The sequence below is a fragment of the Pristis pectinata genome, chromosome 4 (assembly GCF_009764475.1).
Source record: "Pristis pectinata isolate sPriPec2 chromosome 4, sPriPec2.1.pri, whole genome shotgun sequence".
In the NCBI taxonomy this organism is placed as follows: Eukaryota; Metazoa; Chordata; class Chondrichthyes; order Rhinopristiformes; family Pristidae; genus Pristis; species Pristis pectinata.
Genome location: NC_067408.1, coordinates 59,001,960 through 59,448,739, shown reverse-complemented (window position 1 = coordinate 59,448,739; position 446,780 = coordinate 59,001,960). Strand labels below are relative to the sequence as shown.

At 44.1% G+C, this 446,780-nt stretch overlaps 3 protein-coding genes across 9 annotated transcripts; 1 reads left to right on the top strand and 2 right to left on the bottom strand.

The window, feature by feature from the left end:
* Window positions 1–26,437: 26,437 nt before the first annotated feature.
* Window positions 26,438–243,062, top strand: lrch1 (leucine-rich repeats and calponin homology (CH) domain containing 1). 6 transcript variants are annotated; one of them, XR_007956126.1, is made up of 23 exons: window positions 26,438–26,881; window positions 126,547–126,691; window positions 132,584–132,710; window positions 135,142–135,247; window positions 135,346–135,482; window positions 149,647–149,777; window positions 162,217–162,304; window positions 166,433–166,538; window positions 171,630–171,739; window positions 173,267–173,328; window positions 176,685–176,771; window positions 186,567–186,662; window positions 194,533–194,581; window positions 198,779–198,820; window positions 202,333–202,449; window positions 204,594–204,635; window positions 206,187–206,271; window positions 210,412–210,525; window positions 222,384–222,493; window positions 223,958–224,095; window positions 225,790–225,867; window positions 236,840–237,093; window positions 239,004–243,062. XR_007956126.1 is itself a non-coding variant. In XM_052013269.1 (23 exons), exons 1-23 carry the CDS (start codon window positions 26,695–26,697, stop codon window positions 239,032–239,034), a joined length of 2,256 nt encoding a protein of 751 aa, XP_051869229.1. In that variant the 5' UTR covers window positions 26,438–26,694; the 3' UTR covers window positions 239,035–243,062. The 6 variants fall into 6 exon arrangements, 3 of the variants coding, with proteins under 3 accessions (XP_051869229.1, XP_051869228.1, XP_051869231.1); XM_052013269.1 differs by lacking the exon at window positions 236,840–237,093 and adding an exon at window positions 238,725–238,792; XR_007956127.1 differs by lacking the exon at window positions 198,779–198,820.
* Window positions 243,063–258,210: 15,148 nt separating this feature from the next.
* On the bottom strand, window positions 258,211–302,524 carry esd (esterase D/formylglutathione hydrolase). 2 transcript variants are annotated; one of them, XM_052013275.1, is made up of 10 exons: window positions 302,411–302,460; window positions 296,081–296,140; window positions 294,606–294,681; window positions 287,777–287,865; window positions 270,520–270,618; window positions 269,860–269,984; window positions 264,029–264,148; window positions 261,473–261,571; window positions 259,967–260,134; window positions 258,211–258,925 (listed from the first exon to the last, which is right to left on the bottom strand). In XM_052013275.1, exons 3-10 carry the CDS (start codon window positions 294,671–294,673, stop codon window positions 258,845–258,847), a joined length of 849 nt encoding a protein of 282 aa, XP_051869235.1. In that variant the 5' UTR covers window positions 294,674–294,681; window positions 296,081–296,140; window positions 302,411–302,460; the 3' UTR covers window positions 258,211–258,844. The 2 variants fall into 2 exon arrangements, with proteins under 2 accessions (XP_051869235.1, XP_051869234.1); XM_052013274.1 differs by lacking the exon at window positions 296,081–296,140 and having other exon boundaries at window positions 302,411–302,524.
* Window positions 302,525–345,388: 42,864 nt separating this feature from the next.
* Window positions 345,389–430,313, bottom strand: LOC127569637 (5-hydroxytryptamine receptor 2A-like). The gene is made up of 3 exons (XM_052014437.1): window positions 429,953–430,313; window positions 380,040–380,240; window positions 345,389–346,245 (listed from the first exon to the last, which is right to left on the bottom strand). The coding sequence occupies exons 1-3, from the start codon at window positions 430,311–430,313 to the stop codon at window positions 345,389–345,391; spliced, it is 1,419 nt and encodes a 472-aa protein (XP_051870397.1).
* Window positions 430,314–446,780: the final 16,467 nt, after the last annotated feature.

Here is a 446,780-nt window from a genome sequence, read left to right as displayed (position 1 = left end):
TTAGGTCCTTGGATAGTGGTGAGCGGTGAGGTGTAGGGACAAGTGTTGCACCTCCTACTGTTGCAGGGCAAAGTGCCAGGCAATGAGGAAGGGTGGGTGGGGACAGATGAGCAGACCAGGGAGTCATGGAGAGAATGGTCCCTGTGGGATGCAGAAAGGGGAGGAGAGGGGAAGATTTGACTGGTGGTGGGATCCTGTTGCAGCTGGTGGAAAGGGAAAAGGATGATATGCTAGTTGCAGAAGCTGGTTGGATGAAAGTCTGGGGAGAGGAGGAGGGACGGCAGTCATCTGGGAAATGGAGAAATGCAGTGAGGGCTCTTGTCAACTATGGTAGAGGGGAATCCATATTTTCTGAAAAAGCAGGACATTTCAGAAGTCCTGGAATGGAAAACCTCATCTTGAAAACAGATGTGGCTGAGATGGAGAAACTGAGAGAAGGGGATAGTGTCCAGGGTGGGAGGAGGTGTAGTCTAGACAGCTGTAGCAGTTAGTGGGTTTGTAATCGATATTAGTGGATAGTTTATGTCCTGTGATGGAGACAAAGAGATTCAGAAAAAGGAGAGAAGTATCAGAAATGGTCCAAGTGAATTTGAGGGCAGAGTGGAAGTTAGGAACAAAGAACTGAGAATCGAGAGTGATTTGCTTAGTTCCTCATCAGCGTAGCTGGCAGGTTGTTCAATAGGTTTACCTTAACTCCAAAAAGTTCAAAGTTTTACCCAAAGAAACTCCCAGGTACACTGGATAGTGGTATGCTTTAACATCTCACCATTCAGTTCTTGCTGAGCATTAGCATTTTGCTGGTGGAATCCAATGCAGGAAAAGTTTCCAGCAGATATAGCTGCAAACAACAATTTCCATGTATACAATCAAAGAATGTTTATAGCACAGTTGGAGAACATCGCCTGTTGGCAGTCACAGAGAGAAGATAGGAACTCCATACAGTCAGCACCGGAGATTCAGATCAAACCCAGGACACAGGCATTGTGTCTCCTCATGGGACTGATGGTCTCATAACCAGGCTTCCTTACTTAGATATTTCTCTGTCTAAGGCTAGGCCTCTATTACCATGGAAACAGCCCACAAATCTAATGAGGCCTTGGGTACCATCAGAGATGTCTTTAGAGTAAACACCTTGTCTCTTGTGTAGTTCACTCGGTCTGGCTCCAGCCCTGATTTGTTGATTCCACAGGTTCTCCTGAAAACAATTCCTTATTCAGAATTCTATGATCAATCCGAAGCAACATTCCTTTGATTAAGTCTATCAACCTCCTAACTTGTACTGTCTTTACATTCTCAAAGAATTTCACAGAAAATTAACTATCCTTATTACTTCACATTTATCAGGATTAAATTCCATTTGCCCAATTTACCAGCTGATCAATATCTTTCTGTAACCTGGGACTATATCCCTCACTATTCAAAACTACCTCAGATTTCTATCTACAGACTTCTGCACTTTGGGGATATGCTTACTATCATCTACCCTATCAATGTCCCTCATAATTTTGTACACTTCAATCAGGTCCCTCCTTAGCCTTCTCCGCTCTAAGGAAAACAAATCCAGCCCATCCAATCTCTCATAACTGAGACACTCTATCTCAGGCAACATCCTGGTGAATCTCCTCTGCACTGTTTCTAAAGTAATCACATCCTTTCTATATTGTGGAAACCAAAACTGCACACAATATTCCAGATGTGGCCTCACCAATGTTTTATAAACCCGTACCATAACTTCCCTGCTCTTATATTCTATGCCTTGACTAATAAGGATAGCATCCTCTATGCCTTCTTTACCACACGATCTAGCTATGCTGCCACCGTCAGGGATCTTTGAACCTGTATACCAAGGTCCCTCTGTTCCTCGATAATCCCTAAATCCCTAAACTCATTGTGTATGTTCTACCCTTATTTGACCTTTCAAAGTGCTTTACTTCACATTTATCAGGATTAAATTCCATTTGCCCAATTTACCAGCTGATCAATATCTTTCTGTAACCTGGGACTATATCCCTCACTATTCAAAACACCACCAATTTTTGTATCATCTGCAAACTAAATGACTCTACGTATAGTCGAGGATCCCATGTGTTCCTTTTTTTAACAACTCCCTCAACTCTTTCTCTCAACAATTATGCACATACCCCTAGATCTCTCTGTTCTTGTATGTCTTTTAGAATTGTGCCCTCTAGTTCACGTTGCCTCCTTTCATCCTTTTTGCCAACATGCACCTTTTCTCATTTCTTAGCATTAAATTTCACCTGCCATCTCTTGGCCCATTCCACCAGCTTGTTTCTATCTACCTCCAAGTTTAGTATGGAAATTATGCTTTGTATATCCAATTCCAAATCTTTGCTATATTAAAAGTGTCCCAAGTGTCCACCCCAGGGAAACTCCACTGTGCACTTCATTCAGTATGGAAAACACATTTTCACATTCTCTTTGTGACTTTGTGGGTTTCCTCAGGGTGCTCTGGTTTCATCCCACAACCCAAAGACATGTGGGTTGGTAAGTTAATTGGCTGCTGTAAAGTGCTCCTCGTGTGTAGGTGATTGGTGGAATTTGAGAGGTGTTAATGGAAGTGTAGAGACAATATGTTATCGGGAAAATTAGTGGGGAATGAGATTGCTCTATGAGAAGCTGTACAGCCTCCTTTTATGTCATTGTGAAGTTTGCAGCTTTCCACTCAGGCACTATCCCTCAATTAATAGATGTTTGGAAGATTATATTCAGGGTCTCTGCAGTTTTTAATATAAACAGAAAATGCTGGAAATACTCAGTAGGTTAGGCAGAATCTGAAGGAGAAACAGAGTTAATGTTTCAGATTGAAGGTCTGCAATTTCTTCCCTTACTTCCTTTAGTAAACTGGGATGCATCCTGTCTGGTCCAGGTAATTTAACTACATTAAGTGCATCTAGTGTTTGTAGTTTCAATTTATTAATTTTTAGCCCATCGAGAACCTCAGATACATTTCTCTTGGTTGAAACTCCAGCAGCATCTTCTTCCTTGATGAAGGCTGATGAAAAGGTTTACTAGCTTTTCATCAGCGGAGTGAGGTAGCAGAGTGTTCTGGGCTTTGGCTCAAGGGGCTTAGGCATAAAGGGGCGAGGATAGGTAGGTGACTTGAGTTAAGGAAGGAGTATGAGTGCAGTTTCCTGTACTCAGTGTCAGATGTGGGAGTTCCTGGAGTCTCCCTGCCTCCGGGAGGGCTACATCTGCACCCGATATGTCGAGCTACAGCTCCTGAGGGACCGTGTTACGGAACTGGAGATGCAGCTCGATGACCTACATCTGGTCAGGGAGAGTGAGGAGGTGATAGAGAGGAGTTATAGGCAGGTGGTCATGCCAGGAACATCGGAATCAGGCAGTTGGGTCACAGTCAGGAGGGGGAAGGGAAAGGGGAAGGGGAAAAGTCAGGTACTAGAGAGTACCCCTGTGGCTGTACCCCTTGAAAATAAGTACTCCATGTTGAATACTGTTGGGGGAGACAGCCTACCTGGGGGAAGCAACGGTGGCGGTGTCTCCGGCACAGAGCCCGGCCCTGTGGCTCAGATGGGTAGGGAAGGAGTGAGGAGGGCACTAGTGATAGGGGACTCTATAGTTAGGTGGGCAGACAAGCGATTCTGTGGACGCAGGAAAGAAACTTGGAAGGTAGTTTGCCTCCCAGGTGCCAGGGTCCGGGATGTTTCTGATCGCGTCCAAGATATCCTGAAGGGGGAGGGAGAACAGCCAGAGGTTGTGGTACATATTGGTACCAATGACATAGGTAGGGAAAGGAATGAGGTTCTGAAAAGAGACTATAGAGAATCAGGAAGTAAGTTGAGAAGCAGGACCTTAAAGGTAGTAACTTCCTGATTACTGCCTGTGCTAAATGACAGTGGGTATAGGAACAGAATGCGGAGGAGGTTAAATGTGTGGTTGAGGGATTGGAGTAAGGAGCAGGGATTCAGTTTTCTGGATCATTGGGGCCTCTTTTGGGGCAGGTATGACTTGTTCAAAGAGGACGGGTTGCACTTGAATCCCAGGGGAACCAACAAACTCGCGGGGAGGTTTGCTAAGGATACTGGGGAGAGTTTAAACTAGAATTGTTGGGGGGTGGGATCCGTACTGGAGAGACTGGGGAAGAGGTATTTGGCTCTCAAATAGAGGAGGCTAGGAGTAAGTACCATAGGCAGGTGATAGAGAAGGGACGTGTTCAGACAGGCTTGAGATGTGTCTATTTTAATGCAAGGAGTATTGTGAACAAGGCGGATGAGTTTAGAGCTTGGATCGATACTTGGACCTATGATGTGATGACCACTACGGAGACTTGGATGGCTCCGGGGCTGGAATGGTTGATTGAAGTGCTGTGTTTTAGATGTTTCAAGGACAGGGGGGGAGGCAAGAGAGGTGGGGGAGTGGCACTGTTGATCAGAGATAGTGTCACGGCTGTGGAAAAGGTGGACGTTGTGGAGGGATTGTCTACGGAGTGTCTGTGGGTGGAGGTTAGGAACAGGAAGGGGTCGATAACGGCGCTGGGTGTTTTTTATAGGCAGCCCAATAGTGACAGGGTTATTGAGGAGCAGATAGGGAAGCAGATCCTAGAAAAGTGTGAGAATAACCGAGTTGTTGTGATGAGGGATTTTAATTTCCCAAACATCGATTGGCATCTCCAGACAGTGAGGGGTTTAGATGGGGTGGAGTTTGTTAGGTGTGTTCAGAAGGGTTCTTGACACAGTATGTAGATAGACCTACAAGAGGAGAGGCTGTGCTTGATTTGATATTGGGTTATGAATCTGGTCAGGTGTCAGATCTCTCGGTGGGTGAACATTTTGGTGATAGTGATCATAATTCTATCTCCTTTACGTTAGCACTGGAGAGGGATAGGAACAGACAGGCTAGAAAGGTGTTTACTTGGAGTAAAGGGAATTATGAGGCTCTCAGGCAGGAAATTGGAAGATTAAATTAGGAACAGATGTTCTCTAGCAAAAGTACGGAAGATATGTGGCAAATATTCAGGGGATATTTGTGTGGAGCTCTGCATAGACATGTTCCGATGAGACAGGGGAGTCATGATAGGATACAGGAACTGTGGTGTACGAAGGCTATAATAAATCTAGTCAAAAGGAAAAGAAAAGCATACAAAAGGTACAGATAGCTAGGTAATGTTAGAGATCTGGAGGAGTACAAGGTTGAAAGGAAGGCACTTAAGAAAGAGATTAGGAGAGCCAGAAAGGGACATGAGAAGGCCTTGGCGGGCAGGATTAAGGAAAACCCCAAGGCGTTCTACAAGTATGTGAAGAGTAAGAGGATGAAATGCGAAAGGATAGGGCCTATCAAGTGCAGCAGTGGGAAAGTGTGTATGGATCCGGAAGAAATAGCGGAGGTACTTAATGAATACTTTACGTCAGTATTCACCATGGAAAAAGATCTGGGGGATTGTAGTGGGGACTTGCAGCGGCCTGAAAAGCTTGAGCATGTAGATATTAGAATAGAGGTGGTGCTGAAACTTTTGGAAAGCATCAAGTTAGATAAGTCACCGGGACTGGATGAGATGTACCCCAGGTTGCTGTGGGAGGCGAGGGAGGAGATTGCGGAGCCTCTGACGATGATCTTTGTGTTGTCCATGGAGACGGGAGAGGTTCCGGAAGATTGGAGGGTTGTGGATGTTGTTCCCTTATTCAAGAAGGGGCGTAGGGATAGCCCAGGGAATTATAGACCGGTGAGTCTTACCTCAGTGGTTGGTAAGCTGATGGAGAAGATCCTGAGGGGCAGGATTTATGAACATTTGGAGAGGTATAATATGATTAGGAATAGTCAGCATGGCTTTGTCAAGAGCAGGTCCTGCCTTACAAGCCTGATTGAATTTTTTGAGGATGTGACTAAGCACATCAATGAAGGGAGAGCAGTAGATGTAGTGTATATGGATTTCAGCAAGGCGTTTGATAAGGTACCCCATGCGAGGCTTATGGAGAAGGTGAGGAGACATAGGATCCAAGGGGACATTGCAGTGTGGATCCAGAACTGGGTGGCCCACAGAAGGCAAAGAGTAGTTGTTGAAGGGTCATATTCTGAGTGGAGGTCGGTGACCAGTGGTGTACCTCAGGGACCCTTACTATTTGTGATTTTTATAGACAACCTGGATGAGGAAGTGGAGGGGTGGGTTAGTAAGTTTGCGGATGACACGAAAGTTGGAGGTGTAGTGGATAGTTTAGAGGGCTGTCAGAGGTTACAGAGGGAAATAGATAGGATGCAGAGTTGGGCTGAGAAGTGGCAGATGCAGTTCAACCCAGATAAGTGTGAAGCAGTTCATTTTGGTAGGTCAAATATGTTGGCGGAATATAGTATTAATGGTAGGACTCTTGGCAGTGTGGAGGATCAGAGGGATCTTGGGGTCCGAGTCCATTGGACGCTCAAAACGGCTGCTCAGGTTGACTCTGTGGTTAAGAAGGCATATGGTGTATTGTCCTTCATCAGTCGGGGAATTGAATATAGGAGCCATGAGGTATTGTTGCAGCTATATAAGTCCCTGGTCAGACCCCACTTGGAGTATTGTGCTCAGTTCTGGTCACTTCACTACAGGAAAGATGTGGAAGCCATAGAGAGGGTGCAGAGGAGATTTACAAGGATGCTGCCTGGAATGTGGAGCATGCCTTATGAAAGCAGGTTGAGGGAACTCGGCCTTTTCTCCTTGGAGAGACGGAGGATGAGGGGGGACCTGATTGAGGTATATAAGATGATGAGAGGTATTGATAGGGTAGATAGTCAGAGGCTTTTCCCCAGGGCTGAATTGGTGGCCACAAGAGGACATAGGTTTAAGGTGCTGGGGAGTAGATATAGAGGAGATGTCAGGAGTAATTTTTTTACTGAGAGAGTGGTGAGTGTGTGGAATGGGCTGCCGGAAACGGTGGTGGAGGCTGATACGATAGGGTCTTTCAAGAGACTGTTAGATAGGTATATGGAGCTGAGTAAAATAGAGGACTATGGGTAAGCCTAGTAATTTCTAGGGTAGGGACATGTTCGGCACAGCTTTGTGGGCCTAAGGGCCTGAATTGTGCTGTAATTCTTCTATGTTCTAACTCAGCCATGCCCTCGCTACAAGGAGTAAATTTCCTTTTGGTCTCTGATTGGCCCACCTCTCCACTTTACAAAGCCTTTCCTGCTCATGTGGCTACACAATTTTTTGAGTTCTGTTTTATGTTTCTGCCTGTCCAATCTCATACTTTTCTCTTTGCCACTTATTTCTTTTTTCGCTTTTCCCTGACCTTGGTGTAATCAGCCTGGTTCTCATGTGTATTAACAGCCTGGCATCTGTCATCTAATCTTACTTCTTGGTGAATTTTACTCTCTATCTTTTTGGTCACCTAAGGAGTACTGGCTTCATGGTAGTGGAGTGGTTAGTGTAACGCTACTACAGCGCCAGCAACCTGGGTTCAGTTTTGGCCAGTCTGGAAGGAGTTTGTACGCTGCTTTCTTCCCACATTCCAAAGACGTACAGGTTAGGAAGTTGTGGGCACGCTATGTTGGCGCCGGAAACATGGTGACACTTACGGGGTGCACCCAGAACACTCTACACAAAAGATGCATTTCACTGTGTGTTTTGATGTACATGTGACTAATAAAGCAATCTTATCTTATCTCTTAATCTTAATTTCCTCACCTTGCTTTCTCATGGAAATGTTTTGAGACTGTAGCTGATACATCTTCACCTTAAAGTCCTTCCATTGCTCAATTGCAATTTATGCAGGCCAGATCTTCTCTCATCCTTTTGAAACTTGCCCTTCTCCAATTATTTTTACCTTGTAGTGGTTTGGTCTATTTTTGTTTCCACATCAATTGATTTCCCTAGGGAAATTTCACTGTACATATCCATCCTTGACTAGGGAAAGCAAGCATGGATTTGTTAATGTGACTGAGATTTTTGATGAAGTGGCAAAGAACGTTGATGTGTGAAGTATGGTTGATTTGCTGCCTGTTGACATTCAAAAGGCCTTCGATAAAGTACAGCCTAAAAGGTATCATCAGAATTGACGCTTTTGGCTGCAAGGAGAGAAAATTGGCTGAGTGATTGGAAACAGTGGTAGTGAACAATTGTTTATTGGATTGCAGCAAATGGAGGAAAGGAAGGGTTAGTGTGGAGAAACAAAGGACTGCAGATGCTGGAATCTAGATGAAAAACGCTATGATGCTGGAGGAACTCAGCAAGCCAGGCAGCATCCATGGACAAAAACAGGCAGTCAATGTTTCGGGTCAGGACCCTTCTTCAGTTTAGAGTGGAGATAACTTGGGGGTTGAGGAGAGTGGGCAGGGGAAAGAACTGAAGAGGGGATCAGAAGGGTTGGAGGGGAAATCAATTGAGAAGGATCAGGGAAAGTGACTTGAGGAGTGAATTTCCTTAAGGATCAGTTCTAGGACCAGGATTTTCCTTAATGATCTCTGCATGAACATTGTTATAGAACCATAGAACAATACAGCACAATACAGGCCCTTCGGCCCACCATGTTGTGCCGACCTTTAAACCACGCCTAAGACTATCTAACCCCTTCCTCCCACATATCCCTCTATTTTAAATTCCTCCATGTGCTTATCTAACAATCTCTTGAACTTGACCAACATTTCGGCCTCCACCACCACCCCAGGCAGCGCATTCCATGCACCAACCGCTCTCTATGTGAAAAACTTCCCTCTGATATCTCCCTTAAACTTCCCACCCATTACCTTAAAGCCATGCCCTCTTGTATTGAGCACTGGTGCCCTGGGAAAGAGGTGCTGGCTATCCACTCTATATATTCCTCTTAATATTTTGTATACCTCTATCATGTCTCCCCTCATCCTCCTTCTCTCCAATGAGTTAAGCCCTAGCTCCTTTAGTCTCTCCTCATAATCCATACTCTCTAATCCAGGCAGCATCCTGGTAAATCTCCTCTGCACCCTTTCCAACACTTCCACATCCTTCCTATAATGAGGCGACCAGAACTGGACACAGTACTCCAAGTGTGGTCTAACCAGAGTTTTGTAAAGCTGCATCATTACCTCACGGCTCTTAAACTCTATCCCACGACTTATGAAAGCTAACATCCCATAAGCTTTCTTAACTACCCTATCCACCTGTGAGGCAACTTTCAGTGATCTCTGGATATGAACCCCCAGATCCCTCTGCTCCTCTACACTCCCCAGAATCCTGCCATTAACTTTGTACTCCGCCTTGGAGTTAGTCCTTCCAAAGTGTACCACCTCACACTTCTCTGGATTGAACTCCATCTGCCACTTGTCAGCCCAGCTCTGCATCCTATCAATATCCCTCTGTAAGCTTCGACAGCCCTCCACACTATCCACAACACCACTGACCTTTGTGTCATCTGCAAACTTGCTAACCCACCCTTCCACCCCCTCATCCAAGTCATTAATAAATATCACGAAAAGTAGAGGTCCCAGAACCGATCCCTGTGGGACACCACTAGTCACAGCCCTCCAATCTGAATGCACTCCCTCCACCACAACCCTCTGCTTTCTACAGCCAAGCCTCCCTAGATCCCATGCCTTCTGACCTTCTGAAGAAGCCTACCATGTGGAGCCTTGTCAAACGCCTTACTAAAATCCATGTAGACTACATTTACTACACTACCCTCATCAATCTTCCTGGTCACCTCCTCAAAGAACCCTATCAGGCTTGTGAGGCAAGATCTTCCCTTCACAAAGCCCTGCTGGCTGTCCCTAATTAGTCCATGATTCTCTAAATGCTCATAGATCCTATCTCTTAGAATCCTTTCTAACAGCTTGCCCACCACAGACGTAAGGCTCATTGGTCTGTAATTCCCTGGACTATCCCTACTACCTTTTTTGATTAAGGGGACAACATTTGCCACCCTCCAATCCTCCGCTACCATTCCCGTGGACAACGAGGACTCAAAGATCCAACCAATGGTTCAGCAATCTCCTTCCTCAGCTCGTGAAGCACCCTGGGGAATATTCCATCAGGCCCCAGGGACTTATCTGTCCTAATATTTTCTAACAGCTCCAACACATCCTCTCTCTTGATATCTACATGCTCCAGAAAATTAACCTTACCAGCACTATCCTCAGCATCATCAAGACCTCTCTCCTTGGTGAATACTGAAGAGAAGTATTCATTGAGAACCTCACCCACTTCCATAGCTTCCAGGCATACCTTCCCACCTTTGCCTCTAATCGGACCTACCCTTACTCTCGTCATCCTTCTGCTCTTCACGTACGAGAAAAAAGCCTTGGGATTCTCTTTAACCCTACTCGCCAAAGCCTTTTCATGTCCCCTTCTTGCTCTCCTCAGCCCCTTCTTAAGTTCCTTCCTTGCTACTCTATGTTCCTCACGAGCCCTATCTGATCCTTGCTGCTTACATCTTATGTATGCTGCCTTCTTCTTCCAAAACTAGTTGTTCCACCTCTCTTGTCACCCATGGTTCCTTTACCCTGCCATTCTTTCTCTGCCTCACCGGGACAAATTTATCCCTAACATCCTGCAAAAGATCCCTGAACATCGACCACATCTCCCTTCAAAAATGTCATCCCAATGTACACTCCCAAGTTCTCGCCTTATAGCCTCATAATTTGCCTTTCCCCAATTAAATATCTTCCCGTCCTCTTTGCTCCTATCCTTGTCCATGACAATGCTAAAGATTATGGAGCAGTGGTCGCTGTCCCCCAAATGCTCACCCACCGATAGATCTGTCACCTGACCCAGTTCATTACCTAATACTAGATCTAATATGGATGAAGAGAATCACTCACACAGTCTGTTCTCAACTCAAACAGAAAGATATTTGATCAATCGTTCACCTTATGGAGGGAGAAGGGACTCATTGACTTTGGTCTTCAGACTCTAACTGTACAAAACATGGCAACTTTATACATATTCTGATAAATGTACTAATGTTCAATTATCACGTCTTGACCTACTAAAGATGAAAAGGCTTACGATCAGTTGTTTTTGATATTACCTTTCCTGCATGATCATCTGGTCGTCTGGTGGTCTCATGCGTAAAGTATCCTTCGGTTTAGTTAAGATCTTGGTACCTTGGTAAGAGTATTATGATCAGACCCATCATCTTTGTTTTCCAGAGAGTTCTGGCATCTCTTATCTCACGCTCTGATCACCTCCCAATGTATCGTGTGTGTGCCCATGTAAAGTTCTTGTTTTAATCCATGTCTCTGGTGACCATGAAGACAGCCTTGTGGACTGCTCTGGAATTATCCTGCTGTATCTGGATATATCACTCACATCCTGTGGTTCTCTGTAATGACTAATTATCTCTGAATGGGTTGCTTGTTTCTGAGCCTGTTAGTTCAGTTACTCAAAACAGGTCTGACATGTTTCTCTGTGTTCAACAACATGCTTTATAATACAATATAATATGTACCACCTTGATGTACATGTTTGGAAAAGATCTGTATAGATGGCATGCAAAACAAAGTTTTTCACTGTATCTTGGTATGTGACAATAATAAACCAATTACCAATTGTAACATAACATAACCCTATAGACTGTGTCCCTGTGTCTGACCACTTCAATAGCACAACTTGGAAGCATTGTGAATTGTGAGGAAGACCATCATAGACTTCAGGAAGATGTAGCCAAGCTGGTGGAATGGGAGTACACATGACCCAATGTCAATCTAGCACTGAGGGAGCTGAGCATCGTGATCAACAGTCACAAGAAGGGCACCCTGATGCCTTCCTGATCATCATGGGGGACTTGAACCATGCCAGCTTGAAGAAGTCTCTGACAAATTACCACCAACATGTCACCTCAGAACCAACACACTCAATCACTGTTACACCACCATCAAGAATGCCTACCGTGCCATCCCATGCCCACACTTTGGCAAGTCCAATCACCTGGCTGTACTTCCAGTCTTGGCATTAAGGCAGAGACTGAGGACCACAGCACCAGCAGTGAGGACCGCGAAGGTATGGTCAAGGGAGGCAGAGGACTGTTTACAGGACCTCTTTGAATCAGTGGACTGGACCATATTCAGGGATTGATCTTTGGATCTGAATGAATATGCAACAGCCATCACCGACTTCATCAAGATCTGCGTGGATGAGTTTGTGCCTTTGAGAACATACCGAGTTTCCCCAAACCAGACGCCCTGGATGAACCAAGAGCTTCGCAGTCTGCTGAGGGCTAGATCTGTGACATTCAAGACTGGTGATTCAGAATCCGACAAGAAGTCCAGGTACAACCTATGGAAGGCTATCGAGAGAGCGAAAAGGTAACTCCGTGTGAAATTAGAGACATAAACAGATGCATGACAGCTGTGGCAGAGTTTGCATGCCATTAATTATTATAAGGCAAAACCTACCTGCATAAATGGCAGTGATGCTTCACTCTCCGATGAGCTCAACACCTTTTATGAATGCTTTGAAAGGGAGAATAACACTACACCTGTGCGAATCCTTACAGCATCCGGCGACCCTGTGATCTGTCTTGGAGGCTGATGTCAGAACATCCTTCAAGAGGGTGAACTCTCGCAAGGCGTCAGGCCCTGACAGTATACCTGGCTGGGTACTGAGAATCTGTGCTGACTGTGGAGTGTTCAAGGACATCTTCATTCTCTCACTGCTGCAGTCTGAGGTTCCCATCTACTTCAAAAGGGCATCAATCATACCAGTGCCCAAGAGCAGGGTGAACTGCCTCAATGACTATCGACCAGTAGCACTCGCATCTACCATAATGAAGTGCTTTGAGAAGTTGCTTATAGCTAGAATTAGCTCCTGTCTGAGTAAGGATCTGGACCCACTGCAATTTGCCTACCACCTAACAGGTCTACAGTGGACGCAGTCTCACTGGCTTTCCACTCTGCTTTGGAGCACCTAGACAACAGCAAGACATACGTCAGGCTGTTGTTTATCGATTACAGCTCAGCATTCAATACCATCATCCCCTCAGTATTAATCACCAAGCTTCTAAACCTGGGCCTCTTCACCTCCCTCTGCAACTGCATCCTCAACTTCCTCATCAGGAGACCACAGTCAGTATGGATTAGTGATAACATCTGCTCCTTGCTGACAATCAACATAGGCGCACTGTATTGTGGAGGGCCGTGGCTGTCACGTGACAGCATTGCCCATTACCTGGTCGGGAGATACACCACTGCCAATCAAGGTTTGCCCCTGCCCCACCCCACCCATCAGCGCACACCTGACCATTGGTCCCTTTAAGTACCTTTGCACTTGGCCTTGGGCCTTAGCCTTTGTAATCGATTAGTCCTTGCTGGCACCGGGCCATTGGCCTTTGTAAATCACCTGGGCTGGACCCCTCAGCCCTCCAGCACTATAAAGAGCGCCACATGTGCCTGGCTCTTTCTCTTTTGTCTTTGAGGGATCACCCTGCTTCACTGCAGGCTAAGGACCGTGGAACGGCGCTGGAAAAATCATTGGTGAGGTGTACACTGTTAAAGTGTTGGGAGCGTTTTAGTTAGTGTCCCTGGTAGCATAGAACCGTGCCTGCACTGAGTCAAGGGGTGTTGAGTATCTGTATTGCTTTTCCTTGATTGTATGTACTAGTCTGTTTTGTGTGTGTGTGTGTGTGTGTGTGTGTGTGTGTGTGTGTGTGTGTGTGTGTGTGTATGTGTGTATTTTACCTCCATTATGATTTTCCCACACTTGCTATAAACCATGCGCGCGTGTGTGTTATTCCCGTTACCATTTTCCACGCTCATCTTTTGTAAATAAACCATTTACTGCCAGACTGTGTTCAGAATCCTTGCCTTCTGAGACCCCAAATCTGTTTCACAACATGCACCTCAAGGGTGCATGCTTAGCCCACTGCTCTACTCTCATGACTGTGTGGTTAAATCAAGACTCTGCATCAGGATTGAGAGTGCAGAGGGAAGATAGCTGGTATAAAGAGAGAGGGGATGAGACAAGGTCCAGTAGGTGATAGGTGGACTGAGGAGGGGTGAAGGATGATGGGCACATGGAACCAGATGGGGGAGGGGAAGGTGAAGGTGGAGGTAGCTGCAGGAGGGAGATAAGCAGGAACACAAAGGCTAACAGTGTTGTAATCTGATAAGTAAGGAAGGTGAGAATGGGAACCATTAGGGGAATTGTGAAGGGCACATGGAACCAAATGAGGGAGGGGGGAAGCTGGTGGGTAATGGGGTCTGGAGTGGGGTTATGGAAAAGGGACAAAAATGGGAGGACCAGAGATGGATTGGAAGGAGGGAGAGAGGAGGGGACACAGGTTACCTGAAGTTGAGAATTTCAGTGTTCATACTGTTGGATTGTAGGCTACCCAGGTGGAATATGAGGTGTTATTCCTCTAGTTTTCATTGGGCCTCACTCTGGTAGTGCAGAAGGCCGGGGATGGAGGGGTCAGTGCAGGAATGGAAATGGGAGTTGAAATGGCATGCAACTAAGCTGAGGATGGCCATTGCAGACAGAGCTTAGGCAAAGTGGTCTCAATGATGTAGATGAGGCCAGACCCAAATTGTCGATATAGGTTATGAATGGCCGGGCTCCAAACACCATCCCTGCTGTACTTCACTGGTCACAACCTGCTAACCTGAGAAAGATTTGTTTTTTGCCACTCTTTGCTTTCTGTCCAGTAACCAATTTTGAATCTACGTCAATATTTTACACCTACATTGGAAGGGGTAGGTGGGTTAGGAAGGGAAGGAGGTTGGAAAGATAAGCCCCTCAGTGGGCAAGCTGAGCTGAGAGATCTAGGTGAGAGTAAACCTCAAGCAGCCCTTTGAAGGATGCCGAGAGAGTAAGGCTGTAAACATAACCAAGAAGGGACAGTCTGAGTCAGAAAGTTCAAGAAATAAGTGTTACACAGAACAGTACAGCACAGGAACAGGCCCTTCAGCCCACAATGTCTGTGCCGACCATGATGCCAATTTAAACTAATCCCTGCACATGATCCATATCCCTCCATTCCCTGCATATTCATGTGCCTGTCTTAAAGCCTCTCAAACACCACTATCATATCTGCTTCTACTACCAACCCTGGCAATGCATTCCAGGTACCTACCACTGTGTAAAAAATTTGCTCTGCACAGCTCCTTTAGACTTTCCACCTCTGACCTTAAATGCATATCCTTTGATATTTGAGATTTTTACCCTGGGAAAAGGAATTTGACTACCTACCCTATCTGTGCCTCTCATAATTTTATAAACTTCCACCAGGTCTCCTCTCAGACTCCAATGCTCCAGAGAAAACAACCTGTTTGTCGAAACCCTCCTTATAGCTCATACCCTCTAATCCCAGCAACATCCTGGTAAACCTCTTCTGCACCTTCTCCAAAGCCTCCACATCCTATAGTGGGTGACCAGAAATGCACACGATATATAGTTATGCATACAATAGTAGGACTTATAGGAGAAGATGTAGGGACAGTGAAAGAAAATAGTTGAATGGCGCCATGATGACAGGAGAGAGGGAGATATAGGAAGGATAAACAGGAGAGAAAATGTAGGAAAATAATTGGATAGGGATGGCAGTAGCAATCAATGTTTGTGTAAATGGTGAACCCTGAGCAAGACTGTGATAAGTACATCTGACAGTAAATCAAGAATAGGGAAGAGACAATAGGAAGGAGTTCACGCTTACGATAAAGTTGATGTATTCAGTGTGATACGTTAATGAATGTCCAGGCTTGGGCACAGTTGTAGTGGTAGGATTGCTCATGCTGTATTTAAAAAAAAATTAGGATGGTCATTGCTGCCGATGCTCCCTCATTCTGTCTCACTGTAATGGATTCCTCCAAGTGGTTCCTGGAGATTTCCTCTGGGAGGATCACTCTGAGGCAAGTGTCAACTTACTTCAGAGGTCAGTGAATTACTTACTTATTATCACACAGAAGGCCATTTGACCCAGTGGGTCCATGCCAGCTCCCATGGGAGCAATTCCATCAGTCCCATCTCCCCTTTCCTTATTTCCCTGTACCTCTACTTATTTTCTCCCTCAGAGCCCATCAACCACCCCCTTCTTTGATTCTCTTTCACCAACTTAAACTAAGGAATACTTTTGTTTACAGTAGACAAAATTGGAGCATCCAAATGAAATTGAGGCAGTCACAGGAAGAATGTGCAAACTCAACACAAACAGCACCCAAGGCTGGGATTGAACCTGGGTCACTGGAGCTGTGAGGCAGCAGCAATACCACCTGTCATAGAGTCATACAGCACAGAAACAGGCCCTTTGGCCCAAACAGTCCACAGTGACGAAGATGCCCATCTAAGCTAGTCCCATTTGCCCGTGTTTGACCCAATATCCCTCTAAACCTTTCCAAATGTCTTTTAAATATTGTTATTGAACCCACCTCAACCCTTTTCACTGGCAGCCCCTTCCATATACCCACCTTCCTCTGTGTGTGAAGATGTTTCCTCGCAGGCCCACTTCAAATCTTTCCCCTCTCATCTTGAACCTATGCCCTCTAGTTTTAGAATCCACCCCCCCCCCCCACCATGGAAAAAGGAAGACAGTGATCATTCACCTACCTAAGCTCCTCATGATTTTATGTACCTCTATAAGGTCACCCCTCAGCCTCCAACGGTCCAGGGATAAAAGTTGCAGCCTATCCAGTCTCTCCATATACGTACCACCGTCTGTGTGAAAAAGTTGCCCCTAAGGTTCCTATAAAATCTTTCCCCTCTCTCCTTAAAACTAATGCCCTCAAGTTCTTGATTCCCCCAACCCTGGGAAAAAAGACTGCATGCATTCACCCTGTCTGTGCCCCTAATGATTTTAAACACCGCTGTAAAATCACCCCTCAGACTCCTGCGCTCCAAGGAGTAAAGTCTGCTAAAGCTATCTCACGTCCCCTTTTTTGCCCTCCAGATTTCCTCCTTAAGTATACTCTTACATCCCTTATACTTCTCAAGGGACTCAGTTAATCCCAGCTGCCTATACCTGACATATGCCTCTTTCTTTTTCCTGACAAGACCCTCAATGTCCCTCATCAGCCAGGGTTCCCTAATCCTGTTAGCCTTGCCCTTCCCTCTAACCGGAGCATGTTGACCCTGAACTCTCCTTATTTCACTGTAAAAAGCTTCTTACTTACCAGACTTCCTTTACTTGAAAATAGCCTCTCCCAATCAACTTTTGCAAATTTCTGACTAATGCTGTCAAAATTAGCCTTGCTCCAATTAAGGACTTTAACTTGTGGACCAGTCCTATCTCTTTCCGTAATTATTTTAAAACTAATAGAATTATGGTCACTGGTCTCAAAGTGCTTCTCCACTGACACTTCAGTCAGTTGCCCTGCCTCATTTACCAAGAGGAGGTCAAGGGTTACCTCCTGTCGAGTAGGGTCAGCTACATGTTGCTTGAGCAAACTTTCCTGGACACACTTAATAAATTCTGTCCTATTCAATGCCTTAGCACTGACATATGATGTGAAATTTGTTGTTTTGCGGTAGCAGTACAGTGCAAAGATATAAAAATATAAAAATCAATAAATTACAAAAATAAATAAATAGTGCAAAAAAAGGAATAATGCAGCTGTGTTCATGGGTTCATGGATCGTTCAGAAATCTGATGGTGGAGGGGAAGAAGCTGTTCCTGAATCATTGAGTGTGGGTCTTCAGGTTCCTGTACCACCTCTCTGATGGTAGTAACGAGAAGAGGGCATGTCCCATATGGTGAGGGTATTTAATGATGGATGCTGCCTTCTTGAGGCACCACCTCTTGAAGATATCCTCGATGGTGGGGAGGGTTGTGCCCATGATGGAGCTGGCTGAGTCTTTAACCCTCTGCAGCCCCTTGCGATCCTGTGCATTGGAGGCTCTATACCAGGCTGTGAGGCAACCAGTCAGAATGCCCTCCACCATACATCAATAGAAATTTGCAAGAGTCTTTGGTGACATACCAAATCTCCTCAAACTCCTAATGACGTAGAGTCGCTGGCGTGCCTTCTTTGTGATTCATCAATGTGTTGGGCCCAAGGATAGATCCATTGATGGGGGGGGGGGGGGCCTGAGTAAAATATCATCAAAATGATCACCCCCTTCTTATTCCAAAGTTCTACCTGAGTAGCCTCACTGGACATTCCCTGAGGATTATCACATCTAGGTACTGCTGTGATGTTCCCCAGTTCAAAAATACAACCCCCCTCGCCTCCCTTACTTCCACCTCTATCACGCCTACAGCATCTGTACCCTGGAACATTGAGATGCCAGTACTGCCCATCCCTCAACCATGTTTCTGTAATAATTATAACATCACAATCCCATGTGCTGATCCATGCCCTGAGCTCATCTGCCTTACCTGTCAGGCTTCTTGCATTAAAATAAATGCAGTTTAGCATATTAGACCTTTCTCACTCCCTGTTCTGCCCCTGCCTGTCCTGCTGACTGAATGTGTACATTTTAACTTCAATATTTCCATCAACTTTCTCATCTGCCGCACTACCACTTTGGGTTCCAACCCCTGCCAGACTAGCTTAAACCCTCCTGAGTAGCACCAGCAAATCTCCCCACCAGGATATTGGCCCCCTGCAGTTCGGGTGCAAACCGTCCCTCTTGTACAGGTCACCACTGTCCCCAAAGAGATCCCAATAGTCCAAGAACATGATCCCTTCCCTCCTTCACCGGCTCCCCAGCCACACATTCATCTGCCCTATCTTCCTATTCTTACACTCACTAGCACATGACACTGGGAGTAATCCAGAGATTACTACCCTTGAGGTCCTGCTTTTTAACCTTCTGCCTAACTCCTTGTATTCACTCTGCAGGACCTCATCTCTTTTTCTCCCCATATTGTTGATACCAATGTGTATAGCGACATCTGGCTGCTCACCCTCCCCCTTGCAAATGCTCTGCAACTGCTTGGAAACATCCTTGACCTGGGCATCTGGTGGGCAACATACCATTCTGGAGTCTCATTCACGGCCACAGAATCTCCTGTTTGCCCCACTAACTATTGAGTTTCCTGTCACTACTGCTCTCCTTGTTTTCACCCTCCCCTGCTGTGCATCTTAATGTTGCTAGATTTGGACAATCATAAGAGCAATAGGGCGCCAATCTTATGTGGGTCAGCCAATTGCCCAGTTAATATGGGGAAACCCATTCAAAATGGGAATGCTGGCAATGTTGAATTGGGCAGTGGGCACTTTAAACCAGCAGGTTAAGTAGGTAAGGCAACTGGAGTCAAGGGAACACAAAGAGTGGAAGGTAATTGGGGAAGAAGAGCGAATGAATGGATGGGAAGAGTGTAAAGTGAACGGTTCACTAGCTAGTGGTCTGTCCATTTCGATGAAGTCATGCCACAGCTGAATTTCCCATCCATTAGCCTTCTCCCTTCCCCATCTTCCTTCCTTATGCCAACTCTGCAAACTGGAGGGGGACCAGGTGTCCAGGGAGAGATACAAAAGCCTTAAAGCACAGACCACCAGGCTCAAGGACAGCTTCTATCCCGCTGTTATAAGACTATTGAACGGTCCCCTAGTACAATAAGATGGACTCTTGTCCTCACAATCTATCTCAGTATGACCTTGCACCTTATTGTCTGCCTGCACTTTCGCTGTAACTGTAACACTTTATTCTGCATTCTGTTATTGTTTTACCTTGTACTACCTCAATGCACTGTTGTAATGAAGTGATCTGTATGAACGGTATGCAAGTTTTTCACTGTACCTTGGTACATGTGACAATAATAAACTAACAAATTGAACTTACTTCCTCTCACCTTAAATGCATGCCCTGCACTATTAGACATTTTGCTCCTGGGAAAAAGATACTGGCTGTCTACTCTATCTATGCCTCTCATAATCATTTAAACCTCTAATAGGTCTTCCCTCAGCCTCCACTGCTCCGGAGAAAACCGCTCAAGTTTGTCCAACCTCTCCTTATAGCACATCCCCTCTAATTCAGGCAGCATCATAGTAAACCTCTTCTGAACCTTCTCCATAGCCTCCACATTCTTCCTATGAGGTGACAATTGATTGCAATACTCCAGATGTAGCCTAACTAGAGTTTTATAAAGCTGAAACATAACTTCCCGACTCTTGAACTTAATGAACTAATAAAGATAAGTATGCCATATACCTTCTTTACCATCCTATCAACCTGTGCAGCCACTTCAGGGAACTATGGACTTGGGCCCCAAGATCCCTCTGTACATCAACACTGTTAAGGGTCTTGCCATTAACAGTGTACTGTCCCTTTAAATTTAATCTCCCAAAGTGCAACGCCTGTCATTCAGCTGCAATAAACTCCATCTGCCATTTCTCCGCCCTTATCTGCAACTGATCTATATCCTGCAGTATCCTTTGGCAATCTTCTACACTATCCACAACACCAGCAATCTTTGAGAAACAAAGGACTGCAGATGATGGAATCTAGATGAAAAACAGTATGATACTTGAGGAACTTAGCAGGCCAGGCAGCATCCGTGGAGAAAAGCAGGTGGTCAACATTTCGGGTCAGGATCCTTCTTTAGGAGAAGGGGAAGCCCAATATATAGGAGGGAAAGCAGAGCAGTGATAGGTGGACAAAAGACGGGAGGCAGAGTGGGCACAAGGTGATGATAGGTAGATGGAGGTAAGAGATAGTGATAGGTAGGTGCAGGGGAGAAGGGGAGAGTAGATCCACCAGGGGATGGGTCAAAGGGAAGGAGAGAAAGGAAAAAAAGGTAGAAAAGAGAGAGAGAGGCTAGGAAAGGGAAGAAGAGAAGCATGGGGGGGGGGAGGGAAGGGGTTGTGGGGAAGGGGGGGGTGGGGATTACTTAAACTGGGAGAATTCAGTGTCCATGCTGTTAGACTGCAAGGTTCCAAGACAGAAAACGAGGTGCTGTTCCTCCAGTTTGAGCTTGGAATTCTCCTGGCAGTGGGGGAGGCCGAGGACTGACATATCAGTGATAGTGTGGGAGGGGGAGTTGAAGTGACTGGCAACGGGGAGATGCAGATCACAGTTACGGACAGAGCGCAGGTGTCCTGCGAAACGGTCACCTAGTCTGCATTTGGTCTCACTAATGTAGAGGAGGCCACACTTGGAGCACCAAATGCAGTAGATGATATTAAGGGAGGTGCAGGTGAATCTCTGTTTCACCTGAAAGGACTGTTTGGGTGCCTGGATGGAGGTGATGTAGGGACAGATGTTGCACCTATGGCGGGGGCAGTAGAAAGTTCCCGGGATGGGAGCGGGATTGGGGGTGGGGGTGGGGGCTGAGGACTGAACTAGGGAGTCGCAGAGAGAGCACTCCCTGTGAAAGGCAAAAAGGGGTGGGGAGAGGGGAGATATTCTTGGTAGTGCGATCCCACTGGAGATGGCGGAAGTGGCGGAGAATGATGTGGCAGAGAGTCAGCAATCTTTGTATCATTTGCGAACTTATTAACCCACTCATCTACATTTTCATCCAGGTCATTTATATACATCACAAACAGCAAAAGTCCTAGTATGGATTCCTGTGGAACATCACTAGTCAAGGACCTCCAGCCAGAATGTCCCATTGACCACTACTCTCTGTCTTCTATGGGCAAGCCAATTCTGAATCTAAACAGCCAAGTGAATGTGGATCCACGCATCTTAATCTTCTGGATGAGGGACCTTGTTAAATGCCTTCCTAAACCCATGTAGACAACATTCACAGCTCCACCTTCATCAATCACCTTCGTCACCTCCTCGAAAAACTCAATTGTTAGTAAGACACGACTTGCCCTGCACAAAGACATGCTGACTGACCCTGATTAGGCCATGGTTTTCCAAATGCTCATAAGTCCTATCCCTAAGAATCCTCTCCGATAGCTTCCCTACCACTGATGTGAGACTCACTGGTCTATAGTTTCCAGGATTATTCCTATTTCCCTTCTTAAATAATGGAACAACATTATCTATTCAGCAGTGCTCTGGGACCACCTGTGGCTAGAGGAGGCATGAAGATCTTGGTCAAAGCCCCAGTAATCTCTCTCAATAACCTGGAGTATATCATCAGGCCCTTGGCACATTGACCTTAATGTTCTTTAAGAGACCCAACACTACCTCCTCCTTCATTTCAAAATGCCCTAGCCTACTAGCAGGCTCCACACTATGTCATTATCCTCCATGTCCTTCTCCTTGGTAAATACTATGCAAAGTACTCCTTTTGGACCTCACCCACATCCTCCACCTCCAAGCACATGTTCAGTCCTTTATCTTTGATTGGCCCTAACCTCCCCCTAGGTCTTGCTCCCTTGCTTTTGATGTATTATAGATTGAGCTATAAATGTTGTCATACAGTCACAGAGCACAGAAACAGGCCCTTTGGCCTGCTGACCATCAAGCAGTCACTTGCACTAATCCTACATTAACCCTATTTTTTTTTGCCCCACATTCTCATCAACACCCCCCAAGATTCTAGCACTCACAGTAGGGAGAATTTACATGGCCAATTAACCTACTAACCTGCACTTTGTTGGGATGTGGGAAGAAACAGGAGTACCTGGGGGAAACCCACATTGTCACAGAGAGAATATGCAAACTCCACACAGACAGCACCAGAGGTCAGGATTGAACCCGGGTGACTCGAGCTCTGAGGCAGCGACTCTACCAGGTAAGTGCACACCTGACCTTGCCACAAGAAAGAGAAGCCCTGTAAATTGTGAATTGCCCTGAGCTGTTGACTGATTTGTGCAATTTTTATGAAGGTGCTGTAGTTGTGTTTAATTGCCCATTGAAGTCACAATTAGCAGTGCAAACATCCTGTGAATGAAGAGGTAATTATTCATCACTGCCAATCAGGCTCTGGTCCAGAAAGTGGACCATTAAATTGTGGAGTTTCATTTCTTCAGGTTGTAAATTAAAAAGATAAAATACTACTTTCTGATGAAGTTCATTGACCTAAAGCATTAAACCTGTTATTTATGATCTACTGAGCATTCCCAGCATCTTCTATCTTCATTTAAAAATATTATTTTCTTATCATTTTTACATATTTACCTTGCACCTTATTGCACTGCACTTTCTCTGTAGCTGTGACACTTTACTCTGTACTGTTATTGTTTTTACCTGTTCTGCATCAATGCACTCTGTACTAAGTCAATGTAACTGCACTGTGTAATGATTTGACCTGTACGATCAGTATGCAAGACAAGTTTTTCACTGTACCTCGGTACAAGTGAAAATAATATACCAATACTTTCTCTTCTATTCTCACCCTGATTTCACTCCACTCACCTTTGTCCACAAGCCTTGCACCATTTCTCAGTCCAGTGGTTGGTCCTGTTGTTCACTGAGCTCTGAGAACTCTGAGTGCTCTGCTCTGGACCGATGGAACGTACAGTGAGTAGTAACCACTGTCCAGTCCATCGCAGGCTCGTCACTTCCTTCTATCTAGTCCATCTTCATGGTGCATTGCTTCAGGAAGGCTAACAGTATTGTCAAGGATGTCTGCCACCCTCGACATCCCTTTTTCTCTCTTTAACTTTCCGGGAGAAAATTCAGGAGTTTGAAAGCCCGGACATCCAGACTTAATAGCTTCTTCCCCACTGCTATCAGACTTCTGAACCAACTACCTCTTTCACATCCCCCTCCCAGTGATGATGCTACGTTCTCAGACTTTCCTCTCTCAGTTATTCTGTTACTGCCACTTTAGCATTTATTTTTGCACTACATCAGATTGCACTATTATCTTTGCACCATTCTGTTGTTTTGTGCTCGTCATTGTATTTACTGATGTATTTATTATTACCATGTGTTTACCGTTTACTCTGCGAGCTTCATGCCAGCAAGGAATTTCATTGCATCCTGGTGTATATGACAATAAACTAATCTGAATCTGAAACTGCACCACTTCAGCTTGTGCTTTGAGCAAGTTGTGCAGAAAAAAGCTTGAGCTGAAGGGCGAGAGGAAAATTTTAGTGACTGGCACACACCTAGAGTTCCCCACCTCAATAGGAAGCAGGCTAGCAACTGAAATGCAAACCCTCACCCTTAGCCAAACACAGTTCTGCAGATAACGTCAACGGTTTCTCACACCACAGATGCTGTCTGACCTGCTGAGTATTTATGGCACTTCATCTTTTAATTCATATTTCCAGAATCTGCAGTGATTTGCTTTTGGGGAAGGGGGGGGGGGGAGCGTGAGAGAAACCGGTGCTCAAAGAGCAAATTGTATTCTTTGTCCCCACTGAGATTTGTGACTGCTGCAATCTCAAGTCAGGCCTCACACACGCCTGGACTCCATTTTCCATGGAGACTAACTAATGTCATAGTCACAGAGCCCTTTAGCCACTGTAGAGGGCTGAGATGGCATGATGATTTCAAGAGATTGTAGCCTTCCCCAAAGCGCATGCATTCACAGACTGTGCTCATGAAGTATTATGGAGACCTCCCTGTCTGTATTCCTTATCTGTAGCCCCACATAAAGAACATGTGGTTACTGTTCATTACCAGCCTGTCCAGGTCCCTCTGTAACTATAGGAGCAAGCTCCATTCCCTCTTGCATCATTGGAGCATTCATACTTGAAGGAGAAGCACTCCCCAGTGGACCAAAGAAGGGGATGGGGATGGGGTGGTGGAGGGGAATTTGCCATAGAACAGTACAGCACAATACAGGCCCCTCGGCCCACCATGTTGTGCCGACCTTCAAACCACACCTGAGACTATCTAACCCCTTCCTCCCACATATCCCTCTATCTAAAATTCTTCCATATGCTTATCTAACAATCTCTTGAACTTGACTAACGTATCAGCCTCCACCACCACCCCAGGCAGCGCATTCCATGCACCAACCACTCCCCGGGTGAAAAACCTCCCTCTGACATCTCCCTTGAACTTCCCACCTATTACCTTAAAGCCATGCCCACTTGTATTGAGCATTGGTGCCTTGGGAAAGAGGCACTGGCTGTCCACTCTATCTATTCCTCTTAATATTTTGTATACCTCTATCATGTCTCCCCTCATCTTCCTTCTCTCCAATGAGTAAAGCCCTAGCTCCTTTAGTCTCTCCTCATAATCCATACTCTCTAATCCAGGCAGCATCCTGGTAAATCTCCTCTGCACCCTTTCCAACACTTCTACATCCTTCCTATAATGAAGCGACCAGAATTGGACACAGTACTCCAAGAGTAGTCTAACCAGAGTTTTGTAGAGCTGCATCATTACCTCGCGGCTCTTAAACTCTATCCCATGACTTATGAAAGCTAACATCCCATAAGCTTTCTTAACTACCCTATCCACCTGTGAGGCAACTTTCAGTGATCTGTGGATATGAACCCCCCAGATCCCTCTGCTCCTCTACACTCCCCAGAATCCTGCCATTTACCTTGTACTCCGCCTTGGAGTTTGTCCTTCCAAAATATACCACCTCACAACTTCTCCAGATTGAACTCCACCTGCCACTTGTCAGCCCAGCTCTGCATCCTATCAATATCCCTCTGTAAGCTTCGATAGCCCTCCACACTATCCACAACACCATCGATCTTTGTGTCATCTGCAAACTTGCTAACCCAGCCTTCCACCTAAGTCTAAGTCATCTAAGTCATTAATAAATATCACAAACAGTAGAGGTCCCAGAACCGATCTGTGGGGGTGGGGTGGGGACGAGGGGAGGATCATCCTTTTCTGGGTCTATTGTGCAGAGGTGTTCCATTCCCAACCATACGCTATGAACTTCTGTTCTGATATCTCCTATATTTGGTTAAGTGCACTCTTTCGAAGTTGAATTTATTGTCATATGCTCACACTAAGCATCCTGGCCCCCCTCTCAACAGCATCCCTGACCATCAAACTTCATAGCAAGGGCCTGGAAACTGTGGATCACTTTCCTTACCTCAGGAGGCACCTCTCAATGAAGATGATAAAATTCACCACCACCTTCTCTGTACATCCTGCACCAGCACAGCCTTCAGTCAACTTGGAAGAGAGTAATCATTGACCAAGACTTCCAATGCTGCGCTAAGTTCATGACCTACTTAGCTGCAATGATTTTGCCCAGAGATGTGGACTATCTACAACATGCACCACAAAGCACCAATGCTGCCTTCCACAGAATCGTCCAATTCCAAGTACAGATGTTAACCAACATCAGTATCCTCACCCACATCAACAGCATTAAGCCCCTTATCACCTTCAACTAGCTCTAGTGGATGGGTCACATCTTCTGCATGCTCAACTCCAGACCCCAAAGTTGGCCCTCTATTCTGAGCTCCATCACAGCAAGACATTTCCAGGAGGGCAAGGAAGAATGTTCTCAAAGTTTCCTTAAGAAATATAATACCTGCACCTACTTGTGGGAATCCCTGGCCCAAGAGCGCCCAAACTGGTGGAAGATATCAAGCCAATGGGTGGTGAGCGACAGGTCTGGTGAGAGTCCCACCTGTGGCCTGCAGTAACTGGCTGTGCCTGGTCAGACCCTGAGTGGGACAAGCCTGAAGAAGAAGAGTGGACCGAACAGTGGCTGCCCTGCAGTGAGAGGAGGGACCAGTGGGTGGAGCAGTCTCAGAGGGGCGGGCCTGTGGGGATGTGAGTGGGCGGTGCTGTCTCAGGCAGCAGAGGGCGAGTGGCGGAGCTGTCTCTCCTCAGTGAGGGGCAGGGACCAGTGGAGGGGCGGGGCCGTCGTGCGGCGTTGTCCCCGTCCTGCGGTTCCCGCTGCCACCAGCAGGCCGCGCTGCCGCTCTCCTCCCCTGCTCCGCCCGCCGGGCTCCGGGCTCCGCCTCACTCGGCTTTCCTCTGGCGGGCGGTGCGCAGTGGGAAATGAGGAGCGGTGGACCGGCGGGGCCTGAGCGACAGCCGTATTGAGCCGGCGGGGCTGGGCGACCATGGCGGCGGAAGGCCCAGGTCCGGGCGCGGGTCTCAGCGGCGGGGGCGCGGCCCCACTGGCCCGCAGTCTGGAGCGGGCGCTGGCCGAGGCCGCGGGCTCCGGGACCCTGGGTTTGAGCGGCCGCAAACTGAAGGAGTTCCCGCGGAGCGCGGTCGGACACGACCTGAGCGACACCGTGCAAGCAGGTGGGTGCTAACCAACCATAACTAGCGTAACCCGCCGGTCAGGCATCGCCACACCTGTGCCAGGAATGTGACTTAGTGGGAAGTTTACTGGCGTTAACTTGCTGCAACTAGTATACCTGGTGGTGTTGGGGTATGTGGCTGGAGTTAACTAGTTTAACTACTGTAATGATGACTAGCATAACTACCAGGTGCAGGAGATCACTAAGCACGTGCAAGCTGGGACGGGCTGGCCAGCGTCGGGCAGTGAGCATTTGGTCAGCCTACCCACTGCCTGAGTGCTGGGATACCACTGCGTGGGATCAGGCTCTTCGGGCCAATGAGTTCATACCATCCATTGGGAACCGATGTGGAGCGAGGGTACTGGCAATGTTTGCTCCGTTGAAGGGGGATGTCCAGGAGGATGTGTAGGAAGCTTGCACGACCCCGGTCTGCCCTTAGGTTGATGCTACATCTGACAGTGCTGCACCAGTCGACGGGACGGGGTCTGCGTGCACCCGGGACGTCTGGAGTAGGGCTTGAACTCACGACGTGTAGCTGTGGCCAAAGCCCCGACCTGCTGAGCACCGACTTTACCGGTGCAGTTGAGATGTGGGCATTATTGATGGGGAGCTTTACTGGCTGTCAATCGTGCGAGGAAATAAGCACTCCTTTTTTTTGGTTTCCAAGAAATAAAATATGTGACTGTGCCACAGGGATCGGTGCTGGAGCTTCAACATTTTCCAGTTTATGTAATTGACTTAGATAATTGGTTGCTAAGTTTTTGGGTGATACAAAGGTAGGTAACAAGTTGTGAAGAGGACACATGGTGGGTACACTGATATAGATCAGTGAGTGGGCAAAGATCTGGCAAATGGGGTATAATATTTGAAATTCTCTAAGTGGGATGAAGGAATCATATTATCTCAATAATGAGAGGTTGCAGAGTATTGAAAAAGAGGGATCTGAGTGTCCTGGTGCACGGTTTGCGAAAGCCTGGTATGCAGGTACATCAAGTAATTAGGAAAGCTAACAACATTATTGTTTATTGCTAGTGAGCTTTCTCGTCAGTTACATAGAGCATGTGTTATATCACATTTGAGATTGTCTTACGAGGAGAGGAAATGCTTGTATCTGCTGGAGTTTAGAAGAGAAAGAAGGGACTTGAGGTTTATAAGATCCAAAGGAGACTTGACAGGATAGCTGTGGAGGGGATATTTCCTCCTGTGGGAGAATATGGAATTTGAGGTCATTGTCTAAACGTAAAGGATCATCCATTTAATATAAATGTGGTGTTTCTCTCAAAAGGGTCTTTGAAACTGTCTTCTCAAAGTACGGTGGAACCAGAATCTTTGATGAGCAAGAGGGTGAATGTTTACCAGGGTCTCCACATGTGTGGTGCGTGTTGGCCCCCTGTTGGTGCATGGTGCATGACTGACGTCCAAGATGTCTGGAGATGAACCTTGCTCTGATGTTTGTGCTGATCATTCCCCAGCTATTGAATGTGTGATGACCACCATCAGTGAAGGTTGGAGCCCCTCAGCTGGAATCCAGCTGGGGACTGCATGCCTCGATCAATGACCGGCTTGTGTGGCTTCCTGCTCCCTGTCTCTACACGAGGACAATGGCACCTGTGGAGCTGTGGTTAGCTCTCTCCATTCTCCACAGGTTAATGGGGAGATCTCACAAAGCAGCCAGCAACGTGGGTTGAGTCAGGAAGACCACTGGCTCTGACTCTGTTGCTGAGGGCCTGATATGGGAAGGTGCTTTGTTTTGCACTGTACCCACATGCTGTAGATGAGGATGCTGCAGTATTGGACATATGTCTGCAGTAGGTACTGATCTCTTCCACCCTGACTTGCTGAGGCTTTTAGGTAGTGCACTCCATCCCTGGAGTAGCCACTCCACTGGTGAGCACACATGCAGAAAGGAGTGCTCTTTGTGCCACTATGTGCAGTGGCTGCTGTGGGTAAAGAAAGGGGAGTTGTACACTGTGCAATGGGTTTATACATTGAATCTGGAGGGAGTATACCTGTATTGTACACTGTACCTTGAAGGAGTACATGGACTTCTACACTTTGCATGGAATTATTATCTAGGGATTGAATCTTGGATTAAGTGCCAGGGTGGGGGATGGTGAGGGGTTTGTATGCAACAGTGAGTTCATAAGGGTTGTACATGGTGTCTGAAGTGAGTCTAGAGATGTAGATATTGGAGATGTACTTGGTGTCTAGAGGGAGTACAGGAGCTTCAGTGAGATTCAGGATTACTATTGAAGTTGTGGCCACCACCCAAGGAAGGGTATAGTTGTTTTAGAAATAGTGCAACAAAGGTGCATTAGATTAATTCCTGGGATTGGGGGCTTATCCTGTGAGGACATTGGATTTATACTTTCTGGACTTCAGAGAGGTTAGAAATGATCTCATTGAAACAGGGGATTTGGAGGGTAGATACTGATAGATTGATCCCTGGGTTGAAGAGTGTGAGACCTACTCATGCATAGAGGTCAGCTGCTCAGGACCGAGATGAGAAACTTCTTCACTTCGGTTTGGAAATTATGGAATTGTTTACCCCAAAATTAATGGGTGCTGTACATATTCAAGTCTGAGATGCCTATATGGAATCAAGGATATGTGGATCTGGCAAGCAAGTGGAAATGAGAATCAGAAACAATGTTATTGAATGGCAGAGGAGACGAGCAGTGTAGACAACTCTGCTCCCTATTAAATATCTCTTACTGAATTTATAATAAAACTTAAAGGTTTGCATGGAGATCATGTCTGTGAAAGAGTCAAACGATTAAGTGCCTTCTCAACAGATGTTTAGTATGATACTAAATGGTGCTGTGTGGTTTGGAACATGTTCAAAGCTGGCCAGACAGCTGCCTAATGCTGATGGCCATCAGTTTCTGCAGGTTGATAGGTGGAGGTAATCATTTGACTGAACACCAGTAGATTGTCCCATATTTAAATAGTGAATCCAGTTTTACTGGTGGGTCCAAGGAATGATGTCTGAATTGATTCTAGTTCCAGAATGAAGATGGAAAACATTAGCACTCCTTGATTACAACTTCCTGATTATGTTTGGGAAATCCAAGCAAATTCAGATCCTTCCTCTTTGCACCTGGTGGAAGAAAAACAGCTTTATTTTTAAACAGCAACAGTCCTGTGAAAGGTCCCCAGTGCAGGTGGTTCACAAACACTTCACTTAAGCTTCTAACTAGGTTCTGAGGGTGTTGCAAAATGCTTTTGGTAAAATCAATTACATTCACTGTACCACTGTCGCAAATACAACTGTGAATCTTGTTGCCTTGCCATTCTTAGAAACATAAAAAAACTATAGCACAATTCAGGCCCTTCGGCCCACAAAGCTGTGCCGAACATGTCCCTACCCTAGAAATTACTAGGCTTACCCATAGCTCTCTATTTTGCTCAGCTCCATGTACCTATCTAACAGTCTCTTGAAAGACCCTATCGTATCCACCTCCTTCTTGTATTCTTGTTGCTTTGCCATTCTTGTTGGTTGAGGAAGGAATATTTTCATTTTGGTGCATCAAGAGCACTCTCATTCCCCCACAATTGTTTTCCCTGCAATTTATTGTCCCCACATTCCTGTCAATTCGGGACTCTTCAGTCAACTTCTGAGACTCTACCTCCACACTGGGGACAATTTGCATGTCTTTAGGATGTGGGAGGAAACTGGAGTACCCAGAGGAAACCCATGCAGTCCCAGGGAGAATGTGCAAACTCCACGCAGACAGCACCTGAGGTCAGGATTGACTACCAGTTGCTGGAGCTGCAAGGCAGTGGCTCTACTAGCTGCACCATTGTGCCATCCCTGGTATTGGTCAACATTTATGGATCTATTACGTTGAGGCAGACTGGCCCTCATATTATCACAACATCTGCAATACTCCTGCGTCCTCCAAGTGCTGCCTTGAGGTGTTGCCTACATATGTCTTTGAGCTCTGGAGGGGTGCTTGAACCTGCAAATTCATGGCTTAAAGGCAAGATTGATGGGGTTTGGGGGCATGCAGGAGAATGGGCTTAAACCCACAATTTTCATATTTAGAGATAAGGTTGGACAGTTAGAACCAAGGCTTTACTAGATTTAAAACAGAGACAAATAGATTTGAAAATATCCATTTCAAAGCACAGTGCTACAACCAACTGGTCAGTTTAGATGTAACTACTGAATAAAATCAGTTGTTTTATGTGACTGCCCATACCTGAATAAGGTATTACTGATTTCACCAGTTTGTTGCTGCTCTGACAAAATGTCCATTAGCACATTAAGCAGTGCTGCTCCCGACCCTTCTCAGTGCTTGAAATTGGTGGCTGTCCACCAGAAAGAAAGCAGAAGGAAACTGGTACTCTTCTCTCTGTTGGCATCTACACCCATTCTCTCAGCTGGATCCATCTACTGGGAGGTTCCATTTCATTTCACAAGAAAAATGATTGGACAATCTCGGTCAGAACCAGGAGCACCTTGACCACTTTGTAATCCATTGATTTCTGGTGGCAATCCCGCACTGAGCCGGTGCATCTCAAGCTCCCTGACCCCTCCAGAGAGTGTAGTCAACATCCCCTGTCCTAGGATGTTTGGTGACATTTCCCCATGCCCTAGGGAGGGCCTTCAGTGTCCTCTTATGCAAGGATTACCGATGCCCATTTGTTCCTGGGTTCTATTTATCCCATGAACAGGCAAACATGTTTGGCTTGGGGTGTGTAGAGGGGTGGTGGTGGTGGTGGGGTGGGGGGGGTGTGTGAGTGAGGAGACAGGAGGTGGGAGTTGTGTGTCGTCATCATATTCTGTAATGCAGTGAGGATCCCTTCCTGTCTGTTTGAGATGGGGTTGGGTATCACATCATATTCTGTCACTGGTATTCTTGCTACAGTAGCATCACCTGTAATTACACTGAAAACTGCCTTTGCTGCATGCAGGCTGTCTATTTAGAGCAGTAGATGGATCGATGTCTTCAAGGGAAGTGATTAATCAGCTGGTGAGCAATTCTGGATCCTTGATCGTTGAGCTATATTAAAGGCCTTGCTGCATTCCTGGCTGTGAATGGTATTTAAAGTGCTGCAAAGAGTCTGGTTGACACCCGCCCCCCCCCCCCCCCCCCCCCATTCCACAAATTATAGTCCCTGAGCCTGGGATGAAGGAAGTGTTGGAAACAAAGGAACATATTCAAAGTTGCAGCTAATGACTGTGAAATGCGGATGCTGTGCTTCAGGGGAGTTCTGACACTGTCTAATCACAGAAATCAGTTGAGTAACATTGCCATCAGGCACGGTAATACTTTACAACACTTTGAATCTGGTAAGAGCGTTGCAGGCAGAGGATATGTTAGACTTATCCTTGTTGTTGACTGTCCAAGCCTGGGCTAACGCTAGCCTTGGGCTGGTTGTTTGAAAATGTACAGCGGCACTGGAAATGGTTTATTAATGATTTCTCTTCCAGTTGACTATTTTCCAAAAAACTTCATAAAATTTTGCAGATATGTAATGCAGAATATTCAAAAGAAAATCACTGTTCATTGTGAATTGTATGGCATAAGAAGGTTCACTCAAAAACAATTTTTGTTCTGATGTAAAGTGAATCTTACTTCCTTTACGTATTTGAGTAGGAGTGGTTCACACATGATGTTTCCTGTACTGCAGGAGTTAACTGGACTGGAATGTTGGAGCTGAGATTCTCCACCTTGTAGTATTGTGTTCCTAGAGGCATTGTTTAACAGTGCTGCTCTGAAGTCCACCAGGGTGCTTTGTCATGTTAGTTATAGTTTTCTGAATCTGGTTGTGGCTCCAAAGGACAAACCACTGGGATCTGGCAAACTGCTTGTGGGTCACATTAACATTCTCCAGTTGGATTCCATGCCTCCTAGCTCAACCCCGATGCATGGAGTCCCACTGCAGTGTTTACTGACTGTCAGACATGTGTATTGAATTAATCAAGTCCTGGCCCTGTTGTGCACTGGGTCTACAGGATAAATCTGTTTAAATCCAGGAAATTTGTGTGGTGACAGTGTAGGAATGTGGCAGATGCAAATTACGTCTTTTTCTACTCGGGACCTGGTGCACACTGGGTTTAATTCCTAGGGAATCTGTCAAAAGAATGCTTCTGCTGCCTAATGTAGAGCCAGCCTGACATGGAGGCAGGTCAGCCCTGGGCTTTCTGCATCTGTTTTATCACGGCTGTCATCTTCACATGCCAAATACATGAGGCTGAGGACCAAAGCTGCCTGCAGGCCAGGGAGGTTCAGCTGCAGTGGTATCAGTAAAACAGCAGTTTTGCAACATTACTGTTGCCTACAGATATGTTGAGAGCTGTCTTTGCAGCACAGAGCCTGCCTTTCTAGAGCAATCAATGTACTGATATTTGGAGGGGGCAGGAGGGTTGGTAAGCAATTCAGTCATTGAATGCTTTGGTCCTCAGTCTTTGAAATTTTTGCAGCAATTTTTGATTGCTAATTGAATTAGCACCCCTTTGAATGTTCATTTTTAACAAAGGTTAAAGTAAAATTCAGGCATAGATGACTCCAGTGATGCATTAATCAGATATGTATTTTAGTTCCTATTGTACTGTTGTAGCCACAGAAAGGAACTCAGTAATGGTGTTTACAAAAGTATTTTAGCTATAAGACAGTGAAAGGATCATCTCAGCAGGAATTCTGGCAGCTCTTGAGATTCTGTCCTTATTCAGCACTTAGAATTGTTATGAATACTTACTTTAAACATAATTGTTTTAAGGAACCAGAGCTGCAGGCATCTTTTCCTACTTGTTGACAGCCCATAAAATAATTACATTTGGAAATCACCTTTTCTGAGTGACCATTTTGGTCTTCATTAAACTAATTTCCCTGGAATGGTAATTCTCCAATGTCCTATTCAAACTCAGCAGTAGTTTCCTGTTCACACATGCAGTTATGATGGACCATGAGTTGTTTTTTATTTTTTTTTATTTACAATGTGGTAACAGGCCCTTCTGGCCCAACGAGTCTGTGCCACCCATTTTAAACCCAAATTGACCTACCCCGTATATCTTTTAGAATGTGGGAGGAAACTGGGGCACCCGGAGGAAACCCACGCAGACACGGGAGAAGGTACAAACTCCTTACAGACAGCAACGGGAATCGAACCCTGATCACTGGCACTGTAATAGCGTCGCGCTAACTGCTACACTACCGTGCCATTTGTGCAAACAAAACTGCAAATGCTGGAGATCTGAAATAAAAGCAAAATGCTGGAGATACTCAGCAGGTCAGGCAGCATCTGTAGAAAGGGAAACAGTTAATGTTAACTCTTTTTCCCTCCACAGATGCTGCCTGACTTGCTGAGTACCCGGCACTTTCTGCTGTTATTTGTAATTGTAGAAGGTCCTGTTCACACAGCTGGTTATGAGTGAACAATTATGAGTCGAATGTCCAATTCACACTCAAAAGAAATTATGCAATGTTCAACTCTTATTAGCAGTGACAGTTATTTGTTGTGCACTAATAGCTGTAATTTTGCACTTTTCAGTTCAGAGCCAGCTCTAATTGTGTGAAGTTTTGTTCACAAACAGGTATCTTTTTCTTGCCTCATTCTCTCCTTCACTGTAATAGCGTCGCGCTAACTGCTACACTACCGTGCCATTTGTGCAAACAAAACTGCAAATGCTTCATCTTTTTAGTTGACACTATGGCACTCCCCCTCTCTCTCTCTCCCCCCCCCCCCACCCCCAGAACCCACCTCCGTAACTATGCTTTTAGTTGCTAATCCTTGTATCACCATTGCCTCAGTAACTGCCTTTGTCTTATTGTTGTGAGGTGCTTTGGGACATTTTTCAGCTTTAAAGTGGTTGTACAAAGGCATGTTGCAATATCAGAACAGAGAACGTCCCAGCTCTTTGCTTTGGGGTCTCCCAACAGAAGGAATATAAAGAATGCAAAGTGCTTTCCTGTTAAGTTAATAGCCACACTTGTACCACCTTCCTCTCTCAAGGGAATTGCTTTACTTCCCTTGCTGTAACCTACATTACCTGGCTTTGATGCTGCACTGTTGGTGATTTATTGGCAATGATAAGGCAAACAAGGTACAAATCAGAGAGGCCGACTGTGGCAATCAGAGGGGTTTTTCCAGTCTTTCTGATAATCATTGCATTTAAAGGGAAGTTTAAAATTTCAAGTAGCTCAGTAGTGGTAACTGGTTACTAAATACCACAATACTAAACAGGATACTGGAACCATAGATTAGAGCAATTGTATGTGGATTGGTGTGAGTGGGGCAGCCATCAGGAAACAAACCAAAAAACTGTCCTAGAGAACTACAGGCACAAAGTTGTGAGTATAAGGATACAAACAAGTATTGAATTTATTTTTTAACCCTTAATGGTGATTTTTGCAGGCATAACACATCTTTTGCTAGGTGTTGTCCAGCATCATTTTCCAAAGGCAGAGGCTGTCTTTTGCAGAGTAAGGCAGCCTTCCTCTCTTACAGCACTGATTTACTTTAGAAGTTAATAACCTAAAATGGTTTAGTCTAATAATGGGGGACTGAACTAACTTTCCCACCATTGCTAGTTTCAGTCACAGGCAGGAAGTGAAATTTAGGGATCTGTACCTTTGGCCGTCATTACTCTCAACAGAAAACAGTAATGATTGTGTCAATCTTGGTGCAGTTGCACATCATGGACTTAAATTGGATTTGAACAGTGGATCCTAAAGGTCAATGCTTGAACCCACTTTATGTTTCCTGGACCTGCTGCATTTTTATGGAACTTTGCATGAAAACCAAATGGAAAAAGTAGCTGATCAGAGGGTTCCCTTGGGGTGTGATAGAATGATGATATCACATTTAGTTCTACTGAGAGTTTGTGTTGTATCTCTAGCAACCTCCCAGGCCAGTGTTTCTTTTGTACCATTAATATGCATGAAAATGGAACATTGTGTAATGAAAGTTCTCCCAACATTTGAACTTTGACAGATTATGTTGAGGAGCCTTCAAGTTCCATGACAAGTTGTACAAGGTGAGCAACCTCAACAAAAAAAAATATTTTGGATGAGTTAGTTGTTGTCAAGGAAGGAGAGTCCATCAAACTGACAGTCAGGGGATTAAAAAAAACTGCAGCTAAAGTCATTGGAAACAGGCCATTCAGTCCACCACATCCACACTGACCAGTGGGTATCCATCCATATTAGTCCCATCTTTCAGCACTTGGTCCATAGTCTTCTATGTCTGGGTGATTTAAGTGCTCATCTGGACACTTGTTAAATGCTGTCAGCGACTCTGCTTCCACCATTCTCTCTGGCAGTGCATTCACCACTCTGTGAAAGGTCCCCCTTGGATCACCTCTAAATCTCTTCACCCTTACCCTAAACCTATGTCCTTCTAGTTATTCATCTCTTAAGAGGAAATGTTTCCTGCAGTCCAACCTATCTATACCCCTCAATTTTGTTTATCTCAGTCATGACCCCTCTCAACCTCCCCCACCCCAGGGAAAACAGACCCAGTTTCTTCTCATAACTGAAATGCTCCATCTCAGGCAACATCCTGGTTAATCTGCTCTGTACCCTCACCAGCATATTATTCATATAATGTGGAGATCAGAACTGCACATATGGCCAAAGTTTGACTGATGTTTTATAAAGTTGGACCATAACCTCCCTGCTCTTGTATTCAGTGCCCCAACATCCCATGTGCCACCTTAACCACTTAAATCTACCTGTATCTTTGGACCTGTACACCAAGGTCCATTTGTCTGTCAGTACTCCCTGGGACCTTCCCATTCATGGTGTGAGTCCAAGCCTCATTCGTACTCCCAAAATGCATTCCCTCACATTTGTTAGATGCAGGACTCCGAAACAAAAACAGAACTGCTGGAAGAACTCAGCCAGTCAAGCAGTGTCTGGGTTGCCTGACCTGGTTCAACTAGTTTCTCTCTCCACGGATGCTGCTTGACTGGTTGAGTTCTTCCAGCATTTGTTTTTGATCTGGCAGAGTCCTGCTGAAATCTTACCCTTTTGTTGGCATAAAATTGACCACACTTGAATTGTTGGCAGGTCTTCCTAATTGTCCACTTTACTGACCAAGTAAAAAGAACCTTGTCTGCAGGGGCTGCTTGGGTGTCACTGAAATGTTGCTATTTTGGATAAGTCATCTGTGTGTAGGTGAATGGAATATTGTCTTAAACTAAATTCATTCAGTTCTAAGACTGCCCATTGTAATAAGATCGTCAGATTTTTAAGCAACATCGAATGTGTCTTGTGCCAACATCACTATTGCATACCACAATTGATTGATCAGTGTACTTGAGACACAGTTCACTATAGTAAGCCACATATATTGTTTCAGGAAAGATTGACTGCAAAACCTTTTTTCCTAAAATGAAGCACACATTGCTATGGGTTGTGAGGTGATTGATATGTGGATAACATAGGAACATTTGTTGAATCTTCCAAAATTTCCCAAATTCTGGAGCAGTCACAGCAGATTGGAAGGTAGCAAATATGCAGTATTGAAGAAGGGAGAGGGAAGGAGCTGTTAATCTCATCCATTATGGGCAGTGTTGGAATCTATGATTAGGCTGTGTTAATCAGGCCACTAATGTGAACAGGCTGAATTAACATGGTTTTATGAAAAAGTAATCATGCTGGATAAGTCTAACAGTTTCTTGAGGGTGCAATTGGGAGCAATGGATAAGGGGAATAAGATGTAGTATATCTGGAAAAACACCTGAAAATCACCTCAAAAGATTGTTACATAGTAAAGGCTCATGCTTGTCCCAATTAGCTTGGATAGATAAGAAAAAAGTGGCTCTTTTTCAAGTCAACACTGTTATTACTTGTGACGTGTCACTGGATCACAGTTCAAAGTATCCATGGTCACAGAGAGAACATGCAAACTCCACACAGCACCCAAGCTCACGACTGAACGCAGGTTACTGGAACTGAGACAGCAGCTCTACAGCTGTGCTACTGTCTCCCCTCCTGGGTGAGGAGATTTCTATTCTTATGTACACATATTCCCAGGCCAACATTGTTAGATAGTTGACTTAGTACTCTTACATTTAACTTGAATTTATTCAGGTGGGGTGATGAAAGTGCACTCTTTCTTGGAAATGTCAGCAATTTCTTTTCCCCAGCTTACTCTGGATGCAGTTGGTGAGGAGGAGATCAAAAGGAAGTTTGGTTTAGGACACTGCCTGAAGGTTCAGCTCCTCCAATTGTACTATAAGAGATGCTGTATTGACTTTGTGCTCTTTAACAGATCTTTTCTCCTCTCATCAGTTCATGAGTGAAGACTGAATTCATGAAGGTTGCTTGGTGCATTTGTAGTAACAAACGTTTTGAGACATTGTATTTAATACACTATGTTGAGGATTGGTATGGAGTCACAGAGCAGCTTGATCATTTTTGCCATCTGCATTGTGTGGTGACAATATTGGAATGTAACAGATGCACAGGAAATGAGTGAGTCCTGCATTCACTGAGGCTGCTCTTGTTCATTTTCATGCCAAAAATATTAAGTTGCATTCAAAGTGCTGTGTATTATTAATCTTCGTGCAGATAGGATGTGAAGCTGTGTTCTTGGGATATAATAACAGGAATGGCTAAATGTTTTCATTGACTGTGATGTCCAATTGAAATGGAGAAGGAATATGCAGGGTCAACGCTGCTGTGGGATTTAGTTCTGATTAGATGACAATAGTGCTGCAGCTTCTCAAAGTAGTTGATGGCACCATTTGAACACATTTAATGATGACTTGTACTTCATCCAATAAATTTTTGAAAATCAAACTTTTGTTATACTGATACCAGAAGGGGGATTTGTAAATATTGGTTTGGTATTAGAGGATTGCTGATTTAAGCAAGCTAGCATGATTGGGTACTGGTAAGTTGCAGTTTCACTATTGAAGGTGGAATTAATGAGTGCTGGGAGTACAGGTAGTTGCATTTCCTTAACATTGTGGAGTTTGTGGGAGCTGTTTAGTGAGGATGGCAGGAACAAATGATTATTGGATTTGTTCATGTTTAAGTTTTATTTTCATAAACTATCCCATAGTTTGAGCAAGGCAAAGTTTCAGGTAAAACCATGTCTGTTGAGTGCTTGAAATGAGGTCAGTAGTTTAGCATTTGGGACCAAGATAAATTCCTTCACTTAGACATTTGTGAATCTTTGGCATTCTCTATCTAGGGGTTCTTGGAAGCTTAGGCATTGAGTACATTCACATCAGACCAATAGATTTATCCAGAGATGTGGGGATCAGACAGGAAATAGGAGCTCAGTGATTAAATGATGAGCAGGTACCTGGGTAATGGAGTGTATGTTTTGCTGTTTATCATTTTAACCCAAATGTCTTCAGAATACAAATTCCTGCAGTGTGTCCTACATGTTTCTGCTATGTTCTGTTGATAAATGTTCTGGGATTTGTCATGGTTATACAGCACAGAAACAGGCCCTTTGGCCTACCATGTCCATGCTGACCACCAGGTACCTATCTACACTAATCCCATTTACCAGCACATTGTCTGAAGCCTTGTCATGGTGTATCAAGACAAGCACTTGTATCATCTCAAATATTGAGTATCTGCCTCCAACCCTCAGTGGAAAATTCTTCCCCCGATCCCATCTGCACCACTTAGCCCTTACCCTAAACCCACACCTTTTACTTTTAAGATACCTCTGCTAAAGGGGAATAGCTTCATATACCCTGTGCCTCTCCTTGCAACAAACATTCCATCCCAGCAACATCCTGGTGAGTTGCCTCTGCACCCTCCGGCATCATCATGTCCTTCCTAAAGGACCCAGAACAGCACAATATTTCAGCTGTGGCTTAACCAATTTAAGTTGTACTACAGCTTCCCTGCTCTTATACTTGTGCCCTGGCTAATGGAAGCCAGCATCCCATGACTTCACCTTCAAGAATCCTTGGACAGAGGTCTCCCATTGCTTAATACACCATCATGTTATCGGCTGTTGCTCTGCTTTGAACCAACCGATTGATATCATCTGTAGCATATCTTCCTCACCATCAACACCACTAATGTATCATCTGAAAACATGCTATTATGCCCAAACTACTAATGCATGTCCCAGCACAGATCCCCATGGTGCACCACTTTTCTAGGCTTCACTTAAAAACAACCCACCATTACCTTCTGCCTCCTGGTATCAAGCCAATTTTCCAACTTGACCTGGATTCCATGGATTCTAATCTTTTGGATCAGCTTCCCCACATAGGATGCAAGATGGCACCAGAGCATGGAGCCTCATTGCAAGCTGCTCTCTGCAGATCCACTCATTATAAATCATTCTACTCTTAAATCTAAATTCTATGCCTGACTTTCTCTGTAGCTGTGACACTTTATTCTGCGTGGTTTTACCTTGTACAACCTCAATGCACCATGTAATGAATTGATCTGTAGGAAATGTGCAAGACAAGTTCCTATCCTCCCCTCCCCCCTCCCTCCCCCCTCCCTCCCTCCCTCCCTCCCTCCCCCCTCCCCTCCCCCTCCCTCCCCCCTCCCCTCCCCCCTCCCCCCTCCCCCCTCCCTCCCCCCTCCCTCCCCCCTCCCCTCCCCCCTCCCTCCCCCCTCCCCTCCCCCCTCCCCCCTCCCCCCCCCCCTCCCCTCCCCTCCCCCCCCTCCCCCCTCCCCCTCCCCTCCCCCCCCTCTCCCCTCCCCTCCCCTCCCCCCCTCCCCCTCCCCTCCCCCCCTCCCCCCCCCTCCCCCCCTCCCCTCCCCTCCCCTCCCCCCCTCCCCCTCCCCTCCCCTCCCCCCCTCCCCCTCCCCCCCTCCCCCCTCCCACTCCCCCCTCCCGTCCCACCTCCCCTCCCCCCTGCCCTCCTCCCCTCCCCCCTCCCCTCCCCCCTGCCCTCCTCCCCTCCCCTCCCCCCTCTCTTCCCCCCCCCCTCCCCTCCCCTCCCCCCTCTCTTCCCCCCCCCCCCCTCTTCCCCCCCCCGCAAAGCCCACAGTCTGAGACCACTGCACACCAAAATCTGCTGTGCTTTTATACATTTAAACAGCTCTGGCTTGAGACAACTGAAATTAATTGACCTCAAACGAGAAGGTCACAATTACATTGGAGGTCCCTGCTCATGGTACCTTGTTTATTTCCTCACCTGAAATTGCAAGCATCAGCTAAAATAAAAACAGCCTGCAAGGATTTAACAGTCAACATTATTAGTTTTGACAATTAACTTAATGTTATTAAAAAGAATTAAACACTCATCCTCACTCGTCAAAGCCACTGAGACCACTACACTCCAAGATATGCTGTTGAATTTGAGCAGTTGGGGATTTCCTGAGGTTGTAAAAGTCCATATTGAAAAGCTGGAGTCACAAGAGATGGTAAATACTGGAATCTGGAGGAACTCAGCAGGTTAGGCAGCATATATGGTGGGAAATGGACAGTCGACATTTCAGGTAGCGACCCTTTATCTGGCCTATTGAAAAGTTCACTGTTTTGTTCTCTGTCTTTTCTTTCTGGCAAAGCTTTTCCCACCCCAAGTACCTATCCACATCTTGTCCCATTCTACCCCTGCTAAATTATCAAATGATTCATTGTACAGATTTGATGCCAGTTAATGGGAATGTGGTTAATGAAGGCATTCTTTTATAGTGGAAGAATTCTTGGGCACAGCAGATTGTTAAAATGCAATGCCTTTTGCACTCTCACTCTTGCCCATTGCCCCACTGCTATTTGTGCCTGCCCCGTCCTAGTCACCCTTGTGCAAGTTATTTATGTTTTCAAGGCACAGTACTGCTGATTTTTTTTTCCCTTGGCTAAGACTCCCCAGCTAGTTGCCAGTGTTACAGGCTTCGAGGTGACTTATCTTGTCAGTTATCTCTATCGTATTGCCCTTGTCAGCACTGTTTTGTTGTGCTCAGTGACTGTAGAGGCTGTGCAGTATTTTGGACTGATTATTAAATGATAAATCAACAACAACCAAGTGCAGACTTTATCCCCAAGTTGGAACTCTGGTATCTTCCATTATTGAGCAGATTGTGAAGTGTCAGCCAGAGTTTATTCAAATTGTTATAGAAGAAGAACCTTATGAAGAACAAAATTTGAGTCAATGCTCTTCCCATTTGAAAATACTAAAAATAAAGCCCTGAAAATATATCTCTATTTACTGTTTAGAAAGTGTCAAACTTTCAGCTGCTATGTTGAGTCCACTGCTGGTTGCTCTGGAGTCTCTGACTGGGAGGCTTCTGGAGCAGCTTCATGAAAGCCATGGGTGTCATTACTGTGCACTGAGAGCCACTGTGGAGTTCATCAACTGCAGGAACCCATGGGGAGTGATTTGATAAGTGACTACTCTATAACTTTCCATTGCAACAGTCAAATAAGTTTCAAGATCCTTTGAATAATGAACCTAATCACTCAAGTATGTTCAACACTTCTATTCACATGCTAAAATGTGTTTCTGAAAGCATATTTTGTTTAATGCACTGCTTTGTCTCTCATAGTATATAAAACATAAAGCTTTTAAGTAAAGCCACCTGTTACAATCTGCATAGATTTAACATTCATGTTTAAATTTTTTCCTTGGATCCTCTAGCCTGACTTATTCAAAATCATATTCCCTCTTTTATGCTTTGTGCCTTGATAGGTGTCTCACTTTCTGAATTACCTACCATCAGACTCTAGGGCCACAGGTCTCTGGTCATTTGTTGTACCTCTCCTCATGCTTTGTTTGTGTTGCTGTCCAAATTCCATATACGGTATAGGCCACTTTCTACAGTGTAATGGCAAAAGTTGAGCCATTCCCTCTCCTGACATCGGAATCAGATATATTATCATTGACTTATATAACATGAAATTTGTTGTTTTGTGGCAGCAGTACAGTGCAAAGACATACAATTACTATAAATTACAAAAATAAGTAAGTAGTACATAAAAAAGGAATAACAATGTAGTGTTGATGGGCCATTCAGAAATCTGGTGGCGGAGGGGGAGGAAGCTGTTCCTGAATCATTGAGTGTGGGTCTTTAGGCTCCTGTATCTCCTCCCCAATGGTAGTAATGAGAAGAGGGCATGCCCTGGATAGTGGGGGTCCTTCGTGATGGATGCTGCCGCCTTGAGGCACCACCTCTTGATGGAGCTGGCTGAGTCTCCAACCCTCTGCAGCCTCTTGTGATCTTGTGCATTGGAGCCGCCATACCAGGCTGTGATGCACCCAGACACTGCTGATTCAAAGAAGAACATTCATTTTTGGAATCTGGTTAAGAAGCATGACTGGAACTATGGTATGTTATCCGTTCATTTCTTCCTTTTACTTCTGTGGTTGATCATTCAATCTGATATTGGGTTGATGTAGCAAGGAAACCCTTGATACTGTTATTGAGTAAAGCAGGCAGCAATTTCTGTTGACTATATATGCACAGTCAGTAATATCTACATCTTAATCATTTCCCGTCTATTGCTGGATTTTTACTTGCCGTAGCTCATTCTTTATAATTTTAATGTTGGAGTTGTATTTCTTCTTTCCTGTTATTTCCTCTTAATCCTGTCTTTCTTTTCCCTTCCATATTTTGTTTTCTGTACACAATAATAAATTGAATTAAATATATTAACTTGTACATTGGGTCTGACTCAGTGTTTCAGTATTGATTCTTTATCCTAGGAAAACAAAGGACTGCAGATGCGGGAATCTAGATGAAAGACGCGATGATGCTGGAGGAACTCAGTAGGCCAGGCAGCATCCATGGAGAAAAACAGGCAGTTAATGTTTTGGGTCAAGACTCTTCCTCAGGACTGCCTGTTTTTCTCCACAGATGCTGCCTGGCCTGCTGAATTCCTCCAGTTTCATCATGTATGATTCTTTGTCCTGACTGGTTGAGGAGACCTTGGACCTTTTTCTCTGTTCTCTCAGGCCCAGGATGCTCTGCACATGTTGACAGGCTGTTATGGCTTTCTAATCACAGTAAGTTGAGTGCAAAGGTGCTCTGAAACACAATGGGGAAGTGTAAGTGAAATGGTTGGCTGTCATCACTTGCTGATTATCAAACGTTAGCCATGAAAGTTGGTATGATAGAGGGAAAAAAATCAAAAGGCTACAGATACTCAATCTGAAATGGAAGCAGCAAGCCAGGTAGCATCTGGAGCGAGAGGAGGGAGGGAAGATTTTGTCAAAATTTATGCAATAAAGGAGATTAGGTTAACTTGCTGTGCATGCCTCGTATGTGTTAGCCACGTGTATATAAAGTTATGAGAAGCATAGACAGGGTAGGACTGTCAAATATTAGAGGACACAGCTTTAAAGTGAAAGGGGGAAAGCTTAAGGGAAGATATGCGAGGCAAATTTTTTTTTCCACAGAGGGTGGTAGATGCCTGGACCCTAAGAGGTAGTGATAGACAGATGTGGAGGAGGAGGGGAGAGCTGATCCATCAGGGATAGGTCAAAGGTGCGGAGGCAGACGACATGGGGGGGGGGGGTGGTGAGGAGAGGAAAAGGAGAGAGAAAAAAATGGTGAGGAGAAAAAGGAGAGAGAGGCTAGGAAAGGGAAGAAAAGAAGAGGCAAGGTGGGTGGGGGGGTGGGGATGGTTGGTTTCCTTAAAGTGGGAGAAATCAGTGTTCATCCCATTAGGCTGTAAGGTCCCAAGATAGAAAATGAGGTGGTCTTCCAGTTTGCTTTGGACTCCTCCTGCCAGTGGAGGAGGCCAAGGACTGACATATCAGTGATGGAAGGGGAGTTGAAGTGAAATGGTCACCTAATCTGCGTTTGGTCTTGTCATTGTAGAAGAGGCCACATGTGGAGCATCGAATGCAGTAGATCCACATCTCCCTATCACTATCTCTTGCCTGCATCTATCACCACTTCGTTCCCAACCCACTTCCCCTCTCTTGTCCACCTATCACTGCTCTGTTTTCCCCCCTATACACGGGGCTTACCCTTTTCCTATCTTCAGTCCTGAAGGGTCCTGACCTGAAACGTTGACCGTCTATTTTTCTCCACAGATGCTGTCTGATCTGCTGAGTTCCTCTAGCATCTTGTTGTTTTTCCATCTAGATTCCAGCATCTGCAGTCCTTTGTTTTTCTCGAGGGAAATAAACAGTCGACATTTCGGGTCGAGACCCTTCATCAGAACTGGCAAGGAAGTGGCCGAAGCCAGGATAAAAAGGTTAGGGGAGGAGGAGGAGCACAAGTGGTAGGTGAGTCCAGGTGAGAGGGTGGAGGTAGGTGGGTGGGGGAGGGGGAATGAAAGGGAGTGATGTAAGAAGCTGAGAGGTGATAGGTAGAAAAAGCAAAGGGCTGAAGAAGGAATCTGGTTGGAGAGGACAGTAGACCATGGAATAAAGGGATGGAGGTGGGGAATGGATGGGTAGGTCATGAGGGCAGGGGAAGGGGAAAGAGAAGGGGTGAGGGGGCCATAGAAATGAGGAAAAACAAAGGGGGGGGAAGAGGGGAGGGGTTACCAGATGTTAGAGAAATCAAAGTTGGAGACTACCAAGGCTGAATATGAAGTGTTGCTCATCCAACCTGCACCTGGCCCCAACATGGCAGTAGAGGAGGCCGTGGATAGACATGCCAGTATGGGAGTGGGAAGTGGAATTGAAGTGGCTGGCCACCGGGAGGTCTGGGATTTTGTGGTGGATGGAGCAAAGGTGTTCGATGAAGCGGTCACCCAATCTGCATCGGGTGTAGCATGTTGCATGGTTACAGGAATAAGTGCGGGGAGGGTCATGGTGGGGAGGGATGAGTGGACAAGGGAGTCGCAGAGAGAGTGATCCCTGCAGAAAGCAGAAGGTGGGGAGGGGAAGATGTTCCTGGTGGTGGGATTCCGTTGGAGGTGGCACAAGTGCTACACCTGTTCCTGCACCTCCTCCCTTACCACCATTCAAGGCCCTAGACAGTCCTTCCAGGTGAGGCATCGCTTCATCTGTGAATCCAAGGGTGTTATTTATTGCATCCGGTGTTCCTGGTGCAGCCTCCTGTACATCGGTGAGACCTTATTTGACCACCCAAAATGCAACACCTCACACTAATTGCAGGCTGCCCCCAGAACACTCAACACACAGTGAAATGCATCTTTTGTGTATCGATGTACATGTGACTAATAAAGATATCTAATCAGGGTTAAATTTTGTTTACCACTGCTTTGCCCAGTTTACCAGCAGATCAATATCATTCTGCAGCCTAAAACTACCCTCCTCACCATCAACAACACCACCAAGTTTTGTGTCAGTTGCAAACTTATTACTCATACCTCCTACATTCACACCTGATCATTAATGTATATAATAAACAGCAAGGGTCCCAGCACCAACCCCTGTTGTACAATGCTAGTCATTGGCTTTCAATCATAAAAGGAAACTTACACTATCACCTTGTGTCTCCTATTACCAAGCCAGTTTTGGATCCAATTTGCCAACTTGCCTTGGATCCATAGGCCCAGCTCTTGTAGAGGCCCATCCTCTTGGCCCAGCTTTCCACATAAGACTTTGTCAAAAGCCTTGCTGATGTCCTTGTAAACCACACCAACTGCACTGCCCAGGTCAATACATTTATTTATGTTTTTAAAAAAAAAACTTACTTAAATTATTCAGACGGGTTCTACCACAATTAAATCCATGCTGACTACCCCGATCAATCCCTGCCTCTTCAATTGTAGATTAATCCTGTCCCACAGAATTATTTTTCAATAATTTCCCTACTACTGATGTTAGACTAGATGGTCCACAATTACCTGACTAATATTTTGCATTTTAACTCAAATAGCTGAAAATAAATGCCAAATCTGAAACAAGGTTTATTTAAATATTGCCTGATGATTCAAATTCAGGTGGAGAAAAATTGAAAAAGAACAACAAAAATGTGGTCTGAATATATTTAAGAAGCTGTACAAAAATGTTGCTTTACTTTCCTCACTATGTAAAATTGTGCTGATGTAGCAGTAAAAAATGGAGTGTGTGTATTGTTCAATAGTGATCAAAGATGTTCACCAGGGAAAATAAACATGCAGAGTGAGATGAGGATCAAGCTGTCAGTGGGACAAGGTCCAGGGTCCCTAAATACACTGTTATTGAAAACAGTGAAGTGCCAAAAAGGGGTGCTTGTGAGTTCAAGCAGAAAACCTTTTTCTTGGGTTAATGTACCAGGCTGTGGTGAAGAAAAGTGGGTTCTGAGAATTTGTACATTTCTTCATAATAGAACAGAAATAAATATCAGGAAAGTGCTGGGTTCATATCCAAGTCTGTACTGCGTTACTGTTCTCAGCTAGATTTTGAGGCAGTACTGTTGATCTCAGTGGGATTAGAGAAGGGCAGTTTTCCCTCTATTACTAGAGTCATAGACTTGCTAGGAAAGGTGGTTGAGTGTTGAAATAAGAGATCTAGTTCAGATGTGAAGCCACCAGTGGTGAATAACTTGCAAAATGAAAGGAAACAGCAAATCACTGTTGTTGATCACAAAGGGCTATTTGGAGGTAACTTTTGCACTGATTGAATTATGATTTGTTTTTCTTATGGTCATTGTGATAGCTTTAACATTGCACTCATGAAGACTTGTTGGTTATCCTGAATTTTTTATGTCTTCCCTATTTTATAAGTTGTTCCTGTTTTTATCTTGGTAGTTTTGTTCTTTGGCACAAATTTGTTTCTGGAAAGCACCATGGTTAGTTTCATGTGATTCTGTTGGGGGTGAGGAATTTTTCCTTGTACAATTGAAACTAAAAGTATTTGAAACACAGCAGGTTGGGCAGCATCTGTTGAGTGAGAAAAACAGAGTTAATATTTCTCTTTGACCTTTCTCTTTCAACCTTTGTCAAAACTGTGAAAGAGAACTAAAATTGGGTAGTTTTAAAATGCGGAGCAGCTGAGAGAGGGATGGGATCTAAGTGGCTGAGAGAGGGATGGGATCTAAGTGGCTGAGAGAGGGATGGGATCTAAGTGGCTGAGAGAGGGATGGGATCTAAGTGGCTGAGAGAGGGATGGGATCTAAGTGGCTGAGAGAGGGATGGGATCTAAGTGGCTGAGAGAGGGATGGGATCTAAGTGGCTGAGAGAGGGATGGGATCTATCTGATAGGGTGAGGCTAGGTTTTGCCATGATAAATGTTTTGCTAGCTGTTGATGAAGTAATCTGGTTGATAGGTTAATGAGGGCAGTTAGATGGAAATAACATGAATAAGGAAACTTAAAAGGTGTGAAATGAAAGTATTTAGAGAGAGAAAACACAAGCAAGGGAGTGTAAAAGCTGCAAAAGGTAGAGCGGTAGGGAATGCTAAGCAGGTCAGGCCACGCTAATGGAGAGAGACAAACTGAGCCAATATCACAGAACTAGCCAATTCTGATATAAACAGAAGACGGAGCTATGTCTCCCATTCCCTTTAAGCTTTTCGAAGGGACCATTCTCTAGTCTGTTTTTCCGTTTCCACCAACCATTTGCCTTCTACAGCATTTTTCCATCCAACTGCTGAAGATGTGACACCTGTCCTTTAATCTCTTCCCTTCCCACCATTGAGGGACCCAAACAGTCTTTAAAGATGAAGCAATGATTTACTATACTCTTCCAATCTAGTGTACAGTGTTTGGTGCTCTTAGTGGAGAACATTGGAGAAGCCAAAAGCAGATTGGCTGGCTGCTTTGCAGAGCACCTGTGCTCAGTCTGCAGAATTGACTCTGAGCTTCCCGTTGCCTGCCACTTAAATTCACCATCTTCCAGTACATTACAACCTTACAGATTCAACATTCAGTTCAACAGTTATAGTTAATCAGCATCTCCAGTCATGCCCGTCCTGCAGTGAATTTTTTTTTTGTTCTGTCCCCTTCTGGTAATTTCAGATTTCTCTTGTCTCCATATATTTGCACTTCCTGTTGTTATTTACTGGCTTTGACCACATTTATACCCTATTAGATAAACCGAGAGTACACAGGATTGGACTAATATACAGGTGTGGATTGAAGATTGATTAACAGGCAGAAAATGGGAACAATAAAAGAAACATTTTCAGGAGGGGATGTGAATAGTTGGATGTTGCCGGGATTGTGTTGAAGCCTGGCTTTTTACAATCTATTATGATTTGAAGGGAGGAAAAAGTGCAATCTATCCAGGTTTGCTGCTGATATAAGGCAGTGTGGGTTGTGAGGAAATTGCAGAGAGGCTTCAAAGGGATATAGATAGGCCAAGTGAATGAACAAAGATATGGCAGATGAAATCTAATGTGGAAAAATGTGAGGTTACCCACTTCGGTTGAAAGAACGCAAAAACTGAGTATTTTTAAATAGTGTGAGATTGAAATGTGTTGGGTTCAGAGAAAGCACACAAACCACTGAAAGTGTGCAAGTATAACAAGCAATTAGCAAGGCAAATGGTAGGAGGATTTGAGTACAAGAATAAAGATATCTTATTCCAACTATGTGCAGCCTTGGTGAGACTGCACTTGGACTATTTATTGTGGACAGGTCTGTTCTCCCTGACAAAAGAAGGATATACTTGCACTAGAGGGAGTGCAGCAAAGGTTTACTAGATTGATTCCTGCCTTGGGGAATTATTATAATTTCATTGACCTGCAATGCTAATTTTGTTCCCTTCTCCACTGATGCTGTCTGATGTGATGAAATTGTTTTCATTTCAGATTTGCAATATTTTGCTTTTGGGTTACAGTTTGTGCATGTTAGGTTATTTCCAGCAATTGGAAAGAGGACTTAAGATGGTGTAAGATGTTCATTTGTAAAGATTAAAGTCATCATAATAATGTGATTACTCAAAATGCTGTGACTGTATTGTGAAGTTATTTAGTGATTAATATGAGTTGTGTAAATGTGTCACAGATTGACACCTCATTTAGCTTTTAATTACTTGTCTCAGGGTGGGGACATTAGAGGGTGTGCATTTGTTTATCCTGTGGTTATGTGCATCAACAGAATCCATTTGATTTCTGACAGTCTGCTGTTTTACTGCATTTTGGCAGAAAAATCTTCTTGTTGAGAATTTCAGCCTTCCTGTCTGGGGGATGTAAATGATTTGTATTTGAGTTTGCAGAACAGTGGGAAGTGATTTCCACCCTCAGTGCCACTCTGGGGCCATGTTGACATTGGCCAAGGCTCTGATTATCCTGAATCCTTAATTTCTCTGCAGGATGCGGTATCCTTCACAATCTGGGCGCTGCTGCTGTGGCTTCCACTCTGTTTCCTGCACCAAGTTTGCAACCAATCAGTCAGTCAGGCACGGCTCAGAAATCTTTTTTAAACTTCCTCCAAACATCCCTGCCTTTGTAATCCAGGTGCCACAAGATCCTTAGCAATGAAGTTTGCAGATTTACATTTAGCTCCCTGATGCCATTTGTGGGTATAATGTGAAAATATGTTGTGGAGGATGCGATCAGTAAAGAAACAACCCTTCTGTAGTTGGAGATGGTGATATATGAATCAAATCATTATCATTATTTTCCATTATCTGGTGCAAACGGGGTTTCATTCAGTCACAGCAATTTAATGATGCAGGAGGAAGCCAATTGATCCATTGTATCTGTGCCAATTGAAAATCTAGCTTAATTTTGCACCCCCCCCCCCCCCCCCCCCCCCCGGATCTGTACCACTGCAGGTTACAGCTATACAAATACTGTTTAAATAAGTTGAGTGTTTCTGACTCCATCATCTTTTTGGGTGGCAAATTCCAGACCTGCACCATCCTTGGATGAGCAATGTTTGCTTCCTCCCCTCTACTCCTTTTACAATCAATATGTCCTTGTTTTAGACCTGTTCTGCTGAGGGAAGTAACTTTATACACCTCAGTTAAGTTTCCCCACAGCGTCCTCTGTTCTAAAATAAACAACCCCATCTTCCTTATGGCTGATATTTTCCAGTCCCGACAGTATCTCTTTAAATCTCCTCTGGTGACCAAAATTGTACTTGGCACGCAAGCTGTGACCTAACTAGTATCGGAAACAGTTCTAGCATATCCTCTCCTGCTCTTTTGTTCTGTGCTTGGGTAATAAAAGAAAGCATCCTGTATTCAATTTTACCCATTTTATTGACCTGTCTTGCTGCTTTTAAGGAGTTTGTTCCCTCTGTTTCTTCCCACCACACAATATCCTTTGATGTGCTTCCTTGCCTTATTTCAACTCCCCAAATGCATTATCTTGCACTTCTCTGGATTAAACAGTGAAGAAGGTCGTTAAAGGAATCAGCAGAATATAGATCAGTTACAGTTATGGGTGGAGCAATGGCAGATACAGTTTAATCTGGGCAAATGTGAGGTGTTGCACTTTGGGAGGTCAAATGTATGCGGAAAGTATACAGTTAATGGCAGCATTGATGTACAGAGGGATCTTGTGATACACGTCCATACTTCCCTGAAATTGCAAACGCAAGTTGATAGCCTGGTAAAGGTGTTTGGCATGCTTGTTTTCATTGCTAGGGGCATAGAGTATAAGAGTCAGGAAGTCATGATGCATTTGTATAAAACTTTGGTCAGGCTGTAGTTGGAGTACTGTGTGCATTTCTGGTCGCCCCATTACAGGAAAGATGTGGAGGCTTTGGAGAGGATGCAGAAGAGGTTTACCGGGATGCTGCCTCTATTAAAGGGTATTAGCTGCAAGGAGAGGTTGGAAAAATGGATTGTATTCTCTGGAGCATTGTAGGCTGAGGGGAGACCTGATAGAAGCTTAGAAAATTATGAGAGGCATAGATAGGGTAGACAGCCAGAATCTTTTTGTCAGGTTAGAAATGTTGAATACTAGAGGGCATAGCTTTAAGGTGGGGGGGGGGGGGGGTGGGAGTTCAACGGGTATGTGCGGGGCAATTTTTTTTTGTTACACAGTGGTAGTGCCTGGAACAGGCTGCCATGGGTGGCGGTGGAAGCAGATACGATAGTGGCATTCAAGAGGCTTTTAGATAGATACATCAATATGCAGGGAATGAAGGAATATGGATCACGTGCAGGCAGAGGGGTTGGTTTAATTTGGCATCATCCTTCACATAGACATCGTGGTGGAATGGCCTGTTCCTGTGCTGTACTGTTCTATGTTTTATGTTCTTAACCCCATTTACCATTTTTTTCCTGTGCAATTGAACAGGTCATCTATATCTTCCTGCAGTCCAAAGCTTTTCTCCTCACCGTCAACCATAAGTTTTGTATCATTTGCAAACTTTTTTTTAATCACCCAGATCTTTTTCTGTAGTGAATACTGATGTAAAGTATTCATTAAGTACCTCCGCTATTTCTTCTGGATCCATACACACCTTCCCACTGCTGCACTTGACAGGCCCTATTCTTTCACATTGTATCCTCTTGCTCTTCACATACTTGTAGAATGCCTTGGGGTTTTCCTTAATCCTGCCCGCCAAGGCCTTCTCATGTTCCCTTCTGGCTCTCCTAATTTCCTTCTAAGCTCCTTCCTGTTAGCCTTATAGATTCCTAACATTACCTAGCTCTCTGTACCTTTTGTATGCTTTTCTTTTCGTTTTGACTAGATTTCTTATGGCCTTTGTACACCACGGTTCCTGTATCCTCTCATGACCTCCCTGTCTCATTGGAACATGCCTATGCAGAACTCCACACAAATATCCCCTGAATATTTGCCACATTTCTTCCGTACTTTTCCCTGAGAACATCTGTTCCCAATTTAAGCTTCCAATTTCCTGCCTGAGAGCCTCATAATTCCCTTTACTCCAAGTAAACGCCTTTCTAGTCTGTCTGTTCCTGTCTCTCTCCAGTGCTATTGTAAAGGAGATAGTGATCATAATTCTATCTCCTTTACGATCTCCCACTGAGAGATCTGACACCCGACCAGGTTCATTTCCCAATACCAAATCAAGCACAGCCTCTCCTCTTGTAGGCTTATCTACATATTGTGTCAAGAATCCTTCCTGAACACACTTAACAAACTCCACCCCATCTAAACCCCTCACTGTCTGGAGATGCCAGTCGATGTTTGGGAAATTAAAATCTCCCATCACAATAACTCTGTTATTATCGCACCTTTCTAGGATCTGCTTCCCCATCTGCTCCTCAATATCCCTGTTACTATTGGGCGGCCTATAAAAAACACCCAGTAAAGTAATTCACCCCTTCCTGTTCCTAACCTCCACCCACAGAGACTCCGTAGACAGTCCCTCCATGACGTCCACCTTTTCTGCAGCCGTGACACTACCTCTGATCAACAATGCCACTCCCCCACCTCTTTTGCCTCCCTCCCTATCCTTTCTGAAACATCTGAAACCCGGTACTTGAAGTAACCATTCCAGTCCCTGAACCATCCAAGTCTCTGTAATGGCCACCACATCGTACCTTCAAGTATTGATCCAAGCTCTAAGCTCATCCGCCTTGTTCACAATAATCCTTGCATTAAAATAGACACATCTCCAAACCGGTCTGAGCACATCCCTTCTCTATCACCTGCCTATCCTCCCTCTCGTACCTACTACTAGCTTTCTATGTTTGAGAGCCAAACACCTCTTCCCCAGTCACTCCAGTTCAGATCCCACCCCCCAACAATTCTAGTTTAAACTCCCCCCAGTAGCCTTAGCAAACCTCCCTGCCAGGATATTGGTTGCCCTGGGATTCAAGTGCAACCCTTCCTCTTTGTACAGGTCCTACCTGCCCCAGTAGATGCCCCAATGATCCAGAAATATGAATACCTGCCCCTTACTCCAATCCCTCAGCCACGCATTTAACCTCCACCTCATTCTATTCCTATACTCACTGTCACGTGGCATAGGCAGTAATCCTGAAATTTCTACCTTTGAGGTCCTGTTTTTCAACTTCCTTCCTAACTCCCTATAGTCTTTTTTCAGGACCTCATCCCTTTTCCTACCTATGTCGTTGGTACCAATATGTACCATGACCTCTGGCTGTTCTCCCTCCCCCTTCAGGATATCTTGGACACGATCTGAAACATCCCGGACCCTGGCACCTGGGAGGCAAACTACCTTCCGAGTTTCTTTCCTGCGTCCACAGAATCGCTTGTCTGCCCACCTCACTATAGAGTCCCCTATCACTAGTGCCCTCCTCTCTCCTTCACTACCCTTCTGAGCCACAGGGCCGGACTCTGTGCCAGAGACACTGCCACTATTGCTTCCCCCAGGTAGGCTGTCTCCCCCAACAGTACTCAAGCAGGAGTACTTATTGTCAAGGGGTACAGCCACAGGGGTACTCTTAGTACCTGACTCTTCCCCTTCCCCTTCCTGACTGTGACCCACTTGCCTGACTCCCGTGGCCCTGGTGTGACCACCTGCCTATAATTCCTCATTCTCTCTGACCAGATGAAGGTCATCGAGCTGCATCTCCAGTTCCCTAACACGCTCCCTGAGGAGCTGCAGCTCGACACACTGGCTACAGATGTAGCCCTCCCGGAGGCAGGGAGACTTTGGGAACTCCCACATCTGACACCGAGCACAGAAAACTGCACTCATACTACTTCCTTTACTCAAGTCACCTACCTTTCCTCGCCCCTTTAGCGTCTAAGCCCCTTGAGCCAAAGCCCAACCACTCTGCTCCCTCTCACTCCACTGCATTATTGGAGAGATGGTTGCCTCTGCCTGTCATGTGACATGGCACTCATTGAAGAATGCCAGAGTAGTGTCCTGATGTCCTGTCTAGCAACAGAAAATGCTGGAAACACTAGGCAGGTCAGTCTGAATCTGTGGGAAGAGAAACAGAACCAGTGTTTCAGGTCAAAGAAGGAGAAACAGAGCCCACGTTTTCAACTTGAAATGTTGGTACTGTTTCTCTTCCCACAGTTGCTGCCTGACCTGCTGAGTGTTTACAGCATTTTCTGTTTTTATTTCAGATTTCCAACATCTGCAGTTTTTGTTTAGATTTTTCACTTCCCTCAAAGTAATTGGTATTCTCTCACATGTGCCTGCAGGCTTTCAGTTGCTGTAGGCAAAAGTTGTGTGGGAAAAAAAACTAATTGTTCTTCTTCCCAGCACCTCCCAAACTAGTACTGGAACTGTGGTATTTTAATTTAATCAGTTGGATCTTTATTTCCTCACTATTATTTTCCTTGAAGGTTTGCCAGAGCCTTTTGTAGTTGGAAATCTTCCCATATAGCCCTGGCCAGCTCTACTGTGGTGCGGTGTGTTGGTCTCTTCCCATCAACAGTGTGTGCTGTTATCTCTCATTGGTCTGCATCACCTCTTGATGATGCATTGTCTCTGAGCTGTGGGCAACCAGCCACTCAAAAAAAAATTTGCTGAGCGACCTACTATACATACTTACATTTACGGCAATTCTTTTTATCTCAGGTTGATTAGCCCTGTGTCAAAGGATAAAACATCTGTCAGATAGCCTGTAGCTTGGCATTCAAATAGCCAGCTGAAATGACTTTTCATCATCATTCACCTCTTCCCAGATTTTGTGATGGTGAAAGTCAGAAAAGATTCCCAATTGTTTTGCTTCTTACAGTAATAAAGCAGAGAAGTCTGTGGGAAACTTGAAAAGAATATGGAATCAGAATCTGATTTAATATCACCGATTTAGATGATGTGAAATTTGTTGTTTTGTGGCAGCAGTACAGTGCAAAGACATAAAATTACAAAAATAAATAGTGCAAAAAAAAAAGGAACAACAAGGTAGTGTTCATGGGTTCGAGGATCATTCAGAAATTTGATGGCGAAGAAGCTGTTTCTGAATTGTTGTGTGTGGGTCTTCCGGCTCCTGTACCTCCTCCCTGATGGTAGTAACGTGAAGAGGCATATGCCAAATGGTGAGGGTCCTTAGTGATAGATGCCGCCTTCTTGAAGCACCACCTCTTGAAGATGTCCTCAATGGTGGGGAGGGTTGTGTCCGTGATGGAGCTGGCTGAGTCTACGACCCTCTGCAGCCTCTTGCGATCCTGTGCATTGGAGCCTCCATGGCAGGCTGTGATGCAACCAGTCATAAATTTCTCCACTGTACATCTAAAGAAATTTATAAGAGTCTTTGGTGACGTACCGAATCTCCTCAAACTCCTAACGAAGTAGAGCCGCTGGTGTGCCATCCACACCAACATCCAGAAGCCATGCCAATCACATTGCCAATCTTTGTCAGCTGTCCATTTTGCTATTTTGGTGCTTCAACCCTGGATACCAAATGAAGAACTGACTTTTCAATGGTGGATGTTCGCAGTGGCATTAAACTTGCCCAGAAAATTCTTTTGTGAGAGCTGACACCAGTAATAACAATCTCAGTCAGCTCCAATGGACAGGCCACGTTGTTTGCGCAGCTGAAACAGATGCTCTATTCCGAACTCTGTTGTGGCAAGAGATTACCGGGTAGACAGAGGAAGTGATTCAAGGATGTACTTGAAGCCTCCTTGAGAAAGAATAACATGCCCACTGACTACTGTGGACCCCTAGCTCATGACTGTTCAAGGAGCACTTGGGATGGCACTGAGATGCATGAGAACATTCATTGGGAGCAGACAGAAACCCAACGTTAAAAGCAAAAAGAGTGCAGCACCTCACAAACTGTCAAGCACCTCCTGCCCACCTGTGGTAGAGTTGCAGATCCCTACTGGCTTCATCAGCTATGTCAGAAACCACAGAATGTAGTAGAAGCAAGTTATCCTTAATCCTGAGGGAATGCCAAAGAGACGCAAGAGAATTAGCAGCTTCAGCTAAGCTTGTGGATTTCAGCTTTCTGTAGACTGTGCACATTCATGCTTGTGGATTCCCTTAATACTTAATATATGTTGTCTTTGGGCTGCAACAATAATTGCTGGTTTACTTTTCCAGATTACTATAAAACATGCCAGAGTATTGCCTATAAAATTTGTTTTGAATTAAGTTTGATATGAACACTGTTCTGAAGTGCGCATTTTTACTTAAGAGTAGCTCAGGAATGGGCAAGGACTGAAACTTTTACATTTCCTGGTATATGGCTTATCTTGTTAATTATATAGGGAAATAAAAATGTTAGTTCATATAATGAAGAATTATTCATGCTGTGGTATGTGATCTATTCAGTTGCAGTGGAAAACATTGATTTTTTAAAGAAACAATGAAAAAACAATGCTTCACTGTCTACAGAACTTTTATGTACTTATTTTCAAATAGTCCAAGTTGTGTGTGTATAACGAGATATGTTGCTGGAAGACTGACTTTTAGCTGTAAATGGTTATCAAATTGAGGAGTGGGAGCTTAACTGAATAGAGAAAAAATAAGCAATTTCAAAGGCATCAGATTCAGCTCCCCAGAGGCAATACCAGATGCACATTGAAGCTTTCTTTTACCAGTAGATGCATTCCCACATAATTAATTGAAGCATGGTGTGATATATTGACAAAACGAGACGAGTTGTTATGTAAATGCTAGGACATCTGTAGAAGCTGTGCAGTGAGTAAATATTCTTCATTAATTGCCATGATTACAACACATTATTTTGCAGTAGGAACAGAGAAGCAGGATTATGGGAGAACTTTCACAATTAATGAACTGTGATATAAATAAAACTAAAACAAGAAATAAACAGTTTTAAGTAGACCTTGCTTCACGTAGATTGTGTGGAGTAAACTGAGAAGGATTGACTCTTGTGATCTTGGAAAATTGCTTTGTTTTGGATGTCTTAGACTCTTTCGCTTGACCACTTTCTAAACGTAGTCTGGTTCTCTGTGATGTCCAGGGCAGTTCAGAGCAGATGTGAAGAATTTGAAACCACATTTTTTGGAAGTGGAGATGCAGTTTCCAGTTCCCAGTGTGATTTGAGGGTCAGATCACTCTCTAGAATCAGAATGTTTACACATGGACTCAAGTATCAGTATGGCGCAGAATGTATATTTGTATCTCTAGAGAAGCAACTTACTGGGCTTTCATACAATCAAGTATCTTTGATGATTCTCACTTTGAAAGCCACTCGTGGAGCATTCTTTGCTGGCACAGTGTGGTCAGCACCATGTTCCCTGACAGCTGGAATGCATTGCACCTTTGAAGGACATGTCAGGGCAGGTGCACTTGGTTCTCTATTTTGAGATGCATTTGATACACACCATCTGGCATTCAATGCACCCACTCACTGGTAAACAAACTCAGATGTTTATTATATATTGGACAGGTTATGCAAATGGAGCTGTCTGTTCATCAAGGTAATATCAATGTTTGCTAGCCATTTAGATTATGGAATCTGATGAAGATTCAAGATATCCTTGTTTAGCAATCTGTAAAGCAGATTGGACCTCCAGCAGTGCGCATTCTTAAACACATGAGCTTTATACCTGTACTTCAGAAGTGAATTTACTGTGGGGGGGGGGGGGGGGGGGGGTGGTAGTATTTTGGATATTGTGCATTAATGAAAAAGGCTTCATAAATGCACAGTAATTAGTCTGTTTTCTGAATTTGGCCTTTGTTGCACATCCCCTACCCTCACTATTGTCCTACAGACCCCATGCTCTAAAATCCCCTTCTTAAACCTTACTGTTCTTTAAAATATTTTTTGATGCCCATCTCAAGGCCTTCATCAACCATCTGAGTGCTCCAGAGACACAAGAAACTGCAGATGCTGGAATCTGGAGCAACATCTGGAGTTGTGATACTGGGTTTCAATCTGAATCGTCAGCAATTCCTTTTGTCCCACAGATGCTGCTCGACCTGCTGAGTTCCTCCAGCAGATTTTTTGGTGACCTGAATGCTCCCTTTCTCTAGTTTGTTCACCTTGGAAATATTTTATTGTAATGCAAGTTAGAGAGATTTTCAGTATCTTTGGTAAAATGGGAATTAGCAATAGTAGTGCACTTCCAAAAGGCACAATATTTCTGTAAACAAGTAACAATAGTTTTAAAAAAAAAATTGCTAACTGTGGTGATGTAATTTTTGGTTTTGCTGTATCAATCTGTCTATTTCTAAGCCTGTTTTACTGGTGAGGCAGTGTGATGCTGAGAAACAATAACTGGCATTGTACAAGAAGACCAGGGACTTCCCAGAATTTCCAATCAGGGCTGTAACTCAGTTTTTGTTTCCCTTTCTGTGTAAATCCCCTCTCAGTAAAAGGGCTGCACCCACATTTCATAGAATGTTTAAAAACTGGGAATATTAGATAAACTGGATGAATGTGTGACCAAGAAAATCAGTCTCGTGTACTAGGATTTAAGTGTGAATGCAGCCAAGTATTATGCTGACTATAAAGAGCCAATAGAAAATTAATCATTTTCTTTTCTGACATCCCTTACTTGCAGTAGGAATGTTAACAGTGTAGGAAATGATAAACATTAAGCAATACAGAAGTATAGCCTCTGACCCATTTCCAAGGATAAATTACAGCTGTAATATTATGCCTTTTGTGCCAGGAACACTTCCTTGAGGTCGGCTTGGGAAGGCACGGTAGTGTAGCGGTTAGCGTAACGCTTTACAGCGCCAGCGACCTGGGTTCAATTCTGGCCGCTGTCTGTAAGGAGTTTCTTCTTTCTTTCTTTTTCAATCTTTTTATTAGTTTTCAAGTTAATACGGATTGATATATAGCATCACTATTTATACATGTAATACAAATAGATCAGGATAACAATCATAGCATAGATAATCATAAAGAACAATAAAATATAAAAAAAACTGTAGATCCAACAATCTCTTAGTAAATGAATATAATAAAAGAAAGGAAAAGATTTATTATATGTTTTAAAAAAAACCCAAATCAATAAGAAAATATTGTAAACAATATAAACTAAACTTTAAAAAAATTTCAAAAAAAACAGACAACAAAAAGAAAAAAAAATGGGCTAAAATTTCTCAGTAGAAACAGAGCAATATTATGTCGTCAACTCTGTTCCTCCAAGTTGGAAAAAATTATTGAAAGGGGATCTACATCATGTGAAAATATTGAATAAATGGACTCCAAATATCTTCAAATTTAAGCGAAGGATCAACAGTACCACTCCTTGGGGTTTGTACGTTCTCCCCGTGTCTGCGTGGGTTTCTTCCGGGTGCTCCGGTTTCCTCCCACATTCTAAAGATGTACAGGTTAGGAAGTTGTGGGCATGCTATGTTGGCGCCGGAAGTGTGGCGACACTTGTGGGCTGCCCCCAGAACACTACGCAAAAGATGTATTTTACTGTGTGTTTCGATGTACACGTAACTAATAAAGATCTTATCTTATCTGCAGTCTCATTAAGTGCAATGTGACATCACCACATTATCTATACTGCTGATGTTGACTGAAGGATAAACATTAGCCTGAGTACTGGCATAGTTTACCCACTCCTGTTCCAAATAGTGCCATGTGGTCTTTTACCTCTATCTGAGAGGACAGGTTCTCCTCTGAAAGATTCCTCTGAAAATATGCAGCACTCTCAGTACTGTACCATACTGTCAGCTGGGACTGTTGTCCACAAGTCTCCAAAATGCGACTTGAACCCATTTGCTCTAATACGGCAGTGAATGTGGCCAACTGAGCTGGTGTACATTTGAGAATTGTATACTGGTTTATTTAGACTGGTTTGAAGCTTCACTGCAGTCATCCATTGAAAGGAGTCATCCTGTGCTCTGGTGAATCTACTGCAGGAGAAGTACTTCGAAGGTTTTGTTTAAAAAAAAAGCATATTTTCCTCGTGTAATTTAGTACAGAAATTCTCCTGCATCCACGAAAGGCTTTACTATATGGGTGAGAGAGTCCTTTTTTTATTCATTTAGATCTGAACCCAACCAGACTTCAGGGTTTACAATTAATGGTACACTTACGTCAATAAAAAAAATCCCTTCTCCAGAGGTCTGTCTTAGTGTGTTTCTGCAGGTTGTTTCCTTAACAGATCAGTATTGATCTGCAGAAAGGCAGTGCCCCACAATTCCTGAGTTGTTTCCTTTGTGTATTTATGTTTTAAACCTTGGTGTAATCAGTATTGTTCCCCAGGCCCATTTCCTGCCATAGTCAGAATGAATTGTAAAGAAAACTGCATGGTTTATGGTTTACAGTTTTATCTGTGCAAAATGAAAGGGTAGTGGTGTACTTTGATAGCTACTGATCTTGAAAGTGAGCAATGCTTGAGTTGCTATTTCCCTTGAAGGCTAGATACTTCATGTTTTATAATAATCAAGGGACCTGGTATCACTGCATGGCTGGAGATAGAGCAGAATGGCCAGCAAACCTCAATATGTCTGGTCCCTTTTGACTTTTGCAAGGATCTCTCTGCTCTAAAGGATCTTTCTCCTCCCACTGTAAGAAACTTTATGCTCTAGAGTCATCTCCTGAACCATGCCCCCTCCTTCAAAGATACATTGAATGAACCGGCTGGTTTCTATAGCAGGTACAGACTGACCTGTGACTGTTGTGGGAGGAAGGCAACATATAGTGATCGGTCGAGCCCTGTTCGGTAGCATACAGTGTAAGTCGTAGAGATTGTACTCTATTGCAGTGTTCAATGAAAGTCAGTAATACTAATTAGGGCCTTGGACCTTCTCTTTGTCCCACAGAAAACAAATGCTTATTCATAAAAGATTGACATTATCTTGTTCAAATCATTAATTGTTTTAAGGTTATTCATCATAATCTTGAGATTTATTACCGTATGCAAATTAAATCTACCAGACCTTTTTCAGATTGTAAGTTAGGATCAGAATCAGGTTTATTATCACTGACGTATGTCGTGAAATGTGTTGTTTTGTGGCAGCGGTACAGTGAAAGACATAAAGATATAAGAATTACTAAGTTACAAAAGTAAATAAATAGTTCAGAGGAATAATGAGGTAGTGTTCATGGACCACTCAGAAATCTGATGGTGGAGGGGAAGAAGCTGTTCCTGAATCATTGAGTGTGGGTCTTCAGGCTCCTGTACCTCCTCAGTGATGGTAGTAACAAGAAGAGGGCATGTCCTGGGTGGTGAGGGTCCTTAATGATGGATGCTGCCTTCTTGAGGCACCACCTCTTGAAGATGTCCTCGGAGGGTTGTGCCTGTGATGGAACTGGCTGAATCTACAACCCTCTGCAGCCTCTTTTGATCCTGCACATTGGAGCCTCCATACCAGGTAGTGATGCAACCAGTAAGAATGCTCTCCATCATACATCTGTAGAAATTTGCAAGTCTTTAGTGATATACCAAATCTCCTCAAACTCCTAACAAAGTAGAGTTGCTTGCGTGCCTTCTCTGTGATTGTATCAATGTGTTGGGCTCAGGATAGATCCTCTGAGTTGTTGATGCCCAGGAACTTGAAGCCGATCACCCTTTCCACTGCTGACCCCTCAATGAGGACTGGTGTGTGTTCTCCCCACTTCCCCTTCCTGAAGTCCACAATCAGTTCCTTGGTCTTGCTGATGTTGAGTGTGGGGTTGTTTTTGTGACACCACTCAACCAGCCAATCTATCTCACTCCTGTATGCCTCTCCTTCACCATCTGAGATTCTGAGAACAACAGTGGTGACATCGGCGAATTTATAGATGGCATTTGAGCTGTGCCTAGCCACACAGTCATGAGTGTAGAGAGAGTAGAGCAGTGGGCTAAGCACGTATCCTTGAGGTGTGCCAGTGTTGACTGTCAGTGAGGAGGAGATATTACTATCGATCCGCACTGACTGTGGTCTCCCGATAAGGAAGTTGAGGATCCAGTTGCAGAGGGAGGTACAGAGGCCCAGGTTTTGAAGCTTGTTAATTCATCCAATGCTTCAGTTTGCTCATGGGGCCATTCAGCCATCAAGTCTCTGCTGGCTCTCAGAGCAATCCCATCAATCCCACTTTCCCTCTGATTTTTTTTTTCTCACATGGCCATCAGCTCCACTTTAATGTGCCTACTACCCACCTACTTGTACTAGAGAGAGTGCAAGTAGACAATTCACTTACCAACCAGTGCATGTTTGGTATGTAGGGTTAGTGGGGGAACCCAGATGGTCACAGGGAGAACTTGCAAACTCCACACAGACAGCACCGGAGGTCAGGATTGATCCTGGGTCTCTGGAGCAGGGAGCTAGCAGTACTAACAGCAATACCACTATGCTGCCCTGTTCTAAAACAGTTGAGGCTCATCATTTTGAATTATTAATTGGCAATACAGTCTACATCCTTCTCCAGTTCAATGTATGTTTTTCAGAATCCGTTGAGATGAATTTTTAATCCATTTGAGGGTATGGATGGTATTGGTAAGACCATTCCTAACTGATCTATACCCAGCCCTAAGAAGCTGCCCTGACTCTAACTGAAATAGGATCTCATCCTAACTGAGCACAATGGCAAAATTCTTAAAAGGGAAAGGGGTTAGCATTATTATTGCTTTATTTCCCACTATTGCTGCTATCTAAATCTTTCACTTGAGCAGCATTCCATCTGCCACTAACTAGTAGGATTATAGCCAGTGTTTCACTCTGAAGGGCTGGTGCAAGTTGGTTGCATGAGCTGGGCAGCATACTGCCAAGCTGTTCTCTATCACTATTTCACGGTATTTACATCACACCTTTTGATGTAGTAAACATCTCCAGAGACTTTCAGTGGAGCGTAATGAGTGAGGCTCTACCTAAGAATGTAGGATGACTAGAAAAGATTGTGGCTGAGTTGTGAACAAGGTGACAAAAGTACAATAATTTTGCAAAAGTCAATGAGCATATTCATTTTTGGGGTGGGGTTGGGGGAGAAACAACTTAAGCCATAGAATCAACAAAATGTACAGCACAGAAACAGGCTCTTCAGCTCTCATTGTCCATGCAGACAGTGATGCCTATTTATGCTGATCCCATTTGCGTGCATTAGGCCCATATGCCTCGATGCCTTTCCTATCCAAGTACCTGTCCAAATACCTTTCAAACATTGTAATTGTATCTCCTTCCACTATCTCCGTTCTAGATATCTATGACGCTCTGTGTGAAAAGCTTGTTCCTCAGATCTCCTTTAAACTTCTTCCCTTTCACCTTAAATAAATGGCCGCTAATTCAAGACTCCTCAGCTGTAGGAAAACTATTCTGACAATCTATCCTATGTATGCTCCTCTTAATTTTATAAACCTATATAAGGTGACCCCTCCTATCTTCCAGTGAGGCTGAACAGCTCTCCATTCCAGCCAACATCTCTTCTGTACTTTCTCTATTGCTGCCACATCCTCCCTGTAGTGTGGTGAACAGAACTGTACATAGTATTCTTAAGTGCGGTCTAACGAATGTTTTGTACAGCTGCAACGTGACATTCCAATTCACATACTCAATACCTCGGCCTATGAAGGCAAGCATACTCTATGCCATTTTCACTACCTTGTTTATCTATGTCGCCACTTTCTGGGAGCAATGGACTTGCATCCTGAGGTCTCTCTGTACATCAACACTCCTGAATACCAGTCCTCTATCTGTCCAACCAGAATTTGACTTCCCAAGGTGCATTACCTCATACTTTTCTGGATTAAATTCCATCTACCACTGCTGTGCCCAACTTTCCAGCTGATCTATGTCCTGCTGTATCTTTGGTCAACCTTCTCTGCCTGCAACTTTTATCAATTTTCGTGCCATCAGCAAATTTACCAATTATATCCCCTACACTCTCATCCACTTCATTTATATAAATGATAACAAAAGTCCCAGCACTGATCCACATGCTACACCACTGGTTACAGATTTCCTGTCAGCAAAACATCCCTTGAGACTTATACCCTCTGCCTCCTATCACTAACCAAATGTTAGATCCAGTTTGCCAACACCTCTCAGATCCCTTGTGCCTTAACCTTCTGGGCTAGCCTACCATGCAGGACTTTGTCAAAGCCTTACTAAAGCCTGTGTAAACCACATCTACTGCTCTTTCATTAATTTTCTGAGTCACCTTTTTTAAAGAAAACTCAATCAGATTTGTGTGACATGATCTCTCCTGCACAAAACCATGCTGCCTACTCCTAATCAGTCCCTACCTTTGCAATTGAACATAAATCCTGTCCCTCAGAATCTTCTCCAACAACTTCTCTACCACTGATATAAGGCTCACCATTAGCTATCCTCCAGTCTTCTGGTACCTCACCTGTGGTGAATGAAGATACAGAAATTTCCATCAGAGCTCCAGCAAACTGTCCTCTTGCTTGCTATGTGAATAGCATCTTGGGGTAGATCCTGTAAGGCCCTGGGGATTTATCCACCTTAATGTTCTCCATTACCTTCTCCTTCCTGATGCAGATCTGCTCCAGAATATCAGCATGCCTCTCCCTTAACTCCATCCTTCACATCTTTCTTCCTGGTGAATACTGATGAGAAGTATTCATTTAGGATTTCAGTCAGATCCCTAGGCTCCACACACGTTTCCCTTTTGGTTCCTGAGGGGGATCTATTCCTTCCTTAGCTACCCTCTTGCTTCTAGTGTAAACACTTTATACTTATTAAAACATTTTATCTCCATAAGTAAAGGTGTTGTGGCTCCTGTTGGGACCAGCTATCAGCCATTATTGTTAAAGGAACAGGGAGAGAGTGAGATGGAACTTGGCACTGATGGTCCAGAGTTGTGGGGGGACCAGGGCTGCTGGGCTGCTTCACTGCTCCTTACTCCTGTGCTAGGGGAGTCATTGCCCCACAACAGCCTGATGCCCTCCTGGGAGGAAGTTCCAGGGGCCCTGTGTCTGCCCCACTCTGGCAGGATGAGTTGACTCGCAGAAACCCACTGCAGGCAGTCACACACTATTTTCCCACTCTGGTGGTTGTTGTCATTTGACTTGCACTGATGTGTTCTGCTTCCTCAGTGTGTTCCGCCATCCCTCGACAGATGGATCCCTCTGGTGTTTCTACCCCTCCTCTTGTGCACTCTCCTTTTCAAACTGCACACCAGAATAAGGCCAAAAAATTGAGTCATAGAGTGATAGAACACAGAAACGGGCTCTTTGGCCCAACTCGTCCATGCTAACCAAGATGTCTATTCGAGCTAGTCCCATTTTCCTGTGTTTGGTCTATATCCGTTCAAATCTTTCCATTTGTACCTGTCCAAATGTCTTTTACGTAGAAGCCTTGCATCAATTCCACTATTGCAGCAAAATTGCAATTTAGGTAGGGCTTTAGTGATATGGCTTAATTTGACATTCAGATGCATAAGGAAACATTAAGACCAATGGCCAAAACCTTCATCCAAGAAATGGACCAACGGTTATGAAATCCTCTATCTCCCAATGTACTGCTTAAGTTATCTGTTACATAAACTGGCAGCTGTCATCCTCGCAGTGTTTCTAAGTCATAAAGGACTAGGGGGTTTTCAGAAGGGAAACTGATTTATTGTAACTTCTCCCAAGGACTGTTCAATTAATATTGCACATTTAATGCGAAATCCTTCAAGGAGCTTCAGGGATTATTTACCAAAGAAAATTTGTCACGGACCAAAGGAGGTGTAGGTACCAATGGTCAAAAGCTTGGTCCGAAGCATTCAGTTTTAAAGAATGTCCCACTCGGCCCCCTCATGCCTGCCCTGCTGTTTGGTATGATCGTGGCTAATCTATGCTGGCTTCAACTTTTGTACCTCATAACCCTCAATTTCTCAATCTTTCAAATATTTATCTATTTCCACCTTAAATATATCTAATGATCTGGCATCTCCCACCGTCAGGGGCACAGAGATTCACAACCCTGGGAGAAGAAATATCCACATATCTCATTTTTAAATGCATCCATGCCTCCTGTTTGGGATTCTTCCATTAGTGAAAACATCTCAACATCCACCCTGTAAAACCTTATTGGGATCTTAAATGTTTAAGTAAGGTCACCCCTCATTCTTCGAAACTTCAAGGAATATAGACCCAGACAATCGAATCTCTTTTAATAAGATAACCCTCTCATCCCAAGAATTAGTCTGGTGAATCTCCATTGGACTGCCTCCAATGCTGCTACAGCCTTTTTTAGGTAAGGGAACTAGAACTGTGTATGATATTCCAGATGTGGCCTCACCAGCACTCTGTACAACTGTAACAAGTCTTCCCTATTCTCAAACTCCATCTGCCATACAATAAAAACCAAAATGCTATTTGCCTCCTTAAACACTTGTTGGACCTGCCTGCTAACCTTTTGTGATTCATGCACTAGCACACCGAGATCCCTCTGAATTTCCCTCATTTGCTGTCTCTCGCTATTTAGATAATAATGCACCCTTTGATTTTTTGGAGTGCATGACCTCACACTTCCCCACCTTAAACTACAGTTGCCAGAATTGTACCCAGTCATTCAATCTATCTGTGTCCCTTTGCAACTCACAAAGTCCTCATGCCCTTCCACCTATTTTCCCATTACTAAACTTGGAAACCTTACATTTCATTCCCTCCTCCAAGACATTAATGTACATAACAAACAATTGAGGGCCAAGAACTGATTCCTGAGGTATTCCACTAGTTACATCCCTCCAGACTGTAAAGAACCTTGCCATTTCCAGAGACCTGGATGCATGAGGGACAAGACTGGCAGCTCAACGTTCCTGGGTTTCATTGTTTTAGATTTGATGGAGGGGGAGTAAAAGAGGTGGAGGGGTTGCACTACTCATAAGGGAGACTGTCACAGCAGTACTCAGAGGGGACTTACTGGAGGGCTCATCCACAGAGGCAATTTGGGTGGAGCTCAAAAATAAGAAAGGTGCAGTTACGCTGAGGGGGCCCTCCCAATAGCCACAGAGGTACAGATGTAGACATATTATGGAAAGGTGCAGAAACAACAGGGTTGTCATAGTGGGGGACTTTAACTTCCCCAGTATTGATTGGAACTGCCTTAATGCAAGAAGCTTAAATGGGGCGGGATTTCTTCAGTGCATCCAAGAGGGGTTCTTGAAACAGTTGTGGAGAGTCCAACTAGAGGAGAGAACATACTGGACCTAGTTTTGGGAAATGAGCCAGGCCAGGTGACAGACCTGGTAGTGTGTGAACATTTTGGGAATAGTGACCACAATGCAATTGTTTTAAGATAGTTATGAGTAAGGATAAAATTGGATCTTGGAGGAGGGCAAATTGCAACAGGAGCTAAGGGGCATTGACTAGGAGCAGCTGCTGTCAGACAAGTCCACGTCTGACATGTGGGAGTTGTTTGAAGACCAACTGAGCAGACTTCAGGATCGGCATGTTCTAGTGAGGAGCAAGAACAAGGAATGGTAAGGTAAGGGTACCTTTGATGACCCAAAAGGTCCTAAATTTAGTCAGGAAGAAAAAGGAAGCATACGAAAGGTTTAGGAAGTTAAAATCAGACTAGGCCCTTGTGGAATATAAAGATAGCAGGAAAGTGCTCAAGCAGGCGATTAGGAAGGCCAAAAGAGGCCATGAAATGTCCTGGTGAACAGGATCAAGGAGAATCCCAAGGCATTTTATACTTGCATTAAGAAAAAGAGGATAACTAAGGAGAGGGTAGATCCACTCAAGAATAAAGGAGGGAATTTGTGCTTGGAGTCAGAGCAAGTGGGTGAGGTGCTAAATGACTACTTTGTGTCGGTATTTACCAAGGAGAAAGATTTGGAGGATATTGAAAGCAGAGTGGATCATGCTAATGTGCTGGGACATTTTGAGATTAAGGAGGAGGTAGTGCTGGGTCTTCTGAAGAGCATTAAAGTGGATAAGTCCCCAGGACCTGATGGCATATATCCCAGAATATTGAAAGAAGCAAGTGAGCAGATTGCTGGGGCTTTGACAAAGATGTTTGTGTCATCACGAGCAACAGGCAAGGTCTTGGATGACTGGAGAGTAGTAAATGTTGTACCTTTGGAATAATCTGGGTAACTATAGGCCGGTGAGCCTTATCAGTGGTAGGAAAGAGAGGATACTGAGGGATGGGATTTCTGCAGACTTGGAAAGGCATGGCCTGCTTGGGGACAGTCAGCGTGGCTTTGTGCAGGGCAGATCATCCCTTATAAACTTGATTGAGTTTTTTCCAGGTGGTGACAAGGTTGCTTGATGAGGGTGAGGCAGTGGACGTTACCTACATGGATTTTAGCAAGGCATTTGATAAGATTCCTTATGGTAGGTTGATTCAGAAGATAAATGCATGGGGTCCAGGGTGAATTGCAAGTTTATATTTGGAACTGACTTGCACATAGAGTAGAGGTGGAAAGCTGTTATTCCTGCTGGAGGTCCATGACCAGTGGTGTACAGAAGGGTTGGTGCTGAGACCTCTGTTGTTTGTGATGCATATCAATGATGTGGATGAAAATGTAGATGAATGGATTAGCAAGTTTGTGGATGACATCAAGATTGGTGGAGTTGTGGACAGTGTAAAGAACGATCAAAGAATACAGCGGGATAGAGATCAGTTACAGATATGGGCTGAAAAGTGGCAGATGGAGTTTAATCTGGGCAAGTGTGAGGTGTTGCACTTCGGGAGGTCAAATGAAAGGAGAAAGTATACAGTTAATGACAGGCCCCTAAGTAGCATTGAGTTACAGAGGACATTTGGGGTCCAGGTCCATAGTTCACTGAAAGTGGCTATGCAAGTGGTAAAGGAGGTATATGGCATGCTTGCCTTCATTGGCAGGGGTGTTGAGTATAAGAGTAAGGAAGTTATGCTGCAGCTATATAAAACTTTAGTCAGACCGCACTTGGAATATTGTGTGTAGTTCTGGTCCATTATAGGAAGGATGTGGAGATTGTGGAAAGGGTGCAGAAGAAGTTTACCAGGACACTGCCTGGATTAGAGGATGCACAGTCTTGTCCTCCCTGGAGCATCAGAGGCTTTTAAAATTATGAGAAACACAAATAGGGTAGACAGTTAGAATCTTTCCCCAGGATAGAAATGTGAAGCACCAGAGAACATGCTTTTAAGGTTAGAGAGGGGAAGTTTAAAGGCGACATGAGGGGCACGTTTTTTTGCACAGAGAATGGTAGCTGCCTGGAATGGGTTACCAGAAGTAGTGGTGGAAGCAGGCTGTTCGGTGAAGTTTGAGGTTTTTAGATAGACACATGAATATGAAGGGAATGGAGGGATATGGATGATAGACTGGAAGAGGACATTTAGTACAAATTGGCATTAAGATCGGCACAACATCGTGGGCTGTATGGCCTGTCCAGTGCCGTGCTGTTCCATGTTCTAACCTACTTATTCCATTGTTTTCAATGTGACAGCCAGTTTTCAATGCATGGTAACATGGAGGAAAGTTACAGAAATTTGAGGGGGTGAGTAACTAGTTGAAGTCGAGTTTATTGTCATATGCACAAGTACATGTATGCACAGGTGCAATGAAAAACTTACCTGCAGCAGTATCACAGGCACATAGCATTAGATACACAATAGTCACAACAAAAACATAAATTAGACATAAATTATGCAAAATTATACAAGAAAGGACACAATTAGAACAAAAAAACATCCACTGTAATGCGAAGTGGTCAAAATTGTCATTGTGTTGTTTTACTGAGGTGGTGATTCGGGTTGTGCAGGTCGGTTCAAGAACTGAGTAGTTCTTGACCATCCCTAATTGTTCCCTGAGAAATCATGGTGACAATGGAGCAGCTGGCTGGAGGACCTCAGAGGGTTATTTTGGAATTAACCACACTGCTGCTGTTCTGGAGTCACACATAGGCCAGGCCAGTTAAGGACAGAAGATTTGCTCCCTTGACTAGTGAATCAGATGTGTTCTTGAGCATTCTCATGGTTTTTATAATCATTATGACCATAATTTGTTGCTGCTTTTCCAGGCTCTAGATTATTATCTGGTTTTAAGTTCCATAGTTGCCATGGTGGGATTTGAACTTGGGTCTTTGGATTGTTATGGATAGATCTGTGCCAAAAGAAGTTCATCTTTCCTTTGGTCACTTTCAATAGTTCCAACAATGTTGTAATCATAAAATGAAGTAATTCTCATGTAACTTGCATCTATCTCATCTGGCCTCTGGCTCAGTTTTGGTTACCGTTACATTAATTTTGATCTCACAATTTGCTCTCAAATTCTAATCCTATTTTGGTCTCAGAGAGGAGAACTTAAGTTAAAAATTTAGTTTGTGTTTCTCACTATTATCAGGATTTTTTTACAAAACTTAGTTTTAAAAATATCATTGTGATGTTATGAACTGGCATTCTGCCATATGTTCTGCTTGTTGAGCATGACTGACCATTTTATTTCCCTAAGCCCTAAAAAAAAATTATTTTTGTTTTGAGTGATAGTTTTAATTGTCACATTTAGTTTTAATTGAAGATGTCCCTGGGTCCTGACGACCAAAACTATTGCTCTGTGGTGTGAGTTGTTAGATGTTCCTTCTCACTTATTCTCAATTGTTGTTGCTGTTTCTTCACAAGAACTTCCTGTGAATCATTCCCACACAGAGCTGTAAAACTAGAAATCAGGGAATAAATATTGCCATTTAACCTCTTGTGTGTGAAATTTTGCCAGTTTCTGCTAACATAAATCTTGAATTGTGTTCCATTGTTTGTGACCTCAGCAGTTTGCCAGAAATAGTGAAATTTAGTGGCCCAGATTATTAGCTAACTGATGCATCTGTACACTGTCACAGTAATTAGGACTAAAGGCTAGTGATTAGTTTGTGGTGAAGAAAGTGAATGATACTCCCAACCTCGCCCTGTTAGGACCACTTCACTGATTAGTTGGTTGTTGCTGAGTTTGAGCCTTGCATGTGACTACAAATGAGCAGGAATGCAGTCTAATAACAGCAGCAACACCTGCCTGAACTTGAGTGTGATGCACAAGCTTCAACCTGGCCTGACATTGGAAATGGAATGCAGTACTACAGATGGCCTATACCTGGCTGGTGAATTTGGCATTTAGTCGTGTGAGATATTAATAAAAGAGAAAAATCTCAACTCTGTTTATGCCTTCAACTATTGTGTTTGTTTAAATATATTCTCCTCCACTATGCTGCATTGTCTCTGGAGGGTTAGCACTAGCTTGTTGTGAACTCCGGTTGATAGTCCTGCCATATTGCCTGGAACAGATCAGCTGTGAAGGTGCAGCTCCCCCTTTTGGCATATCAAGTAAATGCAACTCAAACCACTCCCAAGTTAGCAGACCTCAACCAAGCTGGTTTATTCCTGGAATAAGGAAGCCAAGGTAAATCAGGCTGCTTGCTTTTGGTCACCAGCTCGTCATCTGCATAATCTGCTCTTGCAGGTGCTTTGATTCAGTTGTGATATATTCTGATCAAATAGCCTGCTAAAACAGGCAGGAACATTGGCTTTTCACCAAGGAAGCAGGCTTTGCAGGTGTTTTTCTCTAAATGAGCAACTTTTCGACTGTACTTTTTAACTTATTCTCAACAACCATTAGTATTTCTAAAATACTGAATTCTCTTGTCACACACTACTGTTTCTACTTCCACAGTAGTTTGTGATAACAGAATTCAGTATTTTAACCATAGAACCATACAGCACAAAACAGGCCCTTCGGCCCACCATGTTGTGCTGTCCATCAAACCACCCTCACACTATCTAACCCTTTCCTCCCGCATATCCCTCTATCTCACATTCCTCCATGTGCCTATCCAACAAACTCTTGAACCTGTCCAATGTATCTGCCTCCACCACCACCCCAGGTAGTGCATTCCATGCACCAACCACTCTCTGGGTGAAAAACCTCCCCCTGACATCTCCCCTGAACCTCCCACCCATAACCTTAAAGCCATGCCCTCTCGTCTTGAGCATTGGTGCCCTGGGAAGGAGGCGCTGGCTGTCTACTCTATTTATTCCTCTCAATATTTTATATACCTCTATCATGTCTCCTCTCATCCTCCTCCTTTCCAGTGAATAAAGCCCTAGCACCTTAAGCCTCTCCTCATATTCTATACACTGTAATCCAGGCAGCATCCTGGTAAATCTCCTCTGCACCCTCTCCAACACCTCCACATCCTTCCTATAATGCAGCGACCAAAACTGAACACGGTACTCTAAGTGTGACCTAACTAGAGTTTTGTAAAGCTGCATCATCACTTCGCGGCTCTTAAACTCAATCCCACGATTTATGAAAGCTAACATCCCATAGGCCGCCTTAACTGCTCTATCCACCTGTGAGGCAACTTTCAGTGAACTGTGAATATGAACCCCCAGATCCCTCTGCTCCTCTACACTGCCAAGTACCTTGCCGTTTACCTTGTACTCTGCCCTGGAGTTTGTCCTTCCAAAGTGTAAAGTGTACCACCTCACACTTCTCCGGATTGAACTCCCTCTGCCACTTGTCAGCCCAGCTCTGCATCCTATCAATATCCCTCTGTAAGCTCCGACAGCCCTCCACACTATCCACAACACCCCTGATCTTAGTGTCGTCCGCAAACTTACTAACCCAGCCTTCCACCCCCTCATCTAAGTCATCTATAAATATCACAAAAAGTAGAGGTCCTAGAACCAATCCCTGCAGGACACCACTAGTCACTGCCCTCCAATCCGAGGGCACTCCTTCCACCACAACCCTCTGCTTTCTACAGGCAGACTCCGTCAGATTGTTTGCTGTACTCTGATGTTGTATAGTGCCTGGCTGTCTTTTGTTGTGTATCTTCTTATGTTGATGGTGGCTAGCAGAACAACATTTCAAGGAAGCAATTGATGAAGAGTGGGAGAAAGAGAAGGACATTTTGAGATTGAGGAGGTAGTGCTGGGTCTTCTGAAAAGCATTCAGGTGGATAACTCCCCAGGACTTGATGGCATATATCCCAGAATATTGAAGGAAGCAAGTAAGGAAATTGCTGAGGCTTTGACAAAGATCTTTGTGTCCTCACAAGCAACAGATGAGGTCCTGGAGTACTAGAGAGCAGCAAATGTTGTGCTTCTGTTCAAGAAAGGAAATAGAGATAATCCAGGTAATTATAGGCCAGTGAGCCTCACATCAATAGGGAAGCTATTGAAGAGGATACAGAGGTTTAGGATTTGTGCACATTTGGAAAGGTATTGCCTGCTTAGGGACAGTCAGTATGGCTTTGTGTGGGACAGGTCATGCCTTACAAACTTGATCGAGTTTTTTGAGGCAGTGACAAAGGAGCTTGATGAAGGTAAGGCAGTGGACATTGTCCACATGGACTTCAGTGAGGCATTTAATAAAGTTCCTCATTGTAGGTTGATTCAGAAGATAAAGATGCATGGGATCCAGGGTGAATTGCAAGTTTGGATGCAGAATTGGTTTGCCCATAGAAGACAGAGTAGGGGTGGAAGACTGTTATTCTGGCTGGAGTTCCATGACCAATGGTGCACAGAAGGATTGGTGCTGGGATCTCTGCTAATTATATATATCAATGATTTGGATGAAAATGCAGATGGGTAGATTAGCAAGTTTGTGGATGACACCAAGATTGGTAGAGTTGTGGACAGTGTAAAGGACTTTCAAAGAATACAGCTGGATATTAGATCAGTTACAGATATGGGCTGAGAAGTGGCAGATGGAGTTTAATCCAGGCAAGTGTGAGGTGTTGCACTTTGAGAGGTCAAATGAAAAGAGAAAATATACAGTTAATGGTCGGCCCCTTAATAGCATTGAGGTATGGAGGGATCTTGGGGTCCAGGTTCATAGTTCACTGAAAATGGCTAGGCAAGTAGGTAAGGTGGTAAAGAAGGTATATGGCATGCTTGCCTTCATTGGTAGGGATGTCGAGTATAAAAGTAAGGAAGTCATGCTGCAGCTATGTAAAACTTTAGTCAGACCACACTTGGAGTATTGCATGTGCCCCATTATAGGAAGGATGTGGAGACTGGAGAGGGTGCAGAGGAGGTTTACCAGGATGCTGCCTGGATTAGAGGATATGAGCTGTAAGGAAAGGTTGGACAAGCTTGCATTGTCCTCCTTGGAGCGTCGGAGGCTGAGGGGAGACCTGAATGAGGTTTTTAATATAATGAGGAACATAAATAGGGTAGATAGTCAGAATTTCCCCAGGGTAGAAATTTCAAACACCAGAGGCCATGTTTATGAGGTTAGTTGAATGGACGGAAATTTAAAGGCAATAGGAGGGGCAAGGTTTTTTTTACGTGGAGAGTGGTAGGTGCCTGGAATAAGTTATCGGGGTAGTAGTGGAAGCAGGCAGTTTGGTGGAGTTTGAGGCTTTTAGATAGACACATGAATATGGAGGGATATGGATGATACACAGGAGGAAGATGTTTAGTATAAATTGGCATCAAAATTGGAATTGGTTTATTATTGTCACATGTACCAAGGTACAGTGGAAAAACGGTCTTGCATACCGTTGATGCAGATCAATCCATTACGCAGTGCATTGAGGTAATACAAAGTAATACAATAACAGAATGTAGAATAAACTATAAGAGCTGCAGAGAAAGTGCAGGTAGACAATAAGGTGCAAGGTCATATCAAGGGAGATTGTGAGGTGAAGAGTCCATCTTATTGTACTAGGGAACCATTCAATAGTCTTAAAACAGCAGGATAGAAGCTGTTCTTGAGCCTGGTGGTTTGTGCTTTCAGGCTGTTGTATCTTGTGCCCAATAGGAGGAGGAGGGAAAGAGAATGCTCAGGGTGGGTGGGGTCTTTCATTTTGCTGGCTGCTTTACCGAGGCAGCGAGAAGTATAGACTGGTTGTCCATGGCTGGTTTCTGGGCTGTGTCCACAACCCTCTGGAGTTTTTTGTAGTCATGAGCAGACGGGAGAGGTTCCAGAGGATTGGAGGGTTGTGGATGTTGTTCCCTTACTCAAGAAAGGGAGTAGAGATAGCCCAGGAAATTATAGACCAGTGAGTCTTTCTTCACTGGTTGGTAAGCTAATGGAGAAGATCCTGAGAGGCAGGATTTATGAACATTTGGAGAGGTATAATATGATTAGGAATAGTCAGCATGGCTTTGTCAAGGGCAGGTCCTGCCTTATGAGCCTGATTGAATTTTTTGAGGATGTGACTAAACACATCGATGAAGGGAGAGCAGTAGATGTAGTGTATATGGATTTCAGCAAGGCATTTGATAAGGTTCCCCATGCAAGGCTTACTGAGAAAGTAAGGAGACATGGGATCCAAGGGGACGTTGCTTTGTGGATCCAGAACTGGCTTGCCCACAGAAGGCAAAGAGTGGTTGTTGAAGGGTCGGTGACCAGTGGTGTACCTCAGGGATCTGTTTTGGGACCCTTACTCTTTGTGATTTTTATAAATGACCTGGATGAGTAAGTGGAGGGGTAGGTTAGTAAGTTTGCTGATGACACAAAGGTTGGGGGTGTTGTGGATAGTGTGGAGGGCTGTCAGAGGTTACAGTGGGACATAGATAGGATGCAAAGCTGGGCTGAGAAGTGACAGATGGATTTCAACCCAGATAAGTGTGAAGTAGTTCATTTTGGTAGGTCAAATATGATGGCAGTTAGTATTAATGGTAGGACTCTAGGCAGTATGGAGGATCAGAGGGATGTTGGGGTCCAAGTCCATAGGATGCGCAAAGCAGCTACACAGGTTGACTCTGTGGTTAAGAAGGCATATGGTGTATTGTCCTTCATCAGTCGGGGAATTGAATTTAGGAGCCGAGAGGTAATGCTGCAGCTATATAGGACCCTGGTCAGACCCCACTTGAAATACTGTGCTCAGTTCTGGTCACCTCACTACAGGAAGGACGTGTAAGCCATAGAAAGGGTACAGAGGAGATTTACAAGGATGCTGCCTGGATTGCGGAGCATGCCTTATGAAAGCAGGTTGAGGGAACTCAGCCTTTTCTCCTTGGAGCGACGGAGGATGAGGGGTCCTGATAGAGGTATATTAGATGATGAGAGATATTGATCGGGTAGATAGTCAGAGGCTTTTTCCTAGGGCTGAAATGGTTGCCATAAGAGGACATAGGTTTAAGGTGCTGGGGAGTAGGTATAGAGGAGATGTCAAGGGTAAGTTTTTCACTCAGAGTGGTGAGTGTGTGGAATGGGCTATCGGCAATGATGGTGGAGGCGGATGTGATAGGGTCTTTTAAGAGACTTTTGGATAGGTACATGGAGCTGAGAAAAATAGAGGGTTATGGGTCTCTAAGGTAGGGACATGTACGGCACAGCTTTGTGGGCCGAAGGCCCTGAATTGTGCTGTAGGTTTTCCGTGTTCTAAAAGTTGCCATACCAAGCTGTGATGCATCTAGAAGAGGATGCTTTCTATGGTGCATAAATCAAAATTGGTAAGGGTCAACGGGGACATGCCAAATTTCTTCAGCCTCCTAGGAAGTAGAGAGGCTGGTGAACTTTCTTGGCCGTGGTGTCTATGTGGTTGGACTGGGACAGGCTATTGGTTACGTTCACTGCCAGCAACTTGAAGCTCTCAACCCTCTCGACCTCAGCACTGTTGATGTAAACAGGACCATGTTCACCACTCCCCTTCCTGAAGTCAATGACCAGTTTTTTTTCTTTTGCTGACATTGAGGGAAAGGATGTTTTCATGACACCATGTCACTAAGCTCTCTATCTCCTTCCTGTACTTCGACTCATTATTGTTTAAGATATGGCCCACTGCAAACTTGTAGATGGAGTTGGAGCAGAATCTGGCCACATAGTCATGAATGTATAGGGAGTAGAGTTGGGGCCTGAGGATGCAGCCACGTGGGGCATCAGTGTTGAGGATAATCGTGGCGGAGGTGTTACTGCCTGTCCTTACTGATTGTGGTCTGTTGGTCAGGAACTCAAGGATCCAGTTGCAAAGGGAGGTGTTGAGTGTCCCAGGTCTTGGAGTTTGGTGATGAGTTTGCTTGGAATTATAGTATTGAAGGCAGAGCTGGTCAATAAACAATAGTGGAACGTAGGTGTCTTTAATATTTAGACGCTCCAGAGATGAGTGTAGTGCCAGGGAGATGGCATAGACCTGTTTCAGCCGTAGAGGAATTGCAGTGGGTGGAGATTGTCTGGGAGGCTGGAGTCGATGCGTGCCATGACCACCTTCTCGAAGCACTTCATGATGGTGGGTGTCAGAGCCACCGGGTGGTAGTCATTAAGGCACGTTGCCTTGTTTTTCTTAAGTACTGGTATGATAGTGGTCTTCTTAAAGCAGGTGGAAACCTCAGATTGAAGCAGGGAGAGGTTAAAAATGTCTGCAAATACCTCTGCCAGCTGATCTGCACAGGATCTAAGGACATGCCAGGGACACCATCTGGGCCAGATGCTCTCCATGGGTCCACTCTCTGGAAGACTGATCTTGCGTCCTCAACAGTGACCATGGGCTCAGGTGCATTGGAGGCTGTTGGGATGGGTGGTGACAAACCAATCCCCTTCTGTTCAAAATGAGCATAGAATATGTTAAGCTCCTCGGGAAGGGATGCGTTGTTGGTGGTGCTGCCCGATTCAGTTTTGTAGCCCATTATAGCATGTAAGCCCTGTCACAACAGGCAGCTGGTCTGGGGCTTGATTTTGGGCTGGTATTGTCTCTTGGCATCTCTGATAGCTTTACAGATGTTGTATCTTGATTTTTATTTTGTACAGGACAGGGTCATCTGATTTGAATGCTGCAGTCCTAGACTTCAGTAGGAAGTGATCTCTCGGTTCATCCATGGTTTCTGGTTTGCGAACATCCAGATTGTCCTCTTCGGTACACAGTTGCTGATAAAGTCTGTGATGGCAGCTGAGTACTTGAACATGGACCAGTCTACCAATCGAAGCAGTCGTGTAGAAGCTCACCTATTTCCTCAGACCAGCACTGTATGACTTTCTTTACTGAATCCTCTCGTTTCAGCTTCTGTTTGTATGTAGGGAGAACGAGCACAGCCTGGTGGTCTGCTTTATCAAAGTGAGGGTGGGTGGTGGCTCAGTAGGCATCTTTGTTTGTTTAGCAATGGTCAAAGGTGTTTGGGCCCCTGGTGGGACAAGAGACGTGCTGGTAGTATTTTGGTAACACACCCTTGAAGTTGGTCTGGTTGAAGTCACCAGCAATGATGAAGAGGGCCTCAGGGTATCCTGTTTCAAGACTGTTGACCACAGAGTATAATTCATTGAGCACAGGCTTCACGTCCGCCTGGGGTAGGATGTAGATTGCCATCAGGATAGCTGAAATGAACTCCCATGGCAGATAGTATGGGCGACACTTCACCGTTAGATATTCCAAGCTGGGTGAGCGGGAACTCACCAGGACCGTCACGCCCGAGCACCACGAGATGTTGATTAAGAAGCAAACCCCTCTATCTCTTAACTTTGCCCAAGGATGCTGTATGGTCCATCTGGTGAATTGAGAAGCGCTCTGGTTGTATGATGCAGTCAGGTGAAGCAGGTGCAAGCCACGTTTTGGTGAGACATAGTACACAGAAGTCCCTCCATTCTCCTTGTTAGGTCAACCTTGCCCTTAATTCATCAACTTTGTTCTCAATGGCTTGGGTGTTCACTGGTAGTATGCTGGGGAGAGGGGGTCTTGTACCCATGCTGTTTCAGCCTCACCTGCATCCCTTACTGTAATTGTGGTCAGGTCTGGTTGGTTCTAGAAATCCTGGAGTGGAGCCACCTGGTTTGGAAGGTGAATGACTGCTTAAGGACAGACCTGGAAGACCTGGATTGAATTCAGCTGGCCTTTGAGGCAAGGTATTGTTCCTGTACAGGTCTGAAGGTTCTGAAGAGGAGTGGGCTGCCCCAGCAGGTAAGTGGGGGCATCTGTGGGAGCCTTGGCATCAGTACTTGGCCCTGGGTGCTCTGTAGGGTCGGGCTCCCGATCTGGAGGGGCCTTGGCATCGGCCCTTGGGCCATGATCCCTGCTGCTTCCTTGGGTTGGGCCTCGAGTTGTGTCAGCATACCGTAGTGGGCCAAATGGCCTGTTCAGTGCTGTTCTATGTTCTAAAGCTAATCAGGTGGGTGGAGTTGGGAGGGTCAGTCCCACATAAGGACATATGAATTAAGAGCAGCAACAGTTCCTCAAGCCAGTTTCGCTATATAATAGGTGATTTGATTGAAATCTCAACTCCACATTCCTGTAAGCTTTCATCCCCTGGCCAAAAAACAACTTTTCTGCCTCTGCCCAAAAAAAATTTCCAAGACACTACTTCCAGCACTCTTTGAGGAAGAGATTTCCAGAGATTCACAATCCTATGAAAGACAACCATTTCACTTCATCTCTGCTTAAATGGGCAATCCTTTATTTTTAAACACTGATCCACAGGAGAAATACTCTCTCCACATGCACCCTGACATCATCCCTTAGGCTCCTGTGTGTTCCAAGCAATTCCCTTTCAGCCTAGCCTGTCCAATCTTTCCTTGTAAGGTGACTTGCCATTCCAGATATTAGTCTTGTGAACCACTGCTTTGCTTCCAATGAATTAACATCTTTCTTTAAATAAGATCAATGGAATCATAGAGTCGTACAGCATGGAAGTAGGCCCTTCAGCCCAACTGGTCCATGCTGACCAAGATGCTGCAGCCAAGCTAGTCCCATTTGCTAGTGCTTGGTCCATCACCTTCTAAACTTTTCCAATCCATATACCTGCCCAACTGTCTTTTTAAAAACAGTTATTGAACCTGCCTCAACCACTTCCTCTGGCAGCTGATTCTACATCGATACCACCCTTTGTATAAGAATAAAAGTTGCCCCTTAAGTTCCTCTGAAATCTTTTGCCTCTCATCTTAAACCTATGCCCTCTAGTTCTTGATGCCCCAACTCTGGGGGGGGGGGGGGGGGGGAGAGACCGAGTGCATTCACCCTTTCTTTGCCCCCCATAATTTTATACACCTGTATAAGATCACCACTCAGTCTCCTACTCCGAGGAATTAAGTCCTAGCCCATCAAACCTCTCCCTATAACTCAGTCCCTCAAGTTCTGACAGCATTCTTGTAAATCTTTTCTGCACTCTTTCCACTTAAATGACATCTTTCCTATAGCAGGGCGACCAAAACTGAACACAATACTCAAAGTGCGGCTTCACCAGTGTCCTGTACAACTGCACCATGACCTCCTAGTTTTTATATTCAAGGCCGGCATGCCAAAAGCCACCTTCACCACCCTGTCTACCTGTGATTCCATTTTCAGTGAACCACATACCAAGGTCCCTCTGTTCTACAACACTTCCCCAGGGCCCTGCCGTTCATTGTGAAAATCCTACCTGGATTTGACTTTCCAAAATGCAACATTTCGTACTTATCCGAATTAAACTCCATTTGCCATTCCTCGGTCCACTTACTCAGCTGATCAAGATCCCCCTATAATTTCTGATAACCTTCTTCATTGTCCACTATACCACCTATTTTAGTGTCATCTGCAAACTTACTAACCATGCCTTGTATATTCTTTCCAAATCATTGACATAGATAATAAGATAAGATATATTTATTAGTCACATGTACATCGAAACACACAGTGAAATGCATCATTTGCGTAGAATGTTCTGGGGGCAGCCCGCAAGTGTCGCTGTGCTTCCGGCACCTACATAGCATGCCCACAACTTCCTAACCCATACGTCTTCGGAATGTGGGAGGAAACTGGAGCACCCGGAGGAAACCCACGCAGACACACGGGGAGAACATACAAACTGCTTACAGACAGCAGCCGGAATTGAACCCGGGTCGCTGGTACTGTAATAGTGTTATGCTAACTGCTACACTACACCGCTAAACAACAATGGGCTCAGATCGACCCCTGAGGCACACCACAAGTCACAGGCCACCAGTCCAAGAAATGACCTTCCACCATCACCCTCTTTTTTTTCTACCATCAAGCCAATTGTGCATCGGATTAGTCAGCTCTCCCTGGATTCCATGCTATCTAGCCTTCCATAGCAGCCTACCACGTGGAACCTTAAGTCCGTATAAGCCACGTCTGCCTCCCTGCCCTCAACTTTCTTGGTCACCTCATCAAAAAACTCAATCATGTTCATAAGACATGATCTCCCATGCACAAAGCCATGCTGACTACCCCTAATCAACCCGTCTTTCCAGATGTACATACATCTTATCCCTCAGAATCCTCTCCAGTAACTTACCTACCCCAGATGTTAGATTTACTGGCCTATAATTCCCAGGTTTTTCTTTGCTGCCCTTCTTAAATTAAAGGCATAACATTTGCTGCCCTCTAGTCTACTGACATCTGACTTGTGGCTAATGGTGATGCAAATATCTCAGCCAGGGCTCCAGCAATTTGTTCTCTAGCTCCCACAGTGTTCTTGGATAAACCTCGTCAAGCCCTGGAAATTTGTCTACTTTCATATCTTTTAAGACATCCAGCACCGCCTCTACTGTAATGCAGACCATCCCCAAGACCTCCCCATTTACTTTTCCTAATTCTGAGGTCTTCATGTCTTTCTCCACAGTAAAAACCCAGAAGAAATATTCATTAAGGACCTTCCCCATCTCCTGTGGCTCCACACAAAGGTGTCCCCTTTGGTCTTTGAGGGGACCTATTCTCTCTCTAGTTACTCTTTTTCCCCTTAATATACTTGCAAAATCTCTTTTGGATTTTCCTTAATCTTCACTGCCAAGTTTATCTCATGCCTCCTTTTTGCCCTCCTGATTTCTTTTGTGAGTACACTTCTGTATCCCTTTTACTCTTCCAGGGATTCACTTGATCCCAGCGGCCAGTACCTGACCCGTGCCTCCTCCTTTTTCCTGGCCAGCGCCTCAATATCCCTCATTATCCAGGGTTCTCTACTCCTACCGGACTTGCCCTTCACTCTAACAGAACATGCAGACCTTGAGCTCTCACCATCTCACCTGTAAAAGCCTCCCTCTTGCCTATGGCCCCTTTGCCTGCAAACAACCTATTCCAAGCAAGCTCCTGTCTCATACTATCAAAATTCATGTTGCCCCAATTTAGATCTTGAACCTGTGGACCAGTTCTGTTCCTTTCCATAACTATTTTAAAGCTAGTAGAACTATGGTCACTGGTCCCAAAGTTCTCCCCCATTTGTCATCTCAGTCACTTGTCCTGCCTTAGGGATAGGTCCAGCATTGCCCTCTCCCTAGTAGGGCCCTCTAAGTATTGCCCAGGGAAACTTTCTTGAACACACTTAACAAATTCCACCCCATCTGTGCCCTTGATAGTATGGCAGACCCACTTTATGTTAGGAAAGTTTAAAATCCCCTACTATGAGAACCCTATTATTCTTACAATCCTGAACAATATCCCTGCATATTTGTTCTTCTAATTCCCGTTGACTGTCTAGAACCATAGAACAATACAGGCCCTTCGGCCCACCATGTTGTGCTGACCTTTAAACCACATCTAAGACTATCTAACCCCTTCTTCCCACATATTCCCCTATTTTAAATTCCTCCATATGCTCATTTAACAATCTCTTGAACTTGACCAACGTACCTGCTTCCACCACTACCCCAGGTAGTACATTCCTTGCACCTACCACTCTCTGGGTAAAAAAAAACCTCCCTCTGATATCTCCCTCGAACTTCCCACCCATTACCTTAAACCCATGCCCTCTTGTATTGAGCATTGGTGCCCTGGGAAAGAGGCGCTGGCTTTCTACTCTATCTATTCCTCTTAATATTTTGTATCCCTCTATCATGTCTCCTCTCATCCTCCTCCTCTCCAATGAGTAAAGTCCTCACTCCCTTAGTCTCTCCTCATAGTCCATACTCTCCAAACCAGGCAGCATCTTGGTAAATCTCCTCTGCACCCTTTCCAACGCTTCCTCATCCTTCCTATAATGAGGCAACCACAACTGGCCACAGTACTCAAGTGTGGTCTAACCAGAGATTTGTTGAGCTGCATCATTACTTCACGGCTCTTAAACTCGATCCCACAACTTATGAAGGCTAACATCCCATAAGCTTTCTTAACTACCCTATCTACCTGTGAGGCAACTTTCAGTGATCTGTGGATATGAACCCCCAGCTCCCTCTGCTCCTCCACACCACCCAGAATCCTGCCATTTACCTTGTACTCCACCTTGGAGTTAGTCCTTCCAAAGTGTACCACCTCACACTTCTCCGGATTGAACTCCATCTGCTACTTCTCAGCCCAGCTCTGCATCCTATCAATATCCCTCTGCAGTCTTCGACAGTCCTCTACACTATCCACAACACCACCGACCTTTGTGTCATCTGCAAACTTGCTAACCCACCCTTCCACCCCTCATCCAAGTCATTAATAAATATTACGAAAAGTAGAGGTCCCAGAACCGATCCTTGTGGGACACCACTAGTCACAGCCCTCCAATCTGAATGCACTCCCTCCACCACAACCCTCTTTCTACAGGCAAGCCAATTCTGAACCCACACAGCCAAGCCTCCCTGGATCCCATGCCCTCTGACCTTCTGAAGAAGCCTACCATGTGGAACCTTGTCAAACGCTTTACTAAAATCCATGTAGACCACATCTACTGCACTACCCTCGTCAGTCTGCCTGGTCACCTCAAAGGATCTTATCAGGCTTGTGAGACATGATCTTCCCTTCACAAAGCCATGCTGGCTGTCCCTAATCAGTGCATGATTCTCTAAATGCTCATAGATCCTATCTCTAAGAATCCTTTCTAACAGCTTGCTCACCACAGACGTAAGGCTCACTGGTCTGTAATTCCCTGGACTATCCCTACTACCTTTTTTGAATAAGGGGACAACATTTGCCACCCTCCAATCCTCCGGTACTATTCCTGTGGACAACGAGGACTCAAAGATCCCAGCCAACGGTTCAGCAATCTCCTCCCTCGCCTCGCGGAGCAGCCTGGGGAATATTCCGTCAGGCCCCAGGGACTTATCTGTCCTAATATTTTCTAACAGCTCCAATACAACCCCTCTCTTGATATCTACATGTTCTAGAACATTAACCTTACCAACACCGTCCTCAGCGTCATCTAGGCCCCTCTCCTTGGTGAATACTGAAGAGAAGTATTCATTGAGAACCTCACCCACTTCCACAGCTTCCAGGCACATCTTCCCACCTTTATCTCTAATCGTTCTTACCTTTACTCTCGTCATCCTTCTGCTCTTCACATAAGTGAAAAAATCCTTGGGATTTTCCTTAACTCTACTCGCCAGAGCCTTTTCATGTCCCCTTCTTGCTCTCCTCAGCCCCTTCTTAAGTTCCTTCCTTGCTACCCTATATCCCTCATGAGCCCTATTTGGCCTTTAATAAAATCCCAGCAATGTGACCATCCACTTCTTATTTCTCAGCTCCACCTGTAAAACCTCCAGTAATTTCATCTCTGACTTCTGCTGTGACGCTTCCCTTCAAAAATGCAACTCTCCCTCCTCTTTCTTCCACCTCTATCCTGCCTAAAGCTCCTGTACCTCCAAACATTGAGCTATTATAGCCATGTTTCCATAATGGCTATAATATCCCAGTCCCACTTACCTATCCAAGCCCCAAGTTCATCTACCTTGCCTGTCAGACCTCTTGTATTGAAATAAATGCCATTTAATCCAATAGGCTTTCCTTGCTCCTGGCCATTCTCCTGCCTGTCGTGCCTATTCAACTTGCAGTTAATGGTTTCTACGTCATTTTCCAGTCTCTCATTTACCTCCCTGATGCTTGGGATCCAACCACTGCCCAATCCCCCCCCCGCTAATCTTGTTTAAACTCACCCTAGTAGGACTGGCAAATCTGCCTGCCAGGTAATTGGTCCCCCTCCAGTTCATGTGTAATCCATCCCTTTCATACTAGTCATCTCTGCCTCAAGTGATCGCAATGGTCCAAAAATCTGATTCACTGCCCTCTACACCAATTTTTCAGCTCTGCATTCATTTGCCATATCCAGCTATTTTTACCCTCACTAACATGTAGCACTGGAAATAACCCAGAGATTACTACCCTAGAGGTCCTGCTTTTTAACTTTCCTCGGACCCCTTTCCTTTCTCTACCTATTTCATTTGTGCCAACGTGCACAATAACTTCTGAATGCTCACCCTCCCACTTGAGAATTTTCTGTAGCTGCTCTATGACATCCTGGACCCTGGCACCAGGGAGATAACACACCGTGCCGGAGTCCCTTTTACAGAATCTCCTGTCTGCACCACCACCAACCCCCCCCCCCCCCCCCAACTGTTGAGTCCCCTATCACTAGAATCTTTTCTGCCTTCACCCTTCCCTGCTGATCCTCAGAGCCAGTCCTAGTACCACTGACCTGTCTATGGCTACCTTCTCCTGTATGGTCACCTCCCCCAACAGTATCCAAAATGGTATACTTGTTTTCAAGGGGAATGGCCACAGGGGAATCTTGCACTATCTGACTACTCCCTTTTCCTGTCCTGGTGGTCACCCAACTACTTTCTGCCTGTACCTTATGTGTGACAACCTCGCTAAAGCTCTTATTTATGAAACTCTTTGCATCTTGGATGATCGTAAGAGTGTCCAGCTCCAACTCCAACTCCTTCATGTAGTCAATCAGGAGCTGCAGCTGGACACACTTCCCACAGGTGAAGTCCTCAGAGATACTGGAAGTCTCCCTGATCTCCCACATCCTGCAGGAGGAGCATGCCACTGTCCTGACTGCCACCTGAATGCTCTAAGACTAAAAAGGAAATTCAAGGAACCTTACCTGCACCTCTGCTCAATGAAGCCCTGCAAGCCGAAGCCCCTTAACTTACCACTCAAACGCTTGCCCACTCTCACAATGGCCTCTGCTAGAGCCTGCTTTCCTTGTGTTGGCTGAAGTGTTTCACAATTAGCCAATAAGAAATGCTTTTCTGAAAAGCTCTGTTAGCCACTCAGAAAGGCTCTTTTTTTCAAGCTTCCTGCTGCTGCTCCGCCTCCTGCCTCTCAGGACCTTTTAAATGAGCACAGTAATGGCTCTTCTATAAGCTTCTCACTGCTGCTCTGCCTCCTGCCTTTCAGGACCTTGAAATGAGCACAATAATCGCTCCACTTCCTGCCTCTCAGAACTTCTACGTAATACTCCATCTGTGCCCTGCTAGCTTTCCTAATTATTTTCTGTACCTACGTGCCAGCCTTTTGTGAATCATGCACAGGACGCCCAGGTCCCTCACTTGAACAGGCCTCTTATATTATAAAGATGAGCTCTTGATCTCTAAATCTATCTTGTTGTGGCCCTTGCACCTTATTTGACCTACCTACACTGTACTTTCTCTGTAACAGTAACTGTAACACTATATTCTGTATTCTGTTAATGCCTTTCCCTTTGTACTACCTTGATGTACTTGTGTACGTAATGATCTGTATGGATGGCATGCAAAACACAGTTTGTCACTATATCTTGGTACATGTGACAGTAAAAAACCAATTACCAATGTCAGAGCTTTGCAATCTCTCACCATTTATATTGAATGCTTTTCTATTTTTTTCCTGCCAAAATGCACAATTTCACATTTTCCCTCATTGTACTCTTATTTATCAGATCTTTGCCCACTTACTGAAACCTTGTATCCCTTTGTAGCAATATGAATCATTTAAAAGAAAATTGAATGTGGAAGGAGAATACATTTGATGATAAGTATGAAAAACTACTGTGATTAAGGGGAGGACATTAGAATGTTGCAGGGAATGTGTGATGATATTTATTGTATCAATAAATTGGTAAAACAATACATTAATTTATTATTGTCACATGTACTGATGTAGAGTGAAAAACTTGATTTTGCATGCCATCCATACAGATCATTTCACTACAACACTGCATTGAGGTAGTACAAGGGAAAACGAGCAGAATGCGGAATAAAGTGTTACAGTTACAGAGAAAGTGCAGTGCAGGCAAGACAATAAGGTGCAAGGCCATAACGTAGTAGATTGTGAGGTCAAGAGTCCATCTTATCGTACTAGGGAACCGTTCAATAGTCTTATAACAGTGGAATAGAAGCTGTCCTTGAGCCTGGTGGTACTTGCTTCCAGGCTTTTGTATCTTCTGCCTGATTGGAGGGGGGAGAAGAGAGGATGTCCGGGATGGGTGGGGTCTTTGATTATGTTGGTTGCTTTACCAAGGCAGCGAGAAGTGTCAACAGAGTCCATAGTGGGGAGGCTGCTTTCCGTGATGTGCTGAGCTGTGTTCACAGCTCTTTGTGGTCTCTGGCAAAGCAATTGCCATACCAAACTGTGATGCAGTAATACATTTAGTATATTTACATAGCTGATTCACCGTGACACACTGTTGGGACATGGATCCTGGGCTACAGCAGCATCAGGAGATGGATCATGCAATGCAGGAAGAGAAATTGTGGAATGCAAATGTGGAAAGAAATTTAACCACATTTGTGGCCCTGTACCTTAGCTATCAGAAAATGTGCAATAAGGGCATATCTCTGACAACTTTGAATGAGATGCAGGAAGATGTGAAGATTTGGAAGAACTGGATAAGTAAGGTGATTCACCAATGTGTATATGTGTGTTGTGTTTTTTATCTGATGTTAACTTCATCTTCAGAACTAAACATGTACCCAAACAATCCCATAGCTTCCAGTAAAGTCTGGTGCATGGCACGTGGTCCTTCTCCTTTATTTTGAGAAGATCAAATGCAGATGGCATGATTCCTTTGCCAAACACCTCATTCATCTGACAGCAATTTCACTATGGTTCAGTGTACTCTTCCATTCAAAGTGGTGAATTTGAATGATCTGCTAACTCAGATATTCTCAAGTATTGGAATCTCTAGTGTTTACTGTACGTTTCCATACTTTGGTACACATTGTATGGATAATTTGATTTATTTTGCTGTTGGTTTCTTTTTAATATGACCAGGATCTGAGTTTGGGTGTTGCAGCTTGTGCAAAGTATGTTCATTCCCTCCTTTTAAGTGCATTTTTTGTTAAAATGGACATGATTTACAAAAGTTAGCACAATGCTAATCAGAACTTTGATTTGTATATTTTCTAGGAAACCTTGGGCATTAAATTGACACATCCCATTTCTATAACTCCTTTTTGGGGAGCTGCCTGCACTCATGCTGAAGTCAATGACTCTCTAGGCTGGCAAACCTTTAACAATATTTTTGTGCTATTTTTATGCTTTCCCATGATGTAAGGAAAGTCAGTAACCAAGCAACAGTGCAGTCACCATAGCCATGTGCAAACCATTTTTCTGCTTATTTGGGGGATATTTGTGAAAGATTATAAAAATAAAGTATGATCCTTCGCAACAGTGCCTAACTGATGTAAGTTTGTGTCTCAAATCTCTGCAGAACTGGAGAGCAAGAATGTGTGAGATGACGACTGTTGTTCAGTCTTCCATAACTATAAACACCAGAGGAATGGCTGAAGTAGGGAAAGAAGAAAAATAGAGATAGGATCTTGTCAAGTTATTGCAGAAACAAATAATTATGTGGCAAAAGAGCTTGGGAAGTTTGAGTCACTGACGATTGATATCCTTAACAGCAAGTACCACTTATGAGGGAAATAGCCACCTACAGGATATGAGAAGTATCTCAGATATAAGCGTCTTCCATTGGTTGCACAGGCTGAATTAAGAGTGCCCTCCTTTATAGATGTTCTGGCTTGCATTGTGCCGTGTTCACTAACACCGTGTAGCAGTGAAGCATCTTACAGCTTACCCTTGGCTGCTCGCTTCTACAAGTACGGGGTATTTTCTGGGTATGCTGGCTGAATAATTTGGGAATGTGCCATTTCATTAATCCTCATTATTCTTAATTGTCAGAATGATGTTATTAATAGCATATTGGCCAAAGTGAACGGACTGCACATAATGTGTTTGGTTTGCTGAGAGTTTGTACAGTAATGGTTAAGGATCTAAGCTTTTAACTAGTATTAGCTTGATCATGATGTTATGGCGTTGTTGGGCTGTTGTTTTCATTCTTTGCATTTCATTGTAATGAGACATTCAGTCAGGACTGGAGTGATTCCAGTCACTTCCTCTGTCAACCTTGGCCCGTCTCTTTGATAATCCCTTTGTCTGGTAAGAATCCAGGGGGAAGATGAGCTTTTAGATGGCGGCACCATTTGTCAACCTGTCTGATCATGAGTGATTTATACTCTTGAAGATTTCAGATAGTTTGAATTCCTCAATGTGTCTTCTTTCTCTGCTTCAGGTTTTTCTCAAAATGAAATGTCCTGCCAATATCTCTAGGGGAGGTTTTCATCTTGACGGAAAAGCGCCTCTTTAAAATAATAAACTGTGTGTGCAAACCCTGCTGCTCAGATTCATCTTTATTAAAGGATGATTTTGGAATTTTCCAAACTAGCAGAGACTTTGGGAATCTGATATTATGTGCACACAGAATAATTAGGGGTATTGTATTAATTTTACAAGCAACACTGGTCAGTTTATCCCCAGAAATCACGAGTGGACCCTACTGGCTTATGGTTTGTGCCAGACCTGCCTTAATGCTATTTCATGTGTTTGTTCTCTGATCCCTGGCTGCCACTGTTAGCGTTTAAAACTTAATTTACAATGTAATTTTAAAAAATTGCTGGTTAATAATTGGCAAGGTGGAATTTGAGCTCCACCCACTCCCACATTCCATTTTGATATGGTAGACAGGGTTAAAGAACATCTGATTGTTAATGGTAGGCCCATTTGGATCTTGACTCACTTTGTGTTCTGGTGCAGCAGATGACCTTCACAAGATCACAAGACAAGGGAGCAGAAGTAGGCCATTTGGCCCATCGAGTCTGCTCCAAAGAAAAGGGGAAAAAAAAAATGAGAAATTGGGGGGCAAGGAACACTATTCTAACCCCAATTTCCGGTCTTATCCCCATATCCCTTGATACCCCAACTATTTAGATATCTATCTATTCCTTAAATGCCTCCAATGATCTGGCCTCCACTGCTGTATCTGGCAAGGAATTCCACAAATTCACCACCCTTTGGCTAAAGAAATTTCTCCTCATCTGTTTTAAACCTGTACCCTCTAATTCTAAGATTGTGCCCTCTGGTCCTGGACTCACCCACCAAGGGAAACAGCTTGACCACATCTACTCTGTCCAGTCCTTTCAACATTTTAAATGTCTCGATGAGGTCCCCTCTCATTCTTCTGTACTCCAGTGAGTACAGTCCAAGAGCTGACAAAAGCTCATCATATTTAAGCCCTTTCGTTCCGAGAATCATCCTCGTAAAGCTCCTCTGAACCCTCTCCAACATCAACGCATCTTTCCTAAGATATGGGGCCCAAAACTGTGCACAGTATTCCAAATGAGGCCTCACTAGTGCCCCGTAGAGCTTCATCAACACTTCCTTACTTTTATACACTATACCTCTCCAAATGAATGCCAACATAGCATTCGCTTTCTTTACCACCGATCCGACCTGGTGGTTAACCTTTAAGGTATCCTGCACGAGTACCCCCAAGTCCCTTTGTACTTCTGTACTTTGGATTTTCTCTCCTTCTAGATAATAATCTGCCCGTTTTATTTCTGTTTCCAAAGTGTACAACTGCACATTTCTCTACATTGAATCTCATCTGCCATTTCCTTGCCCATTCTCCTAAACTATCTAGGTCTCTCTGCAACCTTCCTGTCTCCTCAATACTCTCTACTCCTCCACCTATCTTGGTGTCATCCGCAAACTTAGCCACAAAACTATTTACTCCATCATCCAAATCATTAATGTACAAGGTAAAAAGAAGCGGCCCCAACACCGACCCCTGCGGAACACCACTAGTAACCAGTAGCCAACCAGAACAAGATCCTTTTATCCCCACCCTTTGCTTCCTGCCAACCAGCCAATGCTCCACCCATTCTGTAATTCCATGACCTCTCATCTTATTAATCAGTCTCTTATGTGGCACCTTGTCGAAGGCCTTTTGAAAGTCTAAATACACAACATCTACAGCCTCTTCCTTATCCACCCTATCTGTGATTTCTTCAAAAAAACTCCAATAGGTTGGTCAGGCAGGATCTTCCCTTCACAAAACCATGTTGGCTAGGACCTATCTTGCCTTGCACCTCTAGGTATTCCATAACCTCATCCTTGAGGATTGATTCCAGTAACTTTCCCACCACTGACGTCAGACTAATAGGTCTGTAATTTCCTTTATGCTGCCTCCCACCTTTCTTATACAGCGGAACTACATTTGCAACCGTCCAGTCCTCTGGAACCATACCGGAGTCTATTGATTCCTGGAAAATTATCACCAATGCCTCTGCTATCTCTAAAGCCACCTCCTTCAGAACCTGGGGATGCACCTCATCCGGTCCGGGAAACTTATCAGTCTTTAGCCCATTTAGTTTTCCTAGCACCTTCTCTCTAGTAATCTTAACTGAACTCAGTTCCATTCCATGAGACCCCTGATGTCCTCCACAGTGAAGACTGATACAAAATACTCATTTAGTTCTTTTGCCATCTCTTTAACATCCATTATAATCTCTCCTGCACCATTATCGATTGGTCCTATATCAACCCGTGTCTCTCTTTTATTCCTTACGTATTTAAAAAAACTCTTAGTATCCTTTAGAATGTTACCTGCCAACTTCCTTTCATAATTCATCTTTTCTTTCCTAACGACCTTCTTAGTTTCTTTCTGCAGGTTTTTAAAAGTTTCCCAGTCTTCTGTTTTCCCACTAATTTTTGCTTCCTTGTATGCCCTCCCTTTTGCTTTTATTTTAGCCTTCACCTCTCTCGTTATCCACATTTGTGCCTTTTTTCCATTCAAAACCTTTTTTCTTGGAATATATCTATCCTGCATTTTCCTTATTACTTGTAGAAATTCCTTCCATTTCTGCTCTGCCGTCCTTCCAGCTAGCTTACTCTTCCAATCAATTTGGGCCAACTCCTCTCTCATACCACTGTAATTTCCTTTGTTCCACTGAAATATTGATAAACCAGTTATCAGCTTCTCCTTCTCAAATTTGAAACTGAACTCAATCATATTGTGATCACTAGTTCCCAATGGTTCCTTTACCTTTAGTTCCCTAATCACCTCCGGTTCGTTACCCAGCACCCAATCCAAAACAGCCGATCCCCTGGTGGGCTCATCAACAAAATCATGCCCACAGACCTTTGGGGACTTCTATCTAAATTGAGAGAACTGCCCCACAGCTAGTTGAGCACAGCCCTGGAAGTCTCAAGGCATCTGACAAAATTATCACTTGCCGTCCTCCCTCAGCTGATAAGTGCTCCTCCATGATGAACAACACTTGGAGGGACTGAGAGTAGCAAGGACACAGAATATGCTCTGGATGAGGGACATCATTCAATGTCCATCATTAAGAATCTTGAACAAAAGCGACTCTTAACCACTTAGCAATAATAATGCCATTGAATAATAAGACTAAGTCTCACACCATCAATATCCCAGAGATCACCATTGACCAGAAACTTAACTGAACCAGTTACATTAATACTATGACTATGAGCGCAGATATCCAGTGGTGAGTGACTCTCCTTCTGACGCCGTACAGCCTTTCCACCAGCTTCAAGGAACATTTCAGGAGCATGTTAGAGTATTTTCCACTTGCTTGGATGAGTGTAGCTCTAACAACACTCAAGGACTTGACACCATCAAGGACAAAGCAGCCTGCTTCATTGTAACCTACACATTCCCTCCATTAGCGGTGCACTGTTGCTGCGGTGTGTGTGATCTCCAAAATACCCTGCAGTTCGTTGCCTAGACTACTCCAGAAATACTTCCCAAAGACGTATCCTCTACCACCAAGAAGGATAAGGGCAGTAGGCACATGGGACCTCCTCCACCTGCAGGTTCCCCTCCAGGTTGCACTGCATCCTGAGTTGGAAATATATTGCTGGTCCTTCATCACTGAGTCTAAATTTTGAAACTCCTCAGTAGCATGTGGGAGCACCCTCACCAGAAAGACTGCAGTGGTTCAAGGAGGTGGCTCACCACCATCTTTTCAAGGACCGTGAAGGTGAGCAATAAGTACCCACCTTGCTAGTGATGACCAGATCCTGAAAAATGAATAAAGTAAATCAATAATATTACCTCGTACAGATTGAACCGTTGGATATCACAAACGGGAAAGATTGTCCAAATTGTGAATAGTTTCTTTCAGATTCTTTTGTGGCTGCTCTGTACCTCAGGCTAGCAGCTCACTGTTCTTCAAAGTTACTCTGAAATGTGAATGAGAGGTTAAAAAACAGCTTAGAGGTGCATTTAAAGGAAGCTGGATAAGCACGTACTCAAAAGGAAAAGAAGGAAATGCTGATATAGTTAGATGAAGTAGGGTAGACTAGCTGAGTGGAAAAAATTGTCTCGTTTCTGTTAATTCTGTACAAGAATTCATTAAAAATGGGGATCTCGTCTGTTGAGTAGTCCAGCATTTTGTCTCAAAGTGCTGTGTAACTTCTCCATCTTCAGAGGTGAGCATGTTGTTCATATTGCTGTCCTCTATGCCAATGAGGTCTGTGTTAATGGCCTTATCACTTCACAAATATTTTTTGAAGGTTCAGTTTGCTTTATCAGGTTATTACTTCAAAGGAAATGCACACTTTAAGAGGAGTAATAAGGTCTCAAAATATTGAGACTAGTCTCACAAACAATTGTTCAGAGCCACCTGGAACCCACGTGTGAGCTGAGATCATTTGTTTTGTAAAGACAGGAAATTAAAAGGCGTTCTTTGTAGCTCACAGATTGAAGAGTTCATGTGTTGTTTCCAGTCCTTCACATGATTTTAACACCAAGTAGTACTGATCATTGGGGAATCAGGTTCATAAGAAACGGGAGCAGGAGAAGCCACCCAGCTCCTCGAACCATTCGTAGAGTCATACAGCATGGAAACAGGCCCTTCAGCCCAACTTGTCATGCCGACTGTGTTGCCCAGCAAGCAAGTCCCATTTGCCTGCATTTGGCCCATAACCCTCTAAACCTCTCCTATCTACGTACTTATCTACATGCCTTTTAAATATTGCTATTGTGCCTGCCTTGACCACTGTTTCTGGCAGCTCATTCCAAATCACACCACCCTTTGCATGAAGAAGCTGCCCCCAATGTCTCTTTTAAATCTCTTGCCTCTGATCTTAAACCTGTGCCCTCTTGTTTTTAGCATCCCCTCCCTGGGGAAAAAGACTATGTGCTTTCACCCTGTCTATGTCCCTCACGATCTTGTATACCTCTATCATCCCTCAATTTCCTACATTCCAGGGAATAAAGTCTATGCAACCTCTCCTTGTAACTCAGGCCCCCAAGTCCAGGCCCCCAAGTCTCAGCACCATTTTCCAGCACTATCCCCATATCAGTAGATTCACTAAATGTCAATCTGTGTTTTGAACAAACGCAGCCTCCCAGAGAAGAGCATTCTAAATGTTCAACACCTCTGAGTGAAGAAATTTCTCCTCATCTCAGCCCCAAGCATATTACCAATAATCTACCATGTTCTTGTCCCCTCACTCAGTTTGTCCGTATTCACTGGAAGCCTCTTCATGTCCTCCTTCATACTCATTAATCCCATCTCGTCTGTTATTGTCAGCCAACTTGGAAATTTGACATTTGGTCTGCTTAGCTGAATCATTGGTCTGTACCTGCATACCAGCCCTTTATAGATTGTGCACTAGGACAGCCAGGTCCCTCTGTAACTCAGAGCTCTGCACTTGCCATTTAGATAATATGTTTTTGTACTTTTCCCAGTAAAATGGACAATGCACTTTTCCACATTTATATCCATTTGCCAGATTTTTGCTCACTCCCTTAACCTAGCTGTATCCCTTTGTAGCCTCCTTATATTCCCTTGACAACTTGCTTTCCTTAGCTATCTTTGTGTCACTAGCAGATTTAGCAATCATATCTTTTGTGCTTTGACCCAAGTCATTTATATAAAATTGTAAAATGTTGAGGCCCTAGCACGCCACTGCTTTTATCTTGCTAACCAGGGAAAGACTGATTCTGTTTCCTGTTAGCTAGCCACCCATTTGATTTCATCACTGATAACTGATTTCCAGGGATTGGGCCTTTTCTCTCTAAACTGAAGTCCCAACGACCAACTTAATTCCAGCCATCAAATCCAAGATCAGTTACCATCAGGAAGAGTCTTGAGCCTTGCAAAGTGATACTAATATATGTATTATAGCTTTGCTTGTCAATGTAGACCAGGATACTTCTATCATTTGTACCGACTTGCAGAGTAAGAGTTAAAAATAACTTTACCTACTTTTAGAATCTGGCTGTTTTCTAATTAGTAATGAGTTTGCCTAAAGCCAGGATTGATCTAATTGTAGGAAGCTCATTATTGCTACATGTTGGGTTATTTCCCGATAGTTCTGATCTTAGAAGTGTGCAGTTGCCTCTGTTAAATTTCAGTCCCAAATGAACAGTGTAGTAAAGTAGCAGTACTTAAAGAGATACTGTCCATTTCATGATTTGCACAGTTGACAACTGATTAGTCCTTGGACATCTATCATGCTCCCAAGCACTTCAACAGTACATCTTCTAATAGGCTAAACTAAATTGAAGATCACTTGCTTCCTATCTCTGTACATTTAAATTTTGGTTGGGGCTGTGTTGAATTGAAAAATAACAGTCAGTTTCAAAAGTTGTAACAAATATGAGATGCCAGTCATGTCATTCATATCTCAGTATTTTCCAGTATTTGCAAAAGACTAACCATGTAAAATAAGTGCTAAGGCTGCTATGGTTGTGTTGACCTTGAAGGTGCTTTGAGAAGTGGCCTTCTAAAAGATTTACTGCTGTTTGAAACGTGCTTAATTTAGTGTAGCATGTAAGACTTGATTGTCTGGAAGGTTTTGTCAAGTTGAGTTTATTGTCATGTGCACAAGTACGGTGAGGTGAAGGTGTAATGAAAAACTTATTTGCAGCGGCACGTGTGTTCAGACAACACACAGAACATAAATACACATAAATTATACAAGACAGTGAAAAGAAAGACTGTGCAAAACGAGATGTTAGTACAAAAAATAATCAAAGAAAAGTCCATCGCAGTGCAAGGGGTAATGTTCCATTGCTGAGCTAGGATTAGAATTGTACAGGTCAGTTCAAGAACCTGATGTTTGTAGGAGAGTAGCTGTCCCTAAATCTGGTGATGTTGGACTTTCGACTTCTGTACCTCCTGTCTGACAGTAGCAGCGAAAAGAGGGCATGACCTGGATGATGGATATCCTTGATGATAGATGCTGCCTTCTGAGGTAGCACCTCTTGTAGATGCTGTCAGTGGTGGGAAGGGCTGTGCCCGTGATGGACTGGGCTGTGTCCACTACTCTTTGCAGCCTCTTGCGTTCCTATGTGTTGGAATTGTTGTACCAAGCCATGATGCAACCAGTCACGACACTTTCAACAGTGCATCTGTAGAGGTTTGTTATTTGTTGACATGTCAAATCTCCTTTAGCTTCTAAGAAAGTAGAGGTGCTGGTGCACCTTCTCCATGATTGCATTTATGTGTTAAGCCCTGGACAGGTCTTTTTACTATTTCTTCTACCATCAGGCAGCTGACTCCCATTAATTTGAACCACTTCACATTTAATATGTTTTTTGCTGTTTGTTTCTCCCTGCAGATATACTTCCAAACCAAGGTCTGTTGTGAGAGGAAGCTCAACAGCATGTTTTTAAGTGACACTGTATTATGTTAAACGTTTAGTAAAATAGCTTTCTAATGATTAGAAAGTCCACACATTTGTTTCCCCTTTGTTCTGAAAACCCCTGGTAAAATTTCAGAGCTCATTCTGGGGAAGTAGCATAAGATTTCTTTATTTGTCACATGTACATCAAAATATAGTGAAATGCATCTTTGTGTAGACTGTTCTGGGGGCAGTCTGCAAGTGTTGCCACGCTGGCACTGTAATAACTTCTAACTATCATAACTTTGTTCCTGTATGTGACCAGACATTTTTTTTGTGGGATAAAATAATGGAAGAATTTTAATCAGGCGCTTTCCACTATTGTACTTTACCTGCAGCATTGCTGCTTTGTGACTGTACAGGATATGGTAGAAAGTGTATTATGAAGGCTACGAAGGAGGATGTATAGATGCCCCCTCGCATTCAGGAATATTTAGCAAACTATTTTACGTTAACACAGAAATTAATGCACATCATGGGCGGTACAGTGGCACAGCAGGTAGAACTGCCTGCTCACTGCTCCAGCAACCCAGGTTCAGTCCTGACCTCCAGTACTGTCAGTGCAGAGTTTGCTTCACATGCCTAGCTTAATGTAATATTTGCTTATTTAAGTTCAAGTTTCAAATTCATTGTCACGGGCATACATACTCAGGGTATAAAAGCCATAAGCAGAACAGGTCTTTGGAGCAGCAGAACAGTGCATTACAAACATGACAAACATAAATTGCATAAACTTAAATTAATATAAATTATACATAACTTACACAACAGAATAAACAAAAAGACAGAACAACATTAGTGCATGTTGAGGGAAATCTAGTCTGAGGTAGAACTAGGGTTTTCCAGGATGGTTCAAGAACCTGATGGCAGTGGGGAAGAAGCTGTTGTTGAACCTGAGATGTGGGTCTTCGGGCTTCTGTACCTCCTGCCTGATGAGAAGAGGGCATGGCCCGGATGGTGGGGGTCCCTGATGATGGATGTTGCCTTCCTGAGACAGTGGTTTCCTTTGGAAGAACAAACAGTGGTTCAGTGGCTGCTTTCTAGCACACAACCATTTAATCTCCCTGGATTCATCTTTTGTTTCGTCAGTTGCCTTTCTGTCATTTAATCTCAGCAGCATCCCACACTCTCGTGGACTTACATTCTGTTCTTTCCTCCCCATCGCTGCAATTTTTCAGGTCTAAGGAAAGGTCATTAAACTGAAGCGTCAGAGCCAAAGTCGAGTTTATTATCATATACATAAGTGCATGTATGCATGGGTGCAATGAAAAACTTGTATAAGCAACATTCACAATAAAAACAAATTAAGCATACATTTTACAAGAAAGCACAGAACTAAAAAAGAGCTCATTTTGGTGCAAAGTAATCAAAGTGGTCATACTCAGTTTCTCTTTCTATGGATACTACTGAGTATTAGCTGAATTTTCTTTGTTTATTTAAGGAGGTGATTTCTAAATATACATTTTACTTTGAACCTGGTTCTCTTGGCGTGTTTATGTGACTATTTTGATTTGGATTTTAGTTTTTTTCATAGTTTACGCTCTCCAGTATCTCTGGTTTACACGGACTTCTGTGCCTCTTAATCACCTCCTTTGAGAGCTGTACTTACAAAACTTGCACTTACTGAAGGTTGAGTCACAAAACTCCTAGATTGCTTTTTGTCCCAGTTCATGAAGTACCTCTGCTGTCCTTTTATTCTATGTTATTGAGCATAAATTTAAGGGCCTGTGGAATTTCTTTAGAAGGAGTACATCAGTTAATGTAGTACATTCTTAAAAAGAGGCTGCTGGGATTTTTTTGAAGATCAGTGCATCATATATATGCAATCAAAGTGGGAACTAGATGGCTAAATTCTGTTAGAAAGCAGTTTTTAAAGTAATCTTTAAAAATTCATTGGGTGGAATCTAATGGAGACAGATTCAGTAACGATCAATCATGTGAAACAACCTGAAGCTTTTACAGAATTTATGAATTTATAGATATATTCAGCTCATGTACAGAATCTCCAAATCAAGGCACCATCCCCTTATTCCTTAATATCCAGAAATCTACAGATCTGCATTTTGAGTCACTGAGCTTGCACAACTCCCTAGGACAGAAAACTGCAAAGATTTACCACCTTCTGAGGAAAGGAATAAATCTTCATCTTGATTCTAAATGTCTAGCCTCTTAATCTGAGACTGACTCATGATTCCAGACTCCTCAGCCAAGGGAAACATCCTCTCTGCATCCAACCTGCTGAGCCCTGTAAGAATTTTGTAAGTTTCAATGAAATCTTCTCTCATTCTTCTAAATCCAAGAGAATACAGACCAAGTCAATTTAATCTCTTTTCATATGGCAGACCCTCCTTCCCAGAAGCCAGTTTATTGACTCTTTGCTGCATTTCCTTTGTTGCATGTGTGTCCTTTTTGTAGGTCAGGAGACCAAAACAGTACGTGATATAAACAGTACAAAACAGTACATAACTATAAAATTATGAGACGCATAGATAGGATAGACAGTCAGAATCTGCTTCCCAAGGTGGAAATGTCAAATACTAGAGGGCGAGGGTTTAAGATGAGTGGGGAAAGATTAAAGGAGATGTGCGGGATAAGCTCTTTTTTTACACCGAGTGGTGGGTGCTTGGAACGAGCTGTCAGGGAAAGTGGTGGAAGCTGATATGATGGTGGCATTTAAGAGGCATGTAGGCAGGCACATGAATATGCAGGGAATGGAGGGATATGGGTCATGTGCAGGCAGATGGGATTAGTTTAATTTGGCATCATGGTCGGCACAGAATCGTGGGCCGAAGAGCCTGTTCCTGTACTGTTCTATGTTCTGAAATCTCATCTCATCAAGTCCCCAAGTAACTGAAGTAATTTTAGGACCATATGGTTTACTTTACAGCTTATTGTGCTAAAACTCTTAGAGATCTCATGTAACTTAGCTGAAGGTTTTCAGTTTAATTTATTGTGGGGCTAGTCTGTAAATATCTGAAGTTGATGAGTTGAGTTCTTTGGTGAAGAAGTAACTTCACTCTGATCCAATACTCTGTACTAACTCAATGTAACTGCACTGTGTAATGAATTGACCTGTATGATCAGTATGCAAGACAAGTTTTTCACTGTACCTCTATATAAGTGACAATAATAAACCAATATCAATGTGTTATGAGGCAGTGCATCTGGAAACATTATTAACAATGCTGAAGAGATTAAATTCTAGAGAAGGCTGTTTATAAAATTAGGGAGCTAGGAATATAAACGCAAGTTACACAGGTAAAGTTACACAGGACGGATTCCTGTCACAGTATGTTGTGAGGCTGACTAGAGGGGATGCCATATTAGATCTAGTTTTAGGTAATGAACTGGGTCTATCGGTGGGTGAGCATCTGAGGGACAGCGACCACTATTCAATAACCTTTAGCATTGTCGTGGACAGGGATAGGAGCAAAGAGGACAGGAAGATATTTAATTGGGGAAAGGCGAATTATGAGGCTATAAGGCGAGAACTTGGGAGTGTAAATTGGGATGACATTTTTGAAGGGAAATGTACTATGGAGATGTGGTCGATGTTCAGGGATCTCTTGCAGGATGTTAGGGATAAATTTGTCCCAGTGAGGCAGAGAAGGAATGGCAGGGCGAAGGAACCATGGGTGACAAGAGAGGTGAAACAACTAGTTAGGAAGAAGAAGGCAGCATACATAAAGTGTAAGCAGCAGGGATCGGATAGGGCTCATGAGGAATATAGAGTAGCAAGGAAGGAACGTAAGAAAGGGCTGAGGAGAGCAAGAAGGGGACATGAAAAGGCTTTGGCGAGTAGGGTTAAGGAGAATCCCAAGGCTTTTTACTCGTATGTGAAGAGCAGAAGGATGGCTAGAGTAAAGGTAAGTCCAATTAAAGACAAAGGTGGGAAGATGTGCCTGTAAGCTGTGGAAGTGGGTGAGATTCTCAATGAATACTTCTCTTCAGTATTCACCAAGGAGAGGGGTCTTGATGACACTGAGGACAGTGTTGGTGAGGGTAATGTTCTAGAGTATGTAGATATCAAGAGAGAGGATGTGTTGGAGCTGTTAGAAAATATTAGGACAGATAAGTCCCCGGGGCCTGAGGGAATATTCCCCAGGCTGCTTCGTGAGGTGAGGGAGGAGATTGCTGAACCGTTGGCTAGGATCTTTGAGTCCTCGTTGTCCATGGGGATGGTACCGGAGGATTGGAGGGTGGCAAATGTTGTCCCCTTATTCAAAAAAGGTAGTAGGGATAGTCCAGGAAATTATGTCTGTGGTGGGTAAGCTGTTGGAAAGGACTCTAAGAGATAGGATCTATGAGCATTTAGAGAAACATGGACTGACTAGGGACAGCCAGCATGGATTTGTGAAGGGAAGATCTTGCCTCACTAGCCTGATAGGGTTCTTTGAGGAGGTGACCGGGAAGATTGATGAGGGTAGTGCAGTAGATGTGGTCTACATGGATTTTAGTAAGGTTCCGCATGGTGGGCTTCTTCAGAAGGTCAGAGGGCAAGGGATCCAGGGAGGCTTGGCCGTGTGGATTCAGAATTGGCTTGCCTGTAGAAAGCAGAGGGTTGTGGTGGAGGGAGTGCATTCAGATTGGAGGGCTGTGACTAGTGGTGTCCCATAGGGATCGGTTCTGGGACCTCTACTTTTCATGATATTTATTAATGACTTAGATGAGGGGGTGGAAGGGTGAGTTAGCAAGTTTGCAGATGACACAAAGATCGGTGGTGTCATGGATAGTGTGGAGGGCTGTCGAAGCTTACAGGGGGATATTGGTAGGATGCAGAGCTGGGCTGACAAGTGGCAGATGGAGTTCAATCCGGAGAAGTGTGAGGTAGTACACTTTGGAAGGACAAACTCCAAGGCAGAATACAAGGTAAATGGCAGGATTCTGGGCAGAGGGATCTGGGGATTCATATCCAGAGATCACTGAAAGTTGCCTCACAGGTGGATAGGGTAGTTAAGAAAGCTTATGGGATGTTAGCTTTCATAAGTTGTGGGATCGAGTTTAAGAGCCGTGAAGTAATGATGCAGCTTTACAAAACTCTGGTTAGACCACACTTAGAGTACTGTGTCCAGTTCTGGTCACCTCATTATAGGAAGGATGTGGAAGTGTTGGAAAGGGTGCAGAGGAGATTTACCAGGATGCTGCCTGGATTAGAGAGTATGGATTATGAGGAGAGACTAAAGGAGCTAGGGCTTTACTCATTGGAGAGGAGGAGGATGAGGGGAGACATGATAGAGGTATACAAAATATTAAGAGGAATAGATAGAGTTGACAGCCAGCACCTCTTTCCCAGAGCACCAATGCTCAATACAAGAGGGCATGGCTTTAAGGTAATGGGTGGGAAGTTCAAGGGAGATGTCAGAGGGAGGTTTTTCACCCAGAGAGTGGCTGGTGCATGGAATGCACTCCCTGGGGTGGTGGTGGAGGCTGATATGTATGTCAAGTTCAAGAGATTGTTAGACAAGCACATGGAGGAATTTAAGATAGAGGGATATGTGGGAGGAGGGGGTTAAATAGTCTTAGGAGTGGTTTGAAGGTCGGCACAACATGGTGGACCGAAGGGCCTGTATTGTTCTATGGTTCTGTAGTAATAAAACTTATGGAATAGTTCTATTAATGCCTGAATGTGTGGTTTATAATAATGTTCAGCATCAAGCAAATCTTCCATTTTGAAGTCTTCTAATGCTAACGACAGCATTCTCTTATATTGATAAAATCAAATTGATGTTCTAAATGATGTTTTTAACAAATATCTAGCTTTGACTAAACCCTTAAGTTAATCACCATTTCAAAGACTGCTGTTTTGGTGTTCACCTGGTGGACATTTCATCTTCTTGCCTCCATACTAGTAGAAATCTGAATGACTGTAGTAGGAATGCACCTTTCATGCCAGTTCATGTGCAGAACTTGGAGAGGTCGTTTTCTCTTGACATTTTTTGCAATGATATGGTTTTAGTTTTGTTCTGTTTAATTTATTATATTTTTATGTTAGCTTCTAAATTCTGAGTTTGCACATTTGAATTCTTTCATGTCTTGGTATTTATCACTTAAATCATGCGATTCTAAGGTATTATCACAAATCATCTTGAAATTCCATCCATTTTGAGGTTAGAATTCCATTTTGTATTAGAAATCCAAAGTATCAGAATTCTTCCTGCCATGCTCCTCAGAAATGAATGCAAACTACATAAGAGTGTATAAATTAGCTATTCTGTTTATGCACACAGCAAAAGAATTCTTATAAATTTTACCAAAGTGTGCATCAAAATAAAACATGGATAAATTAAAGAAAAAGTATTCTAGGCTTGATTGGTGGGGAAGTTAAGAGATGGATGGATAGGAAGATTTATCAATTTTCTCAAAATATTGGCCATTGATTCAACTAAATTTTGTATGTTTTCATTCTATTTATGGGCAGTTCTATCAAGGTAGCTATTTGTCGTCTAGTTTGTGGAGGCAGTAGTGTCAGCTACCACAGGTACTGCCATGGGTAGGAAATTCCATGATTTTGACCTAATGGCAACGAAGGGAATGGCAATTATAACATATCCACATCAAGAAAGAATGTGAGACACAAGAGACTGCCAATGCTGAAATCTGGAGCAATACACAAAAAGCTGGAGGAACTCAGCGAGTCAGGCAGCATCTATAGAGAGAAATGGACAGTCGACGTTTCGGGTCAAGACCCTTCATCTGGACTCCAGATGTGGAGTCCAATGATGGGTCTCAACCCGAAATGTCAACTGTCCACTTCTGTGCATAGTTGTTGTCTGACCTGCTGAGTTCCTCCAGCTTTTTGTGTAAAGAAAGAATGTGACATGGATGTGGATGCTTTCATTTCCATGGTTGTACTTAACCAGTAACGTAGATGGTTAGAGGGCATTAGAGAAGTTAGAGGTATCGTCAAAGGAGAATGTGTAAACACAGAACTTGGTATTGGTTTATTATTGTCACTTGTACCGAGTACAGTGAAAAGATTGTCTTACAAACTGACCATACAGGTCAATTCATTACACAGTGCAGAGTGCATTGATGTAGTACAGGTAAAAACAATAACAGTACAGAGTAAAGTGTCACAGCTACAGAGAAAGTGCAGTGCAATAAGATGCGAGGTCACAACAAGGTAGATCGTGAGGTCATAGTCCATCTCATTGTATAATAGTCTTATCACAGTGGGGTAGAAGCTTGATTTCGATACCCTCCTTATATCCAGAATAATATAACAAATAATTTTACATTAACACAGAAGAAGATGCATATCACGTGGGCAACACTAAGTTGGTGCTGCTGCTCCACAACTCCAGTGACCCAGGTTCAATTCAGACCTCCAGTACTGTCAGTGGGGAGTGTGCATGTTCTCCCTTTGGCTACATGGTTTTTCCCAGTGTGCTCCAGTTTCCTCTCGCATCCCAAAACCATGCTGATTATATTAGTTGGCTACTGTAAATTACCCTAGTGTAGGTAAGTGATAGTAGAATCAGGGGGAGTTAATGGGCACGTGAGAGAATAAAGGAAATCTTTGGGGGAACAGGATTGATGCAATTACTTCAAGAGCTGACATCAACTCATGGGCTAAATGATCTCCTACTATGTCATAAGGAAATGTAAAAGAAACAATAGAGAGAAAGGAAAAAGACTGAAGTCTCAGTTAAAGGGGAGGAAGGCTTGTGAAAAGTGGTATCAGTCCACACGATGGTATTTCTGGTGTTGTTCTTAATCAGAGGTCTGTTGAAAGTTCCCATGTACAGGAGTTTACTGCACTACCTTGATTAGACCATAAGACATGGGACCAAGAGCAGGCTGTTCCGCCTCTTAACCCTGCTCAGCCATTCGATAAGATCATGGCTGATCCAACGTTCCTCTAGTCTGTTTTCTTGCCCTTTTCCATAACACTTGATTCCATTAATGTTTAGAAATCTACCTGTTTTAGCCTTAAGCATACACAGGGATCCTGTCTTTAAGCTTTTTCTGACAAGGAGTTCCAAAGAAACTACCTTTTGAGAGAAGAATTTCTTCCTCAGTCTTAAAAGAGCACCCCTTATTCTGACACCATGCCCTCCTATTCTGGACTCTCCTATGAGGGGAAACATGCTCTTAGCATTTATCCTGTATAGCCCAAGAGGAATTTTAAATGTTTAAATAAGATCGCCTCTATTAACTACGCCACTGTTCTGCCCACAACAGGAGAAACTGTTCTCTTTAGCAGAATAGGGATGGAAGGAACCAGGGGACAAGGAAAGCAACACAGGTAATCTAGCCTGAAAATTAGTCTGCCTCATTCTTCAAGGATTACTAGTGGTGTTCTGCAGGGGTCGGTGTTGGGGCCGCTTCTTTTTACATTGTACATTAATGATTTGGATGATGGAGTAAATGGTTTTGTGGCTAAGTTAGCAGACGACACCAAGATAGGTGGAGGAGTAGGAAGTATTGAAGAAATGGGAAAGTTGCAGAGAGACTTAGATAGTTTAGGGGAATGGGCAAAGAAATGGCAGATGAGATTCAATGTTGAGAAATGTGCTGTTGTACACTTTGGAAAAAGAAATAAGCGGGCAGATTATTATCTAGATGGGGAGAAAATTCAAAGTACAGAAGTACAAAGGGATCTGGGCGTACCAGAAACATGGAAAAACTACAGCACAATTCAGGCCCTTCAGCCCACAAAGCTGTGCCGAACATGTCCCTACCTGAGAAATTACTAGGCTTACCAATAGCCCTCTATTTTTCTCAGCTCCATGTACCTATCCAAAAGTCTCTTAAAAGACCCTATTGTATCTTCCTCCACCACCATTACCGGCAGCCCATTCCACGCGCTCATCACTCTCTGAGTAAAAAAAACTTAGCCCTGACATCTCCCCTATACTTACTCCCCAGCACCTTAAACCTATGTCCCCTTGTGGCCACCATTTCAGCCCTGGCGAAAAGCCTCTGACTATCTACCCTATCGATACCTCTCATCATCTTATACACCTCTATCAGGTCCCCCTTCATTCTCCGTTGCTTCATGGAGAAAAGGCCAAGTTCCCTCAACCTACTTTCATAAGGCATGCTTTGCATTCCAGGTAGCGTCCCAGTAAATCTCCTCTGCACGCTTTCTGTGGCTTCCACATCCTTCCTGTAGTGAGGTGACCAGAACTGAGCACAGTACTCCAAGTGGGGACCAATATAGCTGCAATGATACCTCTCTGCTCCTAAACTCAATTTCCCAATTGATGAAGGACGATACACCATATGTCTTCTTAACCACAGAGTCAACCTGCGCAGCCACTTTGAGCGTCCTATGGACTCGGACCCCAAGTTCCCTCTGATCCTCCACACTGTCAAGAGTCCTACCATTAAGACTATATTCTGCCATCATATTTAACCTACCAAAATGAACCACTTCACACTTATCTGGGTTGAACTCCATCTGCCACTTCTCAGCCCAACTTTGCATCCTATCTATGTCCTTCTGTAACCTCTGACAGCCCTCCAAACTATCCACAACACCCCCAACCTTTGTGTCATCCGCAAACTTACAGACCCACCCCTCCACTTCCTTATCCAGGTCATTTATAAAAATCACAAAGAGCTAGGGTCCCAGTACAGATCCCTAAGGTACACCACTGGTCACCGACCTCCACGCAGAATACGACCCTTCAACAACCACTCTTTGCCTTCTGTGGGCCAGCCAGTTCTGAATCCACACTGCAATGCCCCCTTGGATCCCATGCCTCCTTACTTTCTCAATAAGCCTTGCATGGGGTACCTTATCAAACGCTTTGCTGAAATCCATATACACTACTTATACTGCTCTCCCTTCATCGATGTATTTAGTCTCATGCTCAAAAAATTCAATCAGGCTCGTAAGGCAGGACCTGCCCTTGACAAAGCCATGCTGACTATTCCTAATTATTATCATACCTTTCCAAATGTTCATAAAACCTGCCTCTCAGGATCTTTTCCATCAGCTTACCAACCACTGAGGTGAGACTCGCTGGTCTATAATTCCCTGGGCTATCTCGACTCCCTTTCTTGAATAAGGGAGCAACATCCGCAACCCTCCAATATTTTGGAACCTCTGCCGTCTCCATCGACGATGCAAAGATCATCGTCAGAGGCTCTGCAATCTCTTCCCTCGCCTCCCACAGCAGCCTGAGGTACATCTCATCCGGTCCCGGCGACTTATCCAAGTTGATGCTTTCCAAAAGTTTCAGCACCTCCTCTTTCCTAATATCTACACGCTCAAGCTTTTCAGCCTGCTGCAAGTCCCCACTACAATCCCCCAGATCTTTTTCTGTAGTGAATACTGACGTAAAGTATTCATTAAGTACCTCCGCCATTTCTTCTGGATCCATACACACTTTCCCACTGCTGCACTTGATAGGCCCTATTCTTTCGCATCTTATCCTCTTGCTCTTCACATACCTGTAGAATACTTTGGGGTTTTCCTTAATCCTGCCTGCCAAGGCCTTCTCATGCCCCCTTCTGGCTCTCCTAATCTCCTTCTTAAGCTCCTTCCTGTTAGCCTTATAAATTTCTAACATTACCTAGCTCTCTGTACCTTTTGTAAGCTTTTCCTTTTGACTAGATTTATTATAGCCTTTGTACACCACGGTTCCTGTATCCTCTCGTGACTCCCCTGTCTCATTGGAACATGCCTATGCAGAACTCCACACAAATATCCCCTGAATATTTGCCACATTTCTTCTGTACTTTTCCCTGAGGACATCTATTCCCAATCTAATCTTCCCATTTCCTGCCTGAGAGCCTCCTTTTCTAGTCTGTCTGTTCCTATCTCTCTCCAGTGCTAACGTAAAAGAGAGAGAATTATGATCTCTATCACCAAAATGTTCACCCACTGAGAGATCTGACACCTGACCTGGTTCATTGCCCAATACTAAATCAAGCACAGCCTCTCCTCTTGTAGGCCTATCTACATATTGTGTCAAGAATCCTTCCTGAACACACTTAACAAACTCCTCCCCATCTAAACCCCTCACTGTCTGGAGATGCCAATCGATGTTTGGGAAATTAAAATCCCCCATCACAACAACTCTGTTATTCTCACACCTTTCTAGGATCTGCTCCCCTATCTGCTCCTCGATATCCCTGTTACTATTGGGCGGCCTATAAAAAAAACACCCAGTAAAGTAATTGAACCCTTCCTGTTCCTAACCTCCACCCACAGACTCTGTAGACAGTCCCTCTACAACGTCCACCTTTTCCGCAGCCGTGACACTATCTCTGATCAACAGTGCCACTCCCCCACCTCTTTTGCCTCCCTCCCTGTCCTTCCTGAAATATCTAAAATCCAGCACTTGAATCAACCATTCCAGTCCCTGAGCCATCCAAGTCTCCGCAATGGCCACCACATCATAGCTCCAAGTATTGATTCAAGCTCTAAGCTCATCTGCCTTGTTCACAATACTACTTGCGTTAAAATGGCCGCATGTCAAACCTGTCTGAGCACATCCCTTCTCTATCACCTGCCTATCATACCTACTACTAGCTTTCTCTATTTGAGAGCCAAACACCTCTTCCCCAGTCTCTCCAACTCAGATCTCACCCCCCAACAATTCTAGTTTAAACCCTCCCCAGTAGCCTTAGCAAACCTCCCCACCAGGATATTGGTTGCCTTGGGATTCAAGTGCAACCTGTCCTCTTTGAACAGGTCATACCTGCCCCAAAAGAGGCCCCAATGATCCAGAAATTTGAATCCCTGCTCCTTACTCCAATCCCTCAACCACGCATTTAACCTCCTCCTCATTCTGTTCCTATACCCACTGTCACTTAGCACAGGCAGTAACCCAGAAATTACTACCTTTGAGGTCCTGCTTCTCAACTTCCTTCCAAATTCTCTATAGTCCTTTTTCAGGACCTCATTCCTTTCCCTACCTATGTCGTCGGTACCAATACGTACCACGATCTCTGGCTGTTCTCCCTCCCCCTTCAGGATATCTTGGACGCCATCTGAAACATCCCAGACCCTGGCACCTGGGAGGCAAACTACCTTCCGAGTTTCTTTCCTGCGTCCACAGAATCGCTTGTCTGCCCACCTAACTATAGAGTCCCTCATCACTAGTGCCCTCCTCTCTCCTTCCCTACCCTCCTGAGCCACAGGGCCGGGCTCTGTGCCAGAGGCACTGCCACTGTTGCTTTCCCCAGGTAGGCTGTCTCCCCCAACAGTACTCAAGCAGGAGTACTTATTGTCAAGGGGTACAGCCACAGGGGTACTCTTAGTACCTGAGTCTTCCCCTTCCCCCTCCTGACTGTGATCAACTTGCCTGACTCCCATGGCCCCGGTGTGACCACCTGCCTATAACTCCTTTCTATCACCTCCTCATTCTCACTGACCAGATGCAGGTCATCGAGCTGCATCTCCAGTTCCGTAACACGGTCCCTCAGGAGCTGTAGCTCGACACACCTGGCGCAGATGTAGCCCTCCCGGAGGCAGAGAGACTCCGGGAACTCCCACATCTGACACTGAGTACAGGATACCGCACTCATACCACTTCCTTTCCTCAAGTCACCTACCTTTCCTTGCCCCTTTACGCCGAAGTCCCTTGAGCCAAAGCCCAAAACACTCTGCTCCCTCTCACTCCGCTGCCCACTCCGACGCTGTCCACTGGATATGGCGGTTTGTTTTTTTAAACTGCCCGCGCCACGCCTGCGCAGTCCAGCCCCCACCCCTTCCGATTAAAACTTATAAAATACTTAAAACAGAACCTTATAAAAATCTAACCCTAATAATAACAACCCTATTAAAAACTAACCCTTATAATTAAAACCCTATTAAAAAAGATAAAAAAGAAAAACTTTATCTGCACCAGAGTACTCGTGCAGGATACCCTAAAGGTTCACCACCAGGTCAGATCGGCGGTAAAGAAAGCGAATGCTATGTTAGCATTCATTTTGAGAGGTATAGTGTATAAAAGTAGGAAGTGTTGAGGCTTTATAGAGCACTGTTGAGGCCTCATTTGGAATACTGTGTGCAGTTTTGGGCCCCATATCTTAGGAAGGAAGGATGTACTGATGTTGGAGAGGGTTCAGAAGAGATTTACGAGGATGATTCCAGGAATGAAAGGGCTTACTTGTGATGAGCGTTTGTCAGCTCTTGTACTGTACTCACTGGAGTACAGAAGAATGAGAGGGGACCTCATAGAAACATTTAGAATGTTGAAAGGACAGGACAGAGTGGATGTGGTTAAGCTGGTCTCCTTGGTGGGTGAGTCCAGGACTAGAGGGCACAATCTTAGAATTAGAGGGTACAGGTTTAAAACAGAAATGAGGAGAAATTTCTTTAGCCAGAGGGTAGTGAAATTATGGAATTCTTTGCCATGTGGAGGCTCAATCATTGGGGGCATTTAAGGAGGAGATACATAGGTATCTAATTAGTCAAGGTATCAAGGGATATGGGCATAAGGCCGGAAATTGGGGCTAGATAGGAATAGTTTTAGTTTAGCTCATGGAGCAGACTCAATGGGCTGAATGGCTTATTTCTGCTCCTTTGTCTTGTGATCTTGTGAGTAGTACAAAAAAATCCATATATATATTACAGACAATTATATATCATTGTGGCACCAGAGAATGAAGTAGCTGCATTGTTTAAAAGTCACATCATTTCATTTCCTGAATGCCCATCTTCTGTAGTTGGGAAATACCTGGCAAGTCATGGAAAATTTCTGTGGCCAAAATGAACATTTTCCCAGCATCTAGTTTATCGAAGAAATAGCAGCTCATAGTACTGATATACACGAGTTGAATACAAAACTCTGTCTCACCTCTGTGATTGGATTGTTTCAAAAATTCCAAAAGGGTGGTTAATGAGACACATTGTTTACTTGGATTTACAAAAAGCCTATGATAAAGCTCCACAAAGAAGACCATAGGGTTTCAGGTCCAGGAATGGGTTTATATTGTACAGTCAACTGGTTACATAAGTATATGCAGAAGGTAGTTATTAATGAATAACATACACTGGAAATTATTCAAATCTCTGTTACCCTTTCTAATTTGGACCAAATCACCACACATGCTTGCTGACTAGAATAACTCCTCTCACCCCCTCCATAGTTCTCATTTCTTTCGGCCCTAAAATCCTCAAAGGATTTATCCAAGTGCTTCCAATTCCGTCTACTTTGGCATTCCCGCTTTTAATCTCTCCACCACAGATGGTCATGCCTTCGGCTGTCATGGCCTAAAGCCCTGGAATTTATTAATTCAATCCCCCTCTCTCTATACTTCTCTAAGACTTCATAAAATCTACCTCTTTCACCAAACAATTAATGCCCTCTGAAGTACCTTGGGATGTTTGGCTACACAAATGTAGTTCTAAAAGCTTTGTCTGTTGTTCAGTAGCTTTGACCAAATGTTGAGTCACCTGTCCAAATATTTCCACCCTTGTGACTCCACCAATTTTTGTCTGATTGTACTCTTGTGAAGCACTGTGACCTATTACCTATTACCACTTTAAAAGTGCAATGTAAATGTATGTTGTTCTTAAGGTTGTACCACATCTGGAAGACCTTATTTATACGCTTTCTATTTCTGTCCCTCCAACTGCAGCAGTGTTACTTTTAAAGTTCAGGTTCTTTCCTGAGCAGTCCACATCCAGCATTACCACTTCTGCCAGCACCTCCCAGGGACCTAAACAGCCCTCTCAAGTGAGGCAGAGATTCACGTGCACCTCCTCCAACCTGGGCTATTGCATTCAATACTTGCGAAGTGGCCTCCTCTACATCAGTGAGACCAAGCATAGACTGCTTTGCATTACACCTGCACTCTGAATGAAATAACCACCTTGAGCTTCTGGTTGCATGCCATTTCATCTCCCCTCCCCATATTGATCTGTCAGTCCTTGGCCTCCTCCCTTGTCACAGTGAGGCAAATGCAAACTACAACCAAAGCACCTCATATTCTCCTAGGGTTGCCTACAGCCCAAATGTTTCTGCTTGTGGGGAATCCTAAACTAGAGGTCAGAAATATAAGTTCATCACTAATAAATTAGGTAATAAAATGGAAAGCCTTTGGCCAGAAGGATTAGAATGGTATATGATACTGCATGGAATCAATGAGGCAAATAGCATAGATGCTTTTAAGAAGATAGCTATGTGAGGATAAAGGATAGACTTAGATTAAGTAGAGTAGGAGGATGCTCATATGAAGCAAGGCATGCACAAGTTACTTAAAGGCAAATAAGTAAACACTGTGTACAGAGCTATAGGAACTTATGCACGTAGATCCAAGGAGATCTTGAACTTCCAGTTGTGTGTCATTTCAACTCCTTTCCCATTCTCACACCGATCTGTCTGTCCTCAGCCTTCTACATTGCCATGGTGAGGCCAGGCATACACTAGAAGAACAGCACCTCATATTCTGCTTGGGTAGCCAACAGCCCAATGGTATGAATAGTGAATTTTCCAATTTCAGGTGAACCACCCTTCCTGTTTTCCTTTCCCACTCCCACTAGTCCACCCAGGGTTTCCTTCCCTTTGTTCAACTTTTCCATTCCCCCTCCGCTCCATTATCGAGACCCATCACCCTCCCTCATCTGGCTCCATCTGCCCATCACCCACTTACCTATTTACCTAGGGGTTTTTCTCCCTTGGGTCACCACCCCGCTCCCCACTCCATTATCAAGACCCATCACCCTCTCCCACCTGGTTCCATCTGCCATCATCCTTCCCTTGTCTATTTCCACCTATATCCTACCAGCCTCTCTCACCCCCTCCCTCTCATACACTGCTTTCTCCCCTCTACGGTCTCAGTCCTGATGCGGGGTTTTGACCCGAAAATGTTGACCATCCCTCTGCCTCCACAAATGCTGTCTGGTCTGCTGAGTTCTTCCAGCAGTTTATCTTTTACTTCACATTTCAGCATCTGCAGTCTCTTGTGTCTCAATTACAATACAGGACTCACTGCTCATACACAATTAATACTCAAGTCAGAACTAGTATCCAAAGTAGTACTGTCTTACAACTCCATTCACTTAACCTCCAGTGTTGTCTGTGTGGAGATTGCATGTTCCTCCTTTGACAGTGTGGGTTTCCTCCAGATGCTCTGGTTAGTATAAATGGGTGGTTGATGGTCAGTGTGCACTCAGGACAAAAGGCCTTTTGCTATGTTACTTGATCCTATGACCGAAAACTTAATCAACTGACTTTCTCAACAGCTCCAGAATTTTACGTTATGCAGTTAGTAGATTGGATGTGCTTCTGGCTCTTAGACAGTATTTAGAATGAAAGTGATCTGGACTCCTGGCTTATACATCTTAGGATTCAGAGAGAGGGTGGAGGAGGAAACACTGTTGTTTTCCTGTTAGCATTAACCGATAATGTAATTCCATAGTGCATTATGTTGCGAGTAGGAGACAGTTCCCCACACCCCTTTTAGGAAGATATTAGTAGTCAAATTACATCACCACTTTACTTCATTCCTGCCTTGCTAAGTGGCATTATAACAGAAAGACTGTGAGCAGGAAAATATTCAGGCACTGGAAATACTATGGAAAAGAAAACAGGTGTGGGTTTGCATAAATTACCAGAGTTTTTTTTAAACTCTGAATATTAAAAGTGAAATAAAAACAGAAAGGTAGTTAAACAGAAACAAACTATTCCTGTACAGCCACTGCCAGACCTGCTGAGTATTTCCAATTTCCATTTTAATTTCAGGTTTCTGGCATCTGCAGATTTTGCCTTTTCAATTAAAGATTAAAGTACCCCTTTAATTTTTAATTGAAAAGACCACCCCAGATATAATGTCCTGTTGCACACCTTTTTGAGTCTTATAATGACTGCCCTTTAAGAATATTAAAATATTCTTCAAGCTTCATGGACTGAAATGCCTGACCAATGGAAGTATTTCAACTGAGGTCCAGCAAATCAAAACAGGCATTTAATTTATAAAGCCAATATCACACAAACAGTTCAGATGATTGTAGTAGAGAAGATTAAGCTGAGACGCAAAAGGAAGTGGTGACTAGCATTATTTTGAATGATAAGGATTGTGCATACATTTGTAGGAATCTCGAAGGGGATAGCACACACTAGAGAATTAAATGACTGCAGATGCTGGAATCTAGATGAAAAAACAACAAGATGCTGGAGGAACTTAGCAGGCCAGGCAGCATCTGTGGAGAAAGATAGACAGTCAACGTTTTGGATCAAGACCCTTCTTCAGAATGGTCCTGAAGGGTCCTGACCTCTCAGCTTCTTACATCTCCCACTTCTCCCACTCACCTACACTTCCCCCCTCACCTGGACTCACCTATCAGATGCCTGTGTGTGCTTCTCCCCTAGCCCCCCCCCCCCCCCCCCCCCCCCCAACCAAACCTCCTTATTCAGGCTTCTGCCCTCTTCCTTTCCAGTCCTGATGAAGGGTCTCAACCCGAAACATTGACTGTTTATTCCCCTCCATAGATGCTGTCTGACCTACTGAGTTCCTCCACCACCTTTTGTGTGTGTTGATAATGAACTTCACGGAACAGATCCACTGCCTCAGATTTAAATCGATTCCAATAACTTTCCCACTACCGATGTCAGACTAATAGGTCTGTAATTTCCTTTATGCTGCCTCCCACCTTTCTTATACAGCAGAACTACATTTGCGACCCTCCAGTCCTCTGGAACCATGCCGGAGTCTATTGATTCCTGGAAAATTGTCACCAATGCCTCTGCAATCTCTAAAGCCACCTCCTTCAGAACCCAGGGGTGCATCTCATCCGGTCTGGGAGACTTATCTGTCTTTAGTCCATTTAGCTTTCCTAGCACCTTCTCTCTAGTAATCTTGATTGAACTCAGTTCTATCCCCGAGACCCCTGACTATCAGATATATTGCTGCTGTCCTCCACAGTGAAGGCCGATGCAAAATACTCATTTAGTTCCTCTGCCATCTCTCTGTTATCCATTATAATCTCTCCCGCACTGTTTTCAATTGGTCCTATATCAACCCGTGTCCCTCTTTTACTCTTCATATATTTAAAAAAAACTCTTAGTATCGTTTTGAATGTTATCTGCCAACTTCCTTTCATAATTCATCTTTTCTTTCCTAATGACCTTCTTAGTTTCTTTCTGTAAGTTTTTAAAAGTTTCCCAGTCTTTCTGTTTTCCCACTAATTTTTGCTTCCTTGTATGCCCTCCCTTTTGTTTTTATTTTAGCCTTCACCTCTCTCGTCATCCACAATTGTGTAATTTTTCCATTCGTAATCTTTTTTCTTGGAATATATCTATCCTGCATTTTCCTTATTTCTCGAAGAAATTCCATCCATTTCTGCTCTGCCATCCCTCCAACTAGCTTACTTTTCCGATCAATTTGGGCCAGTTCCTCTCTCATGCCACTGTAATTTCCTTTGTTCCACTGAAATATGTTCCACAGTTTCTCCTTTTCAAATTTGAAACTGAACTCAACCATGTTGTGATTGCTAGTTCCTAATGGTTCCTTTACCTTTAGTTCCCTAATCACCTCAGGTTCGTTACACAGCACCCAATCCAAAACAGCTAATCCCCTGGTGAGCTTATCAACAAATTGCTCCAAAAAGCCATCCCGTAGACACTCCATATACTTGCTCTCCTGAGATCCACGGCCTTCCTGGCTTTCTCAATCCACCTTCATGTTAAAATCCCCCATAATTGTCTTGACATTGTCTCTCTGACACGCTTTTTCTATTTCTAGCTGTAACTTATGGTCCACATCCCGGCTGCTGTTAGGGGGCCTATATATAACTGCTATATTGTCCTTTTACCCTTGCCATTTCTTAGCTCCACCCATAAGGATTCCACTTCTTCTGACCCTATGTCCCTTCTCTGTATTGATTTTTATATCATTACTAACCATCAGGGCCACACCACCCCCTCTGCCTACCCGCCTATCTTTCCTATACACTGTGTACCCCTGGACATTCAGTTCCCAATCACATCCGTCATTAAGCCATGACTCAGTGATTGCCACAATGTCATATTTTTTAATCTGTAGCTTGTGCCACTAGGTCATCCACTTTATTCCTAGTGCTACGTGCATTTAAATATAGTACATTTAGACCAGTATCTGCTATCAATTTTGCTGTATTTCTATTGTTCAGCAAATTATCCTGTCTTTTCACCTGCCTGTCCTTCTTACTATCTTCACTGCACACTGTCTTGGACTTGTTCCTATGTACCTCTTCCTCTATCCTAACATCCTGGTTTCCTTCCCCCTGCCAAATTAGTTTAAACCCTCCCCAACAGCTATGTTAAACATTCCCGCCAGGAAATTGGACCCCTTGGAGTTTAGGTGTAACCCATCCTTTGTGAATAGGTCATACCTCTCCCAAAAAAGGTCCCAGTGATCCAACTTTTATGTTGAACTGTCAGAAGAAGTTTGCATTGTGGTGAGAGCTAAGTGTGGTGCCACAAGGTTTTGTTTAATAATAACATATTTACAGATTTGTGGTTGGAGACTGTTCCTTTACTGGTAGAGTTCCCATGATACTTGTAAATCACTTATGTAGAACTCACTCCTATCTGATCCCTCTGATCCTTTAATGTAACCTCAAAATATAGATCTATGTAGAGTAGAACTGCAGTGACATTATGCTCAAATAGTCCTTTTACATAATCTGTCACATACAGTATTCAGGTCAGAAAGAATTACATCTTAGTTGCACAATTGTGTTTATATGCTTAGTTTTCAGTGTGTGGGTGTAATAAGGCTATGGGATAACGTTTTGGGAACAGTCTGTTCAGTGCACAAGAAATTCTTTGAGCAGTGGAAGTGTGAATTGTAATTCATTCTGAGGAAACAGAACTAGTTTTCATTGGGAAATTAGGAATTTTCTGCATTACAGAAGCGCAGTGATTCAGTTTGTCACCATTCTCCTTAAAAGGCTTTGCCTTCCCATTGTTTGGGAAAGAGAATTAAGGTTTCAGTCTGATTTTGCTCAGAGTGGGTGATTTGACTAGTTTGAATTTGATTTTGCTAAATTCTCATGGGAGCCTAATCAACAGTTCAAAGGTTATATGATTGGTTATTGGAATGAATAAAAGAGATGCATTTCAAATCTTGCCAACCTGCTGAACATCTAAGAGACAAGACTTCCTGATAAACTGAAATGAAGACTCATCAATGCAATCCTTAATCAAGTATCCATTTGGCTAAATTTCATCCCAGGTAGGCAGTTGGAATAACTACTCAGCAGAGATCTGAGCAAACAAACTGGTCAATTTTCTTTAATAACCTTTAACCTGGCAAGACAAGAGGTAAGGTGCCACAGAGGTAAGAGCAGTGATGTAGATGAGAGAATGGAAGGAATAGAGTAAGACTATGGAGGGCAAGACTGACTGGTGGGTACAGGTGGGAGAGAAAAACAAGGCAAGGAAGGTGACTGGGCTGTCAATCTGAAGTAGGGGAGTGGGATGTACACTAAGAAACAAAGGAGGAAGAGAGGGAAATGAAGAAACAGAAATATTTTTTGACAGAGTTCCAACCCTTTGGGCTAAATTTGCAAGAAAGCTTTTTTATTGGTAGGTTCAGTCCAAAAATAGTTCAAAGTACTTGGATATCAAGATATTAAATGTGGCAATTAAGGGATTGCAGTGGATGTAGTGTATGTAAACTTTAGCAAAGCCCTTGATAGCATGTTCCAGGAGATTTTGAAATAAAACTAAAGATAAGGAGTTAAGGAGACATTGGTTCTGTAGAAAGGCATAGAGATTTTGAGTTTTATGTTGACAGAGCACTAAAGGAGATATCTTGGGTGTTCAGTTGTAAATCTAAAAGCATTCACTTTCATCTTAAAATGTGCCAAGAGATAGTAACCATGTATCCAGTCTTAAGGCTTCAGTACTGAATACACTGGAGGGCTGCATGTCATAGGAAGGAGATAAAAACAGATTTATGAGGATGGTATGAAGAAATATTAACATAAATTGTATCTTTCATAAAGCTAGCACAATCATGATTTTGACCATACCACAGCACTGAAACATCACAATTGAAGTAATCTATGACATTAAATGTGCTGCATGATGCCTCTTTCCCCTCAACATTTTTGCAATTTTTAACATAGTTGATTCCACCATTATCCGTATACTTCCATATCACTCTGAAATGGTCCAACTCATTTGGTTCCACTTGCCTATTCAATTTAATGAAAGCATCTCCAGTTTAAAACCTTTATTTCTGTTCCCAACCTCATGTTTACCTTGAGTCATTCAAGGAACCATGCTTGACCTCCACATCCCTTCTAGATGCTGCCCTTTGGCGATAATATCCAAATGTGTGGAATTAGCTTCCAGGTGTAGGTGGACTAACACAGGAATTAATTCGCTCTCACCTCTCCTGAACCCATCAATTCCTACCATAGTGTAAAGCTGCATATTCAGTATCCAATTTTACATGAGTTGCAATTCTTTCAAATAAACAATGGAAAAGCCAAAATCATTTTTTTCCAACCCTGTCACAAATTCCATCCCTCTCCTTAGGCATTGCCTCACTTTGAATCAGAGTTTTCAATTTCATTGTGAACTCAATATCCTGCCGGTAACAAAGTGTTTGCTTCCATAACCAGTGCCTACGTCCACTCTAGCATCTGTCCTATGCCTAGACTTTCATTCATGCCTTTACCTTTGCCACTAATTCCAATGTGTTCCAGGCAGAATTATCCTTCATCTAACAATAGCTCTTCTAAAACAATGCCACTCATATTCTATCCCCCATCCAGCTTCCCAGTCTTTGCTGAAGTCCTTTAGTGTCCAGTTTCCTTGCCTCTAAACTTCAAGATGGTCAGAGGCTAATAGAAAAGAAGTGACTTGCTCTTTCAGAAGACAAGCAGTGGTTAGGCATAACTGAGTTGCTGCATGAACTCTGTACTATCAGAATTGAAGTACAGAATGATCTCATTTGGGTGATTTGTTTTGCAGCAAAGATTTTGGCAAATTAAATTTAAAAATAATGATCTTCAGCACACAAGTTGACTTGGTATTTGAAATGAAGGGGATATAGCTGATAAGTATTTAGAAATTGCAACATTTATCATATTGAATCATAGCTGAATATTTTGTGGTTGTAATAAATGGGGAATACTGCAGAGGAATTCACATATGAATCTCACACCAGTCGTGAGTCACCAAAAATTTGTTCAGTAGTAGCAGGCCGTGTTTCTAACTATTGATTTCAAAACTGACCTCTGACCTTCATATACATGGTTTTAGTAGAAATCTGGAAAAGGGTGTGCATTGATTTTTCCTTTGCAATTATATAACTCACAAATAGGTGGAGGGTACAATAGCGAGTCATAACAGACCAAAGCAAGTGATTGTGGTTGTTGGAGGTCAGTCATAGGGTAAAGGAAAGGAAGTTGTGGGCGGGTTAGAGAGCACAGTTTTATTATTTTGCTTGAAAGATGCAAAGAGGATGTAACAATAATCATTTTTTATGCAGAAAATAGTTATGATCTGCAGTTCAAATAAAAAAAACTGCAGATGCTGGAACTATGAAATAAAAACAGAAATACTGGAAATATTCAGCAGATTGGGCTGCATCTGGGTGGAAAGAGAAACACAGCAATGTTTCAGATTGAAGACTCTTTGCCAGAACTGAGCGCAGTGCCTGTAGGGGTAGAATGGAATCAACTGAGGTTTTCTAAAGGGGGATGGATAAGCACTAATTTACAAGGCTGTGGGAAAAGCATCTATGATTGGGTCTCATGGAATTGTTCTAAGAGGACTCCATGGGGTGACTAGCTGCATTCTTATGCTGTAACAATTCTGTAATTCAACAGCCTTAGGATCTGGCTATAGGCTGTGTTACATTCAGCTACTTAATGAGTGACCTTCCATCTTCTTGTTGTTGTTTACTGATATATGAAGAGCATTCAACTGACTTTCAGCTCCACAGAAAGTGAGATGGGCTGAAATGTTGAAAAAAAAACAAGTGTCACAACAAGAGTGAAAATTATCATCAGTAAGTCTCCTCATCAACGTCCTGGGGCAGGGAGTGTCACTGTCGACCAAAAACTTAACTGGATCAGTCATAAGAAAATAGGAACACAAGAACATAAGAAATAGGAGCAGGAGTAGTACATTCAGCCCATTGAGCCTGGTTCACTATTCATTAAACTTGTGCTTTATCTTTAAATTCAACACCATTTTCCTTCACTGTCTACATATCACTTGATTCCCTTAATATCCAGAAATCTGTCCATCTGTGCTTTGAGACTCCACAGCCCACTGGTGGAAAGATTTCCACAGATTCACCACCTTTAGGACTGACATGAAGAAATTTCTCTCCATGTCAGTCTTAAATGGCCTACCTCTTGTTCTGTGATTCTTTTGTCTGATCCTAAATTCCTAGGCCAGCAGAAACATTCTTGCTGTATCCAGTCTGCCGAGCTCTACAAGAGTTTGTAAGCTTCAGTGAGATCATGTCTTCTGAACTCAAGGCCTAGTCTACTTGATCTCTTATACAGTTAACCCGCCAACCCTGGAAACAAGCTAGCATTCCCTCTGTGGTAAGTATACCCCTCTTTAGGTATAGAGACCAAAACCATACACAATTTTTTTAGTTGTGGTCTTATGTAATGCAATAAGGCACTTTCAGTACTGTACTCAAATCCTCTTGTAATAATGGCCAATGTACCATCTGCCTCCCTGCTGCACCAATTTCAGTGACTTGTGTACAAGGAGATCAACATTACCTAATAACATTTTTAAAAAATACTCTGTTTTCTGTTTAGTACACCAAAGTGCATAATTTTTCATTTTCTACATTATACTGCATCTATAATGTTCTTGCCTGTTCACTCAGCTCGTCCCTATCCCTTGAAACCTCCCAACTTGCAAACTTGCAAGCTTGGAAATCAGCAAGCTTGGAAATATGAACCTTTGGTCCCCTTGCCCAAATCATGAATAGCCGGGACCCAAACATTTATTCCTATGGTTCCCCACTAGTCACAGCCTGTCAGCCTGAGAAAGATCCATTTATTCTTACACTTTGCTTTCCGTCCAGTAACTAATTCTCAATCCACGTCAGCACATTATTCGCATTACCATCTGCTTTAACCTTGTCGACCAGCCTGTGTGGGACCTTAAGTCTGGGAGGAAAACAGCATCGAAAAGGACCTTCGGTCCATCATGTCCTTGCCAACCATCAAGTAACCATTTGTTTTAATCCCATTCACCAGCACTTGGTGCGTAGCCTTCTATACCTTGGAGATTCAAATGCTTGTTTAGATACTTCTTAAATGTTGTGAGAGTACCTGCCTCCACTACCCCTTAAGCAGTGTGTTCCAACTTGCAACCTTGAGGAGAAAAACTTCCTTTTCAGATCTCTTCCTTATCAGAGTGGGCAGATGGGGTGCCTATCAAGTGGGCTTCTATGGTGTTGAGCTTTTTGAATTGAAGCTGCACTCATCCTGACAAGTGGAGAGTATTCCACCACACTCTTGATTTGAGCCTTGTAGATGGTGGACAGCAGGATTCCTAGCCTCTAATCTGCTCTTGTAGCCACATAGTGTATTTGACTACTCCAGTTCAGTATCTGGTTAATGGTAACCCCCAGGATATAGATAATGGGATATTCAGTGACGGTAATGCCATTGAAATGTCAGGGAATGATAGCTGGATTTTCTCTTTTTAGATGTCATCATTGCCTGGCACTACTGTGGTGCAAGTGGTACTTGCCACCTATCAGCCCAGGCCTGGATATTGCCCAGGTCTTCCTGCATTTGGATGTGGACTTCTTCGTTATCTGAGGAGTCACAAATGATGTTGAACACTGTGCAGTCATAAGCAAACATTCCTGTTTCTGACCTTACAGTGGAAGGTCAGTGATGAAACAGCTGAAGATGGTTGGGCCTAGGACACTAACTACCCTAAGGAATATTGACTCCCTCCACTGTGGTTTCAGTGTGAATTATTTAAAGAAATAACTGCACACATTTCCCAAGGCTACTTTGCCAGGACCTTCCAAACTGATGATCACCACCAACAGAGAAGACAAGTGCCGAGATAAGAAATTTGTATCCATGTTTCAAGGGTTTTGCTATTTCTACATCCTGTTTCCTTGTGACTTTTTGCATTCAGTGTCACTGTAGAGCTCTTGGATTTCAACCACTCTGTGATATACCATCATCCCCAGCCATCAACTTTTTTATTATGTGGTTGTTGCTGGAATGGCCAGCATTTCTTGCTCATCCATAACTGCCCTTGAAAAATATAGGGGTGAGCTACACTGCAATCCATGTGGTGAAGGCATTGTTTTATGCTGTGTACAGTGATGTGTAACCTGGGAGGGGAACTTGCAGTGGTGGTTTGCCCATGTTGCCTGTCTCCTTCCTTTCAGCTGATGCACCAACATTCAATTCTAAACCGGTTTTCCCAACGTTTGAACAACATTTGCATTTAAAAAGTAATTTTTAAATTAAATTAAAAAAGTAATAAAGATATTTTGGGTTAATCTGAAATAAAAACAGATTCTGATTTAATTCTTGTGTTTTCCACCTTTATTTGTGGGCAGTAATTGTACTTAATAACAGGTACTAACAAGGAAATGAACGTGAAATCTTTGGAGCCAACTCTAATTGTTAAAAGATTGCTTCACATTCTTCCAATTCTCTCTCACAATGCATTTGTACAAGTAAAAAATTCCATCCACTATGATTCCCAGAATATTTCCCATTTACCAGACTCCAGGAAACTGGTTCCCTCACAACTTGCTTTATATCCATTGAGGATTCTGTTTTAATCCAAATGTGCCATGCCAGAGGCAAACTATTGTGTCCATCTACTTTGAAGTTTTCAAGAAAGCGGGATTGCATGGCATTCTGATTATTATGGAGGCAGAATTTTAAATGTCAAAAATTGTTGAAACTCCCTTTTCTAAGTTTTGGAGGAATAGTACCAAAAGCAAAAAGCTGTCGATGCTAGAAATTGAATAAAAACACAAAATGCCAGAAATAGTATGCAGGTCAGACAGCATCTGTGGAGAGAGATTAATGTATGGATGAACTTTCATCAGGACTAGAAAATGTTACCATCCAAACATGCTTTAACTTGCAGTGAAGTGGGAGGGAGGGAGAGAACAAAGGGAATGTGTGTGATGGGGTGGAGATGAGGAGAGTGACTGTCACATGTATGGGGGTGCTGCTGAGAGAAGGTGGTGTTGCTAATCATAGAACATAGAACAATTACAGCACAATTCAGGCCCTTCGGCCCACAAAGCTGTGCCGAACATGTCCCTACCCTAGAAATTACTAGGCTTACCCATAGCCCTCTATTTTACTCAGCTCCATGTAGCTACCTAACAGTCTCTTGAAAGACCCTATTGTATCAGCCTCCACCACCGTTTCCGGCAGCCCATTCCACGCACTCACCACTCTCTGAGTAAAAAAAACTTACCCTTGACATCTCTATATCTATTCCCCAGCACCTTAAACCTATGTCCTCTTGTGGCCACCAGTTCAGCCCTGGGGAAAAGCCTCTGACTATCTACCCTATCAATACCTCTCATCACCTTATACACCTCAGTCAGGTTCCCCCCTCATCCTCCATCTCTCCAAGGAGAACAGGCCAAGCTCCCTCAACCTGCTTTCATAAGGCATGCTCCGCATTCCAGGCAGCATCCTTGTAAATCTCCTCTGCACCTTCTCTATGGCTTCCACATCTTTCCTGTAGTGAGGCGACCAGAACTGAGCACAGTACTCCAAGTGGGGTCTGACCAGGGACCTATATAGTTGCAACAATACCTCACGGCTCCTAAATTCAATTCCCCGATTGATGAAGGACAATACACCATATGCCTTCTTAACCACAGAGTCAACCTGTGCAGCCGCTTTGAGCGTCCTATGAACTCGGACCCCAGGCTCCCTCTGATCCTCCACACTGCCAAGAGCCCTACCATTAAGACTATATTCCGCCAACATATTTAACCTACCAAAATGAACCACTTCACACTTATCTGGGTTGAACTCCATCTGCCACTTCTCAGCCCAACTTTGCATCCTATCTATGTCCCTCTGTAACCTCTGACAGCCCTCCAAACTATCCACAACACCCCCAACCTTCATGTCATCTGCAAACTTACTAACCCACTCCTCCACTTCCTCATCCAGGTCATTTATAAAAATCACAAATAGTAAGGGTTCCAGTACAGATCCTTAAGGTACACCACTGGTCACTTACCTCCACTCAGAATACGACCCTTCAACAACCACTCTTTGCCTTCTGTGGGTCAGCCAGTTCTGGATCCACACTGCAATACCCCCTTGGATCCCATGTCTTCTCAGCTTTTCCATAAGCCTCGCATGGGGTACCTTATCAAACGCCTTGCTGAAATCCATGAAATAGATGGTCTGTTTGGAGCAAATATAGGTAGAAGGAGATGAATGAAAATGGAGGAGAGAAATAAAACAATGCTGTAACAGAGACAAAACTGCAGTGATTGGGATAAAAAAGTACACTGGAAATACTTAACAGGTCGGGCAGCATCTGTTGAGAGAGAAGAGTTGAGCTAACATTACAGGCAAATGACCTTTCATCAGAACCAGCCAGTTCTGATGCAAGCTGTAAAAACTGATCATCTGAATTGTTGAATAGAGTCATGAAGTGCAGAAACAGGCCCTTTGGCCCACCTTGGCTATGCTTGCCAACAAGTACCTATTGGTACTACTGGTTGAAATTCTGTGGTCCAGCAAATCCCATGGTTTTGCATGTTTTGAATCTGTAGTACAGATCTGTACTAATTAACTAATTCTAACTAAGATCTAAAATTAACTAAGATCTGTACTAGTCTGTACCTAATCAACCCACCAGTGCAACTTTTGCAATCTCAGCTGATAGCGTTTCTGACTTACAGAAATTTTGGGTTACAGACAGTTCTCGGAACCCTTACCTGAACCAGGGAATATCTGTACTTAAAAAGAACAGTTTTGCTGCTCAGTGGAAGATGATCATGGACAATTTTTGTGGTCCGGCAACAGTTAGGTCCCAAGGGTGCAGCACTTGGGAGTTTTGACCTGTAATCCTGTTTACCAGCACTCTGATATAGCCTTCTATGCCATGTCATTTCACATGCTCATCTAGGTTTTCTTAAATACTTCCCGAGGGCTGTAATGTGTCAAGTTGGAAGATGAGGTGCAGCAGGTATTCTTTCTGAACAAATATGAGCTGGAGAGTGGAATGAGAGTCCTTACAGGAAACAAACAAGAGGATAGATGTGAGAGGCTGTGGGCTTGAAATGGATATTGATTATTGGCTGATTCCTGAGATGGAAAGAGGGCAGTCAAGAAAGGGCCTACAGAAAGGCTGAAGGGCCTGTATTGTGCTGTGTGGTTCTATAGAAGGGCCTGGATAGAGTGGACGTGAAGATGTTTCCATTAGCAGGAGAGTCTAGGACCCGAGGGTACAGCCTCAGAATAAAGGGACATCCCTTTAAAACTGGGATGAGGAGGAATTTCTTTACCCAGAGATGTCTCTACTGTTCAGATGCTCCATGTCAGACTATTGTTTTTTGACTACTGCTCCACCTTCAATACCATAATTCCAAGCAAACTCATTAACAAACTCCGAGACCTGGGACTCAATACCTCCCTCTGCAACTGGATCCTTGACTTTCTGACCAACAGACTGCAATCAGTGAGGATAGGCAGCAACACCTTCAGCATGATTATTCTCAACGCTGGTGCCCCACAAGGCTGCGCCCTCAGCCCTTTACCCTATTCCTTATGACTGCATGGCCAGATTCTGCTCTAACTCCTTCTACAAGTTTGCAGATGACACCACCACCGTATCTCAAGTAACAATGAGAGGGAGTACAGGAAGGAGGTAGAGAGCTCAGTGACATGGTGTCATGACAACAACCTTTCCGTCCATGTCAGCAAAACAAAAGAGCTGGTTATTGACTTCAGGAAAGGGGGCAATGTACATCAGTGGTTCTGAGGTCGAGAGGGTTGAGAGCTTCAAGTTCCTTGGAGTGAACATCACGAAATAGCCTGTCCTGGTCCAACCATGTAGACACCACGGCCAAGGAAGCCCACCGGCACCTCTACTTCCTGCAGAGAGTTGTGGACACAGCTCAGCACATCACGGAAACCAGCCTCCCCTCCATGGACTCTGTCTTTACCTCTCACTGCCTTGGCGAAGCAGCCAGCATAATCAAAGACCCCACCCACCCAGGTCATCCTCTCTTCTCCCCTTCTCCCATCAGGCAGAAGATACAGGAGCCTGAGGGCACATACCACCAGGCTCAAGGACAGCTTCTATCCCACTGTGATAAGACTATTGAACAGTTCCCTTGTATGATGAGATGGACTCTTGACCTCACAATCTACCTTGTTTTGACCTTGCACCTTATTGCCCACCTGCAATGCACTTCCCTGTAGCTGTGACACTTTATTCTGTTATTTCTTTTAACTCTGTACTACTTCGATGCACTGTGTAATGAATTGATCTGTATGAACGGTATGCAAGACAAGTTTTTAACTGTACCTCGGTACAAGTGACAATAATAAATACGAAGAGAATAGTCAAGTTTGGTAGAAATAAATACCGTGTGGCAAGAACAAACTGAACTGATGGGTCTGCCAGGATAGTAGACGAGTAGATAGAGGCAGTCCATCGTTTAGTGACTATGAAGTTGGAGGTTTTGAAGATCTCCAGGGGAAGTGAGGTCAGTAACTATCTGGAAGACGGTAGAACAGTGTGTACTGGTAATGCCTTGGCTGTTGCTGGACACATCATGACAAAATAATGGACAACACTCAAACTTCTAAATGGTGCATTTTGTTTCCTTGGCAGATCTGTCGAAGAACAGACTGAGTGAAATTCCACTGGAAGTGTGCCACTTTATCTCCTTGGAGATCTTGAACCTATATCACAACTGCATCAAAGTCATTCCAGATGCAGTCATCAATCTGCAGGCATTGACGAATTTAAACCTGAGGTGAGTATAATGATCTGCAGTATGTGCACACATTCACATTTAGAGTCATATAGCACAGCAACAGGCCCTTTGGCCCACCATGTCTGTGCTGCCTGTTGCACATATCTACATGAATCTCCCATTTACCTGCATTAGGTCTGTAGCCTCCTATGCCTTGGCAATTCAAGTACTTGTCTAGATTCTTCTCAAGTGTTGTGAGAATATCTGCCTCCACCACCTCTTCGGGCAGCATATTCCAGACTCCAACCACTTCTGCGTGAAATAATTCCCCCTCAACTCCCTTAAAGACCTCCTAGCTCTCACCCCGAATGTATGCTCTCTTGTCATAATCAGTCACACCATGGGAAAAAGATCTTTACTATCTACCCTATCTATCCCCATCATAATTTTGTATACCTCTATCAGGTCATCCCTCAGCCTCTCCACTCCAGGAGAAACAAACCCAGATTATTCAGTCTTTCCTTATAACCATGATGCTTTAATTTAGGCAACATCCTGATAAACCTCCTCTGCACCTTGCCCAATGTATCACATCTTTCCTATAGTGTTGCAACCAGAACTACACATAGTACTCACAGTGTGGCCTAACCAGTGTCTTATAAAGCTGTAACATGATGTGTCACTGGCCATTCACTCTGTTGGTACTGATGTAGCCATATTTTTATTTCAATAGTTAAACTATTTTTAGCCATATTTTTATGTATTTTCCCTGGAGCAGGGGAGGTTAAGAGGGGACATGATTGAGGTGTATAAAATTACGAGGGGTGTAGATAGGGTGGACTGCAAGAATCTTTTCCCTATATCAAACATAGATAAAACTAGAGGACATAGATTTAAGGTAAGGGGTAAGACATTTCGAGGGGATCTGAGAGGCAACTTTTTCATCCAGAGAGTGGTGGAAGCAGAGTCACTGACACTTAAGAAGTGTTTGAACAAGCACTCTTATCACCTTGGTATAGAAGGCTATGGACCAAATGCTGGAAGATGTGATTAATACAGATGGGTGCCCACAAATTGGTATGGACATGGTGGGCCAAATGGCCCATTTCCCTGCTGTATGGCTCTATGATGAATAACTGCTTTTAATACCAGAACCATTCTGTGTCAATTCCCTTTTTACCTCCAATATCATTATCTGTGGTTTAGTCATTCGCTTGATGTGAGAGTACCTGTGGATGTCAGACCAGTTTCCTTGTGATGAATAGTCCAAAGAGAAGGGAAATCAATTCATTCCACTCCAGCCATAGCTGAGGGAGATCTCAATGCATTTACCCAGCATTGATCCACCACATCCTTTGATACCCCTTAACAAGCAAAAAACCATACACCTGAGTCATGAAAATCTCCAGCATTCAAATATCATAAAATAAGATTCCAGTATACATTTATCAACATACAAAAGTGATCATCTGGTTCCAGGTAGAAGAAGAACTGAATTGGGGCAATCCTGGCATGTTTGCTTAACAAAGGGATAGGATCTATGAACACCTGGAGAATAATGGACTGATTAGGGACAGCCAGCATGGATTTGTGAAGGGAAGATCTTGCCTCACAAGCCTGATAGAGTTCTTTGAGGAGGTGACGAGGAAGATTGATGAGGGTAGTGCGGTGGATGTGGTCTATATGGATTTTAGTAAGGCGTTTGATAAGTTACCTCATGGTAGGCTTCTTCAGAAGGTCAGAGGGCAAGGGATCCAGGGAAGCTTGGCTGTGTGGATTAGGAATTGGCTTGCCTGTAGAAAGCAGAGGGTTGTGGTGGAAGGAGTGCCCTCGGATTGGAGGGCAGTGACTAGTGGTGTCCCGCAGGGATCGGTTCTGGGACCTCTACTTTTTGTGATATTTATAGATGACTTAGATGAGGGGGTGGAAGGCTGGGTTAGTAAGTTTGCGGACGACACTAAGATCGGCGGTGTTGTGGATAATATGGAGGGCTGTCGGAACTTACAGAGGGATATTGATAGGATGCAGAGCTGGGCTGACAAGTGGCAGATGGAGTTCAATCCGGAGAAGTGTGTGATGGTACACTTTGGAAGGACAAACACCAGGGCAGAGTACAAGGTAAACGGCAAGGTACTTGGCAGTGTAGAGGAGCAGAGGGATCTGGGGGTTCATATTCACAGTTCACTGAAAGTTGCCTCAGGTGAATAGAGCAGTTAAGAAGCCCTATGGGATGTTAGTTTTCATAAATCGTGGGATTCAGTTTAAGAGCCACAAAGTGATGATGCAGCTTTACAAAACTCTAGTTAGACCACACTTAGAGTACTGTGTTCAGTTTTGGTCGCCGCATTATAGGAAGGATGTGGAGGCGTGGGAGAGAGTGCAGAGGAGATTTACCAGGATGCTGCCTGGATTAGAGCGTATGGAATATGAGGAGAGGCTTAAGGTGCTAGGGCTTTATTCACTGGAAAAGAGGAGGCTGAGAGGAGACATGATAGAGGTATATAAAATATTGAGAGGAATAGATAGAGTAGACAGCCAGCGCCTCCTTCCCAGGGCACCAATGCTCAAGACGAGAGGGCATGGCTTTAAGGTTATGGGTGGGAGGTTCAGGGGAGATGTCAGGGGGAGGTTTTTCACCCAGAGAGTGGTTGGTGCATGGAATGCACTACCTGGGGTGGTGGTGGAGGCAGATACATTGGACAGGTTCAAGAGTTTGTTGGATAGGCACATGGAGGAATGTGAGATAGAGGGATATGCGGGAGGAAAGGGTTAGGTAGTGTGAGGGTGGTTTGATGGACAGCACAACATGGTGGGCCGAAGGGCCTGTTTTGTGCTGTATGGTTCTATGGTTCTAAACTAGAGACTATATGATCCATTGAGAAGAGTAATTGGTAATTTAGTGGTTTTACTATTGGTTTATCTATTGTTTTATATCCCCTGGCCTTCATTTTATATCAGTATAATATTTTAATACCTTAAGTTTTCATGTCAGGATTTTACAATAACAATCAAGTCAAAATAGTCAGTAGAGAATGAGTAAAATCGTGTGCTTCTGGCATTGCTTGTCAGTGAAGTGTGCGTGTTTAACTTGGACATTTAATAACAGGTAATAGGCTGACAGGTAATAGGCTGAAAGGTGGGATTTGCAAAGTTCCTGTGAATATTGTTTATTCAACTTCTAGCAAGCAGCAAAATTGGCCAACAAACCACTGACAGATAAAGTATATATTTCCCATGAATTATAAAACCAGCTTTCAAAATCTATTTGTCATCCTGAAATGATACAGTACTTAGTTTGTTTGCAGTAAAATGTAACCCCTACTTGCTTTTGTATTGAAGAGGACCACTCCATGCAAAGTTCAGCAAAAAGTTTATTTCTAAATTTCTAAGTCCCCTGTGTAAAAACTGAAGAGTTTTCTATAGAGAAGTCTCAAGTTCTAGTGGTTCCAATTATGGCAATCTTCTACTCAGTTAGCTTTCTAAATTGTTGGGTGAAATGGAGAGTAATGGCCACTGAGTCCCTGTGTCCCTGACTTCACCTCTGTGTGAATTAAGTATGTGTGAGTTTCATGAAAGGGCTCTGTAGGGATTCCCACTGGCATGCTGGTGCATTCTGGAAGTTCAAATTATTTCAGCTGGCTGGCCAGATGCTCAATTGGTGCCCAGCAAACCACTTATATCTCAAAGGACTGGAATATTGCGAAAGTTCCTTCAGGAAAAATTTAATAGCTAAGTATATCCGGTACAATGGACAGCATTGAAGTCTGTTGTTTTGGAATGTATTTAACTATGCACCTGTTTGAATGGCTTTGGGTTAACAAGGTCTGCAGCTAAATGTTTTCTACTCTTCCCTGCTATGGTATATTTCTCTGATAACTTGATGGCAGGGAATAAGGAGTATTGAGGTCTCAAATTTTGCTGCCTAAAACCAAAAGAAATCCACTGGGAAGAGAATGAATTATGGGTGCACTGGCATTTGATGATGGCACAACCTGTGACTGCACATATTGAGCAAGCCTCGTTCTGCAGGTGTACAATGAATGCCAGGAGGCTTATTAAAAGTTACTTATTAAACAGTTATTAACTGATGGGTACAGGAGCATCATGGCTAGGTTACTGGATCAGTACCCAGAAGTCTGGAGTCAGGTTCAATTCCGCCATGGACAGCTGGTGAATGCAAATTTAAGTTATTAAATACATCCAATATGAAAAGCTAGTATCAGTTATGTTAACCGTAAAATGGCTGAATTGTCTTGATAACTCATTTCTTCTTCTTGGACAGTCACAAGTTGATCTGTTTCCACTCCAGTTTGGTGTACTTTGAGGTGACTGATGAGGCCAGTGTGGGAACCCCAGACTCTTCCATGGGTTGGCTGGTCAGGTGGATAGTTCGTGAGCTGGTGCATTTCCATGTGCTCCTGATGTTTGGCCTCGAGGTTTTCAACACTATCCTGAATATACTCCTTCCATCTGAGTAGTCATAGGCCAGAGGTTTTCAGGAGTCAGTGGAGATGTTGCACTTCTTCATGGAGACTTGGAGCATTTGCCTGAGTTTTTTTTTTACTCTGTCTACTTGCTAATCTCCTCTATAGAGTGTCACTATAGAGTGTCTGTTTTGGAAGTTAGATGTTGACCGTTTGAGCAACTTGTCCTACTTACTGTAGGTGACTGAGGGTAACTAGAATCTTGATGTTGGGGATGTTTGCCTGGGAGAAGACACAAGTTGATTTGCTAGTCTTTCCTATGAGTTTGAGGATTTTGAGGAAACATCGTTGATGTTGTCTTGTCATTGCCTTGAGGTGCCCATTGTAGCTAGACCAGGTCTCACAACCATATAGGAGAACAGGGATCACCACTGCCTGGTAGACCACAAGTTTTGAACCAGGCCTGAGTTCTCGATTTTCAATACCCTGTCTCTAAATCAACTGAAGGCTGTGCTGGTTCACTTAAGATGGTGGTGGATTTCATCACTGATGTTTGCCTTCGCTAAGAGATGACTCCCGAGATATGGGAAGTGATCCACCTTTCTTATGGTGATGCAATGAGCTGTTATTGTAAGAGGACAGTGTGGGGCAGCAGAGGCAGGTTGGTAGAAGACCCTAATCTTATGGAGGTTGAGTGTAAGGACCATCCTCCTCTATGCTGTGGTGAATGAGTTGCTGAAATCTTGGAGCTTTGTCTCCAGACGTGTGCACACAAGAATTGTCTGGGTCACCATTGTCCTTCAGGGAAGGGAAGATCTGCCAACCTGATTGAGATATGAGTGCAGATTCCAGACTCACCTATGTTGCTGATTCTTAAACTGCTCTCTTCATTCAGCCAGTTTGTTCAAGGGCCATTAGAGATGGATAGTAAGTGCCAGTCTTGCCAGAGACATCCACAAAAATATAAAAGCAGCTGTTCTGCCATAAACCACAGTGCAGTTTAATTACATGTGATGGCTGCCAAATGTCCCTCTTTCCTTCTGTACTCCAGGTATCCATTTCCTTGAGAATTAGTTGCAGGTTAGAACTTGGATGTGAGTTAAGGTATAGATTTTACAGTTACGTGAGTGAGGGAAGGTTTGCTACAGATTCAAGTCACCTGACAAGTCCAGGGTAGTGAAGTAGATGCTGCACATTAAACTGTCAAGTTGTTTAATCTTTAAATAGTTCTATATTTTGAAATGTGTTTATTTATATAGCTGCAACTTAAGAAAGTTCTAAACTGACATGAAAAGATGACGGACTAACCAATTAAAAAAAATAGCACCATAACATGTGGATTTATTTTTGGAACTAGTTTTACAGTTTTAACATAAGGTGATGGTTCCAATCAAAGTATATCCATTAAATGGCTGAAAGGTTAAAATGTCTGTAATAAGATCTAAACTAAGTAATTGCAATTTAAGTGAAGATTATTCTGAAATTTTGTCACTATATAGTATTTGAAGGATATGTCCTTTTTTTCCAGTCGAAATCAACTCTCTACATTGCCATTGTGCATCTGTGCCCTCCCTCTTAAAGTCTTGGTAGTCAGCAACAATAAGTTGGTGTCGCTTCCAGAAGATATTGGACAGTTGAAGTGTTTAATGGAACTGGTATGTATTTCTTTATTGTGAAGTTCATTCAATATTTGGTCTATCTAACTATAATATTCTTTTCAGGTACCCGGTATCTGTAATACTTTATGTACATTTTAATGATGTAGGCCAAAGTGCAATAATTGGCCCACTGAAGATAAGAATAAAATGCCATTGTGAGTAATATGTTCACACTGAGTACAAGCATGGAACATATTGACGCAAATTGTTTCCAATATTTCAAGCACTTGGTGCATCCTGGACAAAATTCCCACTTGGATAAATGCAGGTACTTTTCTGGAATTGCTTGACAGTCATTCAGATCATGTTGCATTGTTTCCTTTCACTGATTGAGAATCCAAAGAGAAGGACCTGAGCTCCAACTCTCTGACATTATTATGGTTCAATGCAAGTGAAAAGAAAGACAAAGCAAAGCAGGAACCAGTGACTAAGTGATACCAGGATTACACTGAAAAGCACGTTGTTGAAGGGAGAGAGCAAGGAAGATGAAAGATGCCCCGTAGTTGTGAGGTCCTAAGAAAGACTGACAGTGGAGGAGATTGGAATGGGTCTTGATTTCAACACATGGTCTAGGAATCAGAGAGAAAAGTTCAAAATGATCAATAATAGATTAATAAAATAAAGTTGGGAAAAAGTACAGTGAGGGGAGAGAGGATGGGAGATAAAACATAAGAGCAAGTTTTTTTTCTGCTCAGTTCAGAATTACAGGGATATTTTAGGCAGTCCTTTACTCCCAGTCTAAGCAGTTTTCAGACCTGAAATTTGTGGAAAGTTTGGAGCCATTGAAAGGGGATACAATTACTTGGAGTGAAAAGGGGAATGGAGGTTCTTGGACGCAGTTTACCAATGGAGGATAGTTAAAAGAATAACATTTATGGCACCTTCCATAATCTCAGAAGATCCCAGTGTCAATTGCAGGTACCTTTTGAACACAAACACCACTGTAACGAAGGAAATTACGACTGTAAACTTTTGCTCTGCAAAGAGCCATGAAGGACCAGCTGATAAAGGATTAGTTCAACTGTTTCAGTATCAGTGATTAAGGGATAGGCATTGGACAGATCCCTTAGTATTGCACTGAGATGTCAGCTTTGATGTGGAGCTCAGATCTCTGATGTAGGGCTTGAACCCACAACCTTCAAACCTGGTTGATTGCATCATTGACCCAAGCCTGACAGATGAGTTTAATTAAAGGTAGGAGAAAACAGTGAAACCAGAAATGTAGATGAAAGAAGAACTACTGCAATAGGCTAGAGCTTTTGGTTAGATTTGCAAAAATGAAGAACTTGCGTACTGGCTACCACCCCAGCAGTGCATTCCAGGCACCCACCACTCTCTGCATAAAAAAGAAACTTGCCCCACTCTCACCATACATGCACGCCTCTGGTATTAGACATTTCAACCCTGGGAAAAGGATACTGGCTGTCATATGCCTCTCATAATCTTATAAACCTCTATCAGGTCTCCCCTCAGCCTCTGCCACTTCAGAGAAAACAACCCAAGTTTGTCCAACCAGTTGATCTATACTTTTTATGCCTTGGTCCATTCTTTTGATGCCTTGGTGATTCAAGTGCTCATTCAGATGCTGCTTAAATATTATCTGATAACCTGCCTCCACCACCTTCTCACACAGTTGTGTTTCAGATTGCACCCACCCTCTGAGTGAAAAAAATTCTTGCTCAGATCCCTTCTAATTCCTCACCTATGCCCTCTGGTCCTTGACACTTCTACCATGAGGAAAAGGTTCTTACTATCCACCCTATCTATGCCACTCATTTTTTTTATATACCTCTTGTCAGGTTCCCCCTCAGTTTCCTCTGCTCCAAGGAAAACAAACCCAGTTTATCCAGTATCTCTCCATTAACTGAAACATTCCATTCCAGGCAACATCCTAGTGAAACCACACACAATACTCCAGCTATGGCCCAAACAATGTTAGGTAACGTTGCACCAAGTATTCCTTGCTCTTATAATCTATGCCATCTTTGGGGATCTTTGGACTTGTACACCAAGGTCCCTTTGTTCCTTTATATGCCCCAGGATATATTTAGGGTATATAATATATCCTTACTTGACCCCCCCACAATGCATCACCTCACACGTATCAGGATTAGATTCCATCTGCCATGCTCTGCCCAACTTACCAGCTGATCAATACCTGATTTGTAGCCTAAGACTGCCCTTCTCACAATGAATAACAACACCACTAATTGTCATGTCATCTGCAAACTTGCCATAAAATGCTTAATCCTATCTGCTAGTTACGTTTCATGGCCCCTCTTTGCCCTCCCAATTGCTTTTGTAAGTGCTCTCCTGTACTCTGTACTTCTGAAGGGCTGTCCCCTTCAGTAGCGCAAGGCTCTTTATAGAATCATGTGGTGATTTTTGGAAGGAACTCTAATAATTGTTTTTGCTTCTTAACATTCAGGACGTGAGTTGCAATGAAATTACAGCCTTGCCACAACAGATGGGACAACTTCAATTGCTCAGAGAGTTGAACGTCAGGAGAAATTATCTGCAGATTTTGCCAGGGGGTGAAGCTGTTTTTGAATTTCTTAATATCTTGTTATTTCCACATGAAACACTGAAATAATTAAAGAAAATACTGAAGCACTTGTTTTTTTTTCTGCAGAGCTAGCAGACCTCCCTCTTGTGAAATTAGATTTTTCCTGTAATAAGATTGTGTCGATACCAATCTGCTACAGAAACATGAAGCATCTACAGATAATAGAAATGGATAATAATCCACTGCAGTCTCCACCTGCACAGGTCAGTCATTTGCTAAAAGATGTCCAGAATGCTATCTTTAAAATTGCCCTTTCAGATGCCTTTGGATAGATTCAATGTAACCTACTGCTGAGACTCTTCATTGATCACATGGAATAAAGACATAACAGGCCAGGAAACATCTGTGGAGAGAGAAACTGTTAACATTTTAGGTGAATGAGCTTTCATCAGAACAGAGAAAACTTACAAATCCAACATTTTTTTTTGCAAGGAAGGGGGAAGGTAGGAAAGAATTAATGAGTCTTTATAATAGGATAGAGATTGAATGACACGGTGGTGGTACTGCTGGCTGAGAAAGGGCTCACTGTAGCTGTACAGGGCCTTCCTGAGATCCCATTGGAGTTTTGTGTGCACTTCTTGCCTCCTTATCTGAGGAAGGATATTCTTGGCACAGAGAGTGTCCACATCCACAGGTTCCCCTGTATCTACCCAGCTCGTTACAATATACCCTTCAAGACCCCTTTCCTCCTTCCTTTTTACTATTCAGGGACCCAAACTTGTCTTCCAGGTGAAGCAGTGATTCACTTATACTTCTGATTTATCGTGTACATTCAGTGCTCACAATGCGGTCTCCACATTGGAGAAACCAGTGACAGAACTCCATTCAATCAGCATGGGTAATTCTGTGCTTCCATTGACTGTTCCACTTAGAGCAACATTCATTCAGCAAGGGGAACCCCATGCTTCCAGTTGACTATCTCTTCTCCAATTTCAGATACCCAGCTTTTTCAGTTTTTATCAGAAATGGCCAGTTCTGATGAATCATCATTAATCTGAAATGTAAACTCAGTTTCTCTCTCCACAAATGCTGCCTGACCTGCTGAATGTTTACATAATTTTCTGTCCTCATATCAGATTTCCAATAACTGCAGTATTTTGCTTTTTTACTCTATATCTGCAGTTCCAGCATGTTGTTTTATTGAACCTTTTTTCATCTGTCTTGATTTGTCTCCTCTTTAAGTTTCCCCCACACAGATTATCTGTGTTTAACAAGTCTTCACTGCCCTCTCAACTGGCATCCACAACAGATGTGACATTCAGTCTCTTGGTCTCCACCTTATCAGATATTCTATTAGATCTTTCCACACCTTCCCTATCCCCACACCCCTTCTCTGCAACTTAAAACATGTTTCTAGGCTTTTTCAATTTTGAAGAAAGGTCATCGAGCCAAAAAGTTCACTCTTGTTTCCCTGTTGCCTGATTTGATGAATATTTCCAGCATTGCTGTTTTTCTTAGATTTCTAGTATTTCACTTTTTGAATCCAGTGCTAACATGGATTGTTAGAAGTGGCTCATTGTCATTTCCTCTGGCAGAATTTGGTTTCAGCTTCTTCAATCCTGTATTTAGTGATTCAATTCTACCTGTGATTTTTCAATATCTTATTTTCCTAATGCTGTTTTCATGAATCTTGGGCTTGGGCTTGACTAGCATCTAAGCCTGCACCACATCTCATCCACGCTGTCCTTTTTGTCAATCTACACTAATCCCATTTGCCTGAATAAGGTCTGTATCTTTTTATGCCTTGCCTATTTAATTGCCTCTTAAACATAGTAATTGTGTCTGATTTCACACCTCGTCTGGCAGTGAGTTCCATATATCAAATACTCTGTGTAAAAAAAAACTTACCTATCAGATCCCCTTTAAAGCTCTTTCCTCTCACCTTAAACCGATGTTCTCTTGTTTTTGATACCTCTGCCATGAGAAATGTATTTTGACTATCTACCCTATCTAAGGTGAATGAAGCTGAATGAAGCTTTCTAAGCCTCTTGCATGCTTCTATCAGGTCACCCCTCAGCCTCATTCACTCCAGGAAAACAAGCCCAACCTGTCCAATCTCTCCCCATAAAAGTCCTCCAATCAAAGCAACATCCTGGTGAATATCCTCTGCACTCTCTCCAGGGCAATCATATCCTTCCTTTAGGCAACCAGAACTCCACACAGTAACCCTGCGTGCACATGTGTATATTGGAGCATGAATAGATAAGAATCAGTAATCTGCATGGACCAATTCTGTTGAAGTAGGGAATTCCAGGTTGCTGTACCATGAGCAATAGTACTCAGGGTTGTCCCACAGAGTGAGGCAATATACGTTCATCATTGAAATGTTCATGATTAGTATTGTGATTGCACGTTTGTATCGCTGCATTTGATTCATTGTTTGGTTTGGTCTGTGCTGATGGCCATTTTGGAGAAGTGAATTATGTTTTAGGATGCTTTTCATTGACAATGATATCTGGTAACTATCAACTTTTCCAGCAGATATTGAGCTCAGCCTCGGGCTCGAGTTGGAAGGTTGTGTTTCATTGAGTTATACAGCACAGAAACCAGCCCTTCAGCCCACCATGTCCATGCTAACCATCAAGTACCCATCTACACTAATCCCATTTCTCAGCACTTAGTCCGTGGCCTTCTATGTGATGGAAATGTTCATTCATATACTTTTTAAATGTTGTGGCAATGCATTCCAGATTGGAATTGCCCTCTTGGTGAAAAAAGTTTTGCTTGAATCCTCTCTAACCCTCTCACTCATCACCTCAAACCTTTGCTGCTGGTTCCAGATGTCTCTGTTATAGGGAAAAGTGCCTCACTATACACTTTATCTGTGACCCTCATAATTTTGTACACCTCTATTAAGTCCCACCTCCTCTCCAAGGAAAGCAAACCCAGTGTATCTAGTCTCTCATAACTGAAATGTTCCGTTCCAGGCAACATGCTGGTAAATTTCCTCTGCACCCTCTCTCGTGCAGTCATGTCCTTCTTTCAGTGTAGTGACTAGAACTGTACACAATATTCTAGTATGGCTTAACCAAAGTTTTATAAAGTTGCACCATGATTTCCATGCTTTTCTATGCTATGCCTTAGCTAATGGAGGTCAATATCTCATCACCTTATCCACCAGTCCTTCCACCTTTTGGGATCTATGAACTTGTACACCAAGGTCACTCTGTTCAACAATACTCCCTGCAACCCCACCATTCATGGTGCATGTCCTACCCTTGTTAGATCATGTCACACTTACCAGGATTAAGTTCCATCTGCTATTGTTCTGCCCAATTTACCAGCAGACCAGTATTGTTTTTAAACCAAGATTATCAACAAAACCACCAATTTTCATGTCATCTGCAAACTTATTAATCATACCTCTAGCATTAATGTATGTGATAAACAGTAGGGGACCCAGCACCAATCTCTGTGTTATCCCACAAGTCACAGGCATCCAATCACAAAAGCAAACCTCCGTCATTATCCTTTGTCTTATCAAACCAAAATTGGATCCTATTTGCCACCTTGCCTTGAATCCAATGGACATGAACCTTTTGGACCAGCCTTCCATGTTGGACCTTGTAAAAGTCCTTACTAAAATCCACATAAACTACATCAACTACACTGCCCTCATCAATATGTTTTATTACCTTATCCATCAAACTACTTGAACAGGATCTCCCACCAACAAATCCATGATGACTATCCCTCATTAATCCTCGTCTTTCTAAGTGTAGATTAATCACAGATGTTGCCTGACCTGCTGAGCTCCTCTAGCAGTTCATTTTTGCTCCAGATTTTTGCATCTGCAGTCTCTTGTGTCTCCTCTGTAATCTTGTTCTTCAGAATTTTGTCCCAGGAATTTGACATTAGATACACTGGCCTATAACCACCACTGACATTAGATACACTGGCACCCCTCCTGCTTCTCTTGAATAAAGATACCACATTTGCTGTCCTCCAGCCATCTGGCACCTCTCCTCAATATTATAAACCTCTTGAATGGACCTCTTGTATGATAAGATGGACTCTTGACCTCACAATTTACCTCATCATGCCCTTGCACTTTATTGTCTACCTGCACTGCACTTTCTCTGTCACTAACACTATATTCTGCATTCTGTTATTTGCTTTTCCCTTGTACTACCTCAATGTACTGATCTGGTGAAATGATCTGTATGGATGGTATGCAAAACACAACTTTTCACTGAATTGCTGAACATGTGACAGTAATAAACCGATTACCTACGTCCACTGAAGATTTAAAAATCTCGGTCAGGACTCCAGCGATCTACTCCCTTGCCGCCTACAGCAGCCTGGGATACATCTCTTCAGGCCCTGGTGACGTATCCTATTTTATGTCCACTAAGACATCTTATACCTCCTTTTTAATGTTATCATGCTCTAGAATATCCCTGTCCCCTTTCTGAACTCTGCAACTACAATCTATTTCTGATTAGTGAATATAGATGAATATAGATGAGAAGTATTCGTTTAGTACCTTGCCCATGTCCTCTGGCTCCACGCACAGATTGCCCCTTGGGTCCCTAAAGGGATCTCTTCTTTCACAGGTTACCCTATTGCGCTTAATATACTTACAAAATGCCTTGGGATTTTCCTTAATCTTCTCTGCCACTGATATTTTGTGGCCCCTCTTTTCCCTCCTAATTTATCTTTTTAAGTATTTCTTACACATTTTGTACTTTGAAGGGCCTTGCCTGTTTTTAGCTCTCTATACCTGCCATATGCTTCCCTTTTTTCTCTTCATGAATCCCTCAATATCCCTTGACATCCAGGGTTCCCTTTACTTACCTTCTTTACCTTTCAACCTTGCAGGAGCACATCAGCTGTGAACTCTCACTATTTTACTTCTAAAAGGCTTCTGCTGATTTGCCCTCAGGTAGAAGCTCCCAGTCGACTTTTGCCATGTCCTATCTGATAAGATTGAAATTGGCCTTCCTCCAGTTCAGGACCTTAATTTCTTAACACTGTCCCTTTCCAGCTATCTTGAAACTTAGGGAATTACAGTCATTCTCCCCAAAATGCTCACCCACAGACATTTCTTGCTTAGCTAAATTCCCTAATATTAGGTCCAGTAGGACTATCTACAAAAAGTTCTCTATGATGTACTTTAAAAAAAATTTGCCCTTTATAGGCCTTTCGCACTATAAAGCGATCCCAGTTGAAAATGAAGTCAAAGTTGAAATCACCTATTGCTATAACCCTAATATAACCCTTCCTGCTGACTGTTAGAAAGTTTGTAGTACACCTCCAGTAAAGTCTTCACCCTTTTTTTATTTCTCAGTTTTTCCTCTATGGCCTCATTTGATGAGCCTGGGATATCCTCCATTATTACAATGATGGTCTCCTTAATCAACGTTGCAATGCCCCCTCTTGTACTTCCTCCACTATCACACCTGAAGCTTTTATACACTAGAACACTGAGTTGCCTGCCAGTCATGTCCTTTCAACCATGTCTCTGCTACTGTTCATTTCGATTATGCTCCACACTATCATACCTCAAGTTTCAGCTCTTCTAAGAGTTTGCTTAGTTAAGGTTCTATGAGGCTGTGGAACCGACCAAGTTAAATTTCATAATTAAATCAAGTGCCCTATGTAGCCGCTTTATCTGGGAGCTTAATGGTGACTGTGCGACAAGTTGAGCAGAACTGATGTGCAGAAAAGTTGAGCTGCCTGAGGCATCAAGATTATTGTGATCATTATGTAAAACACACACCAGCCATTGCTGACACCACAGTGGAATTTAACCCTTGAATTGGCTGAACTAAAATTCGGATGGATAGCAAGGAATTAAAAGAGGACACTCCTTTGAATCCTACAATCCTAGAATTCTATGCTGGATGTGGTGGCCACTCAAGTTCATCTAATTTTGCCAGCTTTCCTATTCTTAACCTGGAAGTATGGGAGCAAATCCTGGGGGCATCATAATCCTTCGGTGCTCTTTGGATAGGAAAGGGTACCAGACTAGAAAGTGGTGAATGTTACTTCCTTGTTCAAGAAAAGGGAGTTAAGGATTAGCCCAATAACTGGAGGCCTGTCAGTTTACTCTCAGTGGTGGGAAAGCTTTTGAAACATGGATCCGAGACAGGATTTATAATTATCTGGAGGAAAATGGATTAAGATCCTATTGTTACGGACAAATTGTGTTTAACTAGTTTGATATAATTTTTGATGTGAAAATGGATAGAGTTGATGAGGCTAATGTGCATGGGCTTCCAGAAGGCTTTTGTTAAGGGGCTGCATAACAGGTTTATCAACAAAATTGAAGGACCTGCATAAACAGGACATTGATAATATGGATACAAAGTTGAATAAGTAAGAAGCAATAGAGGGCCATGATAAAAAGTTGTTTCTGGGGCTGTAAATAGTGCTGTTCCCCAGGAGCAGGCGTTAGGGATGCTGCTTTTATTGATCTATATTATTGATGTGATCTTAGCGATGCAAGCTTCAATTTCTAAATTTGTGGATGACACAAAACTGGGCAGCATTGTGAACTGTGAAGAGGTTAGTGATAGATTGCAGGAGGATATAGACAGGCTGGTAAAATGGGCAGGTGCATGGCAGATGAAGTTTAATTTGGAGAAGTGATACATTTGGTCGGAAGAATGAGGAGAAGCAGTATGGAATAAAGGACACTGTTCTTATAGGGGAATGGGAGCAGACGGACCTGGGTTGTGGTAGGGTGCACAAGTTATTGAAAGTGGAAAAACAGGTTGAGAAAGGGGTTAATAAGGTCTACACATTTCTGGGCTTTATCAATGGAGGCGTAGAGTATAAAAGCAGGGAAGTCACACTGAACCTTTATTAACACTGGTTGAGCCTCAGCTGGAGTATTGTGTTCAGTTCTGTTCACCTCATTATAGGAAGGATGTGGAGGCATGAGGGAGGGTCCAGAGCAGATTTATGAGAATGGTCCCTAGGATTAGGAATTCGGATAGGTTGAAGAGAGTGGGATTATTTTCTTTCAAGAAGAGAAGACAGAAGGGAGATGTGATGGACATATATGAAATGATATCTGGACAGAGGGGATAGTGGTAGGCTGTATTCCTTGGTGGAGGGGTAGCTGACCAGAGGTACATAATTAAGGGGAAGAGAATTAAGAGCAACATGAGGAAAATCTTTTATACGCAGCGTGTGGTTGGAATGTGGAATACACTGCCTACAGATGTGGGGAGGCAGGTTCCATTGTGGCATTCAAGAGGGAAATAGATGAATATGCGGTGAATAAATTTTGCAAGGCTGCAGAGAAATAACCAGGGAATGCAACTTGTAAGTTGCTCCTTTTGAGAGCCAGTATGGGCATGATAGGCCTTGTGCGCTGTAACCATTGTATGATTCTAACCCAGTTATAGATGAAAAAGTTGATCAACAGTGAGAAAAACTGCCTTTGATGTGGACAGGGATCCTGGGTAAATAGTGGTAAAAGAGAAAGCTTCTTGAAGTTGTATTTTTCTGTTGTTATCACAGCCCCAGCACATCACTATAAGCATTCCTCGTGAAATGTCCTTAAAGTATATATTGTCTTGGCACAGGTGTCAATAAAAGAGATTGTCTTGTCAGTTTCCAAAGTATGTCTCTTAAGTGATCTCCTGCTGTGAGCTGGCAGCCTGTAATCTTTACAGACGTTGGTGTCTGTCTGAATACTGCTTGCAAGTTGGATGTGAACAGATTTCTTTTTGAGGACTGGTTCTTATTTGTATTAATATCTGAAATGCTGATAACTCCTGATTAAAATTGACATTTAGCCCCCAACAGTCGTTTAGTCCGCTATGCATTCAGCTCTCATATAAAAGTTCCCTCAGAACTATCAAATAATTCGATATCCTTTCGACATGAGGAATATGCAATTATTGGACCAAAAAGTCAAAACTAAACTTTGGCCAGGTCTTGTTATATAAACTTTGGACAGATCCTGTTGGGGTTAACTAGAAATGTATGAAGTAGACATCTTTCAGCAAAGATCACTAAAGTTCTGAAGCATGAAGTAGACTCAAATTGTAATGGTGAATCTTTTAAATATCCATAATTTCCCCTCAAATATTCTTAGGGTCTTGGGAACAACAAGTACTGTGGCTCTGTCTTCTTCTCTGATGGACTAAATATAACCTTCCAATTGATGCAGAGGGTGTGTTCAATTATGTTCAGTTTTATGAACATTTTGAACAAAAGAAACATTCAATGTTCAAATCAATTCCTCTCACCTTCCTGCAAAGTTCCCATGCATAAGGTTGACCAAGTTTAAGGAAAACATTCATCTGGGCTATCTGTCATTGGAGAAAGGTCTGTAACATTTGTCAAGTCAGGTGCTCTATGTTGAAGGCTGATCATATTTCATTTGTGATAAATTTCCCCTTTTGGGATTTCATGGAAAAGCTTCTGCTGGAACTGTGCTTTTTGAAAAATATTCTGACTGTAGAACCATTTGAAAGGCAAATCACATACACTTAGTGCAATGACCCTGACCCTAATTCGCTCATTCCCCAAAAAATTAAAATTCTGGAATTACTTGTCTCTCTCAGACTTCCCTTCCTTTGAAATGTTAAATGCCATTGGCCCTTTACTGCTTTTATATTATCTAAAACAAGACAGAACATTAATCTAGAATTTGGATTTTGTTTTCAAAAGAGCTATATAGGTCAGTCAACTTTATTGTAATCTAAAACTTCTACTTTTAAGATTGATAGTTCTACATTTTGGTGCATTAAGTTAAACAAGATTCATTCTTGGCTGTTAAGACATTATGTTTAAGCTCAAATAAGACATCAAATCCTTGCCTTGTTAAGACTTCAGTTTATCTGGGGAAAGTTGTGTGCCCTTATGCATGTTAATTAGCTTGTCAACTAGTGTTCCACCAGTGCTTCGGCAACTGTTGGTCACAGTTTTGATTAATGATTTAAACTTAGGAATTAGAAGTACAATTGTAACATTTACAAAAAGCAACAAATCTTGAGGTTTAATTAATATGGAGGATGGTTGTTGCAAAGTAGGAGAATCCATCAACATTGTTAAATCAGCATGAAATTGCCAACGGACTTGCAGTGTGGATAAGTGTGAGGCATTGTGTGAATACAAGGTCTCAAGGGGTCTGAATGGGATAAAGGAGCATTAAATTGCTAGTTCGGCCACAGCTGGAGTACTTTGTCTTACTCTGGGCGCCATACTGTAGGAGAGATGTGAAGGCCTTAGAGACAGTGCAGAGGACATTTATAGGTCATCCCTCAGTTTTCTCCTTGCTGAAAAGAGACCAAGCTTGTTCAGTCTTTCCATCTAATAAGTTTAAGTTGAGTTTATTTTTTTAGTTTCAAAAATAAACTTTATTCATACAAAAATATACAAAAGAAGAAACAGTGCAAAACTTTCACATTCACACATTCATCGTCATTACATTCAGTAGTGTAAACTTTTTAAAAGAGAAAAACCATAGCACCATACCACTTGTGTGACCCCCCCCCCCCCCCCCCGGGGTGATACCCCTTTTCATGTTCTAGGGGCTTCCCGCCCAACTCAGTCCCTCCATGTGCAGTAGCGGAAGGAAGCTAGATTGTGATCCTTCCCCACAGAGCCTTAGCATTGGCTGCACCAAGCTTCAGGATGTACTCCTGCACCCTGGAATGTGCCAGTTGGCAGCATTCCCTTACAGACATCTCACTGTGCTGGAAGTTTAAGTCGAGTTTATTGTCATATGCACAAGTTACAGTGAGTTACAGGTACAATGAAAAATTTGCAGCAACATCACAGGCATGTAGATTCAGACAACACATTTCACTTCTGGTATCATCCTAGTGAATCCGTTTTTGGACCTTCTAAGGCACCTTTACGCTTCTTTGTATTATGCAAAGCAGCACAGTGCCCATACTGCAAGTGAGGTCTAACCAAAGTAGGATATCATTGTAAAGTCTCATTTCGGTTTTTAAATTTTATCACTCTCGAAATAAGTCCTTGGTTTACTTTTTATTTCTTACTATTCTGCATAACTGCATTTACAGATTTGTGTGTTTGTACCTCTGTTCCCTTTGAGTCACAGAAAGGACTGAGGAATCCATCTAGTCCATACAAACTCTGTGCAAGAGCAATCCAGCTAGTCCAACTTCCTGCCCTCTCCCCACAGCCCTGTAGATTCTTTTTACCTTCAAGAAGTTCTCCAGTTTCCTTTTGAACTCCACAGTTGAATCTACCTCCACTAGCTGCCCTGGCAGGTATTCCAGATCCTAACCTTCACTCTATGCCATCTGGTTCTTGGCATCTCTGCCACTGGGAATAGTTTCCCTCTGTATACTGTCTAGACCCTTCAGAAGCCTCCATCAAATCCATTTACAACCTCCTCTGTTTGAAGAACAACCCCAGCTTCTGCACCTACTCTAAGGGCCTCACATCTTTCCTAGAATATGGTGCACAGAAATGGGACACAATACTCTAGCTGTGGCTGAATTAGTGATTTATTGCCCCTCTATCCCATTCAGACCTGAGCAGTATATGACCTTGTATTCATACACTACCTCACACTTATCTGCATTGTGATTCATTTGCCAATTACATGCTCACTTAACAATGTTAATGCATTCTCCTATTTTGCAGCAAGCTTCCTCTGCATTAATTGCTCTTGATTTATTGCTCTCTGCAAATTTTAAGATAATGAAAAAATTTAATAAGGTGGAGAGAAAAAATACTTCTGCTTGTGGGGAGTCCTAACCTAGAGGTCAGAAATATAGGCTATTCACTAATAAACTAGGTAATAAAATAGAAAGCCTTCAGCCAGAAGGATTAGAATAGAATGTGGAACATGGAGTTAATGAGGCAAATAGCAAGATGCATCTAAGAAGGAGATTGATATGTGAGGATAAAGGAATAGAGGCATATGCTGATAGAGCCAGAGTAAGTATAATAGGAGGATGCTCATGTGAAGCAAGGCACACACAAGTTACTTAAAGATGAATAATTTAACACTGTGCACAGAGCTATAGGAATCCATTCACAGAGATCCAAGGAGGTCATGAGCTTCCAGTTACATGTCATTTTAATTCCCCTTTCCATTCCCACACCAACTTGTCAGGTCTCGGGCTTCTTCACTGCCATGGTGAGACCTAACGTAAACTAGAAGAACAGCACCTCATATTCCACTTGGGTAGCTGAAAACCCAATGGTATTAACATTGAATTTTCCAATTTCAGGTAACCCACTCCCCCTGTTCCTTTCCTACTCCCACCAGTCCACCCGGGGTCTCTCTCCCTTTGTTCACCTTTTCCATTCCCCCCCTCCCCCCCCCTCCATCACCTAAACATCACCCCTCCCCCTCACCTGGCTTCATCTGCCCATCACCCACATGTCTACCTGTTTTTTTTTCTCCCTTGGTTTACCTATCCCACCCCGCCCCCCCCCCCCCCATTTGGTTTCACATATCACCTAAAACCCTCTGTTTCACCCCTCCCTCTCACTTCTGTATTCTGTCCATCTTCCCTCTGCACTCTCAGTCCCAATGCAGTGTCTCGACCTGAAACATCGACCATCTCTTTGCCTCTACAGATGCTGCAGTTTTTTTAGCAGTTCACTTTTTGCTCCAGATTCCAGTATTTGTAGTCTCTTGTGTCTCGAGATTTGCAAATTAAAGGATTTCGTTAATGTATACTTAGGAGCGAAACCAAATATAAAATGACATTTCCATAAGTGGGTTTAGGAATTCATTTAATTATATTTCGCTTGTTGGCAGTCAAGGATTCTGGTGAAGGGAAGGGGGCTCTTTCTGGATTGTTTAAACAGTTTTGCAAGAATTCTCCTGACATTACCTACAAGCCAAATTACTTCCAAAAGCATTGCAATGATAATCTGACAACTTGCTGAAAAGCACTTTGACTGTATGGCCTGTTTTTATTTGTTTATAGTGATTAAGCAAATAAGGAACGGTTAACTTGCTTTGTAAGTTGCTTTCCCTATGGAATGTGGGTCAGTCTTTTACAGAGTTCCATTTATTCTTCCTTTGAATGATATGACCTTGATTCTACTTATTTTCTTACTATGTTTTAACTTCACTTCTTCAACTCTTGCCAGTGTCAGATTTTTTAGTGGAGCTAAGATACTAGACCAGTAGCATGGTTTGGGAAGCTAGAATAGCTTCTCAAGTCACCAATGCTGAGATAAAGTTATTTACCAGAATAAGGTTGTACTAGTTTTTCTCCCTTTCACACAGCCCTCTGTGGCAACCCCACCCCCCAAAAAAATGAGAACCTGGCTTTGCAAAGTGGTGCAAATATTGTAATGTGTGTGCATGCACAAGCTGCCTTCTGATGAATTATGCACATTGAACTCCATTTTTAGCTGTAAAATTCCCTGATTCTATGATTTCTTCTGACCCATGACCATTCGCGATGCCCTAAACCCTCATTCCTTGCCGGGTCTGACCTATATCAGGTACAGACCAATGTGACTAAAGTGCCCTTGAACTGGCCTAGCAAGTCATTCACCAAGGGGAAATTAAAGAGAGGTATTAAATACTGGCCTTGCCAGCAACACATGGCAGTCTGAGAATGAATGAAGAGGGCCTCTCAAAGATTGGTGTTGGTAGCCTCCCGGTAGAAAGAAGCCAATAGGTTTGATTGGAGACTTCCAAAGATTCACCTTACAAGAGGGATAATTTCACCACTTGCTAAAACTTAACTCCTGTTCATAGCCATAGAAGCAACCTAAACACCCTTGTGTTCTCTCTCCACGTAGAGAGGCTGAGGAGTGATCATATGGAGGTATATAAAACTATGAGGGCCACAGATAAGGTGAATGGTCAGTCTTTTATCCAGGGTAGAGGAGTCTAAAACTAGAGGTCATAGATTTGTGAGAGGGGAAAGAGGGGACCTCAGGGGCAACTTTTCCACACAGAGGGTAGTGGGTATGTGGAACAAGCTGCCAGAGGAAATGGTAGAGGTGGGTATAATTACAACATTCATAAGATATTTGAATAGGTACATGGAAAGGAAAGGTTTAGAAGGATATGGCCAAATGCAGGCAAATGGGACTAACTCAGGTATGCAATTTGGTCGGCATGGACAAGTTGAGCCGAAGGGCCTGTTTCTGTGCTGTATAACTCTATGACTAATTACTTAAAGCATCTGGAAAAATCTGTATTGACAAGCAAAGATTGGAGCAGTCCAGTTGAAGGGTCTGAGCCCAAAACGTCGACTATCTGTTTCTCTCTACAGATGCTGCCTGACCCACTGAGTTCCTCCAGCATCTTGTTTGTTGCTCCAGATTCCAGCATCTGCACTCTCTTGTGTCTCTGGTAAACAAATAATGGATGCATCTGTTAATACTTAATTAACAAATTTTACCAACTACAATTCATGTACTTGCTAAATTTAACTCTTTAGAATGCTTAATTTCAAATCCAATTCAATTTACTTTTCTGGCACCTGGAATAGTTAATATAAGAGGAGGTTCTTAAAAATCACCAAGTTATAGCCATTGCAAAAATCTGAGATTCTGCTCATGTTTTGGCATAGTTCAGGATTGCTTCTGTGGTGTTCAGAAAGGCGTGGTCTCAACACACAAAATGCAAGGAACTGAAAACATGCAGGACACCCAGCTTCATATGGATTATCCACTTTCCCCTCGATCCTCATTCGTCCTGTTGTCCAAAAATGTATCTGTCAGCCTTGAATATGTTAACCAACCGGGCATCTGAAGTTCTCTGGCAGTTCCGGTGTTCACTGTTCTCTGAGTAGAGAAATCTCTCCTCATCTCTGTCCCAGAAGTCTGACCCTTTATTCTAGTTTTAGATTCCTTGACCTTGGGAAACAAATTGTTAGCATCTACTCTGTGAATTCCTTTCCAACCTTGTGTGATCTATTAATTTATGTATCAATCTTATTACCTCCAATGGGTAAGGTGATCAATCATTCTCTCTCTCTCCTCGTTGCATAACCCACTCATTCCAGGCATCAATCTTGTGAATCTATACCCCCTGGCTCAAAGGCAAGCATATCCTTCCACTTGAAGCTCCCATTTTTCCCTACAGCTTTATTCTTGGGTTGCTCTTGTGTGTAACTTGATGGGCTTTTAGAAAGTACATAAAAATTTATGTGTGCAAGGTTCAGAGGTGGTGGTTTAATACAGCAGTTAGTGTTTACTTGATGGCTTTCATGCTCTATTTCCGGGCAACATGGTTTGTTTGCTAGAGTTATTAATAGTATTGTAGCATCACTATTGTTAGCCCTAAGTTAATGAATAGAACATCAAATTATCTCTTCTAATAATAATATTTGAAGGTTAAATTATTCCAACTTCGGTGTTTTTTATGTCTTAAAACACAGTGCTGATGTTGCATTTGTAGTGAGTTTTGTATATGCATTTTAAGGAAGACAAATAATCTTTTTTTAGATCTGCATAAAGGGTAAAGTGCACATATTCAAGTACCTGAACATAGAGGCGTGTAGAATTGATAAGACTGCGGAATGTCTTTATCAACCGCCAATGGAAAAGACCTGTGTTCCACAGCCCGTTTCTGGGAGGTAAGTTTCAAAAGCATTCTTTGTCTTCTTGAGACCTGTGCTTTAATGTGAAATTTATAATGGGTTCTTCTTTGCAGAATCCTAACAATGTAAAATCATATGTTTAAATTAATTAGATGCTGAAGAAAGGATAATTAATTTATGTGCCTGGAGCCAGCTACATTTTGATGGATTATGCATATTGCTTATCTGTAACCTGTTGTTTTAAAATCAGGGGTTGAAGATGCCTGGTTCACAGAGGGAATGGAGACTCTATGGTCAGGCAAGAAAACTAAATTGCCAAATTTCATGACATCCATCTCCCTTCATAAAATAAAGAAGCTCAGAACTGCTCCCCACAGCACTCCTCTTCCACTGAACTGTCCTCTTCATTAGCTTCCCAGATAATTGAAGCTCATTGCTGGAAAGGACACTCTTTCTATTTACTGACCCATAAACATTCTTTCTTTCACACAAATGTAAAGAAATCACAGCAATGAGACTGTTTGGACAAGAGGTCCCTTCTGGAACTTACCCTCCACGTATTCCTCCATCCGTGATGTAATTTAATCGTGAATGCCGGCATTGCTGGAGCCTCAAGTACTTATCCTGGAGGTGAATTCCACAGCGCTGCAACTCTCCAAAGAGATTGATCTTCCTCACTGTTGGAAATCTTTAACATTTGTGTCTGCAGCTTTTTATTCCACATTTCTTGCCAACTCGAATCGGTCTCTCCTCTCCCATCAATTTATCATTATAAACGCGTGCCTCTTGCCCTGTTCGTAATAAAAGAAGCCACAGCTTTTGATGTTTTACTCCCTTGTGCACATCTCCCACTCCCAACCCTCAAGTGAACCATCGTGCCCCAGGGCATGCTCCATCTCACACTTCCTCACCCTGCTCATGCCCACTTGTGTCCCTTTGCCCAAGCTCCCCATGTGCGTACGTGCACATGCATGTGCGCGAGCGCGCACAGACACACACAGTTCTCATGCTCCTCTCATCACATCTCTACAGCTTTCTGTTCTCTTGATGGGAACAAGAGAATAGAATAAATGAGAGCAGGACCAGGCCATTGACTCCTTCATTCCAGAGTTGATCTTTAACCTGAGAACCACTTGCCCACACTGGTTAATATATCCTCTTCTCTTTCTGCCCCAATCTCTCTGCTCCCCCCCTCTATGTGCTCCCACCCCTGTGCACTCCCCCCTCTCTCCCTCCACCCACCCCTCCCTCTCTGCTGCCCCTCTCCTGTCTCTCTCTGCTCCTGCTCCCCTTCTCTCTGCTCCCATCCTGTCAGCTAGCACTTAAATTGGTTGCCATTTATAGTGTGCTGATTTTTCTGTTTGGACCTTGTTGCCTTGAGAAGCGGGAAGTGGGCCTTTGAACAATATGTAGTCTTTTTAGCTGCATCACTTCCTTGATCACTTCAGAGGGCACAGAGTGCAGCAGGCAACTGGAACTACTTTCCCCAAACTGATTAGAAGGGCCTGCTCCCCAAAGCCGGTGAGCTTTTCAGCCACAGCATAAAAATTTCTGTGATCAAAACTGAACAGCTTTTTTTGCAGTTAGTGAGATTTTCAATTCCTGGTTAGCTGTTCTGTGGCAGGACTACCCAATTGAAAAGCTTTTTAAATCAGCATTTTGTTGTTAGTGCAGTGGATTCAATATTTGCAGTCTAAAACTATGGTGCCTCCTGGTGGAAAATGCCATAGTTAATTTTATTTGAAACTTACAGGGTTCCTTGTATTGAGTAGCACTGTTCAAATAGACTGACATGTATGATTTGCTTGTGCAAGAGTATCTGGAAGCAGACTACTTTTGTATTTGATTGTTCCCGCAGTATTCATTGCTGATGTGTTGATTTGTCTTTGTGTAGTTTGAGTAAGAGAAAGCCACATATAGTATCTGTTTTCTGTTGGACTTGGCATACATGCGGAGCCTTCCAAATCTCTATCACCAGAGAGAGTTCACAAATTCTCTATTAAAAACTTACCACTCATTCTTCATACAGGTCAGGGGTCTTGAGAGCAACATTATAATGCTATTTTATGCTGACATTGAGATTTCAAAGATTGCAATTTCAAGGTTGTTCATACCTAGTTTGAAAGTGATATATGCACTAGTCATAATGATTATGATTTGGTGTCTGTTTTGTTCCTTGTAAGAGTTTATGCTTGGATCTTCCTGATGAATTTGTGCTTCCCTCTCCTTGACTATGTCTGTGTATACAGTAGGGTGATATTATAATTTTCTTGGCAATTTGATAATATTGTCTTGATTTGGTCCTCTGCCTTTTTATAAGATGGTTTGTAAAATCCATGGGAGAAGTTCTTTACTTAAAATAAGCAAAGGAAATGGAAAATACAGCACTTTAGTTATTGAAACCAAATTATATTCAGGTGTTACATCCAGGAATCCAGGGAGAGCTGGCTAATTGGATACACAATTGGCTTGATGGTAGAAAGCAGAAGGTGATGGTGGTATGTTGTTTATCGGACTGGAGACCCGTGACTAGTGGTGTGCCTCAGGGGTCAGTGCTTGGCCCATTGTTGTTTGTCATCTATATCAATGATTTGGAAAGAATATACACGGCATGGTTAGTAAGTTTCCAGATGACACTAAAATAGGTGGTATAGTGGACAATGAAGAAGGTTATCAAAAATTACAGGGGGATCTTGATCAGCTGAGTAAGTGGGTCGAGGAATGGCAAATGGAGTTTAATTTCAATAAGTATGAAGTGTTGCATTTTGGAAAGTCAAATCCGGGTAGGAGTTTCACAGTGAATGTCAGGGCCCCGGGGAGTGTTCCAGAACAGAGGGACCTTGGTATGTGGTCCATTGAAAGTGGCGTCACTGGTAGACAGGGTGGTGAAGAAGGTTTTTGACACACTGTCCTTCTTAAGTTAGGGCATCGAGTATAAAAGTTGGGAGGTCATGTGATTGTACAGGATGCTGGTGAGGCTGCACTTGAGTATTGTGTTCAATTTTGGTCACCTCGCTATAGGAAAGATGCTATTAAACTGGAAAGAGTGCGGAAAATATTTACAAGGATGCTGCTATGACTTGAAGGACTGAGTTATAGGGAGAGGTTGGACAGGCTGAAACTTTGTTCCTTAGAGCGTAGGAGACTGAGGGGTGATCTTATACAGGTGTATAAAATTATGGGGGGCATGGAAAGTGTGAATGCACTCAGTCTTTTTCCCAGAGTGGGGTATCAAGAACTAGAGGGCATAGGTTAAGGTGAGAGGGGGACGATTTAAGAGGAATGAGGGGCAACTCTTTCAAACAAAGGGTGGTATCCATGTGGAATCAGCTGCCAGAGGAAGTGGTTGAGGAGACAGTTGGACAGATGCATGGATTAGAAAGGGTTTAGAGAAGGGAGAATCTTCGGCGTTTTTGATCAGGAATGAGAGGCGAGCGAGTGGAATCAGCCGAGGACTTACAAAAATATAAGTTTTTTTTAATAGTTCGTGGATAGCGGGGAGAGACTGCGTAGGCGCGTGACGTCAATCGGTAGCGTGCAAACAATTTAAAAAGAAGACCGCCGTATCCAGCGGGCAGCTGAGTGAGAGGGAGCAGAGTGACTGGGCTTTGGCTCAATGGGCTTAGGCGGTAAATGGGCGAGGCGGGTGAGTAGCTGGTAAGTAAGGGTAAGGTCTAACTGTTATTGTTATAAATTTTAGGTAGAATAAAGCTAGGTAGGGAAAGAATAGTTCAGATGGAGGACATGGTGATGTGCTGCAGCTGCATGATGTGGGAGCTAGTTGACCCTGCTGTGGTGCACAGTGACTACATCTGCAATAAGTGCATGAGGCTGGAGGAACTTCATCTCAGAATTGATGAGCTGGAGTCGCAGCTTCAAGCACTGCGAACCATCAGGGAGGGAGAGAGTTATGTAGATGCTGTGCATCAGGAGACAGTCAGCCCCCCTTAGAGCAGGTACTTCTAGGGTCATGGAGGCAGATAGACGGGTGGCTGTTAGGGGAGAGAAAAAGAAAGGGAACAGGCAGACAGTGCAGGGGACCCCGGAAGCATTTCCCCTCAGTAACAGGTTTTCCGCTTTGGATGCTGTTGAGGGGGATGACCTACAGTGATCAAGCGGCAGTAGCCAGGTCTCTGGCACTGGGACTGGTCCTGCTGCTCAGAAGGGAAGGGAGGAGAAGAGGAGGGCAATAGTGATGGGGGACTCGATAGTCAGGGAAACAGACAGGAGGTTCTGTGGACATGAGTGAGAATCCCGGATGGTATGTTGCCTCCCAGGTGCCAGGGTCTGGGATGTCTCTGATCAGGTCCACAACATTCTTGAGCTGGAAGGAGAACAGCCAGAAGTCGTGGTACATGTTAGTACCAATGACATAGGTAGGAAGAGGGATGAGGTCCTGAAAAGGGAGTTTAGGGAGCTAGGCAGAAGGCTGAAGAACAGGACCTCAAGGGTAGCAATCTCAGGATTGCTGCCAGTGCCACGTGATAGTGAAGGTAAGAATAGGAGGAGATGGCGGATGAATGCGTGGCTGAGGAGTTGGTGCAGGGGGGCAAGGTTTTAGATTTTTGGATCATTGGGATCTCTCTGGGGAAGGTGGGACCTGTACAGAGTGGACAGGTTACACCTGAACCCGAGGGGGACCAATATCCTTGCAGGCAGGTTTGCTAGTGTGCTTCAGGAGAGTTTAAACTAGTTTGCTTCAGGAGAGTTTAAACTAGTTTGCGAGAATAAGAAGTGCATGGGGAAAAGTCAGATCTAACATGTAGAGAGGCTTTGAGGAAGGGGAAGCAGAGTATAGGGTATAAAAGTAGAAAGGTGGATAGGCTAACGTGCATTTACTTAAATGCAAGAAGTATCAGGAATAAGGGTGATGAACTGAGAGCTTGGATAAGTACATGGGACGATGATATTGTGGCTCTTGCAGAGACTTGGCTGTCAGCAAGGCAGGTTCCTGGATTTCAGTGTTTTAAAAGGGATAGGGAGGGGAGGAGGAGGGGTGGCGTTACTGGTCAGGGATACTGTTACAGCTGCAGAAAGGGTGGATAATGTAGAAGGAACCTCTCTAGAGTCAGTATGGGTGGAAGTTAGGAACAAGAAAGGAGCAGTTACTCTCCTGGGAGTATTCTATAGGCCCCCGGGTAGCAGCAGGAATACTGTGGAGCAGATTGGGAGGCAGATTTTGGAAAGATGCAAGAACAACAGTGTTGATATCATGGGAGACTTCAACTTCCCAAATATTGATTGGCACCTGCTTAGTTCCAAAGGTTTAGACGGGGCAGAGTTTGTTAAGTGTGTCCAGGACGGATTCCTGTCACAGTATGTTGACAGGCCGACTAGAGGGAATGCCATATTAGATGGAGTATTAGGTAATGAACTGGGTCAGGTGACAGATCTCTCAGTGGGTGAGCATTTGGGGGACAGTGACCACCACTCCGTAACCTTTAGCATTGTCATGGACAAGGATAGGAGCAAAGAGGACAGGAAGATATTTAATTGGGGAAGGGCAAGTTATGAGGCTGTAAGGCTAGAACTTGCGAGAGTAAATTGGGATGACATTTTTGAAGGGAAATGTACTATGGGGATGTGGTCATTGTTCAGGGATCTCTTGCAAGATCTTAGGGATAAATTTGTCCCGGTGAGGCAGAGAAAGAATGGCAGGGTGAAGGAACCATGGGTGACGAGAGGTGGAACAACTAGTTAGGAGGAAGAAGGCAGCATACATAAGGCGGCAAGGATCAGATAGGTCTCTTGAGGAATATAGGGTAGCAAGGAAGGAACTTAAGAAGGGGCTGAGGAGAGCAAGAAAGGGACATTTAAAGGCCTTGGCGAGTAGGGTTAAGGAAAATCCCAAGGCTTTTTTCACTTATGTGAAGAGCAGAAGGATGACAAGAGTAAAGGTAAGAACGATTAGAGATAAAGGTGGGAAGATGTGCCTGGAAGCTGTGGAAGTGGGTGAGGTTCTCAATGAATACTTCACTTTAGTATTCACCAAGGAGAGGGGTCTTGATGACGCTGAGGACAGTGTTGGTAAGGTTAATGTCCTAGAACATGTAGATATCAAGAGAGAGGTTGTATTGGAGCTGTTAGAAAATATTAGGACAGCTAAGTCCCCGGGGCCTGACGGAATATTCCCCAGGCTGCTCCGCGAGGCGAGGGAGGAGATTGCTGAACCGTTGGCTAGGATCTTTGAGTCCTCATTGTCCACGGGAATGGTACCGGAGGATTGGAGAGTGGCAAATGTTGTCCTCTTATTCAAAAAAGGTAGTAGGGATAGTCCAGGGAATTACAGACCAGTGAGCCTTGTGTCTGTGGTGGGCAAGCTGTTGTAAACGATTCTTAGAGATAGGATCTATGAGCACTTATAGAATCATGGACTGATTAGGGACAGCCAGCATGGCTTTGTGAAGGGAAGATCATGTATCACAAGCCTGATAGGATTCTTTGAGGAGGTGACCAGGCAGATTGATGAGGCTAGTGCAGTAGATGTGGTCTATATGGATTTTAGTAAGGTGTTTGACAAGGTTCCACATGGTAGCCTTCTTCAGAAGGTCAGAGGGTGTGGATTCAAAATTGGCTTGCCTGTAGAAAGCAGAGGGTTGTGGTGGAGGGAGTGCATTCAGATTGGAGGGCTGTGACTAGTGGTGTCCCACAAGGATCGGTACTGGGACCTCTACTTTTCGTGATATTAATGAGTTGGATGAGGGGGTAGAAGGGTGGGTTAGCAAGTTTGCAGATGACACAAAGGTCGGTGGTGTTGTGGATAGTGTGGAGGACTGTCGAAGATTGCAGAGGGATATTGATAGGATGCAGAACTGAGCTGAGAAGTGGCAAATGAAGTTCAATCCGGAGAAGTGTGAGGTGGTACACTTTGGAAGGACAAGCTCCAAGGCGGAATACAAGGTTAATGGCAGGATACTGGGTAGTGTGGAGGAGCAGAGGGAGCTGGGGGTTCATATCCACAGATCACTGAAAGTTGCCTCACAGGTGGATAGGGTAGTTAAGAAAGCTTTCTTAAGTTTTCATAAGTTTTCATTAGCTTTCATAAGTTGTGGGATCGAGTTTAAGAGCCACGAGGTAATGATGCAGCTTTACAAAACTCTGGTTAGACCACATTTAGAGTACCGTGTCCAGTTCTGGTCACCTCATTGTAGGAAGGATGTGGAGGTGTTGGAAAGGGTGCAGAGGAGATTTACCTGAGATGCTGTCTGGTTTGGAGAGTATGGATTATGAGGGGAGACTAAGGGAAACTAAGGGCTTTACTCTTTGGAGAGAAGGAGGATGAGGGGAGACATGATAGAGGTATACAAAATATTAAGAGGAATAGATAGAGTCGACAGCCAGCGCCTCTTTCCCAGGGCACCAATGCTCAATACAAGGGAGCATGACTAAAGAGTAATGGGTGGGAAGTTCAAGGGAGGTTTTTTACCCAGAGAGTGGTTGGGGCATGGAATGCACTGCCTGGGGTGGTGGTGGAGGCAGGTACGTTCGTCAAATTCTAGAGATTGTTCGATAAGCATATGGAGGAATTTAAAATAGGGGGATATGTGGAAGGAAGGAGTTAGATAGTCTTTGGTGAGGTTTGAAGGTCGGCACAACATGGTGTGTCAAAGGACCTGTATTGTGTTGTACTGTTCTATGGTTCTTATGGGCAGTGGCAAAAGCAACTAACTTGGATGGGGTATCTTGGTTGGCATGGTCCAGTTGGGCCATAGGGCCTGTTTTTGTGCTGTATGATGTTAGAGAAATCGCGGAAGTTCAACTTCTGTAGATGAAGGGATTGCTCCTTCCGTGTGTTCTCCCAGGATTCTTCTGTAACTTTAGAAATGACAATTTACACGTTTCTTCATGGTTTCTCCTGAAATTACAGTGGGATACTGGGGTACTCCTGATGAGAGGTCACCTCCTAATGTGATGTTCACATTGTTGAATTATTCAGTAGTGCTGGATGATATTACAAGATCAATCCTATGGTTAGCGGGTGGGATGGAAGGGGGCAGGATTTGTCTTGAGAGGGGAGATTAAGCAGACTGAGCCTATGCTGTCTTGAGTTTAGAAGAATGAGAGATGATCTAATTGAAGTGTATAAAATTCTTATGGAGCTTAACCAGGGTAGATGCAGAGAAGATATCTTTATTAGTCACATGTACATTGAAACACACAGTGAAATGCATCTTTTGTGCAGAGTGTTGCCATGCTTCCGGCACCAATATGGCATGCCCACAACATCCTACCCCTTATGTCTTTTGGAATGTAGGAGCAAACAGGAGCACCTAGAGGAAACCCGTGCAGACACGGGGAGAACGTACAAACTCCTTATAGACAGTGGCCGGAATTGAACCCGGGTCACTATTTCCCATGGCTGGGGTGTCTAGAACCAGGGGTTCCTGTCTCAAAGTAAGGGGTTGACACTGAGGAGTAACATGAGATGAAATTTCTTAACCCAGAGGGTCGCAAATCCTTGGAATTCTCTGTCCAAGAGGGCTGTGAAGGCTTTGGTGTGTATATATTCAAGACAGATCTTTATATATTAAGGGAACCAAGGGATAAGTGGTTGTTACTGGAAAGTGATGTGGTTATTACTGGAAGTAAAAGATCACCCATAATGTTATTGAATGCAGGAGCTGGTACTTGGAGCCTATCTCTTATGTTGTGTTCTTATGTTAAGATAAACATATTGTTGCAAAGTGTTATTGGATTAGGCAGCTGCTCTGAAACTGGCTCCACTGTGGCTTGTACAGCTAATGTGAACAAATAGTTCCTCTTTTACTTTCAATTTAACTTCTGTGGCACTGCACTCAGTCTCATTCCAAGTAGTTTGATAAGGATCTCAGCTCTGACCAAGTGTGATGAGTTTATTTCACTGGAAATTGAACGTCTGTTACACCAAGATGCAGCTCAGATCTGAACTAAACAGATCTTGTTTGAAAATAATGTTAGCAACACGCCTGGGGATGTAACTTATGCAGTAGCTCTTAGGTTTGAGGCACATTGCCAGGACACACATGAACTAAGTGACCATAGATGATGTAAACCATTTTCTTCTGACCTACAGCCTCTGTACCCATAAGCTCTCTGTATGTGCAGTCTAGAATAGAATTGCCTACTCTTTAACACCATTATTCTTCAATAAATAAAAACCAGGAACTTCAGGTGCTGGAAATCTGAAATAAATACAAAAATGGTTAAAAGCACTCAACTGGTCAGACAACAACTCTGGAAAAAGAATAGAGTTAACAAAGACCGTCTGTCAGAATTGGGAAAGAAACACATTTTTTTTTAATTACAGTGAAAGTGGGAGAGGGGTGAATAGGACAAAAGGAATATCCCTAATTGGGTGAGGCCAGGGTTGCCCTCGGGATAAGTTGTAGAGTTCATTCAGTCGATGAGTTAGAGGGAGAAAAAGTTGAACAAAGGCTATGAGATGAGGGAAGTCAGTGAGAATACAGACAATGGAAAGTGAAATGGAGGGAAGTGAAGTGCTATTGGATATACCCAGCAGCTGAGGCTGCAATAATGGAGAGAAACACTGAGCTAATGGACGGATGGCTATGCAGAAATGGCCAGTTATGATACAGACAGTGAGCATGAGTTACCTAAAGCTGTAGAGTTCGATATTGAATTGGCAAGGTAGCAATGTGCCCAGACAGCTTGTATTGCCATTGTTGTAACAGTGCAGGAGGCCACAGATAGATGGATCAGAGTGGGAAGGAGATGGAGAATTAACTTGCCAGGCAACAGAGACTCTGAGGTGCCCCTGAGCTTTGTGTTGCCTGCGATTTTAATTCTCTAGGTCCTCCAAAAAGTGGTCCAAAGGAAGTGATTTCTTCAAAATGCTGGAAGGGGTGGGGTTGAATGTGGCAGCTGGTGGGATGGAAGGCAAGGACCCAGGGAACTATATCCTTGTTTTGTCAGAAACAGAGGCATGGGAAATAGATGAGATATGGTAAAGGGCTACGTCATGCTAGAGGACAAGAAGGAAGACATCTAAGAGGCCCCTTTGTGGAAAATCTCATTATCAGACAAACTAAAATTGTTGATGGAAGAACTGGGAGAATGGAGTCCTTCCAGGAAATGGGGGTTTGGGGAGGGGGGGGGTTGCGGGGTGCAGAAAGGACAGTATGGATTACTGTGGGAATCTGTGGGCCTGGAGTGGATGTTTGTGGCTGGCCTATCCCCTGAGATGCAGATCGAGAAAAGGAAGAAGAGAGCCAAAGATGGATCAAGTGAAGTTGAGGGCAAGGTGGCAGTTGGCAGCAAAGATGATGAAATTTTCGAGTTCAAAGTCGAGTTTATCGTCATATGCACAAGTACATATATGCACAGGTGCAATGAAAAACATACTTGCAGCAGCATCACAGGCATCAGGGTCACAACATTCAAGATTCACACAAGATTCAACATTCACACAAGAAAGACATAAATTAAACATGAATTATACACAGTTTTTACAGGAAAGAACACAATTAGAACAAAAAAAGCAAGGTCCTATTGTAGTGCAAAGTGGTCATAGTTTTGTTATATTGAGATAGTGTTTAGGGTTTTGCCAGTTGGTTCAAGAACCGAATGGTTGCTGTTCTTGAATCTGGTGGTGTGGGACTTCAGGCTTCCGTACTTCCAGCCCAATGGTAGCTGTGAGAAGATGGCATGGCCCGGATAGTGGGGATGTTGATGATGGATGTTGCTTTCTTGAGGCAACACTTTCTATAGATACTACCGATGGGCAGAGTCCACTACTTTCTGCACCTTGTTATGTTCCACACATTCGAATTACTGTATCAGACTAAGGTGCAACCAGTCAGGATACTTTCAAAAGTACATGTGTAGAAGTTCGTTAGAGTGTTTGGTGAGATGCCTGAGTTCTCTGTACGTGCAAGAAGCAGCACCAATGCATTCATCAAAATACCAGATAAAGAGTTGAGAGAGGGGACCCAAGTAGGACAGAAACAAAAACTGATCCACATATCCCCCAGATAGACTGTTGCTTGGGCCCACACAAGATCCCTTAACTACACCCTCGATCTGGGAAAACGAGTGGAGATGAAGAAGTTGTCTAACATGAGGACGAGTTCAACCAGGTGAATGAGTGTGTTGGTGGACGGGAACTGGTTGGGTCTCTGCTCAGTTAAGGAGTGGAGAGCCCTCCAACCCCTCCTGATGTGGGATGGAGGTGTGGAGGGATTTACGTCAATGGTGAAGACAGGTCAGTTGGGACCAGGGAATTGGAAGTTGTCCAAGCGGAGATGTCATGGATGTAGGTGGGAGGGACTTGACCAGGGAAGAAAGATAGGAAGAAAAAAAATAATTGGGACAAGAGCAGGCTGGAACATGGGCTTTACCAGACAGTCCTCCTTGTGGATCTGAGGCAGGAGGTAGAAGCAAGTGGTGTGAGGCTGGGGCACTACAAGGTTAGAAGCTGTGGAGGGAAGATCTGAGGAAATGAGATCTGTGTCCACTTTAGAGATGATGTTCGATAGTGGGGTCACAGTCCAGAGGGAGGTATGAGGATGTGTTGGAGAACTGATGTTTGGCCTCTGCGAGCTAGAGCTGAGTTCACCAGAGCATAGTGACACCACCCTTCTTGATGATGATATCAGGGTTTCTGCTTAGAGTGGAATGCTGCAAGTTTAGAAGGGGATTGATTGGAATAAATGAGGGATGTGGAAAAGTCAAGGTGGTCAATGTCCCATCAACAGCAATGAATAGATCTCAAGAGGGAACAAGACCAAGGGAGGGGTCCAGGTGGATCAGCTCTTTTAGAGACTGGAGAAAGGGTCTGCAGTCTGAGGTGATGGAACAAGAGTTCAATGTCATAGAATTTAGCAGATATAGGGGGATGAGGCTTAGACCTCTGCTGAGAACTGATTGTTCAGGGTCCTAGAGTGGAAGATCAGAACGGATAGTGAAAGTGATGCAAGAGTTGGTACTTGGGGGAGAGATAAGGTCAGGGAAAATGAAAGGGGAGAAAGTCAGGAAAGGTATGGGAATTCAAGAGCTGCTGAAATTTGTGATCTTTGAAAAGAAGGCAACAAATTGTCACCGAATGCAGTGCAGAAATAAGTGGAACTGCAGAACATGGCAGCTTTGAGATAGTTGTGTCAGTGCTTTTGCAGAGAGATGAAGCACATGTGCCTGTGGATAGCATTATTCTTCACCTTGACCCAGATAAAAATAATTAGGTGATAGAGGCAGAAGCAGGACAGTTACTTAAATGGTAAATTGATAGTCGACTATTCCCACTGTGTATTAGTGAAATGAATGATGAGTTCTGACTGAATCTGTGCCAAAAAGAAGACTTTTTTGGGTAATGAAGTATATTCACAGGGAATTGCTAACTCTGCACTCATTATACTGATGGTCTTTGGAGAGACAGGACCTGGTTCCTTTTCTGCAGGAGTATTGGTCTCGACAGTACAATGTGATGTTAGCAGCAGCTTCAGTTTTAACATTTTGGATTTCCTTTCCCTTGTTTTTAAAGCATTGAAGACATTTATCCTGACAAAAAACAAGATTTTGACTCTGGGATTGGAAGTGACAATGGGGATAAACGCCTCTCTGCAACTGAAGTGAGTATTTTCAATGTACTAAAATGTCCTTTTTACAGACAAAACTTCTACATTAACAAGAATTCTTGGCAATATAATTGGTGGCTTAAATAAGTAGACAAAGCAGCAGACAGTGGATCTCTTATCTAACTCAAATAACCATTCTTGTGCTATGAGCACTGAGCTGCATTTCACTATAAAATGCAAATGTTTGAAACCACTATGTAGTTTTCTTTGTAGCAGAATATCCTTTCATTGCCAGCTGGACCAGAATAGCAATCCTGATTGTCAAAGATCCTTAAGTCTTTCAGTAGCCGGATTTTGTGCTACCTTATTTTAAGCAGTGGATAAGAGGGTTAACTCTGATATTTTGATGCCAATGTCATTCTCCCTTTTATGATATTCAGCAGTTTTGGCTTTTTCTGACTCAGCTTTGAGGTGCAACTGATGTTCAATAAGTAAGTGAAAGATCATGTATTTGGCTGGGCTGCCATGGCTTTTATCAGTTGGAATTTAGTTCAATTTTCATAAATTTATGCCATGAATATTTATGCCATGAATATTAAAGCTGCTGCACTAAGATGAACTGTAAGTACGCACCTGGATTTGAGAGATAATAATGATGCACGCTTCGAATAACTGGTGCTCATCATGTGGCTGAATGGTTGATTGAAATTATTTGCAGTACAGTAGGTATTCTTGGGGGCTGGTCAGAGGAGTCTATTAAAAAGAAAGTCTCTGTTTATATAGAATAATAGCAATTTGGAACTGTGTTGTATGATCTAAGGCCCAGGGATTCTTTTGCAACCTTGTTCAAGCCCATGATTATTACTAAGAAAACATACAATTTCTGAGCCATTAGTTGCTGTTTTATCTTCTGCTGTCACGTGTTTGAATTCAGAATACACCAGCTGAGGCATCACAGGAAATCAATTGAGTGTAATTGAGTGTACAACAGTTGCTAGCCTTTATCTGTCTCCTTACTTGGAACGTCCTTTATTTAGGCACCAATTAAGTAAGCTGCGTGTTGCAGTAACAGAAGCAGCTTGTCTAAAATATTTCATCCCAAAACTTAGCTGTTTGTTTTCATAAATGAGTTTATAGAATCGTAGATCACAGCCCAGCATGTCCGAGGTGACCATTGCACCCATCTGGACTGATCCCATTTACCCCCATTATGTCTGTAGCCTTCTATGTCTTAGTGCTTGCTTATATGCCTCTTAGATGTTGTGAGGGTATTTGCCTTCAGCACCTTCTCAAGCAGTATGTTCCAGATTTCAACCACACTGTGTGGAAAAAAAAATCTCCCTCACATCCCCTCTAAACCTCCTCCCTCTCACTTTAAACATTCACCCTCTTAGACACCCCCACCATGATTTATGAAGACTTTTTAAGAGAAGAGAAGGATAAAGAAATTTTGTGTAAAATCTTGAAAAACATAATCTGGGAATATATATTCTTAAAGTAATGATAGCTCACTTATAATCACATCCATACAATGTCTCAAAAAAGCTTAGAAAGTAGTATTAGGTACTGGGAGTTAGGATGAAGTTTGACATCCTCCCACCTCATTCTTTACATGTCCGTTTTTGTGTGCAATTCTGGTCAACCCATTACAGGAAGAATGTGGAAAGGATGCAGAAGAGGTTTACCAGGATGCTGTCTGAAGTAGAGGGTATGAGCTTTAAGGAGAGGTTGGACAAACTTGGATTATTTTCTCTGGAGCATCAGAGACTGAGGGGTGACCTGATAGAAGCTTATAAAATTATGAGAGGCATAGATAGACAGTCAGAGTCTCTTTCCCAAGGTAGAAATGTCAAATGCCTGAGAACATGCATTTAAGGTGAGAGGGGGAAAGTTTAAGGGAGATGTGTGGGGTACTTTTATTTACACACAGTGGAAGGTGCCTGGAACATGCTGCCATGGGTGGTAGTGGAAGCAGATGCATCAGTAGTGTTAAGAGGCTTTTAGATAGGCACATGAATATGCAGGGATTGGAAGGATGTGAATTATATGCAGGCAGAGGAGATGTAGCTTATTTCGGCATCATGTTCAGCACAGACCACTCTCTATTTACCTGGATGGGTGCTGCTCTAACAGTATTCGAAGCACAGCACCATCCAGGATAAAATAGCCTGTTTGATTGGCATCCCTTACCCCACCATTCACTCCCTCTACCAGCTGGACAGCTCAGCTGCAGTGTGCATTATCTACAAGACATATTGCAGCAAGCCCAGGCTTTCTTCAGCAACACCATCCAAACTTGTGATCTGTTCCACCAAGTGTATGGTCATGCACTTTGGGAGAAGGAATAAAGGCATAGACTATTTTCTAAACAGGGGGTGAATTCAGAAATCGAAGATGCAGAGGGACTTGGGAGTCCTTGTGCAGGTTGAGTCAGTAGTAAGGAAGGCAAATGCAATGATAGGATTTGTTTTGAGAGGAATAGAATATAAAAGCAATGATGTAAAGCTGATGCTTTATAAGATGTTGGTCAGACCACGTTTGGAGTATTGTGAGCAGTTTTGGGCCCCATAGCTAAGGAAGGATGTGCTGGCATTGAAGAGAGTCCAAAGGAGGTTTACAAAAATGATCCTGGGAATGAAAGGGTTAATGTATAAGGAGCATTTGATGGTTCTAGGCTTGTGCCTGCTGGAGTTCAGAAGGATGAGGGGAGATCTTGTTGAAATCTACTGGATATTGAAAGGCCTGGATAGATTGGATGTGGAGAGGGTGTTTCCAGTAGTGGGAGAGCATAGGACCAGAGAACACAGCTTCAGAATAGAAGGACATCCCTTTAGAACAGAGATAAGGAGGAATTAGCCAGAGCATGGTGAATCTGTGGAATTCATTGCGTTGCGTATATTTAAAGCAGAGATTGATAGGTTCTTGATTAGCAAGGGGGTTGAAGGTTACAGTGAGAAGGCAGGAGAATGAGGTTGAGAGGGAAAAATAAATTAGCCATGATTAAATGGTGGAACAGACTCAATGGGCTGACTGGCTCCCCTCTCTTATGGTCTAAGAAGGAAGTCAGCAGCAGGAACACCACGTCACACGTTTCCATCCTGTGATAAAATTATATTGATTTTAAAATATATTGCTGTTCTCTTTCAATGAGTCAGAACTCCTTTGCTAAGTTCTGAAATCCTTCTAGTCTTACTGCCCTTTTTGGTGACATTAGAAGCCTTTCCTTTGATTCAATACTATATTTTGTTAAGCATGGCTAGATCTCTTTTCATATTGGGTTTTTATGCCCTAATAAGCATTGTATTGCAATGTACTAATTCATGGAGTCATATAGTACAGAAACTGGCCCTTCGGCCTCCCTGAATCTGTGCTGACCACCCATTTACACTAATCATACCCTCGTCCCATTTTATTCTCCCCACATTCCCATCAACTTCCCCCAGATTCTACCCTTACCCAGAGGGGAAAGATTTAAAAGGGACCTGAGAGGCAGATTTTTTGCACAGAGGGTGGTGGGTGTATGGAACAAACTGCCAAAGGATGTGATGGAGGCAGTACAATTACAAGATTTAAAAGACAGGAAAGGTTTAGGGGGATATGGACCAAATGCCGGCAAATGGGACCAGCTCAGGTCAGCACCTTGCTCGTCACGGGCAAGTTGGTCCAAAGGGACGGTTTCTATGCTGTATAACTCTATGATGCTGGAGACAAGTTGCAGTAGCCAATTAACCCTCCAGACCACATCTTTGGAATGTGGGAAGAAACTGGAGTACCCAGGGAAAACCGACACGGTCACAAGTAGAACGTGCAAACTCCCTACAGACAACACCCAAGGTCAGGATGGAACCCAATAGCTGGGGTTGTGAGATAGCAACTCTACTGGAAGAACACTGCCTTTAAACATTCCCTATTTTTTGTTTACTGTTGTACATTTTAATGTAGTTTTGTTTACATAGAGTCATGGAGTAATACAGCACGGAAACAGGCCATTCAGCCCAACTCGTATATGCCGACCAAGATGCCCCATCCAACCAATCCCATTGCCTGCGTTTGGCCCATATCCCTCTAAACCTTTTCTATCCATATACTTATCCAAATGTCTTTTGCATTGTCACTTGTACTGCTTCAAAATGGTATATTTGCATTTGTTCATTTGATTTTATGTGCAATTCCCACCTTCAGCCTTCAGATGAAGATACAGCCAGTCTGACCCTTCAAATGGCACATATCTCAGAGGAAGATCACTTGAATAAACAGGAGGAATATTTGAATGTTGGATCAATGAAAGGTGAGCTGTTTATGATTGATGACATACCTGTCTGCCTATTTCTGAGCAGTTTGTTCAACAAAGATAAATGTTAAATTGTATATTTTGGGAAAAGTAAATAAGATTGTAAATAACATTTTTAATAGAGTGGAAGCTCAGAGAGTGGAGTATGGATGTTTAGAACTTAACCAGCAAATGGTATTTCAATTTTACTATGCATAGGCACCATGTACAAAAGGGTGGTGACCAAATCGATAGTGGTGATTCTGTGCCAAAAACATTATTCAGCATATATTTCAAATTCCCTGTACAATTTTGAGAACCCTATTATAGAAAGAATATTGAAATCTGGAGAAGGTTCATTGTGCATGAGATATTAATATGATGAATATCATTATGAAAAGAGACTTAAAATTGGAAATATATTCTCTGGAGCAGAGAAGATTAAGAGAAGATTGAAAGTTTTAAAATTATATAAATGGTTGAGAGATGAAGGAATGTGGTATTATCTTCATGGGCAATGAAGCAGGCATACATTTATGATTGCCCATGGACACATTTTAGATTCAAATCATTTTCTTGTTGAGTAGTCCTTCAGGATCAAAAATGACTTGCTACCGCTCTGAATGTATAGGCTTTAAGATGGATGGTGAGGAGAATGTGGGACCTGCAATCTCTGCCACGTGAGGCAGGAGATGACGGGTGGGTAGTTAGGAGTGGTATACTCTTTCTCCCCATTTATGCTGAGCTTCTGTGTGTCCCTGATGAATAGACTTGAAGTTCTCTATGTCATTCTGAATGCTCCTCTGTCATAGGCCAGAGATTGCCCTAAATTGATAGAGCTATTAAACTTTTTTGAGGAGTCTTTGAGAGTGCCCTTGAATTTTTTCCTCTATCTGCCTGGTGAACAGAGATCAACGTAGTGTGTCTGTTTCAAAAGTTTGGTATCAGGCATGTGCTGGGGATTTGGTTTGGGACAGGACGCTGCTGTTAGTTCTGATGTCCTGCCATTGATTATGTCTTATGAAGATAGCATTGGTGATATCCACCCAATGCTTTGAGGCTCCAGCTGTAGATGCTGCTGAAGACCTGGATAGAGTGATGTGGAGAGAATATTTCCATCAGTAGGAGAGTCTAGCATCTGAGGGCACAGCCTCAGAATAAAGGAGCATCCTTTTAAAACTGAGACAAGGAGGAGTTTCTTCAGCCAGACGGTGGTGAATCTGTAGAATTTGTTGCCACAAAGGACAGTGGAGGCCAAGTCATTGGGTGTATTTAAGGCAGAGATTGATAGGTTCTTGACTGGAAGGGGGTTAAGAATTACGGGGAGAAGGTGGGAGAATGGGATTGAAAAAATCAGCTGTGATTGAATGGCGGAGCAGACTTGATGGGCTGAATGGCCTAATTCTACTCCTACATCTTATGGTCTTTTATGGGAGGGAGGGATCAATGCAGCCCACTAGGCAATGATATTTGTGCCAGGTTCTTCAAACACCCTTTTCCTCTGGCATCAGCAGGTTGCACTGGCACACCAAAGGTGGTGATCAATTTTGTCATTGGTGTCTACCTTCATTGAGAGGTAGCTCCCGAGAAATGGGAAATGCTCCATGATTTCCAGTGTTTCTCAATGAATCTTTATTGTCAGTGTGGAGGTGTTGTACAGCAGGAGCAAGTTGGTAAAGGACTTTAATCTTGTGGATGATGAGTGTAAGATCCCTCCTCTCACATGCTTCAGTGAATGATGACTTGGAGCTATTCCACCATAGCAATCATCGATTGTGTGCTGTGTTCAGTGACTGAAACTGGGGTTACCTTGGTTCTGAAGCTTGATCAGTTTCCCATTTATCCTGTAGATTAGTTCCATTCTAGTGGAAAGCTTGGAGGTGAGGTGCGGAGAGAAGGATTGAGAAAGGTGTTGGTACGATGACACAGCCTTACATGACTCTAGTCTTTGCTGAAACTGAGTCAGTTTGGACCTATCGTTTAAGATCATAGTTTGTAACACACATAAGATGGAAACAGACAATCTTGAAGAGGACATTCCACAGAGATGGTTCAGGGGGAACCTGCCTGTGACTTTCCTTGTGGCAGATGGTAGAGCGACCCCTCAGTAGTCGAATTTCTCTTTTTTTTTTGAAAATGGTCCTGTAACGTAGCTTTCTCTTTCCATGATACACACGCTTATTAAAAAATAGACTGCAAGGTTATTGAAGCCATTTCAATGAGAGAATTAGATAAGAACAAAGAAAAATATGGAAGTTTGTGGGAAAGAGCAGGAAAGCGATTTTGTGAACTAGTTTTACCACTAATAGCATTTAAATTTTAGTATTTCTGTTTTTCTTGTATGTATTTGAATTGTTAACATCAGATGAATATTGTCTAATTTTATACCTTGATTCAGAACTCATGTTTGGGACTGATCAGCCAGCTAATGGAGTACTCTTGCTGTTTACATCTTTCTAGTCACGGTGAATTATGGCCCTAGCAGATTATTCAAGGAATGTGGGCTTTGAAGGCTGAGCCAGCATTTAATTGCCTATCCCTAGTTGGCCTTGAGAAGATGATGATGAGTTGCCTTCTTGAACTGCAGCAGTCCTTGGGGTGCGGATATGCCCACAATGCTGTTGGGCAGGGAGTTCAAGGATTGAAACCCAGCAACAGTGAAGGAACAGTGATATGTTTCCAAGTCAGGATGATGTGTGGCTTGGAGGGCAACTTCCTGATGGTGGTGGTCCCATGTTTTTACTGCCCTTGTCCTTCTAGCTGGTAGAGGTGGTGGGTTTGAAAGGTGCTGTCCATGAAGTCTTGGTGAATTGCTGCAGTGCATCCTGTAGATGGTACAAACTGCTGCTACTGCGCATTGGTGGTGTAGTGAGTGAATGGTTGTGGATGGGGTGTCTGTCAATTGGGCTGCTATATCCTGTATGGTGTCGAACTTCTTGAGTGTTTTTGAAGCTGCATTCATCCAGGCAAGTGGAGAATATTCCATCACACTCCTGACTTGAGCCTTGTAGATGGTGGATAGCCTGTGGGGAGTTAGGTGGTGAGTTACTCACCACAGGATTCCTAGCCTCACACCTGCTCTTGTAACATATGACTACTCCTGTTCAGTTTCAGGTCAATGGCAACCCCAAGATATTGATAGTGGGGGATTCAGTGATGGTCATGCCATTGAATGTTAAGGAGCTGAATTGTCTCTTGTTGGATATAGTCATTGCCTGACACGTGTGGCACAAATGTTACTTTCCACCTATAAGCCCAGGCCTGGATATTGTCTAGGTCCAGAGTCACGAATGGTGTTGAACATTGTATCTTCATTTGTTGTCTTTGTTACATAGAGAAAGGGAAGTAATTCTGGATCTTCAGATACACTAGAAGTGATCAGAACATGAGGAAGTAGATAGGTTTAACTCTGATATTGACATTCATTCCCAAAGAAATTTCAAATTTACAAAAGTAACAACTTTCATAAGGCATTTATATTTTAGTATTAAAATGAACACATTAACTATTTTCAGTTTAGTTGTAAGTGTTGGTGTTTGATTCTAACTTTCTTCTGCTGTGTGTTAGACAATACTGAGGAAGTACTGCATTACTGCATTGTCTCTTTCAGATGATGAGGTAGAATGAAAGTGAACAGGTTAACTACTATCACCATTGGCATTATTTTAAAGGCAGCACAATGGCAGAGCAGTTAGTGCTGCTGCCTCACAGCTCCAGAGACCTGGGTTCAGTACTGACTTCTGGGTCTGCCTGTGCAGAGTTTGCATGTTCTTCCTGTGACCATGTGGTCTTCCTCCAGGTGCCTGATTTCCTCCCGCATCTCAAAAGACATAAAGTCATAGAGTCATACAGTTCTGAAACAAGCTAGCAGGTTCATAAACTGGGAGACCAGTAGATTCCATTTCTAAATTCCTCCAACATTAAACTGAGGGAGTGAACTCAAACTTAAAGGGGACTTAGATAGTCAGTTGTTGTGGCCAAGTTCACATAAGTTTAGCCCAGGTAATCTGCCATTTCTTGACTGGACAATGAGTTTCATTCCAACATCATAACTAGTTTGATTTTAAGGTCTGCCCTGAGCCATGGAGAGCAATCAGTCCACCGAGTTCCCTATTTTCATTTGTGTAGAAGAGCAGATTAGAAGCCAAGTTGTTTATGGCATGGTTGTAGCTAGCTATGTTTTTTGAGGCCATGTTGTCATGCCACTTTATGCCAGGCTTTCCTGTAGAGCAGAGACCAGAACTGTACACAATACTCCTGTGCCATGGTGTATTTGTTGAGATGGTATGAGGCGAACTAGACAGATGTACTTTGCTTGGTTTGATAAAGGTGTACAAGATCTACAAGGAAGTGGTTGAGGCAGGTACAATAACAAAATTTAAAAGACACTTGGACAGATACATAGATAGGAAAGATTTAGAGAGACATGGGCCGAACGTGGGCAAGTGGGACTAGCTTAAATGTTCGGCATCTTTTTCGGCATGGACGAGCACTGTTTCTGTGCTGTATTGCTCTATGATTATGACTCACTATAGCAGAATTCATCACTGCAATCTTTGCACCAATTTTTGCACCATTCCATTGCTTTGTGCTTGTCACTATTTTTTTTTACCATGTGTTCTATTTATTCTGTGAGCTTCACACAAGCAAAGAATTTCATTGCACCCTGGTGTATATGACAATAAACTAATCTAATCTATTTTGAAAATTACCTTTGGCCAGTGTTTTTATTGACAGTAGTACATTTGGAAAGAGGAGTCTCACAGCTAGCTAAAATCTAAATAAGCTATGGCTTCCCCCTCACCACTCAACCCCAAGAAATTATTCAATAAAATTGATATATATCAAAATTGTAATGTAATGCAACTGCTTCCTGTATCATAATTTTTTTTATTACAGTTCAAACTTTCAATGAGCAGTGCCATGGAGGGCTTGACGTCAATGATTAACTGGAGGGTGGCCGCTTCAGCTTTAGTTACAGCCTTAGAGTTTGAGGGACAACAATTAAACCAGTTAACAATAGTAGATTTTCATTCAGTATGGTTTTATAAAACAGATCAGCTTTCTTTTTATGTTTTCAGCTCTTTTTAAATTCTTTCTTCCTTTTAGTGGAATCTGATCAGGAACCGAAGGATTTGCTGCAGAATAATGCAGAAGTGGAAGAAAGGTTGGCTAGCCAGGATGATGGCTTGAGTTCTGAATTTAGGACTTACATGAAGGCAAGTGTCAAGCTCAGTGCTTCATGGGGATGTATGTACACAAATGTGCTCTTGTTGGAAACAGCATTTGCAAATGCCCATTTCCTTCATTGAATGTAGTATTGTTTCTTTAAAGCGCATTTTTATTCAGTCAAGGGAAAGCATACTGCACCAGTACTCCCTCTTCTGGGAAAGTTAGATGTTGTCAAGATAACTGAGCAACTGAGAACTTGTGTTTGACTAAGAATTTTTTTCCCATTCACTAAATTATGTAGTTGGGTTCATTTTGATGCATGCTTCACCTGCTGTTGATTCAGGATCCACATCTTCAGGTACTAATTATGAAGATCAAATAGACCTTTGGAGAACAAGGTGCAACAATTGAATGGAGATCATGTTTACTTGTAAACACTTTCTGCTCCTTCCTTTGAATGCAGAATTAGAGTTGCATTAAAATTCAAAACAGGAGAATAAAATTTTAATTGAAATCAGCACTATATTCCTTTAATTTTAAATGAGATTGCAACGTTTTCCATAAAATAATTTTATTCAACTGAAAAGTTCCATGTTTTAATATATGGAAATACCAAGACCTTTATTGAATATTGTACATTCTACTATTGCATTTGTGTTAACTGGTGAAGCTAATCCTAAAGTCAGAAGCAATGCTTTGCAGGTTACAATATTTGTATCAAAGCTTCGAGCTTAATATGGCTTTCTCGGGTGTGGAAGAATTTTGTTCATTATATTCAATGTTTTCTAAAAAGCTTTGGATTTGTTTCAGAAAGATGTTTCAGGTAAATATCCTAGATACACCTTAATTGGTTGCAAACATTAAATACAATAGTTTAAAGATTAACTGGCCAGTGTTCAATCCTCAAGGTCAGTAATCTGCTAAAAGAGAACAATTTTGAAATGATTGGCCAACCACTTTAATAGATAGAAGCCTTTAAGTGATTAAAGAAATAATTAATGTGTTGTAATGTCCCAAACTGCAGGCCAAGCATGTAGCATGTTCTCTGTGCCTTGAGATCTGACCTTGTCTTGTGTATCTTCTCTGAGCTGTGTGGAAAGGAGCCTTGTTGTTTCCCACAGTTTGTAGCACTGTCACATAACCCCATTCCTTTGTTTCTCTCTTCTGTTCGACCAGACTACACACATTTAAGATTGAAGATGGTAGGAAAAGTAATATCTCCTATTTATGTGCTACTCACATTTATAAAAAGTGACCATTTAATTAAAAACTATACTGGTCCCATAGATATGAAACAGGTAGCTATGATGTACTAAAAGGAACAATCAATCATTTATATACTTACATATAAATGATTTTAGTAACAATTTATTCCACCTAAATCTGCACCAAAAATTGCTGCTTGGACAAGACTTTATTCCCAGTGATCAGATATTTTAATGAGCATACCCAAGATTAAAAGGAGATTATGTGCAATTCATAGAAATGCATGTAACTGTATATGATTATCAGTCATTGTAATCATGCCCATAGGGCAAGTGACTAACTTTCTTGTTGCTTTTCCTTTTACATAGGGAAGGGAGCCTGAGGAACCACTGAGAATTGAGGAAGATTCAAGTTGGACAATAGAACAAATGTTCGTGATTTTTGTTTAGTAATTCTTGTTCAGATATGTTCAATTAATATTTCTATAAAATCATACTGGAAGTCATTGCCATGTGCATCATCTTCCATCCAAAACCCAATCCTAATGGGTTTTCATCTGTGCAGACAGCAAGTGGGCTATTTCATTGTGGTGCTTGAAACACATCAGTCTGAGTCTGCACAGGTCAGGAACATTACCAAAGAATAAACCACTCTGCAGGACCTTAAACTACTTGCCTTGGTAGACAGTGCCATGAAATGGCAAATGTGACCAGCCCTCTCTCAGCTTTATCTTTCTGTAAAATTTATGTTTTGCCTGCCATTGCAAAGGTGGATGTTGTCCTTGCTGTGCAAAGATTGGGGCACTGTCTCCTGTGTCCAGATTTATAATGCCAGCCACTGGGATGTGTTGAGCTTTTCTATTCTGGGGGTGACAAAATTGTGCAGTTAGTCGAGCTGCTGCCTCACAGCACCAGAGACCCAGGTTCAGTCCTGGCCTTGGTTGCTGTCTGTGTGGAGTTTGCACATTCTCCCTGTGACCATGTGGGATTCTCCGGGTGCTTTGGTTTCCTCCCACATTCCAAAGACATGCAGGTCTGTAGGTTAGTTGGCCACTGTAAATTTCCCCTAGTGCGTAGATGAAATTGATGGGATTGTGGGAAAGTGGAATGGGATTGGTACAAATGGGTGTTGACTCAGTGGCTGAAGGGCCTGTTTCCGTGCTGTGTGACTATGGCTCCATGACAGCCCATAGCAAGTTTGAAATGTACATCAATCTTAATATTATTAATGTTGCAGGTATGGTTAGTAAGTTTGCAGACGACACAAAAATTGGTGTTCTTGATAGTGGGGAGAATAGTTTTAAGTCTGCAGGATGATTGTAAGGTGGGCAGAGCAAGGGCAGATGGAATTATTCCTGGTAAGTGTAAGTTGATGCACTTTGGAAGTACAGGACATATACAGTTAATGGTAGGGCACTAAGGAGTATTGAGGGGCAGAGAGATCTTGTTCATCCAGAGATTCCTCAAGGAGGCCACACAGGTAGTTAAGGTGGTGAAGAAGGCACATGGGATACATGCCTTTTTTAGCTGGGGCATAGAATATAAGAGCAGGAAGGTCATGGTACAACTTTATAAAACATTGGTTAGGCGATAGCTGGAGTATTGTGTGTAGTTCTATTCACCACACTATAGGAAGGATGTGATTGCACTGGAGAGGGTGCAGAGCATATTGACCAGGATGTTGCCTAGCATGCAGCGGTTCAGTTATGAGGAGGGACTGGATAAGTTGGATTTGTTTTCCTTGGAGCAGAGGAGGCTGAGTCGGAACTTGATAGAGGTGTACAAAGTTATGAGGGGCATAGATGGAATAGGTAGTAAGAAACTTCTCCCCATAGCAGGTGTGTCTAAAACTAGAAGGCATAAAGCTTTAAGATGAGAAGGAAGAGGGTTAGGTGGGATCTGAAGAAGAAGTTTTATACCAGAGGCTAGTTGGAATCTGGAACACACTGCCTGAGAAGGTGGAAAGGCAGTTACTCACAACATTTAGGAGATATCCAGGTGAGCACTTATATTAGGAATACATGGAAGGCTATGGACCAAGTGCTAATAAGTGGGATCAGAATAAATAATTGACATGGACATAGTGGCCCAAATGGCCTGGATGTACAACTCTATGAAAAGGTGGCAAGGCAAACTTGATAAAATGTATGCCTAATGAAAGATTCACCACTTGTATTATCTAATTAATGTTATCAGAACAAGGGAAGTAGCTGAAATATTGTACTAGGTCAGAATTAAAGGATCCTTGTCTCATTGCCTTATATGATACTGTATGAAGAATATTTTGGATAAATATGGCCAGTTACACCACATTTCTCAGGGACAGCATTTGTTCTGTCATGCTGGTTATAGTACTAATTTAATCTCATTTGCCCACATTCTTTCATTTTCTTCCTTTTCAAATAATTCACACTTCATTTTTAATCTCTGTCTTTCCTGGTGGAACATTCCATGTTTGAATACTCCTCTGTGAAGAAGGAAAGCATATCCAATGTAATTGCAATGTTGACATTCTCTCTTTTATCAAGTCACCAAACACGGGAAATGGTCATTTAGCTTTTGCTTTCTTAAAACCTGTTAACCAAACACAAAGGATGGCAGAGAAGGGAAATATAACAAAATTCGTTGACAGTTTAACGCAGATGATTAAGTAGATGGACGATGCAATTTAATGTTGAGAACTGCAAAACAATGTATTTTGGGACAATGCATACTTAGAACGGAGATATAAGAGACTGCAGATGTTTGAATTGGGAGTAAAAAACAAGCTGCTGGAGGAACTCAGTGGGTCAGACAGCATCTGTGGAGGGAAAGGAATACTTGGAATGTTAATATACCTAATTGAAGAGGCACATATAAATGGATCTTTAGAGAGCAAATAAAGAAATTAAAGGCAGATGGGAGTCTGGAATTGAATATGATACCTAATTTCCAGAATAGCATTGTATTTGTGCAAGGTATTGGATAGGCATCTGTGATCTAGGCATCTTATCTCAGCAAATATATTGTTGTGCAACAAACAATCTACTGGAGGAAATCAGTGGGTCAAACAGCATCTGTGGGGAGAGGAAAGAAATTGTCGACATTTTGGGTCAAAATCCTGCATCAATATATTGTTGAGTTGTGGTATTGTAGTCTTGGTGAACAAAGGTACATAGGTATTTCTGAGCTTTTAACAAGTCTGCAGTGTGGGCATACTCCATCTTAGCAAGGCTCTTTTAGCCAGAAGTGATTTGTATTTACAAGTGGGCTATATCCCTAATGGGCTTAAGAGGCGCGGAGAGGTTACAATTATCTGTTCCAACCTGTTAATGCTGTATGTCTTCATTTTAATTGCAAGCCTCTTGACCATTTGTGTATATAACACCCTTCACATTTTCTTTGTACAACTGAATTCCTCAAAAAAAATCAGTTCCATTTATTGATCATTTTTGTGATCTGCGGATGTTTTTATTCCTGTGGTTTGCAAATATTCTTTGTACATGTTGTACTCATGTTTTTTTCATGCATGTTATGTGTATTCCATGTAATTAGTCATCACAGTTATTCACAGAAAGGAGTGTTGCTAACTTGTCCTGTGACTGGTGGTGTGTAGGCTGTTCGGTACTAGTTGGAGAGGGAATGCTCCCGATTGTAATCATTGGTATGGCTCAAGGAAATAATTCAGGAGGTTTTGTTTCAATAGAATTAGAGAAAAATACTTCTGTGAAGAGCAAGTTCTCTTTTAATCTAATCTCACAGATCAGAAAGTCAATTTCTCACTTTTAATATCATATTTCTGTTGCAGACCAAACACAGATGACCATCTGGACATTGAACCAGAGGTGGCAGAACATATGAGTTCTCCGGAAGGCATTGTCCAGGAACAGCAGAGGTACTTTGTAAAAGTGAAAGCACTTTACCTTTATTAAATTTCTACTCTGATATTCCTTTTTTCCCCATGCTTTCAATTTTCTCCCTATCCACAGTCTTATCTCTTCCACCTCCATTTACTCATTCAAAGAACTTTATAGGCTTTCTATAATTTGATAGCTTTTTTTTATCCTGCTGTTTAAACAAAGCCCTGCAGTAAAAAGTTTGCTTGCAAGCAGCTTATTCGTTAATAAGAGCAACTTCTTTCAACTGCAGAAAATACTTAAAATACTCAGTAGGTGAGCCAGCATCTTTGGAGTTTTTTTTCTTGCTGTACATTTCTGGCCCCCTGTATCTTTAGACATCCTTCTTTGCTCTGACTCCACCAATTTTAATCAGACCACCTACGTCCTCATCCAAGTCATTTATATATATATTTATTATATATATATACACACATATACACACACACACACATATATACATACATACATACATATATGTAACAAACGACAAAGGTCCCAGCAAAGATGCACCACTTTTCACAGCTCTGAGTTGTTTGTGTCAATCTGCCTTCTCCCACTGGTTAGTTTGGGTCTTTTGAGTTGTGTCCCAAGAGCCTGTTTCAAGTTACTGAAGACATCTTAGAATGCAAGCTGTGAACACAGTTTGTCATCACCTTTTGAACCATATTGAGAAGATGTACAAAGGGCAAATTCAGACTGAATTGCTGTTGTAATTATCTAGTTGTCAACACTGGTAACTCTACATTTACTTGACAACAAATTAGTCTTACCTTTGACAGAAGACAAAAATTGCACACTTAATAATCAACCTGCAGGCTGTCTGACCTATACCCTGCACTGTGGTCAATATTTCAAAATAACAAAGTGTCGTTTTTTTTCACATTTATTTAAATATGCAGGATGTAGCATTCAGATTGTCACCAGCAGGAATAAATTATTCAGGCATATGAAATAACGTGAAAAATAGAAGTGGGCCATTTGGCCCCTTGTACCTGCTCCATTATTCAATAAGATCATGTTCGATCTTTTACCTAAGCACCTTCTTGCCATGTTAACACCACGTTCCTTGATTCCCTTAACATCCGAAAATCTGATGATCTTCAATTCTGGGTGAAGAAGCTTCTTCACGTTTCAGTCTTGAATGATGGACACCCTATTTGGACACTGTGACCCCTAAGTTCCAGATATCCAGGAGGGGAAATGTCATCCTTGTATCTATCCTGTCCAGTAGCATAAGAATTTTCTATCTTCCACTGAAGTCATCTTTCATCCTCAGCTCCAGAGAATCTAGAAGAAACCATCCTTCCCCACCACATCAATCTGGTGAACCTTTGCTATACTCCCTCTGCAACAAGTATATCCTTCCTTCCTTAGGGAGACTAGACCTTAACATTGTCTTCCAAATGCAACTTCACCAGGGTCCTATGCAGTTACAGTAAGAAATCTTTACTCTTGTACTCAAATCTTCTTGTAATAAAGGCTAACATGCTGTTTGCCTTTCTAATTGTTTGTTCATTTTCAGTGACTGGTCCTTGTGAATACTAACACTTTTCAATCTGTCAGCATTTGAAAAATACTCTGCTTTTTCTAGCACAATAAGTAACGTCACTTTTCTACGTTGTTTCATCTGACCATTCAGTCAGCCTGTTTTTATTTTGCCCCCCAATCCCAGCTGCATCTTCCCCTGACTCACGCTGTATCAGCATCAGACTTAAATATATTATACTTGATCCTATTGATATAGCTTGTGAATATCTGGGACCTAAGCACTGATCCCCTAGTCATCACATTCAAAATCATGGGATCCACTGAACGGAGGTTCTTTACAAACTGATCTCCCAGTCTGCGCTTGATTTCTTCATTGTAGAGAGACTACATTGTGGTCTAGAACCATAGAACGCCACAGCACAGAAAACAGGCCATTCGACCCTTCTAGTCTGTGCCGAAAAGTTATTCCGCTGGTCCCATTTACCTGCACCCAGTCCATAACCCTCCAGACCTCTCCCGTCCATGTATCTATCCAATTTATTCCTAAAACTTAAGAATGAGCCCGCATTTACTACATCAGATGGCAGCCCGTTCCACACTTTCACCGCTTTTTGAGTGAAGAAGTTCCCCCTAATGTTCCCCCTAAACCTTTCCCCTTTCACCCTAAAGCCATGTCCTCTCGTACTTATCTCTCCTAATCTAGGTGGAAAGAGTCTACCCGCATTAACTCTGTTTATGACGCTCATAATTTTGTAAACCTCTATCAAATCTCCCCTCATTTTTCTACGCTCCAAGTAATAAAGTCCTAACCTGTTCAATCTTTCCCTGTAACTCAACTCCTGAAGACCCAGCAACATTCTAGTAAATCTCCTCTGCACTCCTTCAATCTTACTGATATCCTTCCTATAGTTAGGTGACCAGAACTGCACACAATACTCCAAATTTGGCCTCACCAATGTCTTATACAACCTCACCATAACATCCCAACTCCTATACTCAGCACTTTGATTTATGAATGCCAGGATGCCAAAAGCCTTTTTTACAACCCTGTCTACCTGCGACGCCACTTTCAGGGAATCATGTATCTGAACTCCCAGATCCCTTTGTTCCTCCGCACTCTTCAGTGCCCTACCATTTACTGTGTATGTCCTACCTTGATTTGTCCTTCCAAAATGCAACACCTCACACTTGTCTGCATTAAATTCCATCTGCCATTTTCTGGCCCATTTTTCCAGTTGGTTCAGGTCCCTCTGCAAGCTTTGAAAGCCTTCCTCACTGTCCACTACACCTCCAGTCTTAGTGTCATCAGCAAACCTGCTGATCCAATTTACGACATTATCATCTAGATCATTGATATAGACAACAAACAACAATGGCCCCAGCACAGATCCCTGAGACACATCACTAGTCACAGGCCTCCAGTCTGAGAAACAATCATCTACTACCACTCTCTGTCTTCTCCCACACAGCCAGTTTCCAATCCAGTTTACAACCTTGCCATGGATACCTAGTGACTATAGTTTCCTGTTTTTCTCTCTCCTTTCTGACATTACATTTGTTATCTTCCAAAATATGGGAACCATTCTTGAATTTATAGAATTTTGGAAGTCGACAATCAGTTCATCCACTACCTCTATAATCACCACCTTTAAAACTTGGCATGCAGGTCATCAGGTCCTGGGGATTTATCAGTTTTTATTCCTATTAATTTATTCATTTTTAAAAAACTAATACTAATTTCTTTGGCCTCCTCCTTCACTCTTGAACTAAAGTTCTCTACTATTTTCAGGAGGTTTTCTGTGCCCTCAACCATGGAGACAGACACAAAATATTTGTTTAATTACTATGCTGTTTCTTATGACATTCCAAACTCAGCATTTTACATGATTGGTGTGAGAGTGGCTGCCATTTGTGATCTGTGCTAAAAAAAAGGAAAGCTTTAATTTATATGCCTTCATACAGTACTTCAGGCCTTGAGCTCTCAGTAATGGGTGGGAAGATCAAGGGAGATATCAGAGGGAGGTTTTATACCCAGAGAGTGGTTGGTGCATGGAATGCGCTGCCTGGGGTAGTGGTGGAGGTAGGTACGTTGGTCAAGTTCAAGAGATTGTTAGATAAGCAGATGGAAGAATTTAAAATAGGGGGATATGTGGGAGGAAGGGGTTAGATAGTCTTAGGCATGGTTTAAAGGTTGGCACAACATGGTGGGCCGAAGGGCCTGTATTGTGCTGTATTGTTCTAGGAGATTTCAAAAAGCCTCACAGCCAAGATGTACTTTTGCAGTAGTCATCATTCTAATGTAAGTATCCTGCCAACCAATTTGCATGTGGCAAATTCCCACATACAGCAATTTGGTCATCGGTTCATAGAATTATACAACACGGAAAAAGCCCCTCGGCCCAACTCATCCAAGCCGACTAAGTTGTTATTCAAGCTAGTCCCATTTGTTTGTATTTGGCCCACATCCCTTGAAACTTCTTCTATCCATGTACCTGCATCTAATGCAACTAAATGTTTTTTAAGCATTGTAATTGTACCTGTATCAACCTCCTCCTCTGGCAGCTCGTTTCATACACCCACCACCCTCTGTGTGAAAGTGTTGCCTCTTTCCAGCTTAATGACATTATTCCTATATCTGGGCAACCAAAACTGCAAACAATACTCAAAAGTTTTGAGTTGTGGGGCAAGTGACTGAGGTGACAGTGGGGGAGCACTTTGGGACCTGTGACCAGAGTTCTGTTAGCTTTGAAATAGTTATGGAAAGGGACAGAACTGGTCCACAGGTTCAAGTTCTAAATTGAAGCAAGGCGAATTTTGACAGTATGAGACAGGAGCTTGCAAAGGCTGATTGGAGTAGGTGGCTTGCAGGCAAAGGGACCACAGGCTTTTAAAGATGAAATAGTGAGAGCTCAAGGTCTGTATGTTCTGTTAGAGTGAAGGGCAAGCCTGATAGGAGTAGGGAACCCTGGATGATGAGGGATATTGAGGCTCTGGCCAGGAAAAAGAAGGCACGGGTCAGGTACTGGCAGCTGGGATCAAGTGAATCCCTGGAGGTGTATAAGAGATGCAGAAGTGTACTCAAAGGAAATCAGGAGGGCAAAGAGAAGGCACGAGATAACTTTGGCAGAGAAGATTAAAGAAAATCCGAAGAGATTTTATAAAAACATTAAGGGGAAAAGAGTAACTAGAGAATAGGGCCCCTCAAAGACCAAAGGGGACACCTTTGTGTGGGGCCGCAGGAGATGGGCAAGGTCCTTAAAAACCTTCTCGGTTTTTACCATGGAGAAAGACATGAAGACTTCAGAGCTAGAAAAAATAAATTGGGAGGTCTTAGGGATGATCCACATTACAGTAGAGGAAGTCCCGGATGTCTTAAAAGGTATGAAGGTAGACAAATCTCCAGGGCCTGACCAAGTATATCCAAGAACACTGTGGGAGGCTAGAGAAGGAATTGCTGGAGCCCTGGCTGAGATATTTGCATCATCATTAGCCACGGCTGAGGTGCTGGTAGACTGGTGGGTATCAAATGTTGTGCTGTTACTTAAGAAGGGTGGCAAAGAAAAACCTGGGAACCATAGGCCAGCGAATATAACATCTGTGGTAGGTAAGCTACTGGAGAGAATTTTGAGGAATAACATCTTGAAAGACAGGGGTTGATTAGGGGTAGTCAGCATGGCTTTGTGCATGGGAGATCATATCTTAAGAACTTGATTGAGTTTTTTTAATGAGGGCAGGGAAGTAGACATGGTTTATATGGACTTCAGTGAGGCTTTTGATAAGGTTCCACATGGTAGGCTGCTATGGAAGGTTATATCACATGGAATCCAGGGAGAGCTGGCTAATTGGATACACAATTGGCTTGATGGTAGAAAGCAGAGGGTGATGATGGAAGGTTGTTTCTCGGACTGGAGCCCATGACTAGTGGTGTGCCTCGGGTGGTTGCTGGGCCCGTTGTTGTTTGTGGTCTATATCAACGATTTGGATAAGAATGTCAAAGGCATAGTTATTAAGTTTGCAGATGATACCAAAATAGGTAGTATAGTGGACAATGAAGAAGGTTATTAAAAATTACGGGGAGATCTTGATCAGCTGGGTTAGTGGGCTGAGGAATGGCAAGTGGAATTTAATTCGAATAAGTGCAAGGTGTTGCATTTTGGAAAGTCAAATCCAGGTACCTATCTACCTGTCACCACCTTGTGCCCACCCCGCCTCCCCTCTTTTGTCCACCGATCACTGATCTGCTTTTTCCTCTTATATATTGGGATTCCCCTTTTCCTATCTTCAGTCCTGAAGAAGGGTCCTGACCCAAAACATTGACCGCCTGCTTTTCTCCACGGATACTGCCATAGTGTTTTTCATCTAGATTCCAGCATCCTTTGTTTCTCTAAATCCAGGTAGGATTTTCACAGTGAACGCCAGGGCCCTGGGGAGTATTGTAGAACGGAGGGACCTTGGTACTTGGTTCACAGAAAGTGGAGTCACAGGTAAACAGGGTGGTGAAGAAGGCTTATGGCATGCATCCTTCATAAGTCAGGGCATTGAGTATAAAAGTTGGGAGGTCATGGTGTGGTTGTACAGGGTGTTGGTGAGGCTCCACTTGGAGTATTGTGTTCAATTTTGGTCACATTGCTCTAGAAAATATATTATTTAAACTGGAAAGGGTGCAGAAAAGATTTACAAGGATACTGCCAGGACTTGAGGGCCTGAGTTATTGGGAGAGATTGGACAGGCTAGGACGTTATTCTTTGGAGTGTAGGAGAAAGAGAGGTGATCTTATAGAGGTGTATAAAATCATGAGGGGCATAGATAGGGTGAATGCACTCAGTCTTTTTTCCCCAGAGTTGGAGTATCAAGAACTAGAGGGAATAGGTTTAAGGTGAGAGGGGAAAGATTTAAAAGGAACTTGAGGGACAACTTTTTTTTACACAAATGGTGGTATCCATGTGGAATCAGCTGCCAGAGGAATTGGTTGAGGCAGGTACAATAACAACTTTTAAAAGACAGTTGGACAGGTACCTGGATTGAAAAAGATAAGACAGTTATGGACCAAACACTAGCAAATGGGACTAGCTTGGATAGGGCATCTTGATTGGCATCGACCAGTTGGGCTGATGGGCTGTACGACTCTGACTCTCTAACACACGATTGGAGATGACGTCGCATTGCCAGCACTTTAAATGGAGATTAATTTCCTCTTGCTCACACTGAAGATGGATGCCATTTACAAACAGTTCATTTTTATAATGTGCAATTTTCTCACAATGCACACTCTTCAAATTGAGAATTTTCTCCACTGCATACCATCTCCTCCACTCCTATCTGCAACGTGTATAAGCTCATGGACTCTGGCACTAAGATCCAGATCATCTGCTTAGCTGCTTCTACTACTTCTTTAATGCATCCTTCGTCCTAGCCCTGAACTTGCATCTTCCTCAGATTCTCTCCTGTGTCTCTGCTGAGTTTACCTTGTCCTTTTCGACTTATGCGCAGCACTTGACATAGCCAACTGTCCAATTCCCCTCTCTCCCAGAACTGGAGGGGGCGCCAGTCACCTGGTCTCATTCTTTATTTAATGGCTTCACTCCCTGTCCTGCACCGTTACCTCTGGTCTCCACCAAGGACCTATCCTTGGTCCCCCCCTCTTCTCATCTACATGCTGCCACTCAGCAACATCACCAAAAGTACAAGTTTCCCATAACATTCCCATGCCTGATAACATTCAGCCTGACCACAATAACTTCTTCCTTCACCCTTTCTCGGCTTCTAAATTACCACTTGAGTTGCGCAACATCCAGTATTGGATGATAAGAAATGGGCACAGAAGCCATAGCCTTCAACACCGACACAATCTGTTCCCTTAAGTGTTACAGTCACAGAAAAAGTGCAGTGAGGCAGATAATAAGGTGCAAGGCCATGAGGAGGTAGATTGTGAGGCCTAGAGTCCATCTTATCATTCTAGAGAACCATTCAATAGTCTTATAATAGTGGGATAGAAGCTGACCTTGAGCCTGTTGGTACGAGCTTTCAGGCTTTTGTATCTTCTGCCCAATGCGGTGGGTGGAACGGAGAGAAGAGAGAATGTCCGGGGTGGGAAGGGTCTTTGATTACGTTAAGTGCTTTACCAAGGCAGCGAGAAGTATAGACACTGTCCCTGGAGGGGAGGCTGGTGTCCGTGATGTGCTGAGATATCGCCACAACTCTCTGCAGTTTCTTATGATCTCAGGCAGAGTTTCTAACTTGCACCAAGTCACAAATGGTTGTTAGGCCTTAATGTTTTCATGGAAGAGCAGTGGAGTTATGCCCAGAGTCTGGCTAACATTTACCCTTCAACTAAAGTCAAAGTAGTAATTATCCCTGTGTCTGCGTAGGTTTCCTTCAGGTGTTCCAGTTCCAAAGACGTACGGGTTAGGAAGTTGTGGGCATGCTATTTTGGCGCCGGAAGCGTGGCGACACTTGTGGGTTGCCCCTAGCACATTTGACGCAAAAAGATGTATTTCACTGTGTGTTTCGATGTACTTGTGGCTAATAAAGATATCTTACCTCATCTCATCTAATCATTACCAGTGGACTGAAGATTACAACGTGAACTGGGGAAGTGGGCCAAGGAATAGCAGATGGAATTTAACTCAGGCAAATGCAAAATGTTGCAGTTTGTTCAGTTAAATGAGGGCAGGGCTTTCACAGTGAATGGTAGGGGCCCTGGAGATTGTGGTAGAACAGAGGGATCCAGGGATACGAGTACATAGTTCCCTGAAAGTGGCAACACAGGTAGATAGGGTGGGGAAGAAGGTGTCTGACATACTTGCCTTCAGTCAGGGCACTGAGTACAGGAGTTGGGATGTCATGTTATAACTGTACAAGTCATTAGTGAGATTGCACTTGGAGTATTGTTTGGAAAGTTAAAATCCCCTACTATGAGAACCCTATTATTCTTACAACTCTTCACAATCTCCGTGCATATTTGTTCTTCTAATTCCCATTAACTATTTGGGGGTTTCTGGTACAATCCCAACAATGAGATCATCCCCTTCTTTTTTCTCAGCTCCACTTATAAAGCCTCACTGAATGATCCTTTGGTAACTTCATCTCTAACTACTGCTGTGACATTCCCCTTATCAAAAATGCAACTCCCTCTCCTTTCTTTCCTCTGCCTCTATGCTGCCTGAAGCACCTGTGCCCCAGAACATTGAACTGCCAGTCCTGTCCCTCCCTTAGCCATGTTTCTGTAATAGCAATAATATCCCAGTCCCACATAACTATCCAAGCCCTGAGTTCATCTGCCTTACCTGTCAGATCTCTTGCATTGAAATAAATGCAATTTAATCCAAGAGGCTTTCCTCGTTCCTGGCCATTCTCCTGCCTGTCGTGCCTGTTCAACTTGCTGTCGCTGACTTCTGCATCACTTTCCAGCTTCTCATTTACCCCCCTGATGCTTGGAATCCCACCCCCCTGCCAATCTAGTTTAAATCCACACTAGTAACGCTAGCCCTTTTATGGAGGACCACTGGAGATTGATATGATAAATAGCCCTGACAATTATTCTTTCAGAAATTTCTAATCACATTTGTTGGGTAACATTTTAACATCCATTGAATTAAAAGTAAACAATGTCGTTTGAAGTAAGTAACAATCTAGTGTCACCCATGGCTGAATTGGCAGCAGATGTATGAGTTTATTGCTTTGTTTCCTGCTCCAGAGGCCTGAACACAAGAACTTTCATTGTAGAATGTGCCATCTTTAAAATGAGACATTAAACCAGTGCCTCTGACTTTCTTCAACTGAACATAACAAACAGAAGCAGGAGTAGGCCCTTTGTGCCTGCTTCACTTTTCAGTAAGATTGTGGCTGATCTTGTATCTTTTCATCTCAGCGACGCTTTTCTGCACTAACCTCATGTGCCTTGATTCTTCTAATATCCAAAGATGTGTCAAACTCTATTTTGAATACACTCTCACACACTGAGTCCCCACTAGTACATACAAAAGATTCTACAGCATTATTTTGATGAGAAGTGGAAGATTCCCAATACTTTTCCCTTAATCAAAATCATTTAAAAAAATTGTTCTGTCATTCCCACATTGATGTTTGTGGGAGCTTTCTGTTGGCAAACTGGCTGCTGTCTTTGCTACTTACAAGAGTGAGTACATTTTAAAAAGCACATTGTTGGTTGGAGAGTGCAGCAGATTGTTAGAAGGTAGTAAGAGGTGCTGTTTCAATGCTAGATGTCAAGATGGTTTACTGTTGCTTTTCATTTAATTCTAATATAATTTTTTAATTTCTCCCCCCTCCCCCCCCATCCCAAGGTTGAATCTGAATCTTAAGGATATTAGTGGAGTAGATCTTTATCCTCTACAATTAGAAAAAACAGCCTGCTTGGAACTTCAGACATCACCAGTAAAGTATGTTTTCCTTTCATTACTTCCATTTTTTCGTTGCAACAAAAAGGGATAAAATCTTTAGTTTATTAAGGCTTCTTCCTTGTGTGTCTTTCTTGGTTATATTCTCCCCTCTGTTAGGAAGAGAATATTCTACCACTTCAGTGTCTCAACCACTTCCTGTCCTTCATGTTTTACTAGGGGTTTTGCTACAAAGTTAGTGGCTGCCAAATAGCAATAGAAGCTGAACCTGATCCTGCCCTTACTCGATAACCATCTGCGGTGCCAGTAGGTCTTCTCTTTGGGAAGAGCAACACATTTTGTCTACACCTGTCCCAAGACACTAAGGTCAATTGTGAGCTAAAATCAGGCCAGTTCAGGAATATAAATTGGAACCTTCCTGGTGTGCGTGACTGGTCACTTGTTAAATAATCCAGAGTACCCAGGAAAATTGAAGTAAAGTCTTCTATGGCAACGGAAAAGAAATCTCCATGCCTGTTATAAATACAAACCTGGACAAAATTAAACTTGTCAAATGATAAGGACAGTGCAAATCTTGGTCCATCCAGCCTAGCCCATGTAGTTGTGATGTCTCGTGCATCACTAAGCAGACACTCCCTGTCTGGCTGGAGCAGTGGAACTTTCCCAGCAAGGTGAAGTCGCCAGCAAAATAAAATCCAGACCAGTTTTTAAAACAACTGGATTCTTCTCTGACCAGCTGAATGATTGAAAGTAGCACAGGTTGCAATAGCCATAGAGCCAGAGAGATTTACGGCTCAGGAGATGGCTGTTTGACCCATTGTATCCATGCCAGACTAAGTGGCCTTTTTTTCGACGCCAGTCCTTGGTGCATAGCTCTGTGGGTCATGGCTCTTCAAGAGCTTATGTGCACTGGTTAATGTGGGGTTCTGCCTCCACTGCACCGTAAGGCTGCCCATCACCTCATTGGGTGAAATTGTTTTTTGTCAGTTTCCCTCCAATCATTCCACTGCTTAATTTCGATGTCTCCCTCCGTAGTTACTGTTTACCAGGTCTTGGGCTCTCATGATTTGATAGATCTTGGTTTGATTCCCCTTTGGTTCCAAAACCTAGACAGTCTCTCCTCTAAACCATAATTTTGTAGCCCTAGCAACATCCTTCTAAATCTTTGCATACTCTTTACAGCCAAGGTACAGTGATGAGATTTATTCGTGTTTCAAGATCTGAGTATCGTTGAACTGAGTATCCTGCTAGGGCACAGCAGCAGCATTTAAGAAATTGCAGATTATTAAATTCCTCAGTTGTTATGGAGGAAGGATTTCAATTTGGGTCTCTGCATTATTAGTCCAGTCCTCTGGAGAACTAGTCCAGTCACCACAGAACACAGCACTCTAGCTGTGACCTAATTAGTGAGTTGAACAATTGTGGAAGTATTCTTTCTTCTCTTGTATTCTGTGCCTCAGTCAACTAGAGCAAGTATCCTGTGTGCCATCTTAAGCCAACAGTCATCACTGGATTTATAGAGTTATGGAGTCATATAGCATGGAAACAGACCCTTCAGTCCAACTGGTCCATGCATCCAAGATATAGGGTTTAAATTATAAGGGTTAATTTTCAATAGGATTGTTATTATTAGGGTATAGATTTTTATAAGGTTCTGTTTTAAGTGTTTTATAAGTTTTAATCGGCAGGAGTAGGGGCTGGACTGCGCAGGCGCGGCGCGGGCAGTTTAAAAAACAAATCGCCATATCCAGCGGGCAGTGTTGGAGCAGGCAGCGAAGTGAGAGGGAGCAGAGTGTTTTGGGCTTTGGCTTAAGGGGCTTCAGCGTAAAGGGGTGAGGAAAGGTAGGTGACTTGAGGAAAGGAAGTGGTATGAGTGCAGTATCCTGTACTCAGTGTCAGATGTGGGAGTTCCCGGAGTCTCACTGCCTCCGGGAGGGCTACATCTGCGCCAGGTGTGTCGAGCTGCAGCTCCTGAAGGACCGTGTTAGGGAACTGGAGATGCAGCTCGATGACCTACGTCTGGTCAGTGAGAATGAGGAGGTGATAGAAAGGAGTTATAGGCAGGTGGTCACACCAGGGTCACAGGAGTCAGGCAAGCGGGTCACAGTCAGGAGGGGGAAGGGGAAGAGTCAGGTACTAGAGAGTACCACTGTGGCTGTACCCCTTGACAATAAGTACTCCTGCTTGAGTGCTGTTGGGGGAGACAGCCTACCTGGGGGAAGCAACAGTGGCAGTGTCTCTGGCACAGAGTCCGGCCCTGTGGCTCAGGAGGGTAGGGAAGGAGAGAGGAAGGCACTAGTGATGAGGGACTCTATAGTTAGGTGGGCAGACAAGTGATTCTGTGGACGCAGGAAAGAAACTCGGAAGGTAGTTTACCTCCCAGGTGCCAGGGTCCGGGATGTTTCAGATCGCGTCCGAGATATCCTGAAGGGGGAGGGAGAACAGCCAGAGATCGTGGTATGTATTGGTACCGACGACATAGGTAGGGAAAGGAATGAGGTCCTGAAAAAGGACTATAGAGAATTAGGAAGGAAGTTGAGAAGCAGGACCTCAAAAGGTAGTAATTTCTGGGTTACTGCCTGTGCTAAGTGACAGTGGGTATAGGAACAGAATGAGGAGGAGGTTAAATGTGTGGCTGAGGGATTGGAGTAAGGATCAGGGATTCAGATTTCTGGATCATTGGGGCCTCTTTTGGGGCAGATATGACCTGTTCAAAGAGGACAGGTTGCACTTGACTCCCAGGGGGACCAATATCCTGGCGGGGAGGTTTGCTAAGGCTACTGGGGAGAGTTTAAACTAGAATTGTTGGGGGATGGGATCCGAACTGGAGAGACTGGGGAAGGGGTGTTTGGCTCTCAAATAGAGAAAGCTAGTAGTAGGTATGATAGGCAGGTGATAGAGAAGGGACGTGCTCAGACAGGTTTGAAATGTGTCTATTTTAACGCAAGGAGTATTGTGAACAAGGCAGATGAGCTTAGAGCTTGGATCGATACTTGGAGCTATGATGTGATGGCCATTACGGAGACTTGGATGGCTCCAGGGCTGGAATGGTTGATTCAAGTGCTGGGTTTTAGATGTTTCAGGAAGGACAGGGAGGGAGGCAAAAGAGGTGGGGGAGTGGCACTGTTGATCAGAGATAGTGTCACAGCTGCGGAAAAGGTGGACGTCGTGGAGGGACTGTCTACGGAGTTTCTGTGGGTGGAGGTTAGGAACAGGAAGGGGTCGATTACTGGGTGTTTTTTTATAGGCCGCCCAATGGTGACAGGGTTATTGAGGAGCAGATAGGGAAGTAGATCCTAGAAAGGTGTGATAATAACAGAGTTGTTGTGATGGGAGATTTTAATTTCCCAAACATCGATTGGCATCTCCAGACAGTGAGGGGTTTAGATGGGGAGGAGTTTGTTAAGTGTGTTCAGGAAGGATTCTTGACACAATATGTAGATAGGCCTACAAGAGGAGAGGCTGTGCTTGATTTGATGTTGGGAAATGAACCTGGTCAGGTGTCAGATTTCTCGGTGGTTGAACATTTTGGTGATAGTGATCATAGTTCTATCTCCTTTACGTTAGCACTGGAGAGAGATAGGAACAGACAGACTAGAATGGCGTTTACTTGGAGTAAAGGCAATTATGAGGCTCTCAGGCAGGAAATGGGAAGATTAGATTGGGAACAGATGTCCTCAGGGAAAAGTATGGAAGAAATGTGGCAAATATTCAGGGGATATTTGTGTGGAGTTCGGCATAGGCACGTTCCAATGAGACGGGGAGTCACGAGAGGATAGAGGAACCGTGGTGTACAAAGGCTATAATAAATCTAGTCAAAAGGAAGAGAAAAGCTTACAAAAGATACAGAGAGCTAGGTAATGTTAGAGATCTGGAAGAGTATAAGGCTGATAGGAAGGAGCTTAAGAAGGAAATTAGGAAAGCCAGAAGGGGGCATGAGAAGGCCTTGGTGGGCAGGATTAAGGAAAACCCCAAGGCATCACAGGTACATGAAGAGCAAGAGGATAAGCTGCAAAACAATAGGTCCTATCAAGTGCAGTAGTGGGAAAGTGTGTATGGATCCAGAAGAAATGGCAGAGGTACTTAACGAATACTATATGTCAGTATTCTTTATGGAAAAAGATCTGGGGGATTGTAGTGGGGACTTGCAGCAGGCTGAAAAGCTTGAGCATGTGGATATTAGGAAAGAGGAGGTGCTGAAACTTTTGGAAAGTTTGATAAGTCGCCGGGACTGGATGAGATGTACCCCAGGCTGCTGTGGGAGACAAGGGAAGAGATTGCGGAGCCTCTGACGATGATTTTTGCATCGTCGATGGAGACAGGAGAGGTTCCGGAAGATTGGAGGGTTGCAGATGTTGTTCCCTTATTCAAGAAAGGGAGTAGAGATAGTCCAGGCAATTATCGACCGGTGAGTTCTCACCTCAGTGGTTGGTAAGCTGATGGAAAAGATCCTGAGAGGTGGGATTTATGAACATTTGGAATGGTAAAATATGATTAGGAATAGTCAGCATGGCTTTGTCAAGGGCAGGTCCTGCCTTACAAACCTGATTGAATTTTTTGAGGATATGACTAAACACATCAATGAGGGGAGAGCAGTGGATGTAGTGTGTATGGATTTCAGCAAAGCGTTTGATAAGGTACCCCATACAAGGCTTATTGAGAAAGTAAGGAGGCATGGGATCCAAGGGGGCATTGCAATGTGGATTCAGAACTGGCTGGTCCACAGAAGGCAAAGAGTGGTTGTTGAAGGGTCGTATTCAGTGTGGAGGTTGGTGTCCAGTGGTGTACCTCAAGGATCTGCACTGGGACCCTTGCTCTTTTTGGATTTTTATAAACGACGTGGATGAGGAAGTGGAGGGGTGGGTTCGTAAGATTACGGATGACACAAAGGTTGGGGGTGTTGTGGATAGTTTGGAGGGCTGTCAGAGGTTTCAGAGGGACATTGGTAGGATGCAGAGTTGGGCTGAGAAGTGCAGATGCAGTTCAACCCAGATAAGTGTGAAGTGGTTCATTTTGGTAGGTCAAATATGATGACAGAATATAGTCTTAATGGTAGGACTCTTAGCAGTGTGGAGGATCAGAGGGATCTTGGGGTCTGAGTCCATAGGACGCTCAAAGTGGCTGCGCAAGTTGACTCTGTGATTAAGAAGGCATATGGTGCATTGTCCTTCATCAATCGGGGAATTGAATTTCGGAGCCGAGATGTCTTGTTGCAGCTGTATAGGTCCCTGGTCAGACCCCACTTGGAGTACTGTGCTCGGTTCTGGTCGCCTCACTACAGGAAGGATGTGGAAGCCATAGAAAGGGTGCAGAGGAGATTTACAAGGATGCTGCCTGGAATGCGGAGCATGCCTTATGAAAGTAGGTTGAGGGAACTCAGCCTTTTCTCCTTGGAGCGACGGAGGATGAGGGGGTCCTGATAGAGGTATATAAGATGATGAGAGGTATTGATCGGGTAGATAGTGAAAGGCTTTTCCCCAGGGTTGAAGTGGTGGCCACAAGAGGATATAGGTTTAAGGTGCTGGGGTGTAGATATAGGGGAGATGTCAGGGGTAAGTTTTTTACTCAGAGAGTGGTGAGTGCATGGAATGGGCTGCCAGCAACAGTGGTGGAGGCAGATACGATAGAGTCTTTTAAGAGACTGTTGGATAGGTACATGGAGCTGAGAAAAATAGAAGGCTTTGGGTAAGCCTAGTAATTTCTAGGGTAGGGACATGTTCGGCACAGCTTTGTAGGCCGAAGGGCCTGAATTGTGCTGTAGTTTTTCTATGTTTCTATGCCCGTCTGCTAGTCACTTTTGCCTGCTTTTGGCCCATATCCCTTTGAACTTTTCCTATCCATGTACCTATCCAAGTGCCAAATACTGAAATACGTTCGAGATTCTAACCACCCTCTGTGTGAAACAATTCTTCCTCAGTCCCCTCTAAACCTCTTGCTCCTCACCTTAAATCTATGCTCTCTGGTCTTAGACACCTCTGCCTTGGGGAATAGTTTCTTACTATCTACCCTATCTACGCACGTCATAAATTTGTATGTCTCTGTCAGGTCCTTCCTCAGCTTCCTCCACTCCCAAGGAAACAAATCCAGCCTATCCAGTCTCTCCTCATAATTGAAACATTCTATCCCAGGCCGAGTTGTGGACTCAGCCCAGTACATCACAGGCACATCGCTCCCCGCCATCAGTAGTATCTACATGAGGCACTGCCTCAAGAAGGCAAAGATCCCTACCATCTAGGCCATGCCATCTTCTCACAGCTACCATTGGACAGGAGGTACAGAAGCCTGAAGTCCCACACCACCAGGTTCAAGAACAGCAATTTCCCTTCAACCCTTTGGTTCTTGAACCAACCTGCACAACTCTAATCACTACCTGAGTATAGCATACTTTGACCACTTTGCACTATAATGGACTTTGTTTTGTTTTTGGTTCTAATTGTGTTCTTTCTTGTAGAAAATGTGTATAGTTTATGTTTTATTTATGTTTTTCTTGTGAATGTTGCATATCTGATGCTGCTGCTAGTTAGTTTTTCATGCACCTGTGCATACATGTACTTGTGCATATGACAATAAACTTGACTTTCAACTTTCCCAGGCAACACCCTGGCAAATCTCCTCTGCACCCTCTCCTGCAGTGTGGTAACCAGAACTGCACTCAATATTCCAGATATGGCCATTGATTTATAAAGTTGTACCAAGACCTCCCTGCTCTTGTATTCCATGCCTTGCTAATGAAAACAAACATACCATATCTCTTCTTCACCACACTGTCTATCGGTGCTGCCACCTTAAGGGATCTTTGGACCCATACACCAAGATCCTCCTATTCCTCAATATTCCCTCGGCCCTACTATTAATGGTATACGTATTACCTTTATTAAATGCCACAAAATGCATCACCTCACATTGATCAAAATTAAATTCCATCTGCCATCACCCTGCTCAACCTACCAGCTGATCAATATCTTTCTGTAGCCTAACATGACCCTCCTATCTGCAACACCACCAATTTGTGTGTCATCTGCAAACTTCATAGCTCTTACATTCACATCTAAGTTGTTAACGTATATAAATAGCTTTGAAGTTTCAGTTTGTTTTTACATGATTTTAAATTGTCTATCTGATCATCTCTTTTATTTGTTTTGGGAATTTTTCTTGAGTTTTTACAGATTGCCAAAGCTAATCATTGGAAATAATTATGTTTAATGGCTGAAGTACTCTTGAGTTTTGGCTTGTTTTTGTTACGGCTCTTATGGTTGGCTGATCCTGCCAGTAGCACACAGATCCTGAAAAATGAATAAATACTGTCAATAAATACTCTGGCAGGAAAAGGGTTATCTTTCTTAGTATAGGTGCGTATTGATGTTCAGTGTGTTCGATAATTAGAACATAGGACAGTACTGCACAGGAACAGGCCCTTCAGCCCACAATGTTGTGCCAAACTAATTAAACCAGTAATCAAACCCTAACTAAATTAACCCCTTCTGTCTACACAATGTCCATATCCCTCCATTTTCTGCATGTCTAAGACCCTCTTAAACGCCTCTATCATATCTGCTTCCACCACCACCTCTAGCAGTGCATTCCAGGCACTCACCACTCTCTTTGTAAAAATAAAACTTACCCCCTCTCATCTTTATGAGATGCCCTCTAGTATTAGACATTTTGACCCTGGGAAAAGGATACCTGCTGTCTATCTCTAACTGTGCCTCAGATAATCTTATAAACTTCTGTCATGTCTCCCTTCTATCAGGATTAAAGCCATGGAATTTGATTGATATTCATTCTTTTGTTCTATCGTCTGTTGTAGTGTCTGTCATTTTGTTCCACTGTATTATCTGTTTTGAGGACCCTGGTTTTAATTCAGAAGCCACAGCTGTCATTGTACTAAATCTGCTTCTTTGTTTTATTCCAGTGGTGAGACACCAAAAATTAACCCTTCAGCAAAGTTCTCCAGTTACCAGGTGAGCAAGAAGAATGTGATATCTTTATTGCTGAGATAAAATTCAGAATAAATGAGCATTAACTCTGATATGACATAAAAAAGATGGGAATTGGAGGAACACATCTGTGGTGAGATAGCAGACCGATGTAAGAAACTTGTAATAGTAGGGGATTTTAACTTTCTACATATTGACTGGGACTCCCACACTGTGAAAGGGCTGGATGGCTTGGAGTTTGTCAAATGTGTTCAGGAAAGTTGTCTAAATCAATATATAGAGGTACCAACAAGGGAGAATGCAATACGTGATCTCCTATTAGGGAACCAGACAGGTCAGGTGACAGAAGCATGTGTAGGCGAGCATTTTGGGTCCAGTGACCATAATGTCATTAGTTTTAAGTTAATTATGGATAAGGACAGGTCTGGTCCTCGAGTTGAGGTTCTAAATTGGAGAAAGGCCAATTTTGTGGAAACGAGAAAGGATCTAGGAAGAGTGGATTGGGATAAGTTGTTTTCTGGCAAGGATGTGCTCAGTAAGTGGAAGGCCTTCAAAGGCGAAATTTTGAGAGTGCAGAGTTTGCATGTTCCTGCCAGGATTAAAGGCAAAGTTAAAAAGCATAGGGAACCAAGGGAACAAAAGCAAGGGATATTGGCAATCTGGTTAAGAAAAAGAGAGAGGTGTATAGCAGGTATAGGTAATAGGAATGGATGAGGTACTTGAAGAGTATAGAAAAAGTAAGAAAATACTAAAAAGGGAAATCAGGAAGGCAAAAAGAAGACATGAGGTTGCTTTGGCAGATAATGTGAAGGTAAACCTGAAGGGTTTCTACATGTATATTGAGAGTAAAAGGATAGTAAGGGACAAAATCGGTCCCCTAGAAGATCAGAGTGGTCGTCTATGTGTGGAGCCTCAGGAGATGGGGGAGATCTTAAACAGTTTTTTTGCATCAGTATTTACTCAGCAAACTGGCATTATGGATATGGAAGGAAAGGAAACAAGCAATAGTGTCATGGAACATATAAAGATTAAAGAGGAGGAGGTACTTGCTGCCTTACAGTGAATAAAGGTAGATAAATCCCCCGGGCCTGATAAGATATTTCCTCGGACATTGAGAGAGACTAGTGTGGAAATTTCAGGGGCCCTGGCAGATATACTTAAAATGTCCTTAGCCACGGGTGCAGTGCCGGAGGACTGGAGCGTAGCTCATGTTGTTCCGCTGTTTAAAAAAGGATCTAAAAGTAAACCAGGTAATTATAGGCCAGTGAGCCTGACATCAGTCGTAGGTAAATTATTGGAAGGTGTTCTGAGAGATCGGATATACAAGTATTTGGACAACCAATGGCTGATTAAAGATAGTCAGCATGGCTTTGTGCATGGTAGATCGTGTTTAACGAATCTTGTAGAGTTTTTCAAGGAGGTTACCAAGAAAGTAGATGAAGGAAAGGCTGTGGATGTTGTCTACATGGACTTTAGTAAGGCCTTTGACAAGATCCCACGTGGGAGGTTAGTTCAGAAGGTTCAGACACTAGTTATCCATGGAAAGGTTGTAAACTGGCTTGGAAATTGTCTGTGTGGGAGAAGACAGAGAGTGGTGGTGGATGATTGTTTCTCAGACTGGAGGCCTGTGACTAGTGGTGTGCCTCAGGGATCTGTGCTGGGGCCATTGTTGTTTGTTGTCTATATCAATGATCTAGATGATAATGTGGTAAATTGGATCAGCAAGTTTGCTGATGACACTAAGATTGCAGGCGTAGTGGACAGCAAGGAAGGCTTTCAAAGCTTGCAGAGGGATCTGAACCAACTGGAAGAATGGGCCAGAAAATGGCAGATGGAATTTAATGCAGACAAGTGTGAGGTGTTGCATTTTGGAAGGACGAATCAAGGTTGGACATACACAGTAAATGGTAGGGCACTGAGGAGTGCGGAAGGACAAAGGGATCTGGGAGTTCAGATGCATGATTCCCTGAAAGTGGCGTCACAGGTAGACAGGGTTGTAAAAAAGGCTTTTGACATCCTGGCATTCATAAATCAAAGTATTGAGTATAGGAGTTGGGATGTTATGGTGAGGTTGTATAACACAATGGTGAGGCCAAATTTGGAGTATTGTGTGCAGTTCTGGTCACCCAACAAAAGGAAGGATATCAGTAAGATTGAAAGTGCAGAGGAGATTTAATAGAATGTTGCTGGGTCTTCAGGAGTTGAGTTACAGGGAAAGATTGAACAGGTTAGGACTTTATTCCTTGGAGCGCAGAAGAATGAGGGGAGATTTGATAGAGGTTTACAAAATTATGAGAGGTATAGACAGAGTTAATGCGAGTAGGCTCTTTCCACCTAGATAAGGAGAGATAAGTACGAGAGGACATGGCTTTAGAGTGAAAGGGGGAACATTAGGGGGAACTTCTTCACTCAAAGAGTGGTGGGAGTATGGAATGGGCTCACTCTTAAGTTTTAAGAATAAATTGGATAGATACATGGACGGGAGGGGACTGGAGGGTTATGGACTGGGTGCAGGTAAATGGGACCAGCGGAATAACGTTTCGGCACAGACTAAAAGGGCCGAATGGCCTGTTTTCTGTGCTGTAGTGTTCTATGGTTCTAAATGGGAACTTGAAATCAGTGTGCATCTGCTGTTCCCAGTGATATGCTTAGCCATAAATGTGTGTTGACAGTGGCTGGAGTGTTACAACCGTTAACATTAGTTTACCTGGCTTAAGGAGTGAAAATTATCTGGAGTCTGTGCTACTAATTGCTGTCCAGCATTGCACTTGAATAAGAATGAAATATGGTGCAGTTAAAATTCCTAACACAGTTGAATAGTCTGCTGTTCTGTGCTGTCAAGTCATGAATACAGGTCTTTGCCAGGTAATGGCAGGGTTCTGTTCCTGAGAACTATTCATATCCTAAACAGTTTGTAAGTCAGAATGTGGCCACTGGGCAACATATTTAAATAAATACTATAACGCCATAAGATATAGGAGTAAAATTAGGCCGTTTGACCCATCGAGTCTGCTCGGCTGTTCAATCATGGCTGATTTTTTTTTCAGCCCCATTCTCCCACCTTCTCCCCTTGCCAATCAAGATCCTATCAATCTCTGCCTTAAATACACCCAATGACTTGGCCTCCACATCCTTCTGTGGCAACGAAATCCACAGATCCACCACCCTCTGACCGAAGAAATTCCTCCTCATCTGGCTTTTAAAGAGACTTTATTCTGAGCCTGTGCCCTCGGATCCTAGACTGATGGAAACTTCCTCTCCACGTCCACTCTATCCAGGCCTTTCAGTATCCGGTAGGTTTTATTGCGATCCCCCCCTCATCCTGGTGAACATCTTTGAGTACAGGCCCAGAGATATCAAATACATAAGCCAACCAAGGACGTGTAGTTAAACCAAGGCATGTAACTCAACCATTCCAATTCCTCTGCAGGGTGCAATGATACTGCTATGAGCGGCGTTCCCACACAGCAGAAGATGCCTGCAGCCCCGCAGCAGCCGGCAAATCCATCCCACCGGTCTCCCAAACCCTTGTTCATATGTATAGGCTGTGCATAAGTTGGGCATTTCTAACCTGGGGAGGACCTGAAGCCACTTGGGTGATTGGTTTTAAAGTGTCTTAGAGAATTAGAATGAGCTTGCACCGAAACCTGGGAATAGAAGATAATGGGGCAATCTAACTGAGAAGTAAAGGTGGAGAGAATCTTTGTCTAATTTGGGTGTCCAGCACTGAGATTAGAGCTAAGCCAGTCAGGGGTGCTCTCATTAAGCACCTGTTCCCAGGGTGGTGAAAATCTGGAGCACTTCACTCACCCCTCCCCAAATCCCCTAAAGTACCCTCCAGGTTGAGGGTCAACTGAAAATTTCAAAATTTTGCAGGGCAAGGGTACTTCTGTTTAGAGCACAAAGAGGTTGATGAAGTTATGACAAAGATCAGCCATGATCAGACTGATTAGCTGCAGAGGCAGTAAGTCTTAGCCTGTTCCTTTATTTAAGCCATTTTCAATATTTACATCAGCTGCTTCAGGAACGGTGCAGGACATGGTAGAAGTGACAACGTGTTCAAACAGTCCTTTGTATTTCATTTTATTTAACTAACATTATTAATCTGATAACAGTCAGCTGTGTAATGTAATGATAGATTTATCTCCAGTGTCATTAAAAACAATGTAATTCTGATTTATTTCCTATGCTAAAGCAACTTTCTTCTGTTCTTATTTTTAGGACCTTGCCCCATTTTGTGTAGATGAGGATTCTCCATCTGAGGTCATTCATTTTATTTCATCTGATTTCATGTATAACATCTAACAAAACCATTTATTCATTTGCTTGTCTATATCATTAACTCTTGCTGAAGGGAAATACTTGGAAGTAGTTAGTTGTTACAAAACCTTTTTCCTGTATTGTATCACTTGACAGTTGGATAACACAATTGGGGTCTGTAATATTTGATCTCTGATCAAACTCCTCTCAACACACTTTAATGGGATTACAAATCTAGTGTGCACCTTAATAGCAGAGAAGGGACCATATACATGCAGGTTACACAGTGGTGCAAAATATCATAATGTTTATCTTTTATTTAAGGTACCTTTGGATGCAAATTTCTAGTAAATAACTAACAGGGTTAAGTTTACTACCAGCAGATACTGTTGAAGCTGAGTCTATAATTGATCTTTAGGGAAAAGACTTCCTTGAAAAATAGTGTTAATTGCAAAGGGGAGTGAACAGTGGAATGGGGTTAAAGTTTGCATTGATAAAGCATAATGGAGTTAGAAAATCATTTCTGAGCCATAACGCTTTATGATTCTGACTCTAAAAGCCCTGTAGACATGTCAGCCTTCAACATGGAATTGAAAATTCCTTAGCATTCAATATATTTGACATAGTTTTAAATGGTGATCAAAGCTTTGGGGCTTTTATATTTTATAACAAAAAACATTCATGGGCAAGTCATTGTACGGCACTGTAAAATATAAACTACAGTGGGTTACCATCACCTGCTTCAAAGGGAACACTTAATAAGCACGAGAGTGAGTTAAGTCACTGGAAAACGTGGCACAGCAGTGGTTCGATTTGTCAGTAAATTACAGTGTTTGGTTCAAACCACTTGCACTGTGGTGGGTTTGGATAATGTGTGCAGCTTTAAAGCTGTGAAACAATTGAATCACAAGGTACTGAAAGAGGGAATCTCTCTGCCACCAGTCCATAATACCATTAAAATTATATACCAACATACACGCCTTGTCAACCCCCTGTTTGCTGTGAGATCAGGTCAGTATTGTGAGATCATGTAGTTTCCATTTGAAATGTGCATGGTGGAACTTGTAACACTGGAATAAGAATGAAGAGCAAGGATGTAGCATTAAAATTGGATTGAATTACTTTCCAACAGTTTCCCCTGTTACTTCACTTTACCTGATGACTGTTCACTCATGGATCTCTGTCGGCAACAAGCAGCATTGTATGAATCTCTCCATAAGAACATAAGAAATAGCAGGAGTAGGCTATCTGGCCCGTCAAGCCTGCTCCAAATTCAATAAGATCATGGCTGATCTGGCTGTGGACTCAGATCCACCTACCTGCATTTTCCCCATAACCCTCAATTCCCCTACTATGCAAAAATCTATCTACTGTGTCTTAAATATATTTAATGAGGTAGCTCTACTACTTCCCTGGACAGAGAATTCCACAGATTCACTACTCTCTGGGTAAATCAGTTTCTCCTCATCTCTATCCTAAATCTATTCCCCCGAATCTTGAGGCTATGTCCCCTAGTTCTAGTCTCACCTACCAGTGGAAAGAACTTTGCTGCCTCTATCTTACCTATCCCTTTCATAATTTTATATAAGATCCCCTCTCATTCTTCTGAATTCCAGCAAGTATAGTCCTAGACAACTCAATCTCTCATCATAGGCTAAACTCCTCATAGGCTAACCCCCTCATCTCTGGAATCAACCTGGTGAACCTCCTCTGCAACACCTCTAAAGCCAGTATATCTTTTCTCAAGTAAGGAGACCAGAACTGCATGCAGTACTCCAGGTGTGGCCTCACCAGTACCCTGTACAGTTGCAGCATAACCTCCCTGCTCTTAAATTCAATCCCTCTGGCAATGAAGGCCAGCATTCCATTTGCCTTCTTGATAATCTGTTGCACCTGCAAACCAACCTTTTGCGATTCAAGTCCCTCTGCACAACAGCATGTTGCAATCTTCCACCATTTAAACAATAATCTGACCTTTTATTTTGCCTTCCAAATGGATAACCTTGCATTTACCAGCATTTGTACTCCATCTGCCAGACCCTTGGCCACTCACTTTAACCTATCTGTATCTCTCTGCAGACTCTCCGCATCCTCTGCACAATTTGCTTTTCCATTCAATTTAGTGTCATCAGCAAATTTAGATACACTGCACTCAGTCCACTCTTCCAAATAGTTGACTGTATATTGTGGACAGTTGTGGGCCCAGAACCGACCCCTGCGGCACCCCGCTCACCACTGATTGCCAACCAGAGAAACACCCATTTATCCCAACTCTCTGCCTGTTATTGGTTAACCAATCCTCTATCCATGCTATCCATCCTCCATGTTTATTTAGTAAGCAGTTCATTATGAGTAAGTTCAGTTGGTTAAATTTTGAGTTTGCTGTGTTTATGCACACTGTATCACTTCAGTTGGTTGTACACAGGAAGAAGATTTCCTCATTAACAATAAAATTGCTTAAAACAAGTAGATAAAGTGGTACAGATACAACACACTTGCCTTCATCATTCGGGGCATTGAGTATAAAAGTTGGGAAGTCATGTTGCAGTTGTATAAAACTTTGGTTCATCCACATTTGGAGTATTATGTGCAGTTCTGGTTGCTGCATCACAGGGAGGATGTAGAGTCTTTGAAGAGGGTGCAGAAGAGGTTTACCAGGATGTTGCCTGGATTAGAGAGTATTAGCTATAAGGACAGGTTGGACAAACTTGGATTGTTTTCTGTGGAGATTCAGAGACTGAGGGGAAACCTGACAGAAATTTATAAAATGATGAGAAGCATAGATAGGGTAGCTAATCAGTGTCTTTTTCCCAGGGTGGAAATGTCAAATACTAGAGGGCATAGCTTTAAAGTGCAGGGGGTGGAGTTGAGTTTGAAGGAGCTCTGTGAGACAAGTTTTTTTTTACATAGAGAGTGATAGGTGCCTGAGACATGCTGCCAGGAGAAGTGATAAAAGCAGATATGTTAGTAATGTTTAAGAGGCATTTAGACAGACACGTGAACAGGCAAGGAATGGAGGGATATGAACCATGTGCAGGCAGGTGTGTAGTTTGGCATCGTGATCAATACAGACATTGTGGGCTGAAGGGCCTGTTGCCGTGTTGTATTGTTTGATATTCTCATTGAATTTGTGAATTTTTGTTTCTGTGGTGGGTACAGTGGCAGCCCTGAAGAAGGATTTTCCATGTAATATATCATGGATTCAATAGACAAAAGAATGTGCATTCCTCTAAGTCTCAGATCCGTTGAGAATTCTGTTCTCAACATGCAGTCTAAACTTGTTGTGGAAGTGCCAGTGAAATGCAGTTTTGTTCGCTGGACAAGCCCAACTGAGGAGCAAACCCAATCCCAATGCAGCCAACAGGGAAAGGAGCCGCCACGTTGCATTGTTGTGACTGGACGCCTGGGCATGAGGGGACTTGCTAATCTTCCATACAATTTGGCCTTATGAAATTGAACACTATATTTTTAATGTCTAACATTGTTTTAATGGTTAGTGTTACCTTTCATTACAGAAAGGAAGTTCCATGGTGGAGCTGGAGTTTCAGAGGAAGCGTGAGGTCATGCTGGAGAAAGCAAGGCACGAAGCTCAGGTTGCATCCCAACGGCTGGAATGGCAGAGGTCCAAGCAGGTGCTAAAGTGATTTGGTACTTAGAGGTGATCAAAAGCTTCATACTGGAGCTCAAGAAAGGCCCGTTCCACTCATCAGGCCTGATCCTTCCAGTGAATCAGAATCAAAAAGTCTACAGATGCTGGATATCTGAAATATTTTCTATGTAGGTCAGGTAGCATCTGTGGAGAGAGAAATAGAGTAATACAGCACGGAAACAGGCCTTTCAGCCCAACTCATCTATGTCAACAAACAGAGTTAACATTTCAGGTCATAACTGACTGTCCTAACAGCCCTGCTGTTAGCAACGTGCAATGCAGACAAAGAGGCATATTGATCCCCTACTGGCCCTATTGTCACATTTGCCCTATTACAGATAGTTCCTTTGTCCTATCCATTGCTCTGCCACTTTCTCTGCAACTTAAAACTCCCCTTTTTTTTATCTCTCTCCAGTTCAGATGAAGGATCTCTGACCTGAAACAGTAACTGTTTCTCTCCCCACAGAAGCTGCCTGATCTGTTGTGTTTCCATTATTTTCAGTTATTTCTTATCCATCCAGTCTCCATTCATATTCTGTCCCCTACTCTATCCTCTAACTGTTAATCCAGTGTGTTGATCCCTTGCTTCCTGCATCTCTTTTCCACTCCACCCTGCAAAAAATATCCCACCATACCTTTAATATCCCTGTACCTCAGTTTCATTTTCAACAGAAATCAAATTCAGGCCCCTTCTAAAGGAACGTAATTGATGAAATCAACCTTCTTTGCCAGGAATCTGATCCATATTACAAATCTCAAGCAGAGTTACTTGGTGGTTAGTTTTTGCTTGTATTCTTCTGTCCATTGGCCGTTCCTACAGCTTGAAACTGTCTGAAACTTTCAAAGCCTTAAAGACCGAATAATGCCAGTTTTTTTTCCCGATGAAGATAATTTGTTACTTCTGTCTTTTTATTTTTAAGTGAAGCTCCAAAAGCCTTGATTCAGCTTGATCACAATTCGAAAGCACCTTTGTGATCTGGAATGATCAGAAGCATCTGATGTGCTCAAGATCTGATGTTCCCATTCATCTGTAACATCTCAGTAAAACTTTTCCATCTTTAATCCATTGAAATCTAAGATCCCACAGCTGTTAACAGTGCTCTGTTCTAAGTTTCTCTGCTTTCTCTCCTTTCTCATTGGAGTCTTAAAAATAGGACTCCTTGTTTTTGAATTTCCTCTTTCATCCTCTGATACATAATCCGCTGGATTTGATGTAACTGGTCCAAGACTCTTTAAGATCTTTCATCCTCAACATTGTTTATTGTTTACTCATTACATTGTTCCACACAAGGAAAAGTAAATTGCATATATCTACCAGAAATCAGCTTGAAACATGTAAGATCTTAAGGGATCTTGGCAGGGTGGATGTGGAGAGGAGATGTCATCTCATGAGTGAAACTAGAAGTAGCGGTTACCCATTTAAGACACAGATGAGATGAATTCTTTTCTCTTGCAAGATCATGAGTCTTTGTTCCTCAATTGGCAGTGGAGGCAGAATCTTTGAATACTTTTAAGGCATAGATGTTCGATAACCAAGGAGGTGAAAAATTATAGGGCATAGGCAGGAATGTGGAATTGAGGATATAATCTGATTAACCATCGTTCTGTGAATGGCAGAGCAGGCTTGAGGGGCCGAGTGGCCTACTCCTGCTGCTAGTTGATGTGTTTGTATGTTGTTTGACTATTACTGTGCTGAAACCTCTCCATGAATTATTTCAGCAGAGTTGTGCAATTTTTAAGCATTTATTCTGGGGGTACGGATATCACTAGCAAAAACAACATTTTTTTTTGCCCATTTCAAGTTGCTCCTTGACAAATTAGTGCCAAGCCTCCATGCAGTGAAAGAGCTTCCACAGTACTGCTGGGTGATGTTTCGAGTCATAGAGCACAGAAATAGCCCTTTCTCCAGTTACAGTGGTGAAATAGAGTATGACTTGGAGCAGAACGTGATGATGTACCTCATGCCCCAGCAATTCTCCAGTCAGTATTATCTGTGACTCACTATGAGCAATGTGAGATCTAAGTTTGGTCTTGCCATTCCCAGTGATAAATTACCAATTTACTAGTTGTGTAATGGAATGTTCTAAGCATTTTCTTTTATTTTCACATGCTCTGAAATCTACATAGAATACTAATGAGAGTGTGGAGAAGAATGAGTCACAAAATGAGGTGAGTGTCCTTGAGAAAATCTAACGGCGATTAATTCACTTCTGTTCAAATATCCCATACAACTTAATCAGAACAATATTGTTTCCTCACCCTTGTATGCCACCAATTCTCCCTTCCCCCCTGCACCCCTACCAATCCTAATAAAAAGTACATTCATATTCTGATCCAGCATTGTACTGCAAGTTGTTTTCGTTTGGTTCAGGTAGATATTTTATTTAGTTCCAGCAGCAATTTTAAAAGCAGACTTGGTCCTGTGGGAATCAAGACTTAGATTCTGATTCATACGGTGTGCTAGCTTGTTGGTTTAAGCAGTAATGGGAAATTGTGGCTCAGTACACACTGTGAAACATGTTAGGTTCCTACCATCATCATTTTACACCAATAGGGAACCATCCATCACCAGTTCAATGCACACTACCCAAAGCTACTTGATCAAGTGTGTTTGAAAGTGGTATTAAAATGCATTAACTGTACTTGTACAATATATACTATCTCACAGATAAAGAGCCGTAAATCTTTGTGGTGCTTTTTAATGGCTGTGGAATGAAAATGGCTGGGAATGTGTGTAGTGATGGTAGGAGGTGAATAGGGGCATTCTGACACAACTATCTGAAGCATGACTGGCTGAACTTGTCTGTGTAATTTATTTAAAAATCTTAATATCTACTTGTGTTTTACTTTAAACTGATGTTACATTTGTAATGAAAGCAACTAACATGAACTTGTCACAGTGGTTACACCTGCTGCCAGTGAGTGTGATGTACTACTGCCGCTTGTGGAAGGCTGTGATTGGAGTTTAACAGCATTATGTTGATAGTTCCCTCTATTAATGTGAATTTAAGAATTTATTATCAAAATATTAACTTAAGAGAATATACCACTTTAACTTTGGAAGTAGAATATGCCACAATCTTCTGGTGAGATTACTTCCCAACCTCTGACTCTGCTTCCCCTGAAAATTACTCTTGTTCCTAGTACCCCGTGATAGGACAATGGAAAATGGAATCAATTCTTTTGACTAACACTTCTGTGAATTTTATCTCATAAAATCTCAACTCCCCTTAGAATATCTTGCTTATAATTAGTGTAAGTAACCAGCTCAATTAAGATTAGATGTAATGTTATCACAAGATAGGTCTCTGAAGCTAGCTTTACCTTTTTATTGTAATAACTAATTTAAAGACATAAATTATTTTAAAAAATCTTTTTTTTAAATTAACAACTTAACTTTAGAATTCAAAATTATCCTACCACAAATAAAATTCATCAGTGCTATATCCCAGAAAAAGACAAGATTTGATTTTCAGCTAAAGCATCCATGGAAATCCCTCACAAAGTGTTTATAAAGTGTACTCATTTGTTTTTTTTGATACCAAATATCAGTGAGTCATTGAACACATCTTCAGTTGGAAATGTTCTGATTGAATACAGTATTTTATAAACAATCTGAATTATATATCAAAACATATGTTGTCGAGGGAACTGAGATATCAGCTGGCATGTTGACAATTCAACTGAGTATTTTTTTAAATGTCATTTGAAATCCTACAGGATGAAGAGAAGACTCCCACAGTCACACCCACATTGTCTCCTGTTGCATCGCCCACAGCCCCCTTTGGACTGAAGCCAAGATCTGGTAAGTCAATCTTTTAACTTGGGTCCTATTAAGAGTCAACTACCCTCCTTCTCCATAGTACCAAACAGTGGGATTATAAGCATTTCTTAAAGAATGCCATCTATTCTTTAGACAAGTTTGCTGAAGAGAACTCTTCTGGTTTATGGTGGGAATTGTGAAAGACATCAGTGTTAAAAACTCAGGCTCTTTGGGAATTTTTCCAGAAGTAGAAAGCTCACTTCCCTTTGCAATCCATGCAGTGAAATGAAGCCATCTGCATGGTATAATGACATGGTCACAAACTTGTTTCCTGTTCTCTGTGCTGCAGCATTAAATAGGGTTATTTTTAAGAGCTTACAACCATCTCAGTCCAGAATTTCTTCCAGTTGTTTGTTTTGACTCTGATCAGGTTATCATGGGCTGCATTGCCTAAAATCTCTCTCATTATTTATTAAACAACACTGAATAAGTCATTGTAAACCTGGACAGTCTGTCAGTTTATATTAGTTGATTGAGTGAGCAACAATGTGGTGACAATATAGAATGAAATCATTTGCAATAGTTTTCATATCAGAGTCAGCCTTGGTTAGATTGTGTGTCGGGGCAAAAATGTTTTGGAAAATGCCTGATTTGAAATAAAGAAACTTATATGTCTAGATATATAATTTGCATTGCATGTTGTTCAATTCCACAGTAATCTGTGACATAGCTCACTGTCCATATGGCATAGATTAAAAGAATAGTTCAATGATTTGCATATTGCACAATGACACATTGACTCATTTCACTCCTCCAAAGACCATTAAAGTTGTACACTGTGTTTCAGTTTATGGCTGTTATGATCTTCCTAGATTTACCAGAACAGTACTTAATGACCTAGTTGGAAATATCTGAGTCTAACATTTCCTTCCAGAGGAATATGGTAATTTATTTTAGCTTTATTAATCACACAGTTACAGTTAGAAATGTATATGTCATTATTGTCATTCTTCAGGCAATGCGGAAAGCTCAGGCAGGTTATCTTGTCCCCTGCATCAAAAGGCCAATTGTCCTAACAGATTAAGACTTAATTTTAAAATATAAAATATAACTCTCATTTCCACTGTGGATTTTTGAGTTTTGGAATGGCTCACTAATGTCACATTAAACAATAGAATCCATTTTTCCACATGAATGAACATTGTTATTGTATTGTTGGCAGCCTAATAACTTACTGCTTCATTTAAGAAATAAAAATGTTAATTCGAGCTTGTCACAGTCAAGAAGTTTGCTCAGGGTTAAATTCTGCTTTGAATTTTATGAAGTTCATAACCAGCATTACTGTCAGGTTTAAGGGAGTAACACTAAAGAAGACTATTAAAGCATCCCAATAACAGAAGAAAATCAAAAGGGAAGAAAGAACTTTAAACAATAAAGAGTGACTCTCACTGGAGAAGAGAGTCTTCACTGGAGACTCTCACTGAATAAAAAATTCAGTTTTGGGGGATGTGAGTGTCACCAGTCAGGCCAGTCCTGAACTGAATAGTTTGCCAAACCATTTCAGAGGTCATTTAATAATGAAGCACATTTGTGAGTCAGGAGTCATGTACAGACCAGGCAAGGATGCCAGGTTGCCTCCTTTATGATCATCACTAAGAATGCCTGGGTTTCTCTTTAATAATTCCAGATTATTAACTGAGTTTAAATTTCCCTAGCTGCCATAGTGGGATTTGAACTTGGGGACAGTCACTGATCAATTTAACACTTACAACACTGCCTGCCTGTGGTATAAAGACATTCTGCACAGATAGATTCTGATGTTTTTAGATTCTCCCATGGTCCAAGTGAATGGAAAAGCACAAAAGTGACTGGGGCTTCAAAATGCTTGGCTTAGAATTTTAAAGTTGATTTCTGATATTGCCATCAAGTCTCATTTGTTTTGTCGGTTAGCACCTGACACTGTTTGAGTTTGCAAATGAAGGTATGGGTAAATCCACGCTGGTGGATTCTGTGTTTGAAATGAAGTGTGCCTTCTGTACAGCAGGGTCACCTAAACAACTGTCACAAGTTGGTGGATGCAAAGCTTGCGGATCTCTTAATTAAAGCACATATAGTAGCATCATGAATGAATTCAAAAGCATTTCCTAGTCCTGACCTCCGGTGGTGAGAATTCCAAGAGCAGGTGGATTATGAGTACATGATTATTTTATGGTTCCCTTGCAAGTCACTGGCTAGAATGACTTGTGAGTGTTGTAATTGCCACCTGACACAACTTTAGGACACAGTTGCTGCAGAAATTAGAGCATTGCAAGCAGAAGGCTCGACTTCTCCAATCACTCCATGATGAATGCAGCTTTGCAAGGACACATTCATCCCAGGGGCACATAAAAAAACAGCACCTTGAACTGGCAGGGTGAAAGGAGCATCATTGTGCATCTAAGCAGTTACAACATTGAAATAAAACACTTTGGGTTGTCTGTACTCCAACTTGGCCAGCTGAGGTGATACAGCCCCAGTGGTCCAAAGTTTAAGTGTTTTGTTTCACAGTAGTAACATTTGCACACACCAGAAACAAGAAAGATTGTGGAACTCTTACATTTTCCCAAACTTTGACATATAGTATAGCTACTGATAATTCAATCAACCCCTCCGGACCTGGCATTTTACCTGACGTTTCTTAATATCCTTCAGGTTTCCCGATTTCATTCCCAACTGGGTTGGCTTTTATCCCTGATATTATCCAGGTGAATTTCTGCAGGACTTTTCCCAAAGTTTCTATAACAAAAAAGCTTTAAACAAGGCATGGTGATTTCACTGCAACCCAACCGATAATGGAGATTCGTCACCATTTCTTACTTTCTCTCCAGTCACCCTATTTATAAAACACAGAGCTTAATCTTCCTTCTCTGCAATCTTCTAATCTGTGACCCATTTGCTATCTTTAGAAGCACTTTGTATTATTAATTCTACAGCCTTTGTCCAAAGTGAACTACTTACCCTTAAAAAAAAATCCACCTACTTCTACTCTCTGCTCTGCCTCTCTCTCTCTCTCTCTTTCTCAGTCTTCTGTCATTTTATCCATGGAGGTACTTTGAACCGAGAGCACAAAATATAACTTTTTGCCAATTTGTAACAATTCAGCAAATTATTTTTTATGCCTACAAATGAATGGCAAAATTAATCTTGTTTTACTGTGCAATTAATCAAATGCAACTGTTTGTTTAATTCAGTACTTTAGGAGTTCATTCTGGTGCCATACATAGTCTTAATGAAATGGTCAGAAATTTGCTCAGTTAAACTAGTTCCCGACCTTGTGCCCACGTATCTCCAGGTATGGTTATCAAAGAGGAGTAGGGCTGGTAGTCAGAGTTTTATTAGTCAGGAGGTGTTTGTTGGGACATAGTTGACAGTTGCAGTAATTAATTGCTAAAAAGGGTGTTTGACACAAAATGTTGCAATTTTAGTTAGGGTTTAAATGGTGAAAACTTCTACCAAACAGCTTGAAGTTACTATCAATGCACGGAGTTTGTCTTACATTATTTATAAATATTACATTCTCCATATTGTTGTCATTTACTGCTTTTCATCTTTGATCAACTGTAGCCACTCAACTGATACCATACCAACTTAAACAAAATAATTAAAGTTCAATGTTAAGCTTTGGGAGAGAATGAGGCAGAGTCCCTTGAATATTAGAAGACTAATTTGGAATAAATATTAAGCAAAGGATGAAGTTATGTGGACTGAACAGATTAGTGGTAAGACACAAATAGTGCTAAATGTTTTATTGGACAATTCAGCCCTTTACAATCAATATCATGCAAATCTTTGGTGTTCAACATTTCTAGAGGCATCATTTAACTCAGGAGTTTCAGGGTGGATTGTTAATGTTTACATAGTGTGACATTGTAAGGATGAGTGGTTGCAGAAAGTTAATTGCATGTTTTGATTTGTATTTTTCAACAGCTAACAGTTTTTTTTGTCTCCATCTGTTTTGTGTGTGTGTTTCTCAACTTTTTTTGTTCTTTTAAACTGAAATTTTCTGGTACAATCTTGTATCAATTCACATTAAACTTATAATGGCTGCCACTGATGCTTAAATTCTGATCCTTGACTGCTTGTCATTTGCCCAATGCTCCTTGGACTTGCTTTGTGCCTACTCTATGTCCTTGCCACTTTCAGTCAAAGCAAACTCCTCTTTGGACTCCCCTCCTCCCTTCTTCAGAAAATTGTCACAGACCCACATAGAGGAACTCAACACCGCCAGTACCCCACAGGAGGAAGACAGAAGTCATGGTATGTGTGTTGGTCGTCAATGCCTAAGTTTTATGTATTGGTACTTTTACTCTGATGGACTTACTGGAGTTAAATATAGAAATCGTAGAAAATATGGAACCCAGTTGCATCTGTGTCGGTCAAAAGAGAACTTCCAAACCAAATCACAGCGTCCAGCACCAATCTGTAACCCTGCAGCTCATAGCTCTTCCAGTACACATCCAAGTACAGTTTAAATGTGATGAGCGTTTCTCTCTCTCCTCCCTTAAGGCAGTGAATCCCAGACCCCACCACCCTGAATGAAAAATACATTTCTCACTGTCCCTCTGCTCTTTCTACCAATTACTTTACATCTCTGCTCCTGGCTTTTGCCACCTCTGCCAAGGAAAATAAGCCCTTCCTGTTGGTTCAGTTTGGCCCCCCTTGGCATCCTCTGTCCAAAGAAAAACAACCCCAATTTTTCCAGCCCTTCCTCACAGCTAAACTTTTACATTATGCCGACATCGTGGCAAATCTCTGCATCTCTCCAGTGCATTCACATTCTCCTGCAATGATCAGAACTGTACACAGTACTCAAACTGTAGCCTAACTCGTGCTGTAAACAGTGCCTGCATTATATCCTGCTCTTATATTCTATTATAAGATATCTTTATTAGACACATGTACATCGAAACACACAGTGAAATGCTTATTTTGCGTAGAGTGTTCTGGGGGCAGCCCGCAAGTGTTGCCATGCTTCTGGCGCCAACAGAGCATGCCCACAACTTCCTAACCTGTACGTCTTTGGAATGTGGGAGGAAACCGGAGCACCTGGAGGAAACCCATGCAGACACGCGGAGAACGTACAAACTCCTTACAGACAGTGGCTGGAATTGAACCCAAGTCACTGGTGCTGTAAAGCGTTATGCTAACCGCTACACCACCATGCCTGCCCTATTGCTTGATTAATAAAAGAAAGAAACCTGCATGCCTTTGTAACCACCTTATTGACCTGTCACACTGCTTTTAAGGATCTTGCTATCATTCCACAGTACTTAGTATCCTAAATATTGCATATCCCCTTGCCTTTCCTTAGCATTACCCCTCACCACTGTGGGGAAATTCTATTTGTCATCTTCCTATACAACTGACCAGATCTCCTTTCATCACCTTCATGGCCAGTTTTTGTATCATCTGCAAATTTCTTTCCTATGCCTCTACATTTAAATCTAAGTCATTTATTCATTGTAAATCACCACCATGGAGCCCCACTGATGACAACCTAACCATCACCAAAACACCTCTCAAACCATTACCTGACCCAATTCTGAATCCACTTTAGCACTTGGATTTTGTGTGTTTTAAAAATAACAATATACATTCAACTGCAGACATAATCTTAAATTAAGTTTAAAACCACATGAAGTCCAAAAATTAGGAGTATTGGTGTTATTGCCAAAGTGCATACCTTCATATGTAGTTAATTAGTTGGAAGATTAGTGATGGTAGTCAGAGTGGAACTAACGTCACTTTGCAGGGTACATTTGATAAAATAAAGTTGTCAATGTTTCAGGGAAGTTGTTAATAAAACACTTTTAGTTTCACACCATACAGATTGGGGTACAAATTGGAATCTGTGTCAGAGGATAACATTGAGAGCACACTGAGAGTCTTCTTCCACTTGGAGAGATGCCATGTAATGTTACTGTTCTGACCACGTCTAGTTCAATTACTGTGGGATTACATGAAAGGAACTCGGTTATTTCTCTGTTCTTTAGCCAGAGAAGAATATCAGCCTACACAAGGATGGGATTACTATTCAATAAAACACGTAACCTCTCTAATCATGAAACCTAGAAAAAGAAGTGAACTCTTTAGTGCATCTGGAAATGTTGAATGCTGTATTTTCCTATGGAGTTAGTGATGGTATTCCCAGTAAATAGTTAGATGGTTTAATATGTTACAGAAGATGTTCTGGCTTGCCCGTTGTATTGGATGGGAATGCGTGATAAAAGGCTTGTCTGCATCTGAGTTTTGATGGATGAATTTGGAGCTCAGCCAGTTTGTCCTTTACTGCTGCAATCAACAGTTTGAATATATTGTGTTCCTATGACCTTTTATTGCATACTGTATTTCTACTTGTTTGCTGAGGAAGATGAATGCTAGCATGTCAAAAATTATAAGATAACATGTATGGGTAAAAATGCTGCGAGTTGCATGTGTGATCAAGGCATTTCTACACAGAATGCTGTGGGAGAAGATGTTCTCTTTATCAGTCCATTTGGACAGAGAATATTTGAAGCAAGGCAGGTTACAGTACTAGAACCAGGGTGGGCTAGTGGGATTTAAGGGAGACACAAGAGACAGTAGATGCTGGAATCTGGAACAACACACAATCTGCTAGAGGAACTCAGCGGGTTGAGCAGCATCTGTGGGGGGAGAGGAATTGTTGACATTTCAGGTTTAAGAATTTAAGGGTTTATGTTTGTTGGAGCAGCTCCTGGCATGGACCAGTCCTGTTCTCATGCCACAAAACTTCAGCAATGTCTCTCTGTGTTTACAGGGATACAGCAGAGGTGGGGTAGCTGCCTCACAGCTCCAGTGAACTGGGTTCAATCCTGACCTCTGTCTCAGTCTGTGTGGAGTTTGCACGTTTTCCCTATGAGCATGTGGATTTCCCCCTGGGTGCTCTGGTTTCCTCCCACATTCTAAAGTCATGCGGGTTGGTGGGTTAATTGGCTGCTGTAAATTGTTCCCAGTGTGCAGATGAGTGGTAGGAGAATTGGTGGGCATGTGAAAGAAAATAGGTTACAGGAAAATAAATGGGATGGGGTTGGTCTGAGTGCTAGCATAAACTTGATGGGCTGAATGGTTGTTGTAAGGAAATATGAGAACATTGCCATCTTTGTTGTGTCAGAGGACTGCCCTGAAACATCGAATAAAAAAGAGAAAATGCTGAAGATACTCTAATGTTGGTGTGAGCTGTTCTGTAACAGATGAGGACAACATTAGACTCAGAGGATGCACAGTGGTCATGAGAAAAAAACAAATTTTGTCTCTTTTTAGTCTCTCAATACTGTGGTGTAATAAGATTTGGATATGACGTCACCACCTCAATTGGGTTGGCAGTCACAGCCGAGTCCCTTCTTTGCCACACCTTCTCCAGTCCGAGGACACATGAACAGACGTCACAGAGTGCAGCACTGCCACTCTCTTCATCTGCAAGGCATTTTCTCTGATGCACAAGGCTCCTGGATTTGGAAAGGGTTTAGGAAATGGGGATATCGGGGAAAGGGATGGGATTCGAAGATCGGGGTTTGTGGTAGAATGGTGGTGTAGAAGGAGTTCAGGAGGGTAATGGGTTAAAGCACAATGACTTAGTGCAAGTGAAGGCCAAGGGATTAAGGAGATGCGGCTCCCCACAATGAAACATATTAGAGTTGTCACAATAGGCTGCGAATTTTTCCCTAGAGTTAAGGAGGCTGAGAGGTGACTTTACAGAGGTTTATAAAATCATGAAGGAGCAAAGATAGTGTGAATGGCCGCAGTCTTTTTCCCCAGGTTAGGGCAGTCCAAAACTAGAAGGCATAGGTTTAAGGTGAGAGGGGAAAGATTTAAAGGGGACCTGAGGGGAAGGTTTTTCACACTGGGTGGTGGGTATATGGAATGAGCTGCCAGAGAAAGTGGTAGAGGTGCGTACATTAACAGCATTTAAAAGGCATTTGGACAGGTACACGGATAGCAAAGGTTTAGAAGGATATGGGCCAAATGCAGGCAAATGGGACCAGCTCAGTTAGGCAACTTGGTGGGCATGGACAAGTTGGGCTGAAGGGCCTGTTTGCATGCGCATGACTCTGTAACTCTATGACTTTAACATAATTTTCTCATCAAGTAATGTCAGGCTACCTGTCTCAGTTCTCTCTTTCTCCCTCCTTTCTTCAATAGCAGTGCTACATTTGATATTTGCCAATCCTCTGGAATTGTTTTAAAATTTAGGAAATGTTGGTAGAATTTAGGCAGGAGCAGTATGGACCACAACTGAGGCTTGAGGTTGGAGGGGAGCAGGGTTGGAGCTCAGAACCAATAAGGAGAAGAAGGAAGGACATAGACTGGAGCAATAAAACAACTGAGGGCGTGAGGGACATTTGGCAAAACCTGATGCCAGCTCTGCCGGTCAGTGAAAAGTGAACAACTGGAGATGCTGGAAGTTTGAAATAAAAACAGAAAATGCTGGGAAATGCTCCTTTCGTTGGTACTGATAATCCTTGTTCTATATGAATTGATCTCTGCCCAATCAAGAACCAGTTCAGCTTCCTTTTGATGGTAGAGATATAGTGGTGGCAGTCAGGCTGAAATAACTAAAGGGTCAGAGCTGCCTACCATATAGTCTGTTCCTGCTCTATATCTAGTTTATACTAACATACATGGATTTTCCCCAATCGTTTAAACTGTAGTAATCAAACCCCTTAGTTATTTCATGGACCTCTCTCAGGTCACTTTAAGTCAGTGCTGCTACATATTAAAGAAGACAAGGTCCCGAAGGCTGTGCAAATAACTGCAGGTCATTTAATTAAGATTCAGTCTTTCCTCGGCTCCTTTCCAAAGCCACTCTGTCACCCACTATGTGGGGGATTAAACCCTGGCACAGTGACAAAATTGTGACCTTCAGTTGTATCGAAGGTTTGATTAATATTGATGAATATGCTGTTATCTTTGGCTCTAGAATCATAGAACTATTTCTCTATGATGAAAAACATGATGATGCTGGAGGAACTCAGCAGGCCAGGCAGCATCCGTGGAGACAACCCGGGTCCTGACCTGAAACGTTGACTGCCTGCTTTTTTCTAAGAATGCTGCCTGGACTGCTGAGTTCCTCCAGCATCATCATGTTTTTCATCTAGATTCCAGCATCTTCAGTCCTTTGTTTCTCAACTATTTCTCTGTTAGTTCAGTGATCTGTGTACAGTATCACCCATCTGCTTTCAGTATTGCTGTCTAGAAAAGGTACATCTATTCCAATGACCTAACCAACATGTCACATATACTTATCTAATTTATTGCTGAATGTCATTGTGTGACCCACTGCTAGTTTGTCTAGAACCTCTTTGAATTTATTGCACTTCTCTACTGTTGTAAGCTTGATGTCATCTATAAGTAAAATTACCACAATCCGAAAACTACTGTCAGTTCATTAGTAGAGACAATGAGCCTAAGACTGATGCTTGGGAAAGATCACCAGGGCCACATTTCCAGATTAAACCATTGACCACAGCTTTCTAGGTAAAGAATTGGATCCAATTCCTAATTCATCTTCACTCTAAGGTGTGAACTGACTTTTTGAAATTTCCACCATTTATTATCCCAGTGACCTCCTCAAAAAAAACTCTTAAGTTTGTATGACACAACTTTTTTTAGCCAATGTGATGTTTAAACCACGGAGGGTGTAAAACACCTTTATAATCCTTCACCATTTAAGCTAGTGTTTAGGTGGATTGTGGCAATGTGACCTTCATTCAGTGCACCACTGGCCCTTTTTCTTCTTTTCCCCCTTCTGATTAATAATTTGTGTCATATCCCACGTATCTTGACTTAGACATGCCAAAATGTTAATAAAAAATTATGGGAGCATTCTCGTGAGAGGTAAAACTTTGATTCAGGATTAGCTTCGTGATCTATTTGATTCTGAGGGAAGGGTTGAATAACCCTTGACAGTGGTCCATTCATCCCTACACTTGCATTTTGTTGTGTGGAGAGAGTTGCTTTAAATTTCTGCTGTTTCAAATGATCGGAGATGTTGAAAAGGTACGCAGGCTCGAAGAGAGTAAATAATCAGGAGCAGATGCAGAGATTGGAGATCAGCAAGTGCAGAGTCTGGATCTGGAAAGGACTGTGTGAACTGACTGGAAAGTGATAAGGAGCTGCCACAGCCTTAAGGAAGTTTAACCAGGCCGGCATCTATACCTAGTAAATAAGTGGATTTATAAAGAAACTTAGGCAACGGCAGTGGAAAGAAGTGGCTAACTCTCTCAGAGTTGGCACAGATGCAAGGAACCCAACATCCTCTTTGCCTATCTGATTCAGTGATTCACTGGCTCCTGCTGAGGTTGTTCTAAGAAACAGATGAGCAGATTTGATGTCACAACTCACTCACTTATGCTTCCTGTGGGCTAAAATGAAATGCAACTCAGTGGGAAAATTGTACTGCTTACTGGAGCGTGCCCTTCCTGCCTCTCTGTGTGAGCCATGACTTTTCAAAGGTGCCTTGTGGAACTGTTAGTTTGAAGGGGGTGCTGGGAGGAGAGGAGCGTGGTGAGTGCCACTGCCGAATGTGACATCCAGGGAATGCTGGGTTCAAACATTAGCTTGTGTAATATATGGGATCATTTATCTGCACCAGGACTTTTTTTGTTGCGGTTGCTTCAGATGATGTATCATGGAATCAGTAGAAAGGCCAGACATTTACAGAACACCTTTCACATGCTTGGAATGGCCCAGCATATTTCACAGATAGAACAAAGAACATAGAAAACCTACAGCACAATTCAGGCCCTTCGGCCCACAAAGCTGTGCCGAGCATGTCCCTACCTCAGAAATTACTAGGCTTACCTATAGCCCTCTATTTTTCTCAGCTCCATGTACCTATCCAAAAGTTTCTTAGAAGAACCTATCGTATCCACCTCCACCACTGTTGCCGGCAGCCCATTCCACGCACTCACCACTCTCTGAGTAAAAAACTTACCCCTGACATCTCCTCTATACCTACTCCCCAGCACCTTAAACCTATGTCCTCTTGTGGCCACCATTTCAGCCCTGGGGAAAAGCGTCTGACTATCCACCCGATCAATGCCTCTCATCATCTTATAAACCTATATCAGGTCCCCCCTCCTCCATCGCTCCAAGGAGAAAAGGCCAGGTTCCCTCAACCTGCTTTCATAAGGCATGCCTTGCAATCCAGGCAACATCCTAGTAAATCCTCTCTGCACCTTCTCTATGGCCTCCATATCCTTCCTGTAGTGAGCTGACCAGAACTGAGCACAGTTCTCCAAGTGGGGTCTGACCAGCGTGCTATATAGCTGCAACAGTACCTCTCGGCTCCTAAATTCGATTCCCTGATTGAAGAAAGACAATACACCATATGCCTTCTTAACCACAGAGTCAACCTGCGCAGCCGCTTTGAGCGTCCTATGGACTCGGACCCCAAGATCCCTCTGATCCTCCACACTGCCAAGAGTCCTACCATTAAGACTATATTCTGCCATCATATTTAATCTACCAAAACGAACCACTTCACACTTATCTGGGTTGAACTGCATCTGCCCTTCTCAGCCCAACTTTGCATCCTATCTATGTCCCGCTGTAACCTCTGACAGCCCTCTATACTATCCACTACACATCCAACCTTTGTGTCATCTGCAAACTTACTAACCCATCCCTCCACTTCCTCATCCAGGTCGTTTATAAAAATCACAAAGAGTAAGGGTCCCAGGACAGATCCCTGATGTACACCACTGGTCACTGACCTCCATGCAGAATACGACCCTTCAACAACCACTCTTTGCCTTCTGTGGGCCAGCCAGTTCTAGATCTACATTGCAATGTCCCCTGGGATCCCATGCCTCCTTACTTTCTCAGTAAGCCTTGCATGGGGTACCTTATCAAATGCCTTGCTGAAATCCATATACACTACATCTACTGCTCTCCCTTCATCAATGTGTTTAGTCACATCCTCAAAAAATTCAATCAGGCTCATAAGGCAGGACCTGCCCTTGACAAAGCCATGCTGACTATTCCTAATCATTTTATACCTCTCCAAATGTTCATAAATCCTGCTTCTCAGGATCTTCTCCATCAGTTTACCAACCACTGAGGTAAGACTCACTGGTCTATAATATCCTGGGCTATCTCTACTCCCTTTCTTGAATAAGGGAACAACATCCGCAACCCTCCAATCTTCTGGAACCTCTCCCGTCTCCATATATGATGCAAAGATCATCGCCAGAGGCTCCGCAGTCTCCTCCCTGACCTCCCACAGCAGCCTGGGGTACATCTCATCCGGTCCCGGCGACTTATCCAACTTGATACTTTACAAAAGTTCTAGCATCTCCTCTTTCCTAATATCCACATGCTCAAGCTTTTCAGCCTGCTGTAAGTCCTCACTTACAATCCCCCAGATCTTTCTCCGTAGTGAGAAAGTACCTCCGCTATTTCTTCCGGATCCATACACACTTTCCCACTGCTGCACTTGATAAGCCCTATTCTTTCGCATCTTATCCTCTTGCTCTTCACATACTTGTAGAATGCCTTATACTCTTCCAGATCTCTAACATTACCTAGCTCTCTGTACCTTTTGTAAGCTTTTCTTTTTGACGAGATTTATTATAACCTTTGTACACCACGGTTCCTGTATCCTCTCGTGACTCCCCTTTCTCATTGGAATATGCCTATGCAGAACTCCACCCAAATATCCCCTGAATATTTGCCACATTTCTTCCATACTTTTCCCTGAGAACATCTGTTCCCAATTTAAGCTTCCAATTTCCTGCCTGAGAGTCTCATAATTCCCTTTAATCCAAGTAAACACCTTTCTAATCCGTCTGCTCCTATCTCTCTCCAATGGAGCAAAGGAGATAACAAGATCTGGGGGATTATAGTGGGGACTTGCAGCGGGCTGAAAAGCTTGAGCATGTGGATATTATATGTGGGGTCATGAGCATGTGGATATTATATGTGGGGCTGCTGTGGGAGGCGAGGGAAGAGATTGCGGAGCCTCTGACGATGATCTTTGCATCGTCAGTGGAGACGGGAGAGGTTCCAAAAGATTGGAGGGTTGTGGATGTTGTTCCCTTATTCAAGAAAGGGAGTAGGGATAGCCCAGGGAATTATAGACTGGTGAGTCTCACCTCAGTGGTTGGTAAGCTAATGGAAAAGAGAGGCAGGACTTATGAACATTTGGAAAGGTATAATATTAGGAATAGTCAGCATGTCTTTGTCAAGGGCAGGTTCTGCCTTACAAGCCTGATTGAATTTTTTGAGGATATGACTAAACACGTGGATGAAGGGAGAGCAGTAGATGCAGTGTGGATTCAGAACTGGCTGGCCCACAGAAGGCAAAGAGTGGTTGTTGAAGTCTCTGCATGGAGGTCGGTGACCAGTGGTGTACCTCAGGGATCTGTTCTGGGACCCTTGTTCTTTGTGATTTTTATAAATGACCTGGATGAGGAAGTGGAGGGGTAGGTTAGTAAATTTGCAGATTACACAAAGGTTGGGGGTGTTGTGGGTGGTTTGGAGGGCTGTCAGAGGTTACAGAGGGACATAGATAGGATGCAAAGTTGGGCTGAGAAGTGGCAGATGGAGTTCAACCCAGAAAGGTGTGAAGTGGTTCATTTTGGTAGATCAAATATGATGGCAGAATATAGTCTTAATGGTAGGACTCTTGGCAGTGTGGAGGATCAGAGGGATCTTGGGGTCCGAGTCCATAGGACGCTCAAAGCGGCTGCGCAGGTTGACTCTGTGGTTAAGAAGGCATATGGTGTATTGTCCTTCATCAATCGTGGAATTGAATTTAGGAGCCAAGAGGTATTGTTGCAGCTATATAGGGCCCTGATCAGACCCCACTTGGAGTACTGTGCTCAGTTCTGGTCACCTCACTATACAGGACGTGGAAGCCATAGAAAGGGTACAGAGGAGATTTACAAGGATGCTGCCTGGATTGAAGAGCATGCCTTATGAAAGTAGTTTGAGGGAACTCGGCCTTTTCTCCTTGGAGCAATGGAGGATGAGGGGGATTTGATAGAGGTATATAATATAAGAGGTATTGATCGGGTAGATAGTCAGAGGCTTTTCCCCAGGGCTGAAATGGTGGCCACAAGAGGACATAGGTTTAAGGTGCTGGGGAGTAGGTTATAGAGGAGATGTCAGGGGTAAGTTTTTTACTCAGAGAGTGGTGAGTGCGTGGAATGGGCTGCCGGCAACAGTGGTGGAGGCGGATACGATGGGGTCTTTTAAGAGACTGTTAGGTAGGTACATGGAGCTGAGAAAAATAGAGGGCTATGGGTAAGCCTAGTAATTTCTGAGGTAGGGACATGATCGGCACAGCTTTGTGGGCTGAAGGGCCTGAATTGTGCTCTAGTTTTTCTATGTTCTATTTTTCTAATTATGATCACTATCTCCAAAATGCTCTCCCACTGAGAGATCTGACACCTGACCAGGTTCATTTCTCAATACCAAATCAAGCACAGCCTCTCCTCTTGTAGGCTTATCTACATATTGTGTCAAGAATCCTTCCTGAACACACTTAAATTCTACCCCATCTACACCCCTTACTATATGGAGATGCCAATCAATATTTGGGAAATTAAAACCTCCCATCACATCAACTCTGTTCTTATCACATCTTTCTAGGATCTGCTTCCCTATCTGCTCCTCGATATCCCTGTTACTATTGGGCGGCCTATAATAAACACCCAGTAAAGTTATTGACCCTTTCCTGTTCCTAACCTCCACCCACAGAGACTCCGTAGACAGTCCCTCCATGATGTCCACCTTTTCTGCAGCCGTGACACTATCTCTGATCAACAGTGCCACTCCCCCACCTCTTTTGCCTCCTTCCCTGTCCTTTCTGAAACATCTAATACCCGGCACTTGAAGTAACCATTCCAGTCCCTGAGCCACCCAAGTCTCTGTAATGGCCACCACATCATACCTCCAAGTATTTATCCATGCTCTAAGCTCATCCGCCTTGTTCACAATACTCCTTGCATTAAAATAGACACATCTCAAACCAGTCTGAGCACGTCCCTTCTCTGTCACTTGCCTATCCTCCCTCTCGTACCTACTACTAGCTTTCTCTATTTGAGAGCCAAACACCTCTTCCCCAGTCTCTCCAGTTCAGATCCCACTCCCCAACAGTACTAGTTTAAATTCTCCCCAGTAGCCTTAGCAAACCTCCCCGCCAGGATATTGGTTGCCCTGGGATTCAAGTGCAACCCGTCCTCTTTGTACAGGTCATACCTGCCCCAAAAGAGGCCCCAATGATCCAGAAAAATGAATCCCTGCCCCTTACTCCAATCCCTCAGCCATGCATTTAACCTCCACCTCATTCTATTCCTATACTCACTGTCGCGTGGCACAGGCAGTAATCCTGAAATTACTACCTTTGAGGTCCTGTTTCTCAACTTCCTTCCTAACTCCCTATAGTCTTTTTTCAGGACCTCATCCCTCTTCCTACCTATGTCATTGGTACTGATATGTACCACAACCTCTGGCTGTTCTCCCTCGCCCTGCAGGATATCTTGGACGCGATCTGAACCATCCCGGACCCTGGCACCTAGGAGGCAAACTACCTTCCGTGTTTCTTTCCTGCGTCCACAGATTTTTTCCTGTGTCCACAGATAATGATTTATGTTTGTATGGAGACAATGGCAGATAATTTGCATAGAGCATGGTCCAACAAACAACAGTGATAGTGACTAAACAATATGTTCCAGTGAGGTTGGTTGAAGAATAACTATTGGTTCAGAAATATTGCCAAGGGATGATCTGCATCCACCAGAAAGACTAGATGGAGTTTCAGTTGACACCTCAACTGAACGGCAGTGCCTCTATCAATCCAACACTCCCTTGTCGCTGTGTTAGGAATATCGTTCTAGATTTTGTGCTCAGTTTCTAGAGTGAGCTATGAATGCACAAACTTGACTCAGAAGTGAGAGTCTTAGCAGTGAGCCACAGCTGATTCACTTGCTGGTTGGTGAGTGAAACATATTCAGGTATGGGGAAGCCCACTTATGATGTATTGCACTCAGCCAAGAACATCTAAGGTAGAACAGAGAGATTATTGGGAAGGGAGGATTGCAGCACCGTGTCATTGTAACCTGAAGCTTTATGTCTTGTGTTTTCAACAGCTTTCTTTCGGTCAATGCGGAATTTTGACTCCATAGATCCTCAATTTACCATCCGTAGAAAAATGGAGCAGATGAGAGAGGAAAAAGAACATATAGAACAACTCCGGGAGGTGAGGTGCTGATGCTTCTGCATCTAACAGAATTTTGGTCAAGCTATGAAGCAGTGATGTGCATATGTACTAAGATGAAGTCAAGTCAAGTTTATTGTCATGTGTACAGGTACAGAGGAAAAACTTGCTTGCAGCAGCATCACATGCACATAGCTTCAGACAACATACAGAATATAATTAGACATAAATTAGACAAGACAGTGAAGAGGGAAAAAAAACTGCAAAAACAAGACCTTAGTTCCAAAAAAAACACAATCAGAGATAAGATCATAGTAGTGCAAGAGGTGGTCCATAGTGTTCCGTTGCTGAGATAGGGTTAGGGTCATGCAGGTCGGTTCAAGAACCTGATGGTTGTAGGAAAGTAGCTGTTCCTGAACCCAGTTTGTGGGATTTCAGGCTTCTGTACCTCCTGCCCGACGGTAGCAGCGAGAAAAGGACGTGACCCGGATGGTGGGGATCCTTGATGATAGATGCCGTCTTGAAGCAGCGCCTCCTGTATATGCTGTCAGTGGTGGGGAGGGCTGTACCCGTGATGGACCGGGCTGTGTCCACTACTCTCTGCAGCCTCTGGCATTTCTATGCGTTGGAATTGCCGTACCAGGCCATGAATCAACCAGTCAGGATACTTTCAACAGTGCATCTGTAGAGTGCCAAATCCCCTTAAGCTTCTAAGAAAGTAGAGACTCTGGCACGCCTTCTTCATGATTGCATCCTCGTGACAACACATCAGTGATATGTTCCAGCTTTGAAATGTAAAATGCAGACTTCTACTATCAAAAATACGGTAAAGAAAATAAAGTGCTTGAAACGTTATATGTAAACTTACCAGTCACCTCTTTTGTATTGGATGATCCATCAACACCATCACTTTGATGTGCCGGAATATCTAGTCAGAGAGCCCACGGTCATAGGTGAGACCAGATAATACATCATGTACTGAAAATATTATGTAAGTATCTATTATGATCATCCTCAGTCTGGGCAAGATCTTTGATTGTTGTCAGGATGAATGGTCTCGACCCAAAATGTCGACTTTCCATTTCCCTCCACAGATGCTGCCTGATCCACTGAGTTCCTCCAGGATCTAGTGAGTTACTCAAGGTCTTTAATTGTGGCTGATCCATATCCTGTCCTTCTGCAGTCTTCTGTGTTCCACCTAGAGCAGGACCACTCGAACAAAGTGGACCTTCTGTAATCTGTTGGGGCTGAACCATCTGCAGTTAGTGTTAACTGAGACTGAGCACAAGGCAGGACCGCAGTTGGATTTTTCAGTTGGTGTGGCTCAGTTCCTGCAGTTTGATTCTTGAGGCAGCTTTGAGGAGTACGTCCATGCAGATAAAATGTTATTTATCCGTCTTCAGCACTGGGTTTTCTGGATATTGGAAGTCTATGGTGTACGTACCTTCATTGTTTTAAATTTAAGCCAAGTGTTTCCCACAGATCTAACTTAATCTTGTTCAACAGAACATTGAAACCAGACTGAAAATTAATCTGCCAGAAGAAATCGGAGCAGCCTTGATGGATGGAGTGGTTCTGTGTCATTTAGTCAATCAGATCCGGCCAAGATCCGTGCTCAGTATACATGTACCGTCACCTGCAGTGGTAAGCCCTCCGTTTATGGAGAACAGCCACCTGTATTTAGTTTGGGTTAAAGTCTTTGTTGTATGCAGCCTGTATGATGATGGTGTGCATTGGGTGTATTGTTTCTTATTAATAGTCTGTTGTTAGTGAGGAATCAAACAATATGGAATTTTGGGAATCCAGGCACTAGTTTTCATGTTTTCTCTGCTGAAATAAGGAGTTGTTAATACTTTAGGAAGACAGTTGTCCGTGGTCCAACTAATTTGTCTTCTGTCAACCTGACCGTCCTCTGTTCAGCAATAATGGAGTTATTGACTAACCAAAGCAGCCTCCCCTGTCACAGCAGACTCACACATGAGGCAAGGAAAGCCCCAGTAGTGGGGAGCTTTAGCAACCTGAAGTTCAAAGCCATATGTTACTCCCAAGCATGTTCTATGTACCACACATGTAAGTCATTTCGGATTACTAGAACACTGTGTCCCCAAATGTTTTCCAAGGATTATGAAGCTGTAGAAGAGTGGACCTATTCAGTTCTTCCTCTTCATGGCCATCACTTATCTCCAGCTTTGTTCATGCAGCTCATAGAACAATACAGCACAATACAGGCCCTTCGGCCCACCATGTTGTGCCGCCCTTCAAACCACACCTAAGACTATCTAACCCCTTCCTCCCACATATCCCTCTATTTTAAATTCCTCCATATGCCTATCTAACAATCTCTTGAACTTGACCAATGTATCAACCTCCACCGCCACCCCAGGCAGCGCATTCAATGCACCAACCACTCTCTGGGTGAAAAACCTCCCTCTGATGTCTCCCTTGAACTTCCCACCCATTATCTTAAAGCCATGTCCTCTTGTTTTGAGCATTGGTGCCCTGGGAAAGAGGCACTGGCTGTCCACTCTATCTATTCCTCTTAATATCTTGTATACCTCTATCATGTCTCCCCTCATCCTCCTTCTCTCCAATGAGTAAAGCCCTAGCTCCTTTAGTCTGTCCTCATAATCCATACTCTCCAATGCAGGCAGCATCCTGGTAAATCTCCTCTGCACCCTTTCCAACGCCTCCACATCCTTCCTATAATGAGGCGACCAGATCATACTTTTGCAAACTGTATCGTATGTTCAATGAAGAAAGAAGGAAGTACATTTACAGTGGCTTTATATTCTTCAATAGCAAACTGTGCTCCACAGCCAATATGTCACTTTAAAAAGAGTAGTCATTGTTACTTGATTAATTTGCACACTACAAGATCCTAAGTGAGATAAATAGCCAGCTGGTAATGTTTAAGGGATGCCATTGAATATCTATCTTCCTTTCATTATTCCAAGAACTCCCTTCCATTCATCTGAGCTATCAAACTGGCCCTTGCTTCATGTTGCATCCAGTAGATAACATCTCAGACAGTGCAATTCCCTCAGTGCCGCAGTAGAGTGTCAGCTGACATTAGATGCTCAACTTCTGCTGGACAATTAAACCCTGGGCTTCCTACCTTGGTACTCTTTCAACTCTTTGTGCCCAGAGGGAGAGAGGACTCTCTAGGCCTGTGTGATGCTGATATCTTGGGCATCTCTGCGGCTGAGACTCGTTATTGTATAATCATTGAGTTATTGTGGTAAGCAGCACGTGCCCAAGGCATCCACAAGGCAGGGTACAATTCGAGCAATTACTTTTGAAAAAGGAATCTTTAAAATGGTCATGAACTTGTCTTACAGCCTAAACTAAGCATGGCAAAATGCAGGAGAAATGTGGAAAACTTCCTCGAAGCTTGCAGGAAAATTGGAGTACCCGAGGTAATTTCAAGAGTTGTTTGTAATTCAGCACCTTTCCTTGGGTGATTGGTTGGGATGATGACAGGCACGAGCTCAACAGTTTTAGACAAATAAACTTGGAAGAATGGCAGCTTCGAAAAGAAATTAAGTGGAAGCAAATTTCATATTGTCAATATTATTAAATGATAACAAAATCCATTTATTAAGTGCCTCAAAAGCTCTTGAGTGAACAAGAGTAAGTGTCCTTGCTTCATTCCAGCCCGACCTGAGTTTTTCCTGTGTATACTCTGAAGAGAGGGCTGTGAATCTTCAGGGGTTTCATTTCACAAGTCATGACATTGCTGTCACTGAAATGTTAACTACTGATCTGTAAGATTTGGTTAAAGAAAAATGCTGTGCAAACATGTTCCACATTGCAAACAGTATTGGACGAGGTTGAGTAGTGATACCGAATTTGTAGGTGGTCTCTTAACTAAATTTTCATTCTGTCATCTCATGATATTCTGAAGGAAACTCAGGTAAGGCAGAGTAGTGAATTCAAGGTAAAACATTTATTGAATGTTGATCAGGCTGAAGGGACCAACCATGCCTATTCCTTTGATGTGACCTACCAATTGGAAATCAGTAAAATAATGTTGAAAATTAGATTGCCAAGAGGAGCTTTATTCCTAACTGTCAGCTTTTTTCTTCTATTGCACATTATTTGAGTTCTTAAGATGGTTTTTTGTTCATTGGAACAGTCAAACTCAAAGATGAGTTTATTATCTTATGCACAAATACATGTATGCACAGGTGTAATGCAAAACTTACTTGCAGCAACATCACAGGCACATAGCATCATTTAAACAGCATTCACAAAAAAAACGTAAATTAAGCATAAACAGCTTTTACAAGAAAGAACAATTAGAACAAAAAAAGGTCCATTTTAGTGCAAAGTGATCAAAGTGGTCATAGTGTTGTTAAGCTGTAGTGTTTAGCATTGTGCCAGTTGGTTCAAGAATTGAATGGTTAAAGGGAAGTAGCTGTTCTTGAACCTGGTGGTGTGGGACTTCAGGCTTCTGTACCTCCTGCCTGACAGTAGCTGCGAGAAGATGGTGGGGATCTTTGAACAGTTAGCTATGGCAGTGTGTTCCACTTGTACTCTGAGAGTCTTCATAGGTTTAGCTGCAACTTCATTGTAGGGAGGCAGGGATTATGGATTGTGTTCAATGGCTTCCTCATTCCAACGTTCGTGATCAAAACAAATAACTTCAGGTCAAAGTGGGAGGATTAAAGGTTTCAAAGAACTGCTAGCTGCTTGCTTCTGTGTGTTACTGTCAGTTTTCACCGTGTGAAGGGTTAGTTCAATGGGTGTTGTCCCTCTTCGTTCTCGTAGAACATAAGACAAAGGAGCAGAATTAGGCCATTTAGCCCATCGAGTCTGCTCCACCATTCAATCATGGCTGATTTATTTTTCCATCTCAACCCCATTCTCCTGCTTTCTCCCTATAACCTTTGACACCCTTACTAATCAAGAACGTATCAATCTCTGCTTTAAATACACCCAATAACTTGCCCTCCACGGCTGTCTGTGGCAATGGATTCCACAGATTCACCAGAGAAATTCCTCCTCATCTCTGTTCTAAAGGGATGTCCTTCTATTCTGAGGCTGTGCCCTCTGGTCCTTGCCTCTTCCACTACTGGAAACGTTCTCTGCACGTCCACTCTATCCAGGCCTTTCAGTATTCGGTCGGTTTCAATGAGATACCCCTCATCCTTCTAAACTGCAGCGGGTACAGGCCCAGAGCCATCAAACGCTCCTCATATGTTAACCCTTTCATTCCTGGGATCATTCTCGTAAACCTCCTCTGGACCATCTCCAATGCCAGCGCATCCTTCCTTAGATACGGGGGCCTAAAACTGCTCAGAATACTCCAAATGTGGTCTGACAAATGCCTTATAAACCTCAGCATTACATCTTTTTATCTTCTTGTCTTCTTGAAACAAATGCTAACATTGCATTTGCCTTCCTTATTACCGATTCAACCTGCAAGTTAACCTTTAGGGAATTCTGCACTAGGACTCCCAAGTCCCTTTGCACCTCTGATTTCTGAATTCACTCCTCGTTTAGAAAATAGTCTATGCCTTTATTCCTTCTACCAAAGTACATGACCATACATTTCCCTGCACTGTATTCCATCTGCTACTTCTTTGCCCATTCTTCCAACCTGTCCAAATCCTTCTGCAGACTCCCTGCTTCCTCAACACTACCTGCCCCTCCACCTATCTTTGCATCATCTGTAAACTTTGCCACAAAGCACTGAATTCCATCATCTGAATCATTGACATATAACATGAAAAGTAGTGGACCCGACACCAATCCCTGTGGAACACCACTAGTCACCAGCAGCCAACCAGAAAAGGCCCCCTTTATTCCCACTCTTTGTATTCTGCCACTCAGCCAATCTTCTATCCATGCTAGTATCTTTCCTGTAATACCATGGGCTCCTATCTTGTTTAGCAGCCTCATGTGCGGCACCTTGTCAAAAGCCTTCTGAAAATCCAAGTAAACAATATCCACTGACTTTCCTTTGTCTATCCTGCTTGTTACTTCCTCAGAATTGAAGGGACCATTGTACAGGTGTGAACTTTCATGGTAAATGTCAATAGGCTGCAGAGCTTGGCTTAGCTTTAACTTGTGTTAATAAGTAGTTCCAACTAGAATTACTGGATAAGAGAAGCTTATCTTCCCCCTCTGTCATAGGTCATTAGCGTAAACATGTTTTAAATTCCTGGGATGTATGTGTCTTCAGCAATGCGGAGCTGTGCTTAAGAATGAGTTAGTGGGCCACCATCTAGACCCCCTGCTGTCCATGTAGTGGAGCTAGTCCCAACGTGGGGTTAGGTAGCCTGTTCCAGGATTGTGACTCAGTGATGGTGAAGCTGTGTAAAAGTATGTTGCCGGGCTCAAAAGAGAAGTGATAATATTGCAATGCGCCATGTTGTTCTGATTTAGGGAGGCTAACTCCTTGCTGCTGGAGTATCTGAAGTGCACTCTGTGGAATAGCATACAGTGAAGCTCACAGTGAAGGAATGTTCAAGTGTGTTAGCAAAATACATCTACAACTGGCAGTACAATCCATTGCAGATTGCAAGAGAATGCGGCCCTCCCACCCCTGGGATTTAATATTCAACAAGTACGTATAGTCTGGCCAGTCATGCACCATTAGATGCTGAGACCATTTAAATTACTAAGGCTGCAGAAGGATCTACATCAGATTCAAATGCATAAAATCCTCTCTAACCCTTCCACCATGCTGGCTAGAGTTATCCCAATGAAGGACCACCCATGAGACCACCTTCCTCGGTACACCTTAGACTCATTATATAACTGATAGGGGTGCACTGTTGCTTCTGTACAGATTAGAACAGGTTACTATATAAAAAAAATCTTTGTGATAAGAACTTGTTGTAATATCTGCTCATGGTGTTGGATAACTTCATTTTTTTCAATGTACCTATTAAAATAAAGTCATCCCAGCTGTCATAACTTCATTCCGCACAGAGCTGCACTTCCTCTCAACTCTGTAGTTACAAATGCCAAATCGAACTGTTAAACATCATATTTATTTGATGCTCCCCATCCCTATGGTGATGAGAAGTGGAACTCTGTTTCCCATTATAACATTTCCTTCCATTCAAATTGTAGCAGAGCCAATGCTTTTAAAATGGAAGCCATGAGAGCTATATTCTTGTTTGTTCTTGTGAGGTGCCTATCACTGAGGTTGCTTGTCATTTACAGCCTGTCCCTCATTGTCCTGGAAGACTGGCAACAAGTGAGCAATGTGCTTGGCCAGTCCAAAGGGCAGTTAAGTGCCAGCATTGTTGCTATGGGGGTGGAAGCACATAGAGGGGAGATCACCACAGTGGCAGGTTTATTTCTCCAGAGATCTCCCACCACTCACTCAGTTAAGCGGGTCCTTGCTGGTCACCATCTTGACCTCCTGCAGATCCTCTACCAAGACATATTTCCACTGTTCCTCCTGGGCTCCAGCTACTGAACTTCCTACCCTATTGCCACTCCTCAAGTTCTGTCCTATCTTCCCACTTTCACATTACAATTGCCCAGAATACAGCTACCCACATTCCATTCAGCATTAAATTCCAATCCCACATTATATTGAATCCCCCATCCTTGCTGATCTCCAAATACCTTAAATAGAAATTTCTTATCCTCTTTTAAATTCCTCCATTACCTGGTCCACCCAGTCTTCTGTAACCTTGCTTTCAACCTCCTCCTGTCCACCATCTACTGATGTATAAAATCTGTTTCGCCCCAATCCTTTGGAAAGTGCCATGGATTTCTTTTGCAACCATGAAGATACTACATAAGTGGACTTTTACCTTGTAGGCTGTGGGTTGTGCGTACACACACTCTTGGCTGGAAGCGATATATTTCCTGCAGTCGGTGGGACATTTGACAGCACGTGTGTTAAAAGTTGTTTCACAAAGAGGGCCGGGATCCCAAGGGTAAAATTCCAGTGGGATTTGCCTTGAATTTGATGTCAGCAAGTCATTGCTTTACCGATTGAGTTGCTTCCAATTCCTATTCTCTGAGCGGATAGAAATAATTAATATTGGATGACTGCCTCTTGTGAAAGAGTTTGGCATTTCTTCAAAGAATTGTGCTCAAGGAAAAGATTGTTTTGATCTGAGATGGGAAAAGCTGCCTCGACCTGGTTGCTGCATTTCATGCTTTCCAACCATTCATGTTATAAGGTGGGAGGGATTTTTAGGATAGAGTTGAAAGACCTTCTGAGTTGGTCCCACCATCTACAATTGCACTTGCATCCCTTACACCTGTACCCATCTGGTCTGGATGCAGTGATCAAAACATGCCAGACTCAGTCTTCAGCAGCACACTGAGGAAGCCCTGTGTCCAAACTGCCCAGGAAACAGTGACAGCTGGTAAAGCCCTCCCAAGGTTTAACCGCCTATGACTAAATTTTATTCAGAGATATTTACAAGTTATGAAATTAAGGTCAACTATTTGAAGAAATTAAAAGTATTTAACCATTTTAAAAAATTAACTAAATGTACTGAAGTATGTATTGAACATCCCATTATATGAAGGATGTGGAGGCTTTGGAAAGGGTGCAGAAGAGGTTTACCAGGATGCTGCCTAGTTTAGATGGTATGAGCTATAAGGAGAGGTTGGACAGGCTTGGGTTGTTTTCTCTGGAGCATGGGAGGCTGAAGGGGAGACCTGATAGGTGTTTATGAAATTATGAGAGGCATAGATAAAGTAGACAGTTGGTACCTTTTTCTTTAATACTAAAGGACATGCTTTTAAGGTGAGAAGGGGTAAGTTCAAAGTGGATGTGTGGGCAAGTTATTTACTCAGAGTGGTGGGTGCCCGGAAGGCACTGTCAGGGGTGATGGAGGCAAATATGATAAAGATGTTGAAGAGGTCTTAGGCACATGAAAATGCAGAAAATGGAGGGATATGGACCATGTGCAGGCAGAGGGGATTAGTTTAGTTAGGTGTTTAATTACTAGTTAAATTAGTTTGGTACAACATCTGGGCCAAATGGCCTGTTCCTGTGCTATGAAAACACATAATTAACATTAAACAAAATAGTTTTAAAAAGTAGACTGGACTTCCTGTTGGCCGCTGATCTACAGCCCTTTGATCCCCGTTGATGTCAGTGGGGCTCAGACCCTACACGGGGTCTGGACCAATTCTCCAGCATAATGCTGGGCATCTCAGTAAAACTGGGCTCCAAATCTGTGACTTCTGCTTTTGATAGCACACTCCATTCAGAATAGCCAGTACTGCCCACTGAGCCATGGTCCATGTTTTTCACACTCAGACATTTCAGCCTTTAATTATCAGTGGAAGTTAAATGCCTTATTTCTTCTTTCTGCAGTTTCATGTCCTTTTGCATAATTTTGTCTTACAATGAGACAGTAATGTAGATTACCTGAAGTAGATAGTCTGTTGTATTCCTTCCTGTTAGAAACACAAAAAGATGCAGTAAACAAACTGTGTGTAACGTATTTTAATTGATTATTGGCTTGGCTTGGCTGTGTGGATTCAGAATTGGCTTGCCTGTAGAAAGCAGAGGGTTGTGGTGGAGGGATTGCATTCGGATTGGAGGGCTGTGACTAGTGGTGTCCCACAGGGATCGGTTCTGGGACCTCTAGTTTTTGTGACATTTATTAATGACTTAGATGAGGGGCTGGAAGGGTGGGTTAGCAAGTTTGCAGATGACACAAAGATGGGTGGTGTTGTGGATAGTGTGGAGGGCTGTCGAAGCTTACAGAGGGATATTGATAGGATGCAGAGCTGGGCTGACAAGTGGCAGATGGAGTTCAATCTGGAGAAGTGTGAGGTGGTACACTTTGGAAGGACAAACTCCAAGGCGGAGTACACAGTAAATGGCAGGATTCTGGGCAGTGTGGAGGAGCGGAGGGATCTGGGGGTTCATATCCACAGATCACTGAAAGTTGCCTCACAGGTGGATGGGGTAGTTAAGAAAGCTTATGGGGTGTTAGCTTTCATAAGTCGTGGGATCGAGTTTAAGAGCCATGAAGTAATGATGCAGCTTTACAAAACTCTGGTTAGACCACACTTAGAGTACTGTGTCCAGTTCTGGTCGCCTCATTATAGGAAGGATGTGGAGGCATTGGAGAGGGTGCAGAGGAGATTTACCAGGATGCTGCCTGGATTATGGATTATGAGGAGAGACTAAAGGAGCTAGGGCTTTACTCATTGGAGAGAAGGAGGATGAGGGGAGACATGATAGAGGTATACAAAATATTAAGAGGAATAGATAGAGTGGACAGCCAGTGCCTCTTTCCCAGGGCACCAATGCTCAATACAAGAGAGCATGGCTTTAAGGTAATGGGTGGCAAGTTCAAGGGAAATGTCAGAGGGAGGTTTTTCACCCAGAGAGTGGTTGGTGCATGGAATGCGCTGCCTGGGGTGGTGGTGGAGGGCTGATACATTGGTCAAGTTCAAGAGATTGTTAGATAAGCATATGGAGGGATTTAAGATAGAGGGACATGCGGGAGGAAGGGGTTAGATAGTCTTAGGTGTGGTTTGAAGGTCGGCACAACATGGTGGGCTGAAGGGCCTGTATTGTGCTGTATTGTTCTATGGTTCTATGGTTGGAGGTGTAAAGCCCAGCGATGTACTGTGACATTGGCTCAGTGGCATGGGGTGTTTATATGAGGTGATTGTAGGGGACACAGGCAGTTGTATAGTAAGTGGGCCTGAATTCTAATATCTCCAAACCACATGCTGGGGAGAAGACCACTGACAGTGTGTTGTGGAGGCGGAGACTGATGGCACTGTTGAAATTATTCAAAGGAGTCCATTGATGGTGGCAGAGAAATTAATTCTTTTGACGGTAGTAATCCAGAGTGGGGGTGGGGAACCAAGAAACTGAGAGCAAAACCATTGAGAATGGACATTTTTACATGAAGATAGGAAAAAAAATAGATGTGGACGTTGCTTTAATTTCAAGACTGAGCTTGACATATTTGTGATAGGTAAGGGAAAAATAGTCCAATGGATTCAGCTGTGATCTCACTGAATGGCAGATGCAACTCAAGAGCCTGACCAACCTCTTGTTCTGATGTTCCTCAGTAATGAATCAATGTTGAAATATTTAAAATCATATTTGGAATAACTTCCTTTTAATTCTTTCTCATTTATAACTGTTTTTAAACTGTGTATGCTTCAAACTGCAGAGAAAGACTCTGACCATTAATCTGTAATTGACAAAATTGCATGGTCAGTTTACGTGAGAAAAGTGTAATGGCATAATACTAGACATATTATCTTAAAGTGAGAGTGGATTTCAGCTCTGATGTTCTGGTCTTGTTACTCTCCTCCTCCCATTGAAGCAAGCTTCACCAGACTACGATTGGTCACAGGCAGTTGTGTTCAACGGCATAACTGCAACACCTAAACACAGAAGTTTCAGCTCACCAAATCAAAGATGAAGGAGTTTTGGGTGTCTTGGATTTTTCTTTTGTTTGAATGGATGTGATGTTTGGTATGGGATTGTTATTTTTCTCTATATTTGATCAGTTCTGCCCCGCCCTGCCCCAAATCCTCCACAGCCCCATCACCATGTTGCCTGAATGGTGTGTGCAGGAAAACCTCTTTCTGATTTTAATAGTAGCCTTTTTCTGTGAAAGGTGAAGAATATCTTCTGAACGAACTCACTCACCTGTCCTGACACTGTTTCTTCAGCATTTCTAAAGAACATAAATCCGATTTTGAACGATTCAATTTTGAGACACAGGTTGTTTCTGGTCCTGTGACATTTTCACCTCATTTCAGGGTTTGAATTTGTGTAAAAACCTTTGATCTCTATTAAACTGTGCAGCAAGCAGCTTTCATGAAGCGAGACTGTTAATGATTCACAGGTTTGTATATTACATATATCAATTACCAATGAGTTTATGATGAGATAATTAACAGTGTAGGACAAATGGCTGAAACTTGCTCCAAGCCTTGGGTTGTACCATAAATGTGAAGTGTCATGATTGTAACCAAGGGCACATTTTGATGGGTCTCTCGAAAAGGACATGAGACTATGTTTACCTTTTTATTGTTCTCTTCCCAAAGCAACACTAAAGGGAACAAGGGCTTTATTCCATTTCCCATGTATGTTTTCTTCTGTTCCATAGTAAAGTGACTTAGAAAGAGATCCAAATCTAGCTGCACTTCCAGCTTTAGCCAGAGCAGGTCTGGCACTGCGAAGGCTCTCTGGGACAGTGCAAGGTTTTGTATACATCAAGTGTGGCTGATGTGAAAGTGACTTCAAAGTGGGCCCATGCAACAATTCTATCTCAGCAGCCTAATCTTCTGTATATGCTTGTTCTGTAGGAGCAATCTGTCCAATATACCTGATTGCATATTAGCTACAAAAAGGGTCCACGTTAGCAAGTTTTGTCTGTGGGAGAACAAGAGTCAGTGGGATTATTTTGGAAAGGCTGAAAGGGCAGTTAAGGTTGGGAGGAAGAGAAGATGAAGAAGGGATGGAGAATTATTGAGGAAAAGGTAACCCAGGGAAATATTGCACTCCAGGCAAAAGAACTTGTTGTATGGCCACGGTCAGATGGCACCTTACACCATTAGCTTTGGATCATCCACTTCACGGAACCTTGCTGGGCTTAGAGTTTTCTATGCAAGGGCAAATTCTATAAGCTTTTTGTATTTCTTTAGAATCTAATCCCTGCCTTAGACTGTGCTCACAAATCAGACAGCCTTTATTCGTGTACCGCACAAATTATCTGACCACTGGGTTAAGTTATAGTCTTAAAACTCTCTCCTGGCCACTTGTAATTCCGTGAATGTCAGTTTAAAGAGTGAGGCCCATGTTTGCACAGCCCAGTGATTGAGTGGAATTTAATATGCATGAAGAAAGGAGTGCCTCAAAAGAGTGTTTGACTGAGACTGCATCAGATGAGTAGTTTCTACAGTGCCCCCCCATCCATAGTTGCTTACATGGGGCACCTGCATCAGCGTAGCTTGGTTGTGCCTTGATCTGATGATTTAAGACACTGGCAGCCAGATGTGCTATAAATCTCAATGTGCCTGGCTCCACATCTTTCTTAAATCTATGTAGCAGCTTCTTGTCTAGAGAGAACAAAGCTTTTTCTTCCCTCCAGACCTCTTGGGTTTCCTCCTGTGTGTTGTGTTGAGAAAGGTGTCCAATGCATTGTGCACATTGGTCATATTTGGAATTGTAGAAAGCATCACTGCCCTGGCCCTAAGCCAGGAGTCTGCCATTTCAGCACCCGCATTTTGTATTGTCTGCAAAGTGGGACACATTGGCTGTACCAAATGTTAAGATACTGGCATTGCTGCAAAGTGTGATGGCTTTTGGCTTGGTAGCTTTTTTTTGAATGGAATATGCAGCACCCTGTGATACCTACTCCCATTCAGCTGTTAGGAAGCAGTCGACCCTGACTCACTGTAATACTCTGTCGGTCTCAGCAGACTTTGAATATTCACTAAATTGTTCTTCATTAGTAATTGTTCAATCCGTTCTTCACAGCACACCAGTCCCAGCTGCAGCCAGTGCCTCTCTTCAGCTGCCCACCGGGAGCTGCCTGGGATGCCTGCACTCTGCCTCACCTCTGTATCGCTGTCAACATACTGGTGGTTAGATGGCCATGGGTTTGAATTCAAGTGGCTCAGTGGGAGTGCAGCGGGGTGCAGTACACTACCCAGTGTAATGCTTGCTGTATAATCTCAGAAATACATCTGTTGTGCAATCTGGACCGGTCCCAGAAGCAGTCTATTTGATGTAGAGCCCACTGGTAATTGACTGGTCCAGAATGTGCTGCAGACTTGACTGGGTGTACACTGTACGTACAGAGAACGTCTTTTCAGTTGGAGGATAAAACAGTACTTCCAATGCAAAAACAAAATGCAGAGAGAGCCTCATTGTTTTTACCACAAAATTATATCTAAACCACATTCCTCTGTTATTTTTGAACAAAATTCCTGCATGTGACTTTGGGTTGAAACTATTTCCCTTCAATGCACCATACCTGTGAGAATCAAGAGGTTTGGCTCATCAGTACCCAGACTGTCAGAGAGCTGGGATGTCTGATAGATGAGCCATCTATAGACATATGAGCTTGTTGCTCGCTTCTTTCCTGCTTCTCTCCCAGCTGCCATGCATCTAATGGCTTTAATGTGGTACAGCAGCTTTAGAAATCCTGTCAGTCCGCTCTGATCCACAGCTCGCATTAACATGTTAAAACTAGCTTCTACCTTCTCGTTGTATCCCCATAAACCTGCTTAGCAACTGCATCCTATAGTACTGGCTGCCTTCTTAGATCGTAGACAATGCAAGCCAGCATGGTTTTCCCATGCATGTGACTAATATAGCCTGTTGGTTCTTGTTTATATGGTCTCTTGCTAAGTTCTGTATTTGTAACTTCATGCACTGTTCTTCTATCCTGCCCGCTGCCCCTCGGACAGGCTGACCTCTGCTCTCCGTACGACATCCTGCAGTCGGACGTCCACACCATTCAAAGGACTGTTGCCGCACTGCTGACACACAGGGAGAAAGTCCAACAGCCAACACCAGCCTTTCTCACATGGGATCTGTTTGGCTTTTGTGTATTCCACGCTTTCTTTTTAGTGCTGCTATATATAACTTACAACTGGAGCGTATTGGTTTAGAACATTGCATGTGCATATATCCTTGCACCGTGTGTATAATCCAGTTACAGGTATTTGTATTCTTTTTAATACCCACTGTCTGTTTCGTACTGTTACACTAATTCTACAGACCAAATTTTTCCCGGCGGGGTGGGGGGGGGGGGGGGGGGCGGCTAAAAACAAGAGGGCATAAGTTTAAGATCAGAGGCGAGAGATTTAAAAGGGACATCAGGGGCAACAGCTTTGCGGAAAGGATGGTGCGTATTTGGAATGAACTGCCAGAAACAGTGGTTGAGGCGGGCACATTAGCAACATTTAAAAGCCATCAAGATAACTACGTGGATAGGAGAGGTTTAGGGAGCTATGGGCGAAACGCAGAGGGGACTAGCTCGCTGGACAACACAGTCAGCATGGACGAGTTGGGCCAAAGGGTCTGTTTCCGTGCTGTGTGACTAAGTGCTGGTAAATTGGATTAGTATAGATAGGTCACCGTGGACATGGTGGAGCCAAAAGGCCTGTTGCTGTGATTCTTTTACCATGTCCTACAATACCCTGTACCTTCCTGACAGACAGAGACAATTTACTCCTGCATCGTAACAGTGGCATTACTGATAACCTGCTGTGTTCATGTTGTCCCCATGTAAAACCAGGGGGAGTAATTCTGAATAAACATATCCTGGAATGTCTTTCTGTTCAGGAAAGAAATTTACATCCCCTACCAATGGCAATTTAAAAGCTGAATTGCCATTTTGCACCCCAGCAATCTTGTCAGTACTCCCTGCCTTTGGCTGGGTCTAGATTGTAAATGCGTCTACATACACATGTGACAATGTGTTGCTCTTGAGAAGGAAATCATCCATCTGATGAAGCTGGACTGTTGACTTTCAGCGCCATCCTGTGGTGAAACTGTGGGTTTTTCATCTCGGCCAAGGCCGCTCTGGAAACAGGCAGGTTCGGTGATACTGCGCTGACCACCCGCTTTTTGCCGGCACTGGGCAGTACAGGCAGGGTCTTGCAAAAAGGGAGAAGTTGCTCCTCTATGATACCCTGTGGTTAAGTAAAATTTGATTGATTTGCAATAAGGAAACCAAACCTTTGTGTGTACTAAACTTCAGAATATGGAGGTAAGGTACAGGTTATTGCGAATAAAGGGGTTTAGGGGGCTGTGGGCGAAACGCGGGCAGATGGGACTAGGTCACTGGGCAACACAGTCAGCATGGACGAGTTGGGCCAAAGGGTCTGTTTCCGTGCTGTAAGACTAAGTGCTGGTAAATTGGATTAGTATAGATAGATCACCATGGACATGGTGGAGCCAAAAGGCCTGTTTCTGTGATTCTTTTACCATGTCCTAGAATACCCTATACCTTCCTGACAGACAGAGCCAGTTTACTCCTGCATCATAACAGTGGCATTATACCGAGTGGATCAGAGTACTCCCCACTGATTCACTGCAGCTAGCCTGAGTGCTATACACAACTAGCTCTATAGTCTGAGCAGGTAGTGAGCCTGGTCATAGGCAAGTGTAAGTGGTTGGGACATATTTGGTTTGGGTCATCAAAATTCATGAATCTGATCTTGGGGAAATAGCTCAGGATCTCTGTGGCTATTCATGAACTGCTGAGAAGGTATTTGAGCACTGATTCAGGTTTAGGATTCAAGCTCTCTCCTCCTGATGGCTGGTGTAAATTCACTCACTTTCCAGGATGCAGGGGGATGTACATGCCACGTGCGCTGTGTTCCGTGCTGGAGTCTGTGTGAGCTGGAAGGTTGGTGAGTACCTGACCTGCTGACCAATTAGCCCTGGTCCTGTTAGTAATCGCTGAGCAGCAGCTCAGAAGCCAGAGGTTGGGTCAGCTTTCTCTTCCTGATGCTTAGGGCCTGTTTGCAAAGGGATTCCCCTTGCACTCGCATGCCTGTGGCTCGTATCATTCCTGGAGGAATCTGTGGTAACATCTCTGCTTTTTGTGCTACCTTTCCATAGGAGAAGCTATGTTTGCCCCATCATATACTAGAAGGAAAAGGGTTGCTGAAAGTAAGTATGACTGTTCAAGCACTGCTAGACTGGGCCCTTACCAGATCCCCATTGTTTACGTGAATCCAGAGCCACAGTGCTGCCAACCTCCTGAAGTCCAGCGAGCAACACAGCCTCAAGCCCAGGGCGAGGACATGACGTACGAAAGGTGGACACTTTTCCTCAGCTGACATGTGGAGTCATTTCTGTACACTAGCAACATTTGTTTTAAAAGCATAACTAAAAACTACATATGTCACAATATTTAATCAATACATTAACTTTGCAACTACAGATAGATACAGCTTTTGCAGAAGTGGGGGAAAGCCAAATCTCTGAGTATGTTTTAATGTATTAAAGAAACACGATTTTGTTGTGCTAATTTGTTTAGTTGCCATAATATAACATTGGCTTTTGGTTGTGAAGAAGTTTAGAATGTGGTCATAAGTTATTTATATTATTTATTCAGGATATGTTTTACCCATCCATTGAGATGATTGTAAATTTGAAAGACTTGCAGCTAAAACTGCTTTTTAAAGATTGGAACAATTTTATTTTATGGTGGCAGTTTGGTCATTTTAGTTAGCACTTGGTTTCGTCTGTTGAACAACCCTAAGGCTTCCTTGAGAATATGCTGGTTATCTTCATGTGAAATGATCTAGTGAGAGAGAAGGGTGGTCACTCATTTGATGCAGTGTGTCGAACAGTGTCTCAAACTGATCACTGCTGAAAGTAAAATCACAGGGAACAGTTAGTACAGTTTAAACCAAATTGACCAAGTCTCTGTCGACACTCGATTAGTTCCTCTGGGTGCTGTATTCCTTTAGCACATTCCAGATCATGCATCCCTGGTTCAGATAGACTGGTTGGCTGACTTCAGTTCAGAAATGGAAACAGTATGATTTTGACTTTCCAAATGGATATGGCAAATTGAAGAACAGGATCTTAATGACACATTGCTCAGATGAGTAGTCTAGGGTAACTCAAGCTGTTACCAAACAGCAGGAGCAGGGAGAGGCACTTCATTTCCTGTGCAGGGAATCAGTGGAGTGTTTCCTAGTCCAATGTGCCTTGTTGCTCTGACATTTGTGATTGACTTAATACTACAGAATCTTAAAGTTTACATCAAAAGGCCATTTCATTGCATAGTAAGATTGATATTACCATACTTAATATTGCAACAATACCAAAAACTCAACTCAGATTAGCTCTGTGAAAAAGCCTGTTTTTTTTTGTTGTGGATGTGTGAACTCAGACTCTAGATTTTACCACACTTAATCTATTACCTTGTGCTGCAACACAAAACTCAATGCAATTTATTCAGCTGACCAGTCACCTTCCCACTGCACCTGCTGGTGGTATATTATGTAAATATGCAAGTAGTTTTACTGAATTCAGTGAGAGCTGCAGGAACTAACTGAAGATTTATAAGCCAAACCCAAATGCTAGTCATTAGACTTCATTGCCAATTTAGGGGACCAATTAAAAATGTAAAAGTACTCAGGAATCATTGCCCTACCAAAAGATGTTGAGTCACAAGCTGTTCGTGTGCCAGTCTTCGGAAAGCAGTTTCAGTAGTTTCACACTGCTTCCAGTTAACGTGAATGAAGCTGTGTGTCCGTGGTGGCCAACCCTTAAGTTTACTCACTGGAAGCAGATTGCATTTCAACGCATACGGGAAAGGTAGAGCTGACACTAAAAGAGCAGAAATGTAACCACTATTTAAAAAGAAAAACAGCCAGTTCTAAACAAAGGGAAAGCTTTATCCTCTCAGAAGTACCAGCTGCCAGGAATAGTGGTCGGTTGGGATTGCTGTAAATGGGAAGGGGCAGTGGGGATGGGGGAGCTGCGTAGAGAACCCATCTCCAACTGCCTGAAGAGTGGGGTCAGAGGCAAAGCTCCCCACAGATCTGAAAACAATTGTGTATGATTCTGCTCCTTTCTGAATGTGGATCTTTTGCTGCAGTTTGTTCTAATAAAGACGCATGAGGTATAAATGCATCAAATGTACTCCAGCGCATTTCTCTTCAGCTTGGATGATTACATTATATCATCAGCAGATGACGTACAAATCTGATTGATATGCTGTCAGCATTTTGCTGGGATGGGCATCCTTTCTATCATTTGTAGGGCTTCTGTGATGTAGAAACTGACAGGGCTGGTGCACAGGTGAGGAGAGATGGGGGTGGGAGGGAAGTCAGTGGGCTGACTACCCTCACACAAAGAACATTAACAGGAGAGAGTTTTCATTGATGAAAGGATTAAAAGATGCTCTACCAACTGCTGACATAGGAAATTCATTGCAGAAAATTATTGTGATAGGGTAACTTAGAGCAAGAATAACAGATGTGGTTTCATCACAAATATTTGTTTTGTCTTAAATATTCTGTAGCAATGGCAGTGCTGTTAATGATGAATAGTGTGGGAAGAGGATAGCAGAGAGAAGTGGGGTGGGGGCGGGGTGGTGCTATCAAGAATGGGGAGGCACTGTGGAGAATAGGGGTGGGGCTATTGATAATGGGGCAGGACTGTGAATGCGGGCAGGGCAGTGTGGATGGGCAGAACTGTGGGGGTGGAGCCGAGGTGTGGAGGGAAATAGAGCCACAGGATTCCCCGTGGTGACAGGAATCCAGCAACAAGTAAAGGAGTTTAATTACACTTCTGCCTGCCAACCTCAAACAAAATTAGCTTGATAATGGGAATTATGTTCATGGAAATGGTATTTTGGTAATTATTGCTATTATTCTTCTTGGTATCAATTTTGTTAGTGAGTGAAATGTGGGGCAGAGGGGGACAACCGAGTGCTTCAGTCAGGATGAACAATACCCATGCAATAGGCGAGAGTGTTGTATAGGGACTGGAGGGGTTACACTTCAGTACTTAAACCACTTATTTGCGCCACACGTCTGTGTAGCATCAACACAGTCATTCAATTTTTACTTTTGGGGATGTCCCCGAGCACAGATAATGGATTTTGTGAAATTGAGATAGGACCTGAATCCCTGGTTTGCACCCAGGAAGTGTGATGTATATTGAGAATGTCGGCAGTATGTAATAACTTGAGGGCTTGTGATGTGCTGCAAAAGGAGATTGTTATCTGAAAATAAGCGAGTGTGGGTACACACCCTCATGAATATCAACAGCATTCTTCCAATTATCCTAAGGCACAAACTCACCAAACCATCTTATGATTCCAAATAAATGAAAATAGTACAGTCTCTTGAGGCATCTGTCTATGAAGGAGAGGCAGTGTTGATATTTGAGGGAAAAGATGGGATCAAGCAGGAAGGTCCGTTAGTTGTGTTATGACAGTGTGCATTCAAAAATGATACATTCTTAAACGGAACAAATCAGGAGTTTAGTTCAGTTCCACTCCCATGTGAGTTCTCTGTTCTGAAATAAAATCCAGATTATAATCCCAGCCCTGAACAAGAATTGTTTACTGTAGTTTTAGGTGGGTATAAATAGAAAAATCAGCAGGGCACTACAATGGAACTATGCACTTAATTGGATTTCTATTAGGAGGCAAAAGCGATCTTTGTTTAACAAATGCAGGCTGTTTTGTACCAGAAGTTTAAAGTCTAGTGGAAGCACAATTGGTAGATGAGGAGAACTTCTGATTTGCATCTTCCAGATGAGCCCTGCTGTGGAAATGCAATTTACAGAGTGATGTATTTACATGTATATAATGACCTCATGCTTTTTTATTTCGAGATTGAGTATTTGCTGTTGGAATGACATTGGGTAATCAGGTTTTCATTGTTCACAGCTGGCTTTCAGCATGTATTGTGTAAAAAAAATGTTCTATCTTTTAATATTTTGTAAAATTGCAGTTTTTAGAGTGATCGATTTCTGGGGAACCCAGTTCCACTTGTATGGCCAAAAGATCTTCTGATGTCTGTATATAGTTTGGGGAATGTATTTTGCATGTGTGGCCTTTGATGTTATCTAAAGCCATTGTACATAGTGTATATTATGTAGAAATCACTTCTATTGTAACATCAATAATAAAGTCATGTTATTTGCATAGCCCTCGTCTTCTGCCTTCTATTCCTGCCTTCTCTTTGATGCCCCAAAACATTCTCCTTTACATTTTGACACTTGTTTCTCAATGAAGTGAATCTTGAAGAACAGCTGTCAATTATTGCAAAAACTGAACAAACCAAGCTTGAAAAATACATGAATCTGATATATTCATTCCATCCACCAGTGGCTGCAGTGTGTACCAGCTACAAAATGCACTCCAGTTACTCCGACAGCACATCCCAAACCCATCAACTCTCCCAGCAAGGAGGACAAGGGAACAGGCTCCCAGGAACACCATCACCTACAGGTTCCCCTTTTAAGTAGCGCATCATTTTGTCTTGAAAATGTATCACTGTTCCTCCATCATTCACAAGGATGTTACTGGGTCTGGAGGGCTTGAGTTACAAGGAGAGACAGGATAGGCTGGAACTTTTTCTTGGAGCGAAGGAGGCTGAGGGGTGATCTCTTAGAGGTTTATAAATTCATGAAGGGATAAGGTGGATGGTCACAGTATTTTTTCCCAGGGTGGGGGAGTCTAAAACTAAAAGGTATAGGTTTCAACTTCCCACCCAACTTTTCAATCTGTCCCGCTGAATCCTTAGACAACCTTCTTCACTACAACTCCTTCAATTTTCAAGTTGTCTGCAAACTTACCAGTCATACAACCTACATTCTCTTCCAAGTCAGTTATGTATATTACAAAGGTCCCAGCACCGCTCCCTGTGGTACACCCATTAGCTTTAAATCTCTCTCCTCAGGGGCAAAGTTTTCTACCCTCTCTGTGCTCCTTGTAATTTTATATACCTCATTCTGGTAAAATCTTCCTTTTGTATAGTGACCAGAACTATAAGCAGTACTCCAACTGTGACGTAACCAAGATTTTATAAAGCCATACCATGACCTCTATGCCCCAGCTAATTACTTCTCCACATTATCTACCTGTGATGCCACCTTCAGGGATCCCTGAACTTGTACACCAAGGTCCTCCTGTTCCACAATATTCCCCAAGGTCCTTCCATTCATTGTGAATGCCCCATACTTATTAGTCCTACCAAAGTGCATGACTTTACATTGATCAGAATTAAATTCCATCCACCAATGCTCTGCCCAACTTGCCAACTAATCAACATTGTTCTCACTATCAACAACACTACTGATTTTTACATCACCTCCTACATTCACATCAAAATGAGAAGTATTCATCTAAGACCTCACCTACACCCTCTGGCTCCACACATACATTGCCATTTTGGTCTCTAATGGTCTCTGCACTTTCCCTGGTTAGCCACATGCCCTTAATATAAAATGCTTTGGGATTTCCCCTAATCTTATCTGGCAGTGATGTTTCATGTACACCTCCCCCCTCTGTCCTCTTACTTTTTCCATACTCCTGAAGGCCTCCCCTTGTTTCAGCTCTATCCTATCACCTGCTTCTTTTTTATTTCTTTATCCAGCTCTCAATATCTTTGTCATTGAGAATTTCTTGGATTTGTGGTCCTTACCTTTCACAATTATGAGAACAAGTTGGCTCAGAACTCCCATTATTTCACTTATAAATATTCCCCCTTGTTAGATGTAGATCTATCAGCAAGTAGCTATTCCCAGTCTACTTGTGGCAGGTTCTGATGATATTGAAATCGGGCTCCCCACCCCCCCCCCCCCCCACCAATCCAGGACCACCTTTATCCCTTTCCATAACTACTTTGACACTCCAAAATGCTCTCCCATTGACAGTTCATCCATTTGCCTGGCTTCATTCCCTAAGATTAGGTTCAGTACTGCTCTTCTCCAGTAGGACTATCTACATACTGGCTCAAAACATTCTCCTGGACACACTTTAAAAATTCCACCCACTCTACGCCTTTGTGTGATCCCAGTTAATATTGGGGAAGTTGAAATCCAGTCCCCCCATAACCCTGTTACTCCAACATTTCTGGTTTGCTCTATCTCCAGGCTGTTAGGAGCCTTGTAGTATACTCCAAACAACACATCTAACATTCCTTTTTGCTGCAAATGCTGGAATCTGAAGCATCAAGCAATCTGCTGGAGAACTCAGTGAGTTGAGCAGCATCTGTGGGAGAATGCAGGGTCCTGATGCAGGGTTTTGACCCAAAACATCAACAATTCCTTTCCTCCCACAGATGCTGCTCAACCCACTGAGTTCCTCCAGCTGATTGTTTATTGCCCAGATTAATGAAGACAAATATTCCATACATCTTCCTAACCACACTGTCAAGTATCTGTGGATTTGCACACTATGGTCCCTGATTTCGTCAATAATTCTGGGACCTTGCCTTTCATGGTGTATATCCTAGCCTCTTGAGTATTTCCAAAGTGATTCACCTCAGATTTATCAGCACTAAACTCCATCTGCCATTTCTCAGTCCATTTCACCAACACATTGATATCACCTGTAGCCTAAGACCACCCTCCACACTGTCAACAACTCCAGCAGTCTTCATTTCATTCCACGAACTTACTGATCAAATCATATACAATGTATACTACAAACAGCAAGGGTCCCGGCACCACTGGTCACAGACATCCAATCACAAAAACAACCCTCCACCATTACCCTCTGCCTCCTATTGCCAAGACAATTTTGGATCCAACTTACCAACTTTCCTTGGATCCCATGGCCCTGAACCTTTTGAACCAGTCTCCCATGTAGGTTCTTGTGTATCACATCTCTTGCACTTATCAATACATTTTATTACTTCTTCAAAGGATTCAATCCAAATTGGTCAGACAGGATCTGTCCTCGACAAAACCTTTGATCAGTCCCTGTCTTTTCAAAAGATCATTAATCCTGTCCCTCAGCATTTGTTCCAATACCTTCCCTACTACTGATAACAGGCTCTTCCCTGCTGCCTTTCTTGAAAAGGGGAACCACACTTGCCATCCTATGGTCATCTGATACCTCACTTGTGGCCGGCAAAGGTTTAAAAATCTCAGTCAGTGCATGTTGTGAAACAGGTTCGGGGTCTCAGAAGGCGAGGGCTCTGAACACAGTCTTAGAGATAAATGATTTATTGACAAAAGATAAACGCGGGGAAAGGGTAACGGGAATAACACACACAGTTTATAGCGAGTGTGGGAAAATCGCAACAGGGGTAAAATACACACACACACACACACACACAAAACGAACCAGGTACAATCAAGGAAAAACAATACGATACCTGCCACCCCTTGACTCAGTGCAGGCTCAGCTCTATGCTACCTGGGATACTAACTAGAATGCTCCCAACCCTATTAACAGTGCACACCTTACCAACGATTTCTCCAGCGCCGTTCCACGGTTCCTCGGCCTGGGATGAAGCAGGGTGATCCCTCAGGGCAGGCAAAAGAGAGTGAGCCGAGCACATGTGGCATTCTTTATAGTGCTGGAGGGCTTGGGGGGGGGGGAGGGGGGGTTTCCAGCCAGGTAATTTAGAAAGGCCAATGGCCCAGTGCCAGCAAGGACTAATCGATTACAAAGGCCAATGGTCAGGTGTGCGCTGATGGGTGGGGCGGGGCCAAACCTTGATTGGCAGTGGTGTGTCTTCCAACCAGGTAGGGAGCAGTGCTGTCACATGACAGCCACGACCCTCCACAATACAGTGCCCCAGCAATCTCTTTGCTTATCTCCTATAGCAACCTGGGATAAATCTCATCCAGTCCTAGGGGTTTAAGCCCACTAGGGCATCGAGTACCCTTGGAGACTTGTACAAGAATTCCACCTTCCCTTCTGCTGTGTTCTCCAACTCTCAAGGGACCTCACTTATCCTTTTGGGTTCCACACACAAGTTGTCCCTGTTGTCCCTCATGGGCCTTTCTCTTTCCCTGGTAATTCTTTTGTCCTTAATATACTCATAGAACACCTTCAGATTCTCTTTAGTTCTCAGTACCTGCCAAATGCTTCCATTTTTCTCTTTATCCAACCCTCGATATCCCTCAACATCTAGGGCTCCCTGTACCTGTTATCCTTTGCTTTCACCCTTACAAGAACATGTTGACCCTGAACTCTTGTTATTTCCCCTTGAATGCTTCCCACTGTGCAGTGTAGACCTACCTGCAAGTAGATGCTCCTAGTTTACCTTTGACAGGTCCTGCCTTATTTTAATGAAACTGGCCTTCCCCCAAGTTAAGATCTTAATTCCTGCTCTATCCCTATCTTCTTCCATTTTCTCTTTGAAACATACAGAGTTATGGTCACCATCTCCAAAATGCTCCCCCACTGACACTCCCTCCACCTGAACAGCTACATTCCCCATGATAAGGTCCAGCAATGCTCCTTCCCTCATTGGTCTGTTTACATACTGAGTCTAAAAGCTCCCCTGGACAACCCTTAAACATTTTGTCCCCACGAATCTGTTAAGCCAATCCCAGTTACTATATGGGAAAATTAAATCCCCTCGTATTATAACGAAATTTTATCAATTCTCTCGGCTATTTGCCCACATATCTGTTCCTCTATCTCCTGTTGCCTGTTGGAAGGTCTGCAGTACGCCCCCAGCAAAGTGACGATGCCTTTTTTTTCTAATCTCTATTAACAGCGCAATATTCATGTAATCTTTGACTAACAGCACAATACCACCTCCCCTTTTACTCCCCCTCTGTCTCACCTGAAAATTTAAAAGTTTAAAGCTTCCCCAACAGCACTCACAAATCTTCCAGCAAGGAGCAACACACAAAGGAGCTGAAAGAACTCAGCAGGTCAGGCAGCATCTATGGGGGAAATGAACAGTTAATGTTGACCCACTGAATTCCTCCAGCTTTTTGTGTGTTGCTCCAGATTCCAGCATGCATGTCCAGCATGTGTCTCCCAGCAAGGATGTTGACCACATTCTTGTTAGGGTGCAACCCATCCCCTTTGTACAGGTCCCATCTTCTCCACAAACTGTCCCAATGATCCAAGAACCTAAAGCCTTCCCTCCTGCACCATCCCTTCTGACAATCCTTCATTAACTTACCCTTCTATTCCTACACTCACAAGCTCATGGCATCTTTGGTGACAACCTTTATCCTGCTCTTTAAACGGATGCTGCATGCCACCATGACGTGGACTGTTGACCTCTCCTGGGAGGACATTCCCCCAACAGTACCCAGCCCAGTACAGCTGTTAATGAGGACAGTGACCACAGGGGACTCTTGCACAATCTGCCTGTACTGGTGGTCACCTGTCTCCTCTCTCTCTCTGTATTTGTGGAGTGACCAAATCAGTGAACCTACTGTCTGGTTCATTCTCCACATCCCACATGCTCCACAGTGAGTCCATCCCCAGCTCTCACTGTTCTCTGTGGTCTGCCCGAAGTTAGTGTAGTCATCGTGAATGTTGGAAATGTCCCCGATTTCCCACATCTTGCAGGGGGAGCAGACCACTATCCTCACCTGCATAACCTGTACCACTACTCCCTTCGAATAAGACAGTAAGATAGAAAAACAACTTACCTTGTCACTACTTGCCTGAGTCACCAACACTCACCAAAGCCCATACTTTGACCTCAATTGGAGGATTTCCACCTCAAGACAGCTGCTTCATCATGGCCATTCCCACTGGAATTTGCCTCCTTTTTACATGCTGCTGGTAGGTTAGGAAACACTCTCTCCTACCTGGACCCCTCTGGTTTAACCTGTGGCTGCTCCTCCTCCTTGCTCTTGGCCTGCTCATTGGAAGAACCCCTGTCCTGTGCCTTGTCGCTCTGCTGAATGACTTGGTTTTCCTTCTACATTTGATTGCATCTTGCCCCCTCCAACTACACATCCAGTTCCCCAAATTCTTGTTGCAGAACCTCGTCCCTCTTTTGATCTGTTGCTAGTATCAATGTGAACCACAGCCTCTTGCCACTTACCCTTCCCCTTAACATGGTGGGCCAAGGGGCCTGTACTGTGCTGTAATGTTCTATGTTCTTAACAACACCCTGGAAACATTCCGTGACATCCTTGACCCTGGCACCTTCCTGGATTCACTTCTACAGCCCTCACCATCAAATCGCTTCCCATTATTGCCCTTGAACACTTGCTCCTCTCCCTTTGCGCAGATGGGCACCAACAGTGACTGAACTTAACGCCCCAGAGGTTCTGGAGTGAGATGACTAGATGCTTCCCCAACTACCTGCCTCCCTTTCTCTGCCCGGTGGTCACCCATTCCTTCTCTGACTACCTTTCCTCAAGTCACAGAGTGACTTATCAGAGTGGCCTCTGAGATATCCATGTAACTCAGCCTCATGGTCACACTATTGTACCTCCAGTCACCACTCAAGCTCCTAAACTCAAGGGTCCAAACTGGAGGCACCTCCCACAGATATAGTCATCCAGACTGCAAAGAACATCTTGGCATTCCCACACATTGCAAGGACTCTCATCACAGTACTTTTAATTTATAAAGGGCCCATTAAACTATCAACTATTATCCAATCCACACTTTATATGAGCTGTAAAGAGTACAGTCACCAACCACCTATCTGACTGACACCAATGTCACACTGCTCAATCAAAGGCCAGTACTGAGATGCTGCTACAGATTTCCTCACCAAAGCCCACACTCTGAGATCACTGCAGAGTATAAAAGTGGGGAACTCATATTGCAACTGTATAAAACTTTGGTTAGGTCGCACTTGGAGTATTGTGTGCAAATCTGGTCGCCCAATTATAGGAAGGATGTGGAGGCTTTGGAGAAGGTGCAGAAGAGGTTTACCAGGATGCTGCCCAGATTAGAGGCTATGAGCTATAAGGAGAGGTTGGACAAACTTCGGTTGTTTTCTCTGGAGCGTAAGAGGCTGAGGGGAGACCTGATCGAAGTTCATAAAATTATAAGAGGCATGGGCAGGGTAGACAGTCAGAATCTTTTTCCCTGGATAGAAATGTGAAACACTAGATGGCATAGCTTTAAGGTGAGAGAGAGAAAACTTAAAGGGGATGTGTGGGGCAAGTTTTTTTTTTAACACAGAGAGTGGTGGGTGCCTGGAATGGTTGCCGGGGTGGTGGTGGAAGCAGATGGTGGTGGTGGCATTCAAGAGGCTTTTAGATAAACACCTGAATGTGCAGGGAATGGAGGGATATGGACCAGGTGCAGGCAGAAGGTATTAGCTTAATTTGGCATCAAGTTTGGCACAGACATGGTTGGCAGCAGGGCCTATTCCTGTGCTGTGCTGTACTGTTCTGTGTTCACTCCAACACCCACAGTGCTTTTATACATTCAAAAAGTTCTAACCCAGTCAGCTGAAATGTATTTATCCAGTTCCCTCTTGAAGACTACAATGAAATCTGTCTGCACCACATCTCAGACAGTGCCTTCCAGTTTCCAACCACGCTGCATAAAGATTTTCCTCACATCACTCTTAATTCTCTTCCCCTTTACAACAGAGATGTCCTGCTCCAATAACATAGAGACCCCTGGTGAGACTGTATCTGGGATTCTGTGCACAGGTCTGGTCTCCTGCCCATGTGACAAGGGCTGCAGAGGTCCCCCTGATTGATGCCTTTGATTAATGATGTTCAGTTTACAAGATTGAGAGGCGATCTCAATAAAACATACAAAATCCTAAGGGATTTGACAAGGCTTCCCCCAGAACCAGAGGTTATGATCTAATGGGTTGCTCATTCTGGATATCTTGGTCTATATTCCAGATATAGTTACTGTGGAGAAGGACATGGAAGCTACTGAGCTCTGGGGAGGGAACAGTGATACGCTGGAACATATTTACACTATGAAGGAGGTGGTGTTAGTGGTCTTGAAGCACATCAAGCTGGATAAATCCCCAGGGCCAGACCGGGTGTATGCTAGGATGTTGTGGGAAGCAAGGGAAGAAATTACTGGAGCCCTGGCAGAGATATTTGTATCGTTAGTCACAGGTGAGGTACTGGAAGGCTGAAGGGTGCCAGCTTCTATCCCACTGTAAAAACTCTTGAATGGACCTCTGTATGATAAAGATGAATACTTGATCTCACAATCTACCTCATCATGGCCCTTGCACCTTACTGTCTGCCTGCACCACACTTTCTCTGTAACTCTAACACTATATTCTGCACTCTGCTATTGCTTTTCCCTTGTACTACCTCCATATGCTGATGTTTTGAAATGATGTGTGGATAGCATGCAAAACAAAGTTTTTCACTATATCTCGGTACATGTGACAATCATAAACCAATTACCAATTATTTAAGAAGGGCTGCAAGGACAATCCAAGGAATTACAGGCTGGTGAGCCTTATGTCAGTGGTGGGAAAGTTACTGGAGGGGATTCTGAGAGACAGGGTCTACCTGCATTTGGAAAGGCAGGGACTGATTTAGGGATAGTCAGCATGGTTTTGTGCATGGGAAATCATGTCTCACAAATTTGATTGAGTGTTTTTTGATGAGGGCAGGGTGATATTGTCTGCATGGACTTTAGCAGGGTTTTTGACCAGGTCCCGCATGGTAGGCTGGTCCAGAAGGTTAAAACAAATGGGATCCAGTGTGAGCTAGCAAATTGAATGCAAAATTGGCTTGGTGGTAGGGAGTCAGAGGGTGGTAGTGGAGGGTTATTTTAGATTGGAGGCCTGTGACCAGAGGTGTGCTGCAGGGATCAGTGCTGGGTCCTCTGTTGTTTGTCATATCGATTCGGAGCAAGAAGGCTACGAGTGGAATCGGCAGAGGACTTCCAAGAAGCTAAGTTTTTTTTCACTATTCGGGAATAGTGGGGCAAGACTGAGCAGGCGTGTGATGTCAGCTGGTCGAGCACAAAAGGTTTAAAAAAACCACCATATCCAGTGGGCAGTGTTCAGAATGGGTAGTGGAGTGAGAGGTAGCAGAGTGATTGGGCTTTGGCTCAACTGGCTTAGGCGGTAATGGGACAAGGCGAGGTAGGTGCTAATTGAGGAAAGGAAGTAGTATGAGTGCAGTTTTCTGTGCTCAGTGTCAGATGTGGGAGGTCCTGGAGTCTTCCAACCTCCTGGACGGCCACATCTGCACCCGGTGTGTTGAGCTGCAGCTCGATGACCTTCGTTTGGTCAGAGTGAGGAGGTGATAGAAGGGAGTTATAGGCAGGTGGTCACACCGGGGCCACGGGAGACAGGCAAGTGGGTCACAGTCAGTGGGGGGGGAAGGGGAAGAGGCAGGTACTAGAGAGTATCCCTGTGGCTGTACCCTTTGACAATAAGTTCTCCTGCTTCAGTACTGTTGGAGGAGACAGCCTATTTGGGGGAAGCAACAGTGGCAGTGCCTCTGGCACAGAGTCCGGCCCTGTGGCTCAGAAGTGTAGGGAAAGGGAGAGGAAGACAAGTAGTGATAGGGGACTCGATAGTTAAGGGGGTCAGACAGGTGATTCTGTGGATGCAGGAAGAAAACTCGAATGGTAGCTTGCTTCCCAGGTGCCAGGGTCTGGGATGTTTCAGATCATGTCCAAGATATCCTGCAGTGGGAGGGAGAACAGCCAGACCTCGTGGTACATATTGGTACCAACGACATAGGTAGGAAAAGGGATGAGGTCCTGAAAAAAGACTATAGGGAGTTAGGAAGGGAGTTGAGAAGCAGGACCTCAAAGGTAGTAACTTCAGGATTACTGCCTGTGCCACGCGACAGTGGGTATAGGAATAGAATGAGGAGGAGGTTAAATGTGTGGCTGAGGGATTGGAGTAAGGGGCAGGGATTCAGATTTCTGGATCATTGGGGCCTCCTTTGGGTAGGTATGACCTGTACAAAAACGACAGTTGCACTTGAATCCCAGGGGGACCAATATCCTGGTGGGGAGGTTCGCTAAGGCTACTGGGGAGAGTTTAAACTAGAATTGTTGGGGGGTTGGGAACCAAACTGAAGAGACTGGGGAAGAGGCATTTGGCTCTCAAATAGAGAAAGCTTGTAGACAGTACGAGCGGGAGGATAGGCAGGTGATAGAGAAGGGACATGCTCAGACCAGTGGTTTGAGATGTGTCTATTTTTACGCAAGGAGTACCGTGAACAAGGTGGATGAGCTTAGGGCTTGGGTCAATACTTGGAGCTACGATGTGGTGGCCGTTACAGAGACTTGGATGGCTCAGGGACAGGAATGTTTACTTCAAGTACCGGGTTTTAGATGTTTCAGAAAGGATAGGGAGGGAGGAAAAAGAGGTGGGGGAGTGGCACTGTTGATCAGAGATAGTGTCACAGCTGCAGAAAAGGTTGATGTCATGGAGGGATTATCTACAGAGTCTCTGTGGGTGGAGGTTAGGAACAGGAAGGGGTCAATAACTTTACTGGGTGTTTTTTTTATAGGCTGCCCAACAGTAACAGGGATATTGAGGAGCAGATAGGGAATCAGATCCTGGAAAGATGTGATAATAACAGAGTGGTTCTGATGGGAGATTTTAATTTCCCAAATATTGATTGGCATCTCCATATAGCAAGGGGTTTAGATGGGGTGGAGTTTAAGTGTGTTCAGGAAGGTTTCTTGACACAATATGTAGATAAGCCTACAAGAGGAGAGGCTGTGCTTGATTTGATATTGGGAAATGAACCTGGTCAGGTGTCAGATCTCAGTGGGAGAGCATTTTGGAGATAGAATTATGATCACCATCTCCTTTACGATAGCATTGGAGAGAGCTAGGAACAGACAGACTAGAAAGGCATTTACTTGGAGTAAAGGGAATTATGAGGCTCTCAGACAGGAAATTGGAAGCTTAAATTGGGAACAAATGTTCTCAGGGAAAAGTACGGATGAAATGTGGCAAATATTCAGGGGATATTTGTGTGGAGTTCTGCATAGGCATGTACCAATGAGACAGGGAAGTTATGATAGAACCATGGTGAACAAAGGCTATAACAAATCTAGTCAAAAGGAAAAGCTTACAAAAGGTTCAGAGAGCTAGGTAATGTTAGAGATCTGGAAGAGTATAAGGCTAACAGGAAGGAGCTTAAGAAGGAAATTAGGAGAGCCAGAAGGGGACATGACAAGGCCTTGGCGGGCAGGATTAAACTAAACCCCAAGGTATTCTACAAGTATGTGAAGACCAAGAGGATAAGATGCGAAAGAATAGGACCTATCAAGTGCAACAGTAGGAAAGTGTGTATGGATCCAGAAGAAATAGCAGAGGTACTTAATGAATACTTTACATCAGTATTCACCACAGAAAAAAGATCTGGGTGATTGTAGTGAGGACTTGCAGCAGACTGAAAAGCTTGAGCATGTAGATATTAAGAAAGAGGAGGTGATGGAACTTTTGGAAAGTATCAAGCTGGATAAGTCGCCGGGACCAGATGAGCTGTACCCCAGGCTGCTGTGGGAGGCGAGGGAGGAGATTGCAGAGCCTCTGGTGATGATCTTTGCATCATCAATGGAGACGGGAGAGGTTCCAGAGGATTGGAGGATTGTGGATGATGTTCCCTTATTCAAGAAAGGGAGTAGAGATAGCCCAGGAAATTATAGACCAGTGAGTCTTACTTCAGAGTTGGTAAGCTGATGGAGAAGATCCTGAGAGGCAGGATTTATGAACGTTTGGAGAGGTATAATATGATTAGGAGCCAAGAGGTAATGCCGCAGCTATATAGGACTCTGGTCAGACCCCACTTGGAATACTGTGCTCATTTCTGGTTACCTCACTACAGGAAGGACATGGAAGCCATAGAAAGGGTGCAGACAAGATTTACAAGGATGCTGCCTGGATTGCAGAGCATGCCTTATGAAAGCAGGTTGAGGGAACTCGGCCTTTTCTCCTTGGAGCGAAGGAGGATGAGGGGGGACCTGATAGAGGTATATAAGATAATGAGAGGTATTGATCGGGTAGATAGTCAGAGGCTTTTACCCAGGTCTGAAATGGTTGCCGCAAGAGGACATAGGTTTAAGGTGCTGGGGAGTAGGTATAGAGGAGATGTCAGGGGTAAGTTTTTTTACGCAGAGTGGTGAGTGCGTGGAATGGGCTACCAGCAACGGTGGTGGAGGCAGAAATGATAGGGTCTTTCAAGAGACTTTTGGATAGGTACATGGAGCTGAGAAAAATAGAGGGCTGTGGGTCTCTAAGGTAGGGACATGTTCGGCACAGCTTTGTGGCCGAAGGGCCTGAATTGTACTGTAGGTTTTCTGTGTTCTATGTCTAAAATGTGGCAAATGTTCAGGGGATATTTGTGTGGGGCTCTGCATAGACATGTTCCAATTAGATAGGGAAGTTACAATAGGATACAGGAACCGTGGTGTACATAGGCTGTAATAAATCTGGTCAAAAAGAAAAGTTTACTAAAGGTTCAGAGAGCTAGGTAATGTTAGAGATATGGAAGAGTATAAGGCTGACAGGAAGAAGCTTAAGGAGGAAATTAGGAGAGCCAGAAGGGTACATGAGAAGGCCTTGGTGAGCAGGATTAAGGAAAGCCCCAAGGCATTCTACAAGTATGTGAAGAGCAAGAGGATAAGATGCAAAAGGATAGGACCTATCAAGTGTAACAGTGGGAAAGTGTGTATGGATGGGAAGAAATAGCAGATGTATTTAATGAATACTTTACATCAGTATTCACTATGGAAAAAGATCTTGGTGATCGTAGTGAGGACTAGCAGCAGGCTGAAAAGCTTGAGCACATAGATATTAAGAAAGAGGACGTGCTGGAGATTTTGGAAAGCATCAAGTTAGATAAGTCACAGGGACCAGATGATATGTACCCCAGGCTGCTGTGGGAGGCGAGGGAGGAGATTGCAGAGCCTCTGGCGATGACCTTTGCATCATCAATGCGGACAGGAGAGGTGCCGGAGGATTGGAGGTTTGCGGATGTTGTTCCCTTATTCAAGAAAGGAAGTAGAGATAGCCCAGGAAATAATAGGCCAGTGAGTCGTACTTCAGTGGTTGATAAGTTGATGGAGAAGATCCTGAGAAGCAGGATTTATGAACATTTGGAGAGGTAAAATATGATTAAGGAATAGTCAGCATGGCTTTGTCAAGGGCAGGTTCTGCCTTACAAGCCTGATTGAATTTTTTGAGAAAGTGACTAAACACATTGATGAAGGAAGAGCAGTAGATATAGTGTATATGGATTTCAGCAAAACATTTGATAAGGTACCCCATGCAAGGCTTATTGAGGAAGTAAGGAGGCATTGGATCCAAGGGGACATTGCTTTGTGGATCCAGAACTGGCTGGCCCACAGAAGGCAAAGAGTGGTTGTTGACAGGTCATATTCTGCATGGAGGTCAGTGACCAGTGGTGTGCCTCAGTGATCTGTTCTGGGACTCTTACTCTTTGTGATTTTTATAAATGACCTGGATGAGGAAGTGGAGGGATGGGTTAGTAAGTTTGCTGATGATACAAAGGTTGGAGGTGTTATGGATAGTGTGGAGGGCTGTCAGGGTTACAGCAGGACATTGATAGGATACAAAACTGGGCTGAGAAGTGGCAGATGGAGTTCAACCCAGATAAGTGTGAAGTGGTTCATTTTGGTAGGTCAAATATGATGGCAGAAATATAGTATCAATGGTAAGACACTTGGCAATGTGGAGGATCAGACGGATGTTGGGGTCCAAGTCCATAGGACGCTCAAAGCAGCTGCACAGGTTGACTCTGTGGTTAAGAAGGCATACAGTGTATTGGCCATCATCAATCATGGAATTAAATTTAGGAGCTGAGAGGTAATGTTGCAGGTATATCAGACCCTGGTCAGACCCCACTTGGATTACTGTGCTCAGTTCTGGTCACCTCACTACAGGAAGGATGTGGAAGCCATAGAAAGGGTGTATAGGAAATTTACAAGGACGTTGCCTGGATCGGGGAGCATGCCTTATGGAAACAGGTTGAATGAACTTGGCCTTTTCTCCTTGGAACGACAGAGGATGAGGGATGACCTGATAGAGGTGTATAAGATGATGAGAGGCATTGATCATGCGGATAGTCAGAGGCTTTTTCCCAGGGCTGAAATGGTGGCCACAAGAGGACATAGGTTTAAGGTGCTGGGGAGTAGGTATAGAGATGTCAGGGGTAAGTTTTTTACTCAGAGTGGTGAGTTCGTGGAATGGGCTGCCGGCAACGGTGGTGGAGGCGGATATGATAGGGTCTTTTAAGAGACTTTTGGATAGGTACATGGAGCTTAGAAAAGTAGAGGGCAATTGGTAAGCCTAGTAATTTCTAAGATAGGGACATGTTCGGCGCAGCTTTGTGGGCCAAAGGGCCTGAACTGTGCTGTAGGTTTTCTATGTTCTATATATATTAACGATTTGGATGAGAATGTAGGTGGCATGGTTAGTAAGTTTGCCAATAAAACCAAAATTGTTGGCATGGTGGGCAGTGAAGGACGTTATCTAAGGTTACAACAGGGCAGAGGAATGACAAATGGAATTTAACTCCAGCAATTGCGAAGTGGTGCATTTTAATAAGCGCAGGACTTACACAATAAATGGAAGGACCCTGGGGAGTGTTGGGGATCTAGGGGTACAAGTACATAGTTCCCTGAAAGTGGCCACACAGGTAGACAGGGTGTTGAAGAAGGCGTTATGGCATGCTTGCCTTCATCTGCTGACGGATTGAGTACGAGAGTTGGGATGTCATGTTATCACACTTCAAATAGTGTGTGCAGTTCTGGTCACCGTACTATAGGAAGGATGTGATTAACTTAGAGACAGTGCAGAAAAGATTTGTAAGGATGTTGTCCGGACTGGAGGGCTTGAGTTAGAAGGAGAGACTGGATAGGTTGGGACTGTTTTCCCTGGAGTGAAGGAGACCAAGGTTTGTAAAATCATGAGGCATAGAGAGGGTAGATAGCCAGTGTCTCTTTCCCATGGTAGGAGGTGTCTACAATTAGAGGGCATAGGTTTAAGGTAAGGGGGGGGGGGGGGGGGTTTAAAGGGGAATAAATTTTTCACACAAACAATAGTTGGTATCTTGAATGAGCTGCCAGAGGAAGTGGTGGAGGCAGGAACAGGAACAACATTTAAGTGGCACCTGGACAGGTACTTGAATGAGTAGGTCATAGAGAGATATGGAATTAATGCAGGCAAGTTGGGTTAGTATAAATAGGCATGATGGTCAGCATTGACACGGTGGGCCGAAGGGCCTGTTTCTATGCCGTACAACTCTATGACTATCATTTAAGTGAAAACAATTTCACTTACTTGGTAAAAGAATAATATCTCACATCTGCAAAAATACAAGAATCAGAGCTTGATATCTGAGGGAGGTGGGTGTGTGTGCACAATGACTACCTTTGGACAATGAGATGAATGACCACACAGAGACACAGGCAGTGTCCAGACTAAGTCCTTTAGTCAAAGTGCAGATGGAAAATGTGTGACTAGAATAAGCAACCTGAGAAAAGCCGCGAAGGAGCAGCACTGGTGCACAGTGCCCGGATACTTGGGGGGAGGGGGCCCAGGGACAAAGCACCCTCAAGAACATTGCTAACCATATTTAACAATGTTATTCATCCACTGGTCTCCTTAAGTAGGAGTGAAATGCTATCAAGTGGAACATGGTCTGGGCAGTTCCCACTCAAATTCAAGTAGAAAGTCATAAAACTGCTTCCAGTTACCACACAGCCTGAACCACGCTGACTGGAACCAGACTGGAACAGAGCTGGCTGTCTCCAGCTCATTTAGATGGCAGTGCAGCCAAATACCTCATTTTATTCCAGAGGGATTGTTTGTAGCTTTGTTCCTTTGCACTGATGTGGACATGATAATGACTCTGATCAATTTCAAATGTAAATCAATGACAGTGATTGCCAGTGCGAGGGTTGACTGAGGATAAACTACAAGTGGCAGATCAGCTCACAGAGTACTGCCAGCCACTGTATGGGGAAGGGCAAGGACAACAGTATTGAACCAAAACAATTATTTTCTCTGAAGGGAAGGTAGAGTTTAGATGTTCATTCATTCTGGTGCCTAAGCGTTGAGATACTTTGCATGGTGCTTGATGTGGTCTCCAATAAATGAAGCGATGAAGTAGTAACTGTGATCGTATCCCTGCAGAAAGAAAACAATACACAACTGTTAAAAATGGAGAGAGATTTTATTGTGGGACAAAGATTATGTCAACATTATTTTAGTACAATTTATTAAACAGTTAAAGCTACAACAGCAGGCTGTAAATGCCTAAAGAATCTGGAAAAAAATTTGTTTTAAGATGTGAACATCCTTCAGTAACACTGTTTTGAGTGCTGAAGGTGCCCCATTCAATAACGTAACGTATCCCACTTTCTCAAAGTGCTGCATCTTTTTGCATTTTATTTCCCAACTTTGAAAGACTTTTTTTTAAACCACTGGGAGCTGTCAAAAGTCCAAAAACAGCATCAGAAAGAATATATTCAGAACAAATGATGAGAGGGTTCTGACAGTGAGAAGACTGAGCACTGACAGGGTGACTTGCCCCTTGACATACTGTAGTGTAAAAGGCTGTGGCTGTCATGTGACCATGACAACACTGACCCCTCTGGCTGGGATGACACCACTGTGCACATGGCCGAAAGCAACACCACTGTGGCTCCAACCCACTAGGTAAACACCTTTGTCCTTGCTGGACAACCCAGCCCCCCAGCAGCATAAAAGTGCTGCATGTTTGGTTTTCTATCTCTTTCTGTCTCCGAGGATGTTGAGATAAGCTGTGCACTACTTCAGGGCAGTTAGTTAAGGACTCCCGAGACCAAAGAGCCAATGTTTGTCCAGAATCAGGGTGTCCAAACATTGTACTGTTTATTCCTTGATCATTTGTACCCAGTTATTTTGTGTGTGTGTGTGTGTGTGTGTGTGTGTGTGTGTGTGTGTGTGTGTGTACCTCACCCCCTGTTGCGATTTCCCTCCACGTTCGCAATCTCCTGCTTGAGAGTGTGTGAGTGTGCATCTGTTCCCATTCATTCTGTTCCCGCGTTTGTCTTTGTTAATAAACCATTTTTAAATTACAAAGACTGTGTGTCCAGATCTTTATCTTTAAGATACCAAAAGAAGCTTTCTCACAACACATACAAAGCCAGCAGCCGGTGGATGTTTAATGAACCCTGCAACACTTACCTCCTGAAGCCGAAAAACAACAGGGATCTTCTTTTCAGTGCACGCCTTGATGAAATTATCAGGGAGCAACTGCCCTGCGACCAAGAACTGGTCGTCCCTTCCTTGATCAATGAGGATGTCCAGGAGAGGTCCCGAGTAGGATCCCACCAAACAGGTGGCATCATACATCTGTGCGGAATGAAGGACCACACTTCAACATTGGGTAGGCACCAATTCATCAGATGGCTTACAAACACAACTGATACTTGCACGCAATGTATTGCGGAGAGTTGTAGACACAGCCAATCCCATCATGCAAACCAACCTCCCCTCCATTGACTCTGCCTACGCTTCCCGCTGCCTCAGGAAAGCAGCCAATGTAATCAAAGACCCACCCCAGTCATTCTTTCTTCTCCCCCACCCACTGGGCAGAAGATACAAAAGCTTGAAAATACCCACCACCAGGCTCAAGGACAGCTTCTATCCCACTGTTATTAGACTCTTGAACAGACCTTTCGTACAATAAAGATGGACTCTTGACCTCACAATCTACGTCATCATGGCCTTGCACCTTTTTGTCTACCTGCACTGCACTTTCTCTGTAACTGTAACACTTTATTCTACATTCTGTTATTGCTTTTCCCTTGTACCACCTTGATGTGCTGATGTGATGAAATAATCTGTATGGATGGCATGCAAAACAAAACTTTTCACTGTACCTCAGCATGTGACAATAATAAACCAATTAGTAACTCAGTCATCAGCTGTATGTGTCAGTCTGAGCTGGGGTCCACTGGAGATTTACCAGGTGAGAGCACGAGGACTGTGGCAAGTGTGTGCCGTGGGAAGCACTCACCTCTGGGAAACTGAACCACTTTGAAAAAGAAACTAAAACCTGGGAGAGAAGAAAGGAATGCACTTGGTCTTTTCCCTAGGGTTAGGGAATCAAGAACTAGAGGGCATAGGTTTAAGGTGAGAGGGGAAAGATTTAATAAGAACTTGAGGAACAACTTTTTTTTTGCACAATGGATGTTATGTATGTGGAATGAGCTGCCAGAAAAAGTGGTTGAGGCAGGTGCAATAATGACCTTTAAAAGTCAATTGGACAGGTACATGGAGAGGAAAAGTTCAGATGGTTACGGGCCAAATGCAGGAAAACTTGTCTCTTTTCAACACTTAGATGGGAATCTTGGTTGGCATGGACCAGTTGGGCCACAGGGCTTGTTACTCCATGACTAAAGGCTTGGTTTGAGCTCACAAATGAAATGCAGCCCAGGGCTCCGAGCTGGACACAGGCCCAGGTGTGCTGAATACTTCTGTCTGCTGGCTATACAAGTCCCTTAAATTTAGTGTGCCCCACAGTTCAGCACGGACCATGCCTTTCACACCCTTCTGCTTGATTCAAAGAACTATTAGCTGCACCAAGTGGGACCCTGGGAGTGCAAAGAGGCAGAGCAATGATTCACGATGCCAGTGCCTTGAGGGGTCAAAGGTTCAAGTGAGCATGCAAGTGAAAGTTGGGCTTACCTCCCACTTGGTTTTATCAGGTCCCAGGTATCCAGTAAATGCTTTCTGGCCCCAAGGGCACTGTACAGGGTTGCAGATCGGAGCCAGTGCTGACACAGACTGCCCATGTGTTAGTAGGGATCAAAAGCAGAAATACAAGTTAATACTCATTTCTCTTTTCAATGCTGGTTACATGTAAGCTTTACAACATGGCTTGTACAGTTCATACTTTGCATGTCACACAAATATCCAACTTGATGCTCCAACAAATTCACGAGCATTTAACAAAATATAAAACTATGGAAATAAGCATGGCAGTCGTTAACTAAGGCCGCATGAAGGAGATTGTGTACTTTTAAGCAGGTTTTAAATGTTTCTTATATTAACAGTTGCTAGAATATTTTGCATTTGTACTTCATAGTTTTTTTTCCTTACTTTCTTTAGTATAAATAGTTAACTATGTTCTACTATTTTCATTTTAGCTTCTGTCAGTCCTGGCTGGCAGCATGCAGCATTTAAGCACCAGGTAATGATATCTTCAACAAGTAGCTTACCACCACCAGGGTCTTGCAGCAACAACAAGGTTCAAGTGATCTCACTGCTGTGTGGCAGAATGTGGAGAGAAGCACCAAGGTATTGTGCCACATACAAATTCTCCACAAGGGTGAGTAGTGCAGGCACTCGGTGCTGAGCTGTGGGGCTCAAGGATGCACCCCGAGTGTGGCTGCTACTGGAACGCCTGCTCCATGCATTTACAGGCTGCCCTCTCATCGCCTCCTGTTGTATGTGCACCTCCATGTACATTGGTGAAGACTGTTGCTTAATACAGCAACCAGGTAATTTCCTGAAGAGGGAGTCTCAGTATATATATATATATATATATATATATATATATATATATATACACACACACACACACGAAACATGGTATCTGATATAAAAATGTAAATCAATAATGTTACATCAAGTGTGAGGTGTTGCACATTGGGAGGTCAAATGTAAAGGGAAAGTACACAGTTAATGGCTAGGCCTTCAACAGCACTGATACACAGAGGGATCTTTGGGCCCAAGTCCACAGCTCCTTGAAAGTGGCAGCACAAGTAAATAGGGTGGTAAAGAAGGCCTATGGCATGCTTACCTTCATTGGTCAGAACATTGAGTATAAGAGTCAGGAAGTCACGTACAGCTGTATAAAACTTTGGTTAGGCCACACTTGGGAGTATTGTGTACAGTTCTGGTCACCCCATTACAGGAAGGATGTAGAAAGGGTTCAGAAAAGGTTTACAGGATGCTGTCTGGTTTAGAGGGAATGAGGAGAGGTTGGACAAACTTGGGTTGTTTTCTCTGAGAGTCAGAGGCTGAGCGGAGACCTGATAGTTTATAAAATTATGAGAGGCACAGATGGAATAGACAGTCAGAATCTTTCTCCCCAGGGTAGAAATGTCAAATACTAAAGAGCATTGATTAAAAGTGAAGGGGGAAAGTTTAAAGGGGATGTGCAGGGCAAATTGTTTTCACACAGCGAATGGTGGGTGCCTGGAAAGGTCTGCCTTTCCAATAGACACATGAATATGCAGGGAGTACAGGAATATGGATTATGTGCAGGAAGATGGGATTAGTTTAATTGGGCTTCATGTTCAGCATAGACATCGTGGGCCGAAGGGCCTGCTCCTGTGCTGTACTGTTCTATGTTCTAAATGAAAGAAACAACAGAATAAGCTGGCATCCAACCATGCGAGGCACATTTCCAAAAGGAACAACTAACCATATTGATCACTTCCTCCTCTCACCTCCCTACAAATCGTCTGAACCAGTCACTCCAACAGCTGGATATCCTTGATAACAATTAAGTTATGTAAGTGTAGGACCACTGATCTCCTTTGGCAGTGGAATATTGAGGGTCATCTGTTTGAGTGGCCCAGGAAAGGGGGGAGAAAGGTTAAGAATGTGTTTTAAGCTGTGTTAGGTGCTTGCCAGGGTGAATCAAGAAACTATAAACAAGATTTGAAACAGAGGAAAACAAGTTTCCCTGGTTGCTCCAGTTTCCTCCCACATCCCAAAGAGGAGTGGTTGGTTGGTTAATTGGTCTGTGTTAATTGTCCCTAGTGTGTAGGTGAATAGTAGAAGTCGGGGGGAGTTGATGGGAATGTGGGGGAAAGTGAAATGGGATTGGTGTAAATGGGTGGTTGACAGTTGGCACAGACTTGGTGGGCTGAAGGGTCTGTCTCTATGCTGTACGACTTGAAGACACTGACTAGGCAGCATACAGCAGAAGACTTCTGACCAACTGCCCTAACAAAGGAGGGGTCAGATAGCCATTGTCCAGCTGCAAACTTTGGTTAGAGGCTGTAAGCTCGAGAAACCACAAACCTTTTCCATTTCAGACCAGCATATTAAGGGTCAGTGGACAAAAGGCAATGCACCAACCCCATTACTGAAAACTGCTGTTACATCACGTAATATAACAACAACTCTGTCACAGCTCTGTAGTAAGGAGGTATCCCATGTTTTCCAACATCAAGAGTGTTGAGGCTGCAGAATTTGTTTTCTGTATACCAAAGGCCAGAGTGTTCATACCTTGTACTTTCCAGGGTTTTTCAAGGCACACACTAGAGCTCCATGACCACCCATTGAGTGGCCAAAGATAGATTTTTTCTCAGGGATGACAGGGAAATTAGCGTCAACAAGACGAGGCAACTGGAGCAGAAGAAAACATGAGTCAGCCCATTAAATTGCATCAAGAATCTTAATCAAGACATACTGATACATGACAACGACAATATAACTGCAGAGGAGTACATTACACTCCTGCCTGTACAGAGAATTTAGCTTTAAAATATTTTGTTCATTAGAATTATTTTTATTAAAGGGGAGGTCACAACATAACTGGTAACAGGTACATCATAAGAAACAGAGAATGCTGGAACGCAGCAGGTCACACAGCAGCAATGGCAACCGCTCCTGACTGGTTGCATCATGGTCTGGTACGGCAATTCGATTGTGCAGGAATGCAAGAGGCTGCAGAGAGTAGTGGACTCTGCCCAATACATTATGGGCATATCCCTCCCCACTATCAGTAGTACTACAGGAGGCGCTGCCTCAAGAAGGCAACATCTGTCATCAAAAATCCCCACCATCTGGGCCATGCCATTTTCTTGCAGGAGGTACAAAAGCCTGAAGTCCCACACCAACAGGATCAAGAACAGCTACTTCCCTTCAACCATTTGGTTCTTGAACCAACTTGCACAACACTAATCACTACCTCAGTATAACAATACTATGACCACTGTTCAGTGAACCACAGTTCGCTGAAAGCGATGTCACAGGTATATGGGGTGGTGTTTGGCATGCCAGCCTTCACCAGTCAGGGCATTAAGTATAGGAGTTGGGAAATTATGTTGCAGTTATTAAGATGTTGGTGAAGCCACACTTGGAGTATTGTGTACAGTTTGTTCACCCTGTTAGAGGAGAGATGTTATTAAACTGGAAAGAGTGCAGAAAAGATTTACCAGGATGTTGCCTGGACTTGGGGGCCTGAGTTACAAGGAAATGTTGTGTAGACTAGGACTTTATTCTCTGGAACGTAGGAGACTGAGGGGTGACCTGATAGAGGTATATAAGGCGGCACAGTAGCGTAGCAGTTAGCATGATGCTATTACAGCGCCAGCGATCAGGGTTCAATTCCCATCGCTGCCTGTAAGGAGTCTATACGTTCCCCCTGCGTCTGCGTGGGTTTCCTCCGGGTGCTCCGGTTTCCTCCCACATTCCAAAGATGTACGGGTAGGTTACCATGGGTTTAAATGGGTGGTGTGGACATGTTGGGCTGGAAGGGCCTGTACCATGCTGTAAATAAAGTTTAAATGAGGGGCATAGACAGGGTGAAAGCACAGTCTTTTCCCAGGGTGGGGCGCTAAAAACATAGGTTTAAGATCAGAGGCGAGAGATTTGAAAAGGACATCAGGGGTAGCTTCTTCATGCAAAGGGTGGTGCCTTTTTTGGAATGAACTGCCAGAAATAGTGGTTGACATTTAAGAGCCATCTATATAAGTACATGGATAGGATAGGATTTAGTGGGCTATGGGCCAAACGCAGGCAGATGGGGCTAACTCGCTGGTCGAGTTGGGCCAAAAGGGTCTGTTTCCATGCTGTATGACTCTAGAACCACTACAATGGACTGTTTTTGTTCTTATTGTGTTCTTTCTTGTAAAAAGTGTGCAAAATTTATGTTTATTTTATATTTTTCTTGTGAATGTTGAGTATCTGATGCTATGTCTCTGTGACACTGCTGCAAGTAAGTTTTTCATTGCACCTGTGCACACATGTACTTGTGCATATGACAATAAACTCGACTTTGACTTTCCGATCAATGACCTTCCTCAGAATTCAGATACTACTGAGTTTGACGCCTTGATGTAATCAGCTGGCTGCCTTACCCACACTTCATGGCAACAGAATGGTGAGGCAGTGCTGAAGTGTGGTGAGATGTTTGTATATGGATGTCCAAGAATTTCTGCCGCCAGCACTGTGACAGATGATGACGCAGAGCAGATCTGACAGGTGATGGGTCAAAAACCTGTGGCCAACAGGAACGACTGCTGAAGAGCGAACATGCCTGCAAGGTGGACACTGAAATCGTGCAGTGTTCTGAGAGGAAGTTAGAATGGTTCGTGCAGAATCGACAGGTGGGCACCAACAGAAATCACATTGAATCAAAGGCTAAACTCCTGGCAGGCCAGAAATAACGTTGAGATTGTTTTTGTTGGGTCAAGATACTGACCAAATGGAACAATGACAGGAGACGGAAGAGAGGTCCAGGTTATGCCACAGAATGGCAGGCCAGTTTCGAGTGGAAAAGGTGTACTCTGTCCCCATACATCTAACCCCTCTCTGCAAAGGGCCAAACAGGCCTCCTCCTTTTCCTCCCTTTGGGAACTCTGCTCCTCGCCATCCACCACCAGTACAACACAGAACCTGGGAAAAGCTCACCAGTGTTGCCCCAAAGTGCAACTGGGATCCAAGCCAGGATCAGCAGTGTCATCAGAAACAATCCTTTCACTTCAAAGTTAAACAAGTTAGAACCATAGAACAATACGGCACAATACAGGCCCTTCGGCCCACCATGCTGTGCCACCCTTCAAACCACACCTAAGACTACCTAACCCCTTCCTCCCACATATCCCTCTAACTTAAATTCCTCCATATGCTTATCTAACAATCTCTTGAACTTGTCCAATGTATCAGCCTCCACCACCACCCCAGGCAGCGCATTCTATGCGCCAACCACTCTCTGGGTGAAAAACCTCCCTCTGACATCTCCCTTGAATTTCCCACCCAATACCTTAAAGCCACGTGCTCTTGTTTTGAGCATTGGCGCCCTGGGAAAGATGCGCTGCCTGTCCACTCTACCTATTCCTCTCAATATCTTGTATACCACTATCATGTCTCCCCTCATCCTCCTCCTCTCCAATGAAAACAGCCCTAGCTCCTTTAGTCTCTCCTCATAATCCATACTCTCTAATCCAGGCAGCATCCTGGTAAATCTCCTCTGCACCCTTTCCAACGCTTCCACATCCTTCCTATAATGAGGCGACCAGAACTGGACACAGTATTCTAAGTGTGGTCCAACCAGAGTTTTATAAAGCTGCATCATCACTTCGCGGCTCTTAAACTCGATCCCCCGACTTATGAAAGCTAACATCCCATAAGCTTTCTTAACTACCCTATCCACCTGCAAGGCAACTTTCAGTGATCTGTGGATATGAACCCCCAGATCCCTTTGCTCCGCTACACTGCCCAGAATCCTGCCATTTACCTTGTACTCTGCCTTGGAGTTTGTCCTTCCAAAGTGTACTTACCTCACGCTTCTCTGGATTGAACTCCATCTGCCACTTGCCAGCTCAGCTCTGCATCCTATCAATATCCCTCTGCAAGCTTCGACAGCTCTCCACACTATCCACAACACCATCCATCTTTGTGTCATCTGCAAACTTGCTAATCCAGCCTTCCACCCCCTCATCTAAGTCATCTATAAATATCACAAAAAGTAGAGGTCCCAGAACCGATCCCTGCTGGATGCCACTAGTCACAGCCCTCCAATCCGAATGCACTCCCTCCACCACAACCCTCTGCTTTCTACAGGCAAGCCAATTCTGAATCCACACAGCCAAGCCTCCCTGGATCCCTTGGCCTCTGACCTTCTGAAGAAGCCTACCATGTGGAACCTTGTCAAACGCCTTACTAAAATCCATGTAGACCACATCCACTACGCCACCCTCATTAATCTTCCTGGTCACCTCCTCAAAGAACCCTATCAGGCTTGTGAGGCAAGATCTTCCCTTCACAAAGCCATGCTGGCTGTCCCTAATCAGTCCATGTTTCTCCAAATGCTCATAGATCCTATCTCTTAGAATCCTTTCCAACAGCTTACCCACTACAGACGTAAGGCTCACCGGTCTGTAATTCCCTGGACTATCCCTACTACCTTTTTTGAATAAGTGGACAACATTTGCCACCCTCCAATCCTCCGGTATTATCCCCGTTAACAACGAGGACTCAAAGATCCTAATCAACGGTTCAGCAATCTCCTCCCTTGCCTCACGAAGCAGCCTGGGGAATAATCCGTCAGGCCCCGGGGACTTATCTGTCCTAATATTTTCCAGCAACTCCAACACATCCTCTCTCTTAATATCTACATACTCTAGAACATTACCCTCACCTACACTGTTCTCAGCATCATCAAGACCCCTCTCCTTGGTGGATACTGATGAGAAGTATTCATTGAGAACCTCACCCACTTCCACACCTTCCAGGCACATCCTCCCACCTTTGTCTTTAATCGGACCTACCTTTACCCTAGCCATCCTTCTGCTCTTTACGTACGAGAAAAAAGCCTTGGGATTCTCTTTAACCCTACTCGCCAAAGCCTTTTCATGTCCCCTTCTCGCTCTCCTTAGCCCTTTCTTAAGTTCCTTCCTTGCTACTCTATATTCCTCACGAGCCCTGTCCGATCCTTGCTGCTTACACCTTATGTATGCTGCCCTCTTCTTCCTAACTAGTTGTTCCACCTCTCGTCACCCACGGTTCCTTCACCATACCATTCCTTCTCTGCCTCACTGGAACAAATTTATCCCTAACATCCTGCAAAAGATCCCTGAACATCGACCACATCTCCCTTCAAAAATGTCATCCCAATGTACACTCCCAAGTTCTCGCCTTATAGCCTCATAATTTGCCTTTCCCCAATTAAATATCTTCCCGTCCTCTTTGCTCCTATCCCTGTCCATGACAATTCTAAAGGTTATGGAGCAATGGTCACTGTCCCCCAAATGCTCACCCACCTGTCACCTGACTCGGTTCATTACCTAAAACTAGATCTAATATGGCATTCCCTCTAGCCGGCCTGTCAACATACTGTGTCAGGAATCTGTCCTGGACACACTTAACAAACTGCGCCCTGTCTAAACCTTTGACACTAAGTAGGTGCCAATCAATATTTGGATAATTGAAGTCTAATAACCCTGTTATTTTCGGATCTCTCCAATAACTGCCTCCCAATCTGCTCCTCAGTATCCCTACTGCTACCAGGGGGCCTATAGAATACTTCCAAGAGGGTAACTGCCCCTTTCTTGTTCCTAACTTTCTAGAGAGGATCCTTCTACATTATCTACCCTTTCTGCAGCTGTAACAGTGTCCCTGACCAGTATCGCCACCCCTCCTCTTCTTCTCCCCCCTTCCCTATCCCTTTTAAAACGCTGAAAACCAGGAATAGTCAATATCTATTCCTGCCCCGATGTCAGCCATGTCTCTGTAATAGCCACAATATCATAGTCCCACATACTTATCCAAGCTCTCAATTCATCTCCCTTATTCCTGATGCTTCTCGCATTCAAGTAAATGCACTTTAGCCCATCCACCTTACTACTTTTGTAGCCTGTACTCTGCTTCTCCTTCCTCAAAGCCTCTCTACCTGTTAGATCTGCCTTTTCCCCATCCCCTTCTTCCTCTGACCTACTCCTCCGGTTCCCTTCCCCCTCGCAATCTAGCTTAAACCCTAGCAAACCTGGCTGCAAGGATATTGGCACCCCTCAGGTTCGGGTGTAACCTGTCCTCTCTGTACAGGTCCCACCTTCCCCAGAAGATATACCAATGATCCAAAAATCTAAAACCCTCCCTCCTGCACCAGCTTCTCAGCCACGCATTTATCTGCCATCTCCTCCTATTCCTGCCTTCACTATCGCGTGGCACTGGCAGCAATCCCGAGATCACTACCCTTGAGGTCCTGTCCTTCAGCTTTCTGCCTAGCTCGCTAAACTCACTTTTCAGGACCTCATCCCTCTTCCTTCCTATGTCGTTTACAGCTCCCCACCTACTTTACAGTTTTGAACAGTCCCAGCCACTGATCCACATACCTCCTCTGTAACGTACGTGTACATCCTGTAGTTGGTCTTCCAAGGCTCCTCTGAGGCATTTACATAAAATCCAGCCCCTGTACCAAAGTCCCAGCTATCATCCTCACCGGGAATATTGCAGCCACCTGCAACAAAAATACACCTCAGTCACCTACAAAGCCAATCAGATAACAACTGAATTAGATCTGTAAACGTTATAGGTCAAAGAGTCAGAGAGATACAGACCAGAAACAGGCCCTTCGGTCCACTGAATCCATGCCGACCATCAACCACCCACTTACACTAATGCTACACCAACGCCTTTCATTTCCCAGGTTCTACGCCTCACCAACATACTGGGGACAATTTACATCAACCAGCACATCCTTGGGATGTGGGAGGAAATCGGAGCACCTAGAGGAAACCTACATGGTCACAGGGAGAACATGCAAACTCCACGCAGACAGCACCCAAGGTCAGGATTGAACCCAGGATTCTGGCGCTATGAGACTGCGGCTCTACCCACTGTGCCACTCTGTAACCTGGTGGTTTTTATATTTAATTTACCATAACTGGCAGAAACCTTGAATATTAACAACCACTTATGTTTGCAATGTTAACAGTTATTCAACTGTGCCTTAACCTAGTGCGAAGAGGAGGAATAAGCGGATAGTTACTCACGAGGACTGGTGTCTGGCACCACGACAATAAGCCCATGTTCAGCTGCTGCCTGCTGACTGGATGCTTTGGTTATGAAGTTCTGTTCTGTGCAGGTTAATCCTATAGGAAACCAGAAGCAGGAATTTTCACATCTGTCCATGCTTCAAGAAATAGCTTAATGTATTTTGTAAAATTCCCAGGAGTGTACATATTAAGAACCAGCGATAAAGAGATCTGTAAAGGCATGACAGCCAATAAAAAGGCCATAAAAAGGCAAACAGCATTTTTTTTATTGAGATACTAGATATAAAACCATGTTAAACTGTCACAAAATACTGGTTGGGCTATAATTTGAATGCTGCATATGGTTTTGGGCACCAATTATTATTACTAACACCTGCCAAAAAGAAAGTAGAGTGAAGGTGTGCTAGGGTGGTATCGGGAATGAGATTAAGGATATTGGAACAGAAAGGTTAGACGTCTTCAAAATTAAAAAAATACTTTGAGAGGGCAGACAGTAAAAATGTTTCCAGAGTCTGGTAAATATTAAAAATAGAAATTGTTGATATTTTGGGTCAAAACCCTGCATCAGGACTCTGCAGAGTTTCGACCTGAAACGTCGACAATTCCTTTCCTCCCACAGATGCTACCTGACCCATTGAGTTCTTCCAGCATATTGTTTGTTGCTCCATACTCCAGCATCTGCAGTCTCTGATATCCCCAGGGATATCAGGTTGTTCCAATTGTGAGAGAGCATTGGCACCTACATTAGAGCCAATGGCTGGCCTTGATTTCTGTGATAGCTTAAGGTCATGACATTTCTAAAAGATGAAAAATATTTTCTGAGGTAACTTTTTCAAATTAAGCATTTTCCTTCTTACCTTAACATTCCTGCAATCAATGGTATTTACTTTGAATGCTAAATATTTGTCAGAGAAGACCGCATGTAGCTTAGATACCATAGTAATTAGGGTATATTCTTCAGAACTCAGCAACGGGTCCAACTAAACTGAGGGAATACTAAAGCTGTGACATGACTGGTTGCTAGCAATTTTGCCTGCATCTCTGCACCGGTCCAGATGAGTTTCTGGTCAATACTGTCTCTCCAGAATGATGGTGGTGTGGTGTTGGCAACTGTAGGAACATTAAATGTCAAGAACAGGTGTTTAGATTTTCCCTTGTAGGAGATGGTCCGGTATCATGACCAAATGCTACCTTCCACCTCCTGGTCCCTGCCTGCTCGTTGTCTACATCTTGCTGCTCACAGGCATGGGTTGCTTCATTTGCTGAGGTCGTGAATGGAATTGAATATTTCTGCAATCATCAGTGAACGTCACCACCTTCCACAAACAGCAATATCAAAACTGACATTATTGCAAATGATAATGATTTTTGGTTTTTCAATAAGCAACTGCCTGATTTAAACACAGACATATTTAGTGGTGAGTACTATATGTGGGTGCCAAGATAACCCATCATAACAGCTCACTCATGACAGTTACAATAACCTCGGGGGAAACCCACTAACAGCTCTCCCATCATCTCTCTCTCTCTCTCTCACACACACACACACACACACACACACACACACACAGGTATACACAAACACAATGTTAATTTATGAGAGGGACAGTACAGCTTTCTGACAGTCCTCACTGCTGAATGTACACAGGAGCTTATTTTCAGATTTAAGGGTCTGTCACAGAGAAGCTGAAGTTTTTATCTCAGGACAGGTGCTGTGGAAAGATTTGATAGAACTGTTTAAAATTGTGAAATGCTTAGATGCAGTAAATCTGTTCCTGGTGGTTAATGTGTTGATTAGCTGAGAGAAGGGGTTTAAGATGACCTACCAAAAGACAAGATCAAAATGATGAGAGGTTTTGATTGCAGAAGTGAGAAGTGTTATTGCAATCGGTTAGAGCCTTGGGGATAGTGCACCTGAAGTATTGTGTGCAATCGTGGTCTTGGTGCACAAGAATGGATGTATTGCCACAGAGGGAGTGCAGTGCAGGTTCATTAAACTAGTTCCAGGGATGGTGGGTTGGCTGTACGAGGAGACACTGAATAGACTGGGACTGTAGAGTTCAGAATAATGAGAGGAGCTCTCATTGAAACTTACAAGAGAGAGGATGTTTCCCCAAACCGAGTCTTAAACAAAGAGGAAAGTTTCAGAATAGGGCAAGTTAGGACCGAGATAAGGAAGTTCTCACTTCCAGGGTGGTGAACCTTTGGAATTCTCTACCCCACAGGGCTGTGGAGACTCAGCATTGAACTCATTCAAAACAAACATTGGTAGATTTCTGGAAATGGAAGAAGAAAAGGGATATGGGAACTAGGGAGGCAAACAACTGCCTGCCAGGAGAGGTGATGAAGGCAGATATGATAAAGGTGTTTAAGGGGCTCTTAGATAGGCACATGAATGTACAGGGAGTGGAGGGATATGGACCATGTGCAGGCAGAAGGGATTAGGTGTCATTAGGGCCTGCTCCTGTGCTGTACAAGAATGGATGTATTGCCACAGAGGTTCTAACTGTGAGGTGGATCAGCCACGATCTGGATGAACAGTGGAGCAGGTGATATTTCCTGCTCCTGGATCTTATGTTCTTTAATGAGGACGAGAGGCGATACTTGGATTTTAAAAATATAACAGAGTTGAGATTTGGAATGGACTGCCGATAAAATGGTAGCTGTACACTGAATGGCAACTTTCAAAAACAAATGAAAAACTAGAGAGAAAAATAGGAAGGATATGGGAAGGAGTAGAGCAGTGAGATGATGGATGTTGCACAACTCAATGAATCCCAAATCCGCTACAGACCCACTTCACCTCTCTAAATTGCTTTTCAAACCCCATGATTTCCTCTGAGTTAACTATGTCCCCTTAACTTCTGTCTGAATGTTTTCATCCCTGTGTTATCCAATGAAACAATCCAAGGGGCTTACAGCAGGTGCTATATAAATGGTAGTCACAAACACTGTCCAAGACTTAAAACATCATCAAAACAGCAAGAAAATCATAGGTTGAACTAACTCGAGGACATGATTATTCTGCTGAGACAGTAGCTACTACATAGTTTTTTAGCTGTGATGCTGGGTGATGAACATCTCTCAAACAACTGCACTCTTCTGCTTCTCATAGTTTGATTGATAAAACATAGAACAGTACTGGACAGGAACAGGCCCTTCGGCCCACAATGTCTGTGTTGGCCATGACGTATGGGTAGGTTAACTTGGGTTTAAAATGGGCGGCATGGACTCGTTGGGCCAGAAGCCTGTTACCACGCTGTAAATAAAATATAAAATTTAAAAATTTAAAAAAAATTTAAAAACTAATCCCATCTGCCTGCACATAGTCTATATCCCTCTATTCCCTGTTTGTTCATGTGTCTATCTTCAATGTTGCTTTCATATCTGCTTCCACCACTTCCCTGGCAGCGTATTCCAGGCACCTACCACTCTGTTAAAAAAAAAGTTGCCTTGTAAATCTCCTTTAAACTTTCCCCCTCGCACCTTAAAGTATCTGACATTTCCACTCTGGGTAAACAAAAAAACTGACTATCTATCCCATCTACACCTCTCATAATTTTATAAAGTTCTATCAGGTCTCCCCTCAGCCTCTGATGCTCCAGAGAAAACAACCTAAGTTTGTGCAACCTGCCCTTGTAGCTCATACCTCCACATCCTACCTGTAATGGGGTGACCAGAACTGCTCACAATACTCCAAATGTTGCCTAACCAATATTTTATACAACTGCAACATGATTTCCTGACATTTATACTCAAAATCATGACCGATGAAGGCAAGTATGTCATACACCTTCTTTACCACCCTATCTACTTGTGATGTCCCTGTCAGAGATCTATGGACTTGTACCCCAAGATCCCTCCATATATCAATGCTCAAGGGTCCTGCTATTTACTGAATACTCTCTCCTTACATTTGACCTTCCAAAAGTGCAACACCTCACACCTGTCCGGATTAAATTCCATCTGTCATTTCTCTGCCCACATTTCCAGCAGATCTATATCCTTCTGTATCCTTTAACAAACCTCCTCATTATCCACCAAATTTTAGTATCATCTGCAAACTTACTAATCAGTCTACCTACATTTTCATTCAAATCATTTATGTATTTATAGCTACTAATATTGTTCATTAAAGCTAAAACAAGGGTTTTTTTTTGGAATGTCCACAATGGTTTTGCAACTAACATACAAAACCACGAGATATAGGAGCAGAATTAGGCTATTTGGCCAATCAAGTCTGCTTCGCCAGTCAATCATGGCTGATTTTTTTTCCAACTCCCGCCTTCTCCTCATAACCCTTAACCCCCTTAACAATCAAGAACCATATTAATGCAAGAGAACATTTTCCCTATTGTTCCATTAATTTCCTTAGCATCTGGCTTTTTCTTTACTACCTCATCCTCACTAGATCCTTCAATCCCACTTTTGCTTGTGTATTATGTGCCCTTTCTCTCGTCAAGTACAAATACAATTGTTCCTGTCTCAAACTTTAATAGGACTGACACTTACCCTTGTTATTCTCATGTCTTTTGTTTACAATACATTTTTATATTTCTTCCTACTTCCTCTCATATTGTTTCTTTTCATTTCTAAAATACTCCAAACTAATTTTAAGAAATAGGAGAGTCCATTCCTCATGCCTGCTCTGTTTCTTAAAATTATCACACTGACTTATCACCTCAGCACCACTTTCTGCACGAAGCACAATCTCCAAATATCAATTGACCTGTGTCTTGAACATACTCAGTGACTGAGCCTAAACAGCCTTCTTGGGTAGAGAATTCACCAACCCCTGGGTAAAGAAATTTCATCCCATGTCAGTCCTGAATAGTTGACCTATTATTTTGAGATTGTGAGCCCTGGTTCTAAACAGTTCAGCTACAGGAGATGTCAAGCAATTCAAGAATTTTATACATTTCAACAAAATCATATCATGCAAAAACAAGGAACTACCTGCAGACTTTTAGGAAGGGGAAGTCGGGCAAACGTGCGCCAGTCCTCATTGAAGGGTTTATGGTGGAAAATGTGAGCAACTTCAAGTTCCTGGGTGTTAACATCTCGGAGGACCTATCCTGGGCCCAGGACATAGATGCAACCATGAAGAAAGCGTGCCAACATCTTTCCTTTCTTAGAAGTTTAAGGAGATTCCGCATGTCATTAAAGACTCTGACAAACTTCTACAGACGTACAGTGGAAAGCATTCTGATTGGTTGCATCACGGCCTGGTATGGAAACTCCAATGCACAGGAACGCAAGAGGCTACAGAGTGGTGAACTCAGTCAGTTCCATCACAGGTACAACTCTCCCCACCATCGAGGACATCTACAAGAGCAATGTCGCAGGAAGGTGACATCGATCACCAGGGACCTCCACAATAAGGGTCATGCACTCTTCTCAATGCTGCCATCAGGCAGGAGGTACAGGAGCCTTAAGACCCACACCTCAAGGTTCAACAACAGCTTCTTCCTCACCGCAATCAGGTCTTGAACGATTCTGAGAAACCATAGAACCATACAGCACAAAACAGGCCCTTCGGACCACCATGTTGTGCTGTCCATCAAACCACCCTCACACTACCTAACCCTTTCCTCCCGCATATCCTTCTATCTCACATTCCTCCATATGCCTATCCAACAAACTCTTGAACCTCTCTAATGTATCTGCCTCCAACACCACCCCAGGTAGTGCATTCCATGCACCAACCACTCTCTGGGTGAAAAACCTCCCCCTGACATCTCCCCTGAACCTCCCACCCATAACCTTAAAGCCATGCCCTCTTGTCTTGAGCACTGGTGCCCTGGGAAGGAGGTGCTGGCTGTCTACTCTGTCTATTCCTCTCAATATTTTATATACCTCTATCATGTCTCCTCTCATCCTCCTCCTTTCCAGTGAATAAAGCCCTAGCACCTTAAGCCTCTCCTCATATTCCATACGCTCTAATCCAGGCAGCATCCTGGTAAATCTCCTCTGCACCCTCTCCAATGCCTCCACATCCTTCCTATAATGCGGCGACCAGAACTGGACACAGTACTCTAAGTGTGGTCTAACTAGAGTTTTGTAAAGCTGCATCATTACTTCGCGGCTCTTAAACTCAATCCCACGATTTATGAAAGCTAACATCCCATAGGCCTTCTTAACTGCTCTATCCACCTGTGAGGCAACTTTCAGTGAACTGTGAATACGAACCCCCAGATCCCTCTGCTCCTCTACACTGCCAAGTACCTTGCCATTTACCCTGTACTGCCCTGGAGTTTGTCCTTCCAAACTGTATCACCTCACACTTCTCCGGATTGAATTCCATCTGCCACTTGTCAGCCCAGCTCTGCATCCTATCAATATCCCTCTGTAAGCTCCAACAGCCCTCCACACTATCCACAACACCACCGATCTTAGTGTCGTCTGCAAACTTACTAACCCAGCCTTCCAACCCCTCATCTAAGTCATCTATAAATATCACAAAAAGTAGAGGTCCTAGAGCCGATCCTTGCGGGACACCACTAGTCACTGCCCTCCAGTCCGAGGGCACTCACTCCACCTCAACCCTCTGCTTTCTACAGGCAAGCCAATTCCTAATCCACACAGCCAAGCTTCCCTGGATCCCTTGCCCTCTGACCTTCTGAAGAAGCCTACCATGAGGAACCTTATCAAACGCCTTACTAAAATCCATATAGACCACATCCACCGCACTACCCTCATCAATCCTCCTCGTCACCTCCTCAAAGAACTCTATCAGGCTTGAGAGGCAAGATCTTCCCTTCACAAAGCCATGCTGGCTGTCCCTAATCAGTCCATGATTCTCTAGGTGTTCATAGATCCCATCGCTTAGAATCCTAACAGCTTACCCACCACAGACGTGAGACTCACCGGTCTGTAATTCCCTGGACTATCCCTACTACCTTTTTTGAACACAGGGACAACATTTGCCACCCTCCAATCCTCCAGCACCATCCCCGTGGACAATGAGGACTCAAAGATCCTTACCAGCGGTTCAACAATCTCCTCCCTCACCTCTCGAAGCAGCCTGGAGAAAATCCCGTCAGGCCCCGGAGATTTATCTGTCTTGATATTATTTAACAACTTCAACACATCCTCTCTCTTGATATCTACAACCTCGAGAACATTACCCTTACCAGCACTCCCTTCCGCGTCATCAAGACCCCTCTCCTTGGTGAGTACCGAAGAGTAGTGTTCATTGAGAACTTCTCCCACTTCCGCCACCTCCAGGCAAATTCTCCCACCTTTGTCTTTAATCGGACCTACCCTTACCCTAGCCATCCTCCTACCCGTTACGTATGTGAAAAAGGCCTTGGGATTTTCCTTAACCCTACTAGCCAACGCCTTTTCATGTCCCCTTCTAGCTCTCCTCAGCCCTTTCTTAAGTTCCTTCCTCACTATTCTATATTCCTCACGGGCCCTGTCTGAACCTTGCTGCTTATACCTTATGTATGCTACCTTCTTCTCCCTAACTAGTCGTTCCACCTCTCTCGTCACCCACTGTTCCTTCACCCTGCCATTCCTTCTCTGCCTCACCGGGACATATTTATCCCTAACATCCTGCATAAGATCCCTGAACATCGACCACATCTCCATGGTACATTTCCCTTCAAAAAGGACATCCCAATTTACACTCCCAAGTTCTCTCCTTATAGCCTCATAGTTCGCCCATCCCCAATTAAATATCTTCTTGTCCTCTCTGCACCTGTCCCTGTCCCTGTCCATGACAATTTTAAAGGTTACGGAGCAATGGTCACTGTCCCCCAAATGCTCACCCACCAATAGATCCTTTACCTGTCCTGGTTCATTTCCTAAAACTAGATCTAGCATGGCATTCCCTCTAGTCGGCCTGTCGACATACTGCGTCAGGAATCCCTCCTGGACACATTTAACAAACTTCGTCCCATCTAAACCTTTGGCACTAAGCAGGTTCCAGTCTATATTTGGGAAGTTGAAGTCTCCCATTATAACAACACTGATATTTTTGCTTCTCTCCAAACACTGCCTGCCAATCTGCTCCTCTATATCTCTACTGCTACCGGGGGTCCTATAGAATACTCCTAGTAGAGTAACTGCTCCTTTCTTGTTCCTTACTTCCACCCATACGGACCCTAGAGATGATCCTTCTACAACATCCATCCTTTCCGTAGCCGTAACAGTGTCCCTGACCAGTATTGCCAACCCTCCTCCTCTTCTCCCCCCTTCCCTATCCTTCTTAAAACACCGAAAACCAGGAATATTCAATGTCCACTCCTGCCCTGACGTCAGCCACATCTCAGTAATAGCCACGATATCATAGTCCCCCATACTTATCCAAGCCCTCAGTTCATCTCCCTTATTCCTGACACTTCTTGCATTTAAGTAAACACACTTCAGTCCATCTACCTTACTACTTTTATAGCCTGCATTCTGCTTCTCCTTCCCCAAAGCCTCTCTACCTGTTTGATCTAACTTTTCCCCATCCCCTTCTTCCTCTGACCTACTCCTCCAGTTCCCTTCCCCCTCACAAACTAGTGTAAACCCTCCCGAACCACCGTAGCAAACCTAGCCGCAAGGATATTGGCCCCCTTCTGGTTCGGGTGTAACCCGTCCTCTCTGTACAGGTCCCACCTTCCCGAGAAGAGATCCCAATGATCCAGAAATCTAAAACCCTCACTCCTGCACCAACTTCTCAGCCACGCATTTATCTGCCACCTCCTCCTGTTCCTGCCTTCACTATCGTGTGGCAATCTGCTCCTCTATATCTCTACCAACCTTGACAGCTCCTCAGACTTTTTTTTCTCTTTCTCAATCTTGCACATATCATTATGTTTTGTTGTTTATGTTGCACATCTGTATGTATAATTTATGTTAATTTATATTTATGCTAACTTATGTTTGTCTCACAATGTGTTGCTGCTGCAAAAAGCTGATTTTCATGGCATTTATACCCTGGGTATGTATACCTATGACAGCAGTGAACTTGAATTTAAACAACTAGAGTACTGACCTAATCTGCTTAACCTCTCCTCATAGGACAGTTCCCCATTCCAGGAATCAATCTGGTGAAGCTTCATTGCCTTCCATCTAAAACATGTCCCTCCTCAGATAGGGAGACAAGACCTGAACACAATGCTCCAGGAGTGATATCACCAGGGAGCCAGACATCTTCCCTATTGTTCCTGAATACTCTGCCTACTTACTCTTCGCTGCCAAAATGGATGATCTCATTTTGCCACATTACAGGGCTCAGCAGTATTAGTATGGATGATTTTCCTGGCTGTGAGATTCCACAACCAGGGGTCACAGTCTCAGGATACAGGGCAAGACATTTAGGAATGAGATAAGGAGAGAGGTCTTCACTCAGAAGGTTGGTAAATTTCTGGAATCCTCTTGGAAATCAAGTAGGATCAGCATGGCTTCACGAAGGGGATATCATGTCTGACAAATTTACAGAACATAGACTAGTACAGCACTTGACAGACCATTCGGCCCATGATGTTGTGCCAATCTTGATGCCAATTTATACCAAATGTCCCCTTCCTGTTTATCATCTATATCCCTCCATTCCTTTCATATTCATGTGTCTATCTAAAAGCCTCTTAAACTCCACCAAACTGTCTGTTTCCATTACTACCCCGGTAAACCATTCCAGGCACCTATCATTCTGCCTAAAAAACTTGCCCCTCGCGTCACCTTGAAACTTCTCCCCTCTAACCTTAGAAGCACGTCCTCTAGTGTTTGACATTTCTACCCTGGGGAAAAGATTCTGACTGTCTACCCTATCTATGCTTCTCATAATTTTAGAACATAGAACAGTACAGCACAGAACAGGCCCTTCGGCCCACAATGTTGTGCTGACGTAGCTAATCCCTCCTACTTACAGAATGCCCATACCCCCCCATTTTCCTCTCATTCATGTGCCCATCCAAGCCTCCCTTAAATGCCCCCAGTGAATTTGCCTCCACCACCCTATCACAGCCCGTAGTTCTCTGGCTTGTCCTTGCTACCCTTCTTAAACAATGGAACAACATTGACCACCTTCCAGTCTTCAGGAACTTCACCAGTGGCTAATGATGAAGCAAATATCTCTTCAATTTCTTCTCTGGCCTCCCACAATCTCTGAGGATGCACTTGGTCAGGCCCTGGGGATTTATCCAACTTAATGCGCTGTTAGGCTGCAAAATCCTCCTCCCTGATAACATTAATGTACTCCAAAAAGATCTCCACTAGTTTCCCTTATCTCTTGAGCAACCATGATATTCTCCTCACCAAGGAGAAATACTCGTTAAAAATCCCACCCATCTCCTGCAACTCGGGACATGGGTGGCCCTGCTGATCTCTAATGGGACCTACTCTCTCCTTGGCCTCCCTTTTAATATAGCTATAGAATCTCTTGGGATTTTCATTAACCTTACCTGCGAGATCCATCTGATTCCCTCTCTTTGCCCTCCTGATTTCCCTCTTCAGAGTATTCTTAATCTTTTCAGAGTCATCAAGGGATTTAATCTTCCCCGACGTCCTAAACACAATATATGCTTCCTTCTTTTTCTTGACCACAGCCTCTGGTTCCCTAAATTTGCCAGGTTTACCCTTCACCCCAACAGGAACATGCTGCTCTTGGACTCCTGGTATCACACTCAGAAAAGCCTCCCACTTGCTATTTGTTCCTTTTCCTTCAAACAGGCTCACCCAATCGATCTCTGCTAGATCCTGCCTAATTTCCCCCAAATTAGCCCAGTTCCAGTTTAGGACCCTAACCTGTGGACCTGTCCTATCCTTTTACATCACAAACTTAAAACTAATAGAATTATGGTCACTGGAACCAAAGTGTCCCCTGACTGCCACTTCCATTACTTGCCCTACATCATTCCCTAACAGGAGGTCCAGTATTACACCCTCCTGAGTTGAGCCCTATATATATTGACTCCGGAAACTTTACTGGACACATTTCACAAATTCCACCCCATCCAGGCCCTTAACACTCTGAGTAGTCCAGTCAATACTGGGGAAATTAAAATTCAACTATCTGTTGCCCTGCTGCTGTGATTCCCATCCCCCTGCCACTCTAGTTTAAACCCTCTCGAGCAGCACTAGCAAACCTCCCAGCGAGGATATTGGTTTCCCTCCAGTTCAGATGCAAACCGTCTTGTTTGTACAGGTCCCACTTGCCCTGGAAGAGAGTCCAATGATCCATAAATCTGAAGCCCTTCCTCCTGCACCAGCTCCTTAGCCACGTATTGAACTGCATTATGTATCTATTTCTCACCTCACTAGCATGTGGCACAGGTAGTAATCCTGAGATTACAACCCTGTAAGTCCTGTTTTTTAACTTCCTATCCAGCTCCCTGAAATCACTTTGCAGGACCTCATCCCTGCTCCTGCCTATGTCATTGGTACCTTTATGGACCATGACATGTGGCTGCTCACCTTCCTCTCTCAGAATGTCCTGTATCTGCTGCAAGACAAATTTATGAGAATTTTTTTGAGACTGGCGGCCAGAATGGATAGAGGAGAACCAATTGACGTAATGTATCCAGACATGCAGAAGGTGCCTGATAAGGTGCCTCACCAAAGGTTAAGGTAGGAGAAGAGAAGAAGATGGCAAGATAGAAGATTGGGGGCCAGCAGAAATCACAAAGCACGGATAGGAAGGACATTTTCAGGTTGGCAACCTGCGATCAGTGTGATACCATAGGGATCAGTGCTAGACTTGTAATACATGTTTATGGCTTGGAGGAAGGAAGCACATGCACAGAAGCCAAATCTGCAAGCACAAAAATTTCGTTTCGGGTCATTTTGGCGAACTTCGGAGCGGCTAAGTGTTTTTTTTTCTCTAAGTGGGAATAATGGGGCAAGACTGCGCAGGCGCATGACATAAGTGGGTAGCGCGCGAGCAGTTTAAAAAGACCGCCAGATCCAGCGGGCAGCGTCGGAGCGGGCAGTGGAGCGAGAGGAAGCAGAGTGATTGAGCTTTGGCTCAACGGGCTTAGGTGGTAAAGGGGCAAGGCGAGGTAGGTGATTTGAGGAAAGGAAGTAGAATGAGTGCGGTTTTCTGTGCTCGGTGTCAGATGTGGGAGGTCCTGGAGTCTCCCAGCTTCCAGGACGACCACATCTGCACCCGGTGTGTCAAGCTGCAGCTCCTGAGGGACCGTGTTAGGGAACTGGAGATGCAGCTCGATGACCTGCGTATGGTCAGAGAGAAAGAGGAGGTGGTAGAAAGGAATTATAGGCAGGTGGTCACACCGGGGCCACGGGAGTCAGGCAAGTGGGTCACAGTCAGGAGAGGGAAGGGGAAAGAGTCAGGTACTACAGAGTACTCCTGTGGCTGTACACGACAATAAGTACTCCTGCTTGAGTACTGTTGGAGGAGACAGCCTACCTGCGGGAAGCAACAGTGGCAGTGCCTCTGGCACAGAGTCCAGCCCTGTGGCTCAGAAGGGTAGGGAAGGAGAGAGGAGGGCAGTAGTGATAGGGGACTCTATAGTTAGGGGGTCAGATAGGCAATTCTGTGGACACAGGAAGGAAACTCCTGTGCCAGGGTCGAGGATGTTTCAGATCGCGTCAAAGATATCCTGCAGAGGAAGGAAGAACAGCCAGAGGTCGTGGTACATATTGGTACCAACAACATAGGTAGGAAAAGGGATGAGGTCCTGAAAAAAAGACTATAGGGAGTTAGGAAGGAAGTTGAGAAGAAGGACCGCAAAGGTATTAATTTCAGGGTTACTGCCTGTGCCACGCGACAGTGAGTATAGGAATAGAATGAGGTGGAGGTTAAATGTGTAGCTGAGGGATTGGAGTGAGGGGCAGGGATTCAGATTTCTGGATCACTGGGGCCTCTTTTGGGGCAGGTATGACCTGTACAAAAAGAACGGGTGGCACTTGAATCCCAGGGGGACCAATATCCCTGCAGGGAGGTTTGCAAAGGCTACTGGGGAGAGTTTAAACTAGAATTGTTGGAGGGTGGGATCTGAACTAGAGAGACTGTGGAAGAGCTTTTGGCTCTCAAATAGAGAAGGCTCGTAGTCGGTACGAGAGGGAGGATTGGCAGGTAATAGAGAAGGGACATGCTCAGACCCACAGTTTGAGATGTGTCTATTTTAACACAAGGAGTATTGTGAACAAGATGGATGAGCTTAGAGCTTGGATGGCCCAGGGACTGGAATGGTTACTTCAAGTACCGCATTTTAGATGTTTCAATAAGGACAGGGAGGGAGGCAAAAGAGGTGGGGGGGCGGCACTGTTGATCAGAGATAGTGTCGCAGCTGCAGAAAAGGTGGATGTCATGGAGTTACTGTCTATGGAGTCTCTGTGGGTGGAGGTTAGGAACAGGAAGGGGTCAATAACTTTACTGGGTGTTTTTTTTAATAGGCTGCCCAATAGTAACGGGGATATAGAGAAGCAGATCCTAGAAAGGTGTGATAATAACAGAGTTGTTGTGATGGGAGATTTTAATTTCCCAAATATTGACTGGCATCTCCATACAGTGAGAGGTTTAGATGGGGTGGAGTTTGTTAAGTGTGTTCTGGAAGGATTCTTGACACAATATGTAGATAAGCCTACAAGAGGAGAGGCTGTGCTTGATTTGGTATTGGGAAATGAACCTGGTCAGGTGTCAGATCTCTCAGTGGGAGAGCATTTTGGAGATAGTGATCATAATTCTATCTCCTTTACGACAGCATTGGAGAGAGATAGGAACAGACAGACTAGAAAGGCGTTTACTTGGAGTAAAGAGAATTATGAGGCTCTCAGGCAGGAAATTGGAAGCTTAAATTGGGGACAGATGTTCTCAGGGAAAGGTACGGAAGAAATGTGGCAAATATTCAGGAATATTTGTGTGGAGTTCTGCATAGGCATGTTCCAATGAGACAGGGGAGTCACGAGAGGATACAGGAACCGTGGTGTACAAAGGCTATAATAAATCTAGTCAAAAGGAAAAGAAAAGCTTACAAAAGGTACAGGGAGCTAGGTAATGTTAGAGATCTGGAAGAGTATGAGGCTAACAGGAAGGAGCTTAAGCAGGAAATTAGGAGAGCCAGAAGGGGACATGAGAAGGCCTTGGCGGACAGGATTAAGGAAAACCCAAAGGCATTCTATAAGTATGTGAAGAGCAAGAGGATAAGATGCGAAAGAATAGGGCCTATCAAGTGCAGCAGTGGGAAGGTGTGTATGGATCCAGAAGAAATAGCAGAGGTACTTAATGAATACTTTACGTCAGTATTCACTACTGAAAAAGATCTGGGTGATTGTAGTGAGGACTTGCAGCTGGCCGAAAAGCTTGAGCATGTGGATATTAGGAAAGAGGAGGTGCTGAAACTTTTGGAGGGCATCAAGTTAGATAAGTCGCTGGGACAGGATGAGATGTACCTCAGGCTGCTACGGGAGGTGAGGGAGGAGATTGCAGGGCCTCTGACGATGATCTTTGCATCATCGATGGAGACGGGAGAGGTTCCAGAAGATTGGAGGGTTGCAGATGTTGTTCCCTTATTCAAGAAATGGAGTAGAGATAGCCCAAGAAATTATAGACCAGTGAGTCTTACCTCAGTGGTTGGTAAGCTGATGGAGAAGATCCTGAGAGGCAGGATTTATGAACATTTGGAGAGGTATATGATTAGGAATAGTCAGCATGGCTTTGTCAAGGGGAGGTCCTGCCTTATGAGCCTGACTGAATTTTTTTTTGAGGATGTGACTAAACACATTGATGAAGGGAGAGTAGTAGGTGTAGTATATATGGATTTCAGCAAGGCATTTGATAAAGTACCCCATGCAAGGCTTATTGAGAAAGTAAGGAGGCATGGGATCCAAGAGGCCGTTGCAATGTGGATCCAGAACTGGCTGGCCCGCAGAAGGCAAAGAGTAGTTGTTGAAGGGTCGTATTCTGAATGGAGGTCAGTGACCAGCGGTGTACCTCAGGGATCTGTTCTGGGACCCTTACTCTTTGTGATTTTTATAAACGACCTGGATGAGCAAGTGGAGGGATGGGTTAGTAAGTTTGCGGATGATACAAAGGTTGGAGGTGTTGTGGATAGTATAGAGGGCTGTCAGCGGTTACAGTGGGAAATAGGATGCAAAGCTGGGCTGAGAAGTGGCAGATGGAGTTCAACCCAGCTAAGTGTGAAGTGGTTCATTTTGGTGGGTCAAATATGATGGCAGAGTATAACTATCTAACCCCTTCCTCCCACATATCCCTCTATCTTAAATTCCTCCATATGCTTATCTAACAATCTCTTGAACTTGACCAAAGTATCAGCCTCCACCACCACCCCAGGCAGCACATTCCATGCATCCATTCTCTGGGTGAAAAACCTGCCTCTGACATCTCTCTTGAACTTCCCACCCATTACTTTAAAACCATGCCCTCTTGTATTGAGCATTAGTGCTCTGGGAAAGAGGCGCTGGCTGTCCACTCTATCTATTCCCCTTAATATTTTGTATACTTCTTAATATTTTGTAGACCTCATCAATCGTGGAATTGAATTTAGGAGCCGAGAGGTAATGCTGCAGCTATATAGGACTCTGGTCAGACCCCACTTGGAATACTGTGCTCAGTTCTGGTCACCTCACTACAGGAAGGACGTGGAAGCCATAGAAAGAGTGCAGACGAAATTCACAAGGATGCTGCCTGGATTGCGGAGCATGCCTTATGAAAGCAGGTTGAGGGAACTCGGCCTTTTCTCCTTGGAGCAACGGAGGATGAGGGGTGACCTGATAGAGGTATATAAGATGATGAGAGGCATTGATCAGGTAGATAGTCAGAGGCTTTTTCCCAGGGTTGAAATGGTTGCCACAAGAGGACACAGGTTTAAGGTTCTGGAGAGTAGGTATGGAGAAGATGTCAGGGATAAGTTTTTTACTCAGAAAGTGGTGAGTTCGTGCAATGGGCTACCGGCAACTGTGGTGGAGGCGGATACGACAGGGTCTTTTAAGAAACTTTTGGATAGGTACATGGAGCTGAGAAAAAAAGGAGGGCCATGGGTAAGTCTAGTAATGTCTAAGGCAGGGACATGTTCGGCACAGCTTTGTGGGCCGAAGGGCCTGAATTGTACTGTAGGTTTTCTATGTTTGTGTTTGAAGCCAAACTACAAGGGAGATACAAAGTTTACTGAGATACTGACAGGTAACTGGGCAAAGAGTCAGCAAACAGAATACGAGAAAATGTTTTGTTCTTTCATTTTGAAAGAACAAAACAATTATTTAACTGGAGAAACACTGTAGAAAGTTGCTGGTATAAAAGGATTTCAGAGCCCTTGTGCGTAAAACACACAGTGCAGCAGGTCAAAGGGAGGGGCAACGTTGGTTCTCGGTTCAAGGAGATCGGAATGTAGAAGTAGGGAAGTCTTACTGCAACTCTACAAGGCACTAGAGAGATCACATCTAGAATACCGTGAACAATTTTGGGCTCCCCCTATTTAAAGGGCAGTTATTATTTCACTGGAGGCAATTCAGAGAAGATTCACTCAGTTGATCCCTAACATGAATGAGTTGTCTTAGGAGGAAATATTAGACAGGTTGGCACTCTACTCATTGGGGCTTGGAAAAATGAGAGCCAGACTTATTAAAACATAAGATTCTCATGGGGGCAGGGGGGCTAGAGAGAGTAAATGCTGGAAAAAGGATTCCCCTCCAAAAGGTCTGGTCCAGAATAAGGAGGTGCCCATTGGGAAGAATTTCTCCCAGAGGATTGAGAGTCTTTGGACCTCCTTGCCACATTGAGCTGTGGGGCAGAGTCCTTGGGTGCATTTAAAGCGGAGTGGTAGATTTTTAATCCATATAAAATAAAATCCAGGGTTATGGGGAAAGGACAGGAAAGTGGACTTGAGGAATTTTGGAATGGCCATGATTCTACTAAAAGGCAGAACAGATTCAAGGGGTTGAATGCCCAGCTCCTATTGCCATTTCTTATGTTATCTTAGCGAACCAGCTCAGTCTTACTGAACTACCTTTAAGATAAGAGGAAAGTACAAGATATTATCCAACAAGATGCAGAAGTTCTTCCCAATTTCCCAGCAGTTTCAGGGGCAAAGAACCTTATTTCAAAACTATTTCCAGCATTCTAGTATATCTGAAAACATACGAGAAGCAACTCTCAGTGCAGTGCTGAAGGGATAACATTGAAGTCTTTTATTTTCCAGTGGTTGGTGAACCAGATTTGTTCAAACGTAAAATGGGCCTGTAAGGTAAAGCATTCTATTCTGGCACGTGTACACAGCGGGCACTGTGTGCAGAGAGAGGGAGCTAACAGAGAAAATGCACACTGTTTATTGACATTTCAAATTACCTGAAAGCCAGTACAACACCGGGCATTTTGCACTCTCTGACTTTGGAGGCAGGTAGATTCCAAACCGCATCTTGCATTTCAATTCCAAGCTGTCGTTCAAAACAAAAAGTACATTTTATTAAAACGTGGTAAAGACAGCCCTCTGGTCAAAGCAAGATAGAAAACTGTGAAATTATCACTCTTGGGCAAGGTTGTTAATCTCGGAGATTCAAATAAGCACTGAATTTACCAAAGGGCTTCACTGAAATGGAAAAATAAAAATAAAATTAAAAGGCAGCACCTCTGACTGAGCAACTGCAGGTACCAGAAATAAAACAAATTCAGAATCAGCCACTCAAAGCCCAAGCACAACTGGCACAGGTGAAGATGCCAGGTTGGGAAGATAGAACATACAACAGTACAGCACAGGAAAAGGCCCTTCGGCCCACCATGTCTATGCTAACACAATGCCAAATTAAACTAAATCCCTTCTGCCTGCACATGATTCATAGCCCTCTATTCCCTGCATATCCACGTGTCTATCTAACAACCTCTTAAACACAACATTTGTATCTGCTTCCACCACCACCCCGGCAGCCCATTCCAGGCACCTACTGCTCTGTGTGTAAAAAAACTTGCCCCACACATCTCCTTTAAACGTTCCCCCTTTCACCTTAAATCTTTCACATTGGAGATGGACATAACTCTATCAGAAGAGAACTGATGTGCAGAACATAAACAAAAGGGGAAACGTGGTTTAAAATGGATAATAACATGTGGCTTATATGCAATTCTCTTCAGGCCACACAGACCCTCTACCATTGCTCCAAACTGGCATGCAATTCACATGCGTCACACCACATCCTATTTACAAATAACCTTTACTGATCACTCTTCAGAAGGCTCCACCTGAGTTCCATCAACAAAAATGCGATGGCATCAGTTTCATAAAGGTCTTGTCTTCAGCTGCAGAAGGTCTCGTTAAACTCAATCAAATGAATTACAGCACAGATAAATGTTGCTATAATATTGTTAAACTTTGCCTAGTGTGCTGAAAACCATTCCACTGTAATTGCTTAAGTCACTTACAAAAAGTTTATAGGCTGAGATTCATTAATGTATTCTCAGAGCTTTTATATTGCTATCACATGCAATGTTAGCAGTGAAATAGACCGCAATATTAAATAGATTGGAGAATTCAGCACATTAGTTAAGGATTATGTTAACATTATGGGGGCAGCACAGTGGTGGCGCCAGTAGAGCCTCTGCCTCACAGCTCCAGCAACCCTTGTTCAATTCTGATCTTGGGCACTATCTGTTTGGAGTTTGCACATTCTCCCTGTGACCATGTGGGTTTCCTCTAGATGCTCCTGTTTCCTCCCACATCCCAAAGACATGCGGGTTAGTAGATTGATGGACCATTGTAAATTGCTCCACAGTGTGTAGATGAGTGGTAGAATTTGGGGGGGGGGGGGGGGGGGGGGGGGTGTTGATGGGAATGTGGGAGGATAAAACAGATTAGAATAAAATTAGTGTAAATAAATGGGTGCTTGAGCCTCGGCACAGACTTGCGAGATCAAAAGGCCTGTTTCAACGCCATACCTTTCTCCTTTCTCTGATTCTATTATATTTTTTTCTGCAAACGTATTATGGCCATTGGTTCCTGAGTCTAATCAAATGCAAACCTTATATTTGTCCCATGGTTGACTATGAAAGATTAAAATGTATGTTATACTTTCTAATCACTGGAACCACAACTAAAAAGGTAAAGAGCTTGAGAGTTGGGCAAGAATGCCTCAGCAAGGGGTTAAGGTAAAGCGTCTTAAAAATGACCTCAATTCTAATGAATGGTTTCAGGATTTCAGTCCTACAAATAATTAAAATGAGATCTAATATGCTTAAGCAGAACAAAAATAGTAGAAATATAATTTTAGTTTAGGGTAAAACGTCAGTCTAGGAACAACACAAAATTTAATTGGCAAAGGTCATTCAGAAGATTGCTCAGAGCAGGAACAATGCGGGATTTAAGTTCTGCCCTTAGGAAAGTGGAAAAGAAATAATTTCCGATCTAAATCCAAATATAGGCTTGATGGCGAAGTCCTAAGATATCTTACGGTCAAAGTTTTAGTCCAGCTAAGGAATTGGGTTCTACTGTGGCGAAGGAGGAGATTGCTGAGTCTTTGGCTAGGATCTTTGAGTCCTCATTGTCCACAGGAATGGTACAGGAGGATTGGAGGGTGGCAAATGTTGTCCCCTCATTCAAAAAAGGTAGTAGGGAAGTCCAGGGAATTAAAGACCAGTGAGCTTTACATCTGTGGTGGGCAAGCTGCTGGAAAGGACATTTAGAGAATCATGGTCTGATCAGGGACAGCCAGCATGGCTTTGTGAAGGGAAGATCATGTCTCACAAGCCTGATAGTATTCTTTGAGGTGACGAGACAGATTGATGAGGGTAGTGCAGTAGATGTGGTCTACATGGATTTTAGTAAGGCATTTGACAAGGTTCTACATGGTAGGCTTCTTCAGAAGGTCAGAGGGCATGGGATCCAGGGAAGCTTGACCATGTGTGAATTCAGAATTGGCTTGCCTGTAGAAAGCAGAGGATTGTGGTGGAGGGAGTGCATTCAGATTGGAGGGCGGTGACTAGCGGTGTCCCACAAGGATCAGTTCTGGGACCCCTGCTTTTTATGATTTTTATTAATGACTTGGATGAAAGGGTAGAAGGGTGGGTTGGCAAGTTTGCAGACGACACAAAGGTTAGTGGTGTTGTGGATAGTGTAGAGGATTGTCGAAAATTGCAGAGGGACATTGATAGGATGCAGAGCTGGGCTGAGAAGTGGCAGATGGACTTCAATCTGGAGAAGTGTGAGATGGTAGACTTTGGAAGGACAAATTCCAAGGCAGAGTACAAAGTTAATGGCAGGATTCTTAGTAGTGTGGTGGAGCAGAGGGATCTGGGGGTCCATATCCACAGATCACTGAAAGTTGCCTCACAGGTAGTTAAGAACGCTTATGGGGTGTTAGCTTTCATACGTCAAGGGATCGAGTTTAAGAGCCACGAGGTAATGATGCAGCTCTATAAAACTCTGGTTAGACCACACTTTGAGTACCGTGTCCAGTTCTGGTTGCCTCATTATAGGAAGGATGTGGAAGCATTGGAAAGGGTGCAGAGGAGATTTACCAGGATGCTGCCTAGTTTAGAGAGTATGCATTATGAGGAGAGACTAAGGGAGCTAGGGCTTTACTCTTTGGAGAGAAGGAGGATGAGAAGAGACATGATAGAGGTGTACAAAATATTAAGAGGAATAGATAGAGTGGACAGCCAGCGCCTCTTTCCCACGGCACCAATGCTCAATACAAGGCTTTAAAATAATGGGTGGGAAGTTCAAGGGAGATATCAGAGGAAGGTTTTTTTACCCAGAGAGTGGTTGAGGCATGGAATGCGCTGCCTGGGGCGGTGGTGGAGGCAGGTACATTGGTGAAATTCAAGAGATTCCTAGATAGGCATATGTAGGAATTTAAAATAGAGGGATATGTGAGAGGAAGGGGTTAGATAGTCTTAGGCGAGGTTTAAAGGTCAGCACAACATTGTGGGCCAAAGCGCCTGCATTGTGCTGTACTGTTCTCTGTTCTATGTTTGCCCTCTACAAATGGGACGAGCTTAGATGGGAATCTTAGTTGGCATGGACCAGTTGGGCCGAAGGGCCTGTTTCCATGCTGTATGACTCTATTGACTCTCTTGGTTGGTTAAAATAAGGAGCTACCTTTCAATTAATTCCAGCACAAACCTAATCCTGTCCCTGTCTAATCCAGACACAAGTGGGATTGAGATCAGGGACAGGAACCTCAGCAGATTTCCTCTCCCCACTTAGATCCCAATCCCAAACCTCCAACCTCACCCCTTACACAGTAAATGGTAGGGCCCTGGGGAGTGTTGTAGAACAGTGAGATCTTGGGTTACAAGTACATGTTTCCTTGAAAGTGGTGGCAAAGGTAGGCAGGGTAGTGAAGAAGACATATGGCATGCTTGCCTTAAATGATCAGAATGTTGAGTACAAGAATTGGGACATCATGTTACAGCTGTACAAGACATTGGTAAGGCCACATCTGGAATACTGCATATAGTTCTGGTGGTGCTGTTATGGGAATGGTGTCATTAAACTAGAAAGGGTGCAAAAAAGATTTATGACGATGTTACTAGGACTGGAAGGTTTGAGTTACAAGGAGAGACTGGATAGGCTGGGATTTTTTTCCCTGGAGGGTAAGACACTGAAAAATTACCTTATAGAGTTTTATAAAATCATGAGGGGCATAGATAAGGTGGATGGTCTTTTTCCCAGCATAGGGGAGTCTAAAACTTGATGGCACAGGTTTAAAGTGAGAGAAAAAAGATTTAAAAGGGACCTGAAAGGCAGGTTTTTCACACAGAGGGTGGGGGCTATATAGAACAAGCTACCAGAGGAAGTGGTAGAGGCTGGTGAAATTAAGACATTTAAAAGGCATATGGATAGGCAAGGTTTAGAGGTATGTGGGCCAAAAGCAGACAAATGGGACTAGCTCAGATAGGCAAATTTAGGCAACTTGGTCAGCATGGACGAGTTGGGCCAAAGGGCCTGTTTCCCCTGCTGTATAACTATGATTCGATATCCCAAGGATTCTTGGTCTGTTTGGTTAACTATGGTATATATTTTCTCTGCTTCTGGAAATGAATCCATTGAGTATAAAGGGTCTTTTTATTTCAAAGTTTATCCTGATTTTTTATAAATTACTTTGGAATCATTTACCATTTACTTTAGCCTTCTATGATCTATGACAAATTATGCTGGACTAAATAGAACATTTTAATTTATTTTATTGTTTAAAACATACCTAAGCAATTTCAGAATCGAAAGTCGGAAGTACAATTTCAAAAGCAATAAATAACATCAAATTAGGTAGATGGTTAATAATGAAGACTGGAGATAAATAGGTTCATAAACCAGTAGACTAGGTACAGAAATGTAAATTTAATTTCAACGCAGATCAGTGTCAATGATGCAATTTGGCAGGATTAAATAGACCTGGGAAATAGTCTAAATGGGTGGATGAGAAAAATAGATCTAACAATACACATATATAAATCATTAAAAATAGAAGAAAAGATACCTAGATTGTAAGAATTACAGAGAAAAAGACATTGGATCTACTCTAAGAGGAAGAGAATTGAAGTTTGGATAGAGATGCATTTCTCTATGATTTTATATGGTAGATGTACAGCTCTGGTCTCCATACTGCTGGGAAAATACTAGGGCACTGGGAAGGTGAAGAGTAGATCTACAAGCACGTTACCAGAACCAGGATATCACAACTAAAAGGAAAAACAGAATAGGTTATTGCTTCACTAATAAAAAAAATGAAAGGCTGGGGGATGATCTAAAGCATTAATTAAAATTACAAAGATGGGGAACAGCCAAAAGGAAAGTCCTTCCACATGTAGGCGAGGCAGAGAAAGTCCAAAACAAGAGATTTCAAGATTGACTTCTATACCTAGTGACTGGTTCCACTGTTGGAACTCCCTAGCACCAGTTGCACCTGAGGTGAATAACACAGATGTACTGTCAGGAAGCTGGATAAACAGAAGGATATACTCTAATGTTAATGAAGTGACAGAAGGTTCATTTGGAGCATGAACATGGGTTACTTGACTCAGTATTCAGCCACAGATCAATTAGCCCAAAATACCCAATTCCGTGCTGAAAACACTGTGAAATGCCATTTTACATTTTCTACCACTTACCTTAACCACCAATAAAAATTTACATACCATTTTTGTTATTTTTTCTTTTGAAGGAAATACCAGACATGAAAGGCCTGTTTGAGAACAAGACAAAACTATCTTTGCTGTGACTGATAAAACCAAATGGCAATGGCCTGAAAGAAACCACCTCCTCCAGATCAAGCATCACCTCAAATTACATTGTTGACCTTCATTTCAAAATCCTATGATTCCCTATGTAAAGATAGGAGAATTGGAGGATAACAACATACACTTTACCTACAAACCCGGAATAGTCTTCAGGCGAGAAAGACCTCCACCTCATACATGATATCTCATTTATGAATAATCATTGTAGATCACCTTATATTAGACTCCTTTGAGTTCTATTAGAAATACTGTATCAAAAATGTTGCAATGAAATCAGTTGCACAAAGGCCCATATGTTCAGCTGCATTAAAACTTAATCAAATCAGTTATAGCTCAGTTAAATGTTGCTAAAGTACGCCAAGAAAAGTTTCAAAGTATTCCACTGTCATTGCCAAAGTCACTTAAACAAAGTTTATAGGTTGAAATTCATTAATATATCCTTAGAGCTTCCATATTGCTATCGTGTGCAACATTAGCAGTGATAGAGACTGTGATATTAAATTGGTTGGACAGAAGACAGCACATTAGATGTAATGTTAACATGACCCTTAATTAAACTGCATCTGTGTCATGGCCATTGGTTACCGAGTCTGTAAACAAACGATGAGCTTGTTCTTTGCCCCAAGGTTGATTATGAAAGGTTAAAAAGGAGGCAATGTCCTACAAATAATTATTAAAATGACATCTAATATATTACTGCCGTGGAATAAATATGCTCAAGCATGTTAAGTGAGAAGCAGAACTTTAGTGTAAAAGATTAGATTCAGGAACAACAATTCCACAGAGTTTAAATGGCCAAGGTCATTCGTAAGCTGGTTCAGAACGGGAAAAGTACAGAATTTATATCCATCAGATACAGTGTAGTTCCTTCATTGTCTCTTGATCAAAACCTTGTGATTCACTATCTAACAATATTATGGAGACAAAAAGAAATAAACTCACTCACCTGTCATGTTCGTATACCTTCTGATATCCTCCAAAGCATTTGGCACTTGATAGTTGGGTCAGGGCCATTTTTGTTACTGTAACAATTCAAAAGGCCATTAGTTATGTGTCTGCACAAAGTGCATACAGTATAGAGAAATGCTAACACACAATTAGTTACAATTCCAGTTATGGGTTGGTAGGTGAGTGAGTGCCGAGCTTAGCAACTAGGCAATCATTTCTGTATTGTGGGAGATTCCATAGTCTGAGATAGTACACCGTGGTCACACATCACATAGCAATACTGATATGGAGGGGGTACATTGGTGTCCTGTCCAACCCAGAACTGTAAATAAAGTCAATCACCACCTCAAGACATACACCCGAGATGCTCTAGAACTAAAGGTGACTCCACTTCCTTTTGAAGTGGAGTCACCTTTGGAATAAAAAAAAGGGCTGCATACTCTCTTCACTTGAAGCACTCAGACTGAAGAATTCAATGCTGTCCACCAGTATGTCTGCTTTTAAATTCAAACATGATTTGGACTTGGGCATTATGAACAGAAGAGACAGGAACAGGGAAGGAGTCACATAGCACAGAAGGATGCCCTTTGGCCCACCACGTGTACACCAATCATTAAGTACCCAGCTGTACTAATCCCAATTACCAGAACCTGCTCCCTAATGTTCTCTGCCTTGGCAATTCAAGACACTTAAATATTGTGAGAGTCTCAGCCTCCACTATCCCTTCAGATAGATTCCAATCACCTTCTGGGTGAAAAAGTTTGAGGAAGAACTTAATAAACCCTAATAAACCTTTCACTCTTTACCCCAAACCATTGCCCTCCAGTTCTAACTTTCCTACTACCTACCCTAATGCCCCATCATTCACTGTGCATGTCCTACCCTTATTACTCCTAAGTGCTTCATCTTATCAGGATTAAATTCCATCTGCCATTGTTCAGCCAACCTTACCAACTCATCAATGCCATGTCTGTAGCCTGACTATCCTGTTCCCTATCAACAAAACCACTAATTTTCACATCACCTCTAAACCTACCAATCATACATCCAGCATTCCCAAACTACAAACAGCATGGGTCTCAACACCGATTCCTGTGGTGCACCTCTGATTACAGGCTTCCAATCCCTAAACAACCCTCCACCATCTCCCTCTGCCTCCTATTACCAGCCAACTTTGGGTCTACTTTGTCAACTTTCTCTGGATCCCATGGGCTCTAACCTTTTAGAAATGGAAATGGCCGAGGCCTTGAATGACTACTTTGTGTCGGTCTTCACAGTGGAGAACATGTCTAATGTGCCAAAGAGAGATGTTATGCATGCGATGGGAGGTGAGGACCTCGATACAATCGCTATCACTAAAGCGGTAGTGATGAGCAAACTAGTGGGCTTAAGTTCCCTGGTCCTGATGGGATGCTTCCCAGGGTACTGAAAGAAATGGTGGAAGGTATAGCAGAGGCGTTTATGATAACTTACCAAAATTCTCTGGACTCTGGGCAGGTCCTGGCAGATTGGAAGACAGCGAATGTCACACCACTGCTTAAAAAAGGATGTAGGCAAAATGATGTAGGCCAGTTAGCTTAATGTCTATAGTCAGGAAAATGACTGAAGCTATCATTAAGGAAGAAACAGCAAGACATCTAGATAGAAGTGGTTCCATCAGGCAGACACAGCATGGATTCAGGAAGGGCATGTCCTGTTTGACAAACTTACTGGAGTTCTTTGAGGAAATAATGAGCGCAGTGGATAGAGGGGAACAGGTGGATGTTGTATACTTGGATTTCCAGAAGGCATTCAATAAGGTGCCGCATAAAAGACTTATACATAAGGTCAGGATGCATGGAGTTGGGGGTAATGTACTGGCACAGATAGAGGACTGGTTAACTAATAGAAGGCAGAGAGTTGGGATAAATGGATGTTTCGTTGGTTGGCAATCAGTGGTGAACAAGGTGCTACAGGGGTCAGTGCTGGGCCCACAAATTTTCATGATATACATTAACGATTTGGAAGAGGGGACCGAGTGTAGCGTATCTAAGTTTGCTGATGACACTAAATTGAGTGGAAAAGCAAATTGTGCTGAGGATGTGAAGAATCTGCAGAGATATAGATGAGTTAAGTGAGTGGGCAAGAGTCTGGCAGATGGAGTACAATGTTGATAAATGCAAGGTCATCCACTTTGGAAGGAAAAATAAAAGATCAGATTATTACTTAAATGTTGAAACATTGCAGAATGCTGTTGTGCAGAGGGACTTGGGAGTGCTTGTGCATGAATCGCAAAAGGTTGGTTTGCAGGCGCAACAGATTATCAAGGCGGCAAATGAAATGTTGGCCTTCATTGCTAGAGGGATTGAATTTAAGAGCAGGAAGGTTATGCTGCAACTGTACAGGGTACTGACAAGGCTGCACCTGGAGTAGTGCATGCAGTTCTGGTCTCTTTACTTGAGGAAAGCTATACTGGCTTTGGAGGTGGTGCAGAGGAGGTTCTCCAGGTTGATTCCAGAGATGAGAGGGTTAGCCTACGAAGAGAGATCGAGTCATCTGGGACTATACTCACTGGAATTCAGAAGAATGAGAGGGGATCTTATAGAAACATAAAATTATGGAAGGGATAGATAAGATAGAGGCAGGAAGGTTGTTTCCACTGGTAGGCGAGACCAGAACTAGGGGACACAGCCTCAAGATTTGGGGGAATAGATTTAGGATGGAGATGAGGAATAACTTCTTTTCCCAGAGAGTAGAGAATCTGTGGCATTTTCTGCCCATGGAAGCAGTAGAGGTTACCTCATTAAATATATTAAGATGCAGTTAGATTTTTTGCAAAGTAGGGGAATTAAGGGTTATGGGGAAAAGGCAAGTCCATGGCCAGATCAGCCATGATCTTATTCAATGGTGGAGCAGGCTCAATAGGCCAGATGGTCTACTCCTGTTCCTACTTCTTGCATTCTTATGAAATCCATGTAGACTCCATCCTGATGCAGGAGTTCAACCTGTAACATCGACAATTCCTCTCCCTCCACAGATGCTGCTTGACCACTGAGTTCCTCTAGCAGTTTGTTTTTTGCTCCAGGTTCCAGCATCTGCAGTCTCTTGTCTTGAGACTACACCACCCTCATCAATACATTTTGTTACCTCTTCAAAAAAAATCACTCAGATTAGTCAGACAGGATCTTCCCTTAACAAAGCCATGCTGACTATCTTTGATTAATCCCTGCCTTTCCAAGTATAGATTAATCCTATCCCTCAGATTAGCTTCCAATAACTTCCCTACGGCTGATGTTGGACTCACTGACCTGTAATTACCTGGTTTATAGCTGCTGCCTTGAACAATGATAGCACCTTTGCTGTCCTCTAGTTATCTGGCACTTCACCTGCGGCCAAAAAATCTGTCAGAGCCCCAGCAATCTCCACGCCCCCCCCCCCCCACCTCTTATGGCAAACTGGTACACGTCTCAACAGACTGGGGATTTATTCACCTTTAGGCCTGTTAAGACATCTAATACCTCCTTTTTAATGATAATATGTTATTGAATTTCACCATCCACCTCCCGGAATTTTCTAACTTCAACATCTTTCTCCTTAGTGAATACAGATAAGAAATATTCATTTAAGACCTCATCTATGTCCTCTGGCTCCAATCACAGATTGCCAGTTTGATCCCCATCAGGTTTTACTTTCATACCCTTAATATACTTTTCCTTCATTTTGTCCACCACTGATATTTCCTCCCAATTTTCTTTTTATGTACCCACACTTTACATACATTCTACACTCTTGAATGTATGGGCGATATGGGTACATAAAATTGTTTTCAATTCTATACCTCCCATATGTTTTTTTTCTTTTATTCAATTCTCCATATCCTTTGACACTCAAGAGTTCCTTGGACTTGCTGTCCTTGCCTATGAGTCTCGGGGAACACTTTGGTGCTGAACTCTCACAATTTAACTTTTGAATGACTCATTTGTCAGATGTTGACCTACCTGCTCCCAGTCTACAGTTGCCTGGTGCTCTCTTACCTTTCCTCAATCCAGGACCTTAGTATCTGGACCATCCTTATCCATTTCCATAACTACCTTGAAACTTAGAGAATCACAGTCACCATCTCCAAAATGCTCTCCCAATGACACTCTGCTTAATATCAATAACACCTTGCCTGATCACATTCCTTAACATTAGATCCAGTGCTGCTCTTTCGCTAGTAGGACTATCTTAAGAAATTCTCCTGGAGGCATTTTTACGGTTAATACTGGAATAGGCCATTCAGCCTCTTATACCTGCTTATCATTCATGGAAACATAGAAAACCTACAGCACAATACAGACTCTTCGGCCCTCAAACTTGTGCTGAACACGTCCCTACCTTAGAAATTACTAGGCTTACCCACAGCCCTCTATTTTTCTAAGCTCCACGTACCTATCCAAAAGTCTCTTAAAAGACCCTATCGTATTCGCGTCCACCACCGTTGCCGACAGCCCATTCCACGCACTCACCACTCTGAGTAAAAGAACTTACCCTTGACATCTCCTCTGTACCTACTCCCCAGCACCTTAAACCTGTGTCCTCTTGTGGCAACCATTTCAGCCCTGGGAAAAAGCCTCTGACTATCCACACGATCAATGCCTATCTTATACACCTCTATCAGGTCACCTCTCAACCTCTGTTGCTCCAAGGAGAAAAGGCTGAGTTCACTCAACCTGTTTTCATAAGGCATGCTCCCCAATCCAGGCAACGTCCTTGTAAATCTCTTCTGCACCCTTTCTATGGCTTCCACAACCTTCCTGTAGTGAGATGACCAGAACTGAGCACAGTACTCCAAGTGGAGTCTGACCAGGGTCCTATATAGCTGCAACATTACCTCTCCGCTCCTAAATTCAATTCCATGATTGATGAAGGACAATACACCGTACACCTTCATCATCAAAGAGTCAACCTGTGCAGCTGCTTTGAGCGTCCTATGGACTTGGACCCCAAGATCCCTCTGATCCTCCAAACCGCCAAGAGTCTTACCATTAATAATATATTCTGCCATCATATTTGACCTACCAAAATGAACCACTTCATGCTTATCTGAATTGATCTCCATCTGCCACTTCTCAGCCCAGTTTTGTCCCACTGTAACCTCTGACAGCCCTCCACACTATCCACAACACCTCCAACCTTTGTGTCATCAGCAAACTTACTAACCCATCCCTCCACTTCCTCATCCAGGTCATTTATAAAAATCATGAAGAGTAAGGGTCCCAGAACAGATCCCTGAGGCACAACACTGGTCACCGATCTCCATGCCAAATACAACCTGTCAACAACCACACTTTGCCTTCTGCGGGCAAGCCAGTTCTGGATCCACAAAGCAATGTTCCCTTGGATCCCATGCCTCCTTACTTTCTCAATAAGCCTTGCATGGGGTACCTTATCAAATGCCTTGCTGAAATCCATATACATTACATCTACTGCTCTTCCTTCATCAATGTGTTTAGTCACATCCTCAAAAAATTCAATCAGGCTTGTAAGGCAGGACCTGCCCTTGACAATGTGATGCTGACCATTTCTAATCATATTATACCTCTCCAAATGTTCATAAATCCTGCCTCTCAGGATCTTCTCCATTCAATAAGATGATGGTCGACTTTTATCCTCAACACCACTTTCCCCACACTAAACCATAGCCCTTGATTCTACTAAGACCCAGCAATCTATTAAACTTGATCCATACTTAGTGACTGGGGCTTCGCTGCTGGGTAAAAATTCACCCTGTGGTGCAAAGAAATTTAATCTCACCTTAGTCTTGAACAACTGAACCCTTAGTTAGGGGCTATAGCCCTGGTTCTACACACCCCAGTCACGGGAAAACACAACAATGCATCTACCTTTGCAAGAAGTTCATACATCTATCTTTCTAGTAACTTGTAGAGTGTATGCCCAGTCTGCATAATCTCTCCTCATGGGAAACCGCTCTCCCTCCCCAGGAATCGACCCAGTGAGTACAATGGGAACAGAATCACAAACACCTGCTGATGGCAAAGGTGGGAGATTTGCCAAAATCATAGGCTGCAAAAAGACTTAATTAACTTATAGCCTCTTTTATGGCAGTGTATATATAAGTGTGTGTATCCATACTTTTTGTGGGACTATGCACTTAAGGACTGTATGTTGTTGGTATGCAGCAAAGCGTCAGCAGTCAAGCTGAACTGACTGCAGCCCTGTCAGGAACAACCCGGTGCTGTTTTAGTGTATGTTTCATTTAATCTACACAAATATCTAAGGCCAATCGCAAAGCTTTTGCAGGGGAACTGATTTAGTATTCATGTGAAATACAATATCCGCTTAAGGTGCAAAACAGGGTGAAACCCAGTTTCTACACCCTAATACACAAGGGATTCAAATAAAGTATTTTATGCAGAATAACCATACTCATCCTCCCCAGTCTTGCTTATCACCTTGTCCCTCATTTCTACATTGGCTCTCAATTCCAAACCTCTAAAGTACCACATTTACTCCCATTCTGAAAGCCATTGGTCTCTGAAAAATGTTGCCACAGATCAAGTTTGATTTCCCCCCCCCCTCCCCCCAAATTTCAGATTTTCACTTCCTACATGACTGTGACTGGTTCCTCCTCCCGGACCTCTGTTGTAGATGATACTTCCCTGTTTCCCTGTACACACTATGTCTGTGGGACAACCGGGTGGCACCTGACCCACAGTTTTGAGAGTAACAGCATCTCCGCTTGGCACCACATGATAGCTCCAACCTTAGCTGTTCTTCTCTGTACACAGCACCCTTATGTACAAACAGGATTAGTTCTATTTTTCCTCAGCTGTTACCTGTGCCACCAATTGATTTGCTGCTGGGAAGATCAGAGCCATCCTTCCTGGCCCATTCCAAAGAGCTCTTAGTGCTCTCAGTCCAAACCCATATAGCACTACCAATATTCTGCAACTCTAAGATCCTATTCATGTTTATCATCAGCAGATTCAATTCCTTCATGAGCCAACACAAGCTTCTCTGCCATCCACCACTGGTCCTGAGAAAAAACGTGCAAAGTCACCAATGAAATGACTTTGAAAATCAAATAACACCCACTTCTCTGCGTGGTTTTCTTTGTTTCTTATGGGCCTTGCACATAAGCTGTAAGACCATTGCTAATAATAAGTCTAGTGAGCAATGAGGCATGTGCACCTATACACAACAGTATAGACCAGTTGTCCTGTTTTGTGCTGTAAAATAATATTATACGAATTTAACTGGTAATCCTGTCAGACCAAGTGTTTCACAGCTTTGGAGCAATGTCTGTGCTGAGCCACCCTTCCTGACGGTGGACTTTGTCCTGACCAAGAATACAAACACTCCACATGCAGAACCAGATTGGGGGATGGGGGCAAGGGAGGTTGGGGAGGGTGGAGGGAGAGAAGTTGGAGGGGAGGGGGGAGAGGTGGGGGGAGAGGGGGGGAGAGGTGAGGTGGGGGGAGAGGGGGGGAGAGGTGGGGGGGGGGGGAAGAGGGGTGGGGAGGGAGCACGTCTCTTCGTTCACATCCCAATCCTGTTTAGCTATGGCGAGGCTCCCACACACCCCTCCCACCCACGGGTCGGTGGGTTCCCCCTCCCTGTGATCAGTTCCCTCCCCCCGCCGACCCTGTGATCACCCGGGAGAGACAGTCACTCCTGGCCCGGGCCCGTACGGCTGCTGCCCAAGCCCGAGGGTCAGGAGTTGTTCCATGAACTCGGGCCTCGGTCTGCAGGCCGCTGTGCGGGTCCCGGATAGGGGCCGATCGCAGCGACACGAACCCTCGAAGCCTGCAGTAAACCTACCGAGCGGCGGACAAACAGCAAAACTCCCGAGCGCGGCCCCGGCTCCTCGCAGAAACAGGAGCATGGGGCGGGGTCGGGGGTCAGGAGGCGGGGCTTGAGGTGGGGGGGAGAGAGAGCGCGGTCCTGGGGGCGGGGCCTGACAGGGGGCGGGGGCTCGGGCGTGGTCTTGTCGGACGATCCTCCAACTGCTGCCCCAACTCCCCACTCCGCCCCCTGCATACTCCCAGCCCCCACCCTGGCTCTCACACCCCCACACCCCGGCCCCCTTCATCCCCACCCCCCCCCACATCTCCCACCATCCCAGATCAGCCCCTAGATCGGGAATGACCCCCTTCTATTCCGTGGTCATGGGCCAGGGTTTCGCAGGAATGTGATGAGACTTTGAACATATCCCTGAATCGTGCCCTCTCTCCTCCTAGAGCTTGGAATAGTGTCGGGAATCTGGTATTGGGCAGGGGAGTCATATGGTTTTCCCAACGGAGCTGACCTCAGTACTGGAGATGCTGTCGTGGGAGAGGACTCCAATATTGGTTTACTTGTCCTTCCAATGAATTTGCACGATTTTGCTGAGCCAGTGTTAGTGACTTTTTCAGTGTCTTGAGGTGCTTGAGTGAAGTCCAAGTCTCAAAGCCTACAAGAGGGCAAGGATCACTGCTATATCGTGAATTTTAGGCCAGGTATGTTCTCTTGATCTTCAAAACCTCTTGTCCTCAGTCAGCCCAAGACTCTTCTGGCTCACTGAAAGATGTGGTGAAGTTCGTCATTAATGCCTGTCTTTGCTGAGAGGTGGTTCCCAAGATATGGGAAGAGATCCACAATTTCCAAGGTTTTATTGTTGGAGGTGGTGTTGTTCAGGAGGGGAAAGATTGTTGGAGGACCATGTTTTATGAATGTTAAGTGTGTCCCCTTCCTCTCTTGTTTTTCTGTTGGAGGCATATAGGTAAAATGTGGGCAAATGGGACTAGCTTAGATGAGCATCTTGGTTGGCATGGACCAGTAGGGCTTAAGAGCTTGTTTCTGTGCTGTATGACTCTATGACATATAGAGTTTAACTATGTTTAATTTATATTTTTCTTGTGAATGATGTGTATCTAATGCTATGTGCCTGTGATGCTGCTGCAAGTAACTTTTTCATTGCGCCTGTGCATATGACAATAAACTTGACTTTGAACTATAGAATAGAACCATAGAACAATACGGCACAATACAGGCCCTTCGGCCCACCATGTTGTGCCACACTTCAAACTACACCTATGACTATCTGACCCCTTCCTCCCACATATCCCTCTAACTTAAATTCCTCCATATGCTTATCTTTGACTTTGACTTTGATTTTGACTCTGTAACAAGTTGGCAAGATCAAGGAGCTTGGCCTTTGGTGGGACCAGGTTTACTTTCACAGACAAGCCACTTATCAGTAATGTGTCCTACTGCCAGCGCTATTCACCAGGCTGAGTAGCCAGGATTTCAAAATAACATGAAAAAGGGGAGACCTTAGAGAATTGAAAAAGAGAATGGCCCTTCATGAGTATAAAGTGTTGGGGGGGAGGGGGAGAGGGGGAAGAGGGAGGCATGTGTGCAGAATTTCACAAAATTAAGGGAAATCCCAAAGCATTTCATGTATATAAAGGCAAGAATGGGTAACCAGGGAAAAAGCAGGGCCCATTAGGAAGCCAAAGTGGCAATTTGTGTGTGGAGCCCCCAAAGTGACCTTCACAAGCTTCTTGATCCCCAAGGTATCTGACTAGAAAGTCTAGGTGAAGAAGACAGCTACTCCATAATCAATCAAGCTGAAGTGACTTTAGGTGGCCCCTTTTGCCATTCCAGGATTTGTCTCCTGGAATGATGTTTTTTAACTCTGGGAAACTCACATACTTTTCCAAGGAACAAACAGTGGCACTGAATGCTGAGGCTGGCTGTGTTTGTCTTCACATCAATGGTACTGTGCAATGTTGTGACTGTGAATGAGCCACCCAGAGATGGGAGCTGTAGATGTCATGGGTCTTTATTCAGCACAACAAGCAGGCATTCAAGAGGAAACCTGGTGGAAGACTCTCTCCATACAATCCCTCTGAATTCAAAGTACATTCAGGTTTTATACTCTTTAAGAATAAAGATAACAGCCAGTGATTGAATACAATTTTAATTGTTACAGGTGCATAGTTTACTTCAATATTTGGAGTGCAGACAAACAGTTCAGTTGAATTGTGTACTTACAGAGGGAGCCACATCTTAACTGACAAGACACCTCTGAATGTTTAAACATCTTTCTGGGAGTAAGTATATCACCTGGACGGTCTAAACACTTCTGAGGACAGAAACCCCAAACACCCAAAATTAAAGCTGTGAGGGCTGACTCCCCCAATTATTGACAGATAGGGCAAATGCGCCTATGACCATTTTTTAATGTGATAGATGTGATATAACAATGAGAAACCTACTTTGATATCTGCCACAATGGTGTAGGATATTTAAACTGAAGATGTCTGATGCCTGGTTTGATGTAGACCACTTAACATAGCTCTATTGTCTATATGTTTGGCCAATGCATATGAGAATATCTCGTGGTCCTGTCAGTTTATAAACCATGTCTCTTGAGCAGCCTCCTACTATGAGCCAGTAGCCAGCTGTCTTCAGACAGTCGTGCTTATTCATGCATTGTGCTTTTCATTTCAAGACTGATTACTGTGTAGGTTACATTTTGAAATAGTTAATGAAGACTGGTTGTCATTTGTATTAATGGCTACTATATCTTAAACTTTACACTTTGACAACGGCTGCTTTTTCTTACCAACGCCTTACTGTAAGAAGGAAGCACATGTGCTCACCTCCCTGAACAGTCCAGTGAGAAACGCTTTGAAACAATGCTACTTGAATTGAGTAGTAGTCAGCACAGAACGCCCTGCAGAGGAGAAGGCCTTCAACAGGATTTCACACATGTACAGTACATGATGGAGGTGCTCTCCAAAATGGGATTTGGAGAGGGAATCAGAAATTGGATCTAACTGCTCTACATAGATATCCATAGTGCAGTTCAAATCAATGGGTGGGAGACAGATAGCTTCCCCATCAAGTCTGGGGTCAGGCAGGGTTGTTCACTCTCCCTGTCTTGTTTGTGCATTACATAGAACCCTTTGCCGAATCCATCTGGAAGGATGAGAGCAGAAGAGGGGTGACGTTGCCAGGCAGTGGAGGCACCCAGGTCATGGATGATGTTGCCGTCTTCTGCTCGGATCCACGGTCAGTTCACCGATTGATCAGCATCTGTGACCAGTATGAGGTAGCGTTGAGGGCCAGAGTCAACCGTGGTAAGAGCGAGGCCATACTCTTCAGCAACTGGCCTGTCCCCTTCACCATCAGGTCTGATTACCTGAGGGTGCTGGGGATACGGTTGAGAGGGGCCGAGGCATGTAACAAGAATTGGCTGGAGCGGATTAGGAAGGTCAAACAAAAATTGGTTCTGTGGAAATGGCGTTTTCTGTCAATAACTGGGAAGAACTTAGCCATCAGGAGCGATGTGCTCTTGGGGTTGCTGTGCTTGGCACAGGTGTGGCCTGTTCCCCACTCCTCTGCCTTGGTAATCACCTGGGAAGTCTTCCAGTTATCTGGGGATCCAAGATAGAGCGAGTCCGATGGGTCACAATGCACTAGTCCCCTGAGAATGGGGGCAAAAGTGTACTCAACATTTTTGCGCAATGTCCCAGTCAGCTAGATGTTGCCGCACTGCTTGTCCTTGGTGGAAGAGTTCTTCCAAGCAAACACCTTTGACCACAAGTCCGTCAGGCAGTGGAAAGCACGGAACGTCCTGCAGACACTATGGGACAGGAGACTATGGGGTGGTTCCCTGAGCAAACTGTCCAAATCATCTGGCAGAATGCCTCACGATCAGAACTCCTCAACAAGAAACAAGATTTCGCTTGGCTGGCAGTGAGAGGGTCCCTCCCAATCAAATCCTTCGTGTACAGACAAAATACCATCCCCAATGCACACTGCCCTCAGGATGGCTGTGGTGGGGAAGAGACAGTCACCCACCTCTTTGCAGACTGTGGATTTGCAAAGAGGGTGTGGAGAAGGGTGCAAGGGTCTGTGTCTCAGTTCATCCCAAGCAGCTGCATAACAGATGACTCTCTGATCTACAGGCTGTTCCCAGGGGCACACACCGAGACAGACATCAAGTGCTGCTTCAACTTGGTGAAAGATGTCCTTTGGTCTGCCCAAAACTTGTTGGTCTTCCAGCACAGCAAGATGTCCATAAGGGAATGCTGTCGACTGGCACATTCCAGGCTGCAGGAATACGTGCTGAGGGATGCATTGAAGCTTGGTGCAGCCATTGCAAAAGCTCTGTGGGGAAGGACTACGGTCCAGGGTCTTTCCTCTACCGGACATGGAGGGGCTGAGTCAGGTGGAGAAACTCCTCAAACAATGAAAGGGTGTATCACCCCAGGGGGTCACATGAGTGGCAATGGTGCTATGGTTTTAAAAAAGAGTTAATACCACTGAATATATTGACCATAAATGTAAAATGTTTTGCACTGTGTTAATTCTTTTGTATATATTTTTTTATTCTGAATACATTTTATTTTCGAAATAAAAAGAAATTCGCCCTTCTCAAAGTCTAAATGATGGCCTGAAAGGAGCTCAAAAGCAGAGCAGGCTTCCATCTCTGATCAAGAGCTAACTGGACGATTACAATGAAACCAAGTTCACGTGTAGGGATGAGGGGAAACCAGGGAGGGATGCCTTTGTATGAATAGACCAACTGTGGACAAGATCATGACTGACCTTACGATACCAAACTCATTCCATAGGTATTGTATGGGCAATTAGGAATTATTTCAATAAAATACTTATTAAAAGAGTAATGGTAGATATTGTACCATTTTCTGGTACTGCTTCTACCACACTTAAACTGAGGACCATTTAACCACACAACTTGCTCATTTCTGGCCAGTGATAAGGATACGTGATATCTGTAATGTATATCATCTGTGATAAATTGGCTTCAAGCCATCTGCAGTGGACAGGGCACTGAATGAGTATAATTAGAAGAGATTCTGCAGCTGCCACACATCCATTGGCTAAATATGTCCAGAGGGCAGAACATGCTGAGTGTCTCAAATGTTATACCAACTAGCAGCCAAAGAATGAAAACTCCATTATTCATTAACAAGGGGAACAAATTTTTTCCCCTAAGATGCTTGTTACAGAGGAGAGACTTGAAGACCATAAAACATAGAACACAGAACAGTACAGCACAGAAACAGGCTCTTCAGCCCACAATGTCTGTGCTGACCATGATGCCAAACTAAACTAATCCCATCTTCCTGTCCCGGCATGTTTATACATCTACCTAAGTGCATCTTAAACACCACTATCGTATCTGCTTCCACCACCACCCCTGACGGTCCATGCCAGGCACCCACCATTCCCTGGGTAAAGAAAACTTGAACTGCACATCACTTTAAACTTACCCCCTCTCACCTCAAAGCTATGCAAATAGCACTAAAATAGGTGATACGGTTGACAGTGAACAAGGTTATCAAAAATTACAGGGGGATCTTGATCAGCTGAGTGAGCGAAGGAATGGCAAATAGAGTTCATCCTCGTCTAATTGTTCATCTGTGTACTGCCTGAACTTGGGTTGGAGTTTAATTTGGATAAGTGCAAGGTGTTGCATTTGGGAAGTCAAATCAAGGAAGGACTTTCACAGTGAATGGTAGGGCCCTGGGAAGTGTTCTAGAACAGAAAGAAGTTGGAGTGTAAATACATGGTTCCTTGAAAGTGGAATCACAGGTAGACAGGGTGGTGAGGAAGGCTTTTGGCTCGCTGGCCTTCATAAGGGCATTGAGTATAAAAGTTGGGAGGTTATGGTGTGGTTATACAGGACGCTGGTGAGGCTGCACTTGGAGTATTGTGTTCAGTTTTGGTCGCCCTGCTATAGGAAAGATGTTATTAAACTGGAAAGAGTGCAGAAAAGATTTACAAGGATGTTACTAGGACTTGAGGGACTGAGTTATAGGGAGAGGTTGGACTGGCTAGGACTTTATTCCTTAGAGCGTAAAAGACTGAGAGGTGATCGTATAGATGTGTATAAAATCATGAGGGGCATAAATAGGGTGAATGCACTCAGTCTTTGTCCCGAGATTGGGTAATCAAGAACTAAAGGACAGAGGTTTAAGGTGAGAGTGGAAAAGATTTGACAGGAAATTGCAGGGCAACTTTTTTACGCAAAGGGTGGTATGTATGTGGAACGAGCTGCCAGAGGAAGTGGTTGAGACAGGTACAACAACAACTTTGAAAAGACAGTTGGACGGGTACATGGATTGGAAAGGTTTAGAAGGTTATGGGCTGGCAAATAGGATTACCTTGGATGGAACATCTTGGTTGGCATAAACCAGTTGGGCTAAAGGGACTGTTTCCATGCTGTATGATTTTATGACTCTATGCCCGCTGGTATTTGACATTTCTACCCCAGGAGAAAGATTCTGTCCACCTGATCTATGCCTCTCATAATTTTATAAACTTCTATTATGTCTCCCCTCAGCCTCCGATGCTCAGAAAAAAACAATCCAAGTTGGTCTAACCTCTCCTTGGTAGCTAATGCACTCTAATCCAGGCAGCATCCTGGTGTGAACCTCTCCTGCAACCTCTCCAAATCCTCCACATCTATCCTGTAATGGGGCAACCCCTCTCCCAATGCGGCCTAAAAAGTTTTATACAACTGCAATATGACTTCCTGACTCTTATAGTCAATGCCCTGACCAATGAAGGCAAGTATGCCATATGCCTTCTTTATCATCCTATCTACTTGGGTTGCCACTTCCCCCTCACCTTAAAACTCTGTCGTAAGATCCCTCTGTACATCAATGGTCTTAACAGTCTTGCCACTTATGGTATACTTTCCCCTTATAAAGATGCACATTTGCCCAAGTTAAGCTCCATCTGCCATTTCTCCGTCCATATCTGCAACTGATCTATATCCTGCTGTATCCTTTGACAACCTTCTTCCCTATCCACATCTCTGCCAATTTTCGTGACAGCTGCAAACTTGCTAATCACCCCACCTACATCAAATTGTTTATATATGTCTATATATCACAAACATTGTAGGTCCTAGCACTGATCCCTGTGAAACATCACTGGTCACAGACCTCCACTGAGAATAACACCCTTCCACCACTACCCTCTGTCTTCTATGGCTAAGTTGGTTTTGGATCCAATCTACCAAGCCACCATGGATCCCATGCATATTAAGGATATAGGTATTATTTCTGGTAAGAATGCTTCCACAACATCACACAATAGGGAGTTACAATATTCCGGGACAGGGCAGGATTTTGGGGAAGCTGCAGGTGGTGGTGTTCCCACTTGGCTGGTGACAGAAGTTGTGGGTTGGGAAGTTGCTTTCAGTGTAGCCTGGGTGAGTAAGTGGGTGCATGCTTCAGGTGAGGCACACTGCAGCCACAGTACACTGGCAGGGAAGGAAGTGAAAGGGATGTTCATCAAGTAGGCTGCTTTGTGAGTAATCACTCAGTAGCAACAAAACCCCGACAAAGATATAGAATGGCTGCCAAACAAAATATGTTTCTGAAGTCCTTTAAGAGTTTTTATTTATAATTTTTTTTACAATTTCTTAACAATTCAGAAACATTCAAAGTATTTGAGAGGTTTGATGCATAGCCTGCATGATTGGTTAGGCCGGGTATTAGGCTAAGACAGCTATCAGCAGATGGACTGTGCTTGTGAAAACATTAGCTCATGCAGAGCTCTGGGAGAGGTCACTGGCATTGGTTTGCTTATCCTTTCAGTCAACTTGGAGACTTTTTGTTGAGGTGGTACCTTGAGACTCCTGCTGTAGGTAGTCTCAGGACCATACAGGAGGGCAGGGATCACTGCTGCCTGGATGACTATGAGTTTTGTATGAGGTCTGAGGTCTTGATCTTCAAACACCCTTTTCCCACAAAGACCGTGCCAGGGGATTGAAGGTCATGGTGAATTTAATCATTGAGGTTCACCTTCACCAAGAGGTAGCTCCAGAGATATGGGAAATGGTTCCATATTTTCTAGAGTCTCTCCACTAACCTTTATTGTGGAAGGACAGTGTGACAGATTGGTAGATGCCCTTGGTCATAGAGTCATAGAGTCATATAGCAACAAGTCTGCGCCACCCACTTAAACCCATGTTACCCTAGCCATGTGTCTTTGGAATGTGGGAGGAAACCGGAGCATTCGGAGGAAACCCACGCAAACATGGGGAGAACAAACAAACTCCTTACAGACAGTGACGGGAATTGAACCCAGATCGCTGGCGCTGTAATAGCATCACGTTAACCACTACGCTACCGTGCATGATATCCCAACTCATATACTCCTATACTCCTGACTGATGAAGGCCAGTGTGCTAAAAGCCTTCTTGAACACCCTGTCTACCTGTGATGCCAGTTTCAGGGAACTATGTACCTGTACTCCTAGGTCCCTCTTTTCCACAACCTGGGCACTGCCATTCACTGTAAAAATTCTAACCAGTTTTGATTTCCAACACCTTGCCCTTGTCTGAATTGAACACCATCTGAAACCCTTAGCCAATTACTGAGCTGATGGAGGTCATGGTGTTGCTGATATTGAATGCAAGGGCCATCCTCTTGTAGGCTTCAGTGAATAAGTCAATGATGTCTTGGATCCTTGTCTCTGAGCAAACACAATGCCATCTACATATTGCAGTTCAACCAAGAAGATTGGTGACCTCGGCTCTGGAGTAAAGTTGCCATAGATTCCCATTAATTCTGAAGATTAGATCCACTCCTGCGGTGGTTTGTTGGAAGTGAGGTGCAAGATTGCAGTGAGAAAGATTGAGAAAAGTGTTGGAGCAATGACACAGCTTTGTGAAGACTATGGTCTTCACTGATATCAGTTCTGTGTTGTAAATCTACTGGTTAATATCATTGCTTGCATACCATTGTGGGGCAGATGATTGTGTGGCTAACACCATCTATAAATTCACCAATGACACCACTGTTGTTGGTAGAATCTCAGATGGAAGGGAAAGTCAGAATCCTCATTGAGGGATCCACAGTGGAAAGGGTGAATATCTTCAAGTTCCTGGGCGTCAACATCTTAGAGGGCCCAACACATTGATGCAATCACAAAGAAGGCATGTCAGCGGCTCTACTTTGTTAGGAGTTTGAGGAGGTTTGGTATGTCACCAGAGACTCTTACAAATTTCTCTAGGTGTACAGTGGAGAGCATTATGATTGGTTGCATCACAGCCTGGTATGGTGGCTCCAGTGCACGGGATTGAAGAGGTTGCAGACTCAGCCAACTCCATCAAGGGCACAATGCTTCTCACCGTCGACGACATGGACATTAAGGACCTTCACCATCTGGGACATGCTCTTTTCTCATTACTACCATCGGGGAGGAGGTACAGGAGCCTGAAGACCCACACTCAATGATTGAGAAACAGGTCCTTCCTCTCCGCCATCAGATTTCTGAACAGTGCATGAACCCTTGTTATTCCTTTTTTTGCACTATTTATTTTGTTATTTATAGTATTTTTTTACCTTTGCACTGTACTGCTGCCATAAAACAACAACTTTCATGTAATATGTGTCAGTGCTAATAATTCTGATTCTGATTCTGATGTAAGAATGGCATGCAATGCTTCACCATTGAGTAGCAGACCAGCTTCAGGAGCACATTGGCAATGACAGATCCAGCTAAAGTCACACTTCACAGGAAGGTCAATGTAGAGCACTGGTAGCAAGATTTGCCAAATTCCTCACTGGAGGTTAAGTACACAGCTATATATTTTGTGTGGAAGTTTCAGTTAATGCAGGACAATTAGCAAATGCAGGCGTGGAGCTAAGATTAATTTGCTGCATAAATATTATGAAAATTAATGAGAAGTAGCTTACGTGTCACCTGAACCATTTGCTCACTAATCAGCCATCCTACAGATCACCACCATACATTCAGTTCACCCCGGACATTGGAAATTAATTAGATAAAGACAAATGAGTTTAAAGGTGTGTTTAATGATTATACATGACTGAGAAATTGAAATGTATGCTTCGGGTGGTGGGGGTGGTGGTGGAAGTAAAGTGTGTAACTAATGTGTTGCTCTGTGTGCTGCACTGAAACTGTACAATCTTTGAATATTGCACCTCAATTACACTGTTTGAAGTGAATTATCAGCCCCATCAGTAACAATGGATGGGATCAGATTCATGCTACATATTACAGTCAGATTCCACACCTCCGATAGAACTGTACTGCTATCCATGCAATCATTTTCATGGTCACATGTTTTCTAAGAACAGAAATCCTATACAAATTTATAAACACCTAGTGCACACAACAAAGTCAAAGTCAAGTCTATTGTCACACGCACAAGTACATGTATGCACAGATGCAATTATAAACTTACTTGCAGCAGCATCACAGGCACATAGCATCAGGTACACAACATTTAAAAGAAAACATAAATTATACAAAGATTATACAAGAAAGAACAATATTAGGACAAAAAAACAAAGTCCATTATTCCATTATAGTCTCACCAGTTTAACATGAGCCCCAGCATCCTGGCACCCAAAGAGGAGCCAGGAGGTTACAGAGGAGTACCCAAAGGTCCATGGAAGTGGGGAGTGAGGGGTGAGGAGCTGGGGCATCCAGGGAAGAGGAATGTACGAAGGAGGAGGGGATGTTGGAGGGGGTCTGCAGACTATTGTGTATTCTGGTGAAACTCCTCTGCACTATTTCCACCACAACCACATCCTTCCTATAGTGTGGCGACCGGAACTGACAACCAGAACTGCACACAATACTCCAAGTGTGGTCCAACTAATGTCTTGTAAATTTGCAACATAACATCCCAATTTTAATATTCTGTGCCTTGACAAATGAAGTCATATTTGCCTTCATCAGTCAGGCTTTTGTACTCATTGCCCTGACCGATAAAGGCAAATATGCTGTATGCTTTCTTAACCACCCTGTATATATCTGTGTGGCCACTCTCAGGGAGCTTTGGACTTGGACTCCAAGATCTCTCTGTATATCAACGCTGTTAAGTGTCCTGCCATTTACTGTTTACTTTCCCCTGACATTTGATCTTCCAAAGTGCAACACCTCACACTTGCCCAGATTAAATGCCATCTGCCACTTCTGCACCCATATCTGCAACTGATGTATATCCTATTGTATTATTTGACAACCTTCCTCACTATCCACAACACAAATTGTTGTGTTGTCAGTCAGGCCAGGATCCAGTTTTGAGTGAGGACTGGGATCCAGGGGTGCGAGTGGGAAAGGAGGGTTGTGTGTCCCACATGGCAGGCCCAGTCAGAGAAGCAAAAGGTCTTTGGCACCATGGGAGAGAGGGAAACTTGATCCAAAGCTGTTAAGTAGCAAGAAGCAGCAGGTGATGTCAATGGGCTTTCTGTGATCGGAAGGTTGTCACAGTGGAGTTCTGCATGCTTGGTACCTGTCCCTGCTCCCTGCTTCGTGTAATGTAGATTCATGACTTAGACCCAAATGTAGTGGCAGGATAAAGAAGTTTACAGATGATACAAAGATGGTTGACAGTGGACGAAAGTGTCAGACTGCGGGAAGGTATCAATGGACGGGAAGGTTGAGCAGAAAAGTGACGGGGTTTAATCATGAGAAGTGCAAGATGACACATGTGTGGAGGTGCAAGGGAACACAGAAAGATACGGTGCAGTGCAGAGCAATACAAAACCTTGGAGTGATCCTCCACAGATTTGTAAAGGTAGCAGGACAGTGAGGTAACGTTATTAAAAAGGCATATGCCTACAGCAGTGAATACAAGAGTAGGGAGGTTATGCTGGAGACAGAAGAGACTGCAGATACTGGAATCTGGAGCAATCTGCTGGAAGAACTCAGTGGGTGGAACAGCATCTGTGGGGGTGAAGGAACTGTCGATATTTTGGGTTGAAACCCTGCATCAGGACTGAGAGTGGAGAGGAGAGAGGGTCAGTATAAAAGGGACAAGGGAGTGGTGAGACAGGAGTCCGAGGTGATTGGTAGACTGAGGAGGGGTGTAAGGTGATAGACAGGTGGTGCCAGGTAGGGGAGGGGGTGAAATTGGGATACAGTGGTGGGTGAATGATAGATGCAGGTAGACACAGAGGCAGGACAGATGAGAATGTTGGTGGAGGGGAAATGGTTGAATCTCTGTTTTAGAAAGAAGCAGATGGGGGATGGAGGTAAATAAAGACTGGATAACCAAATTGAAGATGAAGCACTGGGAACCAAGGAATCAGTGGTGTGGGGCCATTTTTTCAGTAACAATATCTGCTTTGTGTTGATAACATGTTTACTCTGAAATGCTGAGTAAGGCTGCCATAACAGAGAAGGACTGACCAAGTTTGTTTTGATCACTTTTCTTGGATTCTTTCTGTCTCTGGCTTAAGAATCCTGGTTAATGCAACCACTCCTGGCTTGAAACAAGCCTCAGCTGCGCATGAACTGGCGTCGAATTCAAACCCAACATGGAAAGTACATCCCAAACCTTGAGCTCCAGCAGAGAGGGAGAATTAAGTTTTCATCAGTTTTTGGTCTGATGCAGGGAGAGGTGATCGGCAGATGTTACCACGAGCCGGAGGTCAGTTTGCACGAGTGATGTTTGGCCCTGATGGTGAGAATATCACTTGGTGGAGATGTTGCTGCTGTGCCAGTGGTTGGGAATGAAGCAGTTATTACAACGTCAAGTCGAGTTGAGTTTATTTTCATGTGCACAAGATAAGATACAGGTACAATGAAAAATTTGCTTGCAGCAGCATGACAGGCACGTAAGCTCAGACAACACACAGAATATAAATTATACATTGGTAATTGGTTTATTATTGTCACATATCTGAGGTAGAGTGAAAAACTTTGTTTTGCATGTCATCCATACAGAACATTTGAAAATATAAGTACATCGAGGTAGTGCAAAGGGAAAAACAGTAACAGAATGCAGAATATAGTGTTACAGTTACAGAGAAAGTGCAGTGCTGGTAGACAATAAGGTGCAAATGCCATGACAAGGTAAAATGTGAGGTCAAGAGTTCATCTTTATCATATAAGGGGTCTATTCAAGAGTCTTACAACAGCGGGATAGAAGCTGTCCTTGAGCCTGGTGGTGCGTGTTTTCAAGCTGTTGTATCTTCTGCCCGATTAGAGGAGGACAAGAGGAGAATGACTGGGGTGGGAGGGATCCTCGATTATGTTGGCTACTTTCCCAAGGTAGTAAGAAGTGTAGGCAGAGTCAATGGAGGGGAGGCTGGCTTTCATGAATTTCATGAATACGTAAATTATACTATATTGGTAAATTGGTTTATTATTGTCACATGTACCAAGGTACAGTGAAAAACTTTGTTTTGCATGCCCTTCATACAGGTAATTTCATTATTACAGTACATTGAGGTTGTATAGGGGAAAACGATCACAGAATGCAGAATAAAGTGTTATAGAAACATAGAAACATAGAAAACCTACAGCACAATACAGGCCCTTTGGCCCACAAGGTTGTGCCGAATGTACTAGGCTTACTAATAGCACTCTATTTTTCTAAGCTCCATGTACCTATCCAAAAGTCTCTTAAAAGACCCTATCGTATCCGCCTCCACCACCATTGCCAGTAGCCCATTCCATGCACTCACCACTCTCTGAGTAAAAAACTTAACCCTGACAGCTCCTCTATACCTATTCCCCATCACCTTAAACCTATGTCCTCTTGTGGCAACCATTTCAGCCCTGGGAGAAAGCCTCTGACTATCCGCATGATCAATGCCTCTCATCATCTTATACACCTCTATCAGGTCACCTCTCTTCCTCTGTCGCTCCAAGGAGAAAAGGCCAAGTTCACTCAACCTGTTTTCATAAGGCATGCTCCCCAATCCAGGCAACATTCTTGTAAATCTCTTCTGCACCCTTTCTATGGCTTCCACATCCTTCCTGTAGTGAGGTGACCAGAACTGAGCACAGTACTCCAAGTGGGGTCTGACCAAGGTCCTATATAGCTGCAACATTACCTCTCTGCTCCTAAATTCAATTCCATGATTGATGAAGGACACATTCTTAACCACAGAGTCAACCTGTGCAACTGCTTTGAGCGTCCTATGGACTCGGACCCCAAGATCCCTCTGATCCTCCACACTGCCAAGAGTCTTACCATTAATACTATAATGTACCCGTTGTAGCGGCTGCTACTGTGATGTGAAAGCAAGACACTAGTCAGTGGGCTGCAGAACAAAAACTGATTTATTTTCCCGCCTTGTGCGGGCCTTTTAAGAGGAACGGTTCCCGCCCACCGAAAACGGAAATGACATATGCGCTACGTCATCAAACTTTTCCCCCGCACGGGTTCTCCCCGTCGCTTGGGGAAGATGAAGGCCCAACGCCATCTTGGGCCTCGCCGCTCCGACGACGCGCGACCCGACCGCCGAGCCGGTTCGCTTGCTCGGACGGTGAGTCGCTACACCGTCAACAACCACTTTTTGCCTTCTGTGGGCAAGCCAGTTCTAGATCCACAAAGCAATGTCTCCTTGGATCCCATGCCTCCTTACTTTCTTAATAAGCCTTGCAGGGGGTACCTTATCAAATGCCTTGCTGAAATCCATATACACTACATCTACTGCTCTTCCTCCATCAATGTGTTTAGTCACATCCTCAAAAAATTCAATCAGGTTCGTAAGGCAGGACCTGCCCTTGACAAAGCCATGCTGACTATTTCTAACCATATTATACCTCTCCAAATGTTCATAAATCCTGCCTCTCAGGATCTTCTCCATCAAATTTCGTTTTTGGGTGGTTTGGTTTGGTTTTCGGGTTTTTTTGGCGAACTTCGGACTTCGCAGCAGCTAAGTTTTTTTTTCTCTCTAATCAGGAATAGTGGGGCAAGACTGCGCAGGCGCGTGACATAAGCAGTTAACGTGCAAGCAGTTTAAAAAGAAGACCGCCATATCCAGTGGGCAGCATTGGAGCAGGCAGTGGAGTGAGGGGGAGCAGAGTGATTGGGCTTTGGCTCAACGGGCTTAGGCGGTAAAGGGGCAAGGTGGGATCCACTTATTCTTTTCGGCATCAAGAGGTGGAGGCCATCTGCAACAATACTGGTGAGTAGCTGGTAAGTAAGGGTAAGGTTTACTGTTATTATTATAAATTTTTAAGTGGACCACAACTAGGTAGGGAAAAAAAACTATTTCAGATAGAGGGCATGGCGATGTGCTGCAGCTGCTTGATGTGGGAGCCAGTGAACCCTGCTGTGGTGCACAGCGACCACATCTGCAGTAAGTGCTTGAGGCTGGAGGAACTTCGGCTCAGAATTGATGAGCTGGAGTCACAGCTTCAAACACTGTGAAGCATGAGGGAGGGAGAAAGATACGTAGATGCTATGCATCGGGAGGCAATCACCCCCCCTTAGAGCAGGTACTTCAAGGGTCCAGGAGGCAGATAGAAGGGTGATTGTCAGTGGAGAGAAAAAGAAAGGGAACAGGCAGACAGTGCAGAGGACCCCAGCTTCGGATGCTGTTGAGGGGGATGACCTACAGGGATCAAGCGGCAGAAGCCAGGTCTCTAGCACTGGGACTGGTCCTGCTGCTCAGAAGGGAAGGGAGGACTAGAGGAGATCAATAGTGGTAGGGGACTTGATAGTCAGGGAAACAGACAAGAGGTTCTGTGGACGTGACCGAGAATCCCGGATGGTATGTTGCCTCCCAGGTGCCAGGGTCTGGGATGTCTCTGATCGGGTCCACAACATTCTTGAGCGGGAGGGAAAGCAGCCAGAAGTCGTGGTACATGTTGGTACCAATGACATATGTAGAAAGAGGGACGAGGCCTTGAAAAGTGAGTTTACGGAGCTAGGCAGAAGGCTGAAGAACAGGACCTCAAGGGTAGCAATCTCAGGATTGCTGCCAGTGCCACATGATAGTGAAGGTAAGAATAGGAGGAGATGGCAGTTGAATGTGTGGCTGAGGAGTTGGTGCAGGGGGCAAAGATTTAGATTTTTGGATCATTGGGATCTCTTCTGGGGAAGGTGGGACCTGTACAGAGTGGATGGGCTACACCTAACTCGAGGGGGACCAATATCCTTGCAGGCAGGTTTGCTAGTGTGGTTTGGGAGGGTTTAAACTAGTTTGCGAGGGGAATGGTAACCGGAGGGATAGGTCAGTGGAAGAAGTACATGGAGTAAAGCCAGATCTAACAGGCAGAGAGGCTTTGAGGAAGGAGAAGCGGAGTATAGGGTATAAAAGTAGAAACGTGGATGGGCTAAAGTGCATTTACTTAAAAGCAAGAAGTATCAGGAATGAGGGTGATGAATAAGAGCCTGGATAAATACATGGAACTATGATATTGTGGCTCTTGCAGAGACTTGGCTGTCACCAGGGCAGGAGTGGATACTGAATATTCCCGGATTTTAGTGTTTAAAAAGGGATAGGGAAAGCGGGAGAAGAGGAGGAGGGGTGGCGTTACTGGTCAAGGATACTATTACAGCTGCAAAAAGGGTGGATAATGTAGAGGGATCCACTCTAGAGTCAGTATGGGTGGAAGTTAGGAACAAGAAAGGAGCAGTTACTCTCCTGGGAGTATTCTATAGGCCCCCAGGTAGCAGCAAAGATATTGAGGAGCAGATTGGGAGGCAGATTTTGGAAAGGTGCAAGAATAACAGTGTTGTTATCATGGGAGACTTCAACTTCCCAAGTATTGATTGGCACCTGCTTAGTACCAAAGGTTTAGACAGGACAGAGTTTGTAAAGTGTGTTCAGGACGGTTTCCTGTCACAGTATGTTGACAGGCCGACTAGAGGGAATGCCATATTAGATCTAGTATTAAGTAATGAACTGGGTCAGGTGACAGATCTCTCAGTGGGTGAGCATTTGGGGGACAGTGACAACCGCTCCCTTGTCATGGACAAGGGTAGGAGCAGAGAGGGCAGGAAGATATTTAATTGGGGAAGGGCAAATTATGAGGCTATAAGGCTAGAACTTGCAAGTGTGAATTGGGGTGACATTTTTGAAGGGAAATGTACTATGGAGATGTGGTCATTGTTCAGGGATCTCTTGCAGGATGTTAGGGATAAATTTGTCCTGATGAGGCAGAAAAAGAATGGAAGGGTGCAGGAACCATGGGTAACAAGATAGGTGGAACAACTAGTTAGGAGGAAGAAGGCAGCATACATAAGGTTTCGGAGGCAAGGATCAGATAGGTCTCTTGAGGAATATAGGGTAGCAAGGAAGAAACTTAAGGAAGGGCTGAGGAGAGCAAGAAGGGGACATGAAAAGGACTTTGGTGAGTAGGTTTAAGGAAAATCCCAAGGCTTTTTTCACTTATGTGAAGAGCAGAAGGACGGCGAGGGTGAAGGTAGAACCAATTAGAGACAAAGGTGGGAAGATGTACCTGGAAGCTGTGGAAGTGAGTGAGGTCCTCAATGAATATTTCTCTTCAGTATTCACCAAGGAGAGGGGCCTTGATGATGCTGAGTACAGTGTTGGTAAGGTTAATGTTCTGGAGCATGTAGATATCAAGAGGGAGGATGTGTAGGAGCTGTTCGAAAATATTAGGACAGCTAAGTACCTGGGGCCTGACGAAATATTCCCCAGGCTGCTCCGTGAGGTGTGGGAGGAGATTGCTGAACCGTTGGCTATGATCTTTGAGTCCTCATTGTCCACGGGAATGGTACCAGAGGATTGGAGTGTGGCAAATGTTGTCCTCTTATTCAAAAAAGGAAGTAGGGATAGTCCAGGGAATGATAGACCAGTGTGCCTTACATCTGTGGTGGGCAAGCTGTTGGAAAAGATTCTTAGAGATTGGATCTATGGGCATTTAGAGAATCATGGTCTGATCAGGGACAGCCAGCATGGCTTTGTGAAGGGCAGATCGTGTCTCACAAGTCTGATAGAGTTCTTTGAGGAGGTGACCAGGAAGATTGATGAGGGTAGTGCAGTAGATGTGGTCTACATGGATTTTAGTAAAGTGTTTGACAAGGTTCCACACAGTAGGCTTCTTCGGAAGGTCAGAGGGCATGGGATCCAGGGAAGCTTGACCATGTGGATTCAGAATTGGCTTGCCTGTAGAAAGCAGAGGGTTGTGGTGGAGGGAGTGCATTCAGATTGGAGGGCTGTGACTAGCGGTGTCCCACAAGGATTGGTTCTGGGATCTCTGCTTTTCGTTATTTTTATTAATGACTTGGATGAAAGGGTAGAAGGGTGGGTTGCAGTCGACACAAAGGTTAGTGATGTTGTGGATAGTGTAGAGGATTGTCAAAGATTGCAGAGGGACATTGATAGGATGCAGGGCTGGGCTGAGAAGTGGCAGGTGGAGTTCAGTCCGGAGAAGTGTAAGGTGGTAGACTTTGGAAGGACAAACTCCAAGTCAGAGTACAAAGTTAATGGCAGAATTCTTGGTAGTGTGGAGGAGCAGAGGGATCTGGGGGTCCATATCCACAGGTCCTTGAAAGTCGCCTCACAGGTAGATAGGGTAGTTAAAAAAGCTTATGGGGTGTTAGCTTTCATAAGTCGAGGGATCGAGTTTAAGAGTTGCGAGGTAACGTTGCAGCTCTATAAAACTCTGGTTACACCACACTGTGTCCAGTTCTGGTCACCTCATTATAGGAAGGATGTGGAAGCATTGGAAAGGGTGCAGAGGAGATTTAACAGGATGCTGCCCTGTTTAGAGAGTATGCATTATGAGGAGAGACTAAAGGAGCTCGGGCTTTACTTTTTGGAGAGAAGGAGGATAAGAAGAGACCTGATAGAGGTATACAAAATATTAAGAGGAATAGATAGAGTAGACAGCCAGCACATCTTTCCCAGGGCACCAATGCTAATACAAGAGGGCATGGCTTTAAAGTAATGGGTGGGAAGTTCAAGGGAGGTATCAGAGGAAAGTTTTTTACCCAGAGAGTGGTTGGGGCATGGAATGCACTGCCTGGGGTGGTGGTGGAGGCAGGTACATTGGTGAAATTCAGGAGATTAGTAGATAGGCATATGGAGGAATTTAAAATAGAGGGATATATGGGAGGAAGGGGTTAGATAGTCTTAGGCGAGGTTTAAAGGTCGGCACAACATTGTGGGCTGAAGGCTCTGTATTGTGCTGTACTGTTCTCTGTTCTATGTTCTATCCCTCGAATATCTGCATTGTTTCATTAATATCACAGGCTAGTCTGCTTCACTAATTTAGTTATATATTCAAAGGATTTCAAGAGGTTGATGAGACATGACCTATTGCTTTTAAATCCACGTTGACAGTTTATTATAGGCCTTGCCTTTTTGGATTAAGTAGAACAATACCACTGATGAAAATTGAGCTCATTGGAGAGACTCGCACTCTGTTCAATTCTAGCACATCACCATGAGCTCTGAGTGACACATCTTCCGGTACAGTCCCTGAAACAGCATTCAGTGTTGATGAGTCAGGTTACGGACTTGCTTCTTAATAAGAAAAGCCTATTATACGTGAAGACAATGTCAGACAGGCTCAGTGCTAAAGATACAGCTTTCTTTCATCTCATTGAACGACTATGAATACAGAATGATTCATAAAATATGAATTTACGTGAGAAAAATACACACCACCATTTGCCACTCAGCCAGTGCTGATATTGGGTAGGTGTCATACCGGAATACTGAAGCCTCGGGGTAGTCATTCAGGGTTTGAACTGTCCTGCTGAAGGTGGTGATGACAGGTTAATCAACACATACCCTTTGTTGTACCCTGTTCTTTAGCACTCAGATGGTGTTGGTGCAGTGGTTAAATTACTGGACTAGCAATCCAGAGACACATATTCAAATTCCACCATGGCAGCTGAGGAATTTACCTTTCGATTACTGATCAGTAATCTAAGAATCACAACCAGTCATCATGTGTAACAATGACCACAAAACTATTGTATTGTAAAAACCAGCCTGGTTCACTGATGTCGTTGAGGGGAAGAAACTGACATATTTACCCAGCCGATATGTGACTCTAAACTTTCCCATTGTGAGCAGAGCTAGCAAGTGAGTCAGTTCCAGGGAATGAACCAATGCCCCATGCATTTCAAAGTCAAAGTTAAAGTCGAGTTTATTGTCATATGCACAAGTGCATGTGTGCACAGGTGTATTGAAAACTTACTTGCAACAGCGTCACAGGCACATAGCATTATATAAGCAGCATTCGCAAGAAGACATAAATTAAGCACAATTTTTACAAGAAAGAGAAAAAATAGAACAAAAAAAGTTCATTTTAGTGCAAAGTGATCAAAGTGGTCATAGTGTTGTCAAACTGCAGTGATTGTACTGGATGGTTCAAGAACCGAATGGTTGAAAGGAAGTAGCTGTTGTTGAACCTGGTGGTGTGGGACTTCAGGCTTCTGTACCTCCTGCCCGACAGTAGCTGTGAGAAGATGGCATGGCTATTTCAGCAAGCTTGCCCTGGCCTTGCGGGGAGGTAAGATCTGGACTTATTTTTCTACTCATTGGGCTGGCTTTCACTGTAATATTGTGGTCCACTCACAGGGGAACTAGGTTCACAGCATACACTCCAGCAAATCTCTTTCCTGTCCTAAAGACCGCAGTTAATTTGATCATTGACCCTGGGGCCAGGCTGTTAAATCTGTGCTGTACCCCATCGATGGCCAATATATCAGGAGAACCTGAGTTAAACATGACAGCTGACCAAGGTTCTGTGCACCTGATGAAGAGCTTCATCCCATCCATATTCCTGCACCTGTGAGATAAAAAGCAGGTTCTGCAGCTTTATTGCCCAGTCCATCATGAAAACCAACCTTAATTGATTTCGTCTACACTTCCCGCTGCCCCGGGAAAGCAGCCAACATAATCAAGGACCCCTCCCACCCCAGTTATTCTCTCTTCTCCCCTTCCATCAGGCAGAATATACAAAAGCTGAGAACATGTCCCACCAGACTCAAGGACAGCTTCTATCCCGGTGATATCAGACTCTTGAATGGACCTCTCATATGCTAAAAGATGAACTCTTGATCTCCCAATATTCTTCGTCGTGGCCCCTGCACTTTATTTGTCTCCCTGCACTGCAGTTTCTTTGTAACTGTAACACTATATTCTGCACTCCTTTTTTACTACCTCAATCTACTTATGTATGGAATGATCTGTCTGCACATAAACAAAAGCTTCTCACAGTATCTCGGTACATGTGACAATAATAAACCAATACCAATACCATTTATTGTTCAGAGATGATACAAAGCAGATGGCACCATGGGTTATGGAGAAGATCTATAGATGTATTAGGGGATATATATAGGCTAAGCAAATGGGTAAGGAGATGGCAGATGTAATGCAAGGTCATCCACTGAGGTAGAACAGTAGGAAGGCAGAGGTTTTGTTCCTCAATGGTGAGAGATTGAAAGAGATTGGTGTTCAGAGTGGCATAGAGTTCAGAGTACACAAAGCTCAGAATCAGAATGAGAAATAGAATCGGTTTTATTATCACTGACATATGTCGTGAAATTTTGTGGCAGCAGCACGGTGCAAGACATAAAGAAATAAAAATTACAGTAAGTTACAAAAATAAATAAATAGTGCAAAAGAGGAATAATGAGATAGTGTTCATGGGTTCATGGACCATTCCGAAATATGATGGCTGAGAGGAAGAAGCTGTTCCTGAAAGATTGAGTGTGGATCTTCAGGCTTCTGTACCTCCTCCCTGATGTTAGTAATGTAAAGAGGGCATGTCCCAGGTGGTGAGGGTCCTTGATGATCAATGCTTCCTTCTTGAGGCACTGCCTCTTGAAGATATCCTCGATAGTGGGGAGGGTTGTGCTCATGATGGAGCCGGTTGAGTCTAAAACCCTCCTGCGCATTGGAACCTCCATACCAGGTGGTGATGCAACCAGTCAGGATGATCTCCATCATACATCTGTAGAAATTTGCAAGAATCTTTGGTGACATACCAAATCTGTTCAAACTTCTAATGACATCAAGCCACTGGCATGCCTTCTTTGTGATTGCATCAATGTGTTGGGCCCAGGATAACCTCTGAGATGTTGATGCCCAGGAAATTGAAGCTGCTCACCCTCTCCACCACTGACCCCTCAATGAGGACTGGTGTGTGTATCTCTGAAAGTTAACATGCAGGTGCAGCAAGCAGTTAGGAAGACAAATGTTATGTTGGCCTTTATTGTGAGAGGGTTTGAGTATGAGTGTAGAGACACCTTGATCCAGTTATACAGGGCCTTGGTGAGACCACACTTGGAATAATGTCATGGATCCAAGCAGTGTTGTCAGCACTAACCATCAAACACCCAATTATTCCAACCCTACACTAACCCCATTTCATTTTCCCCAATTCTCATCAACTCCCCCTGATTCTACCACTCATCTGCACACTAGGGGCAATTTACAGCAGCCAATTAACCTCCCGACCTGCATGTCTTTGGGATGTGGGAGCGAACCAGAGCACCCAGGGGAAACCCACGCAGTCACAGGGAGAAATGCAAACTCTGCACAGACAGCACCGGAGGTCTGGATCACCCTCCCCCCATCTGGTTCAATCTGCCTCTTTTTTTTGTCTTTGCTTCCCTCTATCACCCACTTACCTCGGTCTCCCAACTCCACCTCTCCCCCTCCCCTACCTGGCTCCTATCATCCTTCACCCCTCCTCGGTGTGCCAATCACTTCTGGCCCCTGTCTCCCTACTCCACCTCTGCTCTTTACAGTATATTGACCACCTCCCCTCTCAACCTGAAACACCAACAATTCCTTTCCCCCCACTGATGCTGCTCAACCCACTGAGTTCCTCCAGCAGTTTGTTTGTTGCTCCAAGTGCAGACTAACCAATGTTTTGTGCAACTGCAGTGTGACATCTCAACTCTCATACTCAATGCAGCAGCCTATGAAAGCAAGCACATCAAATGCCTTCTTCACTAGCCAATCTACCTGTGGCACCGCTTTCAGGGAGCTATGGACATATGAACAAGGTCCCTCTGTACATCAATAATCCTAAGGTCCCTGCTATTTACTCTATATGGCCTACAAGAATTTAACCTGCCAAAGTGCATTATCTCACAGTTGTCTGGATTAAATTCCACCTGCCACCACTCTGCTCAACTTTTCAGCTGATCTATGTCCCTTGGTATCCTTAGACAACCTACTGTGCTGTCTATGACTCCACCAGTTTTCATCTTATCTGCAAACTTGCCAATCAGGCCACCTACATTCTTATCATTCTGGTCAGGATACAGAAGAGGTTTTCCAAAAACAAATCTAGGAATGAGGCACTTCAGTTCTGTGAAGAGACTGGGAAAATTGTGGGGATGATGGAGGAACTTAAAATCATGGAAGTTCGACAGAGTAACTGTTCCCAATGGTGGTGGAGTCCGGAACCAGGGGGCATGGAATGAAGGTGATAAACAAAGCACTAAAAGTATCATGAGGAAAGGTTTACTTCGATGGTGAATGTATGGGTCTGAGAGGCACTGCCTGCAGGGCAGTGGTGGAGGCAGATGCAATGGTAGCATTGGAAGGTGATCTGGGTAGGTATCCGAGAGGAAGTAACTTGCAGAGCTGTGGGGCGACGGTGAGTGGACGGACTGTTCTTACACAGTGCTGGTACAGACTTGGTGGGATGAATGGCCTCCTTCTGTGCTGTACTGTCATGATTCTGTGGGCTGTTGGATAGCAAGTGATGGCCAGCAAAAAATGTCCCAGATCAGGGGAGGGTCAGAGAGAGAACGTCCCAGGTCAGGGGACGGTTTATAGGAGAATGACTCAGATCAGGGTAGGGTCAGAGAGAGAATGTCCTAGGTCAAAGGAGGGTCTGAGGGAGTGTCTCAATTCATGGGAGGTCTGAGGGAGAATGTCCCAGGTCAGGGGAGGTTCAGCGAGAGAAAACATTCCAGACCAAGGGAAAGTGTCCCAGATTAGTGGAGAGTCTGAAGGAGAGTGTCCCTGGTCAGGAGAGGATCTGATGGAGGGTGTCCCAGGTCAGGGGAGGGTCTGAAGTAGAGGGTGCCAGGTCAAGGGAGTGTCTCGGAGAGATCAGGGATCAGTCTGGGATCAGGACTCAGAGAGATTCTGGAAGTAGAGGCCTGAGGTGAGCCAACAACCACCAGCCAGATTCCCCACCAGATCTGTACCTCACAGCTGTGTCAGAAGTTGAGTAATTCACAGTGCTGAGCCTCCTCTTCTCACAGCCAGCAGCTGTGTGCCGTTAGCGAGAAGGATGGGGCAGCCACTGTAAAATGTCATTGTTACCAGTGGCGGCGCACATCAACAGCGTCAAATTCCTCCAAATGCCAAACCCTAATTCTAACTCTAATGTTGCCTGGATTAGAGGGTATGAGCTATAAGGAGAGGCTGGACAAACTTGGATTGTTTTCTCTGGAACAGTGGAGGCTGAGGGGAGACCTGACAGAAGTTTATAGGATTATGAGAGGTATAGATAGAGTAGACAGCTGGTATCTTTTTCAAAGGAGATATGTGGGGCAAGTTTTTTACACAGCGAGTGGTGGGTGTCTGGAATGCACTGCCAGGGGTGGTGGTGGAGGCAGATAAAATAGAAGCATTCAAGAGGCTCTTAGACAGACACATGAATATGCAGAGAATGGAGGGATATGGACCATGTGCAGGCAGAAGGAATTAGTTTAGTTAGGTGTTTAATTGGTTCGGCACAACATCATGGGCTGAAGGGCCTGTTCCTGTGCTGTACTATTCTATGTTAAAAACTGTTCCAAAATGAAGCCACAACCTGTGCTGACAGTTTAATTTTAATTCACTCAGTGAAACATTAAACCCCCCTGTGTAAAGTGAGCTCTCAATCTGCAGGAATATACCAAACACACAGACCCTCAAGTGTGCGTTGCCACTGAGGTGTTGTCGATGGGCTGGGCAGATATTGATGATCACCATGCTTGTTCTCCAGCCAGATGTGAATAATCTGCCAATTATGTTGTAGTTCACCAGAAGTAAACAAGCAAGGACCTTTCTTATTCTGTGGTTTGAATACTCAGAGAGGGAATTAATGAGATAAATTCTCATGTCTGAACCCAGTGGTGATCTATCAGGAACAACTGCCTCGCTGTCAAAAAATCTTCCAGGTTTTCATTCCATTGTGTTCTAAATAATCATGGTTAGTACCAGGTCAGGAATTCACTTCACTCGATTATAGCCTGCTCACTGAACATAAAAAACTATAACATTATTGGCATTATGAAGCAATTATATACATTATTTCTGATTAATTGTACAATTTTAAAAGTTAATTGTTTTCATGGTAGTTTTAATCACACTGTGGAACATCAGTGGGATACCTCTCCCCTTTTCTCTCTACCCCCACCTCCCTTTTTTCTCCCGTTGCCTTTCTCTCCTTCTCTGCCGTCCTTCTGCCTGTCTCTCCCTCTCTGCCGCATTTCTCTCTCTCCCTCTCTCTTTCTCTGCCCCCATCTTCCTTCTCTTTCTACCACTGTTCTCTCTCTCCCTCTTTCTCCCTCTCTCTTTCTTACTCTCTCTCTTCCCCTCTCTCTGCCCCCACACCCCTTTTCTCTCTCTGTCCCATTGTCTTTCTATCTTCCTCTGCTGCCCTTCAGTCTTTCTGACTCCCACACTCTCCTCTCTCTCTCCCTCTCTCTCTTTCTCTCATTCTCTGCCCCAACCATTCTCTCTCTCTCTCTCTCTCTCTCTCTCTCTCTCTCTCTCTCTGTCCTGTTCTCTTATTCTCCTCCTCTCTGCTGCCTTCACCCTCTCTGTCTCTCTCTCTCTCTCTCCAACTTGCTTCTCACTCTCTTTGTCTCATTCCCATTCTCCTTCATTGCTGTCCTCTCTCCCACCTCCCTCACTCCCCTTTCTGCACTCTCTCCCTCTCCCCCCCTCTCTTTCTCTCTTCCTCCCCACCTCCCATCCCACTCCTGCTCCTTTCTCCCTCAGTTCTGATCTGCCAGCGGGATGTTAAGCAGAGACCCTGCCTGGATCAGATTGTGACAGATTCCAGTGTATTACTTTACAATGGGAGGAGACATCCCCCCCACCACCCCGCCCCCCCCCCCCCCCCCCCCCCCCCCGTTGCCCTGACTATCCCTCAAGTGTCACCTGAAGATCAGGGGTCTGGAATCTGCATGGCACATTCACCAGTTGGCTTGTGAAGGGTGTGAGGAGATTGTGGTTGGTGGAAGAACCGTAGTGTGTTGGGATTTGGAGCCTGGGGTTATTGGTGGTGGAGTTGGTGGTGTGGGTGGTCTGTGAGTTGGGGGGCAGCTTTGGACAGAGGCTGGGGGAAGTTGGTACTGTAGGAGAGGCTGAGAGGATTGCCATAAAGGAGTCAACCACCTCCCATTCTCTCCCTCAGGTTCCCAGGGCTGGGCTGGGACAGACTCAGGGAGGCTCCTTTAAGTCATGCCCTCACAAAATGAGCAGTGGGGTGAGAGGCAGACCAGCGGGAGGTGAGCTTTGGACCAACACAATCCCATCTCTACAGCAACGCTCTAAACATCACTGAGAAAGGCAATGCAACAGGAGCCAGTTTCCAGGCATGTTATCTGTTCATTTTCACAGTGCTGTTTATTGGACCTTACTGACGGAGGAAAGGATTTGCATTTCTATTTTTTTGTATATCACAGCTTTCACTGCCTCAGTCTCGTCCAGAACAGTCACTGTAATCTAGTCACTGTTGCAACAATGAAAAGTGTATAGCCAGTTTGATTACATCAAGATCCCACGCAGTTTGTGTGACAATAACCTGATATTTTTTTCTAGGGATTTGAGAGGCAAGCGGTGAGTTTAACATTTCAACCATAGGGTTATCCCTCCCAGTATTTACTTTCAGATTTACCTTTGGAATCTGGGTAAGGCCAACATTTATTACCAATCCCTAATTACCCTTGAGAAGCTGTGGTGAACTGCTGCCTTGAACCGCTGCACTCATAGATTCATTGAGTTATACAAGCCCTTCAGCCCATCTTGTCCATGCAGACCAAGGTGCCTTCCTGAGCTAGTCCCATTTGCCTGCATTTGACCCATATCCCTCCAAACCTTTCCTATCTATGTACCTGTCCAAATGTCTTTTAAATGTTGTTAATGTACCTGCCTCAACCACTTCCTTTGGCAGTTCATACAGTAAACCCACCACCCTCTAGGTGAAAAACTTGCCCATCAGGTCCTCTTTAAATCTTTCCAATCTCATCTTAAGCTTACGACCTCTAGTTTTAGACTCACCTACCCACCTTAGCTATGCCCCTGATCTTTTTATAAACCTCTATAAGGTCATCTCTCAGCCTCCTTCGCTCCAGGTATGTCACCGAACTCTCTAACAAACAGCTTCTACCCCACTGTGATAAGACTATTGAACAGTTCCCTTATACAGTAAGATGGACTATGACCTCATGATGTATCTTGTTGTGACCTTGCACCTTATTGCACTGCACTTTCTCTGTAGCTGTGACACTTTACTCTGTACTGTTATTGTTTTTACCTGTACTACTTCAATGCACTCTGTACTAACTCAATTGGTTTGTAAGACAAGCTTTTCACTGTACCTCGGTACAAGTGACAATAATAAACCAATACAAATACCAATACCAAACTTCTACAGATGTACTGTTGAAAGTATCCTGACTGGATGCATCATGGACTAGTATGGGAATTTGAATGCACAGGAATATAAGAAGCTGCAAAGAGTAGTGGACACAGCCCAATACATCATGGACACATCCCTCCCTACCATCGGTAGTATCTGCAGCACGTGCTGCCTCAAGGTAGCAATATCCATCATCAAAGATCCCCACCATCTGGGCCATGCCAACTTCTCGTAGCACCATCAGGCAGGACGTACAGAAGCCTGAAGTCCCACATCACCAGCTTCAAGAACAGCTACTTCCCTTCAAACATTCAGTTCTTGAACCAAACTGCACAAGCCTAATCACTACCTCAGCAACAGAACACTACGGACCACCTCTTGCACTACCACAAACATGTCTCTGATTGTGTCTTTGTTTTCTGCACTGTCTTGTTTTTGCACAGTCATTTTTTCCCTCTCTCTTCACTTGTATAATTTATGTATAATTTATATTCAGTGCACTGTCTGTACCTATGTGCCTGTGATACTGCCGCAAGCAAGTTTCTTATTGTACCTGTACCTCACTGTACTTGTGCACATCAATAAACTCGACTTGACTTGGAAGCTGGGTCCAAACCATTGCTCATGGGGAAGAACATTGGTGACCCACTGATACAACGTAAATCTCCTCAGCAAACTGAACATTGTGCCATCATGTGAATGCCAATATGTCCATGTCCTGTACTACAGATTTGCATTTTTTATGAAGAAAGTATATTTTTGGAAAGTAAAACAGATTGCATTGGCTCAACTTGTCACAACTGTGATTTAAATCAAATCTGAGTGGGTTTCATTACTGTTAGGAAAGTCTTGGTGTTTTTCTGAAAAATTCTGATGGAATTTGCATTGTAAGACAAGACTTTAAGACCTGCACATGCATTATGCATAATGAAGCATCAATCAGTATGGTAATATCAAAGATCAGATCCACCCATGTATTTTAATTGCATTATCTCAGCTGGGCATGGCAGTCTGTTAATGCAGCTCTGCACTGTCCCAGCTGAGGTGTTAACTTCAAAAGACAGTTTAATTCAGTTGGAAATCCTTTCACTTTGCTCTAATTATGATGTTGATCACTGGGTTATTTGCTGATAACCTGGTCCTGATAATTGTGAGCATGAGCTTTTCTCAGTTTCCCGTGGTCAGACTCGGTGAAGCCCAGTGATGGAACAGTGCTCTTTAAATGTCTTCATTCCCTTTTGGTACAATGCTCCACTCAGTCCCTCAAACAGGTTTGCTTAACCAGTATCGATCAATTTAGAAATCCAATTACCCTTTGCAAAGTTATCAACTTAAATGCATGATGGTGCGTGGGAAGGATGTGACTTTCATACAAAGGTATAAAAAGATTGTTTATTGAATGCAATTTTTTGGCTTGGACTTTTTAGAACATTACCAAATGAATCACCAAGGCTTCAACAGCAGTTTGTTAGTTCACTGAAAGAGGCTTCACACACTAAATTTAGGGGGTCTTAGTTTGAGACCCCAACTCTCCTGTAGATTGAGTTGGAGCAGAATCTGGGCACACAGCTATGAGTGTATAGGGAGTAAAGTAGGGGGGGGGGGGGCTGAGGACATGGCCTTGTGGTGAACTAGTGTTGAGGATAATGGTGGCGGAGATGTTGCTGCCTGTCTTTACTCCATTGTTTTCCCTACTCCTGATGTCCGGCTAACAAGTCCATACTTCCCTGTTTTCTCTTTCCCTCCTTTTTTAAATAGTGGGGTGACATTATCTAGACTCCAATCCATAGGAGATGATCCACAGTTGAAAGAATGTGTGAAAATAACCAGCTGACACTCCATTTTGCCCTCTCAATTGATCCCTTGGTACTCCTTTGCCAAGTTCCACAGAGTTCCCAGTCCTTGGGTCAGCTGTGTTGTTTGGGCCAATTTACATGTCCCCTCCTTGGATCTGGTACCATCCCTAATTTCTCCTGTTAGCCACAGTCGAGCCTCTGTCCTTCCTCTTTTATTTTGTGCCAGACAATAGTGAACAATTGTAGTTCCTTTGTGTGCTCCTTAGATGTCTGACATTGTTGACCTGACGTTAACCCTATAAGTAATATTCCCCAAGCAACCAGGGCAGGGCTTAACCAGTAAATGGTAGGACCCTAGTGAGTGTTTATAGAACAGTGAGACTTAGAGGTACAGGTACATATTTCCTTGAAAGTGATGACACAGGTAGACAGGATGGTGAAGAAGGCATTTGGTGTGCTTGCCTTCATCAGTCAGGATATTGAGTACAAATGTTGGGATGTCATGTTACAGCTGTCAAGATGTTGTTAAGGCCACATTTAGACTATTGCATATAGTTCTGGTTGCCCTGCTATAGGAAATATCATTAAACTCTAAAGGATGCAAAAAAGATTTATGAGGATGTTACCAGGACGGGAGGGTTTGAGTTATAAGGAGAGACTGGATAGGCTGGGACTTTTTTTCCTGCAGTGTAGGAGGCTGAGGTGTGATCTTATAGAGGTTTATAAAATCATGAGGGGTGTAGATAAGTGGATGGTCATGGTCTTTTCCCTAGGGTAGGGAGTCTAAAACTAGAGGGCATAGATTTAAGGTGAGAAGGGAAAGATTTAAAGGGGACCTAAGAGGCAACTTTTTCACACAGAGGTGATGGGTATATGGAATGTGCTGCCAGAGGAAGTGGTCAAGGTGGGAACAATTACAACATTTAAAAGACACTTGGACAGGTACATGGATAGGAAAGGTTCAGGGGGATATGAGCCAAATTCAGGCAAATGGGACTAGCTCAATTAGGCAACTTGGTCAGCATGGATCAGTTGGGCCAAAGGGTATATTTTCTGTGTTGTATGATTCTGTGACTCTATGACTCTGTGACTGTGATTCTCTTAGCTAACTCTCACCCCAAACCAACAAAGTTTCCTTTATTTAGATTCAGGACCCTAGTCTCGGAATCACTTAATGAAGAATTCTGCCATATTATGGTCACTCCTCCCCAAGGGACCTTGCACAACAAGATTTTCTCTTTACTGGGTGGCCTGCCCTCTGATTGGTTCTGGATATATTGGTCCAGCAAATCGTCCCTTACACACTCACGGTATTGATATTAATTTAGTTAGCCCAATGTACGGGGTTATCTTATCACAGCTACCTCTAATTTCCTGTTTGGTGCCATCGTCCACATCACCACCACTGCTCAGGTGTCTTTATACCATTCCCCGAGCTCACATCCCTCCTTATCCCCCGAGCTCACATCCCTCCTCACTATTCTGTTAATCTCCTCTTTAAAACCAGTAATGCAACCCAATTCCCTTTCCCTGTGCCAGTGGGATGAGGGTGTTGGGACCAGTAGTGGGATGTTGGGATAAGTGGTGGGTTGTTTGAACCTGTGGTGGGATGTTGGGACCGGTGGTAAGATGTTGGGTCCAGTGGTGGGATGTTGGGGCCAGTGGTGGGTTGTTTGGATCTGTGGTGGGATGTTGGGACTGGTGGTGTGATGTTGGGGCCAGTGGTGGGATGTTGGGGCCAGTGGTGGGATGTTGGATTGGTCCATTGGTTTCTGTTAACTTGGTTTCCAAGGGTCTGGAGCAGAGGTAGTGAATGGAGTCACATGATCTTCATCCATTAGGATGTTTGGCAAGAGGGATCTCTAACTGATCAAGGAAGCTTTTCAAGCTTATAGCATTTAAAATTATTTAAGCCCTCAGTTCAGTTGTGAATTCAATTCTAAATAATAAATGGAAGATTAAACAATAACCACTTTTATGTGATTTTTACTCAATTGAACAGCTCATTGAATTTCAGCAATTTCATTTAGTGTGGCTGTATACCTTGGGCTGCAGAACAGATCATTTCCTTTCAGTTGCAGGTCTGTGCATAGTTTCTGGTGCATTGTATAGACAGTGTCCTCACCCACAGTGTCTGTACATTCCCTTTGACATGGGATGGGCTGCATTTTCTCACAGTTTGTACCAAAGTAACTGGTGTGGTTTGTGCCTCTACAAGCTGAACTCCCGACTGTATTGTAAATCACCACATTGAGAACACACCTAAAACAAATGTCAGAACGTTAATCATTGCTAAAATACTGGCTTCATAAAATCTAATTTAAGTTTAACAGTGGAGTCATAGAGTTATACAACACAGAAACAGGCCATTTGGCCCAATGCAACCATGATGACCAAGGTGCCTCCCTGAGCTAGTCCCATTTGCCTGCATTTGGCCCATGCCCCTTTTAACCGTTTTCAAATATAAAGGGAGAGGACACATTTAATGGCAAGACCCTTAACAGTGATGATGTACAAAGGGATCTTGGATGCAAGTCCGTAGCTCCCAGAAAATGGCTATACAAGTTGATAGGGTAGTAGAGAAGGCATATTGGCATACTTGCCTTTATTAGTTGAGGTACTGAGTTCAAGAGTCAGGATGTTGCAGCTTTATAGGACTCTAGTTAGGCTTCATCTGGAGTATTGTATTCAGTTCTGGTTGCCCCATTATAGGAAGGATATGGAGGCTTTGGAGAGGGTGCAGAAGAGGTTTACCAGGATGCTGCCTGGATTAGAGAGTATGTGCTATGAAGAGAGGTTGGACTCTCTTTTCTCTGGAGCGGTGGAGGCTGAGGGTAAACCTGATAGAAGTTTATAAAATCATAGAATCATTGAATCATAGAATAGTACAGCAAAATACAGGGCCTACGGCCCACAATGTTGTGCCGACCTTTAAACCTCGCCTAAGACTTCCTCCCACATATCTCTCTATTTTAAAAATTATGAGAGGTGAAGATAGGGTACACTGCCAGAATCTTTTTCCCAAGGTAGAAATGTCAAATACAAAAGGACAAGCATTTAAGGTGAGTAGGGGAAAGTTTAAAGGAGATGTGCAGGGAAAGTTATTTTAAACAGAAGGTGGTGGGTGTCTGGAACAGGCTGCCAGGGGTGGTGGTGGAAGCAGATACAACAGTGGCATTTAAGAGGCTTTTAGATGAACACATGAATATGCAGAGAATGGAGGGATATGGACTTGTGTAGGCAGAAGGGACTAGTTTAGTAGGCTTTTAATTACTAGTTTAATTAGTTCAGCACAACATCGTGGGCCGAAGGGCCTGTTTCTGTACTGCACTATTCTATATTCTATGAGTTGTAGTATGAAATGCTATAATTTGATTGGTGAATTCTTTTCTTATCAGTATGTTTACATGCTAAATACAATATCATATGCATACAGAAGGCCTATTTTTGATTCTTGGGAGTATCCACATTGGAGAGAAATATGTTTAGCTCATTGACACTATTCAACATGAGCGCTGTCCTCAGTCTTAAATGGTCTGGTGATAAAATGCAGCAGTGATCATTAGTAGATGCCCGAGTGAATTATGTTCACCCTGTATTTCATTGGCCAAGAAGTCTGCATTCAGAAGTCAATGCAAGGTGTAATAGTGGTGGAAAAAATGAAGGATTTTGTAGCCTTTAACACTGCCCACACAAGGTCAGAGACCAGAGCCTGTGGTGAATGGTAAGGAACTCAGCCTGTGTACATAGAACATGGAACAGTATAGCACAGGACCAGGCCCTTTGGCCCACAATGTCTGTACTGAATTAATTAAACCAGTAATTAAACACCTAACTGAACTAATCCCTTCTGCCTACACACTGTCCATATCCCTTCATTTTCTGCACATTCATGTGCCTATCTAAGAGCCTCTTAAATGCCCCTATCGTATTTGCCTCCACCACCACCCCTGGCAGTGCATTCCAGGCACCCACCACTCTCTGTGTAAAAAACTTGCCCCACACATCTCCTTTGAAGTTAACCCCTCTCACCCAGAGAGTGGTCAGTATATGGAATGAGCTGCCAGAGGAAGTGATTGAGGCAGGTACATTAACAACATTTAAAAGGTACTTGGACAGGTACATGGATAGGAAAGGGTCAGAGGGATATGGGCCAAATGCAGGCAAATGGAACTGGCTTAGATGGGAATCCTAGTTAGCATGGACCAGTTGGGCTGCAGGGCCTATTTCCTTGCTGTATGACTCTATGACAGCTGATTATTTGAGACCCAGGTATTACCTTTGAAGAACATGTTGTGTGAGCATTTCCACTACTTGGGGCTCTTTCACTATCAGAAGTGCCACGTCACAGATGTCACAGATAACATTACAGATGACGTTGAGAAGTGAGTACTGACCTGAGAATCAACAATAACTGCAGCATTTAGGAGGTCTATCAGTGTATCACTGTGCTAAGGAGAAGCTGGTCTCCAAGCAGCTGCGCAATGGAGCTCAACAGATGTTACAATCAACTGTAAGTAAAGCATTAGTGAACAGCTGCCTGTAATCACTGGCAAATCACTGCTGGTTGGGTTCCCTATGTTGTCCCCTATACAGGTTTTGTGTGTTGTCTGTACCTATGTGCCTGTGATGCTGCTGTAAGCAAGTTTTTCATTGTACCTGTACCTCACTGTACTTGTGCACATGACAATAAACTCTTTGACTTGGACTCAGCCCCTGAAGTCCGCTCCACCATTCCATAAGTGCATGGGTAACCTCAATTCCAGCCACCCCTGGTCACCTTTCACCCTCTCATTGACCACCTGCCCTAAAAATATTCAAAGATTCTGTTTCCTTTGGGGCAGAGATAGGGTAGGGTTTCTGTGCTGTTGACTCTATGACTTTATGACTCAATGTCATGTTCTCACTGTCTGCCCATGCCGTGAAAAATTCCCTGGAACTTTTCAAAATAGGCCCATAGAACCATTACTTCCAGGCAAGAAGTCAGGACCTTGGTTAAACGTCTCAGCTGAGGGATGGCACTTCTGATGGTGAAGGAGCCCCAATTAGTGGAAATGGTCAGAGAGTCAACGGGAGACACCAGAGATTGCTGGAACCTGAAGCAAAAGACAAACCGCTGGAGGAACTCAGTGGGTCGGGCAGTATCTGTGAAGGGAAATGGACAGTTAACATTTTGGGTCAGCACCCTTCATCCAGATGCTGCCTGACCTGCTGAATGCCTCTAGCAGCTCATTGTGTTTCTGCCGAGAGAAGACAGGCTTTGCCATAGGTACAGGGAAAGTACACTCGCTGGTTTTTAAAATCAGTTTCTGCACCCACAAACAGCTCACATCATCCGCCAGGAAATCACAATCAGAATCAGATTTATTATCACTGACTTAGATGACGTGAAATTTGTTGTTTTGCGGCAGCAGTACAGCGCAAAGACTTAAAAATTACTATAAATTACAAAATAAATAGAGTGCAAAAAAAAGAATAATGAGGTAGTGTTCATGGGTTCATGGACTGTTCTGAAATCTGAAGGCAGAGGGGAAGAAGCCTTTCCCGAAACGTTGAGTGTGGATCTTTAGGCTCCTGTACCTCCTCCCCAATAGAGAAGAGGGCATGTCCCACCCAGATGGTGAGGGTCCTTAGTGATGGATGCTGCCTTCTTGAGGCACTGGCTCTTGAAGGTGTCATCGATGGTGGGGAGAGTTGTGCCTCTGACAGAGCTGGCTGGGTCGACAACCCTCTGCAGCCTCTTGCATTGGAGCCTCCATACCAGACTGCGATGCAGCCAGTCAGAATGCTCTCTACCATACATCTGTAGAAATTTGCAAGGGTCTTTGGTGACATACCAACTCTCCTCAAACTCCTAATAAAGTGGAGCGGCTGGCATGCCTTCTTTGTGATTGCATCAATGTGTTGGGCCCTAACACCAAATTGTTCACTTGACACTCTGCCTCAAGAGGCAGAGCTCCTGTTGCTGAGACAGAGGTTTGTAAGTTCACACTCCACTGCAGAGACGTAAACACATTATAATTGTCTGTCCCTGATTGTTCTTGAGAAGGTAGGGGTGAGCTGACTTCTTGAACTGGTACTTCTGGTGAAAGATTGATGAAGGATCGGTGATACATTTTCAAATCAGGGTGGTGTGCTGGCTGGAGAGGAACCTTCAGCTGGTGGTGCACCTCTTGTCTTTGTCCTTCTTGCTTGGCTTGGGAGGTGCTGCGGATGTGCCCTGGGTGAGTAATTGCAGTGCATTTTATAGATTGTAGACACAGCAGGTGCTGTGGGTCAGTGGTGGAGGGAATGAATGTTTAAGGTGACAGATGGGGTGCCAATTAATTGGGCTGCTTTGTCCTTGATGATGTTGAGCCTCTTGAGTGTTGTTGGATCTGCACTCAACCAGTCATGTGGAGACTGTACCACTAGAGAGTGATACAGTACATAAAAATGCCCTTCGGCTAACCAAGTCCGCACTGTGCATCGAGCACCTATTTTCACACTAATCTTACCCTACTCCATTTTATTCTTCCCATATTTCCATCAACTCCCCCAGATTCTACAACTCACTTACACACTAGGGATAGTGTGTACTACTTACAATCCCTACAATCTACCCTACAATCTACTGGGACATCCCTCCCCACCATCGGTAGTATCTACAGGAGGCACTGCCTCAAGAAGGCAACATCTATCATCAAAGATCCCCACCACAGCTGGAGCACTGTGTCCAGTTCTGGGAGGCACACTTTACCACAGATGTGAAGAATTTAGAGAGGGTGCAGAGAGATTTGCAGGGGTAAAGAGACTGGAGGAGCTAGGGTTGTTCTCCCTGGATCAGAGTTCAAGTTTAACTACAGCACAGTACATTACAAGCATCCATCATCAAAGATCTCCACCATCCAGGCCATGCCATCTTCTCAAAGCTACCATTGAGCAGGAGGTACAGAAGCCTGAAGTTCCACACCAGTTTCAAGAACAGCTACTTCCCTTCAACCATTCGGTTGTTGAACCAACCTGCACAACCCTAATCACTGCCTCAGTATAACACCATGACCACTTTGACCACTTTGCACTACAATGGATCTTTTTGTTCTAATTGTGTTCTTTGTTGTTTAATTTTGTATAATTTATGTTATTAATTTATGTTTTCCTTGTGAATGTTGTGTATCTGATACCATGTGCCTTTGATGCTGCTGCAAGTAAGTTTTTAATTTCACCTGTGCATATATGTACTTGTGCATATGACAATAAACTCAACAGTGAGACTTTGAGACAACTTACAATGGCTAATTAACCTACTGACCCGCACATCTTTGCGATGTGGGAGGAAACTGGAGCATCTGGGGAAACCCATGCAGTCACAGGGAGAATGTGCAAACTCCACACAGCCAGGTCAGGATTGAAGCTGGGTCTCTGGAGCTGTGAGGCAGTGACTCTACTAAGTACACCACAGTGTTGTCTGTAGCATGATCCTGAGTTGTGCTTTGCTGATGGCAGAAAGGCTTGTAGTGTCAGGGAATGAGAGTCCTGATGCAGGGTTTTGAAATGTCGGTAATGCCTTTACCCTCACAGATGTTGCTCGCCTCACTGAGTTCTCCAGCAGATTGTTTGTTGCTCCAGATTCCAGCATCTGCAGTCACTTGTGTCTCCTACCTAGCCTCTAACCTGTTCTTGTAGCCACAGTAGTTACGTGAGTGGTCCAGTGGAATTTCTCATCATTGGTAACCCCCAAATTATCAGCGATTGGAGACTTGGCAGTGGTAATGCCATTGAATGTCAGGGCACATGCTTAGCCTTTCTCTTGTTAGATATAATCATTTCATGGTACAGAGGTTCATGGACCTGAGACAATAAATATTTCTATTTCCACAGATGCTGCTTGAGCTGTTGAGTCTATCCTGCATTTTCCCTTTTCATTCTCCAGACTGACACTACACTGCAGTTTCGAGGGTGTGCTGCACTGTTGTAAGTACTTTATTTTTACAAGACTAAACCTAGATATTATCCATGTTCAAGTCAAGTCAAGTCAAATTTATTGTCATGTGCAAAGGTACGGTGAGGTACAGGTACAATGAAAAACTTGCTTGCAAGGTCACAGGCACATAGAACATACAACACAAAGAACATAAATTATACATAAATTATACAAGACAGTGAAGAGAAAGAGAAAATAAAAGACTGCAATAGGTTCTTAGTACAAAAAAAATGACACAAGTCCATGGAAGTGCAAGGTGTGGTCTGTAGTGTTCCTTTGCTGAGATAGGGTTAGGGTTGTGCAGGTCAGTCCAAGAACCTGATAGTTGTAGGAAAGTAGCTGTTCCTGAACCCAGTGGTGTGGGACCTCAGGCCTCTTCACCTCCTGCCTGAGGGCAGCAGTGAGAAGAGGGCATGACCTGGATAGTGGGGAACCTTGATGACAGATGCTGACTTCTTGAGGCAGCACCTCCTGTAGATGCTGTCAGTGGTGGGGAGGTTGGGGCCCATGCCACAGCAGCCAGCAACCCTGAAATTTCTGTCTTGGAGGCTGATGTCAGAACATCCTTCAAGAGGGTGAACCCCCACATGGCGCCAGGCCTTGATAATATACCTGGCAGGGTACTGAAAACCTGTGCCGACCAACTGGCTGGAGTGTTCAAGGAATCTTCTGTGGTCTGAGGTTCCCACCTGCCTCAAAAGGGCAGCAATCATTCCAGTGCCCAAGAAGAGCTGGGTGAGCTGCCTCAATGACCATTGCCTGGTAACACTCACATCTACTGTGATGAAGAGCTTTGAGAGGTTGGTCATGGCTAGAATTAACTCCTGCCTGAGCAACGACCTGGACCTGCTGCAATTTGCCTACTGCCACAATGGGCCTACAGCAGACACAATCTTACTGGCTCTCCACTCTGCTTTGGAGCATCTAGACAACAGGAAAACATACGTCAGGCTGCTGTTTATTGATTATAGCTCAGCATTCAACACCATCAGTATTAATCAAGAAGCTTCAAAACCTGGGTCTCTGTACCTCCCTCTGCAACTGGATCCTTGACTTCCTTATTGGGAGACCACAGTCAATGCAGATCGGTAACAACATCTCCTCGTTACCAATCAACACAAGCGCATCTCAAGGATGTGTGCTTAGCCCACTGCTCTATCTTCTCTACACTCACGACTATATGGCTAAGCACAGCTCAAATGCCATCTGTAATTTTACCAATGACACTATTGTTGTTGGTAGATCGCAGATGGTGATGAGGGGGTGTATAGGAGTAAGGTAGGTCAGCTGGTTGAGTGGTGTTGCAGCAACACTCTTACACTCAATGTCAGCAAGACCAAGGAATTGATTGTGGACTTCAGGAAGGGGAAGTCGGGAGAACACACACCAGTCTTCATTGAGTGACGACCTCTACTAGCAAGGAGTACAAGGACAAGGGGTGCACCACCAGCTGAAGGTTCCTCTCCAGCCAGCACACCATCCTGATTTGAAAATGTAGCACTGATCCTTCATCAATTCTTCAACAGAAGTTCAAGAAGTCAAGAAGTCAGCTCACCCCTACCTTCTCAAGAATAATCAGGGACAGGCAATTATGTGTTTATGTCTCTGCAATGGAGTGTGAACTTACAAGCCTCTGTCTCAGCAACAGGAGTGCTGCCTATTGAGGCAGAGGATTAAGTGAACAATTTGGTGTTAGGGCTCAACATATTGATGCAATCACAAAGAAGGCATGCCAGCTGCTCTACTTCATTTGAGGAGATTTGGTATGTCATTCAAACACTCTTACAAATTTCTATAGATATACGGTGGAGACCATTCTGACTGATTGCATCACAGCCTGGTATGGAGGTTCCAATGCACAGGATCGCAAGGGGCTGCAGAGGGTTGTAGACTCAGCCAGCTCCATCACAGCCACAACCCTCCCCACCATCGAGGACATCTTCAAGAGGCAGTGGCTCAAGAAGACAGCGTCCATCCCTAAGAATCCTCACCATTCAGGACATGCCCTCTTCTTGTTACTACCATCGGGGGGGAGGGGGGTGGGGGGCGGGTGGGAGGTGCAGGAGACTGAAGACCCACACCAAATAATTTAGGAACAGCTTCTTCCCCTCCACCACTGGATTTCTGAACAGTCCATGAACCCATGAATACTACTTTATCATTCCTTTTTTTGCACTATTTATTTATTTTGTTAGTTACAGTGACTTTGCACTGCACTGCTGCCACAAAGCAACAAATTTCACTACATATAAGTCAGTGATAATAAACCTGATTCTGTTTCTGATTCTGGTTCTGATTCTGATGTGTCCACTATTCCCTGCAGCCTCTTATGTTCCTGTGCATTGGAACTGCCGTACCAGGCCTTGATGCAACCAGTCAGGATACTTTCAATAGTGCATCTGTCGAAGTTTGTATGAGTATTTGGTGATACAACAAATGTCTTTCAGCTTCTAAGAAAGTAGAGATACTTGCGTGCCTTCTTCATGATTACAACTTTGTGCTGGGCCCAGGACAGTTCATCCAAGGTGTTAACACACAGGAATTTGAAGCTGCTTACTCTCTCCACCTCTGACCCACCAATAAGAACTGCCACGTGGTCTCCCGACTTCTCCTTTCTCAAGTCGACGTTTAGTTCTCAGTTTTGTTGATGTTGAGCATGAGGTTGTTATTGCGGCACCACTCAACCAGATGTTCTATCAGTAAACATAAAACCTAAAAGATGTTTTGCAGTATAGCTTAAAGATCCTGTAGCACTACATTGGGTTAGGGTTAGGGTTAGTTATCACAAGTGTTCATGTAAATATTCATCCCTTGTTTAACATCAGTGAAACGGATGATCATTTTGCTGTTTGTGGGATCTGACTGTTCCAATATTATAACAATGACTATGCTTCAGAACGTACTTCATTGCATGTAAGGCGCTTGGAGAATCTTGGGATGGTGAACCCTGCTACATTTATGTTGGTCTTGACCTTTTCCTTTTGTGTTTAGAGGGATATGGGCCAAACACAGGCAAATGGGACTAGCTCAGGTAGGCACCTTGAATGGCATTGATGAGTTGGGCCAAAGGGCCTGTTGTATAACTCTGTGACTATGATCCTTGGTTTCCTTGTCTTCCAATGTTTGGTGAGGATATCCAATGCTGACAGTATCGGACCTGTTTCCACACTGACCTTTGACAATGCAGTAAGCTGCTCAAACTGTGATAAATGGGCACCATTTGACAATTTGGAACAAGTATGACACCAATTTAACTATCTACACCTGAAATCAGACATTACACAGTCAATGCCCTGTATCGGGATGTGAAAATTGGCATTTACGTTCTGGATTTTAGTCTTCACATGCCATAAAAAATACTGAGTACGGGTGACCCCATTGGGGCCGTACAGATAGCAGAAATTTCCCCTTATGGAATTCACAAATCACTACCAAAATTTTGAATTATGGAATAAAAATTTGCTCTTACAAAATGCATGTGAAAAAAGTAAATAAATAAACACAAAATTTGTTTTTCACTCACGTTTCTTGAGGCTTGTGCAGATGATATGCCTTCATGATACAGAAACTTGCAATACAGAACAGATTTTCTAGGAACGTTTTTTGGGAATGCAACACCCCTCCAGTAATATGTGTGTGTGTGTGTGTGTGTGTGTGTGTGTGTGTGTGTGTGTGTGTGTGTGTGTGTGTGTGTATGTGTGTGTGTGTGTGTGTGTGTGTGTGTGTGTGTGTGTGTGTGTGTGTGTGTGTGGTTTGGGGGGGGGGTGGGGGGTAGGGGTTGTCGCCTATACTATGATTTTCATTTAGTAACCCTGATAACAGCTCAGGTAACAACATTAGTGGGAAAAGGCATGCGTTTCATATTTCTAAAATAAAAATTTGGTTCCAAACACTCTTATGACAGGAACTGGGTCTTAAAATGCTTTTATTGGCACAACACATGGAGAGGTTAAAATACACATCTAAAGCCACAGGATTCAATTCTGGATTTTGCACACTATTCAAAACAGTGCAGAGAGGAGATGTGGAATCCCAGCGCGTCAGAAATCAGGGCATGCAGAAGCTGCCCCAGTACTTTCAAGCAGGCAACAGGGAACAATAAGATTGGGTGGGATTGATGGAAACAACAATTCTGTTTACAGCTCATTACATTTGTTAATCTCAATGCATCTCATTTTACATTTAAAAAAAACTTGATATTAATACAAGATGCTGGCCACCATTATAGGGACAGTGCCATGAGCAAGTATCCCAATAACGATGTCAGAATTGATCTGGTTGTTTTGGCGGAGGTCTGGTTCTAACCCAAGAGAGAGCCTCTCAGTGAGTAAGACCGCTACTGCACACATCACCATCATGCTGTGTAGAGCCTCAGGCCTTTGTCAGGAAGGTGGTGGTTTGGGAGAATGTGTAAGGTTAAAATAAACCTCAGAACAATTACAGTCCAGTTCAGAGAGCAGAATATAAGCCAACTTCACATCAGGCCTTTGAGATATTCATTCAGGTTGGCAGTAACAGTGTATCCCAGTAACCCTCACTACTCTTGAGAAGCAGTTGTGTTAATACAGCAAGATATAAATATAAATCCAAATACACTGATTCATTCTGCCTTGTTTTAATGTGATGTTATCCATGTGGATAGCATTCCTACCATTTAAACTTCTGGGATATGTGAGGAGACAGCTCTGAGAAAGGTGTCCAAAGATTATAAATCTTGTTGTCCCTTAGTTTTTACCCGTGCGTGCATCAAAACGAAGCATATGTATACAGTGAGCCCTGAAACATTTGATCATCCAAACTCAACTGTGAACCTGCATGGTGTGGAATCTCATTCTCCAACATTCTCTTTGTGTTTAAAGATTCTCCAAGTGCTAAGTTCTAACATTGATTCTCTTTTGTCTATCACAGTTTAAAAGTCAATGCATTTGTTTTCAACAAGTCAATGGAGCTTCAAGAGAGTTGGATTATTGCACATATTGTAAAAACAGAGGCTCTTTAGTCCAAAAAGCAGTCTCCACAGCTGTAGATAAACAAAACCCTGTTATAACTCTTCTATTTCCTATAATGCCCCTGAAGGTGGATCTTGCAGCTTATCTGAATGCAAATCTCCATATCAACTCTGTTTTTAAATTGTTTACCTGCTGGGCAGGTCATGTAAACGAGAGTGCACAGATGGCTCAACATGAAGATTCACAACTGCACACACCTGTGTGCCTTCCTGTTGTGTCACTGTGCCACCAAACACAGACTCCCTTCAGAAGCTTCACACTTGGGATCAACGGTTCCAGTCAAACATGGGGGCTGCTGTCTGCAGGGGCTCAATCCTCCCACATCCAGCTGGGGACAGAGATGATGATAATTATACCATGATCTGTAAGGTTTTGTGAGAATGGAAGGGAATGTGAATTTAAATCTTGTGATTATAAATATTAAATTTTCTAGCAGTGTTTAACTATTGAATATAAGTGGAATATTTTGCAATGACTTGCAGTGTAACACCCAAACCACACAAATACTCTTAATAGTTTCCACATTGGAAAATGCAACTGTGCCAAGCTCCCTGTGCTGTGGATTAAAAGGCACTGACAACATCATGGGTTACGGTATACACTGCTTACATTGCAATAAAACAGCTTTGGAAGATGTGTCACAGCCACTCTGAAGAAGGCATTTGCTATTTCATGACGGTTGTAAAGCTCAAACATAGCTGACCCTTTCTGCAATGTAAACTGTCCCCATATGTGACGTCTCCTGATTGTTGTCTCCCAGGGTTTCTACTGAAGGTGCCCTGCTCCTCATTTTGGCAGAATGTTTCAGACTCTCCATACTGGAGAGCTGCAGTTTATCTTTGCTCGTTGCCAGGGTGGGAACTGTGTTGACCTGGATTTGCTGTGTGGGCTTCTTCTCTTCCTTGTATTGGCAGTGGATGCACCGAGAGAAAGCTGAACGGTAAGTCTTGTTGAAAAGGGTGTATACAAGGGGGTTAATGCCAGAGGAGATGTAGCCTACCCAGACAAAGATGCTCAGGAGTTCTTCCATTAGTTCTTTGTCACAGATGTTTATACAGATTACAGACATTACATTGGTCACAAAGAATGGACACCACATCACAACGAATAGGAAGAACACAATGCCAAGCACCTTGGAAGCCTTCTGCTCGTTGCTGATCGACTGCATGGACCGCCTCCCTGAAGGTCCCAACTCTTTGTCCGAAGAACACCAAGACATTATATGAGGTGATGTCCTCTTAATGTCGTATTTCTTTAGCATGGCTGCTTTGACAGTTGAGTTGGCCGACAGCGGCCCCTTCTGAAGGAGCATTCGGAGGTTGGTCCACTTGGGTTTGCGGTTCAGCACAGCCGAATGTGAGGTAGCTTCCTGCTGCAGGACGCGGATGGTCAAGAAGTAGGTGGCCACCATGATCGTGAGGGGGATGAAGAACGACACAAAGGAACCCACCAGGACAAAGTGCTCGTCTGTCAGGAAACAGCTGCCATCCTTAAACACCTTGGAAGCATCTTGAAGTCCAAACACAGGAATGGGCATTGAAATACCTTGGAGGCAATTTGAGGAGAAAGGAATGTTAAGGAGGACCGGCAACAAAACAATAATAAGGTTAGCAGACTCTTGCAGCTCGTGATCCACTTCTACTAACTTTAAAGCTAGTATGATTGTGCTGTAACCATCTGTTACAGAATCATACAATGTTACAGCACAGGCAGAAAACATTCAGACCAACAAGTACAACCTGAGGAGTGTTGCAGAACAGAGGGACCTAGGAGTACAAGTACATGGTTCACTGAAAGTGGAGTTACATGTAGACAGGGTGGTGAAGAAGGCTTATGGCATGCTGGTCTTCATCAGTCAGGGCATTGAGTATAGAAGTTGGGAGGTTGTGATGCAGTTGTACAGGACGCTGGTGAGGCTGCACGCAGTATTGTGTTCAGATTTGGTCACGTGCAGAAAAGATTTACAAGCATGTTGCCAGGTCTTATGGGACTGAGCTATCGGGAGAAGTTGGACAGGCTACGGCTTTATCCCTTGGAGCGTAGGAGACTGAGGGGTGATCTTATAGAGGTGTATAAAATCATGAGGGGCAGAGATAGGGTGAATGCACTCAATCTTTTTCCCAGAGTTGGGGAATCAACAACTAGGGGGCACAAGTTTAAAGTGAGAGGCAAAAGATTTACTGGGAAATCGGGGGGCAACTTTTTTACACAAAGGATGGTATCCATGTGGAATAAGCTGCTAGAGGAAGTAGTTGAGGCAGGTGCAATAAGAACTTTTAAAAGGTAGTTGGACAGGTACATGGATTGGAAAGGTTTAGAAGGTTATGGGCCAAATAGGACTAGCTTGGATGGGGCATCTTAGTTGTCATGGACCAGTTGGGCTGAAGGGCCTGTTTCTCTGCTGTGTAATTCTATTACTCTATGACTCTGTAAGTTCATTCCAACTCAATTGGAAGAACAATCCAACCAGTCTCACCCCCACCCCTGCCCTCTCACAGCCCTCTAAGTTCTTTCCTCTCACATCCTTGTCCAGCTCCCTTCTGAATGCTGCAGCTGATTCTGCCCCTTCTAAACCCTTCTAGCCACTCACTGTGTAAAAATAAAGGTATCTCCCCTTGTCACTTTTAGTCCTTTTGTCAATCGCTTTAACTCTCTGCCACTTGGTTCTTGACCCCTTCACCAATGGGAATAGTTTCACTCTGTGTGTACCCCTCATGATTTGAGTACCCCCATTAGATCCCCTGGCTCCCCACCATCAGGGCTATGCCCTCTTCTCAATGCTGCCATCAGGCAGGAGGTACAGAAGCCTGAAGACCCATACCTCAAGGTTCAAAAACAGCTTCTTCCCCACTGCCATTAGGTTCTTGAACCAACCTGAAAAACCCTAACACTACCTTGGACAATATACATTTTTTCTCTCTCAACTTGCACTAATGTTGTCATGTTTATTTTGATGTTTATTTTGCACACATGTAAGTTATATATAACTTGTGTTAATTTAAGTTTATGTTAACTTATGTTTGTCCTTATCTTGTAAAAAGCTGATTTTCATGGCATTTATAGCCTGGGTATGCATGCCTATGATAATAAATGTGAACTCTGTTCTAAGGAGAACAACCCCAGCTCCTCTAGTCTCTTTACCTCCGCAAATCTCTCTGCACCCTCTCTAAATCCTTCACATCTGTAGTAAAGTGTGGCTCCCAGAACTGGACACAGGACTCTAGCTGTGACAGAACCAGTGTTTTACAACCTCAGAGAGTTCCTGTGCACTTTCAAGAGCTTGTGAAGTGTATTTGTTACTGGAATGCAGGGAACACCCCCTCTGTTGCTGCCGTGGAACATCGTCATTGATTATAAGCTTGAGTTTTAAGAGTGAATCTTAAATCTATAAATGCCCAACTCATGGGTTTGGTAAATTAGTAAATTGATTTATTTTTGTCTCATATATTGAGATACAGTGAAAAATTTTGTTTTGCATGCCATCCATATAGATCATTTTATCACATCAGTGCATTGAGATAGCACAAGGGAAAAGCAATAACAGAATGCAGAAAATAGTGTTTCAATTACAGAGAAAGTGCAATGCAGGCAAACAATAAGTTGCAAGGGCCATGACAAGGTAGATTGTGAGGTCGGGAATCCATCTTTTAGTACAAGGGGACCATTCAATAGTCTTAGAACAGCTGGATAGAAGCTGTCCTTGATCCTGGTGGTATGTGCTTTCGGATTTTTGTATCTTCTGCATGATAGGAGAGGGGAGAAGAGAGAAGGTCCAGGGTGGGTGGGGTCTTTGTTTATGTTGGCTGCTTTATTGAGACAGCGAGAAGTGTAGACAGAGTCCAGAGAGGGGCGGCTGATTTTTGCAATGTGCTGAGCTCTGTCCACAATGCTGAAGTTTCTTGCAGTCCCAGGCAGAGCAGTTTCCATACCAAGCCACAATGCATCCGGATAGGATGCTTTCTATGGCATTTGAATGCTACCACAACATCACAGCTAATCAGAGTTAGCAATGCTTTCTGATCTAGGAAGGATACTTACAAAGGAAATTGCTGTGTACGTGGACACTTTGGATGGTACCAGCAGAGGTCTGAATGGACAAACTTGGGTTGTTTTCTCTGGAGGCTGAGGGGAGACCTGTCATAAGTTTATAAAATGATGAGAGGCATAGATAGAGTAGACACTTGGGATCTTTATCCTAGGGTAGAAATGTCTAATACTAGAGGACATGCATTTAAAGTGAGAGGGGGAAGTTTCAGAGGAGATGTTCGAGGCAAGTTTTTTTTACACAGAGTGGTGGGTGTCTGGAATGCGCTGCTAGGGGTGGTGACGGTAGCAGATACAATGGAGGTGTTTAAGAGCCTCCTGGATAGCAACATGAATATGCAGAAAATGGAGGGATATGGACCATGTGTAGGCAGAAGGGGATAAGTGGCATTAGCTTAATTAGCTCGGCACAACATCATGGGCTGTTCCTGTTCTGTACTGTTCTGTGTTCTATGTTCTATGGACACAGTGCTCCAGCTGTGACAGAGCCAGTGTTTTACAACCTTGGAGAGTCCCAGTGCACTTTCAAGAGCTTGTGGAGTGTATTTGTTACTGGAATGTGGTGAACACCCCCTCTGGTGCTGCCATGGAACATCAGCACTGATTATAACCTTGAGTTTCAGGAGTGAATCTTAAATCTACAAACTCCCAACTCATGGGTTTGAATGTTACCACTACATCACAACCAATAAAAGTTAAATTCAAGTTCAAGTGTATGATCTAGCAAGGATACTTACAAAGGGAACAGCTGTGTACATCACTGGGGATTAAGGAGAGGTCCTGCTGATCAATTCCATTCCACACAGATACTTTGGATGGTACCAGCAAAAGTCTGAACAGAATAACTTTTCTAGTTATAACCAATGGAATGGTTGGAATTCTTTAACCATTCCCTATGATCACATTACATCATTAAGTTCTGAGCTTTTTACACAGGTTTAATTACATCTACCACATGATCAATACCTACCCTAAAACACTGTGAACAACTTGCTTCATTGTCAATGGAAGTAGAATATGCTGCTGGCTGGGTATATCTATCAGAACAATCTACCAGAAGAACTCAGCGGATTGAGCAGAACTTGTTGGTATATAGATGCTCATCTCTCTTTCCTACTTCTGATGAAGGATCGTAGACTTGAAATGTTGACTGTTCCTCTCTCCACAGATGCTGCCTGACCTGCTGAGTTTTTCCAGCATTTTCAGATTTTGCTTCTGATTTCCAACATCCACAGCTTATTGATTTATTGCTTCTCCACTTTCCCCAATAGTGAGCCAATATACGCCCTCAACCGCACTTGGAATACAGTGTGCAGATCTGGTCTTCTGATCTCGGGAAGGATAGACATGATAGACGGATGCAGAAAAGGTATTCTGGACATATCCCAGGGATGATGGGTTTGACCTATGAGAAGGCACTGGGCCTGAACTCCAGAGTTTGGAAGAATCTGACTGGAATGTACAAACTTTCTGAGAGGATGATGTCTCCTTTTGCTGTGGTGTCTGGAACCAGGGGTCTCGTTCTCAAACTAAGGAATTGACAACTCAGGACAGAGATGGGGAGAAGTCTATTCACCTGGAGACAGTGAATAGAGTCATAGAGTCATACAACATGGAAACAGGCCCTTCGGCCCGACTTGTTCATGCTGACTAGGATGCTCATCCAAGCTAGACCCATTTACCAGCATTTGGCCTATATCCCTCTGAACCTTTCCTATCCACGTACCTGTCCAAGTGTCTTTTAAATGTTGTTATTGCACCTGCCTCAATTATTTCCATCGGTAACTCATTCTAAATACTGACCACCCTCTGTGTAAAAATGTTGCTCCTCAAGTTCCTATTAAATCTTTACCCTCTCACCTTAAACCTCTTGTTCTTGATTCCCCAACCTTGGAAAAAACACAGTGCATTCGCCCTATCTATGCCCCTCATGATTTGATACACCTTTATAAGATCACCTCTCAGTCTCCTACACTCCAAGGAATAATGTCCCAGCCTGTCCAACCTCTCCCTATAACTCAGTCCCTCATGTCCTGACATCATCCTTGCAAATCTTTCTGCAGTCTTTCTAGTTTAATAACAACTTTTCCATAGCAGGGTGACCAAATTTGAACACAATACTCCAAGTGCGGTCTCACCAGTGTGTTGTATAACTGCATCATGACCTTCCAACTGCCATACTCAGTACGCTGAATGATGAAGGCCAGCATGCCAAAAGCCTTCTTCGCCACCCTGTCTACCTGCGATGCCACTTTCAGGGAACCATGTACTTGTACTCCTTTGCCCCTCTGATCTACAACACTCCCATTTTCTCCCCGGCTGGTTGAAGTCTCAGTCACTGAATATATGCAATCGACAGGTGGCTTGTTGTTTGAATATGAAGGTAACTGAGGGATATGCAGTTAGAGCAGCCATGATCTCAATATTGGAACAGGCTTGATGGGCCAAATGAATTTCTCCTGCCCCTGTTTTAATGTTCGTATTTGTTGTTATTATGTTCCCCTTCTTGTTGTAATGATTTTCATTTTTACTATTGTTTTCTGTCTGAACATACATCTGTTTTAATCTGAACTGATAAAGATAAAAAATATAACGTACTGATGAATATAGCCACTGTATAAGTCAGCACGAATGTTCAACTGACTGCTGCAACAGTATTGCAGAGTCTTAGGGTCTGAGAGTGATAGAGTCGGACAGCATGGAAAACAGGCCCTTGGGCCCAACTGGTCTGTGCCGACCAAGATGTCTATCCGAGCTAGTCCCATTTGCCTGTGTTTGGCCCATATCCCTCTAAACCTTCCTTATTTGTGTACCTGTTCAAGTGTCATTTAAATGTTGTAATTATTGTTTCACTTTGTGACTCTGTCTGAGTGTGTGGTCCTGCCTGTGTGAAGTTGGCAGTCAGACACTACAGATCAGTTGTTGGATAGACGATTATTGATTGTTAACTTTCTTCAGTTTAGTTGCTTCACCTCCATAGCGTCATGGCGTCACACAGCATGGGAACAGGCCCCTCAGCCCAACTCGTCCATTCCGACCAAGGTGCCCATCTAAACTTGTCCCATTTACCCACATTTGTCCCATATTCCTCTAAACCTATCCAAATGTCTATTAAATGCTGTTAATACAGAGACACAAGAGATTCTGCAGATGCTTGCAGCTCATTCCATGTACCCACCACCCTCTGCGTGAAGAAGTTGCCCCTAAAGTTCCTATTAAATCTTTCCTCCCTCACCTTAAAGCGATGCCCTCTAGTTCTTGATTCCCCAACACTGGGAAAAAGACTGTGTGCATTCACCTCATCTATACCCCTCATGATTTTACACACCTCTATAAGGTCACCCCTCAGTCTCCTCAGTCTCCATGCAGCAGAGGTGACTCTGTCCAGGAGCACAGGGTTTAAGTCCAAGGAAACTGAAGTGAGATTGACTTTGTACATTGAAAAACGACCCATCTTCAACTTTGGTGAAAGAGAAACAGATATTCAGCAGGTCAGGCAGCATCAGTGGATAGAGAAACACTTCAGGTCAATAACCATTCATCAGTCCATCTGAGGCTTTCCTGTCTTCTATTTTCAGTTCAGGTTCCTGGCATCTGGAAGTGTTCACTTTTCAGCTGCAATCAATTCTTCATCCAGGAATGATTTGTTTGTAACATCATGTTGCCAAGAAATTTGATCTTAGCAAGGTTCAAGGAGGAACCCCATGCGATTAACTTTTCACAACAAAGTCAGCAGTCTGATTATGAATAGTATTCCTCACCCAGAGTCTGACTGTGACCCTTCAGGCACTGACGTACCAGATGGAGAGAGGTTATTGTTAGAGCTGGCTGGCTTTCTGTAGCTTTGTCAGAAATTTAAAGAGAATTTTCGCTCCTCATAATGTTGCTTTTAATATATTGCTTTATCTATCAATCATTACTTGGTGAAAGCTTTGTGTTTCTGCAACCATTATCACACCTGGATGATACCACAGAACAAACGTAACCTGCTGATAAATGACTGATGCTAATCGGATTCCACTCCAACACAGCAGCACACAGTTCATTCCAGAGAGGACATTTTGCTTCCAAACAAACTCTTGAAATGCTGAATTGCAAATGCTTTTCAAATCCTCGTGACAATGGTAAGCTGTCAAATATAAGTTCTTTCACTTTCCGTCTCTGTTTTCCAAATCTTGACTGAACACGCCACATTAAAACTACTTCTCTCACTTTTTCTCCAAGCAAAACAGCTTTTGCCTCCAGTGGGGCTAATTCTGAAGCTGAGATGGAGCCTTGTGCAACAGTTCCTCATAAGTCTGGGAAACTGTGGGGCTCAGTGGTGTTTGTCAGTCTTTTTAAGAACTTTGAATGTTATTAAATAGTTGGCTTGGGACGAGAAATACTGTAAACTGGAGAGCAATTTCACCAGGCAATAAAATCAGAGATGAATATTAAGTGTTTGTGAAAAAGACTGAAAACTACTGAGGTTTTGATTGTTTGCAGCCTCACCACACTGGGAAGATAGATGAAGGTTTGAAGAGATGTCTTGGATCTTGAGTCATAGTTATACAACTCGAGATATACAGCATGGAAGCAAGCCCGTCGGCCCAACTGGTCCATGCCGACTAAGATGCCTATCTACACTAATCTTATTTGTTTACATTTGGCCCACAAGTCTCTAAACTTTCCCTATCAATGTACCAGTTCAAATGCATTTTAAACTTTGTAATCATACCTGCTTCTACCACTTCCTCTGGCAGCTCATTCCATATACCCAACCACCCTCTGTGTGACAAATTTGCCCCTCAGGTCCCCCTTACATCTTTCGCCTCTCTCCTTAAACCACTACCCACTAGTTTTAGACTCCTCTATCCTGGGAAAAGACTGTGACTACCTACTCTATCTTTGCCCCTCATAATTTTATAAACTTCTTTTGTTCCAGGGAAAACAGTCCCAGCCTATCCAATCTCTCCTTATAACTCAAGCCCTCCAGTCCCAGCAACATCCTGTGAATCTTTTCTGCACTCTCTCCAGCTTAATCACATCCTTCTTTGTGTAGTGACCAGAACTGCACATAATACTCCTGGTGTGCCTAATCAAACATGGTTAGAACTGTAACATGACGCTCCAACTCCTGCTGTATCCAATGAAGGTATTGGTATTGGTTTATTATTGTCACTTGTACCGAGGTACAGTGAAAAACTTGTCTTGCAAACCGATCATACAGGTCAATTCATTACACAGTGCAGTTACATTGAGTTAGTACAGAGCGCATAGATGTAGTACAGGTAAAAACAATAACAGTACAGAGGAAGTGCAGTGCAATAAGTGCAAAGTCACAACAAGGTAGATCGTGAGGTCATAGTCCATTCATTGTATAAGGGAACCGTTCAATAGTCTTATCACAGTGGGGTAGAAGCTGTCCTTAAGTCTGGTGGTACATGCCCTCAGGCTCCTGTATCTTCTATCGGATGGAAGAGGAGAGAAGAGAAAACATCCCAGGTGGAAGGGGTCTTTGATTATGCTGGCTGCTTCACCAAGACAACGAGAGGTAAAGACAGAGTCCAAGGAGGGGAGGCTGGTGTCCGTGACGCGCTGGGCTGTGTCCACAACTCTCTGCAGTTTCTTGCAGTCCTGAGCAGAGCAGTTGCCGTATCAGATAGGATGCTTTCTATGGTGCATCGGTAAAAATTGGTGAGAGTCAAAGGGGACAAACCAAATTTCTTTAGCCTTCTGAGGAAGTAGAGGTGCTGGTGAGCTTTCTTGGCCATGGCATCTACGTGACTTGACCAGGACAGGCTGTTGGTGATGTTCACTCCCAGGAACTTGAAGCTCTCAACCCTCTCGACCTCAGCACCATTGATGTAGACAGGTGCATGTACACCGCCCCCTTTCCTGAAGTCAATGACCAGCTCTTTTGTTTTGTTGACATTGAGGGAAAGGTTGTTTTGAGGGAGAGGTGTGCATAGAATGTGCTGCCTGGGGTGGTGATGGATGCTGATACGTTGGTCAAGTTCAAGAGATTGTTAGATAAGCATATGGAGGAATTTAAAATAGGGGGATATGTGGGAGGAAGGGGTTAGATAGTCTAAGGTCAGCATAACATGGTGGGCCAAAGGGCAAGTATTATGCTGTATTGTTCTATGGTACTATGGTTCTCTGGTTTTCATGACACCATTCCACTAAGTTCTCTATCTCCTTCCTGTACTCCGACTCACCGCTGTTTGAGATACGGCCTACAATGGTGGTATCATCTGCAAAAGATACTAAGAAAGGATACTAAGAGTTTTTTTAAATATATAAGGAGTAAAAGAGAGACACGGGTTGATATAGGACCAATCGATAACGGTGCGGGAGAGATTATAATGGATGCTAAAGAGATTGCAGAAGAACTAAATGAATATTTTGCATCGGTCTTCACTGTGGAGTACATCAGCAATATACCAGTTAGTCAGGGGTCTCACGGAATGGAACTGAGTTCAGTTAAGATTACTAGAGAGAAAGTGCTAGGAAGACTAAATGGGCTAAAGGCTGATAAGTCTCCCGGACCGGATGAGGTGCATCCCTGGGTTCTGAAGGAGGTGGCTTTAGAGATAGTGGAGGCACTGGTGATAATTTTTCAGGAATCGATAGACTCCGGCATGGTTCTGGAGGACTGGAGGGTTGCAAATGTAGTTCCGCTGTATAAGAAAGGTGGGAGGCAGCATAAAGGAAATTACAGACCTATTAGTCTGGCGTCAGTGGTGGGAAAGTTATTGGAATTGATCCTCAAGGATGGGGTTATGGAATACCTAGAGGTGCAAGGCAAGATAGGTCCTAGCCAACATGGTTTTGTGAAGGGAATATCCTGCCTGACCAACCTATTGGAGTTTTTTGAAGAAATCACAGATAGGGTGGATAAGGAAGAGGCTGTAGATGTTGTGTATTTAGACTTTCAAAAGGCCTTCGACAAGGTGCCACATAAGAGACTGATTAATAAGATGAGAGGTCATGAAATTACAGGTAGGATAACAGAATGAGTGGAGCATTGGCTGGTTGGCAGGAAGCAAAGGGTGGGAATAAAAGGATCCTGTTCTGGTTGGCTGCCGGTTACTGGTGGTGTTCCACAGGGGTCGGTGTTGGGGCCGCTTCTTTTTACTTTAAACATTAATGATTTGGATGATGGAGTAAATGGTTTTGTGACTAAGTTTGCGGATGACACCAAGATAGGTGGAGGAGTAGAGAGTATTGAGGAGACAGGAAGGTTGCAGAGAGACCTAGATAGTTTAGGAGAATGGGCAAGGAAATGGCAGATGAGATTCAATGTTGAGAAATGTGCAGTTGTACACTTTGGAAACAGAAATAAATGGGCAGATTATTATCTAGAAGGAGAGAAAATCCAAAGTACAGAAGTACAAAGGGACTTGGGGGTACTCGTGCAGGATACCTTAAAGGTTAACCACCAGGTCAGATCGGTGGTAAAGAAAGCGAATGCTATGTTGGCATTCATCTCGAGAGGTATAGTGTATAAAAGTAAGGAAGTGTTGATGAGACTCTACGGGGCACTAGTGAGGCTTCATTTGGAATACTGTGCACAGTTTTGGGCCCCATATCTTAGGAAAGATGTGCTGATGTTGGAGAGGGTTCAGAGGAGATTTACGAGGATGATTTCCGGAATGAAAGGGCTTACATATGATGAGCATTTGTCGGCTCTTGGACTGTACTCACTGGAGTACAGAAGAATGAGAGGGGACCTCATGGAGACATTCAAAATGTTGAAAAGACTAGACAGAGTAGATGTGGTCAAGCTGTTTCCCTTGGTGGGTGAGTCCAGGACCAGAGGGCACAATCTTAGAATTAGAGGGTACAGGTTTAAAACAGAGATGAGGAGAAATTTCTTTAGCCAGAGGGTGGTGAATTTGTGGAATTCCTTGCCGCGTACAGCAGTGGAGGCCAGATCATTGGAGGCGTTTAAGGAAGAGATAGATAGATATCTAAATAGTCGGGGTATCAAGGGATATGGGGATAAGGCCCCATATCCCTTGATACCCCCCCCCACCAATTTCTCATTTCTTTTTCTCTTTTCCTTTTCTTTGGAGCAGACTCGATGGGACTTCTGCTCCCTTGTCTTGTGATCTTGTGATCTTGTGAGTTAGAGCAGAATCTGGCCACACAGTCATGAGTGTATAGGGAGTAGAGTAGAGTAGAGGGCTGAGGACACAGCCTTGTGGGGCACCAGTGTTGAGAATAATCGTGCCGGAAGTATTGCTGCCTATCCTCACTGATTGCGGTCTGTTTGTTAGAAAGTCAAGGATCCAGTTACAGAGGGAAGTGTTGAGTCCTAGGTCTTGGAGTTTGGTGACAAGCTTGTTTGGGATTATTGTATTGAAGGCAGTGCTGTAGTCAATAAAAAATAGTCTAACATAGGTGTCTTTACTGTCCAGATGCTCCAGAGCTGAGTGTAGGACCAGGGAGATGGCATCCGCTGTAGACCTCTTCTGATGATAGGTGAATTGCAATGGGTCCAGGTTGTCTGGGAGGCTGGAGCTGATGTGTGCCATGACCAACCTCTCAAAGCACTTCATGATGGTGGAGCCATCGTGCCATAAGCCTTCTTCACCACCCAGTCTACCCATATCACCACTTTCAGGGAACTACGTACCTGTACCCCTTGTCTCTCTGTTCTACAACACTCCCCAGGGCCCTGTCATTCATCGTGTATGTCCTGGCTTGGTTTAACTTCCCAAAATGCAACACTTTGCACTTGTCTGAGTTAAATTCCATCTGCCATTCCTTGGATCACTTTCCCAGAGATCAATATCCTGTTGTAACCTTTCATAACCCTTTTCACTCTCTGCCACACCACCAATTTTGGTGTCATCTGCAAACTTACCAACCCTGCCACCTACCTTCTCATCCAAATAATTAATATAGATGATGAACAACAGTAGACCTAGCACTGATCCCTGCGACACACCACTGGCACAGGCCTTCAATCTGAGAAACAACCCTCCACTATTGCCCTCTGACTCCTTCCACCACGCTAATTTTGTATCTAATTGGCTAGTTCATCCTGCATCCCATGTGAACTCATCTTCCGCACCAGTCTACTATGCGAGACCTTGTCAAAGGCCTTGCTGAAGTCCATGTAGACAACATCCACCATCCTACCTTTGTTACCCCTCTTGGTCACCTCAAAAAACTCAATCAAATTCGTGAGACATAATCTTCAATGAACAAAGCCATGCTGACTATCCCTAATCAGTCCTTGCCTTTCCAAATGCTGGTAGCTCCTATCTTTCAGAATCCACTCCTGTAACTTCCACAAAATGCTGGAGGAATTCAGCAGGTCAGGCAGCTTCTACGGAGGCAAATAAACAGTTGCATTTCAGGTCGAGACCCTTCATCAGGACTGGGACCTGATCATCATCAGCCCAGTCCTGATGAAGGGTCTCGACCTGAAACGTTGACTGTTTATTTGCCTCCATAGATGCTGCCTGACCTGCTCCAGCATTGTGTGTGTGTTGCTCCAGATTCCAGCATCTGCAGAATCTCTTGTGCAATCCTGTAACTTACCTGCTCACCAACATGTAGTTCCCTGGCTTGTCCTCCAGTCTTCTGGTACTTTACCCATGGGTAACAATAATACAAATATCTCTGACAGGGCCCCAGCATTTTCTTGCGCAATACAGAAAAAGTGCTGGAGGAACTCAGCAGGTCAGGCAACATTCACTCTGCCCTCAGATTCATTTGGTCCATCTCTGACACCTTCCTCCCCTTTCTGAATCTCTCTGTCTCCATTTCCGGAGAAAGATTAAACACAGACATCTTCTTCAAGCCCACCGACTCCGACAGTTACCTTGACTACACCTCTCCCCACCCTGTCACTTGTAAGTACGCCGTCCCCTTCTCCCAGTTCCTCCACCTCCGCTGCATCTGTTCCCATGATGAGGTTTTCCATTCTACGACATTAGAGATGTCCTCCGTTTTCAGTAACCGGGGTTTCCCTTCCATCACCATCAATGCTGCCCTTACCCATAGCTCCTCCACTTCCCGCATGTCTGCCCTCACCTCCTCTCCCCCAACCCCCTGGCATAACAGGGACAGGGTTCCCCTTGTCCTCACCTACCACCCCATGAGCCTCCGCATCCAACACATCATTCTCCGTAACATCTGCCACCTCTAATGGGATCCTACCACTGGGCACATCTTCCCCTCACCCCCTCTCTCCGCTTTCCAAAGGGACTGCTCTCTCCTTGACTTCCTTGTCCACTCGTCCCTCCCCACTGATAACCCCCTGGCACTTATACCTGCAACCACACCAAGTGCTGCACCTATCCTTACACCTCCTCCCTCACCAGCATTCAGGGCCCCAGACAATCCTTCAGGTGAGGCAGCGCTTCATCTGTGAGTCTGAGGGTGTCATTTATTGCATCCGGTGCTCCTGGTGTGGCCTCCTCTACATCAGTGAGACCCAACGCAGATTGGGTGACTGCTTCATCGAGCACCTTTGCTGCGTCCACTACAACAGCTAGTACCTCCTGGTGGCCAGGCACTCAATTCCACATCCCACTCCTATACTGACATGTCTATCCATGGCCTCCTCCACCACCATACTGAGGTCAGATGCAGGTTGGAGGAACAACACCTCATATTCCGCCTTGGGAGTCTCCAACCTGATGGCCTTAATATTGATTTCTCTAACTTCTGGTAACCCTACCGCTTCTTTTGCTTCCCCCCCACCCACCCCCAACACCTTTGTTTTCCCTTATTGCCTTATCCTTGTGGCTCCCTTCCCCCGTCTTGATGACCTGCCCATCTCCTCTACTCCCCTCCTCCATTCTTTATTTCATGGTCCACTGCCCTTTACTACTTCAGCCCTTTGCCTCTTCTACCTATCACCTCTCATTTTCTCCCCCTCCCCCACCCACTACCTTCCCCCTCTCACGTGGACTCGCCTATCACCTGAACTCACCTATCTCCTGCCTGCGTGTGCTCCTCCCCCTCCCCCACCTTCTTACTCTGGCTTCTGCCCACTTCCTTTCCAGTCCTGATGAAGGGTCTCGTCCTGAAACGTCGATTGCTTATTTCCCTCCATGGATGCTGCCTGACCTGTTGAGTTCCTCCAGCACTTTTTGTGTAGTGCTCCAGATCCCAGCATCTGCAGAATTTCTTGCAGCATTTTCTTCCCTAGTTTCCCACAATGTCCTAGGATAGACTTGGTCAGGCCTTGGGGATTTTTCTATCTTTACCCACTTCAAGACTGCCAACACCTCCACATTTATAATATTGATATGTTTCAGGATATCACTGTTCTCTTCCCTGAATTCCCTAGCTTCCATGACCTTCTCCACAGTAAATACAGAAGAGAAGTATTCATTTAAGACCTTACCTATCTCCTGTGGCACCACACATAGGCGACCACAGTGATCCTTAAGGGGACCTATTCCCTCCCTAGTTACCCTTTTGCTCTTAATATACTTATAGAATCTCATAAGATTCTCCTTTACCTTATCTGCCAGGGATATCCTATGTTCCCTTTTTGCCCTCCTACTATCCTTCTGTAGTGTAATCTTACATCCCCTATCCTCCTCAAACAATGCACCTGATGTCAGCTGCCTATACCTGACATGTGACTCCTTTATCCTGACCAGTGCCTCAAATCCCTCATTAACCAGGGTTCCCTGATCCTGCCAGCCTTGCCCTTCACTCTAACAGAAACATGTTGGCCCTGAATTCTCCCTATCTCACTTTTAAAAGCTTCCCATTTACCAGGAGTCTCTTTTCCTGCAAACAACCTCTCCCAAACAACCTTTGCAAGTTGATGCCTTCAATGCCCTCAAAGTCTAATGCCCTCAAAATTAGCCTTGCACCAATTTAGGAGTTTAATTTGTAGATCAGTTCTATCTTTCTCCATAACTATTTTAAAACTAGTTGCACTGTTCCCCAAGTGCTCCCCCATTAACACATTAACCACTTGCCCAGCCTCATTTGCCCCTCTCTAGTAGGACCATCTACATTATTGCTTAAGAAAACTTTCCTGGACACACTTAGCAGATTCCGCCCCATCTAATCCCTATGTTAGTCCCGGTCAATATTAAGGAAATTAAAATGCCATCTGCTGAACATCTGCTGAAATGTATGGCATCCCAATCAGGAATAAACAATAGGTGTTCAGACAATTCATTAAAAAAAGGACAACCAACAAAATCATTAAACTCTTAATATGCAGAGTGGATGGTCAGGGATTTGGACAACAGGACCCAAAGACTGGCTGAAATTCTCAGGCTGATAGCTGTGTTGCTCTTCAATCTGTCAGATGGACTGTCTCACTGGGACTGAGCTTATAAGGCTGTGGGGCAGGTTCAGGAAGAGAGACCAGTTTCCAAATGATGTGGCACTTGGAAAAGTACACTAATCCAAGAGGGGGCAAAAAACACGGAGTTACGGAAATGTTGGGCCTGTATTAGGAGGGTGACTGCACACTTGAGGACTTTAACAAGGAAAGTGATATTGGAGAGAGGCTGATGGGGAACTGTTTAGAATCAGAATCAGACTTATTATCACTGACTTAAATGACATGAAATTTGTTGTTTTATGGCAACAGTACAGTGCAAAGATACAAAATTAACTTACAAAAATAAATAAATAGTGCAAAAAAAATGGTGCTATGAAGCAGTGGCTCTACTCGCTGCGCTACTGTGCTGTCTTTTGGGATCTTCTACTTCTGCTGCCCTTCTACTCAGCTGAAGTGGTTGGTTTCACATCACAATGTCTGGATGCTATAAGGATCTATGCTTGGCTTCGCCCTCTTTCTGCCTCGACAACAACATCAGTGCATAGGATCCGATGACACACCTCAGCACCTCTTTGCTCCTTCACTGGCTCAGAGCAATCAGCTTGCCTTTCCAACATCAATGCTCCTAGGGCTCCTGCCATTAACTGTATACTTTTCCCTTCCATTTGACCTCCCAAAGTGCAACACCTCACACTTGTCCAAATTAAGCTCCATCTGCCATTTTTCTGCCCACATTTCCAACTGGTCAGCAGAAGATTAGTTACGAAGTCATAGAGTCGTACAGCATGGAAATAAGCCCTACGGCCCAACTGGTCCATGCCAACCAAGATTCCCACCTCAGCTAGTCCCATTTGCCTGCATTTGGCGCAATACTTTTATCAGTGGTTTGTTCTACAGACAGAAGTGACCGGTAGACTCCATTGCAGAGGAACAGGGAAATAAGGAGGGGGAATGGGATTGCACAGACCCAGTGGACTCCTGAAAGAGTGATAGAAGTGATATTTCTGGGATCATCTTAGAAATAACAAAGGAATTGTTCCGGATGCATCAAATAAGGTCAGGCTGACCAGTACTTGTCATCCACATCCTTTTACAACCAAATAAGGCCATGGGACTCAGGCATACTGACTGGTTGCCTTGAATAGCACAGATACATCCGAGAAGAAGCTGGGTGTGAGGGAGGGAGGAATAGAAAGTGCAAGAAGAAGCAGGTTGGGAGGGGAGAAGAGATTAGCTGAAGGACGAGTTACATCCACTGCCATAGGTCACAGACAATACAGTAATCACTCGGGGAATGTTGCCTACACTGCTTGGTCGAGGGATTTCACAAAAGTATTTAAGGAAGACTTTTCTTCAAAACAACTCTAACAGATTGCCTGGGACATTTAGCTCTTCAGCAGAGTGGATAATAATTAATTAAAATATTAACCATTACTAATGAATTAACAGAGCCTCTGTGTGAATTGGCTGCATTTAATAATCAATTATGCTCTTAATAGTTAAATTAATTAAAGCATATTTTTAAAATCCATAAATGCAATCCAGTTTTATAAATCAGTTCCTCCTTTCAATGAATTATGCTATTTCTGTTTGAAACCGTTGGTGTATGATGTGTTCTGTGTTTACACAACTCTCCAGTTAGTGAGCCAGTTCATCTATGGACACAATGGTTGTATATAACATTCACTCTCAGTTCAGTTTCCCAATCTCTCAGTTCTCCAGTATTCTACTGCATAGTTTTGTAATCTTTGATTTTTTTCAGTTAGAATTACATAGAACCTAGAACAGTACAGCATAGGAAAAGGCCCTTCAGCCCACAATGTTGTGCTGAACTAATTAAGCTAATGACACTTTTGCCTGCACATGGTCCATATCCCTCTATTCTCTGCATATGCATGTGTCTATCCAAGAACCTCTTAAACGGCTTTATCGTATCTGCCTCCATCACCACCCCAGGCACCCACTACTCTCTGTGTAAAAAACCTGTCCCATACATCTCCTTTGAACTTTCCTGCTCTCACCTTAAATGCATGCCCTCTGGCATTAGACATTTCAGCCTTGGGAAGAAGATACTGGCTTTCTAATCTCTGCCTCTCATAGTTTTATAAATTTCTGTCAGGTCTCCCCTCAGCCTCTGCTGCTCCAGAGAAAACAACCCAAGTTTGTCCAACCTTTCCTTATAGCACAAATTGCACATATCCTCTAATCCAGGCAGTATCCTGGTAAAGCTCTTCTGCCCCTTCTCCAAAGCCTCCACATGCTTCTTATAATGGGGTGACCAGAACTGAATGCAATACTCCAGATGTGGCCTAACCAGAGTTTTATAAAGCTGCAACATAACTTCCTGAGTCTTGACCGCAATGCCCCGACTAATAAAGGCTAGCATGCCATATACCTTCTTTACCATCCTATCAACCTGTGTGGCCACTTTCAGGGAACTGTGGACTTGGACCCTAAGATATGTCTGTATATCAATGCTGCCATTAACTATGTACTGTCCCATTACATTTGATCTCCCAAAGTGCAACACCTCACACATGGAGACATGAAGAGGCAAACAGATTAGAACAGAATGCCAGATACACAGTGTGTTTGCGGCGCAGATTGAGGCCATTCACCCCTACAGTTTGTACTAGCTCTGTACCAGAGCAACCTGACCTGTCTCATTTCTGCACCTTCTCCCCGACCCCTGTAAATTTCAGATCCACACCCAACTGAATGCTACAGTTGAACACCCTGCTATGCCCCCAACTTACTCTAGACCCAGGCAGAGGGTGGTGGGGTGGGGTGGGGGGGATGCGGAATTGAACAAAACTGCAAGGGCAGGGGTAAACAAGGAGGGGGGAATGGAACTGATGGAAATGCACAGACCCAGTGGTCTAAATGCCCTCCTTGTGTGCCGATATGTGAGCTAAATTCCATCACTGGGGAAGATATAAAAGGGCGACTCTGGGAGAAGTGTCTGGGAGCTGGAGGTTGAGGTGTCCAGGTGAGAGTGAGGAGCAAGATTGATGTTGTTCACTTTAAGTGATGGGACATCCAGGGTTGTCCTCGACACCCCACCAAGTATTGGAAAGGTAGAACTGGATGCCAGGTGCACACATCTGGAAATTGAGTCTGTGCTTGCGGAGGTGGGAGTGTAGGAGCAGGTGAAGGTCTAGAGGGGGAATGTGGGCACGTTGGAGGGACTCCAGCAGCAAGGGAGAAGAAGTCCATGCTCCAGACAAACAGAGGACATGGCAGTGGGTTTGTAGGCATAGTTGTCAATAAGTCATAGAGTCATGGAAACAGGCCCTTTGGCCCAAGTGGTCCATTCTGACCAAGGTTCCCATCTAAGCTAGCCCCATTTGCACACATTTGGCCCATATCCCTCTAAACCTTTCATATCCATGTACCCGTCCAAGTACCTTTTAAATGTTGTTAATGTCCCTGCCTCAACCACTTCTTGCGGCAGCTCATTCCATATACTGACCACTCTTTGGGTGAAAAGGTTGCCCCTCAGGTTCCAATTAAATCTCTCCCCTCTCGCTTTAAACCTTTGCCCTCCAGTTCTTGATTCCCCAGTCCTGGGAAAAAGACTGTGCACATTCACCCTATCTATGCCCCTCATTATACACCTCTATAAGATCACCTCTTATTCTCCTATGCTCTAATGAAACAAGTCCTAACCGGCTCAACCTCTCTCCATAACTCAATCCCTTGAGTTCCAGCAATATTCTCATAAATGTCCTCTGCACACTTTCCAGCTTAATTGCATCTTTCCTATAGCAGGATGACCAAAACTGAACACAATATTCATAATGGGGCCGCACCAAGCCCTAGTACAACTGCAACATAGCATCCCAACTCCTATAATCAGTGCCCTGACTGATGAAGGCCAGTGTGCTAAAAGCCTTCTTCACCACCCTGTCTACCTGCGATGCCTCTTTCAGGGAACCATGTGCTTGTGCTCCTAGGTCCCTCTGTTCTACAACACTCCCCAGGGCCCTACCATACACTGTGAAAGTCCTACCCTCATTTGTCTTCCCAAAGTGCAACACCTCACACTTATCCGAATTAAACTCCAGCCCAAGTTCAGGCAGTACACAGCTGAAGGAGCAAATGAGGATGAAGGGTCAACAGAACAAGGACAGTCTGAGTCTTGGACAAGTCTGAGGCAACGGCTCAAGCCAGGGAACTGTGAGCTGCAGGCAGATGAAAATGGTGGATGTGTAGGGGACACAGTCCGGTAAGTCTTATGTCAGCAGCAGGGAACTTATTGGAAAACATCCCAATGGACAGGATTTATGTTCATTTGGAAAGGCAGAGACTCATTAGAGATAGTCTGCAGGGGATATCCTGTTTCACAAATTTGATAGCATTTTTTTGAGGAGGCAGGGAGGTGGGAAGTTGTCTCTATGGACTTTAGTAAGCATTTAATATGGATCCACATGGTAGGCTTGTCCATGCTTGTCCAGAAGGTTCAGGCACATGCTAAACTCCCTCCATTGCAGGAACATCCTTCCTCAGAGAGAAACAAAGTCTATACACATACTCCCAATAGGGTCTCACCAAGGGCTCATACAGCAGCAGGACATCAGTGCTCCTGTATGAACTACTCTTGCAATGAAGACCAACAAGGCTTGCATTCCCAACTGCTCACAGTTGTTTTCGGTGACTAGTGGACAAGGACTCCCAGACCTTGTTGTACCTTCCCTTTACCCAATTTTTCACCATTTGGATAATAATAATCCTCTGATTTTAGAATCACTGGGTAATCTCACATTTATCCATGTTAAACTGCATCTGCCACACCTTTGCCCACTCACCAAACATGTCTAAATCACATTGGATCCTCCTTAAACCCTACTCACAGCTCACTTTACTCTCCCTTGCCCCATTGGAGATGTTATGTTTAGTTCCCTTGTGCAAATCACTTACAAACACCATAACACAAACTCCAGTGTTTTAAAAGGGATAGCGAGGGGGGAGAAGAGGAGAAGGGGTGGTGTTACTGGTTAGGGATACTATTGCAGGGCAGATAATGTAGCAGGATCCTCTACTGAGTCAGTATGAGTGGAAATTAGGAACAAGAAAGGAGCAGTTACTCTACTGGGAGTATTCTATAGGCCCCCTGGTAGCAACAAGGATACTGAGGAGCAGATCGGGAGGCAGATTTTGGAAAGGTGCAAAAATAACAGGGTTATTATCAAGGGAGACTTCAAATTCCCAAATATTGATTGGTACCTGCTTAGTACCAAAGGTTTAGATGGGGCAGAGTTTGTTAAGTGTGTCCAGAACAGATTTCTGTCACAGTATATTGACAGGCCGCTGAGAGGGAATGTCATATTAGATCTAGTATTAAGTAATGAACCGGGTCAGGCGACAGATCTCTCAGTGGGTGAGCACTTGGTGGACAGTGACCACCGCTCCCTAACCTTTAGCATTGTCATGGACAAGGATAGGCACAAAGAGGACAGGAAAATGTTTAATTGGGGAAGGGCAAATTATGAGGCTATAAGGCTAGAACTTGCGAGTGTGAATTGGGATGACATTTTTGAAGGGAAGTGTACTATGGAGATGTGGTCATTGTTCAGGGATCTCTTGCAGGATGTCAGGGATAAATTTGTCCCGGTGAGGCAGAGAAAGAATGGCAGGGTGAAGGAACCATGGTTGACAAGAGAGGTGGAACATCTTGTTAGGAGGAAGAAGGCAGTATACATAAGGTTTAGGCAGCAAGGATCAGATAGATCATTTGAGGAATATAGGGTGGCAAGGAAGGAACTTAAGAAGGGGCTGAGGAGAGCAAGGAGGGTACATGAAAAGGCCTTGGCAAGTAGGGTTAAGGAAAACCCCGAGGCATTTTTCACATGTGAAGAGCAGAAGGATGACGGAAGCAAAGGTAGGACTGATTAGGGATAAAGGTGGGAAGATGTGCCTGGAAGCTCTGTAAGTGGGTGAGGTCCTCAATGAATACTTACCATAGAACACTACAGCACAGAAAACAGGTCATTCGGCCCTTCTAGTCTGTGCTGAAATGCTATTCTGCTAGTCCCATTTACCTGCACCCAGTCCATAACCCTCCAGACCTCTCCCGTCCATGTATCTATCCAATTTATTCTTAAAACTTAAGAGTGAGCCCGCATTTACTACATCAGATGGCAGCCCGTTCCACACTCTCACCACTCTTTGAGTAAGAAGTTCCCCCTAATGTTCCCCCTAAACCTTTCCCCTTTCACCCTAAAGACATGTCCTCTCATACTTATTCTGAATCTAGGTGGAAAGAGCCTACTTGCATTAACCCTGTCTATGCCCCTCATAATTTTGTAAACCTCTATCAAGTTTCCCCTTATTCTTCTGCGCTCCAAGGAATGAAGTCCTAACCTGTTCAATCTTTCCCTGTAACCCAACTCCTGAAGTATGTGTAGGTGACCATTTTGGGAGGAGGTTACTTTCTTGGTAACCTCCTCGAAAAGCTCTACAAGATTCGTTAAACACGATCTACCACGCACAAAGCCATGCTGACTATCCTTAATCAGCCATTGGTTGTCCAAATACTTGTATATCCGATCTCTCGGAACACCTTCCAATAATTTACCTACTACTGATGTCAGGCTCACTGGCCTGTAATTACCTGGTTTACTTTTAGATCCTTTTTTAAACAACGGAACAACATGAGCTACCCTCCAGTCCTCCGGCATCGCACCCGTGGGTAAGGACATTTTAAATATATCTGCCAGGGCCCCTGCAATTTCTACACTAGTTTCTCTCAATGTCTGAGGAAATATTTTATCGGGCCTGGGGGATTTATCTACCTTTATTCGCTGTAAGGCAGCAAGCACCTCCTCCTCTTTAATCTCTATATGTTCCATGACACTACTGCTTGTTTCCCTTCCTTCCATATCCACTCTGCCGGTTTCCTGAGTAAATACTGATGCAAAAAACTGTTTAAGATCTCCCCCATCTCCTGAGGCTCCACACATAGACAACCACTCTGATCTTCTAGGGGACCAATTTTGTCCCTTACTATCCTTTTACTCTTAATATACTTGTAGAAACCCTACGGATTTACCTTCACATTATCTGCCAAAGCAACCTCATGTCTTCTTTTTGCCTTCCTGATTTCCCTTTTTAGTATTTTCTGACATTTTCTATACTCTTCAAGTACCTCACTTGTTCCTAGTTGCCTATACCTGCTATACACCTCTCTCTTTTTCTTAACCAGATCGTCAATATCCCTTGAAAACCAAGGTTCCCTTAACTTTGCCTTTAATCCTGGCAAGAACATGCAAACTTTGCACTCTAAATTTCGCCTTCCACTTACTGAACACATCCTTGCCAGAAAACAACTTATCCCAATCCACTCTTCCTAAATCCTTTCTCGTTTCCACAAAATTGGCCTTTCTCCAATTTAGAACCTCAACTCGAGGACCAGACCTGTCCTTATCCATAATTAACTTGAAACTAATGGCATTATGGTCACTGGACCCAAAATGCTCACCTACACATACTTCTGTTACCTGACCTGTCTGGTTCCCTAATAGGAGATCAAGTATTGCATTCCCTCTCATTGGTACCTCTAAATATTGTCTGAAGACTTTCCTGAACACATCTGACAAATTCCAAGCCATCCAGCCCTTTCATAGTGTGTGAGTCCCAATCAATATGTGGAAAGTTAAAATCCCCTACTATTACAACTTCCTGTTTCTTACATGGGTCTGCTATCTCTCTACAGATTTGTTCCTTCAATTCTCTCTGACTATTGGGCGGTCTATAATACAACCCTATTCATGTGGCCACACCTTTCCTGTTCCTCAGCTCCACTCATATGGCCTCTGCAGACGAGCCCTCCGGGCTGTCCTGTCTCCGCACAGCTGTGATATTTTCCCTGACTAGTAATGCCACTCCTCCCCCTTTCATCCCTCCCCCTCTATCACATCTGAAACAACGGAACCCCGGAACATTAAGCTGCCAGTCCTGCCCCTCCTGCATCCAAGTCTCACTAATAGCAATAATGTCGTAATGCCACGTGTCAATCCACGCCCTAAGCGCATCTGCCTTACCTACAATATTTCTTGCATTGAAATAGATGCACCTGAGAACATTTCTCTTCAGTATTCACCAAGGAGAAGAGCCTTGATGACACTGAGGACAGTGTTAGTAAGGTTAATGTTCTAGAGCATGTAGATATCAAGAGAGAATGTGTTGGAGCTGTTTGAAAATATCAGGACAGATGAGTCCCCGGGGCCTGATGGAATATTCCCCAGGCTGCTCCGCAAGGCGAGGGAGGAGATTGCTAAGCCTTTTGCTCGCATCTTTGAGTCCTCGTTGTCTCCGGGAATGGTACTGGAGGATTGGAGGGTGGCAAATGTTGTCCCCTTATTCAAAAAAGGTAGTCAGGATAGTCCAGGGAATTATAGACCAGTGAGCCTTACATCTGTGGTGGGCAAGCAGTTGGAAAGGATTCTTAGAGATAGGATCTATGGGCATTTAGAGAATCGTGGTCTAATCAGGGACAGCCAGCATGGCTTTGTGAAGGGCAGATCATATCTCACAAGCCTGATAGTGTTCTTTGAGGAAGTGACCAGACAGATTGATGAGGGTAGTGCAGTAGATGTGGTCTACATGGATTTCAGTAAGGCATTTGACAAAGTTCTACATGGTAGGCTTCTTCAGAAGGTCAGAGGGCATGGGATCCAGGGAAACTTGGCCATGTGGATTCAGAATTGGCTTGCCTGTAGAAAGCTGAGGGTTGTAATGGAGGGAGTGCATTCAGATTGGAGGGCTGTGACTATTGGTGACCCACAAGGATCGGTTCTTGGACCTCTGCTTTTCATTATTTTTATTAATGTCTTGGATGAGGTGGTAGAAGGGTGGGTTGGCAAGTTTGCAGATGACACAAAGGTTGGTGGTGTTGTGGATAGTGTCAAGGATTGTTGAAGATTGCAGCAGGACATTGATTGGGTGCAGAGCTGGGCTGAAAAGTGGCAGATGGAGTTCAATCTGGAGAACTGTGAAGTGGTACACTTTGGAAGGACAAATTCCAAGGCAGAGTACAAAGTTAATGGCAGGATTCTTGGTAGTATGGAGGAGCAGAGAGATCTGGGGGTCCATATCCATAGATCCATGAAAGTTGCCTCACAGGTGGATAGGATAATTAAGAAAGCTTATGGTGTGTTAGCTTTCATAAGTCGAGAGATCGAGTTTAAGAGCCGCGAGGTAATGATGCAGCTCTATAAAACTCTGGTTAGACCACACTTAGAGTACTGTGTCTAGTTCTGGTCGCCTCATTATAGGAAGAATGTAGAAGCAGAGGAGATTTACCAGGATGCTGCCTGGTTTAGAGAGTATGCATTATGAGGAGAGACTAAGGGAGCTAGGGCTTTACTCTTTGGAGAGGAGGAGGATGAGAGGAGACATGATAGAGGTGTACAAAATATTAAGAGGAATAGGTAGAGTGGTCAGCCAGCGCCTCTTTCCCAGGGCACCAATGCTCAATACAAGTGGGCATGGCTTTGAAGTAATGGGTGGGAAGTTCAAGGGAGATATCAGAGGAAGGTTTTTTACCCAGAGAGTGGTTGGGTCATGGAATGCACTGCCTGGGGTGGTGGTGGAGGCAGGTACATCGGTGAAATTCAAGAAATTACTAGGTAGGCATATGGAGGAATTTAATATAGAGGGATATGTGGGAGGAAGGGGTTAGATAGTCTTAGGCGAGATTTAAAGGTCGGCACAACATTGTGGGCTGAAGGGCCTGATTGTGCTGTACTGTTCTACGTCCTACGTTCTAATACCTGGGCCCAACCACTGATCCCTATCAAACCCCACTAGTCACCACCTGCCACCCAAAAACGGATTGATTTGTCCTTCTGTTTCTTGTGTACAAACCAATTATAAACCAGACCAATCTGTTACCCCACACACCAACCTCATGTGTGGGACTTTATCCAAAATCTTCTGAAAGTCCATCCATCACATTCACTGGTATTCTGTGATCTGTTCCACCAGTTACACCCACAAAACGCTCCATTAGATGTGATCAGCGTGACTTCCATTTCATAAACCCATGCTGACTGCCCAATCCCATGAATGCTTTCCATATTTTAGAACAGAATCCAACATTCCCCACTGTTGACATCAGACTAAATGATCTGGTATCCCCCCTTTCAATAGTGGGGCTACATTTGCCACTCTCTGATCTGTAGAAACTGCCACAAAGTCTGAAGAAGTTTGGAAAATGCCCACGAATGCACCCATTATCTCCATGGACATTTCCTTCAGTACCTGAGACGAGGATTATCAGGCCCTGGGATAGAGATTTGTCAGCTTTAGGCCCATTCATTTCCTGAGCACGATGTTTTCCTGATATTGATTTACTTCAGTTAGAACACAGAACATTGAACAGTACAGCACAGGAACAAGCCCTTCAGTCCACAGTGTCTACAGCGAACATAATGCTAAATTAAACTAAATCCCTTTTGCCTGCACATGATACATATCCCTCCATTCCCCGCATATTCATGCGTCTGTCTAACAGCCTCTTAAATACCACTATCGTATTGTTTCCACTACCACCCCAGGCACCTGCCACTCTGAGTAGAAAATCTGCCCCATATGTCTCCTTTAAACTTTCCCCCTCTCAACTTAAGTGCATGTTCTCTAGCATTTGACATTTCTACCCTGGGAAAAGGACTCTGGCTGTCTACCCTACCTATGCCTCTTATAAACCTATAAACTTCTATCAGGTTTCCCCTCAGCCTCCGACGTTCCAGAGAAAACAACCCAGGTTTGTCCAACTATTCCTTATATCCAGGCAGTTTCCTGGTACACCTCTTCTGCACCCTCCCCAAAGCCTCCACATCCTTTCTATAATGGGGTGATCAGGATTGCACACAACACTCCAAGTGTTATTTTCTTCCAGCTCTCTAGACTGTTGGCTCCCAAATGTACCTGTGAGCTGCTCTGTGTCTCGTGAAGGTGAAGTGTGTTGTTAATTGTTCTGCTATTTCTTTGTTCCCAATTATAATCCCACCCGTTTCTGACAGTGGGGTATCTTCATTTGTCTTCACTGATTTTTGTCTCCTCACACATCTGTAGAAGGGTTACCATCTGTTTTTACACTCCCTTGATGTTTTGCCATTTCCTTTGCCTTTTTAAAGGCCAGCAGCTGCTGTGCATTTTTTATCTTCCAAGTTCAGATTTTCAGCATTTGAAGTTATTGTTTGATTTTTACACATTAGTGCTCAGGGATGTGACTTGAGAGGAAGCACAGGGCTCATGCAGTTGTGTAATGAAAGCACAATGATATGGAGACTGTGCACTAGTTAAATAGGTGCACTGATGGCAGGACTATACTTACTGTTCGAGGTGCCATAAGAATGCCAGTCATTACCACTCCTTTCAAGTGTGTGTGAGGTAGAAGACTGGCCATGGTCTTGTTAGGTGATGAAGCAGGTATGACAGGCTGAATGGCCTGTTCTCCTATCCCATATGTTTCTTTGTATGTATCCTGTGAACTTTGTGCAGCCCAGCCCAGTTACTGCTCTTGGATTGGAGAGTGTTTGCCATCAAATGTACAAGCTCATTGAAAACCAAAAAAAACTGCAGAAGCTGGAAATCTGAAATCTGTAATGATATCCAGGATTGTAATGATATTCAGGATTGTAATGATATCCAGGAGCATAATGTGGTACATGTCCACTTCTCGACACTACTATCAGGGAAGACGTGCAGGAGCCTGAAGACCCACACTCATCAATTCAGAAACAGCTTCTTCCCCTCCGCCATCAGATTTCTGAACAGTCCATGAACCTATGCACACTACCTCGCTAGTCTTTTTTTTGCACTATTTATTTATTTTTGTAACTTATAGTAATTTTATGTTCTTGCACTGTACTGCTGTCACAAAACAGATTTCACAACATTTATCTGGGCTTGTAATGATATCCAGGTTTGTAGTGAGATCTGGGCTTGTAATGACACTAAAGACTGTAGTGATATCTCCGCTTGTAATGACCTTCAGGATTGCTATAACACCTAGAAATGTTGTAATATCCTGGTCAGTAGTGAAAATGGAAAAAAAATCTGCAGATGCTAGAAATCTGAAATAAAAACAGAAAATGCTGGAAACAGTCATCAGGTCAGGCAGCATCTGTGGAGGGGGAAACAGAAGACCTGAAATATTAACTCTGTTTCTCTCTCCACAGGTACTGCCTGACCTGCTGAGTGTTTCCAGCAGTTTCTGTCTTCTTTAAGCTTGAGCTTCCAGCAATGAGCTGTACAGAGAGGGTGTCATGGAGTCATGCAGCATGGAAATAGGCCCTTCAGCTTCCCATATCCATGCCAACCATCAACACTAATCCCACTTACCAGCACTTGGTCCATAGCCTTCTGTGCCTTGGTGATTCAAGTGCTCATGGATTGCAATGGACTGAACTGATTGGCACTAAACTAGCAACTGGGATCCAATCCAGAGATGGGTGAGTTAACGTATTTTGGGAAGGCGAGGGAATACTCGATGAAAGGTAGGTTCTGGGAAGTGCAGAGGAGCCTTGCACACATCACACATAGACACCTGTGGTAGGTACGCCAGATGGAACATTATAGCTGTGAGGCACAGAGTATGAGCAGGGAAGTGTATACAGTAAGTCGGAATAGAGCACTTTTTGCCAAAAGAAGGATGGGAGAGGACTGGTAAATTGGTTTATTATTGTCACGTGTACTGAGGTGCAGTGAAAAACTTTGTTTTGTATGCCATCCATACAGATCATTTCATCACATCAATGCATTGAGTTAGTACAAGGGAAAACAAAAAAAGAGTGAAGAAAAAACTGTTACAATTACAGAGAAAGTTCAATGAAGGCAAACAATGAGGTGCAAGGCTATGATGAGGAAGATTGCGAGGTCAAGAGTCCATCTTATTGTACTGTGGTACCATTCAATAGTCTTATAACAGCGGGATAGAAGCTGCAGTTGGGTCTGGTGGTACATGCTTTCAGGCTTTTGGATCTGATGGGAGGGGGGAAGAAGAGAGAATGTCCAGGTGAGTGGGATCTTTGATTATGCTGGCTGTGTTACCGAGGCAGCGAGAAGTATCGACAGAGTCAATGGAGGGGAGGCTGGTTTCTGTGACTGGACTGGAGGAGCTTTGTGAGTCATGTTGCCAGGATGGACAAGGATGTTACAGGGGAGTTTTGGTGAGGCAGTGGTTGGCTCCATTGGAGCATACGCGGCTGAGGGAAGATCTGGTTGGCATGAACCTATGTGGAACCTAGACAGGGGGAACGGCTGAGAGCTCAGGGGCTGGGGTGATGGGGTAGGTCTGAAGCAATTGGTGGTGGATTTGAGGAGATTTTCCCCCAAAAAGTGAAATCATCTCTTGGAAGGAGGTGGAGGCTGAAGTACCACCACAGAAAGCAGCTGAAGCCAAGTCATTATTCAAGAAGGGGTTAGTTGTTGTCCTTGGTGCTGGAGGAAATAAGTGATATGGGTAGAAAGCAGGAAGAAGGTGCTGAATTTGAGTGATATCGAATGGTGCAGCAGGCTTGAAGGGCGAAATGACCTACTCCTGCTCCTGTCTTCCATGCCACCCTGATTCAGGAATGGTTCCCACACATTGGAAGGTGGGAAATGTAACCCAACTCGTTAAGAAAGGGTGGAGAGGGAAAATAGCGACCACTGGGAGGGCTCCAAGAATGGGATGTTTCATGTCAGGAGGAAATGAGAGAGCGGAGGCACAGGGTGGTGAGAGGGGAATTGACAGTCTGGGGAAGAAAATGGAAACAAAGGTGTGCAGTATAATGCAAACCAAGAGTATGTAAAAACTGGACAAAATCATAGCCGAACAGTCTTTCTTTGAATGCATGAAGCATCTGCCAAAAGATGGATGAGTTGACAGCACAAAAAGCAACAAATGACTCTGATCAAACAGTGATTATGGAGATGTGGTTGCAGGTTGACCAGGGCTAAGTGCTCAGTATTCCAGGTTATACAATGTTCCAAAAGAACAGGCCAAAAGGGAAAGGCGTTGGCGTGGTGTTCTTAACCAATGAAGGTATCAGAGTGCTGTTGAGTCGTGATATAGGGGCAGTGATGTAGGATCAGTTTGGGTTGAAATCATAAGTAGCAGGGGAAAGAAGACAAAGCCCCAAAATGTGACCTCTTGATAGAGCGAACCATAAAATGAAGAATTATCTAGGTCATGCACATTAACTCCGAGACCTGGGACTCAACACCTTTTGTAACTGGATCCTTGACTTTCTAACAAATAGACTGCAATCAGTGAGGATAGGCAGCAATACCTCCGACACTATTATTCTCAACACTGGTGTCCCACAAGGCTGCGTCCTCAGCCCTCTACTCTACTCCATATACATTCATGACTGTGTGGCCAGATTCTGCTCAAACTCCATCTACAAGTTTGCAGATGATACCACCGTTGTAGGCCATATCTCAAACAGCGATGAGTCGGAGTACAGGAAGGAGATAGAGAGCTTAGTGGAATGGTGTCATGACAACAACCTTTCCCTCAATGTCAACAAAACAAAAGAGCTGGTCATTGACTTCAGGAAAGGGGGCGGTGTACATGCACCTGTCTACATCAATGGTGCTGAGGTTGAGAGGGTTGAGAGCTTCAAGTTCCTGGGAATGAATATCACCAACAGCCTGTCCTGGTCAAATCACATAGATGCCACGGCCAAGAAAGCTCACCAGCGCCTCTACTTCCTCAGAAGGCTAAAGAAATTTGGTTTGTCCCCTTTGACTCTCACCAACTTTTACCGATGCACCATAGAAAGCATCCTATCTGGATGTATCACGGCTTGGTACGGCAACTGCTCTGCCTAGGACCGCAAGAAGCTGCAGAGAGTTGTGAACACAGCCCAGCGCATCACGGACACCAGTCTCCCCTCCTTGGACTCTGTCTTTACTTCTCGTTGTCTTGGTGTAGCAGCCAGCATAATCAAAGACCCCACCCACCTGGGACATTCTCTCTTCTCTCCTCTTCCATTGGGTAGAAGATACAGGAGCCTGAGGGCACATACCACCAGACTTAAGGACAGCTTCTACCCCACTGTGATAAGTCTATTGAATGGTTCCCTTATATAATGAATGGACTATGACCTCACGATCTACCTTGCACCTTATTGCACTGCACTTTCTCTGTAGCTGTGACACTTTACTCTGTACTGTTATTGTTTTTACCTGTACTACTTCAATGCACTCTGTACTAACTCAATGTAACTGCACTGTGTGATGAATTGACCTGTACGATCGGTTTGTAAGACAAGCTTTTCACTGTACCTCGGTACAAGCGACAATAATAAACCAATACCAATACCAATACCATGGCTGAAGGTAGCTGAAATTGTCATGGGAGATTTTAATCTACATATTGATTGGGCTAACCAAACTGGCAAGAGTATCATAGAAGAAGAATTTGTGAAATACATTAGGGCTTCCTTCTTAGTGCAGTATGTTACAGAACCCATCCAGGAACTGGCTATTTTTGATTTGGTTATGAGTAATGAGGAGGGATTAATAAGAGATCTTATGGTTTAAGATCTCCAAGGAGGTAGTGACTGCAATAAGATAGAATTCCAGTTGCAGTTTGGGGGCAAACACCACAGGACCAAAACTACTGTCTTCATATTAAATAAGGGCAATTGTAAAGGTATGAAGGTGGAGTTTCTAAGGTGGATTTGGAAAATAAGCTAAGAGACAGGTCAGTAAATGAGCAGTGGCAGACATTCAAACAGTTGGTCCATAACACTCAACAGGAAGTTTTCCCAATTAGAAAGAGGGATTCCATGAGAAAGAGGCACAATCTGTGGTTAACAAAAGAGGTCAAGGATAATGTTAAATTGAAAAATAGGCAAGGGCTGGTGGTAGGCCAGAGCGCTGGGAAGCTTTTAGGAAAGACTGAAAAGCTTATGAGAAGGGAGAAAATTGATTTTGAGAGAAAATTGCATGTAATATCAAAACAAACAGTAAAAGTTTCTATGGATATATAAATAGGAAGGTGGGTGTGGGACCTCGAGAGAACAAGGCTAGTGAATTAATAACTGAAAACAAGGAAATGGCAGATATGTTAATTCAGTATTTTTGCATCATTCTTCACCATGGAGTTCACTGCAAAGATCCATAAGGTAACAGGTGGGCTGATTTCAAATAACAGGGAGGAACTTGTAAGAATCCCAATGGACAAGGGGTAAATTGTTAGAGAGACTCAGGGGACTAAATGCAGACAAATTGTAGGGACCTGATGACCAACCCCCAAGAGTTTTAAAGGAAGTAGCTGCAGGGATAGTAAACCCATTGGTTGAAAATTTTCAAAACTTGCTAAATTCCAGAAGATACCTTGAATCACCAAGGCATAGAAGGCTATGGATCAAGTGCTGGTAAATAGGATTAATGTAGATGGGTACTTGATGGTCGGGATGGACATGGTGGGCCGAGGGGTCTGTTTCTGTGCTGTGTAACTCTAACTCTGGGGTAGAAAAGAGAGTGTTTTGAAACAGTCAGCGATTGCAAGGTGTTGGTGCGGAGAGGGGGCTGGGTGTTCTGGGCGCTGGGGGCAGTGGGCTGTTCCTGTTCCCTATGGTGTTATGTATCCAGGACTGCAGTCATATTGCAGTCAACAGTCATCTCCAGGATCATTGTAATATCTAGGGATATAGGCAAACCAGAATGGCTCTCATTTCAGGTTTAATCATACCCTGGCCCATAATATTATCCAGGATTGTAATGACATGTGGTCTTGCAATGACCTCCAGGATTGCAGTGATACCTGGGCTTGTAATGACCTCCAGGATTGCTGTAACATTTAGAGATGTTGTAATACCCTGGTCAGTAGTGAAAATAGAAAAAAAACATCTGCAGATGCTGGAAATCTGAAACAAAAACAGAAACTGCTGGAAATACTCAGCAGGTCAGACAGCATCTGTGGAGAAGCAGTGTTAATGTTTCAGATTGAGAACACTTCATCAGAACCAGTTTGAACAAAGATACTTCAACTTGAAACATTAATTCTGTTTCTCTCTCCACAGATGCTGCCTGACCTGCTGAATGTTTCCAGCATTGACTGTTTTTATCCCAGGACTGTGGTGATGCCTAGTGGCATTACAATACCCAGAGCTGCAGTTGCATCCAGTACTAAGGTAATATTAAAGACCACTGGAATGTCCAGGCCTGTACAAATGTTGACTGTGGCAATAACCAGGACAATTGTAGTATACAGGACTGTTGTCATATTCAAGACTGTAGTGGCTTCCAGGACTGTGGTTATATCCAGGAATTAATAAGATCCAGGGAAGTAGTAATGACCAGGACTGGTAAAATCCAAGAATGTGGTAGCATCCAGTACAGCATGCATCTGTAATTGAAGTAATGATGTAGTGATGTCAGGGCTGTAGTTATATCTGGAGTACAGTGACATGCAGGATTCTAATGGGATCCAGTTCTTTTTACTGTCCAGAGCTGTTATCTCACACCATGATAATATCTAGGGCAATCGGAATATCCAGGGCAGGAGGAAAAACCATTTTCAGTAATATCCAGGGCTGTAGTCATCTCCCAGAATGTCGAGGGCTCCAGAGATGTATTGGTATCCAGGATTTTAGTGATGTCTGGGACTGTGTTAATATCCAGGATATGGAAATATCCAGGACTATGGAAGTATCCAGGATGTGGAAGTATTCAGGATGTTGAACAATCACAGACTGCATCTGTTTGTGTTTGTGCATATTGCACATGTTACATTGTGATGGGGCTCACTTCTGATGGAAGCCTTTCATTGGGAAAGTGTACCCAGTACTTCAGTGGTCACAGCAGCTCGGGACAGACTGGGACAGACTTTGATGGGCTGAAAGGCTTCCAAATGCATAGAAGTTCCCATCATTCTTTGGCTTTGGAGCAACACACAAGATGCTGGAGGAACTCAGCAGGTCAGGCAGCGTCTGTGGAGGGAAATGGATAGTTGATGTTTCGGGCTGAGACCCTTCATCTGGGCTGAAAGATAGAGGTGAGATAGGCAGTATAAAAAGGTGAAGGGAAGGAGTGGGACAAGAGCTGGCAGGTGACAGGTGGATCCAGGTGAGGAGGGTGATAGGCAGATGTGGAGGAAATGATGTCAGAAGCTGGAAGGTGATAGGTGGAAGTGACAAAGATCTGAAGATAAGGGAAGATGGTGGAGAATGGAATAAAGGGAGGGAGGGAGGGAGGGAAGTGGGGAGAAGAGGGATGTGTGGGTGATGGGCAGATGGAGAGGCTGGGGGAGAAGAAAGAGATGGGGTGTGGGGACCAGTTGGGTCAGGAGGAGAGAAAAACAAGAAAAAAGGAGCAGAGGGACAGAGGGGGAGTCGTTACCAGAAGTTTTAGAATCTTTGTGTTGCTCCACTTTCTAGCATCTGCAGTCTCCTGTGCCTCCATTCTTTGGCTTTGCTCATTTATTTCATTGCTTTTCACACCTGGGAACCCACGTGACAACAGTGAACACAACAGTGAACATAACTTCACGTCATGTCACTGACTAAAAAACACACTAGCACATCTGGAGATTGGAAAAAGTGGCTCACAGTGCAACAACATTCCTTCACTTTTTTTCAGACATTTCCCATTAAGTTTGCATCTCTCAAACTTACTGGGCACCAACACACAAAAAAAACACCAACAACAAAAAAAACAGGAAGGTATCTGTACTCTGGACCAGAGGCTGACCTATCTCAGTGCTCAATGCTTTGTATGAGTATCCTCTGTGAACTCTACCAGTATGTACTCTTAGCTGTGACATGATGACCGATCTTAAAATAAGCCTTTGTTTATATCTGCCTCTGTAGTGCGTGATTACTAGGTTGATTAACATTCTCAGAGGTGTAGTTAGTCTCATAATATGATCAGATTACTTATTACCCACTGTCATGGTTTAAAATAAAAATCAGAGGCTGTAATTATTTCACATTATATGTTACGTTATTCAGGATAGAGAGGAAGGTGGGGAGAAAAGACAAACAAAGAACAGATTCGTAATCAGGCACTGGCTAATGACATATTGTGCACTCACCGACAGATATTGTCCAAACAGCAATTATTTTCAGGAATGCCTTTGTTCTGGAGTTGAAGCGGCTGTGGTGGATGGGATTCTGGATGGCAATGTACCGATCCAAAGATATTGCACACAAGTGCATGATGGACGCAGTTGAAAATAGCACATCAAAATAAATCCATATTGGGCAAAGTTTGGCAGGTAACGGCCAGATGTAGCCTAGAAAAGAGAAAGAAGTCAGGGAATTATTGAACATTAACATCTTTAAAGCTTCTTTTTTGTTTTAAATATAAATAGACTTTGATGTGAAGTGTGAGTTTAGGACACTCTATATAGATGTTACAGATATGGGCAGAGAAATGACAGATGGAGTTTAATCTGGGCAAGTGTGAGGTGTTGCACGTTGGGAGGTCAAATGTATGGGGAAAGTATACAGTTAATGGCAGGGCCCTTATCAGCACTAGTGTGCAGAGATATCTTGGGGTCCAAGTCCATAGCTCCATGAAAGTGGCAACACAGTAGATAGGGTAGTAAAAGAAGGCATATGGCATGCTTACATTCATCGCTAGGAGCATAGCCAAGAAGTCCTGTTGCAGCTGTAAAAAACATTAGGTAAGCCTCATTTGGAGTATAGTGTGCAGTTCTGGTCACCCCATTACAGGAAGGATGTGGAGACTGTGGAAAGGGTGCAGAAGGAGTTTACCAGGATGATGTCTAGATTAGAAGACATTAGCTATAAGGAGAGGTCGGACAAACTTGGATTGTTTTTTCTGGAGCTTGGAAGAATTGGGGGACTTTCTCTGGAAAGTCCTACCCTCATTTGTCTTCCCAAAATTCAACACCTCACACTTATCCAAATTAAACTCCATTTGCCATTCCTCAGCCCACTTACCTAGCTGATCAAGATCCCCCTGTAAAATCCTGATAACTGCTGGTCATTGCTGGTTGTCCAAACCTGCTGCTCAGCACAGCCTCAGAGAGGATCCCCCAGCCTTGCTTTCAGGGGGGGATAACCTTGTTTACAAGGTGAAGGGATATCTCAGGCAATGGTATTTGTTGGCATGGCTGGCTCCCCACAAGTGGATGAAGATATTGTTTACACTCATGTTCCCCATAAGGGGTGCCCTTTACAGAGTGGGCACACTCCAACCCTAACCTCAGCAGAGTCAGAATCAGAATCAGGTCTATTATCACTGACTGATATGTTATAAAATGTGTTGTTTTGCGACAGCAGTAAAGTGCAAAGACATAAAATTACTATAAATTACAAAATAAATGAACAGTGCAAAAAAAGGAAAAACAAAGTAGTGTTCATGGGTTCATGGACCGTTCAGATATCTAATGGCAGAGGCGAAGAAGCTGTTCCTAAATTGTTGAGTGTACCTGTACCTCCTCCCCGAGGGTAGTAATGAGAAGATATGTCCCAGATGGTGAGGGTCCTTAGTAATGGATGCTGCCTTCTTGGGCACAGCTTCTTGAAAATGTCTGTGATGGTGGGGAGGGTTGTGCCCGTGATGGAGCTGGCTGAATCTACAACCCTCTGCCGCCTCTTGTGATCCTGTGTATTGGAGCCTCCATACCAGGCTGTGAGGCAACTGGTCAGAATGCTCTCCACCGTACATCTACAGAAATTTGCAAGTGTCTTCGGTGACATACCAAATCTTCTCAAACTCTTAACGAAGCAGAGGCACTGGTATGCCTTCTTTGTGATTGCATCAATGTGTTGGGCCCAGGATAGATTCTCCGAGATGTTGACACCCTGGAACTTGAAGCTGCTCACCCTTAATCACCAGTAATCAGCAGTGGGAGCCCAGGGACACACACAATATTCTCCCACAGCTGCTGTACATGTTGACCATCACTTCACTGGTTATATCCCTGATCTATGGACTGCTGAGGCCCCAGTTGTTCTCCAAGCTGAGCAGCTCACCCTGTTGCCTGGGGAGGACAGGAAATTTCCATCTGTGCTGCAGGGGTGTGTGGGGATTGTCAGCTCTGGAGGAGACAACAGAATCACCCCGGACCGTGAGCCCTAGCTCACAGGAACCCTCTATCTTTATCTTTTTGCTCATGGTGTGAAGGCCAAATCACTTTCACTAAACCAAGGGGCTCCCCCTTCCTCCCATCTCTCTCCTCATTCCCTCCGCTCCCCGTCCCTGGCAAACCCGGTATGTTGTTGGTGTCAGGCTGCTGTTGGGGATTGTGCCCTTAAGGGCTGACACCGATCTCTGATTGGTGCGTGGCTGAGTGTCCTTGGGAACTGTGTGTCCAACATTAGTCAGTGTTTCTGAGTCTGAATCCCAGCGCAAATGTTTTTTTGGCAAATTCATGGGTGGGCACCTGACTAAGTGTTGGAATAGTACATTGTTATATACGTTACACACTTCAGAACCCAGCTCAGCAGTAATTATCCTCGAATCCCGAGCCACTGTCGGAGAAGAAGACAGACTAAGCCCAGCAAAAACAAGTGAAATCCAACTTCTGGGCACCGCATCTCTTTGATACAAATCCCGTAGCATCGCTTTCTGGTGACTACATTGTGTTTCATGGTATCAAGACAACAACTTCTCCCTCAATGTCAACAAGACAAAAGAGCTGGTCATTGACTTCAGGAATCAGGGTGGAATACACACCCCTGTCTGTGTCAATGGTGCTGAGGTGGAGATGGTTGAGAACTTCAAGTCTCCGAGTATAAATATCACCAACAATTTGTCCTGGTTCAGCCACATGGACACTATCACCAGGAAAGTACACCTCTATTTCCTCAAAAGTCTAAAGAAATTCTGCATGTCCCTAATGACCCTCACCAATTTTTATAGATGTGTGATGGAAAGCATCCTATCCAGATGCATCACCACTTGGTATGGCAACTGCTGTACCCAAAATTGCAAGAAATTGCAGAGTTGTGAACACAACCCAGTCCATCATGCAAACCGGCCTCCCCTCCATGGATTCTGTCCACACTCCCCACTGCTTCAGGAAAGTAGCCAACATAATCAAGCACCCCACCCACCCCGGTCATTCTCTCTTCTCTCCTTTCCCATCAGGCAGAGGACACAAAAGCTTGAGAACTCGTACCACCAGGTCCAAGGAGAACATCTCTAAGAGGCGTTGTCTTGGGAAGGTGACATCCATCATTAAGGACCACCACCATCCAGGCTATGCCCTCTTCTCATTGCTGCCATCAGGCAGGAGGTACACGAGCCTGAAGACCCAAACCTCAAAGTTCAACAGCAGCTTCTTGCCCACTGCCATCAGGGTCTTGAACCAGTGTGGAAAACTCTAACACTAGCTCAGACTATATGTCCCTCAACTTGCACTAATGTTGTTATATCTATTTTTGTTTATTCTGTTGTGTAAATTATGTATAATTTATGTTAATTTGAGTTTATGTACTGCGCTGCTGCTGCAAAAAGCTAATTTTCATGGCGTTTATACCCTAGGTATGTATGCCTATGACGATAGAAGGACAGTTTCTATCCCGCTCTAATAAGACTCTTGCCTGGACCTCCTATATGATAAAGATGAACTCCTGATCTTTCAATCTACTTTGTCATGGCCCTTGCACTTTATTTGTCTACCTACACTGCATGTTCTCTGTAACTGTAACACTATATACTGCATTCTTTTTTTCCCCTTGATGTATGGAATGATCTGTCTGGTTGGCAGGCAGAGAGTGAAACACTGTATGTACTGGTGGCTGGTGTATAAACTGTATGTACAGTGAAACTGTATTTTCACTGTATGTACATGTGACAATAATAAATCAATTACCAATTCATTGCCCGGAATTTGTGGACCTGGAACTACAGCCCACTCTGAGGAACTGTTCTCAGGTCCTGAATTAAATCAACTCTCACCTTGAACATTTAACATTTTACTTGCAAAATTTTCAAAGCTGCAGAGAGGTGGGCATGCTGTCAGCCCTTTGCTGAAGTTAAATTAAAACAAAGCTGGCAAGATGCCTAGAATCTGTTTGGTCTCCATGGCTCAAGCTGCAGAACAGGGAAACCAACTGTGCAACTTGGTGACTCAGACTGAGAGGCAGAGCGAAGGAGGTGAAAGGCTGGCAATATGGGAGGCTTGGGCTATAAGGAAAGACTGGATAGGCTGGGGCTGTTTTTGAATTAGAATTGGAACTGGAATTGGTTTATTATTGTAATTTGTACCGAGGAACAGTGAAAAATGTGTCTTGCATACCATTCATACAGATCAATTCATTACACAATGCATTAAGGTAGTATAAGGTAAAACAACACAGAGTGCAGAATAAAGTGTAACAGCTACAGAGAAAGTGCAGTGCAGGTAGATAATGAGGTGAAATGTCATATTGAGGTAGATCGTGAAATCAAGAATCCATCTAGGGAACTGTTCAATAGCCTTATAACAGCGGGATAGAAGCTGTCCTTGAGTCTGGTGTTACATGCTTTCAGGGCTTCTATATCTTCTGCCCGATGGGCTGACAGGGTCCATGGAGGGGAGGCTAGTTTCCGTGATGTGCTGAGCTGTGTCCACAACCCTCTGCAGTTTCTTGTGGTTACGGACAGAGCAGTTGTCATACCAAACCCATAATGCATTCAGAGAGGATGCTTTCTATGGTGCGTCGATAAAAATTGGTGAGGGTCAATGGGGACGTGCCAAATTTCTTTAGCCTCCTGAGGAAGTAGAGGTGCTGCTGAGCTTTCTTGGCCATGGTGTCTACGTGGTTGGACCAGAACAGGCTATTGGTGATGTTCACTCCTAGGCATTTGAAGTTCTCAACCCTGTCAATCTCAGCACTGTTGAAGTAGACAGGAGCATGTGCACCACCCCCCTTCCTGAAGGCAATGACCAGCTCTTGTGTTCTGCTGACATTGAGGGAAAGGTTGCTGTCATGACACCATGTTACTAAGCTCTCTATCTCCTTCCTGTTCTCCAACTTCTTATTTGAGATACGGGCCACTACGGTAGTATCATCTGCAAACTTGCAGATGGAGTTAGGGCAGAATCTGCCCATACAGTCATGAGTGTATAGGGAGTAGAGTAAGGGGCAGAGGGCACAGCCTTGTGGGGCACCAATGTTGAGAATAATTGTGGTAGAAGTGTTGCTGCCTATCCTTACTGATTGTGGCCTGTTGGTCAGGAAGCCAAGGATACAGTTGCAGAGGGAGGTGTTGAGTCCCAGGTCTTGGAGTTTGTAGATGAGGTTGCTTGGAATTATAGTATTGAAGGCGGAGCTGTTGTCAATGAACAATAGTCTAACGTAGGTGCCTTTGCCATCCAGATGCTCCAGAGCTGAGTGCAGGGCCAGGGAGATGGCATTCACTGTAGACTTGTTTCGGCCATAGGCAAATTGCAGTGGGTTGAGGTTGTCTGGGAGGCTGGAGTTAATGTGTGCCATGACCAGCCCCTCGAAGCACTTCATGATGGTGGATGTCAGAGCCACCAGGTGGTGGTCAGTAAGGCATGTTACCTTGTTTTTCTTGGGTACAAGACTGATAGTGGTCTTCTTAAAGCAGGTGGGAATCTCAGATTGAAGCAGGAAGTGGATAAAAATGTCTGCAACTACCCCTGCCAGCTGATCTGCACAGGATCTAAGGACAAGGCCAGGGACGTCATTCAGGCCAGAAGCTTTCTGCGGGTTCTCTCTGGAAGACTGATCTTATGTCCTCAATGATGACCATGGGTTCAGGTGCATTGGAGGTTGTCGGGATGGGTGGTGACATATCAAACCCCTTCTGTTCAAAACGTACATAGAATATGTTCTCATTGGGAAGGAGTGCGCTGTTGTTGGCGATGCTGCCTGACTTCCTTTTGTAGCCCATTATAGCATATAAGCCCTGCCACAACTGGCAGCTGGTCTGAGACTCGATTTTGGATTGGTATTGTCTTTTGGCATCCCTGATAGCTTTACGGAGATTGTATCTCTGGTTCTTGTATAGGTCAGGGTCACTTGACTTGAATGCTGCAGTTCTAGACTTCAGTAGGGAGTGCATCTTCCGGTTCATCCATGGTTTCTGGTTTGGGAGTACCCGGATTGTCCTCTTTGGTATACAGTCCTCAACAAAGTTGTTGATGAAGTCTGTAATGGTCGTGACATACTTATCTAGTACTCATCTAGGCTGGTAGCTGAGTATTTGAACATGGACCAGTCTACCAACTCAAAGCAGTCATGTAGAAGCTCATCTATTTCCTCAGACCAGCACTGTACGACTCTCTGTACTGGATCCTCCCATTTCAGCTTCTGTTTGTATGTAGGGAGAAGGAGCACAGCCCGGTGGTTCGATTTACCAAAGTGAGGGTGGGGTGTGGCTCGGTAGGCATCTTTGATGGTTGTATAGCAATGGTCTAGGATGTTTGGGCCCCTGGTGGGACAAGAGACGTGCTGGTAGTATTTTGGTAACACACACTTGAAGTTGGCCTGGCTGAAGTCACCAGCAATGATGAAGAGGGCCTCAGCGTATCCCATTTCAAGGCTGTTAACCACAGAGTATAGTTCATTGAGTGAAGGCTTCAACTCCGTCTGGGGTGAGATGTAGACTACTGTCAGGGTAGCTAAAGTGAACTCCCCTGGCAGGTAGTATGGACAACAATTCATTGTTAGATATTTCAACCTGGATGAGCAGGATCTTGCCAGGGCTGTCACTTCCGAGTATCATGAGTTGTTGTTTGTTTGAAGCAGACCCCTCCACCTCTAACTTTGCCGAAGGACATCATATGGTCCATCTGGTGAATTGAGAAATCCTCAGGTTGTATGACGCAGTCAGGTGAAGCAGGTTTAAGCCGTGTTTCAGTGAGACAGAGCACACAGCAGTCTCTCAGTTCTTTTTGGTAGGTCAGTCTTGCCCTTAGTTCATCAACTTTGTTCTCAATGGCCTGGATGTTAGCTAGTAGTATGCTGGGGAGGGGTTTCTTGAACCCACGCTGTTTCAGCCTCACCTGCAGCCCAGTGCTCACCTGCACTTGTGGTCATGTCTGGTCGGTCCTGGAAGTTCTGGAGTGGAGCCACCTGGATTGGAAGGTAAGTGATTGCTTAAGAACAGACCTGGAAGAACTAGAGTGGATGCATCTGGACTGGAAGATAAGTGATTTCTTCTGGGCAGACCTGGAAGACCTGGAGTGGATTCAGCTGGCCTGTGAGGTAAGTTGTTATTCCCGTACGGGTCTGAAGGTCCTTAAGGAGTTGAGTTTCAATCTTTCCCTTCAACTTCAGGAGTTGAGTTACAGGGAAAGATTGAACAAGTTAGGACTTTATTCCTTGGAGTGCAGAAGAATGAGGGGAGAATTGATAGAGGTTTACAAAATTGAGGGGTATAGACAGAGTTAATGCGAGTAGGCTCTTTCCACCTAGATTAGGAGAGATAAGTACAAGAGGACATGGCTTTAGGGTGAAAGGGGAAAGGTTTAGGGGGAACATTAGGGGGAACCTCTTCACTCAAAGAGTGGTGGGAGTGTGGAACGGGCTGCCATCTGATGTAGTAAATGCAGGCTCACTCTTAAGTTTTAAGAATAAATTGGATGGATACATGGACGGGAGAGGTCTGGAGGGTTATGCACTGGGTGCAGGTAAATGGCACTAGCGGAATAACATTTCGGCACAGCCTAGAAGGGCCAAATGGCCTGTTTTCTGTGCTGTAGTCTTCTGTGGTTCTATGGTTCTAAGAGGAGTGGGCTGCCCCAGCAAGTAAGTGGGGATGTCTAGGGCAGCCTTGGTGTCGGGACTTAGGCCCAGATGCTCCGTAGGGTCGGGCTTCTGATCCAGAGGGGCCTCGGCGCTGGGAGCGAAAGAGGCTGAGGGGTGACCATATGGAGGTTTATAAGATCATGAGGGGCATAGATAAGGTGGATGGTCACAGTCTTTTTTCCAGGGTAGGGGAGTCCAAAACTAGAGGGTAGAGGTTTTAGGTGAGGGGGAAAGATTTAAAGGGGATCTGAGGGGAAACATCTTCACACAGAAGGTGGTGGGTATGAGGATTGAGCTGCCAGAGGAAGTGATTTAAAGATTTAAACGATTTAAAGAACATTTGGACATGTACATGGATAGGAAAGGTTTAGGGGGATATGGGCCAAATGGGACTAGGTCAGGAAGATACCTTGGTCGTCATGGATGAGTTGGGCTGAAAGGCCTGTTTCCGTGCTGTATAACTCTATGACTCTTATGGGAACCAGCTATCAGCATACACTGGGACAGAAATACTCTCCCTGTTCAGGAGAATACTCTTGATCAGATTTACAGCAGTTATGGAAAAGATATAGACCACACCACAGTTAAAATGATCAGTTGAATAAGGGCCAGTTTGAATGGTATGAGAACAGTTCTGGCCAGGGTAGCTTGCAATCAAAGCTTCGCAGGTAAAGCTGTAACTGAAGAATGGGAGGGAGACATAGAAAGTGGAGATGTTTCTGCTACAGTCCAGATAATTTCCCATGAAGGAGAAGAGAGGGGAAATTAAAATGAGAGCCAGACGATGAGTAAAATAGAGCAGTAAAGCAGGGTACATGACAGATATCAGGACATTAACATGTGAGAACCAGGGTGATGATCCAAAGTAAGTGAGGCAGGAATGAAAGAGGCACAGAGAGAGAGTGTGAGGAAGGGAAGCAAGCAAGAAACAAACCAGCAACCTGACTGGTTGCATCATAGCCTGGTATGGCAATTCCAATGCACAGTAATGCAAGAGGCTGCAGAGAGTGGTGGACACAGCCCTCCACACCACTGACCACATCTGCAGGAGGAGCTGCCTCAAGAAGGTGGCATCTATCATCGAGGATCCTTACCATTTGTGTCATGCCCTCTTCTCACTGCTACCATTAGGCAGGAGGCACAGAATCCTGAAATCCCACACAACTGGGTTCAGGAACATCTATTTTCCTCCAACCATCAGGTTCTTGAACAGACCTGCACAACCCTAACCCTACCTCAGCAATAGAACACTAGGGACCACCTTTTGCACTACTATGGATCTGTCTCTGATAGTGACTTCTTTTGCACCAAGGTCTTGTTTTTGCATACTTTTTTATTCTCTCTCTCTCTCTTCACTCATATAATTTATGTATAATTTATCAATAATTATATGCTGTATGTTTTCTGTACCTATGTGCTTGTGATGCTGCTGAAAGCAAATTCTTCATTGTAGCTGTACCTTAACATACTTGTGCACATGACAATAAACTCAACTTGACTTGACTTCAGGGTGTCAGTTAGTTGGACAAATGTGGATTAATTGCAGAAAGTCAGCATGAATTTGTTAAAGGCAAATTCTGTCAAATTATGACACAGTGTTTTGATGAAGGAAGAGAAAAGTTAGATGAGGGAAATGCAACTGATGTGGTATGATAGGAATATTTGACAGAGAGCCACATAATCAGCTTGTGATTGAGACCGAAGCCCAGGAACACAAGGGTTTGTAGCAGCTTAGGTGAAAAATTGGGTAGGCAACGGGAAGGAAAGTATAATGATGTGAGGTTGCTTTACGTACTGAAGGGAACTGTAGAGTGGAGCTTGGAGCTGGGGTTGACATTGGGACTATTGATTGACTTGAACCTGGATGAACAGTACATAATTTTCCAAATTTGTGGATAACATAAAACTCAGGATCCTAATAAATTGCGGGAGGATAGAAATCGACATCAAGGCGATAAAGATAGGCTAGTGGAATGGGCAGATAGTTGGCAGATGACGTTTAATGCTGATAAATGTGAAGAGTTAAACCTTGTAGCCTGAGAAGAGGCAATATTATCACAGACCTGGTGGGCTGAAGGGCCTCTTTTTGTGCTGTGTAGCTCAACAACCCCAGCTTCTCCAGTCCCCTCATAACTAAAGTCCCTTATCCCTGAAATCAAAACTTTCCAAAACTTTCCAAAACTCTCCAAAACTTTCACGCCTTTCCTAATGTGTGACACCCAGAACTGGACACAGTGCTCCAGTTGCACTGTTCTAAACAGAGTATAAGAATAGAGGAATCCAAGGGTTTATGGGCATCTTTTGTTGAGAGTGCAGGGCAGGTTGAGAGCGTGATTAATAAAGCACACAGAATCCTGGGCTTTGTAAACAGAGGCATGGAGGTCAGGAGCCAGGAACCCTTATCAAATACTGGTTCGGCTGCAACTGGAGCACTGTGTCCAGTTCTGGGTGTCACACATTAGGAAAGGCGTGAAAGTTTTGGAGAGTTTTGGAAAGTTTTGATTTCAGGGATAAGGGACTTTAGTTATGAGGGGACTGGAGAAGCTGGGGTTGTTGAGCTACACAGCACAAAAAGAGGCCCTTCAGCCCACCAGGTCTGTGTCAACCATCAACCACCAATTTACCCTAATCCTACATAAGTCCTATTTTATTCTCTCCATATTCACATCAACTCGCCCCAGATCCTACCACGCACCCACACACCAAGGACAGTTTACAATGTCCAATTAACCTACTGACCTGCATGTCTTTGGGATGTGGGAGGAAACTGGAGCACTCAGAGGCAATCTACATGGTCACAGGGAGAACGTGCAAACTCCACACAGACAGCACCGAGGTCGTGATTGAACCCGGGTCTCTGGAATTGTGAGGCAGTGGATCTGCTGGCTGTGTCACTGTGCCATCCTGTTGGAGGAGTTTGTGAGGGATGTGACAGGGTTATTTAATCACTAAAAGTGGAACTGTTCGCATTGGTGGAGGGGGCAGAGAGCGAAGGCAATTGGCAAAAGAACCAAAAGTGACATGGGGAAACCCAGTGAGTGGATGGGGTCTGCATTGTAGTGCTAAGGGAGTAGTGCAGACAGAGTCAATGTATTAGGGAGGTAGGCGAGATCTGTTTTCCCTGGAGTGGAGGAGGCTAGGAGATGACATGATCGAGGTATATAAAGTCATGAGAGGCAAGACAGTGGAGCAAGCCAGAGTGTTTCCCAGGGTATCGGTGTCGAATACTAGAGGGCATCAGTAGAAGGTGAGAGGGAGGAGGTTTAAAGGGGATCTGAGGAGTAAATAGTGCACACAAAGAGTAGTTGGTATCTGCAGTGAGCTGCCAGAGGAAGTGGTCGATGCAGGAACAGTAGCAACATTTAAGAGGCATCGAGACAGATACTTGAATGAGCAGGGCAGAGAGGGATATGGAACTAATGCAGGCAAGTGGGATTAGTATAGATGGGCATGGAGATTGGCATGGATGCAATGGGGTGCTGTACAACTCTATGTAGCGGTCACAAGAACACAAGAAATTCAGAGCAGGAGTTGGCCACTCGGCCCCTCAAGTCTGCTCCGCCTCAACTCCTCCTTTGTACCAGTTGCCCATAACACTTAATTTCTTGATCTTTCAAATGTTATCTGCCTCCACGTTAAATCCCCCCAGTGATCCAGCCTCCACAACCCCCCCCATTGTAGAGACCTCCAGAGACTCATTACCTCTGTGAGAAGAAGTACCTGCACACCTCTGTGTTAAATGGCAGCCCTAACAGTTACAGATCACCATTTCTATAGTTGGTAGCTCTCATTGCAAAAGAATTGTTGGGACCCAGCTGAAAAATAACCAAGCTGCTACCTTGGTTTCAAACAAGTAAAGGGATAGTTCGGCTCCATTAGCTAGATCCTGAAATCTTGCAGGGTATATTATGAATTATGAAGCTGTTGGGCAATGATCTCAGGTGGGGATCAGAATCAGAACTATTATCACTGATCCAGATGACATGAAATTTGTTGTTTCACGGCAGCAGTACAGAGTAAAGACATAAAATTACTATAAATTACAAAAATAAATAAATAGTGCAAAAAATGGAATAATGAGGTAACGTTCATGGGTTCATGACCATTCAGAAATATGATGGCGGAGGGGAAGAAGCTGTTTTTGAGTTGTTGAGTGTGGGTCCTCAGGCTCCTGTACCTCCTCCCTGATGATAGTAATAAGAAGAGGGCATGTCCTGGATGGTGAGAGCCCTCAGTGATGGATGCTGCCTTCTTGAAGCACAGCTTCTTGAAGATGTCCTCAATGGTGAGGAGGGTTGTGCCAGTGATGGAGCTGGCTGAGTCTACAACCCTCTGCAGCCTCTTGCAATCCTGTGCATTGGAGCCTCCATACCAGGCTGTGAGGCAACCAGTCAGAATGATCTCCACCATATATCAATGGAAATTTGTAAGAGTCTTTGGTGACATACCGAATCTCCTCAAAGTCCTAATGAAGTAGAGCCATTGGCACATTAGAAGATTACTTGCCCTCTCCTTTTAGCATCCATTCAGAAAAGTGGCTCAGTGGCACAGCTGGTTGAGCCGGCACCTCACAATGCCAGAGACCCGGGTTCAATCCTGACCTCAGGTGTTGTCTGTGTGAAGTTTGCACATTCTCCCTGTGACCACCTGGATTTCCTCCAGGTGCTCTGGTTTCCTCCCACAAAGATGAGCTGGTTGGTAGGTTAATTGAAAATTGACCTTAGTGCGTACAGGAAGGGTAGAATCTGGGGGAAGTTGATTGGAATGTAGGGAGATTAAAAGAAATGAGATTAATGAAGGATTAGTGTAAATGGAAGGTTGATGGCTGACACAGAATCAATGGGCCAAAGGCCTGTTTCTGTGCTGTATCTCTCTGTGTCCCTTCTTTGATTCTTTCCCACTAATGGACCAAAAGGGACCTGCATCTATCTCTGTAAGAACAGAACTTGCAGGGCGGGGGATCTGCTGGATTGTCCTCACAAAGTGCTAGAACATACACAATGGGCTGAACAGCCTTTTTCCATGCTGTAACTACTCTGTGATGCAGTGAAATTACCAACATCATTCAAAGGTGATGAGAACTGCTGGGATTAGGCTTTGACATTATTGAATGGATAGAAAAGCAGTGTTATATTGTCCATATTTTAAAGTAAGTGCATGCTCTTAATTTTCACTCTATCATTGTTGTCAAGGCACTGTGTAAATCAAGTGCTTCCTGTGAAATAACAGGGAACCTGCCAATTAGTCAGATACATTCTCCTTGCCACTCAGTTATGCACCAAATCCAGGTCCCGGAGAATGAGTGCTTTTCTCATTCATCTTCTCTGTCACTTCAATTAGCCCCCATAATCAAATCATTGGGATTATATCTGTGCAGATCCTTGTTCATTCTGATCCATTGCAAGCAAACTGAATTACAGCAGGGCAGATGGGAATGAAGTGATTGGATTTAGCTCCAGGAAAATTATTCAGCTGTGAAATTTGGAGCACTTAAAATATGGACATTGATAAGACCTATTTATGAGAAGGATCTGGGCGAGCACTTAAAGTGCCAAGGCAAAGAAGACAACTGACCAAGTGCTGGGAAATGGGATTAGTGTGGTCAGCTGAGGATCCTTTCTCTGTGATTCTGAGAAGAGCCCCACAATGGCTGCTCAGAGGGTCTGACTGCCTCCAACCTAGACCAGTGCATCTGTGGGTAGAGTAAAGATTTACAGGCGTATTACCGGGACTGGAGGGCTTGAGTTATAAAGAGGGACTGGATAAGCTGGGTCTGTTTTCCCTGGAGCGAAGGAGGCTGAGGGCTGATTTTATGGAGGTTTACAAAATTATGAGGGGAATAGACAGGGTAGATCATCACAGTCCTTTTCTCCCCCAGGGTAGGGGAGTCCATTTTATTCTCCCCACATTCCCATCAATCCCTCCCCAGATTCTGCCACTCACTGACACACCAAAGTAATTTACAGCAGCCAGATGACCTACTGACCTGCATGTCTTTGGGATGTCGGAGGAAATCAGAGCACTCTAAAGGGGAGTCTAAAACTGTTTTGTTATTGGAAACCTGTGACCAGCGGTGTACCACAGGGTTCAATGCTAGAAATGTTATAGAAAGCTTCCTATCCAGACGCATCATGGCTTGGTGTGGCAACTGCTCTGCCCAACTAGGCACAGGTTTGAGATGAGAGGGGAAAGATTTAAAGGGGACCTGAGGGACAGGTTTTTCACACAGAGAGTGGTGGGTTTATGAAACAAGCTGCCAGTGGAAGTGGTAGAGGTGGGTACAATTACAATGGTTAAAGGACATTTGGACAGGATAGGAAATATTCAGAGGGATATGAGCCAAACACAAGCAAATGGGATTAGCTTAGACAGACATCTTGGTTGGCATTGACCAGTTGGGCCGAAGGGCCTGTTTCTGTGTTGTATAACTCTATGACTCTATGAGTACCACCAAGCACTGACCTCATTTTCCCGGTTAAATTGTAAAGTATGCCTGTAGTAGCTAAAGTCAGTGACCTATACAGGGACAATGGGAAGGGGTGACTGTCAGCCATTAACACCTCAGTCCCTGGCAGACTTCAGTTTGGAGAGGTGCAGGTCAAAGAGACAATGAAGGTAGTCCCAGGATTCACATCTCCACCCTGGGCTTCAGCCATACCAGAGACCAGGGTCTTACTATGGAAGTGAGGTGCTAGGTGACTAGAAGATAGCAAATGTGATATCATTATTCAATAGGGGCCGCAGGGATAAGCCTGGTAATAACAGGCCAGTGAGTCTAACATCAGTGGTAGGGATGTTATTGGAAAATATTCTGAGGGACAGGATTAATCTACACCTGGAAAGGCAGGGAATGATCAGATTTGTCATGGGGAGATGCTGTCTGAGCAATCTGATTGAATTTTTCGAAGAGGTAACAAATTTTATTAACAAGAGCAATGTAGTTGATGTGGTCTACACAGATGTTGTAAGATCTTTGATTGGGCCCTACATGGAAACTAGTCCCAAAGGTTATAGCCGACAGAGCCAAAGGCAAGTTGGCAAAAGGGATCCACAATTGGCTTGGTGATAGGAGGTAGAAGGTGATAGTGGGGGGTTGTTTTTGTGATTGGAAACCTATAACCAATGGTGACAACAGGGATTGGTGCTGGGATCTTTACTGTTCATAGAAAGCATCCTATCCAGATGCTTCACGACTTGATATGCCAACTGCTCTGCCCAAAGACCGCAAGAAACTGCAGAGAGTTGTGGACACAGCTCAGAACATCATGGAACCCAGCCTCCCCTCCATGGCAACCTTATAATTCTCAAGAGCCCTGCCTGATTTTTTGCTTCCTAAACCTTAAATATGCTTCCTTCTTCCTCTTGACTAAATGTTTCACCTCTCTTGTCAACCAGATTTCCTTTACCCAACCGTCCTTTCCCTGTCTCAGTGAGACAAACCTTGCCAGAACCCCACACAAGTGTTCCCTAAAAGTGCTCCCTCCCCTACACTTCCCACTGCATTGGTAGAGCAGCTAAGATAATCAAAGACCCCTCCTACCCCGGTCATTCTCCCTTTTCCCCTCTCCCACTGGGCAGAAGATACAAAAGCCTGAAAGCACGTACACCAGGCTGAAGGACAGCTTCTATCCCACTGTTACAAGACTATTGTATGGATCTCTTGTACAATAGGATGGACTATTGACCTCACAATCTGCCTCATCATGGCCTTGCACCTTATTGTCTGCCTGCACTGCACTTTCTCTGTAACTGTAATACTTTATTTTGCATTCTGCTGTTGTTTTCCCTTGTACTATGTCAATGTACTGATGTGTTGAAGTGATCATGCAAAACAAAGTTTTTCACAGTACCTCAGTACATGTGACAATAATAAACCAATTACCAATTACTGATTGTAGGAAGTATGGTATGAGACAGGAACTTGGGAGTGTAAATTGGGAACAGATGCTCTCAAGGAAATGCACAACAGAAATGTGGAGTCTGTTTAGGGAACACTTGCATGGGGTTCTGGAAAGGTTTGTCTCACTGAGACAGGGAAAGGATGATAGGGTAACGGAACTCTAGTTGACAAGAGAAGTGAAACATTTAGTCAAGAGGAAGAAGGAAGCATACTTAAGGTTTAGAAAGCAAAAAAATCAGGCAGGGCTCTTGAGAATTATAAGGTAGCTAGGAAGGAGCTTAAGAAGGGACTTAGGAGAGCTAGAAGAGGACATGAGAAGGCCTTGGTGTGTAGAATTAAGGAAAACCCCAAGGTGTTATACATGCACTTGATGAACAGGAGGATGGCGAGACTGAGGATAGGGCTGCTCATGGATAAAGGGGGAATTATGTGTTTGGAGGCGGAGGAGGTAGGGGGGTCATTAATGAATACTTTGCTTCAATGTTCACTAGGGAGAGGGACTTTGACGAATGTGATGTCAGCATAGAATGGACTAATGTGCTGGAGCATGTTGAGGTTAAGAAAGAGGTAGTTTTGGAGCTTCTGAAAAGCATTAGGATAAAGTCCCCAGCGCTGGATGGGCTATACCCCAGGTTACTACAGGAAGTGAAGGAAGAGATTGCTGGGGCGATGATGATGATATTTGTGTCCTCCCTGGCCACAGGAGTGGTACCACAGGATTGAGGGATGGTAAATATTCTTCCCTTTGTTCAAGAAAGGTAATGGGGGTAATCCTGGGAACTATAGACCAGTGAGTCTTATGTCAGTGGTGGGCAAGCTGTTGGAGAGGATTCTTAGGGACAGGATTTATGAGCATTTGGAGAAGATATCCCTATCTTATTAGGGATAGTCAGCATGGCTTTGTGAGGGGCAGGTCATGCCTAATGAGTCTAATTGAGCTTTTTGAGGAGGTGACAAAACAAATTGATGAAGCTAGAGCAGTGAATGTGGTGTATATGAACTTTAGTAAGGCATTTGACAAGGTTTCCCATGGTAGGCTGATCCAGAAAGTCATGAGGCATGGGATCCATGGAGACTTGGCTGTGTGGATTCAGAATTGGATTGCCCACAGAAAGCAGGGGGTGGTAGTTGATGGAGAGTATTCTGCCTGGAGGTCACTGACTGGTGGTGTTCTGCAGGGATCTGTTCTGGGACCCCTGCTCTTTGTGATTTTTATATATGACTTGGATGAGGAAGTGGAAGGGTGGGTTAGTAAGTTTGCAGATGACACAAAGGTTGGTGGTATTATGGATAGTGTAGATGGTTGTCGTAGGTTACAATGGGATATAGACAGGATGCAGAGTTGGGCAGAGAAGTGGCAGATGGAGTTTGGAAGAATGAACTTGAAGGTGGAGTACAAGGTTATTGGCAGGATTCTTAGCAGTATAGAAGAACAGAGAGATCTTGGGGTCCAAGTCCACAGATCTCTCAAAAGTGGTTAAGAAGGCATATGATGTGCTGGCCTTCATCAATTGGGGAATTGAGTTCAAGAGCCATGAAGTAGTGTTGCAGCTCTTTAAAACTCTGGTTAGACTACACTTAGCGTATTGTGTTCAGTTCTGGTCACCTCATTATAAGAAGGATGTGGAAGCTTTAGAGAGGTTGCAGAGGAGATTTATCATGATGCTGTCTGGATTAAAGAACATGTCTTGTGAGGAATGGTTAAGCCTGCTTAGGCTTTTCTCCTTGGAGTGATGTAGGATGAGAGGCAACTTGATAGAGGTGTATAAGATTGTGAGCAACATAGATAGACTGGACAGACAGCACCTTTTCCCCAAGGCAGCGATGGCCAATACCAGAGGACATTAGTTTGTTAGAGGAGAAAAGTTTAGGTGAAATGTCAAAGGTAGGTTTTTTACACAGAGGGTGGTGGATGCCTGGAATGCACTGCTGACGATGGTGGTAGAGGCTGATACAATAGGGATATTTAAAATACTCTTAGATAGGCAAATGGATGTTAAAACAGTGGAGAGTTATATGCTGTGTAGGAGGGAAGGGCTAGATTGATTATGGAGTAGGTGTTTATATAGGTCGGCACAACATTGTTGGCTGAAGGGCCTGTACAGTGCTGTATTGTTCTATGTTCAATGGATGATGAGTAAGTTTGTAGATGACATGAAAATTGGTGTTGTTGATAGTGAGTAGAATAGTCTGATTTGATTTGTTGGGAAGTTGGGCAGAGCAGTGGAAGATGGAACCTAATGCTGATAAGTGGGATGTGACACAAAAAATTCTGCAGATATTGGAATATGGAGCAATACACAAAAAGTGCAGGAGGAACTCAGCAGGTCAGGCAGCATCTATGGAAGGAAATAAACTGTTGATGTTTCAGGCTGAGACCCTTCATCAGGACTGGAAAGAAAGAGGGCAGAAGCCAGAATAAGAAGATGGGGGAGGGGAAGGAGCACACGCAGGCAGGGGTAGGTGAGTTGAGGTGATAGATGAGTCCAGGTGATGGGTGAGTCCAGGTAAGAGAGGGAAGGTAGGTGGGTGGGGGAGGAGGAGAAGATGTAATAAGCTGAGAGGTGATAGGTAGAAGAGGCAATGGGCTGAAGAAGAAGGAATCCATTAGGAGAGGGCAGTGGACCATGGGATAAAATGCTATCCTTTATTCCATAGTCCATTGCCCTCTCTTAACAGGTAGAATGGTAGGACCCTATGGAGTATTGGGAAACAGAGGGACCATGGTGTATAAGTCCAAGGATCCCTGAAGGTGGTGTCACAGGTAGATAAGGTGGTGAAGAAGGCATACAGGATGCTGAGCTAACTGTGACACCGGGAAGAGGGCTGCTGCTTGGTGAGAGCACTCCTTTGGATCTTTACCACCAAACTAAGCGACTAGAACAACAGACAGTGTCTTCGATTAAGTAGGCCCTTCAGAGCTCTGAAAATTAATTACAGCTCTCTCTGCAAAACCTGTTCAATCGTTCAAATCCATTGGAAAGATAAACAAACAAGTGTCAGCATATCCTCCCATGCAACATCCCAGCACTGAGGCTCCAGTCACACTCTGCAGGCTCCAGTGGGCAGGCCATGTAATTCATGAGCCCACACCAGAGTCCAGAAACCTATTCAGAACTCTGTATGGGAAAGTAATTCAAGGAAGCGCTCAAAACCTCCCAAAGTGCAAGTCGCCCCCATCCACTTGTGGGAACCCCTGACCCATGACCGATAAAAGTGAGCAAGTCCCATTCAGGGTAGCACTGAGAAGTCAGAGTCCATGTTTTGGGATACAATCAATGGAACAAATGAATACAATCACATGATGGGAAGGGTCAAAAGCAGAGCATTGCATTGACATCAGTTGATCAGGCTCCCTGGCAGAACAGATGTTTTCTGGATAGACACCTTCAGGTCTCAAGTCTGAGCAGGGGGAAGTGTTGACCTTTTAACATCAAGAAAACACTTGTTCCAATTTTACACCAAATGTTTAAAATACTCCAACACTTTCACCATCTCTAAACTTCTCTCTTCAGAAGATTGTTTCCGAGCTCTACCAATCAACACTTTTCACATCACACCCAGTTTTATCTTTGCGTTCTGATAATTATTTCAAGATAGTTAACCAATCAATCGGTTAATTAACCAATTACTTAATTGATTACTTCATCTATTAATGCCAGTGTCAAATATTGCTGCCAAGATATATTTATATCCATGTCTGTCAGTAGGAAACACATTTTTATATTCCTTACTTTCAAAAATATTAAACCAAAGTCAAACCCCAATGGCAACCCAGTTCCTGCAAGTTCTCCCAACCTTTATCCCCTTGAGACTCCAACCCAGATATGAAGTCCTCCAGCTTCCATTCCACCATTCACATCCACACATTGCCTGGTCCATCAAGTCTCCCCCAGTTCCTACCAACCACTCAGCTAACATATCAGGTTTAAGGCGCGTGCTGGTCAGCCTCTGAACAACACATGCCTTAAAACTGAGAAGATCCTGCAGGAAATCCAATCTCCCAACTTCAAGAGTTGCATTAGAACAGAGAACACTGAACAATACAGCAGAGGAACAGGCCCTTCAGCCCACGATGTCTGTGCTGAGCATGATGCCAAATTAAACTAGATCTCTTCTGCATTCACATGATCCATATCCTTCCATTCTCTGCATATTCACGTGTCTATCTACAAAGCCTCATGAATGCCTCTATTGTATCTGCTTCCACCACCACCCTCGGCAGCTTATTCCAGGCAACTATCACTGTGTAAAAAAACTTGCCCCGCACATCACCTTTAAACTTTCCCCCTCTCCACTTAAAGTTATGCCCTCTAGTACTCGACATTTCTACCCTGGGAAGAAGATTCTGACTGTCTACCCTATCTGTGCCTCTCGTAACTTTATAAACTTCTATCAGGTCTCCCCTTGGCTTCCGACGCTCCAGAGAAAACAAGCCAAGATTGTCCAACCTCTCCTTACAGCTCATAATCTCTTAACTAGGCGATATCCTGCTGAATCTTTCCTGCACTCTCTCCAAAGCCTCCACATCCTTCCTGCAGTGTGATGACCAGAACTGCACACAATACTCTAAAAGCATCCTAAGCAAAAATTTATACAACTGCAACATGATTTACCAACTTTTGTAGTCAATGACCCAACTGATAAAGGTAAGCATGTCATATAAAGCTATAAGATTTAAAGGACACCTGAGTGGCAACTTTCTCACACTGAGCTGCCAGAAGAAATTGTTGAAGTGGATACAATAAAAACATTTAAAAGACATTTGGACAGGTACATGGATAGGTAAGGTTTTGAGGGATGTTGGACAAATGCAGACAAATGGGACTACCTTAGATGGGCACCTTGGTCAGCATGGATGTTGGGCTGAAGGGCCTGTTCCTGTGCTGTATTATTCTATGAATATCCATGAATCTACAGTCAATGTAAGTGCTCCCCAGTTCAATCTGCCCACCTAGACTGACCTGATTGTACTCCACTTGATAAACACAATAGATCAAAATAACAATTCGTGCTTTACCCCAGCACTGCAGTCTCTCACTGTTCAACTGTGTCAAATCGCACAAAAATCTATTAATACATCTCAAAAATGCACTGAACTTTATCCCTTTCTTCATTATCAAACTGTGTTCATTTGTAGGAAATGTGTCACGGTGAAATTACATTCTGTTGCGGTGTTTCACTTCAGCAGAGATGATTTACATTTTCTGGGGAGCAAAAGCAAGTCCTTGTAGGAGAAAGGGGCGCTTAGAGGGTCACTGTCTGTAAATTTCTGGTCAGTGTGTTATCCTTTCACAGTTAACAGTTAGTGGGTGGTATGAAACCTGGTGCCTGCCAGACACAGAGTGCCTGGGGTTACTGGGAGCCCTTTGATGTTTGGAATTGAATTGGAGGAAGGACAGAGTAGCAGAACTGCACTGTGATGGTGCACTGCCAGCCCTGAGGCGAACAGTTACTGTGGCTACAGTACAACCTTCGCCTTGAATTTTCCTGGGTTCACTGGCTGCTCAACCTGCCATCGAAAGCTCCCTGCCTTCTTGTCCTCCTCCCTGGCTCTTCTCCTTTTGTTTTCTGGGAAGTTACCCTCCACCTCACGGACAACTGCAATTCGCACTCAGTAATTCTGATAGTCAACATGATTAGTTGGCCAGAAGGGAAAGAAATGCTGCCCCCAGCACAAAGTTTATGAATTTCATCAGAAAACTGATAATACAAAGAAACATAAGACCATTCAGTCCCTGATGTCTGCTCTTTCGTTCATTATGGCTGATCTTCTTACCTCAGCCCCACATCCTTTGATTTCTTTAATGTCCAGAAATCTATTGATCTGTTTTGAATACACTCAGTTATTGCACCTCCACAGCCCTCCTGGGTAGAGAATTCCAAAAATCCACTGCCCTCTTCTCATCTCAGTGCTGAGTGGACAAACCCTTATTTTGAGACTCTGATCCTTGGTTCTAGACACCCCACCCAGCAGAAACATCGAACAGAACAGTACAGCACAGGAACAGGCCCATCGGCCCACAATGTCTGTGCTCAGCATGGTGCCAATTTAACCAAAATCTCTTCTGCTTGCACATGATCCATGTCCCTCCATACCCTCCATGTTCATGTATCTATCTAAAAGCCTCTTAAACCCACTATCATATCTGCTTCCACCACCACCCCTGGCAGCCCGTTCCAGGCACACACCACTCTCTGTGTAAAAAAGTTGGCCTGCACATCTCCTTTAAACTTTCCCCCTCTCATCTTAAAGCTATGCCCTCTAGTATTTTTGACATTTCTACCCTGGGAAAAAGATTCTGACTGTCTACCCTATCTATCCTCTCATAATTTTATGAACTTCAATCAGGTCTATCCTCAGCCTCTGATACTCCAGAGAAAACAACTGAAGTTTGTCCAATCGCTCCTTATCGTTACTACCCTCTAATTTAGTCAGCATCCTGGTAAGCCTCTTCACAGAATCATAGAGCCATAGAAAGTACAGCACAATACAGGCCCTTCGGCCCACAATGTTGTGCTGACCTTCAAACCTCGCCTAAGACTATCTAACCCCTTCCTCCCACATACCCCTCTATTTTAAATTCATCCATATGCTTATCTAACAATCTCCTGAATTTGACCAATGTACCTGCCTCCACCACTGCCCCAGGCAGTGCATTCCATGAAACAACCACTCACTGGGTAAAAAACCTTCCTCTGATATCTCCCTTGAACTTCCCACCCATTACTTTAAAGCCATACCCTCTTGCATTGAGCATTGGTGCCCTGGGAAAGAGGTGCTGGCTGTCTACTCTATCAATTCCTCTTAATATTTTGTATACCTCTATCATGTCTCCCATCATCCTCCTTCTCTCCAAAGCTCCCTTAGTCTCTCCTCATAATCTATACTCTCTAAACAAGGCAGCATCCTGGTAAATCTCCTCTGCACCCTTTCCAACACTTCCACATCCTCCCTATAATGAGGTGACCTGAAATGGACACAGTACTCCAAGTGTGGTCTAACCAGAGTTTTGTAGAGCTGCATCATTACCTCACGGCTCTTAAACTCGATTCCACGACTTATGAATGCTGACATCCCATAAGCTTTCTTAACTACCCCATCCACCTGTGAGGCAACTTTCAGGGATCTCTGGATATGAACCCCCAGATCCCTCTGCTCCTCCACATTACCCAGAATCCTGCCATTAAAATTGTACTCTGCCTTGGAGTTTGTCCTTCCAAAGTGTTTCACCTCACACTTCTCCAGATTGAACTCCATCTGCCACTTGTCAGCCCAGCTCTGCATCCTATCAATGTCCCCCTGCAAACTTTGACAGTCCTCCACACTATCCACACCACCACCAACCTTTGTGTCATCTGCAAATTTGCTAACCCACCCTTCTATCCCCACATCCAAGTCATTAATAAAAATCACAAAAAGTAGAGGTCCCAGAACCGATCCTTGTGGGACACCACGAATCACAGCCCTCCAATCTGAATGCACTCCCTCCACCGCAACCCTCTGCTCTCTACAGGCAAGCCAATTCAGAATCCACACGGCCAAGCCTCCCTGGTCCCATGCCCTCTGACCTCCTGAAGAAGCCTACCATGTGGAACCTTGTCAAATGCCTTACTAAAATCCATGTAGACCACATCTACTGCACTACCCTCATCAATCTTCCTGTTAACCTCCTCAAAGAACCCTATCAGGCTTGTGAGACATGATCTGCCCTTCACAAAGCTGTGCTGGCTGTCCCTGATTAGACCATGATTCTCTCAATGCCCTCGATCCTATCTCTAAGAATCTTTTCCAACTGCTTGCCCACCACAGACGTAAGGCTCACTGGTCTATAATTCCCTGGACTATCCCTACTTCGATTTTTGAATATGGGGACAACATTTGCCACACTCCAATCCTCCGGTACCATTCCCGTCGACAACGAGGACTCTAAGATCCTAGCCAATGGTTCATCAATCTCCTCCCTCACCTCGCGGAGCACCCTGGGGAATATTCCATCAGGTCGTGGGGACTTATCTGTCCTAATATTTTCGAACTGCTCCAACACATCCTCTCTCTTGGTATCTTCATGCTCCAGAACATTAACCTTTCCAACACTGTCCTCAGCGTCATCAAGGCCCCTCTCCTTGGTGAATACTGAAGAGAAGTATTCATTGAGGACCTCACCCACTTGCACAGCTTCCACGCACATCTTCCCACCTTTGCCTCTAATCGGTCCTACCTTCACTCTCACCATCCTTCTGCTCTTCACATAAGTGAAAAAAGCCTTGGCGTTTTCCTTAACCCTACTCACCAAGGCCTTTTCATGTCCCCTTCATGGTCTCCTCAGCCCCTTCTTAAGTTCCTTCCTCAAGAGACCTTCCTTGCTTCCTAAGCCTTATGTATGCTGCCTTCTTCTTCCTAACTAGTTGTTCCACCTCTCTTGTCACCCATGGTTCCTTCACCCTGCCATTCCTTCTCTGCCTCACCGGGACAAATTTATCCCTTACATCCTGTAAGAGATCCCTGAACAACGACCACATCTCCATAGGACATTTCCCTGCAAAAATGTCATCCCAATTCACAATCGCAAGTTCTAGCGTTATAGCCTCATAATTTGCCCTTCCCCAATTAAATATCTTCCTGTCTTCTTTGCTTCTATAGTTGTCCATGACAACGCTAAAGGTTATGGAGGGGTGGTCACTGTCCCCCAAATGCTCACCCACTGAGAGATCTGTCACCTGACCCGGTTCATTACCTCATACTACATTTAATATGGTATTTCCTCTAGTTGGCCTGTGACAGGAATCCGTCCTGGACACACTTTACAAACTCTGCCCCGTCTAAACCTTTGGTACTGAGCAGGTGCCAATCAATATTTGGGAAGTTGAAGTCTCCCATGATAACCGCACTGTTATTCTTGCACCTTTCCAAAATCTGCCTCCCAATCTGCTCCTCAGGATCCTTGCTGCTACCGGGGGGCCTATAGAATCCTCCCAGTAGAGTAACTGCTCCTTTCTTGTTCCTAACTTCCACCCATACTGACTCTAGAGAGGATCCTTCTACATTATCCACCCTTTCTGTAGCTGTAATAGTATCCTTGACCAGTAACGCCACCCCTCCTCCTCTTCTCCCCCCCTCCCTATCCCTTTTAAAACACTGAAATCCAGGAATATTCTGTATCCATTCCTGCCCTGGTGTCAGCCAAGTCTCTGCAAGAGCCACAATATCATAGTTCCAAGCTCTCAGTTCATCACCCTTATTCCTGATACTTCTTGCATTTATGTAAATGCACTTTCACCCATCCACCTTTCTACTTTTACACCCTATACTCTGCTTCTCCTTCCTCAAATCCTCTCTGTATGTTAGATCTGACTTTACTTCTTCCACTGACCTACCCCTCCGGTTCCCATCCCCCTCACAAACTAGTTTAAACCCTCCTGAACCACACTAGCAAAACTGCCTGCAAGGATATTGGTCCCTCGTGAGTTCAGGTGTAACACATCCAATGTGTACAGGTCTCACCTTCCCCAGAAGAGATCCCAATGATCCAAAAATCTAAAACCTTGCCCCCTGCACCAACTCCTCAGCCACACATTCATCCGCCATCTCCTCCTATTCTTTCCTTCATTATCACGTGGCACTGGCAGCAATCCTGATATTTCTACTCTTGAGGTCCTGTTCTTCAGCCTTCTACCTAGCTCCCTAAACTCTCTCTTCAGGACCTCATCCCTCACCACCATGTACCACGACTACCACTTCAGCACCAACATGTACCACGACTTCTGGCTGCTTTCCCTCCTTCAAGAATGCTGTGGACCCGATGAGAGACATCCCGGACCCTGGCACCTGAGAGGCAACATACCATCCTGGATTCTTGCTCACGTCCACAGAACCTTCTGTCTGTTCCCCTGACTATCGAGTCCCCTACCACTATTGCCCTCCTCTTCTTGTCCCTTCCCTTCTGAGCAGCAGGACCAGTCCCAGTGCCAGAGACCTGGCTTCTGCTGCTTGATTCCTGTAGGTCATCCCCCTCAACAGCATCCAAAGCGGAATACCTGTTATTGAGGGGAACAGCCCCCGGGGTCCCCTGCACTGTCTGCCTGTTCCCCTTCTCCTTCTCTCCCCTGACAGTCACCCATTTCTCTGCCTCCTGGACCCTAGAGGTACCTGTTCTAAGGGGGTGATTGCCTCCCGATGCACAGCATCAACATTTCTCTCTCCCTCCCTGATGCTCCACAATGTTTGAAGCTGTGATTCAAGCTCATCAATTCCGAGCCAAAGTTCCTCCAGCCTCAAGCACTTACTGCAGATGTGGTCACTGTGCACCACAGCAGGGTCCACTAGCTCCCACATCAAGCAACTGCAGCGCATCGCCCTGCGCCCCATCTGAACTAGTTTTTTTCCCTACCTCATTGTAGCCTACTTACAAATTTATAATAATAACAGTAAACCTTACCCTTACTCACTAGCTACTCACCACTGTTGTTGCAGATGGCCTCCGCCTCTTGATGTCGAAGAGAATGATAGATAAGTGGATCCCGCCTTGCCCCTTTACTGCCTCAGCCCGTTGAGCCAAAGCCCAATCACCCTGCTCCCTCTCACTCCGCAGCCCACTCCAATGCTGCCTGCTGGATATGGTGGTCTTCTTTTTAAACTGCTCACGTGCTACCGGCTTACGTGCCTGCGCAGTCTTGCCCCACTATTCCCAACTAGAGAAAAAAACACTTAGCTGCTCTGAAGTCCGACGTTTGCCAAAGTTCTGCACCCTTTCCAAAGCCTCCACACCTTTCCTTTAATGGGGTGACCACACAATACTCCTAAATCAAAGTTTTATATAGCTGCAACATGACTTCCTGACTGTTGTTCTCAATATCCTGAATAATGAAGGCAAGCATGCCATATACAAACTTTACCACTATCAACGCATAGCCGTTTTCAGGGAGCTATGGATTTGGATCCCAAGATCCCTCTCTCCATCAGTGGTGTTAAGGGTCCTGCCATTAACTCTATACTTTCCCCTTACATTTGACCTCCCAAAGTGCAACACCTCACACTTGCCCGAATTAAACTCCATCTGCTATTTCTCCGCCCATATCGATAACTGATCTATATCCTGCTGTTTCCTTTGTCGACATTCTTCATTGTTCACAACTCCACCAATCTTTGTCTGCAAACTTACTAACCCACCCATCTACATTTCCATCCAAGTCATTTATATACTGTATATCACAAACAGCAGCGGTCTGACTGATCCCTGCAGAACACCACTGGTCACAGATCTTCAGCCATTCCCATATCATCCCCACATTTTGCCCATTCATCCCTGTAAGAATGTTGGCTGTTTCAATAAGATCACTTTTCATTTGTTTAAACATCAGAGATTACAGACCCAGTCTGTTTAATCTCACTTCATACAAGTTCCAGTCCAGCCAACAGACCAACAGTAATAGCTGCTCTCCTGCTATTACAAGCCTATCCTTATGTAGGGACACCAGACCTGTGCACAATCTCCCAGATGTGGTCTGGCCAGGATTCCATATAATTGGAGCAAGATTAGAATCCTCTTGCAATAAAGGCTAAAATACTGTTTGCCTTGCTAATTGCTTGCTCTACCTGCATGGTACGGGATGTCACGGACCGGGTCCAGAATATTCTAAGGGGAGAGGGTGATCAGCCAGAAGTCTTGGTACATGTAGAAAAAGAGAAGAGGTCCTGAAGGAGGAATACAAGGAGTTAGGAAGAAGGTTGAGAAGTAGGACCTCTAAGGTGGTAATTTCAGGATTACTACCTGTGCCATGTGCTAATGGAAGTAAGAATAGACTGGTGCAGGGGGCAGGGCTTCAAATTTCTGGACCTTTTTTGGGGGAGGCATGACCTATTCACTAAGCATGGGTTACACCTAAACTCCAAGGGGTCAAATATCCTGGCGGGAATATTTAATTTAGCTGTTGGGGAGAGTTTTAACTAATCTGGCAGGGGCATGGAAACCAGGATGTTAGGATACAAGATGTTAGGGTAGAGAAGGAGGTTTATAGAAACAAGTCCAAGATAGTGTGCAGTGAGGATGGTAAGAAGGACAGGCAGGTGAAAAGTCAGGATAATTTGCTGAACAATAGAAGTACAACAAACCAGGATGTTAGGATACAGGATGTTAAGATAGAGGAAGAGGTATATAGGAACAAGTCCAAGATAGTTTGCAGTGAGGATGGTAAGAAGGACAGGCAGGTGAAAAGTCAGGATAACTTGCTGGACAATAGAAGTACAACAAAATCAGTAGCAGATACTGGCCTAAATGTACTATATTTAAATGCACGTAGCATTAGGAATAAAGTGGATGACCTAGTGGCACAACTACAGATTAATAAATATGACATTGTGGCAATCACCGAGCCATGGCCTTATGACGGATGTGATTGGGAACTGAATGTCCAGGGGTACACAGTGTATAGGAAGGATAGGTGGGTAGGCAGAGGGGGTGGTGTGGCCCTGATGGTTAGTAATGATATAAAATCAATAGAAAGGAAGGACATTAGGTCAGAAGAAGTGGAATCCTTATGGGTGGAGCTAAGAAATAGCAAGGGTAAAAGGACAATAATAGCAGTTATATATTGGCCCCCGAACAGCAGTCAGGATGTGGACTATAAGTTACAGTTAGAAATAGAAAAAGCGACAATGTTAAGTGACAATGTTAAGATAATTATGGGGGATTTTAACATGAAGGTGGATTGGGAAATCCAGCAAGGCAGTAGATCTCAGGAGAGTGAGTTTGTGGAATGTCTACGGGACGGCTTTTTGGAGCAACTTGATCAGCACACCAGGGGATCGGCTGTTTTGGATTGGGGCTGTGTAACGAACCGGAGGTGATTAGGGAACTAAAGGTAAAGAAACCATTAGGAACTAGTGATCACAATATGATTGGGTTCAGTTTCAAATTTGAGAAAGAGAAGCTGATAACTGGTTTATCAATATTTCAGTGGAACAAAGGAAATTACAGTGGCATGAGGGAGGAGTTGAACCAAATTGATTGGAAGATTGGAGGGACTGCAGAGCAGAAATGGATAGAATTTCTACAAGAAATAAGGAAAATGCAGGATAGATATATTCCAAGAAAAAAGGTTTTGAATGGAAAAAAGGCACAAATGTGGATAATGAGAGAGGAGAAGGCTAAAATAAGAGCAAAAGGGAGGGCATACAAGGAAGCAAGAATTAGTGGGAAAACAGAAGACTGGGAAACTTTTAAAAACCTGCAGAAAGAAACTAAGAAGGTCATTAGGAAAGAAAAGATGAATTATGAAAGGAAGTTGGCAGATAACATTCGAAAGGATACTAAGTGTTTTTTTAAATATATGAAGAATAAAAGAGAGACACGGGTTGATATAGGACCAATCAATAACGGTGCGGGGGTGATTATAATGGATGATAAAGAGATGGCAGAGGAAATAAATGAGTATTTTGCATTGGTCTTCACAGTGGAGGACATCAGCAATATATCGGATAGCCAGGGGTCTCAAGGAATGGAACTGAGTTCAGTTAAGATTACTAGAGAGAAGGTGCTAGAAAAGCTAAATGGACTAATGACAGATAAGTCTCCCGGACCGGATGAGGTGCATCCCGGGTTCTGAAGGAGGTGGCTTTAGAGATTGCAGAGGCACTGGTGATAATTTTCCAGGAATCGATAGACTCCGGCATGGTTCCGGAGGACTGGAGGGTCACAAATGTAGTTCGGCTGTATAAGAAAGGTGGGAGGCAGCATAAAGGAAATTATAGACCTATTAGTCTGACATCGGTGGTGGGAAAGTTATTAGAATCGATCCTCAAGGATGAGGTTATGGAATACTTAGAGGTGCAAAGCAAGATAAATCCAAGCCAGCATGGTTTCGTGAAGGGAAGATCCTGCCTGACCAACCTATTGGAGTTTTTTGAGGAAATCTCGGGTAGGGTGGATAAGGGAGAGGCTGTGTATTTAGACTTTCAAAAGGCCTTCAACAAGGTGCTGCACAAGAGGCTGATTAATAAGATGAGAGGTCATGGAATTACAGGTAGGATAGTAGAATGGGTGGAGCATTGGCTGGTTGGCAGAAAGCAAAAGGTGGGAATAAAAGGATCCTACCGGTTACTAGTGGTGTTCCACAGGGGTCGGTGTTGGGGCCGCTTCTTTTTACCTTGTACATTAATGATTGGGATGATGGAGTAACTGGTTTTGTGGCTAAGTTTGCAGACGACACCAAGACAGGTGGAGGAGTAGGGAGTATTGAGGAGACAGGAAGGTTGCAGAGACCTGGATAGTTTAGGAGAATGGGCAGGGAAATGGCAGATGAGATTCAATGTTGAGAAATGTGCCATTGTACACTTTGGAAAAAGAAGTAAATGGGCAGATTATTATCTATAAGGGGAGAAAATTCAAAGTACAGAAGTACAAAAGGACTTGGGGGTACTAGTGCAGGATACCATAAAGGTTAACCACCAGGTCGGATCGTCAGTAAGGAAAGCGAATGCTATGTTGGCATTCATTTCGAGAGGTATAGTGTATAAAAGTAAGGAAGTGTTGATGAGGCTCTACTGGGCACTAGTGAGGCCTCATTTGGAATACTGTGTGCAGTTTTGGGCCCCATATCTTAGGAAAGATGTGCTGATGTTGGAGAGGGTTCAGAGGAGGTTTATGAGGATGATTCCCGGAATGAAAGGGCTTACATATGATGAACATTTGTCGGCTCTTGGACTGTACTCACTGGAGTACAGAAGAATGAGAGGGGACCTCATAGAAACATTTAGAATGTTGAAAGGACTGGACAGCGTAGATGTGGCCAAGCTGTATCCCTTGGTGGGTGGGTCCAGGACCAGAGGGCACAATCTTAGAATTAGAGGGTACAGGTTTAAAACAGAGATGAGGAGAAATTTCTTTAGCCAGAGGTTAGTGAAATTATGGAGTTCTTTGCCACGTACAGCAGTGGAGGCCCAATCATTGGAGGTGCTTAAGGAGAAGATAGGTAGGTATCTAATTAGTCAAGGTAGCAAGGGATATGGGGATAAGGCCGGAAATTGGGGCTGGAAAGGAATAGTTTTTTTTCATTTCTCATTCCTTTTTACTTTTTCTTTTTCCCTTTCTTTTTTTTTCTTCTTTTTCCCTTTCTTTTCTCTTTTTATTTTTTTCTTTTCCTTAGCTCATGGAGCAGACTTGATTGGCCGAATGGCCAACTTCTGCTCCCTTGTCTTGTGATCTTGTGATGTTAACTTCAGTAAATCCTGCACAAGGACACCCTGTCCCTCTGAACACCAACACCTTTCAATCTCAATTTAAAAACTCTTGTCTTTCCACTTTTTCTACCAAAGGTTTCCCCTCAATATAGTCCTTTGGCCATGTCCTCACCCATTCCGTGAGCCTCTGGGTGCCCTCCTCCCAGCTTGGACCACTCTGAGCTCTGGACTTGCGGATTACATCCATTTGACGGGTCAATGTGTGGAGATGGCTGGACAAGGGCAGAGACGTCCAAAGTACATCTGGATGTCACTTCTGGAGATGTCATTAACGCATGTCTGGGCTGCTGCTCAGGCAGAAGTGTCAGTCAGAGCGAACGGGGAACATTCTATGTGTTTGAAAAATGTGTCCTTTGACAGTTACATTGCCTTAAACCCCTCGACTGTGAGTTTGTCAGGCTTCCCTTCCTCCCACCCCTGATGGTGTCCCAACCTGATCCCCGAGATCCCAATTCCACCGTGATTCATCACGATCTTCCCTCCTCTCTCTGTGTCTCACCTCCAGCCTCCACCCTTCCTCCAGATGTACAATGGCTGGAAGTTGACCCCATTTACGCTTCAGGAAGAGTGCAACTTCACACAGCACCTTGGAATTCATCTCTGTGGAACTGCAGGCTCCCTGTGAAAATGGTTAGAGTTAAAGAGTCATACTGCATGGAAACAGGCCCTTCAACCCAACTCCTCCATGCTGACCAAAGTGCCCACCTCAGCTGGTCCCATTTGCCCACATTTGCCCCATTTCCTTCTAAACCTTTCCTATCCATGTACTTATCCAGATGACTTTTAAATGTTGTTATTGTACCTGCTGCTACCACTTCCTCTGGCAGCTCATTCCACATACCCACCACTCTCTGTATGAAGAAGTTGCCCCTCGGGTTCCCTCTCAACTTAAACCAATGTCCTCTAGTTTTTGATTCCATTTCCCTGGGAAAAAGCTTTCATTCTTTCACCTTATCTATACCCCTCATGATTTTATACACTTCTATAAGATCACCTCTCAGTCTCCTATGCTCCAAGGAATAAAGCCCCAGCCTGTCAAACCTCTCCCTATAACTCAGTCCCTCGAGTTCTGGCAACATTCTTGCAAATATTCTCTGCACTCTTTGTCAGCTCTGTGTGCAGTGTAGGGTGACACTTCTTTCCAAACTGCTGAAGCCCTGTCAACAAACTGCTGTTGCCTCCTCCTCTGCCTCCCTTCCCTACTGTAGTCTAGATTAACATGCTTTAGAGAAAGACACACAACAAAAGCTGAAGTCAGTGCATACTTAGTTTCTCTCCATCTCATGACCATAACACAGAGACTGATGGGTGCCTGGAATGCGCTGCCAAGGGTGATGGTAGAGGCAGATACTATAGAGGTGTTTAAGAGGCTCTTAGATAAGCACAGGAATGTTCGGGGAATGGAGGGACATGGATCATATGCAGGCACAAGGGATGAGGTGTCATTAACTTAGTTCGTTTCGCACAACGTCGTGGGCTGAACGTTTGTTCCTGTGCTGTACTGTTCTACATTCAATGTTCTATAAAGAATAGGAAGATAGCCAATCAGGAGTGAGATGAGAAGACACCAGAGACTGCAGATGCTGGAATCTGGAGCAACAATCTGCTGGAAAAACTCAGTGGGTCAAGTAGCATTTGTGAGAGGAGAGGAATTGACGACGGTTTGGGTTGAAGCCCCGATGCAAGTTACATACAGGGTACACGCCCCGATATGTATCAATGGTGCTGAGGTGGAGATAGAAACATAGAAACATAGAAAAACTACAGCACAATTCAGGCCCTTCGGCCCACAAAGCTGTGCCAAACATGTCTCTTCCCTAGAAATTACTAGGCTTACCCACAGCCCTCTATTTTATTCAGCTCCATCTAACAGTCTCATGAAAGACCCTATCATATCCACCTCCACCACTGTTTCTGGCAGCCCATTCCACGCACTCACCACTCTCTGAGTAAAAAACTTACCCCTGACATCTCCTCTATATCTACTTCCCAACACCTTAAACCTATGTCCTCTTGTGGCCACCATTTCAGCCCTGGGGAAAAGCCTCTGACTATCTACCCGATCAATACCTCTCATCATCTTATACACCTCTATCAGATCCCCCCTCATCTTCCGTCTCTCCAAGGAGAAAAGGCTGAGTTCCCTCAGCCTGCTTTCATAAGGCATGCTCCGCATTCCAGGCAGCATCCTTGTACATCTCCCCTGTACCCTCTCTATGGCTTCCACATCTTTCCTGTAGTAAGGCGACCAGAACTGAGCATGATACTCCAAGTGGGGTCTGACCAGGGACCTACATAGCTTCAACAATACCTCTCGACTTCTAAATTCAATTCCCTGATTGATGAAAGACAATACACCATATGTCTTCTTAACCACAGAGTCAACCTGTGCAGCCGCCTTGAGCGTCCGATGGACTCGGACCCCAAGATCCCTCTGATCCTCCACACTGCCAAGAGTCCTACAATTAATACTATATTCCGCCAACATATTTGACCTACCAAAATGAACCACTTCACACTTTTCTGGGTTGAACTGTATCTGCCACTTCTCAGCCCAACTTTGCATCCTATCTATGTCCCTCTGTAACCTCTGACAGCCCTCCAAACTATCTACAACACCCCCAACATTCGTGTCATCTGCAAACTTACTAACCCACCCCTCCACTTCCTCATCCAGGTCATTTATAAAAATCACAAAGAGTAAGGGTCCCAGGACAGACCCCTGAGGTACACCACTGGTCACTGACCTCCACTCAGAATACGACCCTTCAACAACCACTCTGCCTTCTGTGGGCCAGCCAGTTCTGGATCCACACTGCAATGTCCCCTTGGATCCCATGTCTCCTCACCTTCTCCATAAGCCTTGCATGGGGTACCTTATCAAACGCTTTGCTGAAATCCATATACACTACATCTACTGCTCTCCCTTCATCCATGTGTTTAGTCACATGCTCAAAAAATTCAATCAGACTCGTAAGGCAGGACCTGCCCTTGACAAAGCCATGCTGACTATTCCTAATCATATTATACCTCTCCAAATGTTCATAAATCCTGCCTCTCAAGATCTTCTCCAATAGCTTACCAACCACTGAGGTAAGACTCACTGGTCTATAATTCCCTGGGCTATCTCTACTCCCCTTCTTGAATAAGGGAACAACATCCCCAACTATCCAATCTTCCGGAACCTCTCCCGTCTCCATCAACGATGCAAAGATCATTGTCAGAGGCTCCGCAATCTCCTCCCTCGCCTCCCACAGCAACTTGGGGTACATCCCATCCGGTCCCAACGACTTATCTAACTTGATGCTTTCCAAAAGTTTCAGCACCACCTCTTTTCTAATATCTACATGCTCAAGCTTTTCAGGCCGCTGCAAGTCCCCACTACAATCCCCTAGATCCTTTTCTGTAGTGAATACTGACGTAAAATATTCATTAAGTACCTCCGCCATTTCTTCCGGATCCATACACACTTTCCCAGTATTGCACTTGATAGGCCCTATCCTTTCGCATCTCATCTTCTTACTCTTCCCATACTTGTAGAACGCCTTGGGGTTTTCCTTAATCCTGTCCGCCAAGGTCTTCTCATGTCCCCTTCTGACTCTCCTAATCTTTCTTAAGTTCCTTCCTTTTAGCCTTGTACTCTTCCAGATCTCTAACATTACCTAGCTCTCTGTACCTTTTGTATGCTTTTCTTTTCCTTTTGACTAGATTTATTATAGCCTTTGTACACCACGGTTCCTGTATCCTCTCGTGACTCTCCTGTCTCATCGGAACATGTTTATGCAGAACTCCACACAAATACCCCCCGAATATTTGTCACATATCTTCCATACTTTTTCCAGAGAACATCTGTTCCCAATTTAATTTTCCAATTTCCTGCCTGAGAGCCTCATAATTCCCTTTACTCCAACTAAACGCCTTTCTAGTCTGTCTGTTCCTATCTCTCTCCAGTGCTAACGTAAAGGAGATAGAATTATGATCACTATCACCAAAATGTTCACCCACTGAGAGATCTAACACCTGACCAGGTTCATTTCCCAATACCAAATCAAGCACAACCTCTCCTCTTGTAGGTCTACATACATACTGTGTCAAGAACCCTTCCTGAACACACCTAACAAACTCCACCCCATCTAAACCCCTCACTGTCTGGAGATGCCAGTCGATGTTTGGGAAATTAAAATCCCCCATCACAACAACTCTGTTATTCTCACACCTTTCTAGGATCTGCTTCCCTATCTGCTCCTCAATAACCCTGTCACCATTGGATGGCCTATAAAAAACACCCAGTAAAGTTATCGACCCCTTCCTGTTCCTAACCTCCCCCCACAGAGACTCCGTAGACAATCCCTCCACAACGTCCACCTTTTCCGCAGCCGTGACACTAACTCTGATCAACAGTGCCACTCCCCCACCTCTTTTGTCTCCCTCCCTGTCCTTCCTGAAACATCTAAAACCCAGCACTTGAAACAACCATTCCAGCCCTGGAGCCATCCAAGTCTCCATAATGGCCACTACATCATAGCTCCAAGTATCGACCCAAGCTCTAAGCTCATCCGCCTTGTTCACAATACTCCTTGCGTTAAATCAGACACATCTCAAGCCTGTCTGAACACTTCTCTTCTCTATCACCTGCCTATGTTACTTACTCCTAGCTTCCTCTATTTGAGAGCCAAACACCTCTTCCCCAGTCTTTCCAGTACGGATCCCACCCCCCAACAATTCTAAACTCTCCCCAGTAGCCTTAGCAAACCTCCCCGCCAGTATGTTGGTCCCCCTGGGATTTAAGTGCAACCCGTCCTCTTTGGACAGGTCATACCTGCCCCAAAAGAGGCCCCAATGATCCAGAAAACTGAATCCCTGCTTCTTACTCCAATCCCTCAACCACGCATTTAGCCTCCTCCTCATTCTGTTCCTATACCCACTGTGGCTTAGCACAGGCAGTTATCCGGAAATTACTACCTTTGTGGTCCTGCTTCTCAACTTCCTTCCTAATTCTCTATAGTCTCTTTTCAGGACCTCATTCCTTTCTCTACCTATGTTGTTGGTTGAGAGCTTCAAGATCCTAGGTGTAACTATCACCAACAATTTGTCCTGGTCCAACCACGTAGACACTATGGCCAAGAAAGCGCACCAATGCCTCTACTTCCTCAGGAGGCTAAAGAAATTCGGCATGTCCCCAAAGACTCTCACCAATTTTCATAGATGCATCACAGCTTGGTATGGCAACTGCTCTGACCAGGATCATAAGAAATTTCAGAGAGTTGTTGACACAGCTCAGTCCATCATGGAAACCAGCCTCCCCTCCATTGACTTCATCTATACTACCTGCTGCTGTGGTAAAGCAGCCAACATAATCAAGGACCCTTCTCATCCCAGTCATTCTCTCTTCTCCCCCCTCCCATCAGGCAGAAGATACAAAAGCTTGAGAACACATACCACCAGGCTCAAGGACAGCTTCTATCCCACTGTTCTATAATGGACATCTTGGACGATAAAGAGGAACCATTGATCTCTCAATCTACATCGTCATGGCCCTTGCACCTTATTGTCTGCCTGCACTGCTATTCTGCTGTTGTTCTTTACTACCTTGATATACTTATTTATGGAATGATCTCTCTGGATGGCACCCAAACAACAGCTGTATCTCAGTACATGTGACAATAATAAACCAATTACTAATTACATTACAAGCTCTGTCTGCTAAATCCCTGCTTATCCCAGGACCTGTGGAATCTCTGTACACACCCTCCATTACCTGTCCTTCTTGAGGTAGACAGGCCAGACCTATACACAGCATTCCAGGTGCAGTCTCAGCACAGCAGCAGGTGCACCAGGAGCACCTCAATAAATCCTCTGAACTTTGTCTTTTCTGCTTCTTGTCAAAATGCAAATAGACTGAAAGTGCCAGGCATTAAAGATAAATATTTCATTATTCAATCTGACTAAATGAGACAGATACAACATGAGAAATTTATGACACCGCACATGCTTTGTGTACAGAATCTAAATTCAACTCACTGGATCAAATGTTAAGTATGATGAAGTATCACATAAAAGATTTGATATCAGAAATCACACCCATACGATCAAGTGAGCAAGAGGCTGCATAGAATATGAAATTGGCCAAGGGAGAAAATTCAGGGAATGATGATTACTTTAAACATAGTAAATTCCCTGACTAGATCTGACCATTGTGGGCATTCCAGAATTTATAGTCCACTGCTGCAGTCCTTCTGGTGAATGTACACCCACTGTGCTGTTGGTGGGAGGGGAGTGGGGATTCCAGGATTTAGACCCAGGAATGATTAAGGACCCCTGATATACTTTCCATGGCAGCTTCGTAATTGGGAGGGGAACCTGCAGGTGGTGGTGTCCTGTGTGCCTGCTGCCTTGTCCTCAATGGGTAGGACCACTGTCCAGTGATAGTCCTTCTGTCACTGTCCACTGGGCAGTGATAGAGGTACAGGTAAGTGAGGAGAGGGTGTTGCCTTTTTGATAAGGGAGGAGGTAACAGCAATGCTTAGAGATGACATCCTTGGGGATCGTCCAGTGAGGCTACATGGGTAGAACTTAGAAACAAGAAGGGGAGGGACACTCTAGTGGGGCTGTATTATAGACCCCCCAGTGGTCAGCAGGAACTTGAGGAGCAGGTGTGTAGAGAAATTGCTCAGAGTTTAAAAATAATAGGATAGTATTAGTGGGAGATTTTAAATCCCCTGGAGTTGACTGGACTACCCACAATGTTAAGGACTGAGACGGGGTGGAATTTGTGAAATGTGTCCAGGAAAGATTCCTGAATCAGTATATAGAGGGTGCTACTCGGGAGGGTGCAATACTGGACCTCCTCTTAGGGAACGAGGTAGGTCAAGTAACTGAAGTGGCAGTCAGGGGGCACTTTGGTTCTAGTGACCATAATTCTATTAGTTTTAAGATAGTGATGGAAAAGGATTGGACAGGTCCACAGGTTAGGGTCCTAACTTTGGGGGAATTAGGTGGGATCTAACAGAGGGCGATTGGGTGAGCCTGTTTGTAGGGAAAGGAACAAATAGCAAGTGGGAGGCTTTCAGGAGTGTGATATCAAGAGTCCAAGAGCAGCACATGTTAGGGTGAAGAGTAAACTTGGCAAGTTTAGGGAACTTTGACTGATGAGGGATATTGAGGCTGTGGTCAAGAAAAAAAAGGAAACATACATTGGGTTTAGGAGGTTGGGGAATAAGTGAATCCCTTCATGACTATAAAAAGATTAAGAATACTCCTAAGAGGGAAATCAGGTGGGCAAAGAAAAGATTTCTTTATTAGTCACATATACATCAAAACACACAGTGAAATGCATCTTTTTTGCGTGGAATATTCTGGGGGCAGCCCACAAGTGTTGCCACGCTTCCGGCGCCAACATAGCATGCCCACAACTTCCTAACCCGTATGTCTTTGGAACGTGGGAAGAAACCGGAGCACCCAGAGGAAACCCATGCAGACACAGGCAGAACATACAAACTCCTTACAGACAGCAGCCAGAATTGAACTGGGTCGCAGGCACTGTAAAGCGTTACGTGATCTGGCAGGTAAGGTTAGAAAAATCTCAAGAGGTTCTTTAGATATATAAAGAGTAAAAGTGTGACCAGGAAAAGAGCAGGTCCCTATGTCTTGAGCTGCAGGAGATGGGTGGAATTTTCAACAGATATTCCTCCTTGGTATTTACTGAGGAGAAAATCATGGTTGCTCAAGAGAAAGGAAACTGGTGGAGATGTTTTAGAGGAAATTCATTGTTGCCAGAGAGGAGGTATTTGCAGCCTTACAGCGCATTAAGTTGGATAAATTCCCAGTGCCTGATCAAGTGCATACATAGACATTGTGGAAGGAAGAGAAGAAATTGCAGAGGCCGTTGAGGAGATATTTGCTTCATCATTAGCCATTGGTTAAGTTCCTGAAGACTGCAAGGTGGCTAATGTTGTTTCATTGTTTAAGATGTGTAGCAAGGACAACCCAGGGAACTACAGGCCGGTCAGCCTGATATCAGTGGTGGGGAAGTTCCTGGAGGGAATTCTGATAGACAGGATCTACCAGAATTTGGATAGACAGTGTGGCTTTTTACATGGAAAATCATGCCTGACAAACCTTTTAGAGTTTTTTGAAGAGGTAACCAAAAAGGTAGATGAGGGTAGGGTCGTGGATGTTGTCTATTTGGACTTTAGCAAGGACCTTGACAAGATCCAGCATAGTAGGCTGGTCTGGAAGGTTAGGTCCCATGGAATCCAGGGAGATCTAGTTAGTTGGATTCAAAATTGGCTCGGAGGTAGAAAGGAGAGGGTGGTGGTTGAAGATTGTTTCTCAGAATGGAGGCCGGTGACTAGTGGTGTGCTGCAGGGGTCGGTGTTGGGATCCTTGTTATTCGTTATTTATATAAATGATTTGGGTGCAAATACACAAGGCTTGATCAGTAAGTTTGCAGATGACACAAAATTAGGAGGTGTTGTTGATAGTTTATCGTAGATTACAGGGGGATCTTGATCAATTAGGAGAGTGGGCCAAGGAGTAGCAAATGGATTTCAATACAGATAAGTGTGAGGTGATGCATTTTGGAAAGTCAAACCAGTATAGGACTTATACTATGAATGGTAGGGCACTAGGGAGTGTAATGGAACAGAGAGTCCTAGGAGTACAAGTGCATAGTTCATTGAAAGTGGCATCACAGGTGGACAGGGTGGTGCAAAAAAGCGTTTAGCATGCTGGCCTTCATCAGTCAGGACATGGAGTAAAGGAGTTGGGACATTATGTTGCAGTTATATAAGTCATTGGTGAGGCCGCACTTGGATTTTGGGTCACCCTGTTATAGGAAAGATGTGGTTAAACTGGAAAGAGTGCAGAACAGATTTATGAGGATGTTGCCAGGACTAGAGGGACTGAGTTATAGGGAGAGGTTGGCCAGGCTAGATCTTTATTCCTTGGAGCATAGGAGAATGAGGGGCAACCTTATAGAAATGTTTAAAATTATGAGAGGCATAGATAACGTGATGGTAACAGTCTTTTCCCCAGGGCAGGGGAGTCCAGAAATAGGGGGCATAAATTTAGGGAGAGAGGGAAAAGATTTAAAAAGGACCTGAGGGGCAACTTTTTCATGCAGAGGGTGGTGAGTATATGGAACAAGCTGCCAGAGGAAGTGGTTGAGGCAGGTACAATATAATCATTTAAGAAGCACTTGGATAGGTATATGGAAGGTTCATGTTGGTACCAACGACATAGGTAGGAAGAGGGATGAGGTCCTGAAAAGTGAGTTTAGGGAGTTAGGCAGAAGGCTGAAGAACAGGACCTCAAGGGCAGCAATCTCGGGATTGTTGCCAGTGCCACGCGATGGTGAAGGTAGGAATAGGAGGAGATGGTACCAACGACATAGGTAAGAAGAGGGATGAGGTCCTGAAAAGTGAGTTTAGGGAGCTAGGCAGAAGGCTGAAGAACAGGACCTCAAGGGCAGCAATCTCGGGATTGTTGCCAGTGCCACGTGATGGTGAAGGTAGGAATAGGAGGAGATGGTACCAACGACATAGGTAAGAAGAGGGATGATGTCCTGAAAAGTGACTTTAGGGAGCTAGGCAGAAGGCTGAAGAACAGGACCTCAAGGGTAGCAATCTCGGGGCTGCTGCCAGTGCCACGTGATAGTGAAGGTAGGAACAAGTAAATGCGTGACTGAGAAGTTGGTGCAGGAGGGAAGGTTTTAGATTTTTGGATCATTGGGATCTCTTCTGGGGAAGGTGGGATCTGTACAGAGAGGATGGGTTACACCTGAACCCGAGGGGGGCCAATATCCTTGCAGGCAGGTTTATTAGGGTGGTTTGGGACGGTTTAAACTAGTTTGCGAGGGGGATGGGAAGCAGAGGGGTAGGTCAGAGAAAGAAGTGGAAGGGGAAAAGTCAGATCTAACAGGCAGAGAGGCTTTGAGGAAGGAGAAGCAGAGTATAGGGTATAAATGTAGAAAGGTGGATGGGCTAAAGTGCATTTACTTAAATGCAAGAAGTATCAGGAATAAGGGTGATGAACTGAGAGCTTGGATAAATACATGGGATTACGATATTGTGGCTTTCACAGAGACTTGGCTGACACCAGGGCAGGAATGGATATTGAATATTCCTGGTTTTCAGTGTTTTAAAAGGGATGGGGGAGGGGAGAAGAGGAGGAGGGGTGGCGATACTGGTCAGGGATACTATTACAGCTGCAGAAAGGGTGGATAATGTAGAAGGATCCTCTCGAAAGTCAGTATGGGTGGAAGTTAGGAAAAAGAAAGGAGCAGTTACTCTACTGGGAGTATTCTATAGGACCCCCGGTAGTAATAGGGATACTGAGGAGCAAATTGGGAGGCAGATTTTGGAGAGATGCAAAAATAACAGGGTTATTATCGTGGGAGACTTCAACTTCCCAAATATTGATTGGCACCTGCTTAGTGCCAAAGGTTTAGATGGGGCAGAGGTTGTTAAGTGTGTTCAGGGTGGATCCCTGTCACAGTATGTTGACAGGCTGACTGGAGGGAATGCCATATTAGATCTAATTTTAAGTAATGAACTGGGTCAGGTGACAGATCTCTCGGTGGGTGAGCATTTGGGGGACAGTGACCACTGCTCCATAACCTTTAGTGTTGTCATAGACAAGGATAGGAGCAAAGAGGACAGGATGATATTTAATTGGGGAAAGGCAAAGTATGAGGTTATAAGGTTAGAACTTGAGAGTGTAAATTGGGATAACATTTTTGAAGGAAAATGTACTATGGAGATGTGGTCAATATTCAGGGATCTCTTGCAGGATGTTAGGGATAAATTTGTCCCGGTGAGGCAGGGAATGAATGGCAGGGTGAAGGAACCGTGGGTGACGACAGAGGTGGAACGACTAGTTAGGGAGAAGAGGGCAGCATACATAAGGTGTAAGCAGCAAGGATCAGATAGGGCTCATGAGGAATATAGAGTAGCAAGGAAGGAACTTAAGAAGGGGCTGAGGAGAGCAGGAAGGGGACATGAAAAGGCTTTGGCGAGTAGGGTTAAGGAGAATCCCAAGGCTTTTTTCTCATACGTGAAGAGCAGAAGGATGGCTAGAGTAAAGGTAGGTCCGATTAGAGACAAAGGTGGAAGGATGTGCCTGGAAGCTGTGGAAGTGGGTAAGGTTCTCAATGAATACTTCTCTTCAATATTCACCAAGGAGAGGGGTCTTGATGACGCTGAGGACAGTGTTGGTAAGGGTAATATTCGAGAGAATGTAGATATCAAGAGAGACAATGTGTTGGAGCTGTTAGAAAATATTAGGACAGATAAGTCCCCAGGGCCTGACGGAATATTCCCCAGGCTGCTTCGCGAGGTGAGGGAGGAAATTGCTGAACCATTCACTGGCATCTTTGAGTCCTCGTTGTCTACGGGAATGGTACTGGAGAATTGGAGGGTGCCAAATGCTGTCCCCTTATTCAAAAAAGGTAGTAGGGATAGTCCAGGGAATTATAGACCAGTGAGTCTTACGTCTGTGGTGGGCAAGCTGTTAGAAAGGATTCTAAGGGATAGGATATATGAGCATTTAGAGAATTATGGACTAATTAGGGACAGCCAGCATGGCTTTGTGAAGGGAAGATCTTGCCTCACAAGCCTGATAGGGTTCTTTGAGGAGATGACCAGGAAGATTGATGAGGGTAGTGCGGTGGATGTGGTCTACATGGATTTTAGTAAGGTGTTTGACAAGGTTCCACATGGTAGGCTTCTTCAGAAGGTCAGAGGGCAAGAAATCCAGGGGGGCTTGGCTGTGTGGATTCAAAATTGGCTTGCCTGTAGAAAGCAGAGGGTTGTGGTGGAGGGAGTGCATTCAGATTGGAGGGCTGTGACTAGTGGTGTCCCACAGGGATCGGTTCTGGGACCTCTACTTTTTGTGATATTCATTAATGACTTAGATGAGGGGGTGGAAGGGTGGGTTAGCAAGTTTGCAGATGACACAAAGATCGGTGGTGTTGTGGATAGTGTAGAGGGCTGTCAAAGCTTACAGAGGGACATTGATAGGATGCAGAGCTGGGCTTAGAAGTGGCAGATGAAGTTCAATCCGGAGAAGTGTGAGGTGGTACACTTTGGAAGGACAAACTCCAAGGCGGAGTATAAGGTTAATGGCAGGATTCTGGGCAGTGTGGAGGAGCAGAGGGATCTGGGGGTTCATATCCAGAGATCACTGAAAGTTGCCTCACAGATGGATAGGGTAGTTAAGAAAGCTTATGGGATGTTAGCTTTCATAAATCATGGAATCGAGTTTAAGAGCCGCGAAGTAATGATGTAGCTTTACAAAACTCTGGTTAGACCACACTTAGAGTACTGTGTCTAATTCTGGTTGCCTCATTATAGGAAGGATGTGGAGGCATTGGAAAGGGCTCAAAGGAGACTTACCAGGATGCTGCCTGGATTAGAGAGTATGGATTATGAGGACAGACTAAAGGAGCTAGGGCTTTACTCATTGGAGAGAAGGAGGATGAGGGGAGACATGATAGAGGTATACAAAATATTAAGAGGAATAGATAGAGTGGACAACCAGCGCCTCTTTCCCAGGACACCAATGCTCAATACAAGAGGGCATGGCTTTAAGGTAATTGGTGGGAAGTTCAAGGGAGATGTCAGAGGGAGGTTTTTCACCCAGAGAGTGGTTGGTGCATGGAATGCGCTGCCTGGGGTGGTGGTGGAGGCTGATACGCTGGTCAAGTTCAAGAGATTGTTAAATAAGCATATGGAGGAATTTAAAATAGAGGGATATGTGGGAGGAAGGGGTTAGATAGTCTTAGGTGTGGTTTGAAGGTCGGCACAACATGGTGGGCTGAAGGGCCTGTATTGTGCTGTATTGTTCTATGGTTCTATGGTTGTATGGAGGGTGTGGGGCTTTGATGGTTATGGGCCAAACGCAGCGAATTGGTACTAACTGGGTTGGCACCATGGTCGACTGGGCTCGTTGGGCCGAAGGGCCTGTATCTGTGCTGCATTGCTCTATGATTATATGACCAAGCCTGGGCTGAGTACAGGGGATGCACCACTTCCAGGGGGTGGGTACATGGGATGGACCAATCCCAGTGGGGTGGGATAGGGGATGGACTGATCCCTGGCAGATGGTAGAGGGGACGGACTGACACTTGGGGATGGGTACAGGGCACAGATCAAGTCAGCAGCTGGGTACAAAGGTTGAACCAACCCCAGGGATGTGTACAGGGAATGTGTATAGGGGACAGACCAAACCAGATGGTGGGTACAGGAGACAGACTGATCCCAGGGGTGGGTACAGGGGATGGATCAACACCAGGGGGTGGGTACAGGGGATGGACCGATCCTGGAATGGTTACGGGGCAGACCAATCCTGGTGGTGGGTATAGTGGATGAATTGACCCGGAGGTGGGTGCAGGAGTGGGTACCACAGAATGCTCTTGTGCCACTACAGGGTTCCTGCGCTGGTATCTCTGTGACCAGACTCTCTAGCACACTGTCCTGCCACCCTCCCTCTCCCTGACCAGCCCTGGTCTCCAATGCCCACTGCTGCCCCTGTGTATATGGGGAGCCCCTCAATGATCACCAAGTCAGACAGCCCCTGGAGATACAGCAGACACCATTGTCGATCAGACGTTGTCTGCTGCCTCGGGCTAGCTCCCTCTCCTCTCCTCTGGAATTCTGCTTTCTGTCAAGGACAGTGAAAAGATCTTGAGCCGAGCTCTCAGTAAAGCGGGTGACCAGAGGGTCACTGTGGGTGTAGACTGTCCCGTCCCTGAAACCTGGCATTGGGTTACTGAGGCCTGACGTTGGGCTGCTGGGAGCAGAACCTGCCCAGGATGTGTTCGCCCACTCTGTGTGGAGTTGGGAGTACCTGGGCAAATTGCCACATCCACTGATGTATTGGTATTGGTATTGGTTTATTATTGTCACTTGTACCAAGGTACAGTGAAAAGCTTGTCTTACAAACCGATCGTACTGGTCAATTCATTACACAGTGCAGTTACATTGAGTCAGTACAGAGTGCATTGATGTAGTACAGGTAAAGACAATAACAGTACAGAGTAAAGTGTCACAGCTACAGAGAAAGTGCAGTGCAATAAGGTGCAAGGTCACAACAAGGTAGATCATGAGGTCATAGTCCATCTCATTGTGTAAGGGAACTGTTCAATAGTCTTATCACAGTGGGGTAGAAGCTGTCCTTAAGTCTGGTTGTACATGCCTTCAGGCTCCTGTATCTTCTACCCGATGGAAGAGGAGAGAAGAGAGAATGTCCCAGGTGGGTGGGGTCTTTGATTATGCTGGCTGCTACACCAAGACAGCGAAAGGTAAAGACAGAGTCCAAGGAGGGGAGTCCGTAATGCACTGGGCTGTGTCCACAACTCTCTGCAGTTTCTTGCGGTCCTGGGCAGAGCAGTTGCTGTACCAAGCTGTGATACCTCCAGATAGGATGCTTTCTATGGTGCATCTGTAAAAGTTGGTGAGAGTCAAAGGGGACAGACCAAATTTTTTTAGCCTTCTAAGGAAGTAGAGGCGCTGGTGGGCTTTCTTGGCCTTGGCTTCTACGACAGGCTGTTGGTGATGTTCACTCCCAGGAACTTGAAGCTCTCAACCCTCTCGACCTCAGCACCATTGATGTAGACAGGTGCATGTACACCGCCCCCTTTCCTGAAGTCAATGACCAGCTCTTTTGTTTTGTTGACATTGAGGGAAAGGTTGTTGTCATGACACCATTCCACTAAGCTCTCTATCTCCTTCCTATACTCCAACTCATCGCTGTTTGAGATATGGCCTACAACGGAGGTATCATCTGCAAACTTGTAGATGGAGTTCAAGCGGAATCTGGCCACACAGTCATGAGTGTATAGGGAGTAGAGTAGAGGGCTGAGGACGCAGCCTTGTGGGGCACCAGTGTTAAGAATAATCGTGCCTGAGGTATTGCTGCCTATCCTCACTGATTGCGGTCTGTTTGTTAGTAGTCAAGGATCCAGTTACAGAGGGAGGTGTTGAGTCCTAGGTCTCAGAGTTTGGTGACAAGCTTGCTTGGGATTATTGTATTGAAGGCAGAGCTGTAGTCAATAAACAATAGTCTTACGTAGGTGTCTTTACTGTCCAGATGCTCCAGAGCTGAGTGTAGGGCCAGGGAGATGGCATCCGCTGTAGACCTGTTTCGGCGATAGGCGAATTGCAGTGGGTCAAGATTGACTGGGAGGCTGGAGTTGATGTGTGCCATGACCAACCTCTCAAAGCACTTCATGGTGGTGGATGTCAGAGCCACTGGTCGGTAGTCATTGAGGCATGTTACCTTGCTTTTCTTCAGTACCGGGATGATGGTGGTCTTCTTAAAACAGGTGGGAACCTGAGCTTGAAGCAGGGAGAGGTTAAATATGTCCGCAAATACTTCTGCCAGCTGATCAGCACAAGATCTGAGCACACGGCCAGGGACACCATCTGGGCCAGGTGCTTTCCTTGTGTTCACTCTCCGGAAGACTGATCTTACGTCCTCCACTGTGATCACAGGTTCAGCTTCACTGGTGGCTGTCAGGGTGGATGGTGACAATCCACTTCCCTTCTGTTCAAAACGCGCATAGAATGCGTTAAGTTCATCCAGAAGGAATGCGCTGTTGTTTGCTATGCAGCCCGACTTCGTCTTGTAGCCTGTTATGGCATGTAAGCCTTGCCATAACTGACAGCTGGTCAGGGACTCTATTTTGAGGCGGTATTGCCTCTTATCATCCCTGATAGCTTTCCGAAGGTCATACCTTGATTTCTTGTACAGATCAGGATCACCAGATTTGTGTGCAGCAGTCCTCACCTTCAGTAGGGAGTGGATCTCTCGGTTCATCCATGGTTTCCTGTTTGGGAACACCCGGATTGTCTTCTTTGGTACACAGTCCACCACACACTTGCTGAAAAAGTCTGTGATGGTGGTGGCATACTCATTAAGGCTGGTAGCTGAGTCTTTGAACATGGACCAGTCCACTGTCTCAAAGCAGTCACGCAGGAGCTCATCTGTTTCCTCAGACCAGCACTGCACGACTCTCCGTACCGGATCCTCCCATTTCAGTTTCTGTTTCTATGCAGGGAGGAGGAGCACAGCCTGGTGGTCCAATTTCCCAAAGTGAGGACAAGGGGTGGCTCAAAAGGCACCTTTGATGGTTGTATAGCAGTGGTCAAGGGTGTTGGCGCCCCTGGTGGAGCAGGAGATGTGCTGATAGTATTTTGGTAACACACTCTTGAGGTTGGCCTGATTGAAGTCCCCTGCAATGATGAAGAGGGCCTCAGGGTATCCTGTCTCAAGGTTGTTGACTATGGAGTATAGCTCATTGAGTGCAGGCTTCATGTCCGTCTGTGGTGTGATATAGACTGCCATCAGGATAGCTGAAGTGAACTCCCTTGATGTCCTCCAACAGTTGGTGCTGAGATCGCCACTCTCCCTCCTTGATCCCTTTCAGTGGATGAGTATACAGAGCTTAATCTGAATGCCTCAGATGAGGTGGTAACCAGTGATGTAGTTAGTAACAGGCCAGGATACAGAAGGGTGGGACATACCCCTGAAACAGTGGCAGAGAAGGGTGAACTGATCTACTTTGGAAGAAAGAGCATGGTGTCAACAAAAACTGAGAAGAAGGAGCAGAAATGCAGTGCTGGAACATGGAGGATGTATGTGTGGACTCTTGGAAGGGGAGGGACAATGTGAGAGGCTGTTAATTGGCAATTGGTTTATTAGTGTCACAAGTACCAAGATACAGTGAAAAGCTTTTGTTTGCACACCACCCAGATAGATCATTCCATACATAAGTACATCGAGGTAGTACAAAGGGAAAACAGAATGTAGAATATAGTGTTATAGTTACAGAGAAAGTGCAGTGCAGGCGGACAAATAAGGTGCAGGGGTCACGATGAGGTAGACTGGGAGATCAAGAGTTCATCTTTCTTGTCCAAGATGTCCATTCAAGAGTCTCAAAACAACAGAATAGAGGCTGTCCTTGATCCTGGTGGTATGTGTTCTCAAGCTTTTGTATCTTCTGCCCAATGGGAGGGGGGAGAGAATGACTGGGGTGGGAGGGGTCCATGATTTTCTTGGCTGCTGTTGGTCCGTATTCCTCTAAACCTTTCCTATCCATGTACTTGTCCAACTGTATTTTAAATATTGTTATAGTACCTGCTTCAACCACTTGCTCAGCTCATTCCACTAGGTGAGGAAGTTGCCCCTCAGTTTCTGATTAAATCTCTCTCCTCTCACCTTGAACCCATGCTCTCTAGTTCTTGATTCCCCAACCCTGGCAAAAAAACTGTGTGTATTCACCCTATCTATGCCCCTAATGATTTTGTACTCTTCTGTAAGGTCACTTCTCAGTCTCTTACGCTCCAAGGAATAAAGTCCTAGTGTCTGGTGGTTCATGCTCTCAAGATTTTGTATCTTCTGCCTGATGGGAGGGGCGAGAAGAGAGAATGACCGGGGTGTGAGGGTTCCTTAATTATGTTGGCTGCTTTTCCGAGGCAGTGGGAAGTGTAGACAGAGTCAAAGGAGGAGAGATTGGTCTGTGTGATGGACTGGGCTCTGTCCATAACTCTTTGCAATTACTTTTGGTCTTCTTGGCACTATAGGTATTAGCATAGGGAACAGGAGGAAGGGAACTGAACATTATCTGTCACTGGGTCTGCTTCAGCTGCTGTGCAATATCCAGTCAGGCATCCTGCTTTCAGTAGGCTTGGGTCAGGGGAAGCTCATTCCAGAGGTGGGAACAGAGAGCAAAGGGCATGGGATTACTGTCAGATGTGGGAGGGCCAGTGTATATTCATTGCTGGAATGGCCAGTTATGATCTGGAATGTATCAGATAAACAGTGTGATGGAAGCAGATTGTGTTTATTCACAGGAGACAGGCTTCTTATGCCAAGAAAGCGATCGTTGAGCCGGCCGTGAACTGCCCCTAAACTGTTGTTTCAGGCCACTGCAGAGGAGAGGGTTACAGCCAGTCAGATGCCTGTGGATCTGTGTTTACACACAGGCCAGGCCAGGTGGTGGATTTACTTGCTGAAAGGCATGGTGAAGCAGATCGGACTTTATGATGGTCTCAGTGTGCTGTTTGAGTTCATCCCTTCACTCCAGACTGATGAAATTCCCTAGATGCCAGCAATTTTGGCTCACAACTGTCAATCAGTGGTTCAGAAATTTAGTCCAGCAACATAACCTCTCTGTCACCGCAGTATGAAGTTAGTAATTTTTCACAGGGAATCAGACACACACTTGTAGGGGGTGGACTGAACTTATAGCTGTTCTGGTCTGCTGTGCCCTGCCTGAAATGGTGGGGCACATTTAATAGTAACTTTACAGGGAGAAAAGCAAACTATTGACTTTCAGGTGGAGGGATTAACTGGCCAGTTCTTCCACTGACTGAGAGGAGCAATGATGTGCTGAATGTCATCCTACTGACCTGTAGGATTCTGAAAATCAAGGCTCTTTGGAGAGATATCAAGTAAAACATTAAAATACATAGAAGTACATAGGGTAGATTTCATTACATTATTGTGAAACATTATCATTTTGAGGTGCTGTTTAAATTTTTTTTATATATTAACATTTTCAATTAGCAGGAAAATAGGACAAGCAAAGACGTTTTTAAGCAATTTGCCATCAGACTGCATAACCACTGGTGTTAAATCCTAACTAAAAGAAGCTGTTGCTGACATTTTCCATACAACATTTTTCTAGCGTGCATGGCACTGTTTAAATCTACGCAGTAGGAGTGCTCGGGAGCTTGAGGGTCGATAAAAAAAGATTCAGTAAAAAGGCCCATGATTTATTCAGCGAGAGTTGCAGATTTATTTCTATCAGAGTGATCAGTAAAAGTACTTAAGCCTGTTGAAGGAATAAGGCAGGTTTAAAAATTTCCCTTCTACTCGAAGTCAAAAGCAGAACCTAACATCTCAGATTATTAATTGGCAACGTTCCCAATCTGGAGCCAGGCGTTCATGTTTAAATCACACAACCATTTTAATCAATTCATCACATAATTGTCAGCACCAAGATTTGCTTTACTTGGCCGTAGCTTTTTGCTGGCTTTGCAGAACTCAGAGCAAAAGGGAAACAAAAGCAGCGTGGATTTTGACAACCCAGATCAAGTTAAGGTTTAATTTAACGCTGCACTTACCGTACAGGACGGTGATAAGAGAAACCGGCATGACAAGGATCCCCACCAGCATGTCTGCTATAGCCAGGGACATGAGGAAGTAGTTGGTGGCATTCTGAAGCTTTTTCTCCAGCGACACTGCCACAATGACCAGAATATTCCCACCAATGGTCATGATTATCACAATGACAATGAGCAGGGCTGGCCAGTTCTTCTCCTTTCTGGCACTGCAGGCTTGGTTCTGTAGAAGCTCGGGGGCCAGGGTGAGGTTACAAGACCCAGATCTGTTTGCCAGTGCTGTCAGGGCGAGATTCTCCAGGAGTGGGTCGGGCAAGTAGGTTGTCAGGTTAAAGGAGTTCCCCACTTCATTTAGGGAACTCATCCTCTGAACTTCGGTCCGATGAGACTCATCGGCAAAATCGTTCTAAGGAGCCTGGACTTGTACGGAAATCCATCATCTCTCCCCCCCCCCCCCCCCCCCCACTCTCTCTGACCACATCCACCCCGGTCCTGTCAGCGCTCCGGGAAAGCAGAGCCCAGACTCGAGCTGCAAGTACAGACGCAACCCAAGTCATTGGCCGTCGCAAATTCACTGCTGTTTCTCTCCCAGTGACCCCTTTCACTGTTTTTAAAACAGAGCTGTTCTCATTGCAGGAACAGGAAAGTAATCTTCATCCTAAACTAAAACTGCACATGCATATCCATAACCTCAGGATAATTCATCTTTCACCGATAAAGCTGCTGATTTCGAACTTCCCAGAGCCAGGATTTTGTTTTGAAGGGATTTTTTCCGGTAGGATCAGTCTGTGCTCCGAGGATTTTCATTCATCCTCCAGTGCTTGCTGCCTTCCTCTCAGTTATTCTTTCTTCTCGTTTGGCAGGGAGTCAGCAGTGACTGTCCTGTGTGGGTGGATGTATTAGGAAGTATGGGACTTCCAGCAAAGCACTCTCATCATCCTCGCTCGCAGTTCCTCATCTGCAGTATTTCTCCATCACTAACTGGGGAATAAATAGCTGTATGAGCAATACTTTATCTACCTGCAGTGATGTCATTCTGCTCGCACTCATTAATCAAAACATTTCACTGAGGATATTTCATTGAATATCGGGACGATAACAGTGTCCCTCAATCTATGATCATCGCTGGTGAATATTTTGATCTGGCACTTCCATAAACATTGCGAACATACTTGCCTGTGTTAACAATAGATGTGCTTGCTGCAAATAGATCTATTCAGTTTATTTGAAAGATTAAATTGTAGTGGACGGTCTAATCAAGTGTATGCATGTAACCCACAAAGGAGACATGTAAAGTGGAGTTTATTGTCATATGCACAAGTACATGTATGCACAGGTGCAATGAAAAACTTACTTGCAGCAGCATCACAGGCACATAGCGTCAGATAAGCAGCATTCACAAGAAAAACATAAATTATACACAATTTTTACAAGAAAAAACACAATTAGAACAAAAATATGCAAATACGCAAAGTCCATTCTAGTGTAAAGTAATCAAAGTGGTCAGTGTCGTTAAAGTGTAGTGATTAGGGCTGGTGTAGATACTTTAGTCCTCCATCCACTTACACACATTGAAGCAGTCCATGAAAAGAGTCCATTATCAATGGTCTCCAGTCCATGCAAGCTCGTTTACACAGGAAGGCTTGTGCACGCACGCGCGCGCGCACACACACACACACACACACACACACACACACACACACACAATCTGCCTTGAATCTGATGGGCAGTGAAGACAGGTCCACCCACAAGAAAGATTTAGATGAGCACTTGTTGTGTCATGGCACAAAAAGCTGAGGGCCACTTGATGGGTGACATAGACCTGATGGCTGAAGGGCCTGCTTGTGTACTGTGTGGCTCTGTTTCTATCAGGTAAGATGGCTGTGCTGCTCTCATTTACAATTGGGTGGCTTTGACTCAAACCCCATCCCACAAATGATTGGGTTGTTACTCCAGGGCAACATGGAGGGACTGCTTGAGTGTCAGAGGTGACAACTTTCAGATCAGCTGTTAAACAGAACCTCATCTCTGCCCTGGGGTGGGGGTTTGAGATCCATTGTCATTATTTCCAGGAAGACAAAGAAAGTTATTCCTGGTTTCCTGACCAATATGAATTTGGCATTCTACACTGCAGAAGTGGATTGGCTGCTCCTCACTGCTGCTCTGTTGTCTCCTGAGTTACAGAGGTCATAGAGACAGAGTCATACAGCATGGACACAGGCCCCTCGGCCCAACTGCTCCATGTTGACCAAGATTTCCATCTAAACTAGTCCTGTTTGCCTACATTTGGCCATACTCCTCTAAACCTTTCCTATCCATGTATCTATCCAAGTACCTTTTAAATGTTGTTAATGTACCTGTCTCAACCACTTCCTCTGGCAGCTCATTCCATACACAGACCACAGTCTAGGTGAAAAAGTTGCCCCTTAGGTTCTGAGTAAATCTTTCCCCTCTCACCTTAAAGCCATGCCCTCTGGTTCTTGATTTCCAACCCTGGGAAAAAGGCTGTCTTCATTCACCCTATCTATACTCCTCATGATTTTATACACCTCTATGAGGTCACCCCTCATTGTCCTATGCTCCAGTGAATAAAGTCCCAACCTGCTCAACCTCTCTCCATAATTCAGTCCCTTGAGGCCTGGCAACATCCTCATAAAGCTCCTCTGTACTCACTATATAATGAAAGTATTTCACTGCTCAGAAGACACTTTGATGGTCACTCAATAAACAAATCTTCAATCACTACCTTAATATCCATGAACACTGTTCTTGATCAATAAGCAGTGCATATCTTCTGACTGAACAGTCGTTCTGACCCATAACTAGTGCATCATTTGCTAGAGACACCAACTATTATCTACTCAGAATCAGAAACATTATCACTAACTTAGATGATGCAAAATTTGTTGTTTTGCCATACAGTGTAAAGACATAAGTTTACTATAAATTACAAAAATACATAAATAATGCAATAAAAAAAAAATAATGAGGTAGTGTTCATGGGTTCGTAGACAGTTCAGAAATCTGATAGTAGAGGGGAAGAAGCTGTTGTAGCCACACACAATGCACTACTAAAGGAACACACGGAGGCAGAGAGTGCTGAACTCAAAAAACCCTTTACTCAATCAAAAAAGCACACATAAATCTCCCATCCCATGGGCCCCTGCGACCCACGGGGCAGACCTGACATCTGACTGTCCCCAGAGGGTCCACCCTGAGCGGGCAGTTCCAAACACGCTACTGCGTGTCTGCCCGCGGCTCCCGATGGCAGTTCGAGTCCCGCGTGTGCAGGCCACCACACCACCCCCTCCCAGAAACGTCCATCAGGGAAGTGGAGCCCCAAGTCTGTGTGGCTTGCCTGGGTGGCCGGCCTCGCTGGCACGGTGCAGGTACCCTCACTGGTTGCTCAATGTCCAAGTGCGCCGGTTTGAGGCGGTCCACTGTAAAAGTCTCTTCCTGGCCACTCACCTCCACGACACACGTGGATCCGTTGTGCCGGATCACCTTGAAGGGTCCCTCGTACGGCCGCTGTAGAGGTGACCTGTGCATGCTCCTGCGAATAAAAATATACTCACAGACTCGGAGGTCTTTAGGGGTGAAGGATGGCGTGGGACCATGCCTGGAGGTTGGAACCAGTGCTAGGATCCCTACCTTGTCCCGCAGCCTCGTTAGCACTGCTGCTGGAGTTTCTTCTGAACCTCGGGCCTCTGGTATGAACTCGCCAGGGCCGTCAGGGGGGCACCGTAGACCAATTCCATCGAGGAGGTGCCCAGGTCCTCCTTGGGGGCTGTGCGGATGCCCAGTAGAACCATAGAACCATAGAACCATACAGCACAAAACAGGCCCTTCGGCCCACCATGTTGTGCCGTCCATCAGACCACCCTCACACTACCTAACCCCTTCCTCCCGCATATCCCTCTATCTCACATTCCTCCATATGCCTATCCAACAAGCTCTTGAACCTGTTCAATGTATCTGCCTCCACCACCACTCCAGGCAGTGCATTCCATGCACCAACCACTCTCTGGGGAAAAACCTCCCCCTGACATCTCCCCTGAACCTCCCACCCATAACCTTAAAGCCATGACCTCTCGTCTTGAGCATTGGTGCCCTGGGAAGGAGGCGCTGACTGTCTACTCTATCTATTCCTCTCAATATTTTATATACCTCTATCATGTCTCCTCTCATCCTTGCTCTTTTCCAGTGAATAAAGCCCTCGCACCTTAAACCTCTCCTCATATTCAATACTCTCCAATCCAGGCACCATCCTGGTAAATCTCCTCTGCACCATCTCCAATGCCTCCACATCCTTCCTATAATGAGGCAACCAGAACTGAACACAGTACTCTAAGTGTGGCCTAACTAGAGTTTTGTAAAGTTGCATCATCACCTCGCGGCTCTTAAACTCAATCCCGCGATTTATGAAAGCCAACATCCCATTGGCCTTCTTAACTGCTCTTTCCACCTGTGAGGCAACTTTCAATGAACTGTGAATATGAACCCCCAGATCCCTCTGCTCCTCCACACTGCCAAGTACCTTGCCATTCACCCAGTACTCTGCCCTGGAGTTTGTCCTTCCAAAGTGTACCACCTCACACTTCTCTGGATTGAACTCCATCTGCCACTTGTCAGCCCAGCTCTGCATCCTATCAATATCCCTCTGTAAGCTCCGACAGCCCTCCACACTATCCACAGCACCGCCTATCTTAGTGTCGTCTGCAAACTTACTAACCCAGCCCTCCACCCCCTCATCTAAGTCATCTATAAATATCACAAAAAGTAGAGGTCCCAGAACCGATCCCTGCGGGACACCACTAGTCACTGCCTTCCAATCCGAGGGCAGTCCTTCCACCACAACCCTCTGCTTTCTACATGCAAGCCAATTCCTAATCCACACAGCCAAGCTTCCTTGGATTCCTCGGCCTCTGAACTTCTGAAGAAGCCTACCATGAGGAACCTTATCAAACGCCTTACTAAAATCCATGTAAACCACATCCACCGCACTGCCCTCATCAATCTTCCTGGTCACCTCCTCAAAGAACTCTATCAGGCTTGTGAGGCAAGATCTTCCCTTCACAAATCCATGCTGGCTGTCCCTAATCAGTCCATGATTCTCAAGGTGTTCATAAATCCTATCCCTTAGAATCCTTTCTAACAGCTTACCCACCACAGACCTGAGACTCACCGGTCTATAATTCCCTGGCCTATCCCTATTACCTTTTTTGAACAAGGGGACAACATTCGCAACCCTCCAATCCTCCGGCACCACCCCCGTAGACAACGAGGACTCAAAGATCCTTACCAGCGGTTCAGCAATCTCCTCCCTAGCCTCTCGAAGCAGCCTGGGGAAAATCCCGTCAGGCCCTGGAGATTTATGTCTTAATATTATTTAACTACTTCAACACATCCTCTCTCTTGATATCAACAACCTCGAGAACATTACCCCTACCAGCACTCCCCTCCGCATCATCAAGACCCCTCTCCCTGGTGAATACCGAAGAGAAGTACTCATTGAGAACTTCTCCCACTTCCGCTGCCTCCAGGCAAATTCTCCCACCTTTGTCCTGAATCGGACCTACCTTCACCCTAGCCATCCTCCTACCCTTCACGTACTTGAAAAAGGCCTTGGGATTTTCCTTAACCCTACTAGCCAAAGCCTTTTCATGTCCCCTTCTGGCTTTCCTCAGCCCTTAAGTTCCTTCCTTGCTACCCTATATTCCTCACGGGCCCTGTCTGAACCTTGCTGCTTATACCTCACGTATGTTACCTTCTTCTCCCTAACAAGTCCTTCCACCTCTCTCGTCACCCACGGTTCCTTCACCCTGCCATTCCTTCTCTGCCTCACCGGGACATATTTATCCATAACATCCTCCATAAGATCCCTGAACATTGACCACATCTCCATGGTACATTTTCCTTCAAAAAGGACATCCCAATTTACACTCCCAAGTTCTCTCCTTATAGCCTCGTAGTTTGCCCTTCCCCAATTGAAAAACCTCTTGTCCCCTCTGCACCTGTCCCTGTCCATGACAATTTTAAAGGTTATGGAGCAATGGTCACTGTCCCCCAAATGCTCACCCACCAATAGATCCTTCACCTGTCCCGGTTCATTTCCTAAAACTAGATCTAACATCGCATTCCCTCTAGTCGGCCTGTCAACATACTGCGTCAAGAATCCCTCCTGGACACACTTAACAAATTCCGTCCCATCTAAACCTTTGGCACTAAGCAGGTTCCAGTCTATATTTGGGAAGTTGAAGTCTCCCATTATAACAACCCTGTTATTTCTGCTTCTCTCCAAACACTGCCTGCCAATCTGCTCCTCTATATCTCTACTGCTACCGGGGGGCCTATAGAATACTCCTAGTAGAGTAACTGCTCCTTTCTTGTTCCTTAATTCCACCCATACGGACTCTAGAGATGATCCTTCTACAACATCCATCTTTTCCACAGCCGTAACAGTGTCCCTGACCAGTATCGCCACCCCTCCACCTCTTCTCCCCCCTTCCCTATCCCTCTTAAAACACCGAAAACCAGGAATATTCAATATCCACTCCTCTCCTGACGTCAGCCACGTCTCAGTAATAGCCACGATATCATAGTCCCCCATACTTATCCAAGCCCTCAGTTTATCCCCCTTATTCCTGACACTTCTTGCATTTAAGTAAACACACTTCAGTCCATCTACCTTACTACTTTTATAGCCTGTATTCTGCTTCTCCTTCCCCAAAGCCTCTCTACCTGTTTGATCTAACTTTTCCCCATTCCCTTCTTCCTCTGACCTACTCCTCCGGTTTCCTTCCCCCTCACAAACTAGTTTAAACCCTCCTGTACCACCCTAGCAAATCTCGCCGCAAGGATATTGGCCCCCTTCTGGTTCGGGTGTAACCCGTTCTCTCTGTACAGGTCCCACCTTCCCAAGAAGAATGATCCAGAAATCTAAAACCCTCCCTCCTGCACCAGCTTCTCAGCCATGCATTTATCTGCCACCTCCTCCTATTCCTACCTTCACTATCACGTGGCACTGGCAGCAATTCCGAGATTGCTACCCTTGAGGTCCTGTTCCTCAATTTTCTGCCTAGCTCCCTGAACTCACTCTTCAGGACCTCATCCCCCTTCCTACCTATGTCATTGGTGCCAATATGGACCACAACTTCTGGCTGCTCTCCCTCCCACTCAAGAATTCTGTGGACCCGATCAGTGACATCCCGGACCCTGGCACCTGGGAGGCGACATACCATCCGGGATTCATGCTCACTGCCACAGAACCTCCTGTCTGTTTCCCTGACTATCGAGTCCCCTATCACTACCGCATGTCTCTTTCCCACCCTTCCCTTCTGAGCAGCAGTACCAGTCCCAGTGCCAGAGACCTGGTAACTGCAGCTAGGCCCCTGCAGATCATCCCCCTCAACAGCTTCCAAGGCAGAAAACTTGTTACTGAGGGGAACAGCCTCCGGGGTTCTCTGCTCTGTCTGCCCGCCTGACTTCTTCTTCCTCTTCCCTCCCCTGACAGTCACCATTCTATCTGCCTCCTGAACGTCAGATGTACCTACCCTAAGGGGGGTGACTGTCACCTGATACACCGTGTCTACATAACTCTCTCCCTCCCTTATGCTGCGCAGTGTTTGTAGCTGCGACTCCAGCTCATCAACTCTGAGCCGAAGTTCGTCCAGCCGCAAGCACTTACTGTAGGACCCAGGGAAGCTCATCTGTCCAGTTGGGGCCCCTGAGGTGCGCCATCAAGGCCAACTTGAGCTGCCGGTGGTATTGCTCTATCAAACCGTTGGACTAGGGATGGTACGCTGTGGTGTGATGCAGCTGGGTGCCCAGGAGCTGCGCCAGTGCTGTTCACAAACCAGACATGAACTGCGCCCCTCTGTTGGAGGTGATGTCCATTGGGAGGCCAAACCTGGCGATCCAGTTTGCAATGAGCGTCCTGGCGCAGGACTCAGTGGATGTGTCTGCGAGCGGTATGGCTTCCGGCCATCTGGTGAACCTGCCTACCATGGTAAAGATATACCTGGTGCCCCGGGAGACTGGCAGGGGGCCGACGATGTCCACGTGGATGTGTTGGAATCTCCTGTGCGTCAGCTGGAACTGCTGGAGGGGGGCCTTCACGTGCTGCTGGACTTTGGCGGTCTGGCAGTGTACACAGGTCCTGGCCCCGTGTCCAACCTGTTTGCGCAAACTGTGCCAGACGAATCCATCCGTTACCAGCTTGATGGACGCCCAGATGGACGGGTGGGCCAGGTCGTGCAGCATGTTGAACACCCGGCGCCTCCGTGCTGCTGGTACCACGGGTCGGTGTTTGCCGGTAGACACGTCGCACACGAGTCGATCCGCTGCCGGGCCGATGGGGATGTCCTCCAACTGGAGCCCCGAAATGGCGGTGCGGTGCCGGGATCTCGGCGTCCGACCATTGTGCTTCCGCCAGTGCTGTGTGGTCTGTTCCTGAGGACGATATGCCCGCTGAGTGGAGGCAGGGGCGAGACAGTGTGTGGGTGATGATGCTGTTCTTCCCTGCAATGTGGTGGACATCCGTGGTGAACTCTGAAATAAAGGACAGGTGCCTCTGCTGCCGAGCCGACCATGGGTCTGATACCTTGGCCAGTGCAAAGGTGAGGGGCTTGTGGTCCGTATACACGGTGAACTCCCTTCCCTCGAGGAAGTACCAGAAATGCCGGACAGCCAGGTTGAGTGCTAGCAACTCTCTGTTGAAAGTGCTGTGCTTCACCTCTGGTGGCTGTAGGTGCCAGCTGAAGAAAGCGAGTGGTCGCCACTGGCCCTTGACGAGCTGCTCCAGGACTCCGCCAACTGCCGTGTCGGATGCGTCGACTGTGAGAGCCGTGGGTACATCGACTCTTGGGTGCACTAGGAGGGACACCCTTGCCAACACCTCCTTGGCCTGCTTGAACACCTCCATGGACTCCGCGTCCCATGCCACCTCTTTGGCCCTGCCGGCCATCAGGCTAAACAAGGGTCTCATGATGCATGCCACCATCGGCATTAACCGATGATAAAGGTTGACCATCCCTATGAACTCCTGCAGGCCCTTGACCGTGCCGGGCTTGGGGAACTGGCGGATGACCTGAACCTTGTTCCGTAGGGGAACTGCGCCATGTCGGTTGACTCTGTGGCCCAAGAAGTCAATCTCCATCATCCCGAACTGGCACTTCACCAGATTGATTGCCAGTCCATGGTCACTCAGGCATTGGCAGAGCTGGCGCAAATGTGCCACGTGCTCTTGGTGCGAACTGCTGGGCACCAGGATATCGTCCAAGTAAATGAAAACGAAATCCAGGCTGCGTCCTACCGAGTCCATGAGCCTTTGGAAAGTTTGGGCTGCATTCTTGAGACCGAAAGGCATCCTCAGGAATTCAAACAAGCCGAACAGGGTGATGAGGGCTGTCTTGGGCACGTCGTCGGGGTGCGCTGGGATCTGATGGTATCCCCTGACCCGGTCGATTTTCAAGAAGATGGTCGCTTCGTGCAGGTTCGCCGTGAAGTCCTGGATGTGAGGTACAGGGTATCTGTCAGCGGTTGTGGCATCGTTGAGCCTTCTGTAGTCTCCGCAGGGCCTCCATCCTCCTGTGGACTTGGGCACCATGTGCAGCGGGGATGCCCACGGGCTGTCTGAGCGGTGTACGATTCCCATCTCTTCCATCTTATGGAACTCCTCCTTGACGAGGTGGAGCTTGTCGGGTGGGAGCCCGCGAGCTCGGGCATGCAGTGGCGGTCCTTGCGTGGGGATGTGATGCTGCATGCCATGCTTGGGGTTGACTGTGGAGAACTGCGGGGTGACTATGGAGGGGAATTCTGCCGACACCCTGGCAAATTCGTTACCCAAGAGGGTCACAGAATCCAGGTGGAGGGCCGGTAGCTTGGCTTCTCTGAGCTGGAAAGTCTGGAACATCTCAGCGTGGACCAAACGCCGGCCTTTTAGGTTGACCAGGAGGCAGTTGGCTCATAGGAAATCTGCCCCTAGTAGTGGCTGTGACACTGCTGCCAACGTGAAAGTCCAAGTGAAACGGCTGGACCCGAAATGCAGTGAGATAGTTCGCGGGCTGTACATTCGAATACTGGTGCCATTTGCAGCGGTGAGTTCAGGGCCTGACACCGCGTTACGAGTGTCCATGTTCAAGGGGGGAAGTACGCTGACTTTGGCCCTGGCGTCTACCAGGAAGCGCCGCCCGGAGTGTCGGTCCCAGAGGTACAGGAGGCTGTCTCGGTGGCCAGCCGTCATAGCCATTAGCGACGGCTGGCCCCGGCATTTCCTGGAAAAGCACATAGTGGATGGCAGCGGCATGCGCCTGAACCCCATCTTTGGTGATAGAAACACCATTGTTCCGAACTTTTGTCTTTTCCCCCTTGGGTCTTGACAGCTTCGGTTGCGGGGCCTGGGCTTTGGGGTCCTCGCTTGTGGCTAGGCCAATGGAGACTGCTCCACGTTGCTTACTCTGCCAAAGGACGTCTGCCTTAGCCGCGACCCTGCATGGGTCGCTGAAATCCTCACTCACGAGGAGGAGGCGAATGTCCTCTGGCATTTGGTTGAGGAACAAGTTCAAGTAAAAGGCACGGCTTATGGCCGTCCATGAGCGCCAGCATATCATTCGTGAGCTCGGATGGTGTGTGGCCGCCCAGACCATCCATGTGTAGGAGCCACGCGGCCCGTTCGCGGCGGGAGAGTCCGAAGGTACGGATCAGGAGTGCCTTAAGCTTAGTGTACCTGTCCTCTGTTGGTGGCTGGCGTAGGAAGTCAATGATCCAGCCTGCCGTGTCCTGGTCGAGCGTGCTGACCACGTAGTAGTACCGCGTGGCGTCGGCTGTAATGTCTCTGATATTGAACTGGGCCTCAGCCTCCTCGAACCAAACGTGGGGCTGAGTTGCTCAAACTCATGGCTGGTCGCTGAGTCGCTGGCTCCAGATGCCGTCTGGAATGTTGGGGTCACCAATGTAGCCACACGCAATGCGCTTCTGAAGGAACACACGGAGGCAGAGAGTGCTGAACTCAAAAAACGCTTTACTCGATCAAAAACACGCACTTAAATCTCCCATCCCATGGGCCCCTGCGACCCGCGGGGCAGACCTGACGTCCGACTGTCCCCAGGGGGTCCGCCCTGAGCGGGTAGTTCCAAACGCGCTACCGCATGTCTGCCTGCGGCTCCCGATGGCGGTTCGAGTCCTGCATGTGCGGGCCGCCACACTGTTTCTGAATCATTGAGTTTGGGTCTTCAGGCTCCTGTACCTCCTCCCCGATGGTAGTAAAGAGAAGAGGGCATGTACCGGAAGGTGTCATAGGGTCAGAGAGTCATACAGCACGGAAACAGGTCTTTCAGCCCATCTGGTCCACGCCAACCAAGATGTTCCATCCAAGGTAATCCTATTTACCGGTATTTGGCCCATAACCTTCTAAACCTTTCTAATCCATGTACCCGTCCAACTGTCTTTTAAGAATTGTTATTGTAACCACCTCAACCACTTCCTCTGGCAGCTCATTCCACATGGATACCATCCTTTGTGTAAAAAAAGTTGCCCCTCAAGTTCCTGTTAAATCTTTCCTCTCTCACCTTAAACCTATGCCCTCTAGTTCTTGATTCCCCAACTCTGGGAAAAAGACAGTGCATTCACCCTGTCTATGCCCCTCTTTCAGATTTTACAGGCTATAAGATTACCTCTTAGTCTTCTATGCTCTAAGGAATAAGGTCCTAGCCTGTCGAACCTTTCCCTATAACTCTCAAGTCCTGGCAGCATTCTTGTAAGTCTTTTCTGCACTCTTTCCAGTTTAATCACATCTTTCCTATAGCAGGGTGACCAAACCTGAGCATAACACTCCAAGTGTGGCCTCACCAGCGACCTGTACAACCGCACCATTACCTCCAAATTTTTATACTTAATGACCTAGCTTATGAAGGCCAGCATGCCAAAAACCTTCTTCACCACCCTGTCTAACTGTGACTCCACTTTCAGTGAACCATGTATTTGTACTCCAAGGTCCCTCTGTTCTACAACACTCCCAAGGGCGCTGCTGTTCACTGTGAAAGTCCTATCTAGGTTTGACTTTCCAAAATGCAACACCTCGCACTTATCCGAATTAAAATCCATTTGCCATTCCTCAGCCCACTTTCTCAGATGATCAAGATCCCCTGTAATTTTTGATAACCTTCTTCATTGTCCACTATACCACCTATTTTAGTGTCATTTGCAAACTTACTAACCATGCCTTGTACATTCTTATCCAAGTTGTTGATATAGATGGCAAACAACAATAGGCCCAGCAACGACCCCTGAGGCACACCACTAGTCACGGACCTCCAGTCCGAGAAACAACCTTCCACCATCACCCTCTGCTGTCTACCATAAGCCAATTGTGTATCCAATTAGTCAGCTCTCCCTGGATTCCATGCAATCTAGAGATGAGGGTCCTTAGTGATGGATGCCACCTTCTTGAGGCACCGCCTCTTGAAGATGTCCTCGATGGTGGGGAGGCTTGTGCCCGTGATGGAGCTGGCTGAGCCTACAACCCTCTGCACCCTCTTGCAAACCTGTGCATTGAAGCCTCCATACCAAGCTGTGATGCAACCAGTCAGAATGCTCTCCACTGTACATCTATAGAAATTTGTAAGAGGCTTTGGGGACATACCGAATCTCCTCAAACTCCTAACAAAGTAGAGCTGCTGGCATGCATTCTTTGCGATTGCATCAATGTGTGGGGCCAAGAATAGATCCTCCAAGATGTTGATGCTCAGGAACTTAAAGCTGCTCGCCCTTTCCACCGCTGCCCCCTTAATGAAGACTGGCGTATGTTCTCCTGACTTCTTCTTCTTGAAGTCCACAATCAGTTCCTCGGTCTTGCTGACGTTAAGTGCGAGGTTGTTGTTGTAGTGTTATCGGCGAATTTATAGAAGGTGTTTGAGACACATTGTAAAGGGAGTCATCCAACCTGTTCTCCACTCACTTGGATCACTTGGAGGTTTATCCTTCTCCCTGGGAACCCTGACCTGATTCCGCACCCAGATCCCTGGGGGATGTGTTCACCCCTGCCGCGGGTTCTCAGAGCAACAAATCACCTGCCCCCCTCTCCCATAACCAATCCCATTTCAGCTGCACTGTCAGACCGCCCATATTCACAAGAATGTTACTGGGACTGGAGAGCTTGAGTTGTAGGCTGGGACTCTTTTCCCTGGAGTGTAGAAGGCTGAGGGGTGATATTATAGAAGCTTATAAATTCATGAGGGAGATAGATAAGGTGAATAATCGCAGTCTAAAACTAGAGGGCACAGGTGAGAGGGGAAAGATTTAAAGGGGACCTGAGGGGCAACTTTTTCACGCAGAGGATGGTGGGTATATGGAATGAACTGCCAGAGGAAGTGGTCGAGGTGGGTACAAATACAATGTTTAAAATACACTTGAACAGTTACATGGAGAGAAAAGGCTTAGAGAGATATGGGCAAAATGTGGGGAAATGGGACTAGCTCAGAAAGGCACTGTGGTCGGCATGGACAAATTGGGCCAAAGGGCCTGTTTCTGTGCCATATAACTCTATCATTCCATAACTTTCTCAGTGTAAGTTGATTCAGACTGTTTCAGAAGACTGTTTGGATTTTTACTCTTTAAGCACTGTATGCAGTGAATCTGCCCATCATCTCCTCTCCAGGGTCTCTGAATCTTTCCTGAAGTGCGACCCCAGAACAGGTATAGACACTCACACAGATCTGGCCAGCTTTCTGATCAAAAATAATTTTGGCATCTGAGTGTAAGTCAACAAGCAAGGTCCAAAATGACAACAGAGATATTGATTTTCAGGGTGCGATTGTCAGAGGAGATGGTGACCTGAAGGTGGGCAGCTCTGGGCAACAGCCCCCACAGCCAGAAGCCCAGGGGATGGGTAGGGTTACTGCTGCATCATGATCAGTGTGGGGAATGGATGGGAGGGGTATTGGTGATAATAAGTTCATCCTGTGTACAGAGAGGGGCCAGGGAGGGCTGTGGGGCTGTTCACTGTCTCTCGCTGTTAGTGACCACTGATGGCTGGGGGAATGTGGGTGGGGGGAGTGTGGGTGGGGTGAAGGAGTAGGTGGGAGGGGAGTAGCTGGGGAGAGTGTGTGTGGGGGTAATGAGGATGGGGGGTGTGTGTCTGGGGAGCATGGAGGTGGGGGAGTAGGTAGGGGGAGTGGGTGTGGGGAAGTGTCGGTGGGTGGAGTGGGTGTGGCAAGTGTGGGTGATGGGGAGTGTGGACGGTGGAGTGTGAGTGAGGGTGATTTAGGAAGGGTAGGCTGTTTCTATCCCTGTTAGATCCGCCCCCCCCCACCTGACTATATGCCCATCACCCCCCCCCCATCCACTCCACCTATCACCTCTCAGCCCCTGTTCTCCCTTCCCTCTCCATAACCTGCCCATCTCCCCTCTGCACTCTCAGTCCTGATGAAGGTTTTCAACCCACAACATCACCTTCCTTTTCTCTTCTGCTGAGTTCCTCCAGCATCTCGTACGTTGCTCCAGATCCCAGCATGTGCAGTCTCTTCTGTCTTCGGACACTTGACAATTGCTGTTTTGAAGGCTGGAACCCTACATTTGCAAACTTCATCTTCAACCTTTAAAACAGGCCATTTGGCCCGCCAGGTTCATACTAGTCATCTAGCACCCATCCATATCAATCTCATTTACCAGCACTTGGTCTGTAGCCTTTCACATCTTGGTGATTCAAGTACTCATTCAGTTGTAGAGTGTGGTAACAGGCCTTTTGCCCACTGACTTGGCACCAACCTTCAAATACTCACTTCCTTTTACTCTTCTCACATTCCCATCAACTCCCCCCAGACTCTACCCTTCACCTACACACGATTATAGCAGCCAATTAACCTACCAACTTGGGAATGTGAGAGGAAAACGCAGTACTCGAAGGAAAGCCACGTGATCACAGGGAGAACATGCAAACTCCACACCGAGGTCAGGATTGAACCTGGGTCACTGGCGCTGTGAGGAGCCAGCTCTATCCGCTGCACCACCGTGCTGCCTAGACTTTGAAAATCTGAAGCAATAAACAAACTTCTGGAGGAACTCAGTGGGTCGACCATTGGGTGTGGAGGGATGGGGATGGTCGAGCTTTGGGGTCGATGCCCTACACCAGGACTGAAAGTGCAGAAGGGAGATGGGCAGTATAAAGGGGAGAGGGAAGGGTAAGGCTGGGGTTGGTGGAAACAAATGAAGGCGTGAGGGGGAGGCCAGCATGATGGGCAGATAGAACTAGGTAGGGAAGAGGATTGGAAACTTGAACAAAGGGAGAGAGACCTGGGGTGGATCACTGGGAGTGGGAAAGGAACAGAGAGGAAGTGGGTTACCTGAAATTGGAACATACAATGTTCACATCATTGGGTTGCAGACTACCCAAGTGGAATATGAAGTGTTGTTCTTCTAGTTTGTGCTTGGCCAAGGACAGACAAGTTGGTGTGGGAAGGGGAGATGAAGTGACATACAATTGGAAGCTCAGGATGGACACTGTGGACTGAGCGTAGGTGCACTGCAGAACTGTAATGTAGCTTTACAGCACCAGCGACCCGGGTTCACATCCGGCCACTATTTGTAAGGAGTTTGTACGTTCTCCCCATGTCTGCGTGGATTTCCTCCAGGTGCTCCAGTTTCCTCCCACATTCCAAAGATGTGCAGGTTAGGAAGTTGTGGGCATGCTATGTTAGCGCCGGAAGCGTGGCGACACTTGCAGGCTGCCCTCAGGACACTACTCAAAAAGATCTATTTCACTGTGTGTTTCGATGTACATTTGACTAATAAAGAAATCTTATCTTACCTAGTCTATGCTTGGTCTCGTCCATGTAGAGGAGGCCGCATTGTGAGTACCGAATGCAGTAGATGAGGTTGGAGGAGGTGCAGGTGGATCTCTGCCTCACGTGGAAGGGCTGTTTAGGTTACAATTCCATTACCTTCCTATTGTCACTTTGTCTCTTCCACCTATCACTTCCCAGCTTCTGACACCATTTCTGTTCTTGTTCCTCCCCCTCTCATCTGCTTATCACCCTCCTCACCTGGATCCACCTTCTTTCAACTATGTCTCTGATTGCAGCAACATCATATTCCCTTGTACTGGTCAATGTCCTCAATTCATCTGCCTTACCAGTCAGATTCCTTGCATTAAAATAGATGCAATTTAGCCTTCCAATCCTTCCATGTGCCTTTTCATTGCCATGTCTGCTCTGCCTACTGGACTGACTGAGAATTTCTTGACTGCACTCCCCACTAACTGTACATCTACTTTGTGTCCCACTCTCTGGCCAAATTAGTTAGATTCTCCCCAACAGCACAAGCAACCGTCCCCACAGAAATGTGAGTCCTGTTCCAGTCTGGTGCAACCAATCCAGATTGTGCAGGTCCCAACTTCTCTAGAATCAGTCACAGTAATGCAGATTGCCAAAATCTTTTCCCAGAGAATCAGGGTCGGGGTATCAAAAACAAGAGGGCAGAGGTTTAAGGTGAGAGGAAAGAGTTTGAAAGGGGATCTGAGTTTTTGTTTTACAGCAGGAGTGGTTGATATCTGGAATGTGCTACCATAGGAGGTGTTGGAATCAGATACAATTCCTTTGTTTGAGGGACATTTTTAGTTAGGCACTTAAATAGGCAAGGCATAGAAGGATACGGACCTAACACAGGAAAATTAGATTAGATTAGTTTACAGTCATATACACCTGGTTGCAATGAAATTCCTTGCTCATGTGAAACTCGCAGAGTAAATAGTACATATGGTAATAATAAATACAATAAATACAGTGACGAGCACAAAATTGCAGAATGCTGTAAAGTATAGTCATGCACACTGAGGTCA

Bases quoted from the DNA above. Each gene is read 5' to 3' on its own strand.
- lrch1 (XM_052013268.1), top strand. From the start codon at position 26,695: ATGGCGGCGGAAGGCCCAGGTCCGGGCGCGGGTCTCAGCGGCGGGGGC. The intron at 186,663-194,532 runs GTATGTTTTCCT...GTTTTATTCCAG, and splicing joins CTTCAGACATCACCAGTAAA to TGGTGAGACACCAAAAATTA. The intron at 198,821-202,332 runs GTCATTCATTTT...CTTTCATTACAG, and splicing joins ATGAGGATTCTCCATCTGAG to AAAGGAAGTTCCATGGTGGA.
- esd (XM_052013274.1), bottom strand. From the start codon at position 302,474: ATGCTCCTGTTTCTGCGAGGAGCCGGGGCCGCGCTCGGGAGTTTTGCT. The intron at 270,619-287,776 runs GTAATTTGAAAT...GGTTTCCTATAG, and splicing joins GGTGTTGTACTGGCTTTCAG to GATTAACCTGCACAGAACAG. The intron at 258,926-259,966 runs GTAAGTGTTGCA...TTCTTTCTGCAG, and splicing joins TTGTTTTTCGGCTTCAGGAG to GGATACGATCACAGTTACTA.
- LOC127569637 (XM_052014437.1), bottom strand. From the start codon at position 430,313: ATGAGTTCCCTAAATGAAGTGGGGAACTCCTTTAACCTGACAACCTAC. The intron at 380,241-429,952 runs GTAAGTGCAGCG...TCTCTTTTCTAG, and splicing joins TCTTATCACCGTCCTGTACG to GCTACATCTGGCCGTTACCT. The intron at 346,246-380,039 runs GTGAGTGCACAA...ATTGCCTCCAAG, and splicing joins TGTTTGGACAATATCTGTCG to GTATTTCAATGCCCATTCCT.